The sequence below is a fragment of the Malaclemys terrapin genome, chromosome 14, assembly GCF_027887155.1.
Source record: "Malaclemys terrapin pileata isolate rMalTer1 chromosome 14, rMalTer1.hap1, whole genome shotgun sequence".
NCBI lineage: Eukaryota > Metazoa > Chordata > Testudines > Emydidae > Malaclemys > Malaclemys terrapin.
The window spans coordinates 19,157,078-19,733,793 of NC_071518.1; the positions used below are offsets into that span (position 1 = coordinate 19,157,078).

At 40.7% G+C, this 576,716-nt stretch overlaps 2 protein-coding genes across 5 annotated transcripts in view; one reads left to right on the forward strand and one right to left on the reverse strand.

The window, feature by feature from the left end:
- Nucleotides 1-6,018: 6,018 nt before the first annotated feature.
- On the reverse strand, nucleotides 6,019-272,157 carry CHST8 (carbohydrate sulfotransferase 8). 4 transcript variants are annotated; one of them, XM_054048512.1, is made up of 4 exons: nucleotides 271,791-272,157; nucleotides 216,771-216,998; nucleotides 12,986-13,023; nucleotides 6,019-7,639 (listed from the first exon to the last, which is right to left on the reverse strand). In XM_054048512.1, the coding sequence occupies exons 2-4, from the start codon at nucleotides 216,928-216,930 to the stop codon at nucleotides 6,491-6,493; spliced, it is 1,347 nt and encodes a 448-aa protein (XP_053904487.1). In that variant the 5' UTR covers nucleotides 216,931-216,998; nucleotides 271,791-272,157; the 3' UTR covers nucleotides 6,019-6,490. The 4 variants fall into 4 exon arrangements, with proteins under 4 accessions (XP_053904487.1, XP_053904486.1, XP_053904488.1 ...); XM_054048511.1 differs by having other exon boundaries at nucleotides 6,019-7,642; XM_054048513.1 differs by lacking the exon at nucleotides 216,771-216,998.
- A 93,976-nt stretch (nucleotides 272,158-366,133) lies between these two features.
- The window catches only part of PEPD (peptidase D), a 212,202-nt gene continuing 1,619 nt past the window's right edge, over nucleotides 366,134-576,716 (forward strand). Inside the window, exons 1-14 of the mRNA XM_054048939.1 lie at nucleotides 366,134-366,239; nucleotides 375,697-375,880; nucleotides 378,659-378,786; nucleotides 402,241-402,304; nucleotides 406,200-406,247; nucleotides 407,872-407,933; nucleotides 419,454-419,498; nucleotides 432,968-433,043; nucleotides 435,284-435,330; nucleotides 496,837-496,905; nucleotides 508,602-508,679; nucleotides 533,712-533,860; nucleotides 553,812-553,996; nucleotides 568,804-568,995. Coding sequence (XP_053904914.1) covers nucleotides 366,196-366,239; nucleotides 375,697-375,880; nucleotides 378,659-378,786; nucleotides 402,241-402,304; nucleotides 406,200-406,247; nucleotides 407,872-407,933; nucleotides 419,454-419,498; nucleotides 432,968-433,043; nucleotides 435,284-435,330; nucleotides 496,837-496,905; nucleotides 508,602-508,679; nucleotides 533,712-533,860; nucleotides 553,812-553,996; nucleotides 568,804-568,995 — 1,371 coding nt within the window. The 5' untranslated portion in view covers nucleotides 366,134-366,195. The remainder of the gene's footprint in view (nucleotides 366,240-375,696; nucleotides 375,881-378,658; nucleotides 378,787-402,240; nucleotides 402,305-406,199; nucleotides 406,248-407,871; nucleotides 407,934-419,453; nucleotides 419,499-432,967; nucleotides 433,044-435,283; nucleotides 435,331-496,836; nucleotides 496,906-508,601; nucleotides 508,680-533,711; nucleotides 533,861-553,811; nucleotides 553,997-568,803; nucleotides 568,996-576,716) is intronic.

The window sequence follows — 576,716 nt, forward strand, 5'->3', positions numbered from 1 at the left end:
CCTCCTTAAAGTACAGCCTTGGAGTTTGTTCAAGATACAGAAATATTTATTTACAGGTCTGCCTGCTCGGCTCAGTTGCTTTAACCTAATGGATAAGAGTTAAGGGACCTTCTTCACCAATAGCTCCCCCTTTGGGAAGAAAACAAATTGTACGCATCTTGCCATATGAAGCATGAGACACTTGTTCAAGCCTCAGCTTTGAAGTCACCACAAATAGCATCATCAACACAAAAATAATCTCTTAATGCAATATGAACATGAACAAACTGTGCCGTTACTTGTCTCCCACACTGTGCTGTGGAAATAAACTACTGTGGATGCCTGCAAATGTTACTGCTTTGATATTGATGTGTAGAGGCCAGGTTAGGATTTGTGTTATTTCTTTATTTAGTTATACCTCTTTTCCATGTGGCCAACAAAATTCTGTCCAGATACCTATGCAATTGGTCAGTTTTGGGGGAAGGAAAAAAATGACTCCAAGCAAATTGCATAAAAGAATAATAATGATAGTAAAAAAAAAGAGCCTGTAAGATTTGGCATAATACCTTAGGATAACATGGCAAGCAAGGGCATGCCTTGAGCTATCGCTACACAATAAATATGAATGAATAACCAAGAAAAACACTCAAATTATTGTACAGCTGACTTAAGTATTCTCCCAAAGATAATTAATAAAGTTAATGAAAGGAAGACTTTTTTTCTGGAGCATCTGTGAATGCTGATATTGAATATTGATCTCTGTTTATAGTGTACACATGGTGGAGGCAGTCCTTTGTACAGGCTTTATCATGCACATCAGACTTGCATACATCTATTATAAATATCCATAGGTTCACATATAGAGTGAATAATGTGTATACACACTTGTAAATCACTAACTCCATTAAAGTTAGTTACATCAGTGTAAACTAGCAGAAGAGATTCCAGTGTTAGATGCAGGTGTGCTGTGTGTGTACATAGCTATACGTGGGAATAGATATTGAAAACATGAAAGGCAGTGGATTAAACACTATAGGTCTGTCTTGACTAGTTAGGTATGATTGAGTATCAACAAAGAAGCCTTAAATGTGAAGACTTTTAGTTCAATAGACACTCTTCCACGTTGTTGTTGTCATTATTTTTACTCATTTTTATTTTAAAGAAAACATGAAGGTGTCTGAGGGGGAGATCTGAATGTAGCTTTTGTTACCTTCTCTTCATTCAGATCCCTCCTAAAAACCTCCATCGGGCCTTTGAAAAATGACTTGCATCAAAATGGGAGGAACTAAACAAAACGACGAAAATAAAGTTATCTCCTCATGTGGATTTCCTATCTTTAGACAGTAAGCTCTTTAGGACAGGAAGGGACGGTCTTTATTTTTTGCATATTGTGTTGGGCTGAGCACATTGCTGCTGATAAATAATAATGTCTCAAAACTGGTATGCACCGTACAGACGTATAGGAGAACAGAGTTTGCTAGGAGCCTAGAAATGATGCTAATTACAAAAGACCGTAGGCATTAAAAAAGATAAGCAAGCTCCCTCTTCCACCATTTCTCCTGTTTGTACCTTTGTTTATATTGCTAGATTACAATATTTCTACATTTTTATAAATGACAATGAGCCATAGGGCCAACTTTATTAAGCATGCATTTTTGATTCAGCAAAACCAAAGTAGTACATTACATTGTTTTATTATATTGTTTCTCAAACACTTATGCACTTTTCTAAGGGAACAGAATTTGTCTTTTACATTTTATAATGAGTTTGAGATTCAGCAAATCTTAAAATATTTCAGAAATGCTTAATTTATATACATTGCTGGTAAATTACCCATTAAATAGTACAGAAGGATTGTCAAGGGCTATTAATTTACAGCTTTTACTACCTAGCTTTGAGAATGCAGCTTTATAAAATGCACCTTTTAAGGGCAAGAAACCATCTGGCACAAACCTTTAAGTGGAGATATAAGCAGCACTAGATCTTCAGCTTGACTGAATTCCTAACTACAGACATTACAAAAAATGGGATCTTCCTTTGATGGAAATTTTGACACTTCAAAATTACTTTTCATTCCCATCCAGGAGAAAAAGCTGCAATATTGGAAATGTTTTTTCAAAATGAAAAATTCTGAAAGTTTGAATTGGAAATGTCAAAACTGAAAACTTAAACATTTTTCCATAAGAAGATTTTGACGTGTCAAAGTGGAATTTTTCATTTCAAATCACCCAACTGGAAAATAAACAATAGTTAAAATTGACATTCTCATGAAACACTTTAATTTACATGAAACCACATTTTCCAGCAGGTACATTTATTTTGGTCAAAAATGTTGACCAAATATACTCTTACCTCAGACTGAGCTTCTGATCAAATTCATTGGGCTCTTTAACTGGGGTGAGAGCTAGGACTGGCCGATCAGTTTTATATTTCCCTGGTTCCACCCCTTATTGGCTTTGGCCAATCAGCTTTCTCCGTTTCTTCATACAGTTCCCCCTCCCCTCTTTTCTTGGCATGTATATGTGTATGTATATTTCCTTGCCCATTAAAACACTCTCCCACCACACTGCTTATGGTCAGTTAGAAGTAAGAGGCCCCAACCAACAAACCACCCACAGCTAACAAACCTATATTAAAACAAACCAGCCATCTAATATATAGCAGAGTCCATGCTATGGGGAGACGCCATTTTTGAAATATCATATTAATTATCAGTTGGTGCTGTGTACAGCTGGTCTTTTTTTTTTTTTTTTTTTTTGAATTAAGAGTATTTCCTGGAATGGCCTATTGTTTTTAAACAACATTTTTCACAAAAAAATTGATGTCAAAGATTTCATTTTTTGTGGAAATCCCCCCCCCCCTTTTTATTGAAATGGTTAATTTTTTTTGGAGGGGGTGGGGGAGGGGAATGGGTGGGAGGGGATACTAGTAAAAGGTATGACTTTTTAGGTGATAAATGGGTCTACCTTGTATGCTTCAAAATATAAGCAACTTCAAAATTTAGAAGTTTTTCATAAAATATATTTTAATTTTTTGACCAATTCCACTGGTATATAAATAGCAGTTCTTGCAGGTCCCTTCGCATGACCCAAATCAGCACAGCAGCAAATGCTGCCTTCCCTTGAGGCCAGAGAAAGTTTTACCAAGTGTTGCTCTAAGGTAAGAATGCCCAAATCTCTATTCTCTCAGGTCTTGTCTACACCCAAAAATTGTACCAATCTAGATATACTGGTATAGTAAAGTCGGTACAAACCCCCTCCCCCCCACACAGTCTGGATGCAATTATACCAGAATAAGACACTTATAACAATACAATATATCCCCATATGGGAAGCGGAATAAGCTATACTGGTATAACTATGTTGAATGAAGCTACAAGCCCAATGCTTCTCTCAATGAGAACGTGCTCCCATTCAGGTAAGCGGGTAGGGTTCAGCACTATGCAGAAGTGTATCTGGAGGGGCAGCAATCACATGTTGAGTGCTCTGGTTCTTTGTGATCCTTTTGGCAGCTTGCCGGGTCAAATCCAAAATGAGTAAATTACATCCATTTAGAGAAAATGAGCTCAGACCTTATCACATCCTCTTTGTGTTTCTTAGTGACTCCTCCAGATTTCCTCTAGTGACAGCCAAACATAATCATGTTGATTAGAAAGACACCTTTTTTTTTTTTTTTTTTTTGGCATGGACTGAATTCCAAGGAAGGTGTAATAATGAAGAACGACATTTTCAACTACATTGCTGCCTAAAATTACTATTGCCTAGACCAAAACTTGCAGTCTCTCTTATTTTCAATTCGGGAATTTACATGCATAGACTTTTGTAGTATCCACTGCATAAAACACCTCTATCTGTGCTCAGTCCTGCTGAGCACTTTAGCCCAGATCCAGCAAAACACTTAAGAATGTGTTTAACTTTTAAAAACCTGACCTTCAATCCTGATTTTCCCATTGACTTCAATAGGGTATTCAATGTGTGTATACAAAATTTATTTCTGCATCCAACCTGTGGTCTGCAGATATAAAAAGGATATACGCAGATTTGCAGGGCTCTGTCAATAGGATGCTAGACACACACATACCTGTAAAACTTTTTCTGAGTGAAAAACATTCAAGGAACTTCTTTAAAGTATATTTTGTTTTTAATGGCAGACATTTTAGAAATCATGTGTTATATACAATATTGTATTCCTATTTATCCTTTTGTTAAAAAAATTAAGATAGAGTTAAAATACGATGATTTTAGTGGGACTCTAATGGAAATAGTTGTAGTGTGTAAAAATATGCATGTATGTAAATGTTTGCAGGATTGAGTCCTAAAATTGTAAGCTCTTTGGAGCAAAGAATGTCTTATACTGGGTTTGTTAAGCTAGGTCTACACTAGGGAGGGGGGTCGACCTAAGATATGCAACTTCAGCTACGTGAATAGCGTAGCTGAAGTCAGCGTATCTTAGGTCGATTTACCTGGCCATGCGGACGGCCGCAAGTCGACCGCTGCCACTCCCCGTTGACTCCGCTTCCGCCTCTTGCTGCGGTGGAGTTCCGGAGTTGACAGCAGAGCAATCGGTGATCAATCACTACCTGCCGATCTGGCGGGTAGCGTAGACATACCCTTAGAGCAGGGGTTGGCAACGTTTGGCACGCGGCTCGCCAGGGTAAGCACCCTGGCGGGCTGGGCCAGTTTATTTACCTGCTGACGCGGCAGGTTTGGCCGATCATGGCCCCCACTGGCCGCGGTTCACCGTCCCGGGCCAATGGGGGCGGTGGGAAGCTGCGGCCAGCACATCCCTTGCCCGCCCCGCTTCCTGACGCCCCCATTGGCCCAGGACAGTGAACTGCAGCCAGTGTGGGCCGCGATCGACCGAACCTGCCACGTCAGCAGGTAAATAAACTGGACCGGCCCGCCAGGGTGCTTACCCTGGCAAGCTGCGTGCCAAACGTTGCCGACCCCTGCCTTAGAGAGAGAGAGTGGATGAGGTAATCCTTTTATTCGACCAACTTCTGCTGGTGAGAGACGCAAGCTTTCGAGTTTACACAGAGCTCTTCTTGAGGTCTGCATTATCCAATGTTTATACAGCAGCTAATTACAGAACCTAGAACCTGAGTTGTAACTGAGGCTTACAATTTTTGGATTGACTAATGGAGACTGATTCAAATGTGCTCACCTAACTGAAAATAGCATTGACTTCAAAACCAGTACAGCTGGTTAACTGGCCACACATAGACAGCAATAGTTTATATAAAGTTAACATGGATGTTCTGCTGCTGTTGTAACTCTCCAACATTTGAACCTCATGGAAGTTTCTACTTGAGAGAAAACATAGCAAAACTACAGTTAAATATAGAAAATAATGAACAAAATGAAACAACAAACAAATATGCTCTGCTTGTTGATGGGAACTGAAATCTGATTTTAACCAAAATAAATCCTGATGGGCAGGAAGTTGAATTTACATTTATTTGCCACGTTAAAGGAAACATTTGATATTCCTGGTCACTATACAAACTAAATTAAAGATTTGTTAATGCAAAGGATTAAAAGAATCTTAATAACATGCATAAAAATGTAAATATTCTCTTGCATTTTATCTTCTTGAAGATCAATGTGGCATAAGGGGAATATGGAAGGGAGACAATACATTCTCACTCTATGAATTGCAACATCTGCTTTAACACTGCACTCACGTGGTCACTAAGTATTAATGTTTCCACTAGAACATGTTTCAACATTGTACTGTAATTGTAATACATTTTCTCTTATTCTAATTAATTTGGTAATCACAGAAAGTAATTAGAAATCTGTGTCCAGCTTCAAATTTATAAGGCCTTCCTGGTGTATGGTTGCATGCATTGCGGATTGCAAGGAACTGTAAAGCTGTTAATGAAACAGCACTTTTTTTTCTTATGGTATTTTAAAGAGCTCATCATAACAGGAATTTAATAGACTATTGGATCCACCACAGGATTTCAGCTGCTTTCCCCACCTCTTCACCCACTCTTCTTGGCACCCTCCAATGCAAACACAAATAACCACCAGAATGGAAAATCATGTGCTTTATTTAGGAGCCTTGATGTATATTGTTATCACATGGAGAAACCGTAGAAAAATTATGATTTAAAGGAGGAAGTTAAGGGGCAGATGTAAACGTCACTAATTGTAAATCATTTATGCTCTGCTACTTATTGTTTGCTGCTGTGGAAATGCTCTTTAACTGACCCTTTGCTAAACAGACGGTAACATCTAGGAGACACCACATGGAGGCATAAGGACTTTGTATTTCCCGTTTTTCTTTGATATTTCAGGCCAAATGTAAAAGTCAATTTTTGTTATTTATGGTAAATTTTCTAAAATGAGATTTTGTACATGAAAAGCTATCAGTTTTACTATGTCGCATGAATCCACTGATTATTCTTAGAAAATATAATAGTGATGTGCTTCTAGAGCATCAGTGTACCAAGACCAGTATCTATTATGTAATTCAGCTGATATGAAATAGAAGTGTCTCTTACTTTCTAATACAAATCTTCAAAAGGTTTTGAATAGTTAAACATCAAATAATCCATATAATAAAAATCATAACTGTGTTGTCTTTGAGCAGGGGAAAGCTGTGCAAAATAGCTCTGTGTAATTTTAGTGGTGGTTCGTTCTTCATTGGAATGTCTGTCTTTAAACCTAGGGAAAGTTAAATTTTGTGGAGCACCAATTAAATGCAGGAAAAAATTTGCATCTTCTTCCATGCTTTCAAATTTCCCTACAAAGTCATAGTCTATTAAACATGGGCTGCAAAGCCTGTTGACATGATCCCAGTGAATGTCCATGCCCACTGGTCTATGTACATCTAGAAGATATTGAATGAACTCTTTAAATTTGACTCCGGAACCTGTCCTTAATGCTTCTTTGGAGGCATTGACACGGTATCTCGAAATAATAGCTTTTCCAAAAACAGGGTGGTAGTAATTGTTCGGATGCTCAAACTTGTCCCGAAATGCGGATACCAACTTTTCAAAGGGTTCGCGAATGAAAAGCATCTTGGTGTAAGTGTTGAGCCTGTGATAAATCCCTTTGCGATCAAACCCATCCAACCTTTTTAAATAATTTCCATAATGCACTGTGTTGTGCTGTATATCTTTTGTGGAGGAAGCCAACCCATTGAGAACCATGAGCACTCGTTTCCAGTTAGAACAGCCAGCTTTTGGAACTTCACAGTATAGAATTCTGTATTTATCTTCTACAAATATTCTGGAAACATGATAAGGAGTGATTATCCGTCTGTTATTACTCTTGTATTTGGAACAAGTATCTCTCATTATTCTCTTTCTTTCTCTTTGGATCTGATAAAGACTTTTCCAATTGTTGTTGTTTCTGTCCTCAGATTTAAGCATAGGCAGGTTGAGAGAAGAACTGTTCATAGCAATCAGTATAGGGCTCTTCTTAATGATAAATCTCCTTCGCCGTTTGTGGAGCCCGATAGGATTAACTTCTGCATCTTTTTTCTGATGGTCTTTCATCACAAACATTATATTTTGTTTTCTGTCTGTACTTTGAAGCTTAGTAGGTGCATTCACAGGTGAGTATAATGAACTTCTCTGGTTTCCCATTGCTAATTCCTCTGCAGAATATTTTCTTATTCTTACGTCATGATTGTTGCTAGAAGTGCAGTCCTGCTGGAAGAAAAGACCCAAGAAATGAGATAGTATTTATCACTATTGATAACGTGTACAGTTTAGTGGCAGATCTATTCATTGACTCAGTTCAGCTAAATTATAAAATGATGTGTATTGCAGCATGTCTGAGACTCTGCTCCTGCACTAGACTTTTCCATTTCCTTCTCTTTCTGTTTTAGGTGTGTTTACATCAAACCTAGAGGTGAGCCTGAGCTGGCAGATGGAATGTTCCCATAGTTTGGGGGCTATCTGTAGCCAGGATTCTGGTATGGATCCATCTCTGAACTATCTATCTGTAGCATGAATAACTCTTGTACTCATTGGAAATGGAGGGGCAGGCGGAGGAATTAATTAGCTGTATGGAGCAAGAACTAACACTCAATGTGTTGCTGTTTCTCTGTCTAGTGTGATAACTTTGGAATGCAGTGTAGCAATTCAAAATTGCTGGGAATGTTCTAGGCATCATGGGCACAAGCCTATTGATTTTTGTGCAAACTGAAATACCAGAAAAGCCTGATTCACAGGAATATCCAGGCCCTCAGACTGCATGGTGCTGCAGGCAGAGGAATCTCTGTCTGCCCCTTGCTGCTACCTTAACTTGTTGCATGAGAACACAGGGATGGTTTATCAGGGAAGCTGCAGTGCTTAAAGTCAGTGTGTGCGCATGTGCACTGAGGGGGGGGGGGGTTGCATGCCCCTCCATTTAAAAATCAAGGTGAGTCTCTGAGGAGCACACGGTAAGCACTGTCTCATCAAAGCTGCCGCTCCCACACTTTTTTCCAGACCACTGGACAACAGGGATGCAGGTGTGGGGAGGAGCCCTGAATGAGGGTAGGAGGGAAGCAGCAAGTATCAGAGGGATGGGAGGGGCAGGGACCTGGGGCTAAATCGAGGGTTGGGGGCAGGGGCAAAGCAGGGACTGAGACGGTGGGGGGGGGGGAGGGGAAGGGGAAACCAGAGCCTCAGGAAGGAGGAACAGAGATGAGGAAGGGAGATATGTGGGTGCACACAGAGTCCCTGCCATGGGGGAAGGGGAGTGGGGGACAATGGTATGTGGGAATGGGACATGGGGGGGACACAGAGCCCTTGGCATGAGGGAGGATGGGGCTTGCAGGGAGTCCCTGAAATAGGTCATATGTCTACACTGCAGCTGGGAGTGAATCTCCCAGTCCAGCTAGACAGCACAGGGGTGTGCATGGGAGGAGGGGAAGCAGGGGCATGGGCCAGCCAATAATTTCTGGGGACACAGAACTCCTCTGGCTCTGGGGCTGCAGTGGAGAGAGTGAGCTCCTCTGTCCAGGGGCGGCTCTATGTTTTTTGCCGCCCCAAGCATGGCAGGCAGGTGGCTTTCAGCGGTGCGCCTCCGAGTGGTCCACTGGTCACGCGGATTCAGCGGCATGCCTGCAGGAGGTCCGCCGGTGCCGCGCCATCGGTGTCCCTGACGCCGAATTGCTGCCAAAGCCGCAGCACCGGCGGACCTCCCAAAGGCACGCCGCCGAAAGCCGCCTGCCTGCCTGCTGCCCTCACAGCGATCGGCAGGCCGCCCCCCGCAGCTTGCCGCCCCAGGCACGCGCTTGCTGCACTAGTGCCTGGAGCTGCCCCTGCCTCTGATCCTGGGGCTGTGACAGGGGGAGTGAGCTCCTCTGGCCCCTGGGCTGCTGTGGGGGCACAGAACCGCGCCCCTCCAAAAGCCGTAAAATTTAAATTTCTGTGCATGCCGCTGACAGACAGCGATGGTGGGGCTTGAGCTAGCATGTTCAAAATAGCAGTGTAGACATTGGAGCTCTGAAGCTAGCCCATCGATCCCCTAGGCATCAGAGCCTGAGCCATAACATCCACACCATCTCAAGCCCCACAACACAAGTCTGTCTGCCCGAGCTGCCATGCAGACATAGGGAGTTTGGGGAGGAGAATGAACGAATGCAGAGTCCTTGGTAGGTTCAATCCACTCATCTTCCATATGCTACAAACTGGGCGTAACCCCCTTGTTACTCTCTTGCTCAGTCTTTCTAAGTAGGCTGCACTTGTTAATTCCCTTCCAGGCCCCAGCATAGGCAAATTAAGTTCCTTCCTACCATTTTGACACACCTAAACTAAATTTTGGTCTGTCTCTCTAGGGGTGAAATTTGCTCTTGTAAAGAGATGCTGCATCATTCAAGTTCCACATCAGCCTTGTTTTGAAGGCTTAAGTAGAGCAACGACCAGTACAGGCTACCTGCATGGGGGTGAATGTCACCCAGGGAGAAGTCATTTTCCAGCTACTAGCTAGAGCGTGATGCTCAGGCCCCTAGAAAATGAGCCATCTGCCTTAGAACATGCTCTGGGAGATGGCATCTTATACCCATTCTCACTCTGCAGCAATTTGTGCCATTCCTTGCACTCCGCAAGATCTTGCTGTCTTTAAAAATATGCAGGGCCGGCTCTAGCATATTTGCCGCCCCAAGCAGCAATTAAAAAAAAAAAAAAAAAGTTGCGATCGGCGGCAGCTCCACCGCCCCTTCATTCTACGGTGGCAATTCAGCGGCATGTCCTTCGCTCCGAGAGGGAGTGACGCCCCGCCGCTGAACGGCCAGACGTGCTGCCCCCCTCTTCATTGGCTGCCCCAAGCACCTGCTTGCTACGCTGGTGCCTGGAGCCGGCCCTGAAATATGAATATTCATATTACAAGAGGAACACAACATAGGTTATCCACGTGAGCCTGAAAATGATGACCCAGATAGGTTACACTTCTGGCACGCAATCATTATTCAGCATAAAATACTACTTTTTATTATAGCTATTAATGGAGGCTTGAAATAATGTCACCTTTCAATGATTTCACACACTAGGCATATCAGGAAGAAGGAGAATCCCACACTTCCTCACTTTGACTTGTTTGCTCATTAGCCATTGGAGTGTGTTTCAAAGTGAACGTTTATAAAAAAATTAATTTTATAGCTCTCATTATGGCCCCAAGCCAAAGGCCAATGAAGTCAATGGGAATCTTTCCATTGACTTTAATGAGCTTTGGATCTAGCCATTTGGAGTGAAAAATGGTGAAGTGGTTGCAAAGCAAAGACAGTAGCCAAAAATGATGGCAAGCCAATGGAGGTTAGGCAGCTATTATACCCACAGAGGAAAGTTCCACCTGTTGTTGCCATTTTCAAATAAGCCTTTGTACAGAGATCTCTAATAGCAGCTTGTACAGGTCAAAATGGTCCTAAATTTAGAAGGGGAAAGATAGATTACATCATACTGCCTCTGATTGTTGTGGATGTAATACGGGTCTGGGAGGCTGGAACGCCTGAATTTTTATCCTAGCTCTACCTGTGACACTTGTTGACCATTTTCCTATCTCACCGAGGTGGGGTTAGGGGCGAATTATATGTTGTAATTAATTAATATATTTGCATAGAAAAGCTATGTCTTCTGCTTTGACTAAAATTTTGTTTAACTGGTTTATTATTGATGTGGTTTTCCAAAGAGGTTATAGTTCAGATGGAGGAAGGAATGGGAGGGCAGGGAATATGCACATATAGCTGTTCAGTTGGTGAATACTTTAGCTGAAAATACTTTAACAATTAGAGGTAAACTGTGATGCAAATCACAAACTCTTCTATATTTGCCTTTCACCTGCTCCTTGATGATGTTAAAGATGTCCCAAACTTAAAAAAGCAGCTTTAGATTTGAAATGAGTATTCTCTTTCTTCTTCATGGTGAAACATTTTTACGGATTATCATAGTGATGTCACAACTCTTCCTCTGCTCATCTGAGAGAACAGGCAGGAATCTGCAGTTTGGGCTTGATCCAATCCCCTTGAAGGCAATGAAAAAACATCCAGTTGACTTCAATGGGAGTTAGATTAGCCTCTATGTGGCCCAATAGAAATCTTCACAGGGCTTTAGATTAGGCTGTCAAAGAATAACAACAAGCTTTTCCTGCCATTCAGTTACAAAGGGGAAGCTGCAACTCAGGCTACATCCCCATGTGGCATCACTACTGATTTTCTGTATCTTGCCAATTTGCTTCTTCAAAGGAGAATAGATTTTTCTTTTTCTCTTTTTTTCTGGAAAAAGTTGATTCAATATTCATCATAAAAAAGTAATGAGCAAAAATCCAAATCGTGCTAGTAACCTATTAAGTTGTGTTCAAAAATAAAATAGAACTTATCAGTATTAAACAAATTATAAAAGCGGCTGTGCATAATAGAAGAACAAGGGTGAGGTGGAACACAGTCTGGGTTGTCCCTTCACTTCTCTGTATACAGTACGCTGACTAAGACCCAAACAGAATAAGATGTTCTTTACACTTGCTTCCTTTTGTAACTGTTCAGAAAAAGTTATACTTTTTTCTAGAATGACTTGTGTTAAGTTTTTACTACTGCCTTGCTATTACTATTACCACATGATATAGGCTGACTTGGAAAAACTCATTCTGGTACTCCCGTGTATAGTTGCTTGGGTATATCCTAAACTGATGGGACTATGGAAGTATTTGATTGCTATTCAGTTGAGAAGCTTACCCTGATTTAAATGCATCAAATGTATATTTCGGTCATCTTGTATATGTAAATGGCCAGTTGTTTTATTCTATTTACTACATATTGCTCTTTACTGAGTGATGTAGCAATCATATGAGGAAATCAGACTGTTTGATATTTCATACTTATTCCATGCTAGGGTACAGTCTCCCCCTTCACCCCCCCCAAAAAAAACCCAACACCCCACATTGCTGATGATTAATCTAAAACTAGCATTTCCATCATAAGCAAATGTCATAATTTGAATATCCTCTGTGGACAAAATTCCTATTCACTGCCATTCAAAAGGTAAATTGAACCTGCAGAGATGGAGCGATATGAACTACATCTCACTAAGTTCCCCCTGGAATTTGGATAAATAGCTAGTAAATTCTAGCATTCTTTCAAGTAGTTGCATTCATCCCTTAAACTTCAAAGAAGTAAATGAGATATAGTCACAGCTACTATGAATGACCTAGTAGCCACTAGGTGGCAGAATAATACCAGTATTTTTCTTTCTAGTATTCTATGTGATGCTCAACCAATTCTTTTAGCAATAACATTTTATACCAAATATGAATATGCAAATCTTTGAAGTTTACAGTATCTTTTAGGAATATCTAGTCTAGCAAACAACCATAAAACTAAATTTTCATGGATTACCAAATTCGTATTGCAATAAAAAAAAATTTGCACTCCAGGGAAAAGCTTTAATGCGTCATTCCTGTTTGATACTTTTACTTCCAGTCAAATGGTTTGCTCTGAGCCTTCTCCCCCTCATCCCACATTCTGTATTGCAAATATGTCATGCTCTATTTTCTTGCATTTTTTCTGAAGAACTTACTTTTTTGGGTTGTTGGGGTCCCATGTTATATTTTATCCCTAAAGAAAGAAAAGGAAAATTACAATAATATTTGGTAAATACACATGACATGCTTATCTTGCACCACTGAGATCAACAAGTGTTCTACCTTTAACTAGAATGTGAGTAGGAGCAGTTCCTATTAGAACAATGATATTAAATAGACCTGCAATGTTTTATATCCATGGATAGCCCATAGTAATAATACTTAGCTCTTGTATAGCTCTTATACCTGTAGATCTCAAAATGCTTTACAGAGTAGGTCAATATCATTATTCCCATGGGGATAATGGGGAAACTGAGGCAGAGGTGAAATCATACAATCATAGAAGGTTAGGGTTGGAAGAGACCTCAGGAGGTTATCTAGTCCAACCCCCTGCTCAAAGCAGGACCAACCCCAACTAAATCATCCCAGCCAGGGTTTTGTCAAGCCGGGCCTTAAAAACCTCTAAGGAAGGAGATTCCACCACCTCCCTAGGTAACCCATTCCAGTGCTTCACCCCCCTAGTGAAATAGTTTTTCCTAATATCCAACCTAGACCTCTGCCACTGCAACTTGAGACCATTGCTCCTTGTTCTATCATCTGCCACCACTGAGAACAGCCTAGCTCCATCCTCTTTGGAACCCCCTTTCAGGTAATTGAAGGCTGCTACCAAATCTCCTCTCACTCTTCTCTTCTGCAGACTAAATAAGCCCAGTTCCCTCAGCCTCTCCTCATAAGTCATGTGCCCCAGCCACCTAACATTTTCGTTGTCCTTCGCTGGACTCTCTCCAATTTGTCCACACCCTTTCTGTAGTGGGGGTCTCAAAACTGGTCACAATACTCCAGATGTGGCCTCACCAGAGCCCAATAGAGGGGAATAATCCCTTCCCTCGATCTGCTGGCAATGCTCCTACTAATGCAGCCCAATATGCCATTAGCCTTCTTGGCAACGAGGGCACATTGTTGATTCATATCCAGCTTCTCGTCCACTGTAATCCCCAGGTCCTTTTCTGCAGAACTGCTGCTTAGCCAGTCGGTCCGCAGCCTGTAGCAGTGCATGGGATTCTTTCGTCCTAAGTGCAGGACTCTGCACTTGTCCTTGTTGACCCGCATCACATTTATTTTGGCCCAACCCTCCAATTTGTCTAGGTCACTCTGGACCCTACCCCTACACTCCACTGTATCTACCTCTCCCCATAGCTCAGTGTCAAACACAACCCTGCTGAGGGTGCAATCCATCCCATCATCCAGATCATTAATGAAGATGTTGAACAAAACTGGCCCCAGGACCGACCCATGGGGCAATCCGCTTGATACCGGCTGCCAACTAGACATCGAGCAATTGATCACTACCCGTTGAGCCCGACAATCTATGACTCGCTCAAGGTCACACAGCGGGCCAGTTGCAGAACCAGGAATAGAACCCACGTCTCCCGAGTCCCAGGCCAGTGCTGTACCCACTAGGCCAAAATACCATCTCATAAATGCATGTATTTAAGTTAACTAAAAATTGCTGTTAATTGTGCCCACTTTGGACAGCATGATAGTTCTGAATGTTTACCAGTCGGCATGCATGCAGTATTGTCCTATAACCCTTCCCCCCGGTGCGTAATGTATATAGGAGGTAATATTTGTAGAGCATTTTGAACATACTATGGAAAGCACATATCACTTTTACAAGTATTATGCCACATGCTCTTAACTTTTAAAGAGGAATCCAATCAGGAATATAATGATAAAGGTGTGAGTGCCTCTTAAGACTAAACTAAGAGAGCTTTGCAATTGCTTATAGTTTGTTGTATGAAGTGGTATTGTAGCCATGTTGCCCCCAGGATATTAGAGAGCTGAGGTGGGGAGAGGTAATTTTTTTTATTGGACCAACTTCTGCTTGTGAGAGAGAGAAGCTTTTGAGCTTACACAGAGCTCTTGTTCAGATCTGGAAAATGTACTCAGCATCTGTACTTTGAGTACATTTTCCAGACCCAAAGAAGAGCTTGGTATAAGCTCAAAAAGCTTGTCTCTCTCACCAACAGAAGTTGGCCCAATAAAAGATATTCCCTCACCCACCTTGTCTCACTTATAATTTATGACTACTGTTGCAGTTAAGCTAATGTGTATGCTATTGAAAACACTATTTTGTTTATGCAATCAGTTGAGATTTTTGGTGCATCTCTGTGATTTGGATAGTGCCACTTGTCACTGTCAGTGCTGCCTAAAAAGATTTCAGTTTAATTAATGGGGCTACATTACAAATCTGCAGCCATTGACAAGGACAATTGCAGGTCAGCATACCACTTTACAGTACCTTTGTACTACAAATTGAAGCACCACCGGAGAAGCTCAGTCCCATCAGATTAATTTTCATTACATTATTAAGGTTCTCATGAATACTGTGTGTGTTTAAAGTTATTCTATCAGTCCCCTGACTATATACCATTTACATTAATGAGTTTCTTGCAGCTATAGCACCTACTCCAACAAGCTGATCTTTGGTTATTTTTTCAGAAGTATGAACAGATATTAAGGGTTGAACCTATTTCTGCTGTGTTGCTATGGCTATGTGTACATGTTCCATACCAGCAATTTGTTAGCAGTAGGCATGAGTTAATGTAGTACTATGCTGCAAGGGCATGAGAGGATGCTGCGTATGTGTCTGATTCTGCCCCATTAAAGTTAAAGGGACTTTTGCCATTAACTTCAATGGGAGCAAAATCAAGCTGTACTAGAGGTGCCTTGTTTTTGATGAGATGGAAGTCCGAAGTCCCCTCTTACTCAGTTTTAATACAGTACCTGTTCAGCTGGAAGTGGAGATCTTAAGGGGTTTTTTTTGTTTGTTTTTTTGTTTTAAACTCAGAAGAGTGGACACTTAACTTGTGGAGTCCTGGCCAGGATTCCTAAGTAACAAAACTGGTTCTGGTGTCCATGACTGAGCGAGGCTGTTGAGCTATTATTGGTGGCTACATTTGTTGATGCGGTCAGTGTAATACAAGCATTTAATCCATGGTTTTGTAAAATGCTGTGGAATAGTGAGTATGAAAACTGCTATGCAAAGAGAGGCCTGGAATTCCAAAGTTCTAATCCACTTGTATAAGAAATATGCTTTAACCCATAGAGACATCATGGTAGTCAGCAGGAAACCACGATCTCTGGCTCTGAAGGCACAACTTTATACCATTTGAGATAGACCTCTATTAGTTGCTTGGGCACCACCCTGTAGTGAACCCATAGCCCAGAGGTGGGCAAACTACGGCCCACGGGCCACATCCGGCCTACGGGACTGTCCTGCCTGGCCCTTGAGCTCCTGGCCGGGGAGGCCAGCCCCTGGCCCCTTCCCTGCTGTTCCCCCTCCCCCGCATCCACCTGGGCAGTGCTCTGGGCGATGGGGTTGCGCATTCCTGCCGAATAGCATGGCAGCGTGTCTGGCTCTGGCCTGGTGGCGTGGCAGCCAGACATGCTGCTCTGAGCGGCATGGTAAGGGGGCCAGGCCGGGGGTCTGGATAAGGGGCAGCGGGTCCCGGGGGGCAGTCAGGGGACAGGGAGCAGGGGGCAGTTGGATGGGGTGGAAGTTCTGGGAGGCGGTCAGGGGACGGGGGTGGGGTTGGATAGGCGTGGGAGTCCCGGGGGGCCCTGTCAAGGGGCAGTGGTGTGGATAGGGGTCGGGGCAGTCAGGGGACAGGGAGCAGGGGGGTTGGATAGGGGATGGGGTCCTGGGGGCGATTAGGGGTGGGGGGTCCCGGGAGGGGGTGGTTAGGGGACAAGGAGCGGGGGGGGGGTTGGATGGGTCAGAGGTTCTGGGGGGGGCAGTCAGGGGACGGGAAGTGGGAGGGGTTGGATAGGTGGTGGGGGCCAGGCTGTTTAGGGAGGCGCAGCCTTCCCTACCCGGCCTCCATACAGTTTTGCAACCCCAATGTAGCCCTCGGGCCAAAAGATTTGCCCACCCCTGCCATAGACACTACTAATATATTTGCCTTTAAACTGGCAATAGTTGCTCAACTGTATAGATACAGCCTGAGGAATAGCACCTAAGGCTGTTCTCTCCAGAGACAGTCACTTGAGGACCCCTTTTGACCTCTGCTGCAGCTAAGCACTAGAGGATGATATAGTCTCACACATTAATCATAACATTATACTGGCTCTGTATTGACTCCCTTTGTGGCCTTTGGCAAGTTTGTACCTCTGCCTCAGTTTCCCCATCTGTAACGTAGGGTTAATAGCTACCTCCCTTCATTTTGAACGCCTTTGCTGTGGTAAGTAAGTAGTTCAGGATTAAAGTACCGTAAAGTGCTATAAATGGCAAATATTATTAAATCAGAATTTTTTTACCCTCTCTAACTATGGTGCCCTATGGAGGGGAGGAATATTTGGAGCAAATGAGCCCTAGTCTGTTGTATGATTCTTCTGATCACTCCTGTAAAATGGGTTTCCTGGTAGCATAGATACAGGTTGAATCCTCCAGAAAGCTTGAATGTTCTTTTCCTTATCAATTCAGAATGTTGTAATGAAATCCCTTTTCGGTGGGGGGGTGGGGGGGAGAGGAGGCAGAAATTTTATATATTGAATACTGAAAAGTCAAATGTTTAATTAAAAGAAATCTGTGGATTGGGGGGTTAGGCAATTTGCTTGTTTTACATGGAGATGTTTGGTTTCTCATGTATAATTGCCAACATGCATTTAGTAATTTCCTTGTGTAATAGCATCATTACAGGCAATAGTCTGTTCAGAGTCACCAGTGTTATTTCTCTGCTTTATACTTCAGCTTTGGGCTTCATTATTTTTTAATATCAGATTCAGCTTCTTAAATCACTTCTCATCCTCTGTCACAGATACCAGAGATTTACTTTGGCTGTCAATACTGTCAACATGTATAGGCAAGAATTTACATATTTAAATATTTATCCTTGCGTGAACTAGTTATGCCTATCAATGTAAGACAGGAGAGTGGTTGTGTAACCTACTTCCCCCCCTGAAATTATAAGATGTAATAACATCCAAGGGTGGTTTAACATTTTCAATACCATGGGTTGGATGCTAGTTTTGGGACAGTTCTGTGGGCCACACGCACACACACATAATTCCTAATTCTAGAACCGGATCACTGGTTTTTTTTTAGGATTTATAATATAAGCACATTTTCTCTCTGTATCCCCTCCCTGAAAGCCTTCAAGCTTTCACAATTGAAAACAAGACTAGTTAAGAGAACTTGGTCACTCACCAAAATGCAAACCAGTATTTAGACAGACTTGGATACAATTTTTAAAAAATTTCTTTTGCCAAGATTGTAATGAAAGACTTGGGAGGTGGTTTCAAAAGAGCCTCTGAAGCACCTGGCATTGGCCACTGTCAGGAGACAGGATACTGGGTTTGATGGACCATTGGTCTGACCTGCTATGCCTGTTCTATTGTTCTTATGGGCATAATTTCAATGGTAGCAGAGGTGGACCATTGCTGGGAGCTTTTGAAAATCCCTTTCATAACGTGTAATTACCTATTTAACTTTCCTGAAAGAAGTAAGGATTATTCTTCTACAAAAAAGATGAAGGTATCATAAATGCTGTCTGAGCTATCTGTTCTTAAATTATAAAAGAAAAGGAATTAATGATGAGTAATTCACACTTTTGTTGCTAACTACTTCACAAGGTGACTTGTTTTTTAATAGAGTGGATATCTTGTATTTTTGTGCTGTACTTCAGTTATTATGTCTAATAAAGAAATTCCATTAGCTGGAGGGAAGAATGTGTATCAGAATTGAGACTTCAATTATTGGTGCTAACATGGTCAGAACAACAGCTAAGAGTACATTTTGAATGGAAGATGTATGATGGAGCTGGTTGCTAGTCTCTTGAATGTTTTTTGAGGCATATGACTTCTAAATTTTGTCTCCTCTCAGCTCTCTCTCTCACCAGCAGCAATCTGTCACATCAGATTTAAACCTACATGGAGAAAACCATTCTTAGGTGCAGTGAACTCAGCCAGTAAAAACACATTGCACAGTTGTGCTCAACTAATCAGATCTAAGTTTAATGTGATGCTACACCCATGGTATTTTTGGCACTACTAGCTCCTAGATGGTAACCAAAATAGCAATGTAATGTACCTTTGTGCCATAGGTTGGACACTTGTGCCAACTATATAACTGAAATTGGTGATACTAAGGAATAACTTTAAAATGTGGTGCTAGACACCACAGCAACAGACATCTTAGCAGCACATAGATAAGTAGGAAATCAGATAGTGTCACTTCATTGTATGCACAACACTTCTGTTGGTTCTCTTTTTCTGCATGAACTTGACCTTCAAAGACCCTGCATGGGCCTGACACTGATCTCTCTGTTCTTCTTGTCTTTTATTATGGCCAGCTCCACTCAGTCTTCTAATCTAACTGCTCCCTTTCCCTTCTTGTTCTGGGAATTGTTTTTTTAATGCCATTTACAATACACAAAGGAGCCTCTCTGCTGCACACCACCTCTTTTTCAAATCCCTCCTGGCTAGCCTTTTAACCCTGTTCTCTCCTCTGACACAGTACAGGGACTGGGCTTAAATAGAAGTTGATTTCACTTCTGTATGTGTGCCCCTTAATGTGCTTCAATGAGCAATGTTTGTTTGCTTGTTTTTTTACTGCAATATCACTGCAAAGGGAGAGTATCAGTACTTGTGCAATTACATATTTGCAGAAATGGATACTTCAGAAGTGTTGTGAACACTTGTGAAAATATGTTCATGTCACAAATGACTTATTCAATGACTCCAGATTGTTTTTTATAATAGCTTGTCAACCAATCAGGCAGTGGGAATGATAACATATGACTGAAGTGGCCAATCACAGCACCAATAGCAAATTATGTTAGTGAATTTTCCAAACAATAGTTTTGTGAGTAGCATTCAGGTTAAAAATTTTTTGCATAAAAATATTGGCAAACAACTTTGAAAAATGTAACTCAGTTGGTGGATGATTTATTAACAGAAAAAGGGGTTAAACTTTTTGACTAAGTTGTTTACTATGAATAGATTGCCCAGCCCGGTCTGCACCTAATCCTGTGCATAATCTTTTATCATGTATAGTATATCTGAGTTAAATTGCAAGCTCTTTCAAGCAGGAAATGATTAAGTATTTGCAAAGTACTGTTACCATCTATGTTACTGCCACATATCTCATTCTAAATTAGAAATAATAAATTGTACATTTAAGAAAAAACTCCTTGTAAAAAGACTGACAAGATTTTTATTTTGAGATCATGGCCTAATCAATGTCATAAACTATATATATATTTTGCCCTTCAGTAATTTCTTATCTCTAAACTGATGTCTTATTTGACAATAACAAACCTTAATAGCCCCATCTCGGCCACATATACAGTTCCCAGTTTTAATACACAGAAAATTAATGAGATGAAGCAAGCAAGGTTTAATGAAAGTATAGAGTGCCTTGCATAAAGTTGCCATCAAGAAATAAGTGAATCTGTACAATGAATCTCTTGAGTTCTCAGAGAAGATGCAAATACTCAGTGACATTTTCCACAGATGAGAACTTTTACAGTGAATGCTTTGGATGAAGTGCCTAGCTCCGTTGAAGAAGAGTCAAAGTTAGATATCTCTTGGTGTCAAGATCCTGAGCATATTCTTTAGAGAGAGTCCTTGGGCAGTATATCCATCTGACACTGCAGTGGCAAAGATGTCATAGTATGTATTTATGCTAATCTCCATGAATGGTAGCTATTACAAGGAAGACCTTGAGCTTCCTGATCTTTTAAGAACATATCTCTCCCTCTTCATATGAAATGTAGCCAAAGGCAAACAGTCACTATACTGCCTTGTATCATATATAGCACCTTCTTTTATTTGGTGATTGACTAATTATACACAAAGCAAGAATGACTCTGTGTCAATTGCAAGAGAAAGTGAATTATAAGAGAACGCATTTGTAATATACAGTTTTCCCCCAGAAACTGCAGGATTAGATGGTGAAAATAATTAATTCTACACGTCACTGCTACAGTACTTACACAGTGATTCCCCCCCCACACACACCTTAGATCACAAAGTGCTGCACAAATATGGTTCATAATTATTCCAGTTTTACAGATGGGAGGCAGGAGAGGTTACAAGCCAAACTTTCAAGCGTGGTCTGACTTTGGGTGGTCATATTTTTGATTACCTTAATACTTAAGCTGGGCATCTTAAACTAGTCACCTAACAAGTGAGGAACCCCAAATCAGTGGTCAGATTTTAGGCTGAAACCCTAAGACAAGGATCATGCAGAAGGTTGGTGTTAGAGTCTAGACAAGAAACAAGGTGTCCTGACTCCTATCTTGTGTTCAATCCTCAAGATCACAGCTGCCTGTCTACTAACTAGGTGCAGTTAATTAATGTGAGTCTTGCATTTGGATTACAACATTACAGACATTGTGCTTCTCTTTAGAATCATTAGACAAGAGATGTGCAATGACATGCTACTCAGGCACTTGAATGATGTATACATGCTGCGTGTCAGACGTTGGTGGGATCCAGGTTGGAAACCCTTCCAGCAAATCTGCCCCAGAAGCTGGCTCATGATGGGATGGGACCCAGCTGGACGGGAGACGCACTTTTCAGTGAGCTTCTACTTTCTGGAAGAACCCTGTGGCATGGGAGCGAGAGCGGCAGTATCGCTGGCTCTCACCTGAGGTGACTGATGCCTCCAGTGTGGCTGCTTCTGCCAGCATGGCTGCTTCTGCCCTGTGACCCTGGAGGTGAATCTAGCCTGATGCCTTGCAAAGACACTTCCACTTCTGCAGATAATTAGCTGCTCCTTCCTAGAATTTAACAACCATCTGATCTCTATTAGGTTAACATCTGACAGCTCCTTCATTTGTATCTTCCCCACCTCTCAATATTCATCCTTCCATTCCTCCTGTTCACTCCCTTTATCTTTCTCTGAAGGTTCCTCGGCTTCTGGTCTCAAGCTCTTCATGATCCAGTGTTTTCACAGTACAATGGAAACTGAACACATTAACATTCCTGTAATCAGGATGTGTGCATTTTATTAACTCCATTTTAGTTGGTCTGCCTGAAGTGGTGCCAGCTGAAGTTTTGTTATCTTCCTACTGTTCTTGGAGCTGTCAGTACTGAAAACTTCTTACACAACAGACAAAATTACTGGGATATTTCACATTCTGCAGAGACGTCAAGAACAAAATCTGACACAAATTGCATTTCTTCTAATAAGGAACCACACTCTAGTTAAAAATTAGTTATAGAAAACAAATTCCTTTGCTTCCTTTTTAAATAGAAAATATAAAAAAAACTATTTTCACTATTTACTTCTTTGCATTTCTCTTTTTGGACAATCACAATAGACTAAGTCAGTTTCATTTTTTGGCTATCATGCCCTTTCATAATACTGCAATGTTTGGATTGCAAACGCTACTTGGGAGTGCATTTTTTGTCATTTATTTATAAATAATTGATTCCTCTGGAATGTAATTCATGGGAACAATTTTATTTAAATTTTGTAGAAGCTTTTTTCTTAAACCTCAATTTTAAACTTCATTTGTTTCTTCAGTCTTCATTTACATGGCTTCATTTACATTTGAGGCCCTCACTCAGAAATGGTGTGGATTGTTTCAGAACACAATGCATGGTTTTACAATACATTACTACTTTCACTGCCAAAAAGGTACAAGTGACAGGTAATCTTTCACATATCCACGGAATACTCACATTAAAGAGAAGGGGCCTGATTTTTGACTCCACCCCACTGACCCAAACAGGCTGGAAACCCAGCAGATCTGGTCAGATGGGAATTTCCTCTGCAGAAATGGATAGAGTTAAGGAAAGGGACATGAACAGGACATCTCTGGTGATTTCCAAACCTCCAGAATAGCCTTTGGTCAGTAGTCAGGCATGACCTGCAGCGGCCTTGATCTAAGGATGATCTAAGTTATGATTAATGATAGACTGGGGAATGGCAATGCCATGAATGTCTAAGAAGTAGGCCTGTCGATTAATCATAGTTAACTCACGCAATTAACTCAAAAAAATTAATCACAATTAATCGCAGCTTTAATTGCACCGTTAAACAATATAATACCAATTGAAATGTATTACATATTTTGGATGTTTTTCTAAATTTTCGTATATATTGTATTCTGTGTTGTAATTGAAATCAAAGTATATATTATTTTTTGCTACAAATATTTGCACTGTAAAAATGATAAATGAAAATAGTATTTTTCAATTCACCTCATACAAGTATAGTAGTGCAATCTCTGTCATGTAAGTGCAACTTACAAATGTAGATTTTTTTTGTTACATAACTGTACTCAAAAAGAAAACTATGTACAACTTTAGAGCCTACAAGTCCACTCAGTCCTACTTCCTGTGCAGCCAATCAGTAAGACAAACAAGTTTGTTTACATTTACGTGAGATAATGCTGCCCGCTTCTTATTTACAATGTCACCTGAAAGTGAGAACAGGTGTTTGCATGGTACTTTTGTAACCGGCATTGCAAGATATTTACGTGCCAGATATGCTAAACATTCGTATGCCCCTTTGTGCTTTGGCCACTGTTCCAGAGGACATGCTTCCAGGCTGATGATGCTCGTTAAAAAAAAAATTAATTAAATTTGTAACTGAACTCCTTGGGGAGAATTGAATGTCTCCTACACTGTTTTACCTGCATTCTGCCATATATTTCATGTTATAGCAATCTCAGATGATGACTCAGCACATGTTGTTCATTTTAAGAACACTTTCATTGCAGATTTGACAAAACACAAAGAAGGTACTAATGTGACATTTCTAAAGATAGCTACAGCACTCAACCCAAGGTTTAAGACTCTGAAGTGCCTTCCAAAATCTGAGAGGGACAAGGTGTGAAGCATGCTTTCAGAAGTTGTAAAAGAGCAACACCCCAGTGCAGAAACTACAGAACCCAAACCACCAAAAGAGAAAATCAACCTTCTGCTGGTGGCATCTGACTCAGATAATGAATATGCGTCACTCCACATGGCTTTGTATGGTTATTGAGCAGAACCTGTTATCATCATTGACGCATGTCCTCTGGAATGGTGTCCGAAGCATGAAGGGACATCTGAATCTTTAGTGCATCTGACACATAAATATCTTGCGATGCCGGCTACAACAGTGCCATGCGAATGCCTGTTCTCATTTTCAGGTGACATTGTAAACAAGCAGTGGGCAGCATTATCTCCTGCACATGTAAATAAACTTGTTTGTCTGAGCGATTGGCTGAACAAGAAGTAGGACTGAGTGGACTTGTAGGCTCTAAAGTTTTACATTGTTTGGTTTTTTTAATGCAGTTACTTTTTGTACATAATTCTACACTTGTAAGTTCAACTTTCATGATAAAGAGATTGCACTACAGTACTTGTATTAGGTGAATTGAAAAATACTATTTCTTTTGTTTTTTACAGTGCAAATATCTAATCAAAAATAAAGTGAGCACTGTACACTTTGTATTCTGTGTTGTAATTGAAATCAGTATATTTGAAAATGTAGAAAATATCCAAAACTATTTAAATACGTGGTATTGTATTATTGTTTAACAGTGTGATTAATCACGATTCATTTTTTTAATCACTTAACAGCCCTACTAAGAAGGGTAAAGATTGTGGTTGATCAATTTAGCAGAGTAGTTGGCCTCCTGTGAGAGCCCACTTGTTTTAAAATGGGAAGGGGAGGGAGCAGTGTGTAGCTAAAAGCACAAAAGAGGGTATCCTCTTGTTCCTGGCTCTTCCATGTACTGTAAAAATGTGGATATCTCTGGGGTTTGTGTAGCCTGAATTTACTAAAGCTTGGAAGGTATTTTTTAATAGAAGGCTCTATTAAAATGCAAAGTAGTATTTATTGCATTCAAAAGAAATCAGTTCTCCAGTTAACCTCCTCCTGTTTGACTAACAAACCAGCTTGGTGATGCATCCACTACCAAGCTTATGCCGGGTGCTTATTTAGACTCAAGAGAATGCAAATTTGTGCATGCTGCTCTTATCTTGCACAAAAATTACTGTTCACTTACTGTTACACTATCTCCATTACACCCATTTTTTCGACTGATGTGCCACCACTTCACTACCAGTGGACTTAGCCCTATGTATAGCCAAAGGGCTAACAAGAGCCTCCATTCAAAAATACAGTTGGATCTGAGGTATTGCTTTGCTAAAAAAGCAAAATAAGGAGGGAGATGCACACCAATATACTTGAGCTCCAAGCCTCTTGGTAAAGTACTATTTATATTGCGAGAATGCCAAGGAGTTCCAATCATGGATCAGAATCCCATTGTGCTAGGCACTGTACAGACACATAACAAAAATGTTCCCTTCCACCCAAAAGCTTGCAATCCAAGTATAAGACAACAGCTGGATACAGACCGACAGATGAGGGAGCACAAAGAAACAATGAGACAATATTGATCATCAGGAGAGATAGCTGCCTCATCACATCAACTCCTAATCATTGTCAATTTTTTTGTAGGTATCATGCCGAAGGAATGCTTTAAGGAGAGATCTGAAGGACAATGAGATGGTTTTGCCCAATTGTTTCCTGGAGGGGGGAGTTTCTTGGTATCATATGAGGGTTGGGTCTTGTTCATTCTATGATGAATGAACTAGTCTCACTTTTCAACACCCACACGACCGCCTTCCTTCCCAGTGCATCTTGCCAATGGTTCTGAAAATTGGTTAGCCCCCTCAGAGTTATGAAAATAGGCCCTACATTTTTTTTTCTTGTGACTTTAATTATTTTTAGAAATGCCCCCAAACAGGCACTTGTTTCCAATTCTTCCTTCCCAAACATAGCTGTACTTTGCAAATGGGTCCTCTCTAACTGTATTGAATGGAAAATCCAAAAATAAAAAAGGCAAAGGAAACTCAAAATGTTTGCTGTGGAAGCATGTTATGAATATTTTTGGAAAAGCTATAATTGTCCCCTCTAGCTGCTATCATGAAATTATCAAATTGATATAGTTTGTTGCTGTTACTGAAGACGACATTTCCAGAGTCAGCAGGAACCCAGGAAATAATAAAGCTCCAATTTTTATAAAAAACAACGTGTGGATACTGTTCCTTCAAACACTGATACTGAGAGCAGTTTATTTTTTATTTAAATCCCATCTACATATATCTTTAATTTCCATTTTCGGAGTGGTTTCCCTGCACTGTTCTCCACACTACCCAAAATAATTCGTTAAGAATCCACGAGAGAAATATTTCACCCCACCCACTAAGAGATGGTTGTTTTCCATGTTGAAAGCGATTACATTAATAGTTAAGCAGAATTACAGACACTAAGGTATAATACAAGTATATGCCAATGATAATAAATAAGATACGAAATACTTTGGTCTGCCCTAATGTACTGCAGCTCTCATCTACTGCTGTTTTCCTTCAGAGTAAGTTATTTAAATGTTTCCTATTTATCAACTGAATAGAGATAGCTACTGAAGGGTATATATTCTGTTTTTTTACTAATCCTCATGGAGATTTTTTTTTATTGCATTCGTGCTGTGAGAAGCTAGGGAAGAGTTTTTAAAGACTGGTTAGCATTTACTTAACATGGAATAGTGAAACGTTAGCACTTGCTACTGTCATGCCAATTTACAGCCTGCAGAAGTAGGTGGTATTTTATTGGAAGGGATTTTGAATACAGGCACCAAAGAAACTCTGAATAAATTCCAAGAGGCATTAGTGTAGGGGGATGTTGTATTTCATGTTCAGAACATATGCTTTAATTATGCTGGCCTTTTAGTACTTAACTAATCATTAAGAATGACAGGCCCAGTGCACTTTAAGGGCCAGATTCTCAGTGGTGTAAGTTGGTGTAACTTCACTGAAATCAATGGATTAATTTATACCAATTGACGCTCTGACTCTCACAATGAAAATCACGCCAGCATGGAGGGCGTCTGCAAAGCCATTGTTCAGCTGATGCCTTGCATTTGCTCTCTAGGATGCAGGAACCTCAGAGTTAGTGGCCATAGAAGGGGGTCTGTGCCTCCTATGGACTTGCATTGGACCCAATGGGGGGGCATTGGGTCCGAGATGGACAAATGAAAGTGTGATTATAGATCAGGTGACCTGGAGGCAGTGTCTGCAACCCACAGGTTGGAATAGTGGCAATGGAGGATCTGCACTGCAGTATGGTGTGTGTACTCTAACCAATTATAGTACAATTTCTCCGGCTTTCAGTGACTGAAATGACATTGCAGCTTAATGAAGTATGGGAGTCTTTGGTCAGGAGTACAGTACCTGGGGAAAGTAATGCTATTCTGAAGGGCATACAAAAATAATTGAGACACCAGGCTAATCCATTAAAATAAGCATGAAAAATTTACAAGTGAAGAAAGTCAACACAGAGATCAGCCGACATTCTTAAGGTAGCTGTTTGAATTGAGAAAATTGAAGACTTTCCCATTGTTAAAGAATTCAGATTTCATTCATAATAGAAGTGTCCAGTCCTGTCCTCATCACTCAGGAAACACTCCCAGAGAAGTGCAGGGCTGGACCACACTATGCTGCCATGTGGCACTGCACTTGCCCCATCTAGGGTAACCAGAGGTCCCGGGACCGTCCTGATATTCAGTCGCTTGTCCCCGTCCCGATGGATGTATGGTCAGGATGCCAGTTGTCCCGATATTCTGGCTTGGGGCTTTTTTTGGGGGGGGGTTGTTGCTTCGGCGGCGCTCCAGACCTGCCCCCCCATGTGTCCCAATATTTTGTTCATGTAATCTGGTCACCCTAGCCCCATCTCAGTTCAACTTTTGGTTCTTCTGTTAACTCACTCATAGCCAGGAGTTTAGCATAACATTCCCCCTCTTGGAGTCTAATTTATTAAGTCCCCACAACAAACAAGGTTTTGCTTCCAGTTTCAACCTTCTTCTTCCTCAGGCTTTCCAATTTTCTTATTGCAGGACTTCAGACTCCAGCTCTTTCAGCTCCCTGGTTCATCTCTGCCAGCTCTGCACAGCTCTTCCCTTAGGTCTCATAGTAAGCCTCAGCCCCTGAGTTGAAACGTCTTCTATGCTATCTCCTTTGTGGGTTTTTTTAAGTTAAATATAGTAAAATTTCTAAATGAACCATCTTTTGAAAAGAAAAGTCAAAAACATTTCAGCTTTCTCTGAATTTGTATTTCTGTTTTTGTTCAGCTGAAACTATTTGCCAAATTTGACCTGAATTTGCAGATAGTTGCATTTGACCAAGAAATACATTTTTCTGCAAATAGCCTATTCACCCCCCAAAATTTGCTGAGCTCTACTCCTGAGTCTGACTCTAGGCTTCCTCTCTGAGCTAAGAGCACTTCTTTTTAATCCTCAGCAGGGGATCACATGACTCCATTCTCTCTCCCCACGTCTAAAGCTGGTCTGGCAACCTGCCCTAAACTACCTATTCTCCAAGGAGACATGCCTTGGAATGGTGTTGGCCCAGGCTCCCACTGCCCTTAAAAGGGACAGACTACCCTGTTACAAGGAGTCTTGGATATGCAAGGACCACTGGTCCAGTGAGTGCTGCTTCTCACTGCTGGTGCCTGTTGAGTGTAGTGATCAGAACTGTACACAGTGGTTTCAGAGAAGCATGGAAAGGCAGCAGTGGTCACCTGAGTTCTACGTGCAGCTCTGCCAAGGGCTTATTCTGTGGCCTTGGACAAATCACTTCCTATCTGTGTCTCACTTTACTGGTTAGAAAAATGGGGATAATACTTACCCCTTTGTAAAGTGCACTTGTTAGCAAACTCCTAACCATGTAGAGCTTACCTAGTTTCCGGTTTCACTACCAGCATTAAGCTCAGACCATTGTTTGTTAAAAGGCCCCCTAGCCTATGGATTGTCTTTTGGTCATGTGAAACTCCTGTGTGTTTTTAAAATGTTCTTTCATGTGTTTCTAAACTCATTCAGGTGGAAGTGGTTATTTCAATTACATTTTGCTTTGCATTTTGGCGGTTCAGTGGAACCTCAGAATCAAAGCAAAAGAGAAGATCTCAGCAAACTTATATGGATCAAAAGAAAAAGAAGATGCTGCTAGGAATCCCGGCCAAATGAAAGCCTCATGTATTACAGATCTGCAGTAACTTTGGCCAGCTATACCTCCTGAATGCACAAATTCTACTCATCTCATAAAATGACTTAAGCTATATTCAAACCTTGTAATAAAATATATATAAGACTTCCTGTCTCTTACACTCTAAACAGACAAGATAGGGCCAACTTTTTGGAGAAGGAACTGTATGGAGAGTGCCTAGCACAATGGGGCCCTGATCTCAGTTTGAATCTCTGTTCTACCTTAATAAAAACAGACATGAGCTTGTGACTGTCATAATAACCCCATGTTCTAAAATATCCCAAAGTCATCGACTCCATTCTACACACTTGCAATTTTTAAAATCAGTGTATTTCCTTGATAACCAATAAAGAGAAGGAAGGAACATAATACCTTTTTAGTGCAAACTTAATTGATTTAATACAAGAAGCTGCTGCTTGCAAATTTATCATGAGGAAGGTAGAACTACTTGTTTGCTTTGTCTTCTCTGAGCTAGTTAGGCATCCTAATTAGGGAGTGACATTTTCTGCACTTAATTTATATTCAATAAGAATTCTACAAAGAAAGCAGAAAAGCCAAGTCTGTGCTGTTGCATTTCCCATTCCTGCTATGGACCTATCCATGGGAATATCATTAATTAGCGTCATTAGCTTTCAGGCACTGTCAGCAGTTACTTGCAATTTCTACTTAGCACCTTTCAGTTATTCTCCATTGTCACATTTAATATTTGCATGAAGGCAGCCTTCATACACAGCCTGACTTTGACAAGGACGCTAGACTTTGTTCAGTTTTATTAAAAAATAAAAGCTAAGGTTTAAAAATATAACACTGCATTTATAATTAGTCGCCTGCAGGAATGATCTTGGTATCCAAAAGAACAGTAATGAATTTCAGGCAAGCGCTATCTGCGATTCTTGCACGCAGCAGGGAAACAGTCACCCAAAATAATGCACCTAGTGTCCAAACCATTTCAGGAAATTGGATACACAGTACATTACATGAAGCTACCGTGTGCTGTCTATTTCTGCCTAATGCAGCAGAAAATGTCTGGGCTACTTTCATGTGGCTCCACTTCTGAAGATACTACTTTCCTTTCCAGAAGAAGAGAGATTGAAAGAGAGGAGAAGGCAGCAAGTAACGCTCGTGTTGGTAAAAATGCAGCTTTATGCAGTGTTTTCTGGAACACTTTTTTCCTCCTCCCAGTGGATATAAATACTCATAGGGTACTGTCCATGTTGGTAGCTGACTACATGTGTTCAGTGGTAGTTCAAGAAAAGTCCTGTATAGCACACTTGGGAAGAGAGGTATAAAGATCATCAGCTGGGTAAATTGGTGCAACTCCACTGAAGTAAAGTAAAGTATGCTCATTTACTCCAGCTAAGAATCTGGCCCTTTGTCTTTATCTCCAAAATCCTGCTAAGTTATACCCTCCCTGTGTTAGTTGGAGGGGATAGTGTTGTTAGGGAGTGGTCTGTCGTTGTGTTATCCTGGTGTGCTTTACGTGACTTCAACTTTATCTTCTAAAAGATGCGGACTAAATCACCATATTCTCCTGCTTGCAGCTTCTAGACAGGGAAGCTATATCTATGGTACTTTCTCCAGCCCTCCACCGAACCTCGAATTTCATCACCTTTTAGAGCATGATGAAAGATACTTTAAATGGATGTTGCCTCAAGAAATATGTCAAAGGTACCCAGCATGGCTATCTGAAAAACATCCCCATGCCACCTGATCACTGCAACAAATGTGCAGAAAGGAGGGGCAGAAGAGAGTTCTTCCCTCTGGAAGTAATTGGTATAGCTTTAAGCTGGTGAAGCGCCTAGATGCTACTGTGATGGGCACTTTAAAAAAGTCATATACTAATATCCAGTAAGGGGTGCAAAGCCAAAGTGCAACCTAAGGAAAGTGACCTTGGGCCCTATGAATAAAATATGAAAGGAGAAGAGAATGACGGAGATCAGTCTAAGTCCTTGGAGAATTCCTTCCAGGTTATAGATAGAGAACATGAAGCCATGAACATGAACAGAGAACAAGTAAACAAGAGAACAGTCATGCCTCTTCCTGACAAAACAGTGCCAGCAAGAAAAAGAAACAGTCAGATATTGTTATTGCTAGTTGGGGCCACCAGGCATATCAGCAGGCAGCTCTCTGTCAGCAAGGTGGCAGTTTCCTGCCTCAACAGCACCTTGTGTGTTTGTATTTTTTACTTGGACATGTACATATCAGTAGAAAACTGGCAGACACCTGGACACCCAAGCTTTAAAGTTAACTAGAGGACAATATCTCTCTCCCGCCTACCTACACATTCAGGAGAATGTTTGGGGTAGAAAAAAGGTAAATAAGGGTTTTTTAAAGAAAAAAAAGGTATTGCATGTATGGGAATTGGACAGAAGCAGCTATATTAGGGCAGACTGAGTCCACTTTGGTGTGGCTCCCTGGGAAAGTCAACCATTGAGTCTAGGGGACAGAAGAATCCCACAAGAATTGGGGAAAATGGACTTCCCTTGCTATAACCGGACTATCAAAAGAAGGGATGCGGGAGTCAAAATCACAAAACCTCTGTCTGGGATAAATTTCTCCATTAACCCACCTAGAACCATGTGTCAGGATTGCCTGCTCTCCTTCAGATATTGCCAACCTCCACTGGCTTTTAAAAGCAGAAAGCTGGCTTGTTACGCAAGGTGAGGTTTTCTGTTCTCAGAATCCCTGTTCTTACTAGGGGATGGACAACCTATTCAGCACTGAAAGGTTACATTTTCTATGCAAACCTATCTGAAATTGGATGGGAGTTGATGGCTTTCAATACTTTACAGGATTAGATACTGTATTAAATTGATCTATAAAAGATGGGGCCTCATTCTTTTTAAAGTCAACTTTTGGGTGTCTGCCTTTTTTTGTTTCAATAAGTCCATGCTACATTTTAAAGGTATGCGAGAGCACAGTGTCAAACTAGGCAGGCTTATTTTGTGGAGGTTCATGCAAACATTTTCTTACATCCCATGAGTTTGTGAAACTCATTTCAAACTGTGGTGTTTCACTGAGTTTTGTTATGTGAAACCCTGTAAATCCATGTGGTTTTCTTCTAGTTATGGTAACACATTAATCCAAAGGTAGCTCAAAACTTTGTTTGAAAGTTTTGCAAAACATGGCAAGCTGTTTACTTAAGCTAGCTGTGTTTTGAATTTGTAACAAAGCCCCAAACAGGTAATTTTCACATGCTTTGGGGTTTCATTGTGAACATTTTGTGGAGATTCTAATGTACCTTGCAGAGGGTGACGTGCACAATTACTTGAGAACTAAATGGCTCCATCATCCAGGAATACTATTTATTAGAATGGTCTGGGAATTTTTCATGGAATGTTTTTCTGTTGGAAAATGCCAATGCATAGAAATGGAAACTTTTGTACAGAAACGTATCACTTTCAATAAAACTTCTATTAGGAAAATTTCTCAGGTTCAGAATGGATTTTCTTGTGAGCACGCAAGAGAGAGACCTATTTACGCAGAATAGTTGATAGCCCAATGGTTAGAAAACTTCCCTGGGACATAGGAAGCCCTGGTTCAAGACTTGGGTTTTCTATGTCCTAGGGGAGTCCCCTAACCACCAGGTAATTGGCTTTTCTGTGGTGGCTCTCTCTTTATGAAAAATTTCATTCCAATGTAGAGTGTAAACAAACTTCAAAACCTGGAAATATTTTCTGAAAGAGTTCTTGGTCTGCATTCAGCCCTAGTAATTTACTTGCTGAAGGAGAGTCTTACAGAAGTTTCATTGTTCAAATGAAAGGATCCGGCCTTTCCGCTAAATTCTCATGGCTTATGCCCGTGGCTGCAGTTTTTGTTTAGTTCAATATTAATTGATTACTAGCTCATAGCTTGTCTTTCTGCTGGCACCCCTACCAAACCATTCATTTCAGTGACAAACATAAGACTAAGCAGCAAACTCTGATTAAATATATTGGTCAAGTGATGAAAAACAGGCCCATTTACATCTGGACACTCCAGTATACTAGATTTCTTTTCTATTTAAACATATAGTATAGATACCCACATAGTGAATATCTGGATTAGAAGTGTTCTGCATATTAAATTAATGGTAACTTTAATACAAGTAGGGAAAAATCTTTAATCAGTGTTTTAGGTTGGGATTTTCATAGGTTATAATTGTAGATTTATTTTTTGTTTAAATTCATAAAACTGCAATGTAGGGCTGTAGTAGCCAGACAATCATAAACAAACATACATAGATCTCAGATCAAAAAGACCCGTACGTCCATGGAGAATCCTGGTCTACCGCTCCTGGTGCCCTATCCAGAAAAGCCTATCAATCACAATAAACCATGCGGCCTGCCCCCAAAGCTGCTAAATCCAGGCTGTCAGACAAAAAGGAGAAGCAAATTCCAGAGTAGAGTGATCCTTCACTGATAACACCGTTCTACCAAACCAGTCCCATTAATACCAGGAACCCAATGGCTCAAGTGAATGAATTACCATGACATCCCAGGGGAAGAGATGTATGCTCTGTTAAGTAGCTCAGACCATATAACTTAATAGGTTACACTCAAAATCAACACCTTTCACTTCAACCAGAAAGCAAGGTATAGCCAAATTATTGTTGGCTAATAATAATAATTATTAGTTAGGAGTTTAACATATACTTCACCAGCTGAGAGATTAAGCCACTTGTTTTAATGTCGTCAAAATATTTCAGAAAAAGAGATAAGGTTTCTATTTTAACACAGAGCGTTACTCAGATTTCACTGTCATCGGAATGATCATAAAGTATTTAATCTGAGTTCAGAGGGATGTTATTAGTGCTTCCTTAGAAGTTCATTAACATTCTGTATGTGCTGAACATCAGTTAATGGACATCTAAAGTAAAGTGTTGACACTTTGTATTATATTACAGTTCAGATATTCTTCTGAGGCATTCAATTTATAACTGTAGATATTTTCTAAAAGATGAAACACTCCATTAGCTGACTGTATATTTTACACAAAATAATTCAATATTGCTAAAACTGTTTCCTGATGTATCTGCCTGAATGTTGATTAAAACTTCAGGGCTGAAGCAGAAAACTGTGCATCCAAGACTCCACAAATATGGCCACTACTCATTGGCTAATTAGAGATTTACCTGCAATCCAGTATGGATGAGGTAAAAGTGTCAACAGACTCATGGGACCAAGTTATGAGCTAGGCACAAACGGCTGCAACTCTCATTGACGTCCTGGATAGTTGTGCAAAATTGCACCAGGTGTCCACATTGGAATTTGTTTTGCAAAGTCTTGTGTAACATTATTTCCTACTTCTTCTACTTCTAAATCACTGCTTATGATTTTAGTGTGCTTTGCCCTAATTTTGCAACTCCAACCCCCTACAAGTGGAATGCCCATTGACTTTAATGTGTGTCTTGCAACAACTGACTTCTTAAGTTCTCATTGCAAATACATCTAGGTTAGAGTCTGTGTAAACAATAGATGTGACTTACTTTAAATGGTGCAAGAGGAATTTAACAGGAGATTTAACTGCAGAAGATGAACTTGTTTATCTGAATCTTTAATGTTTCTTCACTGACATACATCAATTAGGTTTATTGATGAATATTTTCTCCAACTAGTTTAGGTAAGACAGTGCCTTCAGTCTCCTGATTTCTTGTTTTGCTCCTTTGGTCAACGTAATTTCTGTCTTTAAAGTTGTTACTCTACTGCAGCTGCAAGTTAATATTAAATTTAAAGTGGATATTATTTTTCAGAAGCAAACATTTTACTGTTTGCAAACCAGATTTTACTCCCTTTCATGTAGCAATTGATACTCAACTCTTCACTTGATGACTGAGTTCCTTAAAAAATGTATTTTGCTCACAATTCATAAATGAAACATGTAATGACTGTAATCATGGCTATTTAGACAGTCGCTCCTCCAAGAGTCAGACGTGAAAGTATAATTTTAAAAAAATATTTTTGGTATGGTGGTGTAGCTTTTAATATTTAAACAATAGTTATTTGACTCCTCTTTGCTCTCCTTCATGGCCTAATCCTGCACTACGGGAACCTTGTCATTGACTTCAGCAGGATCAGAACCTTTATGAGCCAGTAGTAATGGTAACATGATGTTGCAAGGAATGATCACCTTCACTAAGCTTCTCAGCCACTTGCTCTGACAGCTGACTGTTCAGTTCCATAACCCATATGGGTTGGTGGCTTAAATAAAAATGAATAGTCTACTGAATAGTCCTTTTTTATTCATTAGACTTGCTTTCAAATACTTTCTTGTTGTTTTTCAACTATTCCAGTTGGAGGCAAGGGGGGCAGAAAGGTGTGCGTCCTTTTTTTTTGTTTTGTTTTTTTGTCCCTTTATTTAAAAAAGAAGTACTGAAAATCCAAAAACTGAAAATGGAAAACTGTTATTTTTTGGTTTCCAAAACTATAGCAAAAGAACACCAAGTCAAAATGAAACAAAGATTTTTGTTGGCAATCAACATTTGAAAACGGAATATTTTGTTTTAAATGTCCAGAGAGGAAAATAAAAACATTTAATCAAAATTGACATTTTCTCATGGAAAAATGTCAATTTTGACAAAATCACATTTCATGATGAAGCTATAGTCTTCTACCTACAGAGTTCCTTCTTCTCGGGCCTAAAGAGGCTAAGATAACCAGTGTGGAATTACTTTCACACTATTCACTCTTTCTATTTCCTAAGTCACTTTGTTTTTGATCCATACTCACTGTCTTCCAATTTCCACAAACACTTAAAGCTTTCAGTGAGGCTGAGATTAATCGAAATTTAGGGGCATTTTATGCTATTTCAAAGCAGCTATTATGTATATAGTACTATACAGCATCACCACGGTCCATTTATTTTGAAACAAATATTGTAATCTTGGCATTGAACTTTAATATATATAAAATATATTCATAATATATGCAAAATATAAAATCAAAAGGCCTTATGTGCCAAATTATCCTGGATTACACACTGACATTAGAAAAAGCCCCTATTTTGATTGGTAAATAGGTCTGGTGATTAGGTGGTCCAATTAGTGTTCGTGAGTGAGGAAGAATCCATTTTACACATGGTATCAAGTCATTCAAATCATAGCAGTCTTGTCCTGATCTACTCTGACTACCTCTGAAATCTGAATGCACAGCATAGTTTTACTAGCAAACAAATGGGACTTCAGACTGCTCATTTACATCATGTGCCTTTTTCTTCCCATTAAGGAAGGTGGTAATTGCCAAACTGTTGTCAGTGAGTGCTGGAAAAAGCAATATGAGTGATTTCCTTGGTGACTGTCAGGATCTTCAGATGAGGCTGTTGAACTACATTCTTAATAACTGAAATACACTGTGGGAAAAGACGGATGACAGGGTCTTTAGCAAGCTTGTTTCATGTCGATACGCCCAGGATGCTCTTCCAACTCCCAGCCCTTGCAGCATGGTGCCAGTGTGTGAGCTTGGGGAACAAGCTGGAAAGCTTGTGTGTTCTGAATGATGTGCTGAACTCCTAATACATCTCATGGAAAGAGGTAGTAACATCCTTTTAAAAGACTAGACATTTGAGAGCCTGGATCCCAGTGAATTTGTGATCTTCTCCTAAAGGATTAATTATGTATTTTTGAAACAAGGTTAAATGTATCCAGGGCCGATGAGGGGAGGGGGAAGCTGGTACAAATTACTGGGGTCCGGCGGTCCGGAAGGGGGCCCGGGGCCTGGCTTCCCCGGCTTCCCCCCACCTCGTTGGCCCTGTTTAGCCGGTCCGCCCTTGCTGGCCTGAACCCACTCTTGGCGGCCCTGAATGTATCTATACAGGTCTCCAAAATTAAATCAGAAAGCAGCATTTTTCTGGTCTGAGTTTTCCTTCCTGAAGCAAAGTAATAGAAGGAATAATTGTGAGTTCTTAGACAACTGCTTTTGATAAGAGGCTAAAAATGTTGCAAAAATATCTTCTTACCACAAACTGTTTTCATGTCTCACCTTTTTCTATTTTTAGTGGGCTAAATTTTCAAAAGTTTTGAAGGCTAGTAGGTTTGAAACCCTTTGTGGTATAAAGCCATGAGCTCAGGGAGACCACCTCACCATGTGTATCGGGCAACCCATTGAACCTCTCTGTGAAAAGGGGGTAACATTTGCCTTCCTCAAAGCGGGGGGTTGGGTATTAATTGCTTAATAAGAACACAGATGTTGCCATGCCAAATCACACCAATGATCCATCATCTAGTCCAGTATCCCATCTCTGAGAGTGGCAAGGCCTTTGGAAGAATGTGTAGGAAATTCCATAATTTCTTCCTAAATGCTTTCAGATTGAGGTTGGTTTATGGCCTGAGGCATGTCACTCTCGCTCCCTTAGGGGTTCTGACATGGTTTATATTTAGCCTTTTTATCTAAGATTGGTGGTCAGATTCTCTGTTGACATGGCCATTTCTGCCAATATTCATGCATTGCACACTAATTTGATATTTTGGGTTTGTTTCCATTTACTATGAGCCGATGTTTTTAGCTGTGCAGTCTCTCTCTTTGGTCACACAGGGCTAAATCCTGAATGGAATTTTGCCTAAGGAGGTAGAAAAAGAGTAAGAATTTGAGGCTTGAGCCCCAGCTCGTTATGTTCCAGTCATATGCAAACACTCTATAGAATGCTGGAGCTTATTATGCAGTTGGGCCTCACTCAAAATTTCCATTGATCGCAGTGGGAGTTCTATGTGCAAGGTAGTTGCTGGCTCTGGAATACAGAGATTTTCACATTGTTGTTTGGGCTGAATGACTTCAGAAGATAAATAAGCCTAATATTATTTAAGTGACTGATTCTGGTTTTCTGAAATCATGCCTATACTTTTCAGACACGTTGCTATATATAGGCACTCAAATCAAGTTTTGCCTGCAATGGCTAAATACCTTGCACAAGCCAGACTTGTGTGTATACAAGTTAGGTACACAACAGTTTAAACAGGTGCCGTTAGATTGATTTCTGATTAATCTATTTTTTGGGTTTACATAGTGTTCCTAAGCACTTTACTGGGTAAATTAGATGTACAGTAATCACATCAGCTTCTGAATATTTTTGAAGTATTGGCTTCTACTTGTATGCTCTTAAACCCTTCCAGAATAACTGCTTAAAATGAACTAGCTGCTGAAATGGTGAGTGGTGATTTCGCTTCCACCCATCAGATAAGACAAAGTTCCTGCATGTTAGTTTTGGATCTCTGCAACCTTAATCAATCTGTCTAATATCTTTGTTTAAGTGATCTACTTTTATTAGCCTCCAGCAAGGAATTACTCTGAATTCCTATGCATCATTTGTCCCCATAGAACACTACCTGGTTCTTCTTTTGAGAGTCTTCTTTCCTCTCTACCAACACCCTAAAGGTATCATAGCAGCTAAAATGAATATACTGGAACATTTTGAGAAGGTAGAAATCCCTGTTAGGATTTCTGATGTTCTGAACATTTTCTGCCTTCCCTTATTTGCATAAGGCTTTGTATAATCAACAAACCTTCACATAATTAGAAATACAGCTAGGGACTTCTGCCGCCTAGAAACAGCTAGGGTTTCTGATCCCTAATTCGCTTGATAGAAAGGATGTAGAGAAACTGGAAAGGATCCAGAGGCAAGCAACCAGAATGATCCAAGGGATGGAATGCAAGCCATCTGAGCAAAGGCTGAAGGAACTGGGTATGTTTAATTTGGAAAAGAGGAGATTAAGCGGGGGCATGATAGTGGTCTTCAAATACTTGAAAGGCTGCCATAAAAAAAAAAAATGGAGAAAAATTGTTCTCTCTTGCCACATAGGGCAGGACAAGAGGCAATGGGTTCAAGCATTTTTAGATTAAATCTCAGGAAAAAACTTCCTAATTGTAAGAACAGTAGGACAATGGAACATACTGCCTAGGGAAGTCATGGAATCTCCTTCACTGGAGATTTTCAAAAAGAGGCTAGATAGCCATCTGCCTTGATGGTTTAGACACAACAAATCCTGCATGTTGGCAGGGTTTTAGACTGGATGACCCTTGCAGTCCTTTCTAGCCCTATGGTTCTATGATTCTGTGATAGTGAATCAGAAGATTCCTTAATACTTGACAAAAGTAACAAAACAACCCTGGATCAATTGGTGAACCCCATCCTTTGTTTCAATTTGATATACAGTCTGGTATATTTCCTTCAATACGAGTGTTTTAGAGAATCAAGTGATTTTTATTCACCAAATTGCCTGCTACAGGTCCAAACTATTAAGAAAAACCTGCTGTTCCATATAGAAACCTTTTATTTTATTGAAGGGAATACTGAGCTGCCAATGAAATACGGTATCCATTAGTGTACTTAAAGGGCACTGCCAATTTAATTTGGCAAACTTAATATTTTAAAAACATTTTGTAAAATTTAAGACTGCTTGGTGTTTAAACAATTTTTCTCCTGAAGTGTGAAACTGGAGGTCAGACTAGATGATCAAGATGGTCCCTTTTGGCCTTAAAGTCTGAGTCTAGGAAACCCACACAGTACAGCACCGAGCTCCTCAGTGGGAAATAGAATTTGAACAAAACTGAAAAGGACTTCACTGATATTTTTTATTGTCCAAGCTAAGAGAAAATGAAAAAAAATAAACACAGAGTATAAATAGTGACCATCTAGATTTTGTACCATTCTTTCACTTTTGCATCTAAAGTATTATCTATAACATAAATAAATGTAGTTACTGAAAGAATGTATTTTTTAATTTGACAGTGTACCTTTAAGACTCTCACACAATTCCTAGGCGCCATTCAGAGTCTGTAAGGAAACCTGAACCCTCCTTCCCTCCTCATGTTTTGTATGGTCTGGTTTCTAAAGGAAAGTTTACATTGCACTTATTGTTACTTCTGTTAACCCGGATACAGATGTTTTGTTGTAAGAATTGCCCATGTCACAATGAAGATGTAAGTCTTGTAACATTTTCACTCAAGAGTCACAGCCCATTATTTATTTGTTTGATATTTACAGGTCTATAACTCTTCTTAAAGTATGCTATAAGATATACAATGGAAAATGCTGATGATGGTTCTTCAAACCCATAAAACTATCTTTATGATCTCTTGTAAAAGTATGTGCAGGTGGAGTCTCATCTTTATTCAACCCGTGAATCATATGCAGTGACAGCCTGTTTCACACGGACAAACCCTGGAATCCTTTGAACCAGTTTCCAAGGTGCCCCACTCACCCAGACCTATTTTGCCAAATGTAATTTCCTGCAAGCTTCAGGTTTTCCACCAAGCAAAATAGAAATGTTAAGAGGGCAGACGTGCATGCCTCATGGTGACCAATGGTGGAGGCCACTGCCAGCTCATGGAAAAGGAACAATGCGTCCCTGTCTGCTTCCTTACATCACAGCAGCTAACTCAGTAAATATGAATTTTCATCACCTACATTACTATAAATTTTGGTTTAATATTGATTTCAGATGTTCTAGATAAATCCTTAACCTTTCAGCTAGTGTCTCTCATAATCCCATATCACTGATGACTTCAGGCAGTGACAATTGGCACTGCTAAACTCTGCAGCTTCTCTCTCTCATTCCCTCTCCCCTCCCCCCCATGCTACTTCTTTGGAGGAAGGTGGGAATTGGGGGAAAGCCAGTGTTCCCCAAAGGCCACTCTTCACAAATAACATCCTCCTCCCATCTTAGAGTGGGAAAGCTGGTCTGTGAAAACCAGAAGCCACACTTGCAGCAAAATGGACGGGCTTTGCTGTAGTCAGTTTATCAAAATTTGTTTTTCTAAGTCCGGTAGAGCACTTAGATACAACAGTGTAGCATTCTGTAGAGAAATGCCTGAGCTGGATGGATAGCAGTCTAAGGCAGGAACCTACTGTCATCATGAATAAACTGTGAAATGGATGTTATATTTTCAAAGGCTACCGACGGGTTTGGCCAAGTAGCAAAATGAACCTGGCAATATTTCTAAGCACAAACAGAAGGACCAGAAATATTTTTTTTAAGACTTCCAACCCCATACTGCAAACCCATAAGGTTTATATAGGTATCAAATAAGTTGCTGAAGAGTAGAGTGTTCATGAAATGAACTTGAGTTTGCTACTGACCCCACCCACTGAAAGTCAAGAGGGACCAAACAGGCATGACAAAAAAAATCAACCCTAAGCCCATGAGTGATGTTGGTGCTAAAGCCAGCAAGAAGGTAAATATGGCTAACAGTGGCCTTGTCTTCACTACCAAAAACAGTGTGTTCTGAATTCAGGTTAACTAAAATGAGTTACAATCCTAGTAAAGGCAAGGCACCTTGTAGTTTTCACACAAGTTAGCAGGCTAAGGGTATGTCTACACTACGAAATTAGGTCGAATTTATAGAAGTTGATTTTTTAGAAATCGATTTTATACAGTCGATTGTGTCTCCCCCCACATAATGTCATTAAGACCATTAAGTCGGCGGAGTGCATCCACAGTACTGAGGCTAGCGTCAACTTTCAGAGCGTTGCACTGTGGGTAACTGCTCCACTGTCCATTGGAATTCTGGGTTGAGCTCCCAATGCCTGATGGGGCAAAAACTTTGTCGTGGGTGGTTCTCGGTACATGTCGTCAACCCAAACGGCAGACAATCTTTTTGTGCCTTTTTTCCAGGGTCTCCGTCCACTGGACCCACTCAGCCGGCTGTCTGCCTGGATGATTGGAACCCCAGACCGGCAGCAGGGTGAGCGGGTCAGCGGATGGAACCCCAGACCGGCAGCAGGGTGAGCGGCTCAGCTTGCTGCTGGTCTGGGGCTCCGTCCGCCGGCTCCAGCCAGCCGAGGTCCTGCTCAGCCCTGCTCAGCTGGCAGACCTCCATGAGGTCGATCAGGGGTGCCTGGACAGACATGGCTATCCTCCTCTTAGAGCACCGAATGGGAGTGACTCCAGGTCATTCTCTTCTTTAAGTTTTGTCTCATGGAGATTCAGTCCTGCCTGGAATATTATGCGAGCTGGAGGCTTCTGCCTCAGGCTGCTCTTCCAGCCAGCATTACCACGCGGTCGCACCTACCCCAGCCTGCCCCTTGCTCCCATGTTTCTTGAAGCCTGGACAGTAGTAAGGAGCAGTTCAACTTGTGGAATGACAAATCCAGAATGAAGGATTGCACTCTATGGGTCATGTTAAGATTATTTCAGAGTCCTAGATAGAATTAGTCCCTATAAAAGGCTTCATGAAAATTTCCCCCCGCCCCTAACAAAAATGTTAATTTATCAGAGCAGCTGAAAGGGTAAGGAAGCCGGGACTATAACTGAGAGAGAGCTTCCATATTATTTAACTCATAATTGATATAATTCAAATTAAAATTTCACAGCGCGGTCTGTTCTAAGACTAAAAATGCAGGAAGGGAGTCAGAAAAAGGAACAGTGACCTATTTCCACCCGGTTTCAAACTGGTGACATTTAATGTGTTAGGTGAACATGATCACTACTACACTACAGGGCTTTTGTGTGTGAGGTGAATGTGATAACCACTACACTATGGGGCTTCTCTTTTTTTGCCACAGACTTTGCCGAATGCACAGGTATGTTTTCTCTAGCTACAGAAGTTACCTAATGCAATGCCTATATCTATGGCCTTCCTGCTCACAAAATGATCATGTCCCCGCCCAAGGCTGACACAGCGACTTGGCTCAGGCAGGACTGCTAGCAAGGCATAATACTTTTGCAGTTAAGCACACACAGCAATTGTTTCCTGGCCTCTGCCACTGAATGCCTCCATGCATTACGCTGTGCCCTATCAGTGCGGGAGGATTGCATGAGCTCGGAAAACATGTCATCGCGAGTGCGGTTTTTTTGCCTTCTAATCTGAGATAACCTCAGGGATGGAGATGATGGGGGAACGTAGAAACATTCTGGGGGGACTGCATGGTCACCTGTGCTGCTGAGTGCTGCTGAGTTCGCCACGCTGGCCAAACAGGAAATGAAATTCAAAAGTTCCCGGGGCTTTTCCTGTGTACCTGGCTAGTGCATCTGAGTTCAAAGTGCTGTCCAGAGCTGTCACAATAGAGCACTCTGGGATAGCTTCTGGAGGCCAATACCGTCGAATTGCGTCCACACTACCCCAAATTCGACCCGGCGATGTCGATTTCAGCGCTAATCCCTTCATCAGGGGAGGAGTACAGAAATTGATTTTAAGAGCCCTTTAAGTCGAAAAAAACAACTTCATCGTGTGGACGGGTGCAGGGTTAAATCGATGTAATGCTGCTAAATTCAACCTAAACTCATGGCGTAGACCAGGGCTAAGTTAAAACTTGGCTCATCCATCGTCTTTAACTTGATCTGCTAACTGATGTACACATTGTCTTGTCTTAACTAAAATGAGTTGCAATCCTCGTAAACTCGGGTTAAAGCAGAGTGTTTTTTTAAGTGAAGACAAAGCCAGTGTCATGCCCTTGCCAACCCACAATGACACAGCATGGTGAAATTTTGGCCAAATCATTCAATCCCAATGGATGCAAGGACTGCTGAAGAGGTCTTTCTGCTGTAGTGAGTAGGAAGAGATGATTTGAATGGAGGGTTATTCAGCCGAATGAATGAAACAGCTCCATGTCATGAAGACAAGCATTCAGCAAGTAAAAGGCCAAATCTTCTAAAGTGCTTTGTGTTCTCAACTCCCAACAACTTTCAGTAGAGCTGAGAGCAATCAGTACGTTGCATGATCAGGCTCAGTCTCTAAATTTTCATGACGGTATTCAGCTGAGCCTTGTTTTCAATTAGCTGTAAACTGGGTATAATTATTCTTAATGACCTCTCAGGGATGTCATGAGAGTTAACATTTGCAAAGTGCTTTGAGATCCTCTGTTGAAAGGTGCTCTGTAAGTATAAAGCTTCATTCTTTTAATAATATAATTTTGTTTCTCTCAGAAACTATTCATTCTATTACATCACTAAGAATCACTGCAGAGATTTTGTGCTATTTATTAATTTATTTAGATTAGATGCTAAAGTGAAAGCTTAAACATACTGTCATCTTCAGACACTCAGGCAATTAGAGTGCAGCTTGTATTATAGTTTTATCATTCAAATTGAAGAAGCTTACTGAAGTAATAAATTAAGAAACTCATTAAATTCTCAATTGTGTTAATAGGAAAATTCAACTTATTAAATTCTTCACTAAAACCTAATAATGAAGTATTGAAAATGTCTTTATTTTTTTTCCCCATCCTCATTCATTCTTGCTGCCCAGATAGTTCTGAAACATTTTCCCTGCTCACAATTCGGCAAAAAGTAATAAATAAAACAACAGGACTAGAAATTGCATAACAGAATTTGGTTACGTCGATTTTTAATCAGTTACCCCGTGTGTCACATTTTAAAGATTTGTTAAAAATTCCGGGTGTTTGAGAGCCTGTCCAATAAATGGCTGTAGGCATTTAGGCTGTAAGGTACCATTGTCTTTGTACTCTGTGCACCGTACTGCCCTGTTTACAGCAGGATGTTGAATTAATGACTGATCACACTTCTTTTGTTTAGCAGTACACGATACAGAATTTAATGCTATAAATCATGTTGTTGAAAGAAAAAAACATTTTAATATATCAGTATTTCCAGTAACTGGAATTTGAGCACGTATGTACTAGTGAAGGTCATAGGAATGGGGAGAACATTATTCCACTCAATAGGCCAAATCCAGCCCTGGTGAAAATGGATGCATATCTGTTAAAAGTCAAAGGGCAGATCCACACCTGCTGTAAATTGGCACAGCTCCACTGACTTCAATGAAATTGTCATTTAACACCTGCTGATAATTTTGGGTCCTAAGTTTTTTTTTAAGTCAGTGGAGTTGCACCCACTTACATCAGGACAGAATTTGGCCCAAGGTGTTTGCTTGCATTTAATACATTTTTCATGAGCCCTGCATCTGTGCTCATTTCAGAGATATTCTTCACTCCCTTTGTCATTAAATTGCTGAAACTTGGTGGTGGAAACAATTACTAGCAGTATCTAGTGCAGGGGTTGGCAACGTTTGGCACGCAGCTCGCCAGTGTAAGCACCCTGGCGGGCCGGGCCAGTTTATTTACCTGCTGACGTGGCAGGTTCGGCCGATCGTGGCCCCCACTCGTCGTGGTTCGCTGTCCCGGGCCAATGGGGGCGGCGAGAAGCGGCGCGGGCGAGGGATGTGCTGGCCGTGGCTTCCCTCCACCCCAATTGGCCCAGGACAGCGAACTGCGGCCAGTGGGGGCCGCGATTGGCCGAACCTGCCTCATCAGCAGGTAAATAAACTGGCCCGGCCTGCCAGGGTGCTTACCCTGGCGAGCCACGTGCCAAACGTTGCCGACCCCTGCATTATCACATGTAGCTATCCAGTTTGTGCACACAAACAGTGTGCACGTAAACAGCGGTGTGTGCACATTTCCTCTTTTCAGATGCAATGGATATGCAGACAAACACATGGCCTGGACCAATAAAATCTATCTGTAGAGATGTACGAGCCCTATCCAATGCCCACTGAAGTCAACAGGGTCCTTAGTCAGGGACCCCATCAGATTATCAGCAGCTAGGATTTGTTTCTGCAGAACATGAGGTACTTACTCTTCATCCATATGTGATACGCCACATTTAATGAAGTATTATCCTTTAAATGCCCCTGTCCCTGTTAGCGGCATTGACATGCCTCACTGCCTCTGTTCCTTCTTACAGGCCAGCTAGTTGTTTTCTGGTTTTCTCCGGTGGAAGGTAATACTGTTGAGTGTGCAGAGTCTGTGCATTTGCTACCAACATTGAATGTGACGTGTCTCAGAAAGTTTTGGAACCTTAATGCAGTGTGTCAAATGGAAAAGATAGGTAGGTTTTGATTTGCTTTTATAAGTTAAGCCTCATATCTGCTTCATTTGTAACTTCGGCGCAACGGCTTGCAGTGAAATCCAGGATCCTGAAGAGGATCCAGTGGAAATGTTAGGATCAAATCATGATCCATGGTACACACATGAGCAGGAGGGTATTAGTATTGTGGACAACAGAGTAGTGGGACAGATGCCTCTAAAGGGCTGTTATTTCCCATCCCATGCGTGTGGGCAGGGAGTGGTTTGGGAAGGGTGGAATGTGGGCAGTGGCTTGACTCCACCCATCTTCATGCCCAGCTGACCTGCTTCTGAGGGGAAAATACATTGCACCAGTTAAAGTGCTGACACACAGTGTTGTGATTTCTGGAGTTTCTTCTTAAAGCCCCTGTTTCTGGAGTCATGGGAGAATCCTAAGTTGTTATTTTTAAAAAAAAAGCCAGATTCTATCCCTGGTTGCAGAGAAAAGCCTGAAAAACAGTGAACCCTACATGCTCAAAATCCAGAAAGCAAATAAAAAGAGCCCAAGTTTATATTTTAAAACTCATGGTTTTTAAAACCAGTCTCATGATTTTTGAACACTCAAAGTTGGTAATACTGTGCACGGATTACTTCTCCTATTGAGACCGTGTGCTTCATAACTTGGTGTCTGATCTGCTCCTGGGGGCAGCACAACCACATGCTGCCCCTAACCCAGGGCTTGTGGTAAATCTACAATCTAGCCTTTAGTGAGCTTTATAGTAAGTCTTTTGTTGTCTTTTACTTATCTGGCAGAGACCAAAGCAAGTTGCCTGTATGTTGCAGCCTCCAGTTTAGTTAGCAGCATGTTTTCCTCCCATTTTGTTCCATCCATGTCCTCCTTCCGTTCACAAAAGCATTGTGAATCCATAATAATGTGTGCCTATCCCTGCTAACGGCTGAAAATCTCCACAGTAATTTTCACTGACTCCAGTTACCTCTCCTGCTGTTGAACTCACCCTGAATACTGCTTATGACTGTGCCAGAAACTATTCCCTTGCTACTTTAAGCTAATGCTTAACTTCTGGAGTAAAGTTTTCTTACCTCTTTGGGAAAAAAACATTGTAGAATTTTAGAATAGGTGAAATGAAAAATATCACTAACTAACAGTGGCAAGATCCTACCTGTAACCTAATGTAATCTAACCTATTTAGGATTTTCTACATCATGGGTAGTGTCTAAGCATGTCTCAAATAAATGGAATCTGGTTACTGAGATCCCGACTATTTTTCATGGAGTCTTTGTAGATACAGCAAATTAAATTAAAAATTTTAATACAGTTTGTTTGGTTCTGTTTGGGCTAGTAAGTATAACTATAGCTTTCTCCAAAATGTGAGAACTGCCCAAGTTTTAAAACTCAACGATGCTTCAAATTTGAAAGGAAAACCACATGCTATCTATTTAAGGTCAGCATAGCTGTGCTTATGGGGGTATTTGGGATCACCAAACATTAGTCATGTATAATCCTCAAAGGCTGGCTCTCAGGAGATTTCCAAGCAAACTCATGCCCTGGTCTAGACAATATACCCCCTCGTGTTGCACTGTGAAATGACTTGATTTGTACTGCTTTCTTTCTAACTCATGGCAGCACCAAGTTTCCTAACTTCCAGACTTGTAGTTTGTAGCTGTGTATAGTACAGCCACATCTGTAGTACAAGTCTGGTCTGTACTACAAGTGTACTGTTCGGATGAAGGCCACCATTCTAAGGGTGTGTCTACACTACGAAATTAGGTCGATTTAATATAAGTCAATTTTTTAGAAATTGATTTGATACAATTGATTGTGAGTGTCCCCACTGAAGATCATTAAGTCGGCGGAGTGTATCCACAATTCTGAGGCTAGTGTCGACTTTTGGAGCATTGCACTGTGGGTAGCTATCCCACAGTTCCCGCAGTCTCTGCCACCCATTGGAATTCCGGGTTGAGCTCCCAATGCCTGATGGGGCAAAAACATTGTTGTGGGTGGTTCTGGGTACATGTTGTCAGCCCTCCCCCCTCCATGAAAGCAATGGCATGAAATCGTTTCTCGTCTTTTTTCCTGGGTTACCTGTGCAGATGACATACCATGGCAAGCCTGGACCCGCTCAGCTCACTGTCACCATACGTCTCCTGGGTGCTGCCGGTACTGCAGTGCTACACAGCAGCAGCTCCTTGCCTTTGCAAGTTAGCAAAGATGGTTAGCAGCTGTATTGTACTGTCTGCTGCTGTCTCCTGGTTCTTCCTGGCCGGCCTCGGTGAGGTCAGTCGGGGGCTCCTGGGCAGACATGGGTGCTCCTGGCCAGCCTCGGTGAGGTCGGTTGGGGGTGCCTGGGCAGACATAGGTGCTCCTGGCCGGCCTTGGTGAGGTGGGGCAGGGGCACCTGGACCTAAATGGGAGTGACTCCAGGTCTTTCCCTTCTTTAAGTTTCATCTAATGGAAATTCAGTCCTGCCTGGAATATCAGGCAAGCCTACCAAAGAACCAGAGAGGCAAACAGCCGCTCCGGGTAAGAGCCCCAGACATCCCACTTCTATGATGAGTTGCATGTCATTCTAGAGGGTGCCCCAATAACTATCCCACCCCTGTGCTTTCCTCCTCCTCCACCCCTCCCGGGATACTTTGGCAGTTATCCTCCCATTTGTGTGATGGCTTAATAAAGAATGCATGAATTTGAAACAATGACTTTATTGCGTCTGCAAGTGGAGATCAAAGGGGGGAGGGGGAGGGCGGTTGGCTTACAGGGAAATAGAGTGAACCAAGGGGGCAGGTTTTCATCAAGGAGAAACAAACAGAACTTTCACACTGTAGTCTGGCCAGTCATGAAACTGGTTTTTAAAGCTTCTCTGATGCACAGCGCGCCCTGCTGCGCTCTTCTAACTGCCCTGGTGTCTGGCTGCGCTTAATCATTTTGTCTTTTAGAACGGAGTTCTGTTAGCACGGATTCATCTCCCCATACAGCGATCAGATCCAGTACCTCCCGTTCGGTCCATGCTGGAGCTCTTTTGCGATTCTGGGGCTCCATGGTCACCTGTGCTGATGAGCTCTGCGTGGTCACCTGTGCTGATCAGCTTGCCCGGTGGCCAAACAGGAAATGAAATTCAAAAGTTTGCGGGGCTTTTCCTGTCTACCTGGTTATTGCATCTGAGTTGAGAATGCTGTCCAGAGCTGTCACAATGGAGCACTCTGGGATAGCTCCCGGAGGCCAATACCGTCGAATTGCGTCCATGCTACTCCAAATTCGACCCAGCAGGGTCGATTTCAGCGCTAATCCCCTCATCGGGGAGGAGTACAGAAATTGATTTTAAGAGCCCTTTAAGTTGACAAAAATGGCTTTGTCGTGTGGATGGATGCAGGGTTAAATCGATCTAATGCTGCTATATTCGACCTAAACTCGTAGTGTAGACCAGGGCTAACATGCACAGATACAGGCCCCAGGAAATCACTGAAATGTGTGCTTTGCTTCGAACGTTAGTGCTGAAGTGAAACATATGCTTAAGGGTTTTCCTGAATAAGGATACTTGAATCAGGTCTTGGTGCAGAGTGATCTCCTTTGTTTTGCATTAATGATTGTTTTATCTTAATTCTATGACGTGTAGAGTCATACTGAACTCTTCAATTAAAGTAAGTGTGGTACTATGCATTGATTATAAGATGTGACAGCCTTTCTTTAAAGGCAGAGCAGTAGCCTTCACGTCTGACTTTTCTTCCTTTGTTATAAGAACATAAGAATAGCCATACTGGGTCAGACAAATCATTCATCTAGCCCAATATCCTGTATGAGAGTCACCACTGCCAGATGCTTTTGGCACTTGGAATGTAAGGGACACCCAGAGCATGGCATTGTGTCCCTGACCATCTTGGCTTATAGACAGTATCCTCCATGAATTTACCCAGTTCTTTTTTCACCCCATTTATACTTTTTCTACAGGTTGGCCATGCATTTTGTGAAGTGCTTCCATTAGCTGATTTTACACCTGCTGCCTATTCATTTCATTGGGTAACCTCTAGTTCCTGTATTACATGAAGGAGTAAATAACACTCCCCTATGCACTTTCTCCATATCAATCATGATTTTATAGACCTCTATTATACACTTAGTCAGTAGGTGTGGTACAATTTAAAATACGTTTTGGGTATATCTTTGAAAACTGTGGATACAGTTATTATTATTCAATAATTTCACTAACCTTGGCCCATCCTTGCAATAAGAGTCTTTTTAATTGGCTAAGCGTAGTACAGATGTGAGATCTATGATTACTGCACTCTGCCAATCTACAGGCAATGTGCCATTTTTAATGTAACAGCTGTATTCCAAAAATCAAGGGTTACAGCTTCTGCCAGCATGAAATTCTCATTATGCCATTTCTGCTCTTCAGTAAAATAATTATTTCAAAGCAAGCTGCTTCCGTCTCACTCCCAACCTCAGTACAAAAGACTTCCTGTTTATTGTTTTGTGACTTTTCCTCTAATTATCATCTACTGCAGGTGTATTCATGATTAAAAAGTTACAATGTTCTCTTAGGGTGGCCTAGGGTACATCGCTGATTAGTTATTTTTTTTAAGCACCACAATATCACTTCCCAAATGCATTGCTTCCTCAAGAAAATAAACTGAGAATAGGCTAAAAATCTTGGAGATAATTTACACCTGTTTAATTGTGTTATACAAAAATTATTTTCACAAACCTATCTGTCTGCTAGCACAAAAAGAGAGCTGTCTAAAATGATCTCATCTAGGGAATTTTAAAATAAAAGCCATGAATATATCTGTCTTTAGCAGTGGCCACAGCAGAAAGCGGGGTCGACTTGATTAATTTCACTTGGTGTGTTAAAAAAAGGAGATATTTTTAGTAGAGGCAGGGAGCTGCCCTTGCTTTTTTTCATGGGATACAGTACATTTCCTTTAAAAACCAAAGGGCACATGGACACACAAAGTGAACTGTTGAGAAATGCTGTGTAGTAGCAGAATAAAATATACTTCCAACTGTGAAAGTCAAAATCGTCAGTCAAGCTTTTGAAGTTTTTTTATATAGATTCTGAAATTGTTGGGGGCGATGTGTGTGTGTGTGTGTGTGTGTGTGTGAGAGAGAGAGACACACACACACACATTTCAGAGAATATGAAGCTTGTTTTTCTTAACCAAAAAAAAAAGTGTGTGTGAGAATAGTCTTAAACAATTCTTGAAGTACAAGTGCATGATCAAAAACAGAGAATCAAGTCCTCTGATCTAATGAATGCAATGATTGGTGGTAGCTTGAATGGAAATTAGAGCAGCATCTTGCAGAGAACTACATTTCATCAGTACATGATTTTAAATAAAGCAGTGTTGAATTTTGATGTTTATTTGTTTCCTTAATGTGCTCACCTCAAGTATAACTGAGAAATCAATATCTTGGAATCTTCATTTAACTTTTGCCTTTTCTACTTTAAAGACCATATTTTGATTCAAATAACTGCAAATTTTTAACATTTTGCAATAATTTAGGAATTGTCTCTGGCTCAGAGAATAATATGGTAACAGTGCCCTTTGGCAACAAAGTGTTTTGTTACATTACTCTTATATAGCAGAACGCAACTTATTAACAGTCTTATTAGTGAGCCACTTACTTGCAGGAAAATTGCAAGTAAACTGTAGCTTTACTCTCTGCCAAGCTTTTCTGTCTGTCTTCTGGCAATATGTCATTTTTTTAATGTGACAGAAATGTTCCAACAATCAAGGGTTAGAATCCTAACAGCATGGAGTCCTCATTACATGATTTCTGCACTACTGCAAAATAATGATTGTGAAGCAAGCTGTTCTCCATGTAACACAGCATAACTCATAAGACTACCCATTTACCAGCTTCTGGTTATGGATTCAATTACTTCATGCCTCAGGTTTGTGGATGTTGGAATCATGTCATGCATCTGTCTTGAACTGCACCATAAAAAGCATTCAAAGTGAATAAATTACAGGTGATGTTCCCTAGTAGCACTGTGAAGATTTTGCTTTTCCCCAAGCCACTGAAGGCCCTGTCTTCGGAAAGTTTAATGAAGGTTTCACAAACCATAAAAAGCCCCTCATCCCCCGAATGTCATGATCTTATTTCAGTTTCTGATATTGAGCAAATCTGTTTTCTGCAATTAACAAGGAGAAGAGAATTGTACCTGAGAGACATCATTTAAATGCTACTTTTATGCTCCCAAATACATATTAAACCGAATGGAAGAGGTAAATAAACATTAATTCATATGAGTGAGAAGAACTCAAAGGGGTACTTTAGTTTCCTGATAATAGGCCTTTGTATCACAGGACCCATTTTTACACTACATATTTAAAGAGAGAAACTGATCAAAAAGATTAATTGATAAATATATAATTCGATATAGAAGTTGATTTATGTAAAAGTAGAGTGGTCATGCATAAAAATGTCACAGTAGATAATTCTGTAGATAAAGCTATCTCAGTATTCTGTAGACGTATAGGGAATACTGCAAATAATGAGCTATTGTCAATTGCCTTAGATAACCAAATAACAAGTTTTAAGCCAGCCCACTGTATAAACCGTATCACAGTTACAGCTCAATTATTGATCACACTCTTATAAGAAATTTAGCATTAGCTGTTGGTTGCTCTCTGCTGCCCTGGAGAATGCAAAAATATGCTTATTTGAAAAAGGAAATAATGACTCCAGTTAGAGTCTAATTTTACTTTGTTCTTTTTTTCAGCAATGCCCTGTGGAATTTCACTGAGAATGAGGTATTAAGGCTTCTAAAAATAATCTTAACTCTGGTCTCCATACCATCCAGTTAGTGTTTATATGCCGCATAGCCACATTTGTGCTCTTGGCTCAGACTTTGCCTTGCAATTCCACAGAGCTGATCAACAGTGCTAGGAGGCAACTACAGTGTCACATATTTCCATGACTTCCCAAGCACTGTGAAGGATATGACTGAAAATTAAGTTTGGCATGGTAAGCCTATTTTGATATGACGGTAAGGGGGCATTCTGCACTGAGTTCTTAACCATTTCAGGAAACTGGCATATTGCAACAGGGTGCCAAATATTAACTAAAGAACTTAAAGGCAGTTTCCTGCCTCAGACGCCTGCCAAAGATATCTGCCCCGTGCAATGGCAGTGCTGTAAAATAGGGCCAAGCGGCTAGAATAAGATTCTTATGTATGGAAGTAGCTCTTCCCATTCTTCTTCTGCTCTACAAAAGCACTTTTTTTGTGTCTCAGAAAATGAAGAATGGATTCCCAATGGGTGAAATTATGAGGGAATCTTTAGAACTAAACACATTCTCTCAAACTGTTGCAGCTATCTGGTAAATTTAATTTGTGGCCAGTGAACATGATGAAAGGATACTAACAAGGAATTCCCTTCATCTATACTCTCAACTAATAGGCACTTTTCAGTTTCAAAAGTGCTAATCAATCTGCATGACATCTCTGCTAGCTGGGTATTATCCTCATTACAAAGAGAGGTAACTGAGGCAAAGAAGAGAACTTGCTGAATACAAGACAGCAAATCAGTGGTAGAAGGAATAGAATCCAGGATTCTTGGCTTCTGAGCCTTGCTCAGACTAGTAGGTGTGTAACTTTACAAAGATATCATAGTTCAATATTTTTTTATTTTCCTCCCCAAATAAATTATTTTTGCAGCTTTCCAATTCTCCCTCTTTTCTGTTGTTTTGTATGATGTCCCTGACTTGCAGCACGAATCAGAGCTAAAAGAGATATGGTTTCATGTAATTAATTCCTTATAACCTTGGCATTTATACCATGCTTTGATTTTACTTCTTCATGCATTCAGCTTTACAAAAGATCAAGGATCATAAAAACCTAGGGATGCTGTATTAAAACAATTTCATTTCAGAAATTTCACTTATGCATACTTGTGTCCCTGAGAGGGCTTGAAGTGATTACTTGAATTTTGTATGCATCTAGCTAACATCCATGTGCCAGCTGTCTGCATATAAATGATGATGCAATATTTTACAGGACAACAGGAATGATGTTATCCCTACCTTTTGGCTATGCTAATATAATTAGTGGAAAACTGGTCATGTATGTTTGTGCATGAGGGCAACATACTGTAGCCTTACCACCCACAAAATCATGATGCTGCAATGAGCTAAGAGTATGCTAATTGTCTGTCAGGTGTCAGAATAGCAAGCATTTGTTACTCTAAAATAAAGAGTACCTAGGGTACACTATTCCACATTCAGTACATATTGCATACATCCAGAAGATTGTAATTTATTTGCTAACATGCATAGAAATGCACAGGCCTTGTTCTTTTTAATATAGAAAATCATAAAAACAGTATATGTAAAGTGAAAATGAAGATCAGACAGAGGACATGCATAAAATTGAATTAAGCTACTTTGGATGGATAGACATGGAGGATAGGTGACATCCCTAAGGACTGGAGAAGGGTAAACAGGGTACTTATCTTTAAAAAGGGGAACAAAGAGGACCCGTGGAATTATAGACCAGTCAGCCTAACTTCAATACCTGGAAAGATACTGGAACAGATTATTAAGCAATTAATTTGTAAGCACCCAGAGGATAATAAAGATATAAGGAAGCATGGATTTATCAAGAACAAATTATGCCAAACCAGCCTAATTTCTTTCTTTGACAGGGCTAGTGGCCTAGTAGATGGGGAGAAACAATAGACGTAATATATCTTGATTTTAGTAAGGCTTTTGACAAAGTCCCACATGACATTCTCATAAGCAAACTAGGGAAATGTGATCTAGATGAAATTAATGTAAGGTGGGTGCACAACTGGTTGAAAGACCATACTCAAAGAGCAGTTGTCAAACTGGGAGGGTATAACTGGTGGATTCTATAGGCGTCATTGCTGGGTCCAGTACTAGTCATTTTCATAAATGACTTAGATAATGGAGTGAAGCAGACGACAGTAAGAGGGAGGGGTTGCCAGCACTTTGGAGGAAAGGATTAGTGACCTTTCAAAATGACCTTGACAAATTCAAGAATTGGTCTGAAGTCGACAGGATAATATTCAATAAGTGCAGACTACTACGATTAGGAAGGAATAATCAAATGAACAATTATAAAATGAGAAATAACTGGCTACGTGGTAGTACTGCTGAAAAGGATCTGGGGGTTATGGTGAATCACAGCTTGAATGAGTGAACAATGTGATGTAGTTGTGATAAAGACTAATAATTTTTAGTGTATTAACAGGAGTGTTGCATGTAAGACAGTGGAGGTAAATGTCCCTCTTTACTTGGCACTGGTGAGGCCTCAGTTGGAGTATTTGGTCCAGTTCTTGGTGTCACACTTCAAGAAAGATGTGGACAAATTGGAGAGAATCCAGAGGAGAGCAACAAAAATGATAAAAGGTTTAAAAAAGCGATGATTAGTCTTGAGAAAAAAAGATTGAAGAGGGACCTGATAAGAGTCTTCAAATATGTTAAGAGCTGTTATAAAGAGGATGGGGATCAATTGTTCTCCATGTCCATTGGAGGTAGGGGCATAATCTGTGGTAAGGGAGCTTTAGGTTAGATATTAGAAAAAACTTTCTAACTATAAATGTAGTTAAGATCTGGAATAGATTTCCAAGGGAGGTGGTTGAATTCCCATCATTGGATTAAGATTGTTTTTAAGAACAAGTTGGACAGCCAGGAATGGTCAAGGTTCACTTGGTCCTGCTTCAGCCCAGGGGGCTGGATTTGATAACTTGGTTCCAGCCCTACATTTCTATGATTCTATGCCTGGGTTGTCCCAGTTTGGGATCTGAATCTAACCTTTTAAAAAAAGTCCTATATAAATTAATAGGAAATATCCCTCCCATAACGTGAGAGGTTTGGGCTGGATAGGGCAGGGGTTAGGGGAGAGTCCCTTAGCCCCTTGCTGAGCATTGAGCATCCTTCCCTTCCCCCCATAAGGCTCCTGAGTGTTCCATGGTTGTGTGTGAATGTAAGAGGTTTATGAGAATGGATAAGGCCAGGTGTGGTGCTTCCTCCTCCACAAACTTTTATTGGCTTTTTGGAGGAGGGTATGGAGTTCTTAATCGATCTCCCGACCCCTTGTGGTTACCTAAGTCTCATCCTGGGCATGGGCTGCCATTTTTGGCACACCTTTTTTACTCTATCCACTCAGTCTATATCATCTTGATGGGAGGGGCTGCTGGATCTCCCAATGTGCTGGGGACTTGTTTGAGTGCAGTGTGGGTCTAGAAGTAATGGTTCCATGAGATAGACCTGGCAATGACAGTAAAAGTTCTTACTCTTCTCTCTTCCTACTGCTTCAGTAGCTCTGTCTTGGGGTGGGGGGTGATAATCTGTTGCAATTTTTGGCAGTATAGTTCAGTGCAGACTGCAAGTTAGCAGGGGGCAGTTTAGGGACCATTTAATTCAAAGAGCGAGTGAGCCAGACAAGCACTGGATTTAGGCCTCTATTTTAGGGCAGGGATGTAGATTCAGTGTCTTGCACAACTTGAGACACTTACCTTGTCCCTTAGGCCTCATGTGAGATATGGGTATCAGGATGACAGCGGCGTTGGTGGATGGGGTTATATCCCTTTAGTTCTAGAGGGACTGCTAAGATACTCCTACCCCCTTTTTTTGTGGGACACTTGGAAAAGCAACTGCTGGGTAGATGTGTGGATGCTGTTTATTTGGTTAAGCTGTTTATTTAAGTTAATGAAGTAGCAGCTTCTACTTATAGTCTTGTGTCTGTGCTTAATTCTCCTGCATCCAAGTCAATAGTCTTCTAGTAGTTTTTAGAACCATCCTATAGACTTCAGTAGAGAATCAATATCCCTGCTATAGAAACCTATAGGATGGGTCAAAAAAGGAAATGCTAGAGGTTTCTACAGTAATTTCTATGAAATTGCTGTAGAACTCTATTGGTTTCCTCATTACATAGGACTCAACACTAGGAGTATGGTTGGCTGGAGGGGTGAAATCCTGTCTCTTTTGAAGTCAATGGTGGTCTTGCCATTGAGTTGAGTGGGGCCAGGATTTCACCCTAGATGTTTTAAACTGGCTTCTCAGACTGGTAAACTGCACGTGTATCTGCACATGAAGGGTACTGATTATATGAGAGACCCCCTGCCACTAAGCCAAGTATTGTAGGTCAAACTACTTTATGCAGCAGGCTAGTATGTCAAAAAGAAACAAAAACATTAAAATAAATGGGCCATTAACTGTAATGGGGTCAAAAGACAGAACAGTGAAACTACCTAACCTTTTAAAAAAGTCCCAATCTACTATAATCGAATATCTCTCATATCTCCTAGAAATCTTAGGACTTTCCTTTGTACCACTTCCTACCATCTACTCAGCTTTTTCTGATTCCTATCCTTTAAAAGGGAAAAACCATTTACTTGCTTGGATGCACAAGTGGATGCAACCTGGAGCATGAGTCTCGGATTCAGATATGTTATCACACATGTGGCGCACATTCTCACTGTCTGTACAAGTTATATACCTGCGGCTAGTTGGCACTTCACTGTAATGTGAAAAATGCCAGGGTTCAAAATTAGTCTTGTATCTTTGTTGTCACAGACAATACTTTCCTTCTAGCTTATTAAACAAGCTCTCTACAATCCTGTAATTATTAGTAGCACTTAAACCCCAAAGTGATTTTTATCATAATACTGTGAATTTGTACATTGCTTCCACACATGGATTTCAAAGTGCCCTTGCATGCTTTATTCTACAGCTGAGCTTGCTAACTGTTAGTGTTAAGCCACTCCAGATATGGAAGGAAATGAGATATGCTGAGAGCTACTGAACACAGAATTTTCACAGTGGATCAGCACAAATTTATTTAGCAGAGGTGTCTCTGTAACTGATGCACTGTGAATTGTTCCATGGCACTCAGTGTGACACTTCCACCTAAGTGGTGTAAAGGGCAAAAGCAGGAACACTAAACTGGAACACAAAATGTAACAACATCTGAACTCACTCCTGGAGTTTGCTTTCCAGGCTACTTTGCTTGTTGACGGGTGGTTAGTTGCTTCTCTTAACAGAAAAAGCATTCATTTTTAAAAATGTCAAAATAGATTTTGCAAGACTAGTTTGAATGGGGAACCTCCAGTACTGTCACCAGTTTTCTGGAATGGGGACATAATGTGGTATATATAAACCTCTACATAAATAAATACATTAGTCACTTTCCATGTCTTAGTATTCACTCTAAAAAGTAGCAAGTTTCAAATAGAAATATTGTGCTAAATTTTTATAAAATTAGGTGCACCGTGGTGCTTCAAACTGTTTGCACCATGACAGTGATTGGTTGTGGCCATTGTGCGCACAAATCACCACTTGCATGTCATGACAAAACCCTTGTGTTTGGTACTCAGTTTTCTGAATGGGGTGGGCTTACTCAGTGTAGCCCCATTACCACCACCTATCCAGTTCCAGCCTGTTTGATCTCAGATGTGGAGGATAAACTGCTGTGGTTAAAGTTATTCCTAAATGCATACACATAGTGTATTACCGTTTAATTTAAAATAGTGTATTACTAGTAAAAAAACAAACACTTCCCCCCCCCCCACACACACCTCCAAGGTTTGCAAAAGGCACCAGTGATGATGATATCTTATACACCAATGAAGAGGAATCAGATGGTCTAGGGCAGGCACATGCATACAGGTAGGTGCTGCCATAATTCCTTAGATATATTTTCAGAGAAGACCCAAAATTTACCACTTGTGGCAATTAAGGGCCCAATTATCAACATTGCTGAATACTAGGTCTGGCTGAAATTTTCTCTCCAAACTGTTTTTGAGAAGACAGAATTTTTCACGAAAAGTTGACTTTTTGTCAAAAACCCGAATGGCTCAAATCCCAAAAATTTTGATTTGAAATACTGTTGCATTTCCTCATGGGAGCAATAGTTCAGGTAACTTATGCCCCCAATCTTCTCTGAGCTGGGTTCCCCAGCTGGACTAAATCTCCCCATGATTTATTTTGGCCAGACACTCCCATGATGCACCACAGTGACTCAACAAGAGGGGAGACCCTGGTGCATTATAGGAGATACACTTCAGCCAGGGAGCCTGGCCCATATAGGAGAGTAGGGGCATGAGATGCCTGATCTACAACTCCCATGAGGCACTATGGCAACATTTCCAAAGAATTTTGACTTTTCAGTTGAAAGTTTTCAACCAAAAATTTTTAGGTTTTGGTTTTTGTGCCGAAACTTTGAAATTTTCCAACTCTATCCTTCCCACTCTACTGATCACCTTTAGCTGTCACTAACTCTAAATGGAGTTGTGGGTGCTCAGAACTTCTGGAAATCAGATCTCCTGTAGGAGTTTTCTGATGAAATAGGAATGATAACATTGGTGTCTGGCTGCCAGCTGAATTTCACTTTGGGTAATTATATTCTGGTTACCTCAATTTCTCCTGAAATTTCAGTTGCATATGATATTTCAGTGTTGTCCTAAAACAGCATTACAGTGTGATATTAAAACAGCTCTCTGGGTCCTACAGGCAGCTGAATTTTGGTGAACAGCTTTTTTAAAAGTAACAGATTAAGGGAAAACCTCTTGTTTCCTGGGACTGGAATTCTCCTCCCCCACTTCACTGTGTCCAACTGGAGATCTGGGGTGCAGCCTTTCAGGCCGGGGGCACCTGGTTTCTTGTCTCAGGATTGACAGAGGGCAGTCACTCTCCTCCCACACTATATTATAAAGCACCAAACATTAACAAGTTCTAACCTTTGCTGAGGTCTATCCAGTATTTATGGGGTCTCCCTGCCTGTCTCTCCTGACTGTTTTGAAATACCATAGTTTATTTGGGATACCAGGAACCCTTTGCCTGAGGTCTAAAATGTCATCAAATATTTGTGCGGGTTTTAAAAACTATTTATTTTCTATGTAAGTCTCTGTCTACAACACAGTGAAAGGGAAAACAGGCAAGGCAATGCAAAAACAAAATATAAGGTGACTGTAAATAATTGAAACCAAAATGAGGGTCAGAACCAAAACAGAGTATCCAGTGTTGTGATAAATGTTCCTAGACCAATGAAAATTACTTAGTATCACAGATCTTCTAGTACCAACATTCTCTTTCTGGGCATTCACAGGAATAGAAAGGAGATCTTACCACTTGATGGCTGACTACCCAAAGTGAGCTAATTGTCATGGTGCTTTTGTATTGCAGACACTTGCACTAGGAATGAGAGTGAAACCACTCAAATAATTTCACTGAGACCACTGAACCTCTATCTGACAGTAATGACTTTTGGTTACTACAGACCTGTGCTGGAATCAAACCAATGACCTATAGATGAAAGGCTCCATATCCCATTACCATCCCCTGGGTTAGCCAATCTTGGCTTGTTTTTATACTCCTCTGCAAGCAAAGGAATGAGGGAATCCTATTGCCTCCGGAATTACCGACTGAAACAAGCAGTAAAGAAAAGATTCTGTTGCTTGTATTTCCACTTGGGTTCAGTGATCAGAAATAAACGTGCTGAGCTAACAGGGCCTTTCTGCTTTTCTTAAATGTTTGCCATGATATAAATGTTACAAAAGTGCTGTGTATTCCAATTAAACTTAAACAACAGTACGAGCAGAGAGGGGCTGCTGTGTGAGCACAGGATAGGAATGCATTGCTACTGAGCTCCACACTGTATTTTTTTTTTTAAATCTATTTCAGCAACTTCCATAACAAAGCACATCTAGTTTTCTTCTCCTCATGTAATTCTAATTCCCATGCTTCAGACACTGAACCTGAACCGCTGCCAGGCTATAGTCAGTGGGTACATACCACTTTTAATTTCACTGGACTGACATCTTGTTTTTCATCGGACTTATTACTCTAACTCTGTCCATAGATAAGGGACACCTGGTGTCATAATGACACCTGCAGTGCAAATGATCATGTTCTGACCTGGTTCTGATCATCTTAAACAAATGGCTCAATCAAAGTCAACAGCACTACTTGTTTAAGTTTGTACCTGTATTATTTTGAGAGCTACGGCACTGGAGTGGGACTCAGGAGATCGGAATTAAATTCTTAGTTCTGCCACAGACCTCCCGTGTGACCTCAGCTAAACTTTTCCTATTTTATAAGTGGGGAATTGAGGCATTTTATTTTTTTTGTATCCTGTCTGTAAAATGGGAATAACAATACTTCTTTTCTCCCACACGTTGTCTTAGCTATTTAGATTCTAAACTCTTTGGGGCAGGGTTTTTCTCTTACTGTGTGTCTCTATAGTGCAGGGGTAGGCAACCTATGGCACGCGTGCTGAAGGCAGCACACAAGCTGATTTTCAGTGGCACGCACACTGCCCGGGTCCTGGCCACTGGGCTCTGCATTTTAATTTAATTTTAAATGAAGCTTCTTAAACATTTTAAAAACCTTATTTACTTTACATACAACAATAGTTTAGTTATATATTATAGACTTATAGAAAGAGACCTTCTAAAAACATTAAAATGGCACGTGAAACCTTAAATTAGAGTGAATAAATGAAGACTTGGCACACCACTTCTGAAAGGTTGCCGATCTCTGATATACTGCCTAGCACAGTGGGCCCTGATCTCAGTTGGGGCTTTAGACGCTACTGTAATACACATAAATAATAGTATTGTAATACATCTGGGACGTGGCTCATTGTGTGTAAAGGTATGTCTATTTTGGGGGACTGGGTACATACACATATCTACGTGGATACCTCAAGTGGTATAGTGCACTGGGTTCAAATTTGTGGCTGCTGGTAGCTCCATTCAGCAATGGTTTAAGGTAAAACATATTTCTCACATTTAGCAGAGCCCTTTCAGTGCTGCAGATGGTGCGCTAATAAAATGTAGTTTTCACTTAGCTATAACTTGGTTGGCTTGGGATGTTAGTCTTCCCCTTGGATAGGTTTGTTTGGCCTCTTAGTTTTGTGCTATCGATGGAAATGACCTCCAACAGGGCACAATCAAAACCTGAGTTCCTTATGCAATTCCTTTGACCATAAAGAGCTGACCTAGCTGGCAGACTCATAGATTTTAAGGTCAGAAGGGACCATCATAATCATCTAGTCTGACCTCCTGCACATTGCAGGCCAAAGAATCTCACCCACCCACTCCTGAAATGGACTCCTAACCTCTGGCTGAGTTACTGAAGTCCGCAAATCATGGTTTAAAGATTTCAATTTACAGAGAATTCACCATTTTCTCAGCCCATATACCATGGCCTTCTGTCATGCATGTGCGAACTGGCCAAAAGAAAGCAAGTTTTATAAGGCTGTTGTAAAAGTAAATAGTTTACTATACAAGTGCTGCTGAGTCACTGGTAGAGATTAATCTGACTTCCTATGTTTGAAAGGCTATAGCTCATTATGTTGATTTTAATAACTGAAATTTTATATTTGGAAGCAGGGTTGTTCCAGGGATAAAATGAAAAACAACTTCTGTATTTACTCAGGCTCTTTTTGTTGTCTGAGTCCCTTTATGGGTACATGAGAGAGAGTCTGATGAAATGAATTATAAATATAAAAATAGCAAGAGTAACATGCATTTCAGATTTTTCTATTTGGTAAAGGGAGCCTTGGGAGTTTAGCTTGACAAAAATTCATTTTGTTGTTGTTGCCTTTGTGTGAAATTGAGATGAGGACAAAGAATGCTATTAAAAACTAATTTTCCTGACTCAGAATAGGAAAGCTTGTGAGGTAGCAGGACAACCTGTGCTCTGCAAAAATTGTGTAGCAATCAATAATAATGAAATTTTAAACTGTAAATCATTTTACAAGCTGTACATCAGCAGGATAGTAATCTGGAGAATGCTTATGTAGCTTTCAAACAGCTGGTCATGTTCAAAAGTCTCCATTAACTAAAACTTAATTAATACTAATTGCCAGGGTATTCCTCCTGAAGAACATGCATGCCACCAAAATTCATGAGGTTGCAATGCATTCAAAGCTGTAGCTCTTAAAGTGCTACTGAGTAATACAGGGAGAATAGTAAACAAATACTGAAAACACAAGACTTTTGGTTTTTATTTATTACATATACCTTATTTAATAGCTTTACAGGTACTCATAATGGCTGACTTTGCAGTGGGTAATGACTCAGAAAAAACGTAAAGTATGCAGATGTAACCTAGAAGTGCAATTCTCCTGTAGTAGCAAAGAAAAATAAATGGACATAAAAGCTTTTAAAAGTCCATTTAGAGAAAGAGTGAGTCACTATTACATGATTAAAACATTCCCATTTGCTACAATATGTGATTAGGTAAGAAGTAGTATTATCTTTGCACTGTTGACTGAGCAGGTATTTTGAACATTCTAAAGGGCAATTTCTCCTTAAATACATTTTCCTCTAAAGTTCAAATTCTTTACAAAATGTGGACTGGGAAGAATCAAGTACAATTGTTTCAAACAGGGGGTGTCTGCAGGTTTTCTGGGGATGTAACTATCAAGTTAAACATAACACGGAGTCAACGTTCATTTATATATAGCTAAGGAAAATGCAATACTCCTACACAAAGCAAAAGGAAAAAAAGAACCAAACCAACATGAAACAAAAAGTTTGAAGCAAACAAGCGATGTGGTTTGATTAATGTTTGAGAGAACTGTTGGATAATGGTGCTCAGCTGATTATAAGCATCTCTAAAGAAGTAATTTTTCTCTGTAAAGTATGCATCTCCTTGGATTTGCAATACGATTTGTTTTATTTTTCACTGACATCTTGCTTATAATACAGAGTGGTCTTCTGCAGGAAAGAAATGCTTGGAAAAATTGGTAATGTATTGGTGTTGTGCAGTTCATTTAAATATATTTCAAAGGTTTTTATTAAGCTGTGTGAATGTTCGGGGCCAAAATCCCAAGTCATATTTCAGGTTTCATTCCCAAAATTAATCTCTTCCAGGTTGACATGAGCAGAACCCAATTTCCCTGCTGGCTGTGTTCTTAATACACTCTAATTGTAATCCTGCGCCAGACACCCACCTCTGCCTTTTTCACTCTTCTGGGGCCTGATCTAATAGTATCTACTATTTCATTCTCAAAAGTTTTTTGGTAGTGATTAGCTGGACAATATTAGGAGCTTTGGGGTTGTCAGCTGGTAGCCCATCCTATTCAGTATCTTTGGGTGGGCTGCCAGGAAATTCTGTTACTCTACAATTTGGACAAGGTATTCAGAAGAGTAGACTTCCCCCTCATCTGCTCAGTTAGCTGAAGTGGAACCAGGAAATGCTCTGGCCCTTTAGCTACTTCTGTCAGTACCCCTGACTTCAGTCTGAAGCCTGAGAAACGCCAGATAACAATGCAGTAATGAAAATATCCACCTGTGACTGAAGTGTAATTTGAGGTAAAGGATGTTAGGAGGCAGCAGTGATAGCAGACGAGAATTTCCTGGTCTGCTCACACCTTATTGCCCTGAAGATCCTTCCTGTGGACTGTGAGCAGCAGCTAGCCTGTTTGCTAGCTTGTTTGCTTGCCTGCCTTAGATGCCAAATTGGGGAGCAAGTCAACTGGCTATCCATCAAAACATTAAGGGGAGGAGGTGAGATAAAGAGCCCTTCAGGACTGCAAAAATGAGTGGGGGGAATAGGGAAAGGACTTCTAGCATAAGATGGGGTCCTGTGAAGCTGTCAACTTTGGCAATGTTTGCTGCAATGCTCCATGATTTTGTCTAGGTTTTTTAGGTTTGTGTGAACTACAAACTTGGATAACTGGCTGTGAACTCACTCTGGTGGATTTTCCAGAACCTTGTTTGTTTACACACTCAAGAGTTCAAAATGTACATACATCTAGGTTAGGCTAGAAGATGGCAGTACAGGTTACCACAAGATGACCATTCTGTAAGACATCCAGTAACTGATAACACCTTTGAACCTGTCCTGCCAGTTTTCTTCACATCTCCCTGCCTTGAGATTCCTTTTCTGCCTCTCCCTGTTTTTCTTTCCTTTCTCTCTTATTTTTTTAAACTTCTCCCACATCCATGCAGTTGGAGTAGGGTGTTGGCCAGAACTGCAGTCACGTTGATGCAGTTGTAGTAACAGTCTGTTTATTCTGGCATAATAGCCAAAATGAAAGTATTATGGCAAAGGATTATAATCCAAACTGCTTTCCTTTCATAGCTTTTCATCCTGGGAGAAAGCATTGCATGGGAGAGTTCAACTGCATTAGTTACCCTTCAGTCTGCAACATCTGCTAAGATGGTAGACTACACGCTCCTGACATGCTGTGTCTTCCAGTAAACAGGAGATATTGGATCTCCCGAGTCAGTGGGGAGAAGAGGCTGTGCAAGCACAGGTACAGACCAGCCATAGAAAGTTGGACATCTATGAACAGATTGTATGGGGGATGAATGGTCATGACCGGGATCAGCAGCAGTGCACTGTTAAAACAAAGGAACTGCAGCAGGCATATCCAAAGGTCAGGGAGGCTATCAGTTGATCAGGTGCCAAACCACAGACCTGTTGCTTTTACAAAAAGCTGCATGCCATGCTTGGTGGAGACCCTGCACCCAACCCCGGATGCCTCCCAAGAGCTCCTGTCACAGATCCGGGGGTCCGGCTATGCCACAAGTCAGGACTCCATCATAGTCCAGTCAGTGGCAGCAGTGGAGCACAGACAAGCCCGATGCAGGGGAAGGAACCTCAGGTAAGTGTGCAAATTAATTTCCCATTACAGTGATGGTGCCTACCAACTTAGTAGGATACAGCTAGTGATTTTTCTTTAATTTACTTATACTAGGAGAGCTAGCAGTACCACAGAGAGGTGCAGTTATCTGCTTTTCATTCCCCTGTACAGTTAAGAGAGGGGTTCATGTGGAGCAGTTAGTTTATGAACACAGAGAGATTCCTTGAATCCTCCTGAGAGAACTTGATGACGCTTTCATGGAGGTACTCTGCAATCCCCCCCTAAAGTTTTCTAAGGATGGCAGCCTTATTTCTTCCTCTGTGGTAGGACACTTTCCCACACCAGTCAGTGATAACTTCAGCAGGCACCGTTGCAGTATGCAGTATACCAGCATATGGGCCCAGGTGGCTTTGGGATGCCAGCAGCAGTTATGGTCTCTCTGCCTTTGTTAATCTTGGGAGTGGGATATCAGCTGCCTGTGAAAAATGGTGCCAGTATTCAGTGCCATTGCCCTATACTCAGTTTCATGCCACTGAGCAATTCCCTTGTCATTTTCTGCATGGTTCATGGAATTTTCAAAATAGGCATGAAATCAGTGGGATAGAGATGCCATTATGGGGTGGAGAAAGTTGCATGATGGGAAGTTGACCCCTTGCTCCCAGTCATCCCTGCACAACGCATTTCTCAATTCATATATTGCCAAAATTTCCCAAAAGACAGTGCGCAGGTTACTCACTGGGAAACTTCCCATGATGGTTCACTGTGCTATACAACGACACAACAATCCTGGTGAGTATGTGCAGCGCCAATGTAAGTTGTCAAGCGTGCATGCACATAAGCGATATACTAACCGTGGTGGCTTTATGCCAATGTAACTTGCATTGACAAAAGTTTGTAGTGTAGACATGCCCTAGACTGAAGTGGGGAGGGATGAGGGTGGGTGACTAGGATGAGAGTGAGAAGGGAGAGCTAGGTGTCACAGTTCAGGGCAACTGCACCTGTATTCCTCCTCCCTTGACGGCACCAACTGCAGGCCCCCGTTATCTCTGGGGGAGAGACCTGTGTGTCTGTCCCTTCTCACTGGGTCTTTTCCAGGCTGCACAGTTCTCTGCCTACTCTATAATATTCCCAGCGTTAAACAGGCCAGTGTTTGCACTTTGCTGTCTCTCACCAGAGGCTATAAGCAGCATAATTGCACACAGTTATAAGTTACCACACAGCTCTTTCTATGCAAGCACATTTATTTTTAAGGTGAAAGCATTATAGAGAGAACAGATTTAAAAATTTTATTAAAGATAATGTTAAAAAAAGTATATCCCTGCATGCATGCTAATAAGCTTCCCAGAAATCATTGACTCCAGCAGGGGCTCTGGTAAAACCCCACAAAGGGGTTTTTCTGTGGTTACAGGTTCATAAGAGTTTTAGCTCAGAATGAGCACACCCATGCATAGTTTGTCTTTTCTTTATACAGCTTGGGCCTTTGATCTTCAGAGTGTGGGAACACAATGGTCCCCTCCTCAGGCCATAGCTCCAAAAGGCTGGGCTTTTGTATAACTGAAGGTGGGAATTTGCATTCACCTCTCCCTTGTGGTCTCCCAGGCAAACTGCATCATTTCAATGAAGGTGCAGATTACTACAGAGAAAAGTAGGAGGGCAGTGGTGCTCCATGACCAACTGGGTGGGGACAGTGAAAGTAGGAAAAATCCTACCGTAATTGTGAGTCAACAGAACTCAAATAACCTTGTCCCTGTAGAATGAACAGGGTGGGGTGTTTCAAGCATACCCTGGTAGCCTGTTATAGTGCCTCTAAATATCATTACAGACCATTTAGTCATCATCACTGCATAACAATGTGCTCATTAACTCGAAGTAGGGATTGCTAAGTAGATTTAAGTACTGTAAAATATGATTTTGCAAATTTTTTCAACTATCAGGTACTTAAAATAGTCCAATGTATTCCAGTGCAGTCTGTTTACAGTTACTGTGTAAAATAACCAACATTAAAAGTATCCTCTTTTCTTTTCTGGAGGGTCACAACATTTATGGCTTCTGATTTTCTACTGAGAACTTTGTTATATTCATTATATAGTAAGCAACTCCCTTTAAACACTAGATATTACTTGAATTTCTGGAGTACCAAAATAGTGTGCGGCTCTTTATACATATTTAAAGACGGAATCCTGCTCTAAAGAACTTACAATCTGAGACATCACAGAGACAGTAGAACAGGTGAAAGGCTACAATACTTCATTTTTGTATCCAAAACCAACATAGAAGTTGATTTATGATAAAGAATTGCCAGTAGTTTTTAAAGCTCTAGCTATTCCTTTAAGGATTATATTTTCCTTTACCCTCTACCATAAAATCTCCAGCAAAATCCTGAAAATAGGAATCAGTCTGCTTTGCAAATATAATGTCAGTGCAGTTTCATGGCTAGATATCTGTACAGCGGGAGGTCTTAATAGAGTGGAATAAAAAAGAGACAACCAATACTGTTATCCAGTTTCCTTTGAAGTACAAAACACACTGCAGCTGTCAAAATAATACAGTATGATCTCAAAAACAGAGCAGATAAAGCTAAGAAAGCTTTCTGTTTTTGAGAATTAAGATACCATTACTTACTGAGGATGTCTGATTATAGAATGCATTTTCCTGGCTACCAATATTTTCATTGGGTCTGTTAACAAACAGGAAAAAAGTAAACTAACACTTTTAAGGTCTAAGTTAACATATCTTTTTTTCATTGATGCATTCACTGTAACTGGTTTCAATTATGAATTAAATCTATGATGAGTAGAAAAATGCAGTATATTGTCTTCTCTACCAGTAATGATTCTCCAGTTAAGTGTAAACCATTCAACCTAACAAAACATTCCCCCTGGGATTAAATGTCATTGCTTCTAATGACTTGATTTATATCCATTGGCTTTACAGTACTAAACAAAATGTAGTGATGACTATTATAAATCATTGTGGGGATGTTTACAACACAGATTAGCATATTTTCTGTTTTAGAGACAATTATGGAACAGGGGATCCTAAATCATAAAGTTCAAAGATTCAATCCTGCAAACCCTTACTTATGTGACTAGTACAATAGGATGGAAATTCCATTTCATGGAGGCTTTCAAAATTGGTTTTAATTCCAATTTGAAACAAAGCCTGAAAATTTTGACATTCTCCTCAAAACATTTTTTTGGGAAAAACATTTCAGTTTGATCAAAGCATTTCAATTTCAGCTTTCAAAAATGTTGTATTATGCATTATGAAACAAAAGTTTAAAAAATGCAAAACAAAGTCCTTTTGAAAGAAATAAAAACATTTTGTTCTGAAAATGCCGGAACAGGATGTTTTGACATTGTCAGAATTTCTTCTTCTTTTCTCTGAAATAAAATGTTAGCAGAATCGACATGAGTGCGCAAAGTATTTCAATTCTGAGGGAAATGCGTTTCCCAACAGAAAACCCTTCTGTCAACATTTTTCTGAACAGCTGTAGTAAGTAGTTCTACTGGAGTCAGTTGGATTACCTTGTATGAAAAGGGTTTGAAGAACTAGGCCTCATCTATTTGATGGTGGTAGAAATGGGAGTCTTGAGATAAAACTTTCAACCTTCCATGCTCTGTTTGCTGCTAGTGAATTGTGCTGTAGGGTGCCATGTTTACACCTAATTACATCAGTGTGGACCAAAGTATTTTAATGTTTTAAATTAGAAATAAAATACGTGTCTTACTCTCTAAAACTGTGATAAATTAAAACATGTCAGCATTAATTGTAAAATTACATTATACAGTTTTTTTTATCTTAGCTGTTATAGGTCTTACAAGCTAAAATCATCAGTATTTAACATTTCATTACTGGCTTTCTGTGTTCTAGTCTTCTGCTTTTGAATGATTCAAGTTATGATAGTGTTTGTGATTATTAAATGCTGAAGTATGAATTACATTTCATAGCTAAAAATACTATAAATGTTATCATAAATGTGTAACAGATCTAGAGGTCTCAGAAAAGAAAGATGTTCTCTCAACCCTGCAGCAGATGTGTGTTCATTTGCCTCTAATTACCACTCACAGAGCAAAGTTGCTGTGTGTAAGATTTATCAATTAGGGCATTTCTCACCCAAAACTTTTAGCCAGTTCAGATAACTACACTGGATCGTGTTTATGGGTTGGCTGCTGACTGCCTGATCTGATTTTTGTCAACCACTTAAGTGAAGCAATTTTGATGTAAACCATTGAAATTAATGGGAGTTTTGCCATTGACTTCAATGGAGCCAGAATTTCAACCACTGTTGAATAAGGCTCATTATTAAATATGTAATATTAAAATACAAATGCACCAGAAAACCAATGATATACTTGTGATACATCAACAATATTTTCATTCTCTGGATGGATGACTTAAACTCCCTCATAGATTTCCACAACTTCAATAACCACCACCTGTCCATTAAACTCTCTCTGGAACATACCCACAGTAGCATCAACTTCCTGGACATAACTGTCAGCTTCAATAATGGAACCCTACAGACAACTATATACAAGAAACCCATGGATCCCCACACTTACCTTCATAGATCCAGTAACCACCCAAACAGACCAAGAAATCTGTTATCTGTAGTCAGGCTCTCAAATACCACAGAATATGCTCTGAGGTGAAAGCCCAGGACATATGACTTTAACACACTCAAAACCGCCTTCACCAAACAAGGACATTCCACCAGAGAAGTAGATCATGTCATGGAATGGGCCACCCAAATTTCATGAGAGAACCTGCTTCAAATACAGAAAAAAATTCCCTCCATCTGCATTCTCCTAGTTGTCACCTACCCCCTCCCCCATACATATAAATTGGTGAGGTGTAAATCAGCTGTAACCACTCAAGAAAGAGAGCTTCGAGTCACTGTGAATATATCTCTGAAAACATCCACTCAATGTGCAGCGGCAGTCAAAAAAGTGAACAGAATGTTGGGAATCATTAGGAAAGGGATAGATAATAAGATGGAAAATACCATATTGCCTTTATATAAATCCATGGTACACCCACATCTTGAATACTGCATGCAGATCTGGTTGCCCCATCTCAAAAAAGATATATTGGAATTGGAAAAGGTACAGAAAAGGGCAATGAAAATGATTAGCGGTATGGAACAGCTTCCATATGTGGAGAGACTGGAACGTCTCAGCTTGGAAAAGAAATGACTAAGTGCAGATATGATAAAATCATGACTGATATGGAGAAAGTAAATAAGGAAGTATTATTTACTCCTCATACTACAAGAACTAGGAGTCACCGAATGAAATTAGTAGGCAGCAGGTTTAAAACAAAAGGAAGTATTTCTTCACACAATGCACAGTCAACCTGTGGAACTCTTTGCCAGAGGATGTTTTGAAAGTCAAGAGTATAACAAGGTTAAAAAAAGAACTAGATAAGTTCATGGAGGATAGGTCCATCAATGGCTACTAGCCAGGATGGGCAGGAATGGTGTCCCTAGCCTCTGTTTGCCAGAAGCTGAGAATGGGTGATAGGGGATGGATCACTTCATGAGTACCTGTTCTGTTCATTCCCTCTGGGGCACCTGGCATTGGCCACTGTCGGAAGACAGGATAGTGGGCTAGATGGACCTTTGGTCTGACCCAGTATGGCCATTCTGATGTTCATAGGGAATATCATCACACAACTACAACACATACTCATTGGGGACCCCCTCCAGAAATAAATCTTTCCTGAACCCTGTCTTCTGGCCTTCAAACAACCTTCCAAACTTTTCATCAAAGCAAGCTCCCCACAGACCAGGACATACCAACTGAAAGCAGCACCAGGTCCTGCCAGAACAACAGGTGTAAAATCCACAGGCATGTCTCCACTGCTACCCACAACACCCCCTTCAAGATCTATGGGTCCTACACATGCATATCACATGTGGTGAACCTCATGCAGTGCACTAAATGCCTCAAGAGCAACTAGGTGGGTGAAACCAGACAATCACTATGCTCTTGAATGAACTCTCACAGGAAAATGATAAACGACCAAAACACCCCATTACCTGTGGGTGAATACTTTTCACAAAGCGATCACTCTATATCTGACCTATCAGTCCTCAACCTCAAAGGAAGTATGCACAACACTTTCAAAAGACGAGCCTGGGATCTTAATTTCATAACTTTGCTAGACACTAAAAATCATGGACTGAATAGGGACACTCGATGTATGGCTTACTACAACAGTTTACAACCCACTACCAACCCTGCCCCTACAGCTGCCTTCCTCCTCCCCTCATTCCTTCCCCCTATGACTGAAGGGGTGTTAACGGGCTACTTCACCTTGAATGGTCCCTTGACATATATGTTAACTACTTATGCTAAACAATCTGTTTCACCTTGTATTTAGCGGTGACACTAAGGGCTTGTCTACACTAGAAGCTCTACTGCAGTGCAGCTTAACCAATAAAACCACCTCTGCAAGAGGCAGTAGCAGCATTGGCAGGAGAAGCTCTCCCAGCTCTCCTTAGTGCTGTCCACACCAATGCTTGTCGTTCAGGGGGGTGGATTTTCTGATTGACATAAATTATGCTGACATAAGCTGTAGTATAGACATACCCTGAGGGTTGGTCTACACTAGGAAGTTATGTCAGCATAATTACGTCACTCACAGGATTTTCCACCCTCCTGAGTGACATTGTTATACTGACCTAACCCTCCAGTGAAGACAGTGCCATGTCCTGTTGATCTAGCTACCGCCTCTTGGAGAGGTGGAGTACCTATGCTGATGGAGAAGCTCTCCCATCAGCATGAATAGCCTCTCCATTAAGTGCTACAGTGGTGCGGCTGTGCCACTGCAGCCCTGTCAGCATAAGACAAGCCCTGAGTACGTTTCCCAGATTAGAAGAAGAGCTCTATGTAAGCTCGAAAGCTTGTCTCTCTTACCAACAGAGGTTGGTCCAATAAAAGATATTCCTTCACTCACCTTGCTTCAGTGAAGCAGAAATGAAATGCACCCAGCTGACTAACCAAATCTACTTGCATAGACACTTACTTCTCTACTGTGATCTCTTGCCTCTTTTGAGAAGAACAGTAGTTATCTAGGACTGTACAATCAATACTGTTTTCATACTGTGCTATTTTGGCTTCATAAAAATTAGGCTGTCTTTGCATGTTAGTGAATAATACCTCTTTAGGGCTCAGCCCTGCAAACATAACACCTGGCATAGTGCTGACTGTTAGGAGTACTCTGATGAATGTTACTCTTTGTAACATCTGTTTGGATGGTAAGATCTTCAAGGTAGGGACTTTGTCTTGTAATGTGTTTGACAGAGACTGCTGCAGGGGGACCCTGAACTCAGTGTGGCCTCTACCATAATAACAAGATGTATATCACATGAGGTCACTGCATTCAGCAAGTTTTATCAAATTAGTAAAAGTCAGAAGTTTTTTTATTTTTTGTTGTATATTCTTACAGAATGAAGATTTTGACAGGATGGTCAGCATCATGACCATCATTATCCTTATGTGCAGAGGTGCAGTATTAGTACCCTCCATTGTACAGGTGGGGCAACAGGTATAGAAGTAAATTGCTTCAGGCCACATACACTGGGATGCTATCCCTACACTTGGAAAGTTCTAACTCCACAACTCTCCTACTAGTCAATGTAGGGGACCATTGGCTATTTGTGTACTAACTAGGGATGTAATAAAACAATATCTTAAATATATTACACTAGATACAGTGATCACCATTAATGAGTCAGCAATTATCAATGGTTACCATACATAGCGTGTCTGGGATAGAGCAGCATTTCTCTATGCTTAAAAATGGAAACTGTGGCATCTCAGGGCACGTCTTCACTACCCGCCGGATCAGTGGGTAGCAATCGATCTATTGGGGATCAACTTATCACGTCTAGTGAAGACGTGATAAAATCGATCCCCGATGGCTTTGCCGTCAACTCCGGAAATCCACTGCGGCAAGAGGCGGAAGCGGAGTCAACTGCGGCGTGGCAGCGGTCGACTCGCCGCCGTCCTCACAGCCAGGTAAGTCGACCTAAAATACACAACTTCAGCTACGCTATTCACGTAGCTGAAGTTGCGTATCTTAGGTCGACCCCCCCGCTCGCCCCCTGAAGTGTAGACCTAGCCTCAGATAATTTAGTTTGGTAATTGTTTGCTTATGTTGACTCTTTATGGTGATCGCTATATACTAATACTACAACATGTTAATATATTGTTTCCTTCTAAAGGATCTCTAAGAATTCACTCTCTGTAAATTATTTTATACTGAACTCATCAGCACATCCTTTTAGTAACCATGCACAGCAGACAAACCTTTGTTTTTTAAAGTTTCCTCCAAAATTACGTGCTATTAAATACCTCGTAGGAGACTATGCAAGCTGGATGGCATTCAATTAAAGAAATATCTTGTTGGCATTTAAAAATATGGGTAACAAATTACACACAGTTGTTTCAGTGACAACACAAATGAAAGGAATCATTATGCTGTAGGTCACAGAATACAGCCTATTAAAACTGACTTTCCTTTTTGATGTGCAGTGCCAAACATTTTAAGCCTTTCAAATGTGTTAGCTCTGAAGGGTAGAAGGGCCTTGTGCAGTATTTTATTAATATGAATGGAACTATCAGTAAAAAGGAATTTTATCTTAGCTCACAAATGGTTTAGAATTCGAGTTCTTTTTAGACAAGTATCCACAGTTTTAGCAGTTTATTTGAGCATTTGAGAATACTTCTCCAGGTTATGTGAGCCACCTTCCTGACACACAACAACTCATCCCTGTGGCTATTCTTGGACAGATGTAGGGAATTTTATGATGCCTCAGGGCTTAAACTACAGCGTGCATTAAAAATGGTAAAGGTTGAAAACAGCCCAGCAAAAGGGCTATGAGATTTTGCACTTGACAACATTGTTGGTTCTGATTTGTACGGTTTCACACAACTGCGGTTTTCCTTAAAGCCTCAAAGGCATTTGAAGCAAAGATGGCATAGGTGAAAACTTTAATAATAAACATGTTGCCTATGGATTTGTTTGATAATAGCTGAATCTGGAAATTCTATGCAGAGGAGATATCGAACATGCATGCATGTGCTGCAGGGTATAGGCCTTGAGGAGGAAAAATGGGAAAGAAGTAGGTCAGTAACCATCTCCACCCAGAATAATAACAACTAGCACTTACACAACCCATTGTTTTTGCAAAGGGCTGTACACCAATCAATTACTTAACCCTCACAATAGTCATGTGAAGGCAGGAGTAAAGGGGTTATTACTCCCATTTTCTAGATAAGGAAACTGAATTGGGAAGTCAAGTGATGTGCTCGGTCTGGTCTGAGAAACTCTATAACCATTCCACACACACTGCCACCAAATGAGACAGACTTTGAACTGGAATTGGAACTCGGGTGCTTCCTGTCCTGTGCTTCCTTCTTCAGATCATACTGCTTCCCCAAAAGCAGCTAAAATTGGGTAGGATTATTGGGTGGAGAAAAGATAACCCCTTCCAGGTCAGGCAGCTTCTGAGTCTAGATCCCAGCACAGGCAGCGAGCTCTGGCCCTCTAGTAGGCTCCCAGAAAAGAGAGCCATCTTGGAGTACAATGGGTGGCCTCAGAGATCCAGGGAAAGAAGCTAAAATGAATTTGCGTGGGAGAACAGGATTTCCCAATACCCTGTTGCACTCTGGGCCATCTCAGCCTCACAAGAACCCAAAGAAAGGAGAGGCAATTTTTGTCTGTTAGGAAAACAGATGAATACAAATCTTCAGCACCAATTGAACTCAATCTCAGAAAAGGAGGACAGGATCTGTTGGTGAGGACAGTGCAGGTGAAGGGAGAATAAAATGCTGGGAATGCCTTTTAGATGGAGGCAGGAGCAAAAGAGTAAGCACATGCAATGCACACAGACTTTCACACCAGTTCTGTACAATTATTTCCTGTGGTTAGGAGTAGAAAGGTGGTGTCTGGGAGTTCTTCTCCCTTCTACTGTACATGCTTATTCTCCTCTGGCATAAGGATGAACTGAAGTTAGAGTCAGCCATTTGGAATAGCCTCATCGCTATAAGGTTGGCCTTTGGGCCCAACAGAGATGAAACTTCCCTCTAGCTCCTCCGATCAGCCCCAGTAGAAGAGCAAAGCAGGCAGCTTGCTTCCCGCCCCCCCCCGGACAAGTCATTCCTTCAGCATTGCAGCAGCAGCAGTGCCTGGGCCCCTTCCACAGGTGAGTATAGGTCTGGGGGAACTCTTGAGCCCTACTTATAAATGGGTCCGGTGGCTGCTTTTAGATAGTCAATGCAGCGGCAGAAAATACACTCCAGCGCCGGAAACCTCCCTGCTCTGCTCTTAATCCCAATTAAAGGTTCAGTAGCAGCTCCTCTAATGGCAAACACCCTTCTCCCCCACCTAAGCACTACCATTGGGGGGGGGGGAGGAATCACAGCTCTGTGAGGCCAAGTAGCCCTGAGGCAAAGCTAAGAAGAGGCTGCTGTTCACCTAAACAGGCCACAGTGAGCCTGTCCTATTGATAGACATACCAGTTATTGATTCTCTCATATATTTGCCAACAGTATGAGTCTAGCTGGGACTATAATCCTGGGCTTTGCTGATTCATCCTGGGTGGCTTCAGTCCTGGCTGGTATCCCAGTGTTGGCCTACTGTCACTAGACTCATAGAATATCAGGGTTGGAAGGGACCTCAGGAGGTCATCTAGTCCAACCCTCTGCTCAAAGCAGGCCCAATCCCCAGACAGATTTTTGCCCCAGATCCCTAAATGGCCCCCTCAAGGATTGAACTCACAACCCTGGGTTTAGCAGGCCAATGCTCAAACCACTGAGCTATCCCCCCCAATCCACTAGGATCTGCTTTGTAGAGTGGGTGGGTGGTGAGCTGCTGGGCTCAGCTGCACTTGCTGTCTGTCATGGCCTATTCCTCCCACCTGCAACCCTACTAGTATGGGGAGGAAGGGATCAACTTTGAGAGGCAGAAAGGTGGAAGACAACAGCACCTTGCAACGGACACCCAACCTCAGCAGCCTGATATTTGTCAGCTTGGGGGAAAAGAACCCACCTTTCCTAAATTGAATCGAGAGTGCAACCAGTGAAAGCTGGCCACTGTTAGATGGGGAGCATTTTGACTGCAGCCACAAGTGTGCCAGCTGAAGCCTGGGGTGGCAGGAGGACGGGAGACTAAGGAGACCTCTAGGAAGGATGCTACAGTCTGGGGCTTGGGCCTCCATTGGCAGAAAATAGGCAGAAATTGTTTTTTTTTAAATAATGAATTGTGATTTCATCTCACTCCGGTGACCACAGAAGCATGGGAAAGGGAATGCAAAACTGCTTGAGAACACATGCATGGCCTACAGGGGGCTAAGTAGCAGGCCTGTGGCCTATTGGAAGTACTATCCCTAGAAATTTTTTTCCAATATTGGCACGTACTCTTCCAGAGGCCCCCCATCATGATCACTTTAGCAATATCACTTGCAAATGCATATACAAAAAGCAGACCCTCTGATCTACGTGAATATTCTCTATTAAGGGAAATTTGGCTTCTTGCTGGTGAACTTGAGCAATATTGCCTATAGATATAGACCAATCTCAATAAATGGATGCCTTCTCTAGACCCACCTTCTGCCATGGCACCTACAAGAAATCAGCCAGTGTTTCAAGAACTACGCTCTGGAAAAACAATATGTGTATTTATATTTGTTTATTAACTATTTATTAAAGATAAAATTGTTGACAGTACGCATTTTTTCATAAGTATTAAGAGAATGACAAATGCAAAAGCTAATGGAATACAGTAGAATTGAGACAGTATAGATTGTTGTTTTGGATGTAATTTATCCCCAAACATATACTCCAGCCTGCTTATGTTGCTTATCTGCTTGGATTGTAAATTGCTTTGGCATAGACTGTGCCTGCCTCTGCATGGCATCTAGCACAATCCTGATCAGAGCCTCTGGATACTACTACATTACAAATGTTAAATAATAATAGCTCCTCATACCTATCATTAATCCAGGAGTGAATAGTACTAATCCTGTACTTCATCAGTGCAGTGGTATCAGTGTCGTCTGGAGTATGGTCAGTGGTGCAAGTAGAAATCATTTCTTGACGGTACGCTGCACTCATGGGGGGGAGACAAGTGACCTCCCCATGCAACCCCCATGTGACTCCTTCCTGCCCCACCTCCAGCCTGGGGCCCCTGTAGTCTCCCCATCCCCTCTCCATGAGCCACATCCATCCCACATTATCTGGGAGGGGACCTCTGTCCTTCTCCCGCTGCACCGGAGACTTCTGCTGTACAGACCCTAGGCAGGAGGACTCCGGAGATGCAACTGTGTGGCCGGGCTGGGGGCGGTACAGCTGCGCTGGAGGAGCTGCCGGTGTGGGGCCGCTGAGCGGTTCAGGGCTCTCCTGGGAACTGCAGTGGGGAAAGGAGCTGCACGTGGGGTCGCCGGGCAACCCCTTGTCAGCAGCTCCTCTGGCGCAGTTGCTGTACTGCCCCCAGCCCTCCCCCCATCCTCCCGCAGGGCTGCTGAATAGACCTCAGGCAGGAGGACTCAGGAGATGCAGCTGTGTGGAAGGGCTGGGGGTGGGCTTCTCCTCTGTCTTTCCAGTATGCCATACCTGCTATAAATATTTTACTGATACGGTGTACCGGACGGTACCACCATACTTGCATCACTGAGTATGTTGTGGGGAATTATATATTTGGAGAGCAAAAATTGAACCATTTTTATCAGGTTGTTTAAAATAGTTGTTCTGTGAAGTTAACTACGTGGAATGGCAGGGGTAATTTCAGTGAGATGGATTAATGGTCAGAGTGCAGGTGAAACTTTCAGAGGTGCATGAGAAATGTAATTTATCATAGAATTCTGCAGTCACAAATATGGTGTGTGCGCTTTATGGATAATTTACAAACATTCATACCTGTCAGAGCTGGGAAGAATGAGGGGTTTGTAACATGGTGCTTCCTTCTGCATTCTGTGACATGACCTACTTGGCCATTTTCAATTGTATTTCAGTCTTGTTCTTGCTTTATACAAAAGATAAAAACACTGTTTTTCTTTACATACCCCATTATGTCTGAACCTTCCTCTTAAAATATATCCCTGACAACTGTCCCCATTTCTCATGTTATGAAAAGAAAGTGGTTATATTTCCCAACCTCACTTTGCACAATTTGAAAATAAAAAGATATTGCTTCTGTCAAACGTTGAAAGAAATCTTCCTTCCTTGAAAACAAAATAAATTGTCTTGCTGGGATTAAACAAGGGCAAAAAGTGAAGCATTTGTTTGTTTTATGAAGTCTGGTGAATTTTGATAATGAGTCCTTTAAAATATGATACTGAAGCCTTTCTAATTCAAGACAGATAAGAAATAATGGTTACATATTTCAACTTCAAAGACAAAAGTAACCTTTTATCACCTAATTTAGCTATCTTCTTAGGAAAATGTGTTAGAAGAATGTGAAAAGTTAGTTAAATAATAAAAAAGCACTGTCTTTGAATAGCACTTTTTTTTAATTGCCATAATCAAAGTCCAAACACATTTCTGTACCAGCTTTAAATAGATCTTCCTAATGACAGGTTTTTTCTTAATTAGGACAAGAACAGAGGGAAATCTGAAAAATTTTGGTGTGACTTTGGAATGACTGAAGTTTTGAGTTTGACAGGCCCCCACTTGGAGAGAATGAAAACTGGAAATTTTATGTTTAATATGCAGCAACAAATTGATAGTTTGCATTTTTAAATATTAACAACTTAACATATACTTTTAGTAACAACAAAAGCTAAAGAAATCTTATTATACTGTAGGTCACAGAGAGAGGCATATTAAATCAGACTTCCTTTTGGTACGTGATACAAGCTTTTTAAGCTTTTTTAAAGTGTCATCTTTGCAGAGTATGATCTTTTGCATGAATTTTGTAAGTGATAAACATCATAGGTGGGCTGTAGTTCTGTATGAATACGAATTGCACTATTCATGGAAAGGTATTGGAACTAAATTCATGTTTCATTATTAATTCCAGTTCCACATTTTCATTAAAGTTCCCCAGCAATTTGTTTTAATAGTCAAAGTTATGTTAACATCACTAAAAATATTAAATTTAGATAACTAGTGTGTACCAAATGTATCATGGTTTAATGAAAGAAAAAGAAAGTGTGTAATGTCATAGTTAATGCTGACTAGAATTTGCTGTTGTAGACAGTAGACAAGGTAGAAAATGTCACTTGTTGGATTACTATGTATTGTATATTTCAATACACAAGTTTTTGGGCACAGTTGTATAGATGGATCTGTCTGGAAGAGCCCTATAGACTAAAATAGAAAATGATGATCTAATTAATAATACCTAATAAATAATTAAAATGACACAAAATTACAGAACAAGAATACAATTTTTCATTAAATAATATGAGGAGGGGAGTTAGAGTAACTTTGATAGGACCCAATTTGATTTTTATAGAACCCTATTGATTTCATCCCACTTAAGTGCAGTAAAGTTTCAAGTTATGTATTTATTTATTTATTGGAAAGAAAAGTTTCTAGCTGTCATGGTTACAAAGAAAAGCACAAAAATGTGACTTGTGTCTATAAGGTGTTGTCTACATTTGGAAATTTACCAGCAGAACTATACTGGTATAATTATACCACTATTGTTATACCAGTTTCACTTCTCACACAAAAACTTTTATTCTGGAATTAGTGTGTCCACATAAGGAATATCTGTACTGACATAACTATAGCAATATAATTATACTGGTATAGTTCTGCTGGTAAATTTCCCTATGTAGGAAAGCCATAACCAAAGCAGTAATGTCTGCCTGAGTTTGCAAATTGCCTGAAAGAATAGCTCTGAGAGGTGTGAACTGCCTCATCCATCCCAGTATGTTGTTAACTCCAAAACCCACTGCTCTCTTCTATAGCCCTCTCCCCCCCCCACAGCACCTCAATAGAGGACTTTTCACATAGAATGGTAAGAAGCGAAAAAAAATAATACATTGGGGTCAGGGGCTCTGCTTTTGTGGCTTCTGGTTTCTGAGCCTTTAGGTTACATTTGCTAGAAAATCATATTTTTAAATGAAGCCGAGATACTCCCGAAACCTCTTGCTTCCCGCAGCTGGGCCTTTAAGAAAGCCAGAACTTAACCTGATAAAATTGTCAGAGTTGGTGACATTGAGTGGAGCAGGCTCTGCTCATGCGCCTATCCAGCTAGACTGCCCCCTGCTGTCATCCACTCCCAGGCCAGAGGGAGACCTACTGCTGCTTCCGAAGGGTGGGGAGACCTGAGGGGAAGAAGGGAAGAAAACTCCAGGCTCTCTAGGAGGGCTATCCCAATTCCAGGTGGGCAGTACAGGGCCCCTGATTGCTGTAATCTAACCCTGGTCCTGATCCTGCAGTTCTCACTCTGACAAAGTTCCCATTGAAATCAGTATTAAGGTTATTCTTTTACTTTTTTATATTGTAGCACCTACAGGCCACAACCAGGTAGGGCCTGTTGTGCTAGGAGCTGTACAGACATAACAAATGATAGGCCCTGCTGCAAAGACTTCATCTATGCTGCAAGCTCGGGGGTGATTCCCAGCTCATGCAGACATACTTGTGCTAGCTCTTATCTGAGCTAGCATGCTAAAAATAGTAACGTGGGCAGTGGCAGCAGCAGCAGCCTGGGGCTAACCATGCTGAATACAAACCTGCTTGAATCCCCTGGAGATGTACATGGCTATTTTCATGTTGCTGCCACCACTGGCTGTGCTATTCCAGCCATGCTACTATTTTTTAGCACGCTAGCTCAAATAAGAGTTAGCACGAGTATCTATGTGATCTGGGAATCTCTTCCTTAGCTTGTAGAGTAGATGTAACCTAAAAGACAAGATATAATAGGTCGATGAGACAAATGAGTGGGCTGGGTTTCTGGGTAGGATGACAGGGTAACAAGCACAACAGGATGTGTGCAATTCTTAGCCACTCAAGGAGTTACTCTTGAGAAAAGACTTCAGGCCAAAAGTTATAGTTAGAGAAGGATGGAGAGGTTTTAGTTCTGAGATGGAGAGGAAAGTTTGCATGTCCCTATCAGGAGAGCTGTGTTCATCTCTATAGGAACAAATCCCTCCAAATGCAATTACAATTCTAAGAAACAGTAATTATTTTAGTTGCACTTGTAAGTCTGAGGATCCTTCACTTTCAATTTAATTGGAAGAAAAATGGCTACCAGTTATTGAACAGCAGGGATTTTTTTATTTTACACTTCCTCCACACATAACGAAGCTATGAATCACCAAAACATATGGGTAGATACTAAAAAGAAGCATGGGTGTCATCTGAAATTTAAATGAGGCAAAGGGCTGGGGAACCTATTCTTCCCTCCAGCCAGCCCCGCCAGTGTCATCTGCTGGAAAGGTTACTTTGCAGAATTGCTTGTTTAAAAATCTTTTTCATTTTGCTCCATTTTCTACGAGCAGCATCTGTTGTGAGAAAACAAACTGCACGATGAACCTGGATTCATTATTAAAAGAAGAGATTATAATTTCCACATCATTCTCTCCATTCCCCACTTCCCCCTCCTTGCCAGTGTTTGATAATAATCTAGTCTCATAATGAAATTCATGAAGCCGCAACAACAAAGGAGCTCATGGAAGAGAACAGGAGCTTGTCAGATGGTATAGATTTGCATACTAATGAAGATTATGATGTTATTAATATTGCAAAAACTTAGTGTCCAAATGCCACTGAAATGTGGAATGACAGATCACGATTAAACTCCGAAAACAAATTAGAGTGTATTTTATGATACAGTTATATCTCCCAACTGCTGAAGACACAAGTAAATCCATTGCTTGTAACTGAATTTTTATGATTTGTGTGCGCTACAAGAAGGTTAATAAATGTAGACTTGCAATATGTTTTATTAGCTGTACTTTATTGGAGGAAAAAGTATTGAAAACTGTAATTTTCTAAAGTTACAAAGGCTGATCAAAAAAATCAAATAATGTGAAAACTGTGTGCTGCATATGGGATTGTGGTTCAGAGGAATCCTGTTTTTTTTGGCTTCTTGTAGAAAAGACAATCTTGAGGTTAAGGCAGAAGGATGAGCTTTAGGAACTGAGTTTTATTCCTGCCTCTGCCACACGCCTCCTTGGGCAAGTCTCTTAATCTCTCTGTGCCTCTATTTCCACATTTTTAAATTTGTATTGTAATATTTAATTACCTCAGAGGGTTTTGACAAGGCTCATTCAGTGTTTATAGTGTGCATTGAGATCAGTTGATGGCAGACACGTAGAAGTCTATGCTTTATAATATTGGATAGTAGAGGAGAATAAAGTATCAGCAGTTGGTCAAATCGTAGGTGAAGCTCTGCACTACTCCTTAGCTGCATGTGGGCTCACTAATTAAGAGCAATTTTGAAAGTACTCCTTAGTCTTTGCTCTATGACATCCCTGAGCTGCTGCTTTAGTAGGACATGTACTGTGAAGTGTTTGCCCCACTAGATCCTCAGTCAGTGGGCCTGATCTGGTCAGCTATAAAAGTGAATATTAATGGGCTACAAAAGAAACTCCATCCAGTTGAAATGGTTATGGATCCTGGGAAAAAAGTGTTTGGACCTTTTCTTCAGGACTGCAGAGCCTTTTTCTGTATTCTCTAGTGGTTGCTAATACCTAATCATGTTTTCTTGTCCAGCATCACAAAATTTTCCTTTAACTTCCTATCTCCAGTTCCAGTACTTTAAATTTTTCACTTGTCAGTTTGATTTCCTGTCTTTCTGCCGTACACTTAAGCCATTTATAAGGCATGCTTTCTGTCTTCCATCTCTTCAGAATAGCCAAAGGTCTTGGATTGCTCCAAAAAAGTGCTTCAGGATTTCTCAGTTGTCATGTCAAATACATTAAGCTAAAGATACAGATCTGATTCTTCACTGTCTTGCATCTTATGTGGCCATTGATGTCTGTGCAAAGTGGGTGTTTTAAACTATCAGAATGGTGGTATTTTGCACTCACCTACTTTGCACAGGTTTAAACGACTGTTAAAGTATACAGCAGTGGAGAATTAAGCCAGCGGTCTCAGCCTGACAATTGATGTGGGGGTAGTGAGCTAATACTTTTTGTTTTTGGCCACCTTTGGACAAGACCCTGCTGCCACAATCCAGAACATGCCAGCTGAAGATCTGTAAAAGGGGGGAGGTCAGTACAGTATTTGGCTGTATTAAGAGGCTTATCTTCAAGTTCCAAGTACATAACTATTTGAATCCTCTGTTGGTCGAGAAGAGAGGTAGAAGCCATTTTGCACGGAAATGATTGAAAGGGGTGATGTCTGAGCAGATTTCAATGACATTTAGTGACCGTGAAGAACTTCAGTGACATTTAATGTTTATTGAGTTGTATGAGCCTAACAAAGCAGTTTATGCTTCACGGTTATGTCTTGCCACGTATCATGCTCATTTTAAATCTAGCTGAAAGTTACTACCTTGACAATGAAATTGTTGAGGAGACCAAAATCCTGTGGAAAATAAGGGTTGTGTAAGGCCCAGAAGGCAGTTGAGCTGGTATAGTTCTGCCATGCTCACTGTGGGAGCAGAACAGAGCAAAACATGCACAGGAGTTGTGCAAGCTGCACGCACCAAGAAGCTCAGATTTGTCTTAAGGCACGTAGGGGTGCGTGTTGTATGCGCATGTGCGCAGTGTTATGGGGCTGAACCAAGTTAGGTGAACCCATTTCCTATCCCTGTCTGTTGGCCAACCTCACAACCCATGCAGATGGGGGGATGAGGAGGTAGGCTGAGGATAGGAAGCTCCCCAGTGCACAGGCAGTTTCCTCAGGCTGTGTGCGCAGGGGGATAGGTCTTGGCTTAGTACACAAGTGCTTTTGTACAGAGAGGCATAGATTCATGTTCAAATATTTTAAAGTGTCTCTCTGTTAAGATTTAGCCCTAGGCAGAAGGTCTGTCACTTACATGGAATTTTAAATAATGTAAAAGTTTCAGAATAAGCTTTGCAGTTCACCTTAGAAATAGTCTGGCTCTTTCTAGAGGTTGTGAGATGGCTGCATCATCACATTAATGTTCTACAGCTGGTAGCCTTCCTTAGTCTGCAAGGTTTTCATCGCTGATTTTGATGCTCCCTCCCCAACCAAAAGATTTCAGTTCATATTTAACACGGATTAATAAATCTGTGTGAAATAATACAACATGGAAAAAATGACAGATCTGGCAGCCTAAACTTGTACTCTTTTTTGACATTTTCTCTGAGGGATTGGGACTTGAGCAACACCTTGTATCATTGCTTTAGGTGATAAAAATCATTTCACATTTTGAAAGAATAATAGTGTGGGAAAAGACAGATAGCTTGTCTAGTCTCTCTCACCTTCCACACAGGATTGTTCCTCATTGAACACTTACTCGTGTCTGGTCTCCTCACATACATTACGTAGGACAATGGTAGGGCCATGGCATTCTGTCCATGTAGTGGCTTTAACAGTGATGCTATTTACTTTTGAAATGATAGCAGGCCATGCCAGAATCACTTGAATGACAGGTAATAGAACATTTACTTAGAGCTGGAAAAATCCTGCTGGGATAGGAGTTGTATGGGTTAACAAGGTCTGTTTGCAGGGGCTGGTATCTGCTTTGGCAGGAAGGAACCCACTGCTCTGAGTAACCCCTTAGATGTTCTCTTCCCTCAGGCACCAGGCATGCACTCACCTGACCTTAGATTTTTTCACTGGGGACCTTTCCCAGTTTGCTGCTACTGAGCAGGAAGGGTTTAAGTTACTGCCCCCTGAATACATATGAAGTAGGGTGGATGGTCTCTCTGGGGTCTGGGACAAGGGCACAGCTGGGAAGGTAGGAATGATGTGCTCTAGTGGAGAAAGGACTAGGTCTGTGTGAAAACAATCATCCCAGCTTTGAGACTGTTTTCCAAATGTAGGCTTATGGTTTTAAATGACTCCTGAATCCACTTTCATGTCAGGTCGATTACAAACTCTGCACATGGCCCCAACTTCGATTGTTCTCTTAGGCCTTTTCTACACTGGAGCGAGCTAAGTCGGTCTAAGTTTTGCAACTTCAGCGAAGAAAATAGCGTAGCTGAAGTCGACGTACTTAGAGCTACTTACCACTGTGTCTTCACTGTGGTAGTTGACTGCTGATGCTCCCCCATCAACTCTGCCTATGCTTCTCGCTCTGGTGGAGTACCAGAGTTGACAGGAGAGCGTTCAGCGGTTGATTTATCGCATCTTCACTAGATGTGATAAATCGACCCCCGCTGGATCGATCGCTCCGGAGGTAAGTGTAGACATGCCCTTACTGTTATTCATAAAATTGAATATCTGAGATTGTCAAGTACTTGGACCTTTATCATGTAAAATCCACCACACATCAGTTTCTATTTTTTATTGTTTTATGGAGACAATGGCAAATAGATGCTTCAACTAACTTATTACAAATCCCACCAAACTTGATGACTTACAGAACTGATTGGAATTGGATTTTTGCCCCTGTATTAACAAGTGCTAAAATCCACATAGTGCCCAAAAGCTAGTCTGTGTATTAGTGGCTTTCATAAGGGCATATAGCAGCCCAGTGTCTACAAGCACACAATACTTTGTACTACACTGTCATTACAGAGTCTTTAACGGAGAACTCGGTGAAAATAGATGGTAGGGACTCTCCAACAATACATATTCATCGCTTTTATGTTAAAGTAGGATTCCTCCTGAACATTGTATTTCCAAGGAATTAGTATTTAATACATGAAGGCAGACTTCTTTGCCTTAGTAATATTTATTTCTAATTTATCTTTTGTTCTCATTTTCTTGCAAAGTGCAATTACTGTATACTTTGGGACTGGGAATTGGGCTTAAAAACTCGCAATTTCCTTCCTATCACTTCTCCCATCCCAGACTTAGCAATATCTGCCTACCCTATTTCTCTGTTTACAGGAGTATGGTGATACTGCTGAGATTTAACTACCAGGGTTGGTGCTAATGCATTGTATATCTGTGCAGCATGCCAATAAATCTGCATTTCTGGGTACAAATTCAAATGTAGTGTAAATGGCTCCCTGACAAGAATGGGAACTGCACTTGCTGATACCAGGGCTGAATCTGGCCCCTAGAATCAGAAATAACAAGAGATATTGTGAACACTTGACATCTGCTTCTATCAGGTTGGGCAGGGACCTTCCCCTTCACAAAACAAGGAATGTATATACATAATATCTCATGCACTGCAGTGAAAATCTATCCCATGGCAGATCCTTTATCTGTGAAAGAACGAACTCCTGCAAAACTGAACCACTTGGGATCAAAACCTCTTCCAATTTGCTGTCCTTTCTTTCAAACAAACATACAAGTTATAAGTCAACAAGGTGCAGTTTTCAGCCTCCCTGGCCCACTATAATCTGGAGTTATGTGCAAATATGTTGTGATAACTCCACTCCATCTGATGCAGAGCTATGAAGAAGAACAACAGCAGGTCTGAACATGGCTTATAATAAGTGGGTGCAACTCCTCTGAATTCATGGAGTTGCACCCACTGACTGCTAGGTCTGGATCTTTCCTGATGTGCCAGACTGATTTACAGAAGTCAGAAATCTTTATTTCTGATTTGGCTGGGGAGGGGGAAAGGGGTAGAATGGTTAGTGGGAAAGAGTTTGCTTACGGTTCAATTCTATAAGCATTATCTCGAATGTATGACTGCTAACAGAGTTTGGCACATCATTATTTTCATCTATATTTACGTCTATATTTTCCACCAGGTAATGCTAGCTGTAAGAATGACCCCCACGCCCCAGCATTCTTACTTTGTCTCCCCTCTATACGTATTAAGGTTCCTGTGACTCTTCCTCTGATCCCCACAAAAATTAAAATATTGTTTTTTCCCCCAATAAACTTCAAAAGTCATTTCAACAAAAATCTAGCTGTGTATTGTAGCTTGGGGAGGATGGGCAAGAAAAAACACGAGATCAATTCAGAGAAAAATGTTGTACTGTGGTACATAAGGGGTGATGGCTCTGAATCATTGCTTCCCACCTTGTTTCTGTATGATCATGACTTAAATCACCCATCTGCCTTTACCTTTCCGAAAGAACTTCACTTACAGGTGCTGCCTATGGCTGTGTTCTGCAGAGCCAAAGTTCTGATATGAAGTCCAACTGATTTCCCCTTTAGTTTAAAGGGAAAGCTCCAGGATACCAAATATCAATGTGTGACATTGCAGATGTTGGACAGCTAGTGTTAAATGCATTGTACATTTGAATCCCTTCCTGTGGTTTCCCCTTTACTTGGGTGCCTTTTGTAATTTCTGAAACCTCTTCTCTCCCGTCAGTCCCATTCCCCTTTTAATTCTTCTTCTTGTAGAACGTCCTCTTTTTTTCTTTACAAATTTACTTCAAACCATCTCATCTGCTGCATATCATTATCATATCCCTGTTTTAAAAGTCTGCCTCTTGCCTCCTAAAACATTTGCCTCTTCATTTCAGAGGTACTTGTGTATTTAACAGCTAATCAGTTTTTCACCTTCTGGTCTCTGCTACCCTCCTCCATGTACAGCCAGACTCCTTTTTCACTGCACCTTCCATATTTTGTTCACCATTTAGGTTTTGTATCATTCTGCCCTTTTTTGTCTCTCTGTGCTGTGTATATTCGACTCCAGATTCTCTTCTGTCCAATTAACTTTTTTCTATTTCCTCTGTTCTTTGAAGAAAACTTCACTGATGAAATATTTCACTTAATCTAATTCCCTTCACTGGTGTGTGCACTTTCAGTTATTTTTAAAAAAACGTTGCAGTATCTGAGCCTGTTTCAGCTTCCACTGAAGTCAACGGCATAGCTCCCATTGGCCACAGAGGTGCAAGATCAAGCTGTAAGTGTGATGCCGTGGTGTGGCATTTTGTGCAATAATCCATCAATTACACTGATCCATGTGATCTTTTTCCCAGCATGGCTAAAGATGAGAAATGAAAGGCAGATCAGTTAAAATGGATTAGATGGGCCTCATCAGGAAAACCTTTAGAGCTGTAAGGATATTAATAAACAGCGGTGTGCTGCTGACTGTATTTTAATAAGGAACCTTCCCCCAGCATACGAGGGGCCTGTGTGCATGAAGAAAGGGGAGGAAAATCATCCAAGTTTACCTTCAAGTATGGTGACAGAATTTTAACAAAGGGGCCTTCAAATCCCCTCCATCACATCAGTGATAATTAGTCCACCTTTACTTTGCTGTAGAGCTGTCCAAACTGGAACACTGGAGCCAGGCATCACCCATCCTTGAATGCTGGGAACAATCTGGGCCTCTCTCTGTAACAGATCTGCACTGTGGCGTGTTGAAAACTGTATTAAAACTGTATCACTTGAAATGCTTTGGGGCTTATTCTGTTCCTGCTGGCAGGCTAGGGAAGCATGTGATCTGGGTCTAGAGCAGTCAGTCTGCAGAAAGCCAGCCTACAGTAAGGTGGGTTGACTTGTGTGTTTCTGTTTTAGGGAGCAACTTGCTTTCTCTCTTTGTTTTTGAGTTCTTATGTGTTATCATTCTGAATTCAAAGAAATAAAGTAGTGTTACACTGCAACCTTCCAGCAAGAGTATTTTATGTTTTTATCTAACTTCTCCATGTGTATGCTCAGAGCATAATATGGATCAACAGTTCTAGCCCCATACCTATCCCCCCCGAACTGTGGGGAAATTCTGAATCAGGGTCTGAACTTTTCAACTTGAGCCCACCTCCAATGAAAGTAAGTCTGTACCTCACTGACACTATCCCTTGCTCCCTTGTGCTAGAAATTCAGAGAATGTCTGTACAAATAGAACCAGACCCTGAAAGTAAGGCAAGTTCCAACATTTTTAGATGCTTATTTACTAATTACTAAGATCCTGATCTTGAACTGGGATCTGTGTGGCACATCCATATGGATTTCCTGTGAAGTAGTTAGATCTTTGTTAGAGCTCATCTTAACTGCAAAGTTAGCTTGAGTTATAACTTGAGTGTTGCCCCTAATTTGAATCTCATCCATACACAGAAACACTTACCTTGAATGTAGTGATGCTTTTAACTCAAGTGGGCTGGCCCATCAGGAGTTGTGGGTTAAAGCTCAGGTTAGCACAACCCATTAGCTACTAACATGACCACTCTGTAATGTGGATGCAGATTAGCTCCACTCAAGAGCCATTAATCCTCCAATACCTTTCCATAATCCCCTCCATGTTCCTAGAAAGGACAGACAAATTCTCTCCCAATTCAATGGTAAAGAATTCATAAAGTGGCAAAGCTTACTGCAACTCAAAGAACCTTGAGATATGTCCCCAGAAGTCTTAGTGTCACACATGAATAAATGCAGTGTCAGTGCTGTAACAGCAACTCAAGTGTTATTTAGTAGTATGGCTGTTCTCACTTGAGCTAGGCTAACTTGAGAGAAGTAACTCAAATATAGATAACTTGAGTTAACTCTGCAGTGAAGACATGGCCTTGGGGCTTAATGGTCTCCCGATGCAAATCCCTTTGTTGGACCTGGGCCTAATGTCTTGCATACATGAGAAAGTTGCATTAAATTGTTTTTTAAGCCAACTTAATTAAATTAGTGTGAACCCTTGTGTGGACATGCTTAATTTGGTTTATCTTAAGCAGATTCCTAAGTGATGTAAACTAAATCAAAATAAATCTGGTTTAAATTGAAACGAGTGTCCACACAGAGCTTTTTGCATGGGTTCACGATATAGGTTTAAAAATAAAGTTAAACCAGTGCAACTTTCTTGCGTAGATAAGCGCTAAAGCTGTCCATTTGTCGTGCTCATGACTTTTAAGAGTTTTCATTCAGTCCCCCTCCCCCTCCAAACATGGGACCTAATTCTCGTCTCACTTTGAGACTGGTCTAAAACCCATGGAGCCAATGGAAAGATGCCTATTGATTTAAATGAGATGTGTATAAGGCCCTTATAACAGTTTTATAACTTTTATAATCCCATTATTTTCTAAGGAATAACTCCTCATTTATAAATGCAAACAGAATTGGGCCTAAGCCAATTCTTATCCCGATCATGGAGCGAATGAGCATTCTTTTGCTCTGACAGATGCATAACTTTAGCCAGTTTTTGCCATGACAAATAACAAGCCTTACTTGCCTTTGTACTAATAGCCTATAGCCAGGCCGGTGCAAGGATATTTTGTGCCTTAGGCAAAACTTCCACCTTGCCCCTCCCCCCACCTGCACATCGGTTCATTGAGAGGCAAATCCCAACGAGCCTTTATAGACCCTAGGGGCCAGCCTGCCCAGGGCCCAGCCGTGCCTAGGGGCTGCTCCCCAGACCAGGTTCCCCCCCTCCACACACCCAGAACTCCCCTGGAGGGTGCACAGCCCCCCCCCCCTCCACAAGTCCTTCTCACCCCACCCTACCCCAGCGGTCCCTGCCCCGAGTCCACCCACTGGCTTTGCCGGGCTTGGGCCGCTGCAGCAGTTAGGCAGGTAGGGAGCCACCTTCTGGAAGCACGGGAGAGCCAAAGCATCGGCTTGCGGGGGCGGCGAGCCCCAGCCATGGAGGAGGCGGCGCAGGAGGGCAGCAGCCCTGCAAAAGCGGTGGTGCGGCTAGCGGGGAGCAACCGTGCCCCCCCGCCCCTCCTGCCCAGGCTGCGGCCGGGCACCCCCCTGGGGGCTCCTACAGGCTGCAGCGCATGCAGGCTCCCCATGCGCCCCCTGGCTGCCCCCTTGTCATGCTCGGGCTCTGCGGCTCCCGGGCATGTGAACCACCGCCGGGGCGCAGGGCCCTGAGCCTGCTCCGGGAGGGGCAGCGGCAGCTCACACGCCCGGAAGCCGCAAAACCTGAGCGTGGTAAGGGGTAAGCCAGGGGTGCGCCTGCAGTGGATGCAGGCGCCCCCCAGGGGCTCCTGCAGTGGATGCATGTGGGTGGCAGCCCCCGTGCGCCTCCCAGCTCCCCCCTGCCACGTTCGGGCACTGTGGATCCTGGGAGTGTGAGCCTCCACTGCCATTGGCCCTCCCAGAGTAGGCTCAGGGTCCTGCACCCTGGTAGTTCACATGCCTGGGAGCTGCAGAGCCCGAGAACGGCGAGGGGGGAGCCAGGGGGTGCATGGGGGCCGCCGACTACATGCAACTGCTGCAGCCTGCAGGAGTCCCTAGGGTGCGGGGGGCGGGGGGCGCCAGGCCACAGCCTGGGCAGGAGGGCTGGGGGTGTGGCTGCTCCCTGCTAGTAGTGCCGCCGCCTTTGCAGGGCTGCTGCCCCCCTGTGCCACGCTGGCTCCTCCATGGCTGGGGCTCACCACCCCCGCAAGCCGACGCTCTGGCTCTCTGGTTCCTCCAGAAGGCAGCTCCTCCCTGCCAAGCCAGGGCACCGCTTTTTTAGGGTTACCATATTTCAACAATCAAAAAATAGGATGGGGGGGAGAGCCCCACCAACATCCATTCCCTCCCACTTCCCGCCCCCCCAACGTCCAATCCCCCCCCCGCTCCTTGTCTCCTGGCTGCCCCCTCCTGGGACCCTCCCACCCTATCTGCCCCCTAGCACCCTACCCCCTACCTGTCCCCTGGCTGCCCCAACCCTTATCCACACCCCCACCCCCAGACAGACCCCCGGGACTCCCACGCCCCATCCAACCACTCCTCGCCCCCTCAGAGACCTCCCCCCCCAGAACTCCCAACCCATCCAACCCTCCCCCGCCCCCTGACAGCCCCCCCAGGACTCCCCTTACCACCATGCCGCTCCAGCCACTAGCTCCACATGGAGCCAAAACAAACAGGCTGCGGAGCACACAGCCCCTCCCCTGCAGCGTGCTGGCGACGTGCCGCTGAGGCAAGGGGAGGGGGGGAGCTGGGGAGGGACTCTGCCTGCTGGAGGCCAATGGGAGCGGCTAAATCAGGCCAGGCACCCAAGGAGCCACGCCGCACTCTGTGTGAGGGGAAGGGAGGAGAGGGAGGAAAAATCTTGGACGCCCCCAACCACTTGGCACCCTAGGCGACCGCCTAGTTCGACTAGTGGTTGCACCGGCCCTGCCTATAGTCATCTGTTAGTTAAGGTCCCTATGTAGTCCAGTATGAGTATAAATAGACTAATGAACTGGGTAGTAGAATTATCTAGTTGTAGCATAATAAACTTCTAAACAGACTCAAATAAAATTAAAAATCTGCACACTTAAAAGAATGAAACAGCTACATAATGAACTGTGGGTGCTGCAGCAATCTTATATATTTTTCATTGAAATAAAACCCACAAAACAAGCTTTGGTGTGAGTAGTAAGTAAGGCTCAACCATTTTGGTCCTCCAGGATAATTCTGCACCATCTGGATTATCAGATTTCACATATGTATATTAGCAGTCAAAATGTTGAATTAAATTTTTAAAAATTGCTGAAACAACACTGAAGAACATATGCCTTCTTCTAAAAAAATCTTAATTATAATTACACTGCTTTATGTCTTTAGTCTGCTGGGGTGAAGGGAAGCATAGAAATCTAGAGAACTCGTGCACCCCAAAATAGTGTTGGGAGGAGAAAAGTTTTGGCCAGTGGTATGGAGGTAAATTGCTACCATGAAATCCTAACCCCACTGAAGTCAATGACAAAACTCCCATTGATTTCAATGGGGCCCAGACATCACCTTTAATCTTCCAAAAAGAGTCATTGGGTTTGTTGGGCTTGATTTTTAATGGACCTTCAACAGAACATCTATTTTGGGGTCTGAGATTTTTTTGGGGAGGAAAATAAGATTTAAATGTCTTCCCACCAGATCTGCAAATTCAATTACGCAATTAGATGTCTAATTGATTTTTGCAACTACAAATTTTGTTGCTGTACAAATAGAGACCGGGTTAAAAATTCAGTTCCACAGTAATTATGTATAGATAAAAGGACTTTGGTTTTTAATATAGTTGGTGTAGTGCTCAGTTTACCCGCTAAGGAATGGTAGATAACCCTGCTGGCCTTCAAACATGGGATTCCAGAGAGCGTAAGGGCCAGATTTCTCCCTTCAGGCACTGGTGTGAATCTTTGCACCAATAGTGGCAGCGTTGCTAATGCGGGGAGTCACCCAGGAGTGAGGAGAACATAGTAACTAGAACTGGTTGGGAATTTTCCAGTGAGACCTTTTTTTTCATCAGAAAATCCCATTTGTCAAAACTGAACCTGTGGTTTCAACAAATTTCCAAATTTGAAAAAAATGTTGGCGGGTGGGGGGGAAGTTTTTAAACAGAACTTTTGACATTTTCTAAACAAAATCGTTTTATTTTTTAGTTTGAAATTAGTTTTTGTTTTGAAATTTTAGAAAACGTATACTAAAAATAGGTATAAAAAATTAAGGATCAATATCAGAATAAAATGTTTTGAAATTATCAAAATGAAACATTTCAATTCACCCAATCAGAAATTTTTTTTGGATTAGTGGTTTGTGAAAATTTTTGAGACTTTGAATTTTTGTTCCCATTCAGGACCGGAATTTTTTTTTTTTTTTTTGATATCTCAAAAATTCTCAAAGGATGGGAAAATCAGTTCCTGCTGAGTTCTAGTAACACTATACTAGTAACACTGCTCAACCCCAACTTCAGAATCTGTCTGGGCTTTCCCAGGAGCTGGCAGTACAGGTGCCCAGGAAATGCTTTGAATCAGCACATCCTCCCGCTGTCTCTGCCCCCTGGGGTTATGGGTGGTTTGTATTTTTGTATCTCCTCAACTGGCATGGTTCTAAATCAGAGGCTTTGTGGAGAGGGATACAAATAACCTGTGACTATTTCCTTGCCATTGCTTGTTTTTAAAAGATATTGCTTTCTGTCCCTCTCTTCCTGCTTGCCCAAAGTCTGAAACTAGAGTTAAGATTCTTAAAATTGCCCTGAGAAGCAGGGCAGGGATGTGTAACCATATGATCTTAACAACATATTTGTTTGGTGCAATTTTATGAAAGTCTGAAATAACTGATAGGTTACGAAGTAGCTGAGTGCTCTTCTCTTCTCCATCTTTTCTCTTTTAATCTGTGACTTGCCAGTGACTGAGTGCAAACTCTCTGTGGTTTTGGGCAGAGAGCATGCAGCAAGCTTTAAGTGCAGATAAGCCTACCATGGATCAAGACTTAAAACTTGGACTTTCTAGTAAACTGTCAGGGATTTCTGTTGGGCTGTTACTGAATCACCACTTTTTTTTTGTTATGCATAAAATAATAACTGCACAGAGCATATTATTTTGGACTGTTTTGTATTCTAAATATTATAGGAGCTCTCTATCTCAGGCAGTTTTTGTGTTCAATCCAAGCAATCATATCTTATAATAGATTGCAGATGCTAACATTAGTAGAATTTTATATCTTCATAACATCAGTCTATGAAATACTGTTTTAAGAGTAAATTCATCTGCACAATTTTGTTTTATTCTTGCTTGGCCAAGGTGGATGCTTAGTTGGATACACTAATATGCTGCCTTCTGGCACTCCTTGAGAAAGTTCTCTGCAGAGCAATATGGAATGCACCATATTAATTCAAGGATGTTTCTCAAAATAACCAGAAAGAAATTTGTTCAAGGACTCTTGGATGTGCATGTAATTAGGCTGTGTGTGTTGCAATGCTTGAAGTTCTGAGAAAATGGCTGTTGGTCTTGTGTGTCATACTAGAAGCCATAGCAAGGTTTTTTTTACCTGATCACAGTTTAAAATAGTAAATGTCAGGCAATAGAACAATGAACCTTTAATGAAAAGTTATCAGTTCTATATTTAGAACAGTAAACAGCTAAAAACATAGTAAGAGAGATTCACAAGCTCCTAAGATATTTAGGAGAAAACTTCCAAGTTATTGGGGCTTGTGCTGGTAGGCATTTTTGAAAATGTCCCCCTTATAGCCCAAATGACAAAACATAGTTTACACAGAGTTTCAGAAAAGGTTTCTCCCCATTTTCTGTTAGTAAAATCAGCCTCCTTTACACCAAACAGCATTAATTAAAAAAAAAAAAAGTGTCCTGGAACCCCCACCCCCTGCAAAAAACAACCACCACCACCTTTAAATGAATTGCATGCTGGGTTTTTTAAATTCATAGTGTAATGTACTCCAGCATGCCACTGGGCAGGCTGCCTTATACTCTGAATTCTTTTCATAGTGACTATGACCCTTTTGGTAGCTAAGCTGTGATTAGATGCTTTTGCCTTTCACTTCCTGAAATCAGCTTTCTTTTGGAGTTAGCAATGCACATTGAGCCAGAAACTCATTTCAAAATGCTGACTTGACCAGTTCAGATTTGTGCTAAAGAATAATAAAATGGGTTTTGAAAGATAGAATGGTCCTTATAAACCTTTGGGAATGATACTCCTCTGTTGCTGGAAGGATTCTGGCATTTAATTTTTAAAAGGCAGATTTAAAATTGTACTTTGAAATAAGTATATAAATGAATCATTGCCCTTTACCTACTAATTTGTTCAGCTCACATCTTTCTGAAGGCAAAGGAAAAGGACTGTTCCTTTTTGTGTTTGGGCTAAATAGAATTTATAATATTGTCTTATGTGCTTGAGGGTAATAGGAATGTAATAGTTAATGACAGGGTCTGATGGGTCATGTAGAGGAAAGACAGAGAGATAGTATCTAGTATTGCAGTCGTGCTGCCAATCAATTGTGGCACCAAAGAAGGAAATAGAGAAAAATCTGAAAACTAGATAGAAAAGGAACCCCTCCTTCCCCCGCCAACAATTAGATCAAAGATCATTATGAGTGTGAGCTTGATGAAATTTAAATTTGGGTAATGAGGTGTCACTAGAGTGAAGATCACAAAATGTAACTACAAAAGAAAGAAGCCTGCCAGGCATTATTAAACCTATCCCTTTGACTACAGTCTGAAGATTCTCCCGAATCCTTTATGCAATGAAAATTTAAAACAATGTGATTAACCTTAACTATGTCATTAATGTAATAATGGATCTGTAAGATGGTGCCTTACAATCTCCACTGCACTTTCTTTGTCAATTTCATACTTGGCATTGACTAATGTGTATAATCAGACACAAAATATACCCTTCAATCATTTGGATTCTCTCTCTCTCACGCGCACACACACACACACACACACACACACACACACACACACACACACGCTCTTTCTGCTAGAGGAACATTCACACAAAGAAATAACTGTGAATTACTATTCTTGGAGTTATTAGGTTGGAAAATAGTGTCTAGCCATAAAGATTCTAGTTGCTAACCTGTAACATCAGAAGTCAGCACTGTGAAAAATTGGAACTCATAAATAATTCATGGTTCAGAGTCCATATAGAATTTTTTTCAAGTATCGGTGTTTGCACAGTTTTAAGCATATTTAATATTTGAGTTATCAATAGATTTTAATCAAATGGGAAGACATATTCTGGTTCCAATACTGCTTTAATTTAATAATACAACATTATTTGAAAAATTAAAATAGTTCCCTTCCCATTTCTATTGGATTGAAGCTATTCTGGGCATTCTTGAGGTTTTTTCCTCCTCTCTGGGAGTTTAGCTGAGCTTGTTACCCATAGACCACTGGTAGATGGAAGACTCGAATGCATTTTTCAGGTTGCAATAGTATCCTTATCAGTTACTCCAACTGAAGGCCGGTTTGCTTTTCCCATCTCATATAATTATTTTAATATTAATAATACATATAGTAATTATGGAGTTGATAGTATAATATATTTTGATGTTACATACTGCCTTTATTTGTTTTACAAAGCTGGGTGGTGGTATTCCTGTTTTACAGATGGGGAAACTTTTAGACACAGCGATTAAGTGACTTACCTAAGCTCAGACAGCTGGTGCCCTCAGTCAGAAGTCCAGGGTTCTATTCTTGGCTACCACTTCTGCATTCCAGCTGCTGGGCAATGATACTCCTATCATATAACCTCACAATTTCATTTATATAAAACATCACCCAGACCTGCATAGTTCAGTTCCATATCCAAATTTTTCCAAATATCTCAGGTGTGCAGATCCAAGGTCAAGCATCCCATAAAATAAAGTCCAGTCCCGTCTGGAGTTGAACTCTTGCAAAGCTTGGAAATGCTTGTATCTGGTTTTGGTTTGGGCCTATTGCTGGCTTAAATTTTGTTTTGCCTATGCAGTAGGAGTAGTGGGCTAAAGCTCAGGATGGATAAACTAGCGTAGGTATTATGAAGAATGTTTTGGTAGTAAGGTCAGTCAGAAATCGTAGTGAGATTGTGAGAGCACAATTACTAGATGTCCTTAGGGAAAGTTTAAAAAAAGCTTATGGAAAGAGGTCCTTTCTACATGAATTAGGTGGTTGGGCTACATGATCAAAGAGATCTCCCCACCCCCATCATATCAGATCTGCCATCAGTAAATATTTGTTATTTAGGCAAAACATGTCCAAGGTAGCACTGATTTTGCTGCTCAAATTGGAGACCATGTCTGAAAATATCGGCTTTCATCTTTTCTTATCACACTGAAATGTGGGTAGGTTTAAATGGTGACTTTTGTTCATCTGAAGGCTGCCTACCAAGCTAACCTTTGTTTACTGCATGGTCAGCACGATGAGTTTCCTGATGTTATTTTTCAGCCTTTCTTTTGTTATATTTTACTTTGGGCTTTTTCTGGGACTGTTAACAGGAAAAATAATACATGTTCACTTTTCTTTGCTCTTCATACTGGCAATTGTACACTGCTCTCAAAAGTATTCCACAGATTTTATTGAAGACTTCCATGAACCTTTCTCCAAGCTTATGAGAGTCACATGGTCAAGAGGTTTTCACATTCATGTAGAGATTGATCCATTGTCACAGGATTTTAGATTGTTCATGGGATCATTTAGTTTTACTCAACATGCTGCATATTTCACTCACTTTAGATGATCAGCCCTTGATTTGATTTTATTCTTTCTTTTCTCATCATGGAAGTTTTATCAGTCACTTCATAATGACTTTTACTTTCTTCTCCATTTCTGTCTCTGTTTTTATTTTATTTGGGTGCTTTCTGCTAATACCCCATCCCATGCATGTAATGATTAAAATGAGACAAATTGGTAGCAGAAAATGTCAATCCAGACTTGACCAAAACTCCAGGTATTGGTGAGCCAGAACTAGTGGGCTTGTTTTTGTTGGCGAAGAGAGAGAGAGAATTAGAGAGAGAGAGAGAGCTAGGAAAATGTGAGGGGGGATCCAGGTTTCAATGAGTGCAAAGGAAGTGAAAAGAATGGGAATGAAAATGTTGTAGATGGCAGTGGTCTTTTTAAGGATGGGGCAAGTGTTCCTGAAGGAGTAGGGGAAGTATGGGGATGGTGGACATGGTGTCAGAAAAGGATTAGGGAGGTGGAAAGGATGAGGATGGATGGATGACCAACGTTAGTGCCAAAGTCACCGGAGGCAAGAGAAGGTGGAGGCTGGAGGGGAAAAAAACTAGGAGGACTGGGAACAAGAAGGAGAAAAGTAGTGGCAGAATTGATAGTAGCAGCAAAAGGAGGGATGTAGGTGACAGGAGGTGTATGAGCGGAGGACACAATGAGGAGTAAGAGAGTGGGAGGCAACAATGAGGGATTGTAATCATAGTGGGATTGTTTGAAGTACCCATGTTGGTCCCAGGATATGAGAGAGACAAAGTCGGTGAAGTAATATCTTTTATTGGATCAACTTCTGTTGGTGGAAGATTCAAACTTTTGAGATCCACGGAGCTCTTCTTGAGAAAAACCTGTGCCTTCCACCAACAGAAGTTGATCCGCTAAGAAGTATTACCTCAGCTACCTGGTCTTTAGTTATTTTTGTCTGGTTTAGGTGGTCACTCTCATTCTGTGACAACAAAGCTTTGCACCAAGATTTTCAAAAATAGAAACACAAAGTTAAGCTCCTAGATCCATACTTGGCTTCTAAATAGGTGAAATGTTTTCAAAAGTGCTGGGCAACTAACAGCTCCCACTAAAGCCAACAGTGCTCAGCATTTTTGAAAATCAGGTCACTTATGTACAAGTCTAAATTTGGATTTAGAGCAGGGGTGGATAAACTTTTTGGCCCGAGGGCCACATCTGGGTATGGAAATTGTATGGCAGGACATGAATGTTTGGAGGGCAGGAGGGGGATCAGGGCTGGGGCAGAGGGTTGGGGTGCAGGAGTGAGTCAAGGGTGCAGGCTCTGGGCAGCACTTACCTCAAGCAGCTCCCAGAAGCCCCCTCTCTGGCTTCTACAAGGATGCGCGGTCAGTCAGCTTTGTGCACCGCCCCGTCCGCAGGCACCATCCCTGTAGCTCCCATGGGTCATGGTTCCCGGCCAATGGGAGCTGTGGGGACAGCGTGCGGAGCCCCTTGGCTCCCCCTACATATAGGAGCTGGAGGGGGGACATGCCACTGCTTCTGGGAGCTGTGCGGAGTGGGGCAAGCCCCCAACCCCACTCCCCAGCGGGAGCTCAAGGGCCAGATTAAAACATTGGGCCAGATTAAGGGCCAAATTAAAACATCTGGCCAGATGCAGTCCCCGGGCCGTAGTTTGCCTGTCCCTGATTTAGAGGTTTAAGTTTAGGCTGTTAATGTTGACATTATTGGCCCTAATCCTTCAAATCTGTTGACCCATGTTATGAAGGAACCACTGATGGTCAGTGTTTAGGTGATGTTTCAGTATACCCCCAATTCTTAATGCCATGAAAGCTGCTATTTATCTTGATTGTATTGTAATTTCTTGTCTGAGTGAATCTGGTTGTCCAGTTAATAGGAAATATCACTGTGTCAAGAATTTTTCTTATTATTGTATTTTATTACAATTACACATCACTAACGTCAATAAACTGATCTTAACTGTAAAAGACTGGCAGTATTGTGACTGTATCTCTAAGAGAAGCCTTCTAGTAATTCTTGTTCCAATATTAGAACTCGTATTAACTCTGAAATATTTCCAGAGGAACAGGATATATTACATTGACTTTAATGCAACACACTCGGTGCCATAAATCAAGAGCTACATTTAATGAAAGTTTTTGCAGGGCATATAACTATATGAAAATAAATGACACAGGTATTTTCAGGTACGTAAACTAATTATTATAATTTTGCTTTCCACATGCTCTCTCTCCTTTTTTAGCCAAAGTAATGATCTGTGTTATCACAAAAGTGCCTCCACTAAATCTTTTGAAATGTCAGAAGAGAACTAATATTTACATCAGAATAATAACTACAATTACTTACCCACTTTCCAATTCATTTGGAGTCAATTATTCTTTAGTACTGAGAGAAATGGAACTTTACTGTAATACTGAAATGAGTTTAATTAATCCTGTTCCATATACAGCAGGCTGATAAATGAAATTCAGCCTGTAATTTAAGAGCTTGGGGAAATAGTGTCATATTAAGGGTGCTTTGAGTGATTGACAGTTTAATTTATTACAAAGAACAGCATTCTGTTTTAGCTTAGAGTTTATTCCAGTTCTCCAATTAATGATTTCAACTAGGGAACAGATCCTAGTTCTATGACGACTTTTCAAACAGAATTTGTATGGACTTTTTGACACTGCCTATTAGTTATTACACACCTGTGGCCCTTTGTTTCATAAAAAATGACTGATAAAGAAGGGAATGCAAAACACCAAAAGTGGTGTTGAAAAGTTTTTAGGAGCCGGGGGATAAGATATATTTGTCTAGTAGAATTTTCCACTGGTTGAGATCATATTCTCATCAGGAAAGGAAAAGGGTAATTGGATTTAAATGTCAAGATGCTCCTCATGTAGGTTTGAAGTCACCTAACTATTTTCTCAGCTACATTTTTGTGTTTGTGATTATGAAAACTGCAACCACTTGTCGCTGAAGATGATAGCAAGGAATTCTCCAGGACTGAGTTAAATACTGAATTATAGCCTCCAGGTTTAACACACAGTCAACAGAAAAAGCAACACAACACCACTGGAAAAGGAGAGACATAAATTGCTCTGCTGGATTAGGTATATAGTAGTGAGGTAGCAATTCAACCAAGAAGCATATCAGATAAAGTTAAGATACTGTTATCCAGACAGATTCCTTATTCATGCAGAAACAAGTTCAAATGTTACAGAGATGTGGAGGAGTAGCTTAGTGGAGGAAAATGGATTTGCCTCCAGCCTAGCATCTTGAAAATGTTCACGTACTTTGACATTCTGGTTATTTTAAATTTAGAAGCAAGTTCAGATTCTTAACAATGCAACAACTTCCCTAGTTTGTCGCATGTAGATCCTTTTATAAAAAATAACAAAAGAGCATTAAATGAAAGACATGGAGATGTGCAAATTCCACAAAGCCATTGGTGGACATTTTATTCCAGGCTTTTAAAATCAGGCTGTTACTAATCAACAATCCAGTAGGTTTGATCTCTCACGTACCTCTACCCAAATCACACATAAGGACTAATGTAAATTTGGCAAAACCAGACAAATAAGAACATTCTCTCTTCATATTGTGTACACAAGTAGTGTCTGGGGTAAATTCTGCTATCATTTACAGATAAATGAAAAGCAAAGGAAGGGAAGCAAGAAAAACCTCTGGGGCCAGGGCTTATTTTCAGGACTGCTACAGGAGAAGAGTAGGAAAAGAAAGTTTTGACATTCCACAAAGCTTCAGCACCAGCCGGATGGACAGTCTTCTGGAGAGAATTCCTCCTCCTCTTCCCAGTTCAGTTATAATTGTGCTGGTGCTGCAAAGACGCATTTTCTTTTTGGAGCCCTTATTTGAGCAGTTACCATTTTTCTAAATAATCCCTGGTTTTTGAGTTGCCTAACGAGCACAATTAATAAAAAATACTGTGGGGTTTAACTGACCATATCAAATCAATTTGCTTATGTTTGATACAGAATTGGATAATATCTTAATGTACATAGCATCTTCTGGCTTCAACAATTCCAAAGCCCTGGACAACTATAGATATGTAACAGCACTGCAGTTCAGTCACTTCTTGGGTGGACGTAGCAACCAACTGGCACCACAGGGGTGTGGGAATAAACTTTAGCCACAAACATTGGACCGAGTTCCAACCCTTCCAATATGCTCTGTCTATGCAGAGCAGAGACATAGCCTCAGTTCTTAAAGTTTCCTTCAGAAAACTCAAAACCAATAAACTGTTTTTCTGAGCCAGAAGGATGAAAGCCTACATCAGCCCTGCTTGGATTTGAACTTTCATTCCAGAGAGACTGTTGCCTTCAAAGCTGAAGCAGAATCTCTAAGATACATTTCTGCTTATACATAGTCTTATCCATAGACAGACTGCACACTGGCTTTCTCAGTAAAATACTGTATATTCCCAAAATTTGAGTGCATTGACTTTAGTTTCTATTTATCCATCTTGCATAACACTACCTAAGTCCATGATAAGTTACCATTCACTTGTTTGCTACTTCCCTTGCTGCTACTCAAGATAAATTGTTGCCTGTGCATCTGTTTTTGGGTAGCTAACTGGACAAGAGCTCTAGGGTCCACTCTTTTGATATATGAATGCCAAAAAAATTAAACCTCTCTCATTTTTTTCCTGTTTGGACTGACTGGTGCCTTTTGAAATGATCTTTCTGCACATTGCCAGATTTTGATACTGTACATCACATTCATAAATACTTAATTCGGTCCCTGAAGCTAGATGTTAGGATCCACCAGTTCTGAACAGGCAGTAAAATGCCCATCCCACTGTCTCCCATCAATGCTCTCATGTAGGTTTGAGTTAGTATGCACAGTAAATATGATGGATTTACAAAAACATTCTCTGCATCATTGCTTCTGTGAGATCCAGTTTGAAAATGAAAAATATTAGGGTTATCCTTAAGTTAAGGTTTAGAAGAACAATCAACCGATTAAAATTGACCGGAAGCCTTTTAAATACTCATCTACACACTGGAGTTGTGAGAAATTCTGTTTTTTGTAGGATATTCCTTCTTTTCTCTGGTAGTGGTAAGTGCCCATATTAAGGCTACTAGGTAGGAAAGAAGAGAGAGAAAGAAAAACAAAATGAATCTAGGCTGAGCCTGGAGAAAATATCAGAGCATAAAGCCAAGAGGACCGAGACATAACCCATTAAAGAGAACAATCAGGTAAAAATCATTTGCTGCAGTCACGCTGCTATTGAGTATTGTTGCCATAAGTGAAGTTTCTTTACTCAGGTAGAACAGAAAGAGTCAGTCATGGAGATTTAACCTGCATCACAGTTCAGTGGTCCAAGAAATTCTGACAGGAACTCATTGCAGCTAGGTAGGCCTGGATAGAGGTTCATTTGTTTGGATCTCAGTAAATTAGTGCCTTAAGCATTATGCCCAAGAGTGTGCTCAGTTCCTCCTGGCACAGATAGGAAAATATAGTCCCAAGATGTTAATCTCATTTCTGACAGGAAAGGGTGATTGGGGTCAGAGCTATAAGATTAGAGTTACTCAGCACAGGCCTGTACACAACATGCTGGTGCAGGGTTTCAGATATTTTTTAATGAAGAAAAATGATTATGTTAGTGTTGACTCATTTATAGTGGGTGTTGTGGTGAGATTGTGTCTTCGGAATGGATGTGAAGGAGGAGATTGCTTCTGCTATAACTGGTTGAAATCCTATAGCCTGTATTGTACTAGATGATATAATGGTCACTTCTGGCATTAAAATCTATGAATCTGTGACAGAGCAGTGGCCTTGCACACTAGCTCAAGGAGTACAGTCTGTGCAGAAAGGGAAGAGGTGGGGATGGGGAGGGAGCATGGGACCAACACAATAAAAGACTAGGTTGTGTAAGTAGGCAGGGGTGGAGGTATGTAGAACTTAAAGGTGAGGAGGACAAGTGTGATGTGGCGGAGATGAAGGAGCTAGTGGTGGGATTTGAAGAAGTGGTGCCTTAGTCAGAATGATGGGCCAAGAAAATATTCTTGGCAATTGCGTTTTATATAGATCGGAGTGGGGCAATGTGGAGGAGTCTGCGGTAGTGAAAACAGGAGATGAGGAGGACATGGGCAAGAATTTTAGCTGTATGGACATAAAGAAAAGGTTGGATCTCAGAAATATGGTAGAGGGAAAAGGGGCTGGATTTGGAGGTGGACGGGATGTGGGCGGAAGGAGAGAAGAGTCAAAGATGATTCCTAGGTTTCTGGCCTGAGTGATGGGTGGGGGTATGGGGAGAACATTAGTATGGTCACAGAAAATGGGGGTTGGGGCGCTGGAGTGGGTTTCAGAGGAAAAATCAGGAGATAAACTTTACATGACCAAAACTGAAGCCTTTGGTGAGCCATTCAGAGGCTCATCTGTCAGAGAGGCTGGGATGCAGCAGCACTAGATTCAGTGAGACAAGTCAGGAGTGTAGAGGCAAGTCTATGAGTAGTCAGCATAGAGGTAATAGTACAACGAAGAAGTCCAAGAGAAGAACTATACCTTCTTGGGGCCATGCTTTACCTCAACAATATGGGGCTCTATTTACGGGTGGAAGCAAAGGCACACAAGATCAAATTTCCCTCTCTAGTAGTGGGGCTAAATCCCCAATCCAAAATTCATGCTTGAGACCCTGCAAATTATCAGGTAATTCCTGGAAAGATGAGAGATAATTTAGAAGACTCTATAGGGCTCGAGGCTCAGAGCAGGCCTGAATGTAAGGAGGTTGTGATGGGCTTAAATCTACAGAGGCGAACCAACACGGCAGCTATAGCAGCAGGATCAAGAGGGAGGAAGGTGCCAGAGAGAGCAACTCAGCATAATTAACTATTAAGTTGTAGAAGGCCTATGGATCATATGTAATACTGTATTTTTCAGTGCATCCAATATTTGATGTTTTTAATACTTATTACAAAATATACAAGCATTTAGGACGTGATGTAAAGCCTCATGCTTCAGGGCATAACCCAATGTCTAACTATTGGGGGATAGGAGAAAACTTGCCATGACAGTATGTTATCCCATACCTGCCTGCAGCAAGGTTTCTTACACCTTCCTCTGAAAATGCTAGAGCTGGCGACAAGTTATATCAATGTATATATTACCTTTTAGGATGAAATTTTGCATAGTTAATTTGGTTCCAAAGAATTAATTTTTTAAAAGGCTGAGAAAAATCCCCATAGGATTTTAGAGTTATGAGAAGGTAAAAAAATATTTCCCCCCATTTCACAAATGTGCAATACATCTTTTTTAAAGAGCCTATTACTAAAAATGTCTTTATTTATGAACATTCAAATTTGGTATTTAAAGAGGGTGCACTAAATAGTATATGATTTTCTGAATTTAGAAACAAATGTTGAAGTTATGATCATTTGAAAATTTTTGATTGAGCCAACATGGTAGAAAAATCCATTAAATGGTTAGGTGGGCATTTAAAATGGATTCTGTGCACAGACAGCTAACTGCACAGCTGTTTTTATAGGGAAATTTACAAGCTCAGCAATTGAAGCAGGAGGAGATAAGCTCGGAAGGCTTATTAACTTTGGAACAAGGAGTTCAGAGCTTGGTAGTGCAGCAAGCTGCAAAGCCTGCAGAGCTTGTAAGCTACACAAGCCCAATAGCTCTGTTTTTTCCCTTTTTGTTAAAAACAAACAAACAAAACACACCCAGGAAAATGTAATGAAATAAAATAGCGTGTATGCGACATTAGTGGTGTGAAATCAAGTACTGACGTCAGGAAATTCCAAAAATAAAGGTTTTCCTACAGTGTTAACTTGGCCACCTTGTTGAATGTACAGCGTGCTGTGTTTTCTATTCCTGGTGTCTTTGCTCAACATATAATGTTCATGTGATATCGACTCTCGCATGCCACAAAATATATAGGATGCCCAACATGACCTAACTTACAGATTCTTTAATATCTGATTTTGCAACCTTAATATTTGCAGGAATGCTAGAGTTTTTTCCCTTTTTAAATTATAGTCCTACAGGATAATTACACAGCCTGAAGTAAATGGTAGATACTGCAGCAAATGTTGAAATAAATATTTCAGCTCCTTTTAGAATTTTTATGCCATCAGCATTTTGACTGACAGCTCATTTATTAATACTGATGCTGGATAGACGGGCATGTCATAGTTCAAATTTAAGATATTGATCTTCACTTGTTCAGTGATGATGGCTTGCCATAATTCACAAGTGGCTGAACCGTTGCTTGTGCTCTGACGTCATCTGCTAACGTGTGAAGCAAATTTACGTAATCTGAGCTACACTGATGCACCAGACTGTTCTTTATTACACTTGTGGTGGATTTGCAGTACTGAAACACAGGATAATTTGGCCCAGGGTAGGCCTATCCTTCTCGGAGGAGAAATCCCATTGGCTAGCAGCTGCATGTAACTGAGAGCAGAATTTGGGCTACTGCTTATATTTATGTGGCTTGGAAGACATATTTTTTGAGAAATTAAAATCTGCAGTTGATTTTTTTTTTAAAGAACAGAATCCTTTGCCAAAGGCTGCTTCACAAACAATAAGTATCAAGAAATAGCAAAGGCCATGAAGCAGGACCGTCAATCTGAATTTGCTCAAGCATTAATATTGACAACAACAAAAATCACAGACATTTTTTAAAATAAAAAATACACAAAGGATGAAATTCTGGCTCAACTGAAGTCAATGGCAAAGTTTCCATTGACTTCAGCAGGGCCAGATTTTCACCCTAGTTGTTTTAAATCACTATTCTTTAGATTTTTTTGGATTGACTTTTAAAGGGAATATGCCTTCCTTTTCTGAGTACTCATTGGAACCTTTCCTGATGATATCTACAACTGGACATACTCTGCTTTTTGCAGGATTGAGAGACAGTAGGCCTGTGTGGTTAGTGGCTATGTTCTTGCTACTGCCTCACCTGCCAACCCCTGCCTTTACACTCCCAGGGAACAAACCTTGATTTCTCAGCTTCCTAGCCTCATGTGCAGGGATTCAATGGTAATTCCATAGGCCTTACTGGTTGTTCGTGCTTGCATGAATAAGATGAACACCGTAGTGTGAGAATTCCATAGCCATAGCGGGACTAGGAGAATTTAGCTATGTATTAGTACATGAAGAAAAAAAAATCTGGGTTGTAGTAGTGATTTAAAAAAAAAAGAAAATACTGTTGTGATGTTTCTCGTATTTAAGTTTTAATACTAAATTTTACTTAGAGATTTTTGTCTGAGAAGTTGTCTTGACTATGTGGCTAATGGTTTTATTGCCCTTTGCCCTCTGAGTAATATCTTTTCTTTGTTTGTAGAAGCATGGTTAAGTTTTGTATTATAGTGATAATGTTCTTAGCTAGAATTAGCAGAGGCAGCACATTTTTGTTGTTGGGTTATCTTTGATGTGATTTCTGTAGTTCATTACATAGTTCTTCTCTCCTCTCCCCTCCCCCATAATTTTTCAGTACACGATAAATTGTCCCCTGCATGTTTTTTTCAGCTTCTACCATACTGTAAAGTATACAGTTGCTGATTACCCATTAATCACGTACTCTGCAATCATAGATTGTAAAACAATACATACTTTTTATCTCTAAGTAAACTGGATTAATGCAGGTGAGAGGATGGATATATGGTTAGATATGGAAATGCTATCCAAAAGACTTATTTCCAGTTGATACCTCTGAAAACCAAGGCACTACAAAGAAAGAAATTAAAACCATATCTTTCCCTGAGTTGGGGCTGTTGCGTAATCAGAAGAACATGTAATCTCTATTTGTATGCTTCAAATGCTGTGTAGTTTCAAACATTAGATTAATAATTGTTGAGTCCTAGCATATAAGAAGGTGAGGTTGAATTTGTCTCTGATCTATTTATGAAAATACCAAGGCTGCAATGCAATCTCCTTCTAAAACAATTAAGTTCCCACCCCGAGTAATAAAGTAGTTGAAATTTCCTTGATCAAAGGTTTTTATGTACCAATTGCACTACTGTACATTCATTACAGTATATTGCTGCCAAGTGGAAATTGCTGGGCATTGAGAAGATGGCTTGGAATGAGGGAGCAGATTCTCTTTTATAGCCATGCATACCTGATGGTCAGTGGATTAGAGATGTTTTAATTGCTCTTTGCTTGCATAACGTAATCCTTTTATATTCCAAGCAATATATGTAGCTGAGTCATGAAACAGTGATGTGCTAGTGGCATCTCATAGGACTTGAGGGAGATCCACGTTGAAATTTCAACATTTGACTGAACGTTGGGGTGATTTCCCTTCCATGGATGGATTTTGACTGACTCTGGGTATGGCTATATCATACCCTCCAGGGATGATTTGTATCCCTAGGGATCATAAGTACTTCTGGAGAGCTAGTTTTCTTTGGAATGCACTAGATAGCACCAGGACTCAGTATTCTCTAGCCCCCGAGGAAAGTCTAGTATACATTGAATCAAAAATGGTGGTTTTGAATGAATTAGGACTAGAAAAAAAGCCAAAAGGTGAGAATCTCCCCTCCCGCTCTTCCTCCCCACTCCTCACACAGTAAGAGATCTAACCAGAATTCATCTAGCATTCAGTTCTAGATGTCACGTGTGCTGTACTTATGGTCCTGATCCTCCTTTTATTTTCATTACTGTAAATCTGCAGTAACTCTCTTGGCTTCAGTGGAGTGTCACCACTTTTACATGAGTGGAAGTGAGAGGAAAATCAGCCCCTATGTTTTTACCCAATGTAACTAAGGTAAATTGATATGCAGCTTCCAGCAATGAAATATCTACTTAAAATTCACAAGTGTGTTCTTGAGAATCTACTCTTTAAAAATATAAAAATGATGATAGCATTTGTCCTTTATATCCAGTAACCATGGGAATTAGCATGCTATTGTGACTTTTTATATAGGCAGGTAAGACGCAAGGTTGTCATGATGTCCACTACTCCAGTTCCCCAGGGTAAATAATGCAGGACCCCCTCTTGACCCAACAGGTTACAAGCAATGCATGTTTCGGATAACACTAGTTGCATGAACTACCACGCAGGTTCTAGTCACAGGGTCTTTGCACCCAACCAGCCCCTTCTGCTCCATGTGGAGGTCTGGGTTCCATGCGGTTTAAGGACTCCCCACCAACCCTCACTCAGCTATCCCATAATGCCCTTCCTGGTTATCCTGGGGTGGTGAATGCCCTTATCTTGGATTCTATAGGAGCACCAAATGGTGGTTCATGTTACCAGAATCTTTGAAGGTAAGACTGAAGTAAGGGCCACTTTAGCAAAATTTGTACCAGTGCAACACAAAAGCCCGCCCGTAGCCCCCAGTAGAGCAGTGAGATTTGAATAATACTTCCACTGCCACTTGTCTTTTCTCAGCTCCTGCTGGTATTCTCCAAATAATCTCATGGATTTGTGGGAGAGGGCAGGAACTGTGCCCTGGTATTCACTCCTCCTTCTCCAAGACTAGAGTATAGGGGAGCAATCATCCGACATCACTGAAGACTAGGTGGTCTCCTACTGCACATCAGGAGAAGGATCAAGTCACTAGCAACCTAGAAGACACCTAACATAGGCTTGGTATTTGCTATGGAGAAGCCCGGTTTAATATAGATGAACCCAAGAGGGTTCTATAGACATTTTTATACAATTTAATACAGAATAATATCATTTTTGTAGGTGTTTTAAATTCTCCTATATTATTCTATGGAATAGAATCCCTTCTATGGAAGGGATACAATCTCGATTACAATTCTATAGACTGGTTAGAGAAGCCTGTAGAAAGATTAGCAATTTCTGTTAAATTCCACACAGATATCACCATTCCAGGTTCACAAAGGTTTCACGTACATGGGCTGACTTTCATGGAACACATTAGATTACCCTCCCCACAACCCCCACCCTCAGTGTGGGTGGGCTTCTGATTCTAGGTGAACCTTTTGCACAGCCTTTGTACTTATATGTTCCTGTACATCAGAAGCAATACTATGACCCTGAAATTGCCAAGTGCTTTTCTTGCCTGGGGAGAAGCAGTAGGAGCTTCAGACTTCAAGGGGTACTGCAACTTGAATTCATTGAGAGTCATATTAATGAGCAATGGATTCTAATTTTATATCTGCAGTTTTCTACCTTAATCAATTAAAAGATGCAAATTCAAAGAGCAGTAAATAATAGTCCCTGGCACCCATAATTTATTATTTGTAGCTCCAGTTTTAGGCCTGCAGTTGGTTTTTGGGTGAAAAATAAGAGGCTGAGTTGGGCCCATTTAAAATGTAGGGTCTTGAGATTTTCTTACCTGAATGATTATACACTAAAATTGTTGATCATAATTCTTCATGAAGAAAATGACTCCACACAAATCAATAGGTGGCAGTAATCACAGTAATCATATCAAAATGAGATGTTTAATTCTTCAGAGAGGGCCAAGTTTAATAGTAATTGCATTTGCAATGTAATCAATATGCTTATTAGAGGGACAGAGTTTTCCCAAGATTTTACTTTAATTTTGTTTGTTAGATGTGACACAAATTTAAGTCGAATTTCCAATATGGACTGTAAAGGTATTGGCTGTGCTGAATTTGTTGGCAGAAAAAAAAACCCATCACATCACTTTTTATTGGAATTGAGTCTGAATTGATTAAGCCAGCTGATCACATATGCCACCTCAGAGCAGAGCACACTGGAGACAGAAGAAACCTCTTTTGTAATAAACAACTGAACGATGTCATCTATATACATGAATATTTTGCATTTCACATTTAGACTGTCTAGGTTATTGATATTAAGACTGAAAAGACCTGACTCTATCACTGACCCCTGAGAAACTCCTACAGATGGGAAAAGTGGTTCTGACATGGAGCTCTGCAATGAAGTTCTTTGAAAATAATGCCAAAGAGAGAAAGAGAAACATGACAAAGAAACAACATAAAGGCCAGGCATTTTGGATTGAGAGAGTAAAGTGGAGCAGATGACTGTGTCAAAAGCTCCCTTAACAAAGACAGGCAGACCTGTAAAATGACCTTTACCCAGAGCGGAGTAGATGTGATCAGTAAATTCAAGAAGAGCTGAGGCATTGTATGGTAGTTTAATGAGCTTCATGAAAAGGGCAAACATGAAATTAAGAGATGAATTAGTTTATTGTAATTTAGATATTTGTTGACCTGGTCAGGAAGGATGTTTTCAATTATTTTCGACAGGAGAGATGAGATTAGCCAACAATTTTAAAAATCAAATGCACATAGCAGTAAGGGAAAGATGTAATATATAACCTTTTCTATTCAGCTGAGATTGTGCTGCTGGAAAGAGGTAGATAATGAGCCAATGAATGAAAAGCGGTAATGAAAGCTGTGTGTGGAGGGGTGTGTGTGGAGGGGGAAGGGGATAAAGTGAGATGGTTAGAGCAGAGATTTTTCTGTAACTACTAAATCACAGTCAGATGCGGGCATTCTGAGATGTCACTGTTCTGCAAGAAAACCATACATGACTAATGCATATGAGATACTATGTGGCTCCCTTTAGTTATAGTCTTTATTTCTTAATTTAAAGGACTTTATGTGCAAGGCAAAAGAGAACAAAGGATGAGACAGTAATTTACAGGTGTGTAATTTTTCACTTGCATGCGTATTGTAAATCCAATGAAAGTAGCCTTTCAGTATTGTCTTTGAAAACTGACTGGCCCAGGTACAATAACTGCTGCCTAGCTTAAAAACTATAACATTAAATTTAAAAAAATTACTCCACTTGAGTGAGCGTTTATCCTGATTGGGGATTAAACTTAGTTAGCTCAATATGTGCCAACCCCTGTAGGGCTTACCCACACTCAGAAGTCAGCATGGTGCAGCTGCACTGGCTGCTGGCAACAGATTATTGAATCGAGGCTACTCCTGAATGTAGACAAGGCCTCAGTCACACCAGTACAAATCTGGAGTGACTCTGATGTTAATAGAATAGGAGTACTTGTGGCATCTTAGAGACTAACAAATTTATTTGAGCATAAGCTTTCGCGGGCTACAGCCCACTTCTTCGGATGCATAGAATGGAACATATATTGAGGAGATATATATACACACATATAGAGAGCATGAAAAGGTGGGAGTTGTCTTACCAACTCTGAGAGGCCAATTAAGTAAGAGAAAAAAACTTTTGAAGTGATAATCAAGATAGCCCAGTACAGGCAGTTTGATAAGAAGTGTAAGAATACTTACATGGGGAGATAGAGTCAATGTTTGTAACGGCTCAGCATTCCCAGTCTCTATTCAAGCCTAAGTTGGTTGTATCTATACAATTTGTTAGTCTCTTAAGGTGTCACAAGTACTCCTGTTCTTTTTGCGGATACAGACTAACACGGCTGCTACTCTGAAATCTGATGTTAATGGAGTTACTTGAGTTACTATGCTGCTGTAACTGAAAGAAGAACGTAGTCCAGTAAACTATGTGTTTTTTCATATAGTCATTTTTTCAGACTAAAGCCCCACTTCAAATCAGTCACCAGTCAGATTTGATTGGCTGGAATATCTCTGAAGCTGGCTAAAATGGGCTGGCACTTGAGTTAAATTACATGAACAAATGTCCTCCTGCTAAACCAATCAGGATTAGAGTCCCCAGGAACAGGAATTTCTGATATGGGATTATAGATTCTAGGAGTCACTTAACATTAGAAATACAATTAGCTGAGTTATAGAAAACACTATCAACAACACCTGTTAAATTACAAGCGAGAAAATTATTTTACAGGTTTTCCTGACAATTAGGAAGGAAGGTCTGCATTTTTTATGGACTGCCTGTAATTTTACAACCCTGGCAGGGAGATGATAAATAAAACCGGCAATAAGCAATAAACAAGTAACTGATAATATGATACGTCAGCTGCACAGCAATTCATTTTGTTTTAAAATACATAAAACAATAAATAATATCTTGTGGCTTTATTTTACTGAATTAACAATATGTTCTTATTTCTTGGGAGGGCAAAAAAGAATTTGAAGAACAACTAGCCAAAGACTCAAAAAGTAATAGCAAATATTTTTTAAAGTACATCAGAAGCAGGAAGCCTGCTAAACAACCAGTAGGGCCACTGGGAAATCCAAATGCTAAAGGAGCACTCAAGGACGATAAGGCCTTTGCGGAGAAACTAAGTTAATTCTTTGCACTGGTCTTCACGGCTGAGGATGTGAGGGAGATTCCCAAACCTGAGCCATTCATTTTAGGTGACAAATCTGAGGAACTGTTCCAGATTGAGGTGTCAGTAAAGGAGGTTTTGGAACAAATTGATAAACTAAACAGTAGTAAGTCACCAGGACCAGATGGTATTCACCCAAGAGTTCTGAAGGAACTCAAATGTGAAATTGCAGAACTACTAACTGTAGTTTGTAACCTATCATTTAAATCAGCTGCTGTACCAAATGACTGGAGGATAGCTAATGTGACACCAATTTTTAAAAAGATGATCCCAGCAATTAGAGGCCAGTAAGCCTGACTTCAATACCGGGCAAACTGGTTGAAACTATAGTAAAGAACAAAATTGTCAGACACATAGATGAACATAATTTGTTGGGAAAAGTCAACATGGTTTTTGTAAAGGGAAATCATGCCTCACTAATCTACTACAATTCTTTGTAGGGGTCAACAAGCATGTGGACAAGGGGATCCAGTGAAGATAATGTACCTAGATTTTCAGAAAGCCTTTGACAAGGTCCCTCACCAAAAGCTCTTAAGCAAAGTAAGCTGTCATGGGATAAGAGGGAAGGTCCTCTCATGGATTGGTAACTGGTTAAAAGATAGGAAACAAAGAGTAGGAATAAATGGTCACTTTTCAGAATGGAGAGAGGTAATTAGTGTGTCCCCTAGGGGTCTGTACTGGGATCAATCCTATTCAACATATTCATAAATAATCTGGAAAAAGGGCTAAACAGTAAGGTGGCAAAATTTACAGATGATATGAAACTACTCAAGATAGTTAAGTCCCAACAGACTGCGAAGACTACAAAAGGATCTCACAAAACTGGGTGACTGGTCAACAAAATGGCAGATGAAATTCAGTGCTGATAAGTGCAAAGTAATGCACATTGGACAACATAATCCCAACTATACATATAAAATGATGGGGTCTAAATTAGCTGTTACCACTTAAGAGAGTCATTGTGGATAGTTGTCTGAAAACATCCACTCAATGTGCAGTGGCAGTCAAAAAAGTGAACAGAATGTTGTGAATCATTAAGAAAGGGATAGATAATAAGATGGAAAATATCATACTGCCTCTATATAAATCCATGGTACGCCCACATCGTGAATACTGAAGGTAGATTTGGTTACCCAATCTCAAAAAAATATATTGGAATTGGAAAAGGTTCAAAAAAGGGCAACAAAAATGATTAGGGGTATGGAACGGCTACCATATGAGGAGAGATTAATAAGACCGGGACTTTTCAGCTTGGAAAAGAGATGACTAAGGGGGGATATGATAAGGAAGTGTTATTTACTCCTCCTCATAACACAAGAACTAGGGGTCACCAAATGAAATTAATAGGCAGCAGGTTTAAAACAAACAAAAGGAAGTATTTTTTTCACACAATGCAAAGTCAACCTGTGGAATTCCTTGCCAGAGGATGTTGTGAAGGCCAAGACTATAACAGGGTTCAAAAAAGAACTAGATAAGTTCCTGGAGGATAGGTCCATGAATGGCTACTAGCCAGGATGGGCAGGGATGGTGTCCCTAGCCTCTGTTTGTCAAAAGCTGGGAATGGGCAACAAGGGATGGATCACTTGATGATTACCTGTTCTGTTCATTCCCTCTGAAAAACTGGGCATTGGCCTCTGTCGGAAGACATGATACTGGGCTAGATGGACCTTTGGTCTGACCCAGTATGGCCGTTCTTATGTTGGCACTTTTTCTTTTTAATTAGGAAGGTGACTAAGGGTGAGCGAGTTTTAGATCTTAAACATTTAAATGCTACCTCCCACCCCCCAAAAAAAGTTTAGAAAAAGCACTAGTTTCTTTTGCACCAGCTGATGCTACAGCCAAACCACACTACTGCGCTCGCTCTCTCTCTCTCTCTCTCTGTGTGCTTTTTTGTATTTTTCCCCTCATCATGGAATCAAGATCTGGAAAACCTCATATCTTACATCATGGTTATTTTCCCCCCTGGTCTGTGGTAGTCTTTGAAAGTCTGTTATGAGTCTACTTTTTGCTAATTTGCCATTGAATTATTAGGCCTTGAGCCAGAAGCCTAAGGCAGTATAGAATTCAGTATCAGATAAAAACCTATTCAGTTGTCATTGACATTCGCTCCCCATGCTGCATAAGGTTCATTTATTTTTAAGCTGTGATTTCCCCTGTGCTTGTATTACCCAGCAATACTGTAAGTGCATGAAGGAACATCACTAGTAAGCATTGATCAAAGTGTCCAACCAAACGTACTTTAAGACAAAAGTAAAAACTTGCTTTAAAAGATGATAAAATTCAAATTAAGGCATTCTATCTTGAAAAACACTATCTAAAATTCAGGATCTACGGTTTGTTTTCTCTTTGTGGTGGTCCCGAGCACCTGAAAGCTCTAATCAAGGATAAGCACCTTATTTTGTGTCTATACTGTAAATATGTTCAGTACACTAAAATGCTCCAAAGGAGTGTGTCATACTTGCATGTTGGTGAAAAAAATTATCCCAGAAAATGGATGACATATTGTCAGAATCACTACTTAGCAGTTAGCGCAAAAACACACACATTAACCCTCAACTGTTACAAAAGAGCACTCGTTAATAACAGGACACTGCTGAGTAATTTCTGGGGTGAAATTCCCATTATTTGAATAACTTTTCCCTTCCTGTTTTTGTCCACTTAGCAGCTGTTACTTTCCTTACCTTTTTTTATCCACAACAGTGTTTCTGACAGACGTGCAATTAACTTGGCACATCTTCATCCCAGTACTCCTGTTAAAATCAATGACTAAACTCCCACTGATGAAGTGAGAGAAAGATCAGGCATGTTCTTATGCTTATGGTGCATGAATTAAATGAAAGCCGAGGTCACAGCGCCGTCTACTATTTTGTAAGATTATGGGTGTCCCAGTGTGGGTGCAGTGGTTCTGGAGAAGACATGACATGGTTGGCTGCACTTCCTGAATACAAGCGGGGCTCTGACAGTGTGTGGGCTTGATCATTGCTACATCTTGTGCAAGCAGCTGTGGAGTGGAACACAGTCTGCTCTGACAGTGACTGCTGCTAGTGAGTGTGTCCTACACAACAGTGCCTCTGTAGGAATAATACTTCAAATTCCGATATTTAGGTGGTTCATCTTCTGTTCCCCCTACTTTCCGGAATGGTTCAGGCTTTTACAACCATAGCAGAATCCCAAGGATATGGAAGATTATTTAGGATGGGTGAAGACATGTCTATTGACATTGGGATATAAAATTAAGACATGGCAAATTTATTCTGGATACTAGAGAAACTAGCAGAGATGAAATGGTTGTCGTTGGCAAATAGTAGAAACAGCACCCCTCGGTACTAGCACGTGTGTTGTCAGAAACAATCCAGGATCTTCAGCGTAATGGGTTAGATAACCTACGGATCGTAGACCTTTTATTTCTCTAATTTTCACACATCTTTGATGCTGGTAAAGGGATGGGAAATTTAATAAACTGTTGCGACAGAGCCAGCATTTGTGTTATATTAGTGCCACAAAAGGAGCTCTTGGTGCAAAAAATACCAAGAAGTGTCTCTCAATGCAGTAGTGGATTTATTGAATGAAACAGAAATGCTAACGGTGGCTGACATTCCTCACCGAATTACAGCTATTTTAAAATAGATCAAATTTGGGGGCCAACCCAGTTGGCAGAAGTTTTGTATAGGAAGCGAGTGTGAGTGTGTGTGTGTGAGTGTGTGTGTGTGTGTGTGTGTGTGTGTGTGAGATATTGATTTTTGAGGTATGCTCAGTGCTGGTGAACTCTGCCCCCATGGAACTTAGAGAGTTTTGCTGTTGACTTCCAAAGGCACAGAGCTGCTGCAAACTCCTCACAGTGTTGTAAGCTGACATGTTCTTAGAGTTTTACATTTGGTTTGCACATCCTTTGTACAGGAATTCATGCTAACTACTTGTCAGTGGAGTTGCCAGAAATAAAATACTGTTTGAACCAAGAAATATTTCTTACTAATGATCCATAGGATGGATAATGCCCACAAAGTATTGGTGCACTGGTATTTGGGTGGAGATTGCCATAGATAAGTTAGATTTAATAAATAGACAAATCTAACTTTATTGTTTAAAAAACACTAGGGATGAGGCAAGGCACACCATTAAAATAAGTGGATAATATATTGTAGGAGGTCAAAAAACAGCTGCGTAGTCAGGACCTTTTGCACGGAAAATTTTTGAATTAGATTCCTACCTTTTTAGGGTAAGAGAGCTCCTTTCTGTTGGGAAGTTAATTGGATAGCTTGTCAGCTGTGCTGAAGTGAATCATGTTACTTGGTAATGAGGATAACTGCTAAATAAAATGTGTGGGAATAATTACACTTCAAAATTATATAGGATGGTGATAGCGGTTTCTGATTAGAATTAACATGGGGGAAACAAAACACATTTAAGGTCTTATCAGTGGGTGATGGTAATAACAGGGAGACCATGTTAGAGATTCTGGGATGACAGAATTTTCCTGCAACAATCAATAAAATAAGACCCCCAAAATTAGATGCAGCCATTCAGTGTGACTGTGCACGGGTTTTCCTTTTCGACTTTATATCCACCATCCAAGCTTATGCTGTGTGTTATGCTTCACCTGCTTGGAGACAGTCCACTAACAAGACTGAAATTCTCCAGTGAGATTAGTTCTCTAGCAGCAAAATTCCTCAAGAACATTAATGGGAAGGTCTCTGGATTGGGTGAATATGAAACTTCAGAGAAAATGCAATTTATAGTTAAAAACAAATCACCCTTTTTCTTTCAGCTTTATATTCATCATCACAGCCCAAGCAGTAATGTAGCTGCAGGTGCATGTAAATTTCCACAAATAGAGTTCATGGGTTAAAACACTGTAATGTAAACTATATGCTTGGTACCAGCTGAATGGCTCCTAGAGTCTGTAGATATTGTAGTTGTTGAAGGGTTGATGGATATGCTAGACAAGAGATGTGTGAAATGGTAAAAATGAAAGACAAAACTACACCAAATTCTAGGTTCCTCCCCCCAACACACACATATCTTGATGAATTTGAAAGTAGGCCTGTTTTCGCATGAAGTATTGTTAAGGTGTATGAATAGTTAGACTAAAAATAGACCCAATAAAATGGGGGCATGTTTCCGAACCCATTTGTCAAGCAAAGATGGCTTTCCTTTCAAAAATGTGGTTTATGCTTTCAGGGCAAACAATAATTATGTTGCTGAAGTTACAGCCCAATATTTTAGTTTGTGTGAGAACAGATAAAATGAAACCACAAAAAAAGTTTGTACAAGAAACTAAACCAAAGATCCTAAATTTCTCATATCTCTAAGTTGTAGTCTTTCCATAAGTCCAGGAGCCAATGCTCCCAGAATCTTACTTCATGGGTAGTCCCATTGGACATACTTGGGGTGAGTAAAGGTATTGGAATCCATCCCACAGATAGAAAGGAGAAAATTGAAGGAAGGGGGACTGCAGAGTTATGCAGCATTGTTAGATTATCTCTGATAAGATTTTGTAAGCATCTGACATTGCCTGCTCTTTCCAAAAGAAGATGAACATATAGGCTATCCTCAAAGGAAAGCGTTGCATAACAACTTCCCTGGGAGCTTGCTAAAGCAGAAACAATCTCTGTTATGGATGGTCCCTTTTCTTGGGATCCTTGAGAAGACATAATGGGGAAGTAACATTATATTTTGGAATATTGGAGTCCATCCAGAACATTAGAAACTGCATTCACTACAGAGGCCACCTCTGAAGTGGTATATTATCAATCATCCACATTAGTATACTATACAATATTTATTTTTGTTTTTTAGGACGGGATAGAAAAACCTCAATGAATATATTCAGGATGGAATTACCCAAGTTAGAATTTAGGCAAGACACAGGCTGAGCAATCATAATCATGTGAAAAGTTCCAAAATCTTTAATGACTACAAATATTCATGATCTCATTGTTGCATCTCTTGAAATACTGCACCTCCAGAAGCACAGCATGTCTTAACGTTAGTGATACTGCTAGTATTACTACAGTGCTGGAAATAACCATCTCTGGTGCTCTGTTACATCCAGAAATGCCATTTTTCTTGGTGATGCTTCCAGGAATCATGTTTGAATGCAACAGATTGGGTACGGGATTTTAGTTTCTAATGTTGTATTAAAGGTAAACTATTTGACATTTGCTTGCCCAAGCAGTAAAAGAGAGAGTTTCAGATATACAAGGTAAGGGAGAGTTAAGACAGGATAAATTATAGCTTGCAGCAAGTTTGCATATAGTTATAAAAGTTGAATCAATGATGTGTTTTAACCAGCTTATCCCTGTTGGCCCATCATTTGTCAAACAATTCAGTTGTTAATCTAATACAGGATGTAAGTCATCCCATTTCTCTTGGCAACCGTATTGCTATCGTGGGTATTTATTTTTTCAGACCTAGTTCTGAAACATATTTACTGGCTGCAGTTAAAAGGATTTTACACAGTATCTGTCTTAATTATAATAAATCAGGACATTTCCCTAACATAATACTCATAGGCTATTGAGGATGTATGATGGGCATAACTCTTGCTTCAATTTGCCATCACAGCACAAGCCTTTCAATGTAAGACATGAAGTGCTGGAGGGAATGCCGTCACGTGAGCCACAAGATGTTGAGGAAAACCACAGGTAGGTGCGCATGAGTTTCTCGGTACAATTATACTGTTGACCTACTCGTTACAGATACATGGGCTTTAGCATTCCGTTTAAAGCAATCGTCTCACAAAAAAGAGGGGGGAGTTCAACAGTGGTAGGTGCCAGTGATTGTACTGGCTGTCCCAGGGCAGAATGTCTCTGGGGATGGGTGTCCTTCTCCCAGGAGTGAAAGTAACTTAAAGGACTTAACAGTACGCTGGAGTCCTGAGCAGGGGCATGGCCTCAACCAGAAGAGGCGTGGCCTCAACCGGAAGAGGCGGGGCCTTTCAAGATTTAAAGGCCCTGGGGCTCCGGCTGTGGCTGGGAGCCCCAGGGCCTTTAAATCACCCTGGAGCTACTAGCTGCATAGGCTTTTGGGAGCTCAGGGGCGAATTAAAAGGCCCTGGGCTCTGGCTGCCACGGAGCTCCGAGCCCTTTAAATCACCGCGAGAGCCCTGCCACTGCTACCCCGGGGCAGTAGGATTTGGGTGGGGATTTAAAGGGCCTGGTGATCCTGCCACTGCGGGGTAGCGGTGGCAGGGCTCCGGCGGTGATTTAAAGGGCCCGGGTGGTAATTTAAAGGGCCCGGGGCTCCCTGCAGTTGCAGGAGAACCGGGCCCTTTAAATCCCTGCCCGAGCCTGGCTGCCGGAGTCCCAGGGCTCCAGCAGCGATTTAAAGGGCCAGAGGCTCCGGCCACTGCAGGGAGCCCCAGGCCCTTTAAAGTGCCGCCAGAGCTCCAGCAGCGGGGCTCGGGTGGTGCTTTAAAGGGCCCGTAGCTCCCCGCAGGGGCCGGAGCTCTGGACTCTTTAAATCATCACCGGAGAAGCCGGTCCAGTCCAGCACGGTGTACCGGGTCTTGCCAGTATGCCGTACCGACTTACTTTCACCTCTGCCTTCTCCCCTACCCTGGCCTGACACCTGATGCACAAGAGCACTAAGCCCAGCTGTGGCCACCTTGGAGAGCTTAGCACCATCTTTGTGGGCCCTGAGCCAAAGCTTGGGATTGGAGCTGCATGATGAGCCTGGAAGGGTGTGAGCATATGTCTTTCTTATTACTCTGGTCAATGCCAGCCACAATCTGGGCCGAGTAATTTGTTCTACTTTAGCAGATGTGATGAGTAAACATAGTTAACATAAAATAGACCATTTGTTTAGGGAGGGAGTGTTTTCTAGTGGTGAGCGACAGGACTCCTGGATTCTATTCCACGCTCTTCTAATGAATCACTGCATGAGCTTGGGCAAGTCAGTTAACCGCTGTGCTTCAGTTTACCCATCTGCAAAACAGAGACAATACTTATCTACCCTGCTGAAGTGATACAGGACCCAATTAATACTTGCAAAGTACTTTGAGATCCTTGGAAGGAAGCTGTTTTAATAAATATATAATAAAGATATACTTAGAGAGGTTGTGGAATCTCCGTGGTAGCAGGTTGTTAAGAACAGATTAGACAATCCCCTGTCAAGAATGGTCTAGATAATAATTAGTCCTGCCTCAGTGCATGGGACTGGACTAGAAGACCTTTCGAGGTCCCTTCCAGTACTACATTTCTATGATTCGATGATATGAATGTAAATTGTTAGTAGTATTTGTAATGTCATATGTGTAATAAAATCCTAAAATTAACTTTATTAGGGACAAACAGCTGCATAATTTTAATTATACACAAATGTGATGGGGTGTATAAACCCCACACTGGAGCTGAAGGGATGCTAAGGGGCAGTTCTGGCCCAAGTGACTCCGCCCCCCTGAACCTGTAGAGCATGCTCCAGCTGGAGGAAAGGAGCCAAACAACTCAGATGGGGGTAGATGGGGGAACAGAGCAGATCTACCCTGACAGCTCCTGAGCAAAGCTGCCACAGAAACATTCCCCTGGGGAGGAAGCTGAGCTGAAGGTTGTTACCTTTTTCTCCCCACTGCTATCTCAAGTTGGACTTTGAGACCTAGGAGTGGGGAAGATGGGTAGGATGTGGCCCAGGGAGGCAGGCTTGAGTTACACCGAGGTGCCTGACAATGTTTGCCTTTCATAGGGCCCTGGGTAGGAGCCTGGTGGAGTGGGAGGGCCCAGTTCTCTCACCAAACACGTTTCCCATATAGGGACATAAACCTCACTTCCTCCCCTCCCAGGAGTAAAGAGAAGTCAGACACATTGAAAGTCTCAGGGCAGGGATGAACCACCTACAGAAGCCAGGAGATAGACTGAGGGTTTTCCTTGTCATAAGGACACAGAGCCTTCTACAATTTGTTGGACACTGCTAAAGGGGGATTGATCTAAACTGGTGGCCCAGCTGGAGGGCCGAGGTCTCCACCCATCAAAAGGTGGGCCATCTCAGTGCTGGAGGAACTGCTGACAGGAGGCATGAGAGATTGAGAGGGTGAAATTGGGGGCCCAATGACTTAACTGCTAAGTGACACCACCGGGAAGCCTGGCATCCTATCATAACAGATCACAATAAAAGAAAATAGAAGTTTAAAAAATCCTTATGGTACACATACAGAAAATGTATTCAGTTCAGATGGCACTAAAATTACCGATGCTATAATATAGTCTAGAAGCCTTCATCTTAAAAGTATAAAACATTTTTGAATAAAGAAAGCGAACGTTCCCAGGAAAGAAAATTTGTGAAGTTATTCAGTAAAAGTTACTTTCTGCATCAGCTCCTGAGTTTAAAGCTATCTGACAGACTAAAAGCATTCAAAGCAGCTCATACCTAATTCCATCTGCCAGTAACAGCTTCTTCATTATAAAGAAAAGGAGAGAAGAAAACACAAAGGAAGCCTAATGTAATAAACCTATATATTTGCCACCTCGTTTTCTGTCACATATAATTGCAGTTATCAGTCTCCATTTATAATCCAATAATTCTCTTAGCAAATGTTTGTGTAACTCAGGCTTTGCCTGATAGTGAGGTCTATAAATTCTGATTGAAGACCTGAAGCTATACATTTTGGTCTAATTTTTGCAGGGTGTTTTTGAAACCCAATTTTTGTAAATGGATTTTACACCTACGTTTTCCAAGAGCTGCACAGGATTTAACCAGGTACATTTTGATGGGAACTGTGTGTTTAGAAGGGACTGCATTCTCTAGGAAGTGGTTTGAAAATTTAGGGGTACATGTCATTTCTCAAGTAGATGTTATTTAGGTGTCTTTCATGGCAATCTGTCTATGGGCCTGTCCAAAATTCTCTGATACTGCCAATTGTATTTCATGCCCTGTACTTATGACTCACAGAAAGGAAGAACTGTAAGTGTAATAACCTTTTACAGCACAGTTATCTTTGGCAATATGTAAGTTAGAATAATAGAACTAATCTAGGCTAAATTTATTTTTGACTTTCTTGTACAGTAATGATTAGAATGAAAATGTTGCATGATTTATTGAAGTAGGAAATCTATGGAGCAAGATTCTTAGGTTCAACACCAATCTGACACTGCTCAGGAGGATTTGTGACCCCTGACATAAGTAAGAACAACTTTATGCCAGATGCACATGGACCCAAGGGGCTATTCCAGAAGCTGAGGATTGGCACGATGCAGGGATGGACTGACCACACCCTTTATTCCCCAGCAACTGGGAGCAAGGATGGCATAGGAGCTGCCATAGTGGCTCTTATGCCATGAGAAATTGCCCCAGGTAAGGGAAATACACAAGTGGTTTGATAAGCTTGCTTTATTATGCATTGGAGGATTAGGGTCAGAGACAACAGCAAATTTAGAAAAAATGCATTTTTCAGTAGGAAAAACATGCACACGATAACTCTTTTTCTGAAAGATTTATTTTCAAGATTTGAAACCCTTATAGAAAAATAATTAGATCTCATTAACACTGTGATCTTCTATTGCTTCCTTAGAGGGAGCTCCACTAACTAAGTAAATGTCCGTTGTAAAGGCAGATAAATTTACTGGAGGACTGGATTAAGACTAAGACCTTGACTGTTGCATTTCACAACTTCTGATAACATTGCTACAACTGCACAAAGTTAAACTTCTGGGCTCAGAATTCCAAAAATGTGTACGTACAAATGTATGTGTATTGTTTGTCAGCAACTGAAGTAAATGCATGTGTAAATGACCAGTTAGATATCTAAATGGCAGTTTGCATGCACAGTCACTGGAATTACGGACACAGCTTCACATATACCATATATGCAACAATCATCGAAAAGCCAAGCCCAAATAAGAATGAATCCATAGGTACGTAACACTTTTGAATTATGGTTTTTAGTGTGAATGGGTGAAGAACTGCACTCTTGAGGTGGGGCTAACATTACACCCATAGAGGAGAGGAAGGAATTCTGGAGGAAGCATCACAGCCTTAACATAGCACTTCTGGAGACACCAAACTTCTGTTTCCTCACTCCCAAGCACCCACTAATAGAGGATTGAGAGCAGGCTGCTCCTCTGACCTTATGGTGCAGACCAGAGGCCAAAACATCTCTCACATTCCTTTCCATGTGTGGTCCATATAAAATGCTATCCACCAACACACAGTGCAGGGATTCACACTATCACCCTGGCACTATTGGGGAAAGATCACATACACTTGAGAATGGCCACTAATTGACTTTTCCCATGTCAGTCATGGATGTCTGAGCCACAAACACCAAATGTCCTACAACACCCTCTCTGTACCTTTTCTATTCTGGAGGGCAGATGCATTGTACAATGCATTGCAATTCCAATTCATAGCAGAGAAGAAGGTATGTTTCTTACACTTCCCAATTAGTGGTAGTTATTCCACCAGTAAGAGAAAGATGAAGATTGGAGTTGGAACCTACTAGTACAAATGTCTAATTTTCTGATTCTCCATTTTTTAATAACTACAATGTTATAATAATGTTTTAAATAAACAGACTTCTATCCTCAAACGTAATTCTGCCTAAAGGGCTTTTTTGGGGGGCAGTCGCCAAATATTCTATACGGGGCAGGACAAGTCTGCTACCAACAGAATATTTAGCAATACGAAAGCCAGAAATATACAGTGCATGCTGTTATTGGAACCCAGAAGAAAACTTGGAAGTGCTGCCTTCTGGGAAAACCCAACATAACTAATTTCAGAGTAACAGCCGTGTTAGTCTGTATCCGCAAAAAGAAGAACAGGAGTACTTGTGGCACCTTAGAGACTAACAAATTTATTAGAGCATAAGCTTTCGTGGACTACAGCCCACTTCTTCGGATGCATATGCTCTAATAAATTTGTTAGTCTCTAAGGTGCCACAAGTACTCCTGTTCTTCTTTCAACATAACTAACCTGATTTGCAGACACGTGGGGGTGGGGATTTTCAAAAGCACTGATGTGACTGACTTAGGAGCACAAATCTCACTGATTTGAAAGTCAGATATTTTTGAAAATCTCCCTCACAACCAGATAATTAGGACTTGTCTAGATGAACACTTCATTCTTGGGAAGCTGAAGTGTAATTCTACCCCGCTCTAGCCTACGTGACAAAGTACTCCTGTACCCCACTGGTCTGGGTCTGCTCCTCACACTCGCACAACAAACTGAAGTGAGTTCCTTTTTAAAGCCCAGGTGCCAGGTGATTAGCCTGCCTTAATTGATTCTAGCAGCTTCTTCTTAATTGGCTCCAGGTGTCCTAATTAGCCTGCCTGCCTTAACTGGTTCTAGCAGGTTCCTGATTACTCTAGTGAAGGCCCTGCTCTGGTCACTCAGGGAACAGAAAACTACTCATCCAGTGACCAGTATATTTGCCCTCTGCCAGACTCCTGTACCCCACTGGTCTGGGTCTGTCACACCTGCCACAGACTCAGTGTCCATATATACCCTATTGCTGGGCACTAAAAGTTTCTTAGTGCTCTTTGATTTACCCCACTTTCAAACAGAAGTAGATTAAAGCATGGTAGGGAACTTTTAGTGCCCCGCAACAGGGTCCATATGGACACTGAGTGTGTGGCAGACTACAGCAGGGTAGATTTACATCCCAGCTTGCCAAGAATGAGGGGTTGATCTAGACAAGCCCTTAGTTTCTAACATGTAAATTATTTGCCATCAGTAAGTGCAATTTTGTGTTTGCAGTTGACTGTAGGTACAAAACAGGCCTTGACCCTGCAATTGGATCTGCTGACATGGACCCCTTTACTCATGCGGACTTGTTTGGGGTTCAGCAAGGTCCCTGGTAGCCGATCTGCATTGACGCCTTACAGCCAACTTTAAAAATCGAAACCAAATAGTTTCAACAGGAGACAATGTTCACCGGCTGTGTGGTGACATTTCAGTATGCCCAAGTTAAAGTCACAGGAGTGTGAAAGAAAAAGATATTTACTGCTTCTGAATGCTTGTTTTTTTAATTTATCCTGCACATTCCAAACGGTCTTGTTTTCTCACATGAAATTTAGATCCCACACATTTTGCACTCTCCACCAGCCCATTACGCCAGTGCACCCGCTCCCCTTTCTTTTTGGCCTTGGTTGATAAAACACAACATATTTTCCGTGGGTGTTTTTAGTCAGCAGCCGTGTAAAGTACACAACAGGACAGTGTGAAAGGCAGCTCTTAATAAATGATTCTGCTGGAAGCTAGTCCTAAGCCCATCCATCTTTTAACCAACAAAACCTTTTTTAAGCTGGACATTAAAGGGCCCCGGTAGTGCACTAGGCCAGCTCACTGTCTTGCCTCTCCAAATCCCTTCCTTCCTCGTGTGAGTGTGGGAAGAAGGGCTGTTCTGATGCCACTTTATTATAATAAGCAATGTGTCTTCTCTTCCTGGCTGCTGCTTTTCCTTCTCTGCTCTCACGTGCCATCGCAGATGAACGAAGATGGCACAGCGAAAGAGGAGCACCTGCCCCGTCATGCTTTGTGAGAGCATTCCCATTTCTGCCCCCTAACTGCTCGGGGTTATGTATAGACATTTCAGCTGGTATCTTAACAAATTTTCTTTCTGTATCCATAAACACAGGTGTCATGCTCCTTAGTGAGCTACCGCAGCTGAGTCCCAAAGAGAAAAGAACGCTGTGTGGAGTGACGTGGGCTGAGGATAGCATTTCACTCTTAACCCATAGACTTCTCAAAATGAGATCCTCATCCTCTGGGCTCAAAGCTGAGGGACTAGATTATGTTCATTTCCAGTCTCTCTTGCCCAGCAGGAACTCTACTCATGTTCCCACCATCAGTTGTCTGACAAAATCCATCTAACCTCTCTAATCCTCTCCTAACCCCCACACTAAGGAGCCTGCATCCTCCTCCTCCTGGTGCTGCTACTGCACGTTGTTATTCATCTGTTGCTCCTTCTTTCTACTGTGTGTGGAAGAGGCTGGCCAGAGGGGAGTTAAGGTTTATAGGTGGCAGGAGGCCTAGATGTTCTTCTAGCACTTATATGGGGAAATGGAGGGTCATGGTGGTGGAAAGGGTCTCTTTCATCTGCTGGGAGAGAGGAAGAGGAGTGGGAAGGTGGGGACTGGGAGGAAAGAGAGGAAGAAACTGTTTTCTAAGATCCCAGCCTTCCCCTTATAATTCTAAGGATTTGTAAACAATTCCATTGGTTCTTAAGGGTTAACAAACCCTTTTAACTGTTGGTTGAACACAGGTGCTTTGTTTTATGGCTTGGTAGCTCTAAATGTGACAGGTGTATAATCATGTACTCTATCAATACTCTGCAATAGTGTTAGAAGAGCACGGGAAAGCTCAGATGTAAGTGGCCGGTGACATTTTCTATCGGCCCCAATAAATCTGTTAGCTTAAGAAAAAATTGTTTGAAAATGAAGACATGCATGGCTGATACTGAAGCAGAACTTGTTTGTGCCTAATACATTGGAGTGTTTGTTCAAGAACAGTTAGTTCATCCTTGTGAAAATATTACCCTTGCCATATTGCCAAGGTCACTATCTGCTTAGGTTATCCAGTGCACTGGGACACATTTCTAAATCAGGGAAGTCCTTGGAAAGGTTTATTTAAATGGCTGGACTTCAGCTTTGCTGTTATACACCAGTACAGCAAATTTTTCTTATTATTCTTAATACAAATAGAGGAATATCCTTGCTCATTTGGGTCAGCAGCATACAAATGAATTACTACCATGTACCACAAGGAGAGCAAACAATTAAGTTACAAAGAAAAAACTATCCCAGTGTTGAGCTACTTCCTTCATGCTGCAGAATAGAAGGCAGACATGTCATATCCGTCTGTGGTCTCAAAGCACAAGGTGGTTGTTTGCTAGTGTAACCCACACCAGGAGAGTGTGCACCTTTGTCCGTCTTAAAGGGCCTTGCCCACATAAGAGACTTATGCACTTGCCACTGCTTCAAGCTAAGTCTTTTAGGTCAAATGGTACATGCTTTTAGTGTGTAAGGTCCTGGGTTCAAATCCTACTGTTGGTCCAAGTGAGGTTGGGCTATGGAGCACAGCTAGCATAGATCAACCTTCCTAGAGGTAACACGCCTGAGTATCATGTGGGCCTGACTAGCAAACAGCTGCCAGACTACCTTGTGGGCATGCACACTACCTGTTCTACAGGCATAGTAACTGCTGCTGGCAAGTTTACCCTTGGAGGTATTGAGTCTGCTTGTGGCCTAGACCCTCCCATCTAGTGTCCCATCCCTGGTTGTTGGAGATATTTGCTACAAACAGTCACAGATCTGTTACATGCCATTGTAGGAATCTCATCATACCATCTCCTCCATAAACATAATTAAACCTTAATAGGAAAGCATAACATTAGTATAGTAGAATTCTCTTAATTGGGATACCACAGTGGATCCATTATCTTGCTTGAAGGGCAAGTAATTTAATTCTTAGAGCTATGTATGTGCGTCAGTTGCATGTAGTACAAAGAATTCAGGGGTGGTGGTGAAGTCTAAAAGGAAAAAAATGCTGTCCTGGTTAAAATACATAATGAAATGTAGTGTTTTTTTTCCTTCATTTAAAGTCTTTATATGGCAGCTTCTCTATCGAAAGATCAGAACTAAGCATTTCATACCTCTTCAACACCTAGTAAAACACCTCTTAACTTCTTGGAATTAGCCAAATATGTCTCCATTAGGTAGAATATTTGCCTGTCTTCATTAAGCAGCAGTTATCACTATTCAGTATCATAAATCTAATTTGTTTTTCTAGAAAAAATCTCAATAAAATAGCCATTCCAATTAAGAGCATCTTGATTAAGTGGCAAAGAATGTACTGTACTCCCAATATTTTTGACAACTCTCAGGAGATTCCTCTGATGCAACATCCATACCCAAAGAATTTTAGAAATACAGGAAAACCATGAAAGATGACTGAATTTTTTCATATGTAAACCACAACTTATACTTTAATTAAAAACAACTCCCAGCAATCTACAATACCTTCAGCATTGCCAGTAGGTGAAACTACACCACAAGACTAAACCTGACTGACAGGAGATTTATAGTAAGAGAATATTTAGGTGTCCAAATGCATAATTATTTATGTATTTAGATTTATGAACATGTATATTGGTGCCCACTCCATGCTCTGGACCCCCACCCTATAAATGCAAAATACAATGTAAAGGACTTTACATTCCACCTTGATACATTCAACTATCCACTATCTAACAAGAGGGTAATAAAATAAGTCCAGTCTGTCTGATTTGTGCAGACAATACCATGATACAGTATTTCATATAGTAATTGAATGTGGAAATTAGATCCACAGATGCAAGAGAATTTTGACACATACATTGGCATGCCTAAATATACTATCAGGACTGATAGTATATTCCATAATTCTGAGCTGCAGAAAGACTAAAATATACATGAGCTCTCAACAGCTCACTCTCTGACCTTCACAATGAAAAATTCAGATTTTGTACCTTCTAAATTGTATTTTTTCATTTCAAACATGGTTTGATAGGGGAGTTAAACAGTTGATATTGGGTAGAAAACCAACCTCGTATGGTAAATTTAAAACTTATTTCAATCTCCTGCAGTATTCTCTGTTTGCTTATTACCAAAATCCACATTATCTGCCAGCAATACAAAGGGTGAACGTGATTAACCACCCACTTCCTTGGAACAAGTGGTATCTTGATTCGTCTAATTTAGAACATCTAAAGCTGTCAACTACTTACCATCTGCTGAGGGTACCTGCTGGAGTCTGAGATACCATGTTAGCTATAGACTGGTCCAGAGATCGCAGATAAAAATCTCTCAGGTTTCCTGATCTGCATTTTGAGAACACATTTACTGGTTTCAATGTGTCCAGCTAAGAACTATGCAACATAAATTACTGCAAAAACTGTAACTATACTGCTCTCCAAATCAAATCTATAAGACCCCTTATATAACCGGTCACAATATCTGTAGTGAAGAACGGGAGCATACAATGGTGTGTGTGTGTGTGTGTGTGTGTGTATTTGCTTATTTCAGTGTTGGATATATTCAGTTCCCTTCCTGGGGAACTTTCCATTCTGCAGATTGATCTGTAAGAGAGACCCTCCAAGGGACCCACTAACTTTTCTAGCACCCCAATTTCCTCCTCCTTGGTTCCCAAACTACTGTGTATCACTAGTGTTCCATGGAATACAGTTTGAGAGTCATTGCCATATGAGATAGAACATCTGCACCTGCAAAGAAATGCAGTTGTTTCCCCCTAAGTCTTCATGATTTAGTATTTTCTTCTCAGTGATAAAGTGTCCACCTGACAAAAACAGCCATCCCAATTGCCATCCAGTACAACTAGAAAAAACAAGTGTGGCCATGGAGGCTCTAGAAGTGGTTCATATGGGTCATGGATGAGGCATAATTAATGGGACCGTGTGATAGTTTAGACTATTTGCCATCCTGTACCTAGTATGTGGATAAAGAAAGGACTTAAGTTATCCAGTCAGGCAAACTAGCACCTTTCATGGGCACTGTTTAACATTAAAACATAATTTACTGTTGTCTGTTTTAAATCAGATTCTGCTTTAAATCAGATTCCGTCCCCCCCACTAAAATGGTTCTAATAGGTTAAAACTCTGTTAGCGGTAGAATAACAAATGAAAGCTGAAACCAAATTCTAATGCCTTTTGCCATGCTCTATGGAGGAAAGGCAAAATGATATCACTGTTAAATGGGAAATGTAGCATAAAAAACTACATAAAAATAACATTAAGGCTCAGACTGAAGCCAACAAAGACAAAGAAACTCTGAGTTATGATTACCATTGCATTCTTAATTTAGCCCGATTGTACCAAATCACTGTACCCTGTTTCCCCGAAAATAAGACATCCTCCGAAAATAAGGCCTACTTACAGTTTTGCCTCTCGTTGTAATATAAGGCATCCCCCCGATAATAAGACCTCCCCGATAATAAGGCATCCACCGATAATAAGGCATTTTTCATTTCTGAAAAATAAGACATCCCCTGAAAATAAGACCTAGCGCATCTTTGGGAGCAAAAATTAATATAAGACACTGTCTTATTTTCGGGGAAACAGGGTAGATACCCAGTGACATGCTCCAAAGCCCATGGAAGCCAATGAGAGTTTTTCCATTGACTTCAGTGGTCTTTGGCTCCGGTGCCAGGGTCTTATCTGTGTAAAAAATACAGACTTAACTTTAGATTTTGTTGCCAGTTGGTTTATCATGGCTAGATACAAGTGAATTTTTCATTTTATAATCTGAAACCATGCAAAACTTGGAAGGTTTGGGGTTCTAACGTGTAAACAAAACTAGTACAGATTCATGAATGTTTAGGAGTCAGGAGTCTATTCCCAAACTCTGGGCCTGTATATGACAGTGCAGCATGTTGAGAAAGAGACTAAAATACTCTGGAAATCCTACTGAGAATGTAGAATATTTTCAAAAGCACCTAAGTTATTTAGGAGCACAAGTCACTGGCACTGGAGAATACATATTTTATTTGTTTCAAATCTGTCTACTATTTTGTGTTTTGGGGCAGAAACTACCTTTTTGGTCTGATTCTTCCGCTCTTTTGACTTGTGCAGCCTTAAGGAAAATAGGCATAGGCATTTGTGCATGGTTCAGTAGGGATAGGCATTTGGGCATGGTTCAGTAGGACTTTATTTACAGCAAAGTAACAAACTTTGCTCAGTTTTTGTAGCTTCCAGAACTCCTTAAAAATCTGCCCTTTTAAAACTATACTGTGGCTGTTCAGAATACTTCCATAATGCGAAGGGTCGGGTTAAGAGCTAAGCTTTTGGTTTCTTCACTGCCCTGGGTGGTAAAGTCCTGTATTGTCAGAGCCAGTGCAGAATGGGCAAAGGCTGTGCTAGATTTTGTATCATGCCCCAGGGAAGTGCTTCAACCTGGACCCAGAGGGACAATCTCTAAGCATGAGAGAATACTTCAGTCTCTTGACCTTCTCATCTGAGACTGTCACCAAAGATGCAAACTGTAGCAATACTTTAGTCCAGTAGGAATGGGACTGATTCACCGTATAGGCTATTAAACAGGCATTGGATGGATGTTGTTTTCAGTCGTTACTACAGTCACTGCTAGAGGTGGGCCTGAACAAAAGCTACTACAAATGATTATGAACATCTCTCATATTTGGAGAATATCAGAATTGGAAGCTGATTCAAATTTCACCACCTCTCTATATCATGGACCAAATGAACACTCTGGATCCAGTCACCCATGAACTTTGCGAAGTTCAAACTTTGGGTCCCTCTCTGGCCACTTATTGATCTGTGGTGGATGGAAGCAGTGCTGTGGAAGTCTTTATGGTCTGTTACCAATACCTTGAGACAGCCACTTCCCTAGGTTAGGCTGTAAGCTATGTTTTCAATTATGCTGAGATAAAAGAGATGCTGGGTAATAAATGTAAGTGAGAAAATGCTGCTTGACTTCTAAACAAATACCTTAGCGTTATCCCAGCATTTTGGAAGGAGGGTCTTGTGGTTAAGGCACTGGACTGGAACTCTGGAGTTCTGAATTCCATTCACAGTTCTGACCAAACTTCCAGCATGACCTTGGGCAAGTTACTTAATTTCTCTGAGCCTCAGCTCTCCAACTGTAAAATGAGGATAAAAACTTCCTTTCTCCCTCCCTTTGTCTTGTCTATTTAGAATGAAAGCTCTTCAGGGTAGAGAATCTCTCTGTGTATTTATACAACCCCTTGCACAAAGGGGGCCCAATCAAGATCTAGGCCCTATTGTAATACAAATAAAAAATAATTAGGCTCAAACCAAAACCAAAATAAGGAACAGCCCATCAGAGATTTTCATTCTCCTCTGCTCTGTCTCCGTCTTTTCCCCTCAGCAAAACAAAGAGTAAAAGGTCCAAAAATTATTATTTTTGAACAAATAATAAACCTGGAATCCAGATCACACTTCACTGGGTCAGTTGATGATATTAATGGAGTTTTGTTTTTAAGTAAGCATCCAGGGGATTCCAAAGCTAGTCATCAGCACGGGGCTGTCATTGCAAGCACTGGAGCAAAACTACAGAAAGAAAGGGAACAGGAGAAAAACAAATTTTCTAATGGTGAAATAGAAATAGTAGGGGCACGAGTCACACTCTCTGATTCCAGTTCTATGCCAGTGAAATTCCATTGATTTCAATGGAGTTATGCTGTAATAAAATTGGAGTAATGCAGTAAAGCATCAGCTCTTTTGTTTCAACTTGGGTGGCCGTCAGGGCCGGCTCCAGGCACCAGCTTCTCAAGCAGGTGCTTGGGGCGGCCGCTTGGAAGAGGGGTGGCAGGTCCAGGTATTCGGCGGCAATTCGGCGGATGCGGCTTTTTTTTTTTTTTTTTTTTTTGGTTTTGGCTGGTGGCCGTGCTAGGTGGCCTGAACTACTTCAGTTCACCATTCCAGAGTGCACACAGCTCGATTTCTCTTAGTTTAACAAAGCACAGTGTTTGACAGACTGTTACAAAATATTTCTCTTTTTCACAGAGTGCTGTCTGTTTGCTTGTAATGAATTCATCATTTTGATAACAGGCTGTAAAATCATTCCTTAAATAGAAACATTTATCCTTATTCTATCAGTAAAAATGTCTGGCTAGGAGATTTGGAACTAGTCAAATGATTCATATTGCAGGTAAATTTTATCATTTTCAGAGTGAGGAAGAAAGTAATTTCCATTTCTTTTTAAAGCGCAGTGAGACAATTTGCCATGAGGCAGCTCTGTAGGGTAAATTGTGATGTGTCACACTGCACACTTAGTTTTGGAAGAGGAAGGAAGGGAGAGTTTAAATGCTTGGCTGAAGGCAGAAGTTCTGTTCTCTCACATTTTCGTTCTCTCACACTGTCAGTGGTACATATGACACCTTTTTTCAATCAATCTGCAATATCTCTCTTACACCATTTTTATTGCTTACATAATATATTAGACACAGTTTAATCACTGTCTGAATGCACACATCTCCCTTCTGCCTCTGCAAAGCCTTTGTAAAACTAGTACCTTTAGTAGAGTGACTAGATGTCCCAATTTTATAGAGACAGTCCCGAAATTTGGGGCTTTTTCTTAGATAGGTGTCTATTACCCCCTGCCCGATTTTTTCACACTTGCTATCTGATCACCCTAACCTTTAGATTTGTGTGCGGGGAAGAGGGGGCGGGCGGGAGGAGGGAATGCTGATATCTGTATATTTCTTTGCAGTAGGACATGAAACCGTCAATATTGAGTCAAGATTGTATTTAGGTTTGTTTTTCTTTTCTTTTAAAGCAGTGGTTTTCATTTCTGAAAGTGGCATGCATGCCAGGACTGTATTTTTGTTTCAAAATTTTCCACTTTAGGAGCAGTGGGGGAACCAGACATTGCTAAATGAAAATTCTCAATATCCTATTTTTACAGACACCTTCACAACAGACTTTCCTCTGACTCCTGCTGTCTGAAATTGTACTGTTCCCATAACTAGTGCCTTTCAATAACTGTTCTCATGTCAGTTGGATATATTTGCTGACCATGGCAATTTTTTATTTAAAACGGCCCATATGGACTGTGCACAAAGGCAGTCACTTTGCTTATGGGCCTTAAGTTAAAGTGACACTGTCAAAGTTAGTCAGGCTCAAAATGTGACCTGCCTTTAAAAAACAAACAAAAAAAAAAGATGCCTGCAAAATCCATGTAATTCTGCCTGTGTATTCCCCTTTCTGCCTCCTTCCCCCTCTCCCAAGAAATCCTTCAGGGCTCTTTTTCTAAAGGAAAAAAATCAATTCCAACAAAAAAGTGCCCACGAAGAGTTGTATAATACACCAAAGTGATGGTTTAGACTGAAGTGGTGGAGAGGGGAGTTATTTGGGGGCATGATATTAAAGAAATGGACCTTGGTTTCCAACTTCCAAGGGGTTACTATAGTAAATGAAAAAAAAATAACTGGCTACTCTCTTTTTTTAAAGGCGATATTAGAACATTGAGTGGATCCAGCAATAATAATTTTTATGCCATTTAATGGTCAATAGCTGTTCTTTGCTTATAGCATTCACATATACTTGTAGCCATTTGATATGAATTAGAAAAATATAAAATCACACTAAAATACAATATAATTTTCGAAAAATCATAAAATTTTCTTGTGCTTAGAGTGATGCAAAGTTGTAGAAGCAAAAGTCCAAACGGCTTTAAACTCACCTGCGTACAGCTTTTATTACTAAGTCAAAACTTGGTCAGGTTTCTTTGAAAGGTTCACAGATTAGGGTGAATTGTTAAGTGTACCTGGAGGTGATTTATGACTTCAAGTGGAAACTAGATGCCTTTGCATAGTTGTGACATGAAATGAGGTACATTTGATGCTATCAGCCTCTTTTGTTTGGGATTTGGGGTTCACTCTATACTCAAAGCAAATCTTAGTGAACCTGTGCAAACCAAAATAAAAGTTTGCTCAAACCCCTGTAAACAAAAACCATTGAATGTTGCACATCTCTATTTCCAGAGAATCCTTTTTGTACTATTATGAATGATGTCCATGAACAAAATGCCAGGTATTATAGTCTTCTGACATTATTTCCACAAAGAGAAATGGCTGCATCCTATTATTGTTGTATCACTTAGCCTAGCTGCTCGGATCGCTTACTTTCTACAGTGAAGAAGTGGCACTTTATTAATCTGTTTCATCAATATCATGTTACCTTGCACATACAGGGAAAAATTATCATTTCCGAAATGGATCTCATCTAATGTGATCACAATTGTTTATATGCATTCATCACTGGTGTTCAATCTACAGTGGCAGTGTCTAACCCATTTAGATTTAGTTCAGTTATTTCATCAATGTGGCATGCAATACATTTAGCTATTCTCCCACCCCCCCGCATAAATGCATCTCAATATACTAACAGGTTTTTGGTTCTCAAGACATTAAACCCCCCCCCCACAAAACTTAATTTCAATGCAGAATCTTTTATTCTCATAAATGACTATTATTGTGTGGATTAGAGGGCAGAGAGAACCCTTTTTGAATACTATATGTGTAAATGTTTAATAAGTAACTATGGATTTACGCGCACCTGAAGCACCAGGTTCTAATGAGTTCTTCCTTTATATGAATATATTCTTGTTTTCTTGTGACTTTGGTGCCTTTCATTCATTATATGTAAAGCACAATTCTTTCAAGTACAACTTGTTTATATGCAGAGGTAAATAATATAGAATCCATATTCTGGAGATTGTAGTATTTATGATCGGGTGCAAGGAATGTTATACTATATTTCTGATTCATACTTTTGGCACTTCTTAAGATTCAGTACATGAACCATTTATTCTTTTTCAATAAGTTGCTTCTGAGCCCCTTGAAAGCTGGTCAAATTTAATAATATTATATGATAGGAGACTTTCATGAAAATTAACTCCATAATCTCTCCTCATTAGTGAGGGGAGGGGCAGGAGAAAGAGTTCTACAATTGGTCTGTCTGTAGAAATATGTTTGTTTTTTAATTACAATTTAGTAATTTATAAAAGTTCATTAATGACTGTGATTGAAAATGCAGTGTTGTTGTAGCCATGTCGGTCCCAGGCTATTAAAGAGAGAAAGTGGGTGAGGCAATATCTTTTATTGGACCAACTTCTGTTGATGAGAGAGAGACATTTTTGACCTTACACAGAACTCTGATTAAGTTTCCCAGACCAAAAGAAGAGCTTGAAAGATTGTCTCTCTCACCAACAGTCTAATGAAAGATATTACCTCACGCACCTTTTCTCTCTTGATTGAAAAGTTATTTAGGCCAATTTTATTATATTTGTTCTGCCAATGGTGTAATCCACTGAAAAAAAGATGGTCCTTTTTAACAGTACCGAGGGATTTCTGGTTTAACTGAGCTCTACTTTAAATGAGGGACTCAACGTGTTTTAGATTCATAGCAGATTCTCTCACAATTTGGATTTCAGTATTGGCAGTCAGGGTCTTATCATAGAAATTAAAGACGAGAAAGGACTTTTTAGGTCGTTTAATCTCCCCTTCCTTCCACTTACATATAGGATTGTTATCTACAGGGAAAACTCCAATGCTTTTTCTGTCTTGTTTTAAACTCCTCAAGTGACAAGTCTTCCAGAATGTCCTTTGGGATACTAAACCACATTTGGAAGAGCTCAATGTCAGGGATAAGGCTGGGTTTTTCGAAGGAATTAAGTACCTGAATCTCATTATATTTGGGCTCCTAACTCTCCTTTTAAAATCCAAGCCTATACCTTGATATTTATCCTGAATTTTCTTTTGCGTAATTTCATCCCTTTCCTTTTAATTACACCCCTTTTACCACCCTTAACAATTCCTCTCAATCCTTTTGTTCGCTCCTTTCAAATGCCTGTAATTAATAATCCCACCCTCCCTTAGTTACCATTTGGCCAGGCTATAAATGTTTAGTTGCTTTAAACATCCCTTATTCATTTCTGTTGCTCTTCTCTGAATTTTCACCGATGTCACTAGCATGCTTCAAGCTATATGCACCATCCTGGATATAGTCTCTACAATACCATGTCTGAGAAGCTATGTTGTCTCTCTAGTTTGTGATATGAATGTGCTTTTGAATGTTAGGTACAACACACATGTAATACCATAATTAAAATATCAGCCGCCTCCTCTGAATGTTGCCTAAAATTATAAAAGCCAAAGAAAACTGCTTTTCAGGGAATGTAGAAATCCAGGTCTCCTTTCTACTAAATTCTTATGTTTCCCTTTTGCCTTTTTCCCTTGCTGCTATCAATGGTATTGTCTATAAGGCAGGCTTCAATTACCAGCACTGGAAAGAGAAGGATTAAACCAATCAGAAGCAGGGAGTATAGGAGACAAAACATACATTTAGAAGACAGTAAATCTCCAGAAGTGCCTAATAAAAGCAGTGTGATTGACACAGTCAACCTTCACCCACCCAAGTGAATGGAAATTCCTTGTTATCTCAGACAGATGCTGAAACATTTCTCGCACCTTTTAAAAAGCCGTTGTTGATGCTCCCCACTAAAGTGAATCTTTATGAAATGTAACGTTGTGCTATGATACCTGCCATTTTTCTTCATGGAAAATGATAATTTCCCCATCAAACAAAATATGCCTCACTAACAGATCTTTCGGTCTCCATTGTCTATGATCACATTTGCTGTTGTCTATTGTCCCTCGTCATCTTTTCTCATTATTGTATTGACTTACTGTACAAGTATACCACCTTCCAATATATATTTGTATTTTGTGTTATCTATCCCTTTCAATAAAAAATCTTCTCCATTTTCTTCTTTCCTTATTTCTAGCCCCTTTAGGTCCCTTGTCATTTATCCTACCTACCCTTACTGATGATCATAACATCCTTTACTTTCATATTGACTGATTTCTCAGCTGACCCAGGAGAGATAAATATCACCCCAGAAGAGTCCAGTCAGATATATGAATTTTTATGGCCCCTTTTATATTTATAAGATTGACAGGGGGTTGGCTTAGCAAAGAGGCAATGGGACTCAATTCCCAAAACTAAGGAGGAGTATTTGCTCTTCAAACTGCTATAAAGCTAAAGAATATGTCAATAAAAAAGGAATAAAATCAATGGACCATACTCTTCAGAATAGGAATTAACTCTTTCTTTTACGACTAACTAAAAGGAGGTAGTCGATCAGGATGCTCAAACACAATATTATATTACTGTCTTTTCACTGCCAGTCAGAGTACTTGTAAGGATGTGATGGAATATTTTAATGCATCATGTACTGTCAAACAGAATTATGTATCATGCTTTTGTGCTGCATTTTAAATGTAAGGCATTAGAAGGGATGGAAAAATCATTAATAAATGTAAATGATACATACTGTACTTAGCATGTAAAAAATTATATGGGTAAAATACAGAGACGCTGAATACCCAGATCTGAGGGAATTTAGGGACCACATTTCTGCTCTTCCTTCAAAAAAATCCTAACCTATACAGTGGTCTCAAGAGATCGGTACAGACAGGACACAGCTTTTGTCTTTTTATAAAAATAGACTATCATTAATACCATCCATGACAAAACTCATCACCATCAGATGTTCAGCCAGGTAGAAGGAGAAGCCGTTGTTCTTTCTGTAAACCGCTCATACAGTTAGGGTGCACAGAAGACATTCATGACTTACTTTTGTATCCATTGCAAATAATTGATTTATTGGGAATTATGTCTGGAACTGAGCTCCCTCTATCATTTATTAATGTATCATCACTACTTTTTTCCTGTATTTCAAGGTGACCTGTGCACTAGGGAAAATGGACACCTCACCACAGGGAATGCTGGTTTGCTGGCATTGCAAAGGTCATTTTTGGAAATTCTGTGGCTAAGGACTAGTATGTTCAGGCATCATGATTCATCGCCTCGAGCATCTGAGAATGTTTGGTGGCTGTGCTCTGAAGCAAATAGTTAAATATACCAACCCCAGGAGCACACAGGTGGCTCTGTTTTTAAGGGCGGTACTAAAACTGAATTTTTCTATTTGATAAAGCACTACCAGAATGTTATGCACAGCATCAACTACCCACTCCTCTCCCTTTAAAAAAAGGTCCCCTCCCCCACAAACCTACGCCAATAAGATATTTCTATAATCTTATAAAGAAAAAGGGCCAGATAATGCATGAAGTCGCCCACTAGAGAACTTGTTATGGCCAATATATTACATGGAAGGTGCTCAGATACTGTGGTTATGAGCCACAGTAGGAAACCTTAAGGTAGATAAATAGATGGATTGTTAGAATTTCTGCAGATTGTACATGCCAGACACATCGCTAAAGAAGGTAAACAGGAGCAGTAAATGCTCTCTGTACTACATATTTATTGCATGACAAGTGCAAATTAAAACTGAAGAGCATTTCAAACAAATAATGTCAAACTGGAATAATTTCAAGTATAACTTACTCAGTGATACCACAACATGTATCTATTTAGGCTGATGCACGTCTTTTGTTAGGAAAGAAACTAAACAATACAGAGCAGTTTCATAAGTATGCATGCAGATTTGTAATGTACTTTCCACAGCTGCTGGCCCTGCATCCCTTGCACACTCAGTGTTCCTGGGGACTTTAGTGGCAGTTTTGGGAGTGTAAGGAATGCAAGCTTGGAATTTCCTCTTGGAATTCCACTATGAAGCTGGAATGGAAAGCAAATATGGGCAGGCCTATTTTTAAAGTGATAGATGGCACTTTTATTTCTATGGGGCACTTCCTGGAGCGAGTTGAAATTTCTCTTCTAAAATAAGAACAGTAACATATGCAGAATCACAACAGCAGAAGTGCCTCTGAAATAACAAACTGCGTGACTTACCCAGTCACAACGTAGTTCACTTAAAATAGAGGACAAATTCTTTGCTGGGGCAACCCAACTGATGTCTCTGGCATTGTGCAGGGTGTATGTCACTTCAGTACTTGGCCCAGCATTTCCAGTGTGTATGCATACTGGATTCCATCAGGATACTAAATATGGAGGCCCAGATTTTCAAAAGCAGAAGCCTGAAGTTAGACACTTAAGTAAGTGGACTGATTTTTCAAATAGTGAGCACTTAGCAACTCCCACTGCCTTCAGTGAGAGTTTCTGAGTGCTCAGCAGTGTCAAAAATCAGCCACCTTTTAAGAACCTAAGTCAGGAGTTACAACCCTGACTTTTAGACCAAGATATTCAAGGGGGCTTCAGGGATTCAGGCACCCAATTCCCACTGAACTTTCTTAGACCCCTTTAAAAATCACAACCCTGGTGTTGGGAATCTTAGCTAAAATCTTAAACCTGTATCACAAAACTGGCATCATCTGAGTATTGTTAAAAGTCTCTACAATAAAAGTAGTCAGACTAATTTTTTAAAAAATTCTCCAGTTTAACTGTGGCTAGCAATATCTGAAATAAACTATTCACATTTCTCAAGAATCTGTGCCATACTTACAAATGATTGATAGTGTTATAACATATTCTGCATAACACAAGCTTATTTCATAGTTCATTCATCTGAGAATGTGTCCTAAGAAGAGCGCATTTTATTGCAGTACATTACAGTAAACTGCCCACTCAGTAAATACAAGAAAATACAATGCAATGGAAAGAGAATCCTATTGTATTGCCCATCCGTATTGGCTTGTGAACTGTCTTTCAAATACTATGACTGCTTAAGTTACTGTCCACCTGAAAATCTGAATAAGAACTTATACCAGGGGTCGGCAACCTTTCAGAAGTGGTGTGTCGAGTCTTCATTTATTCACTCTAATTTAAGGTTTCTCCTGCCGTTAATACATTATAACGTTTTTAGAAGGTCTCTTTCTATAAGTCTATAATATATAACTAAACTATTGTTGTATGTAAAGTAAATAAAGTTTTTAAAATGTTTAAGAAGCTTCATTTAAAATTAAATTAAAATGCAGAGCCCCCCGGACCCGTGGCCAGGACCTGGGCAGTGTGAATGCCACTGAAAATCAGCTCACGTGCCGCCTTTGGCAAGTGTGCCATAGGCTGCCTACCCCTGACCTATACCTACTGATGCATCTACCAAGAAAGCATAAAGAAGGAGACGCACTCCATTAGGAGAAATAGAAATATTTCAACATGCATTTCATAGTTATCATCCATAGTCATCTTTCAATCATTTTTTCTGATGCTTGTTATCCATGATAATGCAGACATGACTGCGTAGTGCTGACATGGTACTGAAAACAGGGGCACGTCTATTGAGACTGAAAATACAAAGCAGCACAAGAAGCCGCTTTTCTGCATATGTCAGTGGTGTTACCAGTGACAATGTGACACCACAGCATATTGCAAAAGGCGGTGAAGTATTTAAAATCTGAATTTAGATTTGTCAGGGATGCTCTACAGCAGCTATTCTCAGACTTCATTGCACTGCAACCCTTTCTGACAACAAAAATTACTACTGACCCCAAGCCATAGGGGGCCCCCACGAAGCTAAGTTGCTCAGACTTGGGCTTAAGCCCTGTGACGGGTTGGATCACAGAAACCCCCTTGGGGCTGCCAACTGATGTGCCAAGACTACTTCTGCCCCTGCTTTCCCTGCCAGCTTGGGACTCCAGAGCCCTGCCTGGCTGTGCCAGACATGCTTACTGGCCACAAATACAGACCCAGGTCTGAACCACGTCCCACAAACTGCAAGCTTAACTGAAAGCAGCTTAAGAAGTGTTCCTGTCTTTAACACTCAGACACCCAACTCCCAATAGGGTCCAAACCCCAAATAAATCTGTTTTACCCTGTATAAAGCTTATACAGAGTAAACTCATAAATTGTTTGCCCTCTATAACACTGATAGAGACATGCACAGCTGTTTCCCCCCTCCCCCCGGTATCAATGCATACTCTGGGTTAAATAATAAGTAACCAGTGATTTTATTAAATACAGAAAGTATGATTTAAGTGGTTCCAAGTAGTAACAGACAGAACAAAGTGAATTACCAAGTAAAATAAAACAAAACATGCAAGTCTATGCCCAATTCAGTAAGAAAATTGAATACTGATAAAACCTCACCCTCAGAGGTGTTCCAGTAAGCTTCCTTTTACAGACTAGTCTCCTTCTAGTCAGGGTTCAGCAGTCACTCACACCCCCTGTGGTTACTGTCCTTTGTTCCAGTTTCTTTCAGGTATCCTTTGGGGGCGGAGCTGCTATCTCTTGAGCCAGCTGAAGACAAAATGGAGGGGTCTCCCAGGGGTTTAAATAGACTTCCTCTTGTGGGTGGATACCCCTCCCTCTCCCTGTGTATAATTCCAGCTACAAGATGGAGTTTTGGAGTCACATGGGCAAGTCACATGACCATGCATGACTCAGAACTTACAGGTGGCAGCGATGGTTCACATGCTACCTTGAATGTCCTCATGCAGACTTCTTGTGTGGATTGGAGCCTTCCAAGATCCATTGTCCATTACATGCTTCTTGATTGGGCACTTAACTTACAAATTCCTTTCTAAAGAAGCTGACCAAAAGCCTTACTAAGGCTATTTAAAATCAAACAAGTATACAGCCAATATTCATAACTTCGAATACAATAATGACACATGCATACAAATAGGATGAATATATTCAGTAGATCATAACCTTTACATAGATATGTTACATGACATATGTAGCATAAAACATATTCCAGTTATGTCATATATACATTCATAAGCATATTTCCATAAAGCCTTATGCGATGCAACGTGTCACAAGCCCCACATGGCAGGGCTCAGGCTTCTGCAAAGCCGGCATTAAACTCGCTGGATCCTAGTGCAGAAAGCCCAAGCATGCGCCCTCCTGAGCTCGAGCCCCATGGAGACGAAGCCCTGGGCCCCAGAGAGTCTAATGCCAGCCCTGGCAACCCCTTTAAAATGAACTCACGACCCACTTTAGGATCCTGACCCACAGTTTGAGAACCGCTGTTCTACAGAATTCTGATGGGCAATCTTGGGATTTTTGTGTGTACTGTTCTAACAGATTTAGGTATCTCCAAGCATATCCATCAATGGTGAGTGGCCAATTGGGGATAAGAAAGAGAACTCAAGTTTTCCCACCATTTCACGGTGCAATCTTTTTATTACTGTATTTCCTTTTCTTCACCCTTTTTCCTAATATCTAATCTGCATCTCCCTTATTGCAGATTAAGCCTGTTACTACTTATCCTATCTTCAGTAGACATAGAAAAGAATTGATCCCTGTGCTTTTTGTACATTTTTGAAGACAGTAATCAGATGTGCCCTCAGTCTTCTTTTCTCAAGACTAAACATGGGCACTTTTTTTAAACCTTTCCTCATAGGTCGGGTTTTCTAAACCTTTTATTATTTTTGTCGCTCTTCTCTGTACTCCCTCCAATATGTCCAGATCTTTCCTAAAGTGTAACACCCAGAATGGTACATAGTTACTCCAGATGAGGCCTCAGTGCTTAGCAGTGATGGACAATTACCACCTGTGTCACACATACAACACTCCTGTTAATACACCTCAGAATGATATTATCCTTTTTCACAACTGCATCACATTGTTGACTCATATTCAATTTGTGATCCACTATAACCCCCAGATCCTTTTCAGTAATACTACCACCAATGTAGTTATTCTCCATTTTGCAGTTGTTCATTTGATTTTTTCCTTCCTAAGTGAAGTAGTATGCGCTTGTCTTTATTGAATTCCATCTTGTTGAATTCAGACCAATTCTATAATTTGTCAAGCTCATTTCGAATTCTAATCCTGTCCTCCAAAGTGTTGGCAACCCCTCCCAGCTTGATGTCATCGAAAATTTTATGAGCACGCTCACCGCTCCATTATCCAAGTCATTACTAAAAATATTGAATAGTACTGGACCTAGGATTGAACCCTGCAGGCAGGGCCGGTGCAACCACTAGGCGATCTAGGCAGCCGCCTAGGGCGGCAAGTGGTTGGGGGCGCCTAGGCTGTTCTCAGGCATCGGCAGCTGGGTAGGGCACCTGAAAATTTGGGGCACCACTGCGTCTTAGTGTCCACCCAACTGGTTTTCCTATCCCTGTTCTGATCCTTCCTGCAGGCTCTGAGTCTTCCTGGGAAGGGGATCTAGTAATTAAAAGAGAAAAAGTCTCCAGCCTGCCAGACCTATTAGCACAACACTGAAACTGTTCAAGAGCCATTCAAGGGGTAATGAAGCCATTTAATAGGCATTTGCCAACCCCCAGGTATCTACTGTCAGTTTCTGAATGTACTGACAAAAACAGTTGTGCATGACTGTAATATTTACTCAGAACATGTTAGTCTACAGGACCTTAGTTTAAAATCTGCTTTAAAAATATTTAAAATAGTTAGTTGGTGAAGATTATAAAATCACATCTCTAAAAAATCCTTGCATAGATTTTTAGATGCACAATCATCTTTAGCCTTAAATGCTTGGATCTTCAGACACATGGTTTTTTAAATAAATTCTTCAAAAGACCACCCTTATCTAAAATACACATTTTAATTACTATAGTAAAAAAACTTACTTCCAAAGTCTTCGTGTCCTTTCTGTCCACTCCCTTCCCTTCCCCCCCCCCACCCCCATTGAAGAGAGCCCTTAAAGGGACAACAGCCCTTTGCTTCCAGATAGCTGGACAAAGAGTTTCCCTTTCTTTACTTCTGACTATCTGATGAACTAGTTTTAAGCAAAATCAGTACTTTAGTAAGATATAAAATCCTTTGTTATGCCTAAAATCTTTGGAAACATATTTTTTAAAGTTGGTGAAATTTCATAAACATGTTTATTGTTATGGAGATCACACACAGTAAATTAGTGTTCCCTTTTTCTAAAAGCAATGAACATTGTTATGAACACACTAAACCTCTGTGACTGATTAATTTAACATAATGTCTGTTTCAGTGAGTTAAATATGTAGTAATCTGGAATGATAACTTTATGAAGGCTTAAGAGTACATTTAAAATATAAAATCAGCTTAGAAATACTGATTAAGAAAATGTAAAACAGAGAAGAGCTGCATCATGTATTCCATAATATTTAATGTTGTTTTCAGCAAGACAGCTGGCTTGCCCTTACTACAAAGTTTTTGCAAATAAATGTCTGACAAACTTCAGGGCGTATCAAAAAACCTGTGACAGACACAGGGGCCCTGAGCCTGCTCCGGGAGGGGCAGCGGTGGCAGCTCACACTCCCGGGAGCAGCAGAGCCCGAGCGTGGCGAGGAGGAGCCGCGGGGGTGCACGGGGGCCTCTGCCCACATGCATCTGCTGCAGGAGCCCCCAGAAGGCAGCTCCTCCCTGCCGAGCTGCTGCAGTGGCCCAAGCCCAGCAAAGCCAGTAAGTGGACTTGGGCGGGGGCCGTCGGGGTGGGGTGGGGAGGGGAGGGCTCATGGGGGGATTGTGCACCCTCCAGGGGAGTTCAGGGAGCTGGTCTGGGGAGAAGCCCCTGGGCACGGCTGGCCCCTGGAGTCTATAAAGGCTCGTTGGGATTTGCCCCTCAATGAACCGATGTGCCGGGGGTGGGGCGCAAGGTGGAAGTTTTGCCTAGGGTGCAAAATATCCTTGCACCGGTCCTGCCTGCAGGGCCCCACTAGATACACACTTCCAGTTCGACAGTGAACCATTGACAACTACTCTTTGAGTATGGTCTTTGAACCAGTTGTGCACACACCTTATAATCATTTCATCTAAACCACATTCCCCTATGATGGTGTTGTCTAAAAAGTTTTATCAGTACAAGTCTGTGAGGGATATGGACTCATGAGTGACTTATCAGTTGGATGGGATTTTCAGTAATGCCTATGGGTGTTGGGAGCACAAGTCCCATAACAAATTCATACCCACATTTTCATTGAATTCTGTATATCACGTATATTGTACAGACAAATTGTACAACAGAAACGCTTAAAATGTTTTCTTGGTTCTGTTTGTCATATGCCTCTGCCTCTAAAACCAGGCCTCGCCACCATTAGTCCAACTGTAAAGGCCTCAGAACAGTGAAATTATAACAAATACACTATAGAGACCTCTAAACACCATCTAAGTTAGAGCTCTTTTAGGCATGACCGCTGTAAATGAATATTTTCTGCGAAATGGTGTTCCCGTTAGCCAGGTTAGAAGAGATGATAACTGAAGTATTGGTGACCATGGGGACTTGAGAGTGTGAGGCGCAAAACACAAATATTCTCAGAATTTAAACAAGGATGCAGAGAACGACCTGGAGAACAAATAGGCACTGTGGTTTCTTCATCTTTGCAAGTGGTGTAATGCACCAGGTGAAACGTGTTTGCTTGTAGGACAGTCCGATTTGCCAGCCTATTCCATGCTGTGCTTTTGAATGCAGATGTAAAACCCTGAGCCCCACACTTCATCTCACCTCACCTGCTATACTTCTCACATCGCAACAGTCTCTCTCTCGCTCTAGTTTTGGCGACATGGGTGTGCCAAAATTTAATAAAATTGCTGCAAAACTTGATTTTAATTGAGAAAATTGGAAAATTGCAAGACTGACCTCCACATCCCTTCCAAGAGGCAGAGGTTACACCCTGCTCTAACAGGTCCTTTATAATGTATAGTATTTCAGTTCCCGTAGGATGCAGTGTCAATTTAGACCCGGAGCAGACAGTGACAGCCACTCACACCATGTGCCATCATGTGGGATGTGGCACGGCAAGTGCCCTGCTGTTTCCCTATTCAAATAAATGAGGAACCTGTGGGTAAATTACAACTTGTGGCGCATGATCACGGACATTGTAAGTGGATGCACTGCAGTTGTCTTAGCAACTACCACATCCCAGGAGTTAAAGAACAGCTTCTTAACTCACACACTGAGATAGAGACACACTGACATTTTGTCTCCACATGGACAAACACCTGTACAGTGTCTCAACCGTTGCTCCTGTATATTAGAAAGGAGAAGCCTGTAATAGACTAATGGATATACATTTACTATTGTAGACGATTAGCTTGTATTCATTCACACATTCCTCAGTTTCTTCTACAGAACATGTTGCCAAGAGGACACGTGCACATTAAACATGCAAAAGAGCAAATTTCCCCCATGTATTCTATTTGGCCTGGGAGTGGGGACACATGGCAACAGCAGAAGAAATCATGCCAGAAGCATGATTAATCATGACAGAGAGTGAGCATAGGGGATTAGGGGCTATGGGCCTGATCCAAAATCTACTGAAGGAGATGGAAAGATTCCAGTTGACTATAATGGGCTTTGGTACTGGGCCTATATATTAAAACATACAGAATATGCTCCCAGAGTATGTCCCTTGTGGCTAGATCTGCAAATGTGAACATCATAGTTTTTGGGATTTGGCACAAAAACTGAGCCTTCCAATTCCTTATCTGGATTAAATGTATTGGTTGTGTGAGTATGTGTGGTCTGAGTCCTGAATCTGGCCCATGAGACACATAGCTATTGGTTCAATGTAGCTGGCATGATGTAGCAATGGTTATTTGCTGTGCCTCTATTTTGTGCTGACACAGAAAGTCTCTATCATGATTGGATAATTTACCAAGATTTTACTGGGGATTATTAGTTTTACCACTCTAATTAGCATATAATTAAACAATGCCTCTGTATTGTTGGATCCTATTGTGCTTTTTCCACAATAGATTTACATGCTGTCAGTAAATGTTGAAACTGTGAAGCTGTAATTAAGATTTGCATAAATCTTCTGTGGGAAAGGGACAGGGGATTGCTACTGTAGGATTTAGTCGCAGCATTGTACTAGCATGGAGCGGTTTGAATGTGACTGAAGAAGGTAACCCTTGGTTTGTTGATAACACTAGCCCCCAAATTATTGAGTTAGTTCTGAGTTCAGCCTCCAGTATAGCACAGTCTGCAGTTTCAAAGGGAAGAAGAGCCCTTCTAAAAGGATGGGACAGCATTCACTGATACAAGCCAAAGCAAATGAACATCTAATCTAAAATCTAAGAGATAACCTTGAAGCATGAGAACATATTTGGGAGCTGCTCTTCTCATACTAGGATGTTACAGCTCTATTCAGTCTGACATGTCCTGAATTGCCAGATGCATTCCACCAAAAGGCTTGAGCCGAGATGTTCAGAACTGACATTTTAGTTTAAGCTCTGCATACTTCATAAGAGGTGATTAACCTTTTTTTTCAGAAAAAGAGCATTAAATTATCATTTACAATGTACTGCTTACCAATGTTCTGGCGATTTTACACATAAAAATGCAGCTCATAACAAATAAAATATTCTTGTTAGTTCATAGTAAGGGCTAATTATCCCTCCCCAATTCAGACCGTGTGAATTTTCTTAGCAGCAGAATCCAGCGAAGCAGTGTAGTGAATGTTTATAAATTACAGTCTCATGTTGATTATTTCTTTTTTCCATCTATGACTGAGAATGAGAGAGAACAGAAAAACTGAACTAAGCCTCTAACAGCAGTGTGAAATCCCTGAGGAAGACAGTCTCTATCATCATATCTGAAGTAATGATAACTGTGCTTCTAAATTACAGAAGAGGCAATTGCTAATGGGTGTGGTTATACCGCTAAGAAATAATTGTGGACTCCTTGGGCCAGGGATCGTCTGTCTGTTTTGTGTTTGTACAGCACCTAGCACAGTGGAGTCCTGCTCCACAATTAGGGTTCCTGGATGCTACTGTCATAGAAATAATAAATAATAAATAATAAAGTGGCCAGGCTAAAGAGATGGCCACTGATTCTCCATGTTGGACAAGCTGAGCATGTTTAACTGGCCCTGCATGGAGGTGTGCTATGGATAAAAACATTAATTAAAATAAGCTGTCAGTTATTACCGGTTTCCAGTGATAATCTTGTAAACAGGTAGCTACACAATATATAATTACCAAACAGAAATAAAATATTTTTAAAGCTACACATTGTCAGTGCAACCAGATGAAAGAACCCTTGCAATTTTTTTATACTGTAATGAACAATGTTTTCTCTTGTCATTCCATATATGTTTAGTATGATTTTAATATAATGTCAGGATGAATAAACTACTGTTTACAGCATAAGATACTTTAATTATCTATTCAGTGCAGTGACACTTCTTGTATAGTATAGTAATGCTATCTTTCAGTTACAACATCTGGTTTAACGAAATACTGAAATACTGGATTGGTTTATCTTCTCATTGTTTTTTTCTATGGTGAATGTATTTGCTAACAACAAGTATGAAATGAAGAATTCTGAATCAACCATAATAATACAAATAATGTCCTGAAAGACTGAGACCCACAATTCTCCAGAGCAATAAACATGTGAATAGTCCCAGTGGCTTCTATAGCAGGGGTGGCCAAACCGCATATGACTATCTTCAGAAGTTCGAAAGCTGGGGCACACCTGCTGGGGCTGAGCCCTGAGACACTCTCCCCCTCCCCGCTGCCAAAGGTGACGCATGGAGGTCACCTTTCCTCCCAGATTTTTGCCAGGGTCTGCTGACCCCACTTGGTCACATGGTGTTGCCAGATCCCCTTCCTGCATGGCAGCTGCTGGAGCCGGCATGCTGGGAGCTGAAGCCATGGGGAGAGGCAGTAGCAAACAGCTGGGAGCTGCAGGGAGAGGTGCTGCTTTTGCCGCTGCCTCTCCTCAGGGAGCTAAGCAGCGACCTCTCCCTGCAGCTCCCGGATGTTTGCTGCTGCCTCTCCACTGGTGCTAACACCTGGGAGCTGCAGCGAGGGGCTGCTATAGGGTAAGAGGGGGTGTATGCCTAGGTGGGCGTAACTCAAGCTTTTGGCTGGTCCAAACTTTTAAATTGTGCCCCCAATCTCAGCAGGCACCACTGATCTCTGGCAGATGCTTCCAGCCCTGAGCTTGTCCTCCAGTCTGGTAGGTGGGGTGTGGGGGGACTCATTAGCCACAGTTTAGCCACCCCTGTTCTATAGGATTACTCATATATGTAAGGTTAAGAGCATGTGTTGGTCTTTGCGGAATGGATGGCTAAAATTTGATTTGTACATAGGGTTGGATTGATGGCTGTTAATTATAATGTTGTTTGGTTGGCTCTTTGTTGGATAATAGGTGGTTATGACGCTCTTATATTTCTGAAATACAACTTCTTGCTGATAGCCTCTCAGTTAATAGACACAAACAAGTGAAACAGAGACTGATACAAGGAAAAGTGAGCAATGGAGAAAATACAAAGGAAAATTAGAAAGCCCTTACATTTACTTAGCTTTGATTTCTGAATCATGCTGTAGTAATAAGCACCCAAATAACTAGGCTTATTACTACAGAAATTTTCATTCCTCCCTCCAAACATTAAGGTCTCCATTATAAGATAATTCAACTCTTCGTTTTTATTGAATTAGGCTGCTTTTAAAAATATTTTATAGGTGGCTCTTTGATAAGTCCATAGAGCAAATTATATAATTATTAAGTTATGCTAAAAATATGGGTTTATACTAATTATATTCTATATTCAGTCTCTGGAATCTTGCCATAATACATGCAAGATTATAGGTCCCCTGGGAGTTGAATCACTTGGCACCTGATTGAACTAATTATTGATGAACTTTAAAACCTTTAATGCGGTGAAAATTCAAATATTTAACATTCCCTGATATTTGCAGGATAAAAAGATGAAATTTACACAGAAATATGATCTCCACTTTCTTTACATAATAATAAAAGAATCTGTGTTAACTCATAAATATTTAGTACAGTTATGAATGTAGGAATTTGATACTATGATTATAATCAATCATGCTTTAGGTCTAGGTCAGTTTTACTGCTCTTGCTCATTCTTCATAAAACTTCATGATGGGAAAAAAAGGAAACAATCAACTATGCTAACTTATTTACAGAGTTAGTTGTGAAAGAAGGAGTAATGTGACTTTCCAACATTGTCAGTGGGTTGTCTTAGTAATTTATCTATTCCTATTAACACTACAATGAGTTATTAACTCCTGTGATGAATTGTATGTTGTTAAATAAATGTCATTGACAGTTAATACCATGCATAACAGTGTGCAACCTTTGAACTTGACAATCAAGCTGGTAGTTTTTTCAACATAGTGTATTTATATGAAATATACTTAAAGCCTTTAGACCAGGGGTCGGCAACGTTTGGCATGCGGCTCACCAGGGTAAGCACCCTGGCGGGTCCGGCCAGTTTATTTACCTGCTGATGCGGCAGGTTCGGCTGATCACGGCCCCCACTTGCCGCGGTTCGCCATGCCGGGCCAATGGGGGTGGCGGGAAGCAGCGCGGGTGAGGGATGTGCTGGCTGCAGCTTCCCGCCGCCCCCATTGGCCCAGGACGGCGAACCGCGGGCAGTGGGGGACGCGATCGGCTGAACCTGCCACGTCAGCAGGTAAATAAACTGCCTGGCCTGCTAGGGTGCTTACCCTGGCGAGCTGCGTGCCAAACGTTGCCGACCCCTGGCTTAGAATGTCCTTTCATGTCAGGGTATGGGAGAATGTTTTGCTCTAATGATTGAGATTAGTTCTATCTAAGGCATGGGGATGAATGTCTAGTTGGATTTTTTTTTAATTCCTTGGATCAGTTGTCTGCAGTAGGATCAAACATTAAGCTTTTCCTAAACCTCACTAAGTTTCCACTTGGTATTCTGCCTTTTTGAACTTGGTGTTGTACTCCTGCTGTTAAATCATTTCAGTGTTCAACCTTATCCACATGCTTGTTGACACCCGCAAAGATTTCTAATGCATGGTTTCCCTTTACAAAAGCCAGGATGACTCTTCCCCAACAAATTGTATTTATCTATGTGTCTGATAATAATTCTGTTCTTTAATATTTTTCTACTGCTTTGCCTAGTACTGAAGTTAGGCTCACCAGCCTGAAATTGCCAGGATCTCCTCTGGAGCCCTTTTTAAAAATCGGCATTACATTATCTACTTTCCAGTCGTCCGTACAGAGGTTTGTTTCAGCGATAGTCCGAATCAGGGGTGGCCAACCTGAGCCTGAGAAGGAGCCAGAATTTAGCAATGTACATTGCCAAAGAGCCACAGTAATACATCAGCAGCCCCCCAGCAGCTCCCTCCCCGCTCCCAGTGCCTCCCACCCACTGGCAGCCCCACCGATCAGCACCTTCCCCTCCCTTCCCGTACCTCCCGATCAGCTGTTTCGTGGTATGCAGGAGGCTATGGGGCAGGGAGGGGGTGGAGCGAGGACATGGTGGCTCAGGGGAATGGGTGGGAAGGGGTGGAGTGGGGGCAGGGCCTGTGGCAGAGCCAGGGGTTGAGTAGTGAACACTCCCCCAGCACTTTGGAAATTTTGGCGCCTGTAGCTCCAGCCCTGGAGTCGGCGCCTAATCAAGGAGCAGCATATTAACTTATGAAGAGCTGCATGTGGCTCCGGAGCCACAGGTTGGCCACCCCTGGTCCACATCATGAAGTATAACAGGCCCAGTGTGAGCACTTTGATTGATGCACTAGTTCATAGAGTACCATTGGAAAATTCACTGCTACTCCTGTTTACTTTGGTTAGGCTATTCTGCAGTACTCCCTCTTTCTGCACTAGAGATAGGAAGAAGAATGCTGAAATATTATGTGGTGTGAACCTCTCCCGCTTGTCAGTGTTCCCTTCCCATTAGCCACTGGCTCCTTACTCTACCTCCTGCCAAAGTGGAGGGCCGACTTACTATTGCACATGTACTATATGCGCCGGCTCTTTATTCTTCTCTGACTTCACCACAGAGGGCAAATTGAATCACTCTGAAGAGAGAGACAGAGCGTCTGAATGTGTATGTGTGTGGGGGAGGGGTTGCTTTAGAAAAAGTTCTTTTCAGGCTGCTTTCCAGCCTTTCCTTCCCTGTTTTATGACCCTTTCAAAAATTTCCCATGAAATTCTTAGATTAGATTTACCCAAGCTTATTAGGCTATTCTAACTCCTTTACTTTAAAATATTCATGACAACTTCACATTGCTAGATGCACTGAACCAATTTCAGGCAAAACTCCCATCAACTTCACTAAGTAGGGACTGCAGGATAGACTCTAATTGTCTACAGCATGGACGCTGCAGCTTTGGTAGCTGTATTCCAAAGCAGGCACTGATTCCGATAGCACTTCATTGTACGTTCTGCTCAGTTGGCTGAGTGGGGGACAGGGAGGTTAGTTGTGTTTATTTTTTTTTATTGCCCCAAATTTTTAAAGCAAATTGCAAAGAATTGTTGACTAAAATTTCAATCCAAGAAGGTTTTTCACATCAGCTACACATAAAAATTTATTAGAATTACATCTTTCAAAGTACAGTAACGCACACATCGCTGAATAAAAAAAATTGTGCAGATTTATAGCTTTCTGGTTTATTTTGATATTTTTACTATGGCCTGGGATGCAGTGAAATGGTGACTTGATTTGTCTACATGGTGGGAAGGATATCTTTACATATGAAGTGCCTTTTAGCTCAGTCACACTGCTTTTTAGCTTCATTCAACTACAAAGGGCTGGTTCTGGCAGGTGGAGAGTCATCTTCTCTCTCCACACACCAGCAGGGAGAGGTGTGAGTTGCTTAGCCTCCTACTGGAGGCTCATGGAGTGTTTGACATGGGCCCTCAGTGGCAGAATGGACGTTTCCCCACATTAGCCTCCAGAGAGAGAGGAGAGGAAGGAGATTTTGGGGGGTAGTGAAGGTGCTCCCAAGGGAAGGAGAGCTTTCTTTAGGCCCTGCCTCCCACATAGAATCATAGGACTGGAAGGGACCTCGAGAGGTCATTTAGTCCAGTCCCCTGCACTCTTGGCAGGACTAAGTATTAACTAGACCATTCCTGACAGGTGTTTGTCTAACCTGCTCTTAAAAATCTCCAATGATGGAGATTCCACAACCTCCCTAGGCAATTTATTCCAGTGCTTGACCACCCTGACAGTTAGGAAGTTTTTCCTAATATCCAACCTAAACCTCCCTTGCTGCAATTTAAGACGATTTCTTCTTGTCCTATCCTCAGAGTTTAAGAAGAATTATTTTCTCCCTCCTCCTTGCAACAACCTTTTATGTACTTGAAAAATGTTATCATGTCCCCTCTCAGTCTTCTCTTTTCCAGACTAAACAAACCAATTTTTTTCAGTCTTCCCTCATAGGTCATGTTTTCTAGATCTTTAATCATCTTTGTTGCTCTTCTCTGGGCTTTCTCCAATTTGTCCACATCTTTCCTGAAATGTGGCGCCCAGAACTAGACACAGTACTCCAGCTGAGGCCTAATCAGCGTAGAGTTGAGCGGAAGAATTACTTTTCGTGTCTTGCTTACAACACTCCTGCTATACATCCCAGGATGATGTTTGCTTTTTTTGCAACAGTGTTACACTGTTGAGTCATATTTAGCTTGTGGTCCACTATGACACCCAGATCCCTTTCCACAGTACTCCTTTCTAGGCAGTCATTTCCCATTTTATATGTGTGCAACTGATTGTTCCTTCCTAAATGGAGTACTTTGTCCTTATGAATTTCATCCTATTTACTTCAGACCATTTCTCTAGTTTGTCCAGATCATTTTGAATTTTAATCCTATCCTCCAAAGTTCTTGCAACCCCTCCCAGCTTGGTATCGTCCGTAAACTTTATAAGTGTACTCCGTATGCCATTATCTAAATCGTTGATGGGTGACGGTTCCTCAGCAGGGTAGTCTTCCAAAGGCTGAGGTGCATGAAATCAAGTGTGTCCATGGTGGGCCTGCAGTGTGCATGAACCAGCCCTCCATACAAAGGATGAACAATGACTTATCCACAGGGGAAGGGGTTCAGTTGTATTATGAGGAAGGCAGAAGGGATAAAGGTGCAACTTGTAGAAGCATCTGCTGGAAGAACATTAGAAAGAGCATTGGTCTCCCCTTTTTCCTGTCCAAAGGACATGTTTGTCTTAATGGGTGGGAAAGAAAAAGTTGGCGGAAAACAAATGACTGGATTCCCATGATCTGTGGCTATAGGTGGAATAGGATGGTCTCTGGAAAGTGGATTATTGTTCTTTGACAGTAAACAGAAATACATTTTAAGGTAATTAAAATGGGAGCAATAAGCTGAGATTTCTCTCTCCATTTTATTTGAAAGCATTGTATTGAGCTACTTCACTTTACATACCACAGTGGCCTCCAATAACAGTCCAGTGCAGCAGGCATCGCTGTAGTATAGCACATAGAGTGTTGCCGTCATTCCTATAGTATGTGCTAGTTCAGTGGTGCAAAGTGCCTATAATTCCCTCCTTACTACTTCCTCCCTTTAACTACTTTCTCCAGACAAAGTGCTCCCGCCAAGTGAGTCAACATCCAGAAATGTGCTGCTAAGTACTGGACAATAATTCCTATTCCCAGTCTAATGAAATACCAAGATTTGAAACAAAGTCTCGGGAGCATAGTAGGATCTAAAATGTCTCCTGCTCGTAAAATTCATTATTGTAGCAACTGCACTGTGCTTGGACAGTTAAGACTGTTTAAAATATATGACTATTACTTTAAATGAATCAGATTTTGTTGTCCATTCTTTGATTTCAAATGAAATAAATGTCCGTCTTTTTTTAAAGCTACTGAAGCAAAAATGTTACAGATCAGGTTTTCCAGAGGTTTTCAACAGTGTTGCCAGAAAAATGGAACATGTTCTCCTTTTACTCACAAACACATGTATTTTTAATGCAAGTGTGCATTTACAGGTAGCCACATGCACAAATGAGCAACTAGATACATAATTACTGCTTTGCATATGAGCGCAGGTTTGCATGGATACAAAAGGTGTACATAATTTTTGCAGGCATGTGCAATGCACGCTCCTTTGTAAATGTGTCCCTCTCCGTTATGAAAATGTTACAGAATGCTTATGGGGCAAAATTCAGGATGGCCTCTTGATAAGTGTAACTGAGGTGTGACTAATCTGATTTGCTCCTGCCCGTCATTCTACAGGTGCAAAATATTCAGGCCTAACCTGAAAATACTTTTTATACCTCCAAAGGGCTGTGAAATGTAATGTCACCCACTGTACTCTTTCATATACCAACAGGTGGGTTACATGTACATAGAGGTTTGTGTGTCTTTTTAGCATTCCTGGCTATTAGTAATGGTACTATTAGGAATCTTGTTCACTGACTACATTCCAATTTGCATGTTTAGTCTTATGTCTGACAGTCTGAGGTCACTTAGCTATTTTCAAGCTGCAAATCTTAAAATAACTGGTGGTATTTCACTTTTTGAAACTTGTTCTAACTTTTGCATTCTCTCATATGAAAAAGTCTTGATTTGAAGGCTTCAGATTTGTTTTAAATATTTATCTTCACTGAAAACTATTGTTTTACTGCTTTATTTTGTTTGTAAAACATGCTGGATTTTGGTATTTTCCATTAACATTAAATGATCTATGTTCCCCTGCATAGCTTATAAACTCTGTGAAGGAGGAGTTTGTGAACACTGTAGTCTCTGAGAGCTCCTCTGAGAGTGGCGAAAGGGAGAGCTTGGCACATGAGATTGCAACCTCTTGCAGACAGGGAATCTTTTGTTTCTACAACAGCTGTCATAGTGGGGTCCTGCTCCATGACTAGGGCTCCTAGGTGCTGCAGTAATACAAATAATAATTAATAACTACAGGGTTCAAGGGCACATAAGGAGAAGGTTCTGAACAATACAAGATTTTGACCCAAGAGTGTGGGTGAATTACTATGTGGGTCTTATAGGAGTCTTTGCTGAGGAGGTTATAAGCCCTGCTGTGGTATTTAGAGTGACAGTCCATTGACTCCAGTGCTTTTTATAAACTCTGCATGTCACTTAGAGATAGGATGACCAGATGTCCCGATATTAGGGCCATATGCAACCATACACCCATAACTTCCGGAAAAAAAAGTCCTGATTTTTCACACTTGATATCTGGTCACCCTACTTAGAAATGAAAAAAAGAGTAATCTTAATTCCAAGAAATGGCCAATGGTCTGCAGTTTACAGAGAGAGTCTAGTGGAGATGAAGCATTTCACTCACGAATGGCCACCCTGGCTGAGCTGTCCAGGGATAACAGAGGTGATGGGCCCCAGCTGTGCAGTATTTTATTCCATCATTGTTTTGTCTTGTGTGATGTTTCATTGACTAACATATCACTTTATATCACATTTCTCATGACAGAAAAATAATTTTTCTATATTAGAAGAAAATATAACAATCAATATCATTAGTAATATTTTAAATAACAATACCCCTCCTAAGGAAACTTCCAGGCCAAAAAAAACCCCTTCAAGGTAAGATTCTGGTTACGTCAAGTGATGGGTGGTGGTGGAAGGGACTGAGGGAGGCTGAGTAGCAGAGGGAAGGTGGTGTAGATGATTGTGGAGGGGTGAATGCAAGGGGGATGAATAGGAGAGTGTGTGTTGAGAGGTCTCTTTGTTTTGTGTGTGGGGGGGGGGATGACTGTGCGGGGTGAGTGTAACAGTGTGTGAGATGACTCTGAGGGATGAGTAGTATGTGACAGAAAGATATGTGAATTAGTAATGGGTAGGGATACTACTGGGTCAATCGAAGAGTTGGGTAGACAGAATAAGGAGGGAGGCAGTGGCGGTGGGGAGTGGGTATATGAGAGGTGTGCACACACAGTTATGCTGTGTACCATTTTCTTCAGTGTCTGGAGAACCATACAGAAACACAGACACCCTGGGTCCATATTGCTTCTCTCTCATGATGATATCCCAAACTAAGGTACCTACTTACTTGGCTCCTGTGCTGAACCTAGCTTCCTTGGGAGCTGTCAGATAAGAAAAATGTAAACTCAAGAATAAAAAAAAAAGATATGCTTTATAGACATATTTTAAAATAAAGTGTATTTGCTAAGTCCAACAAGTGGCTTAAAGAAAGAAAGAAAAAGAAAAGGAGGAAGGAATGGGGGACTGGAGACAACACAGGTGAGGAAAACAGCAGGAGGGAGTTGGTGAAAACCTGGACTAGGAAAACCCATTTTGTTCCAAGCTCTGTAAATCTCAAGTGCAGGCCTGAATATGGTGTCTATAAATAACTCACATTTTATGTGTGTGAGCAGGGGAAGCAGAGAGCAGAGGGGTGGAAATACAGTTATTAACTTTTGATAAAATGTTCTGCCTGTTCCTCACCTTTCCTGAATTAAACAGTGAGATTGCAAGAAATGTGTGGTACTTTCAGTGAGAGACACCACTCTTTGGCAGTCTAGAAAGATTCTTGTGCCGTTTTATCCCAGCAATTAGAAGGCAAGGATGTTTTGATGTGATTTCATGCATTGATTTTCTGTCACAGAGGCTTGGCATTTGTTACAGAGAACGGCCCTTATCTGGACTTTGAGTGCCCCATTATTTTACACACATAATCAGTTTTGGGCACCAAATTTGGCACTTAGGATGTGTAACTACCTGAATTATGGGTCAAGGAGTTGAACCAGCTAAATTTTATCAGTGTGCCTGCAACAGTTTTATTCTGATAGTCCATTGAAGGTAACTATTGGAGGGTGTGCTGGGTCTTTGTTTTTTTAAATTGGATGTAGGAATTTATGAAGAAATATATTTAGTTATGTAGTCCCCAAAGTATAACAGATGAATAAGATCATTGGCTTAGAAGTTGAGTGCAAGCCAACTATAAATGAACATGTAAGAGAGGTAGCTCTGATGTTATCTTTTCACTTTCTAACATCTACTTGAAAGAAAAGGTGATCTTATCTGTGGAAGACTGAACATTGGCTAAGCAATGATTACTTGTCACTCATATAACTTGATTAATGCTGGAACACCCTTCCTTGTGTTACTCTTGGCACAAAGACGGACACATTATTGATCTATTTAGCATTTTGGTATCAGCAAACACATATGTCTGAAAGAAGCTGTCCAAAATGCAAACAGAGAATTCAAAGATTTGTATGGGTGACATAGGACAGGCAAACATTCTTAGCTAACAGAACATGTCTGACTGACGTATCAGTAATTAGACCATATGGCAGGAACTTTCTTTTGCAAAAAATAAACTTTTCTGAACAAATATTTTCCAGTACGAAACTAGAAGGAACATTTGTTTGTAAAGCCAGTGAGCTAGGACAATGGGCCCTTAACTCTAAAAAACACACTAGCAATTTTTGATATCAAAATGTGTTTGACAAGTGAAGCAGTAATATTTGGCATTATTGAATGATTTGCTCATTTTACCATTAGCTAGAAGTTATGACTATTTACTGCATTTAAACAGTGAGTTAACAAAAGACAAAAACATCCATCTGGGAGCAAAGTGGAGAAAACAAAATTATGCATTTGAAATTGTATTTAATGTGAATTTATACTAAGCCAAGTGTAACAAACAACAATTGCCCATATTTCATCCTCCCTTGTAGCATTTTCTTGTAAACTGAAATCACATCTGCTGTTACTTCTTCAAACAACACAATCAACCTGTGGAACTTATTGCCATGGGATATTGTGAAGGCCAAAACTGTAGCAGGGGTTAAAAAAGAATTAGATCATGGAGAATAGGTCCATCAATGGCTATTATTCAAGTTATTCAGGAATGCAACCCCATGGTCTGTGTGTCTGTGGGAGTGGATGACAGGGGATGGATCACTAGATGATTACCTGTTCTGCTCATTCCCTCTAAAGTACTTGGCATTGGTTACTGTTGGCAAACAGAATACTGGACTAGATGGACCATGGTCTGACCCAGTATGGCCATTCTTATGTTATATTAGTATTTGTAATAACTATACTTGTGACAAATGATCATATCGAATAATAATTGCTTCTGCTAATGTTCACAAGAATGGATGCACAAGAAAGCTACCTGTGCCTTAATTTATGAAAAGTGATTTGTTGTCAGTACAATGCACACAAAAGTCAGCAGCTCTTCAGAACAACAAACTGTTGTAGTAACAACAGAATAGTGAAACAGTTAGCAGCAGATTAAAAAGCTCCCTGAAAGATCTCCTTTCAGAATATGATAGGACTGCAAGTATGATGTATTTTTATGTGATTTTGGGGCAGTAGCTCATTTATAACTTTTTACCACAAGTCATTTTACCACCTACGCATCAAAGGCAAAATAGAAGACAACAATAACAACAAACAAATAAGAAGAGAGAACGACAGAAATAAAGATGTGCTGATCTTTTTTAGAATGAAATCAGTCACTTTCTTAGAGCCAGCAACCTTTTACACTGTACTTATTCTTTATACAACTGGTGGCTGCAATTTTGTTTAATGAAATAATACTTATATATATCAGAACATTTGCAAAGAGTGTATTTCATTTAATATACTCTCTTGAATTCCTTTAATACTATTCCTCTATTCCTTTAATAGATTTGTTTTCTTAAGAAACTAGGGTTCCTGTGTGCTAAGCATTGAGTTAGTTGTTTGGTTAAATTTGTATTTCTGTACTACATAGAATACTGCAAACCATATTGCTAGCAACAAAATAATCTTGTTATGCTTGTAGATAATGTCAGTGTCACAATATATTGCCCAATCTCTCACTCCTGTTTATTTTACTTCCCAATAATTTAAGATTCCCATATCTACATTCCTTGTAACCTGTAAATAAAAACATAATTCCTCAAACTGAAATTTTTGGGACATTTTAGTCCTTCCAGTAAGCCCCATTATATCACACACAAAAACAGTCTGTATTCCTATTATAGACATATATTCCTTTGATCCTCTGATATCCAGAATGACTGCTTTTCCAGCACATTTCCCTTTCCACCAGTGTATCACTTCAGAGAATTCTGTGTATATAAAACTGCAGAGAAAATGAACAAGGCTAACACATGTATTCAGTGGGCCAGATTGTGATCTGTCAGACCAGTTTAAACTCCGTAATTTACGGTGGGGATCAGAATCAATGTATATTATGCCATCGTCCAGAAAGTTGATGTATACACTAATTGATCCATTTATAGTGGAGGTCCTGTATAATCAATGCAGCCTGGTAGTTCAGGCACCTATCATTTAAGGGCTCTAACCGCATCATAATAGCAAAGCTTAACAGCTGATGCCTGAACCCCAAGATGTTCACAATATAAAGCCTCGGAAAGCTTCTTTATATTTTATATATAGCTATGTCCTTTCAACTGGCACACTCTGGTAGAAAGAGAAATGTGCTAATTAAGAAATCACCCTGGCTATCCAAGGCTCCTAGGAATACAATGTGCTGTGAAAGATTCAATTTTATATCTTTCTATTGTATTTCTAATGCAGTATCTAGGTGCCATATGCAAGAGAGAATTACATTGATTTCATGAATTGCTTCAAAAATAAACATATTACAAGACATTAGAATGATGTACAAATGGTCAAAGCAAGACTGACTAATTTAGCAGCTATTCTAGAACAGGGAAGCATCATGCAGTGAACAAAGGACCACACAGCAGGACATTTATAGTAGCAAACACCAATTCACATCTGTTAACCGCTGTGTTGAGGCTTGCAGATAACACCAGGCATGCCATTTCAATGGACTATGGCTATGCTATTTATCCATTGTTCAAAGTCACTGAAATGCAATGCACAAAATCTATGCACTGGCAATTGTGCAAACTAAGCAGGCGTGTTATTTTTCAGAGTACTGATGAAATGCATTCTGCTCTAATGCTTTCCGATATAAAAGGTCTTTAATTCCAACTTACAAATTGTATTTGTGTACGTGTGCGCACCCACATAAATGTATCAGTTGGCTCTACAATGTATGTCATGGATAGTACACGTATATATTTGGGTGATAACCCTACATCATATGGATCTATGCGATAAATTATTTATTATTCATTTTTGGTTGCTTCTTTCCTTTAACCCATATGCTCAGGATTTATTGTACATTGGCCAAACCGGACAGTCTCTACGCAAAAGAATTAATGGACACAAATCTGACATCAGGAATCAAAATACTCAAAAACCAGTGGGAGAACACTTTAACCTGTCTGGTCATTCAGTGACAGACCTGCGGGTGGCTATATTACAACAGAAAAACTTCAAAAACAGACTCCAAAGAGAGACTGCAGAGCTAGAATTGATATGCAAACTAGACACAATCAACTCCGGTTTGAATAAGGACTGGGAATGGCTGAGCCATTACAAACGTTGACTATCTCCCCTTGTAAGTACTCTCACACTTCTTATCACACTGTCTGTACTCGGCTAGCTTGATTATCACTTCAAAAGTTTTTTTTTTTTTTTTTTTTTTTTCTCTCTCTTAATTAATTGGCCTCTCAGAGTTGGTAAGACAACTCCCACCTGTTTATGCTCTCTGTATGTGTGTATATATATCTCCTCATTATATGTTCCATTCTATATGCATCCGAAGAAGTGGGCTGTAGTCCACGAAAGCTTATGCTCTAATAAATTTGTTAGTCTCTAAGGTGCCACAAGTACTCCTGTTCTTCTTTTTGAGGATTTATTCTGACCTTCCACTTAGCCACTTCAAACAACCAACTTTATATTTTAAAATTAACCAGTTTTCTCTTCTCTCAAATGTGAAATTTTATGCCAAAATTACAGCAGCATCAAACCGAAGAAAGAGAAGATTCAGTCCTGTAGCAGTGACTACTTTTGCACATCTTTAAATGTTATGAAATCAATGTCTGATATCTCACAACCCTGTAGGGCTTGAAATGGAGCTTTATAACTAGGGCTTCTGGTTTTAGGTTTTAACCAATAAAACACCCCGGATTAAAAAAATTAAATTCTGTGTTTATCATATACTCATTTTGTGCTGCTGTCACCCCTTTCCCAGTACAGTGTATTGATATAGGCAATGTTCCTGTTCCTTGGCTTGTATCTAATAGCTTGTCTACATTAATGTAATGTGTAGGGTGTGGGGTGATTTCTAAAGTGCACTAATGTGTTGCACATTAATTGGTTTATATAGATCCTGCTAGTGCCCGCTGTAGGTTTGCTAGTGTGCTTTAACATAGTGCTGTTTGACATCTATATAGCACTTTTTGATAGCTATATAGAACTCAAAAATTGCTAAAAATAACCCCCCAAAATGAAATTAATAAATAGAAAGGGATGGCAGCGTGTTTCTGGAACCATCTAACAGTGTCACTGTTTCAGCTCAAGAGACAGAGGCATTACTAAAGGCCCTAGATTTAAACCCTGTTGTTGACCCATGAGGTTACATATAAAATGACTTTTTGTATAACTTCAATTCACTTTTGGTTTCACTGCTCACATGGTGATGTCCATCCCCACACATAGAGGGAAGAATATTCATATGGTAGTGGACTACTGTATCCAATCTTTTCTATCTGATTTGATCGGTGAAACCTGCATTTTGTTGCCAGATTTCCATATAGCAGGCGGTGCAGGTTATGGACTGAGAATTCCACAGGTGAGTTAATTAGTTTGGTGATAGTTGGCAATATTGGACAGCTGCCAGATGGCATTGTGTCTTTTCTTTGGGAAGAGATGTGAAATGACTTATTGATAGGAGACTTCAGAAGCATTGAGTTCATTTTGGGACTTCTCATTACTGTTTACTTTGGTTTTTGTAGCTTACATTTTTGGGAACATTGTTACCCCTAGCACAGTACATATGATTATAGAATACTTCAACAGAGTACATACTGGGTCTGATGTGGTATTCCTTGGGCATTGGACTTCATAGGAGTTTTGTTGCATGGAATCTAGAATTGAGACTGCGCTCTCAGAAGTATTGTCAATCATTTGGTAAGGGCCTTATGTAGTCCATTGTTCTATGGAGAGTATATATATTAGGAGCCTGATTCTGTGAGCTTCTAACTATTCTAAACTCACATTGATTTAAACCCTTAGAGTCAAAACAACAAACAAATTCAATGGGAGTCCAGTGGCTAAATATGGGTGGCTTTTCATGGGAACAGCAACAAGCACTTCTCCAGCCTCCAACTTTCAAGTTCCTCTCCCAAAGCTTAGACACCTCTAGAACTCTTCAAAGTAATGGCTGGGCACAATGTTCAACACTGGCAAAATTACTCCCCTCCCCTTCCCCCCATATCATTCTTGGAAATGGCTGAACCATTTTTTTGCTGAGACTTAAAAAAAAATTCAGCCTGAGGCAGACCTGGCATCCCCCCATCACTTGACGTAATCAGCATGGAAACTTTCAGCCTAAATGCTTAAAGTGTGGAAGACTTTTATTAGCAACTCAGTACAAGGTGTCATAATGGAAAGAGTTAGACAACTTTAACTATAGGCATCTCTACCAGCTCTGCATATGATTCAGTTTTACAGAAGACTAATAAGTGCACCAAAGGGTCAGTTCTTCCAAATTAACTCGCAGTCTAGTTCAGGGTACAGGAGATTAAGATCTCAACTCTTCACTTATCCAGATAATTCACGATAATTTGCCCAGTCTTCTAACATCAGAAAACAATAGAAGAAACTTAGGGGAGTAAAGATCTCCTGGAGGTATAGGAACAACAGTAAGAGCCTGGAGTTCCTAGGTACTATTCCTGCTTTTGCCATAAATGTTCTGAGTGAAATTGGGCAATTTGGTGAACCTCACTTCCTTCATTGGTAACTGTGGGGACACTCGCAGGGTGTTTTGAGGCTTAATTCATATTTGTAAAGGACTTTGACACTCAGACTGAAAGTGATGTAAGCACAAAGTACTAGTATTAATAATTAAATCATAATTGGACTCTGTGGAGGCTTCACTCCTGGCACCTGCATATCCAGGAATTGTGAGAAGGGGAAGTTTCTGAGTTTGGCTGTTTGGTTAGTGTGGCCTTTGTGGGCATCCTCATGAAAATGAAGGCAAATTTTGGCCCTAAGAGTAAAATTTTCAAAATCACCTGTGAGACTTAAGTTCCACTGAAAATCAATGAGCCTTAAGTCCTCGGTACATTTGAAAATTTCACTTCACGTCACATTGACTTCAATGGAACTTGGGTTCCCAAGTCTCTTAGGCACTTCCATAAATTTTGCTCCTAGTCTTCCATTGATGAATAAGCAATTAATATATTTATGCTACTGACAGTAACTCCCTCTGCATTAACAGGAGAACAGATCTGAGCTCTTCACTGTATCTCCTGCCTCAGGTAATGCAGGGGAAATAATAAGGAAAATGATACCTTTAATCAGATTTTTTTTTTAAAACCCAAACAATTTAACCTATATATAAAAAACATCTTTCACCTTTCCAGTATGGTTTGCCAGTTTTTAATGGAATAGTTCAGGAACGTATCAGATTATGCTACACAACTTTAGTTCTGATTTTTGTTCAGAAAATGAGAAAATCAGTTACTGGAGTTCCATGGATGCCTCAGTTTCTCTCTTTGTAAAATGGAGATAAAAGCACTTGTATTACAGATATGTTAGGAAGCTGAATTTCATTAAAATTTCGACAGCATTTTCAGCTTCTCAGCTGGAAGGTGCTATATAGGGCAAATTTATATTTAAAATTTTGATTGATGAAATCTTGACTTTTTTTCCCAATTATTAGCCCCTGACTTGCTGAATAGCTTGTGACACTTGGAAAACATATTTTATTTCCTTTCCACAACAAAATAAACAGGCAAAATTGACCCACATTTCCAATGTGTTCATTATGTACATGTCAGTGTGTTCTGATTACTTTCTGCCTTGTATTCTCCCTCTGCACTGCCATTCTACTTCAGAGTAATTTTCAGGTTGGCGGGGATGGGGGCAGGTTGTCTTTTTGTTTCACTATTAGTATAGGGCCCAGCACAATGAGACTCCAATGTGTCTACACTACTATTCCTGCTCAGTCAGTGAGAGTTGAGGTACTTCTTAGGGTGAGAACCAGTGTTTTAAAACTGCTGCACAGTTAGAGTGTTGATAAGTGTCTTCTAGAGAGATGTGGAATACTAATACTTGCAGTTTAGACTCTGCAGTAGGTTGTATCAAGTAGGAATGTTGTTGGGTTCAATTTAGCAGACGTGCTAATGGGCAGAAATGTGCATATACCTCTTAAAAGAATTGTAATGCAGATTTCCCCCCCACTTTGGCTTTTTGATGCTGCCCACCCTTCTGGAACAACTTTCTGACATTAGAGCCTTCTAATGTTTTTAAATGTTGCTGACTGAGAAAACAAACAACACTGTCACATTTGGAAAGTCAAAGCAGAAAAGTGTCTCATTTGTAGAGCGATTCATTTCGATTTTCATCTTGCTGCTGTCACTGAGGATACATGAACAACAGCAGTTGGTATTATCAGGAGACCTAAGCAGACCTGTTTCGTCGGCTGACTTGACAGCTGTTCCGTGAAAGAGATTCATGCTCACAAAATCAAAAAAGTATGAAGACCAGATTTTCTTTTTAACCCTTAATTTGGTGAACTGTACCTGGCTAACACTTTCCAGTGGGATCCAGGAATAGGTCACTATGCAAAACTGTGGAAAGATTTAGTTTAAGGAATTGCCTTGCCAGCCTCTGTGTAATGCTCTTCTTAAAACAATGTCTGACCTTGTTTACACCAGCATGGTTGTCACTGGGGAAAGTAAACATTGTTACATATTTCCCCTGTCACCACCAACAGTAGGTAGCAAGGGAGACATGTTCTTCCCTTGAGTGCTTGATTTCTTAGGTGATCTGGATCTATTTGGCAAGCTGTGTCTCTTTCCTTTAAATCAGGAGTTCTCAAATTTCATTGCACCGTGACCCCTTTCTGGCAACAAAAATTACTACATGACCCCAGAAGGGGGAACTGAATCTTGAGCCCTCTGGAGCCCCGCTGCCCTGGGTGGGGTGGGGGGCCAAAACTGAAGCCCAAGGGCTTCAGCCCTAGGCAAGGGGCCTGTAACCTGATCACCACCACCCACGGCTTCAGCTTTGGCCTCGGGCCCCAGCAAGCCTAAGCCAGCACTGGTGACCCCATTAAAACAGGGTCCCGACCCACTTTGGGGTCCCAACCCACAGGTTGAGATCTGCTACTTTAAATCAACAAAAGTATACATCAATTTTTAAATTGTTTTATGTATTTATTTATTTTGAGGCCTGACAATTTAAAAAGCAGATGTGATTTCAGCAGAGAGTTCTTGGGAACTGCTACAGTACTTCTCAACCAGTTATACCAGTCGTGTTTTACATACAGTACATACCCAACTAGTATGGCTATTGTGGTTTTGGGCCCTGACCCTGAATCTCTCTCCATGTGGATGGACCACTAAAGTCAATGGGGTCTGTGTGGTGCAGGGATTCACTCATGCTGAGACAGTTACAGCCTTAATGTCTGTCTATATAATACTGGTGATGCTGAATGCTTCAGGCCTGCTGCACCAGACCACCAATGTGACACCACTTCATTTAATTCTGGCCACAAAAATCCCCCAGTGAGTTGATCGTACATTAACATGAGTTATTGCTATCGTGAGCCATTATGTCCAATGGAAATAATAGGTTGTGGAACCCAGCCTCCTGGAAAATATCAAAGTTGGTGTAAAACTAACCTCTATCACTAATGTAGTAGCCTAACTGATTACAATAAAGAAACTAGAGCCAAGTCCAAGGAAAATTTGAATGGGCTTGGCTGAGTAAGGGCCACTGGATTTGATCCATTCTTTGTTGAAAATGTTTAAAAACTGTGGTGTTTGAACCAAATTAGGGCAACTGGTCCAAACTAGTCCTATTTGTTGTCCTTCAGTGAGCTTCCCAAAGCTACCTTTTTTTTTACTAAGGCTTTGAAAGGTATTGCCTGAGGAGTTATGTGTGGGGGCTCTGTGGTAGTCTTTGTTTTCAGGTGCAAGCTGTGAGGACGAGGTCAGCTATTGCTGGTATCTGATGGAGTCTATTTTGTTATGATTAGTCATTTTAAATGAATGTCAAGTGCACCTTGGATTAATGCTTTTTTTTCTCTATTTATATACATCTAAAGATTTTTTTTTTTAAATCCCAGTCGTTGTCCTTTAAAGTCATGATATATTTAAGTATAGAAAAGCTCTTTAAGGGCATTTTTAGAGGTTTTTATGATCCCCTTTGACCTTGTACAGGGGGGCTCACGGTAACTACGGCTGGCTTTAAAGGTAGAGAGAAATGAAAATAGTCCCAGTACATTTTTTTCTAAAGCCATTTAAGGGGCAATCCCTGATACATGCACTTAAACTCGGGTATTACATAGTGCTCAGATACTATGGTGATGAGTGCGGCATAAGAACCTATAAAATAGAGTCACTTCACATGGGAATAATCTCACTGAAGTCCATGGGACTGTTCTAGTTAGTGAGCAGTATTCTTAAGAATAGTAAGAATTTGCAGAACAGGGCTCTTAAACATTTACAAATAACTGTGTTTCTGTATCATATGTAGCCTCTACACACATAGTGGTTTGGTATAAAGACTTTCTGGGCACTTTTTTGAAATGATGTACATCATTCACTTACAAATTCATCATTCATGAATAATGCAGCCACCCAAACTCATGTCAAATACCACCCACGCCATTGTGTATTCCCTGTGTGTGTGTGTGTGGGAGGGGGGGGGTGTAAATAGATAATTAAAAACTTTTACATTTTTTCATGTGATTGGGAACATGACAAAAGTTGGTCAGCCTAAATCCAGGGCTCATATTGGTTGAATTGCTATAGGTGGGTAGGTTTTTAGTATATAGTAAGTGGTTATGCCATACCCCTATTCCCAACCGCTGCTAGTAGAAAGATGCAGGTATAAGGAAGGTTTTCTTGGCAACAATACAACCTGATTCTTGTAACTCACAACAGCCGCAGACAGGGAGGTATTTTTGCTCTACATGTGAGTATTAGGTGCTGTTCTGGCTCCTCTTACACTTCTACTACCAAGCAGGCACACCAGATAAGTGATTAGCCCTTATTCTGGGGTAAAGGTCTTGATCCTGAGAGGTGCTGAGCACCTAGAACTTCCCTCATTTACCATATTGTTTGGTGTATAAAATCAATTTAAATCATTTTCATTGTTCACGTTTTTGGATCTGGAAAGTATTTTGTGCTACAAGGCCTGACGTTGAGCCTGATATGAGAGGGAAACAGGAGAGATGCAAAACCAGCCTCTGACATTAGAAATATGTCCTAGTAAGCACTTCAGAGTTAGCCTCAATTCAATTTGTGTAGTTTTTACTACCTGTAGACCTTGCTTTTGTGACTAGCTCCATTTAAGCCATGTAGAGGCTGCATGCTGTATGGCTCCAACCAAGCAAACCACTTAAGCATGTACTTAAAATTTAAGCATGTGACTAGTCATACTGACTTCTATGAGACTAATCATGTGTTTAACGTTATGGATGTACTGATGTGCTTTGTTGGATTGGGGTTGGTAACCCCTTCTTAATAAATCTTAAATGTTACATTTATGTCCCTAGTTAGATTTAACTAGAGTTCATCCAGGGCCCTTCAGCCATAGTTTCCCACAGCTCTTTTCTCCCACAAGAATCCAGCACAACTGGCAAGTATTTAACGGCTTGTTGCACTGCTGCAGAGGGAGGGGAAGGTTTGGCCACAGATGCAGAGCATACCTCTAATCTTATGATCACTGCCAAGAGGCTGTCATCGAAGTACAGACACAACCCTCTCATTTTAAATTCAGTTTAAATTAAAACACATGCACATACACAGACAATAACTGGCACGTACTCAGGTTACTTGCTTGGGAGAATGAAGGAATGAATTATTTTGCTGGGATTTTAACCTACAGTTGCAGTGAAGTCTGGGCATTTAAAATGTGATGCTAAACCATCCCCTCCAGCAATGGGATTGATTTCTTAATACATTATGTGCCGATTAATTATGTGTTTTTCCCCTCTCCTCTTGAAAAAATACCTACCTCAGTCAATTGTTTAAGCATCCTTCAAAGAATTACTGTATTCCCCTGAACAGCTAATTTGAGACCGAGCCTCTGACATTTTGTGAACTATGAAAAAGAGGCTGAGATTAAATAGGGTAGATGCATGTCTTTTTTCCTTGAAAATATGATCTACTTATGCAGGGCGCTGGGGTTAGACCAGTAGGAGGCCGGGGTAGTATAAAATTAGGTTATTTTTCTGAGATTTTAAATGAGATTTAAAACAAGAGAGAGCACTAAAATTTTCTATAATATCCTCTATATCACATTATACTCATATTTGCCCATAATTTATCAGTTTTCCTTGCTAAAATGGACGTCTTTATGGGCCAATTCTGCAAACACCATGGTGATTAATGCTTACTCAAATGAGTAAGTATTACTCAGTGTAAGCAAGGGCTGCAGAATTCAGCAATGATAAGAAGAAAAGAAAAAAAATGATAAAAATTAGCTGGAAAATTCACAGAAAGTTCAGGATAAACAGTACTGTTTTTACATTTCTGTAAAGTATTTACTTAATTCCTCTACTGCATATAACAACTAGGGATTCGTAATGCTGCATTTCTTTCTGTGAAAGAAAACCAGTTCAATGTAGTTATTTGCTAATGTTCTATGCTTTCTTTGGATATTTTGTTTTGTTTCTTTTTTTTTCTGTGCTACTGTATAATTACGACTGATATAAGACAATGGTATAATATACATAGATTCTCTTTTAGGGATGAGGCAACAGTATATGAACAGCTATAGTATATCTACAGTATATGAACTAGAGTGTATCTAGTGTGAGCATTTCTCATTCCTGCTTCATTGCCATTTAGTTGTAATTTTAGAAAGTTGTAAAATAGCAACAGCTTGCACTTTGGTGAGTAAGACACCAAGCTAATTGTGGCTGGGAACATTTCATCGACCTATTATAAAAAGCTACAAATGTTTCAACATCAGGGTGACCGAAAGCAGGGGTGCATTGATGAAAGCAAAATCAAAATGTGCCTGTGAAGTACTGTCCAAATGACACAATTTTTGGAGTATCAGGCCTGGATGGTGTCACATAAAGCCATCTGGCTGCTTCAAAATGGGGATGTAAAGGGTTCCCTGCAATCCTGCTCTTCTATTGCTAGGACGAGAGGCATTTGCACACTCTGTGTGGAAATGACACCTTCTCTGGGATTCCCTCTTCCTGGAAATGGCCAGGGCAGCACAGCAGAATTGGGTAGCAATGATAGAATCATTAAACAGCACCTTTAAAAAAGGGGGGACTGTATGACTTTATCTCCAGCACCTCATAATATTGAAACCTTTTCCTTCCTCACATAGAACTTCTGGGAGCTTCTTCATGTCCCCTTTTATTGCACTGACAGGCTGCATGGGTATCAGGCAATTATTTGGGGGGATGAGACAAGCGTATTAATCAAATCATGACTTCTGCATAAAAGCTCAGTGAAAAATGCCAAGCATATCATTTTATGTGGAATGGAACAATGGGTGTTTGAGGTGGACTTCCATCAACATTCTTAGCCCCTTTGTTTTCAGAGGCTCTGCCAAGTAAATTGTCAAGCTCTCCGAGTGAGTCTTGCTGTTTGATTTTGTACTGTTCACATTCTTAGTTTTCTGAATTAAATGGACACAAAATGCAGCTACCAAGTGAAAGCTGAAACATCGCTTCACATTACTGTGAGAGGAAACACTGGAAATTAGATTTTTATTCCTTTGCCGTGCAGGAACAACCTTCATAACCACACACTGGTGCACTGCAATCATGCTAATGGAGGTGAAGTGCTGTGTTGTGGGAATGGCAGGGGTGAGGGCACTGACTGCACCATTCCTAGTTAATCCACAGAAGGGTCTGGACAACAATCATTTCCAAAGGTGCATGTTAGCCTTCGTCCTGTATGAGGGATGGTGGCCTGCCGCAATGCCAGGGAGCAGGATGGGGGAAACCTTGACTAATATTGCCCCTTTAAATGAGGGATTGGCATTGTCCTTCTCAAATGCCTGCAAAGACTCTTGAGTGGGAGAAAAACAATACTCCTCCCCTCCTGCCAAAAGTGCCCCAGTCAGAACTAATCACCCTTTAATGAGTAAATGCAGCATATTCAATTTGCCAAAATTCAAAGTCCTGCTGGAGTGGCAGGGAAATGCAGTAGTTTAGTGGGCTGGCAGGGGCTGGAGGGGCCAGGGAATACATAACTTACCTATTACACCTCTTGCTGATGTCACAACTATGTCTAGGAAAGAAGAGCAGCAAAGGGTTTTTTACATGTATAAAATTTGATATGAATCTATTTCTAAACCTTCAGCTCTCCCAGAAAGTTCCATGCATGTTTAAAAGGTAGGATGCAACACTTGCATCTGAAGAAGTGAGGTTCTTACCCACGAAAGCTTATGCTCCCAATACTTCTGTTAGTCTTAAAGGTGCCACAGGACCCTCTGTTGCTTTTAGCAATATTAATTGTTAACCCAGTTGTTCTGGATGATTTCTTAATATGTAGGTGAGAGATTCTTGCTTTCAAACCCAGGAGAAGATGGCTATTTAATAATGTTTATATTCTTAAACTATTACCGAAGATTAAAGGCATGCTGAAGAAAGTGATAATACAAACATGCTCAAATAGTCAAAACTAAGTGGAGGGGAAAGCCCTGTGTTTAACTACGATTCAAAATACTAGGTGTTTATCAGGTGAAATACAAGTTACCAGTAAAACTTATAGGATACCAGGGCAGTAAATGGAGAGCAGGTGGGAAAAGATATCCTACATCTGATGATTACTCACGTTATAGTAGCAGTTCAGAGATTACTTTAATAACAGACAAAGCTGCCGCCTACTGAGCAGATGTATGATGCTATGTCCTTGACTATTCACAGAACATGTCTTGGCATCTTGTAGCAGTTGTGAGTTTTACCCAAGGACGGGCTATAAAACCATAGGAAACAGCAGAACTAAAATATTAATATATATTCTGGGATAAGATGGCGACTCCACATGTGGTAGGTAGAAGGCAACTTATAAAATCACTGAAGATGAAGAGAGTTAATTCTAATATTGCCACCTAAATATGCAGAAACCTATTTTCAGTGACCAGACAATCGCATCCTGCCTGGTTCAGGAGGTCAGTCTCTGAAACTGAACTGACAGGCTGCCGTAGAGAAGTGCAATGCAGTCATTTTTGGGTTTGAGCCAGGCATATCAATTGAATCATGACTCTGACATAGCAGCTCAGTGAAAGAAATGCAGAACGAGCATGTCATTTTATATTGAACAGAAGGCTAAGAGTTTAATGGCTGTTCTGGGACCTCAAGCAAGACTTCCATCAACATAGTTAGCCACTGTTGTTTTCAAAGGAGCCATGAAATAAACACTAAAGCTGTGAAAACTTACTATGGGTCCCTTGGCCCACGTGAAGGCTGTCTGGCTGCCTACATGTGCTGTTTGTTAAGCGCAGTAGAATTCCTTTCTTTTGCACCACTTTTGGCTCTGGGAGTCTTCAAGGGACTAAGAGGTCCCTCCCCAATTACATTAATCTTAATGTTTGGAAGGTCTCCTAATGCTACTCAGTAACACCTCCTAGGTTTCCCCACATTTGCCTAAATGCAGACTTCTGTGGGATTTCTAATGACCTCAAGACTGCCACCAAAATTGCTGGACTCTCAGCTGTGTAGCATAGATGCCAAGTCCTATCTGTGTAGCTCCTTGAGTGACACGATGGAGTGAATTGAGAGAGAGATTTCCGATCAGATCTGTCTTTTTCTCCATCTATTTTTATCCTTAGCCTTTTCTCACTTCCTTGTCCCTTTTTCTGTCCTTATCTGTTGCCCTCCTCCTTTTAGGCTCCACCAATGCCACCTTATCCATTACTTCTCTATGTCCACACAATAAGTTCTGTCCATCCCTATTGGCCCTCTCTCCATCCCCTCCCTACTCCTCTCCTTCATTGCCCCCTTCTGCTCCCATATGCTTTCCCCACATTTGTCCTATTTCTTCTAATTCCCTTTGCTCCTCTGTCCCAATTGATCGCTCCTATATATCCACGCATGCACGTGCTGCTGCGACTGGTGGTCGTGGGTGGGCTGGTGCTAGCTGCTTCCTCCTTACTGCTGCACTAAGACACAATGGGGAGTGAAGGAGATAGCAAGGGAGCAATGAGAGCGGAGGAGGAGGGAGAGGTAATTTTCACTCCCTTCTCAGTAGCTCCAAGAATAGCCACCAGCAGTTAGGAGGAGGGTCAGCAGGAGAAGCCCTGCTCTCTCTCTCTCTCTGCATCCTTGCTGTTGAGTGGCATTTCAGCAGGGCATGAATGGCGGAGTGTTGGAGGGGACAAGTATGTGAGTAACACTTTCAACTCTAGGTGGGGGTCATGAGCACTGTAAGTTTCATGGCTGCAGGTGCTGCAATTATGGAAGTGAGAGCTCAGAATGGAGGTGGAATTGATAGATATGTGCACATCGAAAAGAAGACAGTCCTCTAGATACATGCACACACTGTGTGTGTGTGTGTGTGTGTGTAATACACATGTAGTCAAGTCCTGAAACTCTACGCTGTGCAAAGGTTGAATATATGTCCTGAGGACTGACTGTGGAGGAGCTTCAGTCCTGCACACAGCAAATCCCAAAGCCTGTTTGACAAGTTCCCATGATTATTTGAAATCCTGATGATCTAAGGGTTTGCCTACCTGGAAATCAAAAGATGTGATGTTAGTGTACAAAAGATACAATGAATTACATCCATGTATGGATGCTCTCATTCAGAAGTAAAGTGGCCTTAGTTCATTGTACGTTAAACCTTTAAAGAAAAGCTCTAAAGGTTTTAAGACACCCCCACCACACCACACCCCAAAACCCACCTTCAGGTAATCTGGACCATACTGTATAGGGATCATGTCATTTCATCTGGCACCAAACTGGAACCTCTAGATGGAGTGCCACCAGCAAAAACAAACTAGGAAGAGGAAGTGAAAAATACTATATCTAATTAAAGCAATGGGGGAAAGGGAAAGACAAAGAATATTCTTATTGAGGGATGTACAAGGGGTTTGCTGAAGTCTTCTGGACTAGCTCAAGCAGGAAACAGATGTACAGTGACCCATATCAAATGCACAGCTTAAAAATGTATGGAAACCAAATATTTAGAATAGGACCATATAAAGTTATTATTGTGATGAACACACTAACTCCCGTCACCCCAATTATCTGTTGCCCCCCATAATACTGGTAGATGTCATGAAAACAGTCTTAACTTTAGAACTAAAAGACTTAACCACCTATTTATTTCTTGTGCCATTGTTATGAGGTGATTATCACATCTATTAATGTTTTCACTTCCACAAATATTTGGTATAGCAAATATGTTTGATTTCTCTTCTTTTAAAAAACATAAATCTGTTTGAAAAGGAATCAGTAGTCCTACAGGCTAAATGCCCTAGGGTCTAATGTATGATAGAAGAGACTTGCATATAATCAACTGTGCAAACATTGTTTCTGGGACCAATGCTATATACTCCTAGTCAACGTCTCTCTTCCATTAAGATATGATTTGAAGATCCTGTTAAATTTTTAAAGGGTCATACTTGGGTACAATTTACAATTAACTTGCATAATGTCTTTCTTTTGTTCCAGTAAATTATTCAATCTGCAGAGTGATCACCCCACAGGGGAAATGACTGGCTTGTTTTACCTCACCTGCTGTGTTAGGCCCACATTTTTCAGAGTAATAAAACCTCATTCTAGCTATTTTAACTTTGCTACATACTGAATTAGAGGTGTGCCAAATGGTTTAGAAATAATTCAGCTAACTCTGAACAACATGGGGATACTTGTCAGTTGCAAGCATAGTATGATATATTAAATTAATGGAAATATCCTCTCTCCTAGAACTGGAAGGGACCTTGAGAGGTCATTAAGTCCAGCCCCCTGTCTTCACTAGCAGGACTAAGTACTGATTTTGTCTCAGATCCCTAAGTGGCCCCCTCAAGGATTGAACTCATAACCCTGGGTTTAGCAAGCCAGTGCTTAAACCACTGAGCTGTCGCTGTGTGTGTAATACACATGTTTCAGATTATTAGGACAATGTGAAGTGCCACCCATACATATCTCTGCCTGTCCTGTTTAAGAAGTAACAGCTATCTGAATGAAAAAAGCTGACCTTTTCTCTTGGGGAATTGGGCAGGAAATGGGTTGTCAGACTGGAGATACGGGTTTTTTTGTTTTGTTTTATGATTATGATAAACATTGAGCGGGTTTGTTATGTTGTGGGACTATTCACCATCTATCAGAGCTTTTAATTTCTGTGTTACATATCTGTTAGTCTGTTTTCTGTGACGCACCTTGAATGTTAGATAGGCACTGAAAGTCTCAATAAAATATATAGAGATTATTAACAGAATTTCCATGGCTTGTGATGCCGCTCTCTTCACATCTAGGTCCATGCATACAAAGGCATTACTTTGTGTGATGCGATGAGCGACCATTTATATTAAAAATCTGAACCCAGCCAATCAATCTACAGTAGCCTATTTTTTCCCTACCAATTACGGCCTAGATTTTAAAAAGCGACTAGTGGTTTCAGTTGACTCAATTTTTTGGTCTGTGTAAATCAAGCCCTGGGCACCCAAACACTACTATTTAGTTCTGAAAATTAGGCTTGTCTCTCTGGAATGTGCATGTGTGGTCCCAGAAAAGGAAATGTTTGTATATTAGAAATAACCTATTATTCCTATCTGCCTCCCTCACACCCTCACCCTGACCTGCTGCTTCTCCATGAAAGAGCCGAGTGGCTTTTTCAGCTCTGCTTCTAATTTTATGTCTTCTTCATCTTGGTGTAGAGCCAAAGCCTCTTAAAATGAATGGAAAGTTTCCCATTGACTTCAATAGGCATTGGGTCAGGTCCCCAGTTGGAAAATAGTATTCCTGCTACCAGCTCTCCTCCTATGGCAGGATCAGGATGCCATTTAAGAAGGGACAGCATGGTTGCAGGAGAGGACACTGCAGCTGCAGAGACACAGCAGGCCAAGAGTCTGAGCTCAGGACTCGGGGACAGGCCCAGGGAGCAGCCTGAGCGTATGGACCTGCTGAGACAGGAGGGGCCATCAAGAGTGGTTATTATTGGGAGGGAGGAAGCATTTCTTTTAGGCATTTTGGATTTATGTCCTACCCCTATTTGCAATGACACTGTGGTTCAATCCATGCTAATCAAGGTGTTCAGATAGATCTGTGCATTTGAATGCTTCCTGGGTAAATTCCTGCCTTCCCAAGGGTGCTAAGAGTTCTGAATAACCCAGCAGAGACAGGAGCCTACTTTCACATGTCATCTACTTCTACTGGTCTCATCTAGACACAGAGCGTTTGCATATCCCTATTTCCTGTAAATGCAGGACAGATGGTGGTTTTTGTGATGTGATGAAGGGTGTCAGGGAGTTCTTCGTTTGGCCTTGACAACAACATACCTGAGAACAGTCCAGCATTTCAAATTGCATTTGTGCAAGCAATTAATTGCCAAAACAAAACACACAAACAAAATCAATCACTATTCTAATCGGCGCAGGTTTTGGAACAGTTCATTGATCGAGAAGTGTGAATGGCAAGGGTCACATTTCTGAAATGAAAAAGCTAAGACATCCTTGTGGTCATGACAATATCCCAGAGCAGTTTGTGAACTGCCCTGTATGCATCCCTCTTAGACAAGCATAGAGATGTTTGCTTAGTGCAAGAACCAAATAAACAAAACCTATGCAGAGGATTATTTTTACTTTCTCTCTCTCTCTCTCTCTCTCTCTCTTTTTTTAGCTGAAGATTTTGTATCCTTGGGCCAGTACCATAAACTATAGCAACTAAAAGACACTCACTGTTCCCATTCTAAGCAAGTTCTATAGTATGTTTAACACAGACAGAAATGTCTCTAGTGGGTTACAAGTGCATAATACTAACAACTTTGCTGTGTTGCTCCTTTGTTCAGTATGACAGGGACCTGCTCAGCAAAATAACACACTGTATTCCTGTGGTAATCAAAGGAATCACTTAATCCAGGAAATATCAACACTAGCTATATCCTCAACTGGTGTAAATGGTGTATCGCCATTGGCTTATACCAACAGAGGGTCTGGCCCTATGTCTATTAGATAAGTCTTAATACCTACATTTTCCAAGCTCTGTGCAAGAGGGGAGCTGTGTATAATGCATGTACATCCATTGCACCAGAAAAACCTTGTGTCTGCACGCAAACAAGTATCTGAAAGTAGAAACTGGCTAACTGCACATACAAATTGGGCAAGTGTGTGAAATTGTCTCGTGTGCATGTGGAAATGGGGTGGTGTGGGCATATTGTGTGCCTCACCAGTTGTGTAGGCTTCTTTTTGCTTCTTAATGGAAAGTGGATTGAACACTGTATTTCTGTGACAATGCCCACAGACAAATACATTAGCATTAGAAGTGAGCCTGGGCAGCACCCACCAGACCAGTGTCTAAACTTCTACCAAGCTGCACAGTTTTCAGATTTGGGGTTTTGTTTTGTGCTTCTCTCCTTGATCGACATTTCTGGATGATTCCCTGGCTGTGGCACAGCCAGCCATGTGGATAGACAATACAGATTGATAATTTTTTAAATTTTATTTTAAAACCAGCAAATCACCTTAGTTTCATGCTGATGCACCTGGTTAGATTCTGGTGGGCCAGGGTGTTATTCAACTGTTGATCATTTTGGACTGAACCACTTCAGAGGATGTCAGAGTTTGGCCAGATAATGACAAAACGGGGGAGAGTTCTTTTTAATAACTGTTTAACAGCTTCTTGCAAAGCTAACAGTAGCATTTCAGTTCTTTTCGTCTCTTCATGAAAAGATAATTTAACAACTCAGGGTTTCATCCTACAGGGTTGTGGCTGTGCATTGTGAGGGAATAGTGATGGGCTGCAGGTAGCCTTTAAAATTTATTGGTAGTTTAATTACACAGTGGCTTTTGTTATTCTTCAAATGAAGGCACCTAAATCAAAGTGGTCTGATTTTCAAAGTTCCTGCAGTTCCTATTGTTTTCCATGAGAGCTGTCGGTGCTCTGCTCCTCTGAAAATCAGGACAAAGCTTATCTAAAGGCCCAACTTTAGGCACAGCTGTTTGAAAATGTTGCTTTTGTTGAAAGAAGAAAACCGTGAGTAGGACTGGAAATAGGAAGTGCACTCAATAATTCCTTTTGGAGTCCTTCACCTTCATTCGTGTGCACACACAAGAATAAACGTAGAAAGATGGAGAAGCTGAAATATAGATGGTCACCAAAAGAGATGGAATAATTTTCTGATTGCTGGGAAAAGTCCTGAACTAGTTACACAAATCTCTCTTTCTAGCCGCCACCAGCTGTTGTTTGTTTAGCAGTAGTAGTTATTGCAATTCTGCTTCAATTTCTCTCTCTCTTATAATGCTCATCCATTTTATATGTGGCAAATGAACCTTACTGTCCTTGCCTTACTACTAAATACTATATAAATATTCATTTATTTCTGTTGTCTTGAGTAGGAGTACACACATGATTGAAGCTAAATGTGAATGAAAGTGTTTGCAGGATCACGGCTTAAGTCAAACCTTTTCCAAAAAGTCCCTCCAAAAGATACTGATTTATAGATGTGCTGGGCATGTTAGAAGGTATGGAAATGGATTTGGATGCTCATTAAAAATACATCACATTCTCTGACCTGTTAACCTGGTGGTTAACAAAATATACTAGGTTGGTAGGCAAATAACACATGTGTAGACAGATGAGTTCTCACCAGCTTGATGCTACAAGAGGTTATTGGAACCATTCATGTAGAATATATACAGACTATTTTGTCATAAGTAAGTGACATGGGGAGCTCCCGGAGCCAGGTGCTTTTTGGCAAGGGGTTAAAAAAAAATTATGACAGCAACACTGCATGTGTCAGGGATTTCATTGCTATTTCATAAATACAAGTGAACGCTGATGAAAAAGATGGTGTTCATAGGTACCGATGGGACACAGTCTTCATGCACATTTAATCTTGATCATCTTTCAGCAATGGTGCCGTTTGAATTGTGTTTGCTGAATGTATGTAATCAGGCTGCAGTCCAGTTGGAACTGAGCTAAGTCCACCACAGGATGGTAAATCAGGTGTTATGGTCAGTTGGACGGTCTGGAATACTCAGTATTACAGACTAAATTCTGCACTGACATATACACTGTGCAGTACCATTAAAGTCATGGTCAGATGTATTTAATGTTTGTTATGCTTTCCATTTTTATAGTTGTACTGAAATTGCGAACATTATGCACCCAAGTGCAAAACCAAAACTACAGAATATCCATTATCAATGTAGAGGTGTCTTGCTTGAATATCCAAGAGAATAGTTATTACATGTGAAAAAAGAAAAAAAGACTAATATATGAAATGGATGATATTCCATCCTCAAGCTTATGTCCAACTCCCATTGACTTTGGTAAATTCAAAGGAAGCAGCGTATATGATGGCCATGATGTGGCACTATGGCCCAGATCCTCAAAGGTATTTAGGCATCCTCAAAGATATTTGAAATTAATGGGACTTAGGCTTCTAATCTGGGCCTCTGTCTCATAAATAGAAGATGTTAGTAATATTTGAAGATTTAGGGCTATTATACAAAAGACATATACACTCTGTGGGCCTTATTCTCACTTATAGTAAGGCCCCTTCATTCCATTCTGGCTGTATAAATGGGCTTTAAAATGGATGCAAATTACAGCATAAAAGAGCTCTGGTGTAAATGAGAATCAGGCCCTGTGATAGAGAAAGGAAGAACTGACCGACCCAAACATGGTTGCTGCATTAACCAATACACTTCTGTTTGCACTTGAACATCTTTTCTTCTTGCTGTAAGAACAGTCACACTAGTCTAGTATCCTGTCTTCTGACAGTGGCCAATGCCAAATGCCCCAGAGGGAATGAACAGAACACAACTTATCAAGTGATCCATCCCCTGTTGTCCAGTTACAAGTTTAGGGTCACCCAGAACATGAGTTGCATCCCGAACCATCTTGGCTAGTAGCCATTGGTGGTCCTACCCTCCTGAACTTCTGATTCCTTTTCTGAGCCCAGTATTATGGTGTTTTGTTTTATTTTACAGAACATAGACTGAAGAGATCATATTTAGATTTTCTTATGCATCCTAGCCAGAGATATTGTGTCTTGGCTTTCTTCCAAAAGCCTTTTCTCCATCTTCAGGAAATAAACATGACTCTACGTGCATCTTAATTTCACAGATATTCACAAAGAGTGCTTAGATTGCAAATCTGAGATCCAAGACATGAATGAAACATGCTGCACTGTCCTGTCACTCATGAAGTCCTATAAAATCCAGAGAAGTGGCAATAATATTAAAAAATCAATTTCAATTATCAAAGAGCTGTTCTCTGGCAGACCTTACAATGGGCTTGTGGAAAACCAAAAGTTAATGGAAGTCTAAGGTTTATTATAAATTTAGTCTCTTTTTTATTTTAGAAAATGATTTCATTTGTTTACAATACATGAAGTGCATTAGATGCAAATATTCCAGTACAAATAATGTGTTCAAAAATGAAGTAAATAGTATGTCTAGAATTAAATCATCAGGAAGAATGTTTTCAGTGCTGTTACAGACCCCTTTTGTGTGCGCAGTGGGGAGTGTTGTGTCCCAGTCTGTCATTTCCATTCCCAATAGCTTTCTATGCTTAGATTAGCTCTATCGTGTCACTTGGAATGTCACAAAGGAACAGGTACATTCTCAACTCACTTACGATAGATTAATGCAACATTTTTGTCTCTAGAACCTCTGCAAGTAAGATCACTGCATTAGATGTTCCCCACAGTACATTCAAAGTATTTGGTCATTAGGCTGGAAGTATGTCATTGCAGATTTCACATAACAAGGTGCAGATTCCAGGGTTTGCTTTTCTTTTTTAACTAAAGAAACCATGCAGTTGGTGAAATATCCCTGAATTTTTCAAACACTTGCATACCTAAGCATGCTTACACATTTGTGTGTTAATTTCTATGGTAGGCAAATCCTCAGAATTCATCTGCTGGTTAGGTTGTTCACATATATACCTTTATGCTTGCAATTTTGACTTTCATAAACACACATTTACTGGCTTAAATGTAATACTTGTATGTGAAAGTACATATGCATTTGTGCTTTTACAATACATTTGGCCAATATATGCCATTCCCATGAAGAAAGTTACTATGTAAAAGTCATTATCATTAAAATAGCAGTTTTCTGAAAAGATCATTGTGGTAGAATTACTAAAATTCATAAGGAATTTGGAGCTGAACACAATCTGCCCATTATAACACTTTTTATGCCGCCTTTACAAATCGTTTCATCCAAGACACTTGTGTTCATAGAATCATAGAAGATTAGGGTTGGACCAACCCCAACTAAAGCAGGACCAACTAAAGCCGGTCCTCAAAGCAGGACCAACCCCAACTAAATCATCCCAGCCAGGGCTTTGTCAGGCCAGGCCTTAAAAACCTCTAAGGATGGAGATTCCACCACCTCCCTAGGTAACCCATTCTAGTGCTTCACCACCCTCCTAGTGAAATAGTTTTTCCTAATATCCAACCTATACCTCCCCCACTGCAACTTGAGACCATTGCTTCTTGTTCTGTCATCTGCCACCACTGAGAACAGCCTAGCTCCATCCTCTTTGGAACCCCCCTTCAGGTAGTTGAAGGCTGCTATCAAATTCCCCCTCACTCTTATCTTCTGCAGACTAAATAAGCCCACTTCCCTCAGTCTCTCCTCGTAAGTCATGCACCCCAGACCCCTACTAATTTTCATTGCCTTCCACTAGACTCTCTCCAATTTGTCCACATCCTTTCTGTAGTGAGGGCCCCAAAACTGGATGCAATACTCCAGATGTGACCTCAACAATGCCAAATAGAGGGGAATAATCACTTCCCTCGATCTGCTGGCAATGCTCCTACTAATGCAGCCCAATATGCTGTCAGCCTTCTTGGCAACAAGGGCACACTCCTGACTCATATCTAGCTTCTTGTTCACTGTAATCCGCAGGTCCTTTTCTGCAAAACTTCCGCTTAGCCAGTCAGTCCCCTGCCTGTAGCAGTGCATGGGATTCTTTTGTCCTAAGTGCAGGACTCTGCACTTGTCCTTGTTGAACCTAGTCAGATTTCTTTTGGCCCAATTCTCCAATTGGTCTAAGTCACTCTGGACCCTTTCCCTACCCTCCAGTGTATCTACCTCTCCCCCCAGCTTAGTTTCATCCATGAACTTGCTGAGGGTGCAATTCATCCCATAATCCAGATCCTTAATGAAGATGTTGAACAAAACTGGCCCCTTCACCGACTCCTGGGGCACTCTACTTGATACCGGCTGCCAACTAGACATCGAGCCATTGATCACTACCCATTGAGCCCAACGATCTAGCCAGCTTTCTATCCACCTTATAGTCCATTCATCCAGCCCATATTACTTTAACTTGCTGGCAAGAATACTGTGGGAGACCCTATCAAAAACTTTGCTAAATTCAAGATATATCATGTCCACCACTTTCCCAACATCCACAGAGCCAGTTATCTCATCATAGAATGGAATCAGGTTGGTCAGGCATGACTTGCCCTTGGTGAATCCAAGTTAACTGTTCCTGATCATCATCTTCTCCAAGTGCTTCAAAATGGATTCCTTGAGGACCTGCTCCATGATTTTTCCAGGCACTGAGGTGAGGCTGACCGATCTGTAGTTCCCCAGATTCTCCTTCTTCCCTTTTTTAAAGATGGGCACAATATTCGCCTTTTTCCAATCATTCACGACCTCCTCCAATCGCCACAAATTTTCAAAGATAATGGCCAGTGGCTCTGCAGTCACATCAGCCAACTCCCTCAGCACCCTCGGATGCATTAGATCTGCACCCATGGACTTGTGCATGCCCAGCTTTTCTAAATAGTCCTTAACCTGCTCTTTCACCACTGAGGGCTGCTCACCTCCTTTAAACCATGAGAAAAAGTAATCCAAATTCACTCCATAACAGTCAGACTTTTCAAAGTTGTGTGCATGCAATAGTATGCAAATATTTACATGTGCCTAATTCATATGTGCAGATACAGAGTGAAGGATAGGTACTTGCACATGCGTATGCCGCACTGTCACATGGACATGCAAATACATGATTTGTGCCCATATATACACACAATGTTTATTTGAATGCAAATGTGTGCATGCAATTTTGAGTGCCTAATTTTGAAAATCTAGCCCATAATGCCCATGGCAGGGTTAGTAGTTATTGTTCTGTAATTGAAACCTCTCAGTCATGCATTACTTAAAAAAACCCAGCAAAGGACACCCATGAACTCTAAAAAATAAAGGGGCATATTCTAAATGCCTCCTGCATGCTGGAGTCCCTCTGACATTTGACTACAACATGCCAACAGTTCCCAGCAGAACTGAATCAGTGGAGAGTTCTGCTTAAAAACGGGCACAATACAGTGTATTATTATGAATAAACTATTTTACAACCAGCCTGTCTAAAGTTAGAATTTTCAATCCTTATGTAGGTACCTGATTTTCAAAAGTGCTGGATACCCAGCAACCCCTATTCAGTTCAATGGGAGCTATTGGGTGGTCAGGCCTAGGAGTTTTCACAAAACGTATTTGATTTTGTTTGAGGAAAATTAATTTATTTTATTTTAACTTTTTAAACATTTTAGAATATTTATCAAAAAGCCAAAAACTAAAGCTTTGCAGCTTTTGACAACTACAAACTGAAAAATTTTGGTTTTCAGTTGTTGGAAGCCAAAAAGTTTCTGTTCTAGCTAAAAAAGTATTCTCTGTGTGTGTGTCTCTCTCTCTCTTATATATAATATAATAAATTGTTTTAACCACTTCTATTCAGCACTTTTAAAAATCCAATACAGTAAAAGCTATGTTATCTGGCACTTTATCAACTGGAAAACTCTATTAACCGGCATTTCTGATCTCTCCCAATACAAATCTTCAATCTAGTAACCGGGACTAGAATATTGCCCAGGAGGATATGCAATTGCACATTCTGCACTCTACTTTTATGCAAAAGGGGCAGAAGACAAGTAAGCAAGCTGATATCAGGGATTTATTCAAAAGAGCAGCTTCTAGGGTGTGTCATGGGGTCATTACAGATTCAGCCCAATCTCCTACACCTTCTAATCTACAATGATAATAGATGTAGATAATGATGACCCTGAGGCACTGCAAGATCCTGAAGTGCCTTCTGACTCATCAAAGAAAGATTAAATTATGTTCAGTATAGGTTTAGCGTTAAGTGTATTTTTAGTGATATGTGTATTCGCCATGCACTGCCCATAGTGATATGTACCTACTGTATAGAAAACGTTACCCGTATACACCTAAGGGCTTCAAGAAACCAACCACTCTGCAGTGCAGTACTACTACTGGTTCGGTGAGTACCTGTCTACTATTTTATACTTTATTCATTTTATTGTATTCTAATTCTTTGAAAATTGGTATTCCATTGGTAAGTATAACTCTTAGTTAACCGAATTTTTTGATTAACCAGCACCCCCTATTCCCCAACATGCCGGATAACCAAACTTTTACTGTAATTTGTTTTACCCAAATAAGGATTTGAAAGTCTAACTTTACGCAGCCAGATTTGAAAAAAATCTTCATAAGATATCTGACAATTTTTTTTACTCACCACTTCTCTTCCCACAGGATCCCACAGAACTCAGCAGACATTATATGCTGCCTGCTGAGGTAGTTATTCTCTCTCTAGTGCTAAAGACAACTAAGGTGATTTAGGCAATTATTTGTACAAATTAAAAAGCAAATCTTCATAGAGACCTTTAACATGGTTTTGCCATTAAAATGACAGAGTTATAAATCCCTGGGAAATGAGGTTTATTATTGAAATACCAAAAGAATTTTAGGGGCATTGTAGCACCTACAATTATAGTGGTGTTTAGCATGTAAATTGCTCTTATGTTAAAGAAAGGTTAATGGCTCATGTAAATGCATTAGCCTTCCACTCCTGTATGTGAGATACTGTACACGAGGCTCAATGCTGCGAGGCATCAAGTGCCTTCTGCAAGGTGATGACCCACCTCCACTCCTATAGAACAGGATTGGACCGCGAAAGAAGAGCCAGTGATGAAATATTTAGCCATGTTGTTTTAAAGAAATGCTTGTAAGTTACGTCCAACAAACTGAGTCAGGTCCATCTAATGGGCTGCAGTGCCAGGCTGCTCCCCACTCATGGAACATGACTGTACAAACTCTACAGCCTGCAAAGTGTCTGACAAGTGTTTTCATGTTAACATTCATTAGATGACTCGGTCAAACAATTCATGCTTGATTAATTGATTATCTCATGGTGACAGTTCATTTTTCGAAATAGCTGCCAACCTGAGAAGGAGCAGGACAGTCAGAGCAATGACAAAAGACACTGACAGACAAACGCTAGACTTATTGAATAACTGCTAGAGTGACAGACCGGCATCTACAGAATGTAATCAATGCTTCAAAGACATGACAGAACTATAAAGCTTCTTTATTTCTCCTTTGTGCATTTATGAATTGTTAATGTAGTCAATACATATTAGCTTCATTTGTTGTTCGGTTAAAAAGCAGTTTGAATGTTCTAAGTTAGAATTGCCTGAGTATCAGTTTTTGCACAGTGAAATTTTTGAATACTTAGAGATTTATAAGGTTTTATTGATGACTAAAAAGCAAAGCATAATTCCCAGCTTTGTTTTCCAGCATTACAGAGTTAGTAGAGTTGACACTGCAGTGCTTATTGAACAAATTCATTTTCCTGACACGGGGGTGTTTTGAATTTTCTGAGTTAGGGGTGGATAAACTGGATGCACCCGTGCAAGCTAGCAAATAGCAATTGCACTGAAAGAGGATTTCAGGCTAGAGCAGTGCAGGGAGCAAACTATCAGCCAGAGTGAATTATCTGCAGAAAATAAACGTACTGGGAAACATCATCCCTGGCATAATTCTGCTGAAGTCGATTGGATTGCCCCACTGCAGAGCTTGGCCCAATATCCATTTGTAGAGGATGCTTGATCCACTAATTATTGGAAAGAATTTGAGAGAATATAATTACCAGATACCACAGCCTGCTGCTTTCAGGTTTTTCTTCCAGATTTAGAAACAATAATACAAGAGGAGCTTAAAGACACAAGGTCAGTTTTCTGAAGGATTGCCTCTTCTTGTGAGTGTCAAGATGTGAGTGCTTAGACTTGCACCCCCAATCAGTTCCAGATTGCATCTGCACAAGCGAGGCCAGGACTCATCTCACCTGTAAACTTGCTCCATGGACTTGGCCTTGTTTCCACAAAAAATGGGAGTTTTGCCATTCAATAGAAGCTGGATCAGCTCCCCTAAGGCCCACTGTTGCATCATAGTGAATTTTGAAAAGCTTTCTGGGCTTAACCCAAAGTCCATTGAATTCAATGGAAATATTTTGGAGAGGATTCTTCTACATGTACACCTCTACCCCAATATAATGCGACCCGATATAACACGAATTCGGCTATAACGCAGTAAAGCAGCACTCGGGGGTGGGGGGTGGGCTGCGCGGTCCAGCGGTTCAAAGCAAGTTCGATATAACGCGGTAAGGTTTTTTGGCTCCCGAGGACAGTGTTCTATCGGGGTAGAGGTGTATCTCATTTTCTGTATTTCACTCTTATAAATCTTGTTTTGCTTAAGAGTTCATCAGCTCCTGGTGCTTATTCCTCACCAAAAGTTCTAATCTGCTCTGAATAACCACATAGTTAGTGTTCTGGAAATAATTATGATGCCACACACAAAGGTTCAGGTCTTCAAATGAGGAATAAGCAGCAGGCACTGATGAAGCATCACATCTGCTTCCTTAAAGAAAAGGGATTTTTACCCTAAACAGAAAACTGGGCATTCTCAGACACTAAATATTCACAATTTAAGTTGTTTTTGGTATGTACACTATTGAGCTAAAAAAACGAAAGAAGATTTTGTTTCCATGAGGATCTCCTTCACAATTAGCAAAACTCCCAATTAGCAGCATAGGAAATGATGTTTAAACAGACTGGAGGCATCAGAATATACCTCCCAATTGTGCCTTACTAGAAGGGGATAGGAATGGGTGATAAGAATGATTCAGGCAGAAAAGCTCTTGTGTGAAGAGAGATCAAAATGATTGGGAGTGTTTACATCACAGAGGAGATGAATAAAATGGAACATGATAAAAGTGTGAAAAATGATGGCTGGTATAGAAAAGGTAGATCAGGAGCTTCTATTCATCCTTCTCATAATATAAGAGAAAGCAGACATAAGTTGAAATAGAAAACTGTCGCACACACTGAAAACCCGATAACTTTTGCAGCCTGTGGAACTCATTGCCAGAGGATGTCATCAAAGGCAAGAGTTTAGCTGGACTCAAAACACAAAAACATGTATATGTATAATGAAGATACCCAGGGTATTAATAGTATATTATGAGACAAGGCTGAGCTTTGAAAGGGATATTAACCCTAATGCTTCAGGGCATAAGCCAGTCTCTTCTACAGGGAGGAAGGAGGAAACTTTCCCTAAGAGCAGATTATTCCATAACTGTCTACTGCAGGGTTTCTTGCATTTTCCTCTGAAGCATGTACAACTGACCACTGTCAGGCTACTGTCCTAGATTGACCACAGTGGCAACATCTGTGCTCCTATTAAGAGGGATGCTAACTAGATTTGGTGAAACTTTCCCAATGAATAGTTTGTTCGCTGAAAAAGGCAGTTTGGGGTTGACTGAAATTAGGCATGTACTCATGTCACATTTGATGAATGGGTTGGCCAAAAAAATTTGGGGGGAGATAGGAGATCTGGGGGAGAGTTTTTCCTAGCCATGTGCTCCTTGGAGAAAAGGAGTACCTGGAACCTAAGGGGTTTGCCCTTGTTTTTCAGGTATGCTCGTGGCATGTAGCCTCTCCTCTCTTTTTTGCCTCTCTTTCTGTTTTTCTTGGGCTTCTGCTTCTCGGGCTATGCGCTTTTTGTCTTCTAGCTCCAGGTCTCTGGTGTGCTGCTATTTCTGCTACCTGTTTTTGCTTCCCTGCTTCCAACTTTTGCTTATCAGCTTCTATTTCCAGATTTTTGGTCCGCTTCACTATCTCCAGCTTCTGAACCTCCATCTCAGCTAGTTTGCATGGCTGCCTCACTGCGAATTGTGTCATATTGTTCTTCTAAGCCTGTTCTACTCTTGTGCTCAGTCCCTTTTGGTAGATCAGTCTGATTTCTTTGCCATCTATCTTGCTTACTCATACTTTCCTGTGTTATGTTTCCCTTACCCAAAATAAACAAACAGAAATAACTGTAACCTTTTCTTTGTCTGTGACCAACCTTCTCACTTGTGAATTTCCCAGAATCTAGTGGATATGTGCTTGGAGTTAGCTAACCAGCAAACTGAGTGCCAGGCCCTGCCTATGCCACTGTGACACTCCCCAGAAGTACCCCAGGTTCTGAGGCCCCTCATCACTACCTGCCCTTAGCATGACGCAGTCTTGTTTGTACCTAGTGTGATTCAGCTCCCTGAAACCACCAGCCTCTGGCAGCACTAGCACTACTTTCCAGGTAAGCATAGGCCAAACCCCGAGACCTTGGAGCATTCCCTGCAGTGTTCAGCCCCTTATCAACTGAACACTCGCAGAATTACCAGGCCTGCTATTCCCAAGGGAACAGTGCACACCAGCTTGTAAGATTCAGCTCAGAACCAGCACTTTGCTTAACTCCACAGCACTTGCATATATTTACAGTGAAAACAAGAATACGTTTATTATCAAAGAACAGATGCAAGTAATAGTGAGTAAAAATATTGGAAACTAACGTTACATATACAACGGAATTATAACACTCTCTTTAGAGACTAAACTTAACTAACAAGTTAGGATCTTTCCTACTGCAGTTTGTCTCACCCAAAGTTATCTCCAGGGTTTTCACCCAAACTGGTTGAGGCCCCTTTTTCATGAAGCAAAAGTACCATCTTTTGACTTCCTCAGTGAAGGGTGACAGGTTGTCTTTGCCCCCCAAATACAGTAAACCAAATCTTTGAAGTTTATCTTCAGATAAGATTCTCTCTCCCCTACTGTTTTCCCTTCTGAATTCACCACAATTCTTCATTTGCATTCAGTTCAGACTGGTTGCAGTAGCCCCATGCTCAATTTGGGTGTGAACAGATAGATGGTTAAACATCTCTCATCTAACAGAAAACCTTTTTTTCACCTATACTGGGGCCCAATCCCCATACACAAACTTTAAGAACATAGTTTTTATATATATATATGTATGTATGTATGTAACTCCTTAGTAACATAGTATCTGTACACTCATTTCACAATCATATTGATGACCAGTATCACACCGGCTTTCATTTGAGACCTCACATGAGATTCTTTGGTGAACTAAAATGTACATATGAGAATCAGGAGATTCCTGTAACCCCTCTGCACACCCTTGCTAATTGTCATTAAAGAGGTTCTTGGGTCAGAGAGACCCAGGTTTAAGTCCTACTCCAAATCAGGCAGAATGGGGATTTAAAGCTGGGTCTGTCACTTCCCAGGTGAGTACTTTAATCCCAGGGCTATAAGGGGGACAGCAGCAGCAGCACCACCTCCTCCTTCTTCAGTGGTTTTGTGAATCGCATTTCCAAATTGCCTTTGCTTTTTTTAAAAAATTGGTTAAAAATGATCTGAAATCACAACAAAATGTTTTGTTTGACTCAAAACCATTTGTGGGGGGAGGTCTGTTTTTTCACTGAGAAATCAAAACAAAAATTGGGGTCTATTGAAACAGTATTTTATGATTTGCATAGCTCTACTGCTAATTCATTTTAATAGCAAATCCTGTTACAGTAATACATTCACATCATTCTCAGCTCTGGTATATATCTGCTATGATAAGCATTTAACTATTCCAGGCTACGTACATCTTGTACAGAAAATAGAGTGCTTGTATCTGGAGATTTCCGTTAAAAATCATGTGTTATACATCTGCCACTTTAAAATTGTTACTCCAAACCTTTTAATTGTAATAACTGAAGTTCTGTGCTGTTCAGAGTGGCTTTTTTACAACTTGTGGTAATGTAGAAGAGCTAGTGAGGTCGAATGTGTCACTAGCAATTTTCCTCTCTACTGCATTTTTTAACTTGTTTACTATAGTAGAAAGCAAGAAAAAGATACTTTGAGAGAGTGCACCAGGTACATTATCCACTCAGTGGTTTGATCCTTTTAAACTTGTTCATTAGGTGTAGCAGAAAGAGAGAGAGAGAGAGTCGGAGGGAGAATGAGTGAGATCCAGGGTTGCACACTATAATGCACCCAGCCATTACACGGTCCATCATAGTGCTAAAAGTCCTCTTTTATGTGTATTTCCATACAGTGTGAGCTGAAAAGTGGCTTGGCAATGGCTAAAAATAAGTAAATCCATTTCTCTGTTCAACAAAGCCACAACTACACTCTTGTTTTTAATAATAGAAAAAAAAAAGCTAACTCTGAGGAATAGTCAAGTTAAAATATCAGATGAGAGGTACTTTTTTGTGGACAGGAAATGGGGATAATTTCCATAAAGTATAGTGGTATAGTCCTTAGATTTGTCCTTTTTGCTTCCACATAAATTGTGTCTATCTGGGAGCTTGCCTTTGCTGTATGCTCTTTCACCTTCTTTTCATCCCAAAGCATCTTTGCAGACCCAGGGAACAGTACAGCATTGCCATTCATTCCTGTCCATGACTTGTTGCTCCATTAAGCCCATGTCATATACTTGTGTATGACGTCCTGCCTAGTTGCGGGTCGGCCTCTAGGTCTGACTGACCTTGGTTGGGTTTGCATTATTTTCTTTGGCATCCGACCATCTTTTTGACTTCTGCGGTGTCCCCACCATCATAAGCTTTTTGATTGTGGCCAGTCCAGTGCCCTGATTTACCACCTTACCCTCCTTCTAACTTCATTTGTCTTAAACTCATTCCATTTACAACTGCCATCTTTTGACGCACTCTCCTCTCTACTGCCACCGGCCTTATTATTCAAATCACTACATTTCTTAGCTAGATCTTCCTCATATGACTTACATGCTACACCTCTTAAATACAATGGGTGGAATTTTCAAAAGTGCTTAGCTCTGCTTCCATTAAAGTCAATCATAAAACTGTAATAGGAGCAGAGTTAGACCAGTGCTGATTGCTTTGGAAAATACTGCTCAATCGACCTGGTTCAGCCTTCAATTACATAAGTGTAACTGACGGCAGTGTATGGCTCCAAAAAGATGCACTGCAGAAAACTGTAATGCAAATTGCTACAATGCTACCAATTAAAATGTTAGCTTCCATAAAATTTTTAATAAAATGTTTATACTCATTTCTTTCCCTTAGATAGGAGAGTTGGAGCCTCAGTCACAGCTCTGATATGAAAATGATACTTCCAAATCCTCAGCTTTACTTATTGCCTGGGTTGTCTTCATTGTGAGTTAGGGTGCTCAGTGTCTCGGGCCCTCTATTGGGCTGATCAGCCTTTCAAGTGAGCAGAGCTGGGCACTGCCACCAAGTCAGCCAGGGAAATCACTAGCCGAGAGAGCTGAACATTTTCAAAATTTCAATGTTTTGTTTGTTGAAATTTCAATACAAAAATTCTCAAAAAGTTTGCAAAAATGTTCCATATTTTGAGTAGCTTTGGTCAGTAAAAGATTGTCCTTATTCCTGCCTCTCAACATGCACATATTTGTTTGGGCCATGCTTTCAATTACCAGTACCCGCACCATGATCCTTTGTGGACGAGGATTTTGCTACCTCTAAACCCTCAATCTATTCCTCTCATGTTATCTTTAACATTTTTGTAACAACCACCATAACAGAAAAAGATCGTCTTTCTATGCAGGATAGTAGAGTTTGGATAGAGGCTACAAGGTGTGTTATATAAAGGAGCATTCTCCTTAGCAAAGAAGGATAAACATCAGAAACATCCATGGGGAAACATTTGACTTCAAAGTGCTGTAGTGTGAATGCAAATTTAATAGACAACAGGAAAAAAGTAGAGGAGTATGTCCTATAGGAATCTGAGTTAAACCCTGCTGCAGCACAAGGGGCTTAGCAATTGATAATCTTTTACGGGCTGATCCAAAGCCCATTGAAATTAATGGAAGGACTCCCAATGACTTCCAAGGTTTTTTGGATCAGGCTGTTAAGGACTTGTTTATTGAAATATTAAAGTCTGCAAATGCTCACGCACTAATATGTGTATAGTTTGCACAGTAGTTTGGGCAAGTATGATATCTGTGTGTATGTGAAAGACCAGTTAAATCCATTCGTCGTGGAAAACTTATTTGGCACAATTTTGGTAGTCTTGGGGAGATTTTAAAAGACATAACTGGGAGTTAGCTGCCTAACTCCCATTGACTTTCTCATCGATCTAACTGCCCTTTGTCTTTGAAAATCTCCCCTTTTGTATATTTGCTACGGTGCAACCATTTTTGCAGGGTTAAACTTTGAAGAGGATGAGGCTATGAATGCCTTCACCTACCAATATTAAATTAAAAAATTAATGGAGATATCCTATCTCCTAGAACTGGAAGGGACCTTGAAAGGTCATTGAGTCCAGCCCCCTGCCTTCACTAGCAGGACCAAGTACTGATTTTGCCCCAGATCCCTAAGTGGCCCCCTCAAGGACTGAACTCACAACCTTGGGTTTAGCAGGCCAATGCTCAAACCACTGAGCTATCCCTCCCCAAAAATATAATTTTCTTTGCAAGCAGTCATTTAGTTTCTGAAGATTAAGATGACCCAGAGTGGCACAAATGTCTTACTACAGTGGACATTTTGCTCTGGTGCTACTCTGCCCCAGAGTCGGGGCATGGAGGTAGAGCAGATAGTGGAAGGAGAAAGCTGCTGCAGGTGAGCAGCTCAGGAACTGGTTTTAGTGGATGTCGGATATTGTGTTAATATAGCACTTTTCATCCCAAACCTTCTCCAAATCCTTTAAAAAGTAATTACTGATCTGTGAAATCTAGGGATCACTTTCCCAGCTTCTGAATGCAGTCACCACTGGGATGAAACACAGCAGCCATTCAACTGTATATACCAACTCTGCCCAGGGTTTTAGAACTGGGAGAGACCAATACAGAATTCTGCTGAAACTGCAGGTGGGATTTAAGTAGAAAGTTAGGGTTTGGACAAGACACTGTGGTTAGCACCCCATAGCTAATGGAAAGTACCTGATACCTCTATAACCACTTGCAGTTCAACTGGCGACTGCCAGTAGCCAAAATCCCCAATGCTGGAGCCTGGACACTAAGTGCGGAGGGCTCTGAGTTACTACAGAGAATTCTTTCCCAAGTATCTGCCAGGGGATCTTGCCCACATGCTCAGGATCTAACTGATCACCATATTTGGGGTCAGGAAGGAATTTTCATCCGGGTCAAATTGGCAGAGACCCTGGGGGCTTTTCTCCTTCCTCTGCAGCGTGGAGCTTGGGTCACCTTGCAGGTTTAAACTAGTGTAAATGGTGGATTCTCTGTAACTTGAAGTCTTTACATTCTGATTTGAGGACTTCAGTAACTCAGCCAGAGATTAGGGGTCTTTTACAGGAGTGGGTGGGCGAGGTTCTGTGGCCTGCAATGTGCAGGAGGTCAGACTAGATGATCATGATGGTCCCTTCTGACCTTAAAGTCTAAGAGTCTCTGAGTGTTATGGACAAATAGGGCCACGTTCTGCTTTTTTTTGGCAAAACATCAGTTGGAAAACTAAAACAAGGAGTGTTTAGACCCCTGAACCAAACCACTGATCTTTGGGGTAGGAGGCAGGGCACTGGCTTGAACAAAATCTCCAGGCTCTGGCTCCTCTCTAGTTTTAAATCTCATCTGAAAGTCAGAGTAAATAGTACAGAGATTGCTGTGTGTCCAGGATGGGACTGTTGGAGCAGGAACAATGCAAGATATGAGATGTTAGCGGACTCTTTAAAAGGGAGTTGGGCTGAGGCCCTGGGCACCCCCCATTATACCCTGACTAATTATTAGTCTCCTAGCTGATGCTATTAAGGGATGGGTCATATGATAGCTTGACAAATATAAAAGCCAGCAAGTAGCTCAGTTGAGCTGGAAGAGCTGCAAGGGAGTAGGAAGGCTCTTGCAGGAGTCCCTGTATCAAGCCAAGAGCCCGGCTGACATGCAACTCCCAGATGGAAGGCCTGTGGAGTGTAATTCTGCAAGGAACTAGAGAATTGGAGAGAGTAGATAGACTTCTAGAGCAGACCTTGGGTGATGGGCAAAGGGCATGACTAATTGGTTGAACTTGTGTTATTCTGAAGATATAAACTGAATCCCTGAAGAAAAGGGACTGGAATCCTGTAGCTGGTTACTTAAAATTATGACAAGCTGAACTTCAATGGTAGTTTAGCTGCAGCTGCAGTTTCTGCAGGGAGCTGCTTCTCTGCTGGACTGATGAGGATTCTCCCTCTCCTGTTCCTACTTCCTCCTCCAAGGCCTTGTGTTATGGCCATCATCATTTGGGCAGAAGGGAACCAGACAGGGTTTTCTCTGGAACTTTGAAATGCTTGCCCTAGCTTGGCTGCTGGAGTCACTGCTGGGTGACATAAGCGTTTGTCCTCCAGAGGATACATATGCTGTTTTGGGCAGCTTTCTTTTGTGATTATGACTTTTAATCACAAGCTTGGGACTGTGACGTCTGTGCTCATGTCCCCAGATAATTTTTTCCTTTCTATTTTTATTTAAATAAATGAATAAGCAGTAGGGGAAAAATCTACATTTGCTAGGAGAGTTGAGTGGCGATTGCGGAGAACAGCTGGAGTGTATCTAATGTTCTGGTCTCTTTATCTGGCCTCTATGGAATTGCACACAAAGCACTGCTTACTCATACCTTGATGAATAAGCAATGTGCAGCAACCAAAGGGAAAGGAAGAAGATAGATACATAAAGAGTTGTTATCAAAAGATCCCCAAATAAAGCCAAAACAAATATTGTGAGTGCAGTTTTCCAAGGGATGGAGCAAGTTCTTCTCTTGAACCTAGTTGGAGTTGGGAGAAGGACAGAAAGCATACATGCATTAACCACAGATATATTCCTAAGCTGGCCCAACAAGATAGTGAAATATTTTATCTACATGGTTGTAGTTCTATAGTCTCTGCTGCTGAGCATTTAGAGTTTATTACACCTTCTTGAAAGATTGTGGCTTGCTTCAGTTTCTTTTCAAAGAGATCTCTAGAAGTTTTGTACAATCGTATCTCTGGCTGCACTACATAAGGTCCAAACCAAAAACTGTTCGAATAAAAGCCAGCCGAAGGGCCCAGCCCATTCTGTGAATGGAACGAGAATGTCCGTGCAACTTCACTAGAACAATTGCTGGATTAGGCCCAAAGTCAATGTGAATTTTGCCTTAGTGAAAACTTCAGGGTTGGGCTACGGGACTCTGTGGATTCTCAGTGCTGAATTTAAGCACATGATAGCTAAGACTCAAATCCACACTGTTCAGCCTGAGCGTAGGACACTAGGCATGTTCATGGGGGAAGGAAAAAGAGTATTTTCCCATTCTCAGGTCACAGAGTAGTAGTGCATCTGCTCCATGGATGCTACTCCAGTTGACTATATGGGCCCCAAAGCATCCCCCTAAATTGTGGTAGAGAGCATGGACCTGTGGAACCAGTACATACAGACACACACTGGCAGGTCCCCTCCAAACTGATCTCCATGTTTCTGGGTTATTTTTGGTGAAAGTAAGTTTAGCAAATACACATACATCTACGAGGGTTTGTACAAGATTATTTATGCATTGCCTCCTTGTCAGGGTTTGCAGAAAACTTACATTGACTCATCATACTGCACATCTAAGAGATTGATGGCTAAAGGCCATATAGTTTTAGATGAAGAATTAAGTCTTTAATGTGCATCCACTGCATAGTAATGCTTCATTCTGAGAAACAGTATCTATTGATCCCTTAAGTTCTATAGCTGGTGTGCCATTTGTTTGCCATGGCCAGTGAGACAGCAGCTGTCATACATTTCAATTTTAGTGTCTTTAAATAACCTTTCCAAATGCTAATTTTCTTATAATGCTTCTCTTACAAGTCTAAATAAGGCAATGTAAACAGCATGCAATTTACAGTTTTTCTTCTTTAAAGGCATCCGATCAGGGGTGTTTTCATAATAACTACATTTTAAAATAGGTATCTGGTTTACAACCCATGTTATTCCAATCACAGTAACACTCCATTTGCATAAGCCCTTTTCATATAACTCAAAACCAGTTGGTGTCTAGTAAATTTCTGACCAATTTTTAGTTTGGATTCTGACAGTTATTTAATTGCTTTGTTAATGAGAATCATTTGATCTTTTATCAAATTAAATAGCAGTCTTGGTGACAGTACACTTTTGCAATATGCTGTGCTGAGAGCAGCATATAAGTAAACTGAATTGGGAATTATTTTATGAAATACAGTTTTCATTACCATACTGTGTTGTATAGTACTTTCAAGAATTCTGTTTTCAGTTCTATGAATTTTTGGATAATACTAGTAGATAGGAAACTGACCAAAAAGGCACTTACTCAATTTCTCTTGCCAAGTTAGTTCTGCTAAATTTGGATAAGCCTTTTGAATTTTATCTTTTTTGCTGTTTTTCACAAAATGAAATGAAATTCTAGCATGAAAATGGCAACAATCCTACATAAAAAGAAAATTGTCAAAGTCAAAACCAATATGTATAAGGGAGCTCTCTACAGGGAGATTTTCCCAGCTCTGTATTGCAATGATATGTGGACACCTCAAAGGACTTCACCATTTTCTGCTGGAGAGCACCTATAAAGCAGTGAGACCAGACTGTTCTTCAAGCTGGGTCCAACAAAAGTGGTGGAATCCTTCTGAAATACTGAGGTGCCATTGAAATGCCACCTAGTCATAAGTGACATGCCTGGTAAATTGGGCTGCACCATAGGTATGTTTTGCCCAACATAATAGGCACGTGAAGTTGCAACAAAGACAATTATAAACCTTATTTATTAGGTCTCTTACTGGCAAGTCAGTAAACCTTCTGATGTACCTTCTTCCTGGTTTAGTTATCCTGCACGAAACCTGCAACAGAGCTGGGTGGATAACACATGAACAAGTTAATGACATCTCTTTTTTTATCATGAATTGTCTGTGAACAGATCACAATTTTCTTTAATATTTTCACTATTTAAAATTCTTCACTGAATGCTGTTTTTGAGTAACTCTTGCTCCTTAGTTCATTTGTTGAGCAGTTTGATTTGCACTGTTTTGATTGTACATATTGGTGACCCAGTATGTTTCTATTCCTTAACTGGATAAAAATCACTCTTAAAATCAGGTTTCTGGTGAAAATACCCTCACTTGTGAATTCAACAGCTGACTTCCTGAGGATATGCTTGAATATTCCCTTAAAATTTGCTCTTTCTGTGAACAGTCCTGCCAGCAAACTCCTTCACTAGAGTAAATGTGGAAAAGAAAACACAAAAGAGGCATGAAAAGAGTCTAAATGAACTCATTTAAAAAACTGAAATGAATCCAAGTAGACTTCTTTTTTCAGTATTGCCTAGGGTTCTCACACAGCTTGCAATCCATTATGAAAGCTGAGTTTCGGAGCTACCTGTCTTCTTTATGTGACTTTCTTCTATCAGTGCTGTTCACCATAAAATTGTATTCACTACCGCCAGAGTATCATTAGTTTGTTACAGCCCTGTGGAAAATTAAAGTGATTATAGCCCCAATTCAGTGATCAGGTCAACCCATAAAGATCTGATTACTGGGTCAGAGCCTATGATTACAACTGCCTTTTCATTGGGTAAAGAATTGATCATCTATTTATTCCATTGGTGCGTACAGTAACAGAACTTCTCATGGATTCTGACTGGCATTAATTACAATTGGCACAAGCTTGGGGATACTGGTTAAGAATATACAGCAAATCTGCTGCAGTGGTAAATTCTGACCCACCTGGGCAACCCAATGAGGAGAATTATATGTCCTTTACATACAATAGGCATAATGAAACCAAACTAGTTAATGATTACAAGTTATATAAAAGTGTGGACTAATTTTACATCCATTAGATCTCCGTTTTTAAAAGAATATGAAACCTGTTTTACTCAGTCTAGCGAGCTAAAAGTACAGAAAGTATAAAAATAGCTTCTTAGGAAAAATAAGGATGTAAAGAAAGAAAGAAAGAAAGAACATATTGCATTCACCATTTTGAAGTATCCTGCGGAGAGTGGCTGTCTTGTCAAGTAATACTTGTGACAAAGACAGCATGGTGGCCCAGTGTAAGAGTGCATATCAGCTTCCAGTTGGCTTTGATTCTTTTATTACACTGAAAAGAAAAAACTTTAGGCCCAGATTGTTTTAGAATTGTGCACAGTGAATTGTTAAATCAGGGGCAAAGAAAACCAACCAAAAAAGTCAGTCATAGCCCTTCAGTGATTACAATATTGTATCTTGGTATATGCCCTAGTATGGCAGTGGAGATGGAGGCATGTGGAACAGGAAAAACACTGGAAAACTGCTGCCACACTGTCACCTATTGTGATTTACCAGTGGCAGCTGCCCTAATTATGCTAAATGGCATTGGCCAGCAGCACAACTCATGGGAGTGTGGTCATTCGGGTCCCATAACTACAATCTCCTGCTGGTTGCAATGGCCATGGGCAAACCATAAGTCGTAAGGGTTCACTTGACAGTAAAGAGTTTATAGTATTTGTAGAGCTGTAGGTCAATTCTATTTCTCCCTTCACTGTACCACAGGAAGTATTAGCAAAATTAAAGAAAGAGCCTCTGGATCTCTGCATTCTGATATCCCCACTGGATGTCACCTCACATCATGATTCCAATCGGTCCTACAATTCCTGGTATGTTACCACATAGTCCTGGAGAAAATGCAGGAGGGTCAACTGTACAGTGAACACTCTTGGGGTGCAAATTTGCTGTCAAAGAATCCTTTGCAACATGCAGGCTTACAGAAACAGAATGACCAGCTCTTGCCTTTAGCAATCATTAAATCCTACAACAGGGCTTATAAGAACTTGTTTAATGGACAAAGTCAAAGGCAGGAAATAAAATTTTCCTTTCAGGAGTTAAGCCTATATTTCTGAATTACTTGGCCAATGAGATTAGATGGTAAATATTCTGTCACTACTACAAGCTAGGCCAGGGGTCGGCAACGTTCAGCACGCGGCTCGCCAGGGTAAGCACCCTAGCGGGCCGGGCCAGTTTATTTACCTGCTGACGTGGCAGGTTTGGCCAATCGTGGCCCCCACTGGCCGCGGTTTGCCGTCCCGAGCCAATAGGGGCGATGGGAAGCTGTGGCCAGCACATCCCTCACCCACGCCGCTTCCTGCTGCTCCCATTGGCCCAGGCCGGCGAACCGCAGCCAGTGGGGGCCGCGATCAGCCGAACCTGCCGCATCAGCAGGTAAATAAACTGGCCCAGCCTGCTAGGGTACTTACCCTGGTGAGCCACGTGCCGAACGTTGCCAACCCCTGAGCTAGGCCCTAGCTTCCATTTTGAATAAGTAACAAGGGAGTTTGACATGCTAGTTAGAGCAGTCCCCCTAGCCAGAACAGTAAAACCCAACAGGATTCCTTGGTACAGCTGGTCAGGAAAGTTTCGACAAAATGTATTTTTGTCAAAAAATTAAAAAAAAAAATGCTGATTCATCAGAATATATCTGTTTCAATGAACATTTCATTGCGAATGTTTCTCATGTCGGGGAGAAGAGAGAGAGATGCACAGACACAGTCCCCCTAGAATAGCCAATAGCCTGTTGGCTAGGCACTCACTTGGCCTGGAGGAGAACCACATTCAAGTCAGGCAGAGCAGGACTCTAGTGTCCCACCAGCCTAGTGAGTGCCCCTTGGCTAGGCTGGGGTGGGTGTCCCTTCTGGGATTTTTCAAGAAACATTTTGAAAGGTCTCTGTTTTGTTCTGATGCAAAACAAACACAAATTCTAAGACTTTGACATTTTTCATAAAACAGAATTCATGTTTTCTAACCAGCCTACTCCTCTGGGAATATTAACCATTTCACAAGGCATTTGTCCTCCACTGAAAAATCTTATTACATGCTCATTGGTTTGGTTGCTAAAATGGTTTTACCATTTTGGATGAAGAATAATTCAGAAGCATGTAAATTGAAAAGAGGACTGAAACTCAGCTAGATTCCAAAAATAACCTGATTTCTTTTAAATGTTGCCACTATGGAATTTTATTATACATATTCTAAATGAATATATCATTTATTTATTATTGCAGCATCACATAAAGGTCCCGATTAGGCACAATTGCGCTAGGTATTTTATAGACATATATTGAGACATGGTGTAAAATCCTGGCTTCACTGAAGTCAATAGCAAAACTCCCATTGACTTCAGTGAGACCAGGATTTCATTATTGTCCCTGCCCTGAGGAATTCACGATCTAATCTGGAATAAGTTGCAGTAAGTGAGTATAGAAACAAAGAGGCAGGAGGATGATATAATTACAGGAGTTGGATTCACAACTTGGGTGGCTCTAAAGCAGTTGAAAGCATCTTTCTCCCTTTTATGAGTGGCCCAAATCCATATTGGATCTGATCCTAATACCTCTGCTGTCAATGCCAAAACACCTGGTTAATTTAAATGGGGCAGGATCAGGCCTCTGGACTCTGGGCTTGAGTAGTGTGAACACCTCTTCCAACTGTCACTTGAATTCTCTTGGAGCAAAGAAGAGAATAACCAGAGTTGGTTACTTGAAATGGACTGTGGTATTTATATCACCATGACTAATATGAAGGGTAAATCAAGTACAGTTCAACCTCTGAAGTGGGGTGGGGGAAGTAAAATTCACTCTTCTATATTGTAGGTGTCCAATTTCAAATCTGTGATTTCATGGAGGAAAGAAATTGTGTGACCGGTCTCCATTTAGGGCGGGGTGGGCAAACTTTTTAGCCCGAGGGCCACATCTGGGTATGAACATTGTGTGGTGGGCTATGAATGCTCACAAAATTGGGGGTTGGGGTACGGGAGGGGTGAGGGCTCTGGCTGGGGGTGCGGGCTCTGGGGTGGGGCTGGGTATGAGGGGATGGAGGTGCAGGAGGGTGCTCTGGGCTGGGACCGAGGGGTTTGGAGGGTTGGACGAATCAGGGCTGGGGCAAGGATTAGGGAGGGGGTCAGGGGTTCAGGCTCTGGGTGGTGCTTACTTCAAGCAACTCCTGGAAACAGCAGCATGTCCCCCCTCTGGTTCCTATGCGGAGGCGTGACCAGGCCCCTCTGTGCACTACCCCATCCACAGGCACCACCCCCACAGCTCCCATTGGCCTCAGTTCCAGCCAATGGGAGCTGTGGGGGTGGCGCTTGGGGCAGGGGCAGCGCACAGAACCCCCTGGCTGCCCCTACGTGTAGGAGCTGGAGCGGGGACATGCTGCTGCTTCTGGGAGCCACGGCACACGCGGAGCAGGATAAGCCCTGACCCTGCTCCCTGACTGGAGCGGGACAAGCCCCATACCCCGCTACCCAGCAGGAGCTCGAGGGCTGATTAAAACGTCTGAAGGGCCAGATGCGGCCCCGGGCCAGAGTTTGCCCACCCCTGATTTAGGGGGCTGTGTGCTTGGCTTATTAGCTTGCTATAAATACTTTTGCATTTCTTAACAAACAATAAAATGGGAATGTGTTGGGAGAGGTGGGTATACTTTCAGAAAATGCTTTAGTTACCTATTTTATCTACTGAAACATCACCTAGGAGATATTCTTTCTCTGTGATGCAGCTCGATACTTCATGTAGCAAACGGCAGCACTCTTCCATAGTTCATTAAATTATGTTGTGGTGATCTTATCTCCACTGGGTCTCAATTAAGAAATGAAGCTAGTGCCTTTAGAGGAAATGACAGAGTACAATCAGAATATACTGAATATATAATTTGATCTGTGGAACCAAGCAAGAGGAAAAATGTAGTTGGCAAATGTGTAGACATGAAGAATGTGTCCTCTCTCCAAGATGCACATGCCATAGTACCTAATTAGATTGTTATATTGTTTAAGAACATTTATTGCATTTTAAAATTGAAGTTGACTTGTTTAAATTCATTAACCACTGTTCTATAATAGTGAATATTATTTCCTTCCTGCTCCCCTTGTCTCCATTTTCTCACCCCTGGGAACTTTTAGCATACCGATTCTGGGCCCACAGTCTATTAACACTAATTTTGAAATTGCAGCAATTTGATTTTTGTGTTCTAATTTAATTAAACATTTTGCTCTTGGTTTTAAATATGTTTGTTTTTCCTTTTAATGTATTTTAATGTGCCTATCAGAAGTAATTTCCATGAATGTTTTTCTGCATAAAAAACAAACAAGGCTCACTTGCTAAATAATAACAAATGTGAAGGAGTAGAATTGGAAGAGTTACATATTGCAGGTTAGAGCCACAGTCCTGCAATGAATTCAGCATAGGTAGACTCCTCTGCATGTCTATAGTTCCACTGACCACAGAGCCTGTGTGATTCATTGCACAGCCGGGGCCTAAGGATGTCAAAAATTAGTTGGTACTATGAGATCTAATGAAAAGCATCAACCTATTTACATAGAAATGAATGCTGGATGCCACCTACTTTACTAAGTGCAGACGTAGGCTCCACTTATGTATATTTCTTCATGTTTCATAGATTTTGAAGGCCAGAAAGGACAATTATGATGATCTAATCTAACCTTTTGCATAACACAGGCCCTAGACTCCCACCTGGTACTTCCTGTGTCAAGTTCATAATTTCTGGTTCAGCTAGAGTATGCATTTCAAATTGAGATTTCTACATCTGTTCCCGGCTCATCTTTGTTTTTCTTGCCATACTAGCTACTCTTTTTCCTTGATATTCATGATAGAATTTAGTTCTCCTAGTGTTTTGCATAAAATTTAATAATTCCTTTGTACAGCACTATGACTGCATTTATTGCAATTTCATAGAGATAAAAAAAAAGCCATAATGGACCAAATTTATATGTGGTGTAACTCCACGGAACTCAGTGGAGTTATCCCATTGGAGCTGGGATTGTCCTGAATGTTCTGTTGTACAGCACTGAACACATCAGCAGCATATAATAAATAATATCTGACTTTGTATGCTCTGGAGTAGCTTAATTGCATAGCTTAATTGCCATCAATAGCATGAGAATGAGCTGTTTATATATGCAGAACTTGCTGTGTCCCAGTTTTAATTAGGTAACAACTCGAGGGTGCTTCCTGTTTACAAGGTAATAACCATATCCTGAGCTAAATAAATGGAGACTATAAGACAAGGTACAGCTTTTAGTTTAATAGGTTATTAAAATAAATATACCTTGATTAATATTTGAGACAAAGCTGATTATTCATAACATTTGAATGGGTTCTTGGCTGGAGCTCCAGCCCTGCAGGGTATACTTAAGTGAGAATCCCATTGACCTCAATGGGAGTTTTGCCTGAACAAGGTTCTGCAGGATTGGGCCTTAAACAATTGCAGTGAACTACCATAAAATTGCAAGTCAGTACATTCTACAATATTCTTGTTCTGTGACTGGCTCTAACTTCAGTACAACACATAGATCACAGTATTTGTCCACAGACAAAAAAAAATCACCTTCATGAATATTTTAATGTACTTCTTTTTTAATAATCTGTAATTGTGCAGTGAGATGAATTCATTTCCCTGCATAATATAAACAGCCTATTTTTCCTTCATGTTATTGTCCAAATACTGAAATAACTGCATGTAGAACTGCAAATGTGCATGTGTTGTTACATAAAGATAACACGAAGGGGTGAAGGTTACTCTGACTGCGGCCTCTAATTTTTTCCTCCCTGTGGCTAGACTTACGGGCATTATGCTATGCAAAAGTTTAACAAATCCCAGAACTAGGAAGACAATGTTCCTGGTTTCATTACAGCCAGAAATTGGCAAGAAACAACAGACAGTCTCATTCTTCTGGGGGACTGGCAAGGAAGGAGGTGTGGCCAAAGCTTCTGTGAGGTATGGTGAGCTAGTAAATCTTTTCAGCAACCTCAGCCAGCAGAGGTCATGTGGAGATGCAGATAAAAGGAAAGCAGCTCTTGACAGGTGAAACCCTGAGGAAGGGTGTCTTCCCTCAAGGTGAATTCCCTTCTCCAGTTTAAGGGTCCAGGCAGGAGAGATGTAAATTACACACATCCTTGCACCAGCATGGGGGCATCTGGCCCTTTGTGTACTATAGACAAAGCCAAATAACTAGGCCAATTGCTGTAAACAAGCTAATTATCTACCAGCTGAGAGATGATAAACAATTGTGTCTCCTCTTCCCCCTTGCCATGTAGACTTTTTGATATCTGCTTCTCTCACCTGTCCCCCAACAAGTAGGGTTAGAAAATTACCTCATCTAGGCTTTGATTCAGTAAAGCACTTAAGCACATGCTTGAGACCCATTGCAGTTAATGTTTAAATCAGCACAGGCTTAAGTACTTTGCTGAATCAAGGTCCAATTTAACATGCTGTTCCCCACTCGTTTGCAGGGCACATCTTCATTAGATTTCTAAATGCTCTTTTTTAATTAATGGGAACTTTGGGTGTACCAGGAATTCTGAATCAGACCTTCCATCCATGGAACCTTAAACAGACTAAATTCTTGGAATAACTGTCTAATTGTCACCACTGGAATTCAAGTGGGTCACAAGCCAAATCATGACAGTTTGGGCAGTTAAAGCTTTTTCCTTTCCTCATATTTTCAGCTCTAGGTTTCCAGTCTCATAAGGAGTTATTACATTACTAAATTAAAATAATAAATCCTAGATTGTCCCACGCAGTAAACAATGTCCAGTGCCTATGGGTAATGGCCAGACATTGTCATGCAATGCACCAATGAAAAGATAAAAGTAACCTGATTAGAAAATAGAACCACTTAAGAAAAGGAACAAGCCATTTCAACATGAGGATGGGAAATTTCACCCCAGCCTCTCCACTTCGCCATTCAAGTCATTCATTGCTCCTAAAAGGAACTTGGTGGCTCTTGGATTCTTTAGAGTCTTAGCTCCTGGAGCAGACACCTGACTTCACTGTAGCCCCTGAATATGTATATCAGCTGCCCAGCATGCTTAACCTTCATCATTTTGAGGGACCCACAGTCTGAACTTGGGGTGCTCAACTAATGTGCTGCCAAGAGCAAAAGCACCACAAAGCCAGCCTCTGACAAGAGTTTAAAATTAAATGTGTCGTTTTCAATTGCGAGCCCTTGGGAAGCAGGCTCAGAAGCCCAACAGAGTTGACTTTGTGAAGATTTTAATAGACAGATTTTATCTGCTTTGAAGAAGAGGGAAGAAAATTTAGTGTGTTTCTGAACAGAACCAGCACAAAATAGTATAATGGCCACGCTCTAGCAAGTCTCCTCTGAATCACCACCAGCATCTCCTGCAGTGATTCATTACAAAATGGGACAAAGATAGGGTTCCGTCCTGCAAGGTGCTGAGTATTCTGACCTTGATCCTGCAAAAGACTTTAAGCACATGAGTAGTCCCAATTAACCAATTAAGCTTATCCCCTGCTATAGAACAAGCTGCCCCCCTTAAAAGAGATGGAACTAACATGCCATTTGCTGCCATCACATAGTTCAGTCTGCTTGGGTGTTCTACCCCTTCTCCCACCTTGCATCTGTCCTGTCTATTTAGAGTATTTTGGGGGCAGGGACCATGTACTGCTCTGAGTTCGTACAGTGCCTAGCACAATGGGACCTCATTCTTGGCTGGCTCTTCAGCACTATTGTAATAATAATTCAATGGGACTACTCATGTGCTTAAAGTTAAAACCAGGCTCAAGCACTCTGCTGGGCTGAGGCTAGAATGTTCAGCAGCTTGCAGGATCAAGCCTGTAGAAAATACAAGTGGAGACAATTCAATGTATTGTATAAATCAATTAGAGACTTACCCACTGACGTTGGGTTTTAGATCCAGCCCTAGGGAGTAATAAATCATTATTCACTTCCAAATGAAAATCTACTATTTAGTTAGACAAAATGACAATCGGCCATAACCGCTACTGATGTAGGACCTACACAAAATCAATTATTTGGCCTCTTCTGCTCCCCTCATTGGTGCTAAAGCAATAGTTAATCGAGACTGACGATCCAGGTGCACAAACAAAATAGTAATAGAAAAAAAGAGCCGCTTTAATTTCAAGCTCCACTAGAAACGTGAAGGGAAAATGAATGTTTATCAAATGAGAAAGGGTGACCCTGATGGAGGGATAAGGTTTTGTTGAAGCTTTTAGGAGAAAGTTAAGAGCACTGAGAAATGGAAACAATATAAACAAAATTAAAATGGCACAATTAGAAATACACTTGAAAATGTTTTTAATTTAGTTACAATTGTTTAAAATTATGTCCACATGTGAAACACAGCTGAATTCATTAACTGCGGACAAATGGGAGGAAACTTCCTTTCACTACCACATTGTCTATGCAAATTATACAAACTCTTTTTTTTTTAAATAAAAATGTAATAGAGTGAAAATTAAGGACTGTTGATCAGCTTTTGTAATTTTCTGTAACTTCTCTTGAAATCTTTGGAAAGGGTCTTTAGAGGATGCCGGGGGATTGTTTAGAAACCTGCTTTCATAAAGCCGTCATTCTTACATTTTTCTGACACACCACAGCATTGTCGATTTTGCCTGTGTCATGTTGCCAAGCACCATAACTGAATGCAGCTCAACTATGGCAGGTCACTTTTGATTTTGCCCGACATAACAAAGAGGTGTCAATTGCTGAAGGCTTATAAAAAACCAAACCTTTAACAAGTCAGTTTCTAGGAGTCAGTACGCACAGCAAATGGCGGCGGGGGGGAACCTGCGGAAGCTGCAAGTTGAGGGCTTCAGCTCAGTTCCAGCATACTGGCTCTCCAAGAGCTAAGCCGTATTTGATAGAAAATTACAAAAATATTAAGCACTTTCCTGAGATCACATTATGAGTAACTGCTGTAGTTGTCACAGGGTGGTTATGGAATCAGGACTGAGAGGAGGTGATCAAGTGACCATGAAGGTGAAGGCAAGTGGTCTATGAGACAATTTCTCTATTGTGTTCCACACAATGAAAACAATTGGGAATGCCTGCTCTGGGCTCTAGCCTGCATATCTCCTGTTTAAAAAATCTACTGTCAAAAAGTATCAAAAAGATACTTACTTTGTATCTATTTAACCAACTTTATGACCCTATTGTAGATAGCAGCTGTGTGGGAACTGGCACAACTTTGCTTCAACATCTAAACGGGGTCATAGTCAGTCAAAACCAGAACCATTGCTAGCATCAAGGAAAGAAGATGAATCATATCCACAATGGTGTGTAGACTACAGCATTGCCAGGACTAGTGCTTCACTTCAATGCTGATGCGTGTAGGTCTTTCTCTTTCAATCAGAATAATAGCAAACTGATTGGAACAAGATTTAAAGGCAGAAAGGAAGAAGCTTCTTACTATGGGAAAATCTCAGTCAAAGATGACTAAGGCAGAGAGAAGAAGAATGGCAAATGTGGCTGTAGAAGGTGCATCCATTCCTTGAACTAATTCCATATATTTACTATTACTGCCTCTTCTGGTTAAAAAATGTAGCCTGGAGTACATTCATCTGATATACAGTCACCAGATTATTTTGCATATGGTTTGGATGGATGCTGTTAGTATAGAGGCAGGTTAAATTTATACCAGAGAAAAGTTGTAAACTGCAGCCACATTAGTTTTGAAATTATATTTTATTTTCAATTGCATTGTCATGGATAAAAAAATTTCTAGTATGACTAACAAGTAGTGCAATGTACAGTAGGATAATATTATGGAAATGCACAGTTATCATGGAGTGATATATGCAGGACTGTAATTTGTAAGTAACAAGGTGTAGGGGTGTGTGTGTGTGTGTGTGTGTGTGTGTGTTCTGAATAAGTGATTAAGAAAGAGAGAATTACAATGCGGCGGCAATATTGGTCTTTGCTCTAAGGCTGCCGTGATATATAGTCAGACTGCTGCACTATGGCTCCCCTGTGCACTGATTTTTATTATAACAATTACCCTCTCATCTTCCCCCCCTCTCTTTTCCCCTATCTCCACTGGTGAAGCAGAAAATGAAAATAAGGCAGTATTGTGTTGTAAGATTTGACTGGATGAAGCAATGACAGTACAGTTACTGCACAGACTCAACGATTCTGCCAAGTTGTATGGTTCTTGGGCTTGTTTTTGGTAGTTTGTGCCTGGTAGCTATATTAACTAACTATAGTTAATAGTGCACAGCAGTTTTCATTCTACCCCCCGTTTGCACATCTTGGTAACTTTTGGGATGAATTTTCCACACTCAATCTGTTTCTAAAGGTGTTTGTCTTCTGACTTCACTCTCCAGAGGAAAAAGCTTTTCCATAAAGTCATAGATGCGGTAGTTGGTTCAACTTTACAGCAGTGGTCCTAGTATTGATTACCATAGTTCTGTCGCCAGGCCATTGACTGGCTCTTCCAGAGTTCACAAATTTTTAGCCCAGTCCTACATTTTTAGCCTCAGTTTCATTTAGATCAACTGCATTGACTCTCACGTGACACAACAACTTAGTTTTTCCTAGTTATGCTTTCCTGTACTGCACTATCACAGCTGTCCCAGATTTGAGTTCTGACTAGTTTTAAGGGTCTGAAATAAACATTGTGTGCAGGCACTAACCACAGTGTTAAGGTGGCATTATATCAGCTTCTTCATTATAAATCCCAGTCTTTGGGGAGCATGTCATTTTCTGAAGAGGTTTACTGCTGAGTACAGTAATGATGGATAGGCCGTCCTGCTGGCTCATTGTAAGGCTCCAAGACAATGAGAGCAGTGGCAATTACTGAATATTTCACACAAATGTAAAATCTTTCAGTGTTTAATCCCCCATCATGGGCAGGGGATTTATATTTGTAAGTCTTGCTAGCAGTCAGGGGAATTTAACATATAACTTGCTTGTGCACCACTAGGAAAATGTATCTAGATTTACTCCAAAGTTTCCTTTCTGCTAGCAAGAGTCATAAAGGCACCCTTTAACTGTTTAATAATAATAATAACGAGGGCTGTTAATTAATTGTAGTGAACTCATGTGATTAAAAAAGTTAATCAAGATTAAAAAAAATAATTACGATTAATCATAGTTTTAATCGCACTGTTAAATAAGAGAATACCAATTGAAATTTATTAAATATTTTGGATTTTTTCTACATTTTCATATATATTGTATTCTGTGTTGTAACTGAAATCAAAGTGTATATTATTTTTTATTACAAATATTTGCACTGTAAAAATGATCAAAGAAATAGTATTTTTCAATTCACCTCATATAAGTACTATAGTGCAATCTCTGTCGTGAAAGTGCAACTTACAAATGTAGATATTTTTGTTACATAACTGCACTCAAAAACAAAACAATGTAAAACTTCAGAGCCTACAAGTCCACTCAGTCCTACTTCTCGCTCAGCCAATCAGTAAGACAATTTGTAGGAGATAATGCTGCTCCCTCTTGTTTACAATGTTACCTGAAAGTGAGAACAGGCATTTGCATGGCACTTTTGTAGCCAACATTGCAAGGTATTTATGTGCCAGATATGCTAAACGTTTCTATGTCCCTTCATGCTCTGGCCACCATTCCAGAGGACATGTTTCTATGTTGATGACGCTTGTTTAAAAAAAAATGTGTTAATTAAATTTGTGACTGAACTCCTTGGGGGAGAACTGTATGTCCCCTGCTCTGTTTTATCCACATTCTGCCATATATTTCATGTTATAGCAGTCTCAGATGATGACCCAGCACGTTGTTCATTTTAAGAATACTTTCACTGCAGATCTGACAAAACGCAAAGAAGATACCAATGTGAGATTTCTAAAGATAGCTACAGCACTCGACCCAAGATTTAAGAATCTGAAGTGCCTTCCAAAATCTGAGAGGGACAAGGTGTGGAGCATGCTTTCAGACGTCTTAAAAGAGCAACACTACAGAACTCGAACCACAAAAAAATAAAATCAACCTTCTGCTGGTGGCATTTGACTCAGATGATGAAAATGAACATGCGTCAGTCCGCACTGCTTTGGATTGTTATCAAGCAAAATCCGTCATCAGCATGGACGCACGTCCCCTGGAATGGTGGTTGAAGCAGGAAGGCACATATGAATCTTTAGCGCATCTGGTACATAAATACCTTGCGATGCCGGCTATAACAGTGCCAGGAAAACACCTGTTCTCACTTTCAGGTGACATTGTAAACAAGCAGCGGGCAGCATTATCTCCTGCACATGTAAACAAACTTGTTTGTCTGAGCAATTGGCTGAACAAGAAGTGGGACTGAGTGGACTTGCAGGGTCTAAAATTTTATACTGTTTTATTTTTGAATGCAGGTTTTTTTTTTACATAATTCTACATTTGTAAGGTTTCAGAGTAGCAGCCGTGTTAGTCTTTGTATATTTGTAAGTTCAAAGAGATTGCACTACAGTACTTGTATTAGGGGAATTGACAAATACTATTTCTTTTGGTTTTTTATAGTGCAAATACTTGTAATCAGAAAGAAATATAAAGTGAGCACTGTACAGTTTGTATTCTGTGTTGTAATTGAAATCAATATTTGAAAATGTAGAAAACATCCAAAAATATTTTTAAAAATGGTATTGTATTATTGTTTAACAGTGCAATTAATTGTGATTTTTTTTATTGCTTGACAGTCCTATATTAATAATTAATAATGTAATTGCACTTATATATAGTGCCTATCAGCAGAAGTTCTCTAGATGTATAGAAGGTTTGCAGAGATTCCATGACAGGGCATTACATTTCTTTACTTCCTCCATGACCATCTCATTTTCATACCAATTCTCAATACAGGGCCCCCTGCACCTGACGTTCAGCATAATAACACTCTCCATAAAAGCCCATTAAGTGTCTATCATAAGTGAAGTTACTGTCTCTGTAATGACCAGAGAAATATGTATTGAATTCAGTGTATTGGCTTGGGAAATCTGTTTTGTCCACGATAAATGGCTGTCTGTCACAGCCATGTCTGTTCAGAGTGAAGTGCATTACATAAATATAACTATACAGACAGAATATTTGTCAATCAGCAAAAAAGGCTATATACCCACTATCCAGGGCACATATACTTTGTAAGCATTGGTTTCCAATAGATAAATGTAATCAAGGTTTATATGTTCACAGAAGCCAACAGGATGGGATTGTTTCACTCGAAAGATCAGAAGAAAATTGTAACTAATGTTGTGGAAAATTACTTTGATATTGCTTTCTCAGTACAGCATCACAATTAGGTAGCAATGTGAAGCACGGGGAAAGAATAAATGAATAGTAACAAATCAACACAAACAGCTACTGTCAGGCGTACTTTGCTCAGTGAAAGTAATGTAAGCATTACTTAAAGTTTTATGACTGTAGTTTTATACTGGTTTAAATAGTACATCAAGGTTTTGCCATCATGCTTGCTTGGACTAAAACAATAAAGAACAATTTCTGGAGGAGACAGATAAAACTAAAGTACCAACATATTTTTATTAATCTTGTTTCTGAAGTTACACTATTCCAAATTAAAGATGACTGAACATATTAGCAGTGAGAAATGTCTGCTTGGTCAATGCAAATTCTACTGTGCTTCTTTTTTTGGGTGAAAAAATGTTCTTTATAGAATTTCACACAGCATTGCAGATGAGATTGTAAATGCATTCAGCTACATAGTAACTACCTGGGAAATACAAAAGCAAAGACCAATAAACAAAACTTTGTCATATAGAATCTGTTGGCCTAAATAATATAACGACACATACATTTATTCAGTTCTATTGAGGGACCAATTATGTAAGCAAATTACAGCAATATCCTGTCTCTAAAAGAAACTAATATTTTTAGGAGCTATTCTGAGGGAGGGAGGGAAAACATCGTTTTAAGCACACCTGATGTTTCTCTCTTGACTGATTTCCATAGAACACAGTGCACAATAAGGAAACATGGTGATTCCTCTTTTAATGAAATGAACAGTGTCTTTTCTATGTTCTACCAAGTGCTTATTGTGCTTTAGGGACAATTGCCCTGATTTTCAGTGGAGCTGAACATGTGAAGCTCCTGAGTCTAGTGGCAGCTGAAGATGCCCAGCATTTCTGAAAATCAAACCATGTAACTATTTTATAAATATCTTTCTCTCAGGGGGTATGCTCTTCTCTCCATCTAACGTCCATTAATGTAAATGGGAGTTGGGTGTGTGAATCAAGCAAGAGATTAGACAATTTTGGAAGTAACAGCCCCCCTTAGAATAGTCTATTTTACTACAGCAGGGCCAGCTTTAGCAGGTGCGGGGCCCCACCCCGGGACGCGAATTGTCTCGCGTCCCGACCCCACCCCGACTCCGCCCCCTCCCTGCCCCATTGGATCCCTCCCCAAATCTCCGCCCTGGCCCCGCCCCTCCCTGCCCCATTGGATCCCTCCCCAAATCCCCGCCCTGGCCCTGCCTCTTCCCCAGCCCGTCGCATTCCTCCTCCTCCCCCGTCCCTCCTAGGCTTGCACTGATCAGCTGTATGGTGGCACAAGCGCTGGAGGGAGGGGGGAGAAGCAGGAAGCGGCTTTTTTTTTTTTTTCCCGCTCCGCCAGCAGCCCCGGACGTTGCGGGGCCCTCTTAGGTGCGGAGCCCCATTCCAGGGAATCAGCTGAATCGGCTTAAAGCCGGCCCTGATACACAGGACCCTGCCCAGGAAAATCTAGTAAATTATTGAGATAGTTTCATCTCTGAAGATGCTTCTGTTCAAACCTTGATTGGTATCTCAAGTGTAAATGGGTTGGGCCTCATCCTGTTCTTTATGTCTACCTCAAAAATCATTTCATAGTTGGTCACAATCAGCAGTCAGTGCTTGAAAGGCTCATGATTGGGAGAACAATGATCCAACAGGTCAGGACTAAGAGGCAATGGTAGAGAAGCGTGGGAAAGCTTACACAGGGCTAGTTGAAGCCAGTGCTGTACAGTTCTTGACTTTCATAAGTAGAACGCAAACCAACAATTTTTTTTTAATTATGAAATTCTGATGTCCAACAGGTAGTAAACAATGGCATCAAGAGCAGATCAATACTGCAGGTGTAACTCCCACCTAGTGTGCTTGTTGCATCTATTTTTGTGTGTGCAAATAAAACCCCATATTTGCTAGAGTCAAAACTTTTCCACCTGGAACGTTATATTGTACACCCGAGGATTGAATTTAATCCCAACAGGCTACAGAAGAAGAAAATTTTCTTTTATTTTAGAGGGAGTTGTCCAGGGTTATTGTGGAATTAATTTTCATGCACCTACATATTCTTTCGAAATATTTCATGCTTAACACGAGTTCTGTTTATTTAAGGAAAAATTAATTACAAATGTGAATACTTTTCACAGGGGATTTTGTTATTGTCGTAGTACAGAATGAAGGCAGAGCCTTGCTACTTAACAACCCTATTTTGCAGACATGATCTAAGTCTTAGAGAACTGTGTGATGAACATTGGAGAGTATGCTGCTGTGATGGGTTAGTTCCCTGGCCACAAACCCTTTCACCCTTGAGCCATCTCCTCCACATCTCCAGAGCTTAATCCCATGGAGGTCCTTCCACAGGGAAAAGGAGAAACATTGCCATGTCGGAGATGCTGTCCCACTGCTATATCTGCTGTGGTTTTGGCTCATCCTCCATTTGCAGAGATGACATGACCCAGAATTAGAGTTTGTTACACAGACTTCTTTTTTAATTCATATAATTAGGAAATAACTATAGCATATCTGGTTTTCTCCTATATTACTAACAACAGTGGGTCATCTACTTTCACTGTAAAAACCAAAACATATTATTAGGTGAAGAATACAAGCCCTTGATAAGCTACTTTGTGTCTAGGTATTGCAGGTCTGCAAAAACTGTGGGCCAGTTCCTACATTCTGTGTATCCCCAACTAATCCAGAGAGCTGGGCTATTACAACGAGCACATGTCATAATCTGTTTCAAATGTTTCTTCTTATTGCCCTGTTCTCTTTCAGATGTGTACACGCAGCTTTCATTGACTTCAAATGGAGTTATAGGCACATATCATAGAGCAGAATTTAGCCCATTATGTCAGTTCAATGTGTAAGTTGTTTTGCATGTAAATATACAAAATTATATTAAAAAAAAAAAACAAGTGACGTGACTGGCAAATCCTCCACTTTCAATCAATTGCACAGTTTTGATTCATTATTTCCACAGTTTCGGCTGAGTGGCTGCTTTCAAAATTAGAGTGCAATTGGTCTAAATAACAAATATATTAATGTTTAAGTATGTTTGATGATACAGAGACAAGCACTTAATAAGCCTGGATGCAGAGGGTAGCACTTAATGTAATGACAATTACAGGATTCTGTGTGTCAGGGTGCAGCTCCTTTAACATGATAGCAGTATTTTGCCTTTAAAATACACAAAATATTACCAACTGCACATTAATTGTGACAAGCAAACAGAAATAATATTTAATCAAATGAACACAGTATAAAAGAACACAATGGACCAAACTCGGCCCTCTGTTATACCAGAGTGAATCTAGAGTAACTCCATTGGCATCCCTCTGTCTAGGATTTTATACTGCTTACTGTATGCTCACCAGTGAGGTATCATATGTAACTGAGGGCTTGTCTAAATGGCTCCACAGTGCAGGTTACAGGGGTTCAAGCTGCAGCACATATTAAAGTATTGCTCTGTAACTTTCCCAGGTAGACCCTGCTAGTGCTAGTTAAAATGTACCTACTTCACATTAACATAGTTCCGACTGGTGGACGTTTTAGTTCACACTAACAAGGTCTACAATGGGGCAGTTACAGAGAAACACTTCAGTGCATGCTGCAGCTCTACATGGGGGCATATGGGGCAATGTAGACAAGCCCTTTGTCAACATGAATCCCATGCTTATATCTGTGCATACCCGTCAACTGTCCCTCATTGTGAAGGACATCACTCATTTTAGTCCCAAAGTTACCTACTTTCCACAGAGATATGGACTTCTCAAAGTCTCATTGTTGAAAATTATTACATCAGAAATAACGAATCATGAGTTATTCACACTAAAGTACTGAATCGCACAACATTTTCAGTTTCTTGAGTGACTAATTTTCATGTGTCCCTCATTTTGGGTCTGTCTCTCACAATGCACCCCACTGGGCAGTGGCAAGTTGGGAGGCATGTATCTGTATGGGTGAAGTGAGTGGAGTTATTGTGGATCTACACCAGTGTAACTGAGAGCAGAATTTGCCCCAACTCAAGCTGACATCCTTGACAAAGCAAAGATTCTCGCATAACCTGACATTCTTTATTGAGTCTGATTTTTAAGCAAGATTTATTATGAGCAAATATTTAGTCCCACGGTTGGCTTATAAAAAATGAAATATTAGTCCCAGAGAACATTTATGCTCACATCACTTTTGTAACGTATGTAAAGAGTGTCAAAGATACAGGACAAAATTACTGGATAGAAATTGGAATGCTAACCTGGTGTCTGCTGATGAACTATGTCTTCTGGATCCTGCAGATGAATGAAGACGACAAGTCCCGCTGCTCCAAACAGCAAGATGAAGGAGAACATACACGTCAGCCTCATAATTATTGTTCTCAAACCAATCCACTTTTGACCCAGGAAAATGAACTGCATGCAATCTCCAAGACACACTCTTCACTCATAGTCTCATCTTCTCAGCTGCCATTCCATTATAATACCATCTACAAGAGGTAAAAAAATAACACACCCACATACAACATTTATTTTTCCATATCCCTTTGTAAAGGCAGGTTGATTTTTTTTATTGAGAGCTAATAGTTGATCTACATATCACCCCAGTGAATCTAATTGCACGTATCTGGTCAATTTCTTCCCCATTAGTTTGTTTTTAATAAGGTATGTATCACTTTGTGTTTTCCTCTTGTTTAGAGGAAAATGTGGAATATAAAAAAAAGTATAATTTGGGGAAAATGATCATACACTGGAATGTACTTGCACAGAAACCCCCTTTTAACAGCCTGTTTGCTCCAACTGAAGCATGTGTCACTTTTTATTTTTCACTTGTTAAACAATATGAAAACATAAAGGGTGACAGTGTGGGGAAAATGATCGCATGAGCTGCATCTTGCATAGAAAACATGGAGAGAATGACAGAAACAGTTTGCAGGTTTCTGCATCATTCAATAGGAAAATGAGTTTTCTAAAACAGCCTGTACTGTAGACCAAATATGCATCCCATTTATAAATCTAGGTGGGCATATTGACCTAAGGAAGCTGTGTGTCCTAAGAGAAGTAATGACCCAGATGCTTGGGTCATCTTTAACTGGCTTGGACAAAACACCCAGCTAGGACCTGGCTGGCATTGGCAGGACCGTGGACTATATGAACTATTAGCTCATTCCTTCTCTAAGATCTATGAGAGAGTTTATGGGCTCAGCTCTGTAAATACTACCAGGCATAGCACTTATTACTGTATGTAATCCCAGTGAAATTTGGAATGGGGCTAGTCTCAGAACACACTACAGTTGGTACTAAAGCCCCAATTCAACAAAGCACATAGGTAAAAGACTGAAATCAATGGTACTACTTGTGCTTAATGATAAGCACAAGATTAAGTGTCTTGTTATTTCAGCATTTAAGCATCTGCAGATTCAGACACCATGATCCTGCCTAATATATATATAGTTAAATAGTGATGATAGCTGGGTGAGACAGGGATTGTAGCTTGGCGATTTACCTAAAATTTCAACCAGAAAGACTAAATGAAAATGTTTACACTAAAACTAAAAAAAAATGGGAGGGAGGGGAGAGAAGATCCAAAAGAATGCTGTTGCATCACTAAACTCCAGGGACAGAGGACGAATACACTAGTGGTGTTATTGGTTATTTGTAGCGGCGCAGGCCGAGGGACTTAGTGGCCGCCTCTTCCAGCAGCTCCCATTGGCCTGGAGCGGCAAACCGCGGCCAGTGGGAGCCGTGATCGGACGGACCTGCAGATGGGGCAGGTAAACAAACCGGCCCGGCCCGCCAGGGGCTTTCCCTACACAAGCGGCGACCCCAGTTTGAGAAACACTGTCATAACCAGTAACATTTTATCCTTTCCTGATCCTGCTGGGGGCAGTTTAAGAGAACACACAGTTATCTCTATTAGGATTTACAACACAATGGTGTGCCTAAATTTGAGTTTTACAAATCCCATTTTGAGCAGAATGAGAAAGCCCTTAGCAAATGCTGATTTCCAAAACAACTAGAACCTTGTTAAAAAAAAAGATAAATCTAGATCCCGCTCCATTTTTTTCTGATTTGTTTAAAAGTTGTTATTCAAACTAAAAACAGAGTCAAAAGTCATAAAGGACATCCCAACATTCCTGTGAAAACACCTATCTTATTAATATTATTTAATAATTACATTATATCATATATCCCAGAGGCCCTGTTCAGGATCAGGACTCCATCGGGTTACATCACACATTGTCCTCTCAATATGCAACGTTTAATGAAAGCTACAAGCGACATGCACATATACAGAAGGGAAAATAGACCCCGATGATTATTTTATCCCAATGAAGGTCTGTTAAATTCACCATAAGCGAATAAAGAGGGAGCCAGGGAAAAGGGAAAAAAAAGAGTAAACCACCTCTCAACAAAAACATAAACCTCAAAAGGTTCTAAATTATGGGTTTGGGCTTCTCCCATCTTTACTTTCCTGTAATTATTTTTTCACTCAGTTGACTTTAATTAACTTGCTGTAGGCTTGTAAGCTTGGTGAATGAGAACAATTTTTTATACATGGTAGCAAACCGGGGAGATTGAAAGGGAGAGAAGAAAATCCCCCTGCTGAACTAAAAAAGTGTGAGTACTAATCTTGGGGTGAGTGAGCTTGTTTGACTGTTTGTGGTTTTTTTCTCTTTCAGGTTATTTTAAATGTACAGGGTCAGCTGGGATTGTGTGTTTGGGGACTATTTGAGCCTTGTTCGATCATCTTTGATCAGCCTAGTGATCACCCTCCCCCTATGCAATTAATGAGGGAGTCAGGCTGGCAAGGGGAGGCCTTAAAAGCCAGAGGCTAAGTGACCAAGAGGAGTCAGCGAACAGAAGAGTCCGTAAGAGAGAGTCATAATATAATTGCTATGGTTAGGAAAGACTGCATCGCTAGTGCCAATGCTGCTCCTGTCTCCTCCACCTGTATCCAGACAGAGAACCTGACCATGGATGCCTCTACCCAGATTCTGGTGTGGATTTGCAGAGACTGTGGCCTGCATTTCCCACTCTCAGAAAGCCAGGTTGCAGGAACCAGCCAGCGTGAGAGGTACCTGCTGGTGGAATTTCTTAGGAAGCAGATGGGAGAGCTACAGGTGGAGATGGCTAGGCTGAGGAGCATCTGTGCCCATGAGGAATTCATTGAGAATATTCATATGGAGATGTCCAAGGCTGAGGAAGCTATCCAGCTAGAGGGAACTGCTGTCACGCCCCCAGGGGAGGAGAATATGGCTCTGTCACAGGGAGGACACTGGCTACTGGTTACTTCTGGCAGTAGGCGGTACTTCACCTCTACTCCCAACCCACCCACCATAGTGGTGAAGAACCGTTATGCTGCCCTGGCAATTCCACATTGCTTGTGGAGCATGAGTTATGCTCCACAAGCAATGTGGAATTGCCCCCAAAAGGTGGAGGAGAAGCCATGTACCCCCAAGGCTGGAAAGATTGTAGCCACCACTCCCAGGAGGAAATGTAGGGTAGTGGTGGTTGGTGACTGTCTTCTGAGGGGGACGGAGGCACCCATCTGTCTCCCTGACATGGCATCCCAAGAGGAATGCTGGGAGTAAGGGTGAAGGAGTGGGGGGCTCAGGTGTTCTCTTCAATCCTTCCAGTCAAAGGTAGGGGCCCAGGCAGAGACAGATGAATCCTGGAGGTGAATGCCTGGTTGCAAGGTCATGGTGTCGCCAGGAGGGCTTTGGCTTACTTGATCAATGGGATGCAGATCAGGGAAGAGGGACTGCTAAGTAGAGATGGGGTCCACCTATCAAGGAAGGGGAAGAGCATATTTGGATACAGACTGGCTAATTTAATGAGGAGGGCTTTAAATTAGGTTCAAAAGGGGCAGGAGACAAAAGACCACAGGTAAGTCAAAAACATGGAGTCCTGGGAGAAGGGTTAGAATCTGGGAAAAGCATGGGTTGCTATAGCAAGGGTAAGGGAGAGACAAGAGAGAATATATGGGGAAATCAAATCAATATCTTAAATGTCAGTATACTAACACAAAAAGTATGGGGTATAGGAGTAATGGTCTCAAGTTGCAGTGGTGGAGGTTTAGGTTGGATATTAGGAAAAACTTTTTCACTAGGAGGGTGGTGAAGGACTGGAATGGGTTACCTAGGAAGGTGGTGGAATCTCCTTCCTTAGAGGTTTTTAAGGTCAGGCTTGACAAAGCCCTGGCTGGGATGATTTTGTTGGGAATTGGTCCTGCTTTGAGCAGGGGCTTGGACTAGATGACCTCCTGAGGTCCCTTCCAATCCTGATATTCTATGATAAGCAGGAAGAACTAGAAATGCTAGTCAATAAACACAACTATGACATGGTTGGCATCACAGAGACTTGGTGGGATAATACACATGACTGGTACATTGGTATAGAAAGGTACAGCTTGCTCAGGAAGGGCAGGCTGGGAAAAAAGGCTAGGTGTTGCTTTATATATCAGAAATGTACACACTTGGACTGCGTTTGAGATGGAAATAGGAGACAGACTTGTTGAAAGTCTCTGGGTAAGGATAAAAGGGGTAAAAAACAAGAGTGATGTCATGGTAGGAGTCTACTGCAGACCACCTAACCAGGAAGAGAAGGTGGATGAGGCTTTTTATAAACAACTAACAAATCATCCAAAGCACAGGACTTGGTGGTGATGGGGGATTTCAACTATGCAGACATCTGTTGGGAAAATAACACAGCAGGGTACAGATTATTCAACCAGTTCTTAGAATGTATTGGAGACAGTTTTTTTATTTCAGAAGGTGGAGAAAGTCACTAGGGGAGAGGTTGTTCTAGATTTGATTTTGACCAGTAGTGAAGAACTGGTGGAGAATTTGAAAGTGGAAGGCATCTTGGGTGAAAGTGATCATAAAATGATGAGAGTTCATGATTCTAAGGAATGGTAGGAGGGAAAACTTCACAATAAAGAAAATGGATTTCAAGAAGGCAGCCTTTAGCAGACTCAGGGAGCTGGTAGGTAAGATCCCATGGCAAGTCTAAGGGGAAAAACAGTTCAAGAAAATTGGCAGTTTTTCAGAGACACATTATTAAGGGCACGAGAACAAACCATCCTACTGCGTAGGACAGATAGGAAGTATGGCAAGAGACCACCCTGGTTTAACTAGGAGATCTTCAATTATTTGAAACTCAAAAAAGAATCCTATAAAAAGTGGAAACTAAGTCAAATTACAAAAGATGACTATAAACAAATAACACAGGTTTGTAGGGACAAACTTAGAAAGGCCATGGCACAAAATGAGATTAACCTAGCTAGAGGCATAAAGGGTAACAATCATGGTTGGTGGGTATAATAGGCCAGGGAAGGCGAGGCTGCTGCCGCCAGAGGACACCTGTGCTGCGGTGGCTCCACCCTTTCCCCGAGGCCCCTGCTGCTACTACTGCCCACCCTCCATCTCCACCCCAGGTCCCCACTTCTCACTACGTTGATACTTCTCGGGGGCGGGATGCAGACATGGTGAGCAAGCGGTGGGCACGGGGATCTGGCAGGGAAGTGTGGCAGCTCGGACAGGCACTGGGGCCACTGGCTCTACCCAGCACTCAGGCAGGGGGCAGTTTGGGGCCTGGCACTGGGGCTGGCCCAGTGCTCCAGGGATGGCTCGGCTCGGCCTGGCCTGGCCCAGGGCCAGCCCGGCACTCAGGCAGCGGGAAGCGGTGCGGTGCTGGGGCCAGACCGGCACTCAGGCTGGGGGCGGCGGGGGGGGGTTGACCCGGTGCTGGGACCAGCCTGGTGCTCAGGGGGAGGGAGGGGCTGGCCTGGGGTGGGCAATCCAGGGCTCCTCTGGTCATGGCGGGGAGGCCCCTCAGGGGTCTTCCTGTTATGGGTGGGGCCTTGGGCACAAGGGGCAGGGCCGGCATGCTAGCCTCCCCAAAGTGGGGATCACCTGCCACCCATGGTAACAAGCAAACATTCTACAAATACAGTAGAAGCAAGAGGACGACCAAGGACAGGGTAGGCCTGTTAAGGGGTGGGGGGAACAATAACAGAAAATGTGGAAATGCTGAAGTGCTAAATGACTTTAGTTTCAGTTTTCACCAAATTAAGCATCAATTTGCAAACATCTAGAAGATAATAAGGTGATAAGTAACAGTCAGCATGGATTTGTCAAAAACAAATCGTGTCAAACCAACCTGATAGCTTTCTTTGACAGGGTAACAAGCCTTGTGGATAGGGAGGAAGTGATAGATGTGTATATCTTGACTTTAGTAAGGCTTTTGATACCGTCTCATATGACCGTCTCATAAACAAACTAGAGAAATACAAACTAGATGGAGTTACTATAAGGTGGGTGCATAACTGGTTGGAAAATCATTCCCAGAGAGTAGTTATCAGTGGTTTACAGTCAAGCTGGAAGGGCATATCAAGTGGGGTCCCACAGGGATCAGTTCTGTATGTGGTTCTATTCAATATCTTCAGTGATTTAGATAATGGCATAGAGCAGGGGTCCGCAACGTTCGGCACGCGGCTCACCATGGTAAGCACCCTAGCGGGCTGGGCCAGTTTATTTACCTGCTGACGCGGCAGGTTTGGCTGATCGCGGCCCCCCCTCGCCGCGGTTCGCCGTCCTGGGCCAATGGGGGCAGCGGGAAGTGGCGCGGGCCGAGGGATGTGCTGACCACGGCTTCCCACCGTTGCCGACCCCTGGCATAGAGAGTACACGTATAAAGATTGTGGACGATACCAAGCTGGGAGGGGTCGGAAGTGCTTTGTAGGATAGGATTAAAATTCAAAATGACCTGGACAAACTGGAGAAATGGTCTGAAATAAATAGGATGAAATTCAATAAGGACAAATGCAAAGTACTCAATTTAGGAAGGAACAATCAGTTGCACACGTACAAAATGGGAAATGACTGCCTAAGAAGGAGTACTGCGGAAAGGGATCTGGGGGTCATAGTGGAGCACAAGCTAAATATGAGTCAACAGTGTAAACATGACCTATGACCTATGAGGGAAGATTGAAAAAAATTGGGTTTGTTTAGTCTGGAGAAGGGAAGACTGAGGGGGGACATGATAACAGTTTTCAAGTGCATAAAAAGGTGTTACAAGGAGGAGGGAGAAAAATTTTTCTCCTTCATCTCTGAGGATAGGACAAGAAGCAACGGGCTTAAATTGCAGCAAAGACAGTTTAGGTTGGACATTAGAAAAAACTTCCTGTCAGGGTGGTTAAGCACTGAAATAAATTCCCTAGGGAGGTTGTGGAATCTCCATCATTGGACATTTTTAAGAGCAGGTTAGACAAACACCTGTCAGGAATGGTCTAGATAATACTTAGTCCTGCCTTGAGTGCAGGGAACTGGATGGGAAGACCTCTCGAGGTCCCTTCCAGTCCTACGATTCTATGCTAGATATGCATTCCCTAGGCCTTTCTAAATCCAGTGTTTAAGTTGCGGAAGCACAAACTCTGAAACCAGTTATACACACAAATGAAATATACTTGTTGGAAAAATACCAAGGAGAGGTTATTAAAAGACTCTAATCATATGTCATTTGTAAACTGGTCAATAAGATAAAATCAGTATTGGGACTATACCGTATTATTGCAGCTGCAGTGGATAAGGCTGCACAACGTTTTCCATTCTAACTTCCATTGTCAAGCTGACCATAACTTTCTAGACGACATAGGAATTATATCTCACAAAGTGGCTCACTCAGAACAGGCAAAAATGCAGTGAAATATATGTAACTTATACTCTCACTACACTTTTTCTGGTGGCTAAACCCCTTTCTCCCAATCAAGTTTATATATGGTTGCCCTGTCACAATAAAATGCCACCCGCCATGGGGTCCCCTGGGTCAGCACCAGCGCTGAATATTGCTAATGCCTTTATATGCATTGGAAAGTAACTTGGGAAGGGCTGAAGGTGTGAGTCTGGAGTGGAAGATTCCTTTGCAGGTTACAAGAGGCTGGAGCGGGAGGAAGGGAGAAAGGAATGGGTTAACTCGACGATCCAGCTAGGCCCGAAGATAAGGAACGAAACTGCAGCCCAAGGCCAGAGCACACAAACAAGCTCTCTGCTGCCAAACAGCCAGAAGCCTGTAGCTCAACCCTGGCCAGCCGTGAGAAAGGAGAACTAAGCCAGACAGAACTGAAGGAGTTGCAAACCTAGTAAGATTGCGAAGGTCAGTGAGTTAAAAAACAACAGTCTCGCGACCCTGAAACCGGAGTGTTTTGGGGAAACTAAGGGAGCCACGGAAGGCCAGTTCAGACTGGTACTGAGAGCACGGGAGAGGAGGGTCCCTGGACGAAAACGTCCCCGGAAGAACCCAGGGCTTAAAACCCTCCCAAGAACTGAAGCGAGCCGAAGATTTACAGCAGACCCTAGACGACCTGTGCTCAGGGCAAAACTCTCGTCTACCCTTCCCCCCCCTCTTCTTCTTACGTTACACCCATTGTGCGTGTGTAAGTATAAAAGTGGGTTAGGGCTCAAGCACTAACACTTTCTTCCTCCCTCTGAGTGACGTGGGGCGTGCCCAGCACTCACCGCTGTTATTTGGTTAATAAAGCTTTAAGCTTAGTCACTTGGTGTGCTCCTTCATCTCCTCTCCTAAAGATCCTAAGGCTTCAGCCTGATCACCTGAAGCCCCTGGCAAATTGGTAACATAAATCTGTCACAGCCCCTCACCATGGTATCTGAGCACTCTGTCCTTGAAAGCATCAGGAGTATGTGCATATGATGATAATTAGCACCTTCCTGATATTAATTAATTGCTATAACACCTGTGAGGAAGATAAGTATTAGTATGATATTAGGGGAAAGGTGTTACTGTATCATTAAAAACAGGGCTGGCTCTAGCATTTTTGCCGCCCCAAGCAGTGGGGATGGGGGGAAAAGCTGCGATCGCAAGCGGCAGCAGCTCTTCATTCTATGGCGGCAATTCGGCGGCAGGTCCTTTGCTCCAAGAGGGAGTGATGGCCCCGCCGCCGAACGGCCGGATGTGCCGCCTCCCTCTTCATTGGCTGCCCCAGGCACCTGCTTGCTAGGCTGGTGCCTGGAGCCGGCCCTGCTTAAAAAACAAACATTTAAAGAAAGGTGTGCTGTGGTTGGAGGTAAAAACATGAACTATGATTGCATGAATATTTTAGCAGAATTTTCAGACATCAAACCCTTTATTTGCAAAGATACAAGTAGACATAATTCCTTCGTGCTCCCAGGTGACATTGAAAGCAAATTAGAATGGCAGGAATGACATTGCAAAGTAACATGATGGGAAAGCCATATTGCATTAGCTGTTTTACAGGAGATGAACTAGTTTAGTATAACTGTAGAGTGAGACGCTGCTGAAAATGAGTTACCTGCAGTGTGACACACAAAGTGCTAGGTCATAGAGGGAGGGCCTCAGTCTTTTGACAGACAGCAGTTTTCATTTTAAATGAAAATTAAAATGAACATTTTATTGAAAGTGCCTGGAAGGTGTGCCACTGAATTATAGTTGTGCTTTTCAGCAACCATCTTCTGGAATCTTATGGACTGAACATATTACTGTGAATGATCTGACATTACAATAATGCATCAATCCAAGAAATACAAAAAGAGACAGTTTGTTGAAAACTGCTGTGAAAAGACATGTTTCTTTTGCTTGAAATTCTTTGGCAGAAATGCATAAACCAATCTACATTCATGTGCCTGATAACATGGGTTTGTTTACTGATTCATGATAATGGCTTTCCCCCCAGCCCTCTTGTTTATCCACCAAGAAATCTGACACTTCATTAAGTTGATACGTGTGTAAACTAGGCTTCTGCCTGTGATCTAATTCTTCAAGTAGACACCTAGGAACTGCCATTCTGGAAGAGACCAGTGGTCCATCTAGACCAGTGTCTTGTCGCTGACAGTGACCAGTATTAGTTGCTTCACAGGAAGATGGAGGAAACCCTGCTGAAGACAGTCATGGCATAACATGGCCACAAGGAAAGTTCTTTCTGCCTTTAGTTAGAGGCTGGCTTATGTTTGTGCACACCTAGTATCTCTGGCATGTAATGTTTTGGAAAACATAGTTGAAGGGACATGACTTAAACAGCAGTACAAACAATTGTTTTCCAAGCAGGGCCGGCTTTAGGAAGTGAGGGGCCCGATTCAAACAGTTTTGATGGGGCCCCAGCAGGGATGACTAAAAAAAAAAAACCACGTAAACAAACACGTGGGGCTTGTACTCACCGGGTGGCGCTCCTAGTCTTCAGCGGTGGGTCCTTCACTCGCTCTGGGTCTTTGGTGGCACTGAAGGACCTGCCGCTGAAGTGCTGCCGAAGACCCGGAGCGAGTGAAGGACCCGCCGCCAAAGTGCCGCTGAAGATCCGGAGCGCTGCCGGGTGAGTAAAAATTGAAAAGGAGCCTCTAGCCAGGGAAGGGATTCTTGGCCACTTGCCCCCACACCAGCGGCTCTGCCACTGGGCGCGGGGCCCTCTTAGGCGCGGAGCCCGATTCAGGGGAATTGGTGGAATTGGCCTAAAGCCGGCCCTGTTTCCAAGGGCTCCATCACTCACAGAGGAAGTGGGGGCCTAAGGAACATTCTTTACACCCTTGTGTGGGCTACTCCAATTGCCAGACCCTGTGTACTGGGGAACAGTAGCTGCCAAAAGGCTACTACCCCATCTCCTGTGCAGATTGGTGGGGTAGGGTAGTAGGCACAGCCATGGCTCCTCCCCACCGCCTCTCTGGTTTGGTCGGCACAGCTGAGCCAGAGTGGAAGGTGAAGGGCTGCTGCAGCTTACTTCCCCTAAAGAGCAAAAGTGACGCAAAATCAGATTGTGACTCTAAGGCTTTGCTATGCTCCTTGGACAGTGCAGCTACGCACTGGCCCTTGCTCAGGCTGGATTGCAGGATGCCTGTCTAGCCCCAAGTGAAGAAATGCACATAGACTAGTGTTGATATCCGGTTGATATTAACGCATACATCAGTAAGTCAAGGAAATGCTCAGATTGTTTACAAACACTTACTGATTACTAAATTAGACAATTACAGATCACACAGAAATCAATGTAAATGTCTAGTTCACATGCACAACATAAACCTCATTTTTCATGCCACGTGAGCTGCTGTAGCTTGAACCAAATCCTCTGGTTGACAGCAGGCTCCAAACATAGAGGACTCAAAGCCTCACAGCTTTATTCAAACAGCTGCAATAGCATGTAAGTGTCTGCATCTTTCCAAGGCTGGGACTGCTGCTTACTCTACAAGATACACCATGTTCTATTGCATGAGCATGTATATCTTTGTCCTGTTTGTTCTTGCTCCTCTTATCTTTCCTGCCTGCAGAAGTGTGGGTACCGATTATTGAATATCACACTCCCCAGTTTAAAGCTACACGCTAGGACCATTTTGAAGTAGTATCTGAGGAGACTCACCCAGTCAAATTGATCCCCAGTGCTAGTGCAGAGATGTATTTTTATAATGTGTGACATCTATAACGAAATCAGGAAATGAAAACAAAACAGTGGAAACATACTAAGGAGCTGGGCAGCCAAGGTGGAAGATGATGTTTGGGGTTGGGAAGTTATTGTAGGATGTCTGTGTCTTCTCTTGAATGTTGTGCGGGTGGTGTGGGCCTGAGTGGCACCCAAGTTGGATGTTTTATTAAAACCATTTTATTTCAGTTCTGTAGCATGGTTAAAGACTAGGATAGGTACGGTAACAAATAAGGGAATGTGAGGAAGAGAAAGAAACTGCTATTATTACTAGAGTTTCATCATTACTAGGCACACCAGGTTGGAGAGGGAAGGGGAATTCTGCCTCTGATACCTGAGGTTAAGCCAGACTCCTTTACCTCAGACTGCTTCCAGGGTACCAAGTCCTCCCATCTTCCAGGTATCCACTCTCTGCTTTACACCTGACCTGCAGTGTCTATTAGACTTGCCATGACACTCATCTAAGAAGAGGGATGTACAAACATGTATTTCTCTCCACTATATGTATTCTCTGCTAAGGCTGGATTTCGAACACAGATATTGAATCAGACAGGAAGAGATTACAAATCTTTCATTTGGTCACTCTCAGCTTTTTCCTTTGAGGTTAGGAAACAAAAAATAAACCCAACCATTAAGGCCAAAGTTCTTTACCTTCTGTAGCATGGAGAGAAAGTGGGAAACCATTAGTCCTCTTGGTGAGCGGCTTTCCACACACCAAGAATGCACCTTTGGGTAGTAACTTGTCACACACCCTTCTCTTCTTGCCCACACATTTACTACATATTCTGATGGAAATTTTTGTTTATTTCAAAATTTCCCATAGAAAAAAAAATTGTTTCCAGTTGACACTTCAAAACAAAACAAAGGTTTTATTTTGACTTAGAATGTTTCATTGTTTTTTGAAACTACAAAACCAAAAAAAAAAAAAAAAAAAAACCCACAAAAAAAAACCCCAGTCTGTTGTGTTAAGTGAAAAGGAAATGAACATTTTCAGTTTGAAATTTCCCCCTGGAAAACCAAATTTTTTCGCCTGAAATTTTTCAATTCAAGATTTTTCATTCAACATTTCTTGTGGGGAAAATGGTTTTCTTATCAGCTGTATGACAGGGAAAATACATAATGGGGCTTGAAATTGGGGCTTGCATTGACTCTGGAAACCTAAGTAGATGGAAGTCATAAGTGGATTATCCAGGTTGTACCAAGAAGTCACTGCTCACTGTAATGAATGGGGGAGTTATAGCTCTCCTGGCTCTCTAAAATTCCAGTGTCGAGGATCTTAACACCTGCCATAGAACAACAAAGGGCATTTATTTTTTAACAAAGTATTTTTGATTTAGTCCCTCATCACAATATGGCTTAGGTACAGACATTCTGATTGGCCTGGTCAGCTCTGTTGGACATTATAACCAACCTAGCAGTTGGAATTCAAGAAGTGAGAGAGAGAGAGCATACCTGTCTTGCCTGTTTTATGATTTTATTCATCCTTCTTTTAACCTCTCAGCTTTGCCAAAAGTCACTTGAGCAGGTAGAAATTGAGGTTCCAATGAATTGGAATTTGTGACTGTAGCTGATGATCTGGCACCCATTTCTCTCTGCAACTAGAGGTGCTGCTAGGTCTCAGTGAAATTGCTCACCTGACCACATATGTTATGTGCCACCGATAACGTCTTCAATGTTATTTTAAATAATGTAGAACCTATTGACTTTTACTGGCTTTGTTCTCCAGTCATTTATGCCGTTATGCATCTTGACTTTCTCAGTCTCTTAAAACCAAACATTCCAATTATGCAAAATGGGCATTTCTGCCATTATGAAAATTCTGTGCTTCACAGGGGCTTCTTTTAACTTGCATTAGGGCAAATCCACACACCACAAATCCACACAACAACAATAAAAATCATAACTGTGCTAGAAGGCAGTTATTTGGATTTCCCCTATTCTTGTGGAAACCTTGAGTTTGTCAAAGATCAGGGTCAAATTCTGTTACACCTGAGCAGCCTCTTCCCATCAGTTTTAGAGCTGTCCCTAGATAACACTAATAGGTGTATTCATCCACGTTTGAACTCATTGCTGAGGTTTGACATAACTATATAAGACGACAAAATTGTTCTACGGGATTGGAACTGAAGAACAGGGTGTCAACACTTGAAAAACACAAAACCCGCCTATCCAATTCCCATCACATATTGCAACAAGAAGCAGGCATTTCTGATTTCTGCCTTTGTATATTATTAAAGCCAAAGAAGGCACAGCACTCAGTAAACAACCCAAATAGTCCTTTTCAAAGTCAGAAAAATTTTCTTCTCTAAGTTTCAGGGTACAAATTACTGCAGGAGCCATGTGCTACTAATCTCCTCAAAACTACACAAAGTCATTAACAAGTTAACACACACTTTCTCAAGAACATTTGTAGGACAAAAAAAAAATCGCTCTAAAGCATTTTAAATTTGAAATGAAAAAGCCTTCTTTACTTTGTTTCAAATTAACATCTCACTGGAGCCATATAGTGACAGCGTAAATAGTGAATTTTTCAGCCTTCTGGCTTCCTTCAGCACCAGAATAACAATGATGCAAATACTCTAATTCAGATGCTTAGACCAACTAGGTTCAAGGAAAGCCTATCTCCCGTACTGGATTTGGCAGCGTAATTTAAAGGACATTGTCCCACTTACAGTATTGCAGAAGCATGTCCTGAATGTGATAGGGCTCAGTTCTAAAAGCTAGTCGAAATGCTCTGAAATTTCCCAAGCTCACAATGGTAAGTCAGTGGCCAGTCAGAAAGAGACCATTACAAATTGGGAAGCCATTGCTCCCTCTGCCCAGTTGGATGTTTAAACAAAGATCAAGTTTTCAGGAGTGTTTTTTGTGGATTCTCAGAGCCATGATTCCAGCTCACACACAGAATTGTATTTCACTGAGATACCCCCTTCACCTGATTACCAACCTCACAAAAAAAGATCCAGGCTTTAACCTGCCCCGAAACAATGGTCAGCACTGAACCATTTCAGAACATTACAGGGCAGCTGCTGTCATCTCTTACGTCTCCGAGAGATGAAAGACAACTTGTGCCTCTGGACACCAGTTGTGAACTATGGACCATATTGTAAATCAGTGTCCACTTGTTGGTGGCATCTTAGACTTACACCAAGTCACTTCCAAAACTACTCCCCGGCTCACTTATCTAGCCTTGGTTATTTGGATGTTGCTAATCGCTTCTCTTGCCATGGAAAAGAAGACCCCTTTCATCAACTCCCCTAAATGTGCTTCAGGCCTCCCCTGCAGAAATCTGAAAGCTCCAACTCAAAATTCCCTCAGCGAGTAAGCTTGGGATGGAGGAGGCTGGACCTGTTCCCTTCCCCCCAAGACATCCAAGGTTTAGGAGGCCAATATGCCTCCCCTCCAAGATGTCAGTGCGGTGTACATAGAGATGGAGGAATGGAATTTTTGTGGGGGCTGTTGAGGGGAGGGGAAAATGAAGCAGGGGCCACAAGGCTGCTGAGGTCCTTCATACATGTGGATTCAAATAATTTGCCCTTAACTGATGGATAAATATCCAAATTGAATTCCAAACCTCCTGACATCACTGGGTTTTGTCTGTGTATTTACAATAGTGATTTTGCAACACCGGGGGTGAGAGTTGAGGGATTTTGTGTATGGTTTGTTTTGCTACAATGATGCTGGTTTGCTGCATGCCCTTATATAATTTTGCTCCTTAAACTGGGGTTTGCATTTCTTAAATTGTATCCCCTTGTTCTAGAAGCAAAAATTATTTTAAAGTAGAGAATAACAATTCTGTTTGTGAGTCACAAATAAACAGGTGAAAAATGAGAACTGTAAAATGCTCCATGCTCCTGTAGGCTGTGAATCCAAATCCCTATCAAAACCAGAGGTGGTTTTAATTCTGCACTTGAGAAAACAAAACACAACAACAGAGCTTCTGCGAAGGCAAAGGGAAAACTATCTCCGGCTCATCCTGGCACTTGTTCATTGTGACGCTACTATGGTAACTTCAGGAAGAAAAGAAAATAGCCTTCATAACCTTGAAATGGGAGCATTGTGTTGTGGCAGCTGAGTAGCTTTCTTTATTAACCCAAGCAACTTTCATAACAGTGTACGTCTGGCTATTTTCACTTAATACTAGTCCTTTTAATCTTTCTAGCCATGATGACTAATTTGTTTTTTACTGAAACATTTCGAACACTTCCTTCCTAATGAGAATGATCTCCATCTGTTTTGTCAAGGTACTTGTTCACTTCCTCTATAAACATTTCTTAAAGATAACTTATTTCCCTTGATATGGGCAGTCAGAATGAAGCAGCTAATTCAAAAGACAATTATAATATAAGTAGAGCTGGTTGGAAAATTGTTCTTGCTTAAATTCCTGTTAAAATTTTTTCAGTGAAAATATTTGTTTCCCATGGGAGATTTCAAAACAAATTGAAACAAATATTTTCATTTTGTTCTGAAGTGTCATAAAATAAAATGAAAATTTTTGGTTTCGACCTACAATGTATTTTGGTTGTTTTTCGAGACTGAAAAATACTGGTGATTTTTTGCTGATGGAGAGAAGATTTTGGTTGAAAAAATATGAGGCGCTCTAATTAGCAGCACTGGAGGAAGCACGTCCTCTTAGGGTACGTCTACACAGTCAGGGGCAAGGAGCCTCTCAGCCCCAGTTGGGGGCTCCCGTAGTTAGCACTCTGAAAAGAGCTGTGTAGACAGCACTTTGAAGTTGCAGCTCGGGCTGTGGCTGAGGCTCTGAAACCTAGGGAGGGAGGTCTCTGAGCCTCCCAGACGGAGCCACAACTTCAAAGCTCTGTCTGCACAGCTATTTTGAGAGCACTAGTGCGAGCCCCACCAGCTGAAGTCTGTTGAGCTGGGCTGAGAGACTTGCTGACGTGAGCTGTATCGATATAACCTTAATTTTCAGTCATCGCCTCCTCACTGGTCATTCAGAAACCAGAGTTTCTAAACTCTGGAGAACTCTTATGGTGCTAAGAGCAGAGCAGGAGTGCAATTGAAACTTGTGTACAGACAAGCCCATCTGTGGTCCTGGGCCTGAACTATATTCCCTATTCTCCAGTTACAGGAGGGAGCTGGCCCCGTAAGATTATGTCTACACTGAACCTTGGAGGTATGATTCCCAGTACAGACAGACACAGTTTGTTTTAGCACACTAAAAATAGCAATCTGGATGCTGCAGCACAGCCAGCGGTTCAAGCCAGCTCCCTGTACTTGGACCCAGGAGGTTGGACGGACTCGGACTCAGACTTGGGCAGCTTTCCTGAGCTACCACCTATGCCACAGTGTCCACAATGCTATTTTTAGTGCACTAGCTGGAGCTGGGCTACTGCGAGTCTGTCTATCTACACTAAAAGAACAGGAGTACTTGTGGCACCTTAGCGCTAATAAATTTGTTAGTCTCTAAGGTGCCACAAGTACTCCTGTTCTTTTTGCGGATACAGACTAACACGGCTGCTACTCTGAAATCTATCTACACTGGGGATCTCACCTCCCAGCTGCAGTGCAGACATAACCTAAGAGGGTTCAGCGCTCTCCTGTGACATGATCTCTGCCAAACACAAAGAGACTCTGAGACTTGTAGTCCAGCAACTCTGGGAACTGTAGGTAGCTAACAAAGTATACTGGATATAAAAAATAGCTTGATTTCCTCAGTCTAGGAATGATCAGAGAGAAGGGTAGAATCTGCTATGGGCCCCTCTACCAAGAGGGACATCAGGCAAAATCAGCGCGCCTATGCTTCTCAAGGGACAGGTGTTAAGGCAGAAACTTGCCAAAGAAGCTTGAGAGGAAGTCTTGAAAGGCCGTAGACAAAGAACCATTTGGGGAACAGTTACAGACATGGACATTTTGCTCTTGTTAGTAATGGAACCAGGATGATATCCAATTGTTCCTGTGCTGAGAAGATGTTGGTTGGAACAGTAGCCTGGGCCCAGAATGAGCAATGCAGTTCTTGAATTACCTGGGATCTTTCTCTTTAAAACCTGTTTTATAATGTTGGTAAAGTGGGAGAATTTTACCACTTGATTTGTTGTTACTAAACTCTTTTCAAGCATGTTTTGTCAGATTTAATAATAAAAACACATACAAAATAAATGCAACCATCTGTTGGACATACTTGCTTTTGTGTTGATAATATTGGAGAGACCATTACACATCACCTGGAAAGTTCTCTTTGTTACACGGATACAGAGTAAAAACCTATGTCAAATCAACATTAGACTCTGTTATGTAACTGCAGCTCTTCCTGACTTCCTATATCTGCTGAGCTACAGGTAGTCTAGAAACTCTGATGCAGATGTGTCTGGTACTGTTCTGGAAGGTAGATCCCTACTTTGTCAAAGGAATTAAAGATGTGACCAAGTCTAGCTGGTGAGGGGAAAGAGACTCAAGCATAAAAGCAGTTTTTCCTCCACCTTTACCAAGGAATTGACTGAGACATTGCAGGACATTTGCCAGGGCTAATAAGAGCTTTAATTGCAGCAAGTGCTAATGTTAAGGTAACATAAAATTGGAGCTTCATTATAACCCTCTCCTTTGACATGTACATCAATATCTTAAACAGGAATCTTCTCGGCGCAAATGTTCCATCCCAACTCTTGGCTTAGAATTGAACATTTTTAAATTTCAGCAAAGTCTTGTCTGCCCTTCTCAAGTTGTGTAAAAGTGAAAGAGCATATACTTTTCCAAAGGCAGGGATGTTCTCACTCAGACAGATCAAAATGGCTGAACTTTACAATATGACATTTTCAGGTTGGCTCGTCCTCACTGAACACAAGGAGTGAGAGTCTATGATACAACCCTAGAAGGCACAGCCCAGGGGAAAAGGGGGACTATGGTGGCTTAAAGCCATTTTTGTGCTCTCCACATCCTGGGCTGCCCTGGGGGCGGGAAGAGGGCCCTGGCATAATCTAGACCTGCACTGAAGGCTGTTGATTATAGCAGCTTCCTCAGGCTGCCCTGTGTAGCAGTGTTGTGCAGAATTCCACAGTCCTGCATGCTGCAGCTGTGCCCTGCAGGGCAAGTTTTAAGGGGAGGGCAAGCAGGGCAGTTGCCACATCACAGTGCCACTCTGTGTTTTGGTGTTTGCTCCACTGATCTGATTGACCAGACAAGGAGGGTGGGGGGCACTGAAAATGCCTGGAGCTGCCCCTGCTGCCCTGAAACACCCCTCCCTAGCCCTACCACCAAATTGTCCCCTGTTCCAAGACTTGTTAAGGGGTCCTGAGAAGGCAACCTTATGGCTGTCTTCTACAGTTCCTGTGCTGGAGGAATTCTCCCCTGGCCAGGACCAGGGCTTCTTTACGTGTCTATTTCTGTGGTGCTTTTTAAATGTATATTATTACATTAACATTCATGAGCCTGCTCCTGCAAAGCCTTGCCCTCTCGTGTGTGTGTAGGATGACTGAGCTTAACAGATAGCAAGGAACTTCATTACTAAAAATAACACTAGGGGAAATTATTTTAAGGAAAACTTGACATATTTTTAATATTTCTTGTTTTCAAGTTTTTATTAAGCATTTGCTGTATACTAGAATAGTATATTTACTCTTAATGTCACGTTTGTGTTACATTTGTGAGTATTACATACATCTCTTTCAATTGTAATACAGAGCACCTGACATGTAGCTGAGCATTTTTACAACAGCAGAATACAATTAATTCATAAGAACAACAGCTAAAAGAACTCATGTTGACAGAACAGGGAAAATAGGGTAAACATAACCTTTGTCTAGGGAACAATCATACGATTCATGGAGTGACCTTGAAACACGGTTCATACCGGTTAAGAGTTTGTACCAGACGTTTACTATGGGGGTGGGAGGTGTTACTGCAAGGAATGTAATCTACATTCACTACTAAAATACAGACAGTTACATTCAGGGTCTGATGCAGGCCCATTGAAGTTCATGTGAGTCAATGGGAGCCTTTCTATGCAATTCCCATTCAGTAGGCTCTGGATCAGGCTCAAACAAAGCAAGGTTATGAATGTGAATGAGTTGCCTAAATACCTTTGAGGATCTGGGTCTTGGCCACTAACGTGCTGATTCTATTATAAATAGAATCTAAATGAAATTTGTCTTAGGTACTCATGTAACTACCATCACCATAGTATCTGATTGCCTCACAATATATAGTTATCTTTCCCTGGTGAGAAAATGAAATGCTATTATCTCCATTTTACAGATGAGTAACTGAGGCACAAGGTCACACAGGAAGTCTGGTCAAGCAGAGCAACTGAACCCCGGTGTCTTAGGGTATATCTACCCTGCAATAAAACATCCATGGCTGGCTCGTGCCAGCTCAGGCTGAGGGGCTCTAAAACTGCAGTGTTGACATTTGAGTTTGGCCTGGAGTCCAGGATCTGGGATGCAGGAGGGCAAGGAGGGTCCCAGAGCCTGGGCTCCACCCAAGCTCAAATGTCTACACTGCAATTTTATAGCCCCGCAGCCCAAGCCCCACAAGCCTGAGTCCCCTGACACAGGCCAGCAGCAAGTGTTTAATTGCAGTGGAGACTAGTACCTGAACCACTGAACCTTCAATCATCTGATTCTCTTTTATAGTTTTGTATGAGGATCTGTACAAAGATTTGTCTGCTTTAAAAAATAAATAAATAAAAATAAAACCATACGCTGTGAAATACTAGCTCCTCTGAAGTAAATGGCAAAACTCCCATTAACTCCACTGGAGTTAGGATTTCACCATACAATCTAAATTCAAAGACGCCTTAAGGGTATCAAACAAACAAGCAAATGCTATTCAAAAGGAAATGTGAAATACAAGGACACTAATTTCAGTGTGCTAAGAATAATGGGGAACTGTGATTGCTGGAGTCTGTCAGAGATAGCAGGGCCGCCCGGGGTGGGGTGGGGGCGGGGGGGGGGGGAAGTGGGGCAATTTGCCCTAGGCCCCACAGGGGCCCTCATGAGAATATAGTATTCTATGGTATTGCAACTTTTTTTTAATGGAAGGGGCCCCCAAAATTGCTTTGCCCCAGGCCCCCTGAATCATCTGGGCAGCCCTGAGAGATAGGCACCTCCTGCAAGTAGTTGAGCACCCTCAGCTCCTATTGAAATGAAGAGATACTAAATGCCCTCCATTTTGCCTAAAGTTTGGAGAAGATGTGGTTCATTTTTGTACACAGCCTGGGGTTTTGGGTCTTCCTTGAAAAACATTTTCTATCTCGTTTGTATTTTAGTTTTCTTCTATATTTTCTTATGCCCATTCATACCCCCTGGATTTCAATGAGCAGATATGTATGTTTTGTTTTGTTTGATTTCATTTTTACAACACAGTTTTGGATGGATAAAATGTAAATATTTGAAGCTTTGGTTGTATCAGTAGCATCAAGCTCTTTGGGCAGGACATATCTCTGCTATAAGCTTGTACAATAGAGCTGAACAAAAATATTTCATCAAAACTTTTTTTTCCCTCCTGATGGAAAATGGCATTTTGAATAAATGGAAATGTTCGTAAGAATTTCTATTTTCATCAAAAATGTTCAGGGTTTTTTTTTAAGATTTTTAATTATTTTTTGAAGAAAATAAAATTTGTTACCCATTTTCCCCTAGCAGTGTTATGTACAGCCCTTGGTGAAAGTGGCCAGGTGCTTCCTGGTGCTATTATAATATAAATAATAAATAACTGTTTCCCCTTTTATTATTTATTATGTCAATCAATGAGAATGGGGTCAAATCCTGATCCCATTAAACTCCATTTTGCCACTGACTTCAGTGGGTCTAGAAATTGGCATAAAGTGTGGTCTATGAATTGACATTTTTAAAAAAATACATGTTGATCTATCACAAAGGCTCCACATAAAGCAGGTCTACTGTTCATTTGGAAAATGATGCCTGCTCACCCAAACCTTAGTGGCAGGAAAAAACCTACAATGTTTACTTTTGATCATTGACACTACTTGGGTTATCCAGCAGAGCTTTATGGTTTCACTCATACATTTTATAAGCTAAGTATTTTGCAGTGTAGCAAATCAAAAGATTCACATTTGTAAACTACTATGCAATTTCTGCTATACATGCTGAGAGGCACCCCTCCTACCACCGAATCTCAAGAATTAACCTTGGCTAATGTGTATGTGAACTTAGCCATTATGAACACTCCAAGAACTGAAAGAAATTGGCAGGCACCCATTGTAAATATTTGTATGAAACTATTCAATTTTAAAATCAAGACCTTAAAAACTAAAATAGTTACTGACCTTTTAGCTCATGTATAATTAAAACAGGTTCTAATGTTGTGCATATAAATAATAGATAGCTATTTTCTCAGATCAATGCCTTCTCCTGTTTTATAAGAAACATTTTTAAGTAAAATTATTCTGCCTTTAAGTTTAATAGGAAAATTTGACGTGCTAGCAACTACTGGTTGATCTTTATACATTTTTCAATTGCAAATTGCACTTTAAAAATGCAAACAATTATTAATATTGATTTGGACTAAAACAATATTGAATTTCAATATATTTCTGGCTCTTTTATGAATTACCCTGCACAGCCAGAGTGATTATGATGAAAGAGTATTTGCACGCTCAATTTCTTTTCAGCAAGAAACCTTGAAGAGTGCTAGTTGTGTTCATGCTGATAATGATAAACCCATACATTCAAGAAAATAAGACTATTTTAAAAGTTCTCAGCTGAAAGCATAATACATTAACATTTCATTCAATATATAGAGCCCCTATATCATACGAGCTGAACTTTTGCTGTTGGTTTTCTAACAAATATTTGATACAAACCTCTGCAACAAACCTGCATTTTGGTCATGCATCAAATGCAATTATAAAATCTTTCAATCCATCATTGCAGTTTCCTAACACTAAGTACAGTGCAGAATAGATTCATGGCCTGGAATGTTGTAATATGTCAATTTATTTAAATTCCATTATGGTGTAGGTTTCTGTTTCATAGTCGTTCTTTCAAACAGTTCATAGCTTTATTGGTTTAGGTGTTTTGAATTTTTCCTCCATTCTCAACCATTATCTCTGGGTCTGCTCGCTAATTGCTTATTCATGTGTCCTTGCATCACATCAAAGGACCTATCTGAAGGTTTGCCACTCTCCCCATGCCATACTGCCACAGCTGTGGTCACCAGGCGTATTCAAGCTGGATCCACCTCATTATAAAAGAGAGGGGGAGACTGGCAGGGCTCCTTGATTCTGGGACTTGCTCCCTCAGTTCAGAGAATTTTCAATAGTTTATTTGGTAATTTTCTGGCCACACTATGAAACCTACCTGTTTGATATGGTCTCTGCAGCAGGGTTCAAGTCATGCCACAACACTGTTCTGGCACTTTTGGGGGGGAGCATTCTGGCACTTCTTTTAGGACTGGAGCACTGCTCTGGAGAAGGCTGAGGGCGTGTTTCCTAAATGATGAGGGGCCAAGCTCCTGTGATTTTAGTGCTGCTGAGGTTTAATTTAGTTATATTTATTATATTCTTAATTATGTTGGGGCACAACGAGCCTTGAATAGGTGTCTTTATTTATATAGATTAAAATTTATAACGGTGAAAGTAATTAACATTGGAACAATTTACAAAGGGTTTTGGTGGATTCTCCATCACTGACAATTTTTTAAGATTGGATGTTTTTCTAAAAGATATGCTCTAGCAATTATTTTAGGGGAGTTCTATGCCCTGTGTTATACAGGAGGTCTGACTAGATAATCACAATGATCCCTTGTGGGTTTGGAATCTATGAAAATAAAAGGCAGAAGGAAATTGTGACATTTCATAAATAAAGTAATTATTTTAAAAAATCGTGCGGATTTTAAAGTCAATCTCATGATATTGCGGGGGTCTGACTCATGATTTTTGAATGCTTAAGGGTGTATACATTTTACATAGTTGGTAAACTAACAGAATGAAATGAAACACGATTTTCCTATGAAATGTACGTGACATTGGTATTCACATAGCTTCATCCTTCTATAGGACAGTGGTTCTCAAAGCTGGTCCTCCACTTGTTCAGGGAATGCCACTGGCAGGCCGGGCCGGTTTGTTTACCTGCTGCCAGGGCTGGCTTTTTGGCCGCCCCGAGCAAAAAAAACCCGAGGCGGCCAGAACGGCAAAGCAAAAAAAAAACCTGCGGCGCGGCTGGAGCCCAAGTGTAGCCAAGGCCTCAGTGAAGTCCCATTACTCTCAAAGTCCTAGTGGCTATAGGCTGGGAACAAACCTCAGGCTGACTCACTAAGGAAATAGCTGGCCAGTGAGACTAACAACTCTGATCTTAAAGGCCATACTTTTGCTGCCATTACCTGTATTGCTGTTGTTGCTCTATTCAATTCCACTGGAGTAGTGTGAAACAAATCCTCCTAAAGAACAAGTTTATGAGTCCCAGTATATTCCAAATCAATTCTTTGCTTAGTGCCAGTCCCAAGACTCTTGCTGCTACCACCAAAATGCTCATTTGAAGTTCATTGGGAACAGTTTCTCTTCTTCCAGACAGTATGCCTCTCCTCTTATTGGGGCATGAGTGAACTCTCTATAGGCAATAAATCTGGCACTCTCTGATGGCTTTGTATGCATGCAGTCTTGCTCCAGATGACAGATTGTGGCCTGGTTTTCAATATGAATCCAATAGATCAAAAGAAGAGCTAACATTTTAGAATAATATTTTTTAAAAGCCAAATCATTCTGCATATGATTTCTGACCCACTTGCTGTGAGTAATACGTGGGTTGCCCATTAGTAATATGCAATGGAGGGACTGGAACTTAGCTGTACCGTGCAGGGTGTCACATGTTGCTGTAAAAGTTTAATGTACCAAACTGTGGAAGCTATTAAGGCAACCCCTGTGGTTCTAGATAGTAATGTTTCATCTCTGCAGCCTTCGTGACAGGGGGTAACAATGACTGGAGTTCACACACATTCACCCCCGTGAAAATTACTGCTTTGTCTTTAAGCTCACTTCTTGGGTGTGCCTATGGATGGCAGGACCACTGTGGGGAGATCCCAAAATAGCGAGTAATAACATTGGGGTTAAGTGCAGCATTTCAGACTTCGCTCTCAACTTCCCAGCTTTGAACCAGACTGTCCCATTATCTGACTATTTAGGTGGATAAATTTTTAATGTTTTTTGCAGTAATAGCTTCAATGTGTTAGTAAATGTCATATTAACATGCAGTGGAATCTGAGGCTCCTACAAACTGTAATGTGTAGTTGAGATGCATTCACAGCTCACAGTATGTGAGAAGAGGATTGAAGAGATCCATTACGGGCTATGCTGTGACTGCTGTCACATCTGTACCACATAACTAACGCATATGCAAATCATGCACCTGATGGTTAACAATAAGATGCATTTGTGTATTAGGGGTCTTCTGGCTGGTACCCATGAAAAATTGTTGTTAGGGCTGTGACATCAGGGGTAACTCCCCTGCCTCCTCCCATCTACTTTCCTCTTCTTCCCTTTGCCTCCTCTCCCCCCCCCCCCACCCCCTGCACTGCTGTGTGATGAGTAGTTCATTGTTGTGGTATTTTAATGTCATAAGTAGGTGGTAACATGGGAGGCTGGGGAAGATGCAGATGTACTGGTGATGCTGTTACAGAGAGAGAATGATGACTGTGTAGGGAAAGCCTTTCTGAAGTGCTGATACTGCACATTAGCAATGTCATCAAAACTTCCCTGTGTCAACTGTTCTTAACTGAGCTGCAGCACAGGAGACAGCTCTCTCTTTTGGTGATGTCAGGTGAACAAATTCCTCAACGCCCAAGTGCTGGCTTGCCCCATTTGCTTGGTAAGCTCTTCCCCATCTGACCTAAGCAACACCTCCCACAAAACACCAAACCTATTACAATCCTCATCATCGTGATGCAGGAGAAATTCACAGCTTTGCAAATGAGCTACTGAAATATAAGGTAACACTGAGTATGAGTTACTAAAGAATGATCTTCTTCCAAACTGGATTGTTGAATGTGAGATATGCCTTAGGGTAACTGGTAAGAGCATCTCACGGAATGAGAGAGGAAAAGAATTAGCAACTGCTTTTATAATATTCTGGGCGGCTGACTATGGAGTTGCTGCCCTTCAGAATGATATGACTAATATATAATGGCTTCCTTCTCTCCAGACATTCAACTTTTCACTAGCTTGAGACAAAAAAAAAAAAAAAGGCATTATGAATCTCTCTCTGGATCTGGGTCTCTAGGCATGTAACCTTTACAGTATATGCTATGCTAGCATTAGTTGTCTAGTCTGCACAGCATTTATCAGTCTTCATTTGCTGTGTGTATTTCAGTATCGTAACATGAAAACATAAATACAAAACTAAATGGGAACAGTATGTCTTTGGGAAGCAGCTTAAAAGGGCTAGGTGATACTTTGCTCTGCATTTATTTTCTTTGCCCTTTTTCTATCATTAGTGTATTTTGCAACAGACCTCAGGAGATTTGAAACTAATTTCCCACCATCATTAGTGAGAATCTTACCCTTGTGCTACCTTTCATTAAAACCTAACACAGGAATAAGAAGAAATGCTGTATATTCACTCTCTTTTTAACTTGCCGTAGCCATATGCAAATAATTAAACAAGCCATGGAAGCAATAGTTAAAAATTCTGCAAAACTTCCTCATTAAACGAAGCAATTATCTCCAAGAAGAGAGATCTGAGTTCTCTCTCTCCATATACATGATAACACCCCCCACCATATCTTGCAGATGTTTAAGTGTTGCCCATGAGGAAAAAAAGCACATTTAATTGCCATTGAGGGCTAAGAAAGCAAGGTGGGGAACACAGTAAGTGATATTCAGTTTGTAGCAGTCACAGAGGAGAGTGTGACTTTGCAGGTGGTTTGTTTGGATGCTGTATGCAGAGTCACATATGTAGGCAAAAACTGCATGAATATTAACTTACAGACTTTAAGCTGTGTCATGTGATATTGTTCAGGAGACTGACTCATGAAACTCTACCCTGAGAGCCAAAGACAGTAAAATTCAGTTAGACATCTAACTATAGTTTCAAAAGAAATATTTTTTTAAAAAAACTCTGTTTTCTAATCCTGTGATATAAATTACCTGTCTATCTTAGGTACTGATGTGACCCCTATCGCCTTAGGATCTGAGCTTCTCACAGTCTTTAATAATTGATGTAGGGAAGTGCTATTATCCCCATTTTACAGATGGGGAACTGAGGCACAGAGAGAGACTAAAGGTATATCTATATTGGAGCTGGAAGTGTAATTTCCAGCTCAAGCAGACATACCCTCATTAGCTCTGATCTAGTCAGCACACTGAAAATAGCAGTGCAGTGGTGTGAGCAATGGGATAAGCTAGTTGCCCTGAATACATCCTCTCTGAGATGTTAGGCACATTCTTGGGATGGCTAGCCACTCCCACCACTCATGCTGCCACAGCTATGTTTCTATTTTTAATGTGCTAACTCCATCAAGGTCACACAGGAAGTCTGCGGCAGAGAAGAAATTGAAATTAGGTCTTCCACACCACAGGCTTGTGCTCTAACCACTGGACTCTCCTTCCTCTCCCAATCTTAGTTATGTGTCAGATGTGAAATTGGATGCACAGGTCAGAAATAGGGATCAGAATTAAATAAAGAAAACATACACACAGCAGACCTGTAAATCTGCCATTGAGAACTTTATCTACACAACTGTTTTTCACTAGATACGATGTACGTTAGTGACTTTCAGCATATAAATGGATAATTAACAGAACCTCTTCTCTTCTTGCTGACAAAGTAAAATCACAGAAAAGGAGAGAAAGGAATCACATGGGACTTGTACAACATCCTTCAGGACTCCTGGTGTAATATACATAGATTTAAATTGCGTGAGGCACTTCAGTGCTAATGAAAAGGTGCTGGATTGACAGCCCTGAAGTCTTATATTTCCATTGAAAAGGGAAGTGACAGTTTACAAGTGTCTTCTCCCAGGCCCCTCATCCCTCTAGGAAACAACCAGTTTTGGGGTGAGGGGTAAGTTCACTCTCCCCACTTATTAAGTCTTCCTTTCTGCTAAGATTGCCTACAACAGTGTCAGTTCTGATGGTGTGTTTGGTGATACGGACTAATAGGGAACTGAACAGAGACTGCCAAATTTCACAGAGGCCACTGACTAGCCATTTGTGTGCAGGTGAGGCGGGCAGTCACAGAAGTATAAGTGCACTAAGTCATGCCTGTGCAGTATGTTGCATGGAAATCATCACTGTATATGAAGAGTGTGTGTGTGATTTTTACACACATGCACATACGTAGCATCTAGCTTGAAAATTTTTTGAAGATTCAGTGAGAACCGTACATGAGGGGTGTAACACTAGGAGTAAAGAGGAGATTGCCTTGCAGGCTCCTTCTCTTTCCCTCTTCAGCAGCAGCTGAAAATAAAAATCACTAGGTTTATGTGTTTGTTTTCTTTAATGGCCTGATACCATTGCAATCAATGTGATACGAAGGCACATGGCACCTTCCATGAAGGGTTCAACACCTCCCATGATCAGGACCTTGATGGTTATTTTGTGAGGAGCAACGTCATATCTTCAGGATACCAGCAATTTTAAAGTATTTGGTGTGTGCTTGGATGTGGGGTGTAAAGTGTATGTAAAAAGACTTGCTGAGGTTTCCGTTGCTTCAGCTTTGATTGCCAAATAAGTTATCCGTAAACTCTGCCATCATTAACATTTTCAATACCAATAACGACACCTTCTCTAGAACATTTTGTTGAAGCTTGCAAATGGAATTATCTGCTGTGACCACTCTTTGAGCAGTGTAAATTTTCAATAACAGTCCAAAATAAACCGATGATGTACAGTGCATGGAACACCTATTTTTATAAATCTCTTGGGAGTAAAATGCTAGAGGTAAGAAGAATAAATTACAAGTGCAAAAATGTGATTTTAAAATGTACTTTAACCCTGGCCTTGCTCTCATTCTCTTCTTGCACTGTACATTAACTTAGTTTCACACCACTGTTGGAAAGGCAAAGGCCATAGCTTTATTTACAAAGCACAAACTTTTATAAATAGCAAGCATTAAACAAGTAAACCTTTGCAGAAGAGCTGCATGAACAAGAAATAATAATGCTGACCTCACGGGCAGAAAGATCTCACCACTGGGGAATAATATGCCAGTCTAACTGAGATGTACAAACATTAAAATTTTATTAAGATGATGTTAAAAAAAATTGTGAACAGAGTTTGAGCATAGAAGTTTCTGGTTATCAGGGAATAACATACAGATTATCAAGGGTGCAAAGTTTGTCCTAAGATCAGGTGGCATGAGGAATACATAATCTGCAATATCCCTGATTGGGCATAAAAGGTTGATGGGTCAAAGTACAGACATTGAGATATGAGGGTATGAAGTTCATAGAGTGATTGTGTTCGGGTGTGGAGTATAATGAGTGGATATGATGATGAGGATGGATTGACTCTCATTTGGTGAGATTTAATGTTTAGGGAGTTTATGGTTCCAGTACATATGATCCAACGGAAAAGGTCACTTGGTCCCTTTCTCGTAGTGGGAGAACGATGTCACTCTGGCTCACGCCTCCTGGTACTGTCGGTGGCCGGAGATGTGCTCGATGTAGATGTCCCTGGACCATCGGATGGCATCTGAGACCATGAGGTGCCGCATGAGACGTGCGTAGCGTCGACCGATCCCGCAGGTCCGCAGCACACGCTCGTTGCAGAGGTCCCAGGCGCCCAGGGCTCCGACAATCAGGGCGTCCATCTGCACCTCGTAGCCCTTCGCTCTCAGGGTGTCAGCCAGGGGGGCGTACTTTTCAGGCTTATGAGCTCAGGCTTCGCAAAATGCCGGAGTTCTGTTCTCAAAGGAGACCGTGACGTCAACGAGGATGATCTTTTTCTGGGCCTCGTCGGTGACGACCACGTCAGGTCGTACCTGGCTGTCGGTACCAGGGATGGTGCAGTTCACGGAGATCTCCCCCAGGCGTGGCGCGATGGTTTTCACCAGGCGGTTCTGGATGGCGTTGTGGCACAGCTGCCAGGCTCTGGAGTGGGGTTTGCAGCTGCACAGGACGTGGGGCAGGGTCTCGTTGGGGTAGGCTGAACTTCCTGCAACACTTGTCTCGATTCCCGTGGCAGACGGCTCCGTTAAGCGGGATGCAATTGAGCCGGGCACGGTGGATGAACCGCCAGTTGGCGAAACGGGTGAAGCCGCCCCCGGCGAGGAAGTGGTTGCTGGCGTCCCACTTGCTGGTCAACTAAAAGGCTTTACCCTGGTCTGGTTTACGCTTCAGGGTTTCCACGTACAGCGAGCGGATGGAGGCCTTCAGAGTCCTCTCCAGCAAGCCCCTGGCCGTCGGGGTGACGATGGTGTTGTCGTCCGACCTGATCTGCGGCACCCGGACTCCCAGCTCCTGGCGCTCCTCGCACCACTCCCAGTGGCAGCTGATGCGCTTCCCCAGGTGACTCGTGGCGTTGCGAGTGCAGGACCACAGTGAAGCGATGTCGCGCCCGTCCCATCTGAATTCCCCATCCAGGGAGCCGCTCAGGAAGGTGGCGATGTCTTGGTTCGAGGGGGCTCTGCCGATCCGCTTCTTTGTCGCATCACGCAGGGTGTTCACCGCAATGTTCCTCACCGTGGCGTCGGGACATGTCAGCAGACGGAAGGCGTGGGTGAGGAGGAAATACATAGCTTTTTAGGTACTGAGCATGGTGAAGGATGATTGGGAAGCAATATAGAATTCATTTGCAGGATCACCTTCTACTCCCACCAAATGAGAAGTACATATGGATGTTTTAATTTTTCATACTATACTGGTGTCCCATGTGGCCCAGGCTTTGTAACTAGTGTCAGTTCAACAATCAGTTGGTATTTATTACACCAGAAACAGAACAAGAAATTTCTAAAGACCTGTAGGAAAGCATTTTTCATGCTTGAGAAAAACTTTGGAAGAATCCCAAGTGTGGAAGGAAAATGGGATAAGAAACTTTGTTTTTCAATGAGGCATATCTGCACATACACATTTCCTGTTACCAGATTTTAAAGAGACTTCTGAAACTGGTGAGACGTAACAACACTCCACCCCCACCCCCCACCCCAATTTCTCAGAGAGAGATTGTAGCTCCAATTCTCTCTATATTACCATTATGGTAATGATGCTCACATCATGTATTATGTTTTGTTATATAAGTTGCATGCCACACTTAAACGATCTAGCCCAGAAGCAATATTCTAGCCTGGTCCTATGGTGGTTATGGTGGTGAAGATGCCATCTTTGGTATTATGTGGAAAACAGAAATCCTGACCTCTCATGGTCATTAAAGACCCCATGAAGACTTCTGAAAGAGTTGGGGGTATTAATTAATCTTGGAATGCTGCAGGCCCCTAACTGCAGGATGCAGTTGGGTGCACTCTCTCTCCACTCACTTCTCACAGCCCTCGGTTCCCCAGGCTTGGCTCAGTTCCCATCAGTGAACATTCAAAATCCTTGCATATCTGTAAGGGCCATTGCCCTTTCACTGTGACATGCTGCCGCAGGCTCCTCTCTCATTTTCCTTATGCTGGTGTTTGCCTGTCTCGGTTCTGGAAGTACCTAGGCTGGAGACAGAGTAGAATGGAGCAGGGAAAGAGACACCTTCTAGCTGGGTGGGGAGCACTTCAGAAGGGCCCTTCCCAAACTAGGGTGTTTGGGAGGCAGGATGGAGGTGGCTGTAGGTATGCAGGTGAAAGACAGGAGTCCTGCATCCAGTTTCCTATTGGGGGGGCGGGGTGCACCAGCTGGGAAAGTCTGCTGGAGACCAAAGGTGCAGTAATGATGGGGACACGGAATGAAAAGGTTGAGATTGCAAAGAGAAGATGAGGAGAGACATCCCAATGTGAGGTGGAAAGGGGAGATTCATGGGGGAAGAAACCCTAAATGTGGGGGTGGGAGCAGAGAGACCCTGGAGGAAAGGAACCAGGAGAAGAGAGACATGCAGGGGTTAACTACTCACCCCAGAATGGAAAGGAGAGACTTGAGGGGTAGACAGAGAGAGAGGGAGAGACTGCAGCAGGAGGTGTAAGGGAGTGAAAGCTATGGGTTTGGTATGTTGGCCAGGTTCCAGCTGGTAAAGCACATTCCATGTTCTAATTCTACCCCACACTCCCCTTAAATTGATTGGATATTATATTTTTTACATCCTGTCCTAGCCAGTTCTGTAGTGTTGAGTGCTGTCAGAGAGTTGCCATATTTCTCCTCAAATGTGACTGCATTCCAGTGATGGATGAAACGCTCCCTGATAGTTTGTATACAAGTCTCTTCAGTTTGGAAAGCACTTTGGGATACTTTGGGATGTAAGGTACTATCCAAAGGGCTGATATATTATTATCTGTTAAAAGGATAGGATTGAAAGAATCAATACTATAAGCCAACCTCTTCAGGGCAGAGGAAAGTATTAGTGATGGACCCACTGTATCAGTCTTTACTCATGTAAAATCCATAGGATCATGCTCCATGTTTGTAAAGCATGTATAAATTAATGAGTGTATTCATCATTAATAATTATACAGAAATAAGGTAAAGCTTTTAAATAAATACCTGATAAACCTTATAGCAGATTAAGCTCCAAGTGCAGCAAATGGCAAAATGCAGTAGTATAACTGTGGCTTATAGAAACAAATATTTTAAACGAATATTTTCAGTGCACTGAACTAATTGCATTATGTGGCATTAACAGGGTACACATTAGATCAGTGGTTCTCAAACTTTTGTACTGGTGACCCCTTTCACATAGCAAGCCTCTGAGTGTGACACCCCCCCTTACAAATTAAAAACACTTTTGATTTAGTTGGGGATTGGTCCTGCTTTGAGAAGGGGGTTGGACTAGATGACCTTCTGAGGTCCCTTCCAACCCAGATGGTCTATGATTCTAGGTTTCCAACAGCACAGCCCCTAAAATACCTATACCTGTACAAGCAACATGTTTTGGTTCAGATAGGCTTCTTCTACGTATTAAAATCAATATGCATAAGTACATGGATCATTTTACTTATCAAGCTTTTCCAAAGGACTATCCCAAGTATTTCTAATCACAACCATCAGATTTCCATTATTTTCACCTCCTTTTACATTGGCTAGATCAATGATACCTGATGTCATAATTTATCAACCTCCAGTGAGAAGGTTATTGATTTTACTTGTGCATGCTTGCTGGAAAAAAATTATATGGTGAATTCAACTTGTAGCCTTTCCAAATTTAAATTAAGCTGCATTCTGTACTTGTCTGAGGGATACCTGCACTATATGTAAAGCAAATAATTGTAGCTGAAATGACTGAAATGGACATTTTATTTGTCCCGTCTATCCAGGTATTTTTATAGCCCTGTCTCTGTAGTATCTGTTCTTCATACTCTAATTGCTTTGTGAAATCTCTCCCTCTACGTCTGCCTATTCCCATCTCCCGTTCTGGTGCATGCAGAGTACAGCAATGCAATTTGACACTTTTCATTTTGCCTCTTGGGGAGGCTGAACTTGAGGCCAACTGGATATTTTATTAAGTTGAGAGATGTACTGTATACATAGAAACCTTTCAAGTAAATCCTGTATGTTCAGAGAGTGATCAAAAGCTTTAATGTTTGATATGACATGGGGTGGGATAAAATTTGGACTGTACATTTTTAGGTGTGGGGATTACGGAAAGTAATATATAGAGAGGCTGTGAAGAAAAGCAGGACTTTCATATTTTCTATCTTGCTGTTAGTACAGTGCCCAAGAACTGACAACCCCAATCCCTTTGCAATAATCAGACATAGGGAAATTGGGCTAATTTTATTCTTCAATAGCTCCATAGTAATAATATCTTGGGGAGAGAAAATCAAAATACTAGAAAAATGCTGAGTCATGAAGATGAATGAAACACTGAATCATTCTTTCCTCCAGCAGCTATAATCAAAAACCTACCATCCAATTACGTATCTAATGTATATGTTGTAATAGCCCATTGTAGTTTCTTTTTTCATACTCTATTGTTTTAGGATGAGATGAAGGGACTTAAAAAATTGCAAATGTTTCTCCCCCTAGATGCAAGAGCATAAATCACTGGTAACACTGAGCTCTCTGCCTCATATTGATTCTTTCGTGAACTGAGCCAGATGGGTTCAGATATGAGCATGATCTAATATTCCCCTTAGCTTGATTTATAGATTTCTTTGTGCATTACCTGACCATAAATGAGTCTTGCATTACTTCTTGTGTGCCTGTCAAATTAAAGAAAAATATTCTTGTTGACCTTTAAACTTGGAAGAAAAAAAATGAGCTGCAGACATTTGACTGCATGTATTACAGTGATCAGAACTCTTACATGCCAATTAAGAGTGTGTGATTATGAAAGAGGTCTAGTATTTTGTGTTGTGTGTAATGATTTCATTTTCCTGTAAAACACGCAATAGATATAGGGAGAGCAGCATAAACCACACTGCAAATAATCCTGAAAGAGGGAACAATTTGGCACAATTTATTCCTTAATTTACAAAAATGAGCACTGATTGCAAGAACTGAATGTTTTTCTAGAAGGAAATAATGTTCTTTAAAACACAGACACAGCAAGAAGAAAATACAGAAATGACTGCAGTTTCTAAAGGTGTTAATAATGTTAGCTAAAGTATTGTGAATCACATGGTGACCCCAGAGACCTCTTCTGTGAATAAAACAAGTTTAGTGTGTATGAAAAAGAATAAGGAATGTGTTCTGAAACTGATCATTAAGGCCCAATCCTGCACACATGACTCATGGCCAGACTTCAGCTGAACACTGCATTTTGCCTGAGCATAGAGCACAGGATCAGACCACAGAGACTGATTTAAAAATAAAGACCCAGTTCATCTTATTTCAGTTTTAATCTATAGACTACGGAGTCCATTCTCCCCTCTCTCACTGTGTGTATGTAATTAACAGTTATGGGTGTACTGTTCCTGCTTCAGGAGGGAGAACACCTCCATTATATACATTCCAGGTCTCTGACTAGGCTAAATATAATGAATACACTCCCAAACGCCTCAACAAACCCAGCATCTATCAGAGCATCTGTTCTATTAGAAGATTACATTTTCAGCAAGATGATGTTGACGTCTGTCTACTAGAGAGTATGCACACACAGACATGCGTGCGCACAGAAGCACTGTGTGTATATACTCAAAGACACTCCTAGAGAGTATGTATATGTATTTATGAAAGAGGTACATAAATGATGATATTCTAATAATGATAATTGATAATACTTTGTGCTTTTTATTATTACGTATTTGTATTACAGTCATATGCGCTGTCAGGGGGTGCTCAACTCCTGCTCTGCCCCAGGCCCCACCCCCTCTATCCCTTCCCCCAAGCCCTCACCCCTGCCCTGCCCCTGCCCTGCCCCATTCCGTCCCTCCCCGAGGGCACCCCCCCCTCACTCCTCTCCATCCCCACCAGCGCCTCCTGCATGCCGCTGAACAGCTGATCCACAGCGAGCAGTAGGTTCTGGGAGGGAGACGGATGAGCTGCTTGCAGGGACTGCAGGTGCATGCTGAGCACCCACTATTTTTTTGTCATGGGTGCTCCAGCCCCGGAGCACCCACAGAGTCGGCACCTATGATTACAATAACTAAGATCTGTAATTCTCCCTAGGATTCCAGTATTCCTCAGGTTTACCGTGACCATAAATAATGCAGTTCTATAGATTTCCTCAAAACATCTCTCCTCACTCTATCCTCTAGTGCTGGCAATGGTGGCACTCACAGAACAGTAGGTGTAAAGAACTCAATGTCAGCACTAATGATCTCCACCGAACGTTGCAGATAAGTAAAAAGCCTGGAATGCTTCCTCAGAACTCCAAACACAGTCCTCCTTTACAGTTCATGTAGAGATTTGAAACCCTACCCTTCAGTTATAAATACCAGGACCTTGCACTCTAGGATGATGTCCTTCAAGGGCAATACTTTATGCTCTACAGGTCAGCTGTACATAGGCCATAAATAAAGCCCTTTTACCAGACATAACATACTGTCCATCGTAATGCACTGAAGTATAGGTCTGTGTAACTTAGATGTTTCTATGGCATCCATCACTTCAGTAATAAGCGTTAGATCCTTCTTCTTGTTCCAAGGTTTTTCCTTAATAGAAACACAGATACTAGTGATGGAAAAAATCATGTGGGTCAATGGGCTTAACCTTCTCCTTTAGAATGGTTATTCTTTGCATTTGGTGCCTTTACAGACAATATCTTATCCAAAATTACTAGTCCTGTCCCAGGGTTTGACGGCGAGACCTTGTGTTATTAAGATACACCCTGATCAGCTTCTCTATGTGCCAGTTGTGTTAAAGAATGAAGATTGGAAGAGGGGACAGCCTGAAGATGACAAAGGGAGAGACAATGCCATGTGCCTCTATCCTTCTGCCCTAGCAGAATACTACTGCAGGTGAGAAGAGGGATGGGAGGCGGGGAAGAGAAAGCCTTTTGAGGGGGCGGCTGCCTAGTGGGATGGTATCTGGGAGAAGTGCTGAGATATTGTAATACTTGCTACTCTGATCATTACACTATGCACCCCTCATCACTTTGAGATGAAGGGAGTGCCAGTGGGTCTCTAAATGGACTTGGGGAGTCTTCTTCTCTTCCCTATTCCCAGAGGAGTCAGTGGAAGAGAATTGGGAGTCCATTTCTTTTCCTTCCCCTTCCCTATGGAGCCCAACAGAGAAGGTGCACTGGGTCTTTGTGGATTCATGTCTCTCCCACCTTTCCTCAGCTGTAAGGAAGGGTGGAGAGAGAGATAGAGGCAGGAATGTGGTCTTCACCCCCAATCAAAGGGGCACACATGAAACCCTTGTGAGACCAAGTGGGTGGGGGGCACCCATTTGCACCACCTGTCAAAGATTTCATTTCACAGTCTTGATGTTGGTTTTGCACATGATTTCATATGTGAATTTGCAACATGGGCTTTGTGTACATTTCATTGTGCATTTATTTTTATAATAATGAGGCTGGTGTTAAATCAAAACCTGGGGCAATTAGCATAGTCAGGCAAGTCCTCTCCATGCTTCCACCATGCATGGGCCAGGCATGGATGATAGGTAAAATACTCTGCCCTGTCCACCCTATGATTAAGGCCCTACCAAATTCACAGTCCATTTTGGTCAATTTCATGGTCATAGGATTTTAAAATTGTAAATTTCATGATTTCAGCTATTTACATCTGAAATGTCATGGTGTTGTAATTGTAGGGATCCTGACCCAAAAAGGAGTTGTGGGGAGGTCACAAGTTTATTGTAGGGGGGTTCTGGTACTGCTACCCTTACTTCTGCCTTCAGAGCTGGGCAGCCGGAGAGCACTGGCTGCTGGCCAGGAGCCCAGCTCTGAAGGCAGAGCTGCCGCCAGCAGCAGCGCAGAAGTAAGGGTAGCATGGGATGGTATTGCCACCCTTACTTCTGTGCTGCAGCCTGCAGAGCTGGGCCCTCACTCAGCAGCCACCACTCTCTGGCGCCCAGCTCTGAAGGCAGCAGTGCAGAAGTAAGGGTGGCATGGTAGGTATTGCCACCCTTACTACTGCGCTGCTGTTGGTGGGGTGCTGCCTTCGGAGCTGGTCATCTGGCCAACAGCCACCGCTCTCCAGCCACCCAGCTCTGAAGGCAGCAGAGAAGTAAGGGAGACAATAATGCGACCCCCCCTGCAACTCCCTTTTGGGTCAGGATCCCCAATTTGAGAAACTCTGGTCTTCCCTGTAAAATCTATATAGTATAGGGTAAAAGCACACGAAAGACCAGATTTCACAGGGGGAGACCAGATTTAATGGTCCGTGACATGTTTTTCATGGCTGTGAATTTGATAGGACCCTACCTATGATGGTGTGGAGAGCTCTACAGCATGACTTTGTTGGGGAGACTATAGGCAAACTAGAGCATGGCCTGTGCAAATTTTGGATCCTCTGGCCAAATATACTGCATGGGTCAGAGGGAGCAGCAGGCTGCAACAGCCACTCCTGCTATGCTCTCTATTAGCAACTTTGGACTAGCTGCACGGATGCCTCAACTGGTGAGGGCTGAGGATTCTGGAACAAAGCCCCATGATGCTTTTATATCGAGCAAAGTCCTGTTACTTGGACTTTCAGTTGGTTTACCAGGATTTGGCACTGCATGTGATTATACATAGTCTTGCATTGCTGGTGTTAGTTTTGCATAGGTTTTTAAAAATGTATTCCCCAGTTTGGATACGAGAGGCTTTCATTCAGATATGTTTTCTTATTTGCAAATCCCCCAAACTCTTCCCAGTTCTCCCAGCCTTTTTTTCTGTCTATCTCCTATTCTGTTTCTTGGATTACATTTCATCCTGTAGTTCTTGTGTACATTTGTTCTTTGCATACACTTTCTCTGTTCACCTCCTTCCTTTCTTTCCCTGGATTCTTCTCTAAGAAGTCTTTCTTTTTCTTCTCTACTTTTCCCCTCCTAATGACACCGACATGCAGTTCTCCTGGTGTCACCCAGCATGGTTCTTTTCACTACACTGTTCAACTCTTCCTCTGAAATTTGCACTTTCCCCTCTCTTGTCTCACCCAGGCCTCTCTTCCCTGTTGCCTAATATGTTGGATCTGTTACCTCATCCAATCCTCTTTTTTCAGTATAGCACTAATGTCTCCTTTTTTTCCTCAAAGTAATTGTGGATTGTGCCATCCTCTTCTGAGTGTCTGTTTTGTGATTTTTTTAAGTGAGTTTAGTGCTAGTGAAAGATATTGAATTGAAAACCCTAGGATCTGATGGCTTCTGTTTAATCACCGGTAAAACACAACAACTTGGTAAAGCATCTTTCCCTGCACCACATTCTTGCTATGCCTTGCCCCTTTTTGGGAGAGACCACCTGTGGAGCAGTTCACCCCCCCAGGCCTTCAGTCCTTCGCTGACTTTGCCAAAGAGGGTGCCAAGGTTTGTTTATATTCATGCTTGTCTGGTAGAAGCCCAGTCTAAAACTATCAATCATTCCATGCAGGCTGACAAATAGCATTTTAGATTCAAACCAATGAGAGGTTCGTTAACCCAAATGAGCTACTTGAACATGAGCTACAAACCAAGAATTAATTATTCACTGAAAATCTTTGGCAAATAATTTTAAATAACAATTGAAATGAGGAAATAATGATCAATTCAAGAACAGAAAAATCAGTGAAAATAAAGTGTTAATTAGGGATTATTTCCCCAGTTTTCTTTACATCTTTCCCTTTCTCATCTAGTCTTCTGTTTTGCCTACACACTATCCTAGCCTTTCTCCCTCTCTCTTTTCTGTATGTTATCCATACTGTATATTGTGACAAAAGCAGCTGTTGTTTGAAATATCTTTGTATTTAGAAACAGAAGAAAAAATAAAATTCAAGTAATACACAGAATGTAGTAAACACTATGGGAAAGAACCACAGAGAGAGGGGAACACTTTTTGCCCTATTAAACACTGGGCAGAGATCCCACAAGCAATGCGAGCGATGAGCTGCTATTTAGAAACTGACAAATTTGTAAGGATCAATGATGATTAAAAAGAAAATGTCATTAATGAGGGTAGTGCAATCCAATATGCATCCAGTAGCTGCTGGTGTCTCTGCTGAGAAAATTAAAGGAAAGTCATTTTTGAAGCATATATTAAATATTTTGAGTTTACTATTGCCTCTGTATTTAGTTAATAATTAATCTATTTCCATGGTAAGGTTTAGGCATTACAAACCATCAATTGTTTGAGACACAGGGAATTATAAGAATTTGGAATTGTTCATCTTGCAGTGATGTGCACGGGAGATGTTTGTAGTCTGTTTCATATTACCTTACTACACCTGCCATGTATATGTTTGAAGTATAGTGAGGTGAAGCAGTGGTAAAGTAGACCATGTTGCTAAGTATGAATATTTTGTTTCACATTGACTAGGTGTGACACTGATGGTTGTTGTTACTGTTATTATTATGGATACTTTTGGTTCCAGCAGATCCAAGGGGGATTGAGAATTATACAAAATGATCCTGGGTGCAGAAGTAAAAAGAATGAAAGGAAATTATTATTATATATTATTATTATTTATATTGTGGTAGCACCTAGAATCCCTAGTCATGGATCTGGACCCCACTTTGCTAGATGTTATATAAACACAAAAGAAAAAGACAGTCCTTGACTGAAAGAGCTTACAATCTAACTAGAAGACAAGAGAGAACAGATGGATACAGATAGACAGATGAGGGAGGACAAGGAGACAGTGAGACAAGATTGGTCACATGATAGGCAGTGGTCTCAGCACACCAGTGGCCTGACAATTGTCAGTTTTTTTGCAGGGGTCATGACAAAGGAGAGTTTTATTGCAGTGTGACCCTGGTTAATATCTCAGAAGAGTATATGGAGTTGTAGGGTTCATTTTTCTATTTTCCAGAATTAAAAAAATAACAGTTCTGTACCAAAGTACCTAGGATCAGTTTATCGTTAGAGCTGGTCCGAAGATTTAAATAAAAAAACTTCCTGTCAGAAATGGGATTTTCATGAAAATCAACATTGTCCACAGGAAAAAAATAATCTATTTTTGGTAAAATTGGGAAAATCTAATTGAAGCATTGTTTTTTTGGTTAGAAATATTGATCTGACCCAAATTAACAGATTTAGTCTCAGAATCTCTCTCCTCTCCTGAGCCATCATGGCACTTCATGGGAATTGTAGGTCCATGTCTCTCCTGCCTCCATCTTCCCTACAGGCCGTGCTCCTTGCTACTATGATGAACTGTATTATATCCCAGACTTGGCTATGCTTCCGTGATGCCTCATGGGAGTTGTAGATTCTGAAAAAAAAATCAAGACCAGACAGGAAGTCTCATGAAGCACTGCCGCAGCTCAGCCACAGGGACTCCACAGTGCGGCATAGGAAATGGAGTCTGGCCTGGCAGAAGGATGACAGGAACTACAACTCCCTTGAGGTGCCATGGTGGTTCAGGTAAACGGAGAGAGTCCAAGACAAAATGTGCCCATTTGGGAAAGTCGTAATGTTTTGTTTGTCAACCATGTCAAAGTGGAACATTTCAACATTCCCAAACTGAAATTTTTCACCACTTTGTGTTCCACAAAAAAAGTTTAAACAATTTAACTTTTCATCTCGAATTCTGACGAAAACAAATATTGGAATTTCCCCTGGGATGGAAATTCCATTTTCCCATCACTCTAATAATAATAATAATAATAATAATAGAACTTCACCAATGCATATTAAACAGAGGTGTCAACAGGGGTGCTAGTTACATATTCCCAAGTGCCAGTGCAAGTGGTATTATGCAAGTCCCTTGCCTGTATTCTTGGTGCAAGGGAACACCCAGGAATAGGGTAGCAGGACTGATGCTGATTCCTCCTCCTCCTTCTCCGGAAGGGGAAGCTGAGATATGAAAGGAGCCCTACTCTAGGGCAGACAAGTGAGCTGAAAATAGAACTCAAGAGTCTTTGTTTCCAGTTCCATGGTCTAGCCTCACTTCCTTCTATTTGTACCTTGGAAACAAAGTGGAGCACACCCTAATATATTTTCATTTGCAATGTTTAGTTGAGAGAAGAAAGAGGTGTCACAAAGTAACCAGTCACAAACAGAAATAGTGTCTTATGATAAGAAAATGCAGATAACAGGGGGAACTGCATATACATCTAGAAAAGTAATTTTGCCATACAGAGTCCTGGTGCAAACACACTTGGAAATACTGTATGTATTTCTAGTCCCCATACGTCAGAAGAAGAAAATGAAAAACAAAGGAGGGCAATAGTGATGGATGTATTAGAGGACAAGGTACATACGAAGAGGCTGAGGAAGCTAAATTCATAGAGTTTGGCAAAAGAGAAGAGGTAACATGGTCACAGTCTATAAATACCTTCAAGGTAACAATAGAAATGAAGGAAGGGAATTATTCACAGTCTCAGAAAATTGTAAGACAGGGAGCAATGGCCTGAAGCTAAGAAAGAAAAAGTTTTGCTAGATATTAGAACAAAGTTCTGAACAAAAAAAGAGCAACGGAGTAGTTTAATAGGCTGTCAGAGGAATTGGTTAATGCACCATACATGCCACTCTTATACAACCAACTAGATATGATATCCCTGAGAAAGACGCAGTGAGTGGTATAGTAAAATACAAAAGGCCCAGGTTGGATTAATCAAGCAACCTTTTCTGGCCTTACAGTCTATGATCCAAAAGGTGTCACACGGATGTTATTAACTGGAATTAGGAAGCAGATCCACTTTTCAGAACCAGACCAGCTCCTTTCTTGTATACCTCTCTTTTATGTTCCTTATCCATCAATTAGTCTCCAAAAGCGGATAAATACTAACTTGTCCCTCTTCACGCTGATTTGCTTTCCTATTCATTTGAAAGAGATGTCAGGAGAATCAGAGGAGCTAGTATGGGAATGGTTGTTACTACACATTAGTTGAGCCAAGAGAATAGCTGATGCAGAGGATTGTAGGAATCAATCTCAAAATCACTACCAGTGAACAAATGGGCATTTACATGAGTATATAAAGAAAATGTTCAAATACTGAAGAAGTTAAAGGAACCTACTTTTCTTATAACACTTTAGAAGCCAACTCCTCCTATATATTCTAATTCAAGGAATAGGGACCATTCTGAGACAGAAATTTAGTTTGGAGAAAGCTTCCTACTTGGAGAAAGTGAGTAGTATCTTTCAAACTCAAATCCAGAGTCTTCATTTTACAAATTGTTCTTGATAGCTCTATGCAGTCCTTAGAAATGAAGTGGAATCTGTTCAGCCAGATTTATGGCACAGCTAGATTGACTCTCAGATAGGTGAGCTAGTGAACTCATAAAACATTGCCTGTGGGTTATGCAGATAATAATTTCATATTCCACAAGGTACCCAAGAGGCAGTATTCAGTTGCTACTGAGGGAAGAACTAGGCAAGCACTGCTACACATGGGAGTATCCAACTCACTATGCACAATGACACTCAGGTAACCAATCAAAGATGCCTCTCTCATTGGCATCTAGCCAAACTCTTGCGTAAAGGGCAGCCAATAATCAGATGGCTTATAGCACAATTACAGAGCAAGTGCTAAAGCAAATGCCTAGTGTATAGCACACAGACATACCCTTCACCACTACCCAGGAACAGCAGTCAGTAGAATGGCTGCACATCTGGCCCAAGGGTGATATGCACTCCAGCTATCTGACTGATGGCATTAGAGCAGTGCTTTTTTTCCTATTTCACTTTGGGCAGTGTCCCTAGCACTCATGGGAAGAAGAGACCTGTGACTGGTTTCTCATTGACACTCCTTTACTGGCCTGTCCCTGAAAAGGGTTTCTGCAAAGAGATGCATTATTCCTGCCCTAAAACTGGAGTGACTTGTTAGCCCGCTGAACAACTTTTGAGGTCTGAAACCTAGCTCACTTGCCTAGAAGGCAGAACATGCCCACCCTTCCCTTCCAGCCCATATGGTCTTGTGCCCGCATGCACTAGAGTGCTTTCAGATCTATTGGAGCTGCATGAGAGGAGCACAGCTGTGTAATAACAATTACTCCAGCTTTTGTCAGGAGACATGCATGGAAGTAGTATGCTTCCGACTGCCTCTAGGGATATGCAGGGACTTTGCCTGCACATCTCAGTAGTGAATTGCGGTCTAGATGGCCTACTAGGTTTTCCCATTGCCACATCATATCATTTTATGAATTCAACCAGTTTGTTTCTTTACGGTATGTTTTAAAATGGGAAATACCTGAGATTTTAAATGTGATTCCACTGTATCTTTAAAATTATTAAGGAAAATTCATTAAAGTACCATCCTTGTGTGTCTAAACCATGACATTAATTTTTATTGCCCTTAGACAAGTTAGGTTGATGATCAAATAAAAAAGTTAGTAATAACATGAAAAATGCCCAGTGGAGCGATGCTGATTTGGGCCTACTATGTCTCATCTTGAGAGGTGCTGAGCACCCTTTTAGCGATACTTAAATGAACACTTGCACAATCCGATTTTAAGCATCTAATTTGTTGATAAAGATCTTGTTAACATAGCAAAGCTCTAATATCCTCACAGTAGACAATGCAGCTAGGATTTTCAAAAGCGCTCCAACTGAATCACTAGTAAAACTCTTACAGAGTTCAGTGGACACAGGGTTAGATAATACTGAGTATTTTGAAAAACCTGCTCTATTTTTTTAAAGGCTGAAGAAATGGCAAGTGTTGACTTTTTGTGGTCTTAAAACTGATCTTTGTAATGTCTGGTGTGGAAATCAATGATAATTCCCTTGGCCAAGAAACAAAGCATGAAAGTTGTTTTTTTTAAAATGCATCACTCTTTTCTGCCTAGTTTGCTTTAAAATATCCTCAGTCTGGAGGAATCAAGATAAATACTTCCAGAATTTATATTCTTGAAAATCTGGAATGAATTAAAAGAACAGAAAAGCACCATGAATCTATTCCACCTTTATAGAAGTTGTTACTTGCATTCAGTAACTGTTAAAACAATCTACAGTTATATTCAACAGCTCAAATCATCATATTTCAGAATAGCTATTTAACTGATGTAATCATAGTTATTTTAAATACGTATCTATTAGCACTTATAACGAATGTAATCTTCAATGGGAAATAACTTCTCTCAGATACATGATTTTTCTGTTCAGATATGTCATATGTTGTTGTCTTGGTTGTAAGCTCTTCTGGCATGGACTCACTCTTTCATTTTTTTGTAAAGCATCTTGTACACATTATAAAATAATAACTATAATAATAACAATGTTACATTATAATTTAACTATTTTTTAAAATTACATATTTTTTCTTTCAAGTGATTTCTCAGCATAAGCACATCAGTAAGAGCAGCTGATTGGAGATCTGCAATGATAGCTGTTTTGTAGATATCTCTGCAGAAAATGCCTTTAACTAGTAAAATTTAAATCTCTTTATAAATGCATTCTATCTTTTGAAATTAGCTAATTGTTTTTGGTCATTTAGCAGCAATGTTATTTACTGGCTAACAGTTGCTTTAGTGAAAAAGTCAGAGAAAATGAATCATCTTCTAGCAACCTGCTACCCACCTGCCCATATGGTAACAGCTGTATTAATCTGATTTGGTTTGTTTATTGGGAAATATCCTTTTATTATTATTTGCAAGCCAGAGAATTGGGAGAGGATTCCATGATGGCAGTTATACAAAGAATAAGCCCAGTGCTTGAACTTCAGAAATCTACCCAGAGTTAAGGTTCCAAGGTCAGATCCAGAATCAGGAAGGAGAACTATAAATTACAAAGCATTGGACTGCAGCCAAGCCCATGGGTAGCTACATTTAGCATATCATTCTCTAAGCAGCAGGATGAAACCTTAACTCCATTTCAGACAGCATTTGAATGGAATTTGTTATAAGAACATTTTGATTGAAATATCATCAATTGACTTTCCAAGACAACTCTGAAACGGATTGCAATCACACATAGGGGGAGAGGACAGCCTTGTCAACCAGCCCAAAATGATGATGAGGATGATATAACCCCATAAAATATTTATGAAAACCAGACGAATCTCTGTGCTAGCAACATGCTGATATTATAACAGAGACTTCAAATAAACTCTTGACATTAGCCTAAGCTCAGATTTCTCCCAACATAAACCAAAGGTTGAACAACAACTTGACACGTCTATTTCTAAGTAAAAATTGCTGCACAGGTTATTATTACTAAGATAATTAAAACAGTGTGAATAATGTGATTATGATGTTTTATTTGTATGACAATAGTGCATAGAGCCCACAGTAAGGATTGTTCTAGATGCTGTACTTCCATACAATAGGACTTAATTGGAATGTAAGCTCTTTGAGGCAAGGGCTGTAATTTTGTGTGGGCATACAGAGCCTAGTACAATGGGACTCTGATCCCTGATTGGGGCCCATAAGAGCGATCACAATGTAAATAATAACAATATAAAACTTGTGAAATGTTAATCTCTTTTTATGGGGAAAATAATGGTTACTTTAATGGATAGGAAAATTATATTATACTTAAGGATGCCTGCCCTTTTCTTAATTCTTTCTTAACCAAATAAATAACTAAAACAACTCACACCAATCCATGTTACTTTTTTTTGGCTTATATGTAAAAGCTCTGCCTGCAGGCAGACCTGACAGACTGTTCCATTAACTCACAGACCCATATTTAAAGATATGAGAAAATATTGTCAGACTCTGTGGGGAAAAGAGTCAGCTCGAAAGCAGGTCCTTACCCCCTGCCTGCAAAAGAACAGCATTGGCATCAAGTGCTGAGACAGCTGCCGTCCTTCCATTTTGGCAAGAAAAAAGGTGAGGGAAAGCAACTGAATAAATGCAAGTGGATTTGGGGAGGGTAGGAAGACGACAGATTAATAGTTTATTGGACAATAGTTGAATCAGATTGAGCTTACATCTGTAACTAATAAGTAGGTGTGGCCCGCTTTTCTAGTAAATTATAACTGATCATCTAAAATACTGTCCACATGCATTTCATGAATATGGAAACTAATATTATCAGACAATCGTAATTCTATGGTGGGGTATATCAGAATCACTGTTGTTAACAAAGACAATTAAATGGTTGGGGTTGCAGATCAGTTGCTGTTGTAGGAGATTTTTTCCTACAAGTTTGATTTAAGTATTGCTTTTTGACACATCTGGAAAAGAATGTTCCCATGGCACAGGAATGAACTTGTGCCTAGTTCTGTTGGATGTTGAAACCTGTGTTGGATGGGATGAGCACCTGCAGTCTGGAGTGACAGACATAAATGCTTTATGTGGAGTAATCTAAATATACTTGTGGTCACTTGATAACCTGCTGAAGTAAGTAGGTTTCAATCACAGCAATCTGGAATGGAATCGTCAATCAAACTAATTTGAAAAATCGTAAATACATTTTCACTACCTAACAATTTAAAGTTTTGTTGTATGGTGGTGTTTTTGTGTGTGGGGCTAAATGAAAGAAATAATTGCACTGTAAACTGCAACACAAAGATCAGATTCATGGTGTCCTAACCTTTATGTGTCTAGAGGCTCATATGTTTTATTGGCCTGGACTCTACTTTGCAATTTCGTCCATTGTTTTATGGATTATTATTGTTTCCTAAATGAATTTTGGGACTCCTGAGAAATAAGTTATCCAAAGTTTCAGAGATCAAAGCTCTTTATTTTCTTGCCAAATGAAATAAATGCAAGTGCACTTTGACTTCATGGACTGCTCCATTTTATGCATTGGTTTAACTTTCTTTTACTGAGTTTTGAGTTTTTAAAATTATTATTTTACTAATGCAGTTCACATACTGCATGGTAGGTCTAAGGCTGGTTGTGTGAAAAACTATGATTAAATACTATAGTAAAAGATGGTGATTTGCATTTGTATATGTCTTCCATCAGAAGATCTAAACATAGTAAAAAAAAATTACTGAATTTAGTTTAACCAAGTTAAGTGGATAATATTATTGCCATTTTACAGATACCAAAACTGAGACACATTGGCTCAAATTTTCAAATTTGGATGACTAACGTTAGGCACCTAACTATGACCCTGATCCTGCAAACTCATATGTGGGTAACTTTATGTGCATTAACAATCACACTGAACAAGATGAAACTACTAACATATGTAAAGATACTCACGTGTAAGTATCAGCAGGATCAAAAGTAGACTGATTTGATGGATCTGGCTCATCTGCAGCTCACACTGAAGTTAATGAGAGCTGAAAACCGGGTATTTTTATTTAGGTACTTAAATGTAGATTTGGTGTCTAACCATAGGCATCCAAGTTTGAAAATTGTGCTCAGAAAGTTTAAGTACCTGATCCTGCAACCCCTACTCATATGAATCATTACTACTATCTCAAGTAGTCTCATTTACTTAAATTAACTTACTTCCATGAGGTTGGTTGTTGTGTGAACAAGAATTGGAAGATTGAGCCCTAAGAGACTTTACCGAGATCACGGAGGTCTTTTGGCAGCACTGGAAGCTGAAAGCATGTCTCCTGGCTAACAACCTTGTGTCTTAATCACAAGAGCATCCTCTATCCCTTTCTCCCAGAACAAGGATTTGGACCTTATAGTAAGCCCGGGTTCTTTGTGATTAAGAGTGAAAGGCCATTTCTGGAGGTTTTGAAAAACATTTCAAATGAGGTATTTTAAGGGATGTGGTGTAATTGTCGAGTTTGCATATTTAATAGACATTTGGCTATAAACATTCTAAGAAAAGTGCCTAGTTAATATCAGTTTGACAGTAAATTGGCACAATGCTGAGCTCCTATGCATCAAATTAGCATTGATCTGCAAAATGTTTCTGAAAGGTTTCTTAAGTCTGCCAACTTTTCAAATCAATTCTGGAGAAAAGGGCTTGGGCTGGTTTTTGAAGTCTGATAAACTTTTCAAATTGTCTATCATGAGACTGCAGCCCTTTCCAATCTTTGCTTTTGAAATGCTAATTCTTTTCAAACGTTGTTGTTTTTCCCCATCCTCATTCAATAATAATCAATTTTGTTTTGTTTGTTCTCTGTATGTACAGTTTTAAAGCCTCTCTCTCTCTCTCTGAGTTCACAGAGTCAGACCTTCCAAGTGAACAGGTCCCTGCATAGATACTCATTCAGCAGGGCTTTGTGTAGAGAGCACATACTGAACATGCTGGAATGCTGGTGCTTGGTAGCCTACTCTGGTGCATAATAGTTTCCAGGTGGAATGTAAGGAACTGGCTTTGACCCATAAAGTTGTAAATGGTTTTGATTCTGGCTGCCTAAGAGATTGCTCGTCTTCCTGTGTGATACTAATACAGCTGTGATTAACAGAGGCAATAAAGCTCAAACTCCCTCAATTAATACAAGAAGGCTGACAGCAGAGCATGCTCTGTGAAGGGTTCATGGCTATGGAACTTGCTCCTGTTCTGGTGTGGCCTGCCAGAGACTGGCTTTTGTAATCCTCCTGGCTGTAAAGTCAACATTTCTCTTGGGCTTTCTATCAGGGGTAGGTTGAGGTTGGTGTAAGTGGGTGGTGTCTGAATGAGGTTAATCTGGGAAGAGGAGGGATTATTCCAGGTTTTACGTTCCTGGTTGGTTTCAGTGAACTTGGTTGGTTGTATTTTGCTATATTGATTTTTAATTATGATTTTTCATTCTTGACAGCACCCAGAGCTATGGACCGGAGCTGTGCAATCTGAAGTAAAATAAATAAGACAAAATGCTGACATTTTTCTGCATAGTTTTAGATAGAAATCTAGATAGAAATACAAGTGATGAATAATGTAGCTTCACCAGATTACTGAACCTTTTGCCTAAAATGAGCTAGAACAGCTACCCAAGTGCCCTGCCAGTGGCATTCATGTATGAACACAGGATACAGAGGTTCATGAACTAGAGCCCTCTCCCCTCAAGCAGTGGAAATTGCATGTGTTTTGAGGGGAAACGTACCTGAACGGGCTGTTTTAATGATTGCTTATAATTATGGGATGGATTATTTGAGCAGCTTTGGGAGCTCTCCCGCCAATACAAAGTGGCTCTAAAACCAATATAGCTAGCCGCAGAAGGCTCACCCCAGGGTAAGGGGTGGAACAGTGTCAGTGAGGCATCTCTGAGACCATCCCCTCCCAGCTATCTTATTCTCCTTTGAGCTTTGGTGGATTTATGCTGGGGACCAGATTGATGTACAATCAGCCCATGATGGAGGAAGTGGAAAGGTGCCATTAATGACACTTTGCACCCCCTTCCTTGTTGTGCTACATTCTCCTCAGCTGAAGCCGTGGATCTGGGTTTCAATGGTACTAATACGTATCTTTGCAGTTGCAATGAGGCCCAGCCTCCTTGTTTGTTCCTGAAAAATGAGTTTTGGTTGAAAATCAGACTACCTATTTTTCTACCTTCTCTCATAACTTCCAGTGATGTCTGTGTGAGTGCTGCATGCTCAAGGAATGCACTTGTGAATAACCTCACCAAAGGCCCTGTGAGGATTAAGGAAAAAAGTAGGTAGAAACAATGTTGTTTCTTTGGCTCACGTGAATTCAAAGAGAAATATCAGCTCCTGTCTGATGATGTAGGTTCACATGTTTCTGATTTCTATCAGTTAGAACTCTGTTAATCACTTTGTGCTGTTTCATCCTTTAACATGAATTCACTTAGAGCTGTGAAATTCACCATTTTTGCCATGACTAATTTGTGAAATCCGTCACCTTCCTTTGTGGTTTGAATTGTGCCCTAGTTAAACATCATTATGTTGATTAGAAAAATCTGTGGTTTGTTTCTTACAGTTAAACTTTATTTCTCTTCTGTCCTCAATGTTCACTTAAAAGGTGTGATTCCATAGTCACTTATCTTTTGTGACTAATGAAAAATGACTTGCAAGCCGGCTTTGGCTGGATTTGAAGACACGGTGCTTTTAGCTTTTGCTCTTTTACTTTAGCTCAGTGTAGACATTGGGCCAGGGCTGGCTCTAGGCACCAGCAAACCAAGCACATGCTTGGGGCAGCACATTTTCAGGGGCAGCATTCCAGCCATTGTTTTTTTTTTTTTTTTTTTTTTTGCTTAGGGTGGCAAAAGCCTAGAGCCAGCCCTGCCAGCAGCAGCGCAGGGGGGGGGGGGGCCCTGGGACCGCTGTGGTTTGTGTCGGGGAGCAGCGCCCGCACCTTGTGGCTGGGTTGAGCGGGCTCCAAGCGTGGGACACTTGGGCTGGAGGCCACAGGCGGGGGGAGCTGCCTGCAGGTGCTGCAGGGCGGCCGCCCCCCAGCACCGCAGCCGGGGCTGGGCGAAGCGGCCCGAGCCGCCTAGGGACTGCGGCAGGGCGGCCAGGAGCAGCAGCGGAGCCATAGTGGGGACCGGTGCCCGGGGCGCTGCCATGTGGGGCCTGCGTCCCGCTCTCCGGGGCTCCGCTCTCTCTGGGGCTACCCTGCCCCAGCTCCTCAGTCCCCTGCTGTGGCAGTCCCCCAGCTCTGCCCTCCTGGATCCAGCCGGTCCTGGAGGCAGGAGCCCTGGCTGGAAGGGCCCTGGGCTGAGGCGTGGCCCGGGAGCCCCCCTGCTTACTCCAACCCTGCCAGCGCCAGACCAGCTGGAGGCAAGGGGGGAGCAGGCGGAGTCAGCACTGGTGGGGGGGAGCCCAGAGCTGGGGAGGCAGGGGTGTGTGGGGGGGCAGCCAAAATTTTTTTTTGCTTGGGGCGGCAAAAAACCTAGAGCCGGCCCTGCATTGGGCTGACTCCTGCTCCAGTGAAAGTCAGTGGAAGCTTTGATGTTAGCTTCAGTTAAAGCAAATTTGGTCACATATTGAGGCTGGGCAGAATATATTTTTTATTTTTTTTATAATTGACAGATAATAGCAATGTTTTTAAGCATCTTCCCCCCAATTTTTATCAATTTAAAGGTTCACAGTTGTGGGAAATTATGGAGGGTCAGGCAATGCGGGAGTCAGACAATTCTTTAATGATAGTAGATTTGAGAATCAAAAAGTTAAAGCTTTAAACCATTAAAACACAAGTTGTCAAAAGGTCACATGTCAAAATATACCAAGTAGATGTTCTTAAATCAAACTCTAATAAATAATCAACATCATTTTTCTTACTTTGCCTATCTGTAAATTTTGCCTGTTAGTAATGGAATTATTTTTCATCTTTGTGTGTATGGTGAAATCAATGTTTACCAACATTTACTGATAAATATCTAATCCTTCCAAACCTAATTACTTTGCATTTACCATCTTAATATATTTCTCCCAGCACTTGCCACAATGGTGTGAAAAATAGAAAAGAATATTTCACAATGTATGTACCCTCTACTGATTATATTTTAAACTGGTGGTAAAACTAAATACAAAATAATCATAATACATAGTGTATACCCTATATATACACTAAATATTCTGGCAGTATTGATCTCATATATAAGCAGTAGTATTAATCTTTTGTTTTTCATATATTATAAACAATATCCTGTGGGCACTCCACAAGAGGAACTCCTGCTTGGGATTGGGCCCTAAATTCCAATATGTTCAGTGGTTTGGTTAAAGTGCCACAGATGTTTACAGCTTCTTAATATGTTAATTGCTCATTGATGATATGTCTCGTTCATCCATACTCTTATCCATATTGTTCATCCACCCTGTGTAATTCACAGCCTCCAACAAATCTAGTAAACCATTATTTCAGTATTTCTGTCACCAAAAAAACAATGATAAATGGTCTTATTTTTAAGATCAGTAAGAATATTGTAATGGAGTATAATAGAGTTTATTGGCAGCACCTGCCAAAGTGGAATTCAGCTATTGATGTTACTGGGCCTAGAATTTGGCCTTAACACTCTTGCCCCTTAGCACAGTACCCTTACAGGGTAAATCCAATGATTTTAATGATGTAGAGGATCTCATGATATTAGGAGGGGAGTTAAATTTAACATAGTTTGAGCATCTCCCTCTCTCTCTCTACCCATTTTTACTTTAACTTTCCTTCTCACCTCTCTGCTCCTATGGTGTTCTGTTTTCTTGCTAATTTCAGACTCTACTTCAAACAGAACATGAGGAATTTAAATGAGGAAATCAACTAAACAGACAAGATCAGGAGCATTTCTACTGACAGGGGAGTGGGCAACTCCAAGTTTCTTGCTGTAATTTAACCCATCATCATAAACCAGAAAGAGACTATTCAGGATTATCTAAAGTGGATCTTCAGTACTACTTTCCTTCCAGTCATCTAACCCAATCCTGCTCCCACTGAAGTAACTGGTAAAATTCCTTTGGACGTCTGTGGGAGTAGGAGTGGGTCCTGATGCCATTGTAAGGCAACCTCTACCCCTTACTATATACAATGCATTAAACTCTGAAGTATTGAAGCCATCTTATTACAAGCTATTTACTTACCACTACTATGTACTAATCACCAGATAGCAATAAAAGCTTTTACAGTCCCATCCTCTCTGATCAGCAGAAACATGAAAAGCATATTAGCCAATTGATTTTTGGCATTAATTGTGAGCCAGGAGCAGTGCATTGAGTACATAGACATTTTTCAAGCAGGAAAATTCAATTTTAGTTTTTTAAACGTGATTTTGGAAGATACTCAAACACGCCCAATAGACACACTTTTCAAATAGTGTAACACAAAAAGTAGTTCTTAGCTTACATAAACAAAGATTTGAATAAATGTTAAAAAGCCAAATTCTCCTGATATTCCATAATCTGTAAATAATTACAAATGCAGCAAATATGCATGACATTTCCCAACAGACATTTTGGTTACAAAATCAAAATCCTCAATCATATGTAGCCCATATAAAACTTTCACAGATTCCAGAGATCAATCAGTTGCGACTTGCACCTTTCATGTCCCTTTTCAGTAAGTAGCAAAAGAAAATCAGAATTCACTGTTTTATTTTACAGCTCTGGTGATATATAAATAAATCATCAACACATGCTTATTGATGTCTCCATACAAATAATTAAGTCTTGACCTTCTGTTATGACACTTTCTAAATTCTTTCGGTGCTTGAAACTAGTGCTCAGAGAATATCCTTCACACCTTATAAACAAGGATGTTTCAAGAGTGGGTGGGAGGGGTCCAGTTCACTTTCACTTATTTTTTTCTACATTTGATTCTGCCAGGTATACTGAGTTGTTATTGATTACCAATCTCTGTAGCAGTCTACACTATGGGTTGAATTGTTACATGTAATTGCTGTTGAAAGTTTGCTTCATTAGAAGTAAACTTGGATTAGGTCTCCAGAAGCTACATTTTCAGTGCTGCTCCATATGGTGGTGTAATCTAGCCTGAGTAGTGAATATCTATTTTTTTTATATTTACTTTGCTCAGTAGCAGAACTCCAATAACCCTGGTGACTGCTGTCTTTGTGTTCAACTGGGCTAGGTAGCAGGTGTCAGCAAAAAGTTTAATTTGGAAGCTCATGAATTCCAAAGAGGAGCTTAACTGTTATCCCCAACACTGAGAGCTTCTGTGACCTACTCCTGGAAAAAAGCAAATCCCGTGAACATGAAAGGAATTTATGAGATGCCAGTCATCTGACAAAATGAAATCTTTTCAGGATAAACAAGGGATGGCTGTATTTATCCAATAATGAGAATAATTAATAAACAAATTAGACTACATTTCTAATTTGTGAGAATTCCTTATAGGAGACCATTAGTGTTTACTATTCAACTTCCTAACTGGCAATGTAGCCAGAGTTCTTTAAAACGTTTAAATCTTGAAACAAAATACATCATGGTACCCTTCTGACAGAAATAACGTGCATCTCTTTTTATAAACAGATTAAGGTTAAACTGTACACATTTCCATCTAAAGATCACTAGTTACAGGAAGAAAGCTACATTAAACTGACTTCATGGGGCTTCCTAAACCCTCAGAAGCCAAAAAATTGGACTTGAGGCTACAACCTTGCTTTTTTACACCTAGTTATGTCACTACAGATATCAAAGAATCCTAGACATTAGAGATGGAAAATGGCTGATAGACATTTAGCTCCTTCACCTGCCAATGCAACATTGTCCACTATACTGCATTTTCCACTGCTTTGTTTAGCCAAGTTTTAAATGGCTCAAGTGGCATGGTACAGTACTGTACAGTCTGAGTGGTCTAATCTGAGTTAGACAAAAATCAAGACTAATATAGATTATGATCTAGAAGAAAATAATTTCTGATTAAATGAATGTAATTTTACCTACCAAATGAGAAAATTAGACAGTGAGTTAGCTCCCTTTAGTATGCCTTTATAGTTTGATCCCTGAACACAGAGGGTGAGTTAGAAGTAGGAATAGAATTGCAACCTATTGTGATTATTTTTTACCAACGTATAATCAAGGGATTTTGTATCAAAATATGTTTAAAGAAGAAAAATATATCTTGTGAAAGAGCCGTTCATTTATTTGAAACTTAATTTAAAGCATGTATTAACCCCTTAAAGTTCTGGTGTATAGTATAAGGACTTATGAGCATCTTTTGAAATGCACACTATCCTGCAAAGTCAGAGGAATTATTGGAATTGTGGATTATCCCATCAGTGTGTATTCAGGAATTGTCCCAGGGTAATTTTTTGACCGGCTAGACTGTAGCAGCTCATTCAGAGTTGTTATGGTCTGTCATGTCAATGAGGATTTAGGGATACTCAAGCCCACAAGTCTCTCAGCGGCAGAGCAATGTGAACTACATTTGCCTGCTAAAAATCCTTACACTGTTCTCGCTGGGGGGGTAAAAATTGATGCACATATGCAAGAAGCTGCATTGCTAAAATACAACTGCAGTGAGATCAGAAATCAAACAGTGCCAAACCGCTGGGTCACCCGATGGACTAGTCAATGAACCATTGCCACTGGAGTGGGGGGTCGGGGAAGGGGGAAATTTGAGGCCAATGTTTGCAGTTACTCAATCAAAACTCCCAGTAACTTCAGGATGGGGTCCTGAGCACACAGGGCAGGAGTTGGCGCCTAGACCCCGCAGCAGACAAGATGTTTTTTTTTTAAAAAAACAGCCTGGTCGTTTAGGAAGCAGGTGCCAGCCCGAGTCCCCTGCTTTTCAAAGCCGCTCTCCCCACTAGGGAGAGGGGGGCGCTTAAAACGGCTGCCCCGAGCCGCTCCCAAGTTTGTTTGTTTATTTCCCAATTGCCCCAGCCCCGCCCGCAGCGAGTCCCTCGGGGCCCAGGCCGGCCCCAGGGGCCGGGGCCGCGCCCGTGGGCGTCCTGTCCCCCGCGGGCTCCGCCGGAGCCGCCCCAGCCGCGCTGCCCCGAAGTCCCGGGAAAGTTTCCCCGCGCCGCTCGCGAGCGGGACTTTCCCGAAGTCGGGGCGTGGCAGGGCGGCCCCCGCCCCCGAGCGGCTGGCGCGCCGGGACCCCGGAGGCTGCTCCGCGCCCACCCGCCCGTGACCCCTCCCCGGGGCCGCGCTGGGGGCGGACCTGCGCGCACTGACCTGGCCGAGCGGGAGCAGCGCCCCCTCCTCTGGGGCGGCTCAGCGCATCCTCCCGCCGGGGGGCTCCGCGCCGGCACGCTGGGCTCCCTCCGGGCACTTCGGCGCCTCCCCGCCGGCCGGCAGGACGCAGGGAGCTAGGCTGGGAGGAGAAAAGTGGGACAATCAGCCCGGAGCTCGCAGGCGGCTGCCTCCCCCCGCTCCCCGCCGCCGCCTCCTGCCGCCGCGCCGGGCTCCTTGCACTGGCCGGGGAGGCTCCCAGGGAAGTGATGCTCCTGCCTCCCGGCAAGGCTGGGCAGCGCGGGCTGAGCTGAGAGCCGGTTCCCCTTCCCCTCGCCTCTCCTCCGCCTCCTCCTCCGCCATGGCAACACGGGAGGCAGCCTGCCAGCCCCTTGCCCTGCTCTGCCACCGCTCGGAGCCGGCGTCCCCAGCCCCGGGAGCTGGGAAACAGACTCCTTCTTTGTCACTTGCCTCTTGGCCAGAGGCGGGGGTGGTGGGGGGAGAGGATGTCACGGCGGCTCCACTGGGCTCGGTGCTCTGCGATTTGTCTGAGCAAGGGGGCTTGCTCGCGCTTATTAATGCAAATCTAATGAAGTAAAGTCAGAGCTCCCTGGGGTAAGGGGAAGCAGGTGCTGGTTTGTTTCAGGCAGGGAAATTAATGTGGAGGCACGGTTATTTATTTTTTTCTAAGTATCTAATCACTCTCAATTTCCGAAGGATGAAAGTACATGTGGAGACATTTCAATGCCTTCACATTTCCACGGGTGGTATTTCCCTTTAAAGTTTTACATACATCCTCCCCCCACCACCACAAAGCTGCTGAATTATGCATTGTCTGCAGGGGAAATTAATTTTGATCAAAACAGGGGAGTTTGTTTAAAAATATATCTACACATATTGTTTGCCACTAAACTGCATAATAACCCTGATCATTTTGAATATTTGACTAAGACATTTCAAATCCTAAAGGAAAAGTTGCAGAAAAAGGAAATCCCAACCAGCTGCAAGATTCCTTAGGTCTTCAGGAGAGAAAAATTCCTTTTTGGGGTGGGGGGAGAATCTTTTTTATATATATATTTGTACTTTATTCCAGAAATTAAATCTTGGGCTGTAAAGAAGAAGCATGGCCCAAGTTTGCCCTCCAAAAGGTTCTGATTGTGAGTAATAATCCAAAGGGGGTAAGTGCTAGAAGTAACTGGAAGGAAACTGAAATGATGTAGATCTTGAACTGTACAACAGAACTAGATGTGTTATGACCTGTGCATGTGCACCAAGGAGCTTTGTCTGGAAGCTAGAATGTTAGGTGTATAATTCATAGAAGGTCGCTCTTGCACTCTCTACTGGCAGACGCTACTTTTCCAAGCCTAGAAAATGACAGCTTTTTCCTGCACAATTGCACTGCAGAATAAACAATCAGAAATTCCATGCGGAAATACTACACAGGAATGCTCTGTGGCATATGTTCCAGTTGCTTGGCCTAATAAAGTGTGGCCGCCTGGATGAAATCATAATCAGGAACAGTCAGACTAAATAATACCCCCAGAGCACTGCATCAGCTAGATGGCATTCTGCTCTCCTGGCCCTCTCCTCAGCATGTAGAATGGAGGAAACCAAGGGCAAACCTTTATATCAGGTTGGCCTTGCAGCAGAGTGGCATGTAGAGCTCCAGAGATGTGGAGAGAGTGGCAATATCCCAAGAGGACATGATTGTGACCATTGGAACTTTTGCAAATAGGCCCTTCAGGCATGATAAATGAGCAAAGGAAAAGAAGGTTTGTTAAAGAAACATCTGGAAAATAAGGACTGTAGAGAGTTCCGTTAATGCCACTTATATAAATATATTGTATCTTTCTTAATTTACACATTAATCCCAGAGGAAACAAAAATGCCAACGAACTGCGCTTCTTGAGTATCAGATGCTCAAAGGAATACATTATAGTGGGATATTGTAGATGTTTCCTGAATTGCTTTAATAAATAAGCACGGTACAAAATAAACATTTTTTTAAAGCTACATTGAACTCTCTGTCTCATGTAGCATCTTTATTAAAGTGCTACACAATGAAAAATGTATACCAAGACCAATTCACACCTGTTAGCTAGGAATAAACTTCTAATTAGTTCCAGGTATGTCTAATAAAAGAACTAGGTATGCTATTTATCCATTGGTTAGAATTACTGAAATACATTGCACCAGATCTGTTTCCTGGCAATCAATTATTTGCATTAAACAGGTGTTATTTATTAAAATATTGAGTAAGGTTCCAATTCTGCCATCTTTTTCAGGCAATGCTCTGAACACAAAATGGGAGATTTGGCTGATTAAGGATTGTAGGATCAGGTGTCATGTAGACCAATTACATTAGATAAATAAAGCACATATATTCAAGTTTTCTAGTGCGGCAGAGTTTATATGGTGTTAAGAAAACCAACAACAAATACATTTCTTGTGAGATCTGAGAAATCTATCAATTCAGTGTTTTACCTCAGCTATCCCACCACATTCCTTGTGCAGCAGGAGGCACAGATTTTAACAGCAACATAACATAAGAACATAAGAATGGCCATACTGGGTCAGACCAAAGGTCCATCTAGCCCAGTATTCTGTCTACCAACAGTGGCCAATGCCAGGTGCCCCAGAGGGAGTGAACGCAACAGGCAATGATCAAGTGATCTCTCTCCTGCCATCCATCTCCACCCTCTGACAAACAGAGGCTAGGGACACCCTTCCTTACCCATCCTGGCTAATATCCATTAACGGACTTAACCTCCATGAATGTATCCATTTCTCTTTTAAATGCTGTTATAGTCCTAGCCTTCACAACCTCCTCAGGCAAGGAGTTCCACAAGTTGACTGTGTGCTGTGTGAAGAAGAACTTCCTTTTATTTGTTTTAAACCTGCTGCCCATTAATTTCATTTGGTGGCCCCTAGTTCTTGTATTATGGGAACAAGTAAATAACTTTTCCTTATTTACTTTCTCTACATCACTCATGATTTTATATACCTCTATCATATCCCCCTTAGCAGGAATAATAAATCTAACTGGAGAAAGCGTGTGGATTATATACAACATATAAAGCATTCTTTGATGTCTGTTACTATTGTGGATGACCTTATGCTCTAATAAATTTGTTAGTCTCTAAGGTGCCACAAGTACTCCTGTTCTTCTTTTTGCGGATACAGACTAACACGGCTGTTACTCTGAAACTTAGAGAGTATGATACTCTGGAAGATTAAATCCTGTTTACTTCATTCATGCAAGCTGTCCCATTGAAATCAAGGAGTACCCCTGTGAGTAAGATAAGCAAGTTTTGGCCTTGGGTCATTTACTTGTATTTAATCTGAAAACCTTTTAAATAGAAGATTTCAGTGAGAACAAAGGCTAAAAAACAATCCTACTGCTAGCTACTGATTGACATCAACTCTGTGCCCTATTGTTGGTTACATTTACAAGGGCTGTCAACTACTTTTTCTTAGTGAGGAATTCAGTTTAATCTCCATTGTTTGCAATATGTTCTCAGAAGGTTGAAAATAAAATATCTTTCACCACTGATTTTGTGGGGCTTATTATTCCAGTTGGAAAAAATTATTTCCCCCCATGTCTGTAATGAAACACAAGGCAACATGGACCCCCTTAGTTTTCTTCCCTGTTTCTTCACCTGAATGCTTAATGCTGTTAGCAGACATGTGCCTGGCTCTGGGACCAGTGTTTTTGGTTAATTGCTACTGCAAAGCTAGTGGAAACAGCACAAGAACACAAAACATTTTTTCTGAGATGACAGAACAAAAGAAATAGCAAAAATAATCAAAACTGGTTAGACTGTTTTACTTAGCAAGGGAAAAAATGGTTGATAGGCAGCTATAACAACAACAACAACAAAGTTTTATCCAGCTCTTTCTATAAAATGAGCACAGTCTTTGTTAGTGTGAGGAAGAAACATTTTGAAATGATTGCAATATTTATTGAGTGTTTACTTTTTCAGTGATCTTTTGTATGCTTCAGAATTTGATTATACATTATAATGTGTGCTCTTGCTCACTCTGTATATATAAATACAGTAGTATAAAATAATATTAGTATACATACCATAATGTGTGATAATGGGTTGAGGATTCTTGGCTGTTTCATATCACAAATTGTCACCTAGAATCCTATTTTTAATCCTGTTTTCATTGAAACTAGTAGCAATTATTAACTGGTTCATCTATAAGTCAAATAATATATATATATATATATATATATATATATATATATATATATATATATATATATATATATATATTTAAACTTTACGTTTTTTGTTGTGGAGAAATAAAAGTTCCTTCTAGTTATTTAAAAAAAAAAAATATTTGCAGGAAATTAATTGTGAAGGTGCTTTGAAATCCTTAAAACATTTCAATTGGAAACATGTAGAAGTTATTTTTTCTCAGGCTTTGGAGGCTAACCTTTTCCATAATAATAATATCTGTTGTGCTGAGTGCTTCTGTAAATTATGGGTTCCCCTCTTGTGGTTTGCATGAAGCCAAAGTCTGTTTTTCTATGAATGACGTCGAGGTTCATTTTATAGTGTATCTTTATTCATTTCTCAGAAAACAGCACAGAGAAAAATGAACAGAACATATGGTGCCTTCTATCAGTCATCATTACTGTTTCTTCAGCTATGTCAACACCCCACAAATAGAAAAATGAGTGTGAATTTCTTCCTACTGAAAGAGTAAAGAAGAAATGGTTAGTGTATCAAAGTAAAAATTAATGAATATTAAAATAACCATCAAGTGGAAGGTGTAATAAATTATTAAAGCATTCACAAGAATGCAGAGAAAAGGCCTTAACTGTCAAACAATAATATCAAACCGGCAAACGTAGGGCTGGAAGAAGAACTCATGAATTTCTCTTGATTTGATAACTAAGCCTGAAATATTGATGGGACACAGTCTCTCTTGCCTATTCTTTATGAATGATTCTGTACTATTTGCGGTGCTCATACAGACAATACTCAAATAAGAACTGTGAGGAATGGATTGTAATAGTTTGTCTCAGGGGCATCCATAAAATCCTGAATTTCCTTTTAAGCAGACATCTAGAAAAATATAATTTTATTTAATTCCCTGTTGCTCCTATTACATTGCTAGTGGAAAGGTTGCAATCCAAACCTTATCTGCAAAGCCTCTGCCATTCTTAAAGTCTCTTGCAAAGAAAGATATGAGAAAGCAGCCTTGGCGATAGTTACCAAAGGAACTTAATAAAACCCAATACTGGAAATGTGTATCCCAGCTTTGGAAAGGGATATTTCAAAACTAACCTACTACAGAAGAAGCAGAGGCAGTTGAGGTTTATGAAAGAAATTAATACGTGCAACTTGCTAGGTTTCCTGAGATCAAGAGTTCTCTGAGGGTAAATCCTTAGGCATCTGAAAAAGCTGAAATCCAGTTTTCTCTCTCTCTCTCTCTCTCTCTCAAATCCATTAAAGACACACAGGTAGAACCTGTGAAAATGTACTCCTTGTGGTATACCCACAATAAAACAAAATATTAAAGACCTGTATGCAGAAGTCAAAAGCAAACCAAGGCCTGTTTATCTCCCCGGTCTTTAATGGTCTGACAAAGCCTTATTCTTTGCTCAAAATCAAGACAAAACAAAACAGGATGTTAATGTATTTGGAATTGTGCCCTGTGAATACTCTTGGAAGCAATAGCCTATTCCTTGCAAGCCCACTTTATTTAGCTATCTGTCTGAAATAGACGCATGCAAGATGATTAATAAAACTGTATTTGAATGCTATTGTTTGAACAACCATCTGGAATCATAGTGATGCTTGAATTGGAGTCAAATATCTTCTACTACCAGTCTCAATATCCCAGATAACCTTCCTGGGTTGTTGTGGGGTTGCTTTTTTTTTTTTTTTTTTTTTTTTGTACCCACAGCTGACTAAACAAACAGTCCTCCAAAGAACATTCTCTCAAAAATACGTATACAGTAAAATGCAAATGAAGGAGAACAAGTCAGATTAGCTGGATAGACAAATGGGTAGAATCCATGCAAGAAGGAAAAGTACCTGGATTTTGAAATATGAAATATTAGGAACATGAGTACCAGGAGTATTATTACTCAGAGTGAAAGAGAAAATCCTTGGGGAGTTAGACATGCAGAGCATCTCTATGGATTCTGGCTCTGGAAAAATGCTTCTGTAAGTGTAATGTCTAGATTAATCATAGAAATCTTAGATGAGAGAATTGGAAAAGGACTATAAGATCATCAGGTTCATCCTTCTGAAGAGGCAGAATGTAGTTCCCTAGAGAGAAGACACTAGTTATTGAACAGATCATAGCCAAAAGGCCAACAAGAAACATTCTGTCTTATAGATGGAAGGCTGCAGAAGCTTCTAATTCAGTGTCACAGAGTTGTCTAGGCCCAGAGGCCCTTGGCTGGAGGCCTCAGTGTCCTGCCACACCCCTCACAGGAAAAGCGCAGTAGAGGAGTCCTCCAATGAGGCCTAGCATGGTTGCAGGGGAAGAAGCTAGTCAGAGAAGTTGCAGGGAGCAGCCAATCAGGGCCCAGGAGGACCATATAAAAGGAGCTACAAGGAGGTCAGTTCCTTGCTGGAGGAGTACAGCGGAGCTCCTGAAGTGCAGCACCATGGACAGCTCAGTGCTGGCAGGGCTCAGAGAGCGAGAAAGAGCTCCTGGCTGGCTGCTGAGCCTGAACTTAGATGAGTCTCGAGGTAAGGGTAAAGCTTTGGCAAAGGCTGGGATTATGGAGAAGTGGCCCAGGGAATTGAGAGCAGTGTAGTTAAGGGGACATGGTGGCACCTGACTGCTATTCTTAGGGTCCCTGGGCTGGGACCCGGAGTAGTGGGTGGGTCTGGGGTTCCCCCCAACACATCCCGTAGGCCACTGTGGAGCTGACCTACAATCAGGCAGTGATTGTAGGCCACTGTGGAGCTGACCTACAATCAGGCAGTGATAAACCCCCAGAAGGGGAACTGAGCTACTTAGTGGCCCAGCTAAAGAGCTGTGACCAGAATAGACCTAGAGGTTGAAACCATTGCCTCCAGGGAGGAAGTCGTGGGGGTGAGGTACCAGGGCTGGAACTATTTAAAGACTGCAGACACAGCCAGCCAGAAAGGGTGCTTGCGAGGGGTGGGTGCCACACTGTTATATTAAATCTAGATAGAAAGGAAGCTAGATCTGCCACACCTGGTAAGCGACCCTGCTACTTTAGTCATATGGGGTTTTATGCCATGCCTTAGGGGACACCATGATTAAAAATAAGCAAAATTAATCACTATTGTTAACTATGCCTATTTTATTGTTTACAAAAATAATCAGAACACACAATAAAGAACGGTTATTTCAGATACAATCTCTTCTGTAAGTCCCTCTGTGGAGAGCTTTCACCAGAGATTATATCTTTGAGGCTTGGTGGGGACCAAGGTATCTTCTTCCCAAAATTAGTAGTGATTTCTGTTTTAGTGTATCTGTCACAGAGTAGCTGTTCCCAATGCCCCTGGATCAGAGCAGGGGAGTCCAATCCAGTCAATTAAAGGGGGCTGGGCTACACCTTGGCCTAGAAAGGGCTGCTGGTGGGCAGGACGACGGTGCTTGATTGGGACAGACTATGCCTGGGGAGGTAATGCCACAGTGGAGTGGAGATAAATCTGGTGTAAGGTCCCCTGGAGCAAGAGGCCAAGGGCTCTGGGAGACAGCCCTGAGACTGCTGTCCCAGAGCAGGGATAGCCCTGGCAAGAACTGGAAAGCTGCCAGATGCCTTTGAGGGTACATCTACAGAGGGATAAAAGATCTGCGGCATGGACATGGCTGGTCAGCTGACTCGGGCACAGTCTGCAGGACTAAAAATTGCTATATAGATGGTTGGGCTCAGGCTGGCCCCGAGCTCTGGTACACTCAACCCTCTCAGGGTCCCAGAGCTCAGGTTCCAGCCCAAGCCCGACTGTCTAGACAGCAATTCTTCTGCCAGAACCTGAGCCCCACGGGCCCAAGCCAGCTGTTTGTTTACTTGCTTCTACTCAGAAAATAAATCTGCTTTAAAAAAATTGGGTGTGGCAGTGCATATCTTGGAGCTGGGGAGAAACTCTGCTGAAGTGACAATTCAGAGGAATTTATAACTGTCTCTTTCCATATCTCCATGGAAGGAAGAAACACACTTCTTTCAGGCTTGGCTGAATTCCAAATTAGCTGTTGTCATCCTTTCGTTGGCTTAGCACCTTTGTGGGTTTGTCTTGTGAGCAGTTTCAGGTTATCGGCTTCTACATATACATAGAGTTGTAAATTTTGTTCAATTTGATGATTATATTGCCTGCAGCTTTGCATGGAGAAATTCTCAGAACATCTTTAAAAATTAGAGTTTTAACTTTTTCTTTTATTCAGTGAATTTTCTGAGATATCCCTCTAATTTCATCATGGCATAATAAGAGTTGAAATTCTGTTTCAAATGAGTCCAAATACCTTTACTTTTTACAGAAAGAGATTTTCAGTTCTCAAAATAAACTTATTTCTTAAAGAGTGTCTAAATTTAAATGGCAATTAGAGAAGGTAATGTCTCTTCTTAATCTTTGGAGAGGTGGCTCATGTCTTTCTGAGTTGGATAAGGAAGTTGCTTGAGCGTTGGCAGATAAATAACCCCCAATTAATAGTAATATTTGTATACTCAGATGGCTTCTTACATTAGTAACCAGTCTAACAAGGTCATTGGATTCCATGTTGGTACACGAAGCATTTTATCATTTACAGAGCAATGATAATAGGAAGTTCTTACATTAGCAGCTTTGCATTTTGATAATATAGTTCCAAATATTTATCTTATGAGAAGCTAGTGCCATCTTCAAGCATTTAAGGAATAAACAGGAAACATGAGTTAGATAGAAGTAACCAGCATCTTCTATAAAACATTCTTCAGCCCTCCATTTTTTCTTGAAGTACTTATAGAGTATAATACTTTCAATAAGAAATTTGTAGGAGTATAACTGAGGTTTGTCTCTATGAAAGGTGGTGGGGATGTGGGGGGGGAAGCCTACGTTTATGACTTAGTTTTATAACTCTGATAATACATCCCTACATTCTTCTTTGCTCCTAAACAAACATCACGACTCTTTCTAGAGTATAAATATCTTACAAAGTCCCCCACCCACTTAGGCAAGATCATATCAATACCAACTGGTATCTTATATAAAATATGTGTCCTGTTCTTTGATAAAACCTTCTTGAGATTTGTTTGGTTTTTGACCAAAATGGTCCTTGGATTTATGATCTGCCATTTGCAGTATGTTTACAACTTGCAACTAAAGACTTCTATTAAATATTTTATACAAGGCATGATAACCAATGCTTATATATATTTTCAAAACGTAGCATAAAAGAAAATAGTATAGAAACTTCAATCAAGACAGAAGTTATAAAAACTTAATTTTAGAGTCTGTATAAACACACTTGGGTGTTTTCTCCTTTGACATGAGACTTGTCTCTGAATGACAGAAAGCAGAAACATGGAATTTCTGTAATTAGCTTGCATATCTCAGTTAATAAAATAACCAATCAAAATCATAAGCATATGATGTTATATTCTCCAGGCATTGTGGGTATAAAATAGAGTATCTCTTAAATTCAGTAAAGGTGCAGGCAAGCTTGTAATGACCTAACATTATAAGAATAAATTATAATACTCTTATTAATAACAATTTTGCATAAATATTGATGTTTCCTCCCTACAGCTGTATTGTCCATAGTAAAAAAAAAAAAAATGCCAATCCAGATCTGGTTATTTCAAAAATTCTTTCTGATAAGACTCTTAAAAAGTTGAATCTAGTTTTTTATGTGAGAATGCCTCTTTAAAAGATTATCTTCTTGCAAATCTATTCTCCAGGCCTCCATTGGATATTTGCAAATTATTATTATTTGTATTATCCTAGTTCCTAGCAGCCTCAGTTATAGACTAGGGCCCCATTTTCTGGCCACTGAAGATAGGCCTATTTAGGAATCATGTGACTATCCTGAGTTATCTTACTTTGTATTTTTGGAGAGTCTAGTCATGCTAAAGCTTTTGGAAAATCACTTGTATGAGCCTTGTTATCTTTGGGTGTTTGGACAGGGAAATGAATCCAGATGCTCTGCACTGAAGTATATAGAGCAATACCATTAGGCCCCTGAGATGACTCTAAATATATTTGTTAGATGTTTTAAAGGACTTGAGGCACACTACCTTATCACAAGGAAAGATAAATTGGATAAAAATATGCATAATGTTAGTCAAAAAATGTGATCTGCTACTGGAAGGATCACTCCATCATTAAAGAAATGGGTCACAGCTCTTTCATATGCTGGCACTCCAAAACAAGTTCTCTTAAGTACGAGGGAACATGGATAGATAGCTTGACCTTTGGAATCCTTTACTTGATTTTATGAATATTTGAAACTCATTGTAAGCTGGTAGGATGGCTGAGCAGAAAAAAAAATACAAGTTAGGCAGTAAAGCTGCTCATCGAGAGAGAGAGAGAAACCAAACAAGACAACACGAGCAAAGAGAGTCACAATAAAACTTCCTCCGCCTTAGCTGGGCCAAGCACAATCTCGCCCTTCCCCAGGTATACTCCTTATTTCAGCCCTTTTTCCTTTTTGTGCAGATGTTCAGGGGAAGAGAAAGGGAAGCTGGAATTAACACATTACATACTGGGGACCAGGCTGTGTCCCTGCATACTATCTCATACAACTCTTTGTTTTGTGGAATGCATGCTCCATTGAGCAGTATCATATCAACAAACCTCCGCTCTATCACCTCTCCTCCTTTTTAATTTACCTCTTCTTTCTTTTCCCTCTTATGTGAGCATTACTAGTCCAACTTTTATGTTGCATAGAATGTGAATAATGTAGATGGCTTACAGAGGGAGGGACTGAATCTGTAAAAGGAGCAAATATTCCTTGTTTTATTCTACTATCTTTCTATTTTTCTCTTGTTTTCAATAAACAAAATAAACACAAGTATTGTGGCTAATTGGGTTTTTACTTACTCCATATGCTTGAATATCTGTTGTAACGAATGGGAATGACTACATGTGATACAAAAGTTTGGTGACTTTTGGTTTCTTATTTTGCACCAATACCCTTCCCTCATGTAAAACACTGTGATGAGAAGAACCGGGGTAGATTTAGTTCCCGTTTTGCGAAGTCTTGTTCACTGGGTTTTGGTTTTGCAAATCCAAAGATTTAGGACCCATTTATCTGAATCCCCCTGTAGAGGTAAGGGGTATATGTGTGTGTGTGTGCAACAGCGAAATGGTTCAGATTATGATCCATCTCTATTTCAAATAGTAATGGGGAAAATTTTGTGCGTTTGCTGTTGCAAAACTTCGTTGATTTAATTTTTGTTTTGCAAAACCAGGAGTAGTTTCAGTCTGGGTGCCATGTATCCAAGCACTGAGAAGTTGAGGGGAATTCAGATATACAATTTCAGTTTGGCCTGCCTCTACAAGAAAGGCAATCAAGTCAACAAATTTTAAAAAGGAAAACTATACATGGCCTTTAGTATTTTTTCCCTATCCTTTCCTTAGATGTGGATGTGTTTCCATGCCCAGAGTGGAATTACTAGTAGATGCAATCCCTGACCCTGAAACCTGTGTGTATGTACCTACGTTGGAAGAGGTTTGCTCTGCCATAAAGAAACTGGGAGTGCTGCTGGAGCCAATGGTATACTGCCCAAACTGCTCCTAGCATTACACCAACTTTTTGTCCAGGCTTGGACTACTTGGAAGGTACCAATGGAATTGAAGTAAAGGACAGTCATCCCATTATAAGGGGAAAGGCCAACCACTAAGTGCAACACCTACAGGCCAATCACTCCTTCTGTTCCAGGAAAAGCTTTTACATGTGCCCTACTCACTCAGCTCCAGTCTCTCCTTATGAAACACTGTCACCCAGAGCATTTGGGCTTCATTGCTGGGTGATCTACAATGGACGCTACACTGGATCTTTGCCTTTTATCTACAATCCATCACAAATTCAGTTGTCCTTTGACAGCAGCATATTTAAATCTAAAGGCAGCTCTAGCAACAGAATCAAAAGGTGCCCTGTGGGAGGCCCTACAAGGAACTGGAGTTCCTGTCATCCTCTTGAGGTTAATTCAAGATCTACATAATGACTCAGGGACATGGGTGCAATGAGGGAATCCATAAGTCCTACAGGTTTTACACTAGATCTGGGGTGAAGCAAAGATGTATCCTGGCCCCAGCCCTGTTATGCAACGCTATGGATTGGCTCCTCAAACATAACTTTGTAAATATTGATATAACTGTTGCTTTGACTTCTTTACCAACCTGGATTACGCGGATGATGTCATTTTCTTCAGACAGGATTCAAATGACCTTAAAGACATATTAGAGAGCTTCCAGCACGTGGCACCTGCCCCAGGGCTAAGGGTTTCTTGGGTAAAAACAAAAATCCAGAGTGTCTGTGCAAAAGTTGCACTACAAGACATTTGTGCTGTTGGACAAGCCATGGAAGTAGTGGATAATTTCATCTATCTAGGCAGTGATGTGTCATCAAATGGGCACAGACAACCTAAGGAGAATCAGTTTAGAAGCCTCAGCCATGAAGGACCTGCTTAGGGTCTGGAGCCCAAAAGAGGTGAAATTACATACAAAAGTATGGATTTATCAAACACATGCATTTCTGATCCTCTCATATGGATCTGAAAAATAGTATCATAGAATCATAGAACTGGAAGGAAACTTGAGAGGTCATCTAGTCCGGTCCCCTGCACTCAAGGCAGGACTAAGTATTATCTAGACCATCCCTGACAGGTGTTTGTCCAACCTGCTTTTAAAAATCCCCAGTAATGGAGATTCCACCACCTCCCTAGGCAATTTATTCCTGTGCTTAACCACTCTGACAGTTAGGAAGTTTTTCCTAATGTCCAACCTAAACCGCCCTTGCTGCAATTTAAGCCCATTGCTTCTTGTCCTATCCTTAGAGGTTAAGAAGGACAATTTTTCTCCCTTCTCCTTGTAACAACCTTTTATGTATTTGAAAACTGTTATCATGTCCTCTCTCAGTCTTCTCTTCTCCAGACTAAACAAATCCATTTTTTTCAATCTTCCCTCATAGGTCATGTTTTCTAGACCTTTCATCATTTTTATTGCTCTTCTCTGGACTTTCTCCAATTTGTCAACATCTTTCCTGAAATATGGCATCCAGAACGGGACACAGTACTCCAGTTGAGGCCTAATCAATGCAGAGTAGAGTGGAAGAATTACTCCTGCTAATGCATCCCAGAAAGAGGTCTGCTTTTTTTGCAACAGCGTTACACTGTTGACTCATATTTAGCTTGTGATCCACTAGGACCCCCCAGCATCCCTTGGATGCTGCTTAAACAAGACATCAGGAGGCTGGAGGTATTCCATATGCGTTGCCTGTGGTGACTATTGGACATAAGAGAGTTTTATTTTTATCAGTAATAAGGAGAACTGGCCTTGAGAGGATTGAAGTCCTCATTGGTCACTGCCAACTAGCACTTCTTGGTCCTATAGCTTGCCTCGGAGATAAAGTCCACATACTTTGAGCATTGAAGATCAGACTTAAGGTTAGAAGGGGACATTGCCTGGTGATAGCCACACAGCCTCTGTGATTACCGTGGCTGAACCCGATCAGTAATAACCCTGTAGAGCTCTTAGATGTCTGGAATAAAACCATACAGCGTGGCTATGAACATTTAGCATTACGGACCCTCACAGTCTAAGTGTGCTGTTTGTTTCCTCACAGTTTTCATTTCTAATCAGTCATCACTATCTAGCAACATTAAATATAATAAAATATGAAGAATAGAAAGTCAAAAATCATAGCTATAGACATATGCAGTGCAAACTAGCTTGTTGTTGTTGAATTAGGGATTGAGGAAATCTGTAGCAGGTATCTTGTCAACTGGGGAAAGAGTGTGCTGTTGTGCTTTTAAAACCAAATGCTGCCTAAGTGCATTGTTTTCCTTAGTGCTAAAGCAGTGATGCTTTCAGAATCGTACTTATGTTCTGTCCTCAACTCCAAGGTCACTTCCTGGAATACCTTTAGATTTTCATCACTTTTGACCATCTGGACTAGATGAGCAAGGTGGTATCAGTAAAGTCCTTTGTGAACAACTATCCATATGACAAAGGAATGAATGCCTTTAACAATGTTGAAAAGGAAAAGCAAAAGCTCAGGACTGAATCCTGATTTTAGCTTGATTTTTGAACAAAGTAGGGCAACCTTTCAGATTGAGACTGACCTTCTTCTGTGATAGTCCCTAGTTTTGTTTTATTAGTTTGGGTGACTTTTTTACTTGCCTCGGGTAAAATAGATTCTTAGATCTCTTAGGGCCCAACCTTGCCAACCTTTACTCATGTGAGTAATCCCATGAATAAAGGCTAGTTTTGGGAACAAAGATTTATTAGATCATTCCTTAGAAAGCAGAGAGAGGTAATATCTATGTATTTTAATCCTAACAGTTTATTCATTCTGAAAATGAGAGAGAGAGAGAGAGAGAACACAAGCAAATTCATTAGTGTGATTACTCTAAAATAGCAACTTGTGTTTGCATTTTGACTTTCCACTGTGGGTATTTCTATCCTGCAGCTGGGAGTGTGCTTCCCAGGACAAGTAGACAGACATGCACTAGCTCTGCTCAAGCCAGCATGCTAAAAGTAGCAGGGATTGCACAGGCGGTGGCTCAGGCTAGCTGCCTGAGTACATGCACAGGGGTCAGGGTGGGTTTGTCTCAGGCAGCAAGCTGTCACCTGTGCTACCTAAGCTACACTGCTATTTTTAGCGCACTAGCTTGAGCTGAGCTTACGCATTATCTGTCTACCTGTGCTGGGACACATGGTCCCACTTCTGTGTAGACATACCCTAGGTGGATGCTGGCTGTGCAGGCATAAGCATAGTATCAAAACACCGTGAGAACCTGATTTATTGTGAGCCCAGAACCTGTGTCCTAGAGAGTCAAAAAGTAAACACAAGCTTCTCTCCTAGTGTGGTTGCCAGCTTTGGGGCATCAATCTGTGGCATGGGGAGTTTACCTTGTTCTGACAATTTCAGAAGAGGAGTATATTCAGGAATAAGAGAGAGGCAAATAACTTCTTTTTCTGATGCTTCAATATATTTCTCCTTCTTAAAGTTAAAATGATCAGTGGCCCTTTCAATGTTAAAGTGCACTAGTACAGTGCATGGAAACTCATCATTCTGTCACACAGAGCCTGATTCTGCCACCTTTGCTCATGTTGGGTAATATCTCGCCATGCAATCAGACCTGTTAACCCCAGAGTAAGCCTAGTAAGGTACTATTCAATTTGAGTTAGGGAGGCAGAATCGAGCCCTTTACAAACTCATAATGGGTTTCTACCATGTAATCTCACAATCTTCTCTCTAGTTAATTTATCCTGATCCCTGGTAACTCTGTTTCAGTGCTGAGATTAGTTTACTTTCTCAAAGGAGTGAAGACATTACTTTTAGTTTGTCATTTCCAGTATAGATTCTACTGCACAACTTCATCACCTAGTGTTAATCAGGAAAACAGTAGTTCATTGGACATGCTAATAACAAAGCTTCTCTTTACGACACTATGTATCTTACTGATGGACCTAAAGCGGTTTAGTGGATCAAAACCACAGCTGGATTCTGGGGAGTTCCGATTAGGAGCTGAATATAGATCAGAACTTCAAAACTCAGGCCCTCTCTAATAAGTAGGATACTGAATTATCTGACCTTTTACACAGAAGAAAGCATAGAATGTCGATACCTGTAGAATAATAATAATAAATAACCCTTTTTGATAAAGAATGGATAACTTTTGTCATATCTCCTCCTCTGGTGCTGCCAGAATAGATTAAACTTCTTGTTTAATCCCCTGGGATCTGTTATTTCATTACAGAGTATAATATCTCATAATAGAAAACAGCTAATTGTATACCAATAGCAAGGAAGCAGGTATTTTTTATGAAAAGAAAATTCAATTTTAATTAATCTTTCCAAAGTAATTCAATTGAGTCTTCACAGGGATATGTTTCTGCTTTCCCCCACAGTTTTCTACATTGTTTCTGCATATTTAAAATCTATAATTCAGTAGTCAGAGAGTACATGTAAACACAAAGTGAGACACGCATGTTAGACCACATCTTGGGAGATTTGCTTGTGTGTCAGGGCAGTATTTTTCCCCCCATGCATTGAATTGCTGCCGTTTGAAGGCATTAAGAGAGTCCTGGTGTTTTTTCCCAATGTATGTAAATATTGATTTGATTTGCCATTTAGTTATTTTGGGGTGGGAGTAGAGCTTTCCTCCTCTGATTTTAATTTAAATGCAACATGAGAGTCACATCTTTCTTTATCTCTTCTGCCTCCGTTTAACAGTGCAAAAAAGAATTGTGTCAGCTTTGTGTGTGTCTGTGCTATATGTGCTTGTAGTCCCTGTCTATTTCTACAACCCATTGAGCTTGATGTAGTAATTCATGAACGGATGACAGCCAGTTTAGAAACGATCCACTATAAAACAGAGAGAAAATACACAGAATATATAAACGTGTAGTCTATCTCCTTTTTAGCTAGCTTTTTTTTGTCATTACTATTTTCAACATTTATATTTTGATCAGCCTTATGGTTGCAGAAATTTATCTCTTTGCATTGGTCTGATTTTCCAAACATGTTGCTTTTAATTAAAATGCTCCATTTACAACTGACTTTCTGTTGATTTATGATAGAGGAAAGTGCTGCACTGACATACACCCCATGGAATAATCTGGACTTCATTGAAGATACTTGGTGTAAATTAGGGAAGACTTGAGCTCACTGGAGGTGTGAAATGCATGAAAATCATATAAAACCAGAGTAGCTCATGCTTATTGACACCCACTTTATGTGTAAGTAACTAATGGATTATTACCAAACTGAGGGTTGAGCAGCTGAGTGTGTGAAGAAAGGCACAGTCTGTTCCACAGAGTGAAGTGTAGGTATCAACAGGAAGCAGAGAACATTGCTCTTTAACTGTAGTGTGGTTTACAATACACAATTAATTAACATTTGTTTTAATCTCCAGCAAGACCAATGCATATTGCCTCACTAGCGTTACAGGTGTCCGTATCCCCTCTGAAAGAAAGGGGAAATGCAGATGCAATAGAGACACCTTTGCAGAATAAAGGTGTGATCCTAAAAGGCTGTAAATGGAGCATTTTAATAAAAGCAACATATCTGGAAAAATCAAACTGATACAAAAAACAACTTTCCACAGCCCTGAGGAGAATCAATATATAAATTTTGAAATGAGAGGAAGCTGTGTGCGCCTGTGGGATCAGGTATTAAGTGCATGGATTTCTTTTCAGTTTAATTCTCCTTTGTTTTATTTTTAAATTGTTTTGATTACGTAAGACTTTTTGGATTCTGGGAAAATAAAGGAATGTTGGGCAGAGGGAGGAGAGAGAACCAAGATTTTGTAGTTCTTATATGTATATAGTGCTTCTGGTAGGGAGTACAGCTTGTATTCAGATGTGGGCTTCCCCTGACTGCAGTGAGTAGTACATCAACATGATGAGCTTCCATGAGACAGGTACAGGAGACAGAAGAGAAGCAAAGAGTTGGAGGAGGGGGGGGAAGGCATAGAGAGAAGATAGAAGAGAGCAGAAAAGAAGTGAAACAGACGAAGGGGAGAAGAGAAAAGGAAGGATGGAGTAACTCAGAAGAGTGGGATGAAGACATAAAGAAACCCCATCTTTCCAAGAAACTTGCATCAGTTACAGCAAGGGTGAGCATTGCCTCACAGAGTTGGTTCAGGTATTAATAAATGAGAGGAGTAATAGGGAAGCCTGAATAATAAAAGGAGAAGGAAAAATCCTTTGTAAGGAAGTAGTGTTGGTAACACACAAGGTGGTGCCACTATATTCAGGTGTTGAAACAAATGGGGGAGTTCATTAGCTGAGGGCTGTAACAGATAGAAATGTAATGCTGTACCTCTAGAACTCCAACTTCTTCAAGGAACACGTGAAAAAAACATGACTATCTAGTATGTATAGGCTATTCTTCTGACATGCTGTAAACACTTGCTCTTCATTATGTGAAGGAAGAAAGTGAATCTGAGATAACAAAATGTCTTCTCCTCAGCATCTGTAACTAAGAAGTCATACTAAAGCACAGAAAGCAGAAGAGCACACGTATCAGAAACATGACAATAGTTGCCATTGTATCAGTGGGTAAGTCTAGGCCTTGATGGCATAACAGATGGGCAACAACACAAAAATAAGTGACTTCAGTCTGATAAAGACATAACTATTATGACTTCTCTTTTAGACACTGGATCACTTTAAGAAGTAATAAGAGGGCTTTTAGGACTTTATCCCATATATTTTTCTAATGCTGCTGACTAGTTCAGAGTTGGGTTCGTATGAGTATCTAGAGTTTCAAGACTTATGTGAACTATTTGCACTGCTAGAGCAGACATTATCTGAGCTTTTCTGAACTTCAGAAGAAGGTTGGTTAGAGTTTCAAACAATGGATAAACTCTGGCAGCCATTCTAGAGTCCTCAATTAGGGATCAAAGCCCGTTATGCAAGGTGCTATACAGACATGGAGGACAGATGCTCCCAGATCTTAGTCATGTTTATGAGAAGATGTACCAGATGGATAAAACAAACAGATGGTTGTGGGTGGGGGGAAGGATGAGGGAACAGCAATTACAGAGTATGGTCACAAATTGGCTTGTTCAGCCTATTTTTCCTTTCAGGTAACTTCTTTTTTTTATTCACTCACACTTTCATTTTTGTTGACTTTTATTCAAACTCTAGTTCCTAGATTAATATCATGTGTAATCCATGACTGTCACATTTTCTTCTACCAGTATTGAAAGTGAAAAATAGGCCTGCAGCATATCAGGCAGCACAAGGCACTGTAGTACAAAGAGACATCTCCAGACACTCGCCCTTCACCAGTAGCAGGAATAAAAGGAGCAACAGCTGAGGATGAGCAGTTGAAAAGAAAGGCGAGCAGCACCTGGAGAAGAAATGCAGCATTGTTCTGTATTAAAAATAGACATCACATATTGACATTGAAAGTATGCTGAATATTAGTGAGGACACAGACAGTAGCAGAGTATTAAAGAATAATGCTTTAAAGTACAAAACGCTGCACAACCATTAATTTTCCCATGGTGAGGTGGGGAAGGCTTGTCTCCATTTTATTATGGGGAAACTGAGGGATAGAGGAACTGTGACTTCCCCGCAGTCAGAGAGAGTCAGTGGCAAAGCCCAGCTTCAAATTCAGGAGCTCCTGTCATCCAGCCCCTTTTGTTCAATCAACTAGACAGGTTGTCTCTCATAGGGTCCCATCCAGTAAGGTCCTGCATTCCTTCTGTAAGATGGTGAGGCCTTCAATTCCCACTGGCAGTCACTAGAGCTGACAGTGCTCAGCATCTCATAGGATCAGGCCCTAATCTCTATAAATATTGGCGTGTAGTTCTTTAAATGCCAGGGGATTTGGAAAGACTTTCTTTATCTGAAAAAGCATTGAGTATTAACTTTACTGCTCTAGGGGAGACACCCCGTTCACTCAGCTGTAACCTGGTTTATTAAAAGAGGTGGATAAACGTGTTCCTAGGAATGAACACACTCCATCGTATCTGTGAAGTGCTGGACTTCTCTTAGAATGGGCAATGTGAAAACCAGATGGATTTGCCTCTGCTGTTCCCTAGGATACCTGCAGGATGTATCTATTTGTCCTGATGACACTCCTACACACTAACTAATACCTGACTGCTGCATGCAAACAATGTTCTGCTCACGCATTCTGGACTCGTACAGTGTCAGCACTAGGGTATCTAAATTAGCTGCTGTCCATGGAATTGTTCTGAATTCAGAATGCTATCGAGGGGCTTCAGCTAGATTTTAGCCACTCCTCCTCTGCTGCACAGAATGTGACTCAGTCAGATTAGCCATTCTGTTTCCCAGGCAGTGCTTCCTACTGTGGTTGGTAGACCCCAGCTCAAACATGCATAGTAAGGGGAGTGAAGCAAAGTTGTCCATGTAGAGCTTGTCTACATTAGCAAAAAAGTGAATGATGTAAAAACAAACACATTGAAATATCCTAGTGTACTATTAATAATACCTCTTATATAGTGCTTATCTGTTGATCTCAAAGTGCTTTAGTTCGACTTTGACTTAACTGAGAGTTAGTTTCCTGCCCAAGCTAATTCAAGAAAATACTTAAATTTGCCCGGTCTACTCTAGCATTTTATGGCATGTTAGTTATCACATAAATAGCACCGCTTTTTTCCTGGTGTACAGGTACCCATCCATTACTGTATCCATAGGGTAGGTTATGGCCCTGCAGAAAGAGCCAATGTTCCTATACGTAGAGTACTGCAAAAGTTATGGTGCAACCGATGTCAGCACAGGGCAAATGTCTTCAGCATTTTCTGGATGAAGAGTCCCATTTCTAGCAAAACAAATTAGTTCAGGTGTGGATATTGCATTCAGTTGCCTTAATTCATCTGGGAATGCTGGAATCTATAAAAACCAAGGATTAAATAAACCCAGGGGAAAGATTTTAAGGCTTACAAAACATATTTAAACCTGTAAATGAATAATAAGGAAATCAAAGGAAAATCCAACAAAACTGATGAAAATTAAGAACTTCTCTAGCATTAGGTATTAACAGCAATACCTTAAAGGAACCCGTCCTTGTTTCTTGAAGGGGAAGTATTAGCAGTAATTTTATTAGACTTTATACCATGACAAAAGAAAGAGAAATGAAAACATCTGAGCATTTCTCTTGTAGCCCTGACCTTCTCTTTGTTAAGAAACATTGTCCAGCTATAATATGTCTTAGTGTAACTATTTTCTCATATGTGATTTGAATTCAGTTAGAGAAGAGGAGTGAAACAAACAGCCTCAGGCACAAACGGCCTTTGTATCAAAATGTGGGGCCAAAATTTCCTGTATAATTAACTGTCCATGGAAACTTCACGTTGGTACACTACCTTGAGATTCCAAGTTATGAAAATGTGGCCATGAAGGCGAAGGGTCTCAAATTATCCCACTGACGTGAATGGCCAAATTCATCCCAGGGGGCTCAATGGCAATGGATTTGCACGAGGGATGAATTTGGCCCAGTGGGTGTGGACCGAAATCTAGTGCCACTGAAGTCACTGGAGTTTTGCAATTGATTTTGATAGGAGCAGACTCGGATCCAAAGAGATCTACTTCACTGCACATTCGCTTTGTAAAGTGGGTATGAAATGGTGAAATAGTGTCTGGTCTTTCATTACGGCATAATAGTGAGTTGATTATTTGTTCCATCTGGCAAGTACCTGGCTTAAAACTGAACGTGACTTATTTGCTGTTGAGAGTGCAGCTAGCTAGCTGGTCAGCAGCTAAAGCTTTTGCTAGAAAGGATTTTTGCTTTAGAATCACTCTGTGAGCACATGCAGCCTGTGTCAGGGCTGAGATATCGGCTTGCTGGCTGCTTCGGGAGCTCCTCTCTCCCTTCCACAGACTTTGCCTGGGGCTTCATAACTATTTTTTTTGCCTGTGTTTCTTGGAGTATGAACTGCCAGGCTTGTGCCTTGGGTTGTCAGCCCAGGCTGTGAACTGTGACAATTAAACCAAATTCCCTATTTGTGTAACTGCCTCAATCTCTCCATCTACCTTGGGGTTCACTGACATGTGAACATCCCATGCGGACTCTCTGAGAGGATGAGCAATCTCGTAATGCACTTCCCATTAACAATCCTACTTCAAGGTTGTGGTGGGTGGATAGATGAGAGAGGTGTCTAAATGTCATAGGTAGAGTAAGCATGTCAGGTGCAATCATCCACACTGCCATGAGCAGATGCAATGATGGGATCAAAGGTCTAAATCTCAAGCAAATGGAAAAGAACAACAGATAGTGACTAAAATAAAATGTCTTAGCCGCAAGCTAATGTCTTTGTTCCTCTTTTTTACTTTCCCCTGTTTTGGTTTGGTTTTTCACTCCCTCCATTTCCTTCTTTCACTCTCTCCTGGCTCATCCAAAGATATTTAATATTCTTATTTAAACTTAGGGGTTTTAACAATAAGCCATTTAAATCCAAAGCTTTGTGTTGTGCCCAGTATTGAATAAAGCCTGACCGATTTCCCTGCTGAAGACATCGCGTTCTTCTCTGCACTGACACAGCTCACAGATATGGTGTTCTTTGCTGGGAACACAAAGCTTTTCAGTCTGGGAACTCAAAGCTTTGAATTAACTCTGTGGAAAATTTATTTTATTCTGGCCTCTTTTGAAACCTTTAGGATTGCCATCTCCCCCAAAAGAACTATTAGCAGGCCCAGGGATGTCATTACACCATGGCATGGTTTCAAGATCGTAAACTCTTTAGGGCACAGACTCTGTCGTCCTATACTTTCGTAAAGTATCTAGCTCGAGTATATCTGAAAACTATTCCCATGCCAACTGGTTCTACCCCTCAGTCATTTTGCTGTGAAGCTGTTCCAAAAATGAGAGCAAGGAATGGGGAAAGTATCATTTTCCACTCTCTTCACTCTCCAAAGCTGAATGATTTTTTTCCCCTCAAAATGTCAAAAAATAAATAACATTAAAGAATTGTCACCTTTGAGGCGGAAACTAAGCCTTGAACATTTCAGGCTGTATGGGGACTATTTCAGCTGAAATGCAGCTAAAAAGAAGGATTCAGAATGGAGGCAGTTGATCGTAACACTGGTTCCTGCTCCAGCTATATTGTTTGTGACTCTGCTGAAGCTGGTACCTGAATGGAACAAAAATAGTTGGGGTAAATGGACATCGTTGGGCAGCAGGAGCAGGAAAGGAGAAACTGCCTGAAGTTGTGTGTCACAGCTGTCCAGAGTAGAACCAAGCCTGTGGAGTCTACAGGCTTCATGCAGAATGGAGTCTTCCAGTGCTGGTTGTACTGAATGCTCTTCAGAGAACAGGTTTTTCTCTCACATTTGTGAGAGAAATGCCAATGTGGCAAAGGTACAAGTGGTGTTTCTACACAAGGGGACAACTGCTGCTGCTGCTGGAATTGCAGGAGCCAAACCTTTGTGATGAAACAACAATTCCTTGCACAAACCCAGAGAAAAAAGTGGTCTGGAAACACATACTTGCATAATACCGTATTTCAAAATGACAAAAGGCTTTTGAAGCCGTCAAGAATAAGGTTTTGTCCATCTCTCATCTTTCAACAGTGCAGGCAGGCAACATGAGTGATGGCCAATGAGACAGGCACTTCAAGTGGAGAGAGTGGAAAAGACATTGCTAATATTTTGTAATTGCTGTATGTAGTGCCACCAATATGCCTCATTTAGTTTACAGAACTCATTTAAGAAAAAAAAGTATTTATTTAGGAGCTATTAAGAGGTTTACAATTCCTTGCCATGTAACCATCAGAAACAAAACAGTTGTTACAACAGTGAGCTTTTGTTTAAGGAGACATTATACAGTAAAATAGTCATCTGATCGCCCTATTTACCATACTGTAAAGTGAGCATCATTACAACACCCATGACGTGGCGTTTCTAGTGATTTTATTAAATTGAGTGAACCCTCTGATTTACACATAGTTAACAGACCGGGTTTGTCTATCAAAAATATTAATATTCAAAAAAATTGGACAGGTGTGCTTGTTTTTTTGCAGTTGAATGTACTTTGAGTATTGAGTAAAAGGTAACCAAATATCTAAGTAGCTATTTGTCCCCTGTCCATTTTGCAGGATATGTATTTGATCTGTTAATTTTTTCATAACGACAACCTCTCATATGCTTTGAACCATTCCTCAATGGTTGGACTATTTTTTTTCCAATGGGAGACTGTCAGATGCCAAGTAGCTACTAGTAGATGAGGGATTAATTCTTTATTTCCTTTTGTATGACCATTTCATCTAGGAAACCCCAGGAGAATGGCCAAACAATTGTTTGGTAATAAATATCCAACAGGCTGTGATATTTCGTTATGGATTAATCACATTGCAATACTGTCTAATGACTGGACATGACCACTATATATGCATAAAATCTCTTTCACAACAATTTCTCCATTTATCCCCATTCAGTCTCTCTCTATTTTTTAACCTGACTGGTGTGAGGTACCAATGAAACAGTATCTAAAAGAAAATTGAGGTTGCTGATCACCTTTTCTAGATCAGAACCCATTCCCCTCGGGTAATTTTGTGTATCCAGGTCCTTTTCCCATCATGTCATATATGGACACTTGTTATGAAAGTTGTCTGTAAAGTCTGATATAAATGAGTTTATATATATATATATAGGGTGTATATGTTTCCTAATTGACCAGATGCCATCGCTTCTATTAAAGTTAGCTTTCTGTATAAAACAATTTTGCTGGAAAGCTGAGATACATAATACCTAATTTGAAACTACTGGGAGAGTGGGCCAGGTAAAGTTAGTTTTGATCCCTAAATAAGTTAGAAAAGTTTCCTTACTGAATAGACAGCCAATGTATTTCATGGCTTTCCCAAACTTTAAAGAATGCTCTCTGGTTCATAATTTGGGTTGAGGTCTGGATTATTTGCAATGGATGTCACTGCTAAGGGAAAAGAACTTTCAAAATTGAATACAAACATAAATCAGTGCAACTTCCTGTAATCTCCCTATTTTACAGATGGAGAAACTGAGGCACAGAAAACACAAGTGACTTGGAGTGTCACTGTCAGAGCTGGGAAGAAATTCCAGGAGTAGAGTCCCCTGCAGTATCCACTGGACATCTCCCTTGTGCAGGTCTGCATATCTGCATATTTTTTGGAATCAGGTGGTGTTTTCAGTGTGGCATATCATGTAATTGTGTTGAGTATATCTGGAATGTTAAACACTTATTTTGAGTTGTAAGCCTTTTGACCCAGTGCCAATAATTATGTGCTATTGGGAGGCAGGTTTAGAGAGAGAATTAATGATAATAATTATTAACAATGAGATTTGCCTAAATTTTAAAGCTGTCATTAAATTGTTTTGCCCTTTCTTTACTTGTATCTAATTTTTGCTCACTATATTTCCAGTATATTTTACTAAGATATAATACATGTGGAGTTTATATTGGAATATGTCAAAAATCACAATTTCCCTTGCATTCCATGTCTGCTTGGAAACACTGACTTAAATACAACTGCTCGAGTTTCGGCATGTTTAAATGTACTTTCTTGAATGAAGAAAAACTGCACAGCCAATGAAAAGAGGTAAATGCAATTGAGAAATAATCCCTGCAGCAGATCATATTGTTTGGTAACCTTTTGCACAAGTCTCCTGATATTATATTGCATTAACAAAGCATACATGCAAATGGACAGTGTTGTTATTTATTACTGTATTGAAGAAAGTTATGCCTATAGTTACTGAGGTGGGTTGTGTGTACCCTGAATGACAGACTCCAAAATTCCCCCAGTAAGAAACATTTCAGGCTGAATTTATTGAAAATAATTCAGATAATGATCTCTCTCGCTTGCTCGCTCTCAACGTTTGTGTACCTCCTATCTCAGCAAAAGTGAAATGGTTCCTTTGGAAGTAGAATTCCAGCCCCCACCCACTCTTAAAGTACATAGTGAACAGTAGCAGCTCTATGGGATAACAGATAAGTTGTGAGCCTGATCAGAATGGATCAATATACCAGAAGGGTCAGCAATACTAAAGACTTCCCATGAAACTGAATGATTCTTAGATAAAAGTAGCCACAGCAGATGATAAATGGCCACATTCTACACTGAGTTACACCAGTGCATGTCAGGAATGGCTTCACTGAAGTCAATCAAGTCACGCCAGTGTAACTCAGAGCAGAATTTGGCCCCTAGGTTTGCTTACATGTTTGAACTGAAGGTGTATGTCTGTAATCGCTGATTGATTTAAGTCTGATCCCTTTCAGATCAAGGCTGCGTGGGCGTGGTGGGGGAGAGAGGTGACTGTTTTCATCTTTGTTTAGTTTTTAATAACTCTGGGTTTTAGAACCTACACTTATTATTGAAGCAGCTGACAAGGGACCTACTGCAAAATCCACTTTTATTGAAGCTGAAAAGGTCAGTTTTGTTGAGCGTTTCCATGGTGAAAATAATAAATTGAACATATTCAGACTTCTCATGTTATTCAGATCTGCCGGTTGGGCTGACCAATGGAAAGATTTTTCTGGTAGTTATTTTAGTGGTATCTTGTTGTAGAGCTTTCTCTTGGACTTTCTGTTATCAAAGACCAATTGTCCAGTTCATTAAGCAGGGTTAATTAGTCCTATTATTGCCACAGTATTGCCTAATGACGAGATGTTATCGCCTGCATTGAGGAGCATTTCAGCTGGGTTGTGTAGAGGCAGAATCCAAGTAGATATGTTCCTATTTTCTCACCGAGAGCCTGATCCTACTCCAATAAACCCAGTGGAAAGACTCCCAGTGACTCAAGTGCACTACATAGGTGAGCAAACAGTCTGCCCCTACATTTTTATTACCTGGGCTAGTTTAAGACCCGAGCCATCTCCCACTGAAGTCAATGGGAGCTTTGCATTTTCAGTGGGAGTTGGATGAGGCACTTAGTGGGATTGATTTCAGTGGGATTCTTCAGGTGACTAATTGCTTACCAATGTGTATAAGAGCTTTATAATCTGCCCCATAGTCTTTTACCATTTGAGTACTATGTGGATACCAGTAAGTAAACAGCCAGAGACCTTAGCATTCTGTTATCTGTGTACTGCACCTTTAAATGTGAGGAGTCTTTCTCCTTGCCTACTGGTATAGACAGGGCCGGCTCCAGCTTTTTTGCCGCCCCAAGTGGCGAAGAAAAAATAAATAAATAAAAAGATAAAGCCACGATCGGCGGCACTTCGGCGGCAGATCTACCGCGCCGCTTCATTCTTTAGCAGCAATTCAGCAGCTGGTGCTTCCCTCCGAGAGGGACTGAGGGACCCGCCGCTGAATTGCCGCCGAAGACCCGGACGTACTGCCCCTTTCCATTGGCCGCCCCAAGCACCTGCTTCCTGTGCTGGTGCCTGGAGCCAGCCCTGGGTATAGACCAGCAGAAAATTACTACCAGTTCCCCAACAAGGAGAGAACAGAGAGGAATGGTGACTTAAAGGGCTGCCTCCAGGGAACACTTGTAAGGATGTTTCAGGACCACCAATCCAGCCTACAGATTACCTTATGAATCTAGCAAATCAGACAACCACTACTTGCTATAGCAGACAAAAACCCCTGCTAACCCTGAGGCTTGGTCCACACTAAGCCCCCAGTTCGAACTAAGATACACAACTTCAGCTATGTGAATAACGTAGCTGAAGTCGAAGTACCTTAGTTCGAACTTAAAAGTACTTACCGCAGGTCCACACACGGCAGGCAGGCTCCTCCGTCGACTCCGCCTACTCCTGTCGCAGAGCAGGATTACCGGCGTCGACGGCGAGCACTTCCGGGATCGATTGCTGGCCACTGAACCAGCAGGTAAGTATAGACATACCCTGAGTTTAAATCCAGGGAAGAGGTTTATACCCCAGTGATCAGCTGGCATGGAACAGGCCAATGAGTTGGCTGCATGTAGACACACCAAAAGCTGTATGTAAACAAAGGCAAAGTTTAAGTCTCAGTACAATCTTTTTATTCCCAAGATAACACCCTCCTCTCATTCCTTATAGAATAAGTAATAATATTTATGACCACATATGATATTTTGTGTTACACGCTAGATTAATTTATATTACATGTTTCTTTACTTATTCCCAATAACAATTGACTGGGACTTTTGGGACTTTCCTTGTTTATCCTGATTATATCTGGCAGGTTACAGTAACCTCGTCCTTGAGCTCTACCTAGATCAGAGTACTGAATAACAGGATATCTAGTAAGCCAAAAAGGCTTTATTTGCACTCCTTCCGAGAAAAGTTATTTAAAAATCTTATTAACCACACTAAACACTAGGCCAAAGATTATGTTGCTTATGCATTTGCTTATATATTACTTGCTAATATGCAATATATATAATCTATTAAATATATGTAGACCTGTACCATTCTAAATGAGGTAAGTTCACCTCATCACAGTTTCACTTCCTTACACCACTTCTTGGATGGAGCAGCTTACCCACCATGCCTAGTCCTGGGCTGTCACATCTGATGGCACAATCTACCTCTATTGTGTTTAAAAACAAGTTTTATATTTCACATACTTTCTCTATTTATTTTCCTCTTTCATTATGACTGCATGCCAGAGACGTGAAAATAGGGTCTTCCTTTCTTAAGAGTCTGTCTGCTTCTGCCACTCATTTCATTTTTAATTGGCTCTTCCTTTGCACATTCTTGATCTCCTCCTACAGCTCTCTCTTGATTACAGTGTACTGTGGTGTCTCATATGGGGTTTCTTGGTTTCCTTAATATCAAGCACTGTGATTGCAAAAACCTTTACAACCTCATTAAGGGTACCTGTTATAACCTTCCCTTTGCTAACATGTACACTTTGTAGGATTGAGTCTATATTTAAATTATTTAATATATACAGGAAAAAATCTCATTGCCAGATAATGGGGAGAAAGCTCTATTTCACAGTCAGAATATAATCTGGCCCTATATTTGATGGCAGTGAGTCCAGAGTGATGATATCCGTGAAATATTATCAAAACTCTGAACAGCTTTTACAGCATTTTAACTAATAGGATTGAAGTATGCAAATTAACCACATGGTTAGCTATTATATCAAGTCACAATCCCACCACACTTCTGAGCTCCGTAAATTACATTTAATAAATATCAACAGTGTTTTTTCCCTACCTTTCACTACCAGAATCTTGCAAACAGGAGACACATGAGAGAGAGTGGTAGTGAAGTCAATGGGAGTTTCCCTGAATAGTGAAGGAAGATCAGATTCTAAATTATTTGATTTTAAAACAGGTGTGTGTTGTTCACATTTTGGGATAATCTTTGAATATATAAAACTAATACATAGAAAATTGTCTAAGCTGTTTGCCCCCACACTGCAGGATTCTAGTGACATAATGAACACTTCAGTCTTCTGGCTAATATGCTGTCATCAAAGCTGCTGCCCATACTGTGCCTGTAGACTACACAACAGGCAATTGTGAATTATAGACCTATGCTGTAATTCCATCAAGAGGTGGTAACACCATAAGCAGGAGGCTGAACCTTTCAGCATTTTGTATAGTCATCAGGACCTTGAGGCTGAAATTCTGTCATATTAATTCAAAATCTGCCTGTTCTAAAATTTATATTCTTGGATCTGTGCCCTTTATGGCATGCTCTCCACTCTGTTCTCACTACTGCTGCCTCCGCTCCAGCTCGCATTGCTGCTCACCCCCGAGTGACCTTCCCTACCTCTCTAGAGGCTTTTCTCTAACCAGCACAAGAGCACAAGTGGTGGATGCAGGGAATTGCTGAATCTCACATTTCACCTGCAAGATGCAACCACATGTGAACTAAGGGTATTGGGTTTTTTTTTTATGTACAGTAGTTTGTACTGTGTTTAACATTGTAATCCTTATGGCTTTTATATCTTCCAGTTCTCCTATATCCTTATACCTGCCAATTTCTCTGTGTGTGAAGGATATGGCAGAGTATAGTTCAAAAGCAATAACATAATACTCCTCCCCCGTCTATCTCCCCCCAACCCAATCTTGCAGTTCATTCTGAGTCCTTCCTCAGTCAAGTTTTGCTTGCATTTTATGTGAATCTTTAAAAAAATCAAATCAAATAGCTTTTAGCTATTATTGCTGACTTCAGAGGTATTTTTTCAGTCTACATAGCTGAAAGTGGTTTCATTTTGCATCCAATGAAATGTGAATTGACAACTGAAGAACTATATGGCAGCTAGATTTCAAATTTCAAATTACTCACCACCAGTTAGAGTTTATACAAATATGAAAACACACACACACACCTCAGCACAGTTGTGTATTACTCTGTGCAGAATAGTTTTGTTAAAAGCAAAAGAATTCACAAGTTGGAAAAAATAATGTTATTTTGCCATTTTCCAATGACATAAGAACCAAGCCAATGTAAATGCAACCAGTTTAAATGAACAGCTAAACTAATTTTAAAAGATCAAATGCAGTTCTAGATCAAGTTAACATAAAGTCCCAGTTAGTATGGAACCCCATGGTTCCTAAAAGAGTATGGAGACGTGTACACAACATAAATGATATGAAATTAGATTCCTGCCCCCTTCTCCTACAACATAAGCCCAGCCTAAATTGCCAGAATATTACTGTGCTGTATGTTACAATCTGAACAGGAAAGGACATGATCTATAAGGAGCAACTATATATAGAGAAAAATATAAATGTATTGATTATTATTTACATTATGGTGGCACCTGGAGGTCCTGTTGTGCTAGGTACTGTACAATCACATAGGAAGAGACAGCTTCTGCCCTGAGGAGCTTACAATCAAAATAGACAACCCAGAGAAAGGGTAGGAGAAAGAGAGTATTACCAGCCCCATTCAGTGGATCTTGAAGCGCAAAAGAGAAAGATTAAGTGACTTGCTCCCTTTATAGCTCCGTATTTCTTTCTGTGGGTTTTTTGTAACCTTCCCCCCATCCTGACCCAGTTCTCCTGCCCCAGTTCTCCTGCCTCTCTGAGCAAACGTAATGTACAGCTCCATGTAAATATCAAACATTAAGTAATTACTGGGTTATTTCAGCTGCAATGCTAATAATGCATCATATCTGAGAACTACAGCTTCAAATGTTGGTGTGCTGTGTTAGCCATTCTAATACCATTCTGACTGCAAAATGAACTCGCCCCATTACAGCTATATCACTGAATTATTGCTCACTCACCCCAGGAAACAGAGGGGTGTCCCTGAGGTTAACATAGTTAGTAAAGTTTCAGAGTAACAGCCGTGTTAGTCTGTATCCGCAAAAAGAAGAACAGGAGTACTTGTGGCACCTTAGAGACTAACAAATTTATTAGAGCATAAGCTGCTGTAGTCCACGAAAGCTTATGCTCTAATAAATTTGTTAGTCTCTAAGGTGCCACAAGTACTCCTGTTCTTCTTTTTATAGTTAGTAAAGCAATTTGAGGAAGCTGGGCTTATATCTGTTTACAGCGCACCGATATTTGAACAGCGGATTTCAATCTCCTGGTCTATTCTGTAGACTCTTACTGTTGTAACAACCAGGCAAGGTACTAACAAACTTCAACAGGACTTTATTTTTACAGTGGGAACCTCTTTACCAAGCTGCAGCTGCACCCTCTGTAACTCTCACTCAGCCTCCTCAACTCCTCCCCCCTCCTTCCTGTTTCCTGTCCTTTCAGACTCCCAACAGCCAGTGCTCCCAGTTCTAATAATTACAGCAGCATCTAAACACCACACTTACATCCCTGTCTTTCTTCTCTAATCACTGCAAATGTTTTGCTGAAACAAGAAATGGTAGTTCTGAGAATTTGGTACGTACCAAATTCCTAAGGCAAACCATGTAGGAGGACAGATGTCAGTGTGGTGCTTTTGAGCAGGGAAGGCATGTGCCGATCCATAGATGGACGACGTTACTGCCATTGTTTGGTGTGGTGACAAACTGTTATAATTATTACAGAGTGAGTCAGTAAAATTAAGACCCCTGAATTTGTTTGGTTCCCCCGCTCCCGTTGCAGAATGCTAAAGGCCTGATGGGGATAGCGTGCATAGCCCTGAGCAAGGGGCAGGGCACCACCCATCATGCTTGGGAGTGGGGTAGGTCTAGGAGGAATTGTGCCTTTCAGGTCCCTGGCATGAAGGGGGTGCACAACCTGCCCCCCCTCCTTTGGACAGTGTGGGATGGTCGCACAGGTCAACTCCATGGACCAGAAAGGAAGGAGAGGGAGGCTGTCATCCTGTCACTTCCCTATCCCCTTTGGGATGCTTGGTGCCCTGGGGAAATAGGAGGGGACAAGCACAGGCACTATTTTTGTTCCTGGCCCTAGCCCAAGGACTATCACGAGGAGGAAAAGGGCTTTATGCTTTCCTCCCTACCTTGCTACAGGACTGGGCACAACCTGGCTCTATGGCTAGTGATGACTTTCAGTGAAAGCCTTGGATCCGAATGCCCTGAGTTCCCCCACTCCTGAATTGCTCTGAACGTCAGCTTTGCAGTTCAGGCCCTTAGTAACATAGTAACGATAGCCAGTAATAATAGCCATAATAATCTGGCAGCCCTACAATATCTCATGAACACTTGCCATTGACTGAGATGAAAACGGTGGGTTTTTTTGAGGCATATAATATATCCATATGCATGTGATTAACACTGACATAAAATGTGTCTCTGTCACCAGCTGAGAAGTTCAGTGCATTGGCCTGGTTCCATTCATGATGCATACAGTGTATTTGGAGGTGTTAAATTTTTTAATAAGTGCCGGAGGCAGATTGGCAGGCCAGTGTGGGGGAAGACTGTGCTGCCTGAGTTATACCTGTTGAGTGGATAAACAGAGAGTCAATCTCCTGAGATGTCAATCCTTCCCCTTCAACCAGTACTAGAGTCAGTGAAAAAATTATCGAAAGACACAAAATAAAGGTACAAATGTGTTTTCTCTTGTCAGAATAGGGAATTCAAGATGGCATCATGTACTGGGAAAGGCCCTTTCTACAATTGATATGCTGTTTCACACACCCATGAAGAAATAATCTTCTAAATTTCTGCATCTTACTTGGTAAAATATTAAAACTAACAAGATATGGTTACTAGTTGGTTGGTTTCACAGTGTCTCCTAGGCAATATGTCAGCTTTGGTTTTTGCAAATTACTATACTCTATACTAATTATTTTTTTTTCTTTAATAGAATTTGTTTTGAATAGAAACATCATTTTCAATCATTTATCATTCTTAAAGGCATGCTTTGCATTGTGGAGTCAGTGCTCTCAACTGATGCTGGAAAAAGGTAAGACTGGCATAGTGGATACAGGTTTGGATGGCAGCTCTAGAATTTTTTTTCTTGCAGTGATAAATGAGTCTATACTGATGGATTTTTTTGCTGGCCTTTTTCTGGCATTTGGCTCACGGCTGAGCTAGTTGTCATAGCAGTAATGGGACTGCATGCGATCCTGATAAGGGGTCAGTTTACTGACAGATATTGTGCCCTTTCCTTTTTTCCATTGAATGTGAAAAATGTGCTGCTTATTTTTCAGAGAAAGACCCAATCCTCAAAATGCAGATTCAGATTTCAGACCCATCAACATTTGGGTGTTTATTTGTGGCATTTAGATATGGCCCATGATAGAAAGAGGGGTGTATCATGAAATGGATCTGGGTTTAAACTCTGAGCCTCTTTTAAAATTTGGTGTTTTGGTTCAAACTCATATTTCATTTCTATAGATACAAGAGTAAAACCCTCTAATAATTCATCTTAAGGTCTGTGGGTTTAAAAAAAAACACAAAAGGAGACTTTTTCATATTCAGGTTTGTTTGATCTAGAAACAGCATTAGAAATCATGATCACTGACTTTTCTCTCCCCATATGCTCCCATTTCAGAAACAATACTTGTATTTCATATACATATATTACTAAACCAGACTGAATGTAGATGTGATTTAGAGGGCTTTTTCTTCAATAGTTTTGTCCTGAGTGGAATGGATGGCCCAGAGCATTGGGAGATGAGTAGTGGGATATGGCTTATTATCTCTGTTACTAGGATGAATTTATCCCAGGTTGCTAGTGACCAAGTGTCATTCCCATTTGACTTCTGTGCATGAATTTGGTGGCCATAGTCTGATTCTTTGTGGACAAGTCAAGATTAACACTACTTGTCAGCCTATAGAGAGGCCCACAGAGTGTAAGCTACTTTCTTCCCCTAGGGGTACATCTACATTTGAGCTGGGAAGTGTGATTCCCAGTTCATAGAGATGTATCCATGCTACCTTTGCCTGAGGGAGTGCACTATAACAAATAGTGTAACCATGGTAGCACAGGCTGCAGCTCTGTATGTACCGGCCCAGACTCCTAGATACCTATGCAGGAAGCTAGCCAGAACTGTTGCCTGGGCTATTCTGACTACACTGCTATTTCTGCCATGCTAGCTTGAGCAGAGCTAGCACAGACACATCTGTGCAAGCTGGAAACACTTCCCAGGTCAAATGTAGACATACCTTAAGGTCAGGGTAAGGCACATTAGCAGTGTGAGGCATAGAAGGGGTCGGAGCAGCCACTGCCAGTGAGCTGCTTGTTTTGCAAACACACAAAAGATTCCAGAACCTGACCGTCATCAAGCCTGTGCTTTTCTTGAGCTTTACAATTTATAATTCAATACATTTTAAAAAGCAGTGATCAGGATTTCCTCACATTATTCTCTCTCTCACTGATATATATATATATATATAATATCCTGAGCATGCTTAGTAGATACAGTTGAAAGTCTTCATTCTTGAGGAGCTCATTAGTAAATAGTATATTGGCTTGGAAAGTGCAGTTTTCCCCACTGAACATTTTGACTCTTCATTGAATGATCAAGAACCCCAAACCTGAAAATTTTGAGATGACAACTGCTCTGGTGAAAACTCAGAACTTTTCAAGGAAAGCAGATACTTTCACACACTTTTTGTTGGTGAAAAACACAATTAACCCAACAACAACAAAGATTAGATGGAAAATTTTGGAGCCGCCTTCATAAATACTAGTACAGGGGTCAGCAACATTCAGCATGCAGCTCGCCAGGGTAAGCACCCTAGCAGGCCGGGCCAGTTTATTTACCTGCTGATGCGGCAGGTTCGGCCGATCGCGGCCCCCACTCGCCGCGGTTCGCCGTCCCGGGCCAATGGGGGCGGCGGGAAGCGGCACGGGCCGAGGGATGTGCTGGCCACGGCTTCCCGCCGCCCCCGTTGGCCCAGGACGGCGAACCACTGCCAGTGGGGGCCACGATCGGCCAAACCTGCCGCGTCAGCAGGTAAATAAACTGGCCCGGCCCACTAGAGTGCTTACCCTGGCAAGCCACGTGCCGAACATTGCCGACCCCTGTACTAATCTAACCTTCATCAGCACTCACATTCCAGTAGAATAAAACCCCATTCTTCCAGGAGAGGGTGACCCAGCCATGGCTCTTTTAATTAATTGTAACCAGGAACATCAATTTGTGATCCATTGGCTAAACTCTGTAATCAATAGGCTTAGATATCAATAGTACTGTGAAGAAGAGAGACCTCGAGCAGATAGACTTCCCCTTGTGTTTTGTAATAAGAATTAAATCCTTATTTATTAGATTACCCTAAAATCCCCTGTCAGGGCCCAATCCTATCATCTTTATTTAGACTTTACTGGGAGTTTTAATAAAGGAACTTAAGAACATAAAAATGGCCATATTGGTTCAGACCAAAGGTCCATCTAACCCAGTATCCTGTCTTCTGACAGTGGCCAATGTCAGGTGCCCCAGAGGGAATGAATAGAACAGGTAATCAAGTGATCTATCTTCTGTCGCTCATTCCCAGCTTCTGGCAAACAGAGACTAGGGACACAATCCATGCCCATCCCAGCTAAATGCCATGGAATTGAGCCTTGGAATTGAGCAATTCATTGGTGCAACAATAGTAGGTTGAGAACATTAAAGTGTATTACGGTGCTATAGCTGGTTTGTATGTTGCAGGTTTATAAACTCTATGGAGATCAGATGGTGTAGTTTACTACTGAGTGCAATTTCATAAAAATCTATTTAGTATTCTGGCACTTTGCTAGATAAAAATCCAAATATGCTTAGGGGCAAATTTTCAGCTTGGTGCATAGGGACTTATAACACATAATAACTAGAGTTGGGTGTGTAACTCACTGCATTGAAAATTTACTCCTTAATATCTTGAGATTATAATGAAAAGATAATTTTCTACATAAGCTTCTGGTTCTCTGATTCTTTAGAGCTCACCTTTATAAATAAGAGAGTGATAACAAAGTTTGTAATGCAGAAGGAAGGGAAACAAATACATTGTTGAATTAATCAAGGGCTGTTGAAATAGACTTTTACTGGCTGCCAGTATTACCATATTTGGGAAATAAAATGGTAATTGAATCTAATGTTTGTGCTGAAAGCTGAATGCATTTCAGATGAGTGAGTTAAAACTATGTAATGTAGAGCAGTGGTAGCTGCTCCATAATTAAGGTTGACGTTAGCTTCCTATTATAACTCTAGCTTTCAACACACCCACAACCATCTCCCTTCCCTCCCCCCCCCAAAAAAAAATCCAGATCACCTGAAATGTCACAGGCAGCATCTCATCACAAAGTATAATTTTTCTCGGGATTCTGAAAACAAATCCAAAAAGGAGGTTTAAAATGACAGGACCAGATTTTCCAGAAGACCAATGATATGGGGAGCAAAAGGTGACTTTTGACCACCTTCGTGGTCAATTTATTCTCACCTGTTTCAGCACTGGGCCGGTCTCTTGGTGTAGATCAAAACAATCTAAAACCTGCTATAAACTGCACCAATTAATAGTGGTCCACAGCATAGCTAGCACAAAGAAACAGTAGGACACCAGTGAATTGGGCCCCAGAGTCTGATGGATAAAAATAAAGATACAGAAAAGGTGTGACATAAAGCAATGATGAGAGAAAGAGACAAAATTCAGTGATATCAAGGTTGAGAGGAATTAAATTCTGGATCTGTCTCCAAAATTGTGTTAATTAGAGGTGAGTGGAAATTCAAATATACTTTATGGATTTAGACATTGACTGAGACATGGATAATTTAAGATGATAGTTGTCCCTGTGTTGTAGATTTCTTTGTTAATTTTGATTTTCTGACTGCTCTTTGTAGTGCAGATAAAGGTGTTGGTGAGCTGCAGTTATTATTTACTATTGAAATTGAAATAGTCTCAGATTTCCATGAGTTCTTATATTTTTTAAACTTTTTCTCCTAGTCCTTAAATTACTAATTATGTTTATAGTTGTAATAATACAGAAGCTTCCTAAACACTTCAGATATTTCTGGAGCTCTGCTATCCTAACCTGCCCAAATACCAACATAAATATACAAAATATTCACCACCATTACACTAAAATATAAAGAAAACAGAAGCAAAAACTACTTTTATTTGATCACCATAAAGGCAACAGAGAAAAAATGAGGAAGGAGCACATTCAAAAAGATCTAGTTTTAAAACTAAACTCCATGTAAGAGTGTTTGGAGAATATAATGCCAACATCACAATACTTACCATGCTTATGATGGGATGGAATGTTTTGAAAGAATGGGACAACCCTAGGTATAGAACATTCAGGGGGTAGAGAAGATGTTACAAGTAGAACAGTGTAAAATGGATGTTTAACTTCACAGGGTCCAGTGCTAACATTTTCTATGGTGGGCTTACACATCACTGGGCTACAGTAAGAGTTTCAGGTTTGAACAAACATAAAAACTAAAAAGGAAACTCTCATTTGATTTTGAGACCGAACTGAATTCCATGCGACTTTAACACACCATTATAGATTGGGTCAGGTTCACTCAACTGGTTCATGGTAGAGAATCACTTGAAAACATTTGTCTGAGTTTAGAGTTTGTAATAAATCCTGCAACCAGGCAAATTTCACGTGGTTTTGTGTTCTATTGGGAACCTTCCTCAAAGTGAGACAATTTCTCTTGATACAAATTACTCACTTTACCGGAATCAAATCGCTGTTGGGAATGAGAAAAGCATGGGAGTTTTTATAGGGTGAATATTGGCAGCCTGGCTGTAACCAACAATGAGACAAAGTGGTGCTGCAGCTGGCTTCATTGGGCTTACACCAGGGATGAATCTGGCTCATTATGTTTGCAATATGTTTAGTACATTTCAGTAATTTTGATTGTTTAGAAGAATCTGAGGGGTTCTGTGATGTTATTAAAGGGCTCTTGTTCTTAAGACCCTGATCCAAAGTTGATTGAAATTAAGGCTCCTACTGATTTCAGTGGACTATGGAATATAGACCCTGTGTGCTTAATGCAAAAGTGTAAAGTGGGCTGGGCTTCCAAGGACTGCAAACCCAAACAAGCAAAGCCAGACATTTGAGGTGAGTTTGAACTAGATAGGTCACTGGCATGGGGGAATTTTAAGTGCATTTAAACAAGCTGTCTGATCCTAAAATTTGATTAGGAATTAATAAAATTCTACTGCTGGGCAATGAAAAACTTCTCTGAGACCACTTTAAGCCCTGCCTAAGGCACTCAGTGCATATTTAATGTGATGACCGCTCTAATAATATTGCAATCACTTAAACTTACTTCATTTTCTCCATTCTGCAGACAGAACATATTCTTTTTTTTTTTTTTCCTGTTTGATTGGCACCCCTTGAAGTTGACTACTCAGTTGTTAATACTTGCTGATCATTGCATGCTGATCTCCATCTTGCTGCTCTCATCATTGGATGCCATATAAGCACCTGATCACTGCTTTCAGATTATATCTCAGAATTGCTTCTTTGCCCCCGTTCATGTTGTCTAAATTAACTGACCCTGATTTGTCTTGTAAAGCAAGAAATGGTGGAATTCCTGAAGAGAGAGATGTTTTAGTGTCCCCAAAAGGATGTTAGGGTAGGAAGGATCTCTGTCTCCTCAGCAGTCCAACAGCTGTAGGATTTTCATGAATACATTCTGACATGTGACAAGCAGATCTGAAAGCTGTTTGTTGTGGGTTAGTTGCTGTGGCATGATGGGGTGGGCATAAAGGAAGGATGATCTTGTGGTTAGAACACTGGGCTAGATCATTTGTGATGTTATATGTTTTGAGGCAGAATTCCCTTCACTTTTACAAGAAATTTTAGATTGGCTCAGGTTCACTCAACCAATTCATGGTAGATGATCACTTGAGAATGTTTGTCTGAGTTTAGAGTTTGTCGAAAAACCTACAACCAGGCAAGTGTCATGTGGTTTTGTGTTTCATTGGAAACACTCTTCAAAGCAGCACACAGATATTGCATCTGAATTCCATTCCCAGCATTGCCATGGATATCCTTTGAGACCACTGGCAAATCACCAAGGGCTTGAATTTTCACAGATGCTGAGCCCCCAGAATTCCATCACTGAGCTGCAAGCACTCAATGCTTCTGAAAATCAGGCCTTTAACTTCTGTGCCTCCTCTGTAAAATGGGGATATTAATCCTTCCTGCCTCACAAGAAGGTTGTGAGGTTCAATTCATGGAAGTTTGTTCCTTTGATTGCAGGTGTTAGACAAGGGCAAATCATTCTGATAGAAGGGGCAAGGAGAAGGTGCACACGTTCTCCCCTACTAGCAGCAGATCTTCCTGCCTTCCCTAACGTGTATCTCTGGGCAGGATACAGAATTGGTAGTTAATTTTCTTCATTGTAGTCACCTTGGCATACCCTGTCTTTGACAGAGTAACAAGGAATTGAGAGGGAATTTCTATATCACGGTAAATGGTGCAGTCCACTGAGGCCCTTTTCCTTCTTCTTCATCATCAGCTGGGGCTTGCTAAGTGACATGCAGTAAGTTTACCACAAGGGCTATGTAGTTTTGCTGTTTTTACGGGGGTGGCTTGTTGGCAACAACATTTTTGACTCTGGTGTATTTTTGTCAAGATGCAGTTGGTGATGTCCCTGGGGGTGTTGGTAAAGCTGGTCACAAAGTTGCAGCCAGTGGCTTTAAACCAGAGACAGGTGAATGTGTGGGGCAGATCATGCACGCTGCTCCGGAAGGGCAAAAAACCATAAAGGTCACAGATCTGGCTCCCTGAGGATTCTCCCTTTCGTGAGATAATCCTTGAGTGGCACAGAGCAACCATACAGCTCCTCTGCCACCCACCCTGCCTCCCCAGAACATAGCAGAAATCCACTAAATGGTAGCTTGGAACAGCTCCAGGATCAGGTGAGAACAAAGTTGGCTGAAACCTCTTTTCCCTTTGTCCCAGTCCTGTGCTGCGCCCAGCTGGGATTTAGTAGATGATCAAGCTGTTTACTTCAACCATATAGGAGGAGGCACATGGCAACTGGTAAATATCACAAATGATCTAGCTCTGATACATACTCATTCTATTGCATTTGATCTTATGCTGATACACAGAGGAGCCTAGGGACAGCAGCTGAGAGGAAATTGCAGACAATGAAAGACCTCTGGCCTAACCATTCATTTTGATATATGGAAGAATCATGTTAATTTATATAAAGTGGCTTTGGCGAAGGCTGCTTCTACTTGAATTTGATTTTGAAAAGGAGAAATTATTTTGCCTCCTTACTCCAAACTTAATAATGCTCTTTTGTATCCTTCTATTGGGTCACTCACTGTATCTGAAGCATCCTAGTGCTGTTATGTTGCAGATAAAATAGAAGATATTACAGCCTGGTATTTCTCCAGATTGGCAACTTGTTCAGCACTGACCCCTCCTCTTACACCTGTCAGTCCACGTCACTCTGGTAATTCAGTTTCCATGGGTTCAGGCAGCTTGCAGTGTGCTTTCTCTTGAGGATTTAAATGAGACAATCTTGAAGGTTTTGTCATCCACTCTAATTTCGATCCTTGGCCTCCCACAATTGTGGCAGACCATTTCCTTTAGTATCTAATACATTCTGATTAATCTTTCTGTCAGCAAATCTGCCAGGCTAACCTCCCACCATCCTGTTATTGAAATTAAGTTCACCAGAGGGCATCTTTGCTAATTACTGCCCTTTCTCCAGCCTCCTGCAGTTACCTAAGATTGTTAAGAAAGTACTGTAGGGAGAGTCCAATCTGAGGTATGTTTGAACCATCCTCAGATTTATAATAAATTTCCATCAGGATTCCTTTTATACCACCAAGACTGCAATGATCACTTGGTCCTTAATGAGTCAGGGGGGAGGGATGTTCTCATTTATTCTAGTTTTTGACATCTTAACTTGATGTGTGCTCTGGTTCTCTGGAATTGCTTTGACTTGGTTTCCTATTTTAGGCAGCACACTCAATTTGCATTCATCATAGAGCTCCAATGATATTCATTGTACAGCAGTGCCTCTCTTTATGGGATAACCCAGAGCTCAATACTAGGCCAGATTCTGGTTTTGATTTATATGTTGCCATGAGCAGGCATTAGGTAGACAGAATTTGCCCCACACAATGTGTTCCTCTCCAGGGGAGGGTTTGCCTAGAGCAGCCATAAACTTCTTAGTAGGGCCCAAAGACTTTCTTGCAGCCGGATGGCGTTCTCCCTGGGATCCGCTATAAACTCCCCACCTTAGGAAATTTATTCCCTTCCTCTGTACTCATGGTCTTTCTGGACTTCCCAGTCCTTTTGTCCCTTTGACCTTTGTCCCTTTCCCTAACTCTCACTCTTTTTTTTTCAGTGACTCTCTGCTACTACTCTGGATCCATGTTATAAAGACTGTTAGGTCCTTGGCTCCTAATAAAACATCGATAATGAGCTCTGCACGTTCCTCCCTCCCCCAGATCTTAGCTGTGACTTTCCTACCTGAAATTCTTTCTCTATTTCTTCTACCACTCTTGTAATCTCAAACATTCTGTAATGAGATTTAGCTCAGGAAATCTACCCTTGTGGATCCAAGTCAGGCTTTTACTTTAATTTAGGCTAATGAGGTTACTACATTGAGCATAAGGACTGCAAACTCTTTGTGACAGCAAAGACCCAACTCCTAAACTTTGTACATGGGAGGAAGAGGGGGTCCATAAATTCTGTAGCACATTAGTGGGTGGGTGAGTCCTTAATTATGCATGTTTGTGTCAGTATTACAAAGTGTTGCAAGGGAGGGGCTGAGTTCTGAAAATCACCCAACTATATGTTACGTAATTCATGGACAGTCTCAGAGGAGAATCCACTGAGAGAAAGCACTAATGGTTCTCAGGCACCGGCAAAGGATCAAGAAGGAAATCCTTTCTACAGTTAACCGTCTCTAGAAACACAGATTTATGTAGCACTTGTCAGTGCTTGAATTAGGAGGATGCTATATTCCCCCTTCTTTGGGTAAAAGATGGGGAGAACTTGAGGAAAAAAGAGAAATTGCATATGGGCACTGTGTTGTTCTCCAAGTTGAACACTAGTGACTGTTATCCTAAAGAATCCATCCTAAAGCCTTTGACAAATTGCAACATACAGTTTATGTGTATTTACCTAGACATATAGGAGTCATTTCACCTGTTACTGAATTCAGTCATCTCTGGGATGGATGCCAGCAGCTCTTTAACAGCACACAACAACACTGTGTACTGTCTTCCATAGAGTAAATCCAGACACAAATACACAGAGTCAGGTCTAACATGTCTGTTTTAATGACAGATCTCCACAAGCCTTCACTCTCTTAATAGCTTTTGCACTACTATTTGATTCTACCATGGTACTGGGGTCCCGAGGTTACTGGTGTATGGTAGCATGAAAAGAACACACTATTATATACTACACCAGATATACACTGTAATACACTACTAGGGCGTGATTCTCACTTACACTAAGGCCCCTTTATACTGTCTGGTGGTGTAAAGGAGCCTTAAAGAGAGGATACATGTAATTTACATCTTCTTTAAGGTAGCTTAGAAAGGAGACTTAAGAGAGACTGATGAATGGGATAGAAAAGGTAAATCGGGTGTGCTCCTACTTACCCTGTTTCATAAAACTAGAACATGGGAATGTTAAATGAAATTGAAAAGCAACAATTTCAAACCTATAAAAGGAAATAGTTATTTACACAATGAATAATTAGCCTGCAGAACTCACCGCCTCAACATATCATGTCCAAAAGTTGAGTGGGATTAGAAAGAAAAAGAACAATATTTATTTATGTAGATAATGAGAATATCTGCCATTAAATTAATAGGACTATATATTATAAATATCTTATATATAAGAGAGTGAAAACCCCTGGCTTCAGGTCATAAACCAATTGCTGATGGATGAGAGCGAGGAAGAAACTTCCCCTATGGGTAAGTTATTTTATATCTGTCCACCACATGATTTCTTGCATCTTCCTCTGAGGCATCTGGTACCAGGCATTGGAGACAGAAAACTGGACTAGGGCCTGATCTGGTGTGGCAGATCCTGACACAAGAGTTTGAGAGAGAGAGAGAGAGAGAGAGAGAGAGAGAGTTGAAACTGCAAAGGGCATTTAGCCAGTCTGATTATATTTATCTGTGTTAGCTTTTACCCAGCACAGTAGGACTAACACGTCTGCATTTCAAAAAAGCACTATGTGATCTGTTAATGAGAACAAGTGGCCAGATGGATGTTAGTTTTATAAAGCTTCTTTTTATAATAAAATGTAACATAAGGCTGAGCAGTGCATTTCAGCTTCTCTTTCACCCTGTGCACTATTGAATTATTCTGCTTCACGTATTTAAAGCCTGAAAGATATTGCATTGAACATCCCTCTGAAGGTTTTTCTCACAAAAATATATAGAGAAATTTTCTTCCTAGAGGGATTTTTGTTTTAATTTTTTATTCCAACATTAGTCAACAATATTTTTCTCACCATTCTGCAGTTGATTACCTCTCTAGAACTGACTTTAACAAGTAAAAGAGCTCCACAAACAACAATGTAAGCTTGTAATTGACTAGTATAGAATGATACGATATATATGTGGGGAAATAATCAGAACATAGAAACTGGCAATAGTGATAATAGTAAGCACTTATCCTCAAAGTGCTTCACAGGCATGAATGAAACAACTGCCTTGTGAGGCAGCAAAGTACTAATATCCCCATTTTACAGATGGGCAAAGGAGAGAGATCACAGCCACAGAGGGAGTCAATGTCAAAGCAAGGAGTGGAACTTAGGAGTTCCTGTCGCTCAGGTCACTGTTTTCCATCACTAGGCCAATCTCTATCTCACTATCGTTTCTTGCTCTGTCTCAGGCAATGTGAGAGAGACAAAAACAGGATTACAAGGCAAGCAAACAAGGTGTTAGTGACATTCTTGCTGTTGGATTTTAACTGGAAATCCTAGCCTACAGCAACAAAATACTAAGATGACATGATCCATATGCAACTTTTAGAGGAAGTTGGGGAACCAAAGTGAACTGGTGGCACCTGTGGAAAAGAGGAAGAATTATTTTATTTATTTATTGTTTGTGTTACCATCGCACCCAGGAGCCCCAGTGCTAGACCAGGACTCTGTTGAAGAAGGTGCTGTACAAACAAAGAACGAAAAGATGGTCCCAGTCCCAAAGAAATTACTATCTAAGGTTAAGACAAGAGACAACAGATAGACAGACTGATTGGGAGTACAATGAAACAATATTGGTCCTATGATAGATTGTGGTATTGGCACACCAGTGGCTCAGCCATTGTTGAGTTTTTTGTAGACATCATGGCGTTAAAGGGTCAGTGTGTAATAAAGTAATGTATTTGGCTATATAGGGATATAGCTAGCATGGCACAGTACATGTCAGTAATCTGAGAGCGAGATATTGTAACCATTTGATAAATAGCTACAGTAAATAAGAGATAAGATATTGTGATACAGAGGCAGATAGGTGAGATATGTTAGCAAGAAAGCAAGTTAGATAGCTTTATAAATCACTCAAGGAGTTATTCAATACAATGCTTAACAGTAAACTAGACAAGCTAATGAAGAGAGATGGCAACACCAAAAGTCAGGATAAGCAGGGCGATCTGGTAAGGAGGATAGGAGTTAAGTTTGGAAAGGTACTGTAGAATGATAAAATAAGAAGGCCTTACTATAAATACATCATTTTGATCTGGCAGGTTTAGCCAGAGCTGGATTCCAGCTATTCTCTCCAGCTTCTCCATCATTAAGAAAAGGAGCTAGTTGGAAAGCAAGGAGAAAAATGGTCGGTAAGGGCCTCATCCAAAGCTAATTACAGTCAATGCAAAGACTCCATTGACTTCAGTGGGCTTTGGAGAAGGCCCCTTATTCTGATTACCTTTTTTCTTGAAAATGCTTGTGTCTGGACAGTTTTTTTTTTTATCAGTTTCATCTGGAATCATCCTTCCTGTTCTCGTGAATTGGGGAAGTTCCAATGTGTGTGTGCGTCAGAGATTTCATCAATTGCAAGGCACAACAGAGCTTCTAGTGGAGGGGGCTGCAAAATAGAAACTAGAATAGAATCCTCTTCAGGGGGAGATAAAAAAAATCATCCATTTGTGGGTGTTGTTAGGGTGTCTGACACTCTTAGGGTATGTCTACACTACGGGATTAATCCGAATTTATATAATTCGAATTTTGGAAACAGATTGTATAAAGTCGAATGTATGCGGCCACACTAAGCACATTAATTCGGTGATGTGCGTCCATGTACCGGGGCTAGCGTTGATTCCTGGAGCATTGCACTGTGAGTAGCTATCCCATAGCTATCCCATAGTTCCTGCAGTCTCCTCCGCCCATTGGAATTCTGGGTTGAGATCCCAATGCCTGATGGGGCCAAAAACATTGTCGCGGGTGGTTCTGGGTATATCCTCCCCCCTCTCCAGGGAAGCAATGGCAGACAACCGTTTCGCGCCTTTTTCCTGGGTGAACAGTGCAGACGCCATACCACAGCAAGCATGGAGCCCGCTCAGCTCAAGTCCGCAGTCGTGAACATTGTAAACACCTTGCGCGTTATCGTGCAGTTTATGCTGAACCAGAACCTGCAAAACCAGGCGGCAAGTAGTAGGCTACGGCAGCGCGGCGGCGAGAGTGATGAGGATATGGACATGGAATTCTATCAAACCGCGGGACCCAGTGCTTTGGAGATAATGCTGTTGATGGGGCAGGTTATAGCCATGGAACACCGATTCTGGGCCCGGGAAACAAGCAAAGACTGGTGGGACCGCATAGTGTTGCAGGTGTGGGATGATGCCCAGTGGCTGCGAAATTTTCGCATGCATAAGGGCACTTTCTTGGAACTTTGTGACTTGCTTTCCCCTGCCCTGAAGCGCCAGAATACCAAGATGAGAGCAGCCTCACAGTTGAGAAGCGAGTGGCGATAGCCCTGTGGAAGCTTGCAATGCAGCTACCGGTCAGTCGGGAATCACTTTGGAGTGGGCAAATCTACTGGGGGGGCTGCTGTGATGCAAGTAGCCAAAGCAATCACTGAGCTGCTGCTACGAAAGGTAGTGACTCTGGGAAATGTGCAGGTCATAGTGGATGGCTTTGCTGCAATGGGATTCCCTAACTGTGGTGGGGCGATAGATGGAACCCATATCCCTATCTTGGCACCGGAGCACCAGGGTATCCAGTACATAAACCGCAAGGGGTACTTTTCAATGGTGCTGCAAGCACTTGTGGGTCACAAGGGACATTTCACCAACATCAACGTGGGCTGGCCGGGAAGGGTTCATGACGCTCGCGTCTTCAGGAACACTAATCTGTTTAAACGGCTGCAGCAAGGGACTTACTTCCCGGACCAGAAAATAACCGTTGGGGATGTTGAAATGCCAATAGTTATTCTTGGGGACCCAGCCTACCCCTTAATGCCATGGCTCATGAAGCCATACACAGGCAGCCTGGACAGGAGTCAGGAGCTGTTCAACTACAGGCTGAGCAAGTGCAGAATGGTGGTAGAATGTGCATTTGGCCGTTTAAAAGGTCGCTGGCGATCGTTACTGACTCGCTCAGACCTCAGCCACACCAATATCCCCATTGTTATTTCTGCTTGCTGTGTGCTCCACAATCTCTGTGAAAGTAAGGGGGAGACCTTTATGGCGGGGTGGGAGGCTGAGGCAAATCGCCTGGCTGCTGATTATGTGCAGCCAGACACCAGGGCACACCAGGAAGCACTGTGCATCAGAGAAGCTTTGAAAACCAGTTTCATGACTGGCCAGGCTACAGTGTGAAATTTCTGTTTGTTTCTCCTTCATGAAAATCTGCCCCCTTTATTGACTCATTCTCTGTAAGGAACCCACCCTCCCCCTTCCCCCAGCTTGCTTTCAAAGGAAATAAAGTCACTATCATTTAAAAATCATGTATTCTTTATTAATTGATTATAAACATAGGGAGAGAACCGATAAGGTAATCTGGGTGAGGTTTGGGAGGAGGATAGGAGGGAGGTAAATAGCCACTGAAAAAATTCAATATAATGACAGCCTTTTGGTTGGGCTGTCCACTGGGGTGGAGTGGGAGGGTGCACGGAGCCTCCCTCCCCCCCCCCCCCACGTTCTTACACGTCTGGGTAAGGAGGATATGGAACATGGTGAGGGGGGAGAGAGGTTATACAGCGGCTGCAGCGGCAGTCTGTTATCCTGCTGCCGTTCCTGAAGCTCCACCAGATGCCAGAGCATGTCCGTTTGATCATGCAGCAGCCCCAGCCTTGCAGCCTGCCACCTCTCATCTCGAGCGTCCCTCATGACCTCATGTTCACTGGCATCTTTCCTAAATTTAGATACCATGTCCTTCCACTCATTCAAATGAGCTCTTTTATTGCTGGTGCATTCCATTATTTCTGTGAACATCTCGTCTCGCGTCCTCTTTCTCCAACGCCTTATCTGAGATAGCCTTCGGGACAGAGGAGGGAGGCTTGAAAAATTTGCAGCTGCTGGAGGGAGGGTTGAAAAAAAGGAGAGAAGTTTTTAAAATGATACATTTTACAGAACAATGCTTATACTCTTTCACGGTGAGCAACACTATTCACATTACATAGCACATGTGATTTCAGTACAAGGTCGCATTTTCCATCTTAATATTGAGTGCCTGTGGCTTTGGTATTAGAGATCACAGACTCAGGTCCGGGCAACAGAATTCAGCTTGCATGCGGCCATGGTAAGCCGTTGTCTTTCGGCTTCTGCGCCCTCCTTTCCCACATACCAAGCAAAGCCCATTGACTGCTGCGGTTTTCCTGTTAACCTTCAGCAGGAGAAAACAAACTAACCCTCCCCACATCCAATTCTCTGGGATGATCGCTTTATTCCTCCCCCCACCGCATGGCTGGTATCAGGGAAGATCCCTGCGGAAACCAAACTAACCTCCCCCGCTCCCGCCATGAATTATCTGGGATGATCACTGTACCCCTCCCCCCACCGCGTGGCTGGTAACAGGGAAGATCCCTGTTAGCCAAACGCGAAAAGCTCAGGGCCAATTCCCCCCATCCCCCTGCGCTTGGCTAACTGCAGGGAAGGATTTCTTTTCAGCCACAGGCAAACAGCCCAGTAGGAACGGCCACCTCTGTCCCCTTAATTAAATTCCCGTATTTCAACTAGGTTACCATGAGTGATATCACTCTCCTGAGGATTACACAGCGAGATAAAGAACGGATGTTGCTTGAATGCCAGCAAACACCGGGACCATACGCTGCCAGGCTTTGTCATGCAATGATACCAGATTACTTGCTGCAAGCATGGCGTGGTCAAGTGTCCTACCATGGAGGATGGAATAAGGCTGCACTGCCCAGAAACCTTGTGGCAAGGCTTTTGGAGTACCTCCAGGAGAGCTTCATGGAGATGTCCCTGGAGGATTTCCGCTCCATCCCCAGACACGTTAACAGACTTTTCCAGTAGCTGTACTGGCCGCGAATGCATCCCAAGTCCTCAGGGCAAAGTAATCATTGAAAAACGCTTGCTTTTAAAACAAGTTTTATATTTTAAAAGGTAAACTCACCTGAGCTGCCTTCCATGGGGTCATGGTCTTGGATACTGGCTTGGGAGGGTTGGGAGGGTACTTCAGTCAGGCTGAGAAAAAGATCCTGGCTGTTGGGGAGAACGGAATGCTGGGTGCTCTCCATAAGCTCGTCCTCCTCCTCTTCCCCGTCCGCAGAATCCTCAGGTGTAGCTGATGAGATTATCCCAGCCTCAGAATCCATGGTCAGAGGTGGGGTAGTGGTGGCGGCTCCCCCTAGAACTGCATGCAGCTCGGCGTAGAAGCGGCATGTCCGCGGCTCTGACCTGGAGCGACCGTTTGCCTCCTTTGTTTTTTGATAGGCTTGTCTGAGCTCCTTGACTTTCATGAGTCCCTATTGTGGCTCCTCTCCATCATGCCCTTGGAGATTTTTTCAAAAGTTTTGGCATTTCGTCTTTTCGAACGAAGTTCTGCTAGCACTGAATCCTCTCCCCATATAACGATCAGATCCAGTACCTCCCGTATGGTCCATGCTGGTGCTCTTTTTCGATTATCGGCCTGCATGGTTACCTGTGCTGATGAGCTGAGCTATCTGTGGTTACTTGTGCTCTCCATGCTGGCCAAACAGGAAATGAAATTCAAATGTTCGCGGGGCTTTTCCTGTCTACTTGGCCAGTGCATCCGAATTCAGATTGCTGTCCAGAGCGGTCACAATGGTGCACTGTGGGGCAGCTCCCGGAGGCCAATACCATCGAATTGCGGCCACACTAACCCTAATTCGAAATGACAATATCGATTTTGGCGCTACTCCGCTCGTTGGGGTGGAGTACAGAAATCGATTTTAAGAGCCCTTTATTTCGAAATAAATGGCTTCGTTGTGTGGATGGGTGCAGGGTTAATTCGATTTAATGCTGCTAAACCCGAATTAAAGTCATAGTGTAGACCAGGCCTTAGATCCCATGTGTTTCTGTCTACTTTATAGTTTTCTAGAGCTAAATGACACATTGATCAACTGTCTAGGATGAATTGTGTTTTCCAGACATTAGTAGACAGTGGTGAGTTTTTTCGAAGATTCTTTGTCACCATTTAAAACCAAAAAAGTTTGTAACCAGTGAAATGGGAGGAAAAAGGCTTTCTTGAGATTGCAGAGTGGATTTAAGTACCCCATTGTTTAGTTAACATGTTTTGACAGATGTAGTTTCAAGATGCATAAAAATCATAGATAGATAGATAGATAGATATCTAGATAGATAGAGTGGGTGGAGGGATAGCTCAGTGGTTTGAGCGCTGGCCTGCTAAACCCAAGGTTGTGAGTTCAATCCTTGAGGGGGCCATTTAGGGATCTGGGGCAAAAATCCGTCTGGGGATTGGTCCTGCTTTGAGCAGGAGGTTTGGACTAGATGATCTCCTGAAGTCCCTTCCAACCCTGATATTCTATGAAACTAAGATAGAAACCTGATCAGTTGAGGATTGGAATTTAGAGTTACTTCTTACTGAACAGTTATTGTGTTGTACCATGAAGCTGGTGAAAATGCATACCCATAACATTGTTTGGATTTAAAACACTATATACCAGGTGGACTTACCTGCAGTGATCAGAATACTAAATGTCACTGGTGGTTTACAAAGAGACTGAGAGATTATTTGTTTTAGGAAGAAAGATGGGTAGGCATAATGTAAGAGTGTAAAGAATCTATGATTGGAGGACACACGATGTACAGGTCTAACATTTCATTATGATTAAGTGACATCAAGCACTGAAAGTTAGATTGCTTATTACAGTTATGCTATTGCTCCCTTCATGTCTTGGAGAGTTAATTTGTGCTTCCAGCTCAGGAGTATTTGGGGGATGAATTTTGACATTTGGAATATGCTTTATCGTTTATCCCCTTCTCCGATTTCTTTATTTTAAATTACCTATCTGCGTCAGAACTCAGTCAATCTGTTACATTGATTTAGGGACAAATCCTGAGAAGAGGCTCAAATGGAAATAAAAGACCTTTGCTCTAAGAACAACACTGTGCTGAAGCTAAGGAAAGGAAACTGCATTCCCAACTTGAATCCGGGCATGCACAACTGCCATCCTCTGGACCTGTAGGCAGCAACTGCAGGATACAGGCTAAGTAGCAGCTGGAGCCTGCAACTCTCACTCTAGTGCCAGCTCTCCTTTCTCTATCACGCAGCACAGAAAACTGCCTCAAAAGCCTTCTCCATGATATATGTGGGGATGATTCCCACTATGTGGATTCTTCCCTATCTGAACTTTCCGTGCAGCACCAAGTTTGGGCCTGAGTCTTCATTGTCTTGCACAGTGCGCAGACATTTACCTTGGGCAAACCAAGTGTAAAGTGCCACCATTCTGATATGGTCGCCTATTACCCTTACTTTGCAGCAATGTAAATGCCTACACAAAGTGCTATGCAGCATAGAATCAGGCCAATGGTATTCACAACGGGCCAGGTGATACAAATATTTAGGGTCAAACACTGAGGTTCTTTCTCAGTCCTCAGTCAGGAAAAACTCCCAGTGGCTTCAATGAATGGTGGATTCAGTCCTCACCCTGCCATGGGCACGGAACATGGCAATTCCTTGACCACGTGATGGGATAGCCAGTGTGACTGGTGGGATTCTGCAGTTCAGCTGGGGCAAGAAGCAAGATGCAGGGAGCCCATGCAGGGTGTGCACACCTCTGGCACACACTGCAGTGGCTCCCTATAGCTCAGTGCATGAAGGAAAGGATGGTTGAGGATATCTGGGTGAGAGGCTGTGGCAGAGTTTGTTCCACAATGCAGTACATTATGGGCATCTGAGTTGTTTCCAGTTTTTTTGTTTCTCGGGTTGGTCCTCTATCAGCAGGGTATTCCACACAAAAAATGAATATCCTTTGTTATATCATCTGGGGGTAGAGGGCTTTCTTCTGCTGTACTTTCTTCAGATCAGACTCATTTTTGCAAGGACACACAGTTTTATCAGGCTCCTGGGTGAAAGGCAGAGTTTCAAAAAGAACACGACAAGGTCTCCACCAGTCCAGAGCAGGGGCTTTGACAGGTTAGCTACTACAGCAGAGGTCAGCAACGTTTGGCATGCGGCTCACCAGGGTAAGCACCCTAGCGAGCCGGGCCAGTTTATTTACCTGCTGACGTGGCAGGTTCGGCCGATCGTGGCCCCCACTGGCCACAGTTCGCCGTCCTGTGCCAACGGGGGCGGTGGGAAGCCGCGGCCAGCACATCCCTCGCCCGCGCTGCTTCCCGCTGCCCCCATTGGCCCGGGACGGTGAACCGCGGCCAGTGGGACTGCGATCGGCCGAACCTGCCACGTCAGCAGGTAAATGAATTGGCCTTACCCAGGGTGCTTACCCTGGCGAGCCGCGTGCCAAACGTTGCCGACCCCTGTACTACAGTCTGATTTGTACTATCCTGAAAGATTGTGTTATATCTTTCTAAGTAATTCATTTGGGACTGTACCACCACTAATATCCCAGCTTCTGCTCTCTTAACCTTGTTGCCTGCTGAGGAAAGAGTACTGTGTGTGTTGCCTGACTTGGAGTCTATCATTTCCAGTTTGTCACAAACAGTTTGAGATGAACTTCCCAGCACGCAAAGAAAAGAGATGATATCACTGATGCTGAGTCACAGGATGACATGTAGGCAAGAGATTTCTTGAGGAAACAAGCTTACTAGCACAGCTTGGCCAGGAGGGGCTCCCTGCTGGCACATCTGGAAGGGCTGTTACCCTTGAACTACAAGGCTCCTGACTGTGGGTCCGAGCTGCAGCTGCAGACAGGTGGTACACACCTTTAGCAGACTACAGCCCTAGCACAAGCAGGTCTGACTACTGACTTTGATGGAATTGTACTTGCTTACACCCAGGCCCTATAACTTGGCCCTGTAAGTCCAGCTACTGGATTTTGGCCTCTGCTAATCACATGTGTCTGCATTATTTTCAGGCCACCAGCAGGCAGAGACAATGTTGCAGGCATCTGGGGCCTACAGAAATCTTGTTGGTCTCTTTCTTCAGCTACCTATGAACAGCTAGTGTCATGACCTGCTACTTTACTGAATGGATACCAAAAGAACCGAGCAAATCAAAGACAGCCAGGAAACAACAGAGCAGCAATGCTGGAGCTCAGAAAACAGGCAACCTCTGACCCAAAAAATGCATTTAAAAAATCACACTACTTGTTCTGATTTAAAACAAAGCAACAATAAAATAAAGAAACAGTTTTAGCTATTTATAGGCTTCAAAGCCTGGCTCTTAGATTATGCATCTGTATATATCAATAATGCATTGATCTGGCTGGGGAGTTTGTATATGGGGGTAGGAGGGGATGTTGGGAATGCCCCATAGTGGATAGAAGCAGAACTGCTCAATTCCGGATCATAGACTGTTTCAGCTAATGGACATTCTTCATCAGCTCAAGGGGCAGAGTCCTGTATTTTTTGCCACAGGCGGATCTGAGTCCTGTACCTCCTAGTTCTGTGAATGCTCAGTGGAGTAGCGTGGTGTGAAGCAGAGCTGGGAGAATAACAAAAAGAAAAAACGTTAAATGTGTTGTTTGACCGATTTCTCAAAAGTATTTCTAATAAAGTATTCAATGAATATATTCACTAATTATTCACCCAGTTCTATAAAATAATATAAAATAACGATTTGGAGGAGAGGAGAAAGGGAATCATTAAATGCCTTATTCACAGTAAATCACAATATTCATCAGATCAATTATTCGACAAATCTGATTCAACCAGAAGCCACAGATTTATTAGTGTTAAATTCTTGATCACTGGCATGTGTTATTTTAGCTTTGTAAATGCATGAAGCAAGTTATTAAATTGCTTAGATTCTGTAGGTATTTGTTTGCACTAAATGCTATACTTGGCTTTGTTTTGCCAGACATCGAAACAGACGTATGTCATTTGTTGTTTTTATTCCTGACGTGTTTGATTTACTTTATGCCCTTGACAGACCCTTCATAACAGAAGTTGACTAAAGAATAATTTCTATGAAAACCTCCCATTTGCTTCCATTTACTGTAGCTGATCCTTGAACAGTGTCTGTTTCTTCATTTCCTTGTTTAGTCCATTCGATTTAGTCATTAGCCTGTGATATTTCCTGAGAACTTAAAAATCTTTTCCTGGTGGAGTGATGGCTCATTATTAATAGAAATAGCTTTTCAGAACTCATTTGTATGTTTTGTTGGTACATTCATTCTATTCTGTAGAGTTCATGTCCTTTCTAATTTGAGAAAAGACTTTGATTCTTAATTTTTTATCCAAATGCTGCAATCCAAGCTGACAGCATCTCCTTACTTTCCTTTCCATTTCAATATATACAGCGTTTAGAGCCAAATCAGGCAAAATCACTCATTGACTCATTAACTATTAACTTCAGTGGGAGTTCTGCTTGACTAAGGACTGAAGGAATTAGCTAATTATACATTTGGTGCAGCAGGAATACCTTAAATAGATTATTCTATTTTAGACCTGTGAATAAGGAAAACACTCACACCACCCACAAACACTAGTGTAAATGACAATGCTTTGAAATATCATTGATATCTAACAAAGAAACCTATGCTAAAAGAACACTAAGGTTGCAAAGATGTCAAGAGCCAAGGATGGGGGGTGGATAGGAGCAGATGAGGGTGGGGGGATAGGAGCCAGGGGGTAGCAGTGGTGGGGAAGGATACAGAAGTGAGTTGTGGGAGGGTATGGAGAGGATCAGAGGTGGCTGGGGGTACACAGGTGTAGAGAGGGAGATGGGCAGTTTCTGGGGTGGGACATCTGGATAGGAGCAGAGGGCAGGAGGCAGTATGCTGGGAGACAGGAGCTAGGCTGGGGCAAATAGGAGCGGAAGGGGATAGAGACAGGCTAGTGGCACAGAGGCAGAAGAATCTATAACCACTAGACACACTCTTCTCTAAAACATGGACTTGAACCCAGGAGTTCTCAGTCTCTACATTATTTGTTAACAGCAAATAACTGTGAAATCCACTGGCAAAGTGTTTGTGTGTGTCTCATCCCCCTCTAGTGACTGGGCCACGTAGAGGATAACAGCCTACTAGTGCTACTAGTTACTCCATTAACTCGAGTGGTAGAGGTCTGTGCTGTGGCTCTAATGGTGCAAACCCTGCTGAGAGAACCCAAGTTGGAGGTCAGCTTGGACCTGAGAGCAGGTTTCCACATGATGGTATTTCTGTTTTCTCTGTTTGTTTTTTAAGATCTTGGTTATTTTGTTTAACCAGCTAAAAGTTGAAGTAATTTTGCACTGGTGATAAAGAAGCAGAGAGAATGTGCTAAATTCAGCTATTATCATTCTCACTGTTACCACAGCATACACCGTGGAATGTCAAACAAGCTTTGCTGAATTCAGCTGCAGGTTGCATAGTATGGACCATGCCTTAACTCAGTGTAATCATCTACATAACTGTGTACAGAAGAACAAAATTATTGCACAATATCACCTTCAGGAAGAGCTTATTTTTTATGTGACTTTCAAATAATTTAGAGCCACGTATATGCAATATTTGATGACTTAGGCAGAAAAAAAGTCAATTTTAAGAACTAATCTTTGCATTACACATTGAATCCATTATGGATTTTTCTACTTTAATGAGCAGCCTGGGTGAATGACTGAAAAAAGAAGAAATAGAAATTATATCATAAAAAGGACTGAGTCTGTTGGCTGAAAATGACTGACCCTGAATATATTGCTGTAAATACTGTATCAGTAGAATAAACAGTGATAATCAATGGGACTACTCACAGAGTAAGATACTACTCAATGTGAGTAAGGGTGGCATAATTTGAGCCTATGTTTCCTGGCCCCTATGTGCGTGTTTCCAAAGTAGAGGGCAATATTGCCATAGAATTTTACAAATATTTCCAGTTTTCATAAACTCAAGTGGTGTTTGTTACATAGGAGCAATGTATGACTTTAAACCTGACAGTTTCCCTTTAAGGGAGAACACTAAGGACAATAAAGTTCAGAGGCATGTCCTGAAAATGAACTTAGATCAAGGATTTACAGCCAATAAGTAAGAGGTCATTTTTGATGGAGCTGAAACATGAGAAGGTACCGGTAAGTCTTTCATGAGTGGATTATAAAGCTATTGCATTGTACTGTGGTACGTTTCAGGGTATCATAACCTCAGGAAGGGCCATTTGAGTGACACTTCACAAGGTTCTTGTGTAAGTGATGTTCTAGGTATAAGAAAGGAAGAGAGTAATATATTAATCTTGTCCCAGTGCATGTCCATTGTACCAAGTTGTTGTTCTTTTCAGATAACAACCCTGTGCTGTGCAGCTCCGCACTGTCCAGAACAGAAGAGGGTGGCTGTCAATGAAGGACTGAATTAATTGTGTCTGGATTATGGTTAAATTGCAGGTTTGCTTTGGTAGTCATGCTCGGATTTTATTTACTCTTAATAATGCCGGCATGTTATACTGGTGAATGGATGGAACTTGGATAGTGGAAGATGTGGCCTTGGAGGATTGTAATACATATATCATGTCTTCATTTTTTTTGTTTCCTTTCCTAAAATCTATTGGATTGTAAAAATGGTGTCTTGTGGTCCATTGTCATCACCAATATGTTTTTCCTGCTCACTACAAAAATTTGCCTTTTTTCCTTAACAGCGAGAATAGTGTGAACTAAGTGAAACTCCAGTTTGTTTCTAGGGTAAGTGGACAGGTAGTTTAGCCGAGGGGATTGAGTATGTAGAGTGCAATGGCCAGGTTTTAATTTATTTCCCAGAGACAGACTTAGGTGGTTCATTATCATCTTGTATTTGGAAGATCATTTTCATTGTGAACGTTCTACACTATTTACCCCCTTAAAAATATATTTCATCCAAGCCTGTACGTAGCATGTTGTCCTGGGTACATATGCTTATTCATGAACGCCATAAAAACAGAGCTTAAACAAATCAGATATACATGGACAAAACTCTCTTTGCCAGCACAAGAGCTGCGTTTGGACTCAGCATCCCTCTGCACTCTATGCAGCTGCTTATTTAATTAAATGCAGTAACATGGAGCCATATGCCCCCTCCTCTTCAAAAACCCACAGGAGGGGGAAACTACATCAATACAGCTGCAGCTTTCAAGCTCTGTGTAAGCTGGGCCATTCTCTCCTCAGAAAATAAGGAGTGGCCCTTTGAATTCCATGGGGAATCCTGGCCCTAATCCTGCAGATCTTGGGACATCTGCTCACTCAGTGCTAACGCATCTGTGGAACAGCCCCTCCACTACCGACACATATGCACACTCATGGCATCATGAGTGACTTTTTGCCATTGGCCACTGGGTATCTCCCTCTTAACTATTCCCCACACCACATCTCCTCAGGGAAATAGAAGCAGCAGATTGGAAGTAAACGTTCCAAGGTGCAGTATTAACATCGTATGGATTCCTGCTGGACAATCCACTAGGGATATAGACTGCCTAGACCAGATGCCCCAAGTCCATACACTCTCTGCATGGGGTTATGCAGATTATGGGTTGGGTTGAGCAAACCCATAATCTGCACAACCCCGTGTTGAGGAGATACTGAGGGCCCTCAAATTGGGGTGGGGTGGGCTCACAAGAGTACACTAATACTGGCTCTGCTCTGTGTCTTCCTCAGCTTTTATGACATTTTTCGTGACTTAGCATGTGTTTGCTCCCCTCAATGGCATGGAACGCAGTATAACGTTATTAGCTTCATCTTTTCAACAGAAATAACAAATTGTGTTGCACCCTTGGGGAGCGACAGAGAGCTTGTCTTTGAGTTTCCAAATTCTATCTATACACACGTATACAGAGAGTGAGAATGAAAAAGAGAATGGAGAGAAAAGAAGCTTGTGAGGAATATAAATAACACAAAGAATAATGGATCCTGACTACACACCATAAATAGACTTGGCAGAATTAGATGTTTATTTTTTTATAATTTTGATAATAGCAATGTTTATAATTAAGCATTTTTCTATTTTTAGCAATTTAAGTTTTCACAGTTGTGGGAAATTGAGGGTCAGAAAATAATTATTTAATTCAAAAAGTTAAAGCTTTATAACCATTACAGCAAAAATTGTCAACATCATATGTAAAAATAGCCTTAAATCAAATTCTACTAAGTTCTCAAGCCGTATTTTCCTTACTATGCCTGTCTGTAAATTTCACTTGTTATTGTTGGAATATGTAAGGGTTAAATAAAGACATGGAAAACCACTGGTGTGTTGGCATGGTATCAGGACGTAGGCACAGGCACACGCTCTTTTTTCACTTGATAGATAGTGTTACCCCTTTCCCCTCCCTTTTCCTTGTTAAGAATTGAGAAGTGTTGCAGCTGTATAGAACTGTGGGGATCTAAAGGATACCTTTTGGGTAAAGAAGTGTTTTCTCTTCCTCCCTTCCTTTCCCAGCTACATAAGCGAGCCCTGGGTCATGGCCCCTTCTTCCTGCCCCTAAAAACTGCCGATGAGGGAGATTTATGGCAACAGATTGTTGCAAAGAAATGTATTTTCAAGGTTAAAATGCCTGTATGACATGTGTAATGCGTAATGCTGTGAATAATAGAGAGGGGTGGGCATACTAACAGTATGGGTGTCTCTATTACTTAATAAGGGTTTCTGGGGTGTTGTAACGGATGTAGGCATGTACATGCTAACCCAAACAAAAAGAGTGTGCTGTAACTAATTCGGGGTTTACCTGACAATTGGGTCAAGGGGAACAAGCATTGCAATAAAGGATTCCATCTACTCAATCCGCCTCTGGGTCAACCTGTTCCTCCTCCTAACAGTTATCAATGAAAATCTTTTTTCTTCAGTTTGTATGTGTATTGTGAAATCAGCCTCTACCAATAACAATCTAATCTTCCAAGCCTAACAATAAAACTCTAATTCCTTTGAAGGAGTATCTAGTGAGATCAAAAACAAGACAGCCCAGCACAAACTCTTTGCTCTTGCCATTGGAACCTAAGGTGGAATTATTGTCTGAATTTATGTGCATTTTGAGGAACATTATTTAATATAATTGGGGTATATCAACTCCACACTGAGTCAGCCAGGGCTAACAAGCTGGTGTGAACCCACTCACCCCTGTCCCATTACACCAGACTTCTCGCTGTCAGGTAATGAAGGGGCAGCTAAAAAAGATAGTTCAGTAGCTGTGTGACTAGGGAAGGAAACAGACCTTCTAGGCTTTGCTTCCTGAGGAAAGAACCAGGCAAGCCCCTCTGAACAGACTGCTGGCTGCTGGAGTCCTTCCAGGGGAAGGTAGGTCTGGCACAGGACTAGAGTTTGTTTTCTTAATGGGACTATTTCTTTGCTTTACTCCGAAAGACTATTCGGCTCCGTGTGCTGCCTGGGATGGGCTTGGGGGCCTGGCAAGACTGTTGCAGGGAAGCCCTCTCTGGGTGACGGGGAGTGGGGAACTGCCTCAGTAAATTTTGGACTTTTGCATCCTCCTCAAGTTTGACCCTGAAGAGCACAGTCCCAATAATACATGGTTATAAAGCACCGTATCCCCTAATTTCCCTTACCTCTCCTCCTCCTTCTGTATCTCAGTCTTCACCTTCTTCCTCAGCTTTCTTGTCCTCCTCCGCACTCACATTTTGCCTAGCATCGTCTCCCCATCCTGACAGTTTAAAGTGCAGTTATTATTTACATTCTATGACATAAGTGAGAATTTGATTGTGTACTTTTCTGGCTGTGCTGCCTTGTTATGGGATTTTTTTTTCCTGTCACTTTCTTATTATATCAATGTCTGAACAATAATAAGGTTGTAAAAGCCATTGTATAACCCTAATACAGGCTCCCAAGTTTTATGGAAACATTAACATTATTTCATTACTGTAATAAAAACTCCACAAATTTAGTATGTATAGTGGAATGCAGGTTAGAAACTTACAGTTTAGAGTTCATATTTTTACTAAGTTCAATGGGTAAGTAAGCACATAAAACACCATACAGTATGTATACTGTGTGTTATTGGGAAATATGTCACTTCTGTAATTTATAAACTCTGGTTCAATGTTCTACCAACCTCTCTAATTACACCCCCAAAAGCTGAGGTGGTATTTGAATAACCACAAGCTCAAATCAGCATCTGCACATGTATTTACCTATCTGTCATGGGCGTATTGTTATGCCATTAAATAGCATAGGCCCAGTTAAGGGAGCCCTATTAAGATTTGGCCCCCCAAAGTTTGGGGGCCATTTTGAATGACAAAACATTGTATCACAGCTAGAGATATAAGATCTGTTCAGGAATATCTCCACTGAAATCTCTAGGTCATATCATCATATCAGTTATTACGTGGCTTTCCCCACAATGGAATTGCTTTCACAGTTTGATGCTGAAGTAGAATTGGTCACTAAGCCTTTTAATCATCTTTGTCACCCTACACTGTACCTTTCCTATTTTTTCAGTCTCTGTTCATCAGTATAGCATCCAATTAAGGGTTATGTTCCGTAAGACTTGCTAAAATTTTTGTACATTTCCAAAAAATCCTCAGCTGATTTATGCTCAGTTCCCCTATTTACAAATCCAAGAACTTTACAAACTTTCCTTTATTAAAGCTATTTGTTAAGGCTTGTGCACATAGCTAATGCATACAACACATTATTATTACAGTCAAATAATAAGACATAAAGATACAAATACAAATTTTGATCTATACATAAGGTGCTAACATATCAGTTGAGCAGAACTGGTATGTAATACATAAAAACATTAAAATCAAGTAATAAAGTAAAATAAGTGTTAGGAGTTTCTTCACTGCTGCTTATTGCCAATTCTGTTCAAACTGTCACCCATGCTAAAATTTCCATTGACTTTACTGGGAGTAGGAGCAGGTCCATTGTGTTAAATGTTTCATTTTTCTGTTAGAGTGTGTACTACTAGCTATATGTGCTGGGCACGGGTATACGCTGGGTACACACATATACCTGTGTCCACACTGCCCTTCGTTGGTATACGACATTAATGCTTCCATTTCAGGGGTGATATCCCAGAGTTCTCTGCATCACAGGAGACACTCTAGGAACCGCCTTGCTGCATGTTGCTGAAACTGTCCTCTGCCTTCATACATTTGGCGACAGCAGCTGCCACTTACCTCTTCCTTCTGCTAGAAGATGTGGACCAACTCATTCATCATCTCCAAGAGAAGGTGAAGAGACACTTTGAAAGGCAAAGGAGGACTACAAAAGGCATGTGGACTAATGCAGACAACAGGGTCCTGCCTACTCTCTGGAAAAAAAAGGTTTGGCTTTCAACCGCACACCTCCCCATGGAGAGACCCTCATGGAAACTAGACTATCAGTTCCTTGGCGGTGGACTGGACGGTTGCTCTGGGAACATGATTCATGTTCACCTGCGCTAACCAAAGTGTAGCAGAAAACTGTTCTGAAGTGGTCAGCATTGCTTGCTACTATGGCTGATAAGGAGGGGCCAGATCTTTAGACATTGGGTGAGAGTCAGGCAGGAAAGAATCCATTGCATTGTGGGAATGGACCTTGAGGACTACTGAAACTCAGGACCTTGCCCCCGCTCATACTGCACTATAGCACGGATACGGAACCATGCTTCAATGGAGGCATGCACATACCAACACCTTTCATGTGTGCTAGCTTTCTCGCCGTGCAATCGCCTGCACGCATATGCTTCAGGGGTTCAAATGTAGACAGTAGGGGGATTACACAACAATGTCCATATATGCACATACACTTGCTAGTGTAAATGTAGCTTTAGTTACTAAATAGTGGCCTCCAGAATTGTCTTTTAAATCTGTTTTTGTGGCATATAACCACATTGAAGGTATGATCCCTATGTCAAATCTTCAGTCCCTTACATTTTTCCATGTTGAACTGGATTAGCCACTTGCCTTCCCATGTCACTAGTCTGTTCTGGTCCTTTTCTTCTGATTGCCAACTTCGGTACAGTCTGTTCCCTCAAATCATCTGCTAAATTTGATATCCCTCTGCTATGTATGATATGATCTATCTAGAATGTACTTATCTTATTACCAACAATTCTGTAAATCTAAGGCTCTTACAATAATTTTCCATATAAGAGAACACATGGTATTACCATCTCCTCTTATTGTCACGTACTATCTGTATATACACCCATGGTTGTGATGGGATAACTGTAATCTAAACCATATGAACTAAGATGCTTTGAAGAGTCTTCCTGGCAAACCCAAAGAAGTCCTTGATGTGACAATTGCATTTTCTGAATCTGTTCATCTTCAGGGCATGATAAGACCCATTGCTTTTCTTAGTTTTTTTGCGTGACTTGAGGTAGTAGTTTACTTTGCAGGGCAGGAGTCTTAAAAGACCCAGTTTCTAAAAGACAAGTTACATGAATTTATGTACAAAAATGTGCAACTAATCTGTGTGCACAACTACTTAGTCTATTTAGGCAAACTATTTGCCTATGCAAATTACCAGATAGACACAGAATTATCTGTTTGTGGGGACACAGTTGTAATTGTGCATGGAAATTAGGTGCATAAATATGTGCCTATTTTCTGTGCATGCATTTGCATGCCTACAACACAGAGCCTTTGTGTGGGCAATTGTTTGAACAATTAAGTGTGTTTTAATATTTTGTATCTAACCTAGATGCATCTTATTATTCAGTTTGTAAATATCCTCAGGTTTTACATTCTTGGATTGACCCAGCTCATTGATATAATGAATATATTTTTTAATGGAAGGAATTCTTAGGAGTCATATTATTATAGCTTCCTAATGAGAAGATTGATGTACAACCTGCCTAACACTGAGCAATAAATGCACATATAATTAAATGCCTTTCTATTGTTTCAGACAGGGATTTCTTTCAAAATCTTTCTAACTGGCAAGGTTTGGAGGAAGCAGCTGTAATTTTTCAGTCAGATTAATTTTTTATACAGAAATTTATCTAATACTGTACTTTTGCAAACAATTGGAAAGAGGGTTTTTATTTGATGTGTTTGTTTGTTTGTTTGAGCTAATTTAAAGAATTTAACGTGTGATCTGGGTTAAAATAATTAATTCCTTTGAATCTGTCTGCATTTAACATTCTTTCAATACTATGGTAGTGGCCACAAGGACATACCTAGTTATGTAAAGAAAAAAAGGATGATTTTTTTTTTTTTACTACCAACCATATCTAATTGGGCATAAAGATGAGATATAAGTGCATGTATTGTGCTGCATGTGTGAGCTAAGGTCAGAATAATAGCTTTAATATAAGAAATCATGCTTTTTCAACAGCTCATGCTGTATTTTTGGTAGCTCTGACAGGAAACCTAGGTATTGAGAACAAATCCTTTTTCCTATCCAAAAAGACTATTAAAATGAAAATTGTAATTTAGAAGCAAAGACCATGATTTGAAATAATCTGTACAAGTTGTAACAGAAGAATGTGTTCTAAATAAAACATTGATCTTTGCATTCTTTGTCAATGTTAACATGATTTTCATTGGCAAAGCAAAAGCCATCTTCAGGTCTGATTTAAAGCAATAAAGCTGGATGAGGAGGTTCACAATCTTCCAGAATTTCACTAGGTTTGTGGGAAACACACTAACTGGCCTAAATGTAAAGGGAAACTAAACAGGGAGATAGCATTGAAATGTGATTTTTATTATAAATCAGTTATTATTGATTTAGAATTTTGATGATTATGTTCTGAGACTTGATGGAGAATCTATTTGAGCCAAGAACTCCCATATTCAATATGAGCAATCTTGTATCTTTTTCATGCTCAGTTACTTCCACATCCAAAATATTTTCATTCCCTTCAGAGAGTTGGAGACTGGTTTAAATTAACCAGGAAGTCCTTTGATTGCTATTTTTATACTTCTGAATAATCATCAAAGATAGGATTAATCTTGGGCAGATCATGAGTTATGGAAGAGTTTGTGATGTTAATTGTGTGTATCAGATGGCTAACAACTTTCTGAGCCTTTCAGGCTAGATGTTTGTCTCTTCCTCTTGGTTTCTGCACACAGCCATAGCTATGCTAGCATGCTGAATAAAATCACACACACACACACACACACACACACTCACTTGCTCTCCACCCCCACCCCCACTCAATTAAGTGGGAGGTTTACCTGACTAAAGTCTGCAGAATGAGTCCTTGATACAGAATATATTTATATTCCTATTATCTCGTTATTTGGCTAGTGCCCTGCAAACTGTATATAAATAACTAAAAACTGCACTGGAACTAAAGTATATTTTTTGCATGGTCAGAATTGCTTCAGGATTTGCATTAGCATTGGGCCCATGCTGCAAAATTCAGATCTGGATTTCAAACTTAGACGTGTTCAGGAGCGCTGCCAGCTTTTCTGCCACCCTAGACGGCGGAAAGTCCCGCCCTGAAATGCCGCCCCTCCCACAGAGGTGGCGGAAGGTCCCGCCGCGGAAATACCGCAGCGGTCGCCGCCCTCCAAATCACAGCGCCCTAGGTGACCACCTAGGTCGCCTAATGGGTGTGCCAGCCTGGGACATGTTCAGTTAATATCTGTAAAGTGCTTTGAGAGCTTCAGATGAAAGGTGCCATATAAGTGCAAAGTGTTAGAAGATGAAAGGTTTCTGTCCATATGAACAAGATTTATTTACTGTGGGATTTAGGATTCTATATTGGGCCAATTATGAAGTCTTTATACATTTCTTGAACAGGCAAACTCCCAATAAAATCAAGTGCAAAAACAGTTCTGCCATCCTTACCCATTGTTAGCAATACCCCACTGTGTGAATAGTGCTATTGCAATTAACATGGGTAAATGTGGCATAACTGGTAAATAAGGGCCTCATGATTTGGCCCCATAAGTCTCCTGTTCACATAAGACAATTTGGGCTCTACCGTGTCTCTTCTATAACATCCAGGTGCATGACTATGACTCCTAGGCACTATGATAATACAAATAAATCCTCCCCCCCCCATTAGTAAGGGCATCCACAATCAGTTCACGTGCTCTGCAGTTGTGAGGTCCTCTGACTACCCAGCACTATTAGATGCCCAAATAATCACAGCAGCAAAAATACTTCTATCAGTGACTGGTCAGAGGATTGCACTCTATTCTATCAGACACAGGTCTGATCCATGCATTTTTGTCCTCTGGGCTGGATTGCAGAAAATCATTATATCTAGGTATGAAACCACACGTGCTGGAAAAGCACCAGCTGGTGAAAAATGCAGAGCTGCTGCTCCCGCAGGTTACTATGAACCAACATATCACCCTGTGCTTTGCTCTCTGTGCTGGATCCCTATTGATTGGAGCCTATTTCTAAATCTCTGACCAGATATTGAAAGCCCTCCATGGGCATGGCCCTAGCTACCAGACTATCATTGGGAGTTTTCCTGGCATCATCTCTCTCTCAATAATTATGTCCTTTTACAACAGCTGCAGTGGAACCAGGAAACTGACCAATATAGCGAGGCTCAGGAGGGCAGGAGACAGAACTTTCACAGGGGCTAGATTGGGGAACTCACTACTGCAAGAGGTAAGAATGACTACAGATCTTGCCTTAAACTAAATGCAAAACTCATCTCTACAGCTTAGCTTTTCCAGTTCTTTATACATGCACATACACCAGCTTTTGAACTAATCAAGCTATTTCTTCTACAATCTTGGACATGAGAGAGACTGCTATTGCTGTTTCCATATATAAATGCTTGGGAGGCAGTCACATAGCACTGCAACAGAGACCTAGGAAGATGTATCATGCCACCAATTTTTGAACAGAATTCCATTTCACCTGGGACTTCTGTTTAACAGTCAATGACATGATATAGTCCTTTGTTTGCATATATTGAAGAATAGATAGAGTTCTAGAAAGCGCACACATTTCTGTGGAAAATGGATCACAATGAAACACCTTTTTAATAATTTCAGTGAGTTAACAAAATGGCAATATCCTGTAGGTAAGATTAACTGGTAGAGATTAACTGATGTTTCCTTATCAGCTGTGAAAGTTAGTTTAACATTACCTTTCATTAACCATTCAAACTGAAATTCTGACATGGTTACACTGAATTATATTATGACCAGTACCCAGTTGTTATGCGGTGATGCAGTGTGACATTGTTGCGACATTCTTTGATAACTTCTATTCTCCAAAATGTAGAGATCAATACTGGTTATACATTAGGAATTTTAAAATAAACATTTTAGTCTAAGAAACAGAAATGAGTAAATATATAGAGTCACAAACATCTAACGGGGGACTCATATGCTAAAATTACCAGACCTGTTATCTCTGCAGTGTTCCCTTAGCAATTTGATTCCGCATTTTTCATTTTATATGTACGTTGGCTGAAAACCTTAACAATATTGCATTCTAAGTCTTAGCTATCTTACTGTGGTAGAACGCTACAGTGCTTTTCCTTATAATAACTATTTCTTTTTTAGGTTCTTTTGCTCTGACTTAAAAGTCTTCATTTATCTGCTGTTTTCATCTATTAGTCCAAAAGCATAATCAGTTTAACACATTTACTTTATAAGAAATGGATTTGATGTCTTCTGTAATTTAATCTCATCTGCAAACTTTGAAATATAGCTCCATCAGTCATGTCATTTATATAAAATACAGCAACAGAAAGATAGAGTTCAAAGGTTCATACACGTAGCCTACTGGTAACCTTTCTTTGAGTTATCAACAATTTCTGTTTTCTACTCTCACCCCCTTTTTAAGTACCAGTTTTATGTTCACTCCGTTCCCACGTACAGGAATTCTATTTTTTTGAATTGTCAGCTTGTGAAAATGTTTTCTAAAAATATAATCAGCTTTTTTCCCCTCCTTTTTTCAGCATTCTGATATTTATAGTCTGAAACTAGCTCTTGTCAAATTAAACAGTCCTAATTTTTTTTTGGTATATTTAATTTCTGGAGCCACAATATCTGCTTCCTCCCCAGTTCTTCACAAGCACCCAGAACTCACAAAAGGTATGCTGTATAAATAAATAGCACAAAACTTCCATTCCCAGAAGTCTCTGGTTAGGAATATATCACCATCTCAATTCCTGCCCTGCCTGCATGGCATATCAGCCAACTATAAAGATCATTACTAAGCATGGTTTACATTGGATTGTGTCCAAATGGTGCTGTAACATGATTTGGACAGCCATTGTAGGAAAGGCCAAACCATCTGAGACTAGAAAAATGTTCAAAAACTGGGCTCTCAAATGGATCGCTAACTATGGCATGCTACAGCATGATTATTCTAATATAGCTTGATAGGCTACATTGTGTGGAACTCTGTTTATCCACAATCATGTGTAAAGCACCCTTCAGAACCGTTTTAAAACTCATTTGTTGAATCAGTGGAAATGGGCCCTTAAATAAAAGATGTTTTATTTATTTGTTTTCAACATCTGAGATATCCAGCAATATTTGTAGATACCGAGCAATAGTTGTAGTTTAGAGATAAATTAAAACTCTGTTTATCAAACATATTTTTCACAGACATCCTGCTTAGAAGTGAGCCTCCTAAACAAGGGCCTGATCCAAAGCCAATTTCAGTCTTTGGGAGTCTTTCCATAAACTTCAATGGTCTTTGTATCAGGCCTGAAAAAGAAGTGAAAGTAGTTAGGGGGTGACTCATCCTGGGGGTACCCAGATTTGTAAGGCACCTGCCTCAGAATGAGGAAGTCTTGTCCGTACCTGCTATGTATCAGCTCCCCAACTCCTCCAGCCATGGGGAACAGAAACACTCTCCTCTAGGCCTCGCAGACCCTGCTGTCACTCTGTAGGTTAGCAATTGGCACACCCCAACCCTTGAGCCCTCTTTCTCTCTGGAGTGTCCATCCCTTTATCTGTTGGACGCTTGCAGTATTCACAAATTCACTGCTTCTACAGAAACAATACTCCCCACCTTACCAGTTCCACCTCAGTTTACCGTACTTAGTGTGACATAAATGTTTATAGTGCCATAAATAAGTTTATTTAACAAAGCATAGAGATTCAAGTAGAAGTATTGGAAACAAAGGGTTACATATAAAATAAAATCATAACATGTGTTTTAGAGCCAAGACCTAGTTAACAAGACACTCTCATGTCTTGTAGAGTTGTGCACCCAAAATCCATGCAGTACGTTACAACTAGGCTGTGAGACTTGTTGCTATGTGCTGACACTTGCTGTGTAGCTGTGCCCTAACAGTCCTCTAGCCCCTGTCCTACAATGCCTCAGTTCCTGTGACAGTGGTCTGGGTCACAACTTTGAAGTCCAGTGCCTGGGATCACAGACGCCAGAAGTTGTGTCACTCTTTAAAATTCCCCCTGTGTTTTTGAAATACCTTTTCTTGATTGCCCATCTTGGCAAGCATACCCACTAGCCCACGTTTGTTGTGTGCATCTGACCACACCAGCTCCACACACACAGGGTTTATCTACACTGCAAATAAAACCCTGCAATAGCAAGTCTCAGAGCCCAAGCCCATAGCAGGGGTGGGCAAACTTTTTGGCCCGAGGGCCACATCTGGTGGGGAAATTGCATGTAGGGCTGGGGCAGGGGATTGGGGTGTGGGAGGGAGTGCGGAGTGCAGAAGGGGGACCAGGGCAGGAGGTTGAGGTGCAGGAGCGGTGCAGCAGGGGGTTGGGATGCAGGAGAGGTATGGGGTGCAGCGGGGGCTCAGGGCAGGAGGTTGGGGTGCAGAAGGGGTGTGGCAGGGGGTTAGGGTACAGGAGGGGTGCGGCAGAGGGTTCAGGGCAGGAGGTTGGGGTGTAGGAGGGGTTCGGGGTGCGGGCTCCAGCCCTGTGCTACTTACCTCGAGCAACTCCGGGGTGGCAGTGGCATGCAGCGGGGCTAAGGCAGGCTCCCTGCCTGCCCTGGCCCCGCGCCGCTCCTGGAAGCAGCCAGGGGGTGGGGGGCAGAGTGCTCCGCATCAATCCCGTGGGCCGAATCCAAAGCCATGATGGGCCGGATCCAACCCGGGGGCCGTAGTTTGCCCACCTCTGCTCTATTGACTTGGGCTCACGCTATGACACAAAGAAGAACTGCATGTAGATATCCCTGCTTGGTTTGGGCTCTGAGACACCGCTGCCCCACCAGATTTCAGAGCTGAAACTGCAGAAATGTCTATTTAGCTATTTTTAGTGCCATAGCATGAGCCCGAGTTTGTATATCGGGGCTCTGAGACTCGCTCTCATAGGTGGGGTTTTTTCAGTGTGTAGATATACCCCCCAGAGAGCTGTTAGATGTGCTCCTTGCTGGAGTAGGAAAGAAGTCATGGATCTCAGCCTGTGGGGAAAAGAGGCTGCGTAAGCCCAGCTAAAGAGTCTCTGAAGAAATACAGACATCTACGTGCAGATTGCACAGGGGATGCTAAAGCTGAGGCACAACAGGGATGAGCTGCAATGCTGCATGAAAGCAAAGGAACTTTGGCAAAAGATGAACAAAGGCAACAACAAATCTGGTTCTGCCCCACAGACCTGCTGCTTCTACAACATATTGCATGCCATACTTGGTGGGGATCCCATCTGCATCCTAAAAGTGACTGGACATTTTGTGAGAGCCTGGTACAGAGACCCCTGCTGTGCATGAGAAGGTGGGAGAGGGGCATGTAAGACAAAACAAACCATGTGATGAGCCAGGAGCTGTTTGAAACTCAGCCAGAGTCAAACTAGTCCCATGAGGTGAGCACAGAGAAACCTGGTGATGAAGGGGAGGGGAGTTCGGGTAAGTGTATACATGCATTATTCCTTATAAGCATTGTTTTACCTTTTTGTTCCCCATAACCTACCTTTCCTCCCCCCATCCTTCTCCTGTATTTAAAAATGACTCCCCTCCCATCCACTTCATTAGAGAACAAAGGCATTGACTTTTGATTGCACACTTAGCTTCTAAAATAATAGAAAATAAATTCAAAAAAATTAGGGCAGTTCAAATTACACATTCCACAAAAGACGAGTGTCCTATACTCGGCTAGAGGTGGAATGGAACAGGCAGAGGCAACATCCATTTTTCCTTTCTTTGGCTTGTTGGGCTAGGCAGGGGAGAGGGGTGCAGTTCTCCCCATGTGGCGTACTTTGTTTATCTGAACAAAGATGTTCCTTTTATCCACTGGAACAATGTCAATGAATCTTTCTTGGAGATACTTTTCATTCCTCTCCCATGTGTTTCAATGGAGGGTTGCCTTGTTTCTTCCCCCATGAAAGAAAGCATTTCCTTGCTACTCTGTGGTGAGTTCTGCTGGCAACACAGTAGTAAACAGGCTAGCCACATATGCAGGGCCGGCTCTAGGCACCAGCAAACCAAGCACGTGCTTGGGGCAGCACATTTTCAGGGGCAGCATTCCGGCCATCGTTTTTTTTTGTTGTTGTTGTTTTTTTTGCTTAGGGTGATAAAAGCCTAGAGCCAGCCCTGCCAGCAGCAGCGCAGGGGGGGTGCCCTGGGACTGCTGTGGTTCGTGTTGGGAAGCAGCGCCCGCACCTTGTGGCTGGGTTGAGCAGGCTCCGAGCGTGGGACACTCGGGCTGGGGGCCACCGGGCAGGGAGAGCTGCCTGCAGGTGCCGCAGGGCGGCCGCCCCCCAGCGCCGCAGCCAGGGCTGGGCGAAGCGGCCCAAGCCGCCTAGGGACTGTGGCAGGGCAGCCAGGAGCAGCAGCAGCAGCGGGACCATAGTGGGGACCGGTGCCCGGGGCACTGGCATGTGGGGCCTGCGTCCCACTCTCTGGGGCTCCGCTCCCTCTGGGGCTACCCTGCCCCAGCTCCTCAGTCCCCTGCCGTGGCAGTCCTCCAGCTCTGACCTCCTGGATCCAGCCGGTCCTGGAGGCAGGAGCCCTGTCTGGAAGGGCCCTGGGCTGAGGCGTGGCCCGGGAGCCCCGCTGCTTACTCCAACCCTGCCAGCGCCAGACCGGCTGGAGGCGAGGGGGGAGCGGGTGGAGTCAGCACTGGTTGGGGGGAGCCCAGAGCTGGGGAGGCAGGGGTTTGTGGGGGGCAGCCAAAATTTTTTTGCTTGGGGCGGCAAAAAACCTAGAGCCGGCCCTGAACATATGGGCCTGGGCAGCCCTGGGATACCCAGTAGCAGTTGTGTTCTCTGGGCCTTTGTCATCCTCAAGAGTGAGAAATGACCCAAAATCACCACTGCCTGTGAAAAAAATTGGCAATATTTACTGCTCTTTCCCTATACTCAGACCCAGGGTCGCCCAGCATCTAAAGCCTTCATGCAGCAGTCATCAGCCCTAGCTAGTCCATATTCACCATGGCTTGAGCTGCAGAGTGGTGCTGTAACAAGGTGCTCCAAAACAAAAGTGATCATTAGCATTTCTTGTTAAAGGCAGTTATGGCAATAATGTAAAGAAGTTTTGAGACTTACCTTTCCCGCTCCATTGTGACAATAAAACTACTGCTGTATCTGTCTGTTTGAAACAGCAACCTCTGGTCAGGTGGCCTCAAGAGGTGCCCCTCCAGGCCTGCTGAACATCTGACTTGGATCAGGGGAAAAAAGAAGTGGATCAAGGAGGATATGTTCTGCAAGATCCTCCAGCTCTCTAGAGCAGCTGACTGTGAACACAGGAATTGAAAGGGCCGAATGTCCAACACCAGGGTGAAGGGCTAAGAATGGAGAGAGCAGTTGCTGCAGGAGAGGCAAAGGGACAGGGAGGTGTAGCAGGAAGTGCATCAAGACATTATGACTTTGCTCAGGCAAACACCAATGTTGCATTATTGAGGTACAGGCCCAAAGACTCTGGTCATAATGGTCTTTCTAGTCCATGAAAAACTCCATGCTGCTCTCTATATTTCCCAGTATGACTTGTGGCAGCATGTCATGAACACTTACCTCTACCAGTCTACACCATTGAAAAACCAGAAGAACCATGACTACACCCACACTAACCTGTGATGAGCTCCAGATAAGCCACCAAGCACAATGTATTACATTCAAATATGTTTTACTCCTGTGGGAATTCTGTGCCATTGTGCGTGTGCATAATTAATGAGCTGTGAATATTTTTAATTTTTTTGTGCAGAAAGAAGCTTCTGCTGAAAAGTTGCTGCAGTTCTGCCTTTTGTCCACCGGAGGGTGCTGTGGTGCTAGAACACAGCAGCCCACTCCCAGCCAGCTAGGGAAGAGAAAGAGCCTGCAGAGCTTTCTTCATAGCGCCTGTCTGGCCAGGTCAGGAGACGGGGGCTATGGGGAGAGAGACAGTGTGGGGTTGCTGGGGGGTCAGAGAGGGGCTCATAAGGGCTAGTGGGGGAGGACAGACTGGGAAGGGGCTGAATGGGAGTGGAGGCGCAGTGGGGGAGGACAGACATGGGGCCAGGGAGAGGGTCCAGGGCCACAAAGAGATGGGGGGTGGCTGAGGGGTCACAGAGACATATTGGGACAGGAGGAGGGGGTGCAGAGAGACATGGGGATGGGAGAGTGGGTATCTGAGTGGGAGTGGAGGGGGTGGAGAGGCTAGGGGTCAGCCATTGTCTGAGTGGGGAAAGTTCCCTAACAATCCCACCTCGCCCCCCCCCAAAAAACCTGTTCCATATTTTTCCCACCCATACCCAACAACCCAGCAAGTTTACACCCAGGCTCCTTCCCAGCAATTATTTCCCTCTCCCTCAGCTCTTCCATTACCCCTGACTCCCCCCAGCCTTTGAACTGCTTATAGGGGGTGCAGGAAATATGATTCTGTATTGTAGTTTACATTAATTATTACTCAGAGTTCCATATAAATATGCCTGGTAAGGAATCTATTTGTCAAAAAACATTTTCTGAATCTTTTTTGTTGTCTGTATTGTTCCAGACATACTTGCTGGCAGGTATTTTGAAATAAATGACCAAAAATAATTGTGTTATTTTGACAAATAAAATATGCAGAATTTTGCAGAATTTGAAAATATTGTGCGCAGAATTCCCCCAGGAGTAATGTTTTTAATATGTAATATGTATTTATTCAATACACTTTTATAGTACAATAATAGATTGTGAATCAGTTAGTTCAACTGTTCATTTTCAGGGTTTAAACTTTCCGTTCTCCCTTTGGGGTGTCTGGACCCTGATTGGCAAACTACTTACTGGAAAAAGGACAGGGCATATGTCAAAGGTGATTATATATTAATAATGTCAGCAAACTGGTATTTTTCCATTTCTTAGCAAAGCTTCAAAGCGTTATGTTAGTTTTCCTCATAGATGAGCTATTACGCCTTACAAGGATATGGCCTATAGGTCAACACCCACCAAAATTACTTAAAGGCTTTGATTCTGCATTTGATTGCATGTGGATGGAATGCTGGGTCTCCACAGATCCCCATTGATTTTGCTGAAATCAGTGGAACTATTCATGGGCCTTGTAGGATTGGGGCTAATTCACTATAGTTGAAGTTGTTTTTAAAATTCTTAATTTTAATTGTCTGATACATGGTTCAAAAAGACCATGTTAACTTTTAATATAAGTAACGCACTCAGTCAAGACTCGCTGTCAGACAAGAGAAGGAAAAGTATCAATTGTTATCGTTAATAAATGCCTGTATTTTGTCTTCCGATGATGTGTTGTCATTCATCATCTAACCTTTGGGAAATCACAGGTACTCCGATGATATAAGAGGCCAATAAAAAAGAAAACGATTTCAGTAAAATTGTAACTAGAGATATGCAAAACAAAAATGCCCAAGGGTGACAAAAATTACCCAAGCAGAATGGCTGTGAATGTATTGAGAAAACTGTACACAGCATGCTATATCAATTAATCTACTGTATATATCTTCTCAGAAGGTTATGGTTTAAAATGACTGTGGAAGAGGAAATAGTCACAATAGGCGGTCAAGCCCAAAGGCAAAGGGCTGAAACAGAGTAATTGCTAACTGCTGATACACTTTTTGCAAGCTGCCCCTAATGCTCTTGCCTTTCTCACTACTGCTGTCTTTTGTAGAACTCAGGCACAATATACCTATTCCACAGCCCAATCCTGCTCCCGTTGAAATCAATGGCAAATTCTTCCCAATCTTCAGCCTCTTCTCTTTCTCATTAGACTCTAGCACACTTCCAGTGCATAGTGCTGTACCAATCAAATGCATTTGTTTTCTCTCTTCACTTTTCCATAGTATCTGTACAGCTCTCCTTTGGAAACATTTTTTGTTACTTATTGAGTTGGTTACTAAAGCTTTATGAAACTTCCTAATGTATAGATATTCAGTCTCTGCAGTTTGTTCTATTTTTAAAGCATAATTTTTTTTTCTTCCTTGTCTTAATGAACCACGATTCTAAATATTCTGAATAGTAAGATAGAGTCTCTTACAAAAGACCACACACCTGATAGAACACTGTCTTTATTGGTTGTGAGCTGGTTACAGTTTATTACTGATTTTCATTTTACTTGTTTGTTGTATTTTTAGCTTGTTGGCTATCAAACTACAGACAAGGCTGACTCTAGGGTTATTGCTGCCCTAAGCAAATGGGAAAAGGTCCACCCCCATCGCCAGCAGTTACTCACACAATAAACATTTCACTGTCTTGAGCAATTGCCTGTTCAAACTAAGACTAATCCTGGCAAGTGAGAGAGACATGCAAAAACCATATGAACATAAGATTGGCCATCTAGCCCAGTATCCTGTCTTCTGACAGTGGACGGTGCCAGATGCTTCTGAAGGAATGAACAGAGCAGGGCAATTATCGAGTGATCCATCTCATCCAGTCCCAGGGTACGTCTATACTTACTTCCTGGTCCGGATGTAAGCGATCGATCTTCTGGGATTGATTTATCACGTCTTGTCTAGACGCGATAAATCGATCCCAGAAGTGCTTGCCGTCGACACCGGTACTCCAGCTCAGCGAGAGGAGTACGCGGCATCGACGGGGGAGCCTGCCTGCCACGTCTGGATCCGCGGTAAGTTCGGACTAAGGTACTTCGAATTCAGCTATGTTATTAACGTACCTGAATTTGCGTACCTTAGTCCGAAGTGGTGGGGTTAGTGTGGACCAGGTCCCAGTTTCTTGCAGTCAGAGGCTTAGGGATACTCAGACCATTGGGTTGCATCCCTGAACATCTTGGCTAATAACCATTTATGGACCTATCCTCCATGAACTTATCTAGTTCTTTTTTGAACCCAGTTATACTTTTGGGCATCACAACATGCCATGACAATGAGTTCCACAAGTTGACTGAGCATGTTGTGAGACGTATTTCTGTATGTGTGTATTAAACTCACTGCCTATTAACTTCACTGGGTGACACCTAAGCTGAACAATCCCAGTATTTTTAATCTCTCATATGGAAGCTGTTCCGCATCCCTAATCAGTTTTATTGCCCCTTTCTGAACTTTTTCCAATTCTAATCTATCTTTTTTTGAGATGGAACGACCAGAACTGCATGCAGTATTCAAGGTGTGGGCATACCATGCATTTATATAATGGCATTATGATATTTTCTGTTGTATTATCTATCCCTTTTCTAATATTTTCTAGCATTCTGTTAGCTTTTTTGACTGCTGCTGCACATTGAGCAGATGTTTTCAGAGTACTAACTATGATGACTCCAAGATCTCTTTCTTAGAGTAGTAACAGCTAATTTGGACACCATCATTTTATATGTACAGTTGGGATTGTTTTCCAATGTGCATTACTTTGCACTTTTCAGCATTTCATCTGCCATTTTGTTGCGCCGTCACCCAGTTTAGTAAGATCCCTTTGTGACTCTTTGCACTCTGCTTTGAGCTTAACTATTTTGAGTAATTTTTTATTCTCTGCAGACTTTGCCACCTCACTGTTCATCCCCCTTTCCAGATCAGTTATGAATATATTGAACAGCACAGATCCTTTGGGGACCCCAATATTTACCTCTCTCCATTGTGAAAAATGACCATTTATTTCTACCCTTTGTTTCTTATCTTTTAAACAGTTACTAATCCATGAACTTTCCCTCTTAGCCACTGACTGCTTACTCCAAGTCACTCCAATAAGGAATTATTACAAATGAGGGGCTTTCTGCCAACCAGCTGTTCTGTTGCAAATGGGACTGGATCCCTGTCACCAGGGCCATTGCTTCTCTCTGGCTCCAAAACATGCGTTGCCATGCCCAGTCTCAGTCAAGGTGGTTTATTTTCATAACAGAGATTAACAAACAGAACACAGTCTGAACTCAATCCTTGGTCTCATGCTTCAGGCATCCCGCCCCCTCCCAACGGTCTCTGGCACTCCAGGGGGCTGCTTCCCTGAGCCCCTGGCCCCTTGCTCCAGAGACCCACCACAGGAGTTAGCTCCACTCCAGTGCTCCTCAGGGCTCATCTTCTCTCATTTTCCCTCTCCCCAGCTACCCACCAGCAGCCCTTTATCGGCCCAGGGGTAGCCCAGCCCTCTTTAACTAGTTGGATTGGGTTCACCAGTTCCAGTCCAGTGAAGCTGATCTTAGTCTATCCATAGAGACCAGTTCCCCTGTGACAGTCCCTGATCTTTGACACCAAAGTTAGTTTTTCCAGCAGACCTTTTTAGGCGATGTAAAGGTGCGGGACTCACCCCCGCTGGTCTTCTCAGGGAATTAGCTCTTTTCCAGCCTGGGTGCCCTCTGCAGGCTGGTGTCCCGCTTGTAACTGTCCCTGTGTTCCTCCTGGACCCCGGTGCCCCTTTACCCTGGGGCTGCCCCCTGGCAATACCCCTTCCAGTCTCTATGGGTCTCCCCTCTCTGGGAAACCCCCACCCCTCCTTGCCTCAGTCTGGGCTACTGCCAGTCATCACCACGCCCCTGCTCCCTAGGGCAGACTGCAGTGTAAAAGCCACTCATCATAGGCAAGGGGGTTTGGACCAGCTGCCTTCCTCTGCCTCCTAGTACCTCTAGGGGCCTTGAACCAGGCCCCTCACCCTCGGGAGTTGCCAGCCTGGAGCTCCCCTGGCCTTATCCTAGCCCTGCTTCACTCCCAGTACCCTTTCTGCAGGCAGCCAGGCCCTGCACTCTCCCAGCCTGGAGACAGACTTCTCTTGGGCCTCTGGCTCATAGCCTTTTTATAAGGGCCAGCTGGGCCCTCATTAAGCCAGCCACAGCTGTGGCTGCTTTCCAATCAGCCCAGCCTTTCCCCTGCCACAGCCCTCTCCCAGCCCCACTACTGGCCACAACTCCTCTAGCAGATACAATTCTGATCCCCAGAAGAACCAGTGACTCTTTAGAGGAGCTCTCCTCTTTTCCGTGTGACATTTTCTATTTGAGGTAAGTAAAAAAGAAATTCACAGTAAAGGCCTGATCACTCCCACTAAAGACACCAGAATTACTGACCCACTGGCTCCCTCTTGTCCACCACACCAAATTTAAGCTTCTTCTCTTCAGCTATGTAGCTCCCCCTCTGGGCAATCAAGTCTTCCACCTGTGATAGTGCTACAGAATCAAGTCCTTCAAATGCATCTATTATGATTTTAAAAGGCTTAGCTAATCCTGTTGATGCAAATAGTCGATCAGAGTCTAAGTTAGTAACAAATTTACTTTCTTTTTCCAGCTGATTTTATTCCAGCTGCAGCAGCTGTTTATATATAAAAATCAAACAAAAAACACCTAGTAGGTTGTTAATTCCGTAATTCTTCAGAAAGTACACCTCTACCCCGATATAACACGACCCGATATAAAACGAATTCGGATATAATGCGGTAAAGCAGTGCTCCAGGGGGACAGGGCTGCGCACTCCAGTGGATCAAAGCAAGTTCGATATAACGCGGTTTCACCTATAACACGGTAAGATTTTTTGGCTCCCGAGGATAGCGTTATATCGAGGTAGAGGTGTATTTCCTAAACCTCTGCTGACAAATTTCTGACAAGATTTTAATCTCTGAAATCTTTACTGGTTATTGTAAAATCTGCCTTAAATCAGCCTGTCCTCCGTCCTGCCTCATGGTTGTAACTCAGAGACATACGCTCCCATGGTCATTGTAGAAAAGGGAAACTTTTCAAAGAACTTTTACAAGGATGGAAGTGCTTGGAGCCAACTGTGGGATTTAGCCACAGCCTTGACTGGCTGTACTGCCTTAAGCTTTCTAAGGCTTGGTCTACACTAAACCCCCAAATCGAACTAAGGTACGCAACTTCAGCTACATGAATAACGTAGCTGAAGTTCGAAGTACCTTAGTTCGAACTTACCTCGGTCCACACGCGGCAGGCAGGCTCCCCCGTCGACTCCGCGGTACTCCTCTCGCCGAGCTGGAGTACCGCAGTCGACGGCGAGCACTTCCGGGTTCGACTTATCGCGTCCAGACAAGACGCGATAAGTCGAACCCAGAAGTTCGATTGCCAGCCGCCGAACTAGGGGGAAAAGAATCCTAACAGTAGTATTGGTCCAGTCCTAGATGGAAATGGTAGAATTATGAATAATAATGAAGAAAAGGATTTGGGGGAAAAAAGCAGATGATGTATCCATATCATCTGATAACATTCTTTCCATTCAGCGGTTCTCAAACTCATTGCACCATGAACCCCTTCTGATAACAAAAATTACTACACGACCACAGGAGTGGGGACCGAAGCCTGAGCCTGCTCGAGCCCCACCGCCCCGCACAGGGGGGCCAAAGCCGAAGCCCAAGTGCTTCAGCCCTGGTGGTGTGGCTCAGGCTTCGGTTTCAGCCCCAGGGCCCAGCAAGTATAACGCCAGCCCTGGCGACCCAATTAAAACAAAGTCAAAACCCACTTTGGGGTCCCAACCCACAGTTTGAGAACCACTTTATATCTCAGAAGGATGTTAAAAGGCAGCTACTAACGTTAAACATTTTAAAGTCAGCAGGTCTGGAGTTTTAAACTGAAGAACCCACTGGATCATTGTTTATTTTCAATAATACTTTCAGAAGACTGAAAGAAAGCTATTTAAAAAGGGTAAAGAGGATGACACAAGTAATTATAGGCCTGTCTGTCTGACATCTATCCAGGCAAAATAATGGAGTGACTGATACAGGACTCAATTCATAAAGAATTAAAGGAGAGTGCAGTGGGGTGTACCAACTCCACGCAAGGCCAACAGGGACAGACCAATCACTGTGGGCCCAGGAGGCCACACCCCTTCGCCCCTGCTGTGCATGCTTCAGATGGAAGGGACAGATAAAAGGAGGCAGCCCAGCTCAGTCTGGGCTGGCTGAGGAGGAGGAATGACATGTGTCACAAGATCCTGCAGAGATGCCAGAGACTCCCCGAGCAGTGGCAACCATAGACCTGGAATATGCTGCGAATGACCAGATGACTGCAGAGATTGATGGGGATGGTGAGCTGCTGCCAGGAGATTCATGAGATGCAGCTTGCGGTAGGAAGTGACCCAGGGAATATAGGAGAACCCGATGCTTAATCCCATAATGGGGAATTACCTGGCTTTAGAGGGCCCTGTGTCAGAACCTGCTGGAGCAGGGTGGGCCTGGGTTCCCCTACCCCCCAACTTGCCAGTAGGGTGCCTATGGTTTGTTTGCTCTGCCCTGCCCGGAGGCTATGAACTAACTGCTTGTTCTGCCATGCCCAGAGAGTTAGAACCCCAGGGGCTGTTTGCCTCCCCCAGCCAGGGATCCTGTGACCATATTGTGGCAAATATTTGATCCCTCAAGGAGTCCAGGTGACTGTGTGATGGGGTATACCAACACTGCACTGGGCCAACGGGGCGGTCCTGCTTGACAAACAGGATTCCCTTATCACAGAGGGTAATATAATTAATGTCAATCAACATGGGTGCTATGGAAAATAGATCCTGTCAAACTAACTTGATATCTTTTTGTGATGAGATTACAAGTTGGGTTGATAAAGGTAAAAGTGTTGACATAATATACGTAGACTTCTGTAAGGGATTTAATTTGGTACTGCATGACATTTTGATTAAAAAACTAGAATGATATAAAATTAACATGGCACACATTAAATGGATTAAAAACTAGCTAGCAGATTGGTCTAAAGCTGTAATTGTAAATGGGAAATCATAATTGAATGCGTGTTTTTCTAGTGGGGTCCTCCAGGAATCAATTCTTGTACCTACATGATTTAACATTTTTATTAATGACTTGGAAGAAAACAAATCACTGACAAAGTTTGCAGATGACACAAAAATTGCAGGAGTGATAAATAATGAAGAGGACAAGTGACTTGGTAAACTGGGTGCAAGCAAACAATATACCTTTTAATACGGCTTGATGTAAATGTATACCTCTGGAAACAACAGATGTAGGCCATACTTATACAATGGGAGACTCTATTCTGGGAAGCAGTGACTCTGAAAAAGTTTTGGGGGTTGTTGTGGATAATTAGCTGAATGTGAGGTCCCAGTATGATGCTGTGGCCAAAAGGGTTAATGCAATCCTTGGCTGCATAAACGGAAATCTCAAGTAGGAGTAGAGAGGTTATTTTACCTCTGCATTTGGCATTGATGTGTCCACAGTGCAAAAGGATATTGATAAATTGGAGAGGGTTCAGAGAAGAGCCACAAGAATGATTAAAATATTAGAAAACATACCTTACAGTGATAGACTCAAGGAGCTCAATCTGGCAGAGAAAAATACAACATGATCCAATGTTAGAAGTTGAAGCAAGATAAATTCAGACAGGAAATAAAGTGTACATTTTTAACAGTGAGAATAATAAACCATTGGAACAACTTACCAAGGGTTGTGGTGAATTCTCCATCACTGGACAATTTTTAAATCAAGATTGGATGTTTTCCTAAAAAATATGCTCTAGATATTTTGGGGAAGTTCTATGGCCTTGATTATACAAGCGGTCAGACTAGATGATCACAGTGATCCCTTCTGGCCTTGGAATCTATGGAAATATGGGGAGCTTCAGGAAGGACTGTGCCTCAGAGAGGCCCCTCTTTCTCTCTGGGCCTTTGAGATTATTCTTCTCTCTAGACATCATGGAAGGAGCACCCCACCCCCTGTAGTCCCTTGAAAGCAGCAGGGGCAATTGTTCCTGCCCCTTTTGTTCCTGCAATTGTTCAAGGAGGGGAATGGCTGTACAGTGAGGGGGAACTGCACATTTAAGACAAATTGATAAAGAATAATTATTATTAACATTTCAGAAAATGCACAGGGACAGATCCTAAATTGGCATAGGTCCATTGATTTTATGCCAGCTGAAGATCTGGTCCACAAGGTAAAGCAACCAAAATACAACTTCGTTTAAAAAAAAAAAGAGAGGAAAAAAAGTGTGTGTGCACAAAGAGATGGGAAGTCTTGCACAGGGATGGAGAATAAAGTTGCTACCTGCTATGTGCATGTAGCCTACATATGAGGGGGGACCCAGCCCTTTACTCCCATTTAACATGTCCCCAATTTTGGAATTGTCACAGAGAATGTACATTCTTTCCTGAAGCTGAATTCTTTATCTCTGGCTGTCATATGACACCACCTTTGAGTAGAAGAATTGTGGCTGTCTGCAATAATAGCAGCAAAAGAGTTACATCTTCTGCAAACAAACAAATTCATCTCTCTTTTATCCTGCAGGATAAAAAGCAAGGACACCAGGCAACAGTTCAAACAGCCTACAAACAAACAAACAAAGCTGTCTTTCAGGGCTGATGTGGGGGCAGGGAGGAGAAAGAGAATGGCACAGCTGTAGTATCACATTGGTGAAATTGTATGTACCTTTTTATTTTTAAAGATAGAGACAGCTGCCACCTGAAATAGATGATGCTCAGAAATACCACACCTGCAAAAAATTAAAAGCCACAAATATTCTCCAATTTTCTTTTCCAAAACCTCCTCAACGCTAATTAAATTAATGCTATGAGTGTCAATGGAAAACCCTTGACTGGCAAGTGAAGCTGTTCTCACAATACTTTAAGCTGGCATAGGTCTGAAGTGTAACCTAAGAAAAAGGAAGAGGGGGGTCAGACTGTTAAATAACTGTCTCTTAGAAATTCCTTCCAGATTCTTAACCAGGATTTAGGAATAACTAAAGAAAAGACTGGAGACTTTCCCACATTTACAGTGTATCCCAGCTCAGACAGGTTTCAGAGTGGTAGCCATGTTAGTCTGTATCAGCAAAAAGGAGTCCTTGTGGCACCTTAAAGACTAACAAATTTATTTAAGCATAAGCTTTCGTGGGCTAAAACACACTTCATCGGATGCATGTAGTGGAAAATACAGTAGGAAGATATATATACACAGAACATGAAAAAATGGGTGTTGCCATACCAACTATAATGAGTGTAATCAGTTAAGGTGGGCTATTGTCAGCTGGAGAAAAAAAACTTTTGTAGTGATAATCAGGTTGGCCCATTTCCAACAATTGACAAGAAGGTGTGAGTAGCAGGAATAGTTCTACTTTGTATAATGACCCACAGTGTTGTAGTTTTGTTTTGTTGTAGTATTCAATCTCCATGATCACTCAGTTACAGACCTAAAAGTGGCAATACTACAACAACAACAAAACTTCAAAAACAGACTCCAATGAGAAACTGCTGAATTGGAATTAATTTGCAAATTAGACACCATTAAATTAGGCTTGAATAAAGACTGGGAGTGGATGGGTCATTACACAAAGTAGAACTATTCCCCCTACTGTTACTCACACCTTCTTGTCAATTGTTGGAAATGGGCCATGCTGATTATCACTACAAACGCGTTTTTTCTCCTGACAATAGCCCACCTTAACTGATTACACTCATTATAGTTGGTATGGCAACACCCATTTTTTCATGTTCTCTCTGTGTGTGTGTGTATATATATATATATATATATATATATATAATCTTCCTACTGTATTTTCAACTGAATGCATCCAATAAAGTGGGTTTTAGCCCATGAAACCTTATGCTTAAATAAATTTGTTAGTCTCTAAGGTGCCACAATTACTCCTCGTTCTTCCAGCTCAGACTGGAAGCTTTGGCAGCAGTGGATACTGATTTTAGATATCAGATTTTGGATGCTCAACTATACAGTCCTATTCAGCCTAAGTTTCAAGCATGCTCACAAGATGGGTTTGTATGTAGATGTGTTCAGAACTCATTGGCTTGTGTATGTGCGTAGAATTTTGCATGTTGTCACAGATCCAAAGGAACTGTGCTACACCCAGCTTTTTAACAATCCCTTGAAGGAATCTCTTCTGTGTGCCAGACCCACAAGGGGTCCTACTCTTCTACTAAAGGTAGGCCTCTTAGCACAATCCCTCGGAGACTGAGCCTCTGGGCTCACTGTGAGCTCTGTCCAGCAAGTTGAACTGGCACAAACTCCTGTTCAGAGACTTTTGCTCGCTTCAGGGATCAGTGCGTCTCCACAAGTGTCTGCATTGACACCAGGCAGCCTTTTCAAAACAACATAGGATTTACTAGTTAAGTGGAACACAGCATCAGAGACATTGAGAAGCAGAAACTAAGATGTAGTCCATACAGTCCGAGTCAGGGCTCCCTTAAGCCATGCTGCTGAGTGTAGCCTAACTGATGGATTTGTGTATTGATTATTAATTTCTTAGACCACTGTGGTTGATAGGGGGTTGGTTTCCTGTGTGGCTACAGCATCAGGAAGATTATTACCAATATTATTAGAATGAGGGACCTGAGGACCGCACGGGAAACAACTGCAATTTATCACTAGTCCAGAGGGTCAGTCATTATCTTCCTCATCATCATCTTCAATGTCGTCATTATCAAGTGTGGTTATTGTCCTGGCATCTCCCAAGGCATGTGGGCCAGGAAACAGCTTTTATAATGTGAAATGCTGACACACCCTGTATCTTTGCACACTTATGATAGTTTCAGCTCCTTTTCCTTATTTAAACTTTCACACCCCACTTCAAGTTGGGGTTCCCAATCTCTATAGCAGGGTGGCCAAACTTACAGATCCTCTGAGCCGCATACAACAATCTTCAGAAATTAACATAAGAACGGCCGTACTGGGTCAGACCAAAGGTCCATCTAGCCCAGTATCCTGTCTACCGACAGTGGCCAGTGCCAGGTGCCCCAAGGGAATAAACAGCACAGGTAATCATCAAGTGATCCATTCCCTGTTGCCCATTCCCAGCTTCTGGCAAACAGAGACTAGAGACACCGTTCCTGCCCATCCTCACTAATTGCCATTGATGGACTTATCCTCCATGAATTTATCTAGTTCTTTTTTGAACCCTGTTCATAACCCTGTTAGGGTTCAAAAAAGTTCAAGAGCCAGGGCGCTTCTGCCAGGACTTGAGCCTAATGGGGCGCACCTGCCAGGGCTCAGGACTTCAGCCCTGCAGGAGGTGCCTGCTGGGGCTTGGGGCTTCAGCCCTGGGGGGATGCTCTCAGGGCTTCAGTCTCTCCTGTTGAAGCCCCAAGCCCTAGCAGGTAAGCCCCATGGGTCTGAAGCTCGGAGTCTCCCTCCCCAGTGGGCAGAAGCTAGAGACGATGTATGGGGTCATATGCCTCTTCTCTCTCCCTCGACCCCCTGATCTTTTGCCAGGGTTTGTTGGCCCTGCTCTGTCACATGGTGACGGAGCTGCAGCCATGGGGAGAAGCTGAGGCAAACACCCGGGAGCTGTAGGGAGAACCACTGCTTTTGCTGCTGCTTCAGGGGCTGTTGAGAGTAAGAGGGGGTGCATGCCTGGGGGGGGCAGGACTCAAGCTGTTAGGTGGGGCTGAACCTTTAAATTGTCCCCTCCCCCCACTCTCTCTGGCAGAAGCCCCGGCCTTGCCCCACACTCTGCCACAAGGCAGAAGCCCCAAGCTCCACACCTCTGCAGTTTGTTAGACACTGCAAGCCACACTTTAGCTGTAAAAATGCCCATACAGCTCACAAGCTATGGTTTGGCCACCCCTGCTCTATGGGTTACTTTAACCATGTACATCATACTCATTAGCATTTATGACAATTGATTGCTGTAGCATTATTGTGGTCACATCTTTTAACTTTCAGTTACATATATTCCTTAAAATACCAGTAACCCGTGTTTGTGGCTTCTCACTTCACAACCATCAGCACTTAGCACATCTTATGGCGCAAGCATCTTGTGACTTAAGGTCAATTATTGGTTACTTACTTGTATCAACATAAATTTTTAGGCCTCAATCAGTTTGGCTAACTATCTTACAGTCTTGGTCTCTCTACTTGTGTTACGAGCTTTAATCAATACTTATGCTTACCTATAAATCTATACGGAGGGCTACAAGTGGAACCATCTTGGTTTCCTCTCTGTCCCTTTGTCTTGCGGTCCCAGATGAGCTCCTGTGTCTCTCCAAAGGCCACCTATTATCCTAGCATCCTTTGTCTTCCTCCTGCAGACCCACACTGAGTTCAGAAGTCCTGCCTGCTAGAGTTTCCCAAGCATAGGCATCAATTTTTCAATAACTGGAGTTCCCGTTGTCTTTCTGGATCTTTCATTGATATAGGTTGGTTTCCACCAGATCTTTAAGGACCCATTCATACCATTCCAGACAGCTACTTGACATAAACATCTCATGTCTCCTGCTCTGCCCCAGAAGCAGCTTTTAACCCTTTTGCACACCGTGGGTAGCAATCCCTAGTCAAGTAAGTCACTGGCAGGCATATCATTCATAAAAGTATTACAGAAAATTCCCACTTAGTCACACGTGTGCAAGACAGGTGAATACAGAATTGTATATGCACAGACATTTCTGAAAATATGGGCAGAATGTCATTGTAAATAACCAAAAGATGCTATTTGCACATGCTCTTTATGGCTGGGTCTTGCCAAATAGCAAGTCTTTGGACAAATATGTTTGCATGTCTAATCTTTTGTACAAACAGGAGCTATTCTAAAAGACCAGAAAATCTGGAGCATTTTATCCCTTTGTTTGGGATGGAGGCCTGCTTTTTACACTTTGCCATAATTTTTATTGTCTAGATGAAATATTCTGATATTTTGCCATTAAGGGTACTAGGGTAAAACAGCCATTTTTACAGGGCAAAAAATAATTGAATCCCCTGATCCATAAGGATTTCTTTTAGCATTACTACTATATAGCAAATATTTACACTAACTCCTCCGCTGCCTTTCGGGCTACCACGTTACAGCTTTCTCAAGGGAATGGTCTTTGGATACCTGGTAGCATAATTGCTTCGGACCAAGATGGAACGGTTTCTCTAGTCACAAAATATAAAATATGATGAGATGGTATTATGAACCAATTGCTTGCCACTTTGTTTTTAAACGGAAGCCAGGAGACAGCTGAGTTAAATTTTCAGTCAGAAGTAGAGGGGATTAGATGTGTGATTTACATTAATAGGAAGTTGTATATCTAATCTGCTGCCGTAAGCACTAAAAACTAACCCTTGTTTTCATAGTGGGGCTGGAACACTCATGACTTTTGGCCAGGAACTGATGCGCTAAGGGGTTCACATTATGTAGCAACCATATGAATCCATGGCAACCACAGTGTCATTCTGAAGTCTTAGACCTACTGTAGCCATAGACTGGAATAATGTAAGAAAACAAAAGCAGAAGAATTGTTTGTATCAATCTTCAGCAATATTTTAAAAAGTAGATTTTTTTTGCCATTAAAGAGATTATTTGCATTTCATATATAAACAATGGAAATGGTAACTTCACAAGGATTGCCTAAATGTTTTAAATTAAAATTTTCTATCTGTATAAATTAACTTGAAGAATTAAGTTTAAAGATTAGCAGTCTGTAAAAAGCATGCTGCAGCAAATGAAATATTAAGTATATTTTCAAATTATCAGATTTTCTTTTAAAATACCACAATATGTATATGCAAGAGGGCATGATTTTTTCCTCATCAGCAAATAGGAGAGCTTTATAAACCAGTGGCTTAAAATTTTAATGTAAGTGCTGGAAGTGGAAAATACTTTCCATATAAACAGTAAATAATTAAAAAGGATTTTCTCACAAAAAAAGTGGAAAATCTGACTTTAAATCAGCGTGAAAATATGAATCATGATCTGCATGAACCTGAGGGCATTACTCTTTTGAGAAAATATTTACATAAGCATATTTATGAGCCTGTTTTGGGATTTGTTATGCATTAGATGGAGAGTATACTATGCAGCAAGTAGTATAAGAAAATTAATACATGTAAACATGTTTTGCACTATAAACTATTCTATATATTGGTGGGATTGAGGTGAGTTCATAGTTGCTTGGGGGAACTGACATGGGGAAATACCATATACCCACTATACGATTGACCACATATTCATAAATGCAGGTTACACAAACTCATCTGTCACATAGCACGGTAATTTCAATAGCCTATCCTCACATTTCCACTGCACATCTAACCACCATTTGCATTATGCAGTCTTCTCTATTCAAAATGTAGTCAATCTGTCTTTTCTCTTTTTGGCCATACATTTTAAAATGGAAAATGCCAAAAAAATATATTGTGTAACATAAAATTTTGTTTCAAAATAACCCACAATACCTGAAGACACAGGGGAATAATCTACTTGCTAAAATCATTTTTTTTAAAAGACCCTGAAAATATCAGTACAAAAATTCATGTAATACATTATCTTAATTTATTTTTGATTTAGAATAAATAAAAAGTATTTATATGCCCTACCAGCTATTTAAAAATACAAAAAACCCACCCCAAAACCCCAATACAATCAGTTTGCCCCCTTTACCAAGCAGCAGGTCATACTCATATAATATCCACATTATAATCAGCATTTTTTTTTTAGATGTGTAAGGTTACAAAACATGTAACACAAACACACTGCATGACTTGGAAGTTGTGATACTGTGCACTGTATGAAAGACACACAGCCAGATGTAAACTACGCTCTCACTTCTATCATTTACAAAAGAAGCCACTGTAACTTATGTGAACAAACACATTGAAAAGTCTCCTTTCACTACAGCAACACAATATGTTGCATTACCTAGTGCACTGATTTCCTGCAAGTTACCCAAAGGTATTAGGGAAATGTAACAATGATCTCCATCACAGACAAAAGGCCTTAACAAATAAAAGTAGTCCGAGTAGCTTTGATAGCACTATTATGAAACACCCTTCATATGAGATAATGCTTCTTTTTATGCAGTAACTTATAAATATGGAGGGATGGATCCTCAGCTGGCATAAATCGTCATACCTCCATTGACTCAAATGGCGCTATGATAATTTACACCATCTGAAGATTTGCCCCACAAAGTCTCAATAAGAACAAAAATAACCACAGAAAACAAACAAGAGACTGAGAATCTTCTTCGGGCTCTCAAATCCTTGATGGGCAGATTTTGATTATACTAGAATTTCAGAATCTGAAACAAAAGTCAACAGGGAGAATAACGAGACAGTCAGAGAAATGCTTTACCTTCCTTGTCCTTCATAATAATTTAGTTCAAACAGGCTTTGGGAAAAAATCACATTTTTTATTTCAAGATCCAAAAGATCAATACAGCAGTATAAATTTAGGACTTGAGGGAAAATTTACTCAAAATGGTTTGATGATGAAAATGCCAAAGGCAGATGCTTTTGTTCAATCAGTTTCTTTGAAGGGGCTTCTAATCTTAATTCTGAGTTAAAGACTTTACTTGAAGCCTGTGTGTCAACCAGAGATAGATCATGTATGCCTCTTTCAATGATCAAATGCTACACCTGTGTAATAGTAATATTGGGGGGAGAAAAACCCACCTTGATGAAAGAAGTTGTACAAATGTTCAAGCTTTAGCCTTTGTTCCTTGATTAACAAATTTGTTCTTTTTTTCCAGTGAAGACTGACATAAACACTTGAATCCTTCTGCCAGGAAACCAGCAGCACAAAAAGTTTCTGGAAATGTCCGTAGAAAAGCCTCTCAGGAACAATGGCTCCTACTGAATTTTTATAAGAATTCCTGCACTGACAAATCAGCATTTCCTGTTATCTCTATTTTTCTGCATTTACAAGCAGCAGATGATTATAGAGATTTTTGAGATTCAGGAAATGGATTAAAACTGTTCATAAACCTATAAATCATTGGATGTCACCACACAAAGTTACCCTCAATAAGCCTACTGAACACCATCATCATCTTTCTCTAAAACATGGAAAAAAAATCTAGCCCTGTATTCACAAAGGCTGAGTAATTTTTAAATTGTGAAAGGTAGTGTCACAAACAACTTTTTTTTTGTTGCAGTTGCTTCTCAATAGGATAACAGGAGCTGTATATATACATACTATGGATACTCAGATAGAAAGGTGACTACTAAGATACTATGTAGATAGCAGTATAAAACCCTAAGATAGTATAGAGACACATGTAGGAAGAGGAGTGGAAAAACAAACACACCAATGCCCATTTATCGGGGCAGGATTCTTATCTAAGTCCAGGTATGACTCGTTGTTGGGAGACCTCCTGTTAACATTCCCAGGGCCTTTTCTGTCAAAAGAGTGTCCTTGTCAGAAGAATTTAAGTTGTTTTATATATATGTAACGAGAAAAAGACAGAGAAGGAGTTCCCTCTGAGACTCTCAGTTGCTATTGGCTAACTAGATCCATGGTTCTCAACCAGGGATACACGTACCCCTGGGGGTACCGAAAGGTCTTCCAAGAGGTATGTCAACTCATCTAGATATTTGCCTAGTTTAACAACAGGTTACATAAAAAGCACTAGAGAAGTCAGTGGAAAATAAAATTTCATTCAGACAATTGCTTGTTTATACTGCTTTATATACCATAATCAGTGGTTCTCAAACTGTGGGTCACGACCCAAAAATGGGTTGTGAGTTCATTTTAAGGGAGTTGCCAGGGATGGTGTTAGACTCACTGAGGTCCGGGGCAGAAAACTGAAGCCCGAGTCTCACCATGCAGGGCTGAAGCTGAAGCCTGAGCAACTTAGCTTCGTGGGGTCCCCTGTGGCACGGGGCCTGGCCAATTGCCCTGCTTGCCACCACCTAATGCCAGCCCTGAGTACAGAAAGAGTATGCTGGCTTTGGGAACCATGTTTTGAATGATCTGTTATCTCCTGGGTCAACATATCTTTGTGAAGTCTCATTTTCTGTTATGACCAGGGCTGGCTCTACTGTTTTTGCCGCTTCAAGCAGTGCGCCGAAGTGCTGCCCCGGACGGCGGGGGCAGTCCGTGTGTCTTTAGGGCGGCACACGTGTTTCCGTGGCGGCGGTGGCAATTCGGCTGGAAGACAGAAGCTGCCGAATTGCCGCAGCGGGCAGCTGAGCATAGAAGCTGCCGCCGCTGTGGAAACGCACGTGCCGCCCTAACGGCACACGGACTGCCCCCGCCGTCCGTGGCGACAATTTGGTGCTCTGCTTGAGGCAGCAAAAACACACGGACTGCCGCCCCTTGCAGATTGCCGCCCCAAGCACCTGCTTGGAATGCTGGTGCCTGGAGCTGGTCCTGGCTATGACTGCCATCAAGACAAAGAGTAGGAATAGACTCAAGTGGAGAAAAACTTAATTGTTGCTTAATTGTTTACTACCTTTCAGAATGACAAGACTTACAAATGAAAAACAGGCTCACATGTCATACTGAAATGCAATTAAAATATTTATATTCCAATAGATTTATTTTATAATTATATGGTAAAAATGAGAAACTAAGCAATTTTTCAGTAATAGTGTGAGGTGACATTTTTGTATTTTTATGTCTGAGTTTGTAAGCAAGTAATTTTTAAGTGAGGTGAAACTTGGAGTACGCAAGACAAATCAGACTCCTGAAAGAGGTACAGTAGTCTGGAAAGGTTGAGAACTACTGAATTAGATTGTAGAATGAGGAGAGAATGGGCCTCCTGAAATGAAGGGGCCACCAAACAATCCTTAATAGAGATGTCTGAAGTGCCACTTCGGAAACATGGCCGGGTTGGCCAGTAATCAGAACTGTAATGGTTGATTTTCCTTCTTAGGTTTGGATATTTAAAAACTTTTATTAAAGTTAATGTTTAAAATCAAATTTACACAAGTTAAGAAGGAAGGTACTGTACATCTGGGGTCAGGCTTGAGTTATGGGAGATTGCAAGTATGGGTTACAAGGTTCACAAGATACTATTACATTCCTTGTGTACCCAAACTGCTACTGCAGTCAGTGGGAATTCTTCTGATTATGCAAAAAAAGCAAAATCAGGCCTTTAACACTAAAGTTTTTTTTTAAAAGAGGAGGTAAGAGAACTGGTGTGACAAAAACCTGCCAGTTGCATCCAATTTTAGAGGGAAATAATCTAATGTGATCTGTCAGATATTAGATCTGCCTCTGAATTATCTCAGTTGCAGATTCAAATGCAACGCAAAGCAAAAATTAAAATAATCCATCTGTGCAGTAAAACTGTTCTTGCTTCTAGTCTGGCTGCTGGTATCATTCATAAGGCTGACGTTTCATTCTCCTGCCAGTTCAGCCACCCCACAAATGAGTTTCATTTGTACACAGTGTAAAGATTTCATTCCCTTAGCTCCCAAGGCTAGGAGATCAGGAAGTTTAAGGTAACTGACAAACCAACCAGCCAACCAACCACCAAACCATACAAGTAGTAAGTCTGAAATTAACAGGAATTTTGCATGAGTAAGGTCTTGAGGAACAGGCCTACATTTTCTAGAGATTTAAAAGTTCATACAAACTGTATCCCATAACACTCTATAGAATTAATTTATCTGACCCTCTGTTATTTGTTATTCATGAAAGATAGGCAAAGGAAAAAAGATGAGAGAATTGAACTGTGCAGGAGAGTCGAGGTAAAGAAATACAGGAAGGCTGGTTCGGAGGGAAGATGCTGCAGAGGAGAAGAATCTTGCTCTAAGAATGGTAAGACTATGTGGATGGGCAGAGAGTAGATCAGAGGTAGGCAAACTACGGCCCGTGGGCCCAGCCCCCGCACTCCCGACCAGGAGGGTAGCCCCAACCTCTCCCCCACTGTTCCCCCTCTCCCGCAGTCAACGCTCGCTCGCTCCGCCGCCGGCGCAATGCTCTGAGCGGCAGGGCTATGAGCTCCTGGGGGAGCGCAGCTGCAGAGCCCGGCCTGACCTGGTCTCTGTGCTGCGTGGTGGCGGCAGCGGTGGCATGGCCCGGCTCCAGCTGGGCGGCACGGCTGTAGTGCTGCCAGCCACCGGTACTCCAGGCAGCGTGGTAAGGGGGCAGGGAGCGGGGCGGGAAGTTGGATAGAGGGCAGTGGAGTTCAGGGGTGGTGGTCAAGGGGCAGGGGTGTGGATAGGGGTCGGGGGGAACAGGGGGTTGAATGGGGGCAGGGGTCCTGGGGGGGCAGTCAGGAAGGAGGGAAGGATGATGGAGCAGCAGGGGGCAGTCAGGGGACAGGGAGAAGGGGTGGTTGGATGGGGTAGGGGTCCTGGGGGGCCGTCAGGAATGAGAGGAGGGGTTGGATGGGGCAGTGGGGGTCTGGGGGCGGTCAGGGGACAAGGAGCGGGGTGTGTGTGGATGGGGCAGTGGTCCCGGGGGAGGGGGGGGGCAGATAGGAGGTAGGGGCTGGCCCACAAACCCCTCCCCTAACCGGCCTTCCATACAATTTACGAAACTCGATGCGGCCCTCAGGCCAAAAAGTTTGCCCACCCCTGAAGAAGATGGATGGGATGGAGCGGAAGAAATTATTAATACTAGCATTTAAGACAACTGCCAGATTAATAACCCTGAAAACTGTAGTCCTCTCTTTACCCACAGAAGTACAGTACAGACGGAAGCTGTGTGAGCTTGCCCATCTCATCCCATTAATGAGCATCAAGCCTAACCCAAAAGGATTGCAACTAGGGGATGAGAAGGAGTAAAATATTTTACTAGTGGTTAATTTTAAGATTTCTCAGTTTCTTTGCAAACTGGAGAAAATTCCTTTGAAATTCAATGACTTATCAGTAAGAATGTATAAAACTGTGTTTTATCCAGTTTATATCTGGCCTTATTTTGGAGAAAGAAATGTATTAGTTCCTTGTCAAATGGATGACTCACAAAATAAACTTCAGACTCCTAATTTGTTTAGATTTCCTACTAAGGGTCTGAGACCCTTGGACATAAAAGCATATGACTACTTGGCTTTTCTAGTTTTCCTGATTTACACAGTCCTGTCCAGACTTTCTAAAATCAGTATTTCCATGTGATTGCCTCACAGCTCTCACATAGCATTTCAGTGCTGGAACTGCATCAGTAACTGTAACTTCTCACAGCATCTAGTGGACAACTTCTCCAGCAACACCTCCAACACAAGATTTTAATTATGCATATTTCCTAGCAACAGTGGACTGTTTTGTTCTAACAAACTGATTTAAAACTTTCTGTCAATTATTTGGAAAATGTTCTCTGTGAAAAGCTGCCATCTTATTTGCTTCCTGAATAGTGAAATATAAACAATGTCTGGTAAATGACCACATGGAGACACATGTGACACTCTTGAATCCCTTTATGTAACTTGATTAATTTATTACTTTTATTTGGGCCATTAGGTCAACTATTATTTTCATTTATCTATTTTAATATTAATGAATAAGTAGAGTTTCCAGTTTAGTTTATTTTTTTACATGTTTGTCAGAAGAGGTGGGAAGAAATTAAAGTGGGGCAGTGAATTTACCTCCTTCTAAAAGGAGCATTGAATCCAGTTTTGTGCAGATTTTTAAAAAATTTAAGGCTGAGCAGTGTCAAGCCACTGTAGAGTTAAGGTGAATAGAGGGAAATTTAACTTTCCCCTGCACTACTAGGCTATAACAAATCCACGTACAGTCAGTCATTGTGAATGATACTGTGTTGCAAACCATGACCACTCACATTTTCTGGGGACAGTGATGACAGAACTTGTTTTAAAAGCACAGGTAGTACCACCCCATTTAACAGTGTATCAGTATAAAGCCTATGACTCACAGTTGAGCAGTTCTGCTTCCATCCAGTAGAGGACAGTGGTGTACATAAACAACTGCCTGCTCCTGACAGTATATGTCACTCTTTTAGAGAGGCATCTCTCTAAAGAATTTATTCAAGTCACGCAAGAGGTCTGTCACGCTTTAAACTGTAGTTCATGCCTCTGGGTCTTTTCTATTGCTGCTGTATTACAGATAGTTATCTGACCCCTAGCACAATAATACTTAGTTTCTATAGGTAGCTTATTATTTGTGTGCAAGAAAAAGTCAATTCAAGTTCTGAAGTAGTCTGAGAGGTGTCTGTATCATCAAAAGACCAGATTTAGGGCTTGGATCCATTTCCCACTGAAGTCAGTGAAAACATTAGCATTGACATTGATGGACATTGGCTCAAGCCTTTAAAGATTATGGGTAAACAAGTTCTCAGTTTCACAAGATACAGAATAAAAGGATCTCTTAATGTTAAAGGGATTATACCTCTATAGTGCATTGTAATGGAATTTTTGAATAGCCATTTATTTCAGTGACCTCTATGCTATAAATGAAAACAATTCATGTAAAAGGTAGATTTCTAGTCTGTTGCTTTTGGCATAGAGAAAACTAATTGTTTCAGCTGGCCTGTTTCTTGTACAATGGAACCAACACAAGAGGCCACACTTATTAGGCAATCTCTTGACCAGGGAAGTATTCACAAATGTATACTCATTTGCACAGATGAATTCTACTCCTCCTGTATTAGGATGAGCTGGGCCTTTAAGAGGTTCAAGTCCCATCATTTACCTGTGCCTGGGATTTTCTCTGAAATCATGTGGGCCAGGCCTCTGTGATTTGTAAGAGCCAACCAGGGTGCTCTCAGGGGGGCTGTACGGGGTAGCAGGCTGGGCCTGGGGAAGGGCTAGTCAGTGGCTGGCCCCCAGAACCAGGCGCTGTAGGAAGCAGCCTAAGAAACCAGAGGAATAAGACAATCTGAGGCTTAGGGCAAAGGGTTGCCCCGAGATTTCTGGGCCGAGGGCTCCGCGTTGCTCTTAAGGCGAGGTTCAGTGCACGGCCACCGAAGGCAGGGCTCACGGCATGGCTTGCAAAGGAGCATCTGTCTCCTCCAATGCCTCTGCGGGGCCCCGCTCGCGCGCAGCAAGGCCGGGTTCCACGCGCACCTGCCCCAGGGACGCTGCCCTTTCCAGCCCACGTTCCCAGGCGGCTGCGGCCCGGCGCTCGCGCTCCGCCAGTTCCCAGTCACGCGAGCAGGGCAGCGCGCCTATAACGGTCCCTCCGGAGTGGCTTCGCCGGTGGCGCCCCCGCTCGGCTACCCCCTGCGTCAAGCCAGAGCCGGGCTGTCTTCGAGCAAGGGGCGGGTGCGAAAGAGGAATTCCTACACGCACAGCCCTGTCCGCGGCGGGGGCACCCCATGCTCGCGCGCCCAGCCCCCGGGAGCCCCAGCGTCCGCTAGTTCGCCGCCGCCCCATCAGCTGACGAGGCAGCGGATCACATGACAGACGAAGTCCAGCGAGGCAACATGGCTGCAGCTGAGGGGTAAGCGGCGGTTCTCTGGCAGCCGGTGTATAGCCCCTGGCCGCTGCCCGGGCGGGACCCCCTGACCCAGCTCTGGCCCCGGCGGGGTGAGGCGAGGCGGATCTGCTCCTCCCGGGAAGGCGAGGCCAGGCCAGGTCCTCTCCTAGTCCCTTTGCAGACTGACCCACCTAGCTGAGTTACAGCTTCCTGCTAGTCTGAGCCAGGTGTTTCAGGAGAGTCCCTGTTATATTGGCCATGGACAGACACGAAAAGTGCCTGTGGCGTAGCTTGTAAGAGCAGGGGTTGGCGCCTGTGTCCCTGGTCAAAACTCCCCTCTCCGTGTTGTATTGGGGGTGGCCTTCTGCCCTGGTGGCTTCACTCCAGTGGTGCTGTGGGCAGCTAGTGTATGTAGCATCATTTTTTTCTGAGAGATTGAGAGCTGCTCAGCTGTGTGGCATAGGCCCTGTACTGCTGTCAGACAAAGGAGTTTCTCCTGTAACTCAATTGTTGAAGTCTTGTGCTTGGAGTAGCCTGGGTCTGAGTTCTGCTATTGTTGTCACAATGAAATTCTGGTTTGCCCTGGTATGTGACATAGTAACAGCATTGAATTTTCTAAGTAACCCCCAGGTTTATGCATCTATAGTTATACTTAGTGCTCTACCAAATTCACAGCCAGGAAAAATGCGTTACGGACTGGTGAAATCTGGTTTTTGTGTGCTTTTACCCTATACTATATAGATTCCATGGGCAAGACCAGCGTTTCTCAAATTGGGGGTCCTTACCTAAAAGGAAGTTGCAAAGGGGTTGCAAGTTATAGGGGGGTTGCAGTATTGCCACCCTTGCTTCTTTGCTGCTTTCAGAGCTGCACAGCCAGAGAGCAGCAGCTATTGACTGGGTGCCCAGCTCTGAAGGCAGTGCCCTGCCAGCAGCTGTGCAGAAGTAAGGGTGGCAATTCTAGACCATGCCACCTTTACTTCTGCATTGCTGCCTTCAGAACTTGGTGGCCAGGGAGTGGCGGCTGCTGAGGGCTTAGCTCTGAAGGCAGCAGCACAGAAGGATGGTAATACCATACCATGCCATCCTTACCTCTGCACTGCTGCTAGTGATGGCTCTGCCTTCAGAGCTGGGCTCCCAGCCAGCAGCTGCTGCTCTCTGGGCCCCCAGCTCTAAAGGCAAGCATCACCGTCAACAGCAGCCCAGAAGTAAGTGTAGCAGTACGTAGCCCCCTCCCCATAATAATATTGAGACCCCCCCACTCCTTTTTGGGTCAGGACCCCTACAATTACAACACTGTGAAATTTTAGTTTTAAATATCTGAAATCATGAAATTTACAATGTTAAAAATCCTATGACTGTGAAATTGACCAAAATGGACCCTGAATTTGATAGGGCCCTAGTTATATGTAAACTTAACTATAGCAGAGCTCTTGCTCTGCCATAATAAATGCGTGTAGATTTAATATCCTGAAAGCTAAAAGGGTTTCTCTAAATTACTTGCACACAGAAGTCTATGTGAGATGGACATTAAGGCCATTTTGAACATGCCTGCCTTGACATCAAGCAGTTTAAACTATTTTTGTAGTGCCATCACAGTTATGCTGAGGTTCATTTTTATCAGATGAAATGAAATACAGGGACAAAGTCTCAAGTTGGAAAATGAGAGAATTAAAGTTAATTGAAATATCGAAGCAAAAAATTTCATTACGAGATGGGGAAACTATAAAATGGGTTAATCATTTGTACAGCATATCATGTGATTTCCTTCAACTTGTGTGGATTAGTACCAATTAAATTTAACATTAACTTGCCTGTGGAAATGAGAGCTCCACTAGGTTGCAGGAAGTGTGGTAAACTGTGTTTAGAAACAGATTTGTGCTGAGTAGGCAATCTGATCATAGCTCAATTTTTATAGCAAAATTAAACCATTTTACAGTTCTTTTTTTAAAAAAGCCATTAAATGTATCAAAATGAGGGAGCCTCCCTCCAAATAACAAGAAAAGGTAGCTCTGGAAATGCATTCATAAATCTTGTATGTTTACATGAAAATCAGCATCTTGTGAAGTTTCTTTCTCCCCACCCCCTCACAGTTAAATTGTTCCTTTTTTAAAGGCTCTCACATGTTTCTATTGAAGTCAGTGGCAGACTCCCAACTTGCACGAAAGAGAGTAGGTTGCAGGCAGGAAGATTAAAAGGACATCAATTTAAAATTGATGAAGTTTTTGACTACTATAATTACAAGCAACATTTAGGATTACAGCAATTAAAAGATTAGCATTGAGGAAAATATTCTTTTCGATTGTTTGGTTTACTCTGTGTATTTGACAGCACATTGTGCATGGATGAAGTTGCTTTTATGGTGTCCACTGTATAGTGACAAAATATACTGCACAGAGGATTAAGGTTAAAAATGTTGACTAGATTACAAGTTAATAGTGTCCCTTTAAATATAGCTTTTAAAAAAGGTGCTCTTTATTAGTGAAAGAAGCTTGCTGGCAAGGTTAATGAAGCCTCAGTCTACACTACCAGAGGCGGTATTACAGATTTTACAGATGGGCAAACTGAGGCACAGGGAAGTAAATGGTCGCAGTGGGAGACAGTGGAAGAGCTAGAAATATATCGGCATCCAGGCTCTGAAGGTGTATTAATCACTATACCATAGTTCCCTACAAAGTCCGTCCTCCCCCCACCAGATGTGACTTGTGGTAAGGTATAGTAATAAAATGTAACCTGTCTTAGGGTTACCATAAGTCTGGATTTTCCTGGACATGTCCGGCTTTTTGGTCCTCAAATCCCTGTCCGGGAGGAAATCCCCAAAAGCCGAACATATCCAGGAAAATAGGGAGGGAGGGGTCTTGGGTCCGGGCTGGAGCCACTGGGGCCAGTGGTGCTCGGCCAGGGCCGGTGCCGGGCCGGAGCCGCTTGGCCGGAACCGGGGCCCGAGCCGAGCTGGGCCGGAGCCGCTGAGACCGGGGCTGGCGGTGCCCAAGCCGCTGGGGCTGGCAGTGCTTGGCCGGAGCCGCTCGGCTGGGACTGGGGTCAGCGGTGCCCGGGCCGCTGGGGCCGGCGGTGCTCGGCCTGAGCCATTTGGCTGGAACTGGGACCGGCGGTGCTCGGCCAGGGCCGGGGCCGCTGTGGCCGGCGGTGCTCGGCCAGGGCCGGGGCCGCTGTGGCCGGCGGTGCTCGGCCAGGGCCGCTGTGGCCGGCCGGGGCCGGAGCCGAGCCGGGTGGGAGATGCCGGGGGCCAGAGCCTCTTGGCTGGGGCCGGCCGGCCGCCGGAGGGAGCCGCTCGGCCGGGGAGGCCTGGACTGGGCCTCGCCTCCTCGCGCCCCGCCCCAGTTTACCTGCTGCCTCCCTGTTTCAGGCTTCCCGCGAACATTTGATTCGTGGGAAGCAGAGTAGGGGGAGGAGCAGGGGGGCAGAGCGTTCAGGGGAAGGGGCGGAGTTGGGGCGGGGCCGGGGCCAGTGGAGTGTCCTCCTTCTTTTGAATTAAGATATGGTAACCCTAATCTGTCTGAAATACATAAACTTTTCACATAAGCTTTGAATGCCTGAGATAAAAGAAAGTGACATTTTAAAAAACGATGTGGCTTACTGTTCTAGCTATGTTTCATTTTAGTTTAATAAAAGTACAGAGTAAAGTAAACAGCTATTGTTCTAATCACCTTTTGATCACGTGTCTCTGACATGAACTGGGTGGAATAGTAATCTCTTTTGCGGGGTTGTTAAATGAATTTTTGCAGATCTTTCTAGAAAGATATTAGTACTGTGTATGTTTTCTAGTAGTATTGTCAGGTAGCAAATATGGCCCCAGTTCTACACGCACCCACATGTCCCGTTGACTTTAGTGACATACTGATAAGGGTAAATGTGCAGGATTGGGGCCTAATTTTATCCATATAACTAACCTTCCTCATTCTGCATCTTATATTTGCTTAAAATATAAGTGTAAGAAACACTTAAACAATAATTATAACATACCTGACATTGTGTAGTCACAATAACAGCTTTTGAAGAAAACATCTTTGGTTTCTGAGCTGCTGATGTAGATATGCAAAGAGGACTAAGTCAGTAGTTTTGCAGCCTGTCATACAACTTTTAGTTGACAATGCAGCTAATAGTTGTTGGACTTTTATATTCTGCATTTGAAGAAGGGTTTGATTAGTGTTGCATTCCTAAATACTATACAAGTTGCATTTCCAGTGTCACAATGTGCAAAAGGAAACCGACTAAAGGATAATGCATGCTACATTCTTAGTAGTGTTGTAACAATTGAGTTTCTGTGCAGTTACTAGCCTGAGAAAGACATGATTAAAATGAAGGATGGAAAGAAGTTAATAGGAGACGTGAATGCACAGAGGCTGATCCTGTATCTATTGGGAAAATTCTCATGGCTTCTGCTCCCTTTATAGTCAGTCAGCCTAGCTTTCTATAAGTTAGTCATCCTTATAGTAAGAAAAGCACAGAAAAGGAAAAATGGGATTTGGGAGGGAAGAGTGAGTGAACAAAGATAGCAGAGAATGGAAGCTGTTTTTTGTTTTTGTTTTATTTTAAATAAAGTACTCAAATACCGAACTTTGTACTCCATATAATTTTCAGTCTGGACATTTGATATCTTCCCTAGCAAGGTTGTATGAATTCATGCTGTGGGCTCTATAAAGTGTTCAGCAAAGAATCTGAGGAACTAAATAGAACTTTGCAAAAATGTTCACCCAAACCCTGCTGTGTCCTACAAACCTTGCTGTGGGGGTCCAGCACTCTCCGCTAATCTCACTCTGTTTAGAAGCCACAAAGTAAAGTCCAACATGGTAATATTTTTTTTGAAACTACAGTTTTGTATTAGTGCCAAATTATGCTGCCAGTTATATCCATGCAGTCACATTGACTTTAGTGGAGTGTAATCGTGACATCTTTTAGAGGCAACTGAGGGTAGAACTTTGCCTGTATGTCTGTAAAAATGCTCTCAGATGAATTCATTTTCATCCTTATTTTAATTCATGTTTGACAATATATTAAACTGCTAGTAAAAAATCCTTTGTAAAATGGCTCAGAATTAAGTTAGCAAGTGTAGTTGTATGTAGACTGATAGTTTACTCCTGAGGGCATTCTGTGCCAAAAAATTAAAAATTATGCACCCAAAATTAAAAATTCTGTACACAATACTTTAAAATTCTGCAAATTTTATTTGTCAAATAAATATGAAGGCTCCAGCATGTCATTGGGGAGCAGAGGGTATTGGCTCCACAGAGGTGGGAGATCACTATGCAGCTTCCCCCGCGTCCCCACCCCTGGGACATGGATTTAGTGGTGAGACTGTACCCAACCCTGACACAACTCAAGGACCGGGCCTGCCCCAGAAAAACCCCAGGGCCCTGCCCCTCCATGCCAGGTGCACCAGGTGTTGGCAGGCAGGCTCAGAAAGCCAGGATCTAAGTGTGGGGGGATCCAGGTGTGGGTTGAGAGGGTTTTGTGTGGGGCAGTCTGGGTGTGGTGACTCAGTGGGGGATCTGGGTGTGGGGGGGATCTGGATGCACAGGGGCTTGTTGGAGGGTTCTGTATGCAACAGTAATGGGACTCTGCAGGGGGGTCCAGTTGAAGATGTTTGGGGCTCAGCGGAGGGGGGGTGTCTGTGTGTGAGGAAGATCAAGCTCAGAAGGGGGGTCTGTGTGTGGGGGGCTCAGTTGGGGGGCCCAGAAGCTGGGGGAATGGGGCTCAGTGGGGTGGGGATCCAGGTGCAGCTGGTTGGGGCTCGATGGAGTGTGGGGAGGGGGTGAGGCTTGGCAGGAGGGTCTGGGTATGAGAGGGTCTGGATGCATGGGGGTTGGGTAGAAGGGGGAGCAGCTCCTGTAATGATCCCTCCTCCTGCAGCTGAGGAACAATGGGTTTAGAAAGTGCAAGGGGTGGGGATGTGAGTTTGCAGAGCTTACTAAAGCCAGGGAAGAAATCTGGGGGTGGGTCTGAAATGGCCCCGGATGCCATGCAGGGAAGAGGAACTCCTGTCCTCCCCAGCTAGGGTGATCAGATGTCCTGATTTTATAGGGACAGTTCCATATTTGGGGCTTTTTCTTATATAGGCTCCTATTCTCCCCCACCCCGTCCCAATTTTTCACACTTGCTGTCTGGTCACCCTATCCCCAGCCCAGCTGGGACTAGCAGCTGAGCCCTGCTCAGGGTAGGAGCCACCAGCCAGGTCTTCCCCAGTCCCATCCCCTGCTCCACAGTGATTTACCTCTCTGCCAGCTGCCCTGGACACCCAAAACATATTGCTGGGGAGGGTCGCATGACTGCTGTTGTGGCTTCCCTTTGCATCCCCCTCAGAAAGTCATTTTTCTACGGGGAAGCAAAAAGATCTGCGGGGAACATAAATTCTGTGCATGTGTAGTGGCACAGAATCCCCCCAGGAGTAATAGTTATTGCTTCTTGAGTTTGTTCTAGTAGTCACAGGTTTTGTATGCAATAAAAGAGAGTTTATAATAAATTTAATGGAGATTAAAATCTGATCATAGCAGCCTCATATCAGGAGTACCCAAGGTTGTGTAGATGAGGGAGATCCGTTTTTTTTTTTTTTTTTTAAATCAGATGCACCGTACAATCTTGTAACTTGTCTCAATTTACAGTGAAGATGACTTTTCTTCAGTTGAAAGTGTAGGCTGAGTTGTGCCAAAACATCTGCCTTTCTTCTTGCGCTGTGTATAGCGGCTATCCTCACATCACACAATAATCGCCAGGAGAATCTGAAAAAATAGTGTGACATCTGACTGTCCCCTTTGTGCTAATCGCACCTTCTTATTCATATAGTGCTGGCAATAGGGAGAGCGTGTGACTTAAGAGACCCTGCATTGGCTTTATGTCTCCTAGGATCACTCCTGTAGGGCCAGTCTACACTAGAAGCACTACATCAGTACAGCTGCACCACTACAGCACGTCTGGTGAAGATGTTCTATGCCCCCGGGAAGAGAGCTCTCCCATTGGCATAATAAATCCACCTCCGCAAGAGGCTGTAGCTATGTTGGCGGGAGAAGCTCTCCTACTGACATAATGCTGTCCACACCAGTGCTTGGGTTGGTGTAACTTTATGTTGCTCAGTGGGTGGCTTTGGCCTAGTCTTCACTTACCGGCACGCCATCGATGTTCTGGGATCGATTTATCGCGTCTGGTTAAGACGCGATAAATCGATCCCGGAAGTGCTCACAGTCGGCGCCGGTACTCCAGCTTGCCGAGAGGAGTACGCGGCATCGACGGGGGGAGACTTCCTGCCGCGTCTGGACCGCGGTAAGTTCGGACTAAGGTACTTCGAATTCAGCTACGTTATTAACGTAGCTGAATTTGCGTACCTTAGTCCGATTTGGGGACTTAGTGGGGACCAGGCCTTATTCACATCCCTGAGTGACATAAGTTATGCCTAAATAAGTGGTAGTGTAGACCTGGCCTTAGTCTTGTACTCCATGATCCTCCCTGGGCTGTATAGACCGGTTTTATAGCCCGCTTATAAAACAATGCAGTGCAATGTACGCAGCCACACCACACCTGAGAAACTGGCCTTAGTTCTAATTAAGTTTTACTGCATTATTGAAGATTAAGGATATTTGTTGCTAAGGTTGAATGGATTTGCTTTATCATTCCTATGGCTGGAGTTAGCCCCCAATGAAAGATTATTCTGTGCTTCTGCCCAGTATTCCTGTGTGAATGTGCTGCATAGCTAGTGACTCATAGGTCCCTGTAATTATCACGTAGCATGTTGCTGGGATTGTGGGAGAAGGTAATAAAAATAATCAGATTTGAGCTTTATGCATCATCAGCTAAATTCCTATATAATACAGTCTTAAAGCTGGATTAGTGTATACTTGTATTCTATCTTTCACCTTTTAAAGTTTACACTGTTATATCAGTGTTATAAAAAATAAAACATAAAACATTTTATTAGCTTCTTTATGCTGTATCTGCAGTTAGAAATTGTGGGTTAGATTTCTGATTATAAAGTTTGCTCTACACAGCTATAAATCAAAGGTTACCTTTCAGACGTGTAATTTTCCATGAAAGCCATATAATAATTAATATATGAAGGTGCATTGCTCTAATACTCTCAGGTTAATGTGGGTTAATTTTTTTCATCTTAGCAACAGTGTAGCGTAGTAACAATGTGGCTGAATTCAGCACTGTCCTCTCTCTCAGAAATATTGTAAATGGAGAAAATGATCCTCCAACTGCTGAGAAGAATACGCGCAATAAGATGTCTGGAAAGAGGTTGAACTATATTGAACTAGTTGAACTTTAATCCTGGGTTTTTATTAATACTGCAGTTTTGAAGCTCCAGATCACCTTTTCCCTGTTGTAAATATAAAATAGAGGAATACTGTTTTAGACTTTTTTCCTTTTAGCTGGTTATGAATCAGCAACATATATTTATGGTATTTTAAAAACCTGAGTTATTTAACTAGTGTCTCTCCCTTCTACTTTCACTCAGCCATAGACAATAGCTGCTCCTTTAAGATTCAGGGCAAAATAATGAATGATCTTATAAAAACAACTCATTTAGCTTCACATGGGCCAAAGATGTAGCTAAAAGAACTCGCTAAACATGGATAAATCAATTTTATGTAAAGCTACCCTTTGGCTAGGGTGGTAGTTGTTGTTTTTAAAGAAGTGTATCTCTATCCTAAATTTTACTCAAACAAATTGAACCATTGAAGAAAGTTTCTAAAAGACTGTCCAGGCTTTGCTTTTGCACAGCAATTTGCTATATGGTCTCACACAGTTATGAAGAAACACACAGTCATGTGTAACAGTAGTCTACTGATATTTAGGTTACGTTCCTGTTGTCCATCTATACGAAAACTATAGCCGGTCTTTGAAATCCCGTATATACATACACATAGTGAGGGAGTATCAAAAATGTTGTCATTCTGTGTGCCATTTCAACTGCCAGCTTTTCTAGGCAGTCCTTCGTTCAGCTTCTGTAGGTTTTCCCAGATGCTGTGTAATATTTGTTAAAGAAATTGTCCCATTCTAAATGTAACCTTTCAGTTCTATTGTTCTCAAAACTCATATTTTTCTCTCCCATGTTTGCTCTTATTTCAAATATCTTGGCAGACTAACACTGTTGTAATTTATTGCATGTCTCCTTTCACCCCAAATAAAATCACTTCTGTTTTCTTTAAAGGAAGCTAACTTCTGTGTCACATTACGGACTATAACTGTAGCCAGCAATATTTATTTTTAGCACCTATTTATCATTTACTACTTGTATGACTTAAGTTTTGATATTTCACGCTCCCTCTCAGCAATACCATGCACTGTAACAACAGGGTTCTCTCTCTCTCTCTACAATCCTAAAACCTAGTCCAGTTGTGATGGATAAATGACCTTTTTCAGGTTTTACTTCCTTCTCTGTTAGACTTCAAATAAACCCTGTGTCTCTCAATGATATTAACCAGTATATTATTTTGCAATACAGTTATCTTTTTTTTTAAATCCTTTCTAGACCATCTTTTTGGTTGGGAAATGAGACGCTGAAAGTGCCCGCAGCACTCTTTGCTTTGAATAGAAAACGGCTGTGTGATCGATTAAGGGGGAATAAAGACGTCCAGAAGAATGCTATTGTTTTGATGCAGGGTGGCGAGGAAGCCCAAAGATACTGCACTGATACTGGCATTGTCTTTCGTCAGGTAAGATTTAAGTTCATTATACAGAAACAAACTCTTGAATTACTTTTCTAAGCTTGTCTCTCTCTCTCTTTTAATTTTTCTCTCCCTTTATTTTAGACTAGGGGCCAGATGTTTAAATGTATTGAGGTGTTGCTGTCTTCAGCATTGCAATGCCTAACTGATTTAGGAGCCTACATCTCATTTTCAAAAGGAATGTAGGCACCTAAGAGCCAAAATCTTATTGACAGTTGATGGGATTTAGATTAAGTGCCTAAATCACTTTTGAAAATGAGATTTCATTGAATTTCATAAATGTGGGGCTGGAAGGGACCTTGGGCCTGCCTCAGAACAAGGGTCTGGACTTGAGGGCCTCTCAAGTGAACCTAGACCTCCTTCACAGGTGTTTGTCCAACCTTCTTAAAAACCTCCAATGATGGGGATTCCACAATCTCTGTAGGAAGCCTATTCCAGTGCTTAACAGTAGTAGTAGTAGTAGTGTAGTACTTTGTATTTTTGTACTTATTTTATAACCCTGTTATCCTGTAGTTGTGTACACACTGATTTAGGCTGAGTGCAGAAATGCCTAAATACCTTTAAAAATCAGGGCCTAGTACGTTCCACCCTGTTTAAAAGGCATTGCTTTTAGTGTTAGTGACTACTTCAAACCCTAGATTAACCATTGTAACAACAATACTTTTATGGCTTAGGGTTGCTCTTCTTTTTAATTGCTTATTTACTATATGTTTTCATGTTGCCTAGGTCAATGGGGCCCCAACCTGGTTGAGACCTCTAGGCACTAGTGCATTATAAATATTTGATAATAACAGTACATGTAGAAAGTGAGCCTTTACCCTAAGAGCATGTCTACACTTACCTCTGGAGCAATCGATCCAGCAGGGGTCGATTTATCGCGTCTAGTGAAGATGCAATAAATTGACCGCCAAGAGCTCTCCCGTGGATTCCGGTACTCCACCGGAGTGAGAGGTGCAGGCAGAGTCGACGGTGGGAGTGTCAGCCGTCACTTACCGCAGTGAAGACACCGCGGTAAGTAGATCTAAGTACATCGTCTTCAGCTACAAAGCGACAGAGTCCTGTGGCACCTTATAGACTAACAGAAGTATTGGAGCATAAGCTTTCATGGGTGAATATGCACTTCGTCACCCACGAAAGCTTATGCTCCAATACTTCTGTTAGTCTATAAGGTGCCACAGGACTCTGTCGCTTTGTAGCTGAAGACGATGTACTTAGATCTACTTACCGCGGTGTCTTCACTGCGGTAAGTAGATCTAAGTACATCGTCTTCAGCTACAAAGCGACAGAGTCCTGTGGCACCTTATAGACTAACAGAAGTATTGGAGCATAAGCTTTCGTGGGTGACGAAGTGCATATTCACCCATGAAAGCTTATGCTCCAATACTTCTGTTAGTCTATAAGGTGCCACAGGACTCTTTGTCACTTTTTACAGATCCAAACTAACACGGTTACCCCTTTGATACTTGACTTCAGCTACATTATTCACATAGCTGAAGTTGCGTAACTTAGATCAATTCCCCCCCCCACAGTGTAGACCAGGTCTCAGACTTGCTTAGTTTTTGTCTGGCTTGGATTATAGAAGCCATAATCTTCTACCTGACTGTGCATTTTGCTAAATATGAGTGGTCTAACACAGGTTAAAAATCTTTCATTAATTTATTGATTTTTTTTTTTCCCCCCTCTCTCCCCCAACAAATATAAACATGGGTTTAAATGCCAGATCTGAACACACGCAAGCTGTGGAAGGGCATGGATATGTATTTTAACTTGCACGTTGGACCTAAACTTAATAAATTATAACTTACACAGGTATTTATGTATTAGTTATTTCTTTGTTGGCCCAAGCAGGATTTTGTTACTTGTTACTTTCACGTTGAACACATCATTGATTGTCATTAGATGATGAAGATAATTGAATGATTTTTAGCTAGAGTCAAGCTTAGTTGGGTTTTCTTGTTACAGTGGACGGTTTTCTGCTTTGCCAGTTATAAAATGAATTGTAGAGTACTGCTTCAGTTCTGTGAACTGAACTTTTACATTTTGAAGAAAGGCGGGGGAGGGGGGGAAGTAAATTTTATCTTTTATGACAGCAGGCTGCTTAATACATTCTGTCTGGTATCTAGGGGAGAATGATACACAATCTGTGGAGGCTTATTCTCCAATCTCTCTTGCCTCTGCCTCACCAACCCATCCTTGTCAAATTTTGTTGTTCTATCTCTGCCTCATCTTTGAGTTTTGTCCATTCCTTTCTGTTTCCAATGCAAAATATCCCTTGATTCCAGGTCTTGATAATCTTGTGCCATTTTTTTATTACAGCTTCTTCTCTCTGAAGGAACTCACTCTTTCCCCTCTAATTTGTCCAAACTCTGCTGCAATTTAGGGCTGTGGCTCACAGGCACAATGTGCCCATAGGCTTTGCTCTTGTCTTGTCTCTTGACTGGCTGTTTCTTCTTATCTTGTTTGAGATTGTAAGCCTTAAGGAAGAATCTATTGTATACAATAACATGCCATATAAGAAATAATTGTTAGTTCCTGGACCTTGCCAGTACCTCAAAGTAAGGTTTGTATCACTGTGAAATGAAATGAGGTCTAAATTTATCACAAAATCTACAAAAATTTGATGCACAAAACAAAAACGTTCTTATTCGAGCCCACAGAAATAGGAGTTAATATTAATGAACTGTTAGTATGCTGGTGTATTGTATTAGTATTTTGGGGGTGGGGCAATTGAGGGATAAAGTAATGATATTTGATTTATTTATATAGGAATCTTATTTTCATTGGACTTTTGGAGTAACTGAACCAGACTGCTATGGAGCAATTGATGTTGATACTGGAAAATCCATTGTCTTTGTCCCCAAGCTCCCTGACAGCTATGCAGTTTGGATGGGAAAGTAAGACATCTTTTTCAATCTAGCGACTTATTTTACAATTCTGATGTATCTGGCTGTTAACTGTGTGCATAATGTAATTAGTTGATATTTCAGTTCTTAAAGTGGCTTTTAATGGTAGTGAAAGGTGCTGGATTAACCACATTGGAGACTGGAAATCTTCTGTTTAAACACAGAACAAGGAAAACTGTACAGCAAGCTTTCTTAGGCTGCCTTGCCAATTTACCTCAACCTTGACTTGGGAGGGCCACTTCTAATGGTAAGAAGAAAATTCAGTCTTCGTTACCCCACTCGGTTCTTGGATTCCCTGCTGAGACTGCTAGCAACTGACATTTTTGTTATGGGATAGTCTATGAAGCATTCACTAGATTTGACAAGAACTGAACTAAGCTGAATGCACCTCATTTTATATACATTCTAATAATATATTTAATCAAAAGATCACTTAGGATTTTATATTGATTGTACATCAGTTTAAACTCTTATTGTCCCAATCTCTGATAATCCTGGTTGAGCCACTGACATGCCATGTGACCTTTGGTAAGTCACTTGACCTGCTTGCACTTCAATCAATTGTAAGAACAAAATAAAACCAAATGAAAATATCATGATGCTGCCTGTATAAATAAAGTACCCAAGTAAGCGGATCCTGTGAAGCACTGAGCACCTTCTGCCTGGTACAGCATTGAGGCTTGGACCCTCAAGTATTATTAGGGCAGATTAAATTTGTGTCTTATTAAAGGCCTCATCTTGAATTTATTGAACATCTGTATCTCTCATTAACTTAAGAAATTCAGGATTGTGTTTTAAATTGATGGTGGTGGTGTTGTTTTCAAGTTGTTTTAAAATGATTCTTCCAAAACTCTGTTAGGTAACAAGTTCTTTATTTTTAAGGGTTATGGTGCAGCCTCCTCTTCCCTTCCCCCATGCCCTGATATTTAAGAAAATATAACAAAATATATCAATAGCAAGGCATTTTACCAAATTATAGAACCAACTCGGTAGTTTGTGTGTACATACATGCTGCTTAATGTATGCATATATGCACTTTCTGATGGGTAAATTCTGGTAACAGTTCCCATCTTTTGTGAAGCAGGAGATTCATTCATCAATCTGCCCCCTTGCAATGGTTTTTCTCCATTCTCCTGAGGCTGTCTCGCCATTGGGAACATAAGATTTGTCAGACCCGAGGTCCATCTAATCCATATTCTGTCTCTGACAATGTCTGGTGCCAGATGCCTCAAAGGAAAGTGTAAGAACCCCTCACTGCGCAGGTGTGGGTTAATCTACCCTTCAAATTAGGTCTTCTCCCAATATCTAATAATTAGAGCTTGGTTTAAGACCTGAAATATCAGGTTTGATATCCCTTCCAAAACTGTTGTAATCCATTATGTCAATTCTGGATATCTGTAGAAATGTCCAATTACTTTTTGAATCTTGCTAAGCCAGGAGGCAGGAGACTTCTTTTTTTAAGAGCCTCCTTTTCCCCCTTTTAAACCTGATTCTCAACTTAAGCCCTCAAGACCTTCCATTAACTCTGCATTATTGAATAAATCACATCCAGCCAGAAAGCTTGTGCTCTGGCATATTACTATGCAGTAGTTTTTTGGTAAACCTTTTGCAAACTTTGCTAAAGTGACTTGGGTGTTATAAAACCCGTAGGCTTATGAACAGAGCGCTGGAAGTGTGTGGATGCTGAAATTGCTAATGCCCAGATTTGCAAACAAGCCTTTCTCCTTGGATCAAATCCTAAACTGATGCTTCATTAGCTCGCAAAATCATCTAGGCACTTTTGATTCTTACTTAACAAGGATTTTTGCATATTAAAGAATCAAGAGCTCTTGTCTTTTGTTTACTTCTTAATCAGTTTTCCCTCTTCAGATCCATATCCTGTTTCAGTCTTCTGAATCTTAGTTTCCCAAAATGTGCTTGTTATGGATCAGGGATGAGCTGTACTTGTGATTTCCCCCCCGCCCCACCATGGGCACTTCTTCCAAGTGACAGGCCTACACCTGCACTATTGAGTGCAACCCCCAGTTCACCTGACTTTAGACTGTATCACAAGGCTACAACTCCCCCATTTACCACTGTATCTTTGGGTCACAAGCTCCCAGGGTAACCTTTAGCAGTGATTCAGGACAGCTTCTTCAAAAACAAATATGATTTATTGGTTTATAGAAACTGAAGCAGAGTTATAACAATTAAACCCTATGTGTATTTCTTACCTAAACCCAACCTTTCCTTGCCAGTTTAGGTAGGTTCTCTTTAATCCAGGCTGCCCCAAGCTTTGGGGTTGGGGGAGACAGGATGCCCCCTGCAACTCCTGCCACCTTGAGAGTCTGACTTCTCCAGTTCAGTGAGTGTCTCTCCTCAGCTCATAGGCTGACTTTTATCTGTTCCAAAGACCTGACTTGGGACTCTGTGCCTGGGCAAAACGGTTTATATATTTCTTCAGAAGGGATAGGCTGTGGTTTCCCAATAGTAGATTCAAAGTATTGTCCATTTGGGCACCAATCAAATAAGGTTATCTGCAGTCATTCATTTGGTTTCTGCAACCCAAAAGGTTTGATTTTAACCCTTAACTAGCAACCTAATTCATCAAATATATAGAAATCTGTTTATAGAATGCATGATGGTTAATGCAGCTACTGCCCTCATTTTTCACAATGCCTAGTTGCAAATAGGTGTTCATCTGTAGTATATAGCTCATAGGTGTGTATATAGTGCTTTATTTAAAAAAACTTCAGTTTTCAATGCTTTGAGGTTCTGGCCTGGAGACTATCACCATACATCTGATCAGTTCAACATTAATGATATTCTCCTCACAACATCCTTGTGAGGTAGGGAAATATTTAAACTCATTTTACTAAGGCACAGAAAGAGAATATGCTTAATTTTATTTGCGTGTTTGGTCCTGTGGTAGTCCATGGAGTTATACATGTCCATGACTTTAAGCCTGTGAGTAAGTTTTTGCAGGGTCAAAGTCAGAAAAGGAGGTCTCTAGCGGAGTTGAACCTCAGTTTTCTGTGTCCCAGACCAATGTCTTAACCACCGAACGATTAGAAGATTGTTTAGCTCTTTCTTGTAGGACATAAGCAATTCTCTTTCCAGATCCTGTTGTTGCAATTCACTTTTATAGTAAAAATTCCTCAATACCATAGTCCTTGAGAAAGTGGTCCTTTTATATTCATTTACTTTTTCATTTTAATGCTAATTTTGAGGAATACAGTTGCAGCCAATCCCATGCGCTGAACTGTTAGACCATATGGCAGGGCATGTCTGCTGTCTTCTGAGAGAGATTATGTGACTATTATTGTCTTAAAGCTACCTTGGAACTGAAATTGTTTATGATCACTTTAGAGTGGAATATTATTATCGGAAATGTTCTAGTAGAAAAGGTGCACCTGTCTGGCAAAGTGTAGATGCTACTTAACTCCCACAAGTACACCATAAACTCTATTCCCAGTGTAGGCTATTTGCCTGTTGTAGATAAAGCTTTACTACCTCCTCCTTGGTTCTTTTATGCTAGTTGAGATATGCTGCTTGCTGCCCACATGGATCATGAATGTCTGATCTGAAAGAAAGGCCTTCTAAATGTATCCAGTATCCATCTTGTCATGTTGTATTTCCCCATCAAGTGTTATTCCTTTGTAATGTCATTTTATAGCCTTTTCAGTCTAATGTTGAGGCATTCATCATCAATTTGTTTAGTGAATTATAGGTTTCTTTCATCAAAGATTTTGGTAAAACTGAGTTTTGTTGTAATTCTCTCCTTGCAATGTATATTAGAATAATTTTATCATCACTGGTATCTTTCTGTTTTCCAGACTCCTCTCCCTATCCTTACCGAATCCCTTTGTTTGATTCTTGTTTTGTTTTGTCAGCCACTGTCATGTCCCTTTACTACTTGTCAGAAAGATGGATGAATGACTCATTTGTGAGTCAGAAGTCCTGCTTCATAAGCTAGTTGGCAGGAGGTACTGCACTGTGTTGAGGTTTAGTTCCTCCCCCCGAAGTCTCAATTTTAAGTCAAAATTAGTTTTGAAAGAAAAACAGCAAATTAGTTTGCCTTCCATCCCATTTTTATTTATCTAACGTGGTTAGCCTTGGAAGTTCTCTTGCATGCAGATGCAAAAGGTACTCTCAACCCACTGAGGAAACTGTTATTAAACATCAGAGCAATGCAAATTGCTTTTATCCTTGTTGTACAGTATTCTGCAGTCTTAGATGTGTCTGTAGCATCTAGTCTCCCAGTTCATAGTGCAAAAGGATTTTAATTTATTTGTTGCATTGCTTTTTATTTGTATATAGGGTAGATGTGGGAAGTTTTTCTCTATGCATTTCTGTTTTGATACAAAGAGATAGCATGAGTGAGTCTTAAGAGTTCTCTGTATAAATGTTAAAAAGGATTATCAGTTGTTCCTAAGATTCTGTTTAACTGTTAATTTTCTGTAGTTCTATCTAATTTTTGAGGCAATTAAATTTCCTTTTTGCTGCACATCTAAGGAAACACACACAATTACACATCTAGAGAGCTGTTAAGTAAATTCTGCAGATTAGCCAGTGGAGAAGTTAACCTTTTTCTTGTGCATCTTTCAGAAATGGGTCTACTGAACTTTTTTATTTTTATGATTTTATTTAGCCAAAGACAGTGTCACAGAGAGAATTTGCTTCAAGATGGACAGAGTGTTGGATTACAAATGTGATCATGACTATTGCAATCTTGATCTCGCCAGCTGCAGGTTTTTTTTCATTGACTGCTTTGCTTATCTTTAAGCCAGTGAGTTTTCTGACTGCTAATGCAATATCAATTAACAGTTGAAGTGATGATACAAAGCTCTAATGGAGACGTAACCCCATATGAGGCAGAGTTAAAATACAACAAATAGTATCTAATGAAGGCAGGAGGCAAGGACTAGTAAAGTTCAGTTTAATGAGCTTGAAAACTTGAGAAGACCCAACACAATGCTCAAGTATCAATTGGATGGTGGAGATAAAGTTCTCCAGGTGAGAGCAGTCAAGCTTAACATGAAAGGTAATTAGATCTTCAAATATGTTAAGGGCTGTTATAAAGAGGACCGTGATCAATTTGTTTTGCATGTCCACTGAAGGTAGGACAAGAAACAAAAGACTTAATCTGCAGCAAGGGAGATTTAGGTTAGATATTAGGAAAAGCTTTCTAACTATAAATGTAGTTAAGCTCTGGCTTCCAAAGGAGGTTGTGGAATCTCCATCACTGAAGGGTGTTTTTTTTAAAGAACAGGTTTGATAAACACCTGTCAGAGACTGTCTAGGTTTACTTGATCCTGCCTCAGCACAGGGGGCTGGACTTGATGATTTCCTCAGGTCACTTCCAGCCCTATATTTATGATTTTGTGATTATATGAACTGAAGAAATACTTTGATTTTTTGATGTGTTCAAATATCTCATGACTGCAAAAGTGGGCTGGAAACATTTTTCATAAGGAATAATTCCAAGATGACAGCTACAGGATAATCTTGTTCTTTTGAGGGTACCTATAGGACTTACGGGTCCACTGCAAATCTTAAAGTGATAGAACTATTTATATGGCAGTTAGGCTCTTAATAATATGGGAACTGAGTATGAGCAGTTTCCCTAGTGTTTAGATGGTCTCTTCCTTGGCTGAAGGATCTGTTCTGGGCATTGACCGAGGAGAGCCATTTTATATAATTCTTTTGATTCAACCTCCTTCTTGGTGTTTGGATGGCAGAGAAATTCTTCTAGGATGTTTTAGAGAAATGTCTTGCTTTTGAGAAGTATCTGTTTCTCCTCTTCTCATTTTCCTAGCAAGATATTTCATAAAGTCAAGAAAAATATATGGGTTACAAAAATGGAAATACACTAGCATTTTTAATAATGTATTTCCAAGATTATGTGATGCAAAACCATTAGCATGTTTTGTTTTTATACTTAATCCTCTCTAAGTTAGTATGACTGAATATCTTGCAGAGACTTCAATTTTACTAATTAATGCTGCACCTGCCATTTTCCTTGCCTTAATTATAAATGACAGAACTAGTCACTGCACTGATTAAAGATATTTTGTAAAGTGAAACATACTGTACAACAGCTGCTTTATGTGCAGCACATGCCAAAATAACTTAATTGCCTTGCCATATAAAGAACAGTTTTTAGTGAAAATAAAAATACTTTAACTCTTTCATGCTTTCTTTTAATTGAAGAAATGTATATTAAATGGGGACTGAGCAAATATTTATACACAGTTTCATATGTTTTTAGAAACTGAAATATCATTGGGTTGCTTAGCGGTGGAGGCATTAATCTAACTTTGCATTCCATTTTAAGTAACATCTTCATGGAGAAGCTACGCTTGACTGGTAGCTACCTTACAGCACAAATATTATTTGTGAATGAACACTTTTATATAAAAGTTTTATCTTCATAGCATGGTACAAATGTTAATCCAACACCCTAATGAGCACATCACTTTATCGCTTTCACCATTGCCTAACAGGTTAAAGCCAAAATCAGCCTATGGTTTTGGGTTCTGAACTTGAGACAGCTTGTAGCTGATTTTTTCAGAAATGCTCAGCACCTACTGCCACTTCTGAAAATGGCAGTTCAGGTGACCGCGGAATGCCAAACAGTGAGTAAGTGGAAGACTGGAGATTAGGATTCAGATCTCCAAGTCCTGTCAAGACTGCACTACCTCACCTTTACTGTTCTTACTGTGGGTTTGTGTGTGGGGATTGTAATTCTAGTATGGAGCTGTGGTATCGCTTTCTCAAATGATGTTTCTTTCCAGGGTGGAGGTTGTTGACTTGTGAGGCTTCAGTTGACTGTGCTTCTTCTGTTAAATGACATGCAGTGTGGTAAATGTGTAACCTTCCTGGAAAACTGGTGTTGCACGTTTATCTTCTTATGCCATGGTAGTATTCATTTCAATCACTGTTGAACTCCGTTATTTCCGGTGCAGTCTTAGGTTCTGGCTTCAGCAAGGCAAAGCTTACAGTAAGCAGGCACTGTGCAAACTGAGCGGCCTCCCCCAGCTCTTTCAACAGATAGGTGTTCAGTGGCTTTAAAGGTGACCATTGCTCCTCTTCTTTGTATGGGTTTTTCAAATTGAATACAGTTTTTCAGGTATGGCCATACCAATGCTTTATGCAGGCTGTGGCCGCCTCTGTAATATAGTACTCTCTCTGTGTGGCCCAAAATTGTACTTTGTATGTATTTTGGTATTGCATTCCAAACTATATTGCTGGCTCACCCCTGGGTCTCTTTCAGCATTAGTGCTTTCTAAGTTTCTCCCTAAAATGGAATGTGTTGGGGACTATCCAGAAAAGCAATCACATTTGTCTGGCAAGATCTGTTCTGTGTAAATCCTCATGCTGCTTATTCCTTATTATTGTATTCTTCTCCATAAGTGTAGTAATTTCCACACCTGCCTTCCATACCTTTGTTCCAGTAGTTCATTTGACTTACATTATAATTGTCAGGATTGCTCTTGCCACATTTGATGATAATTGCATTTCTCTAATCTGCAAGTACCTTCCTAGTTCTCTGACTTCTCAAAAATTGTCAATGGTACAGGAACTTCATTGGCTGACTCTCTTAATATGCCAGCTATGTACAAGTCTGCCAGTTCATGTTACATGCTCACATTTTCCAAGTATCTCTTTATCAATTTTTGTAATCAATAGTTATTTGTACAGGACTTTCCTTCCCTACTAATTGTTTAAACGTCTTTGTTATGTATTTCTAATTGAAAAAGGTTGGTAACCGCAACTTTTGTCATTATTTTTCCATTACTAACTTTGGTGAGACTACTTGCATGAGCAAGACTTGCCAGATATATGCTGAATTTACAGGTTCTAAGAGCATGTAGAAATACCCGAATATGCAATTTTAGTAAATGTTAAAGCTCTTTTCTTCAGATTCAGATGTGGAGGAGAATGAATTTAACACTAAAGTAACTAAATCTACTTAATGGTGTTTGCACTGGAATTTTTTTTTTAATAACCTTGCTATGATTTAATCCACCACAACAGAAAGTTGAAATTCTTGCATAAGTATATATTATACAGGCCTCTGGTGCCAAGAGAATGTTCTTAAACCCACCAAGTATTTATTTTATATATTAACTTTATAAATACTACAAGGAATATATAGTACAATGCAATAAGCTCCTAATCACATCTCAGCAGTATCACCAAGTCCTAGTTTTCTTTTGAGCAGGCATGCCATCTGTTTTTTGTTCAAAGATTCAAAAGCTGTTATCTGGAAGGTCAGTTGCAGTCAAAGAAATGCCCATAGGGGATTTTACATGAGTGCTCCAGAAAGATTCTGCACCACCTCCAGAGACCAAAAGACCAAAAAAGCCTTTTGGATAGAAGCCTGGGTTTTAAACTGACTCAGGGCCTTCTTCCTGATCCAGCAAACAGACAGACAGCACCCTTGGTCCATGGAGTTGGCCTATTGAGGCCTCATAAGACTGTGTGCTTGTTATGAGGGGAAGCTGTGATGAAATGTAATCCACAAAGAAACCCCTAGGGTGGGGTGATATCTGGTAAGCTTATTAATATTTTAGTGTTGGTTTCTTAACAGTGATTTTTACATTAAGAATAAAGTAGGCTTGAGTAGAAAGTCTGTGTAGTAACTTACCTGTAGCAATCACTCCATTATCAGTTTCTGAAGAGAAAGCAAGCAGGCCTATTTCAGCAGATTGTTTTTGCTGGGAAATACACAGTGAAGGCAGGGAACTGTGCATCCTGGACATACCCTGGTAAGAATCAAATGACTCATGTGTCCACCCAAGGGAGGTAATAGCTGGGGAGCTGAAGCCTTTGCTAGGCCACTGAAGGGAAATGCAGGTACAGTTCCCCCAAGCTGTGACAACTGTAACTTTTACAAAGTGAACATTGCAAGGTGAGAGAAGACATTGCAATGTGAATGAACAGGGGAAAATCTGCCTGGTTGGTTGGTTGTGGGGGTGTAGAACAAACAGAGGCAAACCTAGAATGGAAAAGTAGATGAGATCCAATGTGTGTAATAGTGCAGTAGAATTCTTTTAGGACATTACATTCCATGGTGTCCCCACTTTTGCTCTTGTAATTTTAGAGTTTTGCACATCTGAGCTCTGTTCTGAACTCCCCTCCCCCCCCCCCCCCCCCCGACCCTGTTGCTTATACATCAGAAATTCTCAAACCTCATCTGTTTGTCAGAGAGAGCGCGTGGGCCAGTAGATAAGGTATTGGGTTGGTCTAAATTCTGTTTTTGTTCTCTGCTCACTGACTCACTGTGTGGCCTTGGGCAAGTTATTTTAACTTCTCTGTGCCTTAGTTCTCTTATTGTATGATGGGGAAATGAGACCCACTCCTTTTAAAGCTCTTTGGAAACCTCTGAAAATCACTGCAAAAGTACAGAATGCTATTTCTTTGTATACTATCACAACTGAAGATGACAGATGTGTGTTCTGACAGTACTTGAAACTGCTGCAATGCATTCTGGAGAGGACACACCATAACCGTGGTTTTGGTTTTGTGGTGGAATTTTTTTCTAAATAAAATCCAGAAAATGTCTTCAATGTATAGCTACTTTTTAAAGTCCATCAAATACAGGGCTCAAGCAAGTCAACAGTCTCTTAATAACATGCTTGTAGCACTGTTAAGATGGCACTTTTTCTCAAAATTGCCAATCTTGTTGTTCAACTATTATAATTTTTAATGTTCTGTCTTCTACAGTTCTCTACATGCAGTCCTGAGATCCTGGCTTTCATAAATATCCTGGAACTGAGAAATTAAGATATAATATTTTCAGTGTAGTACTTGTATAGTTGCATGATTGCCATCTCAGTACAGTCAAATCCTTTATTCTCAAAGTGGCACAGTTTGGGCAACAACAGTGCAAGCTTCTGAAGGATACCCTGCCAATGTGCTTCTACCGTGTAGCGGAGGCACCAACTCTAGCAGTGAGAGGGTAGTTCAGGCTTCATATATATTTAGTCCAAGAGTGCCATTTATGATGATGATACTCTTGTGATGTGAAGAGTCTAGTAGGAACAGTATTGAGACTGCTAATTTGACTTGCACCAGCTGAACAATCACATTATAGTGTTTGGTCACTGTCAGGGCCAGACAGAATTGTAGTCTGAGGTGTGAAATAGTCCTTTAATGCATTATTTCTAATTCACTGAGCACTACAGGCTAACAGAGCCCAGAAATTGTTTATAGAATTGTATTGTTTTTAAGTAATCTATGTGTTTAGGGAGTCCTGCATCTTGTATCATCTCCTCTTGCATATGAGTGGGCTCAACCACTCTAGTAATCAAGAAGACTTGGCTAAAGTTGCAGATTCGATTACTTTGCCTTTTTCAATCAAACCCATCAGGTTGAACATTTGACCTTCAGTTCAATTCCTTTTTGAATTCTGCTTGGTTAATGGTTTCTCAAAAATCCATCTTACTCTTGAAATCCATCAAAAGCAACAGAGTAAAGCTGCATACTTGTATGCAAGAGACTTTTTTTTTTTTTCCTGGCACCAAAACCTGACGAAATTAGGAAATAGGTACCAACTCATGGTACTGTCAAGCCCATTTGGGCTATTTTATATTCCATATCTAGTTTTTTTTTTTTTCTTCACCTTTTCTGTACAGGTAAAATTCCTTTTTTGATGCATAGGTGAGTGCCTTATTTTTGACAGAGCCAGGAACATCTGTTGGTGTCTTGTAAAGCCTCCTGTGTTCCTTCTAGCAGTTCTTGACAACCTCTTGTTTTGTTAACACTTCGCCATCTGTTAACCTGATGCTATTGTAATGAGGGGTGAGTTTCTTGACAGCATTAAAATGTCGCTCTTGCATCTCATCTCTTACTCCATTTCTGTATGGTTGTTGATGTTTTCTGTTCAGCTTGTCTAATTATTGGCAAGGTGTGTGTTTGCATGCATGTGCGTGAAGTTTGAAAGGTGGGAAGAGGGATTACTGTGTGACCTGTTTTGTTTAGTGACTTTCTAGTGACTGGGCGAATTTGTGCTGCGTAAAGATACCTTAAGTAGACTCATATATTCATATACTCTTTTTACTAGAATCTAGTGGGTTAAATCTATTGTTCTGAACTTGAAAGTAAATTTGGAATGGAGGAAGTGATACTGTTGCATATAAATATTTTTTTTTTCTTAAAGAAGAAATACTCTTGACTGTACAGCCTGCTGGATTTAACTCTACTCTCTCAAAGCTTTCAGAATTCCCTTGTTCTCATTAAAGGGATAAGAGCTTCAATAACTTCTCACGTAATCGAGAACATAATAGATGCAGGATCTTTTAAGGAACTGTTCTTGGATTTCTTTACGCTGAGAAGCATCTTGCATAGCTCTATTCCTTTAGACTTTGTTTTACTATGTAGCCTCTTTCATATTCATCTACTCTGTTTTTTTTTCTCCAGCTATGTTAAATCTTATTTATAATTACCACTTGTATGTTATTAAAAAGAGATGTTATTACAAGGGGCTTGGAGCCTAAGGCTAACACAGTAAGTAAATGGACAAAGCTTATGGGTCTACATTTTAATCATATTAAACACTCTTTAGTATGGCATGTCTTGCCTCCTTTCAGAACTTATTGTCTTTCTCCCTGACATACTAATAGAATCTCAAAATGGTTGCTGACTTTCATTTAGAAGGTATTACTGATCTTTTTAAAGTAAATTGAATGAATCACAATGGTATTTTTAATTGAAGGCAGACTTCAGCTATTGGAAATTGCAGGTGAGGCTTATTTGGCCCTATTATATATTCATTAATAGCATGCAGGTGGTCAGATAGCCTGGAATACTTCATTGTTGTCTAAACTGCATGATATTAATTTAGTGTCTTTCTTTCACAGGAGACCCATTATCTAATATTTTGCTTTTGCTTTAATACATAGTGTTTATAATTCTTTCTTTCTTTTGGGATGTAGCAGTGAGGTAAGACCTTTCTGCGTAATTGCAATGTACAAACAAGCCACGGTTTAAAATACACCACAGAGTTCTGTGTAACCATCAAACAATGTCCTGATTGGTTATAGTACATGTTAGTCATACATAACTTAGATGTAAATTTACTTTCTCATATCAAGTCTCTTTGACCTTTAAATTATACTTTCCAAAAATGTTGGATTGATTCTTCCCATGCTGGAAAAATAAACATAAAAACTAAATTATTTGTTAAGATTCTGATGTTTCTCATCCATCTGCATAGTTAAATAAGCTGAATAAAAGAGAACATAACTAGGAGGAGGTGTTGAATGCAGCTGAATGGGTTTGGAGGTTAGCTTAAGGCAAAAGATAGCATACCATGAAGGTGAAAGTGAACTGTCAGTGTAATCATTCCATAGAAATCCTATTGCAATTCTCATTATGTGAAATGAAAAATGTATGTGAAAATAGCATAGGACAAACTGACAAAAGCAAGAAAGTCCACATTGAGTCTGTTGCACCACTTTGTAACTGAATGGCATTTTACTTAGACATTGCAGAATCCATGGGCTTCAGCAGACTAATACAATATTGTGTAGTGATGCAAACCGTAGATGGCTGTTACATTTTTAATAAGAGTGCAGAAGGTTAACATTATGTTTAACCCCAATTAAGGAAAATATATTCTATCTCTTAATAATAGGCAATAACAAAATAAAATAAATGCACAGTTAGCTTTTCAGTATTCATTCATCTCCTTGTTCTGTGTGTGAACTGTGTCTCTAGGTTCAAAGGTGGCCTTGGTTCTTATGCCATACTCTATTGACTATATTTGCTGGAGCATTTCCTACAGATGTCAGTGGAGCTGTGCATGTTACAGACAACAATGTCTACAGATTTCAGAGCAGCAGCCGTGTTAGTCTGTATCCGCAAAAAGAACAGGAGTACTTTGTTAATGTCTACAGAGCCACCATTGGAATAAATATTCCAACTGTGTGAATAAACACATTAACTAACTCTTTTCATTTGCCAGATACTATACTTGATTACTACAGTATATTACAGTTGCCATTCTGTCCACGATATGCTGTTGTACCCAGTTCTCTCAGTGGCTGTTGTTTATGTAGAATGAGGAAAAATAAGGCCATGAGTCTGTATTGAAGATGCATGTACAGATGTATCTTGATTTGAGTTACAAAGAGATTCATAATATTACTAAAATAATATTGAGACAATAACAAGTGAGTGTTCATGCATTGCTAAATGGTATCCATGATGATGTTAGTCTTAACATATTAAGAAAGGAAAATGGGAATAATTACAAACTCTCTCCTCTGTCCGTAATATCAGATTTAAGATTTCTTTAATTCAGTCTGCTGCTGAGCTACTTTTATTGTAGGGTGCCTGGGCGTACTTTGCTGACAAGGTGACATTTAAATGACTTTTCAGTAATTAGCATTAAAAAACCTTGAAAAATTAACTACTATTCCAACTTTTTTTTTTATCTCTGCCCTTTTTAAAAAATAAAATTTGAAATGTCACAAAGGGAACTTATGACTTTCCAGTTTTTTAAATTAAGCATCTGTTTAGGCAGAAAGCATTTGAAGTTGACTCCAGACTATGTTTCTTCAACTTTTGGTAACTGAAAAGAATCTTAATAGATGTAAACAATTTTTTCAACCAGAAAATTGTTTTTCATAATACATTATGAATAATTATTTATTATTGTTTGATAAAAGTGAGATTCAACACAAGGGCTTATGCAAAAATAAATAAATTAAAAAAAAGTGAGTTCCACCTTAAAATAGATCCACTGAAAAAACAGAAAAGAAAAATGTCCTAAAAATTTAAAAAGATTCATGTGAAAAGTTACGTATTCCATCAGTAGGAGTAACTGATTACATATTGAAGGTTGGTAGGAACAATGTTTACAGATCTAAGCGCAAAAAAAAAAAAAATCGGTATCAAAGGTATCAAAATATTAGAAATTGGCTTAGATACATGCATTTCATTCAACAATAGTTGTCATCTCATAAATTCTGCTCACAACTTTAATTTAGTATTCATCACTTGTAATGTGGATGCACTTTATTATACATAGCTCTCTTGACTGGAGTTCTGAAAACTAAAACACTATTTCATCATGTTTGCATTTTTATACTCTTGCCATAAAGTACTTTAAAGTAAAATGAAAAGTTTAATGGAGTTCTTATGGTAATATCAAATCTTTATAGAATCATAGGACTGGAACAGACCTCACAAGGTCTTCTAGTCTAGTTCCATGCATTCATGGCAGGACTAAGTGTTATCTAGATCATCCCTGACAAGTGTTTGTCTAACCTGGTCTTAAAAATCTCCAATGATGGAGATTCCACAACCTCTCTAGGCAATTTATTCCAGTGCTTAACTACCCTGACAGGATGTTTTTCCAAATGTCCAACCTAAACCTCCCTTACTGCAATTTAAGCCCACTGCTGCTTCTCCTATCCTCAGAGGTTAAAGAGAACAGTTTTTCTCCCTCCTCCTTGTAACAACCTTTTATGTACTTGAAAACTGTTATCATTTCCCCTTTCTCTCTTCCCCCCTCCCCCCGTCTTCTCTTCTCCAGATTAAACAAACCCATTTTTTTTTCAATATTTCCTCATAGGTCACGTTTTCTAGAACTTTAATCATTTTTGTTGCTGTCCTCTGGAATTTCTCCAATTTGTTCACATCTTTCCCAAAATGTGGCTCCCTGAACTGGATACAGTACTCCAGCTGAGGCCTTATCAGGGTGGAATAGAGCAGAAGAATTACTTCTTGTCTTACTTTACAACACTCCTGCTAATACATCCCAGAATGATATTTGCTTTTTTCTGCAATAGTGTTGCACTCTTGACTCATATTCGCTTGTGATTCACTATGATTAGGGCCCTACCAAATTTACCATCAATTTTGGTCAATTTCATGGTCATAGAATTTAAAAAATCTTTAATTTCATGATGTCCGCTATTTAAATCTGAAATTTCACGGTGTTGTATTTTATGGGGTCTTGACTCATAAAGGAGTTTCTAGGGTGTGTCACGGTACTGCTACCCATACTTCTGCACTGCTGCTGGCAATGGCGCTGCCTTCAGAGCTGGGCAGCTGGAGAGCAGTGGCTGCTGGCCAGGAGCCCAGCTCTGAAGGCAGCACAGCCGCCAGCAGCAGTGCAGAAGCAAGGATGGCATGGGATGGTATTGCTACCCTTATATCTGCGCTGCTGCTGGCGGGGACTGCCTTCACAGCTGGGTGCCTGGCTAACAGCTGCCACTCTCCAGCTGCCCAGATCTGAAAGCAGTGCAGAAGTAAGGGGGACAATACCACAACCCCCCTAAAATGATCTTGTGACCCCCCTGCAACTCCCTGTTGGGTCAGGACCCCCAATTTGAGAAAGGCTGGTCTCCTCTATGAAATCTGTATAGTATAGGGTAAAAGCACACACAAGATCAGATTTCACGGGGGGAGAACAGATTTCATGGTCCATGATGTGTTTTTCATGGCCACGAATTTGGTAGGGCCCTAAGTATGAACCCCAGATCCCTTTCTGCAGTACTCCTTCCTAGGCAGTCATTTGCATTTTGTATGTGTGCAGCTGATTGTTCCTTCCTAAGTGAAGTACTTTGCATTTGTCCTTATTGAATTTCATCCTGTTTACTTCAGACCATTTCTCCAGTTTGTCCAGATCATTTTGAATTTTAATCCTATCCTCTAAAACACTTGCTGAAATCGGAGGTTCCTCCCAGCTTATCATCCTCAAACTTTATAAATGTACTCTCTATGCCATTATTTAGATAATTGATGACTATAATGAACAGAACCGGACCCAGCACCGATCTCTGAGGGACCTCCCTTGATTTGCCCTTCCAGCTTGACTGTGAACCACTGATAACTACTCTCTAGGAGTAGTCCATTTTCCAACCAGTTCTGCACCCACCTGATAGTAACTCCATCTAGGTTGTATTTCCCTAGTTTGTTTATGAGAAGGTCATGCAAGATAGTATCAAAATCTTAAATCTCTTAAGATTTGAAGTTGTTTTGACTACATTGCACAATAATTGAAGTGTAGCTTTAAAATAGTTTTAATCAATGGAATCAAGGTTTTATTGGGTTTCAAGATAGAAAACACAGCACAGTTAATAAAGCTGCTAAGATAAGTTTGTGATATCTTATCTTGTCTAGTCATTCCGCCTACTATCTATTTGCTAGAATTCTAGCAAGTTTCTAATGCTGGCTCTCTATACCCACTCTTCTGATGGTAGTTCTTGTGAGTGAGCTGTCTGGGATGGAAATTGGGGTGTGACTTTAAAAAAAAGTACTTTCTTGTAAGTTAGGATTTGATATGACTTGTATCCAATTTCCTTACCACAAAAACCCTCCTTCTCATCACCTCTCTTCCCTTTAGGCCATGTCTACACTACAAAGTTAAGTCGACTTCAAGTAAGTTGACATTGAGCTTCAAATTTAAGCAAGTTAATGTTGTGTGTCCATGCTATACTCATTGTGCTAGCAGAGTGCATCCTCACTAGCAGGGCTTGCATTGATGCAACGAGCACTGCACTGCGGGTAGCTGTCTCACAATGCACGTAGCTGAGTGGAATTTTGGGTTGGGCTTGCAAAGCCTTATGGGACTAAAACATTGGCGTGGGTAATTATGGGAACATGGTGTTAGCCTCCCAGGATGCACTTACCTCCATCCCTCCCTCCCTGAAGTCAACGGTGAACAAACCAAGCCTTTTTTCGTAAGCCTGGATTACCTGCGCGGACGCTATAGCACGATAAACATGGCCCTCACTCAGCTGTATATTGTTGTGAGCATTACAAACATGTTGTGCCTTATCCTGCAGTATTTACACAGCCGATACAGAAGCCTCCGCTCAGAACAATGATTTTTTTGTGTGTGTGTGAAACTCATGATATTTGTTGTGTTTTAAAGTCCCAGCTGCTGAAATAAAGAGATTGAATGAGAATCTGAGCTTTCATTAAAAAATATAAGTTTTTCTTTGAGTGCTTGCTCATGTCCATTCCACGTTAGGTGTGTGTGTGCTGCGTGCACCATTGCCGGAGATTTTTCCCTCAGTAGTGTCTGTCGGGCCGGCTCTAGCATCCTCTGGTGCCACATGTTTATGTGCTGGTATAAGGGGCACTGCCAGCTACCCACCCTCTCAATTCCTTCGTCCCGCCCATGGTGGCTGCTGGAACAGCTCCTCTTGCTTTAGCAAGGCTTCTTTTCAGTGATTTTTGTATTCTGTTTCATAGTTTTAGTTTCAAATATAGTTTAGTGTATATATATTGTAGATCGTGTTAGTGTAAATAGTTAGAACGCCCTCTCTCCTGTCGTCCTGTCAGTCCCTTGGGGCTGAGCATGCTCTGGTCCCCAGAGTTCAAACCTTGCGCTGCATGTGGCAAATCAGTGCCCATGAGTGACCCACGTTCCAGTTGTCTGAAATGTTTGGGAGAAACTCACATGAGAGACTGTTGTCAGATTTGTTGGGACTTTAAAGCCTGCACAAAAAAGAATAGAGAGAGAAGACTGAAAGCTATCATAATGGAATCGGCTCTCGGAGCAGCCTCAGAGCCAAGCTGTTCTGATTCTGCACTGAGCACTTTGCCCTTGGTATGAAGTGCTTCTCCAACACTGTGCACTTCCCACCACCATTGCCTATCTCCAGCGCCAAGGAAGAATCACAAAAAGCAGTGCGCTGAGAGAGGGCGCTCATCGGTGCAGAAGAAAGACAGACATGGTGAAGGCAGTGAAGTGCGACCTGTGCTGGGCCACTCTTCTACCCATGGTCTTGACTCAGCCCAGAGCATTGAGTCTGGTGTGGGATGCTCTGCCGAAGCCTTGAAGCCACTGCAGCACCAGCAGATTGACGGTACCATCAACTCCAGAGGCCTTTACAGCGGCCAGGGACTTACTGACACTTCTGGTTCCACCAATTCCCTCTGCTTCCTCAGGCTCCCCAACCATCACCCCAGCCCCCCGCTGCTTCCCCCATTGTCCCAGGCTCCAAACACTTACTGGAAGCTGTGGGCAAGGAAGGGATGGGACTCAGCAGGTTTCCCACACCCCCTTTCACAGAATTCTGCGGCTAGCCCACCTTCCCTGCTCTGGGCACCATCTAGCGGGGCTCAGTGAGAGCACTAACTGCAGTGCCTTTCCCAGGCATGTCTCTTCAGTTGCGCTCAGCCCAACTCCCACCCTGGTAGAAATGGGGGGAGGATGGGCTTAGAGGAGAGAATCACAGATCGGGGGCCGGGACAGAAGCTGCGGATGGTTGTGGAGATGATTATTGGGGGTGCGGGTGCCCCCTGTGCATGCCCCCACGGGTCATCCTGTGTGCCACTTAAACGTGGTTCTTTCAAGGCTCACTTGTCCTCCCTTCAAACCACTAGCATTGTGCCCTCTACTGCTTCTCTCTTGGAAGGTTGGGAGGGATAGCTCAGTGGTTTGAGCATTGGCCTGCTAAACCCAGGGTTGTGAGTTTAATCCTTGAGGGGACCATTTAGGGATCTGGGGCAAAAATCTGTCTGGGATTGGTCCTGCTGTGAACAGGGGGTTGGACTAGATGACCTCCAGAGGTCCCTTCCAACCCTGATATTCTGATTCTTCCTGGTTCAGATCACCTCAGCCAGAAAGATCTCTGAAATCAAGGCCCTTACCACCATACTTGATGTTTTTCAAGGATAAAATCCAACTCTCCTTCCTGCCAAAGGTGGTTTTGCAGTTTCATAGCAACCAGGCCATTTTCCAGCCAGTCTTCTTCCTGAAGCATCACAAGAACTCAGAAGAATGGCAGCTTCATTCATTGGATGTTAGGTATGCTCTCATCTTCGAGGACTAAATCCTTTCACAAATCCATGCAACTCTTTGTAGCAGAAGCAGAAAAGATGAAAGGACTTCCAGTGTTAGCCCAGAGGATCTCATCCTGGATAACCTTCTGCATTTGGGCATGTTATGAGCAGGCAAATGTCCTACCTCTGGCCATCGTAACCGTTCAATCCACAAGAGCTCAGGCATCTTCAGCAGCGTTCCTCATGCAGGTTCCAATCCAAGACATCTGCAGGGCCACAACTTGGTCATGGGTGAATACCTTTACTTACACCATCATCCAACAGGCTCGAGACTACACTAGGTTTGGAAGAGCAGTGTTGCAGTCAGCATGTCCATGAACTTTAAGCCCACCTTCTGAGGTACTGCTTGTTAGTCACTTAATGTGGAATGGACATGAGCAAGCATTCAGAGAAGAAAAAAATGGTTACTAATATGTTGTAACTGTTTTTTGAGATGTGTTGCTCATGTCCATTCCACGATCAACCCTCCTTACCCCACTGTTGGAGTTGGCTGGCAAGAAGGAACTGAGAGGCTGTGTGGCTGGTGGTGCCCCTATTATTGGTGCCTAAGTTCATGGCACGAGAGGGCACTAGAGCTGGCCCAACAGATACCACTGAGGGAAAAATCTCCATCAATGGTGCACATACACCTAACGTGGAATGGACATAAGCAACTCATCTCAAAGAACAATAGTTATGAAAGGTTAGTAACTTTTGTTTCTAGCCCTCATGGTTGTCGAAAAAAGCTTGAAAACATGAACCAAGTGCACCCTAAAGGCTAGTATCCAGATGGCACACAAAAAGGACGCACAATTTATTTTAAAATATCCTGAGGTCAATTGCTGAAATGTCTTTTGAATAAGAATAATAGTACTGAATTGTGCAAATTACTAGAGTGTATAGACTGTGAGCTATAGAATTACACGGAAAGGAGTCTGGTAATTTCTTATGCTGGGCACACTGTCCTGTATGTGTTCTTACCATCCCTGCTTAGCTGCTGATTCCAAAAATCCTGGGCAAAAGAAATATTTTTACCTAAAGTCTTCTGAATATCCTTTCATAATAGGTTATTTCTTCTTTTATTACTTATTGGTTAGGGGAGACTAGATCCAATAGTACTGGAATAATATCTTCCATTCAGGTAATCCTTCTAATTAATTTATGACTTGCTGCATTTTTTTTCTTGTAATGCTCTATAGCGATTGATCCGAAGTTTGAAACCGGCAGTCCACAACAATATTTCAAAACAGCTGAAAACAGTAACTACTTAGCTTAGCCTAGCTACCTCAGAGTTACAAAGATGAGTATTTCTCAACACACATAAAATTTTAAACTTATTTGAAAATAAATCTAATTGCAAATAACATGCTGCTGGTCAGCATCCTGTGAAGTATCATTCCCTGTGATTTTGACAGTGTAAAACTTTAACTTCTTCTTTGTTTGTTAGCCAAAAATGAAATCTAAAACCTGTCTCTGTTAAGGAAATTTACATCGATGTAGTGACACTGATGCATAACCCCAGTGTGTCTGTGCTGCTCCTGCACCAAGTGGGGATTACCTCAGTGCCGCTTGCCTCAGTATGTTACTGAATTAATATGATCCCCTGCTTTGCAGCACATCTACATTAGGGGTTTACACCAGGGTAATTTGGTCAATGTAGTTACACTGCCATGAATTTCCTTCGTGCAGCGAGGGCCTTGGGTGGGATTCCAGATGTGTAGTGGGAGGGAATGGGGAGGAGGTGGAGTTTAGTGAAGCAGAAGTACTTTTGGGGAGGAAGGGAGTAGTATGTAGAATGGCAAGGGAGAAATTGGAGGAGTTGGCCAGGGCGTAGGTGACTGTCATGAAGAGGTTAAGCAGCTAGGTGGCATAAAGCCATCTTTGCTCCCACTTCCCCCTGAGAATTTTTGCTGTCTCTTGTGTGGTGCAGCACAGAATCTGTCTTTGCTTTATTGTAGAGCAGTGATGGGCAACCTGTACCACAGCCCGCAATCAGATTACCCTGATGGGCCACATTTTTGCTGACATTCACTGTCCGTAGGCACGGCCCCCTGCAACTCCCAATGGCCACGGTTCACTGTTCCTGGCCAATGGGAGCTGTGGGAAGTGGCAGGCTGCAGGTTGCCCACCACTGCTGTAGAGCGTCTACCTAGAACCTTCTCTATGCCCCTTGTGCCTGTCTTTCTGCTTTAGAACAGGACAGTTCCTCACATATAATCCGTTGGGAGCCTTGATTTTGGGGAGGGGTGAGGATACTTCACTCTTCAGTGTGGAGTATAGAATAGCTAGAAGGGAGAAATAAGGCAGAGAAAGGAGAAGTAACTAAGGCAGAGCCTTAAACATTCCAGAGAGGAGCCAACTCCTTATACCAAGCAGAGTCTAAATGCAGGGAAGTAGGAGGCAGTGCAGCTGTGGCACATAATCCTGAAAATTTGTCCTGGAATAATTAAATCCAACCAATGAGGGTGGGGGCATTTTAAATATGACCCATTTCAGTGACTTCATTTTGCTACAATAAATCAAGCAGAAAAAAGTGAACTAAGTATTGATAGGGTTACCATATTTTGTGCCTCCAAATGGAGGACACTCCACGGGGCCCCGCCCCCGCCCCAACTCCGCCCCTTCCCCAAAGTCTCCGCCCCCTCCCCTGCTTCCCGCGAACATTTGATTTGCGGGAAGCCTGAAGCAGGTAAGGGGGTTGTGGGGGCAGGAGGCGCGGCCCAGGCTGGCCCCCCCACGGCAGCTCCAGCCTGGGTCGGCTCGGGCCCTGGGGTGCCGGCCCCGGCCGAGCGCCCCCGGCCCGCCCACCACCCCCGGCGGCCTGGCGCACCGCCCGGCACCGCCGGCGGCCCGGCGCACCGCCCGGCGGCCCGGCGCACCCCCTGGCGGCCCGGTGCACCCCCCGGCGGCCCGGCGCCTGGCGCACCCCCCAGTCGCCCGGCACCGCCGGCCCCGGCGCCCCCCCCGGCCGCCCGGCACCGCCGGCCCCCGGCGGCCCGGCGCACCGCCCGGCACTGCCGGCCCCGGGCCAGCCCCCGGCCCAGCGGCGCGGGATTTTCCCAGACATGTTCGGCTTTTTGAGATTTCCCCCCGGACGGGGATTTGAGTCCCAAAAAGCCGGACATGTCCGGATTTTCCCGGACGTATGGTAACCCTAAGTATTGATGATTTTAGAAAGATTAGAGAGAGGAAAGAGAAGCTCACTCTTCAAAAGGACAGGTTTCAGAGTAGCAGCCGTGTTAGTCTGTATCCGCAAAAAGAACAGGAGTGCTTGTGGCACCTTAGAGACTAGCACATTTGTGAGCATAATATAGGAATTACTTACACATCATCAGGAACAATTCTCAGCTTTGCTTTGAACAGTGCAGGAGGACATAAATGATAATTTGGAGGCACTGCAGTGGAGCATTAAACAACAGTTACCATAAGTTAACTGGGTTCATAGTTAGGGTTTAACTGTTAAATAGAGCCAAAATTATAAATGTTAAATTTATTCACAACATTGTTGGAATATTTAATGACTTAAATATTTGAGGAATGAGGGGAAAAGAAACCTTGCTAATGAATATAGAGTATGCAAAGACCTCAGAGGTAAAAGAATTATAAAAGGTTAGGTATAGAAAGGGACTAGAATTTGAGTTGTGTTTAAATAAAATGTTAAAAATTTATGCAAAAGAAGGCAAGATATTTTTCTATACCTCACAAACATTAATGAGAAGAGGCCATGGGGTAGTGTCACTTAAAGGAGTATTGTGATTTTAAAAGTTTTTCTTTTGTTATCAGTAATTCCTCCGTTTATTAGACTGTCAAAAAACCCTCCCACAAATTTACATATGATTTGTGGTGATTACTTTCTGCATGAAAATAGACTAGTCTTTCCTTTTGCAGGTAAGGGTGGGAAGGGACATGATTTAGAACTTACTTGTTGATTCATCACTAGGACTCATCAGTTAGTGGAAAAACTCACTTGCACCAAGTTGTTTCCATGCCTTTTGAAAATTTGGACACAAATGAGTGTGGCACAATTCACAACTCTAACAAGGAGGATTACTCTGGGAACACAGGACATTTTAGACTGGAGGAGACTAAGAAGTCTAAGTTTCAGACCTGAACTAGGTCAAAACCTTAAAGTAATGTAACCATAGTAAATTTTCTTATGAGCTATTGTACTGAAACATCAATGTTTATTAAAGTTGTTGTTCTTGATTTGTTTATATCTATGATGGTACAGTTGTGCTAATAACCCGATGTGTCATCTTTCATAACCTAAACCAGGGGTCGGCAACGTTCGGCACGGGGCTCGCCAGGGTAAGCACCCTGGCGGGCCGAGCCAGTTTTATTTACCTGCTGACGCGGCAGGTTCGGCTGATCGCGGCCACCACTGGCCACGGTTCGCTGTCCCGGGCCAATGGGGGCGGCGGGAAGCCACGGCCAGCACATCGCTCGCCCGCGCCGCTTCTCGCTGCCCCCATTGGCCTGGGACGGCGAACTGCGGTCAGTGGGGGCCACGATCGGCTGAACCTGCCGCGTCAGCAGGTAAATAAAACTGGCCTGGCCCACCAGGGTGCTTATCCTGGCAAGCCGCGTGCCGAACGTTGCCGACCCCTGACCTAAACTATTCAATTTTATAACATGGCTAACACCAAGTATTTGTATTTTTATTGTATTCTAAAGGATTCATCATCCTGAATATTTCAGGGAGAAATATGCTGTGGATGAAGTACACTATAAAGATGAGGTGAGTGTCTGCTTTTCCTAATATTTTCCCAATGAATACAAAATTAATGGTTGTTCTGAAAGTATGGCAGTAGTTTTCTACAAAAAAAACTTGTTCCACTAAATATGTTGTCTCCATTTCCTAATTAATTAGTCCTACTTCCAGTTCCTGAATAATGACATTTGTTTTATAAACTTTTCTAAAACTTTATAAAATACGATGCTGTTGTTTTATTGGATTGTACATTGAGACCAATTCAGAGACACTTTTTAATATTCTCTGTATTTAATAAAAAGGTTCATTGGGCATGATTCTGAAGGATTCTGGGGACCTGTGAAGAAAAGACAGACAAATTGCCTGACAATGGGCTAGCAATGCCTCCTTGGCCCTTAGAAGCTTGCAACGGGGAAATAGTTCCAAATGCTTAACCAGTAAACATAAACTTTTCTCTTTACCCCTATTTCATAAAATGTATTAAATTATCATTAGCTGTTTGAATCTAAAATATTTTAGATTCAATTTAATTATTTATTCAAATATTACTTTATCTCTTGTATTCATGTATTTTTAAATATGGGTATTAATTGCACATTTAAGGTTCTCTTTGCATAGTTGTTTTTGAGCAGCTGTTATGTTTTTGTGCACCTGGCTAGTTTATTTTTTTTCAGTAGGAAAGCTCAGCAGGATTATGGCAGCATGTTTGCCAAACTCTGTGGTGAGTCTTATGGAGAGCAGCTTAAAAAGGAAGATCTTGCTATTTCTGTCCCCTGCAGGATGCTAACCTGACTTGCCAGACCCAAAATCTTATTTTTACCAGCTGTGGAGATAGTTTCATTTCATCTTCATATTGAAATTATCTCTAAACTGTGGTTGTGCTAGTGTATTTCCTTAACTGTGAGTTGAGGAACCTGTGAAGAGATTGCTGCTTGACGCATTTGGGTTGGAATCATAGTTTCTTGTTATCAGACTTGATGTGTAGAATACAGAAGTACAGAAGCCCAGGCAAGCAATTGCAAAGAGGAACACATGCTTCTTTACAAGGATCACATTTATTGACATTCTGTGTGCAGTCTATCAACAAATGCCATTATCATGTATCTTTATATTGTGTCTCAGTGCTTAAAATTTTACCCAGGAAGGAATATGGATCTCTTTAATTTGGGTTAATTTGTAAGCCCATGTATCGACATTTTTCTCCCTGGAGTATGCCAGCTTAAGTAATAAGCCAATGAAGTTTTGCAGTATTGCAGTATTTCTCTGCAATATGAACCTGTCTGTATTTGACAAAATTGCCAGGTAACAGGTTAGCCAAGTCAGAATGGTCTGTAGGAACTCTGTGACAATATATTGCATATACATTAAATAAACACCATTCAAGAACGCTTTAGCTTTTTAACTTCTATGCTTAGAAAGGAAAAGCGGCTTATGTGAAAATTGTCCAGTGCTTTCGAAGGTGAGCTCTCCCTTTTATTCATGTATTTATTTAGTCAGTTAGTATGTACATATTTTGAGATATTCCTGGATTATGCAAGCAGTTTTTCATTTTTCAAAGGATTTGGATACAGTGCTTGCCCATTCTACTAGGAACATATGCTTCCCCAATGTCAAGGCATTAGGGACCTGATTTGCAAAGGTATTTAGGCACCAAAAGATGCAGATAAGTATCTAACTTGCTTAGGCATTTCTGGAAATCCCACTAGGTGCCTTACTCTCATTAGGTGCCTCTGTAAATTCCACTAGACCTGTAAATACCTTTGTAAAATGACTCTGGACAGTGGCATTGGAACAATTTTTATAGTGGGGGTGCTGAAAGCCAATGAACAAAACTGTAAACCCTGTATATATGATGGAAACCACTTCAAGCCAGTGGGTGCTGCCACACCCCCAGCACCCTTAGTTCCAGCACCTCTGACCCTACAAGTCTGACACCTTGGTTATCCATTGTTTTAGCATCTTTGACTTGAATTCATCAGTTGAGCATCTGTACCAGATTCTTCAATGATGGATACTGTTGGAAAGTGTGTAATAGTCACAGTATCTCATGAAGGTTAGAAAAAAAAAAAAATCTATAAAAGACATTGCAGTATTGATATGTAATGTACTTGTGACTATGCATTTAGTTTTTTACTTCGTGTGGTATGTGTTATTGGAGCAAACTGGTAACAAGTTGATGCTAATTTGGTGAAATATCCTCGTCCTAGTTATGTGGTTCATTTATTGGATCAATAAATGCATATCTCAGCATCCACATCTGTGCAGCCATATTAAAAGTATACCTGTCTGTGACACCAATGTTCTCTTCTCAAAGAGGTGGTAGGGTAAGAATTGACTTTAATATAAAGTATCTACTCCTCTCCATTTATTTATTTGTAATATAGTTACAACCAAAAGACAAAGCATTTTAAATACCAATAGTAGTATGAAAGTGGGAAACCCAGAATCTATTCAGAACTATCGCTTGTAACTTAAGTTGAATTCATACCGATTTTAAACAGTAGTGCGAATGGTGACGAGATATGTCTCTAGTGCGGTTTAATGGGACTGCTAGACTAATTCAAATCTGTGGTGATTCCATTGTAGTGAGATGCCATTGTTATACTTTATTTCTTCTCCCAAAAGACCAGACAGACTAGTGAGATGGCTGAAAAATATTGTGTGTTTCTCATTTCCTCTTAAACAGTCAGGAAACCAAGCTTATTGAGAAATGTTGGCCTCGATGTGAAACACACCCAGGGCATTTAACTGTGACTGTTCTTATAGAACCAGTAGAATCCCAACGATATCTAGTCTTGGGAAATGTGGCTGTTGAATTGACATAAGCTATTCTGTGATTGCCTTCTATCTATGGAAATAACAATACTGTGTTTTACTTCAATTTCTTGTGGCATACAAATGGAACAAGTTGAAGTGTAAGCTTTTAATCACACCCAGTGGAAATGAAAGACCTATACTAGCCTCAATTTATAAATGCGTCAAAGATGCTGAAGGAAGTTGGGATATTGTAGAGAAGTTTTAATCGAGAAAAGATGACCCAGTGAGAATAACTGTAAATATTCAGCACACGATAATGTAATAACATTAATGCATAGTCTGTTTTTATATGTAGTAGTAATAAGACCTATTATGTGGGTCTTCATAGAAAAAAACACTTCTCAGCTCTCGCACATTTCCTCTCCAAATAATGGCAGTAGATTTAATCTCGCAATGCAGTTGCAGCATGTGTCTTAAAAGGACACCAACTTAAAAACCACCCTTCTGTCTGAACACTTTTTTAACGACTCTTTTAACAAGTGACATAAGATTACTGAATCTGAAAGAGATCAGAGAAACGTTTTTCTCTTTTCCAGTTTGTTTGTTTATTTTGTGCACTTGACAGCACTTTGTATATAGGGAGTATCACTGTTTCCTCCATCAGCTAGTTAGTCCATTTCCCCTGCCTGCATAGGTTTTTCACACAGCAACATGGATGGGGGATGGAAGAAAAACTTCTTTTAAATCATAAAAAGTGACCGATCCACAACATTTATCAGGGAGGTGTAGGGCCTGAAACTATTTCATCATTTTTGTTGAATATATTTCTGATTCATGATATTTGTTTAATTGATATAGAATCAATTTTGGATGTGATGAGATTAGTCATGCTACTTTGGCTGTGTTTTGGTGTTTAACCTTTTTTATTGTATCTCTTTTACAGCAAAAGGTTTTATTGATTGATACTTTTCACCAGTTGTATTGCCACCTTTGCCTAACAAGCAGAACATATGAGGTGACTTCTTTTAGCAGGCTTGAAATGTTAGTACGTTTCTAAGGTTAATACACATAACATTGACAAGAAGCAAATTGTCCATAATAAAATCGTGATATATGATGTGGATAGGAAAAAAAATGTACTGTAACTGCAATCCTGTTCTTTTAGATAACCAGTGTCTTGGCTTCAAAGAAACCATCAGTTCTTCTTACATTGGTAAGTCATATTTGTCGTTCCTGGAGAATACTTATCCAGTTGCTCTTCAGTAAACAGATTAATTAATCTGAGATGTCTGCTCATTATGTATCCTTTTTGTCCCTTCTTCATCCCAGAGGCTAATGTCCCCATTCTCCAGTTTGAGGCCGGCCATCTTCGTATAGTTGACTAGCCTTTCTCCTCTCTCCTCACATTCAGTCAGTGAGTTGCTAAATCCTATCCCTTCTTCCCTGTGTCCTACTACCAAAACTCTTATCCATGTGGTAGTTTCACACTTAATTTACAGGAAACCCACTTGACACCCACATTGCCTCCCTCCAGTCCATTCAAAATGCTGCAAAATCACATCCTGCTTTCCCATTGTTCTGACCACATCACTTGTATCTTTGAATCCTACGACTGGCGCTTAGAGGAATTAAAATACTGCTTTTCTGTATGAAGAGGCGGGGGCTCAGGGCAGTTTTCCTTCAGTAGTATGAGAGTGGGATCAAGTTACTATCTAGATCCCACTTTAGATTACAACATAACATTCACACAACTCCAAGGTAGGAGGGTAGAGTTACAATGCTTTTCACCCCACACCCACTTCTTCCAAGGGTAAAGTGTGATGGTTATTAGAGCTATCCTTTCCCCTTCTTCAACTTTCCAATATTCTGTTGGGACTGGTACATGTGTCTGTCATTATTTGTCTATTTTTATGGAGGTTGAGCAACTCCCTTTTTGCTGGGTCTGTTTCACTCAAAACTTCCTACTTCTCTGAGCTGCTTTCCCTCCCTGAGCTCTGGAGGAATGCTGATCCAAAGAACATTCTTTGCTTAGTTCAGCAGAAGTCCTGCACTTGTGCCTCTCCTCCACTGGTCTTGTTCCAAGCACAGAAAGGCAGTGCTGCTCTGTGTTATTCCCCACAAATCTAGACACGTCAGCAGCGCTACATAGCAGCCAGAATGGTGTCTTTCATGCTTCTTGTGTGAATGGCAAGCTGTAGGAGAGAGGCACTCCAATTTATGGAACAAGAGTTGTCAAGGCAGTATGGAATTACTTCTTTCCAAGGAAGTGTGTTTTAAAACTTCTTAATACAGTTCTTACTCTACTCCCACCCATTACTGTCTTGTTTACAGGACGCACCTCTTTTGCCCTCTGCTCTCCCCTTCCCCCCCAAGAAAAATGCTACCAAGCTATTTTAGAAAAGAGAAGTTTAGGCCTGCTTTCCGAGGCAGCATGTGTCAACTGAGTTCCATCTGTCTCTTCAGTAAGAATAACTATTTATACACCTCTACCCTGATATAAAACGCGACCCGATATAACGCGGTAAAGCAGCGCTTCGGGGGGCGGGGCTGCGCGCTCCGGTGGATCAAAACAAGTTCGATATAATGTGGTTTCGCCTATAACGTGGTAAGATTTTTTTGGCTCCCGAGGACAGCGTTATATCAGGGTGGAGGTGTATGTGTCTAAATGTGAGCATGTAACCTTGTTTTGACTTCTTACTGATTTTATGCAATCATTCAAATTATATTTACAGGTAAGCTTTCTAAAAGACCTTATGTAATGGGTTCTGTCAATGAATTTATTTTAAAATACTTGTCTTTAGCACACAATAATAGTTCTTTTCATCTTCCCCCTCAAGCGTGGTGTTAATACTGATAGTGGAAACATCTCCAGGGAAGCTTCATTTGAAGGAATCAGCCAGTAAGTGACTGTTGAGGTGGTTTTTATACATTAATTAAATTCTTGGATAAGTATTAATAAGGTTATACTGGTTTTATATTTCAAATTAAATCACCATGGTTTTTGCTCATGACAAATTATAAAATGTTAATACATAAGCAAGAGACTATATATGAGCTACACTTTCATTGAAATCCAGAGATTTGATTTGCATTTCTAATGACTTAAGGGTATGTCTACACAGGAATTAGCCATCCATGGCTGGCCTTTGCCAGACGATTCAGGCCCATGGGCCTTGGGTTATGGGGCTGTTTCATTGCTGGGTTGACTTCTGGGCTCGGGCTGGAGCCCAAGGGTCCAAAGATCTGGCTCCAGCCCGAGCCCAGAAGTCTACACAGCAATGAAACAGCCCTGCATCCCAAACCCTGTGAGCCTGAGTTGGCTAGCACAGGCGAGCCAGGGGTGTCTAGTTCTTGGGTAGACAGATCCTTAATTTTCCATTTATTTGGTTGTTTGGAAATCTCTTTCAATCTGTGTTAGCAACAGCAAAAATATGTACATATGTTTCTTTTTAGATTACTTGTACATTAAAGAAAAAACACTTAAATTCCTTGGCAGTGAATATTTGAATTTTACAATATGTGAAAAACAAACTTAAAATAACTTATACTATCTGGCTACCATACTTTATCCTCTTATGTACAATACTTTGTCTGCTAAGGATTCTGGAATGTCCACTCCTCTAAAAAGACACTATGTAATATTTCTGCATAGAAGTGACCTTTGGAGGGCAATTCATACACTTTGATTTAATTCCTTTTAAAAAAAAGTTTGTTGCCAGTGAAAAAGTGCTCCTAGATGCAATTGTGTGAAATGGTAGCTAACAAGGATAACAATTGCTTATTTCCTAGAGCAATCCTACATGAGATAGGCTTAGGCTTATGCTATAATATGAAGAAGATGGTCTGAATTTTGAATCAAAAGCAATAGTCTGCTATGAATTGTGATATCCTAAGATTTGATCATCATCCATTTGGCTGAAAAATGGGGAGCGGGGATGAACACTGTCTGGAAGTCTATTAAAATTAACGCTTTCTCAGAGATGAGTGGGTGGCCTTTTTATGATCCCTGACACTAAGTCAACCTGTTGTATTTCCCTCCATTCACCTTTCTGTCCACAGCAGATAACACTGTTACAGAGATGATAATACTGCATAGAATTTGCGATTGTTGCCTGTAATTCTAGACCCTCATTTTGCCAGGTCACATGAGCACACTTTCTCTAGGGATAGCCTCTCCTCTGTGTCAGATAATGAGATTTGGAATCTGATTGCTTAATTACTTTTGTTCTCTTCTATAACCTGACTGGAAACTTAACCAGTCTGTCACAATTAAGGACACTGGAAAAATGGGCACCAAAAATTAAAGATTCTGTAGCTTTCAGGATCTTTCTGTGGAAAATAATGTAGAATATGACACTATTTTTGAGACTTCTGCTCTTTCAGTTGTTACACCAGTGTTCTATTCTGATGTATCTGTCTCCTACTGCTTTCTTAGGCATCTTTGCCCCAGATTATCACAGTACAACCAAAAAAAAAATAAGGTGGTGCTCTTCTTCTGTTCACTTCCTTGAAGTTTTAATCTGAAAACCTATTTGGAGTTCATGTTTATTTTAAATAACTTCTAGATCTTTTGTGTAGGAAACTTTAAAAAACTATAAATGTAACATACGTAATACAATACAAATATTTATTTGATGTGACCTATATTCCTCTATAGATTAATTCAAATAAATGTTATAGTAGCTGTGATGTAACATGGTGGTCCAAATTGGGTTGTGGCAGCTAAAGTTGGGAGAGAGTGATTTGATTTTTTTTTTTTCCCTTCCAAAACTCTTGAAACTTACACCAAAATAGACAGGAGGTGTGGAGTGAACTCTCTACTGACTGTTCCGTACCTCATTTACTTTGAAAGCATTCAGCATGTAAAGATGCATCTATCTCACTTTTTTTAGAAATATGTCACATTGGAAAAAAAATACCAACAGTGCTTTAAAATCTCCAGTGTCTTCAACTGAGAAACAGCCAGCTAAAAGAGCCTTGGCTCTTCTGTTACATGCCTATAAATCTATAAAGTAACTGCACAATTTCTTAACCTTTGGTAGAATGGCTCTTTTATTGTTGAAGTACTCTAGACCTGAACTTCAGTATACTACTTTTTATAACTGTTTCTTCAGTCGGCTCACAAATTTCTGAAGAAAGCAATTACAGTGTAATTTTGGCCTTGTCTCGTTTTAATCCTATAGAAGTACCTTCCTGTTAGAACTGTTGGAAATTTTCCGATAGAACGCTTTTCTATCAGAAAAGGCCAATTTGTTGAAAGTGAACAATTCATGGAAATTTCACTTTTGTTGACTCTTCAGATGAAAGTCACCTATTGGAAGCCTGTCTGCTTTCCTGCCAGTTCGCTTGCCTGACTCCTCAGCAGCCTGCCATGGTTCTGGGGCAGCTCCACCATGCAGACTGCCCCAGAACTCGCAACTCCAGAGCTTGCAGATTTCTGGACCAGCTGCAGCCTGGGGAACCAGCTAGTCTGGGAGCCTGGCAGATTTGGGGGTTCTCAGTATCTAGTTACCCAGCTCCTCAAAAGGAAGCCTGGAAACCCAGGGGACAATCAGTGTTTCTAGGCTCCATGCTGCCGACCTGGAAGTCCTGGGACAGGCAACTAGGGTCTGTAGCTGCAGGGCAGTCCCACCATGTGACTGCTAGAGGGTCAAGGGATCCTAGGGTTTCCAGATTTCTGGGGCAGCTGGTTCCCTGAGTTGCCTGGTTCCTGCAACCTACTGAGTCACCTCTCCTGAGACTCAGGAAGCCCAGGGAATCTGCTGGCCTGGGAGCCTGGCAGCTCTGTCAGTTCCAGAGCAGGGATCCTGGAAGGCCTGAGAGCCCCAACTCAGAGCGGGTTCCAGGGGTCCATAGTGCAAGGCAGCTGGCCCTGGAGTCTGGAAGCCTTGGGTTTCCTGGGCCCAGGGGATTTTCCGTGAGAGGGCTGCCCTAGAGCTGTAGACCCTGGAAGTCCAGGCAGCTGCTGACTGAAATTGATATGATTCTTGTCAATGTCACAGATGCCCACCACTGAATAGCAACCGTGAGTGAAACTGACAAGAATCATACCCATTTCAGTCAGCAGCTGCTGGAGTCCTAGGGACTATATTTCATTTTGGAAACACTGTATGTAGGTATTTTAGAAACACACATTTTACAGATTTCCATTTTGTTGGAAATTTTGAAATCCAGTATATTTTAATTGCAAATTGGAACAAAAACAAACATTAAAATGCTGAAATTTCCCATTATAAGGAAATTCTGAGTTTTGACCAACTCCGCTTCCTGGGCATTAGGCCTGTAATAGTTTATAGCATTCAGCTTATACTATCATAACTCTCTTCCAAATTTGGTGATTTAGCAGAATATGTTCTTTAGTTTACCACTGCAGTTCTGTGTTAAATAGCTTCACAGGTATCTTCTGTAAACTTATTAAATCTATATGATGGTAGACCCAAATAAAGTGTGTTCAGCTCATTTGTTAACTATGTGAAAGGTAAAACAAGCATGGAGGGTTCTTTTAAGAAAACCTGCAGATATGACCTGCTGTCTTACTATACTATATACAAATCAATATATTAATTTAAAAAACACCCTAGATTTTAATCAGTTATATTTAGGATGTATTGTAGGCCATCAGATAATATAACAGGAGGTTCTAATTCCTTACCACACTATCTTTCTTGCTATACCAATAGAATTATTTGTAGATGCCAGTAGTCTTTTATAAATATATATCCTGTCCTAAAATAATAGTAATGTAAAAACTGAGGAAGAGGGGAGAAATCTGTTGCCACTCATTTCTCTTTTATCTTAACTCTCAAAACAGTGACTCCTTGAGAATTTCCCTAACACATTCTGTGTGCATCTTGTCTTGTTCCTTATTAACTCCATTTATTTGTTTATTTTGGCTGTATGACCTAGATACACTAAATGCCTCATATGTTTTCTGTTTTCTCTATGACACATTTTATTTTATTATTTTTTTTATATGTGCTCATGGTCAACACACATGGTGTTGGGTTTTTCGTCTGTTATACTTCAGAGTTAGGTTTACAAACTAAATCATTCTGTTTGGAAAGTTCACATATTCTTCACATAAAGCAAATGTCAGGGACAACATTTTTACCAATCCTCAAACTAGCTTCTGACAGTCTTGTTTTCTAAATTGCAAGTGTGTAAAAATACATGTCCACTTGCTTTTGCCTAGCTTGGGTGTGTAAATCCAACATTTACATATGTAAATGGGATATTGGGCATGCATTTGCTTGTACACAGGTTAGAGAACAATTTGCCCCAACCTCCCCCCCCCCAATAAAATAAAGTTTGCTCATGCAGATAGTATACATGCAATCTTGTGAGCACAAAATTAAGCTCCTTCCAATTTTAGCATTATGATGAAGTGTTACCAGATTTGCCCGTTATTTTGGGGTACGCTCATTTATAAGGGTTACTCTTCTGGGGAGGGGGTTTCTGTAATTCTATCAATGTATTGCTTGTGTCACTTGTGTTTTCATATGAAGCTCTACTTTTCCCTTCTGCAAGTTCCCTCCTAGTGGAGCTATTCTGCAGGACTTAGGTTCCACAGGGCTGGGTTCCTCCAGCCCCAGAATCAGATGAACGCACACGCGCGCACACACTCACAGAGCACGTCTGAGCGGACTGCGTCGGTCAGCACTCCCAAGCTGACCCCTTATATGTCCATGGACTCAGCAGGCTGAGTCAAGCAGCACTTCCAACCTGCCACCCTCCTATGCCATGGGCACTGAACCAGAATAGAGTATGCCTGGGTCAAGCTGCACTTTCAAGCTGCCACCCTTATATGCCCCTGGACTCAGCAGGCTGAGTCGAGCAGCACTTCCAACCTGCCACCCTTCTATGCTGCAGGTTCAGCACGTCCCTATCCCCACTCTCATGTTACAGTTGTTCTGGTAGTAACCCACTTGATGAGCAAACCCCACAGGATTTTTGGGTGCTGCTGGGATCTTTAGCTTAGGTAAGAGGAGCGTTGCTCCAGAGCAAATAGGGAAGCATAAAACATAAGAGAGAGAGAGGGAAGCAACCAGCTTAACCATGAAAGTTATTTATTACCAGGTAATAACCATACAAGGAGAGCCAAACAAACAAAACAGTTTCAATATTAAATCTAGCTTTAATTTGATTACAAATGTCAGGTTTAGAAAACTACACCTGATCACACAAGTCAGGGTTAGAAAGCTATACATAGAGTAGAAAGAAAAACACACCACTCCGTGAAGCTTGAACCGGGTGGGGTTCTCATGTGGTGGTGGTGGTGATGGTGGTAGCTGTGGGTCCGGAGTGCTGGAGACAGGCAGGGCACCCAGCCAAAATAAGCAAGCTTTCTACTAGAGCTGATCTTGTACTGTGTGTTCTCCAAGGGTATGCCGACTCTGTACAATATGGGTGGAGTGATGTGTCTGAGATCGGAACTAGAGACCTCTCTCTATATGTATAATTTAACAAGTCTTAGACCTCAAGGCAATTCTTTTCAGGAATACCATGCCCAGGCTGTTTTTGAAGCAATGGGATTTCTTATCTGTCTGAGGTAATGAAAGGTTGCTTTCTGCTGCAGTGTGTATAGCTGTGTGGAGTTGCTACTACCGAGTAGTGCTCTGGACACATTCCATTACTATATTGAAGTAGGAGTCTACCCCATTTGGCACATGGCTTGTATCCTTTTACTCTTTGCATAGTGTCTGTCCTGAGGCACTCAAGGGGCCTAAATAATTGTTAATCACTGCCTGCTTATGGTAATTACATCCCCTGTTTACTTCAATAGGATATCTATACCTTTTCAGTAGAGACTTCTAGCTATTTAGCAGGCAGGTCTCGCTGTTTGAGAGCTCCGATAAGCTCATTCTTCTACAACCATAGGCACTAAGATACTCTTTTTGCTTCTGATAGATGTGAGTAATGCTTTTCAGACTCTCTTTTCCTCATTCCTCCCCTCCCACCACCCCATATAGAAGATTATTCACTGATTTTTGATGAATATGCTGGAGATCTACTGCATCTTGCCTCTTGACAGATTTCATGCCATCAGCTCTTAACACTTGGCATTGTATCTTCTCAAGAGGCTGTCAGTTCTGTCATTACAAGTTGCTTAATTTCTTTGACCACAATAGACAGTCTTGCTATTAAGTGCTGCTAATTCTTCTACTAATTGAACTGTGGGAAAAATGAGCTTCCTAATGAAATCTGTTGTATTTGTAATCTCTTACAACTGCAAAAAATATTTCTGTGCATTACTTTGATTTCTTTTGTAATAAACCTAAAACACCTTTAATTTTTTACCCAAGTTCTTATTTCTCCAACTCCTTGCTTTATTAAAATGCTTGCCTGTATGTTTACATGAATTATGATGTCTTTAAATATGACTTGAGCTGGACTGTTTGACAGAACCTATACTCTCCCTCACATAAATAGTATGCAGTCTTTTTAGCTCTTGCTATTCATAGGTTATCTAGACTTTCGGGGCTATTTATAAAGATGTATATTATTTCCATATTCTTGATTGTCTCAATATTTTACAGACTTGGTGAAGATGAATTTGCTTTTCAGGACCCCTTCTTGTTTTACTTAGTTCAAGTTGTCTGTCTTCTCCTATGCTTGCTGTGCTCCGTGTTTTTTTGCTATGGATAATAGTAGAAATAATATCACTTCGTAAAGCAGTTGAATCTTGCTCTCTATTTTCGGGATATTCATCTGCTCCTGACAGAAGCTGCCTCTTACTTGCTCCAATAATGTTACTTCCTTGCCTCACTTTTTCAATCTTTGGAATGTCTCCTTGAACATTAATTATCTTAGCTATTTTATTAATTTCCCACTTCAGAGCAATTACCTTGTCTCCATTATGATCCCTGGGTTATTTCTACCTTGGCCGAAAGGCCAACCTTAGATTGCTTTTGTCCTGCCACTGATGAGCAAGTTCACTTTTATGTATCTGCAGAAATGAGCCTCTAATAATGATTCACATTATTATTTCCTGTAGTATAGCCATCATTTGTTCTCCTGTTTAACTTCAGACTGTATATTTTGAAGAACTAAAAAGCAGTTGGTATGTTAGCTGCAACTTGTAAAAGTACAGAATTGTTTGTCTTTGTAAATATTTCTGTTCACTAATGAATACTCATGTGCAGTATTAATTGTTTACAGTAGGAGACTGCTTAGAAAACCTGGTTCCTTTTCATGCTTCTGAAACTTACTTGATTTTTGACCTTGGACAGGTAACATAGCTCTGCCTGTTTTTCCCATCTGTAAAATAGGCACAGTGATTTACCTGCCTCACATGACTGAAATGAGACATAATGCTTGTAAAATGCTTTCTTACCTTGAGTATAAGCACTATAAAATAATATACCTTGCACATCAGATTATGTGCATACAAACTACAGTATTGTGGTTTAACTTTAATTCAATGCCTTTTTATCTTTTTTACTTACAGGACGCATTGAAGTGTGATTTTTCAAAATTGTTTGATGTAAGAGATTCAGACATCTCCTTCAAAATTGTTGGAATGTTTGGTACTTTCAGAATATCACCTGTTGGTCTGACAGAGCAAGACTGACCTTTAGATTACTCTGCAAGGTTCCTCTCTCTGATGCAGGCCTAGTACATTTTGGGGAAGAGAGAGGGAGAGAGGGTCTTGTCTTTAATTGATACACTGACAAATGTAAGATTTCTATAGTTTTTATCATACATGCATGAAGAATTTCTGATTAGCATGTTTTGTACACAGGAAAAGCATTTCCAGTGGCTGCTTATTCAGGATATGTAGACTGACTTTTTGGAAATGCATGAAATTGCCATGTTTATTAAAGAACTGGACACAAAATTAATTCTCTTTGAACATGCAGTTAAATATAATATATCTTAGTTTTGTGTTGATTAATTGGGGATATTAACACGTTACAGATTGTATAGTCATAGCAAAATGTCAGTTTTCCTTCTCCCTCCAGTCCATGTCAGATTTTTTTAAGTGTTGTCAATTTGCAAATTGCAGTGAGATTTAGAATTGGATTGGTTTATATGATCCTCTTAGCAGAAGGACAGCTGGGGGTTCATTTTTTAGAGTATAATTGTTTACTATCAAGCATAATCTAAATATTTTAGAAGAATAAACAGGAATATTTATGTAATACTTTATATAAAATAATTTTGCTTCTCTGCTATTTGTGCATCCATGTAAATGACTACATGTTCTTCCCCTTAGGCTTATAACTTAACCAGTAACCTTTACAATGTAGCTTGTTCAGCTCCCTTGTTGCTAATTAAAGTGAAGTATAATTTGAGTAATTAGTACAGGCGCCCTTGCAGTCATAAGTAGGGATAGCCTGCAGCCATATTGCTTGTGTTGTGAACCTGTCAGCATTCACAAAGGATTCAGCCAGGTCAATTCTTAGCTGATAGATTTCCAGCGATGAACTGTGTAGAATAGATGGTGCTGTTCCCTATGATTGAGTCAATGCCCCACCATTGTGTTCTAATTTGCTATCCTGTACTTAGCGCTGCAGATACCACAATGATCTTTTTCTATGTCTGCGCTTAAAACGCTGCATCAGTGTTGTAGCACTTTAATGAAGATGCTCTACACCGACGGGAGAGAGGTCTCCCGTTGGCATAGTTAATCTGCCTCGCCAAGAGGTGATAGCTATATTGGTGGGATAAGCTCTCTTGCCGCCATAGTGCTGTCTACACGGGGCAGGGGAGGGGAACAAGTGGGGGCGGTTTGGTTGGTATAACTATGTTGCTCAGGGGTGTGGATTTTTCACATGCCTGAGTGACGTAGCTATACCGATATAGGTCTGTAGTGTAGACCGGATCTCAGATGAGAGATAAAACTCAAGTCCTGACTGTGACCATTGGTCCCTTATTCATGCCATTCCTCTGTTATCTGGCTTTCCCTAAATGCCTGCTGACCGCAGCTGGTATTTAGGTGCCATATCTTAGGCGGGTGCCTCAACGTAGTGCTCTGGAATAGGTACTCTTCTCTACAAAGATAGTTATTTCAACAAATCTATTCAGTCACTGGTCTGCCTCTGGCCTTTTTCTTCTCTCAGTCCTAAGTAGCTCTTCTGAAAGAGGTTTATCTTTCTTTTTGTTTCATTCAGTCCTTTGCACTTGGCTGCCTTTTTTGAGTTTGATCTCTTGTTTGGTTGGTTTGAGTAATTTTGGATCCCTGTATCTTTTATTAAAGTTACAAATTTAATAAGACAATCTCTGATTCATAGGAGAGACAGTATGTTGACTGACTAGATGTGTATTTTCATCTTTCCTCGGTGCTTGCCTTCCCTGTCCTTTATGGCCTCTTAACCTTTTCCCTCAGAAATTGTTTTTTTTTTTTTTCCCTACTCATAATGCCATTGGCTGTTTTGTACTTGTCCATTAGAGAGACAAGGTGGGTGAGGTAATATTTTTTTATTGGACCAACTTCTGTTGGTGAGAGAGACAAGCTGGGGCCAGACCTGAAGAAGATCTCTGTGTAGCTCAGAAGTTTGTCTCTTTCATGAACAGAAATTGATCCAATAAAAGATATTATTTCACCCACCTTGTCTCTCTAATATCCTGGGACCAACATGGCTACAACGCTACACTTGTCTATGTAAGTTTAAATAGAGCTGTTAGTGCAACTTTCTACCTTTTTACAATATCTCCTTTTGCTATTTTTCTTCGTTAGTCTGCTCTGAGTTTGCGTTTCATTTGTTGTGTTGATGTTGCTTATGTTATATGCAGTTTATATCCTTTCATGTCTTGTTTCCTTTAATCTCTCTTTAGGGGCATGGTGGAATACTCTTCAGCCGGAGATGGAATTCAATCTTTTGTTCATTGAACCTCATTATATTAACTTTATTTCTTGTTCATCAGTTTTTCTCTATGTAGATTTGTGTTTAACTGGCTCTTGCATCCTATGATTACATCTGTACAGAACTACTTTAACAGCAATTATTGGGATAATGTTCAGAAGTTGTTCTTGAAGAAAATAAAATGTTACTAGACTCTCTCATGTTTCCAAGTGACCAGTTGTTTTCCATAATGATGTAGAATGCTGAATTGTGGTTTTCGTGTTTGGGGGGGTGATCCACTGGTGTCTAAATGAAGACCCTTAATATTGAATACTGTGCAACATGTACTTGTCTTTGTTGAAGTCTGTGATAAGTTGGCATTTTCTGTCTCGTGCTCTTGAAGTAGGAGACAAAGCCACTGACTCTCCCATTTTTAGATTTTATAGGTTCATGAGAACATGTTGTAGAAATACTTTTGTTTATTGTATTCATAGATTGATAGGTTATTACTCTGCCATCTGAACCCCTAGACATTTAAATGTGACTTTGAACTAATCTCTTAAAAATTGGGTTTGTACTTTTTTTGGTGCCTTATGATATATAAAGAAGGCCTGAAAGGCACATACACACTTTTTAGTTTGTTTGTTTATTTATTTATTTATAAATACTTCAGAAGTGTGAGGAACCTCCAATCTGTCTTCCCTAACTTCACTGAAAGATCTATTGGAGTGGGACATCCTGGGGCATTTTCATTGTGAGCTCTCAAACTCTAATTGAAGAACTCATGGCACCGGATTGTCCTTTTAGTCAAAGTGTTTATTAGTCATTGAAATGAAGTGTTAACAACAAAAACAAAGTTTTGAACCACCTAACTAAAAATTTCTTCTCCCTGCTTAATGTCTCAACCTTCGCTCTATTGGCTCTTGTAATATGAAATGACAACAACTGCTCCAGTTATCAGTCTTTGACATAAATGTCTAACATAGGCAACAAAGGGAGCCCCTCCGTCCATGCTGTCTTGAGAGGTGGTTGTGGGGAGTTGGAACCTTCACATTCCCTTTATGCATCATAGAGAAGCAAAAAGAGGACACATCCTTTTTTATTTTTTCCTCTGTGCAGTTCACTTTTGACAAGTTTGTTTAATCTAAATATTATTTGATTTCCCCAAGATTTGAAACTGCTAAAGAACTTTAGGGATGAACATGAAATATTCACCATTTTAATTTTATTCAAGTGTATTTGAGGGATAAAAATGGAAAATTATATTTTACCTATTTATAAAAAAAACTCACTCCTACATAGGGACAACTAGCATGTATGCCCTCTGAGCCTGATCTTGAAAATGCTTTAACTGGTTTAAATGTATACATATAATTAATCCCATGGACTTCAATGGGACTACTGACATGGGTAAAGATAAGCATATGCATTTGCAGGATTGGGAGCCTAAATACGTTTTTAAAAATTATGATGCAGTACATTATTTGATAACTAAAATTGTACTAGTTATCATGTGCTCAGATGAGACACTATATAAAATGCATTTTAGTGTTTAGAAAAATTCTGGCATCCACAATTCATAGTATTGCTAGTTTTTAATTCTGATGCGTTGGTTTTTTTTTTTTTTTTGTTAGATTTAATGTGAACAATAAAATTCTTCATCCTGAAATTGCGGAATGGTAAGTAGTTTCTTTTCCTAAGCCCTTTTTTGTAACTTGTTTATTTTATTACTTCTCCCAGCAGAATCTGGTAAATTCCTTATTGGATGTTTTACAGTAGAAATTCCAACAGAAGCCTCTCCCTTTACTGTTTGACAGTTTTTTTACTCTTATGTTTCATGCTGGGAATGAAAATAACATGCAAAGATTCAGATTTTAGTTTGTTTTAAAAATCAACATTCTGTAACACCATAAGGAACAGAAAAGTTAAGTAACATTTAAAAGGAATAGGCAATATTACAATGAATACCAAAGGAAGTATTAATTTAAAACTTGATATAAGGGGTGCTATTTTATAAATGTTTTTACTTCCTTTAGGTTTTATTTTAATAGCATTAATTCTGATGAATTCTTTTGTTGTTCATATATATATATATATATCCTATGTAATTCTAGATGAATTCCACAGTAATCTATTTATATATTAACACCAACCTAAGATAAACCAAATGATAAGGTGCCACAGAATATTAATGTTACTATTTCTTAATTTTGTACAATATTAGTTACAACACTTTGTAATATATGTAAGGTACTATTTTGTCTTAGAAAGCTTTTGCATTTTGGTACCCGCGATTCCTCCATTTTAACAGTATCATTAACATTGTCCTAACAACCATTTTATAACTAAGGTTTTGTGTTTTTTCATTTAGCAAATTAATTGAAGAGACAGCAGAGTGGATTTTTGCTAATTAAATTGTTTTTTAACTAAGCATTTTAAATGTATTATTCTGGATCTGAGAAAACAAAACCTTACTTATGATAGATAAGCTACTTGTTTTTCAGAACCTTTGAAAAATAAACAGGAAAAATACATACTGCATCCTAGTATTGCAGCTTGATTACAGGCTACTATACATTACTATTATTAATAACTTGTGTTAATAATAAACATTACTCTAGTATTAGTAATCTTCTGTACAGTAGTCCATGTACTGAAAAGAAGTGTAAAGTTGAAATTTGTCTTGAAGGCACCTGATCATTAACATATCAGAATAATGGAAGCTTAATAAGCCAGATTCTTTGTTCTGCTGCATATCTGTTTCACTACTTTGGTGGTGTAATAATGTCTTAAAAGAAAAAAAGGAACAAGTTTTAGATAAAATAAAGCTGATGGAGATGTGCAGGAGCTGAGTTCCTCTTCTGCAGCTCCTGCACAATTTAGGAGAGGGAAAGTCTCTTAGTGCAGAAACCTGTGCCGGCTGCATAAATGTTTAGATTATGGACTTTTATTTTATATATACATATATATATATATATATATATATATATATATACACATACATACACACACACACACAGAAGAAGGAAGTTCCCATGAAGAAACTTGAATAATTTAGAGTTAAGGTTTCTGAATTAGGTGCTTGATCCTGCAAGGTGCTATGCTCTCTATGAAGTACATAGAACACATGGATAGTCACACTGAAATCAATGGAGCTACTCAAATACTGAAAATTAAACATATACTTAAGTGCCTTGTCAGGATATAGACCCGTTCAGTGTGTTTATCACTAATAGTTATGGCCCAAGATATATGGATTAAGTTAAAGTTGAAAGAGTTTGTTATACATTTCAAGAAACTTTTTATAAGTTGTTGCTTTTAATTTTCCCCCTAATTTTTCTGGTATTTGCTACAATCCATCCCCTGATCCCCTTATCAAACTAGCATCTTGTTTAAAAAAAATTAAAAAGTTAAGTGTTGCCCCAGAGTGGAGTTGAATCCATGAATACTATATGAACTAGCATTGTCCTAATCCCTGGTTTCACATTGGTATATTGATCTGGGGTTGAACATGGAGATTCAGGTAGTAACTGTTATACCCAGATTAGAGCAAACTGACTGTCTCCCATTATGCTAGTGTGACCGATATTGCAATCCCCTGTAATATTGTTGGGGACCATATTTTATTAATTTTATGTATCGTAGTGGGCCAAGGATTATATGCAACTCCAGAGGGGAGGGTTACCACAACTCTTCCAGGAGCCCAAAATAGTAGGGGGTGAATCACTTAGGTTGCGAACATCTCCATAGAGATACCACCCCCTGAGGAGGCTTGCATATATTGGTTCAAACTGGGTTTTCCAGAGACCAACAGACCAAAAGAGAGCTTTTGATATAAAAAGGCTGGGTTTAAATTTTCTCCTCCAGAAAATGGACAGGACCTTCAGTCAAAGGGGGGGCCCCAACCTTGTGGAAGAGTTGGAAAGACTTTGGCCCACTAGGACCCCATAAAACTGATGGATGACTCCTTTAAATATACCAGATGTGTTTAAATCTGTTTATTGTTTTTATTATGTTTCATCTGTAATGTTTTTTCCTTAAGAATAAATGTGCTTGTTTAGAAAGAGCTGTATGGTCATTTGTAACTACTGACAATACACTGTTCATAGCCCTCTGAGAGAGAGCCTTTAGCCAGATGGATTTAATGGGGATATCACAGTGTAAACTGTGCAGATTTAAGGACTCAGAAGGACAATGAGCAGGTGATTTCAGGCGACCTGACTGGGCATTCCCGGAGTGGGCAACAGAGGAAAGGATACAGGTGCAGTTTCTCTGAAACTTTGACAGCTAGCACTTCAAAACACAAATGTCACAGACTGTTTGCATGTGAGGCAGTCAGGGTTGGTAACACAGTACTGCAGTATTCCTTATATGAAGCAAGATTACTTAAAGCATTTTGAATGGGTACTTAGATAAGTCTACTATTAAACTCCTTTTCCATTTTCTTGTCCATACAAATCTTGAGATTCAAAGATAATTTATGGGGCGAGAGAATTCATTTAGCAGTTCAGATACCCTTGACAGGTACTCCGTTAGCATGACTGGAAGTTTAGAATAGAGTTGCTGAATATGTTTAGATAATGCTATGTTTTACATGTGGTTACTTTCTATTGCATAAATTTTCTGATCCAGATGTCCTTTTAAATAATGCTCCACCAGTGATTTGTTCATCTTAATGGGTGCAAAATTATGGAGTTGCTCTTGTAGCTCCTTAGTTAAAGTTGCATTGTGATTTCCACTTCGAGCAGAGGCTAAATCCTTCAAAAATATATATGTCTTGCAGAAGCATTCAAAGTATCTCTGTTGCAACAAGATTGAGATCCTTGGATTTGGGGCATTGCACATGGGAGAGGAGGAAATCACTTAAAGGAGCCTTCTAAAAATGGCCACCTTTGGACATTTACAGGAAGGAGTCTCATGATTATATGGGTCCCTGTCACTAAAGAATGCCAACAGGTGGCTGTCTGAAAAATTAGTACCCCCCTTCTGAGACTCCCAACTCAACAGCATCACATTTTTTAAAAGAACATCATTGCAATAGTATAAATCAAAGGGTATTTATTTTCCACCATGGATGGTACTGGAATTTTTTGTTGGGAACTTCCAGTCCCTTATGCTATATTATGATACTCCAAAAACAGCATTTAGGGGTCCTGTGATATGATCCACTGCCTACAGAGGGTCAAATACAGAAAGGAAGGAAGTGTGAGCAGATAAATGATGGGCCTCAGGGACTGAAATTAAATGGTTGATGCTGGGAGAGCAGCTGATGATAGCCATCTGTGCTTCCATTCAGGCGTCCATGAAAGTAATGCTCCCTTAACACCACTGCCCCAGTGTGACCCACTCCCTTGCAGAGTCCTGTTCTGGCAGAGATGAGAAGCAGGACTCTCTGCAACCAAGAACATGATCTTTGAGTAACCTGACAAGCTGGCTTAGCAGCAGAGATCAGGGCTACATTTCTGACCTCCCTGCAGGAGGTACTCTCTCACTTTACTCGCCTGCTTCTTCTGACTATTTGTTACACGTAAGAGGCAAGATAAGGGGCACATATCTAGTTGCAGGTGGATTGAGTGGAGCTACAAACCCTACTCCTGAGCCAGCTTGTCCGTCTGATGAAGACCCTGCTCTGGGTTGCAGGGGATACTGTGCTGAAGGAAATCAGCTTTCACTGACACCAAGCTTAGCCTTATCAGTGAGTTCTCAGGATACTGGAGAAATAGGACAGCAGCACTCTGGAGGACTTCAAGTAGTGTCTGGGCATATCCCAGACCCCTTCATCTCAGGGCCTCCATCCCACCCAGATACTCTATGTTCCCCTGTATCTCTGCTCACCTTCCCTGTTTTGGGAATTAGTATTTATCCCTTAGGGAAGTTAAGGGATAGAGGGACTTGAGGCTACAGTATGTGCAGGTGGGAGAGTCAAGGTGGATGGGGGATGTGAGGTAGAAGTGTAGGGGAGGAAATCAGAAGGAAAGTATGAATTGAATTTGAAGAGGTTGGTGGAACTAGCAGTGGTGCAGAAAAAATCTCCTTCCTATATTGTACTTGTATGCTAGAGAAGAACTCTGGGCCTCGTTCTTTCCCAATTTAAAAAATAGCACTTGGTATGCTTTCTCGGGGCACATAGCTCTTCAGAAAATGACAGCTACAGCAGAAGAGTTCAGGTTTTCTGTTCATGTGTAATTGAGAGGAATTTGTAAAGGTTGATGTGTCCTTCATAACTTGGAAGTGTCAAGCAAGTGTTTTTTTGGGGGGGTAAGGAGCCTAGATGTTTGGGTGATATGGCATATGCACTAAGACTGCCTTAATTAATGGCTTCCTTGGCTTTTTCAGTTTGTACCTAAGCAACATTAGCTGAAAAGCAATACATTTTTGGAGTGAGGAATATTTTTTTTTTTTTGAATATCAAATAGTTTGGGTCATTTGTATATTACATTTCATGACCGGGGATGCACAAAAAGTCTTCTCTTTAAAGTTGAATTGATTAATTTGAGAAGTATTTTTCCATTGACACATTTATTCTTTCACATTTTAGCAAAAGCTATAGCATTTTGTTTTCCATTATATTTGTTGGCGAAATCCCATTTTGTCATAATTGGCAACTAAAGATTAAATGATTGAGCCTTCTGAAGCAACAATAAATGTGAACTAGAGTCTCCCACTGTCCTCTAACACCCTGCTGGGACAAAGGTTCAGTACTGACAAGAGTGTATGATAAATTATGGGTCTGATGTCCCCCACATTCTATAAGCCTCTGTTTTCAAAGTTTTCTAATTAAACTGCTTTATCATGCAGTTTAAAAGATGAAACATATAAAGAGAACTTGACCTGAAAACTGAATTTTTTTGCAGTTATTGCAGAAGTTTTTTGTTTTAGATTATGTACATATCCAATACAATTAAAAACCTACATTTAAGTGCTTTATTTAAAAGGTCAGTTAAAAAATATAAAACACATGTGCTGGATATGTAGTATACTTTAAATATTCAAGTCACCCGCCCCCAATCCTTCCCCCCCCTCCCCCCCCGGGAAAAACACAACACAGACACTGAACCAGTTTGACTTCGTATGTCAGTCAGAATGAAGTTTTCCTACAATCGCACAATGGGCTATTGTCAGTCTATAGTCCCAGTGTCTGTCTACCATAATGCTGATCTCCACATCAGTCATTTTATTGAAATAGAAATAAAGTAATTGCAATGAAAAGTTGTCACTGGATAAATGTGTCCCAGTTGGAACATGACTAAAAGCCATCCTTTTGCCTTGGCATTTATCTGACAGAAGCAGCTCATTACTCATAGTCACTGTTCTATTTCATTGCTTTTGCTTCTTTAATTGAATAGAATCAAGTACTAAAATACTAATTGTTATATATACTTTCACTCTATGCATCCGAAGAAGTGAGGTTTTTACTCACGAAAGCTTATGCCCAAATAAATCTGTTAGTCTTTAAGGTGCCACCAGACTCCTAATTGTTATATAACGTTTTCAATAATTTTGGCATTTTAATAACATGTAGTATATCTTAGAGGGGTTATCTGAACAGTGGGGGAGAAGCATTTAGCAGTGTCTGAACGTTGTTTATATATGCTGTATTTCACTAGCAACTTTAAGAATGATGAACTTGAGTGTTTATGGTCAGTTTCATGTCTTCTGTGCTTTCTGTATATTTTGAGGGACAGCTGCAACTTTTTTTCTTTTGTTTGAGTGGATCCTGCTACAAATGAGAAAATTGCTATGTAGCTAACTTTGCCACGTTTTAAAACTGGGCAGGAGTTTTGTGAGTGCATTTATATGTATATTTCATGTTTTCATTATTTCTGTAGAAAACTTGTAATACTTTGATCAGTCAGTGCTTGATCTGTAAAGTTCTGCTTAAGATCTCAAAGATCATTTTGTGTTCATTATACAACTTTCTCTTTCAAGCATGTATAACTTGTCCATTTAAAATCTTTGGGTAACTAAAAATAAATTGTATTGTTGGATAATGTACCAATAAGGCAAGTGAGCATAGGAAATCCTGTAATTTTAGCACTTTTACACCATAGGCATATAGTTTAAGGATAGGTTCAGGATGTGCAGAAGTGAATTAGCAATCAGGGAATGGGTATGAATCATAGGATTTTGGAATTACAGGATGTAGGCAATACAGAGCCTTTGTTGAAAGAAAGAAAGCGACTAAGAAAATGCAGAAGAGATTGTTTAATAATATTCAGTTACTGTTTTTGTGAAAACAGTAAAGGGATTACTTTGTTTGATAGTTTAAAACAGATAGTAGATCAGATTCTTCTTCGAGTGCTTCCTCATGTCAATTCTATTCTAGGTGTGTGCATGCCCACATGCACAATCGTTGAAGATTTTTGCCTAGTGGTATCCGTAGGGTTGGCTGTGGCACCCCGTTGAGTGTTGCATTCATGCCCTGGTATATTAAGCGCCACTGGCCCTATGCCCTCTCAGTTCCTCCTTATCACACATGACAGTTAGTCGGAGTGCCTTGTCTTGCATTGCAAGAGTGTTAGTGGTTCTTTACAACCCATTGTCTATCTTCTTTATATATCGTTTGTAGATACTTAGTTAGCCATTGTGTTAAGTGTTAGGTTTGTTTGGTAGTTAGAGTCCCGGCTGGGACTTCACCCTGGAGCTGGGCATGCCCCATTCCCCCAGCTTCAAACCATGCTCGTTATGCAACAGGGCTCTTCTCCAAGCTCACGGACGCAAGGCTCCATGGCCTTAAAGACTCCCGTGCCACCCTCCATTCCTTGGGCTTTCATACCCCTGAGCTGTTCTGTCTTCCGCCTCCCCAGTTTAGGTCCTGGGGGCCTCCCTGGCTGAGTACCTACAGGAAAAAGGACAGACTAAGAGTTGACACCGGTCGTCTTCCCATTCATCTGCTCAGCCTGGCACTTCCAGTAACCAAGGAAGCCAAAAACAGGCATTTTGAGAGTACGCTCGAGGACGGTGCTGTCATATCTCACTATCTACCCTCCTACACTTTCCTCAACCACCTGTGCCCCTTCCAGTCGGCCTGGTCATGGCTGACCTTGGACCATTGGGTGCTCAACATAATATCTTCAGGTTACACTCTGCAGTTCGTGGCTGACCCTCTCTCCCAACTTCCTTCCCTGTCACTTTTCAGGGACCCTTCTTACAAGAACCTTCTGCACCTGGGGGCAAAGGAGGAGATCCCTCAAAACATGAAAGGGAAAGGTTTCTACTCCTACTTTCTACTCCCAAAAGCAAAAGGGGGCCTCAGACCCATTCTGGACCTGTGTCCCCTCAACAAGTATCTCAAGAAGTTGAAGTTTCACATGGTCTCCCTGGCCTCCATCATCCGCTCCCTAGATCTGGGAGACTGGTATGCCGCCCTCGACCTGAAGGACGCATATTTCCATATTTTCCCAAGACACAGACGCTTCCTCCATTTTTGTTTGGCCAGTGCCATTTCCAGTTCACTGTGCTGTCCTTCGGTCTCTTGTCAGCCCTGAGAGTGTTCACAAAGTGCATAAAGCCAGTGGCCGCTTACCTGAGGCATTGAGGTGTTCAAATTTACCCATACCTCAACGACTGGCTAATAAATGGTTGGTACCAGGATCGGGTGTGTCGTCATCTTGATCTGGTTTGCTCCACCTGCCACAACCTGGGGCTATTAATAAATGAGAAAAAGTCAACCTTAGTTCCAGCGCAGTACATAGAGTTCATTGGAGTGGTCTTTGTTTCTACTCAGGCCAGAGCCTTCCTCTCCGAGGCCTGGTTACGAGCCATGGCGGACCTGATCTCGTACATTTAAGTCCACTCTCTCATCACCGCTCATACTTGTCTGCGGTTGTTGGGCCACATAGCAGCCTGCACTTATGTGGTCTGGCTCATGCAGCTCCACCTCAGGCTCCTGAAGGCGTGGCTAGCATCAGTCTACATCCCCAATAGAGAGATCATGGACCATGTAGTCAGCGTCCCGGACCATGTACTATTATCACTCGCACAGTGGCAGAATCTTCCATCGGTGTTGAAGGGAATTCCCTTCATGGCTCCATCCCCATCGGTGACCCACATCTTTGATGCCTTGGACCTGGGGTGGGGAGCCAACCTGGGTGATCTCAGCATGCAAGGTCATTGGTCTAGTCACGATCGCTCCTTACACATTAATGTCAGGGAGCTGAGAGCAGTTCACTTGGCCTGCCAAGCCTTCCTACCTCACATAAAAAGCAGGGTGGTTCAGTTCCTGACGGACAGTATAGCAGCTATATTCTATATCAACAAGCAAGGTGGAGCCAGATCATCTGCCCTTTTGCCAAGAAGCCCTTGGGCTTTGGGGTTTCTGTGTGCAACACAACATCCATGTCATAGCCGCACACCTCCCCAGGGCCAGGAACACTTTGGCAGATCACCTCAGCAGGACCTTCTTGTCTCACCATGAGTGGTCCCTCCATCCAGAAGTGTTTAGCCTTGTCTTCCAGAGATGGGGGACTCCCCGGGAGGATCTGTTCACAGCGAGGCAGAACAGGAAGTGCCATGTTTTCTGCTTGATTTAGGGGATTGACAGAGGCTCACTGTCAGATGCTTTTCTGCTCCTGTGGTTGGGGGCTCTGATGTACGTCTTCCCTCCAGTGCTGTTAATTCAGAGTCCTCATGAAGATCAAGCAGGACAGGGCGAAGATGATCCTCATAGCACTGGCTCGTCCACACTAGCACTGGTTCGGCACGCTGCTAGACCTCTTAGTGGCTCCTCTGTTCCAGCTACTGCTCCAGCTGGACCTGCATGGTCCCAAAACCATGGTAGTCTTCTGCATCCGAACCTGACGGTGCTACACCTGGCAGCTTGGATGCTGCATGGTTAAATGCGGAGGAGCAGGAGTGCTCAGCTGGTGTCCAACAGGTCCTGTTGGGCAGCAGAAAAAGCCCTCCACCAGAGTAACTTACCTGGCCAAATGGAAGCGGTTTGCTTGTGGGTCCTCAGATAAAGGCATTCGGCCCAAGCAGGCCTCGCTGCAATTAATCCTGGACTACCTTCTGCATCTCAAGCTCCACAGCCTGTCCTTTTCATCTGTTAAGGTCCACTTCGCCACTACCTCAGCTTTCCATTCACCACTCGAGGGTAGGTTGATTTTTGCTCAGTACATGACTGCTAGGTTCCTCGAGCGCCTCTACATGCAAGGGGCCCCGTCCTTCTGTGGGACCTGAATCTTGTGCTGTCACAGCTTACGGGACCCTCCCTTTGAGCCTCTGGCTTCCTGTTCTCTCCTTCTCCTTTCCTGTAAGGTCACATTCTTGGTTTCAGTAACATCTCTGAGTCTCTGAGATTAGGGTGCTTACCTCGGAACGGTCTTTTACAAAGACAAGGTCTAGCTGTGACCACACCCGGCTTTCTTGCCTAAGGTGATCTCACAGTTTCATACAGGCCAGGACATTTACTTACCTGTATTTTTTCCAAAGCCGCATAATTGAAGGAGGAGCATAGGTTGCATTTCCTAGACGTCAGGAGGGTGCTAACCTTCTACATTGAAAGAACCAAGCCATTCTGCAAGTCAACGCAATTGTTTCTCATGGTGACCAACAGGATAGAAGGTCATCCAGTGTCTGCTAAAAGAATTTCTTCTTGGATCACTACCTGTATTCGCTGCTGCTACAATCAGGCAAAGGTGCCCCCTCCAGCATTTGTAACGGCTCAGTCAACCAGAGCGTAAGCCCAAGAGCCTATCCAGGACATCTATAGGGCAACCACCTGATCGTCCGTCCACACATTCATGTCCCATTACACACTTACCCAGCAGGCCTACTTCAGTAGATCAGTGCTGCAAGCCGCAAAACCTTGAATTCTGAGCTCACTAATGAGGATACTGCTTGTGAGTCACCTAGAATGAGCAAGCACTAAAAGAAGAAAAAATGGTTACCTACCTTTTCGTAATTGTTGTTCTTCGAGATGTGTTCTCATGTCCATTCCATTATCTGCCCTCCTCCCCCTTCTGTCGGAGTTGCCGGCAAGGAGGAACTGAGAGGGCGTAGGACCAGCAGTGCCTAATATACCAGCACATGACTGCAGCACTCAAGGGGCACCACAGCCCACCCCATGGATACCACTAAGGCAAAAATCTCCAATAACTATGCACGGAGCACACACACCTAGAATGGAATGAACATGAGCAACACATCTTGAAGAACAACTGTATATTCTGCAGTTGCATTAGCTTGAGCCAGTAAACAATTTTTTCCCATTCAAATATTAATGAAAGTATGCATATTTGGCCACAAGCTATTTTAATAGGATGCTTAAGTCCATATTAGTACACAAATACAGTATTTTCTTCTCCTTACTAGGGAGAATTATCTTAAAGCATAAATATTCATTATTGAAAATAGTAGGACTTTCACCATTTGGCTTTGTCTTGCAATGTGAAACTCACTGCTCTTTACAGAAATCCAGAGAAACTGGACTTCATGCAGGGAAATGATGAGGGGCTTGGAGGAAGAGAAAGGGATATCCTGCATCCAAAGCCCACAAAGCAGGCTGAAGCCCCTCCATGGTTGCTACCCTAATCTGCTGGCTGGAATATAGTCAGCTGTCTTTCTGCACTCTGTACCTGGAGATTTTGACCCATGTAATCATAAATTCAATAGCCCAACAACCCCATCCAAGGAAGTCTTCTCGGGTCTGACACAGATCACCACTACCACCACCATCACTGTGGCTTGGAGTGCAGAGGTTTCTGGGCAGTTGCACTGCCTGCAGCCTCCCCTCATGGCAAGAACTTGTGTAGCAACACTTCACTTGTATAGTGCAGAGGGCCTTGTGATGGCCCTTCAAGTGAACGGATATTTCCTATAGAGTTGCAGTGTTTAAATACCTAGAAACAAGGGTGGTAAATGCTACAGAAATACTTATAAATAAAACTAACACTAAATAGGATCTCCTTTATGCAAAAGACAACATAAAAGTTATTGTGTAAAGCAGAACAAAGTTTTAGATAAATGTCTTGACAATAAAGCTTTGTGATCTATTGAGGTAGAGTGGGTTTTAGTCCATACCGTTTGCATATGCAGTTGAGCAGTTAGTAATTTGTCAGGAGCTGATCTCAGTAGGGATTAGACATTAAACTATGAAATAAACTATTTGTGAGGCACCTAAAGATTACATATACTGTATATTGAAAGCAATAAAAAGGCAGATCAAACAGGTCTTAAATTGTCCTACTAGCACCTTTGGTTTTCCAAAGAACACTATCAGAAATCTATAAACTGGTACTGCCTCAATCTAACAAGAATATAGTTAAGCTGCTATTCCATGTGTCTTCTCCAAAATAGAGCAATTTATCTCCTTACCTGTGGCTGGAATGGGAGAATCTTATACCATTTTGAATTCTTCTCTGGTTTTTCATCCATTCTAAAACACGATTTTTGAATGGTTTATTCCAGTGGTAAAATTCTCATTGTGCTTAATAATTATTTTGTGTTATTTCCTAAGTTGTCAAGAAAAATCTAACCTATTTCCCCTTTTCCATGTTTCTGTTAATAACAGAATTTCAGTCTGTATCAGCAGTTTTATGGAAAGTGCCTTGATTGTCACCAGTAAATATTATTTTTGAATGAAATGCACTATGTCCCGCCATCTCAAATAATTCTTCACTTGCAGTCAAGTCTATGGAGAACTTCTCCTGTCACACACACATTGTTGGATGAATAAACAATTTCTGAATTTCATTAAAGCAAACCATGGGAACACAAATATTTAGGCTTGGCAGAATTATTATTATTTTTTAAATAATTTTGACAGATAAGACTATAATCTTTAAACGTTTTTATCGACTTAAATTTTCACAGTTTTGGATAATTATTGGGGGGCAGGCAAGTATTTAATGACAGCAGACATTAAGATTTAAAAAGTTAAAGCTTTATAACTCTTAAAACAGATATTGTCAACATATAAAATACACAAATTAAATATTCTTAAATCAATAAATCATACCTATTTTGAAATATATTTTTGTTAGTTTGTGTGTATATGATAAAGCTGACATTTACAGACATTTATTGATTAAAAATCTAACCCTTCCAAGCCTACAAATGTAGATCCTGTTATTCCAAAATAGCATAAACATAGCAAGGTTAAAATAAAAAAGGTAAATGTGGATGACAATTTCAGTACATGGCTGAATTATGATAATTTACAATCAAGGCACATGCTTAAGTTAAATTTGAAAACAAAATTTAAACATCTCCACAAAACTCAATAGATGTAGTTCTAATATGGGCAGTGCTCTCTGCTTTGACAGTATAAAAAAGACACTTTAAGGTTGCTTTTGAGATGGACATATGAATGGTGTGAAAACATGAAATCCTTAATGTGTAAAAAAAGAACGCAATTTTAATGGAAAGATACGTAATTATCTGCACAGTGTAGATCATATCAAAGTTACTTTTTCTTGAAACATGCAATTAAAAAGCACCATAGACTTAATTAAAAGTATATTTTTAACTAATCTCAAGGATTTTGAGTATTGAGACTCATAAGTGTATACACATACATTATTCTATACCTGAGTATTGTTTGGAAACAAGAATTCTGAATGAGTAGAGTGGCCTTAATTACTCTTTCCTTTTGTTACTCTTTTATATCCTGTTTGTTTTTTCTTTGATGCACTGAAAATAAAAAGGAGTTTGGGTTGTGCTGCATACAAGCACTTGGAGCCATGGGAAATTCCATAATGTAAAACCGTTTTGTATTGTTTTTAAAAATAAATCCGGTGTAGAAATGTTCTGTTTGAAATAGTGTTTGACCCATGACTAAGCGAAAAGCAATGCATTTTTTTAGTTAATGTACACTATATCAGATTTAGAAAACGTTGATTGGGCAAAATTTATGCTCAATATTATTAAAATAATGCAAGTATGTTAAAATGCATGTGACTGCCTTTGCAAGCTTGCTGTGTTAATGGCAAATTAATGCCAACAAAACATTTTCATCTAAAAATGTTCCTTATGTCCTGTTACTTATTATATCTTTTCACTTTAGAAGCATATTTGGTCTAATTCTACTGTAGGTTTACATATTATTTCCCTTGATTATTTTTTGTTTTATTCTGTTAAGTTAGTCTGCTGATTTGCATGAAAAATGACTAACCTACCCTCATTCCTTGTATTCTTTTCTTTGAAGTCGTGTGATTAAGACAGACATGGAGTTGGAAGTTCTGCGCTACACCAATAAAATATCCAGTGAAGCTCATAAAGAGGTAATGGATCCTTTACTGTTAATAATTTTTGCTCTTAGTGTAACTGTAGTATTCAGAAAATGTTCCCAGCAACCTGAATTGCTTAGTAATGAAATAATGGAAGAGCGGGATAGAAAGAGAAGGATAATAGCCCTCCTGTTATAGCCTTATAATACACCTTACATTGTCCTTGAGCTCACTGGCTTACTTGTGATGTGGAGGAAATTAAGTTTTTTGGGACAAGAGGCTGGAGTGTCAGTGGAAGGTGACTGTTTGCAATCTATGTAGTCACTATGTTCAGGTAGCCTCCCATGCATTTGTGGAGGAGGCCAGCAGGTTTCTGACCTGTTCCATTGTGGGATCTGTGCACAGTCTGCATAGTCCAGATTGTTTGTAGCCTGGGACAGTCAGCAGTTGCTGTCTGTGAGAGTTTTTCATTGCCTTTGGTTGATCAGCTCAGCAGAGGACAGGCCCCTCACTGTTGAGACTGTCAGATCAGGATAGGGCAAATGTTCACTCATGCCCAGTTGAATGTCAAGAGGAATTTTAACTCAGACCCACTGTTTTCGTTGAGGTCTTTGGGAGTGAGTCTGTCTCAGTTGCTAACTTCAGACAGCACTGGGCCAGCAATAAGACTTTCAATCAAAGGTCATAAATTGTTGACATTTTTATACTATTCTAGCATGTGAATTTCTTCCCTGAGGAGAGAAGTCAATGAAGGATTCCAGTGGAGCCTGCCATTCCATGGTTGCCTGGTCTTAATTCCCTTCTGGGTTCTTCATTTAATTCACTTGCAGCCAGGAGTTTTAGCATAATGTTCCCCCTCTTAGAGCCTAATGTATTAAGTTCACACAAAATATACAGTTCTTTTGGCCCTTACAGGCTGAAATCCTTCTTTCCTCCCCCTTTCCCATTTCTCTTACTTCAAGGTTTCAAACTCCTCCCCTGTCTGCTGTCCGGTTCCCTCTGATTATCCCCACTTTGGCCTCAGAACCTCTCCTGAAGAGACTTTCCCATAGGTCTTTTCTAGCCCCAATCCCTGGGCCCAAATGTCTTTTGCCCTTGGGACAGGGTCTCCAGGGTGCACCTTCCTGAAGCTGTTCTTGACCCCTGGGAGGTTTCCCTAGACCAGGGGTTCTCAACTTTTTTTTTTTTTTTTTTACTGAGTGGGACCCCCCCCAACAGTCTATAAAAACTCCACAGCCCATGTGTGCTGCCAGAACTAGTTTTCTGCATATAAAAGCCAGGGCTGGTGTTAGGGGGTAGCAAGCAGGGCAATTGCCTGGGGCTCCAGACCACAGGGGACCCCGCAAATCTAAGTTGCTCAGGCTTCGGCTTCAGACCCAAGTGGCAGGGCTCAGGGCCCTGAGCTTCAGCCCTGCACAGCGGGGCTTTGGCTTTCCATCCTGGGTCCCAGTGAGTCTAATGCTGGCCCTGCATTAGACTCACTGGTGGGATCCTCTGAACTGCTCATGGCCCCCTAGGGAGCTCCGGACCCCTGGTTGAAATCCACTGCCCTAGACCACTAATGTGCTGGCTGACCACAGGAGAGCCTCCTTTCAGGTTTCTCCTCACTCTACGATCCCTCTCTGAGCTAAGAGCACTTATTTTTAATTCTCAGCAGGTGATCACTTGATTCAAGCACCTGATTATCATCCTCCTTTTAACAAGTCTGTCTTCTCTGAGATTTTTATCTCTAGCAGCTGCCTAAAACCTTCATAATAAAGGCAACTCTCAATGAAAGAAAACTGCTAAAAATAAAATATCTCAGTGAACATCTTGGTTTCAGATGATGAAATCCAGATGTGGAATCTCTTTTGTGGGGAGAAAAACCACATGCCAACTTCAGTAACTTTCTTCAGTGACTATAGTATTGTAATTAAAAAATTTTTAAAGCTGTTCCATATTTCACTTCCCTCCGTGTTTTACAAAAGTGAACCCCTTTTGTACCAAATCCAATAGAGCTTTCAGAATTAAGTTTTGACTTTGGTAGTATTTTGATTATCCATGTCATTTTATTCAGGTACACTTAAAACTACTGAGCTTATTTTATTGCATGAAATTGCAACTATTCGTAACTATTAAAATAATAGAGTTTGATTTCTAACCTGATTTTTCATATATTTTAATATAGATTTATAGGTAAATGATGTATATAATATATTTTTAAAATATAGGTTCCCTGAAAATCAGTCATTAAGTAATATTATCTTAATATACCTTCTTACTAAGAATGTCCCATGTTAATATGTATCCCATAGGTAATGAAGGCAATAAAAGTGGGTATGAAAGAATACGAGATGGAGAGGTAAGAGTGCCTCTTTCTGCATTTATGATAAAAATAGAAAAAAGTATTTAACAGTAAAAGCAACAGTTGAGGAAAAGCAATAACATTGACTGAAGGGAGATTGAGAGCTCATTGCTGTTTCAAGATTGTGTTTGAAGCATTATTTTTATTATTTACAAGAGGCATTTCATCAGTTTCAGCCATGTCATTGATGGTGGTTGATTATCTTTGGATATGACTTAGTGCAGGATAATTCTGTTCTTAGACTTTCTGTAATTTACAGAAACTTTACAAAATAACCAGTATTATTGCTTGAATGCATCCAATAAAAGTTTTAGGGGTAAACATTGCCATTATGCCTATTATGCTTACAGGGCTACACGTGCGTATTTGAGGAGCTCATAAAATGTTCCGAGGTGCTCAGTTACATTTCAGCTACAATTAGAGGCAGCATTGCTTACCCTGTGAGCTTCACTATGCTTGACCTGTGATGGAAGGATGAGGGGCTCACCCTCTTAGGCTCACATTAGCTAGTGGGTATTATCACGTTTCTTGAGACAAATCATTTGGAGTACTATGCATGTACCTATGTATTCAGTAATAACATGTACTATGTGAGACATTATTTCTGTCTTTTGACCTTGCCTGAAACCAGAATGAAACTTGTCATATAGTATACTAGGATTAATGCAACAAATGAAATCTGAAGCTAGACGGCAACAGTGTTTACCAAACCACTGAAAGAAAAGGTAAATTTGAAATGGGAGCGTTGTAGGATGTTACCAGGTTTAGAGTACTGGACAGCCATTTAAATAAGGGTTTGACTTCTGTTAATTGAATAGACTAGTGGCATGTCTAGATATGAAGGTGATAAATTTTCAACTTCTTTATCAAAATTTCATCCATTAGCTCATCAGCAATGTAACCGTCCTCAAAATTGCTTTATAAAAATGTCCATAGTAGCAATCATATTTAATATTTACACAGCGTTTTCCATCTTCAAAGTACTCACCAATTGTGAGATATTTCTCAGACATCTGTCTTTCTTGACAGTTGTCTGCAGATTCCAGAAAGACTTGTATTTTGCTATATTACAGAGGTAAATTGCTGGTCAAAATAAGGCAGATCAAGGGATCCTGATATTTGATATCTTTAAGAATTAGGGCATAAGGCCTCTAATTCTACTGAAGAGTAAACAATATAGGCAAGCAAACCACAGTTATTTCTAAATAATAAAATATTTTAATAAAACATACCTGCTCTATTGAATATGCTTTAAACTGTTTTGCTGAGTACAATTACATATCCTGCAAAAGCTAATGGGGAACAGCTCATAATATGTGTGCGTGCACACTTTGTTCACCCACTCCCAACTGTAAACATCTACAGTAAAATTCTGGCTTCACTGAAATCAGTGGGAGTTCTATCAATGCCTTCAGTGGTGCCAGGATTTCACCCCTAGCACCTTTGAACATTATGATCCTGGTAATCCAGTCTTAAAACTACATGAGGGATTCAAATACACGCTCTATATTTCAGGGCAGAGCATCTCATTTCTCAGTTTTCTCTGTAGCTAGCTTCTCCCATACATTTCCATTTTCAACAGATTACTTGCTGCTGATGATAAAAAGGGATGTAGGCAACTGCCTATTAAACCCTTTTAAAATTGCCTTCTGTTCTTCCATTTTGATACATTAGACTTTTTGAAAGAGGTTGATGTCATTCTATGATGAAAGAGGTCTCAGTGGGCTACCTGTATGATGTCGGCCTTTGTTATCACACTGGATGTTTCTACAACTACAGTTAGAACTTGAGCTTCCACTATTATGCAGAATATCTTGCATGCTTCAGCTTTCATCATCTGATCACTGTTCCAGAAAGAAGAAAGTGAATAATTTAAAAAATTTCTGAACCCTTTTGGGTAAGAGGCATGTCAATAAAGTATAAGGGAATACAATTTTAGAAAGAGGCCAGGAGATTACTCGGACTGCATGCAAATACACCAGTTAATGTGGTCTAATATATGAAATGTCAAAGAATTTAAAAAATATGTATAGAAAGATATCCAGAACATACATAGTAGCCTTTTAAGCTGTTGATTCTGTTCAGCAACCAGCAGCTTGCACCCTGCAACTTAATCTACGAGAAATATATACCTTAGATAGTAGCAAAGAGTCATTGCCAAGTAAGTTATCATTTAAGCAGATCAAACTTTCCTTAAGAGAATAAAGAAGTTTAAGTCCGTGTGAAGAAGTTATTTTTCACTCTCCCACACCCTCATCCCAGGAATTTAGTTGTCACTCTGCTGGCTTTCTGAACTATTTTTGCCAAATTCCACCTTTGTGTACACGCGCACAAATCCAATCAGTGGCTGTGGGTTTTGTGCGAAGATGTTTGAAAACAGACATTGACCCTTACATATACGTGTCTTGGAAAACAGGTTTATAAAACACTTTTTTCATATTGCTTTACTGTATGTGTACCTGTGTGAGCACATATGATCTACACCTGCCTTCTGGCAGGAGGAGTGGGGTAGCCATGCCAGCTCTTTTCCCTCCTTTCAGGTCCTGAAGGGTTGTCTTTCCCTTGCTATTTTGATCAAATATCCCTCCCACTGAGATGTAGGGGATAGCAGAAAGTTTTATTATAGTCTAGAAAACTTTTTATATAATAAGCAATATAAAGAAAGTATATTTCCATTTCTATGATTTTTGGATCATTCTCTGAGAATTAATTGGAAGGAAGTACAGTAAATTGTGGCAAACTCTCTAGATAATCATCTTTTATTACTAGGGTTGAAAGCTAACTTCAGAAATATGCTGAAAATATTCTGTATGATTAAGGCTTAGTGAATGATGTTAAACCAGAAACACATTAGCACAGAGGTATATCAAAAGATCAGCATATTTAACTTCAGGCACAGTCAACCCCCCCTTTTTTTAACTTGATGTTCTTTAACTTTAATAACTGATCAGTTAACTTTAGAGAGACAGTCATGCCAGTTATCTACAAATAGTAATTCAAAGCATGAACATAAAACTGTTTCTGTAGATCATGCTTTGGATTTGCTCTGGCAGTGTTAATTAATATTGGTGATTATCTGGTATTTTAATTGAAATAGTTCTTTATGATCAAGGTGTAGTACAGCCAATACATTGTTAAACTACAACAAAAGGTTACCAGAAATCTGTTTAGAATGGGAGAAAACGTAATGAAGTAATAAAAGCCCAGTAGTTCAGTCAAGCTGTTCTACATAAATGTATCTATAAAACTATTTCGGCTGAAAGTGCTGATTAGGAACCTATGATTATCTATTTTATCACCTTTTGAAATTATGCCAGTATCTGACCTTTCCTGTGCATCCATCCATGTTCACTAGTCTCCAGGTTACTGCTTTTCATCTGTTGTTTTTGTTAGTTTAATATTTAAAAAGTCAAATTATGACTACAGTGGTTTGAGCATTGGCCTGCTAAACCCAGGGTTGTGAGTTCAATCCTTGAGGGGGCCACTTAGGGATCTGGGGCAAAATCAGTATTTGGTCCTGCTAGTGAAGGCAGGGGGCTGGACTCAATGACCTTTCAGGGTCCCTTCCAGCTCTATGAGATAGGTATATATTATAATTTCTATTGCTTATTGGAAGAGGACGACTATTTGATATCTTTATTTTTACTTTATATTCTGTCAGTTTGATCATAAAGCAGTACAAAAACGCGTTGCAGTAACAGAGGAAGAGTGTAGAGAGGAACCAGTCTACTTTATCATAAGCGCAGTTCTATTTGCTGTTTTGTGTATTGATTTTTTTCCCCCTTTCCCTGTCTGAATGTTGTCCATTGTGCTTGTAAGCTCCTCAGAGCAAGGTTCTATATCTGTAAAGTCCCTAGCAAATGAGTTCATACACATTTCTGTGCACATTAAAGTATAGTGTACTTAATGTTGCTCCTGATAACGGGACAGAGTTAAAGACATAAACTGAAGGTCGGACTTGGATAGTTGGATGTTGGTATATGTAGCCACCTCTGAGTCCTTTGTAGTTGTGGAGACCAGGAGGATTGCAAAGCTGTTGTGCAGACAGCTTTAGGCTAGATTGTACCCTAGAGTCCTGGCCCTGTACTCAGGGCCTGCTCTAGGATTTTTGCCGCCCAAAGCAAAAACAATTTTGGCTGCCACCCCACACCCCGTTCTTTAATTACCCCCACCCCTGGCACTGCCTCAACTCCGCCCCTTCCCCAAATCCCCAGCCCTGCCTCCTCCCCCCCAGGCTCTCAAGCCTAGGAGGGAGGGAGGGAGGGGGAGCAGCGGTGCGCAAAATGGCCGCTCGGGATCTCCCCCCTCCCTCCCAGGTTTGAGAGCCTGGGAGGGAGAGGGAGACCCCGAGCCGCCGCGGCGCGCGAAAGAGCTGATTCGTGTGCTGCTGCTCCCCCTCCCTCCTAGGCTTGAGAGCCTGGGAGGGAGGGCGAGTAGTGGCGCGCGAATCAGCTGTTTCGCGCGCCGTGGCAGCAACAGCGGAGGTGAGCTAGGGCGGCTGGGGCACATTTTTAGGGGCAGCATTCTGGCGCTGGCCATGCCGCCCCTAAAAATGTGCCGCCCCAAGCACCAGCTTGTTTTGCTGGTGCCTAGAGCCGGCCCTACCTGTACTGAAGATTGTGTGGGCACAGTTCCCAATGAAATATTGGGAGACAAATTGTGAGGAATGAAAGAAACTTGATTGATCCTACCATTTTGATCTACCACTGTTAATTCAAATTATACCCTTAGTGGCACAAGAGCTGAGTACTGTCATATGCTACTGTAATAAAAATAATAAGGAATAAGCTTAAAAGTAAAGATAATTAAAACCCACTGTCTCATGGCAGTGACATTAAGAATAAAATACTGAGAAGACTACTAAAAAAAAAATTTTCTTTCCTGTCTTGCAGTATTTACAGTATATTTCTACTCCCTACTTACCTTCACAGCTTGATAAACGGATTTGAGTTCTTTATTCTATATCCTTTTCAGTGTTGTCCCTGATTTCTAAGTCAAGAGTTTAGACTATGAGATGAGTTGCTGTCATATCTGTCAATGTTAAATTTCCACTATCTGTGAAGGTCTGCAAGCACTTTCACGGATTACAGCTCTCATCTTTTATTTATCTCTCTCTTCTGCTTCGTTGGAACAAACTGAAAAGGGAAAATAGCAAGACCCATTTTAGTTTCCTCTGGGTATTTTCCTTTTGCCAAACAGTTATTCTGGATTTTCTACTTTCTATCTTTTAGTTACTTTTGTTCTTTGAATGTTCTGGGAAAATCATATTGCTCACTACAGCAATTGATCTCTAAAATTTTTATATTTAATTTTTCATGCTAAGCCCAATTTACAAATTTTGAATTTCATTTCGGTACAGTCTTGTAATTCCTCAACACGTTTTATATACATGATTAGTAAATAAAAATGACATTACATTTACTTACAGCAGACATAGAAACACCCCTCCCCCCAACTTCTACAAGATTGAGGAACGGTGAATTCAGCTGACAATAGCTTCTGATACAGGAACAGATGTTATATTGTTCCATGACTGCCAATGGTACTATGTATCTTACAGGTAGGAGTTGTTAGTACTGTGGAAGTGGCATGGAGGCATTTTGCTCCTGAAAACTGTAGGTCTCTTGTTGTGTAATTTTTAAAGATTGTGCATGTACCCTTCCCCCCCCCCCTTTTTTTTTTCTCCTATGAGAAGTATAAAGAAATCCCAAAAAATGTGTATGGAGGGGAGTAAATTTTATTCTTTAAATTTTTTCTTGTTTTATCTTTTCTGTTCCATAATGATACAGAATTCTGTCATATACCAGTTACCATGTGTGATGGTTTAGTACATGTCTGCATGCGTCTGGACCAATCTGCAAACTCCATTTTGTTTTGTGAATGCCATTTTAATTATAAGACTATACTGTGCATACATTTATGCCTTTTACCCTTCAGCTTGTGCTGAAACCTCGAGTGAGGTATCAGGAAAAATTCTTGCACCTACTGGAGGACTAACAATACAAATCAATGCCCTGTTCAAATGTCGGTACCAGATGATACCCAGAAGATCCAGCTCTGCCAGATGGGCTTGTAACCAAGCCAGAGCATCACCTGATGAGGGGTTTGAAGCAACTGAGGGAACTGCAACTTTATTTAAAACAAAACAAAAAAACTTGCTTCAGGAAGAAGGGGAGGGAGCAAAGCAGGCCCAGAAGCAGACAAGTCTGTGTAGTAATAAAAGGAGAGGAGGAATCCTGGACCTTCTAAAAAAGACACTAACCAAATCCCAAAGGGCTCTTTGGGTGATGAGGAAACTGAGGAAGGGATTTGTGTGAAGGATTCGTTTTCCATAGGTCATATCTATTTTGTGCTGTCTAAGAGTAAAGTGTGTGTGTGTGTGTGTGTGTGTGTGTGTGTGTGTGTGTGTGCGCGCTTAGAAATTACTTTGTAGAATCTCTGGTGCTTGCTTTCACTGCCTTAGTCCCAAAGAGACAAACGGTAAAGCAGAGGATACACAGCTTCAGTTGAATTCTGGGAGCATGTATTAGCTATTGGAAAGGTTTATAAGAGCAAGCACTAGTTTCAGGACCTAGGCAATTGGACTTCAAGTTCTTCACAGCTTCACAGAGGTGTCAGATACAGGATCTGCATCTAGAGTGTGCATAGAGGCCTAGAGCTAGAGAGAGATGGAGTAACCTTCCACCACCGGAGCTCTTCTAGAGTTTTAACACCATGGATTTAATTTTTCACTATGTTGGATTAGATTATAAACTCTTTGGGGCAGGGGACATCTTTTGTTCTTGTTTGTACAGCACCTAGCACAATGGAGTCTTTGTCCATGACTGGGTTCCTATGTATAACTGCAATACAAAAATTTATAACAAATTGAACTTAATGCTGAGTTCTATGCAAGGTTTTTTTTTTTTTTTTGTAGAAGGTTTTGATATAGACATTGTTGGTTTGATGCTGGGAACTGAGGCCAGTGGGAGTGCGGGGGCACCATTCGGGGAGGGGCAAAGGCAGCATGCAGAGCCACCTGCCACGTCTCTGCCTAGGAGCAGCAGGGACAGGTCGTTGCTTGCAGGGAGCAGCCCAAGATGAGCGACCCCCGGATCTGGCACCCCGAAACCCCTTCCGCGCCCCAACCTTTTGCCAGCCCCGCACTACCCGGACTATAAACTGCCATTTAATGAAGATCAGAAATGCCAGTTTATAGAGCTTTTCGGTTGGTGAAGTGCTGGATAAAACACCTTTTACTGTAGTTAAAAAGGTTTTCCTAATATCTAATGTGCCCGATCCAAGTTTAACGTTGTCATTGTACTGTCTGACACTCTTCTATTTTGGCACTTTTTGGCACTTACAATATTTCATTATTATTATTCTGTTGCTTACCCTTCTAGAGACCAAAGGGTACAGAGCCTTGATTTTTATCTAGATTTTCAGTCTGATTGAAAATGACCACAAATATAAACCTGTAGCTCTTTCTTTGAATACATATAAACTCAAACATGTCTACAGTAGTAGAAGAAGCAGCAGCTTTTTTTTCACATTAGTGATGTCTTCAATTTTTATTGAATCTAGCATCAGGATGACATATTGAGCTAATTAGCATTACTAATGACAAGCTAAGATTGCAGATATGTGAAATGAAACTCATTGTAAAAGACAGCAGGCTGAGCTAATTATTCATTTGCTGTGGATTTTCTTCATGCCTGCTCAGACAAGTCAAAAGTAAAGATGCTACCATATGTGAGGCTTTATTGGCATTATGAATTTAAGTTTTAAAATGTACTTTAATTGCTGTGCAACTGGAGAGATCAACATTTTGTATTTGTTCCTCTTCTTTCTGTGACCAGAACTGGTACATAATTGTGCTCGGTCAATGGAAGTCCTGACAACTTCAGAGTGGAATGTGTAGAATATTAAGATTGTCCATTAATAACAACTTGTCACTCGGTGACCTTCTTAATATCAAAAACATTCTAGAAAAGCTCAAAGAAAATAAGGTTCTGCTCCCCACTGCCACCATGCCCCCCTGCACACAATACATTTTGTTACTCTGAGATGGGTCGGGGGGGGGGAAACAGATGAAATGTGATGTTCTATGGCAGTGGTCTCCAACCTTTTTCGTCTGGCGGGCGCCAGATGACAAGCCACGGAGGACCTTGGTGGTGGACAAGCATCCGCCGAAATGCCGCCGACAAGTGGCAATGTCAATAGGCGTCGCCGCCGAAATGCCGCCAAGAAGCAGCGTCATCCAGAGGCGTCGCCGCCGAAAATCGGCGGCATTCTGGCAGCAACGCCTCTGGATGATGCTGCTTCTCGGCGGCATTTCGGCAGATGCTCATCTGCCGGCCAGTACACGGGTGCACTTAGATGCACCGGAGGGCGCCATGGCGTCCACTGGCACCATGTTGGGGATCCCTGTTCTATGGAATCAAAGCCATTATGCTGCAATAGTGTTTCTCAATTAATCACAGCACTGATGATGTCTGTAAGACATGTACAGGAAATCTTATTTCTTCAGCCCCTCTCCCCAGCATAATTTTGACTATTTTTACTACAGTGAGAGTTAAATTGTTCCTTCACATATTGTGAGCACCTACTAAGTGTTATGGTCTTTATTACCCAAAGCGGAATAGTTTCATATCTCCTATATGAAAGAATACTAAACTCTTTCTTAAGAATAGTTAAAGTATTCAAAAATAGCATCAAGAGGTAAATTAAACTCTCATTTGGAAGTCTAAACTACTAGTACTAACTCAGAATTACAGTAAGGGCTCTCTTATAGTGTATTGTGTACAACACTCAGAACCTCTTAAACTTGAAACTGAAAATAAAGATTGTGAACCATAGTTGTTTCTCTGTATAGCCAGTGGTGATTATGTTGTCATTTTGGGTCACCGAACAGCACTCGTGTGTATTATGTGTTATGAGGGTGGCTGTGTATTTGCTAGGAAGCATAACTAAAGATGAAAGTTTAAGTAATTAATTATTTCTTAGAGGCAAATCCGCCCTCCCATGGTTTGAAACTTGCATAGGAAAAATGAAAATACATCTGGAATATCAAATTTGGCTAAATTAAAAACCATTTGTTTTTACCCTATTTGTTCTTCTGAATAATGAAATTTCCCTATGGTTCTTTGGAACATCTGTTAGATAATTACACTGCAGAAGTGGTACTTTAGCTCAGCTTCTAGAGCTAGGGCAAACGTGATTATGCTGCAAGCTTAAGTCCATGTTTTATAGAAAATCTCATTCGAGGCTCTGTTGCAGTCAAGTGCATAAAACTGTGACCCATGGATTGGTCCCTGTGGGAGCAATTATTCTTTACAGTGAGCTTTTTTTCAGCACTGAATATTATAAATGTCAGGAAAAAGTTTAACCCCAGTAACTCTAAAAGAATGTTTCCATATCTGCTGGTAAGAAGATCAGTGTTTAGTCTTTGCATCTACAGGATATTTCTGATTAAGCTTTTTTTTAAATCTGTCTTTTATCAACAACTCAAAAGTAAATTTTTTTAACTAAATTCTGTATCTTGTTTTGAAAACAAAATAGAGGGCTGGATCTGGCAGAGAATACATCATACACATCTGGGAAACCCAAGTTGGAAGCGCTCACTCATTCGGTGCATTGTGTATTGAGAAATAAATTTCCTTGCCTTCCAGTGACAGATGGGGAGAAAGTGGAGTGAGCACAGTGTTGCCTAGGAACACACGTTAGCATTTGATACCCAGTAGGAATCAGTGAACTGTTTTGGATTTAAAAAAAAAAAAAGGAAGAAAAACATTAACATCTACAACTATTAGTCTAGAAGGGAGGGAAGAGGGTGGAGTGGGGATTCCATTGGCCTGATACCTGCCTCATATAGGCCTAAATCCTTTTTAGGAAGAGATTGCATTTATCTAGATTTTTAGGATGAATCTATCATAAGAATGCCCAAACTGGGGCAGACCAATCTAGCCAAGTATCATGTCTTCCAACAGTGACTGGTGCCAGACATTTCAGAGGTAATGAGGAGAACAGTGATCCATCTCCTGTCATCCAGTCTCAGATTCCGGCAGCCAAAGATTTAGGGACACTCAGAGCATGGGGTTGTGTCCCTGACTATGTTGGTTAATAACCATTGTTGGACCTATTCTCCATCAATTTATCGGATTCTTTTTTAAGCCTCATTATGCTTCTGGACTTCACAACATGCCCTTGCAATGAGTTCCACAGGTTGACTGTGTGTGGTGTGTGAAGTACTTTCTTATGTTTGTTTTAAACCTTCTACCTATTAAATTCATTGGTGACCTCTGCGTCTTGTATTATGTGAAGGGATAATAACACGTCCTTATTCACTTTCCCCACACCATTTGTGGATTTTATAGGCCTCTGGCATATTTTCCCCCACCCTTATTTGTCTCTTTTCTAAACTGAACAGTCCCAATCTTTTTAATCTATCCTCATATGGAAGCTGTTCAGTACCCCTAATCAATTTTGTTGCCCTTCTCTGAGCTTTTTCCAATGCCCCCCCCCCCTCTCTCTAATATATATATTTTTTTTGAGATGGGCTAACCAGAACTGCACAGAGTATTCAAGGTGTGATTGTACCATGGATCGATATAGTGGCTGCCACACTGTCTGGAGTGGCTCTTGACTGTGAGTGCCTACCTCAGGGCTGATTGACAGAAAACAGGGCAGACACCCCAAACTGATGCTATGTTCTATAATTAATTAGATTTCACTAAGCCATTGACAAATGTGAACTCCTAGATCCCTATACCAGTCTTACCATGGAGTCACAGACAGTCCCTTTAGACTCTCCAGACTATCTTGCCATCCAGACAAACTGATAAATGTAAACAAAGTAATGTTTGTGATAAAACATTACTTAAACCAAAAATCACATCACATCAGGTTGCTCCCAGTCCCAAGGGACCAGTCACTTATCCCAGATCATCTGGTACTTTACATCAGTGTTCCTCAAACATTTTGTGCTGGAGATCCCATTTGAACTTAAAAAAAAAAATTATGAGCCCCCTATGTTCCGCCCCCTCAGGGCAGGAGGCTTCATCCCCCTGCCGGGAGCTCTGGGGCTTTCTGCCCTGGCAACCCCATCAAATCAGAGTTGTCCCACTTTGGGGGTCATGACCCACAGTTTGAGAACCGCTGTTCTCGACCTTCACCAAAGACATCTCTGATAGCTAATAAACCTATAGTTAGTTTACTATAGAATTGGCTAAGAAAAGGAAATGAGAGTTATTGAGAGGTTAAAGCAGGTAAAATATATGCCCAGGTGAGTCACAATTTGTAATTTCAAATGGTGGCAGTGATGTAATAAACTGCCAGTTTCCCAAAAGTCTTTTCAGGGTACCCAGATTGTCTCTGGGGATATTCGCTTTACACTTCCCTGTAAGAGTTCAGACAGTTCAGAGATCCAGAATCTTTCCTTGAATCTATTCTTGTAGCTTCTTCTCACAGAAAATAAGCTGACAGTGTCACTACCCAGGTGGGCTTTTCTTTTGATGACAGAGAGTGAGGAATGTATTTTGAGTCTTTTTACCTCTGATCATCACACACAATGACCATTTGCTTTGAAATTAGCACTTTTCTGTTAAAGTTCTTCGTTTACATTCTTTCAAATTTGATGGGTTATTTAATTACAGGGGCATACACAGTATAAACATTTGCTACTACATTATAACGGGATACAGATAAGTGAAAACAATGCAAGTAAGAGCCCAAATACATTCTTCTACATTAACAATCAGTTTGGTCTATACTAATACACAAGTGAATTGGCCTGAGAGCTCTGACACCTGGTCTGCCAGCGTCACAGTGGCATTATGATATTTTCTGTTGGTCAGGGGGCGGGGGTGTGGATAGGGGTTGGGGCGGTCATGGGGAGGGGAATAGGGGTTGAATGGGGGCAGGGGTTCCAGAGGGGCAGTCAGGAAGGAGGGGGGGTTGGATGGGGTGGCAGGGGGCCGGTAGGGGCAGGGGTTCTGGTGACAGTCAGGGGACAGGGAGAAGGGGTGGTTGGATGGGGCAGGGGCCCCAGGGGGGCCATCAGGAATGAGAGGAGGGGTTGGATGGGGTTTCGGGGGTCCGGTGGCGACCAGGGGACAGGTAGCGGGGGAGTGTGGATGGGGCAGGAGTCCCGGGGCGGGAGCAGGGGAGCAGATAGGAAGTGGGGGCCAGGCCATGACCCCCTCCCCTAACTGGCCCTCCATAAATTTCCAAAACCCGATATGGCCCTCAGGCCAAAAAGTGTGCCTGCCCAGGTCTATTTAGATGTCTTAAGAGATCCCCAACCTTCACACCCATCAGGCAAATTACCATGTGTTTCTCATGGTCGTCATAAACCCAGCTATCTATATTTCTAATAATTGAATCACCCCCTTTACTATTACCTGTCTTTTCCTAATAACTGGGGTTCCCTCCCCTGGAGGGGTGACCTCAGTTCAAGAGGATATTATGACATCATCTGGAAGGAGGGTCCCAACTATGAGATCAGTTCCCTTGCTTCAGCTTGTCTCTTTCTGAGACATTCAACTTCCTCAACAATACAGAAGCTGTCAGACTGTGGGTGGGACCTCTCTACTGTGTCCCTGAAAGTCTCATCTGTCTACTTTTGTTTCCCTTAGCTCCTCCAGTTCAGCCATTCTGTTCTCAAGAGCCCATATTCTGTCTCTGATGACCATGAGTTGCTTGCCTCAAATTCACCCAAAGCCAAACTATGTAGGTGTCAATGCAAAAATTAAAATCAATTCAAATGGCTAGTGCACACACACATCAGATTGCTCCTTTCCTTGCCTTCACCCTTTCATACACACCCCCTCAGTTACATGCAACTCCTTGTTCATTAATTACAGTAAAAGTCTGATGAAACTTGCATTATGTGTTCAAGGGGTTTTGCAAAGTGAACACAAGCATGAGCTGCAGGGATGACTGCTATATTACCTGACCTTTGCAGTTCAGCTGTGGGGATGGGTAACAAGAGCATTCTACCCATCTTGATTACTTCAGTGAAGCATGAGAGAAAAGGCCATCTCAGATATGTCTGGGTCCCATGACATTGAGGATATGTCTAAGCTTGGGCTCTGACTTCGATTTGAGCCCAAACCCCCCTTCCGTCCTCACACAAATCAGTCTGACTCAGGTAAGCTGGCACTCTGGACCTGGGTTTTAGGACTGTGCTAGAGGGGTGGGTGAGAGCCCGAGTCCCTCTGAGACTCCGGGTCAGGCCCTGTTGTTTTGCAGTGTGGTTGCAGCTCAAGCTGCACACCTGAGTTAGAAGGTCTGCATAGTGCAGTATAGATTTGTTAGCACAACTGCAAGACCTGGTTCCAGCAATTGTAAGCCCAGGTTTACAGTGTAGCATAGACACTCAAGCATGGGTTTGGAAACACCAAGTCTGTTAGCCCGGGTCCCACAGACCTGGGTCCACAGTGCAGTGTAGACATAGTGCTAGGGCCTCAAAGATACTCAACCCTTTGATTTGTACCTGGATGTGTACAGGAAATCTGTGGAAATTACTTCAGAAATGTTACATGCTCATGAAACCCACTTAAGAAGTGAGGTTCTTCGCTAGCTAAAGCTTCTGATGAGGCTTCAAAGGTAGCCTCAAGTAAAGCACATTATGGCAATCTAGTCCAGAAGTAGTCTCTGAGATCTTCCTCAGAGACTACTCCATAGTCTCTGACCTGGATAGAATAAGTAAAAGATATGGTGAGCCACCAGTTCCACTGCAAATGAAACAGTGATATTTCCAACGAGATTTCCATATATAAAACCTGTGAGATAGAAGCTAGGCATAGGGTGCCCCCTCATTAGAGGGAAGGGATTTTTTTAGACTCACAGTCAACCAGTATAACCTCTCATCTAAGATGTGGACTCTCAGGAAACAGTAAGTGTAGAGCTGTTCTACAGAACTGAAAATAATTCTAATTCTTTAATTGTTTTTATTTTGGCCTGCAATTTTACTCTGATGAGAATGTAGAGATATGTATCTCTTACCCATTGTATAGTAGAATTTCAGTAGAATTAGACAGGTTCTTGAAAGAAAATGTTGTTAGATTTTGATTCAATTATGCAGCAAAGTGCACTATTACCTGGTTTGTGGCCATTATCTTGCCTTTTGCTGTAATTTTCACAGCTTCTTCAAATAAGAACAAAGATAAACTGCAGCAAATGAAGCTGGCCCAGCTACCTTTATGAAAAAGGGCTTTTTAATTTTTAGCAGTGGAGAGTTCTTTTCATATCTATTTTGATACTGATTGTCCACCTGTAAAATAAATACCCTTCCTAGAAATAATTGATCCCTTTCTTTCTTCTTCCAGTTGAACAAAAGATGTATTTTTTTTTCATGGTTTGTACTTTAAGTCCTTAATATATTTGCCTAAACTTAAAGAACAAAACCAAACCACACCACTGTCGGGAGGAGATTTGATGTGAAAACTTCAACCCAAAAGGTGAAAGCTTGAGAATCTTATAAGCTATTCAAAAAGACCCTTTAAAAATGGAACAAATTGAGGCACGCTTATAGGTGCTTCTTTGTGTTTTATATCTATCTATCTAGATATATGGAGGTATCTGTTTAATTTTATGTTTCCATGACTTCTGGGTGCAGGGCATATTTAATATTAAAGCATGAGGATTGAGGGGAACAAGGGTGACATGATGAGCTAGCATTTATAATAGTCACTCTGTTTGCTTTAAGGATTTCTACTTGCTTTAGGCTGAGCACTACAGATGGTTATAGTCTGAAATTGGAAGCTGGGCTTTGTGTTCTGAGTCTAAAGATAAGAGTTTTGAATTTGCTCACAACAAACAGCCCCACAACATAACCCAATCATAATCCAGCATCGAGCAAGTGCTTCTACATACAAATATGTTTTGTATTGTGCTATGAAAGTCAGCAAGCTTTTGATGTAATGCACTACTGGTGGGCTCAACTTCTATAGCTAGTGACCCACCCCTGAAGGGGCCCTACCTTCAGCCTCAAAGTATGCACATCATGCTGGTGTACAGGGAGAGAAGTGCTCCATAAATGAAGCAGATTCCAAAACTTTACAGATTATTAGAACTAATATTTTGATTATCACCTGTGGATTAGAACTATGAAGCTAGTGCAGTTTGTGCAGCATAGATGTAATATTCTCTCACAGGATCATTTTACTAATTGCTTAGGCTGCTGCACTCTTCACTACTTGAAGCTTCAGGGCCAGTTTTCAATTATAGCCCAAGAGCCCAAGCAGGTGATGGCAAAGGCACAAAGGATTTTGCCTAGGTCTGCATCATCAAGAAAAGGCCCCAGGCTCTCTAACTGCGTGGTCCGGAGGTGAGGGGGAGTAGAATGCACCTCTACTGCCTGTTGAAATCTAAGCAGCCACAGGCCCAAAAGCAGATGGAGTCTGAGAATATCTTTAACAAGGAATTGGATTCTTCCATTAAAGATGGTGCAGTCACAACCCCATGCAAATATCTGTTCCGATTCTCTGTCTGTGGTAACTTTTAGAGCTGTGAGTGTGCCTCTCTAGAGCATTAGTGATAGTTATAATCATTCCTTCCAAAGGCAGTGGCAAATATGATATTTTTCAACATATGATATGCTAAATGAAACATTCTAGTGTTTTATTTGTACTATCAACTGTTTCTTACAGAGCACCTGGTGTTTTTTTTCTAACATGAATACTGAAAATATTGTAAAATTACAAACGTTGGTGATATAGATATAGGTATAGATATCATTTGGCAGTGGTGGCATAGAGCAAGTAAAATCAGCCAGCATCTGAAAAGCTGGGTTCTTGCTGTCCTCTTCTTCCTACAACATATTTCTGATACTAAAAATAAGCTTAATTTCTCTAATCAATACTCCAAAGTCTATTGCCTCCATGCTGCTCCACCTGCTATCTACAACATAATGTTCCTGCTCTTTCCAGGTGTACCCATCCAAGCTTTGTTCACGTGCTCAGCAAATATTCCTTTCAGCCAATCAAATGACTTTGCCAACTGCTTACTATGTTCATTCCATCATGAATTTGTCTCTGAATTTTATTTTACTTTTTTGCTTCTTTGATATAAAGACAGTCTGGAAGTGTGTGTGTGTATGTGTGTGTAATCTCTGCTTGTTTTTTACTAATATGACTTGATAGACCCCTTAGCGCCGCTAGTGTAAACTCAGTTTGCCACTTCTTAAATTGTTAGTCACGTTGTATATACACCGCTACCTCGATATAACGCTGTCCTCGGAAGCCAAAAATCTTACCGTGTTATAGGTAAAACTGCGTTATATCAAACTTGCTTTGATCCACCGGATTGCGCAGCCCCGCCCCACCCCCGGAACACTGCTTTACTGCGTTAGATCCGAATTCGTGTTATATCGGGTCGCGTTATATCTGGGTAGAGGTGTATAAGGTAAAAAACAAGCCATCTTTCATATATCATAAAGAAACACAGACAAATGTCTATATTTTCCCTTGCTTTGAAGGTCACTTTTAAAGGGCCTTCAAAGCAAGGGAAAATATAGACATTTGTCTGTGTTTCTTTATGATATATGAAAGATGGCTTGTTTGGTATCTGTTTTCCTAAACAGGTAAAGCCAATTCTTCCTTTATTCTTTAAATCCAACCCAAGCTATCATAACAGTGCATATTGATATATAAACAATAGACCAGGGGTCGGCAACGTTTGGCACGCGACTTGCCCAGGGTAAGCACCCTGGCGGGGCGGGCCAGTTTATTTACTTGCTGACACGGCAGGTTTGGCCGATCGCGGCCCCCACTGGCCGCGGTTCGCCGTCCCGGGCCAATGGGGGCGGCGCGGGCGAGCGATGTGCTGGCCACGGCTTCTCGCCGCCGCCATTGGCCCGGGACGGCGAATCGCGGCCAGTGTGGGCCGCAATCGGCCGAACCTGCCGCGTCAACAGGTAAATAAAACTGGCCCGGCCCGCCAGGGTGCTTACCCTGGCGAGATGCGTGCCGAACGTTGCCGACCCCTGCAATAGACTATGCGTTGTAGTTTCTTCAGCTCTGGGTCACTCACAACAGGTTTTACATATTCTTTTATTTCAACATGGGCCAATATTTTGAGTCTATAAACTATTTATCTTGGCAGTTCTTTTTAAGACTGGGAGAAGGTGGAAATTCATCTAGCTGAAAAAGGGAATTGAAAAAAAAAGTATCAGCTGCCATGATAGGTAGTGCGCTTGGGGACATTGCCGGTGGCTTAGAGATCAAACAGCAGAGAAATAGCTTCACAGTAAGAACCCAGGAAATTCTAACTAGATAACGAGTAGTGGCTTTCTTTTGATTTACAGCATGGCTTCACAATCCATCTATAATGCTTTGAATAGAAAAGAAATAAACCTCTAAGGGAACGGAAAGGGCTATACAATTAGTTGTTACTGTCTGCTTACTTGTCTTCTCTGATTCAAGGAATGTGCACTGAAAATGAATGATAGTTTATATTTTATACTCTACCTTTTGATTCCTACCTAGATTCAAGCTGACACATTAGGGTGCATCTCATGCCAGCTCCTGGAGAATATTCAGTTTCATCCTGACTACAGATTATGTGTACACTGGCATAGTTGCAAGTATTTATAGCAAAGGTTACATATGTGATGTAACTTTCATATTTTGAATTCCGGCTCTGATCTTCTTTTCTTTCATCTATAACATATGTCTTTCATTTCAGATTAGGATGCTGCAGTAGGTCTGAAAAGTGGCACAATATATCAGAACCATATATAGTGCTCTTTTATTTTTTTTATTTTTATTTTTGCTGAAGTATAGTTCAGAAAAGTTACTGGGGAATATTGCACTGGAATCTGGATTTAGAAATGTACTTTATAATTATCAAGGCAGTCTTTGGTTGAGTCTGCTTGGTCATTAATTTGTCGGACATTGACACTTGAGTTGAAAGACTAATAGCTACTTCAATGCATTGCTCAATTTTAAATCTAATCTGTTGTAGAGTTTGGGTGTACTGTGACTGTGATGTAATTTGTCATTTTTATAGCTAGTGGGGCAATGCTATTGTTTTGGGATTTGGGGGTTTACTATCCTTTCACATGCCCAGTCTTTTTGATGCCTTAATAGGGGTTGGATTCACTGAGGAGTCTAATGATGTGAACTGAAAGTTTTCAGATCTGTAATACAGAATTGTATTTTCCACTATCTGGAACAATATTTCTTTTACTTAGCATTAAAAATGGAGAAATTTTATATTTCCGCAGTTTATAAAATGGAAATAATGATTCAAAAGTCACAAGTTTAATTCTTACTCTGTGCATACAGTACTTTGTCAAATTGCCTTAATAACATGTACACAATTTCAGGTGGTTTTCAGTACAGTTGGGAGATAGTACTGACAAAAGTGGATGTGACTTTTTTTTCTAAGGGTTTTTAAAAAAAAAAAAAGTGGATTCTAATTTGTGAATAGGGTTTTAGCTTCTATAATTAGCATTTGCAAATTCAAGTGAGGTATATGCATGCAAGCAGTTTTTCTGTCATATTTGCTTTTTCACATGTACAATAATTCATTATACTTTAACCATAATAACTTTAAATATACCTCTACCTTGATATAATGCTGTCCTCGGGAGCCAAAAAATCTTACCGTGTTATAGATGAAACCACGTTATATCGAACTTGCTTTGATCCACCGGAGTGCGCAACCCCGCCCCCCCAGAGCACTGCTTTACCGCATTATATCCGAATTCGTGTTATATCGGGTCGCGTTATATCGGGGTAGAGGTGTACTGATGAAATACTGTGTTCATATAACCAAGGATGTGAAACATACAGTATATACATGAGCTATACAATACCTCTATACTACTAACAAGCCACCGTTCCTTTGGGAACCATTTTATGCATTTTATGTCCCTTGGCTCTTAATGTTTTTTTATTCCAGCTACTTTTTATGTAAGCTAGCAGTAGTCAACCAACAATCTTTTTATGTTTATGTGCCTGCGCTCCATTCATTATCCCAGTATCAGGAATATTTGAAACTTGGAGTGTAAAGCGTGAAATATTTGATGCACTGTTTGTTACATAGCTAATAGACATCTCAAATCCCCAAAGTGTAAATCAAGTTATGCTGCCTATTATACTATACATGGGAGAAGTAAAATTTGAAATATTTTACGATCATGAAAACGTACATGAATCAAACTTTTTTTCTTAAGGGAAAATACCCTTGAAAATTTTAGGTAATTGTGATATGTTTATAGGAATGGTTAGCACAGATTTTGAGAGAACAATATGCATACAGGCACACTACTAACGAGCATACTTTTTAGGTCACTGTGGCTATAGATACATATTGTTATAGACAGTGAAGAGTCTGTTAAGTGTGTCTCTTATATGTGCACATGTTTAAGGGTTTTATAATTTCCATACCAATTCAATCCAGGCTGGACCTTGAGGAAAAAAATAAGCAAAGTTGTTGTGCTGTGCTCAGAAACTTTTTAAATAAACAATTAAAAAAAATTAGTAATTAGAAATTAAGGAATCACTTGAAGGAAGTGACACTTCTGAAAGGGTCAGTAACTGCCCTCTGATTTTATGCATATGGATCAACAATAGTCCTGCTCCATTCAGCCCCATGTTAAACTGGACAAATGTGGACAAATGGCCTAATCCAATCTAAAGTAGTATGTTTATTGGAATGACATTTGAATTAGCTCACCTAGCTCTGTTAATACACAAAATCCAGGAATATGTTACTGTACAGAAAATATATGGGGCTAAATTGTGCACTTGACTGCGTACATGCAACCCACATTAAAGTCAATGAGAGAGGGCATACACACAGGACAAGGTATGGCCTTTTATATTTACAGTTTATAAACTCTAAATGCTTGCTTCATTCTTATTATAATATGAAGTTTTTAAATGCTATTGTAACTTTCATCTGCTAAAAAGTGTTTAAGAATGTAACTTAAAGATTTGGGCTCCCATGTGGCTACAAAGTTATACACATGCTTAAGTCTAAAGAATTGTGGCCTTAATTATGAATTTTCTTGCTCTTGAAATTTAACTCAGAATGGCATATTAGGCATCAATCCAAATTTGCAACCCCATTTTGTAATTTCCTTATTTTGAGCTGTTACTTCTTTGAAGCTCTTTAGTTAGTATTCAAATATTCTAATAAATTTCTATACATTAAAACTATTTCAAAGCTTCACAAATTAATAACCAATAATAATGGAACAGTTGTGTTCCATATTTATTTCTCTTTAATGCTTTTGCTTTATATTAATATTTGCTGGCTATACTGTCTTTTAAACTCATTGTACTTGACTTAGCACTACCAATTCAATAAGCTGCTGGCATTTTCTGACAGAGGTGATAACAAAACTATGAAAAGTTTAGTTGTATTCTAGTATATCCTTCAGCAGAACATAGTAAACATCACAAGTAGGTGAACAACAAAATGTGTTGAAATAAATGGTGGAATTCACATTATTCATTCCGCATTTACAGCAAATTTTTTTAAAACAACACAAGGTACATGGGGTGGAGTGTACTCACAAAACTCTGTGAGTTTGGGGCATTTGTGCCTTATTGCTTATCTTCTTTTTTTTTTTTTTTTGGTCTGCAGTTGCTTGATATGTAAGCATAAATGTGGGTTGTTGAAAGTGCACTTGCATATTTGCTGCAGAGTAGATAGGTCTTCTGATGTCTATTGGACCAATAAAGGAGGCAAATTCTACATCTGAGAGCCCCTTCAGCAAAAATATTCTGGGTAAAATCCTGGACCCATTGAAGTCAAGAGCAAAACTCCCGTTGACTTCAGTGAGGTCAGGATTTCACCTCTAGTCTCTCCTTATATAAATCCTGCATTATGGAAAGTACAAGGGCTGCTTTCTTTCATTTTGTTGATTAGCTCAAATAATTCTATTAGGCGTGAGAGGCACAATTATACTTTGCAGAAGCTATGCTGGTGTAAAATGACTTTTTTGTCTCCGTTTTCACTAAAAAGATTAGTAGCAATTGGACATCAAACATAGTGAATGCCAGTGAAAATGAGATAGGATCAGAGGTTAAAATAAGGAAAGAATAAGTTAAAAATTACTTAAATAAGTTAGATTCTTCAAGTCACCACGGCCTGAGGAAATGCATCCTAAATTACTCAAGGAGCTGACTGGGGAGATATCTGAGCCATTAGCGATTATCTTCAAAAAGTCATGGAAGACGGGAGAGATCCCAGAGGACTGGTAAAGGGCAAATATAGTGCCCATCTATAAAAAGGGAAATAAGGACAACCCGGGGAATTACAGACCAGTTAGCTTAACTTCAGTACCCAGAATGATGATGGAGCAAATAATTAAGCAGTCAATTTGCAGACAAAGAAAAGATAATGTGATAAGTAACAGTAGGCATGGATTTGTCAGGAACAAATCATGTCAAACCAACCTAATAGCTTTCTTTGACAGGGTAATAAGCCTTGTGGATGGGGGGAAGCAGTAGATGTGGTATATCTTGACTTTAGTAAAGCTTTTGATACTGTCTCACATGACTTTCTTATAAACAAACTAGGGGAATACAGCCTTTGTGGAATTACTATAAGGTGGGTGCATATCTGGTTGGAAAATGGTCCCCAGAGAGTAGTTATCAGTGGTTCACAGTCATGCTGGAAGGGCATATCAAGTGAGGTCCCACAGGGATCAGTTCTGGGTCCGGGTCTGTTCAATATCTTCATCAATGATTTGGATCATGGCTTAGAGCAGGGGTCAGCAACCTACGGCACGTGTGCCAAACAGGGCATGCAAGCCGATTTTGAGTGGCACACTGCTGCCTGCCACGGTCCCAGCCCCACTCAGCCCCACCGCTGCTCCGTAGAGGAGGCAGAGAAGAGGTAGGGTCGGGGCCTTGGGGAAGGGGGTGGAACAGGGCATATCCCTTCCAGCCCCCTGCCATGAGCTGCTCAGGGCTGGGAGCACCCCCACGAGCCAATCACCCCAGCCCTCTGCCCTACACCCCTACACACCCCAGCCCTCCTTCCTGACCCCTGAACCTCCCCCCCACACCCAGCCTTCTGCTCTGCACACCCACACACCCCCAGCCCCCTGCCTTGACCCCTGAACCTCCCCCCCAGGTCTGGAGTCCCAGCTGCCGGCCCTATGCCAGGAGGCGTCCAGGCCGCAGGCCCTGCTCAGCCCGCTGCCGGCCTAGGTGAACAGAACTCCAGGCTGGCAGCAAGCTGAGCAGGCTGGCGGCATAAGATCAGGATTTTAATTTAATTTTAAATGAAGCTTCTTAAACATTTTGAAAACCTTGTTTACTTTACATACAAAAATAGTTTAGTTATATAATATAGACTTAGAGAGAGAGAGAGAGACCTCCTAAAAAACGTTAAAATGTATTACTCGCACGCGAAACCTTACATTAAAGTGAATAAATGAAGACTCGGCACACCACTTCTGAAAGGTTGCCTACCCTGGCTTAGAGTTTGTAAAGTTTGTGGACGCTCCCAAGCAGTGAGGGGTTGCAAGTACTTTGGAGGATAGGATTAAAATTCACAATGAGCTGGACAAACTGGAGAAATGGTCTGAAGTAAATAATATGAAATTCAATAAGCACAAATGCAAAGTACTCCACATAGGAATGAACACAGTCAGTTGCACACATACAAACTGGCAAATGACTGCCTAGGAAGGAGTATTGCAGAACGGGATGTGGGGGTCAAAGTGGATCACAAGCAAATATGAGTCAACAGTGTATCACTGTGGCAAAAAAAAAATGTGAACATCAGTCTGGGATGTTTTAGCAGGAGTGTTGTAAAGCAAGATACAAGAAGTAATTCTTCTGCTCTACTCCGCGTGATTGGGCCTCAACTGTAGTATTGTGTCCAGTTCTAGGTGCCACATTTCAGGAAAGATGTGGACAAATTGAAGAAAGAGCAACAAAAATGATTACAAGTCTAGAAATCATGACCTTTGAGAGAAGATTGAAAAAAGTGGGTTTGTTTAATCTGGAGCAGAGAAGACTGAGAGGGGACATAACGTTTTTCAAGTACATAAAAGTTTGTTACAAGGGGGAGAGAGAAAAATTGTTCTCTTTAAGCTCTGAGGGTAGGACAAGAAGCAATGGGCTTGAATTGCAGCAAGGGAGGTTTAGGTTGGACATTAGGAAAATCTTCCTAACTGTTAGGGTGGTTAAGCACTGGAATAACTTGCCTAGGGAGGTTGTGGAATCTCCATCCTTGGAGATTTTTAAGAGCAGGTTAGACAAACACCTGTCAGGGATGGTCTAGATAATACTTAGTCCTGCCATGAGTGCAGGGGACTGGACTAAATGACCTCTTAAGTTCCCTTCCAATTCTATGATTCATATCATATTTATTGATGTTTTATAATTCTGGTTTTATTTTTTATTTTTGATTATCATTACAATGGGATGTCCCTAGTACAGAAATCAGGCTCATTGGTCAGTGATACCCAGCATTGCCCCAGGCCCTTTTTAAAAATGATTTAATAGAAGTATTGTGGGAGGGAATATAAAAGGGACTAAATAGAGTACTGAGTGAGACTTACTGTTCAGAAGAGACTGGAGGGGGTTTGCAAAAGCAAGGGATGGTTTTGGATCATGTGAGATAAAGAAAGCTGGAAGCATTGAAGGCGGATAGAAATTAAAAAGAATAAATTGCTAACCAATTTGCTCTAGCCCACTTCCAAAGGAGAAGTGAATAACAGAAAGAATGAATAAAATAGGTTGGTAGGGGGAAAAAGCAGTTTAGCAGTAATGAGGAAAATTGAAATCCAGGCAGAAACAAGAGCACATGTGAGAAGGGTACAGAACGGTTTTGTTTTTTTCATGTTACAATGAAAGGAACCCGACCTGATTTGGTTCTTGGCTGCTTAATTAACAGACAACTTGACTGTTAGTGCAGAAATGGAAACGTGCCATATTTAAGCATTAATGGCGAAAATCTGGTCATAAAACTAATGTTGGAAGAGAAACGTATTAGGTGAAATCAAATTGAAAAAAATAAAAATGCCTGAGAGCCTGACCTTTTTTACCTGCCACTCCAATCAGGGCTGAATTAATGCTTATCTTGGTTAGCCCTTTTGTGCTGACCTCCAGGCCTGTACCATTCTCCCACATTACTTGGTTCCTACATTACGTTATAAAAAAATCAAGATGTTTCTGTAACAAAAGAATCTCCTGATGTAACCCTTTTCCTTTCCATGCTTCCCCTGCACTTCTGTCATCCCTTGTGTCACTGGAATGTAAATCCCTGGCTGCAGATGTCTATTTGTCAGTAGCCTGTATAAATGTCATTATATTGTGTTTTAACAATATAAAAACTAAAGGTGGGTAATGAGAAGTTCATTGACTGAAGGTTAGGCTGAGTAACACATTTTATTCAAGTAACAGGGGAAGAAAGTAGGACTTCTAGGAACTCAAAAGAGGAAATTGAAATGGCTGAACATTTAAATAACTGAAATAATTTATCTGTATTCTCAAAAGACCAGAGACATCTGGCACGATCTAGGGCAAGAGCTGATTCTGTTGCTCAGTTCTGAATCTTTTGTGATCCACTGTAACCCCAGATTCTTTTCAGCAGTACTGCCTAGCCAGTCATTCTCCGTTTTATAGCTGTTCATTTGATTTTTTCCCCCCTTCCTAAATGTATTCTTTGCACTTGTCTCTGTTGAATTTCATCTTGTTGATTTCAGACCAATTCTCTAATTTGTCAACGTCCTTTTGAATTCTAATCCTCACCTCCAAAGTGCTGGCAACCACTCTCAGGTTGATATCATCTGCAAATTTTATAAGCACACTCTTCACTCCATTATCCAAGTCATTGATGAAGATATTGAATAGAGCTTAGACCGAGGACTGACCCCACCGCACCCCATGAGATACACACTCCCCTTTTGACAGCAAACCATCACTTTCCCAATGTCTAATTAATTGGTTGTTCTGTCACTGAGCAGTACAACTCTGAAACTTCCAGTACAATAGTTAGGAGTATTAAAAAACCCTAAATTCCATGGTGAATAAATAAGCATAGGAATTGTAAAATGAAGGAAAATATTTTGGCACTGTAGAACGGATTAGTTATTTTTTTGGTAGAAGGGTTGAAGAGTAGAGGATTATGACATCTGAAAGAACACCCTCTAGGGCTCCTTCCTGTCAGTTGCAGGCAGAAAGCAGCAAGGTTTCTGAGGACAGAGCTATGTTTGAGCTACCACTGGGAAGAGAGGGAAACATAGGCTTTGACTGGGTAAATTGTCTTCCTTCTCCTCCACTACCCTAACTCCTCTCAGAGCAAAGGATTCCATTTAAAAAACGGGAAGATGCTGGTAAGACACAGCAGTAAATCAAGGGACTTCTAGCATATGGCTTTTGACAGAACAACCAATTAATTAGACATTGGGAAAGTGATATAGCCACTCTATCATGGCAGCATCGTCCAGAGACGTCAAGCACATCCATCTACCATCAAGATGATAAAGAGTGCGGTCCTTAACCAGATATTCTTCAACTACAAGGGGCATAATGGGGAGCTTAAGAAACCCCAATGGCAAAGATGTAAGTAAAACTGCCCACGACCACAACATATCCTGCTTTAATGAAGAAGGATCTTTTGGTTCATATGGTTGTTCCGAGGGACATGCACGAGCTGATCCAGAGAGACTAGGGGACGCAGATCTGAGCTGTCTATCTGCCAAGAAATGCACAGTAGATCCAAAATATATTGTCCCACACCAGCTGTAGCCAGTTCCTTAGAAAGATCATGCCTGATGTACTTGTCTGAGAGGTTCAACTACTTCAGAAAAATGGTGTCTTGACTTTAGCCAGTGTTTTTGATGCAGCTTTGAGATGGAACTGTGAAGTAAGCAATCTTAACTGGCTGTGCACAGTAATGTGACCAGGACCCTTCCTTTATGCCAAATTGCCAAGGGAGGCAGTCAGAGGATTGGGGTTTTGGCAGTCAGAAGTCAAGCCAAGGGTCGAAGTCGGAGTTGGGAGACAGGGACAGGACAGAGAAGAAAGGACCTGCAGTGAGGTAGGAAAGTAAGAACGGGGAGCGGAGGAGGATCTAGGATAAGAAGGGTAGGAAGACAGAGTTCAGGGGTAAGATGAGTAGGCAGGGTCCAAAGTGGCTGCCAGCCAGGGATTCACCTAGTTGATCAGACAACTTTCTGTGCCTTCTTCTAGCTTAAGTAGCGCATCCGAGCCAATCAGTGTGGTCAGATGTCTCCCGCAATCAGGAGCTTTATGGGTGGAGCCTTTGGTGAGCTAGGGCTCTGTTAGTCCCCTTTTCCACTAGTTCTGGTTAGCTGTGGGATGGCTGCTGCAGTCTGAGCACAACCTGGGGACCTGCAGGCCCAGGTTTGAGATTCACAATCCCTCACAACCAGGACTGGAAGGTTGGAGACTGGACTTGTCTGGTCACACCAGTGATGATACAAAGGGCAAAGTTGATCACTGCCTCCTCCTTGCCACAGTGATGACTGGAGCCCCATGCTATTTCATTACCAGGCAGGGTTCCAACCAGGTTGTAATGCTGAGGATCAAGTGATTAGATTGAACACCTCTCTTGGGACAGAGACTCTCTTGCTATCTATTTGTACAGCTTAGGACAATGGGTCCTCAATCTGTTGAGGCCTCTATCGATACTGTAATAGAAATAACTATTCTTCACATGACCTAATACCCACAGATTCCTCATTCCCAAAATAAATTCCCTTTCAAATCCAATGTATACACATCCATTTCCTTTAAAATCACGCTCAAGCTTACTATGTTAATCAGCATGGAGTTGCTCTTCCTATATAAAATCTTCCATTATTTCATACTGGGGTAATGTACAGGCAGCTCACAGCAAAGCAAATTACTAATTAAAAGGGAGCATACGTCTTTAAAGGGAAAATGGTTCTCCATCTATATGAACAACAAAAATGAGGAAAAAATAAATTGTGTTTATCAAGAAATATGCCTTGATAGTTCTAGGACAAGCACTCTAGTTAGGGTGTAGTTTAGAGTTCACCTAATCATGGTAATTGATGGAAATGGGGAGAACTACTAAAGAAAATAGGTCTAGATTTTTCTTGCCCAAAAAGCTTCAAGAAAACAAGGTAAAGTTGGCACTTTGTATGGAAGCTTTATAAGAAAGGGGACAAACCTAACTTAGGAGAAATTATAAATTATAAAAAAACAAAATAAAGATATAAATAGTTGAGCAAAGACAATTTCTCAGTTACATTTGCTTATTTGGCTATTGGTAAGTTTTGTGAATTTTACTTTATTTTATTTCAGTTTAACAATAATCAAAAAGAGAAACATTTATTGCCCTGGAAAAAGAGACTTGTGGCAATGTCAAGAACTGGTTGCATTGATGATTATTTTGGCAGAAAAATAATTACATAAAATAGTTGAGAGAACTCTGCAATTCTTTGTATATTGTGTGCTCAGAGTAATTGTGCTTTAAACAGATATTCTTTCATAGCAGTTTGTAGAAGTTTAAAAGGAACGGTATCCGTGTTCCTCCTAAATATAGTTTTTTACAAAATCAAAGATTATGAGAAATGTTTTCATTAAATTATTTGAAAAATCCAGTATAAAGTATGTCTTCCCAAATAAACATTCTCCCGCTCTGTTGTCACCCCAAACATTTCAGTATTATGCTGATGCATGAGAAGCTGAAAGTGACATCGACTCATCTATTTTCATTGTCCAAGCTAAGAGAAATGGAAAAAGAAACAGCATAAGTAGTGAAAAATAAATCAGATTTTTTGGAATTCTTTGTTTTAATAATCTAAGGTACTGTTTGTAATCTAGATAAGGCTGTTTAATTACTAGATTGTCAGTAAAATTTTCAAAAGCAACTTTCCTAAGTGCCTAAGTCACTTTTGAAAATAACTTTTGAGAAGTCACTTATGAACGTAAGTCATTTAGACTGTTAGAAAAATTTCCTCTTTGTCTTTTAAGGTACACTTCTGATAAAGCTGCTTTTCCCACTCCCCCCACGTAGTGGGGTTTTAGGGAGGCATAGTTCCTCCCTGTTCTTCCCAGAATGCAAAATTGTGCCTCTGTTTCCTTGTCCTCCTCCCACATCACCAACAAAGACTAACAGAGAAAGGGCTTGGATAAGCTACAGTATGCCAATCCTCCAGTGCCATAGGGCCCATTAAGGACCCTACATGTGTGGTACCCTACATTTCTGTGGTTCTGTAAAGCTGACCAGCATCAGCTCTAAGTTATATCAGAGCCAAGGCTGGCCCTCCGAATCAGAAACAACCACTCCTGACGCTGTATCAAGTATAGTTCTGTTGCCCACGGAATTTACAACTTACAATTAAGTTAATGTTAGTAACTGATACATGAGCATAAACTAATTCAACAAAAGTAATTTTCTGTTGCTTGGCTATTAAAAAAAAAAAAAAAGTCTCCATTTCCACACAGCACAATCACAGAGGATTTGGTGTGTGCAGCACACTCCAATTACAAGGTGATGGAGATGAATTAGCACCCAAGAGAAGTTGCATTGCTCAAGGTAGCATGTGGTTCTGGAGTTCATAATGGTAGTTGTTTCCCTGTACAGCACTCAGTTCTGCTTCTTTTTAAGTCTGTGGCAAAACTCGCATCAACTTCAGTAGGAGCAGAATCAGCCCCGTAGTTACTGCAACACCCAGATATTAATTTATAGCTTTGTAAAGCCCAAGGGATGGATACCTTGAACATGAGAACCAAAGTTTGTTGATCTTAAGGGCAAGTTACAGAACTTATGTATTCACTTGGGCCTTTTCCCAGTAATTGGTTGGGCTGAGTTTCTTTTTTGGGTTTGGAGTTCTTTTCAGTTGTTTTACTGCTTTTCATGTTTTGTGTGTTTTCAAATTGCTGTAAATGTGCTCAGAGACAGGTGATGGACAGCTATTTTAGAAATAAACTGCCCCATATAAAGTGAAATTCTACTCTGTTGACTACCTATTGTTAGACAGAATTCTGAAGCACCACACATTTTGTAGCTGAAGCACCACATTTTGTGTAGTGTTAGCCACTTTAGTCTATGAAAGAAACCAATCTTCCTGATCCTGGTTTATGGGAAATCCATTGCCAGAGCTCTCAGCCTCCATCCTTTCTTAATGCTCTCAGATGTTTATTGGACAGGTATTAAAAATCATCTCAAGTCCTATCTCCATGCCTTTACACTCAATATGGTGGAAAACCCAAAGAAACGGATTTGATAGGACAGGTGAAACAGGAACCACTATAAAAGGTCAGTTCTCTCCCATGCAATACTTCTGCATTTTCCCCTATCTTCCATAATAATTTTCTGATTATCTCCATGTCCGGTAATGCCTTTCTTCTCAAAAGATCTTGCTGCAGATCTTTGCTCAAGTACATGTTGTACTGAGTAATTCTGTCTAATTTATTATGGTGAGCTATATGCACTTAACAGTTTAGCAAAATATTTTTCACTTTGCTATAAACTATCTCGTATGCTATGACTTAACAGGTTCTGACAGCAAATAGAGTTCAACTACAGTGTAGAATTTTAAAGTTATTTACAGTGCTTGAAAGGTCTCTCTGCCTGCACTATCCACTTAATCCAGTCTAAATCTAGAGAGTTGTCTTCCAGTCCTGCCACTGTCTCTCTAATGGCTATTAATAATTGCTGTTCTAGTCACCATGTCTGCTGACTGAAAATCCATCTGAAGCTTTTGCATCTCATGAGGCAGATCAAAATTGACATTTTTTATTGATGTAACTGGTTTCTGCCAAATACTTAGGGACAAATAAAAGTAGCTGAACTCAAAGATGAAAGAGAGCCATTTGTTCGATGGAATTACCAGCCAGTTGATGTCTGTCGTTAAACAAGTGATTTCTCTCTCTCTCTCTCTCTCTCTCTCTTCCCCCCCCCCCGCCCCTTTTTAAGGCTTTAAAATCTAGTTGACAAGTTGAGAAATATAATTGGATTTTTAGTTAACAGTGATTTTGTGTATCAGTTGACATTTTCAATTGTCAGAATTATAGGTGACTGGTTTATTCCTTCTTTAAGTACCTAAATATTACACTAGACTAAATTAATTGATGATCTTGACTAACTTCATTCAATATTTTACCATTCCACTTTTCAATTTATGGACTAAGTGAAAAATTAGACACATCTCTTTCATGTGTAAATTCATGTCACTTGTATTCATTATATTTATTTTTTCCCAACTTATCTTTTCTTGGAGATAACTAACAAGTAGGAAGTCTGTCTTTAATAATAAAAAAAAAAAATTTGACTCCAGCAAGCCCCTTGTGCTGATTTACAGTTGGAAAAATTGTTAGGTGAATATAAAAACAACGAGGAGTCTGGTGGCACCTTAAAGACTAACAGATTTATTTGGGCATAAGTTTTTGTGGGTAAAAAAAATCCCACTTCTTCAGATGCATGGAGTGAAAATTACAGATGCAGTCATAAATATACTGGCACATGAAGGGAAGGGAGTTACCTTACAATATTAATGTACACTGTGAGGTGCTTGAAGTTTTGAGGTGTACATTAATATCTTGTAAGGTAACTCCCTTCTCTTCATGTGCCAGTATATTTATGTCTGCATCTGTAATTTTCACTCCATACATCTGAAGAAGTGGGGGTTTTTTACCCACGAAAGCTTATGCCCAAATAAATCCGGTAGTCTTTCAGGTGCCACCAGACTCCTCGTTTTTGTGGGTTCAGAGTAACATGGCTGCCCCTCTGATACTAGGTGAATATAGTGCCAGACGATACCAGATTGAGAGCCTGGGAACTGAGGCCCTCTATCCACATATCCAGTGTAGCACATATAGCAGCCATGGTCATGCTGATTTGGGATTCAGTTAATGAAGAATTGAAGGATGGGAATATAATTAATGCCAGTCAACATGATTCTATGGAAAATAGGTCTTGTCAAACAAACCTGATTTCATTTTTTGATTAGATTACTAGTTTGGTTAATAAATGTAACTATGTAGATGTAATATTCTTAGATTTTTGTAAGACATGTGACCATTCAACATTCTGATTTTTAAAAATAGCACTGTACAATATTAATAATGCAGACATTAAATAATGAAGAACTGGCTCACTGACAGATCTCAAAAAGTAGTGTAAAAAAGTAGTTGGCAGTAGGGAATCATCATCAAATGGGGATGTTGCTAGTGGGATTCTACACGTATTGGAACTCCGCCCAATGCTATTGAATATTTTTATCAATTATCTGGGAATACATATAAAATCATTTCTGATTCATGTTAAAACTTGGCGACATGGTATATGATGATGAGGACTGGGCAGTCATTCAAAGCAATCTGGATCACTTGGTGAACTGGCCCATTCAGAAAAATGTGTTTTTAATAGAGCCAAATGCAAGATCATACATCTTGGAACAAAGAACGCAGGTTATACCTACAGAATGGGGTTCTGTATCTTGGAAAGCAGCGACTCTGAAAAAGATCTAGAGGTCATGTGGACAAACAACTGAACATGAGCTCCCCGTGCAACGCTGTAGCAAAAAGAGCTAATGAGATCCTTGATTATATAACTAGGGTAGTAATGAGTAGCAGAACAGAGGTGATTTTTACCTCTATATATGGTATTGGTGAGCTTGATGCTAGAGCACTGTATCCAGTTTAAACATGATGTTGAAAAATTGGAGAGGATGCAGAAAAGAGCCACAAAGGTGATTCAAGGGCTGGAGAAAAAGCCTTACAGTGACAGACTTAAAAAGAGCTCAGTCTGTTTATAAACCAATCACTGTATAAGCAACTTCAGAAGAAAATTTGAGTACTAAAGGGCAGAGGAAGGCATAACAAGAATAATAGCTGGAAGCTGAAACTAGAGAAATTCAAACTGGAAACAAGGCTGTTTTTTTTTTTTTTTTTAAACAGAGAGGGTGACTAACCATTGGAATAACCTACCACGAGGAAGTGGTAGATTCTCCATTCCATGAAGTCTTCAAATCAAGACTGGATGTCTTTCTGGGAAGGGTTGCTTTAGTCAAATACAAGTTACTGGGCTCATTACAGATGTAACTGGTTGGAAGTTTAATGGCCTGTGATATACAGGAGGTCAGAGTTGATCATCTAATAGGCAAGAAGGGACTAACATTTATGAATTATTTTTTTAGTGCATCTGCTGAGATTATCAACAAGCGTATCAGTTAGTAAAGTATCCTTATAAGCTGAATATAACCTGTACCAACACCTCTAAATCATTCTACTAAGGACTTATTTACACTAGGATTTTTTAATTTTATTTTAACGTAAACTAAGATGAATGTAAATTCTATTTGTTCCCTGCATTTGGGCTGATACTCAAATGAGGAACTATAACCGCTATCTGAAAGAGCACAGGGTCATATCTCTTGGTAAATATTGACTTCTAATGGCAACCACTGAATATCTGAGAAGACTTGCCAAATAAGGAGGCACAACAAGTTTAAAAATTCTACCTTTGATATTACTTGTAGCTCCAAAAATATTTTTTAAAGCCTATTTATTTCAGCCATCTGGTGCTCCAATCCAAACGCAGAGAACATAAAAAAAAAATAGCTCCAACTAACAAATGTGTATATGAGCAAGCTAATTGTCAGAATTTTCCTAACCTTTGTTTCCCTAATTTCTTAGGAACAAATAGTAGCTTGAGTAGTTATGTATGCAGAAAATTAAATAAGTAAATAGTATTTTTATTTGTTAAAGATAAACAGGATCAGGTTAAACTCATTTTAAAATACTAATTTTGTTCCTTCTGAACATGTGGATGTATAAACCTGGTCACGTTTTAAAAATCTAGTGAGGTAAAAGTGAATGTTCCTGGTCTATATTCCAGGTATTTAAATGCGTGCATTAATTTATCTTCTCTTGCATACCATTAGTGTACTTCTTAAAACTTAATAAAAGCATATCTGTTTTGTTTTTAATTACTCCTGTGCCCACAGATCTCATTGTAACGCACAAATAGCAGTTTTCATTATGACAGAGAAAAAATATTGTACTGTTTCCATGCCAGTCTGGACATTGGAATTCTTCTGCCATAGTCAGCTTCCAAAGACGACTTCATTGTAACACCAATTTATTTACCTTGCCTATGGATCCCAAATATCTGTCCCCACAAAGAGTTATACATCAGATTTTGCTCTAGCTTTTTGATTCCTTGCACAGGTTGGACTGTTTACTGTTTGAATCACAGAAAAACAATTGAGAAATTTGAAGATAATTTTCATCTCAGCCTTCTGTCAATAGCTGCTTCTTTGAAGACCTCTGTTCATTCCCACTGATGGGGTTTGGCACCTATAGTGTCTAGCTATGGAAGAATATAACAAAGCCATGTGTGCTGTGGGGTGTACTCTCATGCTATGAGAACATCAGCCCCATCTATAGAAAGGAGTGGACCCTCTGCCCACCTCTGTCTGAGAACTAGTTAACTAAAAGAAGATACGGCAGTTACAGTTCCCATACTATAGTTAGTGTTTTTATTGTTTACCTTGGGTTATCCCCTAGGCTGTGTCTGGTCCCAGGCCAATACGGGATTCAAAAGGGGTGTGACCTGTGCTGCCATCTTTCCAGACACGCACACATGCTCAGTGTCTAACGTGGCAAGGAGAGGCTCATGTAGCATCCCAGTGCACAATGTGCTGTGCAGATAGCTAAGACTGCTTAGCTTAGCATTTTGGCTTCTTTGAGCCTTCAACTGCACCCACCATCCATGCACTCCTTCAGGAGTTTCCAGGTCCATTTCTTTGCCAAATTCTTCTGTAAAGAGACCTGAGATGCATCTTGCCACCCCAGATTCAGCATCACCTTTGATATTGGACCTGAGAGCAACCTCCCTGAGGCAAATGCTTATTGAGGCTAAGTCTCCCATCCAGTACAACAGGCTGTATCAAAACAGATTGCTCGGGCACAACTGTCGGTATCTGTACTGGAGATTCCCTCAATGCCCCAAAAGTCAGCAGTGATCAACATAGTGAATCAGGCTTCTGGATCTAGTCTTGTCCCTGTTTTGGGAAAGAGGAAGGAGAAAAGGAAGCTCTCAGCTCTACAAAAGGGGTCAATGAACAAAAAAGAAAAGGAGTCATTGTTTTCCTCCAGTGACATATGCCACTTCTGGAGACTTCTCCAGTTTTGATACTGCCTCTGGCATGCATGGTACCTCATCTGAAAATCAAATTGGGGCTTCATCCATCTCCTACTCTCACCCTAATGAACAAAAACAATTCCAGGAGTTCCTGGTGGAGCTTCATTTACAGATGCGGGGGTCGGCACCAGACACATCTGATTAGACAAAAGAAAAGGTTTCTTTTCCTATCCTCACAGGCTCACTCAGTCCAGCAAATGACTCTTGGCTCTAACCAGTGTCCTCTCCACCAGTATCAGAGAGACAATTCTAGGTATCCTTTGCTCATGGCAGGTCATCAATTTGTATTGCAACATTCATTAGACAATTCGGTGCTAGTCTTTGCAGTTCAGGAACTCTCTAAAATCAGTAAGATATTTCTGATGGCTCCCACAGAGAAGGGTGTAGCCTGAATGCTCTTGGGAGAAAAATATATTCTTCTGCTTCCTTCATCTTTCTTTATGGAGGGCAAATGCTTAAATGCTTCCTAATCTCCCATAAGTGGGAATGCACAGAGACTCTGGGCGGCGGGGAAGAGGTTACATACTAGTAATTTATTATTCCTAAAGAGTTGCTTCTGCTTTCCCCTCTGCCTTGGAGTTCTATATATCTCAGGACCCTGGGATAGAAGGAGCTAAGGTGGGTATGGATGATGGAGAGGGGGAACCATCCTTATATAGACAAGGCCAATGACATAATAACATGCTACTGCACCTCATATTGGTCATGGCTTTGTTCTGTAGTTTCACAGCTCGATGCTAGAGGCCAAATCGCATAAGTGTGAATGCACAGAGACAACTCTTGAAGAGCAATAGTTACTAGTAAGTAACCCTTCTTTTTTCATTCTCTGCATGGATCCACCCTCCACAAACTGTCTAGTTGGTCACCAGTCAGACTTATTCTATTTGCTGCTGGTGCTTCAAGTGCTTGAAGGCTTGTGATCATGAAGTGGGGATGGTTGGAAGCTTCCTCAAAATTCCAAGCATATAGTATAGTAGTCTGTGGTGTGGGTAAAACACTGCTCCCATTTAGTCAGTTGATGTCATCTCTAAAACCATAAGGATGAGCTTTTTTTTTTTTTTTTTTTTTTTTAAATTAAAGCCTTATACTTTCAGAAACTGCTAGTTTGAACCCACAAGTGAAAGCTGCTTTATTTGCCTTTTATGAGCAGGTTAGTGGATTTGTCAGGCCCAGCACAGATCCTGAGTGCCTGAACTGTTATCCAGATAAGTTTTGTCAGGGCTGCAGAGCTCGCTAGCACGATACCGTACTTGCCCACTTAACCAAGTCTTCTGCTTACTCTGCAATGTGGACGATAAGGAATTATGATTCACATCATGAACCTTTGCTTGAGACTATCTAGCTATGGAGGAAAGCAGGAGGTCCAAAAACATTGAATTCTCCCTACTGAATACACATCATCCCCCAAGTCTTATGCTGGCTTTTGAGTTTTGGAAGCCATAAATTGTCTGATGGCTCCCAAAAGTTGAATCTAGGTAAGGTGTTTTAGAATCTTTATTATATTCAACTTTCACGTAACTGATATGAGAAGAAAAGCATGTAAGTGAGATTGTGTAGGTTAGTGAATTGGAAGGTCCTGCTTCCTTTGGCCTACTGAATTAAAACTTTCTTTGGTTCTATTTTCACCTTAGAATGAGTTGAATTTAGTCTTCTAATCTGATGGAAGAGGAGGTTGTTGGGGACTCAGTAGATTAGTCTAGACACTTCAAGTCAAATGACATTAATGTTTTCATACATTTTTTTACCCTAAATCTTTTTCTAAGAGTTGTAAATCCTCGCTAGATTTTTACAAGATAGTTCATAGCCCCAAGAGTGGATCCCTGGAGCCATTCATCTTAGACCTGGCTCTCAAAAGAGTAATTCCGCTGGTTTGAAGTAGCAAATGTTTGAGATTCAGGAGACTATAAAATTGATTTTTCCATAAAGAGGTAATTTGTGGTAAATGGTGTAATCCTCTGGGCAGCTATTCACTCATTTTATATGTCCAGAACCCTTGAAACATGGACGGAAAGACCTCTCACATCAGTCATTTATCTACAGAGGCCAGGAAAACCTTCCTTCCCCTTTTGAAGGCACAGTAGCCAGCAGCTGACCAAGACAAACACTCAATCTCACTCTCTCGAGCACATGCAAAAGATAGCAAGAGCCACAACTTTTTGAGAGGGAGGAATTTGTTGGCAAGGGAAGGGGAATGCAATATACTTAAGGATCAATCTAATGCATCTGGATAATATTTGAGTTAAATAGAAGATTCTGGAGTATTTTGACCAAGTTTTGAGAAAGATATTGGTTACAAATTCCCTATCACTGAAATGAAGAGAATTTTTAGTGTATGCATTCTTTCCAAGCAGTATAGAGGGACCTATGCAATAATATGGAGGCTAAAATTCTGACATGAGCCTGGGAAGTCCTCTCTTGGAAAAAATGTTTAGTCACTTTCCCCCTTAAAATCATTTTGATGCTAGGTTCACTCACCATGAGTGAAGGCAGAGAGGCAGTTAGTATTTCTATGTTATTTTCCTGCTTCAATACATCAGTGCTCCTCAAGTTACTGGGAGGGGAATCAAAATATCTTGGAAGCCAATTGAACCACTACCTCAAAACAAAATGGGCTACTCTATACTAGAATTAATCTCTGATAATATAATATATACAATGGTAAGTAAGTTTAAAACAAAATGTCAACCATACGGATTCAGTTCATAATTCTCTTTCTCTATTTATTTATTTATTTACCACCAGTAATATCCTTGTTATATCTGAGTAATGTTTAAAGATCAGGACTCCCTGATACTTGTCCTCATTTTATATTATTGTTAATGTTGTCTTTTTTAAATTATTTGTATGAGTCTAGATTTTGTCCCTTCCTGCACACCAGCACATGGGAGCAGAGAGGACATAAGGCACCTCCTTATTCCCTTGCACCAATGCACCATACTGGCACTCCCCATTCATAGAGAAGGGCAGGTTGCAAGCTCCACAGAGCAGCTATATCCCCTCCTTGTGCAAGTAGGGAGTGGTGGTAAGAAAGGTCTTAACTCCATTCCTAATGTACCCAATGACATAGTACACTAGCACATTGAGGAACATACACTGTGACTGGAGTTGGCCTGTTACAGTTTAATACCTCCCCAGAACAATGAGGAAACTGGGAGTCACAGTTTCTTTCCCACACTGTACTAGGGACAGCTCAATGCACTGTCCCTCACTGACAGCTGGATTATAAAGTGACAGCCTAGCTCATAGTAACTAAAATGTCCTACATGCGCTACAGAACAAATAAACACACAGTAGTTGCCCATGAGAAACTTAGTCGTGACTCAACAAGTGAGTGCAACAAACAGTATTGTGAGAGAACTGGAGAAAGGGAGTTTGAGGGTTACAGTAATATTGGGCAGTGGTTAGTGTTCATTACGTGCAACTCTTGATGATACCAAAACTTTTTTTTTTTTAAATGGTGCAGCCATTCGCGTAGGAACAAGGGTGGGGGACAGAGCGAGTTGGGAATGCTTTCTTTGGTGTGGCTTGTGTGGCCAGCAATGTTAGATGTTCAGGTCTAGGTAGGGAATCCAACTAATTGACTCAAGTAATGCACAGTGGATGGCAAAAATGTTACCAGGATGTGATTGTTTGAGATATAAATTGAAGTTTTCTGCAATCCCAAATAAGATTGTGTCTCAGTCCCTGTTTATGGAAGAGATAGGTGCATCTGCCATGTGATATGCAGCTGCAATTCAAAGTGAACCATGTTTTCCATGTGAGTAAAAAGCCACTGGGTTCTTCAGTTGGGTCCTTAATGAGATGTTTGTTCAGGACATTCCACCTTGCTCATCATTGATCTTTGGGGGAAATCCTGTAAGCTCTCACACTTCAAGCCAAAAGGTTTTCTAGATTTGAGTCAGTATCTTGGTATGTTATTCAGGTCTTTGTGTACTGGAAGTTCTTTGTTCCGTTGAATATAATGGTACTTCCTAAGGATTGTCATGTTGAGGGGAATTTAGGGTGGATAGATATGTGCCAGTACGGGAGTCACGGTTATGGGATTGATTTTACTGTACCTGTAATGATCTGCATAATGGTGTTAAGTTGAGAGTTGACAAATGATGTGTGGGAGTTGTGTGTCCAGACAGGTGAGTGTTGTTCTGTGGTACAGTAGACAGTGAAGAGGTCCGCAGAGTTTTTGCATCAGCTCCCCAGCTCATTCCTGCCAGTTTCTGAATGAGACTTACATGTATCTTTATTTTGTCATGGATATTTTTCAAGTGCTGGTGGCATGTGAGGCTTCAGTCTAATGCCACACCAAGATATTTTGGGGTGGGATTGTATCCTATCGACTGGTCACAGAAGTCCATATGCAGTTCCACCCTTTGGATTGTTTAGATGGAATACTAACATTACAGTCTTAGTAGGGTTTCATTTTAGCCACCAATATGAAACAGATAATATATGGTTTTAAGGTCCTTGGGTAGGATTTGATAGGTAAATCTCATTCCTGTGTAGTCAGAGCAATGTCATCAGCATAGACAAATTTCAGTGAAAATGGTCGCTGGTGTAAATATTAAACAAGATCAGTGCTAGGACTTATCCCTGTGGAAGGCCATCATCGAGAGTGCATGGTCTGCTGACCTGGTCACCAAGGAAAACATGAAACCTGTGGTTGGTCAGAACTTCTTGGAAGAATTTTATCATTGCATTGCATAGGATAACTTTGCTAGCTTTCTGGAGAAGCCTGTTCCTCCAAATAGTGTCATAGGTGGCAGATAAGTCTAAGAAAGCTGCCCGCAATCTTGAGTCTTCACTGTGTTGTTAAGGCCTCAATTTGTGTTGTTAAGGTTAGTTCTTGGTCAGAGCAGCTGTGGCCTGATTGAAAACCTACTTGTTCATTCACATTGTTTCTACAGATGGCATGATCCTTGCCAATAATATTTTCTCATAAGTTTTTATAACATGCAGAGGAGTGATGTGGTCCGGTTTGATGAGCAATTTCTGGTTGGTTTCCTGGGGTTGATAGCAGCACTGACCGTAGTCTTGCACCAAATCCTCAGGACGACACCTGAGGAATAGATATAGCAGTTTAGTGTGTTGCCAGCCATTTCTGTGCTTTGGTTCTGAGATTTTTGAATCATTTTGGAAAGACACCATCAGGTCCTTTTGCTTTTCTAGCTTTCATGAGTGAAAGGATCTTGTTTACCTCCCAACAGTGGAGGGGATGAGCTAGGTAATGAACTGACTATTTGTCAGAATTCTCTGCGCACTTTGCATTTAATTGACTTGTCCCATGTGCTTTTGAGTTCATTGCATCAGCTGAGACTTCAAGGTTTTGAGGTTGCACTGTGTTTGCAACCCCAAGCTGATGTAATTATAGCCAGGCTTTGTGGCTGGCGTGAGCAAAGTCCAGAGCTTCAGCCATCTCAATCCATCTTTGACAGCACATGAAATTCAGTAATTTTAGTAGGGATATTGCAGTGTTGTGGTCACCTGACATTTGGAACTCCTTTAACAGCCTTTCTGTTTCTGGTTTCCAGTTGGGACTCAAACATGGGGGTCAGGAAGGGAGGCAGGAGATGGTAGGAGAGAGGAGGCAAGTAGGAGAATGTGGGTTTGCAGTGCGGACCAGGTTTAAGAGATGTCATTAGAGGCTACGAGGAGGAAAAAATGAGGGCTAGGTCCAGAAAAAATGGAAGGGAGATAAGGCAGAGAAAAAGGGCAACAAACATGGTGAGAAGGACAAGTGGTGCTATGGGAATGTCACAGGTAGATGAGAGAGAGAAAAGTGGTGTGAATGTTAACAGGCTGCTAACATTAAGAAGCAGTGGTTGGATGCCATCCACAGTAAGTCTGAAGTTATTTTTTTTCTTTGAATTTAAACATTTTTAATATTGTAAAAGTAAAGCATTTTCTTGATTAAATGCTGTGATAAAGCGGTTTGTAACTATGGCATCTGTTCCCTGTGTTTATTAAGTACACATTAAATTACAGAGTCTGAAACCTCAAACTGACCTTTACAGACAAGGCTCCCTACAGGGAGGGAGAAAGTCCTGCAGGATTATCTTGTTTTCATTTTTATTAGTACTTATTCAGAGCATAAATGTGCATTGTCCCTGCCCCAAAGAGCTTGCATGGTAAGTGAAAACTGCCAAAATGGGAGAAGAGAGAACAAGAGATACATAAGATTATGCAGCTACTTAAATTTTGCTTGTCCTTTCAGGGGCCTGTGAGATGTTAGCATTTGCCAAATCCTAGAAACTTAAAACACACATGAAGGGTATACCAGGAACATTGGCAATTTCATTAATCTGTCCTAAAAGAATAGTGTTCATTTCATTGAAGTTTTTTTAATGTATTGAAGCTAGTAAAGAATAATAAGGTAACATACCAATATCACTTTTGACTCTCTGTCAAGCACAATTTCAGAGATGACTTGTACAGTTTTCTGCAATAGGTTTACACATTAGTTTCATCTTGTCAAAGCTTAAATCATTGAATGCAGTAAAATCTTGACACTGTAGATCTGCTGTATGATATAACTATTTGGAGTAAGCACAGTTTAGCAATATATTTAATAACTAATTAATTAGGCATGCTAGGTTGTCTCAGAATGCTTAAAAATGCTCCTAGCAATAGCATATAATTTTAAGGCTGGATTATGTAATTATAATATTATGCAGAGTTGACCAGTTACCCTGCATGCTGTGTAGTTCAAAAGTGTATAACTGATCCTACATTTGCATTAAAAACTGCTTCTGGAAGCCATTGCAAAGAATTATTACATATTTGAATCACCTTTGTGCCTCTAAGTGATGTAAAGCTGAATTGTGCGTCCATATAAAATGTGTTCTTATAGTTAGGACTGTTTAAAAAATGGATCTTTACTAAACCATCTTTGCTGTGTTATTTGCTATACTTGGAATGGGAAATGTCTCAAATACTGTGCTTAATGTAACATCCAGCAATCTATATAGTGCCAATCACTGTAGTGTCTTTGTGCAGCTTAAGTAAATGCTCACTTACTGGTGCCTGCTGTATAAAATGTGTCAAATACAAGGTTTAGATTAGAGGCATTATTGTATTTGGAGATCATTCCTATATTTTACATATAAGCAAATTTCCTTCTAAATACTTTTCTAAGTATAGAGATTAGAATTAAGATTACTTTTAAATTGCTAGTATAGGCCAAGCCTATGTCGGTATAACTATGTCACTCAGGGACGTGGAAAATCCACACCCCTAAGCAACGCATTTATACCAACCTAACTCCCGGTTTAGACAGTACTATGTCAGTGGGAGGGCTTCTCCTGCAGGGATGCTGTAACAGTTTTTATAGTGGGGATGCTGAGAGCCATTTAACCAAACTGTAAACTCAGCATATGATGGAACCCACTTCAAGCTAGGGGGTGCAGCAGCACCCCTAGTTCTAGTACATATGTTCTCCCGTTGACATAGCTATCTCCTCTTTGGGTGGAGGAGTACCTACACCAATGGCGGGCTTCTCCCTTCGACATATCTATTGCCTCTTGGGGAGGTGGAGTATCTACGCTGACAGGAGGGCTTCGTAGATAGCACCTTCGCTGAAGTGCTACAGCGGCACAGCTGCATCATTGTAGCTACAATGCTACAGCATTTTAAGTGTACACAAGGCCCAGAGTTATGCCTTTAGCTTTCATAGAATCATATGAATGTTGGGCTGAAAAGGGACCTCAAGAGGTCATTTTGTTAAGTCCCTGCTCTGAGCAGGACCAAGTATACTTAGACCATTCCTGAGAGGTTTGTCTGTCCCAGTGCTTAACTATCCTTATAGTTCAAACTTTGTTTTCCTCTGGACTCTCTCCAATTTGTCCAATTCTTTCTTAGTGCATGGCTCTCAGAACTGGACATAGTACACTAACTGAGACCTCACCAGAGCCCAGTAGAGCAAGAGGATTGCGCCCAGATGAAACTCCTGTTAATACACCCCTGAATATTCGCCTTTCGTATGTGATCTTTTCCTATTATGAACAACATCTTTCTTTGGCAGCAGTATATCCTTTCAGAGGGGGTGAGGGTTTTGCTATGCTATGTCTGTATGTGTCAGAGTTTTTTTTCCATTTTTCAAGCATAATTTATCTAATTTCTCTTGCTTTTTATACTGCACTAATCTTTGAAATGTCTGAACAACCTTTGCTTTTGCAAAGGAAAGTGCCAAAATAACAAAATAACAAATATCTGAAAATGAAAAGTAAAGTGGAGAAGATACAGTAGCTAAAAAATTGTAGTGAAGTATACAGCAAATTACCCTGCAAGTTTTTATAACATGCTGTTTTGTTAAGTAGCTCACAAAGTTAAAATGCCCAGATATCCCTTGTTCATTGCTCTCAGCTATACCCAGTACAGGAAGGTAATGGTTGTGTGTCTTGACTTTGAATAGGAGTCAAGTGCTACAGTGAATATGCATCCTTTCACGTTGATAATTAAAACAAACCATGTTATTTTCCCTTATAATTCAGTTGGTTCTCCAGCTTGCTTTTTTTTAGCTATAAAGTATTCTTTTATGTTCATTGTGAAAATAATATATGCCACTGACTCAAAAATAAGAGGAAGGTGCTAAGGTTAGACTTAATTATAGACATAGGACCAAATTCTCTGCTGATGTAAATAGGCGTGCGCAGTTCTACACCCAAAAGGAAAGTGGCCCTTCATTTCTCATTGGTATGCAAGCACTGGTAGAACTGAAGTGACTCAGCTTAACAGCCTTTCCTGGAAGGTTTTGAGCTGCCCACTTCTCTGCAGTGGATCTTGAATAAAAATAGCTTCTGTACCAGGCATATTTTAGGGAAATATATTATGTCAGCATATTCCTTACTTTTACAGAATTTAAGAGTTTTATTTGAAAATGTATTTTTACTGAAGGGTTTTAGAAAAATGATCAGTGAGGAAATATGGACTTTTGCACTTCCTACAGGACTTTGCAAAATCATTTTAACTGGTATCGCTATACTTTTTTAGCGATAAAAAAGAAAAGCTACTGAAGCTCTGTCGACTGACCAACAGATATTTCTCAGCATTTCTGTATAGCTGAGTCTTAGGATAAAATATTAAATCAGTTTGTAATAAAGGTTCATGCAGTATCCATATATAGCAGTGCGGGGGACAGCACAGTCACTGACAGGCTAGAAGGTTGGGGAACCAAGTCCCATACTAATGCTGTGTGGGTTTTTTTTTTAATGTATGTAGTACTAATATTGCAGTGCATAGTAGAAATCTGATTTTCTTTTGAGAAATGCCATTCTTCACAGGCGATATTAAAATGAGGTCCCTTCAGTCATCCAACTGTAAACTGGCGGTCACTTGGCAGTTTTTGTAGAATCTTTAATAAAGCCAGGATGCCCTTGCTAACATTCTTTCCGAAAACTTGGGCCTAAAATTCAAAACTGTACATGGGCTGTTGCTGAGCTCAACAAGTCTCCACTATTTACTACACAGTCACAACACTACCATTTGTAAAGCATTTTGGGATATCTTCAAAATAAGACATTTCATGCAACCAAAGTCAATTCTACTCTGGATTCTCCGTTTAAACAGGTGGGTGTGGGTGTGTGCGTGTGTGTACGTATACATATTCTTATGTACAGGTGGAGGTGCATTCATGTGCATCCTGTCCCTTAAGAGCAGGCACCACCATCTGGCCATTTACTGGGATTCATCCCTTCAAGGTATGGTAAATCAGTTACCCCAGAGAAACTGTCTAGAGATCATGTGACCAAGAGTGACTCTGGGAGGGCAATATAAATGGCAGCCTTTCCTCTGTAGGTAGGAAGACTTGGATAAGCTAAGTGCTCTTTGTGAGATGGCCCTTGGAGGAAGCCCCAGAGTGTAGCACAGCTACAGCTGTGGGATTGGAGGAAAAGGACAGTATTAAATAGAGAAGGATTGTAGGGTGGAGTGAGTGATGGCAAAACCAGAATTTAGGAAAAGGCTTAGAGATTTTTGGAACAGACTGATCTGATGAGAAGGTATCCTGAGGGAAATGTTTAGAATGGGATAAGAGGGTCTGCTATGTAACTGTTGAAAACGTTTTGGGATGTTGAACCAGATCCTAGGAAGTTTGGTTATGTTGAGACTTTAAGCCAGAATGACCCTATTTTGAAACTTTAGTAGTTTTGTGGGAAGTGGGAGATGGGAACTGAGACACAGTTGCACTGAACTCCTGGTTGGAGGTCAGATAACCCTATTACAAGGTATGTTTGTTTTTTCATGTTTTATCCCTTATGCTATTTTTTTCAGTAAGAATCAGAAGACATTTTTAAGTTTAGTTTATTTAGCTTCAAGGAAAACAAAAGCAGACAGTTGTTGTCTTTATGCTGCAGTGTGATATTTCATTCTCTGCAGCTTATACCAAAAATACATTTAAAAAATTATTATTCAGACAACCATATGAAATACTGTTTTCTGACTGTGACTGAGCCTAGAAGGGGCCATGCTGATCCCTTTGCAGATTGGGGGATGTAGGAGGAATTTCAAATTTAAACAAATACAATGTTCTGCAGGAAAAAGTACTATATATAATGTATTAATGCCAGGACCTGAGTATTCAACACAGCAAAAGCAATTACAAAGTAGATAGGCCTTAATTTTTCTCATTTGATGGAAAGATTTTAAATATAATGCATTACTCACTAAAAATCTCTACCAGCCTATTGAATTGTTTTTCATAATTCCAAATAATCCAAAACTATCAAAACAGGTAAAGAGGAGATGTAAAATTAATGTATAATTATGTAAATAATTATGAATTAGTTAAATCCTCCCCAAAGTAAAAATGAATATTATTCTAAAATAGCCTCGAGCTTTCAGCCTTTGTTTTACTTTCTGTTGGGGAAAAGGCCCTTTTTGGAACTGATCACGTTTAGTTAAATATTGTGCTAGTAAGTCTAATCACTACAGCACCCAGTACTTCCTGACAAAAGGTTGAAAGAGCAACAATATAATCTTTATAGTATATTTTCTTCCAGAAAGACCAGCTTTCCTCCCTACCTTACGTTCCACTCTGACCACACCCAGCAGAAAGAGGTGTTGATAGAAGAGATTTTCCCTTATTCCTGCCTAGCCAGCTCATAATAAAGATTTATTATTTTTCATATGGGAAATTGATTGTGGCACAACAAGTGCTTCCGATAGTACTAACATACATTTTGAAGTAAGAACTGCTGTAGAGTGAGAATTTGTTAGTAGACATCTCAGCATATACTGGCATCAGCTTTCCCCTGTAAACCACGTGGCAATAGTCAAGTGAGTTTACAAGCAATAAAATAAGTGAAGGATCTTTTATATGCAAACCATGGTATCTATACTACTATTATAAACCCACAGCTGGCCCATGCCAGCTGACTCGGGCTCACAGGTCTTAGGCTAAGGGGCTGTTTAATTGCAGTATAGACATACGAGCTTGGGTTGCAGCACAAGCTTTAGGACCCTCCCATCTCGCAGGGTCCTAGAGCCTGGGCTCCAGCCCAAGCGTCTACACCACAATTAAACAACCCCTTAGTCCAAGACCTGCGTGCCCAAGTCAGCTGGCATAAGCCAGCTGCAGGTTTATAATTGCAGTTTAGACATACCCACAGTGTTGGATTGTTGTTGTTTTTTAACCTCCCAATTGCTTTAGATTGTGAAAAGTATCTGCAGTATTCAGGATAATTTTCTAACTAGATGAATTCTGAAGACAGAGAGGTCACCTTATCTAAGTACCACCAGTATTGTCCCAGTTTAGGAAGCTCTAGGAAAATCCCATTTTAATAATAGGTATAAATGCATTTATCCCTATTTTCTTATATTTATGGCCAGTTATATCTAATTCCCTTTTATGGTTTTTAATAGGGATTTACGAGGATTCATTTGTATTTTAGGTTTAGAGATAATTAAGTACCTCGCTGCTGGAAAGAAGAAATGTAGAGAGAATTGGCTCAAACCTAAAACAAGATTCGTGTACTAGTGCATATATTAAACTTCCTTTTATTTGGTTGTCACCCCAATAGGAATGATTACTGAGTCGTAAAGAAAGAAAATGTATTGCATTACATCTATTAAAGCATGTTTTATATGTAACAGTAATTAAAATATAATTGAAATCATGAGTTCTTCTAATTATTGGCTTTACATAATGCATATTTAAAGAGTGAGCATCTATAAATGTGTCCTTTATATATATTCAGAAATGGTTTGCTGGCAGCATTTTAATTAAAGATGGATTAGTTAAAATGCTGTTTAATCATTCTGTCATCAAAGGATTTAGACCTCATTAATTAGCTGTTGATAAATAGGTTTAAACTACAAAATTTGATTTAAAATATGCCAGTTGAGATCTAGAATTATTAGAGAAGAAATGGAGCAATGAGTCTTAGAAAATCTTATGCCATCTCTTCATGTAATATTAGATTAAGTGTGAAATTATTAGACCATGATAGTACTTGCAATTTTGTATCACTGTTAATGCTTGTAACACAGTGGCTTTTACAGTTGGTTAAGAAGTCAAAATGAGATCCTTATTGTTGACCACTCTTTTCATAGTACAAAGACTACTGTGCTATGTATTCTAAGTACAGTATTTATTTTGCGAAAGACTGAAAACTCTAAGGCTCTCATGCCCAAGGAAAATGACCCATTACTGAAAATGGTTGTCAGCAGGGGTGTGTTCCCCTAGAGTAGATTAGCCAAAACCATTTTCAAAGTAGTTCCAGAAGCCGAGCAAGATAATGTGGTGGAATTTGGTATTGATCACTCTTCTGTAATGGCAGTATAAATCTCATTTATACTGACAGTTACAATGTTTTCAATAACAGTAGAAGGGAGGTTACCAATGAGGATAACCATTGACAATGGTTATCTTCACTGGATGACTTTCCATGAACGGGCAGTGCTTCAAAGGGGTCTGTCCTCCCCTCACTGTGCCACAATCTCACTGAGCTGAAACTGAAGTCCAGCTGAGTTTTCCAACTTTCCCGTTAGAAACCTGCCCCTCAAACTGAAACCTCCAAGGAAATTTGGAAGGTTTGTTGTTTTTGAAGTGAAACTGTTACAGATTGCAGTAAGAATCTGACACTTCCTCTGTGATTCATTAAGCACAGAACATGAGGTGATTGTTTAAAAACAGTTCTATAAACAAAATGCTATCAAATAAGAGGTTTCACTTTCTTCCTGTTTTACATGCGTCATTTCCAGTTCCATGTTATGTTTTTAGAAACACAGGACTCTCACAGCATATGTTCTCTTCCAGATTCAGAGTCTAACATGATAGTTGTAATAATGGATCTTTGGTCCAAGGCTTCACAAATTCTATATGAATGGAAAATAACAATGTACTGAGTAGCAATGAGATATTGTAAAAAGAACAGGAGTACTTGTGGCACCTTAGAGACTAACAAATTTATTTGAGCATAAGCTTTCGTAGGCTACAGCCCACTTCTTCAGCTGCATAGAATGGAACATATATTGAGGAGATATATATACACACATACAGAGAGCATGAAAAGGTGGGAGTTGTCTTACCAACTCTGAGAGGCCAATTAAGTAAGAGAAAAAACGTTTGAAGTGATAATCAAGATAGCCCAGTACAGACAGTTGGATAAGAAGTGTGAGAATACTTACATGGGGAGATAGATTCAATGTTTGTAATGGCTCAGCCATTCCCAGTCTCTATTCAAGCCTCAGTTGATTGTATCTAGTTTGCATATCAATTCGAGTTCAGCAGTTTCTCGTTGGAGTCTGTTTTTGAAGCTTTTCTGTTGCAAAATTCCCACCCTCCAGTCTGTTATTGAGTGACCAGACAGGTTAAAGTGTTCTCCTACTGGTTTTTGAATGTTATGATTCCTGGTGTCAGATTTGTGTCCATTTAATCTTTTGCGTAGAGACTGTCCGGTTTGGCCAACGTACATGGCAGAGGGGCATTGCTGGCACATGATGGCATATATCACATTGGTAGATGTGCAGGTGAATGAGCCCCTGATGGCATGGCTGATGTGATTAGGTCCTATGATGATGTCACTTAAATAGATATGTGGTCAGAGTTGGTATTGGGCTTTGTTGCAAGGATAGGTTCCGGGATCAGTGTTTTTGTTCAGTGGTGTATGATTGCTGGTGAGATATTGTGGTGCTGTTCGATAGATAGGTCAGCTTCAGGTGTGCAGGCAAGACAGCAGCTGCTATAGAATCCTTGAGCACTATGCAACCCGCACAGGAAATGAAGAGGACATATTCTCCCACCCCAGACCTTTTTATTATAATAATGTTTCTGAAGAAGAACAAGTACCATGTGAGGTTATGCTTTTCACACTCATTGTTTGCATTTCCAGGCTTTCACATACATAGTAAATGCTTAAGCTGAATCTCCATGAAAATGAATATTTGTCTAATATTGATAGTTGGGTGAAGGAAGTTTTCACAAGTTTCAGAGTAATAGCCGTGTTAGTCTGTATCCGCAAAAAGAAGAACAGGAGTACTTGTGGCACCTTAGAGACTAACAAATTTATTAGAGCATAAGCTTTCGTGGACTACAGCCCACTTCTTCGGATGCATATAGAATGGAACATATAATGAGGAGATATATATACACACATACAGAGAGCATAAACAGGTGGGAGTTGTCTTACCAACTCTGAGAGGCCAATTAATTAAAAAAAAAAAAAAAAAAAAAAAACTTTTGAAGTGATAATCAAGCTAGCCGAGTACAGACAGTGTGATAAGAAGTGTGAGAGTACTTACAAGGGGAGATAGTCAACGTTTGTAATGGCTCAGCCATTCCCAGTCCTTATTCAAACCGGATCAGCATCCTATACAGCAAACAGGGAAAGATTAAGAATGAGCTCTCAGAACTGGATACTCTCATAAGAAACCAACCTTCCACACAAACTTCCTCATGGATAGACTTTACAAAAACTAGACAAGCCATTTACAAGACAAACTTTGCCTCTCTACAAAGGAAAAAGGACACTAAACTATCTAAACTGCTACATGCCACAAGCAGCCACAACAGTAGTTCCCTTAACCCACCCAGCAATATTGTTAATCTTTCCAGCTATACTCTTAGCCCAGCAGAAGAGTCTGTCCTATCTCGGGGCCTCTCCTTTTGTCCCTCCAGACCCATGAATATGATACAGTTCTGCGGTGACCTAGAATCCTACTTTCGACGTCTCCGACTCAAAGAATATTTCCAACATACCTCTGAACAGCATACTAACCCACAGAATCCTCCCTACCAGCACTACAAAAAAAAGGATTCTGCATGGACTCCTCCGGACGGTCGAAACAACAGACTGGATTTCTACATAGATTGCTTCCGTCGACGTGCAAAGGCTGAAATTGTGGAAAAGCAACATCACTTGCCACATAACCTCAGCCATGCTGAACACAACGCCATCTACAGCCTCAGAAACAACCCTGACATCATAATCAAAAAGGCTGACAAAGGAGGTGCTGTCGTCATCATGAATAAATTGGAATATGACCAGGAGGCTGCTAGACAGCTCTCTAACACCACATTCTACAGGCCATTATCCTCTGATCCCACTGAGGATTACCTAAAGAAACTACACCATCTGCTAAAAAAACTCCCTGACAAAGCACAGGAACAAATCCGTACAGACACATGCCTAGAACCCCGACCAGGGGTATTCTATTTGCTACCCAAGATCCATAAACCTGGATATCCTGGACGCCCCATCATCTCAGGCATTGGCACCCTAACATCAGGCTTGTCTGGTTATGTAGACTCTGTCCTAAGACCCTACGCTACCAGCACTCCCAGCTATCTTCGAGACACCACTGACTTCCTGAGGAAACTACAATCCATCGGTGATCTTCCAGAAAACACCATCCTGGCCACTATGGACGTAGAAGCCCTCTACACCAATATTCCACACAAAGATGGACTACAAGCTATCAGGAACAGTATCCCTGATAATGTCACAGCTAACCTGGTGGCTGAACTTTGTGATTTTGTCCTCACCCACAACTATTTCACATTTGGGGACAATATATACCTTCAAGTCAGCGGCACTGCTATGGGTACCCGCATGGCCCCACAATATGCCAACATTTTTATGGCTGACTTAGAACAACGCTTCCTTAGCTCTCGTCCCCTAACGCCCCTACTCTACTTGCGCTACATTGATGACATCTTCATCATCTGGACCCATGGAAAAGAAGCCCTTGAGGAATTTCACCATGATTTCAATAATTTCCATCCCACCATCAACCTCAGCCTAGATCAATCCACACAAGCGGTCCATTTCCTTGACACTACTGTGCTAATAAGCGATGGTCACATCAATACCACCCTATACCGGAAACCTACTGACCGCTACACTTACCTACATGCCTCCAGCTTCCATCCAGGACACACCACACGATCCATTGTCTACAGCCAAGCTCTAAGATATAACCGCATTTGCTCCAATCCCTCGGATAGAGACAAGCACCTACAAGATCTCTATCAAGCATTCTTAAAACTACAATACCCACCTGCTGAAGTGAAAAAACAGATTGACAGAGCCAGACGAGTACCCAGAAGTCACCTCCTACAAGACAGGCCCAACAAAGAAAATAACAGAACACCACTAGCTGTCACCTTCAGCCCCCAACTAAAACCTCTCCAGCGCATCATCAGAGATCTACAACCTATCCTGAAAGATGATCCTTTACTCTCACAGATCTTGGGAGACAGACCTGTCCTCGCTTACAGACAACCCCCCAACCTAAAGCAAATACTCACCAGCAACCACACATCACTGAACAAAACCACTAACCCAGGAACCTATCCTTGTAACAAACCCCGATGCCAACTCTGTCCACATATCTATTCAAGTGACATCATCATAGGACCTAATCACATCAGCCATACCATCAGGGGCTCGTTCACCTGCACATCTACCAATGTGATCTATGCCATCATGTGCCAGCAATGCCCCTCTGCCATGTACATTGGCCAAACCGGACAGTCTCTACGCAAAAGAATTAATGGACACAAATCTGACATCAGGAATCAAAATACTCAAAAACCAGTGGGAGAACACTTTAACCTGTCTGGTCATTCAGTGACAGACCTGCGGGTGGCTATATTACAACAGAAAAACTTCAAAAACAGACTCCAAAGAGAGACTACAGAGCTAGAATTGATATGCAAACTAGACACAATCAACTCCGGTTTGAATAAGGACTGGGAATGGCTGAGCCATTACAAACGTTGACTATCTCCCCTTGTAAGTACTCTCACACTTCTTATCACACTGTCTGTACTCGGCTAGCTTGATTATCACTTCAAAAGTTTTTTTTTTTTTTTTTTTTTTTTTTTTAATTAATTGGCCTCTCAGAGTTGGTAAGACAACTCCCACCTGTTTATGCTCTCTGTATGTGTGTATATATATCTCCTCATTATATGTTCCATTCTATATGCATCCGAAGAAGTGGGCTGTAGTCCACGAAAGCTTATGCTCTAATAAATTTGTTAGTCTCTAAGGTGCCACAAGTACTCCTGTTCTTCTTTTTGAAGTTTTCACAAAATTTATAATGCTATGAAACCTGCAGTACTTGGAGGAAAGTTAGAGAACTTCTTAAAAACCTTGGCTGTAATTGCATTTTCCCACCCTTCATACAGCTAAAAACAACAGGTTAAATTTAAACTCAAGAAGAGTTGTTAGGTTGACCTCCATCAATATAATATGTTTTTTTCATACAAAAATGTTATACATAAACTAGTTGGAAGAAATAGTCAGTGAAATTAAAAGAAAGAAACCGTCATGTCCACCGGGCTCAAACAGTGAGCTCAAGGCTGATGAAAGAACAGAATACAGTTAGTACTAAGGTTACTTGAAGAGTGAAGCTTTATCCTATAGCTCCATGGCAAATATACCCAACAATTTTGTGAATGAAGCAATACTATTTCAATGTCCTGCATGATATCAGAAATTGCTCAGAACACAACTTACCACTCTATCAGCAAGAGGACTATACATAACAGCTTTACTTTATTAACATTACTACAGATTAATTTCTAAAATCCAGTCACTTGCAAGTTGAACTTCCTCTAATGAAAAAGCTTCTTATAAATTTAAGACCTGAGTGGGGTGGTGTTTGTGCATGCACAAATTTCTAAATTTCACGCTCACTTTTGAGATTTTTAGTGCCAGTCAAGGAAAAAAAAAAGGTAAGAGATAGTCTGAGGAACAATGTTTTAATGTGCTGGAAAACTTGCAGAAAAAAGGACTGGCCAAACTCAGGGACTGATTCTTGATTTCAGTGGGGCTGTTTGAGGTGTAAGGGGATGCTTGAGTTGAGTAAAGGTGCCAAAATTAGAACCTTAGTAAGTAGGCATGAAATATAACTGGTTGCATGTCAGATGAACCATAAAAAGAACATACATTCCAAAGGAGGACTATAATAGCACTGAAGATGTGAATTTCAAGAGTAAGAAACAAAATGACTCTACAGCACAGATTTCCGTACAGCATCTGCTTTACTTCCAAATATTGTGTCCTGTTGGTTTCCCAAGAAGTTGTGCCACTTTTCTTGCACTCTATCCCCAGAACAATTGGATACCCATCCAGAGTTCAGGACGGGAACAAAAAATGAAATTACCAAAAAGATTAAGAAAAAAGTAATTTATGAATGACAATGCCTGACAGGTGCAAAACAGAATACAAGACAATAGGATTGTGGGCTTTTAAGTTCACAAGGGAGCTAAGCATAACATGACATCTGTTTCACCAGGGATTAATACCACCTGGAAATAAAAACCAAGCAGAAAGTCCATAAATAATACAAAATCCAGAACTGTCACAAATGTCATGTATGATTTGCGATGATTGAAGGAAAATGATATTCTTCGTTTAAGAATGGAGTTACTTAGGTGAAGGGTAATTAGCATATTAATGGGATAATTGGGAATTATAAATTGTCTGTCTTATATTAAGAACAACTGAATAGATGAGATGACATTAGCTGATATTTCTTTGATCTTTTTTGATTAAACTACTCATCTTCCTGGATTTCCCAATGGTATTTTGGAACACAAAAGGCATGAATAAATTTTGGGTGAGAAGAGGGAGATAAAGAGATCCCATTTTTTGCTAATTGCATTTTGACAGATTATACTTAAATTTTCTAGTTAACTTTTTTGTTTGTTTGATAATAATAAAGTAAAGCTGTTATGTATAGTCCTCTTGCTGATAGGGTGGTAAGTTGTGTTCTGAGCAATTTCTGATATCATGCAGGACATTGAAATAGTATTGCTTCATTCACAAAATTGTTGGGTATATTTGCCATGGAGCTATAGGATAAAGCTTCGCTCTTCAGAATACAGTTAGTACTAAGGTTACTTGTTCTTTCATCAGCCTTGAGCTCACTGTTTGAGCCCAGTGGACATGACGGTTTCTTTCTTTTAATTTCACTGACGATTTCTTCCAACTAGTTTATGTATAACATTTTTGTATGAAAAAACTTCTGCGCACATAGTGTACAAAACTGAAAATGTACACCAGTGTATTAAAAGTTAAATGAGACTGAGTTTCAGTCAACTAAATCTGAGTAGCTAGTTAGCTCCAGATAACCAATAAGGTCCCCATCTTAACCTGGACAATTAAGAAAATTGCCCTTCACTTATGAAGCTTTTTATGCTGTTTATGCTAATATCTCAGGATAGAGAATGAAGTACTGTTCAAAAAAGTGTATGCACTCATTGATACTGATTATCTGCCAGACTTTAACTGGTGCTTTCATTTTTGTATCTGCAATTCTGCATATTTATGGTGGTGAGTGCCTTAAAAATACTTTAGATACGATAGATAAATTGCACCCACTGGTAACTGGATGCAAAATTATAGACTATTTAGGCTTCTGTAAGCACCTTATCTGTGGGAGCAATCAGGTAGGTAAATGTCTAAAAGATCAAAATTGTGGCTGCCAATTGCAGCACAAAAAAGGGAGACCAGTTTTGGAAAATCTGGCCGTGTGTGTTAGTTATACCATACAAAAGGTAAGGGTGCTTCATATTAATCCTTTGCAATTCAAGAATATTTCAGTGCACAGCTTCCACACTCCACCCATAAAACTGCCAACTCCACCCATAAGCATTTATTCTGAATTCTGTACAGAACTCACATTAGTTGTTTTTCTTTCCACTCTTTAGTTCAAAACCACCTGCTTGCATTTCAAAGGGAGTCTCAAGAGGATCTGTTCAAACAACTGTAGTTTTGAAATGTGAAAAGGTTTTTTTATTAAGTGGCAATTTCCTCAAAGGTACACTGATTAATTATTGCATATCTGAAAGTCTTAAACCACACAGTGATAACTCACGTAACTATTTTAAGGTAAATATTTGGTTTTGGTACAAATATTTTAATGATGTATTAACCCCATGAGTATCTTCATGGACCATTCAACATATGTCAGGGATCAGCAACGTTTGGCACGTGGCTTGCCAGGGAAAGCACCCTGGCAGGCCGGGCCAGTTTATTTACCTGCTGACGCGGGAGGTTCGGGCAATCGCGGCCCCCACTTGCCACGGTTCACTGTCCCGGGTCATTGGGGGCGGCGAGAAGCGGCGCGGGCGAGGGATGTGCTGGCCGCAGCTTCCCGCCGCCCCCCTTGGCCCAGGACGGCGAACCGCGGCCAGTGGGGGCCGCGATCGGCCGAACCTGCCGCGTCAGCAGGTAAATAAACTGGCCCGGCCCGCTAAGGTGCTTACCCTGGCAAGCCGCGTGCCAAATGTTGCCGACCCCTGTATTATGTGTTCTACAAAAAAGGGCATTTTTATGCCTGCTACACCATACTGCTACATCATCTAAAAATGAATTCCTAAACTACCGCTGAGCAAGAGGTTTTCTTGAAATGACTCCAGAATCTGGAAGCAGCAAACCAGAGTGTTCTATGTTCTATTCCATCCTTCCAGGGAGCTCTTGGAGGGAATGTTGAGTAGCTGTTTATTCACCCCAAGGTCACACTCGTACTCTGGTGCCTCTCCTGTCCAGGAGACACTGTAAGGTTCTTTGGACCATAGTGCCATGAGAAGGCTGATGACACTCTGCTTCATCTTGTTTTTTAAAGATGTGGATGATGCCATTTCTTTATTTTCTGAGTGCCTGATTAAGACAGAGAACTGTGGGTTGGATGATTTAGTTGGGGATTGGTCCTGCTTTGAGCAGGGGGTTGGACTAGATGATCTCCTGAAGTCCCTTCTAACCCTGATATTCTATGATTCTAAGATGTAGGGTGAAATCCTGGCCCCACTAAAATTGATGGGATTTTTGCCCTAACTTCAAGGGGGACAGGATTTCACTCTCAGACTTGCAGCACTATTCTCCAGATTTGGTTCACCTGATGATTTCTTCACGTTTCTGGCCACACACCAGGAAGTTGTTTTGATTTCTTTAAATCTTTGCCTTCTACCAGCCTCTAAGGGCTGTATGCATCTGGCATACAGGATGGGGGGAAAGGAGAGGGGCAGAAGGCTGGCAGCTAAGACTCCTCTCCCTTCTCTGAGTGACCACCCACTCCAAAGTGTCAGATCTATTGCAGATACTAAAGGTTGGAAACCTGAGGGCAGAAAGGGATATTTTGGAGGGTGAATAGCAGAGGGAAGAAGAAATATGGACAAAGAGGCTCAGTTAGTACTCATTTAAAGTAGCTGACAATTTAATTTCGGCGGGGAAGGGTGTGTGTTGGGGGCGGATTGTGTGGGGGTTCTGTTTCGCTTATTTTGTACTTTTCCTTCCGAATAGAGAAAAGAATCTGGAGGGTAGGAAGGATTTGGGTCCAGGAGGAAAATGTCAGGCTTTTTAATTTCATGTACAAAACTGAAGAACTAAAACAAGGTTTAAGTTCATAATTTAAAGTTAAGCATGTTTGTAAGCATTTGCATGATTGCAAAGGGAAAGTTGAGTACTCTTCCCTTTATCTCCCAAGTCCTAAAAAGGAGTACATGCTGAGGGCCATAACTCCAATTGTTCATGTCAAAATGGGGAAGGGAGAGGAAAATGTTTGGATATGTTGATATTGCCTGAAAAACCCATGGGAGTTGTCCATTGTACATAGCACAGAAGGTTGCGATAACATACCACTTGGAAGCTAAAAAGAAGTAGAAATGAATGAAATATGTGTGCATTGCAGTACAAGATCTGTGTATTTACTGAAGAATCTCACTTAAGCCAATGCAGCATCATTGGTTTCTTTCATTTTGGATGAAAATTTTTCTCTGTACTTACCCAAGTGTGTTAACTCAATTGCAGCATTAAATAAACTATCTTGATGACTGAATCAGACTTTGGCTCTGTGGAAGTCAAGCATAAGAAGCACTGTCATGTATCTGTCACAATAATAGAAATTGGAGTTAAATTCTTGATAGAAAAAGTAACAAAGGGCTCTACTTTCTGCACTGTCCCCCTATATTTTTTCTCTCTTCCATTCTATTTCACTTGATATAATTATAGTTGGTACCGATTTTTAGACTAGACTTAAAAGATTTTATTTGTTTGATGTGATTTAGAAGTAGAAGTAGTAGTTTCTTGGTCCAAAAATATCTAGTCTCAAAAGAGACTAGTTGAGATGTATAGCATACTGCTCTCTTCTACACATCCATTATCTGTTAAAAAGAACACCTTTGACAGGAATCATAAATAACATATTCTTTGTTCAGCTCACCCAACGTTCACTTCTTTCTGGGAAATAAATACTACACTTTACTGAATGTATGGGGATAGGTCGTATATTACAAAGAGGAAGGTGTCAAAAGAAGAGAAAAGTGAAAAAAGTAGTTAATGAATATTGATAATACTCCTGGATTTTGCTCCTTTATTCCATGCATGCAAGCTATTAAGTGAAGCTATGCTAAAATTAAACTCGTACCTTATTTGGTTTCCTTTTTCCTGGTCAAGCGATCCCATTAGAATTGCCAGCGTGTAAGATACTGCATTAGAAACCCACCTAAGGATTGCCATAAAAACACAAACACAGCAAGTATAAAATATGCTAAGAGAGATTCTAGTCAATTGTTGACAGAAAAGATAATCCAAAGTAGATTTTACATTAAAATAGTTTGAAAAACCCTTAAAAAATCAGGTGGGTTTTTTTATTTTCTTACAAAAAAATAAGGAGGTTTAACTTTACTTGTATGCAATAACCACTTAAGATACTGAAAATACCAGTATGTGCTTGTGGAAACTGAGGGAGTTGTGTATTATTTTTTATAAATATCAGATGCTACTCAAGTTATCTGTTTGATATTAACCTATCTGAATGCCAGGAATTAAATCAAACAAGGCTGTTAAGAGAGAAGCCAACAGGAAATGAAACAATGGCTAAGATAAGAGTCCTGAAGAAAATAATGGAAAAGCTGTTTATTGGAAAACTCCCCCTAAGGCACTATTCACCCTGTAGCTGTGACAGTGCTTCTCTGTTGTTTCCAGTGGCTCAAAACCCAACATTTCTGGGAGGTAAATTTTCTTGTCCCTTAAATTAGCATTGTCAATAAAGTAATCAAGAATAGACATAGCTGTGGGAATAAGAGGACCTGATGCTTCAGATTTAAGAAAGAGTAAGCTCATACTTTAGATTTTCTTTAGCTGTAATAAAATAGGGGCTAATGTTTGCCCTTTTTAAAATCAGTGACAGAGAGGTCGGTTTTTAAAGTTATCCTTAAACTCCAGAAGACACGCTTTCAGTCAGTTATAATAATTTTTAAAAGCTGAATTTTGAATGAAAACTACCTGATGGTATTTGCGCTTTTAAAAAATAAATTGTCGTTTCAAAGCAGTAAAAAGAACATACAAGTTCAAACAGAACTATGTGGATAAACAGGGTAACATCTGATGTAAATAGACCAATGACTGATCTGTATACACCATGAAGATATATAGTGGGCAGGGTGACAAAAAATACATTTACCCTAAAGGGGAAATACTGTCTATGAAACTTAAAAGGGGAGGGGAAAAAAGACGTGCCAACAGCTTGCACCTGTGATGCATGCATTAGAAATTCTTAGATGATCCAGATCCAACATAAAACCATATTAAACATACATAGCAGCTGGTCAAAAAAGCGGCCAGCCTAAATACCAGACACAGTGTTTCCAATATAACTGCATATGGATTTCCAGATTTAGGCCTTGTCTACACTAAAGGGAAAAGTCGAGCTAAGCTGCGCAATTTGAGTTACGTGCATAGCGTAACTCAAATTGACGTAGTTTAGATCTACTTACTGTGGGATCCACACTACGCGATGTTGACGGGAGCCGCTCTCCCATCGACTCCCCTTACTCTTCTCGGTCAGGTGGAGTACAGGAGTCGACGGGAGAGCGATCAGTGGTCGATTTAGTGGGTCTTCACTAGACCCGCTAAATTGACTGACGATGCATTGATAGCCACAGTGTCGATCCTCCGGTAAGTGTAGACAAGCCCTACGTCATATGTCCAACTTGCAGTATTTCGCTCCCTTAACTTTTGCATTGCACTTGGAGAATGCCATGAAGATCCATCAAATGTATTACTCAGAAAAATATATTCTGTTTCATATAACTATAAGCTGCATTGTTCAATGCAAAATTCTTACAGAAACTACAGCACATGGGGTGAAATTTTGGCTCAAACTCCTATTGACTGTAATGGAGCCAGACTGATAGAGGCCACTCTTAAGATGCTGGACATACAGTTGTTAACTTGAAAAAGCCAGCATTTGCCAGCAGTAGTATCTGAAATGCTACAGTTATATCTTGTACGTGCAATAAGAAATAACTGTGGAAATTCAGGTGCCACTGGTGGCAGATGTTGACTTTTTTGATGGCAACCACGTTAGCACATAATTTATAATGAATCACGTGACTGAGAAAGTAATATACAATAATGTGAATAATTTTACTCCTGTCTCTAGTGGAAAACTAATTACCCAGTAAAGATATACTATCCCTGGCTCAATCACATTAACAATGCCTTTTTAGTTTTTCTTTTTTAAAAGAAATCCATAACATGTGAAACAACCAATATAACCATTTTTGGAAAAAGGAAATGGAAAGTTCAGACAAAAGGTAGATTATATGTAGCATCTCTTAACTTATTTTACTACCTTTTATTGCTGAACGGGGAATGCTGCAAAAGGTAACGGTTACGTTACTGTATGAAGTTTCATATAAGTCCCAGCTTTATGAATATGTGGTCATTTGTCACACGGAAAAATAAGCCCTGCTATCTTTATATCATCTAAGATAGAAGGAAGTTTACAGCTTTCATTATTTCATTTTTAAAGCACTTTAGAAGGTTACTGAAAGCTTCGGAGAAAAGGAAATATTTCACTCAGTCACTTAAATACTATGTAGGGGTTTATAAAAATAACACTGAAAGCTACTTAAATAAGCATTACTATACATACATACAAATATAAGATGGAACTGGGCAAAATGTTTGGGTGCATGTTCACAATGCATGTAATAATAGACTTCTATATGCAAATGTGTTATGGAGACAGAAACCTAGAATTTGCAAATGGAAAGGAACATAGGTCCATAAAGTGAAGTGATAGTGGAAACTGAATGTGTGAGACTGCCAAATGGAAGATTGATAGCATCCAGTTGCGAAAGTTAGTAGGGCTCTTGTTATCCCATCTCTTAATTTCAGAGTATCTCCCAGACTCCTGTATTGTTATCCTCTTCTTCTGACTTTCTCTTTGCACACTTCTAAATTTCCAGAGAGATCCAAAACTAGTAAATTCATTGTAATTAGAGATGAGGAAAAATCCTATAAAATCCATCTCCCTGAAAAGTCAGGATTTAGTCCTTAGAGATATGGTTCTGTTTTCATTTCCTTTGTGTGCATAATTTCGGGGGGGTTGGTGTGTATCTCTTCAATTCATTATCCCTTTGGGAAGTTTTGAAATATATTTTGACTCTATGGTTGTTTAAGTAATACTCTTAATGTCCTTCAAAGAATGAACATTGTATTCTGTGGACTGCTATTACAAAAGGACAAAATCATAACATCTCTGAAGTTTGAATGACACCATTATCACTCTGTGTTAATGAAATGATTTTGGTATTACAACAAATGAGTTTTCTGAATCCATTCAATATTAAAGGGAATTGGATTGTAATTAGAGCATATTTCACAAAGAATAAAGGGGTCCGTGATATGTGCTTAGCTCTTATAGCACCTAATCCTGTAGTGATTGTGCTGTGGGCACATCTGCCCTCATATGCAAAGGACTTTTATAGCGCAAAATTTGTGGAGATGAAAATTCTTTTGTGCTTTCAAGGCTAAATAGCTCCCCCAGGAGGACAGTGCTGCAAAGAGAATAAACTTCCAGAATGCATTATTTTATATATATAAAGCAAGCACTTTTGTAATATTTCCTTATCTGGCTCTTATTTACTATAGTATAGTCTTGGTGTTGAGATCCAGATCTTTATTTCATTGCTCACATTTGAATGGTAAGATAACTGAGGTATTTAAGCACCTTAAGTGAAAATAAGTAGTTTCATGTTTTCAGTGTGTAATAGAACACACACTTTTTTCCTGTTACGCTTACTGTGGATTGTAGTACTGTACTAGTAAAATGTACCGGATTGTGGGAGAATAGTCTTTTTATCTAGAGAACAGGTGCAGCATGGGCAGGTATCCGGCAGGTTCCCACGCACACTGCTAGTTTACATCAACCTGCACTAGCGGGGACCACCTGTAGGTGTCAGAGCCAATTCAGTGGTGTGCAAACCTGAAACTCTAAAATTTCGAAAAGGCTTGGGCTAGCCTTGGATCATCTTTCCCAATGGGACCCCTCAGTCCACTCCACAAAAGACTCCTTTACCTTTGTTTAGGTAGGCCTCTGTTGGTGGAGAGAGCCAGCCTATCTGGGGAGTTGCGTTTCCTTTTTGAAAAATATTAAGGTAGGGGTTTGCAACAAATGTGGATTGTATTTGTAGTTGGTGTTTCAGATATGCCAGAAGGAGGTATTTTATTCAGCTCTGTAATCTTAGACCCAGGCAGTTTAACAATTGTTTTCAGCCTTTGATCCTTTAACTATTTGTTAGCTAATTGGTTCTAAGGTCAGGTAAACCAGTGTATTCCAAAGTTGTTTTACTGTGCTGAGTTACTAAGGAAAGCAATTTACCATTCTTGAGAAATTAAACATGCTTCATTGCAGTTTCAGTATTTTTCTGTTGCAAAGTTTCATACCAGGCTTGATGACAGGTACATGATGAAAAATACACAAACTGGCTGAGATGAGAGAATGTAGGTTAATTTGATTGTTAAATTGAGCAGAAATTCAGGGAGATATTTGTCAGGTAGTAGGGGGACTTGCGCACACAAGTCTCGCTTCAGTGCAATCTTGCTTGCTTTCTTGCTTTGTGTTGTTTCTGAATAAATTATTAATTACTGATTTTTTTTTTTTTTTTATTTGCAGCCTGTTTCAGCATTATTGCTATACTCGCGGTGGCATGCGACATACTTCTTACACTTGTATCTGTGGCAGGTAAGATCTTTTTGTGTACTTCTGTAATATTTATTATCAAGATCCCATTGGAAGTGTGTAAAATTATTTTTACCATATATGTTTGGAAACAAGTAAAGTGAGCTTTAAAGTTTTGTTACTGAGAAAACAACGGGGAGATGGCTAGCACTGTGTAAACTAGATAGGTTACAGAATCTGCTGCACTCAGGAGATTACATGATTGCTAATATTGCCAGTATCACATTTATGCTCACTTCTGTGGCCAATAGGTTTTTTTAATGAAACAGCATATGAAGAAAGACTTAATATTTTCTCTTTGTAGCTAAAAAAAAAAAAAAAAAAAAAGTACTTTCTCTAAAACATTCTTTCTTTTAAAAAAAAGAAAGGCTTTCATATCATTTTCAAAATTCCTGGTCTCTGAATTTATTATACACTGCAAATAAACTAATCTTTTAAGGAAATTTTGCTCCATTTCTCTTTGCTTGCTGAACATCTGCTGTTGAAATTATATTTTTGTTAATATTGCTAAAATATAATTTGTAATTCTATAAACATAAATTTTTAATATGTAGAACTAGGAGAGAAAATAGTAAATATTTTAGTACAGGGATGTAAAACTCATTCTGTGAAGAGGGTTTAACTGCATTTTTCAGTGTGATCCATGGCCAGATTTTCAAAATTAGAGCCATATGGTACCTTCGGTCCACAACAGATCTCCCACTGATTATAATGAAAGGGTTGCTGTATCAAATAGTATAAAATGGCCTTTATGCTGTAAAATAAACTAAACTTTAGGTTCATAAAGTTGTTGTTGCATTCAGTATCACTCGTGGGCAAAAACGATAAAGGGCACTTTTAGGATCGCTGTTTTTTTCTGCCATTTGCAGAAAATGCTCAGTTCCTTTTTTGTAAATGCATTTACTCTCTTTGCATGTAAAATTATAGTAATTGCCTATGCAATTTTGGTACTGATTGTGCACCTAATTTGTTTGAAAACTTGCCCTTTATTCTCATTTGACTTGAGAGTTCTTGCTCTTTTCCTGGGAGGTCAACAGTTGATTTTCAGTCACTAGTCTGATGACCTTAGTCGTGGTTTCCCACTTAATAGGATGGACTTTGTAAAGGTGGTCATCTTCCTGGTGAAAAGAGCAATGAAATAAGCCAAATTTTTCAGGGCCAACATACTAGGCAGATCGAACCTGCCAGTTGAATGTTGAAGGCCTCTCACAGTCCTAGTGTGACTACCTGGAGAAAATACTGAAAATGACCAACATCAATGGCCTTGTCTTCCAGGCGATCCATGTTGCAAATGAAGAAAAAGTCCGTTAATACAAAATCAATGGCTATACATTCATAGCCAGCAATTACCATCCAAAATACTGGCTGGCAATTTATATAAAGCAGGAGATCAACTAATATGTGGCTCTACTTCATATAGCAACAAAAGAAACAACTATAATCTCCATGTGCATCGGCAAGCTAACCATCATTCATGTATATAAACCAACTGGTGCACAGTGGCCTCAACCAGCAATACAGAATGCATAGGATCCTGCTGTATTTGTGCACAACTTTAATAGTCACCACATACAATGGGGCTATGCAGCAAGCAACATTGCAGGTGAAGAACTGACACACTGCATGTTGGCAAATGATATGTTCCTCCTTTTTGATGCAGAACAGCGCATCACTTTCCTTTCTGTAAGATGGGACAGAGGATACTGCCCTGATCTGATGTTTATCTCTAAAGATGATACAGGCACACCAATACCCATACTGTGGATCATCCTTGATAACTTCCCAAATAGCCAGCACAGACCAGTACTGACCCACCCATATTGGCATTCAAATCCCAGTTCTCTACTCAAGATTGGCGCAGCTCTGGAACATCAAAAAAAAGTAGATTTGGCCATTTTCACTAGGACTGTGGACAACACACTCTCCTGTGATCCCCCTGCACCAAAGATGTTTGACTATTTTACTTCACTCCTAATCTCTATTGCAAAGAAGAACACATGCCTGGGACACAGGTCATCATACATTCCATGCTGAACTTTAGAGAGCCAAGAGCTCCTCCACAAATATGACAAATATAGAGAGACAGACACTGGAAAAGCCCTCCTGTCGTCAAATGGATGCAGCAAGGGGGAAATGGTGGCATGAATGTGTAGAAGGTCTAAACTTCACACACTGGAGCAGATGCGCCTGGAACCTGCTGACATACCTGGGAGCTGCAAATCCCACATTTGCCACTAGCCTGCAGGTGAAAGCCAGTGCCATCACTGCTAAAATTTAGTGGACATCAAAACAGCCTGTGAACAAACCGTATCGGAGACAAGTCCAGCATCAACTTTGGCAGGTGATGTCCACGTGCACTCCATCGTCCCAGTGGCCTGGACACAAGTAAGAAGATCGATGCCACCATTGCAGCCACAAAATTGGGAAAAGATGGTATCTATCCTGAGTTCATATGTAACCTGGGTCCACTTGCATGGATATGGATGGTGCAACTTTTCACCAACATCCTGCAGACCAATGAAATCCCCTGTGTGTGGAGAGACGCCAAGGTCATTGTACTCTTAGAGCCTGGAAAACCTACAGATCACCTTCTAATTATAGACCAATCTCCGTCTTGAGCATCAACTACAAGGTGATGGAGCATATGATTCTGAACCAAATCTGGCCCACTGTGGACACCAACCTATCCAAGGAGCAAGTTGTTTTTTTGACTGCATAGAAGTTACTGCAACCAAAGTGATCCCTATGCTAAAGTGATCCCCTATGTGTGGATTTTCAGGCTGTTGAACACCATGTTTAGTGAACACCATGTTTCGGGTGTGCATATACATCAGAGCATAGGTGCCAACTCTGTGGGTGCTCCGGGGCTGGAGCACCCAAGGAAAAAAATAGTGGGTGCTCAGCACCCACTGGCAGGCCCTATCAATCAGCTCCTCCTCCACCCCACCCACAGCACCTCCTGCCCACTACTGATCAGCTGTTCAGCGGTGGGCAGGAGGCGCTGTGGGGGAGGGAGAGGAGTGGGGGCAGGAAGAGGCATATCGAGGGTGGAGCACACTCAGGGGAGGGGATCCTCTTTATGAATTAAATTTAATATTAGACTTTTAACAGTAGAAGGTAATAATCATGCTTTCTCAGATATTAGGAAGCTTGTTACAAAATAGACATTTACGATATACAGCAAATAAATAGCTTGTAAAGATGACTCTTTGGGATAATTGGATTGTACAAAAATCAAACTATTGGAGCTGTGTATTAAAGCCTGTTACTCTATTAGTGCTGAGTCGAGTAGCTTCAAGTTTTGTAGCTCTAAACATTAATGAATACTTATATAACTGAATCTGTTCTTTGAGATACAAGCCCTGTTCTAGTTTCTATAGAGAAATAGTGTTTGGAAATAAACACAAGTTTGCTGTTGAGTTAAATAAGAAGTATACAGACATGTTCAGTTAATATCTACTAAATTCTAGCTGGATTTTCAAAATAGGAATGACTTCACTAATTCATTCATGCTTTCTCCCCGCCCCTTCTCAAATTACTGCTTTCCTTTCTGAAGAAATAAAGGTACCTGAAAGTTCTGAGTGCTAGTAACTAAATGGGTTTTTATTAAACAAATCACAAAAGAAAAAGAAATCAAGAGCAATCAATGCTGCAATTCAGTACAGAAATAAATAACTTTGCATGAATTTTCAGTGTAAGCACTCAAAATTGTTGCTAATCATCATCTCAGAATGGTAAATCAACATGTCAAAGACAGTTCAAAGATTTCAGAGTTTTGTAGGTAACTGAATAGGAGTAAATATTTCAGTTTACATCTTTACATACAGATTAGTCACCTTTAAAAATCAGTAAACTTTACTACTAACTATTATTATGGCTGAATGGACATTTGGGTATCAGATTGCACCTTGAAGGTCTTTAGGTAATTTCAATCAAGACTGTATCACTTCAAAAGTAATGTTAAGTGTAGATGTGCATAAATGCAATTAAATAAGAATACCAGTATTTGGTTATTGTGGCAGGATGGTCTAGGTCCGGAGGCCCTACTGGAGGCCTCTTGGCTCTGCATCAGCCTGCCTGAGAATATAGCAGAGAGAAGTCCTCCAGGCAGCCTAGAGTGGCTGCAGAAGAATGGCCAATCAGAGGGGCTCATGGAGCGACCAATCTGGGGCCAGAAGGGCCCTATGTAAGACAAGCAGCAGAGCAGAGAAGTTCAGATGCTGTGTGGAGCTCGAGGAGTGAAGACTGGCTGGCTGAAAGAGCAGCAGTACCAAGGACAGCTCACTGTGGAGAACTCACTGCAGACAGGACTGAAGTCCAGAGAAGGCTGCTGAAGACCAGATGCCTGGCTGGCAAGAAGAGCAGCAGGAGGGAGGCCAGTGCGGACAGGCTGAAGCCCAAGTGGACCGAGCACAGAACCTGGCCTGGCCAGAGAGGTATCAAGGTGGGCCCCCGCTGGCTTGGTTGAAGACTGAGCCCAGGGAGGGCTGCTGAAACACCACCAACTGCGGGTACCGACATAGGCCCTGGCTGGGTGGTTGAAGAAGGCAGTGCCTCTGGGAAGAAGCTGAAGAACTACAGCCCCATACCAGGGCCATGATAAGAACTCGGGATTGTATACTCTGGAAGGAGGGACAGTGTATGCAGCTTGGCCGGAGGGCTGAGTCGCTGAAGATCCACCAAGAGAACTATCAGCCGGGGGCGTGCTTGTGAGAGGCGGGTGCCACCCCAATATAAGAACTAAAACCAAAAGCAGGATCACACCCAACCAACCAAAGGGGGGCTGCCTGTGAGAGGCTGGTGCCACCCTGAAAAAAGACTGTGATTACAGGTATATGAGCCAGAGAAAAGGGGGCACCCATGTGAGGTGCGTGCCAACCCTGTTACAGTTATTGATAATTAAATGTGTATATTCAAATGTACCTGGCACTTACATAGCACTTTACTACTTCAAAGCACTGTGTAAACATTAACTAATTATCCTTTTCAGCACCCCTGGGAGATAAGCAAGTAGCCATTTTTGCACTGGAGAAAACTGAGAAGTTAAGTGACTTGCCCAGTGTCACACAGTGAATCAGCCAGAACTGGTACTCAGGAGCTCCTTCCTGCCAGGCCCAGTCCTTTCAGACCACAGTGTCACTCTGTCAAAGATTAAAGCAACCACCTCACAGCCACATATGCTTTTTAAAATGAACACTGCAAATAAAGAAAGGTATCCTTGTAGCCGTATTGATCCCAGGATATTAGAGAATCAAGATTGGTGAAGCGATAACTTTTATTAGACCAACTTCTGCCGGTGAATGAGACAAGGTTTTGAGCTACACACACAGGACCTGAAGAAGACTTCTATCTCAAAAGCTTATCTCTTTCACCAACAGAAGTTGGTCCAATAAAAGATATTACCTTGTCTACCTTACTTTGCTTTATAACAGTTGCCCAAAATAATGTCATAAGAAATTTAAAAACATACATTGAAATGATATATTGAGCATTTTAGTAAAAGCATCAGATATTGCAAGAATGAAAAAGCAGCATTAGAGAATCACAGCTCTGCAATCTCTCACCTGAACTTGGAAACTTCTCTAGGATATCCAAAATATTATATACTTTTATTGTATACCTTTCTTCCAATATTAGTGGACAGTACTAAGCAATGGTATACACAGGGCAGAGTACCCAGATCCTGAGCTAGGAGTAGAAGAATCATGAGATTCCATCCTGAGATGGGTAAGGGCTGGAGGTTGAACACTTTAGGGGATACACTCTGAAAGGCCAGAAAGATTAAGGTGCACTACAAGAGCTCTAGTCTCTTACTTCACAGGTGTGATCAGCAGCTATTTGGCAGCTGTTACCTCAGACATGGGTGTTTCTCAGGTACTAGTTTCCTCCGTTGGTTATCTCAGCTCCCCACATCAAATGATTCTAGTTATACAAGACTAGATAAGTAAAATGGCTCTTTGTATCTGTGGGCTTTTATAAATCCTCTTGAGTCAGGTTAGTAGAGTTAATAACTCTCTCCGCTCTTTTCTTTTAATTATAATAAAAAATATTTCCAGTCTCTCTCAGATCCAGAAGTGTGAAGTAGCTGCTTAATGCTCCCTTTTGGATTAAAATTATTCTCTCTAAATCTCAGAGGAAGTAGCTTGCTGTTGTAGTTTATGGTATCTTAATTTTAATTCAGGTTTTCCTGATATACAGCTAATTGTTAGTTTCAAATTGTCTGTTGCTATAGTTTTTCCCTTTTAATTGCTGCTGTTATTACACTCTCTTTTAATTGCTGCTATTACATTCCACGTCTCTTCCTTCTGCTCATTTCTCTTTTCACAGTCCTTTCTGACTGACAATAGGTTCTGAACTTTTCTGACTCCTGCGGTTTGTATTCTCTCAGTGGCATGAATTTACCAAGTTATTCGGTCTTTTCCAATTCTTCAGATTAGTAACAATTTGGAAAAAATGTTAAAGGAGTTAAAATAGAGGCAAAACATCCTCTGGCAAAACTTTTAAATTTGGATGCCTAAAGATAGGCATCTAGATCCATATTAAGGTACATAAATATGTGTCATAATTTTCAGAGGTTTTGAACATCATATGAAGTCAGTAGAGTGACAGGTGCTCAGCACCTCTGAAGTTTTAGGATACTTAAATATAGATTTGTCACATACCATTTTAAAACCTTTGCTCTCTGGAAGCAAAGTAATTGTTTCTAAATTAAGGATTGTGTATACCACCAGTGACTAATACTAGCAAATCGTAGACCAGTCTGATTTAAAATCCAGACTTTATTTTTGAAAGTTGCTTTGGAGTCAGCCTAAAAGTATAGCTGCAGCCTTATATTTGAGCTTACTTCTGGCGAAATATTAGAACTTCTCCCCATGGGCTGATGTCACTTTCCTGGAGGTGATGTCCCAGATGGACAGGTTTCTGTAACTTCATTCATAGAGCACTTTTTCCTGTCTAGTTCATGGAACGCTGATGTTGATAACTTCTGAGAAGGACATGTGTCTTCTCTCTCTTGACAGAAGCAGTAGAAGATAGTGGGTCATGGGCTGAATGAAAAAGAAATCCCAGAAGACTAGTGTGGGTAGATTAACACTCCAACTTGGCGCAAACTAATTGTCTGTGTAGACAAACCCTCAGAAATGTCCTTCCAGTTGAAGGAAAATTATATTTGTTCCTATGCATTTAAATTAAAGAGAGGGTTTAAAGTATAGTAATTAGTGCTCATTAATAAAGGAGTGATTTTTTTTTTTTTTTTTTTTACTATAAACCTCTACAATTAAACCATAACCTGAAATCCAGCGTTGTTGGATTTGGAATACCTGTTGCTGAAAACATTCTGCGTAATGCACATGTTTCCATAGTCGCCATAGTTTTTCAGTACATGCATTTTTGAAGACGGTTTTACATTTTATATATTATAATAAAATTATAAATGGATATTATCATGTAAAACAAATTAGGAGACTCAATATGCATAGGTGGTATGGTGCATGATACTCAAAGCTGATCCCATCACATGGTTATATGTAAACTAGTTATCTACAGATACATTATGTTCGAATCAAGCCCTGAGGCACCATGTTAAATATATATTTTTAAAACTGCTCATACAATATTAATATCTTGTTTTATCCTCACTTTTTGTAAAAATATTTTTAAAATTATATTATTGAAATAACACAGCTAAAATCATGACGAACTGTGTTGTAGGGCTTGTTTTCATGCATGTATGTTTGATAACATTGAAAACCATGCATGCACTAGAAATTAACCAGCTGTAGGGCTCTTTATAGTAGAAGACGATACATTTAATTTTTTTCCCACTTTTATTTATTCCCATAATTATCCACACTTACCAAGAATGAATAGAATCATAAAATCTTAGGGATTAATCCTAGTAACTCTACTCTCTCAAGCTCCCATTTCAATGGGAGTTTTGCCAATGTAAGAAGTGCAGGACCAGCCCTCTAAAAATTAGAACTCCCAACACTTGTCTTGGGAAAGGATTCTGTAGTCTATTTGATTTGATCATCAGGAATTTTTACTGTTCTTTGACCTAAATGTATGTTCTTTAATTTTTTAAATTTTTGGTTACACCATCTTAGATCAACCTAAACAATATTTCTTGGTCCTTGGCATTTACAATCTTCATATAAATGTGTACAGCTATTTTCTTCTTCGACCCTCTCTTTGTCATTTGACCAAGTAATTAGAAGTGGGGGTTGGTAGCACTGTCTACTGTTAAGGTTGTCCAAATCTTCCCATTATAAGACTGTGTGTTCAGTTGCTCATAACTTTGCCAAACCTTTGCCAAATTTTGCCGGTTGTTGTCTGTCTCTGGCTGAACTGTTTTTGAAAAAATTCAGACAGAATGGTTCAATAGTGTCTGAGAATAAGGCTTAGGAAAAATGTGTGTCTCTAGGCTTTGCAGCAGGGACTTGAAATATGGCAGAGGAGTGTGGTCTTTGTGTCAAGGATGTGCCTTTTACTGTCCCATGAAAATCTGCCCAGACTTGGTCAAGTTGTAAATCTTTGAGGAAAAATCACTGTTTGCACATGCTCAGGAGTGACTAGCTAGAGCTTTGCAGCTGAAAACTCAGAAGATTCCATCCACACTGAGCTTGCTGCAGCTTGGAACTGAGTGGGACCTTCTCTGCAATTGCAGCTCCAACCTGTGCTGGAGTCAGAATGGAAGGCAAGGAGATTCTCTCCTGTGTTCTCATTACCCCCCTGCTGATACCCAGGCAGTATGAAGAAGGAAGTTGCCTGATTCAAATTTAGAGGGGACAAGAGCTCGACCATGGTATGGGGAGAGTAGATTGAGACAAGGAGCCAGAGTGGGGGAGACACTCACAACTAGGACTGGAGGCGGGGGCTAGAGGGACCTGGAACTGACTGGGCCAGGAGATTGGGATTCAGGGCCAGCTCTACCATTTATGTCCCCCCAAGCAAAAAAAAAAAGCTGCCCAAACTGCTGAAGGGGGCTGGGGGGGGGGGAAGCTGCACAGACTGTGCCGCCCCAAGGCACGTGCTTCCTCCGCTGGTGCCTGGAGCCGGCCCTGCTGGGGTTGATTAGAAAAGGAGACTGGTACTGAGATCAGGACCCAAGGGAGGAGACTGGAACTAGTAGCCGTATGGTAGGGAAAGGCAGAGGAATTAATTTGTTACAGTTGGAAAGTATGTAGTAATGAGGCAGGAGATTGCAGGAAGATAAAGGACGGTCTCCTGGTTAAGGCAGTTGAATGCTGCCCTGTAGAATTGGATTCTCTGCTTCTGACACAGAGTTCCTATGTAATGCTAGTCAAGTCACTGAAACCAAACTTTTTGCATGTGTTCCCTATTTTCTGGATGCCTGATTTGAAATCCTGGGGTCTGATTTGCAGAAGTGCTGAGTACTCACAGCTGCAATTTAGTTCAGTGGAGCTGTCCTTGAACATATAAAATGCTGTATAATGCTAAGAACTCTGAAAAATCAGGTACTAGATGTATTAAATTGGATACCTAACAGTAGTGGATACTTTTAACCTTAAATCTCTGTATGCCTTAGTTCCCCATCTGTGGAATGGAGATAATATCACCCTCGCATTTCACAGAGGTCTTGTGAAAATAAATTAATAGTTGTAAAGAACTCAAATGCTGTAGTGACATTCACCATAGAAAAACCCATGAAGCAATTATTAATTCTGTATTCAGAGCAGGCTGTAAGTAATATGCAGTAAATAAGGCTTAGGGCCATACATTGAACATTGAGGATGAAACAAAATATTGAATAGCTGCTCATGAAGTGAGCACCGACACATCTTTGTACTGAATGAGGCAGGGGTCCTGTGTAGAAAAAATAGTGGATGATCATGTAAGTAAAGACTGTACCATGCATATGCAGCAGGGGGCCAAATTAAGGTTGCTTGGGCAATCTTAATTCTGGCATTTAACTTTTGAGTGCTTGACATTATAACCTTGCAATGTTCTTTTAACGTTTGACAGTTCTTTTCTTCATAAATCAATCCTACAACACTCAGATTTTGGTACTTATAATATGAAAATCCTTAGCAATGAAAAAAAGTTATTGATCAAAAATGTAAACAGGGCCTAGACCTTTAAACTGCATGTATGCAGAATTTGTACATGCAGTTGCTATGAATGTACACAGTTATGTTAATTTCATGGACAAGTTAGACATCTAAGTGGCCACTTCTGGGCACAACTACTAAATATGCATTGATGGTAAAAGCTCTCTGCAAATAATGCATATGTATTTTCATTTCTCTAATGGCATGAGTACAGTGCTAAAAAATCTGGCCTCAGAAATATTTCAGAGGGATACTTTTATCTCTGATGTGACTCCATTGAATTCACTGGAGTTAAACCTAGGATGATTTACATCCAAGACACTAAGCCACCCCTTGACCAGAATTGAGAGAATCCTATTTGAACTGGCAAGGTTTTGATAAAAGGTTAGTCACATATTGAGAGGTGACACAGATGCTACCAGTATATCTGTTCTGACACATGTATTTTTGGCTATAAAACAATTCTTTTAGCCTCTGTGAAGTAAAAAATGAGAGAGCACCTATCTGAGGAGAATAGCAAAATGAAAATCAGTAGAGCTTGAGATCTCCCCTATCTTTTAACTCAATATTTGATAGACCCAGAGGAATAACACCAGACTAGACAAAACAAGGCACTGTGACCAAAAATAGGTCACTGAATGAATCGTGGAGTTTTCAGAAATGTGGAACAAGTGCCTGTGCTTCTCTGGAGACTTGTTGCTTCCCCTGTGATTCAGCAGTTTACTTAGTCTGGTTTATAAAAATAAAAAATGTATTTTTTACAATGAAAAGATGACTTTCTCTTTTTACTCCACAAAAAAGTAAATATGTCAGTTGTTATGCCTTGTTTCATGGCTGACATTTTACACTGTGGGAATATCCCCTAACAATCTGGAATGTATTCATTCCTGTAGGGCTCCTACCTAACCATGCTAGAGGTAAGTTTGAACAGCTCACTTGGGCAGGTGAATTTTTTCCTGCCCCAGTAGCTCCTAGGGAGTTATTAAACATCCCAGATCTTATAGTGAAGATTCATTTTTATACCACTGGAACCATTTAACCTTGAACAGGGAAACTTATTATTTTAAAAATTAAGGAATTCTCAAAGGAAGTAGATGGATATTAGATGAAAATTACTTTTATGTTGTTACATATATACACCTCTACCCCTATATAACGCGACCCGATATAACATGAATTCGGATATAACGCAGTAAAGCAGTGCTCCGGGGGGCGGGGCTGCGCACTCTGGCGGATCAAAGCAAGTTCGACATAACGCCGTTTCACCTATAACGCGGTAAGATTTTTGGCTCCCAAGGACAGCGTTGTATCTGGGTAGAGGTGTACCACTGTAGCATATATGGGGCTGCACCACAAAATATGTTCCCTCCCACAAAAGGCTTACATTCTAAAACCTAGATTTTCAGCTATGCCAATATCTTCTGTGCTCAGCCAAGGGGATACAAAGCTGGCAGTTATGACTCTGTTTCTAGAGCCAGTTCTATGTCAGCCTCAACAGGTTGCATGATATTGGGCCTTTAAATATCCTGGTATTTAAAGAAAACTATTTTACACTTTACAGTTTTCTTTCTCCTTGTGTTTTTAATTGTTTTTTATGTTAATTCTGTGTGTTTTATTTTTCAATGTCAGTGGCAACAACTCCTCTGTTTTGCACTATGGACATGCTGGAGCCCCAAATGACAAGACTGTTGAAGATGGAGACTTGTGGTAAGTTAAAGGATTGCTTAGTGTTGTTTCTTAGACAGCTTTAAAAAGAAACAATCTCAGCACTGTATTTGAGTGCCTTTAGTCTTAACTTGAGCAGTAAAAAGATGACCACCTAAGGATTAGGGTCCACATTTTTAAAAGTGGTGTACAACTTTGGGAAACCTGGCTTTTTAGGTGCCAAACTTGACCTGTTTTTTTGTTTTTGTTTTTGTTTTTTCTCTTCGGAGGTTTTGGTCACCTGTGTCTCCAATTGGGGGGTGGATGGGAAGGAAGGACCCAGATTTCAAATACTTAGTTTCATGGGTAATTAGGTCCAGGGTTTTGATTGAGTGTATTATAGAAATAAAGGCCAATTGCAAAATCTAGATCCAGGTTTGTATTTGTAAATTCAAAGGAGGTGCTTGAATCTGGGGTTTTAGTTCAAGTCCACATCTATTATTGTTTGTGGTTGCTAGTTAAATAATTCAGTAAATTTTAACATCGACTTGATCTCTACAATGTGGCACATGTCTGCATACTTTAGTGATGACATTGCAGATGAAACTGTGCAAATATAATCATTGTTGGGTTAAACTGATGTAAAATCATGTCTGTGAGCGTATAAAAAGTAGACGATGTGGTGCATGATATAACAAAAGGCAGCTTTTGAATTTTTCCTCTCAAGAGCTAAGTCAAGGGGTCACGTTCACAAAGAGAAGTCCACCTATAATTAACTCTAGGTGAGTTAATAGTAGACATTAGAGATTGAAAACATCTACTAGATTATCTAGTCCATTTCCGAACTATTACAGGATTGCGCCCTATAGCATATTCAAAAGACATGCAGGTGTATATTTTAACATTTGTTTGCAAAGGTGTAGAAAGTATATTAATAAACTCAGAAGCTATTACGGAATAGAATTGAATCATAGACGCACAAATATGCCTCTTTGGCTAATGTCACAGGTGCTTCTGCAGATGCAGCAGATTGAACTAGGTAGGTAATGTCTTTATTAACAGGGTATAAACATTTTTAAATAATTTTTGTATAGTAGTATGTTGTCTGTTATTCTTGCCTGGTGTGAATAGTCTACTGAAAGCCATCCAATGTTCTACTCTGTTGTTCTGGTTTGTCACCATTTATTACTGCTCTATTGTTCTGGTTTGTCACCATTTTGTATTAGAGTATATAGAGAAGTTTATCATAGTATAGTGGCTAATTGGATTAAGTAAGATATATGAACATGATACAGTAGTGGCTAATAAATTATATCAAGATTTTCCAAATGTCAGCGTGCAGCATTCAGGTAATCCATAAAGTGGTTATTGAAGGAAGAAGAAGTGTTAACATAATGTATTATGATGTCATGGATTTATAATTTAATCAAAAGTGTTTTTAAAGAGGGTGGGAAATGTTATTAGGTGACTTCTTAGGCCAATGTTATTAATACAGTCCACTTATTTATGGAGGGAGGGCTAGCTCAGTGGTTTGAGCATTGGCCTGCTAAACCCAGGGTTGTGAGTTCAATCCTTGAGGGGGCCACTTAGGGATCTGGGTCAAAAATCTGTCTAGGGATTGGTCCTGCTTTGAGCAGGGGGTTGGACTAGATGACCTCCTGAGGTCCCTTCCAATCATGATATTCTATGATTCTATGATCTAAAGCCACCTCCACAGGTTCCGCCAGTTGCGGCTCCCACTGGCCACGGTTCGCCGTCCCAGGCCAATGGGGGCTGCGGGAAGTGGCGCGGGCTGAGGGATGTGCTGGCCGCCGCTTCCTGCAGCCCCCATTGGCCTGGAGCGGTGAACTGTGGCCAGTGGGAGCTGCGACTGGCAGAACCTGCGGAGGCGGCAGGTAAACAAACTGGCCCGGCCCGCCAGGGTGCTTACCCTGGCGAGCTGTGTGCCAAAGGTTGCCGATCCCTGACCTAAAGCCTTGACTGTCCTCTGTGGCTGCGTGCTGGACTGCAAAAAGACCTTCGTAAGGCCTGACCTAAAAGTCCATTGAAATCTGTGGAAAGACTTCTATGCATTTCAGTGGACTTTGGATCAGCTTCCTAGTGAACAAAAGTCCAAGGGGAAGATTTTCAAAAGTGTCTGAGGGATTTATGAGCTTCAGAGCTACTGACTTTCAGTGAAACTTAGGATCCTAAGTGCCTGTCACTTTTTAAAGTGAACTTAGGCACTTTTCAGAGTAGCAGCCGTGTTAGTCTGTATCCGCAAAAAGAAGAACAGGAGTACTTGTGGCACCTTAGAGACTAACATATTTATTAGAGCATAAGCTTTCGTGGACTACAGCCCACTTCTTCGGATGCACTTTTGTTACCCCATATCACAGTTGGCATCCTTTATTGCAGACTCAACAAAGAGAACAAGGATTAGCATGGATTTTCAATTATCCTCTCACCAGAGTGATTCTGATAAGTCTTTGTCTTGACTAGATAACGTTGGTTAAGTTTAGGTTGGGCTTAGCTACTATATGCTAGCTAAGCCTAGCTTCAAATGAACCTTTTTCTTAATGTAGATGTAGGGTACCGTCTTTAGCTCAGTTTTAACTGGTCATGTTGTCACGTAGACAGAAGGCTGGGCTGCAACTTGACTAGCTAAATCTAGCTACAAGAAGGAAAAAGGTCAAAGTTTTTATATCGGGCTTTCCTAGTATATGTTAACCATTTTTCATAGTCCAAACAAAGCCCAAAGGAGTGTTGAGACTTATTGATGGCCCAATGATTGTGGTCTTGTTCTACTGCTGCTCATGTTGTACCTGCTATGTGACTAGAGGATTTCAATCCCCAGTGCTGGCAGGCTGTGCTTTTGTTATCTCTGTACTTAATGTGGAAAAGAACAACAGAACACTATCATAGAAATCTGATCTTTTTCATAATCACGGTATGAAATTTAACACAATTTTGTAAAAGTATTTTTAAATACTCGCTCTCTCTCTCTTGAGCAGTTTTATAGGCAGCACTTTTTAAAATCTTGAGCTACCTTGCTGTAGTACAGTACAGCTTATTAGAGCAACAGGAAACTTCAGAGTGTTCTTCTCTGGATATTCTATCAAATTTCTAAGTTTTCATCTTGAAATACTCGTTTGTTTAGGTGTTAATGAGCAACTAATTTAGCAACAGCTCTAATTTTCTCATGGCCTGGCACATTGAAAATGCTATATAGTCCAATCGTGAAAATCCTATATATATTGTTGCACGTAAATATTTTTATTTTAACATACCTATAAGTTCTGATATTTGACTCTCCATAAAAAATTTTAATGGCTGCTGGGAGCCCTCTGTTGGAAAAGATTGGGAAATCCTACAGCACAACTCACAAAGTTAAGAAAAAAAATTAGATCTCTCTGTCTGGTTAGATGAAGGCTTCTGCTGGCATATTGATACATAACTTGTTAAATTAATCATACAGGATCTGAAGTGAGACTTTGGTAGGAATACAATTTCTATGAAATATTCTTCAATTGATTTTAAAAGGTTTTTTCCCTAGTTTTTTTTTTTTTTTTTCCAGTTGATACAAGTGGAATTCTGGATATGTTACAAATATTACATATTAAACAATACATTGCAATAAATATGCAAGTCCGTAAACCATCTGGATACTGAAAAACCTGAATTTGGAAGAAATAATTAAGTGCCTGCTCTGTTTCTTAAATCTGTTACATCATCAGTATTACCTCTAAGGAAATCACAAGCAAAGTTATTTGTGGTGTAACTTTTTTCTACAGAACATCCCTGTTACTCCTCTTAGTACTCTTCCTTTCCAAAATGTTGCCAATTTAGAATCCCCTGATTTACAATACCAAGTTATGAAAATTCATCTACCTTTAATGTGTTTGTGGGTTCTGTAAGAAATCAATGCAGAATTGATGCAGACCTCCAATAATGCACCAGAATCCATCAGTATGACGGGTCTGTGCTAGATCTCCATGCAAGACAAGGGCCATGTAGTAGAGGCACCAACTGAGCACTCCCTTATGGCCAAGTGTGGCGCTTCTGTGGCCTGCCTCAGTTTCCCCCCTTAATGAGGTTTCTTAAAGAGCCTGGTCAAGGAGAAGCCAAATACTCTGCTTTACAGCCATATATCTCCCTTTCATAAAGCCTTCTGAAAGGAACATTTGTATGTTGGTTCAAAGGCTTTTACCTCAGAGCCTAGATAAAACTTGAAAGTCCCCTAGAGTCTCTAGATTCCAGCACCAGCTCCTTCTGCTGTAAGGCCTTAAGCTTCTCCGTTGCGGGCTCTGCCGTCATTCCCATGCTTGTTCAGGGTCTCTCGTAGGCCTTCGTGCCTGAAGAGCTTTTTCCTAGTTCATGTTCCCTGGGAGCTCCCCTCCTCTGGATCTTTCTTTCTCCTCAGGAGCCCTTGTCTAACTGAGGCCCTTATCTTTTTATCATGCCCAGGTACCTTAACTGCCTCCCAGTTACTCAGTGAGTTAACTAATCCCAGGTGAACCTGAGTTGCCTCATTACCTCTTGTGAAGCCTGTCAGAGGTAGGCTGGGCCTTTAACCCCTTCAGAGGGCCAGCTACCCTCTGAAGAGCTGTAAAAAGGATTCCTGAATCTCTAATAGTGTGCAGGCCTATGTCTCAAGCACAGTAGCAGCCTAGAATAAAGCATATGAAGTGTCATACACAGAAATCAATGCACTGTATTAGGAAAATCTATATACTTTATAGACCAATGCACAATTCATTTATAACCCAATACATTTAATTAACTATAAATATCACTATTAAAATAAACCAGTGTTCCATATACAAGTTAAGATGTTTTAAATTAACATCCACATAGTGAACAAGTAAATCAATATGGTCTACAAAAAAAGCTGTTTTCATAAAACAAATATATATTATCCATGCAGGCAAAAAGGTCATGCAAATGAACCCGTACGCTCACTACACATGTTGATGAGAAGCCTACATGCAGTAGTTTCATTTGAAATTTACATTTAAACAAAATCTTTATACCTGAAAATATTATCAAATTGATGTATTACAAATGCAGCCCGCTCTGATAACATAAGTCAAGTAAAACCAAAACACTGGTTTTCTTCAGTTATCTTAAACCCATAACAGCATGGATAGAAAATGAGTTTAAGGCTGAAATTTGCTACGTTATGCCAAGGTATTGCAGCATGTATTTTGTCATAAGATAATCACTGTTCCTGGAGCCATGCTGTAGCTGTAATGTTTCAAGTCAAAGAGGGGAGACATTAGGGCTAGAAAGACTGAGAGCCCACCACTCTGTACAAGGGTGACATACTGCCAGTTCTCCAGTGTCTTCTGACCCAGTCCTACCAATGCTGTCATGTGGGACACAGAGTCACAGGACAGTTATGGGATGAGGGGGAGGCTGGCAATAGAAAGAAGACTAGGGTGTAGTGGAGGGGGAGACGGGAGGGATGCTTTGAGGGCAGCAAGGGGACATTTGTAAAGCAATGGAGTGTCAATGTGGGGAAATGACATTCTTTTGGTTTGGAGCTATCTGTCCCTTGAGCATAGGGCAGTTGAACTGGATGGAGTCTGACTCCTACTTTGCCTTCTGGGAGCATCAGGCAAGATGTCAGTTTCCCACATTGGGCTCCTCTCCCCCTTCATTGTCCTCAAAACACCCCCTCTCCATTCTACCCTAGGAAGTAGATAGACATCTGGGTCCACAACTGTGTAGCATGGGAACAGTCCCAGATGGTAACTTGACCTTGACAAACCCAGCTGATGATAACTCTATAATATGTACTTTTATATTTTGACTCTGAGATGTATCCAGTAGAATAATTTGAGTTCATTATATTCAGTTTGCTAGGTAGGTGCTTAGTAAAGTACAACATATTTTTTGTTGATTACTGTTACTGCCAGATTGCTGAGGGAATTTTATAAATTAATTGATTTATTGAAATTGATCAGCAGGGTTCCTGTAACCTTTGATAATTAGGAAATTATGCCTATAATCCTAACACAAAGACTTCATAAGTGAAATCCAAATTTAAATGTTTTAAATGCTTGAAAATACATTTGAACCCAGATGCCACAAAAAGAGAATATGGCTGCTGTTGATGGACACTGTTTTATGTCTGTATTTTAAGGTGCATGTTTCTGTCTTTTTATTGTTGTTGATAGATGTGCCCCAAAGAAAATTTCGCATTTAGTAAGTTAGCTATTTTTGGCAGCCTTAAGCATCTGATAACATTTTTAGGATTGGTTTATGTATTCTTGCTTGCAGACTACTAAAGATAATCACAGAGTCTACTTAATTGCTTTATTTAAAAAAAAAAAAAATTGGAGGTATCCCTGTAGTAGTTCACACTATTAACACAAAAGTGATCTTTATTCTTAGTGGTATGATCTCCCCCCATGTACATTTGTAATGCATGCACTTTGATAAATAGAATCCTGTGATTCTGTTATATGCACTTAACTCACAGTGAAGTCAGTTGGAGTTTTCTGTGCATGAAGTCTGCAAGACTGGGCCCGATTGTAGAAAAGACGACTGAAGAGAAATGCATAGTGGATTCTAGCCAGCCCTAAAGCAAATCCAAGGATGTAATTCATTAGGGGGACTCAAATGAAGTCATAAATAATGAGAGCCCAGCATGAACCACTTATGAACTGCAGCAGACCTGTGAGAGAGAATGTTAACCTTGTATTCACTCTGGAATTTTTATTATATATATATTATTTATACAATAAAATTAACTGTAAAAGTTTAACTAGGAGGATGTTGGAGTTTCAGGTGATATTTTTGCTTTTATTTTACCATTTTTTAATATGTTCAGCTCTTCACTGATTTCAATGAAAGTATTAGAAAGTGCTACAATATCTTTTGTAAAGAGAACTACTGTCCCATAACACCCCTTCGCTGCCATCATTGAGCTAGTACATGCACACAGCGATGTCAGTAAATTAATCACAGCTTTATTTAGTACTTAAATTCTAAAACCTGAGTGCTATAGACAAGTTTTATTCGAATAACTGTTTTTATCATAAGAATTGCAGCATAAAAATGTTGTCTTAATACAGTCCCAATAAATCATAATTTAACTGTCTATTTTAGGCATTTTAGGTATGCCCATCACTCTATCACCAAGCATCAATTATTTATGTAGGCAAATTGTAGTAGATAGTGGGAATGGAAAGCTATCTAGTGTGCAGAAGATAAATTATTGGAATAATTTAAATCTTCAGCAAGAAATACTTTATTTTATTCAGATTTATTTTAGTTAATGCCACATCTCTAGTTTAAAGTATTAGCGTAATATTGGCACTGCGGGCACGAAAATTAATTTATAAATTGTCTCTTGGGGAAAAAAAGTCCTGCCATAGAAAGAAATTTATCTACCTGATGTTGTTAGCAATGTATTGTTAATCTCCAGAATAAAGGTGAAACATCCATGCAAGTGTAAACATCTTTGTATAAGTATGTTAGTATATAACGACATCTTCCTCTTGTATTATAATATTGAATTTCAATTTGTTTCTTTCTGTTTGGCATAACTAAGAATCTGCAATTTAAGGGGATTCAAGATTCACATTTGTTTGTTTTTCATAGTTTCACTATTAAAAGTGTCTACCCTGTTTTAACCACTGGTCCTCCCACCAACTGCCATTCCAGAAGTTGCTGGTTTTGCTCATCACTCAGAATCTCTGCACTGAATTGGCAGTATAAAAGAAGAGAACAGACAGATAAAGCAGGATGAATAGAATGAATAGAAAAAATAATATATTTTGAGCAATTAAATGCATCTACATAAATGCATAGAAAAGATACATGGGACACTTTTCAGGACACTTGTATTTGATAATGATTATTCAAGACATATGAGGAATATGGCAGAAACGAGGTTACTTCTTGTAAGAGGCTATCAACTCAATATGAGTGTTTGTACATTCAGTCTGAGCCCCTCTAAAACAGAACAGATAATCTATAATTGCTTAGTTATCATATTTCCTTCTTTGATCTAAGAGCATAATATTGGTTTTTAATATTAAAAGCAATGCCATAATGCCTTAAATTCTGGATTTATTGAATTTGAAATACCTCAGAATAGTCTCCATAACTAAATTATTTTTATTATAATGTGCTGAAAATCACACACTATTTATTTGTGGGAATGAGGAGAAAACTCTCTCACACTTTCTCTCTCTTCATTACACTGGGGCTTTTCATGAGCACCAAACAGCTAACATTTATTTCTTTAGTATAAAATATTGAAAGCGTTTGTTTAAAATCTTCATCTATTAAAGTATCAGATGAACTTTTAAAACAGATATATTAAACAAAAGAATAGGTAAAATTGTTTGTCATGTATTTTTAATTCTGTTTTAGAAAAACTGCTGCTTTTTATTGTTAGTGCTGCAACACTTAACACCAAACACTGCTCACCAAAAATGATTTTGTCCAGATGGGGGCGATGTTGCATTAAAAAGTGAGAACTGAGTCCAATCTTTTTGTATGAAAAAATACAGTTTTCCCCAAGACTGCTTTAATTGTCTGATATTAAAACAGCTTATTTTATGATAGTTATTTTATTCTTCTATATTTATTTTTTAAAAATTAAGGCCTGTAAATATCCCAAGACATTAACATATCAACTGTAAAACCTGAGCTGTTTGATATGGCTAAGCTAAGCATTTTCATTTGGCTTTGTGCGTTTTTATGGATTTTGAGGTTCAGTGTACTAATGATTTACAAAACTGATAGACTTTTTAAATTTTTTAATCTGATGCAGTTTGGAAACATTTTGTTAATTTCTCTGTTACTGTTGTGTTTCTTAGAAGTAATGTAAGGAATTAAATTGGTAACTATTTTTTTAATGGTAGACTGCAGAAGCAACAGGCTGTCCATTTCTTAAAAAATCATCCTTAAATTTTATTCAGTCATCTGCAGTTAGTTTACATTTTTAGAAAAAATTAGTTAATTTTTTTCTTATGGTATATGCATGGTTAATTTTATGTTAATTCTGAACTTGATTAAAAATAGAAAAATGTATTTAGTAAGCCTTTTATTGAATTTATTTCCTTCTCTAATTGAACACATTTTCTGTTCATACTGGATAATCCACATTCCAAGTTTGAATTCTGCTTGAAATGTACAAGCATTCTAAACCAAAGCAAAGGTCAATAGCAACAATGTGCTTTTTATTGTAAAAATATTTCAGTTTTCATTTAAGTGCTGTATTTTAGTCTTTTAATTTAACTTTCTCCTTAGAACACCATGTTAATTTATTTCTCCTTTTTTATCACATTCAGAAAATTAGTTTTATTTTCTAGATTTTTATGGACTCTTAGATTTTGTTTGGTACTCTGTAAGTAAGACTGGAGTGTTGCTTTGCATATCGTCGGCCTGGTGTCATTGGGAGTTTGGTTGAATAAGATCAGCAGGACTAGGTCTCATGTTTTACTGAATGACAGTTGAATTTAATATTTCCTATTTTAAAATATATTATTTAGCATAATAAGAAATAACACCCACAAAAATCAAGTGACTTTCTGTATTATAATCACATATAGACAAATCATGTTTGAAATATTCTCTCAAAAAGATTAGTGCTTATATGGCATTTCAGTAGAAAATCTGCTTCCTAAAGCCCTCTCTCTTTTCTTGGTATCAGAAGTTAACTCACAGTAGCCTTGGAGTGCAAAGATACAGAAGAATACAAATGCAGGGGCAAATTCATTCTGGCTCTTAAACAGGTGCACAGTTCAGAGGAAGAGTACAGGGAGCCTCCAGCCCATCCCTTGAATGCCCTGCATAAAGACCATGGATAAGTCCAGTCCCAGTCTCTACACTCAGGGCAGTTGAGGGACTGCTTCAACTCTGTTACCCAGGAGCAGTCATCACCCAAAAGGTGCAGTAGCAGGTATGCAGCCTCTGTGCACCTGGGAGCTCCAGAAGGCTTTCTCCCTGAGGCATGCTTTCCAAGGCCAGATGACTTCCAGTGCTCCCTCTAAAGGGATACAATTCTACACTGCCCCTAAATGGCACCATTGAGCCGTTCAAAGGCAAGAATGTTTCCCAATTGCAGTGGCATATTATCCTCTTGAGGTGCTGCCATGAAGAATAGACCTTGTTTCCCAACAGATAAAAATGTGCTTTCCTGTCACTGGCAATACACTCGTGGCTCATGAACATTCAGGCACTGCTGTTCTAAATTACTGCCTACTGTCTTGATTGCTGCACATTTGGCTTGCACATTTGGCCCTGTAAGTAGGAAGACTGGCAACTCTTGGCTTTGTCTTCTTACAGCATGTATAGTATTGTGAAGTGTCTGAATAATGGATTAATTTGGAAAATGACAGGGTTAAGTAACTCTAAGGTTGCCTGCTTCAAAGCCAAGAAAAATCATGAGATGTTTCTGAAATGAAGTATTGCTTTGTTCACTGTCTGATGCTGACTCAGTTTTATCCATGACAAAAGTGGGAAGCACTGACCTTTTACATATATGAGAGCTTGAGAGTATTTACAGTAAAATCAACAAAGGTCTGACATTTCACCTATTTCTCTAAGCTCCAATATTTGTTTAGCGCACACAATCTTTGGTGCTGAAAGTTAAGCATCTAAATGGAAATTTTAGCACCTAAATAACTGTGGGCTGACTTTAAAGGTACTGAATGGGCACAGCTCAGCAGGAGCTGTGGGTGTCCAGTACCTCTGGAAATAGTTGCATTTATTAGGCGTCTGTTATAAAATTAGATGTAAAACTTTGGTTCCTGTGTATAACTGTATGTGAATCATTTACTTTGTGCTGGCATTCTCTAGCCTTCACCTCACCAGGTCAGAACCAATGGGGTGTTCCCTCCCTGAGCGTGATGGAGAGGCAGCCAGCTGCAAACAATTTACAGGGTTGCACTCTTTTTCATCTGCCTTCTGCTGCTGTGACATTCTCACCCTTGCCTCTGCAAAAAGAAAGGTGTTACAATGATGCTTCCAAATCTTCTGTTTTGAGATGGAGGTCTCAAGCAGATGACAAGCTAGAGTTGCAACCACTCTTAGGAAAGCACAAAGGGCAAGGCAGGCCTGATTTTCCTTCAGGAGAGAACTGCTTCTGTTAAAGATCTTCATAGCTATAGCCTATTGAGCAGTACCAGAGGCAGAAAACACACTGATTCAGCAAACTGGTAGACTTGTAAGGGAGGTAATCTCTTCCAGGAACTTTCCCTAAAATTTTCCTGACCTCATGAATATTCTCAATAGCAGAGATGCTGGAATAGAACACTGACACTCTTCTTCTGCAGCTTCCAGTGCAGCCACTGTTGCCTCAGTCCCTCTTGCCCAGCAACCCCAAGCACTTAGAGACTCTAGCAGTAACTCCCTGCTCTTTATTTGGGCCATTGCATTCCTTGTATTGAGCTGGCCATCTCCCTGCAAAAACTCAATGAGTCATGGAGAATGAAAAGGCTTTCTCAGAAGGGGAGACTGGCTTCCATAGCAGATGGCAGCTGTGCACAAGCTAACCAAGGTGCCTTTGGCTGCATCTATACTGAGAAAGTTAGGACTCATGATTTGCCACCAGTACAAAGCTTCCCCAATGGTAGCGCATAGGGCTTTACCAGAGTGTCAAGACTTGGTTTTTTTTGGTTTTTTTTTATTGCTGCTTTTTATTTTCTGAGATTTTCACAAAAGGCAAACATTTAAAACAAGGCAGAACCCAAGTGCAATCTCTCTGACGCTTGTGTGAAGGGAATCAGAAAGTGTATATAGGCTGTTACCAGAGCAGAGGGGTATTTGTTGAAGCAGCTTTTAGCATCCAACTGAATGAGGTTTAGAATTCATGCCCCATGAGATGAACAGGGCTTAACTTCCAAAATTCATATTTAATTCCAATGAATATGGGAGAAAGAGGGAGGTCCCATGCTGCTGCTGTCTTTGGAGACTGTTTTCTTCCATGCCAGGATGATGGAAAGGGCAGATTGCTCCAGCAGCTTAGAAGCTTTGCATTGTGCCCATTTCTACAAATCTCTCTGTACCCATCAAGTGCTGCTGCCCCTGCTCCAGTGAGTCCACACCTTCTCCACTCCTGTGAGAGGGAACCCCACTCCTAAACAGTTTAGGAACTGTGTCCCCGGGGAAGCTGTTTGCCAGTCAGAGCTCCGTAGCTCTCCTGCACGCCTCCCAATGTCCCTATAAAAAAAAATACTGAGACCCCTTCCACAGCCAGCTGCCCTTGTACCCTGTCACCTATTTCCTCAGTGGACCATACAGTCTTCTCTCCTGCAAGGTCTTAAGTAGCCAGAAAGTTCTGCATGCCTCACTTTATGCATGCCATGCTTTAACTTTGTACAGACTGTAAAGCTCCATGGTGTGAGAGATCCTCCATCACCACCACTGAGAGTTGTGGCAGGCTGGCAAAGCTATCTGAGGCTTGGACAGTCTCTCACTGCTTCCTTTGAAGGGCAGCAGCATGGGAACCAGCGCAGGAAATTGATTGAACTCTCTCATCTGGTGAAAACACAAAGCAACCAGACAAGGAGGAAGACAGCAGGTGGAGAAGTACAAGAGTGCACGGTGGCAGCATTTTGTGAATATATGTAGCACAAGTAGATTTATGTGACAAAGGTTAATTATGCAGCCATTTTCTGGATACATAACTGCATTCCCTGTATAGACCATGGACCTAGTCACTATTGAATTGACCTGCTTTGAACAACCAGTTTAGAAGTGAAAGGCTCAATATTCCATTACCAGTGTTCAATCGAATATCCTTCACCCCATGTTCTGACCTACTTGAATCATGCAAAGGGAACAGAAAGACAGAAAGACTCTCCACTGTTAGAGAGCCCTCACTGTGTGTAAAGATAGTAAGTAGGTGGATCCTGCACCACACTAAAGAAGAGATCTGACTTTAATTTTGACCACACACAGAAAGTAAATCTGTAAAGTAAGGTGGCAGTTTGACATAACATTAGAAAGAGATGGTTCTTTCATTTAACAAATCATCTCATGCAGTGACTTTATGCCTATATATGGAGAAAATAAACCTGGTCATTTACACCTCATATTTTACAAATTTAAACTGATAAGTAAAGTGCACTGGGATCCTTCAGTATTGAAGACTCTTAATCAGTGTTAACAAACCACAAATATTTTTCTAGATTTTTAAAGCCAAAAATATAACTCTAAAGTTACCTTTTACCATACAGTGTGCTGTGAAAGTAATAGGACCACATCCTGTTCATCTTATTCACCCAGTAGTCCCAATGTGATTCTGATGGGTAGGGTGAGGAGGATCTGGCCCATAGTAACAGGTATTCCTTTCAAAAGCATGTGAGTGACTTGGATGCCTAAAATTCCATTGAACATCAATGGACTTAGGTGTTTTTGAAATTATTTCCAAGGTCCCTAAATTATATTAAATATTAGCATGGAACCTAACCTATGTAGTAAATGGAGAGTGCAGATTAGTGCTTAGCAACTGAACCTAGGACCTTCCAAACTTCCACTGAATAACTGAAAGGTTTCATATAAGAGAGAGGAATATCTATTAGTTCCTTTCTGCATTTATTTCTAACACAATCACAAGATTATGGAATAAGCCACATGCTGTGCCACTTTTGCTCTTTTATGTTCAAAGTAATTTTAAATTGTGAGATCAGGCTTTTTGCCTGTGAAAAAAAGAAGTGAAATGTAGAATATCAGGGTTGGAAGGGACCTCAGGAGGTCATCTAGTCCAACCCCCTGCTCAAAGCAGGACCAATCCCCAACTAAATCCCCAAATGGCCCCCTCAAGGATTGAACTCACAACCCTGGGTTTAGCAGGCCAATGCTCAAACCACTGAGTAGTTAGTGATTTTTGAAGGTTACTTCTAGAACAGATGTAAAAGGCAGCCTACCTTTTGTTTGACCTTATTGGCTAACATTACACTGCTGATACATAGCAATTCAGTCTGTCAGTAAAGCACCTGAAAGGTTATCTGCTTTTTCTCATACTTTGCATTGTCCAGCTTTAGTTAATAATGTTTACAGTATTTTGCAATGTGTGAGGGAAGGAAAATTATAAAGTACATGCATGTGGACTAGAACCACAAGGAAGGGAAAATGGGAAAGTGATGCTAGTAATTTTGTTGGTTGGCTATTCTTCCAAGGTTAGACAATTCTGAGGAAAAAATGTGGAAAATATATCTTCATGTTGCAGAAAATGTGCAGTGAACAAGATACATAGATAATAGAAATATACTGTGTATATTTTTCTTCAGTGAAGAATCACAATTTTTTAGGGACTTGTAGCATGCAATATATGTAGTGTTCCACATTTTCAGTTTTTACTGATTTTTCACTGGTAAATTACTGTTTTTTTTAATTATTATTATAAAAGGGGCTCAGCTTTTACTGATTTACACCTGTTTATCAATCCACTCAGTATTGTTTGGGGTATTATTTTTTTAAACACTATAGCTTTACCTGATTGTTGTGTCCTGCAACTCTGAAACTGAAGCAGTTCCACAGTGGAAAACACAAAATTCACACTCAGTGGAGGTCAGAAAATCAAACAACGTTAATATCACAAGGAGACACTGCCCGCCTATTTCTTTGTGTCCGTTTAGTAGTGGGAGCGCTGAACTTAAACAATCAATCTTCCACAGATAAAGATATGTAGGGTGCCCTCTTCACCTGGTTACCTCCTTTAGGGCCACTCTCCTTACTGGTTTGGATGGGCAGGCCTGGGTTCTTCTGGATCCCCACACAGCCAGTTCTGCCCTTTCTGTAGCTGGTTCCAGACTATCCCCAAAATTGCTTCTGTCCCTTCCAGGACTCCCAGGATAGAGCATCTCACTCCCCATTGGTCAGGCTAGCTCTTCTTAACAGGCTTCTCCTTGTTGATCATTTGATTCTGCACCCTCCTCTGAGCAGGCATGCCTGCAATCCTTCCCCAAACCCACAGAGGCCTCTGTTCTACATAGTGTCTCTCCTCTCTCCCTCTGGGTTGCCTAGCAGACTCTGAGTCTACCCTTGGCTCCCCCTCCCTATCAGGGACAGTGTGCCTCTGCCTGAACTACAAGCACACACAGCCCCAGGAACCTAGGTAAGGTCCTTGCGGGTTACAGATAGATAAGGTAAAAAGCATGGGGCAAAAATGCAAATCTGTGCCTGAATACTAACAAGAAAATCGGTGCTTAGAAATTTTCAAGGAAAGTAAAGACGGGAGTGAAGAGGATGCATTGCACTGCAAGTACTGCAGCGCTGCAGTCAGTGCTCACGCTGGTAAAATAGAGGAGTGTGTCAAAAGCAAGCAACACAAGAAGGTTAGAGAAGAAAGTGAGCTTCAGGATAAACAGTCAGTATCAGGAGCTTTCACCAGGGCTTTAATAAAAGAGAGGACACAATCATGATTGTGTCAATGAATTTGTGAGTGCTCTTTGTTTCACTGGACAGCTGCTGTTAATTGCAGAGGAGCCTATTGGTGACTGTGCGACTATACTGTCCAGCAGCAAAAACCCTTCCTAATGCAGACAACCTCATTCAGAAGTATCTGAACGAAAATTACGGTGCTGTAGTATCTAAACTGATGGAACGAATTGATGGAAATGTGGTGTCTAGTCTGATTTTTAACTGACATGTTTGAGATGTACCAACCAATTTGGGGAAACGTTTCCATAACACAGATTCTGCTTCCTACATGGCTAAATTTGCACAAGAGATTAAACTCAATCAGAAACTGGAGCTACTACATATTACCAGTCCTGCTCATCTGATTAATGTTGCACTGTTAGCAGCTACTGCTACAGAAGAAATGAAAGACGTGAAATCTTGCATCGTTTGATTCAGGGCTGTTTTCAAGCATGTAAACAAGTTGAAGGCATTGTTTTACACGGTGCGAGATGAGTGCAGAGTGTTGATTACCTACTCCTGTTGTGCCACATCAGTAAATGAGCTTGTACTTTGCTGCCTGTCGTAAATATAATGCATAGACTGTGGTAATGCCTCTCCTATATCATCCTAAGTTTGTTGGTTCTAAAGCAGAAACTTTGAAGAGCCTGGCAAATAACCAAAATGATCGCCAGATTTTGCGTACCAAGGTAGTGTTCATTGTTAAAAACTTGGAATCACTGTGTTATACACAGACGGGCCGGCTCCAGCATTTCTGCTGCCCGATCGGCAGCGGCAATTGGGGGTGGGGGGGAAGCCGTGATTGGCGGCAGCAGCTCAGCGGCAGGTCCTTCGCTCCTAGAGGGAGTGAGGGACCTGCCGCCCCTGAATTGCCGCAGGTGCCGCCCCTCTCCCTTGGCCGCCCCAAGCACCTGCTTGTTAAGCTGGTGCCTGGAGCTGGCCCTGTACACAGAAAACACTGGAGTTTTCTCTGACTACTGCCAACACATTTGCCAATACAAATGTTTACTGGATCTTGACAACCAAAATCTCAGCTGAATTGAGCACGAAAACTGCAGGAGAAACATATGAAAAAAAAACCCAGCTGTTTCTGGAAATCATTCCGACGCCAGAACATGAGAGAACCAAAAAAGCATTCAAAATTTTCAACACAATGCTCAGCAAGAAATGGGAGATGACTGTGGCCTGTAATCTGAACCCCGAAGTGTTTGGTACCAAAGATTCTTTTTGGAATGTCATTCAGGTGTTGCACCCCTTCCTCAAGGTGAATTTTGCAGTAGAATATGACCGTTATTAGAAAGCGTTTCAACCATTTGCCACTAAAGATGAAAAGGGAATTTCCTACTTACATGAACTTGCATAACCCTGGAAATGCAAAACTGTGGAACAGTCCTAAAGACACACTTCCCAACTTCAGCAAAGTGGCAGAGTGAGCTTTGAGTGTATCCACTGGATCTATTGATGCAGAACACATATTTCAAAATTGGACTACCTCCAAGACCGCAAAAGGCTCAACATGAGTGAGGATATTTTGAAGAAAATTATGTGAGCATATGCAAACCAGGATTTCTGGAAAAACTACTACTACTCTCTGAGAGAGAGAGAGAATGCATATCTTTGTACATTTAAAAAAAAGTTTCAATTATACTATTGTAAAATGTGCATATTACAAAAGCTTTTTGGTTTTCTTTTTCCGCCCCTCGATTTTATTTTTAACCTGATTTCATCCTGGTTTTAATGTTTGGAAAATAAACACTGAAAAATTCCCCCCCACACACACTTTTTTTTTTTTCCAAATAAAAACTGAAAATGCAGAACACTAAATGTATGGTGTGTTGTTACATTTGTTACTGTGCATTAAACTATTAAAAATAAATTGTAGATCAAGAAGTCCTCTAGGCTAAATATGATAGGCATACAGTTGTGCATCTAGTGCAGTGGTGAGCAACCTGCGGGCCACATGCAGCCCATCAGGGTAAGCTGATTGCGGGCCACGAGACATTTTGCAGTCATTGACCGTCCGCAGGCACGGCCCCCGGCAACTCCCAGTGGCCGCGTTTTGCTGTTCCCAGGCAGCCTGCAATCAGCTTACCCTGATGGACCGCATGCGGCCCGCAGGTTGCCCACCACTGATCTAGTGTGTTTATGCAATTGCCGCATTTAGTAACAGTAAATATACTGCATTCATACACACAGTCGCAGTAGTTGCACATATTTAATGGGCAGTCATGTGTCTGTCTGAAAATATAGCTTTTAAAGTCTCTGGTCAGTGTGCTCTGTCACAACTGAATGTGCTGATTTTTTTCCTGGGTAGCAGGAAAAAAGAGGATGATACTCCCTTAAGGATCCTTCCTGCATTTGGGGTCTAAGGGAGGAGAAACAGGGACACACCTGAATGGAGGCCAGGAGGGGGGGGACAGGAAATGGCCAAACCAGGTGGAGGCATTGATCCGCCATTCATGCATTCCAGAAGGATATCTCTCTCTCAGATCAGCAGCAACTATCCTCAACCCAGAACAGGACTGAGTTTTATGATCTGCTATGGCTGGCATTAGTTGCCTTTTTTCTTTTGGGGCTGGGAAGAAATGTTTCCCTCACCTCCAGATTGGCCAAGGCAGGCTGGGTTTTTTCATCTTCTTCATAGCAGGTCATGGACCTGGTGGTTAGGTTGAGATGTCGCAACTTAGTAGGTGGCAGGTGTGGCAGATCTTGGTGCAGGTGCTTGTTACTGAGGAAATACAATTCCCTGGTAAATGGGTTGGAAGTGGACTTATGGGGAAGCATACTTTAAGGAAGCTGGAAAAAGAAGGGTTGGGGTGTCTAACATCTTGTTCAGCAGGCAGACAGCTCTGTGTCTTTTCCAGCCCTTAGCCCTCATACAAGGGGAGGCTGCTGGTGTCCCTGCAACAGACTGGCTGAAGTCTGATCAGGCCATCAGCCCTCCCAAGTAGGTGTGAGCAATTAAGGAAATAACTGTGACGTACACTGCATGACTTGGCTATCCAGAACCCAAGAGCCTACTCAAATGGTAGTGCCTGGTCTGTAACTTTCATTCCTGTGTAGCATCTACTTGGTGATTCTTCCATTACTCAGTTCTGCAGTAACCCAAACATCTTAGAAAGCCAGCCTTCCTTATTAATATTGTTTGGTGATTGTAATTATAATTGGTTTAAGAAACCCAGAAAATTTCTATGATGACAGTAATGTTTAAAAAAAAAAAACAAAAAAAAAAAACCTTAAGATTTTGGCTATTTTGATTGTGGTGTATTTAAATCCTAATTGCCTTTATTGAAACCTATTAATCTATGGAAATTATGGAATGCCTCTGGAATTGTAATTATACTGAGTCAGGGCAGCCTTTCCTTAGCAACATTACAGCTTTATATATCACAAACTGGAGGATAATTAATCCTAATACATTAAAAGTACTTGATACATAAGGATAAGTACTTGAATGCTTTCCTCTTTCAAAGCAAGAATTTTATTTCTTTATGAAAGATTTGTAACTGGTCAAACATCTGTTATCACGTAAGATCTAATAGGTGGTAAAAATATAAGAATAAATCACCAAAAAATGCAGAAAATCTATGTGACTAGAGGGGAAATAATTTCTGCTCAGGCTCTAAAATTGTTACAAGGTTGAATGTATGAGACAATGCAAAGTTCAGATAGTTGGTAGGTAGGTTTTTAATAAGAACACAGTGTTGGCCTAGCTGCTCACATTGAAGTCAGTGGTAAAACTTTCATTGACTTCAATGTGAGCAGAATTAGGCCAATGTTGAGCGTCTTTGAAAATCCCAAGTACTATGAAAATTTGAATTTCACAAAATTAAATGTTTAGTTTCTGTCCTCTGAATTGGGGATTGATTCACACACTCAGGATCCAGTACTATCTAGAATGCAACCCTAAAGAACATGGGACCTTTTTACTGAGAACAATATTAATAATCACATCAATTTCTGCTCAGGCTCTAAAATTGTTACAAGGTTGAATGTATGAGACAATGCAAAGTTCAGATAGTTGGTAGGTAGGTTTTTAATAAGAACACAGTGTTGGCCTAGCTGCTCACATTGAAGTCAGTGGTAAAACTTTCATTCACAAAATTAAATGTTTAGTTTCTGTCCTCTGAATTGGGGATTGATTCACACACGCAGGATCCAGTACTATCTAGAATGCAACCCTAAAGAACATGGGACCTTTTTACTGAGAACAATATTAATAATCACATCAAACAATTTCTCCATCTGCCAACACTTTTATGTATATGCTGTCTAGTTTGCTGCTGTTTAGAAATGAGCCTGAACCATAAATATAAGATCCAGCTTCAGCAATGTTGTGGGTTTTACTGATCTTGGGTTTTGGTTTGAGCTCATATGTAATTACCATTTTGTGAAATAATAGTGAAATTTGCTTATCTTTACTCTGTGTTGTGGGAATGGTTTCTCTTCTACAACTTTAATTCTTCAATAAACATTTTATATTTAAAAATATATTTCACATTTTAATTAATGTGTATAATCTAGAAAATATCATGTGTTTGTATATATGTACACATGCACAGAATAATTTAATGATTAGCTATGCAAGAATTTCCTAAATAACATGAGCCTACATCCTCATAGCTGAATCTTCCAAACCGGAGTTTTATTTCCAATGCTCAGATCCTACAAGTGGCTCCACATGGGTGGACCCTTGCATCCAGGCAAAGCAACATTGACTTCAATGGGGTCCTGCATGGACACAGAGGTTTGCCCACACAGAGCATGGATTTACAGTCTGATTTATGCATTTAGACTGTAAACTTGTTGGGGTACAGCAAGTGGAGAATTAGTAGGATTATGACATTTTAATCTTAATTTTTTTTTTAAATGAGCAATTGATTTTTAGTCAGACTATGGAAAATCTTGTGCCTCTTATTTTTTGTTGAAACCTATTTTACCTCGTCTTTGTATATGTTTGTACAGTGCCTGATTGGTCTTTGGGCACTATTGTAATATAACATTAAGTAGTAATTATGACTGTTCAGTTTTAACCCATTGTATTAAAGTTAAATTATAATTCATTTATTAATTGGAGATATAGAATATTCATTGGCTTAGCCACAAGGCACTTTAACACAAGGTATAGCCATCTGTCCCTAGTTATCTCAAAAGTGAAGGTCTCAAAATAGTCCTCTGTGAGCTAGAGAATTGGGCTATTTATGTTCTGATTCAGTGTTTTAAGGTGACTTATAAAGAAAAAATAAATGGGGTATTTGCTCATTTGATACATAAAGACAAACTGTAAGTAAGTTTGCTTGTATAATTCTACTTGTTTCTTCAAAACCTCCTATGCAAATGGAGAATTTGTAGGATTATGACATTTTAATTTTTTTTTAAATAAGCAATTGATTTGTAGTCAGACTATTGAAAATCTCATACCTCTTATTTTTCATTAAAACCTATTTAACTTAAACATCTCACAAACTCTTAGCAGGAGAGATCTTTGTTAATGATTCAGCACTCCCATTTTTTCAATTAAAGCTGAGCTCTCGCTTCGTTTCTGTGGCCCTCCATTGGGGGCCATTAGCTGAAACAGTGAAAATAAGATCTGATATTTCTGGGATTAAAAAACAAGCAGAAAACAAACTTAAAACCATACATCATAAAGAATCAAAGGGAACGCACCATTTTTTCCCTTTGAATATTACCCTTTAATAGTTATTTTCCCCTACAAATGGCAAAACTTACTTTGTCTTTTGTAGGACCAGAACTGTTGCATTGTAGAATGCAAACCAAAACACACAATCTGTCATATGTTATGAATTTCAATATAGATGTTAATAGTAGGATTATGATTGGTACTAACTCATACTGTAATTATTTCACTATACTCTAACCACAAGATTTGAGACCCTGGCAAATATGTACTTGCTTTCCATATTTGATAATATCAGTCGCAGTGGGTATGTAATGTCTTTCCCACACAGCACTTGTTTATTCCCTTCTGATATGCTGGTGTGACCTTCTTAGTCATTTGAGTGATTTGAAATAGGCCTTATCTGGTATCTCTAGTATCATCTTTCTATAAATTATTTTTATTACAGCTTTTTGTATAGTCACAAAAGAATGGAGCAGATTTAGTCAAATAATGTATGTATTAAGTTATTACAAAGCAAGTTATTTACATTATTAATATTAAAATAAATATCCTCCCTTACAGCAACTTTCATAGAACCAGAATATCAAAGCACAAACTTTAATTTATGTCAGTGGCTTCTAGTACAAATATATTTAACTTGATTTATAGTTATAGAGCTTACGTGGTTATAGCTAGCCACAAGCCCCCTAGTGGAGATGCAGCATAAGTCAGCAGGAGTTCTTTGGCCAGAATATCAGCTAAACCAGGGGTCGGCAACCTTTCAGAAGTGGTGTGCCGAGTCTTCCACTTCATGGAAATGTTGAAATTGACTTTAATGGGGCCAGGTTTCACCCTCAGAGTGTACATTAATGACTCTTAAGTACATTTTCCACCTAAAAGATTCATATTTAATTCTGGCAAATACTTAGTTGATTCTAATTTAATTTAATATGTTCAAATGTTTTTTTTCTTTTGTTTGGTGGATCAGGGCTCTCTCTATTCCATGATCACAAAATCAAGGATGTTGGCAAGGGAATGAATTCTACAGCAAATGTCTTGTGCTCCAGAAGCCCTGCATCCATTTAAAAACAAGTTTTTAATAGTTATGATTGCAAAGAGTTCACATTTTTGAGGTTATAAGTGTCCATCCTGAACCTTCATAGTTCCTGAAAGATGGATGATAGATGATAACTGCCCCAGTCACGTCACCCAGTATCCCTTGGCCTCCAGGATTGTGTGGCCATGGAATGTGACATTTTTCCAAGATACAACAAAATTATGCATTTATTGCATTGGACGGGCATCCAATATTTTGTTTTATCTCCCTGCCCTGCTGAGACCTGCCTGCGAGTGGCCTCTTCTGTAACTTTCTCCACAAAGGAGAATTGATTAATTTATATTACAGTGCATTCTCCCTTCACTTGTTCTATAGAACCAGGGAAAGGGTCATGGAGCCAGGAATGCAGGCTAGGCAGGTAGGCTGCCTAGAGGATAAAGCAGCAGCCAATGAATGGGGAGCTGAAAAGACGAATCACTGAGCCTACTATAATTTCCTCTCTCCCCCAGCATGTGGAGAACACAGCTCAAAAAAACCACCTAGCATCAAAAATAATAATTGCTGAAAATAATCACTGACAAATATTTCATGACTGAGTATTTTCAATTGTGAGCCATAGTGATGATCTATGTTTGGGGTGGAATGGAATTGGAATGAAGGTTATTCTGTTTCATGGAGATACTATCAATTGACAATGCTGCAGATTTTAAAGGTGCTTGCTATAGAGTCTGGTCCCATTGTGCTGTGGAATATACAGGGCTCTGGCTATTACAGAAGGAGATGCTATAGACACTTAACAAGTGTGTAACACTTGAAGCCCACTGGGTGAATGTTTGTTGAAACTAGAGATGTTCTTCTTTGGTTGTATAATAATAAAAGAGCTTGCATATTGCTCTTTATATCAAGGTACCTCACAGCATTGCACAGATAATGTAAATTAAAGTATTTGAGTTTTAAAACAAAAGGGAAAAAAAAGCAAAATAGAACAAATGTATTTTGTTTAATTGACTCCACTGTGAACTGCTGGGGAAAGAGAATTCAGTAACTTTACACACAATAGCTAAAAGCTCTAAAATCCATATTGTTAGAGAGTAATTGTTGCATAGGAGCAGTGAGAAGACATATATCAGCAGATATCCAACTGTGGCTCATTACATGGGAAATGAGGAGATAATTCAAGTGCTATGGGTCAAGACCATACAAAGTCTTATATTGATTGTGAGAGAGCACCCATTACATGGATGATGATTGAGGGTGATAAGCCTTGCTGCTGAATTTTGAGTTTGTTGAAACTGAGGCAGTGCCGTATCAGAAAGGCTTGTACTGGCATAGTATTGCAAATGTGTAATCTGGCTATCACAAGGACACAGAGTACCACTTAGAAATCAGCAAGAATTATGGCAGCTAAGATATAGTCCTAAAATGGTAAATGGTTGATTCATATGTGGAATAAATGTGTTTCTCAAAGGGCAGCGCAAGGTTTATTGGCCCAGTAAAACTGTTCCTATTAAATGCTTAAAAAAGAAAAGAAAAATCTCCAGTGTTTTCTGTCTTTTTGATTCAGAAAGATGCATTAAATGCTCTCTTCTGGTTGGTTCATCTCAAAATGCAGATGTGTTTCTTAAAGTCCTATTGGACAAATTTGTCCTAAAGGGACATGCGTGTTCAGAGCAATGTCATTCAACCTTTAACAGAGAAATTGAGTTTAAACAAGAAATAGATTTTGACAATTAGATGCAAATGGCCATAGTTTAATTAACAATACTCTATTAAGTTTTGGGGCTGGCCTCCCTGGAAAGCCCTAGCTTCTTTTCAGTGAGATACAAGTAGATGTTTCTTCATCTGAAAAATTGATCATATGGGCTGTCACAGATCCATAGGATCGGTGCTACACTCTAGCTTTTAAACAGTCTCTTGGAGGAATCCCTTCAGTAATACAGACTGCAGAGGGTCTCATTTTTCCTTCAGGGTAGGCCACGCAGCCTCACCTCCTCCAAGACTGAGTCTCTGGGCACAAACACTTCTGCTTCACACTGTGAGCTGCTGGTCAGAGACATTTATATTCTTCAGGGACCAATCTACCTCATCAAGTATTTGCAGTGACACCAGGCAATATTTCTAAAGCAATAGGATTTAGTAGTCAACTGGAACACAGAATCAGAATTCCTTATGTTAGCACAGAGAAATAAACACTAAGACATAGTCCATTCTGCCAAGCCAGAGCAATCCACCAGCCAAGCTGTAATGGATTTTATTTCAGGCAGTGTTCTTCTCTGAGCCCTTTGTCAGTCCCAGGTGAGAGCAGCTAGCCTCTTCCAGAAGCCCCCTCTTTATACCCTGCTTGTCACCTCTCAGTCCTTTCGTTCGAGCTGGTCTCTGTTTAGCTACCCTGCTGAGAGGTGAAGGGAAAACCTCCTTCTTCTTGATCATTGATTGTAGGTGGACATGATCTGGTCATTGTGGCTTCCCATTGTCTTTTTCCTTTTCTGCATTGATATGGGTTGGTTTCAGCAGGTTCCAGACAGTTCCTTAATAACCCATTCATTACATTCCAGACAGCAAGGCAACACACACCCTCGTGTCTCTTGGGATGCCCTGAGAGCCCTTCTCTACCACCACCCCACTGGATAGCATTGCAAAGTACAGCGGGAAACTGAGGTGCACACAGGATTCATAAAAAAATCACCAAAAAATCCCATTTTGTCAGAGGAGCTATAAATTGAGAGGCTGCCGTGGCTGCCTGCTATCTATTAAATCTTTTTTCTAAAGGAGCTGCCTTTATCCCCATTCATTCTTTTTACCCTGTGCTGAAATTCCCAGCAAGGGTGCCTGCCTGTTCATGTTCTCTGTGATGTGGATACCTGCCTACAAGGAAATACTGTGCAACTACCAACTTTCACTTAGGTCACAGAACAGTGCTTTCAGGTGATAATAATTTTGGCCTTATCTGGCTTTATTTAAACCAGGAATGTAAAGAAATGTATGTTTATTGTACTACTACTACTACTCTGGCATTTCATTTTTCACATTTTCGCCCCCCCTTTCTTTTCAGCTTGTTTGACATGGGAGGAGAATATTACTGCTATGCTTCTGACATTACCTGCACTTTTCCAGCAAATGGAAAGTTCACTCCTGACCAGAGGGCCATCTATGAAGCAGTGCTTAAGTCATCTCGTGCTGTAATGAAGGCAATCAAACCAGGTAAAAGATTGCTATATGTCAACAGAAATTGACAAGCTTAATGGGAGCATTCAAGCTGTCAAAACAATTATGGTGGGACTCAAAGGGTTGGAAAAAGCAAGAAACTGATCACCAGATCATAGTTTAATAAAAATAAAATTTGTATGGTGAGAGTCCTATTGCTAAGTTTAAATGGCTATTAGTGGAGCATAGAAATTATCATATATATTGCCCATCCAGCACAGTATTGTCAGGAAATAACATACGTTGAGAAATTTCTGTATTAATTAATATTCATTTTTCTCTGAATACCTTAAAGGTAGCAGTGGTGGTTGTTATATCAATTTAAATTGGCAACATTTTGTGGGGATTTTAGTGAGGATTGCAAGGTTCAAAACTGGGCAATACGCAAGTTTATTTCAAGCATTTTAGTTTTTGTAGGTTCCATGTTAATTAAATAGAAAACTTTTGCTGAAAAAGTGAGTGAATATGTATTGGGGAATATACTTAATTACCTTGGAGGGCATCAGAAAACACGGACTATTGAATACTATGCATTGTGTCCATAAATTGCATGTGAGCCAGTTCATCTAGCGAATTGTACATTTTCATAGTTGAAGCATCCGCATTGAGTAATTGCAGAAAACACTGCAGTGAAAATCTGGTTTTTGTCATTGTTTTCATTCAGTTCAGCAAATAAATGCTTTTAGAGCTAAATGCTTTTAAAGCTAACTATTATTGTGAGCTTGAATATTTTAATGGTGAAGGTACTTGTCTATTTCTAAGTATTAGTAATAGACTATCTTTAGTGGAAAATGTACTTAATGCACAAAGTACATTTCTCCTTTAACATTACCTTACTAGCTTTCAACCACCAGACCTTAGAGTGGGGAAGCTTTTTAGTTTGTCAGTTAGAACATGTTATTTCCCTGTTATACAAGCTAGCTGCACATATAAGTGCTGCACATCTAGATACGATTTTATTGTTCCACTTCAAGCTATAATTATCTGGATCTGAAGTCTAGATATTTGCCATTTTAATAATAATGTACAAACTCCATAATCTTTCTAATTTCCCCCCCCAAAGTCCTGGTTCCATCCAGTCTTTATATTTTTCTCTACATTTTATTGCAAGCTTTAATTGCTTCATTTAATATGTATTGAAAAAGTTAATTTCTAGTATGTTGCTTATTAGCTTGGGGAGTTTAAACCTAAAGCAATGTTATGCTCATAATAATATAGAGATTTTCTGAATTAATTTACCCGTTTACTTTAACAAGGTCACAAAATTAAGTTATATTTCTGAAACTGCTTGCCAGGTTCTCAGCCAGCATTGTGAATGTACCAAACCCCTAAACAGCCTTCCAGATGAAGTTATTTTAAATTTTAATATTGCTAATCAGATATTTGGCATCAAATCTTTATTGTTCTTCCTGAAAACATCATGTTGCTTTTAGCTTCTTGACTAGTTGGAATATTGGTGCAAATATATTTATTGTATGTTTTTGAGGCTGGTAATCGCAAACAGTGGCACATAAAGCAGGTTGAATACATGTGCTGCAGACTGGTTTTGATGTTGCTGCCAATATGCACCAAAATATTATGATGCATCCATGTAACTGTGATCATGGGATGTTTCCATGAAAATACAGAATCTTCCACTGTAGAGACAAAACCGTTTGGGAGTTTGTAGGGCTGTTGCACCCTACCTCCTCAGCAGCTCCTGAACCCTTTTCCCTGAACAGTAAACATGAAGGAAGCTCTGAGAGCAGAACCTCGTGGGTTTCTTTACCCTTTTTTCCCTTCCGATGTGTTCTTCCCTGGCCACATTATGCTCCTAATAATCTTTACTGCTGAAAATTATGTGGGAGCATGTCATAAAGGCGGTTAAGTGAAAAGAATTTGCAGAAGCACTGATTACCTGTGTTCTACAAACATGCATGAAAACTAGAGCTGTTGAAAAATAAAAACCTGTTTTGATTAAAATGTTGAAGTTTCCATTTTGAAGTATACAAAACAGACTGACATTTTTCTTTTATTCAGTTTTTTTAATTTTAAAAATATCAAACACATTATTGAAATTGTTATTGAAAGTTTTCATTTGCCCAACCCTACTTTTAACTTGAGGGGAGAGAGGATGTCATGAGTGGGAGACCTCACTTTGTTTTTGAGGATTTATCATCAAAAACTTTTTTTTCCAAATAGAAGGCCATTTTACCAAAGAAACGTCCCTTTAAATTGTTTGACCAGTTCTAATAAAAACTCTTGTGTTGACTACAGTTTGATAAAATAATTTCAATAAAATCATAGAGGAGGAATGAAAATGTGAGGAAGAGAGCTGTAATCTTTATAATATTTTGAAATAAACAGAAATTATCTTCTCTCCGCCTAAAAAAAATAAAGCATTATAGTTCTGCCTACTAGGAAACAGGAAGCAAAAAACTTGTCAATTCAAAGGTCTTTTAAATATAGCCAGGCTCCAGCATATTTCAATCAGCCTTTTTTGGCTCCTGAAAGTCCTTGCTCATTCCACTTTTACTTTTTTTTTCTACCTCCATTTCCAAGTGTTACTCACTATGCAAAGAAAACCATACGATTACAAACCCCTAATGTGGCAGGCTCCAGAAAAAGAATTTACATACACAACAAAAATCAGCAGCTACTTTTTCTGTAGAAAATAATATTTCTCTCCAGTTGTAGAACTGGGTCCTCGATTGATTTTGCTTGCTGGCATATGGTCAAGTAGGACTTTGACTAGCCTTTTCAGAAAGTTAGAGATGTCAGTAAAGAACTATATAGCTAGGGCTTCTAGATACTATGATAATAAAAATAAGAAGTTATTACTATATAAAGATATCAAATAAATGCTGTTTTTGGTTACATCACATCATCTTTATGGAGAATATGTGCTGCTAAAGAAAGCTAGCACTGTAAAATAGTGTGCACGGGATTTTTACTGGTGCAATTTAGGAATTAACTTTTGAAACTTTGGCCCTCAAATGAGGCTAGTGATAACATCTCTGAAAATTGATTTTGCTTCTGTTTGTTTCTATTAAATCTAATCTGTTATTAAAGAATAACTTCAGAAGGTTCCCAAAGCTTCAGATTCTATTGTAGCAAAGAATTCATTTGACTCTGTTCTCTGTGTGGGTCAAAATACATATAATTCAGAAATTTGTATATCCTAGCTTCCAATCCAAAAACAAAACAGGAAAAATCCCTGTGGGTTGCAAATACTATGTTCTGCAAATTGAGAAACCATCGTGATGGAATTGTAACTCAAGTGCAACAGCGATTATGCCACAAAACTGATCTGTAGGAAAAAAGGCATATTCAATTCTATTGCACAAGCAACAATTTTGGAACCACTTGACGATAGCTATATTACCAAGAAAAAAAATGTAACTTCGTTGTTGATTAAAAATGAAAGTATGAAGAATAGTAGTTGTGGGGAAAAGATTCAAAAAGGGATATTTGCATGGGATTAGAGCAGACATTTGTATCAATTTTCTTGATAGGTTAATGATAAAATATTCCAAAAATAGCAATGGAAAGAAACTGCATTTCTACTTATGTTATATTCTTAATGTTTCATAACCATCTCAGCTAAATCTATGGAAAAAATCAGAAGGGAAATATGGGGACAGATATATATATATAAAGTACTGAAATTTACATAATTTAATTATTTCATGATTCATCAGGTATTCGCTTCAAATATCTGTGTCTCGAATACAAATCTTAATATACATACGCACACATATATACAGATACATGGTCACATACAATTTTTGCCACAGACCCCCTGCCTCATTAAGTGCACATTATGGATGGTGCACGTTTAATGAGCAACTATTATATATTGTTTATCCTCATTATTAAGTGTATAGCCCCATGCTTTATTTGCTGCACCTGCTCTGAAGAGATAATTATTAATTTCCTCATGGGCTTTTCAGTGGTGCTCATCACTATAATATCTAAGTGCTCAGAAATATTAGCTAGTTTATTTTCACAACACCCCTGTGAGGTGAAGGGGTAGTATCATCCCCGGTTTACAGATGGGGAACTGAGGCAGAGAGATTAAGGTCAAAAGTATCCATTAATTTTGGGTTTGAGAAGCCTAAGACATGATTTTTCAGAGTACTCTTGTCACCTTTGCATTTGAATCAGGCAGCTTCCTCCACACCAAGAGCACAGGAGAAAGTCTCTCTCTGCTTATAGTTCCAATGTCTGGACACAGACCTGGCCTAACCCTCCGCAGGACAATTGCTTGGGGCCCTACGAAGCTAAATTACAACACATCTACAGAGCCACTGTGGGTAAATGTAATGCAAATATTACAGTAGTCTCTAAAAGTGGAACTAAATCACACTAAAGCAGAGGTTTGCAAGCTGGCGGGGGGGGGGCACACTCTCCTAGGGGAGTGCAGAGGAACGTTTTTTGGGGGGGAACAGAGACACCAGGTGGCTCAGGCTTCAACCCCGGGTGGAGGCTCGGGCTTCGGCTTTGGCCCTGGGTGGCGGGGCCCACTCCTTAGTTTCTGCCCTGGGCCCCAGCAAGTCTAACGTGGGCCCTGCTCATTAATCTTCAGGGAAATTAGCTGCATGCTCTTTCAACTCTTGACTGAGCATGTGCAAGCTGCAATTTTCTCAAAGGCTAAATTGGCCACATTTGGGTAGATTTTCTGAACAGCAAAAGGCCCATTCCTAACACAAAGACCAGCTCCTGCCACATTTCAAGTCCTTGCTCCAATGCATGGGGGCACTAGAGCTTCTCAAAGAAAAGGTCTCCAGAATTTTTTAACAAGGACAAAATATATCTTTCTCTAGCCTCATTCTCAGAAATGACTGAGACACTTTGACTGAAATTTCAAAATAAATAAATAAATAGAATAAAATAAAATAAAATAAACAGCTGGAGGCAGTCACCCTAGATGGAAAATTTTAACCCAAAGAATTAAACTTTGGCAAAGTTGTAAGCAACTGAAAGAAAGGTTTTAAAGTGAGAAGTTTCAGGAAAGCATAATAATGGGCAATGCTAAGAGCCCCAATGGACAAGCAGAACTAGTATCCTAATAAAATATCTTCTCATACACTTTCACCTAAAATATGAGTACTCCCAAATAGGTTGTTTCTGCCTCCAAAACTAACGAAGATATAGGCATATTTAAATGGATATTTATCATTATTATTGCGGACGATACCAAGCTGGGGAGGGGTTGCAAGTGCTTTGGAGGATAGGATTAAAATTCACAATGATCTAGACAAACTGGAGAAATGGTCTGAAGTAAATAGGATTAAATTCAGTAAGGACAAATGCAGAGTACTCCACTTAGGAAGGAACAATCAGTTGCACACATACAAAATGGGAAATGGCTGCCTAGGAAGGAGTACTGCAGAAAGGGATATGGGGTTCATAGTGGACCACAAGCTAAATATGAGTAAATAGTGTAACGCTGTTGCAAAAAAAGTGAACATCATTCTGGAATGTATTAGCAGGAGTGTTGTAAGCAAGACACAAGAAGTAATTCTTCCACTCTGATTAGGCCTCAACTGGAGTTTTGTGTCCAGTTCTGGGCACCACATTTCAGGAAGGAGGTGGAAAAATTGGAGAGCGTCCAGAGAAGAGCAACAAAAATGATTAAAGGTCTAGAAAACATGACCTATGAGGGAAGATTGGGAAAAAATGGGTTTGTTTAGTCTGGAAAAGAAAAGACAGAGGGGACATAACAGTTTTCAAGGATGTAAAAGGTTGTTACAGGGAGGAGGAAGAAAAATTGTTTTTCTTAACCTCTGAGGATAGGACAAGAAGCAATGGGCTTAAATTGCAGCAAGGGAGATTTAGGTTGGGCATTAGGAAAAACTTCCTAACTGTCAGGGTTGTTATGCACTGGAATAAATTGCCTACGGAGGTTGTGGAATCTCCAGCATGGGAGATTTTTAAGAGCAGGTTGGACAAACACCTGTCAGGGATGGTCTAGATAATTAGTCCTGCCACAAGTACAGGGGGCTGGATTAGATGACCTCTTGAGGTCCCTTCCAGTTCTATGATTCTATGATTTATTGTTTGGTTAGGCCCTGTTTTAGCAAGGCACTTACACAAGCATGGGACCGCTGAGTTCAGTGATTCATGTAGTTAAATGTAAGCACATGCTTATATACCTTGATGAATCAGGGCCTTAGTGTTGATCCCATACAAATATCCATAGCTTTTGGATTTGTAAACTAGTTTTACTGTACGTTGGGGTTTTTTTTTAGGATAGGGGTTAGACTCACTATGTTTCAGCAACCAGTAAAACTCTTCATCAAAAATTGGAGGGAGTTATTAAATAGTGAGGTCTGCATTCTGTTTGTCCTCTCCATTAACCTAAAATATTCAAAGAATTCTTGTAAATAATTATGATCTCACTATAGGACTGCTCTTCTGACACCATTTTGAAATCCCAGTTTAATGAAGAGATGTGAATAAAAGGAAAATATGACCTGTGATGTACAAATAAAAATGTTACCCATTAGTAATGAAAACAACAAAACTGTGTAGACAGCATGGTCTGTTGCTTAGTGCCAAGGGACTACAGTTGTATTCCTTACTCTAGCACTGATTTGCTATGTGGCCTTTTGCAAGCCACTTCACCTCTCTGTGCCTCAGGTTTCCTGTATCAGAGATGGGTTCATACTTACCCAGCTTTGAAAAGCCCTTTACCATCCTCATGTGAATACTGTTACATAAAGGCTAGTAATGTTCCAGTAATGGCCCACCACACAGTAGCTGAAAACTGTGGTATTTGGACAATTACTATAGGATAGTCCAGGGGTTCTCAAACTTCATTGCGCTGCAACCCCCTTCTGACAACAAAAATTACTATACGACCCCAGGAGGGAGGACCAAAGCCTGAGCCTGCCTCAGCGCTGCTGCTCCGGGTGTGGGGGCCAGAGCCCAAGGGCTTCAGCCTCAGGTGGGGCGCCTGTAACCTGAACCCCACCACTTCAGGCTGAAGCCATCAGGCTTTGGCCCCCCGGGCAGTGGGGCTTGGGCTTCAGTCCTTGGCCCCAGCAATCTAACACCAGCTCTGGCAACCTCATTAAAACGGGGTTGTGACCCACTTTGGGTCCTGACCCACAGTTTGAGAACTGCTGGTATGGTCTATTTTATAATTGTTTCAGGTGACTTATAAAGGTATTTACTGTATCATTATAATGAGTATTTAGAAGATGTTAATAAATACACATCTACAAGCCAAATTTCAATTCTTGAGGCCATAGTGCTGGTGACATTACATCTTTTTAAATGTATTATTGTTTTAGACCCCAGGTTGATAGATGGAGTCTTTTTATTTCCTATATTAAAACTTAGATCCTTGAAACTACTTGGAATTAATGTTCTAGATAATAAGGGATATGCAGTGCACCTTCCATTGTTCTCCCTGTTTAAGTTAAACACTCTATGATCCTTAATTTGTAGGCTCTACATCTATTCTGTAAAGTGAGATACAGTCACATTCCAAGCATTATTTTTAAATGTATGGACATTTTCAAAAATGACTACTCTGTTTTGTTCAGTAGCTCTCTAGTTCTTTATTTCATTTTCTCAGGTATACACCATATGATATTAAGAGAATTAAACACCTCTTTCAGTAAGGTCCATTGTTCTAAATTCCTCTTTCTCTAGTCAACTGTTCACAAGCAACAGCTAAGGCCAACTTGGCTACCATTCAATTCCCTATCTGTACATTTATATGATTTAACAAGCTTGTATCTCAAGTCCCCACTGAACTGAAATTGCAATCAGACATTAGTTGGGCAGCTGGGCATATTTGTTGATTGATGTTGTTTGTTTCAATAAAATATGCGAAATTGTTCCAGATATGCACAAAAGTTGTTCACCAAGCCAGCTTATATGCAATGTGAAAGCTATTCTCCTTAATGACATTGCATTTACAGAGCTACATATAGAAGTCTTGTGGCCACAGAACTTTTCAAACTTGGCATTGGCATTTAGGGGTGTGGGCATATCCCTTGAGCCCTCCATTCTCCTTTCCAAAAGAGTTAACCCCATGTCCCCTCTACCTCTCCAGATAGAGTTGGCAGAATCCCCTCCTGAAAAGGTCAGACTTTCCTATGATGAACAATGTTGGGGAAAGTAGTCCAGGAAAAGCTCTTCTCACACCAAACGCCTCAGATAATGATAGACACAGATGTCTCTGGTATAGCGTGAGGAGCTTAATTAGTAAACTTGACTGTTGTTAGTCTTTCAGAGTTGAGACTCCATGTAAATTTTCTAGTGCTGAGGACCCCTCGGGATGGTTCTCAGTCATGGACAATATGGTTGTTCTGTAATACCTCAACAGAGTGAGCACATGGTCACTTGTCATATCAAAAGGCAATTAATCCATGGGAACAGTGAGTCCAAAACAAAGAAACCCCATCTGACAAAAAACACCATCAATGATGACCTGAGTTGAGAGGGTAGATTATTGAGTGGACGTTCAAACCCTCAGTGGCATCTTTACTGACTGAGGTCATCCAGATGTGGACTTGCACGTTAGAACTCAGAGCCGATGTCTGAGGTTTTTCTCCAGAGTTAGCAGGGGCCTGCAACTTGTATCACTATCATTTCTCATTTGTGCTGGAGAAATACCCAAAGGCTCGAGTTAGGATTGGGGTCTCAATGTGCTAGGTGCTGTACAACACATAGAAAAGCACAGTACCTTCCCTTAAGAGTTTATAGTCTAATTTCAGACACCTTCTTTTATGTTACAGGGCAAAATGCTCATTGAAATTTCAATTAGGTGCTAACTAAACATGTGAAAGATCCTTTGATCCTATGTGAACTCACTCACTATACCACCTCTTGTGGAAAGTTTTTTTGTCTTGGTGGCCATAACCTTGAGTATTAGGATCTCTGAGTTACTGGCTGTTATGGGGTCAGGTCACCCTTTAACACGTTGTATGGGGAGAAGGTGGTATTTAGGCTTCATCCAAAATTTTCACCTAAATCGATGCATATCACTTGCCTCTATTTTCCCCAAAGCCCTAAGCTGTACTGGGAAGGTCAGCTGCGTGTCCTGGATATCAAGAGAGTAGTCAGTCCCTGATTAGAAATAAACCTTTTTGATGGTCCAATATAATGTTTATGATCTTTGGAGAAAAATGTAAAGGTTGGGCTACTTCAGCTCACATCCTACCTAAATGGATAGGGTTGTACATTGTCTTATGACATGGCAGATATTTCAGGGCTGAGGGAAAGGGTGGCAACTTCAGTGGCATGTATCTGTAACGTGACCTTATCTGAAAAGTGTAGAGCTCAGTTTGCACCTTCACAAATCACTCAGTGTCACATCAAGAACTGATTTTGGTTTCGGGAGACCAGTTCTGCCTATTGAACAGTGACTGAAGAACTCAGCCCTCTTCTTGACAGGGAGGTTACAGCTAGCTAGTCTGCTGCATTTGGGTTCTTCTAGGTAATGTCATTTATGAGAACAAATTACCAAAACAACTCCTGTACTCTGAACATATTGCCCCTAACGGAGCCACACTGATTGTGAATGATTCACAATTCAAGACCTAATGCTTTTGGAGGCAGAGAAGAACTGAGTAATGACTATACGGGGTGTAGTCTTGTGTCCCTTAGCCAATAGAATGTAAGGTTTGAGTGATGTGCATCCTTGAAAAGGGTTTGTGGCTGAATGGTCAGGCACACAACTCTGTGGAGGACGTATGTTCAGAGAACAAGAGCTACTGTGCTGAGTAACACCTGTTGTATACAAATAAAATGTAGAGAATGCTTTTTATACAAAAAAATTTGAAAATTTCAAAGGTTCAATTTTTTTCTGCTCTGTGTTTGCTACTTAAGTATGTTCCAAAAGGAACAGAATGGAGAAGATTGTTGGGTTTAGATATTATAAGATCTTGGCATGAAATAATCCAAATAATTTTAAGAACCTGTTAAAGGCACTAATAGCTACAGAATTTAACATAGTATGTTGTACTATTGATGACTTGTTCTCCATGTTTTAAATTGAGCGCACACATGGTCAGGAATGTATGCAAATTCAGAAATTGCAAGGTCACAGATTACTTATTAAACACTTATTTTGAGCCATAACAGTTCCATATCTCACAAGAGCTCAGGTTTATTTCTGTATATTACAGTTCCTTATGCCTTTTTATGATGTCATTCATCCTATGTGTTCTACTAAAAAGGAAAAAACTTAAACACATGAGGAACATCATTGTAACTATCCTATTAAAAAATAACTATTACCTCATTCATAAATGCTATTGACTACAAGATAAATTTACTAAAATGTTTCTCTCCATCAGATATTCAGAGAAATGTTTTTTTCATTTATAATTTATTTAAATCGTTTATTTTTATTTTGTGTAGTCCAAATTTGTATTGAGTTATAAGCACATATTGGCTGTCAGTTGTGCTTTCTAAGGACAATCGTTTCTTTTAATATATTTTTTTAAAGAATTAATACAGTTTTGTCATGCTCTAAATTGGACTTTTTGACAGAAGCATTACAGAGAGGGACTGGGGAAAACATGAGATTATTTCATGTTTGTTTATTAATTTCTAACTTCCCTACTTGTATTATGGAATAATTTCTGTCCAGGTTTTCTTATTTTCATGCCAACTACTGCAAGTCATTTTAATTTTCTGTGATATCTAAAGCATGGCAATATTTCTTAGGCATAGAACATTAATAACTTAAGTTGAGGATTTCATATTGATTCCCCTAAAGGATAAGTGCTTTCAGAGTGTTATAACTAGTCCTTGATATTTAATGAATCCCAACAGATGACATGGCAATATACTTTTCCCTTTCAATTAAGAATGTGCTCTTGTGTTAAAAACAGTTGGAAAGAATCTAACTCTTGTTCATATATAATGTCACAGAAATTAATAGTCCATTCTCTATTGAATTCTGCCTATAGTATTTTCCTGCTCATAGTATAACATTATTTCTTTGTTCATAAACAAGTTGCACTCTGTTTAAGTGTTAGTTTTGTGTGAGTGACCCAGAAAAGGCATTGTGGCTTGCCATTTAAACTTAAATCAGAATTCATCAACATCAATTGTTTGCTGAAGGAGGCATGGCCATCCCCAAAGGGGTTTGGAAAGTGGGAGGCAGACAAAGTTCTAATATTGAACAACAAGCAACATTAATTGATAAATTGAAAACTTACAACTTTTTTTAAATTGTTACAAAAGTCTATGAACTAATGCATGTGAATCCTATTGTATTGGGATGAGAGTCACTGTTAACCATACAGACTAACTGCCCAGAGTTAGCATTAGCTAACAGTAGGAGATGAAAGAAAGGGGCATTACTCTCTGTCAAATTCAGCAAATCTTTCAGTCCCTCAAAGCAAGAAACAATCCGTTGTAATGTAAGATTATCCTTTTTTCCCTAGATGCAAGATTTCAGACTGAGAGTCTCTCACTACGAACCCCACTGGGAACTGTTCTTTTCAGTTGTAGGCTAACACACAGCAGTTGACCCACGGAGAGTGACCACTGCAACATTAGAGAGGCAAAAATAACAGAGTATTCCCAAACCTATGAAACAAGGCACTTCTCAGAGAAGGCTGCCATTGTGTCCCTGAATTCTCCCTATGTGGCTTAGGTATTGTAGAGATCTCAGACCAGTTGGAACTGCAGCATGTGCAAGACCTACAGTAGATGCATTGCAGTAATACAAGAACAAACTTGCAGCCTTAGACCCAAATTCAGCAAAGATTTATTCATGTGCTTAACTTTAAGCGTATGAGTATTCCCATAAACTTCAATGGAACTATTCGCAACTTTAAATGAAGCATGTGTGAAAGGATTAGGGGTTGAATTTACTTTGTCACTTCTGTTCTTAGCATTTCTCTTTATTTAATATTATGTTTTATGTTTCTATTTTTAAATTTGAAAAATAACTTCCCCATTAAACCTTACTGGCTATAGCAGTGACACTGCAAATACAATTTTTGGATACTGTCATTGTGGGGGAATTAAATTGTTCTTCACATGGTGTCTGATCTGCAGTACTTCCAATCCAATATTCAAGGGATTGTTGTGTTGTACATTGTAATTTTCATTGAAGTGTGAGGTGCGTGAGTCCTTCAGACTTGATACTACATCAAGGTAGCTGTTAGAGAACCAACCTACTAGAAACAGAAGATTTTGTCTGGACAGAATAAAAATTGCCCTGAGTATTATCTGAGCTAAGTTTTTTTTCTAAACTTCAAAGTTTGAGTTTCCCCACTAAAACTAAACCCTGAGGTGCTGCTACTATTACCCGGAATATGTGCATCTTTGAAGATCTTGTGGTGAAACTGACTAGGCATGACATATTCTGCTGGGCTTCACTGCAGCTTGTTTCAAAAATTGCATCTTTTCAGTCTTCCATTCAGCGGACTTAGGCTACTGTGCTTTAAGAAAAATGATATCCTAGTTTAGAATTATCTTGGTGGCTTGACACACATGAAAAATCATCAAAATATAGGGCTTATAATGGAAGAAGGAACTGACCATTATCGACATATAGCAACAAACTGTTAGTTACCAGTGCAAAATAGAGCCCAAGTTTCAAACTTGGGTAACTAAAGATAGGCACCTGAATATGTAGTGCATTTAAGTAACTTATAAGTAATCATGCACCCACTATGCAAAATTGAGATCAGGTTACAGTTTCCCCCCATTTTGGGGGTTCTTGACAAAATTTCCCCAAAGTTCAAAGGTTTGTGGATTTGACTTTGGGCCCATTTCTGGTCATCAATTTGTAAATTTTAGTTGTAAATTTTAGTTCCCTTACATCTTACTATTTTGGTTTGTTTTTAGAAGATAGATATTCTTGTCAGCAGTTACCTGCCATTTTTTGTCACAGCTACCCAGTGAAGGCTAAGAAACATGCTCAGCAAACTAGTTTATTCAAACACTTCAACAACAGGACAATGCTATTTATAATAAGGTGTAATTTTATAATAATCTTTTTTTGTTGATGTTCAGGGGACATTTGCCAGGCCAGGTTGTTTGGGAACCAAATCTAGAAAACTGATAACAAATTATTTGCTGTCTGATCTATTGTGCAAAAAGGAAGCTTTGAAAATCTGAAATGTAACAATTTTTTCAACAAAACGAAAAGAGAAGAAAGCATCATCTTACATTTAAATAATGTTTAATAAGAATTGGCTTAGCATTTTTAGGGAGTTTTGTTTAATGTCTGCTATGTTTGTTACGTGTCTAGCCAATATTAACATGTTCCAGTGGTTCACTGACTGAGACAAGGATTGCACAGTTCGTCTGCATTTTAGTGGCACTACCAGGGGATGTCGGACCTTTTGCCCTTGTTTGTAGACACTCAGAAATTAAATATAACCTAACCTTAACACAGTTTTGGGAGAAATTTAGTATAACCTTGCACAGTATTTTTTTATAAGTATTGTGACATCTGTATTGGCAACTCCCTGCTAAATCACTTGTGGTTTAATCATTGTCACAATTATAACCACAAAATACCCTAACTAGCAGCAAAAAAATTACTGTGTGAGACCTTTTGAGAACAGTCTCCAAACAGAAGTGACTAAGTACCAAGCAGTAATCCCAAGTTATTTTTGTATACTGTTGTTTTATATTCTAGTACAATTTCTAATAAAACTTAAGTAAATAACCTCAGATTACTTGGATGAGAAGATAACAGGGATAGCAGTAGTTTATGAACAACTATAAAACCTTTTCTTACTGTGATATTCTTGTAAATTGCTTGTTTAAGATAAATAATGGGATTATCATGCCTTTTAAGAATGTCAATTACAAAGTTACAGTACATCTAATGAAATTAAAAGATGGTATCTAATTCTCAACTTCATTGAACCCCCCTATATCACCAAAATCTTCTTGGCGCCAAATGAACATCCAGAGAGAGTGAGTGAGCGCAGTATTTTCGTATGATGTTTTAAGTTTTTAAAAGTTAGATTTTAGAAAATATTACAAAGTAGTTTGGCAATTTAGGGATTGTTGGGAAAATATTCTAAAAGGTAAAAAACACAGGTGTCTTTTTTTTTTCGTCAGACTATGCTTAGATACTCAATTTAAAGGTATCTGATAATTTCAGATTATTGCTGGAAATTATATAACTATATCTATATCTCTATATATAGATATGGCTCTGTCTTTTTTTTAAATATAATTGTGCTAAATGTATTGATTGTGCCATTTTTAAGCACATTATACCACATATATAAAAATACTGTAAAATAATAGTACTTTTAGCACAGTAGCTTTCTCTATAGAAAGCCGTTAAGAACCGTTGATGTTATCTGAGTTGCCCAACAGCCTGGTCATTGTTATATATTTCAGAATGTATATTTAAAACTCTTTAATATTTACATTGCATGTGTCGCTGTAAAAGGTGTTTTTTATCCTGGCCTTTTGCCCAAAAACATGCTGAATGGCAACTAACCAATCAAAACTTAATGAGCCTTGGTAACTGGACTTTAGAGAGAAGCTCAGTCATTGGTTCACTGACCTGTATTACACAGTATCTCATTTGGCATTGAATTAAGAATAGAGCAGACACATCATCAGCAGATTTTCCTGAGTGCAGACCTCTCTTGGTACTAACTTCCAAAGTCCAAGGACGCTCCAATCTGGCTTTCTAAACCTGATCTGTCAATGCGGTATAACCAGCTTATAAATTGGTTTAAAGCTAATAATTGAACTAACCTTTCTACATTTAAAAAAAAACCATAACATTTTGGCAACCATGATAAACTTCTCAGTAACTGATAAATAAAGATCCTGAATAATACAAACAGTGAAACATTTCAGAGGGTGATTGGGGATGCAGGACTAATACAAAAGGGTATTAAAGCACAATCAACTGTTATGATTACATTTGCAATCATACATGTAAATAATGCTTTGTCAGCTGGAACAAGATTGATGCATGCATCTTTGCTTTTATACTCCCTTTGGTCTCATCCAAATTGTTAAGTGATATTGCTCTAATGTGAAAAGAGGTTACTGACAAGGTTCTGCTCTCAACTGTCCATGGTGAACCTTGACTACCATATTTCTTTTTCTTTTCCCCTTCCATGTTCCCGTTGCCAACATGTGTCAGGAGAGCAGAGTATCAAAACTGGGACTCTGATAAAAGCCAGGAGTCCCAGATGCACTTTCTAATTTAGAATCTTGCTGGGGGACACTTGCTGGTCAGCTAAAGCCAGATTTGTATGTGCCATTGTATTATAAAAAAACATAATCCTATTTTGATTGTTCAGTTATAACTGCAACCCTTGTCAATTTCACTCAACACAATTTTAGGATTAAAATTAAACTTTCGGTGTATGTTTTTATATTTATTATATAAAACATTAAAATATATTAAAAACACAAAATCTGCATACAAATTTCTGTCTCTGCTGCTTGAGTTAGTTTGCCAAACTTGTTTCTTGAGTAGACTGTGTGCTCAATATTTTTAAATATTTGTCAGATTGCTCTGAAATACTTGCTTCTCATAGTAAAATTAATGTTTTTGAGGCTTTCTTAAGGTTACCAGTTAGGAAAGATTTGATGAAAAGCTATAACTGGAAAAGCTCTGTTAATCTGCTGTTTTAAAAAAACCCCTATGTTTACACCATATTATCCAAGCTTATCTCCAGCATGACAATCAGTTCATATCCAGCAAGACGATGACTCCAGCATTTTTTACTCCAAGAGCAGCAAGTTCATTCTACTTAGTTCAATATCTCCAGTTGGCTCAAAACTGCTAGTGTTTGTCCTTACCACACCAATAATGCATGATCACATTCTACTGTGCAGTAGGTTAACAAAGGTCTTAACATTTTTCTGTCTCCCCAGAGAATATACATTTAACCAGATAAAATAATCTATAGGTGAAATATTTTACAGTTTAGAATTAGAACCATTTGAACTCATAGCAAACAAGGCAGCTGAGTTGTTCAAAATACAAACACCCTTTTAAGACAACCACATGAAATGAAACATAAAGACAAACAGCAGAATAACAAATATAGCTGTCTGTGCACTTCACGGCCTTTGTTTATTTTTTCATTTAAAAATCTTCGATGTATTTTAATACTTACATTACAGGCCTGCTTGCAAAATGATACATGAATCATTTAAAAGGGTCTCTTAGGCAGTACTTAATTTCCCTATAGCCAGTGCTTTGCCAGTGCTATTTACAGCTACAAGAGTGTGATTCAGAGAATTGGAGCTGAAGTGATTCTCTCCTATGACTCAACTACTAAAATTTGTCAGAACACTAAAGAAGATTTCATGTTCTCTCTCTTTTTTTACAGTCTCGCCTCTGAATATTGTAATAGGCCCAAGCCTCAGAGTTCCCATCCAACTTTAACTTTTCTGAACTCAAGGATCATTCAGAACTGGAGCTTCGGTTCTGATACATTTCTATTTGCATGACTAGATATGAGGAACATTCAGGAGTAGGAAACCAGGGGGGGGAGGATGCACAGAACGTTTTAAGTTCCTTCTCAGCTAAAAGAGAGAGTCCAAAATTGTTCTCAGCAGTTGGTGCAAATGCTCAGCTAGGATTTGCAGCTAAAACAATCAGTAAAGCACTTTTTAATTAGAGCATTATAATGGTTCACTTTCTCAAACTTTATTGTCTATAAAGGATGTATATTTTTGACGATTTAATTTATGGTTGGAAAATGTCTCCTAATGCCCGTTGTTAGCTGTAGAACTTTCTGTGTAATTTTTAAATGGTTGTTTTGACTCATGTGGATGCTTCTTCACATCACAAAAATGCACCCATAGTTTGGTATAATTGATTCCATGTGCTAAATAAAGGCAAAGGGATGTTGTGAGTCAGGATTGAGGTGCATTACATTCTGCAAGGTTGTATAAGGAAGCTTGCACCTTGCCTGTTTACATGAAGTCTGGTTCTACTCAGCACCATTTTTCTCTAATACTCTACAAATACCAGATGCTATTAGTGCTTGGAGAGGCCTCATTTAAATTCATTGAAACAAGTTATTCAGAGCTTTCCATTTCATACACTGACCAAATGCTGACCTCAGTTACACCACTGCAACTGCATTGAATATGGTCCTAAGTGAAATGTTCATGATTGTGTATTAGCAATGTACAGAAAGTAGAATTGCTGACGTGAAAAATTCATATTCTGTATCTCAAGGCAGATTGTTATTGCTACTCAACTTCATCTCCAGGCAGATTTTTTTCTAATATCAAAGGTTTGATTTTAAAATTGCAGATTTAAGTCTAAGTTAAAGATCTCCAGAAGAACCAATCAGCAAACTTGTAGTCACAGTTGTGCCAGGAAATTTAAGTGAACAGCACAATGTCTTTACATTCCTAATGTTAACAACAGAGGTTTATTTTATTTTCTATTTGTTTAAAAGCTGCTTTTCTACCATTTTTGCATATCTACTAGTTTCTTAGTCTATTTCTGGTAACGATATTGTGCAGATAACACTGAAACTCACCAAATGTCAAGAAACCTAAATGGGTGCCCCATAAAGTGAAGGTACATACATAACGTAGTTATAGTTTGACGTAGAATTACAAGAAGTGAAATTTATCTAGAGCTTGAGGGGGGTGCGGAGCCTATTCTTTCTTTGTTACATGGGTATAATTAGATCCATGTTTAAAATCTCATTTTAGTTTTACTTCACGAATTTTCATGTGTGGAAACCGAGATTTAACTGACATTTCACAACAAATCCATGCTCCTTGTGTGGCCGGTGCACATCCTCACCAGGAGCGCTTGCACCAATTTAATTACCATTGTGGAGCATTGTGGAACAGCTTCTGAAAGACAGCACCAATCAATGTAAGCAACACTGTGTCTACATTGACACTATGTCAGGCTAACTACATTGACCTAAGCGCTACGCCTCTTGCGAAGGTGGAGTTAAGTTGGTGAAGTGGGCGAGTTACATTGATAGGAGCTATGTTTTAGTGTAGATACTTAGTTAGGTTGACATAAGCTGCCTTATGTCAACCTAACTCTGTAGTATAGACCAGGGCTTAGTCCTAACCTAAAAAGCAGATGCAGAAGAGAGACTTTCAAAGGCACTTAGGCCTTAGGCTCCCAGTTCCCACTGAAAGTCAACGGGATTTAACTCTCATTTGTATTTTTTAAAATCTTCCATATCATGCTTCTCTTGAACCAAACAAAGGAATACATGAAACACCAGAGACTCAAACGTCTTAAGAATTCTGTATGTCCAGAGGTCACCAGAAAGGTTCATCACTAGACCTCTAAGCTCAAACTTAGGTTTGAGTCAGGAAGTCAGAAATATGTGGGAACAGTGATGTTTACCACATAGAAGTTGAGTCCAGGGAGCATATACTTCTAAGTCTACAAAGTAAGAAGAAAAACAGACATGATACAGTAATTTACTAAAAAGAACGGGGAGTACTTGTGGCACCTTAGAGACTAACAAATTTATTTGGGCATAAGCTTTCACGCGTTCTTTTGGCTGATACAGACTAACACGGCTACCACTTTTTACTTTATAGCCAAGACTGTACTGATGCAACTTAACATATAATGGATTTGGAATTTGTTATGAAGTAACTGTGGAATAATACCAGACAAACCTAAAGAATTTAATATTAGTGTAACCAGTGTTCAAATGTATACAACACTTGAAGAAAGAGTGTAAAAGTCTAACAATGTGGGACTAATCCAATAGCTGAAATAAATAAATCTGCATGTCACCTAACTTGACTCTCTGATCAATTGAGCAGTTCCTATTAGTGGAAACTCTTTGAGATGCATTGGTTCATGTTTGGATAGTTTGCAATGCTAAACAGATCTGATGACTGTAGACATACAGTGCTGCTCATCATGCTCCTGACCTTTATTCCAAAGACACACAAGTATGAATTTTATTTGAGCCCTGCTATGGGAGTGAAGTATTTCTCACTTTATTACATTTAGCAGAAATTCCTACTGTAATTATGACATGACATTAATGTTAACAGGACCTCAAAGCTGGATGTTTCACTGAGGTAAAACAAATGATAGTTGAAGTGGGGAGGCTGGATATAAAAATTGCTGATTTTTGTATAGCCATGCCAAATTTGAAGAAGGAAAATACTCGTTACTGTACTTTAGCCCTAGTTACCTTAGTTCTCCAACTGTAATTGTTGATAATGACTCAAACCCTTGGTTAACTAATTAAGATAGCATACTGTGTTACCAACAGTGGAAAAGACTCCCTCAGCAGTTTTAGTCAAACGATACTGTATAATACACAAAAATAATGGATATGTAATGTGTCCTGATACTCTACTTATAGGCTATCAGCAGTCTGTTGTAACGGTCTTTTAGTGTACGTACCAGAGGACTTGACTTTTACACAGCCCATTTGCTGAGGGAAAGAACAAGGGAGTCATTAATTTCTGGAAAGTGTTTTTGCCAGAAAGACACAGGCTATAAATCTGGTATATACACAGAAAAGTGACAGCCATTTCAAATGTCCTAACCAGTATGTTCACCATGAGAGAATTGATTATAATTAAATATAATTATGTTAATATTTTATGCTCTGCATTTCAAATAACTGGCTATGTTTTACCCATTGATGGTCTTTCTGAAAACTCATGGGTATATTAATGTTTGCACAGACATGAGCAAACACATACAATTTAGCAAAAAATCTTATTCAAATCCCGGTTATATTTCATTAGGTTTCTTGTTGACCATCATCCATTTTTGCATATCCAGGTTAGCTGTTTGTTTCGATTTAAATGTTTTCCTGCTAAAATGGATACTCTGCCTAGATGATCATAATGGTCCCTTCTGACCTTAAAGTCTATGAGTCTGCCTACTTCCTTTTGTTTGTTTGTTTGTTTGTTTTTAAAGATGTGAAGGGCGCTGGATATATTTCTTCTCCTTTTCTGAATGTTTTATTTTAAAGTATCTAGAAATAGTTAACACAGCTGCTTTTTTCTGCTCTCTAAGGGGTCGCCTGGCCTGATATGCACCGTCTGGCAGACAGAGTCCATCTGGAAGAGCTGACTAAAATTGGCATCCTGAAAGGCAATGTAGATGACATGGTGAAGGTTCATCTGGGTGCAATATTTATGCCACACGGACTTGGACATCTTCTTGGAATTGATGTGCATGATGTTGGAGGCTACCCAGAGGTTAGTGCTAGCTGATTTTCAGATTAACCCTTCTGACTTAAGTAGGCATTTCTTTTAGTTTCACAGTCAGTAGTGTCTTCTCTGGTTAGGAATTGATGTGCACTGAAGTTTTTCTTTGCTGGTGTGGTATTTCATGTGGTTTTCCTGAAATTAAATGATGATTTCATCATGCCTACTCATGCTGCGGGGATACTTAGCGTTCCTAATGCTCCTATGAATAAGGTGCAAGAATGCGTTTTATTTTCAGTTGGTCTGTTTATTCAGCAGCAGCTGCATGATCAGCGGTGTGCTCGTGCAGGAGAATGTGTTCTCTGCCTCAAAGAGTTTATGATCTAAAAAGACCACACCAAAAAAAAAAAAAAACATTTTAAGGACGAGGGAAAGCATTAATAACTTTGAAGCAAGGTTATCAGGGTAACAGTTGGCACACCACTTGGTAGAGCCATCATGTATTTTATGTTACAGTTTGCAGGAGGGCATTTGTTAGTGGAGAAAAGGAAGAAATTGTTGGAGTAAGGGAAGGGAGTGGGGACAGAAACTGCATGGGTAGGGGTGGAAATGGAGGTGGAGGGAGTAAAAGCAATGGACAGAGTTAAGTTGACACGGTGGGAGAGGTAATATCTTTTATTGGACCAACTTCTGTTAGTGGGAGCGTGAGGTTGGGCAGCTGGGGTGCTGCCGTTGTAGAAGAGGGGTATGATAAAGATGTGACTAACACCCAATGGCAATGCAGCAGTGAGACCTATTAAGGCCTCTGATTTTTCCACTGCAAAATTAAAAATACACCTCTACCCGATGTAACACAAATTCGGATATAACTCAGTAAACCAGTGCTCCAGGGGGTGGGGCTGCGCGCGCCGGTGGATCAAAGCAAGTTCGATATAATACAGTTTCACATATAACGGTAAGATTTTTTTGGCTCCTGAGGACAGCGTTATATCGGCGTAGAGGTGTATACTCTGAAGCCATAGTCAACCTGGGTCTTGTGAAATCCCATAAGACACAATGTCCCTGTTTCCCTTCATTTCCAACAATAATTGCTAATACCTCTGTTCATCAGCCAGCACCTCTGTTGTGCTCTGAGCAATTTTAGAGGGATTGATGCAAAAATACACATTTGAGAATATGCAACATTTCAAACAAAATGTTTTTTTACCGATGAGTATGCTCAGTATCAACACTCCCAGCCTTGACACATTCTTCAAAAAATATTTGCCTCCTAGGAAATGCCATTTTAAAGTATACATTTATTTTCAACCTGCACAGTGCTAAGTTCCTCCTGCGAGAAGCTGTGTGTCTTCAAATCTGAATGGTGTTGGAGGTGACAGAGCCCACCCTCTTGCAGCAATGCAGGATAAGGCCCTAAATGGGACTGATGACAAACTCTTGCCAGAGTAGATGCAGATATGCCTGGAAAAATAAAACACACACCGGCGAGGAGTACACACCTTGCCAATACATAATGCACATCCCTGCAGTTCTTTCATCGGGGTTTTTAGAGGAAAGATACTTTGTGAAAAGGAGAAACATCTCTTGAAGGGAGGAAGGAGATACGGTTCCTCCCAAACACCTGCCCACGGGCTTTTCCCTGGCTGCCCTACATTGAAGTCTAGTTCCAGTGAATCATTAGCTTATTTTTCCAACATGGGTCACCATATATTCATTGGCCGTAGTGTGTTACTCATTGTATTGGTCAGCAGTAGGCGTAGAAAGAACCGGACTGCTAGGTCTCCCCACAACCCTTTGCAATCTTTTCAAACCTAAGAGCCTGACTGTTGTGTCTTTACTACACACCTTGCAGAAGGAGAGTCTCCTGAGGCAATCTAGTTGCTATTAAAATGTTTTTCTCTATCCTTTTAATACTAATTTTAAACAAAACTGTGTGGCTCATAGATTTTTCCCTCTTTGGTTCAATTTTAAAATGCATATTTTTCTGAAAAGGAAAAAGAGTTTAAAAGTGAATGTGGTTTGTTAGTGTGAGGGTCAGCATTTGTGGGATTCTTGCATCAGTTCTTAGTCCATAACTGCTGCTATTGCATAATAATTGGTTTAGGCTACATGGGAGAAGAACGTAAGGCTCTGGTGTGAGTGTACATACATTTCTATGCAGAAAGAATTGCTTTCTCCAGTCACTAGTTGATCTTTACATGTAATCATATTCTGGCCACTTAGTTGAAGTGCACTGAAAAGTTTTCTTTCTCAAGTACAAGCACGATAGGCAACTTCTCTTGTTCTTAAAAGATGGGTGACAAATGTCTTAAAGCCTGACTAGAATAATAACAGAAAATAACCATGATGAAATATACAGGGATAATTAAACCGCTACATAATGATGTAATGTGTGTGTCAATGCAAAGTCTGATTAAGGCCTGGTCTATGTAAGGAAATTAGGTCAGTATTCAGGGATGTGAAAAATCCACACCTCAGAGCAACGCAATTAAATCGACCTTAACCCCCTGTGTAGGCAGTGCTACATTGACAGGAGAATTCTCCCGTTGACCTTGCTACTGCCTCTCAAAGAGGCAGAGTACCTATGCCCAGGGAGAACATCTTCTATCGGTGTAGGTAGTGTCTTCACTGAAGTGCTACAGCAGCGCAGCTTTACTGATACAGCTACACTGCTGCAGCATTAAGTGTAGACAAGCCCTAATATAGAAGAATGACTAATACACTTTTCAAAGCATTAATAACATTATTTCCTAGAATTAGAAGAACTATTTTTGTGTATTAAGTGCATTCTCTGAGTGCTATGTGAATTTGACAGTAGTTATCATTTCCCCCAAAATTTATATGATGGTTCATTAATAGTGCCTGAAAGTAGAGATTCTATAATTCTACACTCAACAATGAGACATTCGCAACAGTCTAAAAAACAAACTGTAACTGCTAAGGAGTTTGGCCGATATGATAATAAATAAAACTAGTTTCAATATTTTCAGAAAGATTTTTCCTTGTTTTTTATTTTTTGAGTATCACAAGATTTTAAGAGAAAAGTGTTTTCAATAATGTATCCTACATTATTAGAAATGTTAGAAGTCAGTTACAGGAGCTTTTTAGGCATGATATTAATATATTTAGGATCATGTTTATGTTGGGTGGGGGGTGTGGTCATTTATGTACCATGATCCTATTGGTTGAAATACTGAACAGTCGGGAATTGGATGTTTCTTTTTTAAAAGCTACATTTCACAGTTATGATGTTAAATACTGATGGAGATGTCATTTGAAAGCTGTGTTAGATTTCTCCCCAACAAACCACAGCGTTTCACATTATCTCAGTTATGCCACATAATGGCTGCTCTTTGGGGATTGCCTTTTTTAAGGAGAGGGAAGAAATCATACGTAAATATTTGAACCTATGTTTTATTTTAAACATTACGGTTTATAGTTAATGATTGGCACAAAATTACAGAAATGCCAGTGTACTGGAATGGGCTTTTCAGTTTTAATTTAATGAAAAAGAAACAAAAATTAAATTGAACCCTTTGCTGTGTGCAAAGCTTCATCGCTAACTTATATGGCACAAACAATTAGTGGTCCTTTGCCCTCTGTCCATGCTGTTCTCTCACCTCATGTTGGCATTGAACTCGCATCGCAGGAACCACTTGGCAGACTCAAGGGAGATCTGCTAGTGGACTCCAGAATCTAAGACCCCAGTCAACGCACAGTCAACCTTTGGAACTCGTTGCCAGGGAATGTTGTGAAGGCCAAAACTATAACTGGGTTCAAAAAAGAATTAGATAAGTTCATGGAGGATAGGTCCATCAATGGCTATTAGCCAAGATGGTCAGAGACACAACTCCGTGCTCTGGGTGTCATAAGCTTCTAACAGAAGCTGGGAGTGGACAATGGGATGTATCACGTGGTATTTGCCCTGGTCTTTTCATTCCCTCTGAAGCACGTGGCATTGGCCACCATTGGAAGACAGGATGCTGGGCTAGATGGACCATTGGTCTGACCCAGGATGGTCATTCTTATGCATCATATACTTATGCCCATACTTAACTTTTAAGCATGTGAGTAATTTTGACTTTAAGCATATGAGTAGTGAAACTACTTCCACCTATAGTTTAATGTTTGTGAAATCTTTTGCAGGCCCGAGAGCCAAGTAAGTTTTAGGACAGGTGAGAGGAATTTGTAAAGTAGGATATCTCCAGCACTTTTAAAATTAACTACAGGATATACATTTTCTAAGGCCAGAGCCTCACGTACAGAGGGAAAACCCAGAATTGTTATTCAATTAGATATAAAGCAACAGATCCTTCTGATCCATCACAGACCTTTCTTCATTACAAATCAGTAGTTGTCCCAGCTACACTGGAAGAAAGACAAGATGCAATGGATGTGATTTAATTAGACTGCAACTTTATTCACTTAGAATATCTGGGAATAACCAGCAATAAATTGTTTTGAGCAGATCATCATTAGTTCCTTGTTTCCCCCCTACTTGGAAGAGTTGCTGTCAGCCCTCTTACAATCCAACCTGGTCCCAACCAGCCTGTTTCTGGGCCCCCTCATATGAGAATGAATGGGTCTCGAAAAAGGACGGGAAATTGGCTCCCACCTGCACCAGATGTTAGGAGCCCTGAACCTGCACTTCTCCAGCTTCTTTAAGGGATGCTTTCTTCTAAATCCCCTTCCAGTCCATTTTATCTGAGAACCATATCCCCTCTGTGAGAAGTACCTCCACTAGACATCTTCCACAAGGAGTGCCCCCATCACCTGAACCAGCCACTTCCTGTTCCTCCCTGCTCTGTCCAGGTAGATTCTGCTCGCCACCTCAATTTGCAGAAGGGACCCCATATAAGGGCAAACAACCCCTTTTCTTCCAACCAGCTGGACAAGGACTCACCACATTCAGTTGCAGTGAGCCAGTTTCAAACGCTCATATAGCATACAGAGTTGCTTTCTTTTCCCTTATGTGTTTCGGCAAAGGAGTTGTTTATATACATAAATCAAAATTAACAAATGTTAGTTCTCTTGTATATTGTACAATCTATTTTAAGTGCTATATATTCAAATTCTGACTAATCTGTGTCTGCAGTTTTGCAGATGCAATCAGTTGTGGGTGCATAGGAATTTAGAGATAAGAATTCATTAAGCTCTCCGTTGCATGTTCGTAAAATGAGTGTAATTGTATGCTGAATTCATGAACAAACACTGAAGTTGAATATAGATTGAGTGCATATAGTCATGTAATTTCATTATCAAATTAAACATGCGTTTGCATACCTAACCACTCTAAAAATCTGATCCTAGATATCCAACTTCCTGATTTCTGTTTGCAAAGGTTTGTATCTACAGTTGGTCTGGAAAAAGGATAAACAATGAGGTGGCAAAGTTTGCAGATGATACAAAATTACTCGGGATAGTTAAGTCCAAAGCTGACTGTGAAGAGTTACAAAGGAATCTCACAAAACTGGGCTACAAAATGGCAGATGAAATTCAATGTTGATAAATGAGAAGTAATGTACATTGGAAAACATCCCAACTATACATATAAAATGATGGGGGCTACATTAGCTGTTACCACTCAAGAAAGTGATCTTGGAGTCATTGTGTTTAGGTCTCTGAAAACATCCGTTCAGTGTGCAGCAGCAGTCAAAAAAGATAACAGACTGTTATGAACCATTAGGAAAGGGACAGAAAATATTATAATGTCACTATATAAATCCATGGTACCCCCACAGCTTGAATACTGCATACAGTTCTGAGCAACTCAAAAAAGATATATTAGAATTGGAAAAAGTACAGAGAAGGGCAACAAAACTGGGGTATGGAGGGGTATGGAGCATCTTCTATATAAGGAGAGATTAACAAGACTAGGACTGTTCATTTTAGGGCATGTCTACACTTACCAGTAGCTTGGCACTGCTGCAATCAATGCATGCCATGCCAATCAATGTCAATTTAGCAGGTCTGGTGAAGACGCACTAAATCGATGGGTGAGCACTCTCCCATCGATTTGTGTACTCCATCTCCCCAAGAAGCGTAAGGGAAGTTGACAGGAGACACTCTCCTGTCGACACAGCGCAGTGTAGCCACCGCGGTAAGTGGATCTAACTGCACCGACTTCAGTTACATTATTCGTGTAACTTAGATCGATTTACTGCGGTAGTATAGACTAGCCCTTAGAAAAGAGACTGCTAAGGTGGGGGATATGATAGAGACTTATAAAATCATGAATGGTGTGGAGAAAGTGAATAAGGGAGTGCTATTTACTCCTTTACATAACGTAAGAAGCAGAGGTCACCCAATGAAATTCAGAGGCAGCAAGTTTAAAACAAAAATAAGGAAGTACTTCTTCATGCTATGTACAGTCAACCTGTGGAACGCATTGCCAGGGGATGTTGTGAAGGCCAAAAATATAGCTGGGTTCCAAAAAGAATTAGATACGTTCCTGGAGGATAGGTCCAGCAAGATGGTCAGGGATGCAATCCCATATGCTGTGTCCCTAAACCTCTGACTGCCAGAAGCTGGGACTGAAAGACGGGATGGATCACTCAATAATTGCTCTATTCTATTTGTTCCCCCTGAAAAATCTGGCACTGTCCGTTGTTGGAAGAAAGGATATTGGGCTAGATGGCCCATTGCTCTCACCCAGTATGGCTATTCTTGTATTATGTTCACATTTCAGATGACTAGATAACTCTATCTACAAATGATTGAGCTTGTAAAATTACAGGTACAAAATTAGTTTGGTTTTGAAAATACGATGGATTGGGAGTTTGGGGAAAGGAAGGAAACTTTTAAAATTTGGTCTCTGAGGCACTTGAACGTCTGCCTCTGTGAATTCTATGCAAAGTTTAGGCTATCATACTACCAATGTTGTATCAGGAAATCAATGGAAGTAATTCTGCACGCATCTGAATTAACCATCAAAATACTTTCTACAGTATTTTTCTTAATTAAATTATAAATATACACAGTTGGACACTGCAGCATGAACACACCTCTTGTCCATGTTAACTAAAAGAAGGGTCTTGGCTATGTTTCATTTTCTTATGAGGAGATGATACATTTTAAATATATTTTATAGATTGTGAAGTTCTTTTGGTGTGTTTTAACATTTACCAAGTAGGCTGCTTTTATGAGGAATTTCACAATGCTGTTTGCGTGCTTATTACATGCTATGCATATGCTTGCCATATCCTGTCCTATTTTCTAATTAACTAAGAAACAAGTTACTTGCTTTTGGCTGAGAGAATTTTGAAAGCATTAAAAATTATTTTAAAAAAGAAAAACTTTCCAAATACTTATTATTCAACTATTTTTCAAGTATAAGCAGCTAAATTTGGAATAACACAGTAAGTTTTTCATTTCCTAATTTCTATCCATCACAAAGTATGCTGTGTTCCAAAAAACTGATTCCAGACATGGTTATCTTAGATTAGTTATTCATTAGTAGCCAGGTTTTTGCAAAATTGGCAGTAATATTTTTTTCCAGTAAGCAGCTTTCACATGCAGCATTCAGTAAGCACTTTCTTACCCTGACAGCAACACTGCAAAATGTATGCAAATATCCTATACAAATAATGTTGTTTTATTCAAAATATATATATTATCTTTCTTTTGTTGCTTTGTAAAAGCTTTTAGTTTTGGCAAACAATGTTGGTGGTATATAAACTATATTTATGGCCAGATTTTCAAAAGAATTTATTACCCAACAGCTCCCATTTAGGACCTAAATAAGTGCCCTGATTTTAAGAAGTTCTCGGCAGTGAGCCGCTCTCAAGGAGAAACCTTGCCCTAAATAGCGTACTTCTTAAGGGGAGCTTCTGGATGCTGAACACTTTTGAAAATCTGGCTGCTTCATTTAGGGCCCTAAATGGGAGTTGAGCAGGCTTGAAAATCTGGGCCCAGTGGTATATGCTAAGTACTTCAGAAAATCTGGCCCTCAGTCAGAAAAAGCTAACTGAGTATGAAATCTCCATTAGGTTTGGTGTCAACTGTAGCATTTAATCATGAATACAGTTTTCCCACACACTTTCATTTGTTTTCTGAGTAAATTCTTTATGGGATATAAATGAGGATTTGTGCCTGTTCAATTGAAAAATGTTAAACATTTTACATCGGAAGACATGGGTGAAATTTTCTTTTAAATCACAATTCCTTGTCTCTTGATTCTTGAGATGTTTCAATTTCATGTTGTATTAATTGACAGTAAGGCTCTGTAAAATGCTAAGTATATTTTAAGGCTTTCTGCAATAACAAATCGGTTAATTTAAATTGGGTTAACAGCTGTCCCTTGGACATCTCAAGTTATAAAAAAAAAAGTTGTAGAATTGATCTTTACTTTGAACATCTCTGGTCTTAATTGCCTATGTTCCTTGTTCCTAGATGTATACATTTACAATTAGCCACATTAAAACGCATATTGTTTGCGGGCACCCTGCTTACCAAATGATCCAGATTGTTCTGTACCAGGGACGACTTCTTCATTATTTATCACTTCCACAATTTGTGTGTCATGGGCAAACTTTATATCAGTAATGATTTTGTTTTCTTTCAGGGCATTAATAAAAATGTTAAAATAGCATTTTAGAAAAATAGCATTAAAATAGAACTGATCCGTGTGGAACGCCACCAGCAGCTCACTCATTTGAAGACGATTCCCCTTTGACAATCACTTGTGTAGGGTTAGTTCTGAGTTCATCCTTATCACTGTAATAAATTGTGTAGCTGGAGTGAAGATAAGGATGTACTTGCTTCTCTTTCTTTATCTTTTCATTTTAATTCAGTCCCTTTTCTGCAATATACTGCCATGTGGGCCACCTTGGCAATGAGCAGGAAAAGTATTGCCAAGAAGAAAATTTGCAAAGGCTTCCATATGGAAAAATCCTATAGACTTTAATAGGGATGAAACCAATCAGGTTCTACAGAAATTAGCCTGAAACCAAGGTGTTTAGTACAGAATAGAATCCGTTCTGTAAGACTTTTAAAGCAACCTATATAATTGAATGGAGTATTATACTCTGGCTATGTAATTCTACAGATGTGGAGAAAAGTCATCATTCTCTATCAAGTCCCAAAGGCCTTTTCTGCGAGGGTTTATTCTAAAGCTTTTGGATTTACACGTTGCAGTAGAAAAAATGGTTTTTAACATAAACAGAAGAGGAAAAAAGTTCAGTTCATGATATAATGCAGTCCCTTACCTACCGAATTATGAAACTTTGACTTTTCAGGGTGTTTACCCCTTCATTTGAATATCAGGAAACTGATTTTGTTTTGTGTTTCTTTTTAATTAATACTCAGTCCAAAAATCTTTACATTTGGGAGGGGGAGTTTAGATCTGAATTTTGCTGTGCCAGTCCAGATTTGTGCCTTTGGGTTTTTGCAAAGGCAATTCCTATTAACATTAATGACAAAAGGCCCACAAAAGAAAAAGCCCAGAATATCTTACATATATTCTCTGTCTGTAACAAAAAAAAGTCATTTGAGTATTAAAACATGGAGTATTAATGTTCTCCTATTCTTTCCGATTATATTGTAGCTGCCAACACGGTGATTTTACCATTCAGTATCTGCCATTTACTCTCATTCCTGAATTGAATTAAATCTGTTGAAATAGAAAAAACATTCAGTATTTTTCAGTACTTTCATAATGGCAGCAGGGGAACCTAGTGACATCTCAGAATGGGGAAGCAAAAATGACCTGGGAAGTTAAGATCAGAACCAAGTTACAGGAGTAGATTAAAATCCCAATGACAGATAATTCTGCTTCCTGATGCTCTTCCAGTCATTGCAGGGGAAGTTTAGAGTGCAGTTTAAACTTGATGCCTATGAAAAGAAGAAAAACTTTTTAACATAAAAATAGCTAAATTTATACATTGTGGTCTCAGTTTCCCCAGTGTTAACTTTTAGTTGCATCCCAAAAGCTCTGACAAGTAATTAGATTATCCTATAGAAAAGGGAACTCTGACTCCCAAGTACCAGGAGAAGTATATGGTGCTTGAAGCAGATACTCATCTAACCTGCTGTCAGTTTCAAACTCAGTTGAGTAGCAGCTCCTTTGGCTGGCTGGAGTCTGCTAGGGCTGTCGATAAAACCCAGACAGAATGGTAACTGGAGATTACTTAATTCACTGAGCAAGAGAACCAAGGATTTAGGGAGAAGGGACCAAGAGACAAATTGTATGAAATTCAAGGTTTTATTTTATTGTTAGCCATTCAGGACTCTTTTTTTTTTTTCTACAATAAATGAGCTCATTAGACATAGATGTGCACAATGGGTGACTGATAGAACAACTTGACTCTTATTTTTAATATAGATTTAGTATAATATAGATGTTGATAGTATGATTATTTAAATAATATTTGATTTTTAATTAGAGAACATAGTCATGACTGCAGTGCGCTGGACGTGATCTAAAACTGAGATCCCAACTTGTGCTAGCTAAAGATCCCATGGCAACTTAATAAGAAAAAGTACCAATGTATAGTTTGAAACTGTCTAAGAGCCTAGCCCTGTGAATATTGCCCAGAGTTTACAACCACAAATAGTCATATTGGACCAGAACTTGGTCCCTGCTACAGCCACTTTGAGCTGTCCTAATCAGGCTGATATGGATTCTCTGTGAGGGCTGTGGAAGGATGTGGCCAGAGCATCTCTACACTCAGGCAATCCCTGTCTGATATAATGGCCCCTGGGGAGCCATTAGCAGCTGATACAGCTAGCACATGCCTGGGGCTCCCTCTTAGGTCCTGTGCCAAGCACAACTCGAGGACCCACGGACTGGGGACACGAACCTCACTGGAACTACCCAATTACATATAACCATTACATCTGGTAATATTACCAGGACTGGACCCTAAGTTAATAAAACACTTTGGATCCCTCAGTGGAAAAAGTACATATAAATATAAGATATTGTATTGTTGTTATTTTTATTCTTATCAACTCCTGATGATGGCAAGATGTCCATGTACTGAGGCAGCCCTTTAGTTTTAATTGGATCCTTTTACTAAGAGATAATCAATGTCTTTTTTCACCTCCGAATTTCTTTTTTATTCCAAAAGAAATCTGTATTTCATATTACTGCCCACTTATCTTAATTTGAACTTTTATTTTGATCACATAGTAGAATACTCAGTTTACTTAATAATTCTGTTGTTCCCTTGACAGTGCTTGTTGCCTAGACTTGCTGTTTTTTGTTACCTTACATGAACCATTAATTGGAATCCAATTTTCTTGGCAGGAGAACAGTTGCAAATGACAGTGTCATACATCTGTGCTTACTGTGGGCCTGAACCAATTTTCAAATGCAAATAGAACTTCAAAATAAAATCACAGTGCTAGAATATGGTTTTGGATACTGTTTGTTGCTTGATGTGTACAATAAGATAAACAGTTCTTCAAAAGCAAGGCTTCCCAAGATACCACTGAATGTACCTTTTTAGATGCATGGGGTGCTAAGATGTTTACTATACTACTGTTCTACATTTCTCTTTGGGGCAGGGATTGCTTTGTTGCTTGTACAGCACCTAGCACAATAGGGTCTTGGTCCATGACTGGGGCTCCTAGGCACTACTGCAATACAAATAATAAAGGGTAGTGATGCAGCACTCTCATTTTGATCCTCCATTTCAGCTCTCAACAAGCAGCAATGCTATCGAGAGTATTCAATGCTTGATTCAAGGGGTTAGTTATTTGGGTGAGAATGCTGTATGGAAACTTCAGTTATAAAAGGGAGAAAATCTAACAGAGGATTCTGGGGTCAATGGGACATATTTTGCCTGCCGAGTTATGCACCCAATACAGTATGATCTTTAGTAGGGTGGCCCTGGAAACAGCAGTGTTCCTATTTTCAGGCCTGCCCCAGGGACCCTGCCAGCTTTACAGGAAACAGTTGCTTTAGCCCAGTTTTTGTAAATAGCCTGAGCAGACTCTGCACTTAAAGGATATGTCTACACTGCAATTAAAAACCAGGGTTGGACTAAGGGTCTGTTGAATTGTGCTGTAGATCTTGGGCTGGAGCCCGGGCGATAGCACCCTATGAGGTGGGAGGGTCCCAGAGCTCGGGCTACAGTCCAAGCCTGAACGTCTACCCCGCAATTAAACAGTCCCTTAGCCTGAGCCCGGCAAGCACAGACTAGCTGCAGGTTTTTAATTGTAGTGTAGACACGCTCAGAGAAGCTGCCAGACACCTGAGCTGGTGAATTTGATAACCAGTGAGATGAGTGCTAGTATGTCTAAAAAACCATGTACCACATAAGGTACTCAAATATCAGAGTGGTGAGCATGATAAGGGTATGTCTACACTGCAATTGATGGGGATCGCATTAGGTAGGCATACCTTTGCTAATTGTAATCTAGCTTAATGTGGCTAAAAATATCAGTGAAGATATGGTTTTAAGTAGAAAGTAATAATTACAAAAATGTGTCAATGATGCCTTCAGAGTTTTTTGGCATCTTGGTTATTTTCATTGTATATCAATTTATCTAGCAAATGGCTTGGAATGATTTGCAAAAAGGAATTTAAAACCAAAATTGGGGAGATAGAGACTTAAAAGTCAAATATGGTTTGTTAGTTCAGGAGAAGTTTATATAAAGCTGCTTAGATAAATTTGGAAAAACTCCAAAAGGCCCCTCTAGTAATCTGATTCTTTACAGCTAATGAAAGAGATTAATCCGCAAAACTGGATGCCCGTATTTCCTTGGCTTTAAGCATTACAGAATGAGACCAAGATGACATAGCTCACGGGACAGCAGTGAAGGAAAGATGCTCCATCTCTGTTCAATTATAAATAGATCTTAAATAATTAACGTATTGATCATTTCAGCATTTAAGACCTATACAAATTCTAAATAGTGATTGTCTCCCAATCATAGCTCAGCAAGATGATTACATCTGAGCTGCCCTGTTTTAGGTTAAACCTGGTGAATAAAAATCCTGATCAAAACGCACAAAAGCAAACAAACAAGACTGGGTTTATCAAATATACCTTGGAAATGTTCAAAACACGATTCCTAAATAACACTGGCCTTATTTTCAGAGGCTGCTGAGTACCCGCAATTGCCACTGAAGTCAGTGATAGAGGTGAAAATCATCTCTGAAAATCAGGCCATTCTTTTAGCTACTTAAATATGGATTACGCACCCACCTTTGAAAATATTGGCCAGGGTAGACATCATACATGGGAAGAGACTAAATACCCCAAACGGGAAACCCCAAATACAATTTCGGTGACTAGCAAAAATAAAATAGACTTTATTGCTTGAAGAACAGGAGTACTTGTGGCACCTTAGAGACTAACAAATTTATTTGAGTATAAGCTTTCGTGGGCTACAATATGCTCAAATAAATTTGTCAGTCTCTAAGGTGCCACAAGTACTCCTGTTCTTTTTGCGGATACAGACTAACACGGCTGCTACTCTTGAACCTGTCTTTATTGCTTGAAATTGACATTTAGTATTGATGAGAAATAAGCTTTCTCTGAACTGAAAATCAGAGCTTTTGAGCAAATAGTATTCTGAGTGTTATACACTTTGAAAGGGGACAGTTCACTGAAAACTAAAATATGGCTGATTCAGGCCCCTCATTCTGCCACCTGACATACCTTGGTTCACTTTTATGCCTAGTCTCTGCCCCTCAGCTGACAAAGGCTGAGGGTACTGGAGAGGAAACCTGCTTAATCCCTGGAGGAAGGAAGTGTTTACTTCACCACTACGAATAGCTGTACTAACAGTTCCAAGCCCACTATAGACAAGGATGTTAGCTTTAAGGGATGAATTAGCAAAGCTCTGTGAAGACCAGAGAGGAGAATATCCTTATCCTGCAAACACTTCCATTCATGCTTGACTCTACTCACATGCGTAGTCCCATTGGCTTCAGTGGAAATACTTACAGGTGCTTAACTTTACATATGTAAGTGCTAGCAGGGTTGTGGCCCTATGATCCATATATTGGTCATCACAATATTTTGCTGATGAGGCTATGCTGAAGACGCAAAGGATTTTGATGTTTTAATTGAAGAGAGTGGGATTTATTTTTATTCAGGTGTTGCAATACCTGGCACGTTTTGAGGAAGATTATTAATATCCTCAACCAGTCTCTGCAATGTTTCAAATTTCTTGACTAAGCATGTCTTCATATATCATTGTACTTCACCAACTCTTGGAAAGAAGAGAGTGTTTTACTTGTCAGAACTTGATTGCTTCAACTATGTTTTCAGTAAAATCAGTCAGCACCATGTTGCCTGAAAGTCTGAATCTGAAAAAATCTAGTTCCAAATGGACTGCTGTTGTGAAGTCACTCAAGATGAGAACTGTTGTAGACTCACTGCTTTTGAATCACGGTCATAAATGCATTTTAATAACATTCAATAAGGATATTGATTTGCATAACCTTAGAGAATTGTCTCATGCTCCATAATTCAATTCCTTCAGCAATAAAATGGGCCTGTTTTTCAAGATTTGTAACTCATTTTAAAATGTTACATTGGAAATGCTGTACAAAGGGTGCAGGGGGAAGAAATAATACAAATAGTTTTTATTTTTCTAAAGGAGTAAACAAGGTGGGAGTTCAATACCAAGTACATGGTGAGCCAGCATTTACACAGTGAAAAAAAGCTCCATTTACACAGCTGAATTTAAAGCTGTGAATCTATTTGTTTGAAGTGCAGATGGATATGAAAGTTAAGATAGAGATGGTTGTATTGTGTTATTTCAGTCCTCCGCTTCCAACTCCATTTCTAGCCTTTCTGGGTTTTCATATGTCCTTAGAGGACTCAACACAGAAGAGTTATAATAAAAGGCTAACTGTGGATTTATTTTTCTGTCATTTAAAACAAATGCTTCTTTCCTAGGGAGTTGACCGCATTAACCTTCCAGGCCTCAAAAGTTTGAGAACTGCCCGCGTTCTTAAGGAAGGCATGGTGCTGACCGTGGAACCAGGCATTTACTTTATTGACCGCCTGTTGGACCAAGCACTCAATGATCCTTCACAGTCTTGTTTCATCAATAATGAAGTCCTGCAGCGTTTTCGAAGATTTGGTGGGGTGAGTAACTTCACTGGGTTAGATAATGGTTCTGGCAGATTTTCTGCTTTGTCTTTTCATGCATGTGCAGGAAGAAATTTGTTCTAGAAAATGTAATACATTATGAAGGAAACTACTTCTGTAGAGGGCACTTTGTCAGTTGAGTCCCTAAGCCCAACTGCGTGCTTTCTAAATTCGTACTTTAACTCATTCACCTCAGATTAACTGGAGGTCCATTTTCTTCACTGATAGAAGTACTCTCCTCCATCACTAACAGGCTGCATGTTAAATAAATGGCATGTCTACAGGGCGAGACAAAGAAACTTGTATATTATGAAACAAGATACCAAGGTTCATACTGCTGACTTAGTTTCTCTTCAAACCTGCAACACAACGAGAAGTGTTCACTTCTCCTACTGTGGAAGGAAAGCCTTGTGTTCCTTAATCCAGCATGGCGTTAGTAGAGAACTGAAAAAACCCTTTGAGCAGGATTATAGTTGTCATGAAACCTGTGCACCAAGAATGGTGAGGTTCTATATAGGGAAGTTCAGAGTTCATGAGCGTGTAAGTTTGACCTTGGCTGCTCAGGCTCCATATTGCAAGGCCTACCTGGCAGATTGTGCATGGAGGAGGATGGCTGTCTCAGAAAAGAGGGTATGGAGTATGAGTTTTGCACCACTAATGACCCCAAATTATCATTTACATCCTAGTGGCTGGTGTGTATGTGAATAAGCAGAGGGACTCATTCCCATCATGCTGTCTGTGACACTTCTCACGTCACTAAATTCACTCTAGAACGTTTAACCGGTTAGATGCCTTCAGATACGTTTCTCATTAGCAAAATTAGCATTTTTGAAAGGTGTCAGATTGACACTCTGAAGACTGTAAGTCCTATGTTCTTCCACAGTCAAGAAACGACACAGACAGTAGGATTTGAAGCTTTCCCTTGTCAGTATATCCCTTAATTGTTGGAGAGGCTTTTAGTTCAGCCGGCACTCCTTGGCTTGTCTGCTGAGACTCTCAGCAAGGATAACACTTAGTGGCAATTGTGGTAGTGATTTAGGAATTGTCTGTATTGCTATCACCAACTAATTTATCATAATCCACCAAACAATCATCTGCTAGTAACAGCTTCACCACTGTTGATCTAAGCTAGCTTTGAACCGCCAACCTAGAAACAAAAGGTTCCATATTCCATTACCAATCCTCTGAGTCATCCAATCTACTATACAACTGGCTTTAAAAGTACTATATCCAAAGTATATAATCTTATCACACGATGTGGGACTTTACCCTCTGGTGTGTAATTTGGGATGTTATCTTACCTTGTTATTTCTTTTGTCAGTACTTGCCAGCCAGTCATGATCCTGATGAATGAAAGGAGTGCGTCATGTTTAACTCTGCATTTTCTAACTTTGAGCGTGTCATACTGTATTTGACCCTTAAACCTGTTTTAAAGGGACACCGTAGACGCCCTTTCCCAGTTAAACACCACCATAAAAGTAGGCTGGGTTTTTGTTACTTATCCCAAGAACAGACTTTGGGAACCATTTAGTAATTGGATTGAATCCTGGCTCTCTTATCTTGGAAATATTCAACCAAAACCCCCATTATTCACTGTATTGGTGCAAACACCCCAAAGGAGGAATACATGTTTGTGTTTTAACTCTACAGGACAGAGCAGGTGGGGGGATACATGGACTCCCATTGTGTGTGTTTGGAGTAAAACAGTCCATTTTTTGCTTGTATCCATGAGCCCAGCATTTCTAAGTTGTTGTCCAACTAACTTACTCTTCATGTGTTGAACTGTAAATGTTTCCCTCCAGGGGGTTCCATGAGCCCCCAAGATCCAATCCCTTCCCTAATTTTTGCTTTATCTCCCTTAATGAGGACTGCTGTTTCCATCTAAGAAGATCTGGATTGGGCCTCTGAATTTGCCAAGAGGATTGGTGCACAGGAAAGGATTGAGCACCCGCCTCAGTTTCCAATCGTCACTTATTCTTTAAAATAACAAAACAAACACAGGTAGCTTAATTCTGTCCAGGAAAAAAAATTGAAATAAGTTCTAAAACTGAAATACATTTAAATTTTACAGCAAAGTTTAAAAGTAATACAATAAAAATACCTTGACAATCCTTCTAATTCTAACTCTTAACGTGATTCCTGGGAGATGAAAGATACTCCCCAATGAATGTTACTTAGTTCTTAGTAATTGCATTCTAGTTTATTTCCATTTATACAGGCTGAGTTAATACCTCTTCCAAACACATTTGAGGAGAATTATCCTCTACAAACTAAAAAGATCTCAGAAAGTTGTCTGCAGTACTAATAATTTATGATAATGTATGAGGCTCATCAATATAGTGTCTGGCTTTACTTTACAAGACTTAAATTGAATAGCAAAAAACCTATCCCAAAAAAGGAATCAAATTCCCTAATTTAATACTGCAAAGCGTAACTTAGCCAGTAAGAGACAGGAGGAGATTCCAGAACCTGCAGTGAGCACGTAAATAAGTGGCCAGACTTTAAAAACTGTTCAGCACCCAGCACTGTTTTCTGTGGGAGATTTTAGGTAGTGAAACTGTTGAACAGCTCTCAGGCATGCTTCATCACATTCTAAATGTGGTCAATTGAAGGCTCAGACATATTTCTGGCAAGAGCAATTTCCATAGGAGAGGACCTACCACTGGGAATTCTTGTCTCCCAGGCAGGAACAACCTCTCTCTCATCCCTGCCCATCCCAATCAGTAGAGAAACTGAGCCTTCGTTAGTCTTTTCTTCACTAATGCTTAGAACTGGCCAAAGAGAGGAAGCAGAATACAAGTAAAGCTCCAGGAGAAAGTAAGAAGAGACAACACAGAGCTCCAACGTGGGTGCCCAGTGCTGGGTTTACAGTGGCTCCATGGAGCTGGGACCATGCTCAGAAGGGGCCCTGGCCTGCTCTGCTTGCACTGTGCCCTGAGACACCGCTGGCTCCCCCCGCCCACCACTTGCTCCTCTCAGCCTGCCCACCAGCTGGCTGAGGGCTCCTCTCCACTGCCTGGCCACACCCCCTGCTCCTCTCAGCCCCCTGGCCAGACCCCAGTGCACCTCTAGCTCTGGGCAGTCTCTGCTTTCCACCACCTGTGGGGCCCCAGGTGTGTGGGGGTGGGGGGGAACAGTGTGGAGGGCTTTGCTGGGCCCCTCCAGGCAAGTGTGTCTTGAGGGACCCCGGCCGGGGCAGGTCCTGGCCTGGCTGATCACATCACTCCCGAGGGGCAAGAGCGATTTCCGGCCGTGGGACAAGCCCTGGCTGCGCTGATGGCTCAGCCCTGCAGACAGTCACCTCCCAGCAAGGCTGGTGAATGCGGCCAGGAGGCAGGGCGTCGGGGAGTGGGTCTGGGGAGGCGCTGGGCTGTGAAGGGGCAGGGAAAATCTGTGTGTGTTGGGGCACTAGGGAGTGGGGGTTCTGTGGAGGGTGGTGTTGTGTAGGGCACTGTGCATTTGTAGGTGGGTCTGGGGGGGCGCTGGGAATAGTGGGTCCAGGGAGCCTCTGGCCATTGGGAGTCAGGGGGTGTTGGGGGGGGGGGGGGCTGTGTGATATGGCAAGGGCCTGCCCCCGAGGGGAAGGGGCACGCTGGCAGCACAGGGCCGGGTGGGCCACTGTGCATCTGGCAACTGCCGGTTTGTAAATAGTGCCCTCGTGCTGGGCGGGGCCGCCCCTGCCATGCCATGCCCCATTGCCTCTGGCTGGCCCCTTGTTCCGGGGACTGACCTCCCCACGCCATGCTCCATTGCCTCTATGGGGGGCCCACAGATATGTTTGGCGCCGGGCCCACAAAAGGTTAATCCAGTTCTAGCTGCCTAAACTGCACCTGCAAAACTTGTGCATATATGCAAGTCCTATACATAGGTGTCCAAATGACCCGTGTGTGTGACAAGTTCGTGCACACTTTATGGGTGCAACTAATGTGCTCAGACTTAACAATTTGATTTGGGGTCAAAAATGGATTTATTTGCTTCACTGTTTTCCTGGAGGTAGTCAAGAAGTTAAAGTCTATATTATTAATTGTGCCAGTTTGAAGAGTAAGGATGGTCTTGAGTGTAAAATACTAGACTGGGACTCGGCAAACCTGGGTTCGATTCCTTGTTCTGCCACAGACTTCCAGTGTGATCTTAGGCAAGTCACTTTATCTCTTTGTTCCTTAGTTTCCCACCTGTAAAATTAAGCTGATTTTTCTTTCTCATGTCCTTTGTCCTGTCTATTTAGATTGTAAGCTATGTGGGGCAAGGACTGTGTCTTATATATTTGTACAGTGTATAATACAACATGGCACCAGTCTCATCTGGGTCCTCTAGATACTTCCATAATACAAATGATTGTCCAATTTAGAAAGTCCCTTGTAGTTTTATTTATCGTGCTGGAGAAGTGGCTGGTTTCCCCAAGGGAAAGTGAAAGGCTGATTACCTTAGCTCTAAACAGTACCCTCTGAGCTTATCTTTCACATGTATTGGGGTTTGAGATTTCCATTTCTCATAAGCTGATTACTGATCTAGGCTGTTGATGTGATGTTTTCTCTAAAATCCAGCAAAACCAGCCAATCTGATTTTGACCTTCTATGCTCAGTCTCTGCTCAGGCTTCATATTGCCCCATAGCATTACTTGTTCATTGAGGTAGCAACCAAATTAACATGTGTATCTCTGTGTGTCTGTCTGTAAACACACTGAATCACAACGGAATTTTAAATGGATTTTTAAATTTATTTCCTGCTTAGATTTGCAAATTGTTCTCATTTAAAAGTAAATGGCTTTACATATTCCATGACCTTGAAAACATGCTAATGTTATGGTATTATTTTTCAAAATGTCAGTGTTTGTTTAATTCAGAATAAACATTAAGCGCAATTAAAAGGCAGAAACATTTCCTTTTTACACCTATATAGGGGCATTGAATTGCTTTTTTATTTGATTCACAGAGCAATGTAGTCGTAGTTATACTTACTTTTAATTTACCTAAGGCTGAGCTCACTTTCTGTATTTGTGGTAAATGGATGTTACAGAATGAAACCGATTCCTAGTAATGATTGAAAAGTGATTCATAATCACAAACATGCTTGTCTGCTTCTTAATATTTCACATCAGGCAAGTTTAATAGTGTCCAAAAAACATGTTTATAAAGATTTTGCATAGAAAAGTTGTTAGCTATGATGAAATGTACAGTTTTCTCTAAAACCATTCTAAGCAACCAATTTATGTGATGGACTCTAATAATTGACTAACCCTTTATTCAAATAGCTACTAATTTATTAACTGTCTATAAACTATGAATGGACCATTGATAGAAAGTGTGGCTGAAATGAGAACATGCTGTGTGCAGGAACGGGGAGACTGGTAAGGTTGAGATAATGAGGAAGTGTCACGCTGTAGTAACGCTGGAATGTAGTAATGTGGCAGTTTTAATCTGGATTTTCAGCAGGTAGGATTTTATACTAGACTGTACTGTCTATAAGAAATAAATAACTACTGCAGACTACTCAGTGCTCTGTTGCCATTTGGTGTAAACATACACATTTCTTGTGTGATAAACTTGTAACCTTAAAAATAACAAATATGCTGGTGTGTGTCAGTGGAAGGCATCAGAATCCCTCCCCTTACCTCTGTCCATCTCCTTCTCAGACTTCTCCAGGCAGACACCCAGTTCCTTTAATCTGACTGCAGTGTTTATGCTAATTTAATTTGCATAGTAGCTTCTATGGGCCATATTTTTCCATCATTTCACAGGTGGGACTCCCAGCAGCTGTGTATCCCATGTGACTTTTCTAACCATGTCTGGGGTCTGACATAATGTTAGCCTGTACTGTTTGTTTAACTGTATATGTGAATCAGAACTGTGTTGTTAGATCCTCAAAAGCTTTAACATATCATAGCCAAAAGAACTAGATGTGTGCAACAGCACCCTTCACTTGGCAGACAACACAGGACATCCAGCCCAGAGCACCTCACTATATTAGTGAGTCTGGAAAACAGTGTATTAGGCTGATGAAAACTATTTAACCCACATCGTGTCCTTGGCCATATTTAGCTGATGAAAACTATTTAACCCACATCGTGTCCTTGGCTTTACCCATGAGACTGCTGCTGCGGGCAGGATTTGGTCCATTGAGTCAACTATGTGAAGGTCTGCTGCTGGAGTTACACAATTGTGCAATCTTATCTATCTAAATAGGTCGTGCCACCACACTTGATAGGAGAGTGGTGTTTGAAGGACAATGCCTACATTACTGGTCTCCAGAAATATTTCTGAAACAAGTCATTTTGTGTATAAAAACCCAAAGATGCCTAGAGGATATGTTGTACAATGTATCCAAAAGCTAGACTTGTAGCTAAAAGCCAGTCACCTGCAATTTACTGTACATGTGACAAGGAAGCTGAATTAACGTTGCACAAGCAACTAATTTTTGAGTGTTTGATTTTGCAATCTTAATGTCCTCAACAAAGTGTGTGTGTATGTGTATAATTTCCTAGGTTTTTAAAAAAGAAAACTAAAAAACCAAATTCCATCCTGTGGCAGCATATTGAAACCCACATGGGTCATCAGTAGCATTGCAACCTTTAGATCCACCACTCGACTTCTGCCACATGAGCCAATAAAGTAACTGATTGTAGTAGTAGGTTGTCTTCCTCTGTGTGGACCATGAAGTGGGATGAAACACACACTTTGCCAGTAGATTTCACTGATATTTGCGGACAGCAGAGGAATTGTAAGACTCAGGAATCTCAGGTTCTATTTCAGGTTCTGTAGGGGAGTGTTCTCTAGTACATATAAGCTCTTCTGCCGGTTTTCTCTCCCTCCCCCCTCCAAAAAAAAAGGGGGGGGGCCAAACTTGACCTGTTTTGCCCTGTCCCCTCAAACCTGCCCTTGTGGTCCCAGTCCTGGTTCCTTGTCCTTCTCTCATTCTCCTTGTCTACCCAGTCCCAGTCTCCACTCCTCAGGCTTCTTGTCCCAATCTTCTTGCCCAGCCAGTCTTCCCCTCCTGGCTCCTCATCCAATCTCTCTCTCCCCATCCCTTTTTTCTTCCCCTCTCCCACTACGGGCTCCCAGACCTAGTCTTCCTCCCTGGCACCTCATCCTAGCTCAGTCTCTCCTCCCCCCACCCTGATTCTTTGTCCAAGTCTCTGTGTTCAGTCAGTCCCAGTTCTACCCTCTTCACCCCAGCAACTGGCTCCAAGTCCCCCTTCCATTTCCTTCACTAGTTCCCAGTCTTCCATCACCCAATCCTAGTCTCCTTGACCAGACAGCTTCTTCAAAGATGACATGGCAAAGTTTAGGATTCTTTTGCTTGCATTTTATTCTTCTGATCCACTGGGGAGTTCAAGAAGAATAAAAATCTCTCTCAGATGCATGCACTTGCTCATGCCATGTCATCTACTTCCCTTCTGCAGTTCCAAATGCGTGCTTTTCAGAAAACACAGAGAAAAGAGAGGAGATTCGCAGCCTTTCATTTTACAGCTGTGTGAACTCAACAGTTTATTTAATTCTGCTTTATAATACATTTTACTTGATACCAGGTAAAAGAAATAATCTGGCAAAGAATCATTAAACGGTTTAATACGTCTAGATGACTCACTTTGTTTGAACAAATGGATTATTTTGCAAGCAGTACAAATGTTAACCAGCTTTATTTTTAGTTTAAAATGTCAAGAGGTCAGAAACCATTAAAGCCACTGTAAGGTGGGAGTCACCATGGTTTGTGTTCTCTTG

What these genes read in the sequence shown, in the direction of transcription:
- CHST8 (XM_054048511.1), bottom strand. Translation starts at nt 216,930, where the DNA reads ATGCAGTTCATTTTCCTGGGTCAAAAGTGGATTGGTTTGAGAACAATA. An exon ending in AGTTCATCAGCAGACACCAG is followed by an intron (nt 13,024 to 216,770) that starts GTTAGCATTCCA and finishes TTCTTTCTTTAG; the next exon opens with GGATAAAATATAACATGGGA. An exon ending in GACCCCAACAACCCAAAAAA is followed by an intron (nt 7,643 to 12,985) that starts GTAAGTTCTTCA and finishes CTTTTCTTCCAG; the next exon opens with CAGGACTGCACTTCTAGCAA.